General features: G+C 42.4%; 9 protein-coding genes, 3 long non-coding RNA genes and 3 other non-coding genes across 35 annotated transcripts; 5 read left to right on the top strand and 10 right to left on the bottom strand.

Moving 5' to 3' along the window:
- Positions 1–2,863: 2,863 nt before the first annotated feature.
- Positions 2,864–15,099, bottom strand: YPEL5 (yippee like 5). Of its 5 annotated transcripts, XM_048297897.1 has the most exons (7): positions 14,995–15,096; positions 11,742–11,876; positions 11,579–11,643; positions 11,251–11,406; positions 8,289–8,517; positions 6,581–6,753; positions 2,864–5,018 (listed from the first exon to the last, which is right to left on the bottom strand). In XM_048297897.1, the coding sequence occupies exons 6-7, from the start codon at positions 6,719–6,721 to the stop codon at positions 4,794–4,796; spliced, it is 366 nt and encodes a 121-aa protein (XP_048153854.1). In that variant the 5' UTR covers positions 6,722–6,753; positions 8,289–8,517; positions 11,251–11,406; positions 11,579–11,643; positions 11,742–11,876; positions 14,995–15,096; the 3' UTR covers positions 2,864–4,793. The 5 variants fall into 5 exon arrangements, with proteins under 5 accessions (XP_048153854.1, XP_048153852.1, XP_048153855.1 ...); XM_048297895.1 differs by lacking the exon at positions 8,289–8,517; XM_048297898.1 differs by lacking the exon at positions 8,289–8,517 and having other exon boundaries at positions 11,579–11,638.
- Positions 15,100–51,098: 35,999 nt separating this feature from the next.
- On the top strand, positions 51,099–57,431 carry LOC125323781 (ankyrin repeat domain-containing protein 9-like). 3 transcript variants are annotated; one of them, XM_048299054.1, is made up of 2 exons: positions 51,099–52,306; positions 56,807–57,431. In XM_048299054.1, exons 1-2 carry the CDS (start codon positions 51,434–51,436, stop codon positions 56,813–56,815), a joined length of 882 nt encoding a protein of 293 aa, XP_048155011.1. In that variant the 5' UTR covers positions 51,099–51,433; the 3' UTR covers positions 56,816–57,431. The 3 variants fall into 3 exon arrangements, 2 of the variants coding, with proteins under 2 accessions (XP_048155011.1, XP_048155009.1); XM_048299052.1 differs by having other exon boundaries at positions 52,487–57,431; XR_007202642.1 differs by having other exon boundaries at positions 51,100–56,475.
- Positions 57,432–108,871: 51,440 nt separating this feature from the next.
- On the top strand, positions 108,872–421,943 carry ALK (ALK receptor tyrosine kinase). Of its 3 annotated transcripts, none has more exons than XM_048296584.1 (30): positions 108,872–109,472; positions 194,301–194,420; positions 205,592–205,756; positions 255,715–255,916; positions 318,485–318,612; positions 344,553–344,684; positions 352,016–352,147; positions 352,768–352,868; positions 362,986–363,155; positions 373,906–374,000; positions 375,370–375,513; positions 386,388–386,550; positions 390,768–390,918; positions 393,210–393,341; positions 394,172–394,316; positions 395,102–395,164; positions 396,742–396,840; positions 397,521–397,673; positions 398,862–398,960; positions 400,676–400,862; positions 403,046–403,136; positions 404,056–404,120; positions 405,013–405,142; positions 410,721–410,818; positions 411,894–411,986; positions 413,642–413,743; positions 414,930–415,064; positions 415,643–415,733; positions 417,044–419,131; positions 421,118–421,943. In XM_048296584.1, the coding sequence occupies exons 1-29, from the start codon at positions 108,890–108,892 to the stop codon at positions 417,746–417,748; spliced, it is 4,674 nt and encodes a 1,557-aa protein (XP_048152541.1). In that variant the 5' UTR covers positions 108,872–108,889; the 3' UTR covers positions 417,749–419,131; positions 421,118–421,943. The 3 variants fall into 3 exon arrangements, with proteins under 3 accessions (XP_048152541.1, XP_048152540.1, XP_048152542.1); XM_048296583.1 differs by having other exon boundaries at positions 395,102–395,284; XM_048296585.1 differs by lacking the exons at positions 108,872–109,472; positions 194,301–194,420; positions 205,592–205,756; ... (10 more) ...; positions 393,210–393,341; positions 394,172–394,316 and having other exon boundaries at positions 395,074–395,210.
- A 2,409-nt stretch (positions 421,944–424,352) lies between these two features.
- On the bottom strand, positions 424,353–456,995 carry CLIP4 (CAP-Gly domain containing linker protein family member 4). Of its 8 annotated transcripts, none has more exons than XM_048296588.1 (20): positions 456,931–456,990; positions 455,553–455,593; positions 455,356–455,426; positions 454,031–455,217; positions 453,310–453,371; positions 452,579–452,725; positions 449,509–449,648; positions 448,588–448,681; positions 447,539–447,700; positions 444,261–444,379; positions 441,801–442,037; positions 438,406–438,541; positions 437,544–437,684; positions 433,917–434,000; positions 431,105–431,245; positions 430,553–430,681; positions 428,525–428,648; positions 427,683–427,747; positions 426,954–427,026; positions 424,353–426,293 (listed from the first exon to the last, which is right to left on the bottom strand). In XM_048296588.1, exons 6-20 carry the CDS (start codon positions 452,709–452,711, stop codon positions 425,972–425,974), a joined length of 2,100 nt encoding a protein of 699 aa, XP_048152545.1. In that variant the 5' UTR covers positions 452,712–452,725; positions 453,310–453,371; positions 454,031–455,217; positions 455,356–455,426; positions 455,553–455,593; positions 456,931–456,990; the 3' UTR covers positions 424,353–425,971. The 8 variants fall into 8 exon arrangements, with proteins under 8 accessions (XP_048152545.1, XP_048152547.1, XP_048152546.1 ...); XM_048296590.1 differs by having other exon boundaries at positions 454,031–454,156; XM_048296589.1 differs by lacking the exon at positions 454,031–455,217.
- Positions 456,996–464,141: 7,146 nt separating this feature from the next.
- On the top strand, positions 464,142–475,417 carry PCARE (photoreceptor cilium actin regulator). Its single transcript, XM_048299158.1, has 2 exons — positions 464,142–468,177; positions 472,649–475,417. The coding sequence occupies exons 1-2, from the start codon at positions 464,456–464,458 to the stop codon at positions 472,776–472,778; spliced, it is 3,852 nt and encodes a 1,283-aa protein (XP_048155115.1). The 5' UTR covers positions 464,142–464,455; the 3' UTR covers positions 472,779–475,417.
- A 23,086-nt stretch (positions 475,418–498,503) lies between these two features.
- LOC125324049 lies at positions 498,504–502,653 on the bottom strand. Its single transcript, XR_007202772.1, has 4 exons — positions 502,612–502,653; positions 500,961–501,110; positions 499,667–499,785; positions 498,504–498,712 (listed from the first exon to the last, which is right to left on the bottom strand). It is a non-coding gene; the product is annotated as an uncharacterized LOC125324049 (long non-coding RNA).
- A 980-nt stretch (positions 502,654–503,633) lies between these two features.
- On the bottom strand, positions 503,634–507,695 carry LOC125322611. Its single transcript, XR_007202113.1, has 3 exons — positions 507,632–507,695; positions 505,410–505,542; positions 503,634–503,707 (listed from the first exon to the last, which is right to left on the bottom strand). It is a non-coding gene; the product is annotated as an uncharacterized LOC125322611 (long non-coding RNA).
- Positions 507,696–521,112: 13,417 nt separating this feature from the next.
- WDR43 (WD repeat domain 43) lies at positions 521,113–545,011 on the bottom strand. 2 transcript variants are annotated; one of them, XM_048298637.1, is made up of 18 exons: positions 544,789–545,010; positions 540,133–540,267; positions 538,261–538,382; positions 534,196–534,316; positions 532,885–533,024; positions 532,292–532,394; positions 531,192–531,256; positions 530,651–530,822; positions 530,071–530,157; positions 528,201–528,332; positions 527,607–527,744; positions 526,694–526,780; positions 525,428–525,459; positions 524,561–524,624; positions 523,556–523,669; positions 523,044–523,113; positions 522,367–522,422; positions 521,113–522,277 (listed from the first exon to the last, which is right to left on the bottom strand). In XM_048298637.1, the coding sequence occupies exons 1-18, from the start codon at positions 544,981–544,983 to the stop codon at positions 522,158–522,160; spliced, it is 1,953 nt and encodes a 650-aa protein (XP_048154594.1). In that variant the 5' UTR covers positions 544,984–545,010; the 3' UTR covers positions 521,113–522,157. The 2 variants fall into 2 exon arrangements, with proteins under 2 accessions (XP_048154594.1, XP_048154596.1); XM_048298639.1 differs by lacking the exons at positions 521,113–522,277; positions 522,367–522,422; positions 523,044–523,113; positions 523,556–523,669 and adding an exon at positions 523,679–524,031 and having other exon boundaries at positions 544,789–545,011.
- Positions 529,232–529,310, bottom strand: LOC125324263. The gene has a single exon (XR_007202902.1). It is a non-coding gene; the product is annotated as a small nucleolar RNA SNORD53/SNORD92 (small nucleolar RNA).
- Positions 532,698–532,781, bottom strand: LOC125324265. Its single transcript, XR_007202904.1, has one exon. It is a non-coding gene; the product is annotated as a small nucleolar RNA SNORD53/SNORD92 (small nucleolar RNA).
- On the bottom strand, positions 537,789–537,866 carry LOC125324264. Its single transcript, XR_007202903.1, has one exon. It is a non-coding gene; the product is annotated as a small nucleolar RNA SNORD53/SNORD92 (small nucleolar RNA).
- A 102-nt stretch (positions 545,012–545,113) lies between the features above and the next one.
- TRMT61B (tRNA methyltransferase 61B) lies at positions 545,114–569,790 on the top strand. Of its 5 annotated transcripts, none has more exons than XR_007202416.1 (7): positions 545,114–545,719; positions 545,808–545,910; positions 549,569–549,759; positions 550,964–551,055; positions 551,456–551,691; positions 552,231–552,360; positions 552,549–552,666. XR_007202416.1 is itself a non-coding variant. In XM_048297943.1 (7 exons), the coding sequence occupies exons 1-7, from the start codon at positions 545,180–545,182 to the stop codon at positions 552,590–552,592; spliced, it is 1,287 nt and encodes a 428-aa protein (XP_048153900.1). In that variant the 5' UTR covers positions 545,114–545,179; the 3' UTR covers positions 552,593–552,666. The 5 variants fall into 5 exon arrangements, 3 of the variants coding, with proteins under 3 accessions (XP_048153900.1, XP_048153901.1, XP_048153899.1); XM_048297943.1 differs by having other exon boundaries at positions 552,280–552,360; XR_007202415.1 differs by having other exon boundaries at positions 551,456–552,360.
- SPDYA (speedy/RINGO cell cycle regulator family member A) lies at positions 551,514–559,017 on the bottom strand. The gene is made up of 6 exons (XM_048297947.1): positions 558,756–559,017; positions 557,693–557,751; positions 557,348–557,433; positions 555,567–555,738; positions 554,326–554,617; positions 551,514–552,943 (listed from the first exon to the last, which is right to left on the bottom strand). Exons 1-6 carry the CDS (start codon positions 558,982–558,984, stop codon positions 552,855–552,857), a joined length of 927 nt encoding a protein of 308 aa, XP_048153904.1. The 5' UTR covers positions 558,985–559,017; the 3' UTR covers positions 551,514–552,854.
- On the bottom strand, positions 564,673–569,872 carry LOC125323201. Its single transcript, XR_007202417.1, has 3 exons — positions 569,786–569,872; positions 566,897–567,106; positions 564,673–565,983 (listed from the first exon to the last, which is right to left on the bottom strand). It is a non-coding gene; the product is annotated as an uncharacterized LOC125323201 (long non-coding RNA).
- A 935-nt stretch (positions 569,873–570,807) lies between these two features.
- EPCAM (epithelial cell adhesion molecule) lies at positions 570,808–576,319 on the top strand. The gene is made up of 9 exons (XM_048297946.1): positions 570,808–570,994; positions 571,354–571,458; positions 572,064–572,304; positions 572,584–572,649; positions 573,869–573,932; positions 574,315–574,416; positions 574,568–574,765; positions 575,156–575,197; positions 575,812–576,319. Exons 1-9 carry the CDS (start codon positions 570,928–570,930, stop codon positions 575,851–575,853), a joined length of 927 nt encoding a protein of 308 aa, XP_048153903.1. The 5' UTR covers positions 570,808–570,927; the 3' UTR covers positions 575,854–576,319.
- Positions 576,320–576,716: the final 397 nt, after the last annotated feature.

The following is a 576,716-nucleotide window of genomic DNA, read 5'->3' as shown; positions in this document are numbered from 1 at the left end:
TCCCTGAACCCACACAAGGCAAAAAGGAAAAGTGCAAGCTTACCTCTAGAATTTCTCCCACCTCTGCTGCTTCAGAGTGACCAGTTAAGACTTGAATTACACACACACAGACACACTTTTACCCAGGTTTCTCCTCTATATCGTAACTCCCAATGAAGGGAGATTTTTGGCCATATCTTAGACAAGCACTGGGGTTTATTTTTGCAGGAACAAGTCAAACAGGAACATACCTGCCCCTTCCAAGTGAGCAGCACACAGAGCACTCTGTGCTAATCTGTAGGTATTTCAGGTCCGTCAGAGAGAAATGCCATGTTTAAGAGGCACAGACTGCTGTCTCTTAGTCACCTCCTTTTTAAAAGGAGGAGCTGCCATGCAAACTTAAGGAAATCACACTTGAAATAGCATCAGAAGGAAAGAGATGCAGCATAGCAATGGAAGTGTTCTGTGAATGGTGTGAATGAGGTCTTCCTTCACATCACCTCTACCCAGAGTAGGATGTTCTGTCAAGCCTCATTCCCAAACAACCTCTGCCTAGACTTGGGGATCAGAGATAATAAAGTCACTAATATTCTTTCTGCCAGAAGAACCTTTAAGTAAAAAGGTAGCAGCAGCCTGGCAGCAATTTTACTGTCATCACAGAAATCCCTTCAAGTAAGAGCAACACTCAGTAAACAAAAGGCTGGAAGGCAAATGTGAGATTTCTCCCCTTACACTTTCCTACATATACCAGAAATTCTTACACAAGAGAGAGGTAGGGAAGGAAGTCACTATGAGGCCAGGAAGAGCTCCACACTTGCAGAAACTAGGCTTGTCAGCAGCTGTTGAATGTCTTTGCCACATAACACGTAATGAGACAGACAGGAGCTCATTGTCTTTGGCCACATTTCAGATTTCCTGCAAGAAGGAAAAAGCTTGCACAGGAACATTATCAACCAGGTCATACTAATCCTCACTGCTCAAAGCAGTCTTTTGAAGTTTTGGGGCAATTTTAACTCCAGGTTATGAAGAGAGGGGCCTCAAAATTGCTTAGTTCTTTTAAGTCCTGCAAAACCAGGATTGGACAGTGCCTTATCAGTGCCCCAAGCAAAATAAAAAGATAGAAGCATTTCATCCTTGTCAGGCATCAGGGAGTCTGCAAAGCCCTCAAGATCCACAGGAAAGAAAGCTTCCCTGAATTTTTAAAATTTATTGTTGTTCTAAGTGAAGGCAGGCCCAAGAAGGAAACACAACACACTATTTCTGGCTTTTGCAGAATGGTCCTGCAGTATCACAGCTTGTGTTTCTTGCCTGAAGCACAGTTCATCAACCAGCTAGCCTCTTCCCAGAACTATGTCAGAGCCTTCCCAGCCACCTCATCCTTACACCTGGCAATTGTGTCCTGAACTGCAGCTTCACCTGTTCATCCACTGATGATCTGCTGACTTTTTTCCTACAGCTCTGGCAGAAATCTGTAGAGACAAGCTCGCCCTGTAAAAATAAGGCTGTGGCAGTGACCACAGCCAACCCCACAGCCCCACGTAAGGCCACTTTTTCTAACAGAGCCACAAGACATGCATGTCATTACAAAAGTTCTTCTAACATCCCTGGAGAGCATAAGTAAAATGCTTTTACACTCCACAAACACACCATCTATTCTTTTCCTCTGCCCAAAGCTGTGTTTTGCTGAAATGGTAGCAAGGAAGTATTTCAGTATTTTTGAGTACACCCACAGGATGAGATCACAGCATGGGTGACGTGAACTCTAATCCAGCTCATGTCATGCAAATGTCACAGCACCACTGCTGGCCCAAGCTGCAGCCTACGAGCAGAGATTCTGAGTCTCCAGGAACACACAGTGCAGTCTGTTGTGCACTGCAATCTCCTTGCTACCTTCTTTACCTCAGGCAGCACCACATGCCAGGCAAAAGATCACTGTAGGGGCACATTTTCCTGTGCCAGCCCTTGTTTGAGCATCCCAGGCTACTGCACTACTACAAAATTGCAGCTGGTGCCAAATAGCAATGTCTCCCCTGTCTCTAGATGTGCTGTAACCAGTGGCCTTGTTCCCTACAGATAAGTTATCTGTGTTCACACACCAAGTGTCTCAAGGAGGAGCAGCCAAAATATAGGAGGCTAAACTCTCTCAGAGCCATCCAAAGTGATACAGGAGGGAACAGCATGAAAGCTAAAACAGCAAGCCAAAGTCTACTGTTTTAAAGCTGCAGAGGACTTGCTTAACCTTCATGGGATTTTTAAGAATTCACCTCACATGTGTTTTTCAAATCAAAGGCTTTGTGAGAAGCAATTTTTAGCATTTCACACCAACATTCTACCAAAATGGTCTTAATATAAGTTAGAATAAGAGCCCCAGTCTCCATCACACCAACAGAATGATACGCTCATCTCAGTTCTTCAGCTACAGCTTTAGAAGTTGACCAGCTCCTAGCAGGTTTCTGCCTGACATTTGAACACAAAGGAGAACGTCACAGAAGTCCAGATACAAAATACCCAATTCATTAATTCCCAAGCCATTTCAGAAGCCAAAACCTCAAGTTTCTAGCAGAAGGTGGATTTTTGCTTAGCTTGCTGTCTTTTCAAAGTCATGGAAAGATATTTGGCACCCAGAATTCCATTAAATGAGACATTTCCTGTCTTCTCTTTAACAGGAGTAAATTTAAGGCTTTCAAGTGTCCAAGTGGTATGTGTGACACTCTACTTGGCACCTTCCAAAATCAACAGAACTCTTTTGCCACCTCTACAAAGAGAGATGCTCATCAACAGCTGGTCACTGTCCTGCAGAAGCTTAACACAAGGAATGAAAGATGGGTTATGTGACTTGGCTGACAGACTATAAAAATAACTCCAAAAGGACAGCAAAGACCAGTTCAGGACAAAACATACTTTATTGTAATGTCAGAAGTACAAGAAAAGTACTGCAGAGAACCATGCTAATGGCGCTTCCAGGTCTGTGAAGGACAGAAGTACAAGATAATGGGGTACTACTGTACTCAGTGCAAAAACTGATTCATTTGAGGCACAAGTACACTATTGTTTAAGCAGCTTGATTCAAGCACAGCTCTGGTATGTGATCTACTCTGTTTTCTTTCTATGTGACATTTCTAGAACAAAGCTACCTTTACATGAAAGAGGCAGTCGATTCAAGTCAGGGGTGTCCAATTTGCCACTTGGCAACCAAAAAGAATTGAGAAAAATACTCTGCATAGTCACCCTCCACATCTTAGTTTCAGATATGGAGCTGTGGCCAGAGAAGAGAAGTTATTCTGAAAGGTCAGAACCCAGATCTGTTTGGTTGGGTGGGGTTCCCCCCCTTTCCTACGTCTGTGGGTAACATTTCACGTTGACCACAATTTATCCAATAAGAAAAAAAACCACAACCAACTCATATCCTGGATAAGAAATCATACATATCTAACATTCAAATAAATTTCAGCCCTTGAGATCTTAACTTATGGCTTAAGACACAATGAAAGTGTTTGGGCACCCTTGAGTGAAGTTAACGAAGAGCATTTTTGCTAAAAAAGGCAAGCAAGCAAGATCACTGTTTTAAACAGAGCTGACCTCTACAAGAACAAAGCAGGAATCCAAGTCACTAGTTACTACTAGGCTGACATGTACTGCTGCCCAGAAAGATAAAAAATGTAACATCACAATGAAAAGGTTCAACAAAGTTGAAAGTTAAAGGTTTCAACACCAGAAGCAGCATTTGAAAACAAGCTGTTTAAGTTAATCTTTTCAAGAGATGCAGATTGCATAACTAGGCATGAACAAACATGCTGGCAATCTTCTCCTTTTACACAGCAGCTGTGTTTAACATAGGAAGTTCTGGGTTTAAAGAAAGCTACTTGAAGAAGAATTAAGATTTGCAATTCCCTGTCTAACTTAATGAGATTAGTAGAGAAATGAAAAAAAATGACTACTGAAACAGTAGTTTCTCAGTGGACCCCTATCATTACAAACACAGCTGGATTTGTAAGCAATGCAAGACTAAACAGACAGCTATTACTTTATATTATTACTATGCTCATAAGTTACATCTGTTAAAGTTAAAAAAAGCCAAGCAGTTCTGCCCTATTTCAAGAAGAGTTTCCAATCAACACCAGTTTACATGGTGAATGGGACTTCACGAATAAACAAGGAACGGTGACATCTTTGGGTCAAGAATGACAAGAAATAATGGGCTCTGTGCTACCAATCAACCTCAACAAGAATATGGCACATGGGCCAGCCCAAGCCGTACCAACACTGAACCTTTAGCACTCAGCACAAATTCGGATCTCTTTACTTAGCTAGCAAACCAGGTGAAAAGGCTGGGTAAAAAAAAACCAAAAACCCAAACACCTAACTAAAAACTTAAGCCAAAAGTTGGAATATACTTTTAAAAAAACATCTGTAGTTTTAAAATAACTTGATGCTGACATCAGTTTGTGCAAACTAAAAAAAAAAACCTCATTGAATTTCTCTCCAATGAAAGACAAATCCTGCAAATATTTTCCTTTTAGCCCACCGAATCTGAAGATACAATCTCAAATCTAACAGATGTAAATGAAAGAGAGAAAAAGTTACAGCATCTGCACAACATTCTTTCTACAAACAGCTGCTGGAGGGAAAGTAAAATATAAAAGGAATAAAGAAAGGAAGGTTCCATCTGAAATATTCTCACAATCTTTCCCACTTTGTAGTCCATGAATCCGACTCTGATGCTAAGGTGACAGTGTATGTAAGCAGATTTTTTTGTTGATTTTATTATATTTGAGTTTCAATTGCAGAGAACCTGAGAAGAGACCGGAGCCTCTTCAGGAATTGTCGGATGGCACATGCTCCTCGAAGCCTTCGCTCTCCCGCACCAAGGCTCTTTCCAGGATAACGCGGCCTTCCTTGTAGCGCTGGCTGTCTTCAGTGGCAAACTCATAGATCCAGCCCAGTTTGCTGTTGCAGTTCTTGCAGCTCACGTCCCGAACCATGTGGCGGCCAGTGAGCATGACCCGGTCCTGAACTTCGCTATACTGCAGATTTACCACCTGGGACAAACACACAGCGCACAGGGAACACAAAGGATTAGTCTGCCTACAGGAACTCTGGTAAATAAATGACTATCAGCATGCTAGAAGGAAAGAGCCTGTGGCACTGCACACGAACTGAAAACTGCACTGTAAAAAATCCCCTTCTTGAGAAGGTAGCACCTTACAGATGCATTTCACAATGAGGTAAAACCCTCACATTTTAACTGAGAGACATGAATTGCTATCACATAATGTGCAAAAGTGCTGTGTTCAGCTCTGGGTGAGAAACTCCCAGTGAACAGCTTGTACATTTATATTAATCCAGTTGTAATGTATGTAACCCATTTCTAGCAGCTGATGTGATCACCAAGTCCCAGAACCCAGAACCAAAATATTAAAAGAGGTAGTTCTTTAAAAATCTTGTGGTGCTTTCGAAATAATTATCTAAGAAAAAGCCAGGGTCAGTGGCTGAGAATGCAGACATGAAACATGCACCTTTTGGTGTGCTGTATCAGCAGTTTAAGATATACTTTTAACTTCTTTTGCAGCACCACCAGAAAACCAAGATGTATAATTCGTTGAAAAGTTGATGTCATAACTATATCCAAACTGCTGATATGCAGATTCTAAAAGATGGGACTGCACTGCTTTCTCACCTTTGCACCTGACTGCTTCAGATGTACAGCTTCAGACTGCAGAAATGCAGAAACTCAAACTGCTGTGATTAAACCCCACTATTTAACATCAAAAAAATCTTAACCCCAGGATCCAGTGCTTATTGGATGAGAAAGAAATCTCTCACTACAGCAAGATTCAGGATAGCAGAAGTCCCAGAGCAAAACACAGTTAAGACATTACTGATGCCCCTATCAAGTCTGCCCATGGCCAAATGGCTTACAAGAAAAAAACGAAACTGAAATACACCAAGCATTACACGACCAGGAACTTTGCGAGAAAGCAAAGGACAATCACAATTTTTTCAATTAATCTAATGGACAGGTCTTTATGGCAGGTTCATAAATAATCCTACAATTCACTCCGAAGTTATGACTTCTGTATTTCAATCTACTGAATATGCTCAATTAAAAACTTATTAAACTAAACCAGAGTATTATTGCCTGTAAAAGAGATTGTGGTTGACTATGGCAACTTAAGTTGCCAGACTACTGTTACCTTAAATGCATTTCAGAAATTAAACCGAGTATTATCTAGACTTTTTTTTTAACTGCATAAAAGTGAAAACACCTTTGGAACCCTTTGACAGACACTGGACACTCTCAGACTGAATTTGAGGTTCATATTACAGAAGTCTCCAAAGTTAAAACACCATCGATTTTGGCTTGATGCCTCTATATACATAATCTTCTTTATTTTGTCTTTCAGTATTGCAGACAAAACTAATTTAGGTAAGTTTCCCATCAACAGTAAATGTCAAATTTGACTTCAAAGACAAATGAATAAAATAAAATAATAATTATACAACACTTTAGCCAAGAAGTTTTTTCAATCTCATGACAGATTCATATCCCACAAACTCATTTTTCAGAAGTGAAGAGCAGTTTTTCCAGCTTCTTACCAACCTTGTTAAAAAGGAAGGCCCTTCCCGTGGCCCCTGTAAAGCGAGTGGAGATGAGCTCGGAGCGGTTGGTCAGAATCGTGTCGCAGTTTGCGCAGGAGAACAGGCGAGTGCCACCAATATGATCCAAAAAAATTCTTCCCATTTTTAGAACTTATGTAAGTTTATACTCAAGACCTGAAAGCAAAAAGAAACATCATACACATGTCAAAAAAGCATTACAGCAAAAAAATTCAAACCCCATCCCATATATACAGCAGAATATTCTTCAAACCAATTCAGCTAATGATTGCTCAAAGTCATTCCCTCATTGGTGAATTACTGATCTTACAGTCTGCCTTCACCCTCTCATCAAGACAAATTCTTTCCCAAAGTGACCATTTTACCAGTAAGATGACTTAAATACAAACTAATTACATTAAAAGTGAAATACACGAACTGAAACCTTTAAAATACAGTTCAGACCTCTGCACACCCCCTACTGGCCCCTACAGTTTTTAAACTCAGAAGCTTCCACTTCCTTTAATACAATACTGAAATTCCATTTCAGTACATTTCCAACAACTCACTCATCTTAGTCAGCACTAAGAAATGAAGCACTGAGAATTACAGTGAGTCACCAAGACAATTATAGCTTAATTTTCCCAAGTCACCCCCACTTTTTATAATACATATTTATTATGTCACTTCCCCATAGCTTTGCACAATTTATGACACATGATCACACAACACCACCACCCAGAATGTTGGTATAGCACCCTGGCTGCTGTATTTGACTTCACGCTTCTTGGTTCCATATACACACTAACATAGGAAAGGCTTGGATGCTATTTCACATAATAAACAACCCACCCAGTTTTTACACCAGACAGTTTTATATGCAAGTGTTTAAAGCTGTCTAATCCAAATACAAAATACTGTGTCATTTATCCAAGCTTCATTGCTACTATACCTGAGCAACTCCAATGAGCAAAAAAACAGAGCTTAAAAACTTTATAGGAGATGACCTGCAGTGCCTGATAAATCTTCATTGCTTAGGAAAATTGAAGTGTCTTACAACTTCACACCAACTAATATAAATTACTCAAAGTTAACTAGTGAGTAGGCACAGAACATACAGCCAAAAACCTAAATCACGAAGGATGATATAACATGACAAAGGAATTGAATTATGATGTTATTTCCCTTTCAACTGCAGAAGTTCTATGACTAAACATCTAAAGTTAAACTAGTTAAATGTACCTCCATTTTTCCTTCAGATATGGAATCAGAAAAACGTATTGTCTCTGCTTTTGTCATGCAGAGCAACGCAAAGTAAATCTGACACACTGCAATATTAGAATTGTGTGGGTTTTACTTTTCAGAGCAGGAGACTGTTCCGTTCATAGACAAATCAATCAAATTTTGTGCTCATCTAATTGAATATTCTAAGTCAAACACCATTAAGAAGCACAAATACATAATTTAAACTCATTTCAAGTTTTAGGGGATCAGTTTCTTAAAGCCAACACTTGACATGCACAAAGCAAACGGACTAAAACTTGCACCTGCACACACAGAGTTTAACACATCATTTTTGCATGTAAAAATCAGAAGCCACTGACATAATGATTTTTTCAATTGCTTTATTTCACACTTTGTTTTCTTACAATATGTGGTAACAAAAAGGTTTCCTAATATTGAACAGAGTGATTTTACATCAGGTTCCTTACCTTCAGATTTTTCAAATCACTATTAATCTTCTGTATCCCATCTGAAGGATACATAAAAATTAAAAGCAATGAATCTTCCTTTTAAAGGTGATGTAATAGCCATTTCTCTTTTTCAAAGGACAAATAAATCAGGTCTGAGTGTTAGAGGTGGGATTCCACTCAAAATAGAGAAAGCATTTTCATTAGATTTCTCTAAGCTTTATACCTTTCCAATATGCCTTTATCTTTCCTAGCAAGCAAAGGCAAAAAAAAAAAAATTAAAATGGGAATAGTGGCAGAATGAAGGAAAATCAACAGACAATAAGTGTGAATAAACAAGTATCAGTCAAAGTCTCCAGCCAGAAACCACAAATACAAGCAATTAAGGCAATTGTAACAGATATGCCCATAAGGCACTTGGCCTAGCTCCATGTGCCATCCTTACTAATTTTGGATAATGTTATATTTGTGCTGATTGTATTGTGGATTCAAAACAATCAACTGATCGTAAGTTACAGTAAATGTGGAATCAGCATCCAAAGGGGTACTTCTTTCAGAGTAAACACAATGCTCATCCTGTCACTACTTTTAGAAGGTAAAATAAAATAAATCCAAACCCGTCCCTATCTCACAGAGAGCAACACAAACACAGAGCTCGGTGGCCAGAACAGATCCTAGACACAGACTGACCCTGCATGACATTTTGAAAAATGCACCTAAACCCTTCAAATGCAAGTGCATCACCTGCCTAAAATCACAGTTCATGTCAGTGCCCTCAGAAAAGCAGTAACCCAGAGACACTTAAAATAAAAATTAAATACTTCAGAAGGGAGGGAGCATGAGTGCAATTCTTGCAAGCAAGTTAAAAGTCACAGCAAAATACAAATTTATTACTTCTGGATATGGCATTATGGCATGGATTGAAGTCTTGAGTCCCAAACATTAAAATAAATGCATAAATATTCAAAGATGTAAAGCTGAAAAATCTGCCTAGTAATACAAGGCCTAAAATCCTGAATTATTTATTCTACCTTAAAGAGCTAAAAGTAACCTAAAGTTGCAGCAGAATCTAACAAACCAACTGGTGCTAGAACACATTTTTTCAGAATACAGTGCCTAAGGAAATGTATATTCTTGAAATGATACACATTTAAAAATTTAAAAAATTAAATTCTACAGTCAGCACTGTAACAGTCAAAACAATGTAGATTTTGCGTGTGTTTTCTTAAGAAACTGCTAAAACACTGTAACCTTACTAGAGTGTCTAACTTTGAAAAAGCAACCTCTACACTTAACTACCAGTGAGAATACACAGCAGGCTGCAGCTACCTCTGTCCTCAGTTCTGATTGTTGAATTCAATGAATTTGTAAGGGTCCAGCTGAAGCATTATGAAACTAGTCACCTTACATCACTCTTTATGTTACTGCTCACAGCAGTAAAAAGTAGGAAAAAAATTACAAAATGACTTCTAGTAATGCAGACTTAAAATACCACTTTATCATGGATTTTCTAAAAACCTAAATGGAAATTTTGCTTTTTCCTCTCCTGTAAAATAGAGAAGCTAATTTCAACTTGGAATCTTTTCACACTCTCCCCTCCCTTTTTTTTGCCCCAAGCTAAAAACATAGCATTCACTTATAAGACCAAATCAGAAGGTACTTGCTGTGGATAAAGACTCCTCTCTCCTTATGTAAAGATCCTGAATCCTGTAGGGTATACTTACTCCACACAGGAAAAAACCAAAGCACAACAGAACAAGGGAAAGCAATTTTCCATTGTCCTCAGGCTCCTGCCCTGACAAAGTCACCCAAGTTAACCGTGTAGATTTTTCTCCTATAGTTTCACTACCAATCGAAAAGGTGCAGGCGTCTATTTATGTTCACACATGCATAAATGATCTGAAAAAGCCACTTACAGGCAGCTTTGATAGGCAGTGGGAGGGCTCTCTTAAATGAGGAGAAGCCAAAGAATTGTGAAACATAAAAGCATTTCTAAAGCTTAAGATTCTCCAAACAGGGGGTGGAAAATGCAGTAAGTGCACTTGGCCATTCATCCACCATTTACATTTAAAACCACAGAAAATAACTTCCACTGGTCCGGAGAACCAGTCAGGTTTCCTAGTGCTACTTACAGTCCCTGAAAGTGACACTACTGTATCACACCAATTCCATCACGTTACCAGCAGAGTTTTCAGAGGTAGTGGACAGGGATGTTGGTTATTCACAAAACCAAATGCTGAGGAAAACGGATTTTTTTTTGCTCATGATTTCACTTTTAAAATCAGCTGAGCATTCTTCACTGGGTATGTATCAGTGATGAAGTTCTAGTGCCCTTGCCTTGATGCGAATTACCAAACACGAGTCATAATATTAAATGAATTGTAAGAAAGGCAGATTTATTTACTTTCACTAATGGATATAAAGTATTTACTGCTTGTCAAATCTTCCCAGTTCCAAGAGAGGGGTACTTTCATGAACTGAGAGCTAATGACACTGCCATTATTCAGCACCCAGATCGCCTTCCTGAGAGGACCTTTAGGAGAGGAATCAATGATAGCTCATATCGCCTAGCAAGTCAGGCCTGCTAACAGTGCATGGTTTTGACAGTACAGTATTCTGACAGCACAAACCTTGATACCACTTCTCAATCATACTGTGAAAGACTTCCTGCCTGCATGCTTCTCCCAGGGAGTACATGGACAGACAGGAGACACAGACACTGTAGCTGAGTGCTGTAATGTGTATTCCCAGAGCAGTAGCTCCCAAGCTTCCCAAACACTTTCAGCACTGATTTCAGCAACACTGAACAACAACCATATCAAAGGGCTAATTAATATTAAATAGCTTAAATTTGACCACTGTCTGTACACACCTGAAGCACCACTTGGCTGGTATTTGTACCACCTCATCTCCCTACCTTCACAAGCAAGAAAGAATGAAAAAGTAACACAAAGAATTATTTATTAACATTTTTAGAACTAACAGTCAGTGTCTTCTTGTCCTGGAATGCATCTCTTGAAGACACAGGACCATCAACACTGGGGAGGGCCAGCAAGCACTTTCTCTATACACACTGGACTGTGGATATTTCACAGGAGGAGCCTCAGTGTTGCTTCAGCACCATCTACTGCGTTCACATCTACAACAAAGAACAGCTGCTAGTTAAAGGACAAAAAACTGTGACAGCCTCTCTTTCACCATTTTACCAACTAAAAACATTTTCCTTTGTGAGCAAGTAAGCACTCTCTATCCTTTCAAAAAGGGTCATGCATTCCCCTCAGCACACTAAAACTTTCTCAAGATGTACTTACCCTCGTATCAGGCTGAAACTTCATCACTGCATCTCAGGAACTGGGTTTCAGCTTCCTCTTCTCATCTCAGAGATGGACAAAAGAGGAAAAAGAATCCTTAGCACAGCTGCACAAGACCATGGGTTAAAGAATCATTAAGCAAAAAATAAAACTTGCTCCTTACCTTCCCAGGGTTCTGCTGTTCATTAGCAGGGGTGCATCCAAAAATACACACGTGGTCAGTCTCTTATGAGGTCTGAGATTCAATGTCTGCCACCAACTTCTGCGAGTGTCCAAGTAAACAGGGCCTGGCTTCTGCCTACATGCAGAATTGAAACCACCACATGTAGCCAAAAGTGGAAAGAAACTGAAATGGAACAGCATACTGTGCTCTTTAGAACCATCCAGCTACTGTACCAAATAGAAAAAGGAACTTAATACAGTCCAGACAGAAGAGGCTTTGGCAAAGCAACGAAAGCTGTGCCCAGATGCAGGGCACAGCACCTGACTACAAGAGGTTGCTTTGCAGGATGCAAACTCCCTTGTGCAAATTGCAGTAGTATAATTCTGTATTGCAGGTTGCAGTAGTATCATTTCCTATTGCAAACTGGCCGTTTTCCTAGGTAAGGCGTGCACTGGGACAGTGGCATTTAAATTTGTTACCATCATACTGGTGCCCTCAAACACTAATCCAGGGTACTTTGTTTCACGTTTACAGAGAGCAGAGCCACACAGATGGGTGCTTGTTTCTGATACAGCACCCCTATCTCAGCATCTCCCACAGAGTAACTTAAACCCTCACAATACTCTTGCTAGATAACATATAAAAGTATTAGTTTACAAATGGTATCAGACTCAGATTAATTTTCTTTCCCACCACTACACAGAGTCCAAAACCAGCAACTACACCTGTCTCCCTGCTTCTTTTTCCCTTCCTTTTCCTCCTGTCCCCTTCCTAATTCCTCCACTGTTTTTAAGAAAGCTGTAGTTTCTTGTTTTGTAATAAATTTATTCTTATAGTACTGAAGTAGTTGAGACGACTTTTGTCTATGAATCCATTCTGCAAGTTTCTGAAAGATAAACTACACATTTTTTGTTTTCATTAATTTTAGTGCAGAAATGATGCAAAACTTCATCCAAAAACATCACTGATTTCATTAGTCATTAAAAATAAAATCCAGTAAACAACCTATTAAGAAATGGTGTCAAGACAACTATCATCCAAACCTCCAAACCAGCTACATCCAGCTGGCAGAAGGGGTGCTAATACACTAAGGGCACATCACCAAGCATTTTTTATATTAACTAGAAAGGTCCTAAATGTAGGTAAAGGCTCCAAAATTAGAGATCACCTTGCTAACAAACATCCACAGTGTACAGGCATTTCATCTGGACATTTAACAAGTACTTTTTAAGTTAAATCTTGTTTAAGGGAATTACGTATTTCAGCGAGAACTGAGCAAGTCAAGATTTCAACATAGGTCAAATGTTAGTAAACAAACGTGAACCAATGACCTGACCTGGACAACATCCCTTCAAGCTTGTGATGATTACCATGTTAAATACAGATATATAAATACCAGCTCTCAGTCTGTGACAAGTAACAAATCCAGCCTGTTTTTGTCATCTTCTCTGCTGGGCTTTGAGATGCAATTTCATTTGTCCTCACACACTTGGCAACCACACGTGAAACTCACTTGTCATTGTTAAAATCTATATACAAACAATAAACTCTGCATCTCTAAGTAGTTCTGTAACTACGGAAGTGAAAGTAGCAGATGACAGAAGCCTCCAAATAGTATTTCTAAAGACTACTTTAGAAAAAGAGAGCAGCACTTAAAACTGACAGTTTTGTTTGTCGCACACGCAACTTGAATTCAGCCATCCAGAATGAGGCTCTATATAAAAATATACATATAGGGTTATATATAGCAGTCACATATAGTCACGTGAGGGAATGTTTACAACTGGGGAGCAAGTTCCCTCCCTTTCGGCCATCAGTCATAAACATTAGTCAAGCTAATGGTTAATCTAGAGCCATTAGTTGCTGACATCAAGAGTTGTTCTGCGATAGCACTTTGGAAAGAGCCCTGCCCTGTTTCTCTCTCATTAGACCGTGTGTACTTGCTTTGTTATTCCCTCTGTCTAACCCTAAACCTGTGTTTATTGTTTAGAGAAACCAAAGACAAATAATTTATTAAATTCTACGGCGATGTCAGTCCAAAACACGGCCTTCATTCTTAAATAAACACGCTGGATTAATTTAATCTAGATCTGCTTGCCCAGTACAACTGAAGGCTGCGCACAGAGTAACAAATGAAGCAAACAGACAACAGTCTTCGCATTCCCTTTTGCTTTGACTCAGAACCTTTCCCAGAGCGGAAAAGAGCCGGCAGAATATTTCAGCTCCCAGGGAATCCATACTTCCAGGGGGAAAACCCCAACCTAAGCACTAGCGGGCGAATGTGTCTCGCTGCTGAGCGAGCCGCGAGCACCTCCACAAAGCAAACAACCACTGCGGCTGGATCTGTGACAGCTCCCCGCGGGAGGCACCTGTCTGCCGGGGACACGGGGCCGCTCTGCCGGCCAGCGCTCAGCAAGCAGCACCTCGCACGGGGAGACGGGCGATGCGTCAGGCGCCGCCGCCACCCCCCGTGCGACCGGGCAGGGCGGTTCAAGCCCCGCGGCCGAGCCCGGGGGCGGCGCTGCGGGGGGCGCCGGTGCCGCTCCCGGTGCCGCGCACACACAAAGCCGCTCGCGCGCGGGGGCGGTCCCCAGCCCGGCCCGGCCCGCGCGCCGTCACGGGGGCGCGCGCAGCCAACCGGGGCCGGCCCGGCCCGTCTCCCCCCCCCGCCACCGCCGCCGGGCGCTGCCGGGAGCGCAGGAGCCCTGACAACAAACAGCAGGAAACAGCTGACGGGGAGGCACCGCCGCCGCCTCCGCCGCACCGAAGGGCCGTGCCCGGGGCCCACCGCCGCCCCCTATCCCCGAGCCGCCCCGCCGCCCCCGCTCCTGCACCGGGCCTGGGCACGGCCCCGCGCCCACCCGCCCGGGGCTCCGCACGAGAACCGGCCCGAAAAGTTGCCCAGTGCGAGGCCGGGGGAGGAAGTTGTGTTGGCGGCGACGGGGAGGGGGTGCTCGGTGCCGGCCCCCGCCGGGAAGGCTGGGCGGCGCTGGGAGACGCTGACGAACAAGGGGACGCGGTGGGGGAAGGCCGGTGCTTTGTGGCGGCGCCGGGTAACGCACCGGGTCAGGCAGGGCCGGCCGCTGTCCCTCTCCGCGCCCGCCGCCGGACCGGACCGGAGCGGCTCGCCCGGGGCTCCGCCGCGGCCCGACAGACATAGCGCCGCGGCGCGGAGCGGCGGTCGCCGCCTCCCTCCCCAGCCGCCCCGGCCTCCCCGGGTAGCGCGGGGCGGGTGCGGCCCCCGCCCGGTTACCTGGCGCCGGGGAGCTGCGGCGGCGGCTCCGTGCCCGGTGTCTCCCCCGCCCTCCACGGCCCCGGCGCTCCGGATCGGCCGCGCGGCTCCGCCCCACCGTGGCCCCGCCCCCGCGTGTCAATCAGCGCAGCGAGGCCCCGCCTCGCCGCGGCCCCGCCCCCTCTCGGGTGCGGAGGCTCCGCCCCGCCCCGGGTCGCCTCACGGCCGCGCCCGGCAGGGCACGCCGGGTCACAGAGTGGCAGAATCGCAGAATTATAGAGTTATAGAATCGCAGAGTCACAGAATCATCGAATCATCAAGGCTGGGAGAGACCTTTAAGATCATCCAGTCCGATCGTCCACTCAGTACTACCACGGTAACCCCTAAATCACTAAACCACACCTCCCAGCGCCAGGTCCAGAAGCCCCTTGAACGTCTTAAGGGGTGGTGACCTCCCTGGACAACCTATTCTAATGCCTCACCAGCCTAACAACGAAAATTTTTTTGTCTAATCTGAATCTCCCCTATCTCAGTTTAAGGCCATTTCCTCTGGTTCTGTCACTGCAGACACGTCAGACGAGACCGGCCCTCACCTCCCTACGGCCTCCTCTCAGGTAATCGTGGAGAGCAATGGGCTCTCCTCCAGGCTGAGCAACCCCAGCTCCTTCAGCCGTTCCCCACAAGGTGTGTTTTCTAGACCCTTCACGAGCCTTCTTGCCCTTTGTTGGACACACTGCAGCACCTCAATGTCCTTTTTAAAATGAGAGGCTCAGAACTGAGCACAGTACTCCCACCAGTGCTGGGGATGGGGGTCAGGGCAGCGCTCAGTGCTGCAGCCCAGGTGCTGGGGGGCCGGGGTCGGAGCCAGAGTTGGAGATGGAGCCGGGCCTGGAGCTGGTGTCAGAGCCAAAGCTGGAGCCTTATGGCAGCACTCAGCCCTTCCCCATCTGCCAAGTCCCATTTCCGAGGCACCTGTCAGCCACTGCCCTGAGCCTGCTGCCCTCCACTCCCCCATCTGCCTCTACCAGCCTCCCAGACCCCCTTGGCCCCCTCACAGCCCTGGCAGAGATGCCCACTATTGGGGAAGTCAAATGCCAGAGCCACATAACACCTCCCTGCACTCCTACAGCGCATTGCCATAGACCTGGCTGGGAGGAAGGAGAACTCTGCCTCCAGGCACCTGCATTCCCAGGGATTTGGCCTACCCTGGCTGTGAGCTACACCATACTATGGGACTCTGTGAGGCTTGGAGGCGTAGAAAGGCACAGAGATGGTTGTCAACCACATACCCACCTCAGTGAAACTGCGAGTCATGCTGCTTGCAGACTCTCAGGCCATTCCTATTGATATCTTTGTGGGATATCTTAAGCACTGCCCACTGTGGAGATGAAAGATCAGAGGAGAATGAGGCAAAGTGTGGCCCTTCTTGGCCATTGTTTGCAAGAACTATCAGTTCCCTACCAGTTTTAAGTGCTCACAGATTGCCTCCTTGGCAAGTAGTGCTCTTGGACAAAATACAATGAAAAAAAATCCTTTTGAGTTGTTGGTTATGAAAAAGAGATGCAAAAAGATGTTTATTCCTTCTATGGGGCAAGCCATGCCATTTTAAGGATTTCTGTTCTTGAGAAAGAATTTTCATTCCTGGGTCTATCCCTGTGGTATCGCTGGACAAGCTGCAGTAATGGCAGGAAGGAATGAGTCAGCAGGACTCTTCTGTCATTTCACACAGAGGCAAAGGGGCATGTCCATGAATGTACAGCATGCAGGACATGCTTACACACCCAGCTGTTCTTCAGCCTGTGTCTTGTGCATGGATTCTTTTATGAAAAGTAATGATGAGGTAGAAGGATACACAACAGCCTGTGTGAGGATAGACAGTCGGTGACAAGTCAACATCAATGTGCTAAGAACTGCTGTTTGCTTTGGACAGACCTCCAGAAAATCAGATCTGTTCAATATGGTCAGCTCTGGCCTGATCCTGAGTAGAGCTGAGCATTGACATTTCTCACTGTCCTCTCATCAGCCTCTCTTTAGATCATGCAAAGGGAGTGAAAGGTGTTAGAGCAGTCCATCAGCCAGCAATCACCACTTAGTTAATGGCACAGGGACAGCAGAAGTACTGAGAATATTAGAAGGAAGCCATAAAACTGTGCCTGGGGTCCCATTTACCACCAACAAATGGAGGAAATAGCTGGTCTAACGTGCCCTGTTTGTTAACAGGCTGACCTGATCTGCTGCTGATCCTCACTGGGTAACCATGAGCTGTGTCCCTGGTGGATCTGCTCTGTCTCGTCACACGAGCTATACAAAGGTCTATGTCTTACTCATCTCTGCACAGCTCCCGTGGAGATCACCATAAACAAAGGCAAAACAGAGCAGAAAGAGAGTCAAAGCAGCGGTGCTTTAGTCAGCACTGGTGACTGGGTCTTATCTGGGTCCCTGTGAGCTCACTGCTCTGCTCTGCTGCTGAGGCATCTGCATATCCCTGGGCAAGCTGGTTCTTCCTGCCTCATTCTCCCTCCATAAAAGGGGGAGAGTGATGCTCCCTGCCTTACTGGGAGGTTGCTTAAGTACTCTTCTCCAGTCCAGGAATATGGAGAGGTTGTATGTCTGAATATTGCAAACATCACAATAATACTACCATGAAAACAAAGCAAAGCCCACACCTATGAATAGAATTAAATTCTCAGCAATAAGAAGGGTAGCTGTACCAATCAGAGAGAAACCAAATTGACCATGAGACAAGCAGAGAATGGATTAGCCTGTGCTTGACAGATGGTGCCAGGGACTGATGTTTTTATTTCCCTTGCAGAGGAGCTTAGAGGAAGGGGGGTAGGGGAGGGTGAGGTAGGGCACGTTTAATAGAACAAAGCAGCAGGCTGTAGCAGCTCTGCTGAAAACCACTAAAAATACCAAAAGCAATTTCCAATTAGCTTGTAAGGGACATGCTACGTATCAGCTACAGGGTGAAAAACAGGATCAGCAGTATTGTACCACATGGCACTTTTAATTTTCGAAGCAGCCTGAAAACCCTAATTAATTCTCCTCTGACACAGGGAAATGCAGTGCAGTCAGCAGTTTGTTCCTTTACTCCTTATGCCAGGTTTTGGGAAGACCCTGGGCCTTTTCCACAGCTGATTCATATCACAATATCTCATATTACTCTGGAGGAGATAGTCCTCTCTGCAGCACTACTGAGCAAAAAAGTCTGTGTTAGATGTGGAACTGAATGAACCAGAGAAAGGTGAGATACCCACACCCAACAGCCTTAGTAAGACCCACCTTTAATATTTGCCCCATCTAAAGCCATTTTTCAGTGCTGTGAGCGACTGTATAGGAAGCATTTCAGAGAAAATTGGGTAACTGAGGAATTAAACACAATCTCAGACAGAACTGTGTAGTGAAACTCAAACACCAACATATTGATCTAATTAAAACCTGTGACACAACTTCAGTGGAATTCAGCAGGACCTGGGTACACCCCACTGAATGAGTGTCAGGGCTTGGGGGCTGGTTGTGCACGTCTTCTCTCTTTAAAAAGAAAATGTTACAGCTTGGTGGTTTTTGCTCCTGCTCTGTCTCCAGAACCACTAATAATTTTTTGGTACACTTGTGGATTCCTGTGAGGCAAAGTTAAGCCTACCAAACCAGGCATGCCTGAGGTGGGACAGTGATGCAGTGGGATTTTCCATTGCTGTTTCTTCCATGCCCAGGATTTCTGGCAGCAGAGAGGAGGCAGCTGAAATACAGAGCCAGGCTTGCAGGCTGTGATCTCTCTGGGAGACAGCGTGACTCCTTGCTGCCCCCTCTATGCCTTCTCAGCTTTGCCTCGCATCAAAGGCTGGGTTCATCCCACGAGCTGCTCTTGTTATTTGGCAGTGGCTACCAATAGCCTGTGTTTTTCAGAGGAGATGGTACAGCCTGCAGCTTTATTCTCATAAGGTAAGCCTACTGACACACACAGAAATGTAATTGTCTTTCATTTGATATCACAAGCAGACACTGCTTTTGGCTTACCTGAAAGCTGACACAGGCACAAGTGCTGCTTACAGATACTTTTTCAGATGGCTGTATTTTTGCCAGGGGAAATTATTTGTACAGTTAATCTCAACATCAAAAGATGAAGGTCAGTGGTGAAGCAGTCCCTCCATACCCTCTCCATAATGACAGAGCTGGTCTCATTACTCTGTCACCATACCTAGTAGCTGTTGGCCAGATTTTAAAAGGTGTTTAAGTGTAACACCCCAAAAGACCCAGGAGCCATATCAGAGAAAGTACTTAATACCCAAAGAGGGACTTTGAATTTCCGTGCCATTATTAAGACATCAGGAATGGAGCCAATAAGCAGGCCTGATGCCAGGGAGTGCAGAGCGCTCTCCTGCAGACACGAGGAGTCATCGCTGTGCACACGGCAGTTCAGGGAGGCCAGCAGACAGACACACAGTCCCCTGGAGCCAGGCATTGTTGCAGCGAGCCTCACTGCCATGCCCTAGCAAAGAAAACACGTTGCTAAGTAGGATGGGTGGTGATATAAACATATCAAAGTGGAGCAGGGATCTTGCAGGGTTTTTTCATTGCTAAGCCTTATCTTTTTGGTCCTCCATGGTGGAGGACAGTTACTGAAATAAGGAGGACTTTCAGGTTTTAGTCTACAAATTCTGTCCAGTGGCATGCTTTGCAAGATCTGATATGTTATCACTTTCCTTTGGGGGAGATTTTGTCAGGTGTCTAACTCATGAATGACAGCCATCTGATTATGCCACTTCCTCCACACAAAGGCTTGGTTTGATGCTCCTGTGTCTGAGTGGAGGGAAGATGCCATGGGGTGGTGCCTCACTGACCCAGCTGATGCAATGAGCCAGCTGCCAACTCCCCTGTATCTTATAGGAGGTGATTTTGTCCTCAGCTGAGGAGGTAAAGCTGGAACTATTCCCCTGGCACAGAAAACATCACAACAGCTGTCTACCAGGAGATAAACATTTTGGGGGAGGGCAGCTACTCCAGCGCACGTGGACTTCATCAGACAGTCTGGGCTGTCCCTATTGTTTGTGAGCACTGGGTGAGAACAAAGACAGATTGGGCTAGAAAGGGCCCCATGCAGAGACATTCAGAGCCTGTACAGAACAGGACACTTTAATGTCTGCACTGGATTTCTGGGGGTTTTTTATATAAGCAGAAGAATCTACTATCTTGGGAATGTATAAATGTACACACACCTGAGGCCCAGATGAATTCCCATAACTGTTTCTTTTTTGGTTGCACTTACCAAGAGATGAAACTGGTTCATTACAATTGTCTCTTCACAGACAGGGGAGTGAGAAGAAATCTTGGTAGCATTGTCAGTCTTTTCCATTCGCTGTTCCTGGAGCTCTGGGTGGAGTTTCCCAGCTACAGTCAACACAGCATTTCCTCAAAGGTCTTGAAGCTGATTCAGTATTGCTTTCAGTCTTTTAACAGTACCACCTCCTGCTTAGGAGACACACTTCTGGGTGTCACAGGTGAGCCTGTGGAAACAGGAAAACAGCCAGCCCCACTCTAGGCTTACTACTCTCTTTTGTTCACAGATATCTACCCAAAGATATTTATTAAAGATGCTAAATTCAGAGGGAGCAGAGTGAAAAAGGCAAGAAGAGCCTGAGGGAAGAAACAGGTGGTCCACATAAAAAGAGGAGACAGGAGATGCAAGGGAAGGGAACAAGACATGGAAATCCACCCAATAAACAACTTCATCCCTTCCACTGAAATGGTTGGGTGGACACAAGTTTTGTGATGCTTTTGACACCCTAATAATCCTTGGTGGTAGTGAAACAGTCCAACAGTGAAGGCACAATGCATGTGAGACCAGGAGGAGACATCAGCAGATGTGTGTCCATGTTTAACACCATTCTCCAGGATGGAGAAACGTTGACAAGGGAGGCTTCACATCTGGTTTCTGTCGGGCCATGACACGTGGGTGGCACCACTCCCTGCGGGGACAGTGTGTTTCAGCAAGTGAAGCCTGTGAGAGGAGCTCACACCTGAGGAAACAGAAAACGCCCAGCTCCCCTTCAGCAAGTGCTTCAGAGGTCTGCGAGGGGGCTGTCTCTCAGAGCCCAGCTGTACAGCTGAGTAAACAGTAACATGTTTGCCTCTGGGGAAGCCTAGGAGAGATGATTCATAGTTTCTTCCTGAGACCTCCACAGAAGTGAGAAAGGATTACTTTCATTCCCAGGTACAATAGTAACAAAAAGGAGGAAGCTCTCTGCAGGTCTTACATCGGAACACACAGTATGACGCACGCAACGATTTTCAAGTACTTTGCTAAGATGTATAAGCAATGCAGCTCTTGCTGCAGAGATAAAAATTAGGAGCACAAGGGAGTACAAGCAAGTGATCTGAAGTCCCTTGTCCTGCCAGAGGGGGGATGGCAGGGTAAGCCAGGAGCACAAGGCAAAGAGTCTTCCATTTGTTTGCTTTCCTGGCTCCATTTTGGAAGAAAGCCCAAAGGAAGGGTGCTTGAGGGTTTTCATGTGGCCAGTTGCTTATATGGTGAGTAATGTAATTACTCAGTACATGTGACTGGCCTTGCGCAGAGCAGGCTCTGAGTTACACTAGCAAGGGACTTAGTAAAGGCAGCCTGAGTCACTCATAAGCCAGTGAAATAGGTGAGAACAAGAAGAAGAAGAATTACTACAGGTTTAAACTCAGATGGGCTCACAAAACTGTAGCACTCATGTAAGCAACCCACAATATGCCTGATTCAGTTTTCCTATTTCACTGGGACTCCACATGCAGATTGCTCCCATTTGGCAGAGGTGAGCAAGTTCCCTTCCTAGGTTTGCAGGACGTGACGTGAGGGGGGTATTTGCCTTCACACATGATTATGCATCAACAGGTGTAACACAGGCAGGCAACAGGGCATCAACAGTGCAGGGAGCTGAGCTGCAGCAGTGTCTGCTTGGTATGGGATCTGTACACTCAGCAGAGCACAGGATGGAGGGCAGGTCAGGCTAGGTCCTTGAAGAGGAGCTCTTTAGGGGAAGAGGTGGACACTCCATGCATTTTGAGGGGGTAGAAAGCAGGAACAAAGCAAAAAACCACCCCAGTAACTTCCCAATAATGCACGGAAGAATATTGCATCATACTGTTGTTGCATCATTATTAATCAAGCTTCTAGGCATCTGCTAATGTGACAGCCATTTATTATTATTGCAATGTTTAGACAGATTTCTAAAAGGCATCATGTAGGTGCCTCACTCCTGTTCATTTCAGAGAGACTTAGGCAATAGGGACTTAGCTCATAGCGCAGCCTCAGCCTGGAATGTGGGAGGCTAGATGAAATGATCACCCCTTCATGAGCCTCTAAACAGCAAAAAACAAATGGATTTTCACAGGTGCCCTGTTAAACTCTAGACCAATCAATCTAGTTTGGAAAGACTCATTAGACTGAACTAATTAACCACTCTTAGCCCTTGAAAGCCACATGGTGGGAAACAGCCTCCAGAGTATTTGCCAGGGCACAGCAATGGCCTCATGTTCCCAGAGGGCAGGCAAACCAGCAGCTGGAGGCAGTGCCAGCACAGGCAGTGCCCTCAGGGATGGCACATAGTCCCACAAGACCTAAACAGAGCCCTGGTGAGGCCAGTCAGTGCAGTTAAGGTCTTTGAGTGCCCTCAGAGCCATGAATATATGTTAGAGTTAAAATGGTACCACCAGCCGAGGAAGTGGATGAATAGGAACAGATTCATTTGAACTTCTTGCAGTACAGCACTTATGTTGGAATTTCCTAATTCTTGTTTTTCAAAAACTCAACTATTATAATTTAGTGTGACTTTTCTGCATGGAAATGTACTGACCTCAGTCTGGTGGAATCTCGGGTTCAAATCTGATCAGTTAGCAAGAGAAACATGTCTGATCTCATTCCAATCCCTTGCAGATTTTTGCCCAAAAAATCATGCAGACACTTGACAGCTTCTAATTCACTTTGGGGAGATCTAATTTTAGATAGTTGAGAACAAACTAATTCAAGAAGAAGCACATCACAAGGACTGGGATGCTTTTAAACTTAATACTCAATTGACCTGTGTTTTCCTCTTTTCTTGTCTCCCGGTATCAATTCAGTAGTGATCTCACAGAGCCCTTCCATGCTTCTCCTCCCCTGACAGATAAAATCTGGTAGTCAAACCTGCTGAGGATTTGGGCTTTGTCTGGGGGTTGGGTTTTTTTCTTCCCTCGCTACCTTAAGCTCAGGAGCAAACTCAGAAGCTCACAGAGTGCAGACAGTGTAACTGCTGTGGGCAAAGGGACCTGGTTTCTCCCAGGTCATGTAAGTCACGAGCAAATGTGTTTCTGTTTGGAATACTTGTGGGTAGCTCCCAAAGGAATAGACCAATGCAGTACTCCTTCCCCCAAAATAGTGAGCAAACAAGATAAATCCAGTGACACTTACACATGAAAAAATAGGAACTAATGAAACACAAGGAACAGCTCAGAACTAGGGGCAGGAAAGCAAAATGACAGAGCCAAGAAATGGATTAAAAAAATAAGTCGGTCAGATCAGCTTGAAACACCAGTAAAAGCTTTCTTTCCCTGGCAGGTTCACTTGCGCACCTCATAAGTAACTGAGAGTTGAAGCATGTGTCAGGCAGGTGAGTTTTCTGCGGTTGTTAATTTTCCCCGCTTCCTGAAGGCGCTATTGGTGGCTGTCGATAGCGTGTGACGCATCACTCCTGCCTACATCCCTGACTTCGGGGACAGTGATGCACACATGAGCCACGTTAAGTTGCCACCCAGCCCTCCACGGGCAGCCCACGTGTGCTGGCTCACTGTCACTAATCCTTGTCGTTCGCTGCTGCAAAAGGAACACGGCGGCTCTCGGGGCAGGGGGTGGGTGTCACTGTGCGGTGACTCACTGTGTGCCCCTCCCCGCCCCTTCCAGTGCGCAAACACAACTGGGACCGAACAAGAGACGGTTGTTAAATGATCAGGTTAAGTTAACCAAGACTTCGTTAATCGCGGATTTTTATCTTGGGTGACCTGGGAGATTTTCTTTTGTGTGGCATAGCTCCGTCTACAATTGACTCATCGCACTTGAGGGCAGATGATACTTAGCCCCGTCCTAGCTATTAAATTACTGCTCTGCAGCTTGTTTGTTTAATGTGTTCCCCGGTTCTTTGGCCCAAATCCACAATCTGCTCGTTCATTTGCCTGTAGGCAGGGGCAAGTTCCACCTCGGAGTCAGCTGTTCAACACAACAGTCTGGGTAGTGCTGGGGCAAAGCTGGGAAACATAAAGTAAATTGGAACCCAGAGATATTTATCTTGTCACCACTGTTTAAAATAAGCAAACTGAGCAAACAGTGAGCTGAAATAACTGTGTATAGAAACCACTTGAAAATAGCTTGAGGTGCTTTGTTAAGGGAGGAGACCACCTTACAAATGAGACCTTTTATGCATATCCCATTGTAATATCATAACTCAATGGTTTTCCTGCCTTAAGCAAACCAGCATTCAGGGCTTTTCTTACAGGCTGTTTGTCCTTGCTGTGCACGGCTTGATTCACCACTGCTTTGCTTTTTGTAGAGTCACTTAAGCCTGAGCTAAGTTATGTGATCCCTCCTCTCTGGGAGAGCATTGTAGAATTATAAATACTCAACATGAGACAGGACAATTTAGAAATCAATTTTTGGCTCATGACACCAGCTCTCAAACTGAGATACACACCATAGAGGAATTTTTTTCCTACCAGCCGAGCAGGACTCAACTTTCCAACTAACGCTGGTGGTTTTCCTCATTTCTAGAAACCAGCCTATGTCAAGTGGAAAGGCAAATACAGGAAATAATTTCCTGACATTGCTCTCCTGGTAGTTTTATGTATAACTGTTGGAGCTGTAGCGAGATTGAGCTGTGGCTTGGGAGGTAAGAGCAGGCCATCTGTGCTATGGTGAACAGGAGAGGAGGCCTCCACATGGCACTCAAATGAGTCTATGCCAATAAAAAGGCTGGCAAAATGCAAAGGCTTTGCTCTTGGTCCTACAAGCAAATCACCTTTAGTGCTCCATGTGATGGCAGAAACACATCTCAGCTGGTTTTTTTCCTACACAAACTCGTGTATTAACACAGAAGGGAAATACAGGAATTGGTTACATCCAGGCAAAGAAGTCAGGTATAAACAGCCCTTCAAAGTACAGAAGCAGCATGCACAGAGATGTGATGAGTAAGTGCAGTTTCCTTCTGTCCCCCGTGCTTGCTGTGACTACAGGCTCTGGGGACCTACACTGCACACACTGCATGCTGCCTTACACTCTCTCAGGCATCGAGGAAATCAATTCCAGGCTTTGTTCACAGACATTTTCCATATCTTTCCTATTTTAAGCCTTGCTCCTGCCCTCTGAGGCCCTCAGTGGGAGCCAAAAGGGAAACTTTTCAGGTTTTGGTTTTGAATATTCCTGAATATAGCCTTTAGATCAGTTTGGATGCTTGAGAGAAAGGGGTTAATCTGTTCCCAGTTGGGAGCAGTCTGCAGGCAGGGATTTGCAAGGCAGTAGGGGCTGTACCAGATGTGAGGGCAGTGATTAACTCACTGCCTGGATCACTGAGGAGCTGTGCGTAATTGGCACCTTATTTTAGCGGCTTTTAGGATCGGGTCTGTAATTAAGAGTTTAGATTAAATTCACCCTGATTTGAAAGAGAGAAGCTGAGAAAACAGGGATTGTCTTGGACCATAATGGTCTGGGCTTTATCCCTTCTTGAAGGGCAGGGAAGAAAAGCTTCAGCAAACCAGACATTTCTGTCACAGAGTTACTCTGATTTTGTTAGAGTCAAACAGAAGCTTTTGCTACTCGAGACAGTGTGAATTCTCATAAGTGCTTATTTTAAAAAGGAATGATTCATAGATATTTATTTCTATTTAAAGATGAATTGTTTTCTGGGGGATTTAAATCTTCCTTGACAGTGTTTGTAACTTGACATGCCACAAAGCAGGGCTGTCACATAGCAATTGGAGGATAATACTGTGGAGAAGCTGGCTATTCCGTTGGGCTGTCTGGATGGGAAAGAGCTGCAGACAGTGAGCAAACAGAGCCACGTGAAACGCTGCTAGAAGCAACCTCGAGAGGTCACCTCTGTTGCTAGGCAGGATTCGCTAACACAAGCAAGGAAAGGGAAATTAACCTCGGAAAATAATTTCGTCTTTAATAATTCAGGCTGGTGCTGACACTTAGGAACGGATTTGATCTTTAGATGCAGATTTTTATAGTGAATGTAACCTTCCCCCTTTATTTTTCGCTCTGAGTGGGGAATGATCCTCAGCCCAAGCTCATGATTAATTTTGTCTGGAGTTGACATCTGTGCTGGTGGCCCCCACTGCGATCCCACCAGTGGAACTAAACCACCTGGAAAATTTGAGCTAGGAGACCTTGTGTGGACAGCCCTCTCGGGGGGGACAGTACTTTTTAGTTAACTGGCAGAAACCGTCGGTGGGGAATGATTGCCAGTTCCATCTGAGGGGAGCAATCCCAGCTGCAGGCTGTAATTCCTGTTACCTGTACAGTGGAAAAATCTCCCAGCATTAGCCCTTTTTTCCTCTCAGAGGAGCTAAAAATATGCTCTTTGAAAAACAGAGTGATACTGGCTTGAAATGGGAGAGGGAAGAAGCAGAGATATCTGGGACCTATGTGGATGGAGGGCATGCTGACAAATTTCCAAAGTGTTTTCAGGGGCAGAGGTTCACAGGGAGTGTTGGGTTCAGAAAATCGTTGCCATCTGTCCCACAAATAATTATTTGAGTGCATTAAGTCACTGCTGGCTTTGGCAGGGCTTTTCATTTGATTTCCAATGAGAGGCTGCAATCTTCAGTCCCATCTCACCTGCTTGTGGCACACTGGCCAAGAAAAGGTCCATGAGGACAACACGGCACTTGTCTGGGCAAGGGAGAGGAAGAATATCAAGTGGCATCTGGGGGGGGGGGCAAAAGGAGAGCTCTCTGTTCACATTAGCCTTGGACTGTTTGTTTTGCTTAGTTTTGGCTTTATTTTTTTTATTCTGTACAGTAAGAAGCTCCTGGGATCAAGTTAAAATGTGAAAACATTAACTTTCTTGGAAAAAAGTGCAAAACACTTCCAGCTTCGTGAGTTATAGGGTCCTGATATCAAACCAAGGTGGCTTGCATTGGGGTAATGAGGTGGATCCTACACTGCCAGCTCAAACCTTCCTGCTGTAGAGCAGGACTGGTGCCTGCCCACCAGCAAAATGTGAGTCTGCTAACTTGAGCCAGCTCAAGAACTGCACCAAGGCCTGCTGAGCTGTCTCACCAGCCAGGCAGCCTGGGCAGTGGGGTTTGGTAACCTCCTCAGTTGTGCTGGTGAAAATCAGCTCCAGACTCGCCATCCAGCAAGAAAATAAATGTTGGCTTGGAGCAACAGCAGCATCAATGTCTGAGGGAGAGGGCTTGGAGGCTGGGAGCATCTGATCATAAATCTTGCAAACCCTGAATAAGTCTTGCACTCAGATATGAATGTGGTGGCTCTCATTCCCACTTGCAGTAGATGTTTATCCAAATACCATCGACTGCTGTTTGTTTGCAAAGGGATTAAAAGGGTGCAGGAGTCACTGAGGTACCTCTTACCTAGACCTGGGTTTAAGCATTTCAAGTGTAATTGCAGTTTCCACCATAGAGTAAACTACTCTTGGTTACCTGGTTACTTTTTCATGCTTCCACTTTTCTGAAGGATCTGCAGATCATTCAAATGCAGCAAAATATGCTGGCACATTTAATCAGTGTTGATTCCCTGAAGAAAGCACTAGGAAACAGCATTTAGAGACAAGAGCTGAGCATGCTGCATTTCCCAACCATATGCTGGGATACTTTCTTTCTTACTGGGCTCCACCAGCAGTTTGTATTTACAGGCATAGAATTGGAAACAATACAGATTGGGAGTAAACAGCATTCAAAAATCATGTTGAGATATAACATCCTCTATTTCAGAGAAGGAAGCACAAGGAAGGAAAAACCAGAGAACAAGGTAAGGGCAGATCACATCAGAGGCTGTTGGGTGAGCCACAGTTCTCACTGGCATCCCAGCAAAGAGGAGTTAGAAGGCATGATATGAAGGAGGACAATTTGCAGATGTTTTTAGGGAAGATGAAATTATGATGGCTGTAAGAAGGAAACACTGTATGGAACTGGCTGGTTGCCAAATCCCACCATCAAGTGACTTCTGATGAATAATATAGGCCAGGGTTATGCCAGATTTGCATTGCTTCCACAGGCTCACAGGAGAGAAAGAATGGACCAAGCTGCCTTATCCCTTCAGCAGGTTGCAGGAATGCTCCTGTTCTGATGAACCTCTCACTGCTCCACATCCCCTCACGTGGGGTTCCTCACCCCCTCTTGGCCCATGAAACTTGCTCTGCCCCAGATTGGAAGGCAGCTGTGCTGGGGACAGGGGGGACTATGGACATTCCAGGACAAGTACATGTATCAGTCACTGCAGGGATGAGGTAGCCAGGATACTGCTTACAGCAAACCGGAAAAGCAGCTGGTTTGAAGGACCCCCTTAAAACCTGAAGTCCTTGGTGTAACACAAGTGGTGCAGAAATGCACAGCTCTTAAGCCTAGTTTTTTTTGAAAGGGAGGCCCATCAACTTGCTCCAAAATGTGCTCCCTGCCTGTATTGCCTGCCTATCTCTTCCAGCATCTACCACCTGCAGAAAGGCCCCTCACCCTTTTCCTCTCCCACAGAGCCCACTTCACCTTACAAGCTGCTGTGGAATGGGGACTTCCTCTACATACAGTCCTTGCTTACTGACCAACCGGCTCTGCTTCAAAGGCCAGATGTTGGTGAATCTCCATGGGACTGACAGGAGCCAGCACACAGAGGGAAGCCCAAGCTGCTTTGGGTCAATGAGATACTCATTTAGATTCCTTTCTTTAAGATACTTTGCTGCCATAGCTAAGAGTGGTGGGTATGGCAATATTTCATAGGGCTTCCCTGGCTTTGTGGCTGGGAGAGACAAGAGGCTGTAGCGAGCAGTTGCTGTGCACATGAGGCTGTATTTGCCATTCTAAACCAAGAAGGACATTTTAGCCTGGCTTTCTAAGGAAACAAAGCTTATGCTCTCACGCTGCTTTTCCATCTGTTTCCCTTTTGATTGTTGCTCAGCAACTCTGGAGCCCATTGGCCACTGTCAGCCAAATTTGACCATGGAACAGTATGCACTTCCCTCTGTGGACAGATGGGTGGCTTGATGCAGGACAAGGCAGGGATAACCCAGGTCTTTAACTGGGAAAGGCCACAACCAACGGGACTGGAGTGCCGGCTTGGCCTGTCAGCCCACGCTTGGCTCTGGGTCCACCACAGCTTGTGCCCAGCCATGGAGGCTGGGTAAGACCTTGGCTACCTCGACTAGTAACTGTGCCTGGTGGGGAGAGTTTCCTCCCTAATCACTGTGCTAATCAGCTTAACCCTGCAAGATGACATCTGATAAACTTGGGCTCTCTAAGAAAATATCTCATGGCTATTTTTTGTTTGAGTGTTCAAAGTATCCTGATAGGAGATGATATACTCTGAAACCCCTAATTTTCTCAAGAACTTGCATTTTAACCTGACTATATTTTGAAGAAACCCTTTGAGGGATGGCTTTTTTGCAGTGCAATCACAATTGTTACTATAAACACATGCCCCTATCAGTCCCTCTGTCTGACCTTGCACCATCAGATAAGCAGGCTTAGCCTTCACATGTCCTTAGGGATTACTTTATATCTGTGCATAGCGGTGACTGGGATAAAGTGATCTTTTCTGCAAACACAGTTTAGCCTTTAGGAAGTTAGTGCTTACTCATGTGTTAACCTCAGCTCTGAGCAGGTGACCAAAGACAGGCAGACTGCAGCTTGCCTGTGCTAGTGAGCTATAAATAAAGAGGAGCCTGCAGCTACAGCTGCCTGTGCTCTGCTGCAGGTAAATATTTGTCCATGGAAGCTTGGTGAGGGCAGCTTGCATTTGAATGGCTGACCACAAATCCCCACAGGATACTGCAATAAAAATTATTTGGTGGCATCAGGTGCCATAGAGTATTAAGACTCTCAGGAAAAAAGAAATAGTCCAGTTCATTATCTCAGTGCCATGTTGTTGACACAGAAAACCAGTATTTGATACCAGAGACTCAGATAATGAAGAGTCAGAAGCCAGCTCAGGAGATCACGGATGTCTACCTCCTAGGCTAATGCAGGAGCAAGTACTTCAGGATCATCCTAAGCATATTTTAAATATCTCAAATGGCAAAGATTCCTCAGTCTTCCTAGTCAAACATAAAATCTGTGATATATTTTCTTTCTAATGGGTATTTCATTCTCATTCTCTCAGCTGCATTGTCCCTGAAGCGCATCTAGCTTCTGACTTTGATTACAACTGTCCAAGTTTTCAGGAGCTGCTTTCCTATGTCCCAGTGACTTTCCTGGATTGTAAATCTGTCAGCGTAGATAATTTTGAATATCCTAATTTCCCAATACATTCAGGATGGGGATCACTCCTGATCCCAGCTTTTTACAGATTTCTGACATTCTAATGAAAAGCTACAGAGCGAAGAGTCTACAGTGCAGGACAGTTTGAGAGAACTGCACGTCCAGACTCCTAGAAACACCCCTGGAGTTTCATGTAGCCACAGCAGGTTGACTGATCTACTCTTCATCACTATGTGTCTCTGCTCCTTTGTGTTCCTGTGTGTGTGGTGACGAAAACCAGTGCAGAGGGTGTGCAGAGCCACAGCTGGAGTAGAAACATCAGAACCCATAGAAGAGGCCACTCAACACAACAGTCTTTTGAGGCATATTGGACAGAGTGGGGGCCACTTGGGTGAGACACTGCAAAAGCAGAGAGGACAGAGAGCAGAGGAGGGGAAAGGGGGACACCACACCACTCCAGCACCATCATCACCCCCTGCCACTGCTTTGCAAAACTCCTCTGTCAGCAACACCAACACCGGATTTCTTACCTTTGCCCCATAAAGGCCTTTTGTGGCCTCTTTTCATGCAGCTCAAGTGTCTCCATCTAGCAAAGCACAACCGACGCGTTGATAAGGTGTTCTTTCCACGCTGCACCATGCAGCAAAGGAGCTCCCCTGTTTAAACACTATGACATCACCTTCAAGGTCATGCTATAAATTCCTTCCTAAAATGATTTGTCACACGCTCTGCAGAAAATGCAGTGAGAATGAGACTGATGGCATGCACTAAAGAACTCTGCTCTGATCCTCTATTTTGAGCATGGCTGACCTGTGAGGAGCATCTCTGTTGTGCTATATCTCACATTGGGCTGGATTGGTGGTACATGGGCCACCTTTCTCTTTTGTCTTTGCACAATGGGCACCCCAGTACAAAACTGGAGCCCTGAGCTGAGACACAGTTAATAAGCAAGTTGGTTACAGCAAAATGGAGAATGAGTATGAGTCCTTTTAATGTCAGGACAGTCTTGAAGCTTTGTTAATACAATTTCAGTATTATTCTTTATGAAACAATCCTGTTTAACCAAGATGACCAGACTTTTCCCCTCTCTAATTTTAATGTGGTTTTATGAAATGGATACATTTGGCATGTCATCTGGGAACATTACCCAGCGAGGTTAAGGGGTGAGGCTCTTGGGTTTAAAGCATCCATTTAGTAGATAGATAAATGAATTGACGAAGTGCTGCCTCATTTGTCATAGGGCTATTATACCTGATTTTTTTTCTGGGCTGGTTATAAGCTATTGGTTAATGGGGTAGAATTAGATTTTTACAGAACTCTGTGCAGATAATTTTCTTGGAAAACGTTTTGAAGAGCCTGCCTGTCCAGAATATGAGATGTGATGTTCCACTGCTGTGTGATTGATTGGTCCTCAAGCAGCAGGACTGCAGCTGCAAGTGGTAGCCTGTGGCTCCTCCATTAGAGTTTCTGCACAAGCACAGGACAGCTGTAATAAAGAGAAATGACATGTTAATGTGGAAGGAGGCTCAAAGCCCTCAGATCTGAGCATCATGGGACATTAAGGAAATTTAACATTTGATCTAGAGCAGGGCTACTTGGCCTGGGGAGCCTCAGGTCCAAAGTCATCACATCTTAAAATTTCTGTGTGCAGACTGTTTAGCTTGGGCTCATCTGTCCTCATGAGATTAATCCAAATAAAGAATAATACCAAGGTAACTTCCTCACAACAGGATCCCAGAGCAATGGAGAGTCATCTCAAACAACATAAATACTAGGTAATGTAAAACCTGGCTGGATAAAATGCTGTCTATTAAATATAATAAAAGTTATCCTGCACCAGTGGGGGTAGAAGCAGGGGCAGATTTCCCATTTTCCCTATATTTTTCATGAATATTTTCCTCTGAAAAGCTCCCTGCCTTTCCCGTATTCTAACACCTCAGTCAGGCTGAGGAAGGTACAAAGGGAAAGCTCTGGGACATTCCAGGGTTATGCAGTATTTAATCTCCAGGACACCCTTATCTGAAGTTGGTTGAGACACTTCAGACAGAAATAGGTCCCATCCTAACAGAGTGTTAAGGGAACAGAGGATACTTTCTAGTGGATAATCGACAGGATTCCACAAAATCACCACCAAGGCATTACAGGCAAGTTGGTTTTTTTGTTTTTTTTACCCTAGCAGTGAGGCTGAAGGATGGATAAAACACAGGAGGGCTCTGCATGAGGTGAGGGGCAATTTCCTATACACTTAGCAGGGTTTATTTGCCCCAACAAGAGGTCTAGAAGAGGGTGGTGTTATTCCTTCAGTACATATCTCCTTTGATGCTTGTTTTATCAAGCAACAATGATCTTCTCTTTCCACAAGCAACAATGACCTCCTCTTTTCACAGTATATTCTTGACCTTACATATGTTCATTCCCAAGCTCTTCATATCATTCTGTTTTGCTCTTTCCTCCTCCCTTGTTACACTTTCCTTAGCAAACAGAATCTCATGATGCTCTCTGTGGCTGGCAAGACCTCCCTCCGCGCAACCCCAGATCTCACTTGCTGTCCTCTGTTAAAATCCTACTCAGGAAGCCCAAATGCCTGAACAAAAGTTGGCAGTGTGTAGGCTGGCGTGCTGCTCTCATGCTCACTTTTAGCCCCCAGCCATGCTGTGATCAGGTTTTTTCTATGCCTTGAAGACTGTTTGGGAGCATCTTGGGCATTTTGCTCTGGGTCTGTGTCTCAGCCAGCTGAGAGGATTGGGTACTCTGGTACCCCTGTGTTTTATGAACAAAATGTTAATATCGTGAATAGTGAGCTGCTTTAGGCCCACAGCTTGACAAGTTCAGTCATGCAGAACTGAAAGTGGACTTGCAGCTGAGGTCCAAAATAGCCTGTGAATGCCTGACCAGAGAGGCTGGGATGACAGGCACCCAGCTTCCTAGCAGGTGCTCATTTCTCTCACATGGAGCTACTGTTAGAGGTCAGAGCCTCTTTATTGGAACATGATGTGACTGCATCGCTTCTTTTACAGTACAAACAAAGAACAGAGTCATCCCAGTGACACTGAGAATGGGCCTTTTAGTGAGGTGAATAAATAACAGACTCTCTCACTGGAAACCTGTAATGGTGTCAGTACAAATCAGGGGATAAGAAGAAAGAGGTGCCCCCAGCTATCAGATATATTTTCTCTCTCTAGATTTTGTCTCAGAAAGCCCTCACCACTTTGCAGGTGCAGGGGACCCACACAAAATGCAGGTGTTCAGTTTTGAAACTGATGCTCATCAAGTCATGGAAATGTTGGCTGAAAGTCCCCTCTGCAGGTCTCCTAGTGCAAATGTCTTCCCTAAACGCCAACCTGGCTCCCCCAAACAGCAAACCTTGGATACCACCCCTTGTATTGTCCACTGCTTCTGAAAATATCTGCTGTTTGTGTCTCTCTGTTGGGTGGTTGTGGCCACCTCCAGCTCACGTCTCAGACACCTCTTCCCAGCCTAAGCAAGCCCATCTCTGTGGGGGTACATCCTGCAGGCCCCTGAACACACAGCAGCCCCACTGGGCCCTGACAGTTTCCCCATATCCCCCCTGACCTGGGAAGGGGAGCCAAGGCCAGACACAACAACCCAGGTATGACCTCACCACCACTGAGCAGTCTGGAATAAGTAACTTCCCTCAGAGCTGGCTGTCTTCCTCCTCCCCAGGAATACACACAGGCTTTCTGAGGGAGGAATTGCTGTCAAAGGCACTCATGGGTTCTTTTCACTCATGAAGTTGTCCGGTTGCCTTTTGAACCTCTGTAAAGGTTTGAATCTAAAATCTCCAGCAAAGAGTTTTACAGATTTCTCGCAGTGTGTGAAGAACCACTTCCTCCTGCTTGTGGAGAGCTTGCTAATGGCCAGTTTCATTTCTTGTTCTCATACAAGAAAGCACAATGAACCATTTATCATCCCCCTGCCCTTCCTGATTTTATAGATCTCTATAGAAGTGATGACAAAAGAGGACAAAAATACATGAGTAAGACAAATGCTATATTCTGCTTTCCTCTCCCTTTATTTACTGAAACATACTTCATTTGAGCATCACCTTTGGAGATTCTCTCCCATTGTTTCCTTCTCCTTTGTCTTTATTGCACTCCACCAGTAAACAGCAGCTAGGAGTAAAGGAGGCCATAAACAACTATTTCCCTGCTCATTTACCTGTATTGTTCTGGCAATTGCTTAATGGTAAACATGTGACTTACTGACACAATTTAGACCACAACGTTGACAAGCTCAATTCCTTGCCTTTGAAGGACAGGCTAATACAATTTTCCTCTGCGTTCCTCCAGGCCATAGAGTCAAGAACAGCCACAGGCAGAGGTGCTCTCAAGACCCCCAGCTGCATTATCATCTGAATTTCATTAGGATTCTGAATAGTGCTGCTGATGAAGTTGACTGGGAAAGAAAGCAACTTAATCTGTTAAAGAGCTGCAAAAAAGAGCTGTAATTCTTTCTGAAAGATTATTTCAGCTTCTTGCTCTGCTAATCTGGTGCTTGTGTTTATGAGGACAGTCAGTATGCATCCTCAAGCAACAATTTTAATGTCTGCTCAACATATGCTGTTTACATGATTTCGAAGTCACTGATCTTGCAGGCAGTTTGACTTTCAGCAAAGAACAAGGCCTGAAGGGAAGGAGATAGCCTGCAGGTTAGGAACAACCAGCTGAACCCTACAAAAACTAACCCCAAGCTCCAGAAGAGCTTTGCTAGAGGAAGGGGTTCAGGCAGGGGCTGAGGGGTACACTTCTAAGCTGCCCCTCTGAATCTGATAGAGGCAAGAAGCCTCCAAGTCCTCAAAATGTTCTGTTCATCCAAGACTTGCTAGAAAATAAGCTGGCCATCTCCATGGAGTGAGAAAACTGATGTGGAGTATAGCTGGTGATGTCCTGCTGATACCAAAACAAGGGGCTCCCACTCTTCACTCTTTTTACTCAGTTATCCTGTGTCTATCACCAAGGAGGACAGTGTTTGTCCTGTGAGTGGGAGATGATGCTGTAGGAAGAGCAAACAGCCTCTGTATGAGAATGGGAATTATAATGAGGTCTGAGTAACCCTTGCCAGGGACTTTCCCCATGCTTATTAATCATCAGACACAAACTGAGCTGCCTGTTTTGGGGCCATGAGGTTAAAGGTGGTCTCTGTTTAACACACAGGTGTGCTGATAGGGAGGCAGTCCGGACTGTGAGGATTTTTTGTGCTGCAGAGCCACCCCATATGGAAGAAACGTCCTAGGGCTGCATGCAGTGGCGGACACGACCCTGCAACAGGGAAGAGGCTGGAGGAGACACGAGGAAGAATCCTTGATATGATCCTTTGGATTGACTGAGTGCAAGTTGTTGTTCGGGTGATGCTTGGCCTACGGTTGAGAAAACCGAGTTTCTTGTGCAATAGATCGTAATTCGTAAGGGGAGCAGGATCTTGACATCTCCTCCCCAACGCCTCGGTGACGGCTCTTCTCCTAAAATTATTGAATGGCACCACCTTGTGGATGCTCGGCGGTGAGGAGACTTTTCCATCTTTATTCCATGCGCAGACTCTGCAGGGTTACATTTGAATAGCGAGGCATGCAAAGGGTGATTCATTCTCGCGCTGCTTCTGAAAGACCGAGCACTCATCAAGAAGTGCTTTTCTGCTTGTTTTCTGCCAGCTGACAGAAACATATTTTAGTGCTTAGCGGTTGATTTTCAGAGCTTAACTGATTTTGCCTTTGCTAGAGGTCTTATTGGCAATCTGTAAACAGATAAAATAATTGACACTTTCCAATTATAGAGGAAGTGCAGAGGAAAAACACTGAAATACATTAAAGGTCATCTGCCCAGTATGCCATGTCTTACCTCTTTCCAAGGCGTGAATCCATGTGTCAGCTGGTCCATTCATCACACAATTCCCTAAACTCCTGAAAGTAAGGTGTAGTGGGAGAATTTACCATATGTACTCTTGAGTTTGCCTTTAGGGATTACCCTGGCAATGACAGCACATGTCCCAAACTGCAGTTTCTGGGAAGCATCAGACATATGTTCGTGAATAGAACAGCCTGTGTACAACGACTCCAAGAATTTCCAGAAAGCATTGGCTGCATGGTGTGTATTTTATAGAGCATTAGGATTCACGTTATCATGGGCATGCAGGAACCCAGGATGCTAAATAGCAGCTGTGAGTCAGTGTGACTGTGCATGTATGAAGTAGCAGGTTTTTCGGTCAAGTGGGATTATCATATATAAATCCAAGGAGCTCCATGAAATCTACCCAGATGAGATTTTGCAGAGGGAATAGGATGATGCCCTAAAAAAAGGGATATATTGTAGCCTAAACTACATCAAGAAAATGGAACAGAATCTTAAGCAGAATATAGACAGGTGAGCAGACACATTCATACACTTCTATTGTCCGTGGTGAGAAGTTCAATTAAAAACTAAATAAATACAAATGGTTAAACCGCCAATTAAATTTTTCAAGCCTGCTTCTCAAACTTGGTTTCAGTTTTGGAAAGAGCATTTTCCTTTTACAGTGTTGATCCCAGCCATGTGTTTTATTCTAGGCAGTTACAAGGGCTGGATGCAAGGTTGTGCCAGAGATGTGCTGAGACACCAGGGGCAGAACAACGTGGTCAAAGCAATGTGGTCCACAAAGTGAGGAGAGTGCCAAGAAAAGGGATGAGGAAAGCTTGCCAGGGGATTAGAGAGGTTTCTGAGAGCAGGCATTAGGATAGGAGCGGGAAGGCACCAGGCCAGTCAAAGCAAGGCTCTGCAAGGGGTAGTTTACTGTGTGTTCCCAATATCCCCAGGCATCCACCAGGATAACACCTTCTTAGGTATTGCATGAGCACAGAGTGAATGACAGTCCTGTCCCCAGAGCACCTACAGCCTGACAATAGACCGAGATGAGCTGAGAGGAAAGCGTGTGCTGTGAGAGCATGTGGGTGATGTGAGAGGCAGCAATGCCAGCACATCAGCAGCCAGCACTCTGTGGGTGCTTTTTCCAGCCATGACAGTGAATACAGTTTCAAGCAGGGATCTGGAAGAGGAAAATGAGCCAGTGTTAGAGACAGAGATGGGGGTTTCCTCTTCGCTGCCCCAAACATGCCTGTGTGGGAGAAAAGATGAAGATGGTTACTTGGAAATTCAGAAAACTGGTAACAGTAGTGCCCTCCTGGATAAATCAGAGACTGCTATCAATGTCCAGTTCTTGAAGAGCAATGGTAAGAAAGAAGGGAATTTACAGGCTGAGGAGATGAGCAGTGAATGTTTGCAAAAGGGATTAAAGGAAGTGAGGGAGCCCCTCTAGTGGGAGAATCCAAGAAAGGCAATCACAGACATTAGCTGCAAAAATGATCCTAATGCCGCATCCAGGATGGTCGCAAATGTGAATCAAGATCGTCCCAAAACAGACAGTGTGGCATCATTTATATTATGTAAGGCAAAACCCGTCAAAACCAAAGAAAACATCCGACAGTTTCTGCCAAGCTAAACAAGAAAAGTTTTTCTTGACTAGATATCTGGTAAAGATTAAAAAAAAAGCCAAGCCCGAGCATGTGAGCACGTGAGCATGTGAGCAGAACACACTGACCATTCACAAAAATTTTAAATCACGTAGAAACAGCAGGATGTTTCAAAGTCTTTTAGCCTGGACTCCAAAACTCCCTGTTCATTCACCAGGTGCTAGGGAAGATCATAGAGACACTGAAATGCTCAAATTCAATATTGGTCCCACCTCTTGTGTGAATCTGAGGTAGCCAGAAAGACTTGCAGCATGTCAAAAAACGTAATGCGATGAAAAGGGAAGAAACAATGGCTGCCTCTATTATCTGGGGAAATCACTAACTCTGTGTCCACCTCAGTTTCCAATTTGTAAAGTAGGGTGAAGAGTAGTTCTTTGCTCTTATAAAAAGTCACATGTCAAAAATCATGAAGGCTCTGAAATGCCAACATACTAAAGAGGGAACCAGCTTAGTGTCTGGGCCTGGTATATAGTGGCACCAGCTTTTTACAGCTTGCAGATTCTGTTTAAGCACTGAGCTGCCAAACAGGACAGCAGACCAGCAGGGCTGTGTTGGGAGAGGACAGCTCCAGCAGCAGAGCAGGCTCACTTACGACAGCCACCTTCTGCTCCAGGAGCCGTGGCTGTCAGGAAGACAATGCCTCTGCCTGATGAAGAGGATGAAGAAGATAATGCCCATTAGACACCTGTAATAGTTTAACACTTCAGTTTTATCATGCAGCAACACATTCAATATTTCCACCTATTTGTGTAGTGTTTGAGGGCTGTATTTGACAGGCTTTAATGTAAACATGATATTGCTGGCACACCGACAGCTTTTTTTTTGGCATTGCTTTTACAGAGTCTTTACATAGAATGAGTTGATGTGTGACTCATGTAAATTCAGATTTTTTTACTTTGAGCAGATGTGGCCCCTCAATGTGAGCCCAAGAACAGTTGGGGTGTTGCTGGGATTTATTTACAAACCTCCAAGCCAGCAGTTTCAAATCTGGGTTAAAGTTAGATGCCTGTTTCCATGACAGATGGTCTCATTTTGAGAAGGAGTGAGTCTTGACAACTGGGGCTGGCTGGGAGAGTGAATTTCTGTTTCATTAAAATGATTCTATTTTCAGGGTATTCTCAGATCCCAGATCAAGATTTAAATCTCCGAATTCAAATATTGTTTGGGGAACAACATTTCATCTTGCCAGCATCAAGGCTCTTGCTGATCCCTGGCTGCTGCCAGTGTTTATCCAGGCTGCTGGAAGAACGAGGAGTCCTGGCTGTGTTGTCACCTGCCTGATGGAGCTGTGGGGTGTCAGGAGAAAAGGCTGGCTGGGTACCTTTCTCAGAGGGTTGTGCAGTTCCCAGATGCTCTGGTGTTCAGGGAACAAGCCTGAGCCCATGGACTGTCCCTGTGACTTGGCATGGCAGGATTGTGGTGGGGGTCCCTGGGCTCCACAGCAGCCCTGGAAGTAAAAGGATCAGAGAGAGGTTGCCATAGAAACCCTGATTGTTCTTTAGCCCTGACAGGATCAGATCTCATCAGAGGTTTTTCTGGAGCAACTCAGAGGAGAACTATTTCCATAAAAATGTTTTAGTCCTCCCACTGAAGACTCCAGTAGCATTGAACAAGCAGTGCCTGCTGCTGATCCAGCCTTCAGGAGATGAGGTGTGTGCACAGCACAGTGCCACCCTCCCCTCCTGAAGCAACAGCTCTGACATGGGGGAGGAGTCCCCACTCTTGTCACACAGGGTGTCTGCTAAAGCGTGTGAAATCACATGAGGTGTCTGACATTGGTGCAAAGTCAGGAGCTCCAGGTCATTTTCCTTGGCCTGCAGCTACTTTTGTGGAAAGGTAAGGAGCTTCACTAGGTCCTTCTGGAAGCTCTGTGCAGGTGTCTTGTGTCCTTATCCCAACTCAAATGGCACAAGATGTTGCATTGAAGGACAGCAGCCCCTGTGAATTGTCTGTCATTGTCAACATCACTGCCAGGCAAGGAAAGGCAGGGCACCTCCTGTATCTGGTGAGGTTTCACCATGATCCTTGTGAGGGAAAGCAGCATCACTCCAGTCTAACTCCTGGCCCCTGGAGCCTGGATTTTTCATTCACTGACCACAGCTGGTGCAGAAAGGCAAAGCCCAAGACAAGGAGGAAGAGGGAGAAAGCACACTCAGTGTGCTACAGACAGGACAACTGCAGCACGTGCTGCTGAGCAGAGGGGAGCTTGCAGTCCCAGAGCATGGATATAGGCCATGGCCCTTCATTAGCCTGCATTATTATTGGGGTGGCACCCAGACGAATTTTGCTGCCAGTGGTGTAACTCTTCTTCAAATTATCTCATATGCCATTAAGAAGAAGTCCACACTGACTTTTTTGTTTGATTTCTGTACCTTGCTGTTGACATCTTGAAGGAGTGTTTGCAAACGCAGTCTGACGTGTCACCCAGAAAGCTGACTGTAAACATGAGTTTGTGCAGAATTCATGGTATGGAGTGACAGAACTTCTACTTCTTAAGTTTTCACCTAAAGAAAACAAAAACAATAAAACAATACCAAAATAACCCAAAAGAAAAGGAGCATCCAACTGACATATATATTAAAAATTCAAGCCATCCTCCTAAATTTCAGTGACCTGAAAGTTCAGCTGATTTCTTTCTGCCTTTCACTTTTGTTACTCTGTAGCAAAAGTTATTTCCTCATCACTAGTTACCAACTTCATCAAAAGGGGTTATTTTTGCTCATGATGGGTAGAAGAGTCTTTTAAAACAAAATTAACTTAAATCCCACAGTATGCCAAGGCAATCCAACATCCTTTAGAGCATTACTGATGAATATTTCATTCTCTTTAAGGAGTCACAAATAGAATTTATTTTTCTGTACTGAATCAACTAAATATATGAGCCAGAGGCTTCAGTCAGCAAAAGGGTGACTTTGTGAAGATCTTTAAATTCTCCTTTGGTGTTCAATTCAGCAGCTGTTGGCTGGGATGTCATTAAGGGCTGTTAGGCACTAGCAGCTGTTTCAGGGTTTCTGGTTTTGATAGTATTTGTATGGTCACACAGCTCAGATGTGTCCAGGATGGTATTTCCCTGGGTGCTGATGAAGGAGCACTGAGGCAGCTCTCCCACATAAAGCTCACTCTCCAAGCAGACATTGTACCTCAATGGATTTCATGGGCATCCAAAAGTGCTCAAAGCATTTGTGAGGCACCAAAATGCTTCTCCTTTAAGCAGCCTTATGGGATTTCCTGTTTGCATTTTGCTATCAATCCATCTGCTCCTGAGTGAATTATCAGTGGCTGACTTCACATATACTTTAAACCATAAAGATGGGGGAAAAAGGTGACCAGCTGCTGGTTAGCAGGATCTGAACTCATTGTATGTGATAGTAGAAGCAATTTGTCACTGTCTGAGTCATCACAAGTGCCCTGTTCAGGGAATCCACTCTTCCAATGCAATTCTTTGAACAAAGCATTAGAGATAATAAAGTCCAGAGGAAACTTACTTGGACAAATACAATTGTCATAGGTTAGCAAGCATAGTCCCGGAAGGGACATCCTTGCTAAGGGGTGCTTACAGTTTCCTCTGGGAACTGAAAGAACCTATCAGCTGGCCAGTTTGAATATGGACAAATCTTTAAGCCACTTAAAGTTGTGATCACCTCTGTTATCCACATTTAAGAATAGGCAAACTCCCCCTCCAAGCTCTCTCTCGTTTCCGGCGCTGGCACAGGTGGCTGCAGGACCCGAGCAGGGCCCAGTGGGCCCAGCCAGGCCCTGCTTGGGCCAGGCCGGGCCGGGCCACGGCCATCCTGGGTCGATGGACCTGTTCCAGCCATGGAACCCCCCCACTGCCTTGCCGTGGGCAGCCGGAGTGGCTCAGCTCTCCCCCCTCTCCACTTCGATAAGAAAAAATTCAACATTCCAGCTGCAAAGCTGCAAGGCCGAGGTGAGATTAACCCTTTTTATTGCTGTGAAGAGCTGAAAACCTGAGGGAAGAGAGAGAGGAGATGCTTAAAGCTGAAATTCTCTTGTGAAGCTATGATATATCAGAGTATCCTGTTGTAATTTCATGAAGATATGGGGGGTGGAGTGTTCAGCTCATAAGCAAAAGCACCTGCGCTGAGATAGGCAGATGCTGACGCAGCTGTAATTTCATGAGAAGTTTGGACAGGGAGAGATGAACCAGATGAGGACTTTTGCTCCAAACGGGAAAGGAGAAAACCTCAGTCCGTAGAGATGAACCAGATGAGGACTTTTGCTCCAAATGGGAAAGGAGAAAACCTCAGTTCCTAGAGATGCTCCCAGAGATAGTCCTAAAGATGAAGATGATGAAGACCCTTTGTTCCCAGGGAAGGAGAAGGGCCTCTGTTTCTGTTTCTGAACGGCTCAACCTTAAAATTGTACCCCAAAAAACTTCAAGAGTGGATCCTCGAAAGCAGTTGTGGGAAAAGCTGCAAGTCGGGGGAAAGGACTCACACGCAGGCAGAGAGACTCCTCTTCCTAAATGGACTGAACGATATTTGGAAGTGGGCGGCTGGCTCGTTGTGATAATGTTTTCATAGCATGAGCAAGAAGAGACTTCTCTTTCTAAATGGACTGAACAAGGTTATTATGGAAGTGGTAAACAGACTGAACATCGTAAGGGTTGTCTTTTCACATTGTCAGTGGGAGAAGGGAGGAAGGTGGGGGGAGGAGGAGAGTTCTGAAGGTGGTATAATTTTTTTCCTCTTTTAGGTCTGTTAATAAACTTCTTTCTATTCTTTCAAGTTTGGTGCCTGTTTTGCATTTCTCCTAATTCTTATCTCACAGCAGATAAACAGTAATGAGTATTTTGGACCAAACCACTACACTAAATTGGTGTTTCCGCCCGGGAACAAACCGAACCCGCGACAACAATTTTCAGGCAGTTCTGAAAAGCTTATTGTTGATCAGACTGTGTGCTTATCCCAGATTAAAAATCCTTTGCAGATAAAACCACTGGAAACTGTGGAGAACAGTCGTGAGTGGTTATCTTTGGCTCTGGATGACATATTTTGTCTGTGAGACAATAAAATGCAGGGCATAGGAACTGGAGCTCTTGATGACTGAATTAACTTTGAAATCTCTCTCAGTCTCTGAGATCTCAGAAGATACTACAAAGACTTTCCTGACAAATAATTTTATGATTACACTGGGGCTGAAGATTGTTTTCAGTGACCTCCAGCAGTTAATTATGGGCTCATAAGTTGCAGACTATGGGATTTTACAGAGCTGCTCACAGCATGGATTTTTCTTTTGTAGTGGATTCAATAAAAATAATTTAAAAAATACGTTCATGCCTTTTTGGACCATGAGTTTTGTTGACAGATGCAATGAAACTGATACATCCTGCAGAGCAGCTCAGTCTTGTGGCACTGACATTTCCCCCACGAAAATACCCAGAAGTTAACTTTCTGAGCAATTCTTTCTTATTTGCAATACCAATACAGCACAAAAGTGACTAAGAAGGTTGAGACAAATTTGCCATAATTTTGTTAGGAATGGCACAGCTGTAGTTTTTTATTTATTTGTCCATCTACATGGGGGTAGGACCTTGGATTTGCAGTTTTGGTGCAGTGTCAGCTCCTGCATACACACAGAACAAAGACCTTAATTTACAGACAAAAAGATATCTTACTTTGGAGATAGTCAAACATTTAGCCTCGCTGATATCATGTAGCACTGAATTTCGCAGGTTAATTATGGCTTGTGTGAAAAAGCATTGCTTTTTGTCAGTAGTGGAAACTAAATGTATTCATGCCTTCCTGAATGCTTTCTCAGCAGTTGACAGCCTTGACATTTACATAGGGGTGTGGTGAAACAGGGCACCGACACCAGTAATCATCACGAGGAAGGAAAGCATCCAAAGATATAAAACTGTTTCACAGTCTCAGCCTTTCCCTGGAAAAACAGCATCTGGCTCAATGTATCTGTAGGCACAGACTGTCTGCAAGGGCTTTTTTTGTTCTTTAAACAGAACTCAGCTGACAGGTTACTTTCTGGAAGAGGCATGGTAGTCTGTCTATTTATGTACTGCCTTTGAGAGATGTAGCCTCAAATTAGGATAGGAGTTGGGAACTGAAACAAACGGGCTCACAGAAATGGGAGACACTGGGATTCTTGGCATGCAGGCTCTGTGCAATCAGGTCTCAAAAACATTTTCAAAAAATGGAATAAAATGAGCCTTGTTGTTTTTATAGCTGATTAAACTGAGCTGACGTCTCATCCTCCAGACATGAACATACTGCTTGATCTAACCTACATTTGAAGATATGTATGACATTCAGTGAGAATTGGAAACATCATTATCCTTCCTTTGGAGTTAGCCCAGTGTTTACTGAGTGCCTGCCTTTGGAAATGGGCAATCCCTCCCTAGGAGCTGACAAGAGGAAAAGCATTTGATTTGTGGTGGTCAGGATTCTGCCCTGACCAGTCTGCAGCACCTGACAGTCCTCAGGCCCTGACAATCCCACTGGCTCTCACATGAGTTTCTCTGAAAATGGAGAGCTCAATAAGCCAAATAGGTTATTTGGGCACTGGATCTCATATCCATGAGAGCCCTGTTCAGAACACAGGATGGTACTGGTTGCACCTTATTGCTCCATGTTTTCTGCAGCACTCTGATGAAGTTCACTCCTCAATTCTGCCACCTCCTGTGCATCCTGCTCACTCTTTGTCCTAAGCCCGGTCCAACTTGAGGCCTCAGCACCCATCCCTCTCGCTCAGGCTTGTTCAGACCCCAAACTGAGGGGTTGCTGTGGCTTAGGAGGAAGATGCCTTTTGGAAAGACTCAATATCCCCACATCCCTCATCTGAAGGTAAGGGAGGTTGTACATCAGAGTCAGGGGCCACCGCTGGTATTGTGCCACAGGTCTCTGCCACTCAGGTCACATAGTGACAACCAGACAGCTGTGGCATGCCTTTGCAGCTGGCCAGTGCCATGCAGTGACACACATTGGGCTTACATGTGCCTGGAGAGATGAGAGTGGCTCCAAAAATTGGCTTTCACCTGGGGTAGAGATAGGCACCCACCAGGTATTTTATAAATTAAGCTGTCTCTATAAATTATCCTGTGACACTGGAGACACAGAAGATTCTGTGTGAAGATCCATCTTCAGCCTTACACTTCCCTGCTTTCACAGCTGTGGAGATGCTATCACATTTGCAGCAGGCTCTGCTTTGCCATAGACAGGGCAGCTCATTGTCTGGCATTGCTGTCACCATGCTCCTGTTGCACTGACTGCTCTTGGTGGCCAACACGCTGACATGTTGCTTCTAGAAGGTTTGCTCCCTGTCAACACCCAGGTACGCTGGAAATGTTTCCTACATCAAGGGCTCCGTCTATACCCTGAGTTTAAAAGTGGACAAAGGAAGAGGAGGGGGCACACTCAGGTCTGTGCACGCTGTTTGGGGCTTGTTGCAGCAGAGCTCCAGAATAACTGCACTTGGGAAGTGAAGCTCTGGAGGAAACTGGGACACAATAGGCCAAGCCTTTCACAGGTCGGATAAACAAGAACCTGCAGGAAAACATTGTATTGCCCTGGCTTCCCCAGCGTTTGTAAGGTCTTGGTACAATATCCAGGTGGGCATCTGGGTGTAGCAGTATAAGCCAGACATGAGTCTGGATTACAGCATTGCTCAACCAGCAGCACAGACATCACCTGAAAATCCTCCATTTGTCTCTAGATGAGTCCCTCATGTATATTGCATGTGGCTGTTGCATTTGAGGTAGTTATCTTTACTTCCAAAGTTCTGCAGGTAAATAACCATTTGGTGCTTGATTTGTTCTGCATGCAGCACATCAGCTAGTCCCATTACAAGTAATTCAAAGGCTTTCCAAAGTGGTAAATCTCTGCTTATTTTCATTTCCTGCCTCTGGCAATGTAGTAAAAGATTGTCTCATCCGCTGTTTGAATCCTGCACGCAGAAGTGAAATATTCTGCAATCCAGGACAGGTCAGACTGTAGATTTTTCCACTATCCCAAAGCCTGCTTTAGTCAGCTGGATGAATTAGAGCTGGTAAGCGTGTAGCAGGGCATAAAAGAAACCCTTCATGCTCTGTAAAAGCAGCCTTGAGGTGCAGTAGGGCTCTGCACAAGGGCACTAATTCGTCGCACAGCATGTCCCCAAGCTGCACTGCAGAGCCTGGGCTGGACATGGAAAGCAGGACACAGCAAGCATTTGCTAGAGCCTCACTGTGGCTGAAGGGTTATCATCCACCACCAGCAGATCAGTTTTTCTTTCCCAAGGAAAGGAAAAAGACCAGCAGACAGGATCCTGAAAAACAGCATGCCTCTGAAGAAAGACATCAGGTTTCTCTAATCCTCTTGTTTTGTGCTCAGGCATCTGATATCTGGAAATTGATTCGCCTCTTTATATGTCCTGATTGGGTCATCATGTGGCCCTCCTGTACAAAGGGCACAGAAGAATTGAAATCAGTTTTGCCTGGAAACAGATGCCAATTAAAATCACTGGAGAAGGGCAGAAAGGGAGCAAGAAACGTCCCATTGGAGTTGTTGACACAGGTAGAATGCTGGAGATGGTCCCAATCTTTCCCAAAGCCTTTTGTTCTTCTCTTTGCCAAGCAACTTCTTCCTTGAAGTTTTTTCTGTGTGTGTCCAGGCAAAAACATGGGGGAAGGAGCTGAGCTGAGCTCAAATGCACCCCATGACTACTGTAGCTTGTGGCAAGGCTGCTCTTCCCTTAAAGGAGAGAAAAGTGTTGCTCCCACCAGGCAGTGAAATGACAAACATGAAAGCCCCACTTCCAATTTATCCTCAGTCCCAGTGACCAAAAGCTGCTGTTGGTTTTGTCTTTTTCCAGAAGGTGTCTTCACTCACTTTTGTCCCCATGGTTCTTGTCATTGCTCCCTGTGTCTTTGTACACAGTGGCAGGAGGCAGAAATGACAGGGAAAGGTTGCTAAGCCTAAGCCCCACTCTCAGTAGCATGCAGTACACAAAGCCTTTCTGCTTCGGTTTATTCCAGAAACAGGATCTTTTGGAACCCTTATCCCTGCAGTGCAGTTTGGCCATTGCTGGCAACGGGCTGCAGGTTCTGTACTGAAGTTGCAGGACTGAGGCCTGCCAAACTTGCTCTGCCTGGACTACAGTTGAGTACCTGCTGCTTTGTTTCAGTTTGGTTTAGCTGTAGGAACACTTTCCTCCTTCTAGCCAGGTGCCTATGGCTGACTTGGTTTACTTTCACTAGCACTGCATGGTAGAACCATAGTTTTATACCAGTGGCTCTTCTGTGCACCATGAGGTGTTCACAACTCCACCTTCACAAGCTGGAGCTAAGAGATGCCATCATGGGCTTGGTGTGACAGCAGAAATCCTAGAAGTGGAAGCACAGGGTGCAGTGCAGGGGGGTACAGGCCCAATGGGATGGTAAGAGATGGGACACAGGCTTGATTCTGGAGCACTCACAGCAACAAACAACTCACCTATGGAAGATAAAGAAATGCAGATACAGAGCTGGACAAGAATGGTTTCAGGGGTAGCAAAGAGGAAAAATAAATAATATCTTACATGTATATAATCAGCATCTACAGTAAATTTGGATGTGAAATGGAGTTTCAATCCAATGAAAAAAAAACAAGGTGCAAAAGCATATAACAAATCATAAAACTGACCCCCAGGAGAATCTGGAGTGAGGAAGAAGAACCCATCACCATCATCCCACTGAACAACTCCAGATGCTGATGATTTCCTGTACCACCACCATGAGAATGAAACCACCAGCCTTAGGATCTGGATGAATACCAGCAGGGGGAATGTAACACTAGGAATAGGGGTAGGAGATAAGAAGAATGTGCATAAGACCTTCAAATTAGTTTTAAATTATTATTATTGCTATTGAAATGTTTTCTGCCTATGAGTATTATTTATTTTTCTGTAATAATTTGACATGGATTAATAATGATTTTTTATTAGAGTGCTAAGATTTCAGTTCTACTAACATTCAATTCTTGTCTTTATATATAAGGTATGTTTCCCTTTTGCCTGGAAACACTACTTCAAGCATAACACTGTAAGAAGGTTTCTGAATAGCTCAGAAATATTCTATATTTCTCACAGGTTCAAAATAACCAAATACTTTATGAGCTGAAATCACCATCAAATGTGAAAAATGCATTTGCCCAGGAGAGGTCTAAAGAGCTTCTCAGCCTCAGATGAAAAGGTAAATGGTGTTTTGGGTAAAATCGGGTTTTGTTTTTCAATTTTTCCCTTCAAACCTCTTCTTGCTCTCTTGGATGCTCTCTCTATGAGTCAAAACTGACTATTCCTCTTCTAGACTGCACTTTGTCAAAGAGGAAAGCCACAACAAACACCTTATGAATTAGGAGACATTATTTTTAGCCACAGATCAAAATTCAAAGAAATAAATAGAAACTTCCAAACTCCTAGTCTTCTTCTAGTTCCTCAGTAAAGCTTTCCACATCAACGTCTTCCATTTCTAATGGTTCTATAATGTTTTACAGATGTATTATGCTTACAATAAAACTCAGAAGCAATGCATTGCCAGCAAACAGGTGCCCTTAGCACCAGCTTTTCTAAGCTCCTGGAAAAAATAAAATGAGGCCAAGGACAAGAGCCACCAGAGCAGACAGACCTGTGCCATTTGGAACCATAAAGATGTGAGCAAACCACACGAGGGACTCTCTGAGTTTTGTGCAGAATGACAGTGTAACCTGTAATTACAAGGTACCATGTAATTATAGATGTTTTCACATCCTAGACATCCCGGATCTGTGGTGTAGAGGTGATTTGCCTTAAGCCTCGTGGCTTTTCCTGAGGTTTTTCTGGGGTTTTGGCTTCCCTCTTCATTGGAGATACTTGCAGAACATTTTTCTCTTGACTTCTATGTGTCTCTGCACCAAGTCAGCTCACAGGACTACCTAAAACTAATCTGCATGACTAAGTCCACAGTCCAGATGCTCCTTGAACTCTGACAAGCTGGGTGCTGTGATCACTTCCCTGGGGAGCCTTATCTTAACGTCTGCGTCAGGTGAGGGTTTAACAATAATAATTAATAGCCGTAATGCTTTGGAAGATGTGCAAGATCTAGACCCAGTTTTGTGAGTCACTTTTGTTTTCTCTTTGGATGACTCCAAACAACATTTGGAGATCTGATACTTGAATTGTCTCTAGTTTGAATATACTTAATATATGTTTGTCTTCTTGCTAAATGAACAAAAGGAATTCTTGAGTCGCTGTATTTTCCCTTAAAGGGAAGCCCTGTTTTCCTACCAAAACGGTGAGATACCATTTTATTGCAATCTGTTGATTTATAAGATGCATGGAAATCCTCCTTCCTTAAACACTGTATTGGTTTGGCATGGCCTGCTTTTAGGCAGCAAAAGATGGCTCCTGTGAGGAAGCCGCTGGAAGCTTCCCACCATGTTGGACAGAGCCAGTGGCTGATGGCTCTGAAGATGGACATGCTGCTGGCTAAAAATGGGCCAATAAGAGAGACTGGTAATGTCTCTGTGATTACATATTTAAGAAGAAAATCAAAACAAAGTCACAAGATTTGGGATTCTAGTCAGAGAAGAGGAGGAGTTGAGAACATGTGAGGGAAAACAACATGGTGACACCCAGGTCAGTGAAAAAGGAGGGGCAGGAGGTACTCCAGGCGCCGGAGCAGAGATTCCTCTGCAGGCCGTGGTGCAGACCACGGTGAAGCAGGTTGTCCCCCTGCAGCCCGTGGGTCCATGAGGGATGCAGAGATCCACCCACAGCCCGTGGGGGAGGTGCCTGTGCCAGGCAGGTGGATGCCTGGAGGAGGCTGTGATCCAGTGGAAGACCTGGTGGAGAGAGAGGGCCTTGCTCCCAGGCTGGAGCAGCCTGTCCTTGGAGGACTGCACCCTCTGGAAAGAGAGAGAGGCCCATGGCACAGCAGTTTTGGGAGGACTGTGTGCCCGTGGGAGGGGCTCACGCTGCAGCAGGTGTGGTAGGAGTGCTGCTCATGAGAGTGGACCCACCCCGGGGAAGTTCACGGAGAACTGTCTCCCGTGGGAGGGACCCCACGGCCTCACAGGGGAAGACTACTCCCCAGAGCAGCAGAAGGAAATCTCGGTGATGGACTGACCAAACCCCCGTGCCCTGTCTCCCTCTGCTGTCAGTGGGAAGGAGGGAGGGGCTGGGGGGTGGAAGGTGTTCTAAGGGCTTATTTTACTTCTCATTATCCTCCTCTGATTCTGTTAGTAATAAATTCACTTCGCAACTTAAGTTGAACCAGTTTCACCCTTGAAGTGTTTCTCCCAGTCCTTATCTCATTCATGAAGCATTTGTTAATTTTTTTTTTCCCCTTTTCTCTCCTCTGCCCAGCTGTGACAGGGGAGGGTGAGCAAGTGGCTCTCATGGGTGCCTGGCACTGGGCCAGTGTCAAACCATGACAGCTTGCCATAAAGGACTCTTAGCTCATTTCTTTTCTGTGAATTTAATTTTGGCCAGGTCCTTCTGCCTCATCCAACAGGAACCAGGAGCTTTTCCCTCAAACCTGTAGGCCTTGGTCGTCTGTGTTTTACCAGGGTGTTGCGCAAGTCTGATTGTCTAATCCCACGTCCCCCCACTGCTGCTGGCTCTGACCCAGGCCCAGAGCAGGACATCTGAGAAATGCTTAGATCAAAGCTCCCCACCTGCCAGTGGGGTTTGGCCATTAACCTTTTGTTTATGCCCTTGCTGTGCAGCAGAGGCACTCCAGGTATTTCCTTGCTAAACAAAGGCAGGCATTTAAACCCAGCAATCTGCTTTATGACTCTGGGCACCATTACTGCACACACCATTTGACTCTTTTCTCTGCAGAGATTAATGCTGGCATCTTAAACATTGCTAATGCCTTATAGACAATCCATTAACATCAGTGTCTCCTAAGTGGCCAGCCATACCATTATTTATAAAATAGGGATCCCTTCCTAGTGCTACCGCTACCAATCCCTTGATTTCCCGAGCATGGAATTGTGCCTATTATCAGCTGTGGAGTATTTTACACTGCTACATATTTTTTACTATATAATGAGCTGCGTGTGTGTGAGTGACATGAAAAAAAAATAAAATAGAGGAATATTGCTATTCCACTTGCTGCAGTGTATGAGCTGATCTGGTTAGACACGAAATGCAGACAGAAATCCGCCTCACCTCTCAAGCTAATTTTAGTCTCTCCCTCTGTTCTCTGTGGCTGTGTGTGTATAGAATCACTGGCAGTCTGATAGTGTTTCAGTAACCTGTGCCACGCGCAGAGCGAGATGTACTCACCAACCATCTGCTTGCATGGCACGGGTTAACTGAGCCTGTGGGATTGTGCTTACCTAAACAAAACCACTGCAGTGAGGGGAAAAACAATGAATGGGTGGAGATGATCAGCCCATGCATTCCAGCTAGTGCAGTCCAGGCAGCAATGACAGCCTGAAGGTTGCAGCAGCATCGGGATCAGCATTCCAAGTGCACCGATCTTACAGTCTGGAGTGATTTTACGTGGAGCTGTTCTTTATTTGCTGAGCCATGGCCAGTAACCAGGCCAGCCTGCAGGATGATCAGAGCAGGCACTGCAAGTTCTTATCCTATATGTTCTACCAGGCTGTGAGAGATCACAAACCTGTGTGGATGCTGGAAGACATGAGAACTATGGAGTATTTTTACTGGGAGGAAAATGCCAGCCTTCGAACCTACTCACCTTCAGAAGCCCTTCTCTATGCAGTGGTGCATAATCACCTGCCTTATGCTCAGTATCTGCTGTCTCATTTTCCAGAGGAGGCTCTCAAGGTGCCTGGGGAACATTTCTGCTATTGTCCATCCTCTGCTCCTCACCTAGCCATGGCGGTCACATATGACAGGAGAGATATCTTGGGACTGATCATCAAAATTGCACACAAGCTCCCCAGCTTGAACTCCTATATCAATAGGGCTGGTTGCTTTCATCTGGAAGATGGGAAAACACCCCTGCACCTTGCCTGTGAACTGCTGAGGTCAGAAACGGTCCTCATCCTCCTCGGGAATGGAGCATCTCCCAGGATAGAGGACAGTAAAGGGCTTACCCCGCTGGACGTCATCCTGGAGCAGATGTGGGACTCCAAAGTCAATGTCGCATCAAAGAAGCTCTGCCTCGACTACCTCTTGCTCTTCATGCCCAACCCACAGTTTAAGATGCGGAAAGTTCTGCAGGAGCATCCAGACCACTGGACAGCTTTGCTGGGAGAAGACAAATTCAACAGCCTGGTGGGGAACACACCTGCTTCTTTATATCTGCAAGCTATGCAAACTATTCTCCAGACTCTTCCCCCTTCCCACTTCCCTAAAAGCATCCAGGAACTACCTATACCTCAGGCACTAAAGCCCTTACCATCCTACGGCAAAAAGCTACCGGCAAAAAATATGGTAAATGTTTTTCCTTGACTTTATTCAATGGGTCTTGGATTTTCAAAGGCAACTTAGAGGAGCTGGTCACCCACCACCCTCTGCATTTTAGTGTGATTTTAGTACTTAACCTATTAGGCTATGCTGGAAAATCCAATACTTTGTGACGAGATTTTAAATGTCTTTTCTAACTGATTGCAGGCACGGCACTTTTAAAGGCAAAAGCCTTCCTCGTTTTCTGTTTTGTTGTGCATGTGAAGGGTTAACTGTAGTTGAGACTGTGTTATGTTTGGTTTCTTAGTTGTCAGCTGGTATCAGTGTATCTGAATTCCCAATATGATAACTGTATCCTGTGTAATGCACCTGGGTTAAAAGGAACTACGTGCCCAGTGGGATTTTCAAATGGTGTCACTGTGGGACTGTGTTCTGCTAGAGCTGGGAGAAATACCATCCCCTACCAACAAGGTTCAAACATCGTGTTTCCTTTCTAACAATGATCAAGCATTATTAGTAATAACCACAAAGTCCATGGCTGATGCTGCAGGGATGCAGATGCAATTCCTGTAGGATAACTGATCCTACCGAGTTACTTTATGGCAGGTCATGGTGTGGAGGGCGGGAGTTCAGAGAGGGGCAGTGAGTGTATATTCCTGGGGGATGGGAAATAAAGATCCACAGAAAAGATAATGGAGACTATCCAGTCTCACCTGGGAGCAAGGGGGTTAAAGGCAATCCCAGCCCTGATGCCTCTACTTGTGCAATGGGGAAAGAACCATTTTCCCTGCTGTCCAGTAAACAAGTGGCAATTGGAGCAGGGACCGTGGGAGCCCTGTCTTTCATAAGTGACATTATTTCTCCTTGACCTGTGTTTTAGCATGTATCTCTACAGGAGATGAAGCTCACTAATTTGATTTCCCTGTGGGTCTCAGCGCCACAGGCATTTGTTAGTTATCCTCAGCTGGGGTATGATATGCTGCTCTTAAAAGTTGTTACTTGTTGTCAATTGGAATATTTTTGCCACTCAGATCCAGACAGAAGTCCTTATCCTGGAAATTACAAAATGTTCCCACTGACTGGGCACTGTGGGCAGGGTGAATTTGCAGAAAGCTGGGCTGGGGCTGGGCAGTCTTCTGGGTAGCTCTGAACCATGCTGCCCTCTCTGCTCAAGGCACTGGTCCTGCTCTCCGGGCTGTTCTCAGCACCAGCAGAGCAGTGGCAGAATCACGACTCCCTTTGGGGGACATCCCTTATTTTGGACCCCAGCGGTTCCCCCTCTTTGTAAGTGCAACCCTCTGTTCTGCTGAAGTAGCATAACTCACTTCCCAGATCCATACTGGGCAGCAGAGAGGGAGGAACTCACTCTTCTCTTCAGCTGGATTTGGAGCCCAAGGCTGTGGAGCACAAACTGCTTTCCACAAGGCTCTAGATAAGAAAGGATGTGCAGTCAAATATCAATTGCTTTGTGCAAAAATGGCTCGTGTCTCATCTGGCTAATTCCCTGCCTGTGCCAAGGAGGCCATGCTGGACCTGCGCCCTTCTTTCCGTCAGCACAGGGAGAACTTCCATTTAGTTTCCCTCTGCGTGGGCTACCTCCTGTGTGCCAGGACATTGGCAATGCCAGCCATGGCCAGGTGGAGATTTACTGTGATGCTGCAGAACATGCCACTGACAGCTACCTGGAACATCTTTCCTGAGACACTGGGATGCTCCTCCCAGCCATCTCTTCCCACATGCCGTGGGAGAACCTCAGTTCCGGTGCGACTTGCGCTGGGCCAGGTGAATAAGCAGGCTGGCTGGTGAGGTAGAGAAAATGTCAGCCCAGCCCTAAAAGTGGCAAGCAGGCCATGAAGGAGTTAACCCTTCTCCTGAAATCCCGCATCCCTGGTGCTGCAGTGTCCCTCCACCCCTGCCCCTGGGGACTTGAATGTCCTTCTCCATCTGTGTCTATTCCTCCGCCTTCAATGGGGGAGGCTGCGAACGGGGAAATGCAGGGTCAGTGCTGGGTGAGGGTTTTGGGGGAAGGCTGCTCGCCCAGCAGCCTGTGCTGCAGACAGAGGCTGTCACAGCTTGGGAAGCAAAGGCAGATTTGCATTATAAGCGGTGGCTCAGCTGCTTCTGCCGAGCCCTCAGGCTCCCCAGCACCGGCACATATTCCCCCGAAAACCCGGAGCTGGAGGCAGAGGACAGAGCAGGCTCTCATGGCTGCCCGGAGTGACTATGCAGAGCACGGCCCCTGTGGCACCCCGCGAATTCAGAGGAGCAGGATTGGGTTTGTCCCCGCAGCGCTGCGGTATCTCATCCGGATGTCGGTGGGTGAGAGGCGGAGGAGGCTGGTGAAGGATATTATTAGAATAGTAATTAGGTCCCGGGAGCAGAGATCCCGGGAAAGGAGGAAATGGAAATCATCCAGTGCTATTGCACCGGCTCGAAACCATGTGAGTTTCAGTGCTGTAAAGAGTTTCAGAAAAGACAGAAGCGAGGGCAGGGCTGTTCATCTTACAAATCCAAGGAGGCAGGTAGGCACTGTCGACATTACCAGAGAGCACTTTCCTATTAAGGCAGGAGGCTGTACTCAGAGAGCCGGAGCAGCCCACTGGGAGCAAGCGAGTGTAACATGGTGCAGGGGTCTCTTGTTGGCTGCTATAGTTGGGATCAATGCAGAGGTCAGGAATCAGGCACTTCAGGCTTTATGGGTGGATTTGTAGCAGACAGCAGGATGCTTTGTGTGCATGCATTTGTCCGTGTGGGAGGCTCCCCTCAATCCACCTGCCAAGGGAGAGGATAGAAGATTAATTGTCTTGAACAGTTTCTTCCTGGGGCATTCCTGTGACTGGTACCCCAGCCTGGAAGAAAGCTGCTGGTCTACTGTTGGCCAACATGTAAAATTCTGGTGTGTCCAGCCCAGAGTGTAACAGGCAACTAAGCACACAGGAAAGATCACTCCACTCCCGCCCCCCCCTCCCCCATTCCTCCTTTTCCTGACCGTTTTAGAGAGATGAAGCACCAGCTGGCTCTCAATCACATCAGGCTTCCCATGTGCAGTCCCAATGGGCCAAAGTTTAGGGTCATTAGCATGGTAGTAACAATTCTTTCCATTGCCTGTAGCAATATGACTGCAGGACAGGCACTCCTTCTGCTGGAATGGGGAAATCTTTTCCCTAAACCATGTTTGCTTATATTGTGGTGATCAGCCTGTTAGTTTGAGATCCCATTTGTCTTCCTGCTCAATACAGTGACATTACATCAGATATGGCCAAATCTACCTCAGCCCTGTCTGTGTTGGTTTTTTTCCTCCATTCTTTCTAAGCCAGGTCATTAGCAAAAGTAAACTCAAAATATTTTGCAGACTTCCTGCAACCTGATGGTCTTGAAAAATCCCTTTGCTTGCATGGCAAATATGTTGGTGAGTTTGTTAATCAAAAAGAGTGCAGGGTGCTGTGTGGTGATGTTTACATTCTGCATATCTACATACTGAGTAAGTGTCTCTAAAATCTGTATTTCTGAACTTGGGAAAAAGAATAAAGACAAGAGAGAAATGGGGAGAGGGTAAAGTCTTTTCTGATCTTTGGATTTAGGTTGGTTCTACAGGTTACATCTTTTTAATTTCAATTTTGAGGAGAGGCATTGTAAGGATCTGAGTTGTCTGTATGTGTGAGCCTTTGGTTTTGGTGAGAAGCACTTCAGTGAGCACAGTGGGGGGGATGGGAGTGAGTGAAAATGCACAGATGCGTGTGTGCACGTGTGTGAGTGCCTGCCCTCTTGTCACACATGTGAGTGTGTATGCCCTCTTGTCACACGTGTCTTCATTCCCTCTTGTCACACAGGTGTGTCTGCCCTCTTGTCACACGTATCTGCATTCCCTCTTGTCACACGTGTGAGTGTGTCTGCCCTCGTCACACAGGTGTGTCTGCCTGCCCTCTGTCACACACGTGTCTGCTTGCCTTCTTGTCACACATGAGTGCCTGCCCTCTTGTCACACACGTGTGACTGTCTACCTGCCCTCTTGTCCCACATGTGTGAGTGCCTGCCCTCTTGTCACACACGTGTGAGCGTCTGCCTGCCCTCTTGTCGCACACGTGTGTGTCTGCCTGCCCTCTCCTGGCGAGCCCGTAATCGACTGCCAGCACTCACCCACTGCACTCCTCGTACCAGCACTGAGCGATGCCCTACGGAAGCAGCCTTTTCACAAGGTCAGTGTGTGTGTCCCAGTCTCTGTGCTGCTGACAGGTAAGGACATTTCTTCTTCTCTTGTAAAGAGACAGCAGTTTTGGTTTTCTTTCTAAAGTGGGTGTTTTACCCCAAACACCAAGCACAAGGGCTTCTGCTTGCCAGCAACTACAATCATCACTACAATCATCCAGCAAAGGGTTTGTGATGCTGGCCACACTTTATTCTAGAACACATTTTTTTAAAAAATAAAATCTCTTAAACATACATCTTTGTCTTTCTATTTTTCTGGGTTGCCAGCAAAATTCAGCTACCTATGACTTCCTAACCCTATGCTTCTGTCTATTTCTGCAGCATCATTAGCAGGAAGGACAGGACAGATTCTGACCTCAGTTACACCTCCCTGCACCTGAAGTAACGCTTTTTAAGTCACTTCCATCACTACTGATGTTTGTTGGTCTAAATGAAAACAAACCCTTTGTGCATTTGTGTTCTTCAAGGCTCCATAACTCTGACTTCAGCATACAAATAAATGTGACACTTAATCCCTGAAAACATTTTTTATATTTTTCATACTCTGAATGTATATAGATATATATTTTCCATCTCTAACATCGATGGCATTTCCCTGTTCCCAGCTCCCTTGGCATTTTTGGAATCAGCATGGCAGTGACAGATGCAGTTGTTCACTTATTAAAACTGAATATTGCCATGCCCAAGTACAAATGAATGTTCATTGTGTGATATAACTTTCTTATAAAGCCATACTTTTTAAATTTTGGTTTCTCTTTTTTAGGGGTGAAAAAAAATCTTCCCTATAATTGTGTTTCACATTACTCGCTGCATGATTAAAGATAAAAAAGATTGTAACGTGCTGGAATAAAGTATATATACATAGCCTGATGTAATTAGGTATACTAGCTGTGAAAATCATTTAATCTGATTGTATTACTATAATAAACTTGCAATATAAAATTGATGTGTCTTTTATTAGCCAATTGGTCAAAACCACCCACCAGTATCTATTGCTTTTGCTGTGGCTCATCTTATTGTTTGATGATTTCATTCTGACTGCTGAGCCATTATCTCAAAAAATGTGATCTGAGGAAAATAATATTTCCCTTCACAGGCTTACAGTAGCTGACTGTGCTGTCAGAGGATGACCCCAAGTGATGAGGTGAACCCACACTTCACAGATCTGTGGAAAGGTGGTGATGAATCAGAAGGAGGGGCTCAACAGGGGTTGAATGGTAATTGGTTTTGGAGATTTTCATTTTTTAGGTTTGAGTTCAGCTTATGCAGCTGTTTGCCATGAACATGAGTGCCAGCATCCTGCTTTCCTTGCCTGGTTTGTGTGCTGTCAACAAGCTCCTTTCCTTCCTCAGGTTTTTCTCTGTACAGGAAAATGCCCTGGCAAGGCTTCCAGCATCAACTTCTCCTGTAGGCTCAGTTGAAGTTCTTCAGGCAGATGTGCACATCTCACCCTCTCTGCTCTCCGTGGGCTAAGGATCCACCAGATTCTGTGCCAAAACCTGAACCATCCAAATCCTCTGCTTCTCTAATGAAAACAGCTACCCAAAGTGTTTCAGGTGATGGGTAGATGGTTTGGATGATGAGGATGATGATGATAATCATGGGGTGTAGACTCCACCACCAACTGTACCCACAGATCTCCTCAAGGCACAGTAGTACATGCAAGCTATAACCAAAGGATAACTCCTTGGAGCCTGTGCTTGCATAGTAAGTTATTAGTTTCACGGAAGAATGCAGAGAGGGAAGTTTCACTGATCTCATTTAAAGAAGGTCAAGACTATGTCCTTGCCTTCATAGCAGGAGATTTATCCCTAACTACTTCATCACAAGAATGTGGTCCCCAAAGATGTAGTTTTCTGGCTTATTTGCTTCTGTGTTTGCTGTATTTGAGAAAAGGAATCTGATTCAGTTTCTCTCGTGCCCTGGCAGTTCTGCTGGGGCTGACCATTAGGGAGCTCCGAACTGACGCATCTCTCAGAGCCAGTCTCATGGACGTATTGGGTTTTTTACAACTGTAGTTAGTTGGAGCCCACACACCAGCAGGCAGCAAGACAGGTATTTAAATAGAGAAATTTAAAGGGTATATTCCCTTGTGTGGGGGGAAGCACTGTCACAAGCAGATGATGCATTGAGCGAAATCCTGCCCACGCCTCAGTTACTTGGGCGCACGTCCCTGCGTGAGTCACCCCAAAAGCAGCTGATAGGTTTGGCATGTCCCACACTGTCCTGTGTCTGCCTGGCCAGCACAGCAGCAATGCCTTGGGGGAGCATGCTCTGTGTTCTGCTGCACCACCACACTCAGCTGGTGACATGGATGACCACCGGGCTCCAGCTCCCAAGATGCCTGCATTTGTCTCCAGCACTTTGGAAACTGCTCTGAAGCCAAGAAGCCAGATTTCTCTGGGGATGACTCCTAAGCGGTGCTTGATTTGGAAAATCAGTCATAATTTTCCAGTGCCAGCTCCAGCTCTAGTAAAATGAGTGTGTATTTTGCTATGGATCTTCTGTGAAGGAGAAGTTTATTGCTGGTGGGAAGGCTTTTGGCGAATTTCATGAGTACATAGAGAGAAGAGAGCTGTGCTCTGTACACCAGCTATACCCACCCACACAGATCCCTGTGGAGAGTGGTGAGGAGGAGGAATGATTATCACAGAGTTGTCAGACTCACACAAGAAAACCTGGGAGGAAGGAAGGGAAGAAAAGGATTGGGAGAGGCGGTATGGCAAGATGCCTTGTGGGAAGCAGATCCCACAGCTGAACAGAAATAGGGAAAATAGTCTGGAGAATCCCAAACCACAGTACAAGCTATAAGCACAGCAAGCAACACAGAAACCGCCCCCTGCCACTTTCTCATGGAGGTTGGCTTCAGGGTCACAGAGAATGTCAGGATGATAAAGGAGAGGCTGACAAGCATTAGAAAAGGAAATAATCACTAGAGCTGACTGGAAATTGATGTTTCTGTTCTACCAAAAATGACAATATTGCAAAATATGCTTCAGTTCTAATCCAAAATGAAAATTCAAAATCAAAACCCATTTTACAAGGAAGAAAACTGATCCAGATCTATCAAGATAGTTCTTAAAGAATAGCAAAATTTTGATAATATTGTAATACTTTGCTTTTTGTTTTTAACAGTGTTAAAGCACTAAAAATAATCAAAATATTATAAAAAACAACTTCTTTTGATAGCTGAAAGTCTTTGTTCAGATTTTCTTGTACCAGAATTTTCGTCAAAGTAGGAACATAAGCCACATCCGTGGTGCTGGGTGCTCCCAGCACCACGCCATGTCTCCAACACTGGCAATGGGAGAAGCCAGGTAAGGAGAGCACCTTTGCCTGGCTGCTTTCAGCAGAACATTCCCTACTTATTCCCTCAGTGCCTCATTCCAACAGCTGTTGGATTGGGAATGTTAGAGGGTATACCCTTGCCTAGTCCTTCACCATTCATCTCTTGGCCTAGTGTCCCAAATTTGTCTAGCTCTTTTCTGAGCCTGTTGATACAGTCACATCCGCAACTCCCTATGGCAGCAATTCACATTTATCTGCACCCAAGCCCACCTGCCACTTCTTTTTCCCACTTGGTTTAGTGGGGTCCTTCAGATGCCTCTTGCTACCTGTGTGGTGTTTGGATATCAGCAAAACTCCAGTAGCACTGTGAACACAGAGCTATCGCTGCTCTCTCCTTTCTCCAGCCACAGGTCGTATACGAAACAAAACTGGTTCCTGCAATCTCCAGGACCCTCCACAGCTGACTCTTCCTCACCCTTTGCCATTCTGCAACCAGCTCTCACTCCACAAAATAACTCCTGTGATCCCATGACAGCTTCATTTCTTTAATAACCTTTGGTGTGGAACCTTGCCCACAGCTTTTTGAGAATCCAGATACATTATGTTCACCAGATCTCTCCTTTATCCTCTGTCCTTTTGAGTGAGACAAGTAAATTACAAGCAATTCAATTTTTATGAAGGTAAACTTTGCAGAAAAACCTGTTTTGACAGGAGATGGCAGAATTAAAAAGCTTTGTCCATTAGAAGGACCTAAAGATATTTATGGATTGTGCAAAGTCTGCTTACAGAAGTATGGCCCACGGTGTGATTCTTGGAACTGTCCTGTGCAGGACCAGGAGTTGGACTCGATTCTTGTCGGTCTCTTCCAATTCAGAATATTCTTTGGTTCTGTGATTCGGTAAAACACATTGCCTTGAGATTGCAGGGGAAATCCAGACCGTATTTTTTAAAAGCATCTTCTAATTTTGAGGCTTTGACTGAAGCTGAAAATGAGCAACTATAGGACAAAAATCTCTGTTCTTCTGCCTGGAAGGTGTTAGGCAGTGACACTGTAAGCAGACTCTTTTTCTGAGTTTACAAATCTTAGTGAAATACTATTTTCAGCTGCGATGCATATATTTTCAGACACTAAACTTCTCACCTATAGAGGTGATTGCTTGATCAAATGGGGTTTTTTTAATGGGACTCCTCCCGTGGGTAGAACTGAGCTTCACTGGTAGCTACAGGCTTTGGCTTACTTCTCTACCAGCCTGCAGAGCCCGGCATGGTGACAGACAGAGATAAAATTACATTCCATGTATAATTTGGGATCTCATGAAAGGAAAGCCAAAATTACAGGAAGAAAGAGCTCTGCCTAAATTAGGTTTCTGCTTAGAGGTGTGTTCCCTAAGCACTCAGAAATTCACATGCTTCCTTAGACAGGCTTACTCAGATCTGATGAGCTTTAGGAAAGGGTAAGGTATGGCTAGTTACCCAAATTTGGGATCAGGGAGGCTGAGGGCAGCTTTCCCGCAAAATTACTCAGCTCTTCTTTTGCAGAATTAACAGATTCTAGCAGCAGATTGATGCTTTGTGTTCTCTGGAAAACATGAACCATGTTTCAAAATGTCTCAGGTCTGCCCCAACACACATGATCATCCCCTCAATTAAAAAACATCACTTAAATGACACAGTCCAAACCTAGACTTGTCCATGGCCTTTCTTATTCACCTTTTTCAGATATTTAGATCTGGGGACCCCCCTCCATCCTTTGCCCCCCCTGCCTTGGAGGGGATGAACACCCAAATTTCAAGCTCTAAAATGACTGCACACGATACACAGCCTACAGCATAAACATACATGCAAGCACCATGGCTGATGTGAAAGAAGAGGCCCTGCATGACTCTTACTTATTTTTAGAGTGAAAAGCCCCTGCCTCAGCCAGGCAGGACTCCATGACTAACATCCCAGTTCGTTACTGGTGCCAGCCTGCCAGGTTTTGCTGAGACTCTGTGCAGGACCTGTCAGTGCAACTCCTTTAAGGTTCAGGTAGGCAACTCTTTGCCTTTAGGATCAGGTCAGACTTTAAACAGACAGCTGCAGCTTTACTTTGTAGTAGCTACTGCTTTTATTTTCCCTGTGGACCTTTAAACCATCCTCAATAAAATCTAGAAACTGTTGGACCAGGGAAAGCTTCTAATGAATATGCTCTCACAAGCTAAAAGGAAGGGAAAAAAATGGAAGGTATTTTAAAACAAAAGCCCCATGTTTAAGTTTTAAATTTCAAATGCCTTAAGCATTTTTTTTCTTCTTCTTTCATTCCTGCAGTGTTGTCTGAAAAGCCAGTTTTGCTCGGCTATTGTCTGCTTCGCTGCATGGTTCCCTGTGTTTTGACAGTCAGTCTTCAAATTGCCACAACTTTGAAGTGGATCTATCTTCCAAAGGGACACCTTTTCTTCTGCCTCTCCTTAGCATCAGCAGCATATGAGCCCTGTAGGGCTTTTGAACGCAAATACCACCGTTTATTAGAAGAGAAAATAGAAATTGTAACTCATAAAATAAGGAAATTCAGCTGGGCAGAGCCGGATAGGAATAAAAAGGAGCTAGCAGCAGCCTTCCCTTCTCTCACGTGTGTCCTGGCTTTTGGCTGCCTGAGCCGCGGAGAAGTAAAAAGGGCTCCTTACACCTGTGCAGGTGCTACCGGTGATCATTTCCGCACAGCCCCGTTGTCTTGCTTTGGGTTTGGTTTTTATTTTTTTACTCCTTTTCTTACTTTCCACCCCGGCGGCGCCTGTGCGGGCACCGGCCGGGCCTGGGCCGCCGCGCCACCATCGGCCGCCAGGTGGCGCCACTTCCCTTCGTCTGCCTCCATGAGGGAGGCCGGGCCGTGAGGCACCCCCCGACCGCCAGGGTGCTGCAAAACGCGGAATATGTAAAATTTTCCTTAGGAAAGCACGTTCTTTGGCGTTTGATCTTCGCATGCTTTCAAGCCTAATCAGCAGGAAAGGAGATTTAAGCCGTGAAACAGCAGCTAACAAGCAATCCCTGAGTGATGGCCAGGTGTCGGACAAATTACCTGTGGGAAGAGTTACCTTGTTAAGGTTTAGGGCTCGAGGTGTTTCAGTGGTCTCCGACCTCGGGGGAGGTTAACAAAGCTTGGGGAGAAGGATGCGGTGCTGATAATGGACATAAAGAATGCAGAATTTATGGGCCGCAAGGACATTTGGCAGGACCCCAAAGATAAGGAAGAAACTAATAAAGACAACTCAGCAGCTGTGCTGAATCAGCGCAAATTGGGTAAAAGGCAATTCTGGCAGGGGGAGATGGTGACCACCAACTCACGGCCATGGACCCAGGAAACCCATGGACCCAAAAGAAGAGAAAGACTGAGTATGGGACTAATCAGCAGGAGAAGCGAGAGAATCATTAACAAGCAGAAGATAGAATACTAATGAATAAGAGAACTATGTAACTTATAGCCAATGAACATGAATGCCTTTGTTTGCTAGAAGGTATAAATAGCAGAAGGTTTTAATAGTAGTGTGCTTGATTTGTGGAATACCACTGAGCACCCAGGCTTGTGCAACTCTGAGATAATCAATGTCTGTCTCAAGTGTGTAATTATAGGCTTGTTGCACACAAATCCCATGTTTCCAGACAACAAGGTGACTCCAGGGCTGTGAGAAGACCCTGCCACTGTGAGGGGACCCCAGTGCTGCCAGCTGCCCCTTGCCTGAGCCCATCTGGTGATCCCACAGCACAGCTTTCGGATGCAGTGTCCAAGCCAAACCCAAATATGCAAACCCAGCTGCAGGAACGTGGTACAAGTGCCTTTATTGTTAGCCACCAAAGAAAGGTTTGGGGTTTATTCAGTGACAGAAGGTGCCATGGAAGTTGACCCTGGAGCTGGGCTCTAGACGAAGAGCTATAAATAGAAGCAAATTGTTTTGCATGGGGCTTGTAGGGTCACTGTAGGGTGGCAGAGATGAGGACCAGGCAGACATTTTCCATCCTCTCTGCTCTCTCCAAGAGAAAGGAGAAGCTGTGGTGACTTAAGTTGGCCGTGGGTGGCTGAGAGGTTTCATATCTGTGTTTAGCAAAGTATGTAAAATCCAGGGATGTGATGCAGCCCCACTGGATCACTGCTCCTGCATAGAAAAGACAGAGGAGTTGGTGGTGGAGCTGTGAGAGCCACCATTTTCCACTTTCACAGAAGAAGGGTGGCTGGGGCAGGAGGCACTTCCACTGCACCCAGGCAAGGAGCCTGCCTGTGCAGTGGGCATCTCTTGCAGAAAGCAAAGAATTGCTGAGGGGCTTCATACCTACCAGGAAACAAGGAATGGTACTGCCAAAGATGTCTTTATCTTTGTTTCCGGCACATTTATGAAACATCAAATACCTAGGCAGTGGTAGCTGGCCCAATAGCCTGAAGTCTCAGCTAAAAAAAACCCAGTCTGTCTTTCTGGAGCTATCATTCTCTGATCTGGGGGGTTGTTCCTTTATTTTCACTCCCCTCTGCTTCAGGGCTAATCAGCAGAGCTTGCAAACCAATAACAAATTGGTTAAAAATCAGCTTTATATGCAAAGCCTGAAATAAAACATCTGTATATATCCCAGAAGCCTTCACAACCTCCTGTTTTATTAGCATCTCTAAAATAACTTTTCTTTCCTGACTCTAATTCCAGCTAGAAGCACTCTGATAATCCTCATAGGACTGTTATGTGTATTTCCAATTAAGCAATTTATAAGCACTGGCTGTGAGGAGCTTTTTGTTCTTAAGGAAATTATTTCTTCATTAAGAGTAAAACAAGTCTTTTTTTATCCCTGCTTAATATGAAAGCCCTTGTGTCCCCTTCACATATGTTTTAAGTACTGAACTGTGTAGAAGGAGATTAATCATTTTGTACCCCAACAAGCAGGGAAGAGACAGCAGCTGGGTCAGTCGCTCAGGGAATAGGCTTTTCAGTGTTTGTTTTCAGAGAGAAGTAAAAGTCAGACAGACAGACACTTACTTTCAAGCTACTTGCCTTTGCCAGAGGCAACCCACACAATCATGAACCCTTCTGGAGTTTGAGTCATGAAGAACTGCGGCAGATAAAATGAAGACAGTCAAGAGGAAAAAAAAAAAAATCCCATTCATGCCCAGCTAATGAGTAGAAGTTCCAAATTGCCTCTTGTTTTGCAGGCTGTGTACCTTAATTAGATGAATCACAGAACACTGAGGGTGGAAAACACAAGCCAGAGAGCTCATAAGAGTCCACTTCATTCTTTCACACTGGCAGCATTATCTACCTCCTCGACAGGGAAGAATGTCCCTCCATTTTCCTGGGCTGTCATGAGGCATGGGCACACTTGGAAAATGAAGAGCAGAAATGATGGATGATTGAGTTTAGTTTGTAGAGTAGCACAAGCATCCTATTCCTATTCTTGTCCCCAGGCCCAGCCATTTACACTTTCTATAAAGGCACTCACAAGCCTTTGTTCTGGTCAAAGCAGCCCCATGACCAAATAGCATGAGTTGCACTGAGCAGCAACATGAGGGACCTTCAAAGTGAGGGCACATTTGCTAATATCAGGAAAGAACTCACCAGAAAGCTTCTGATGTGGTAACAGAAGACATTTTGAGCCTTGAGTGCTCCTGGAACTCTGGAAAGAAACCCCACGTAAGTGTCGTAAGTAAACTGCATTCCCTTCATTCTTCTCTAAGCCCAAGTAGAAGGAAACAGCCTAAGAATGGGATAGCTCCTGAATGTTTAAGGTTAATATCTCGTATCTGTTTACAGTAACAAATGTAGAGAAATGGAGGAACTGACAACAAATGCAATTACTACATTAGTAAAGAGCTAGTCTATAGAAATAGGTAAGAGATCAAGATGCTGCAGCATGTAAGCCTGTGCCAATGCTTGACTTGCACAGGGTCAGTGGGAAATGTGTCATGTATTCCAGCAGCACCAGAAGCCCCCTGTATTTTTCCCAGGAATGGGTGCATAGAATGGCTGATGAATGGAGCTAGAAGTGGCGAGTTTGACTGTACAGTTCAATGTAGACATTGTATCATTCAGTGAAGAAATGATGAATTTAGAATGCTTAAAACCTTGAGGTATCTTTCTCAGTCTCTGCATTTCATGCCATGCTCAGTAATACTATTTATCATCTCCTTTTCTATTACAGAATGGATTTTATTTAGCAGCACAAGGAAGAAATGCCTGGCTGTAGTTCCCTCAGCAAGCCCAATGGCACTGTGGTTTTTGGTTATTCTGGTTTTATGGTGTCATTCTCTGTCTGAGAGGGAAATATGTTTTGAAGAGGGATTTGAAGAAAGATGGGATAATATGTGACATCATGCATTGGCTCCTGGGACAGAGACAGCTCTACTGGCACATGGAGAGTCATTGATCTGCCAGGCCGAAAAAAAGTCACTTATATGGCAGCATGAGAGAAAGGAAAAGGACAGAGTGACAAACAAGTTGTACTTGGTGCTCAGAGTCAGCACTGCTGTGAGAACGGAGGGAAGAACTGTAAAGGAAATGTCAGAAACAGACAAGCAGGTTAAGAAAGGCACTGCAGGAAGCAGAAATGTGCAGAAAATTATGCTGCAGGGGTAAACGGAGAATGAGGAGGGAAAAATAAGTGTTAATGATTCTATCATTATGCAGGGCATGAGATCAATCTGGAAGCTGTGTTTTGGGTTGGCTGCAGTCTCAGGGAGGCCAGAAACACAGGAGATAATGTCAGGCAGAAGATAAAGGGGTCAAGGCCATGATCTGTCCTGAGTCTTAGAAACACTGCAGAAGAAAAATCATTTGTGTTTGGGTATAGCCTAATGTACAAAAGAGTATTGTGGGCAATTGGAGCTGTCTGGCTACTTCACCTGAAGGAAAAGGGATATGGCAGCATCTCTGTTATAAAAACTGAGAGAACAAGAGGAGACAGTCAAAGAAAAAGATCAGGATTTAATTTGCTCACTGTTCAGTCACCAAGAGACGTGGGGGGTGGCAATATTGCCAAAGCAAAACTGAGTTGAGGGAAATAGATTAGAAGCAGTGAGTCAGATGTGTGAGCTCATGGTAGCACAGCTGATATTTGAAATCGCAGGAAGAGTGAGGATCATAGGAACCTTCACAGGGACTTTTCTTCCTGGGTTTACAGTTCAGATCCCATCAAAACACACACAGCTCAACAACCCTTAGTCATCACAAACCTGCAAGAGCACGTCAGAGCCAGAGAAGGGAAAGGGAGAGCAGTGGGCAGATATGGAGCTGCAAGACTATTCCTTGGATAGAGGTAGGAATTTTAGAGAAAATCACTCTCAAATTTAGATCCTCACTGAAGACCTCAGCTCTCAGGGGAGTCTTTTGTGAGTAAAGGTTTAGGACTTGTGCATCAGCTGCTGTGAAGTCTCTTTCCATTCCAGGCAGTACCAAACCGGATGATCTGTAACAACACATGGACCATGGAGGCACGAGTCATATTTCTGTCTATGACTGCACACAGTAAAATAATTTTGTTTAACCAGCTTATCTTTTTTTGCTTTCCACCAGTACCACTGTAACTTCTGGTATCCAAATGCATTTTTCTCCCCTTACTCAAACTTTTGCAAAAAGGCAACCTTTTTGCTCCTTGACTTTTGCATACCTGCCTTAGTGACTGTGATAGGAACATGCTCCTGTATTGCTCTAGAAAGTAGCTTTACATGCACTGTTTCATCTAGTCCTTAATTCTTCCACTGGGGCACTAAATCTGGACTAAGCTGAAATACTAGGACAATAATTCTTAATCCACTGTGGAACATTAACTGAGTGTTGAGACAGCGATTTGCTGTATATTATGAACGTGTCTCCATTTCGTTTCCTCTCTGGAGATGCTGATTCACTGATGGAGTGATGTTCTTCCAGGCAAGAAAAGATTAAGTAGAGACAACAGACTCAGAAGTAATAAATAAGGCTGTAGAACAAAACTGCCTAATATTACATTATTTTAGAAGCCATATATAATCATGTCATCAGAGATGTGTTGTGATGCACACACATGAGGGTGCATAGTTAAGGTGCTGCCTCTAATCTTATACTGTGCTAGTTCAGGAGGTTGCAGAGTTTACAACTGTATATTTATTGCTGCATCAATCCAGCACTGGGAAGGAGGTTTGCATCTATTTAGCCACAGCAGTGTGTCCTCTTGGTTCCCATCACAGTCAAAGTGTTCTTCAAAGGAATGTGAGCACTATTTCCCCTGCTTCCCACGTGCAAACCCAAGGTGCTGGAGAAATGGCAGGTCCTTTAGTCCCTGAGATCAATGAAATGTGCAGTAGAAAGGAACCAAGTTTCCTGCTCCCTGCTTCTGTGTGAAGTATGTGCTCACACTCTCCCTTACTAGTGCCCTACTGCAGGGAGGCTGCATGTCTAAAATTCTGGAGACAAGTTTGGGTAGTGTCTCTCTAATACAGACAGAACACAGGCTGGGATCACAGGCAGCCTGCCAGAATTGTCACATCACCCTGTCTGAGGGGACCATCTTCAAAACCAGACAGCAGCAATTGATCAAAGACGAGGTTGTTGCTCTTTTCTTTTGTTTCTGTGATTCTCCTGTCCAGAAGGCACCTGGGCTGATGTTGCTGTCCTGGCTGCTCTTCTTACGGATGCTGGGGGCTAAACAGGCTACACTTCCTCAAGCTTGGGACAGGCAGCACACAGGGAATATTGGGCCTAGGCAGAAGGAAGGGGCTCACTGGACTCTATTCCTGGCGATTTTTTTGAGATGGCCGAATGGCAGACATTTCAGCAGCCTGTTGAGCACAGTAACTACTCCAGGGCCAAAAATCAGTCCATGTCAATTGTAAAAATTAGGCGATTGCAAAGGTAAATTTTAACTGTAACTGTAAAATTAAATCGTAAATCCTCCTCTGAGTGGATCAAGGTGCAGAAAAGAACCTGAGGTTGCTTGTTCATTACAAGAAGCCACATTGCTATAGGACTTAACAAAGCAGCATGCTTCTTTTGTCCTGAGCAAACAAATGTCAGAATGCTGATCGGTCACTACTTGCAGGTCTTTGCTGGGAATCCATTTCACCTAATCCAGACTTACTGAAGATGTCTGAAGAGAGGGCTTGATCTTTATTCCTAAGCAAAATCAGGTATGCAGAGTACCTCATTTGTTTTTGATGGTGTGTTGTGTAGCTGTGAGAGTTCAAACCTCCAGACATGCTCTAGAACTGACCCTGCTCTCTCCTCTAGGTCAGGGTGTTCTTCCAGGCCTGGAGCTTGTGCCTCTAATGCCCAGCTCTTCTCTTGCTGTAGGATGGGATGGGTGCCTGTACTGATGGTTACAGTGCTCTGTTAGCTCTCACTTCATGCTCTGGGAAACTTCAGTGTTCCACAGCAGAGTCAGAGATGACATTCTTAGCACATTCCTTTCATTGCTTTCCCCTGGCATAGCAATTACTATTCTACACAGTGCTGCCTCATGTGGTTCTTTACAATTTATTTTTAAGGTTTCCCCAAAAACTTGCCTAGTAAGAGTTTTTGCATAATTGCTCCTCAAGATTTGCATTTCAAAATTCCAACACAGCTCTTGGAGCTGGCTGCAGGCTTATGTTACCTCCCACTAGGTTAATCCACACAGCTCTCGATTGAATGATCTAAACATAGGAATATGCATTGCTTTTTGCTTCTATTCTCAGAACAGCATTGTTCTTTCTTGGCCACTTCTTTTTTTTTTTTTTAAACTATTCCCAATTCAATTGCTTCTGCAATAGGCCTTAAAACTTTCCTAACTCAAGGGGGCTGCAGTATCTGTCAGAAGAATCTTTTGGTGTATTTTTGTAAACTTGTCAGATTCTCCAAGTTTTGCAGCCTTGAGGTAGGCCTGGCTGATTTGTGACTGATGGCACCAGAGAGTTAGTTCTCTTTTTCCTTCCTTGTTAATCATATACTTTAAATTATCATCAGTGATGGGTTTATGTTCCTCCTTACAGGTTTACAGAGTTTTAGCAGCAGTTATGTCACTGCATTCAAAGGGAAAGATGAGAGAATGAACTGTATTTGCTTTCCAAAATCTAGCTTTAAAGTTCCCCTGTGGACTGGAACTCACTGATTTTCATTCATTTCTGGATGGCACTGAGTTAAGTAATTTTTTCACTCCTCTCCTCAGAGAAATTATTCTCTACCTATTTGTAAAGATTCCTTAATATTCTGTCTTCACTTTGCTTTGGGTCATTTTAAAATTCTCCCATTTCTAACTGTTGCTCCCCTTATGATGCTTGGACTCTTGCACGCAATTTAAAAACATCTTCTGTCATTTTTACCTTTGCAGTTGTTACTTTGCCATGCTCGTTCTTTTTGATCTTTTCTCACTAGCTCCAAAAGTTCTTTTTTTTTTTAATCTGGCATATAATGTTCTTCAAGTTCAATCTCTTGTGATGGTATCTGCTCCTATCTGCCAGCATCCATAACCTCTTCGTTAGAAATAGTTCTTAGCACTTTGCCAAGATGTCAAGATAAGAACCAAGTGGAGAAAAGTGCAGTTTCTAATGACATTTATTGAATACTCCAAGTAATGATCCTTGGCTTCATTTCCTGATAAAATGTGCTTGATATGGTGTCTTTTTGGTCTCCTGCTATGGGTATAAAAATTACCTTCCTCCTTATTCTTTTGATGTAATTTTAAACACTGTTGTTCCCAACAGGAAGTTTGCTTGGCTTGAGAAGTTTAACAAGCTGAGCACCACTGGCCTATTTCTTTGATGATGAATGGAAGTAAGTGGGGAGTAAGATACAGGTGCACCATCTCCCTGGGTAACCACAGTCATTCCTTGGGGTTATGAGCTGGTTTGAACCTCTCTCTGCTTTTGAACAAACTGGTAAGGTAGTAAACAAACTGCTAGTAAACAAGTTAGTAAACACCTAGTAAACTCCTGGCAAGACACAGCTAAACCCATGCAGCCTCCAAAACAAGGTATCTGCATCCAAACTGCCTATTGGGAACCATTTGCAGCCTTTGTCAGCCCCCAAACCATGCACAAGCATTTCCTGGAAGAACGTTTGCTGACCCACACCAGAGCCAGGGCTGTGCTGGCAGTTCCACAGCACAGAGATTCCCTGTTGCAAATCTGTGTCCAGGCCTAGACTTTGTACCATTTGAATAAGGTGTATATTGTGCTTTGTTCCTTAACTTTTCTCTGGTGTGACTCTTGGAGTCAAGAAAGAGGTTCAAGATGCTTCTCCTATGCTTCCTTCTCTGGGAATGATGGTAAGAGGTGTTTCCATTACTGCCATGAGATGTGATTAGGCTTTTCGGTACTGTCATAGAAGGCTGATATTGCAGTGGTATCTAAAATGTTTTATAAAACTGTCTTTCTAGGCACCCTTTCCTGCAGCTTATGTCAGCCACACTTTGTAAAATTTTATCTGAAGTTGTTCAATCACACATAAAAATTAGAGTATGGCAATTATGTTGGCCTGGTTAAAGATCTTATAATACCATGGCTTGGAACTATTACTTTTTCCAGGCTTTATAGAAAAGGCATTTTTGGTATCAAGTAAGCACCTTTCACTGTCCCCAGGATAACATATCTTGGCCAAATCACAAACTCTGACTAATTTTAATTTGAACACCCTCAGTAGAAGCTTGTTCACTTGGCAGCTGAATTTCTGGCTGTGACATCTGCAGTGAGCACCCTCCAGCCTCCAGTGTCTCCCTGCCAGCTCATCTGCCTGTGTGCAGCTCCATGCTGCAACCCGGGGCTGGCATTTTCTCCTGTGGAGAGTGGAGCACTGCATGGTGCAGAGTGAGGAGCAGGGCCAGCAGGAGCAGAAGTTGGAGATTTTACTTGGACTTAATATTATAGGGAGGAAGGAGTTGGGAGGAAGGAGAGTAAGCAGAGAGAAAGCAGAACTAGCATCTATACAGCTCCTTATGTCTGTTCTTTCTCATCCAACACTGAAACAATCCAAGGCTGTCTTGAATCTCCATGTTTGTTTGTTGGCAAGTATCTGTATTAGCTGGTGATGAAGGATGTATCCTACATCCCTCAAATTTGTTGATTGAGTTTCTACCTCATGCAACTGATCCCTGTGGATGATAACAGACATCTACTGCTACCAATTACTTATTAGCACATGTGGTAGAGATCTGTTCTTCAAACCTAATAGGTTTCAGTTCCATTTGGAGGTCACTAGGGTTTCATATAATATAATTTCTTTTCGATTAACATGGGAAGTGACTTGGTAATTCCAGTAAATGACTAGGTACTTAAAGTAAATCTGTCTGGAAACACAAATTTCTGTCCAGCTGGAAATTTTAACAATTGACTTTTTACTTGAGACAAAACAGAAAAAAAGTTACTGTATTTTTGTGGTAGGACATTAAAACAAATGCCCTTCTAATTTTTCTCTGAGTTATGTCCTCAAAGGGTTAACATGAAGAAAATAAGGTGATCAGAGATTTTATGGAAGGACGATTTTGATCTCATAAATGATGTAAGGCAGGACTTAATCCAAAATTAACATCCTATATGGGTTAATTAAAGGAAACAAATGTGAGAAAGCTTGTTCTACTCTTGAACAGCTCATTTAGCTTGTCTTTAATGCAAATTGTCAATGAAGTTCCTGTCATGAAAATAAATCTCATTAAAAATGCATTGCTTGTTCCCACACATGTAAACCAAGGAAAGAGTGTGCTCCTACCAGATGAAATTGATGTTACTCAGCTGCAGAGCAAAGGTGATGTGGGTTTCAAAATGCAGTCACTCTTGCTTTTGTCTGGGTTTACGTTTTCTGAAAAGTCTTTCACTCAGTGGGCTATAAGAGTCCTTAATGAATGTGGAATAATGTGGGGCTGCAAACTGATGACTAAAGGGCAGACTTGGAGCAACAAGAGCTTAAAACCCACATTCCCTCTTTACTAGAGGACTTGTATTGCCAAAGGTAATATGTCCTTAGGCTACAACTTCCTCGAGATTTTCTATAATTTTCCATTGAATAGAAGTTCAGATAAAATGAAACTGTGAAAGCAAATACTATTTGAAACTGTATAAAAATGTAAAAAATTATATTGAGCTTATAAATCATGACATCATATTATTATTATTCTCTTGGAGCAGTTTATGGAGCAGTAAAGCTAGAATTCTGTACAGAGATGAAAGTCAATATCTATCTCCATCCCTGCACCAACATTAGTAGGAAATATTACCAGACATTGCAAGCTAGGAAGGAAATAAGAAGAATATTAACTAGAGCCTTTTTTCCATATCACAGTCCCATATTACACAACAAACGAGTATGTAGTCCTTGTTTGTATATTTACAGAACTTCCTCTCCACAGAGCAATAAAGAGGCAGAGATTCCTGAATGTTTGGGAGGATGAGGCCTGACAATTGCAACATCAGAGATAACTCGAGAGGCAGTGATCTCCCCCCCACTGTGAGGTGAGAAACTCTACTACAACACATTTGTATGGGAAGCAATCATATAAAGAGTTCTAATGTTTTCATCGTGTTTTAAAATATATGTGTGAAGGTCACAGCAAAGCTTTTGTTTCATATTTATGGTCCCAACGGCTTTATCCATTCATTCTGCATATACTTTCCAGGGCGAGGTTACAGCTTGGTCACCTCAGCGAACCTTAGGTCAGGCCCCTGACCAGAAAGAGATTAAGATACAAAGTAGGCTGCCTAGCACATTAAATTCGGTGTCTGGAACGACCAGGAGGTGGCAGAGCAAGTCTAATGTACCACATCTGAATGGCAGGCTCGGGGTATTTTCCAGTCTTGACGCTGTGGAAAGATGGTGAGCTCCTGCAGTTCTCCCATTTGCACCGTTTAGTGGCAACTGCCTGCACACCACTCACAGCGTTTGCAAGGCTATAAAGAGGCTTCCAGCAAGCTTGCAGAGCTCTCTAGGAAATGATGGCTGGTATTTTTTTTTCCTTTTTTTTCTTTCTCTCTTTAAATTATAATTTTGCTCTGCTGACTCAACTCTGCTGCTCACTGGAAGTTTGGCCAACGCATCCTTTCAGAGGCAAGAATGAGTCTTCCTTGTATGCATGTCCTTGCAAGCAAATGACACTGACTCTGCCCACAGCAGCACGGGACAAAAGCACATCAATCAAGCAAGGGCTTGACAAGTGAGGATACAGAAATATGTAATACATAATTCTGCATAACTGTTAATACAGCTGCCCTCTCATTTCTCTTCTTGTTACTCCTTCACATGGTAAGTGACCCATGTGAAAAGCAGAGAGAAACCATGTGAGAGGGCAGAGCAGATGAACAGAGGGAAAAAGCAAATAGCGAGTGACAAGCTGGCTGATATCAGCTGGGATACTTTTTGTATCAACTTCAGCTGCAGTCAGCTCTGGTTGGGTCAGCAGATGATGGAGATAACTGGGGGAAAAAAACAGAGGATGCACAGAAGTGCTGCCAATAATTTGGTAATCTAAACTGTATCTACTTGTAAATTACTCTTATTTAAAAAGCAATAAGCTTCAGCAAAACCTGTCTTCTTCTTAAGAGGTACTGATGGTGGTTAGTAACAAACCCCCAAAGTTTATCAACAGAAAGCAACCCCAAAATCTCCGTGTGTTAGGTTTAATGGGCTGCAGCAACCCCAGGATAGACATTGGTGCCTTCACAAAAGAAGGCATTTAGTGTCTTCTGCCTCTCATGCAGATTTTTTGTATGTCTGTTTCTCTGGGGCAGCTGTGACAGGGGAGATAGAAGAAGGGCAAGAGGAGAAGGTAGTAATCATTTTCTTAGGGCTTGATCTCCTTTGAGAAAACACTAGGCCAGTTTGTGTCTTGCTGTTTTAAGGGACTCAAAAGCCTGATAGATGGCAATGGAATTAGAGAGAAGCAGCTCCTTCAGTTAGGACTGCAAGAGAAATAGATGATGCGGAGGTTTTTGAGCACAGGGTTAGACACAAAGTCAAGAGAGCCATGCATGAGGGAGACAGGCAGTGAGGAGAGGTGAACAGAGGATCCTTTGCACTGAAAGTACTGGAGTTATTATGTTCTAAATTCTGCATTTATTATCTGCTGGCTTCAAAGCAGCAATGTACAATAGAATCTGACCCTAAATAGATGTAGTTGTCAGAATCAACAATAGGAAGCACAGATAGAAAGAGATTTGATATCTTCTCTACAATCCTGCCTCTGGTAATAGTTACTGCTAGACCCAGAACTCCCTCAGAGGAGGGAGGGAAACTCTATTTCTTCCAATACCTCTGCTAACAGCTCTGTTGTTTTTAAGATTCTAAGAAAGGACCAACTACATAGCTGGGAAGAAATTACACAAAAAGTCCCAACACTGCTATTCTCCAGGGGTTTCCCCCAACCTTCTAATGTTTTAGCCAAGTACAGGTAAAATCTATGCCCTGAACATTAATGCAGACAGTGCCCCCCAGACAGACACACTCAGGCCTGGACAGAACTGCTGGGGTAAGAGAAAAGGTCACCTGCCATGGCCTGTGTGTCCCCTGAGTGCTCTGCTAATACCAGATGTAGAGACGGCATCTGGAAGACCAACTTATGGCCACAGGCAACTGAAATGAGAGCAATTAGCACAAGCAGACAGACAGACTGTGGAGATCCTTGTAACTTCCAATTTCTCCTCACCAGGCTGGAGTCGAACAGGCGTCTACCACTGAAAAGCTACATATCCTGCGGTTTCTTCTCTGAATTTTGTAAACAGCTCTGTGCATGTTACTGCAAGTCCTTTCACATCAAACCTGGGGCTGTGGTTGCCATGCATTGCTTTAAGCATCCAGGTCCAAATCTCACATCTAAAACAATGGTGTTTGGATTGGAAATGCTATTTTGATCCTCCTCTTTTTTCAGTTGCCCCAGCCTTGAGGATGATGGCTTAGAATAGCTGAAATATTTAAAAACTCCGCCAAGCGCTGTGCTGACAAAACAGCAATTTGTATGTGCTCTGTACTTCTGGCTAATCTCAGCACAGAGCTCACATGCTGAATGAATCTTCTTTTCTCTCATCATTCAGTGTATTAACTCGAGGTCATGCTCCACTGACACTTACAAACAGCACCCGCCTCTGTCAGTCACAGCCATGCATAGAAGGAGCATGAAAGGAATTAACTCTGTCTAATAAACATCCCTGGCTTGCACACAGCCCCTCAGGATGGGAGCAGTAGCGTGAGGGACTGATGGCAAACTCTTGGAGGAGACAATAGGGGTTAGCCTACAGAAATGGAAATGCTCCTGTTTGCAATAGTATCACAAATGCATAATGTCACAGATATTTCACTTATGGCTTGTTTTCAGACATCTACAAAATCCAGTAGTCGTGGCAAAGCCAGCTGCCTTTGTTGTCTGTGGTTACTGTTAAGAGAGACCGAATGACACTTTGCAGCCCTGTGATCCAAAGCACAGTGCTCTGAATCACTTCAGGAGAAAGAAGCAGTGACAGGATTTAGTTCAAAGCTGTAAGAAAATGGAGAGAGAAGACCAATAATACCAGCAGTAGAAGAACTTTATTTCTTAAAGGAAAATTAATTCAGCAGCAATAAATAAAGGTGCTGCTCTCAAGAAAGACCTCATATTGCTGATGTGCAACATCACATAAATGTGAGGTTAGGAGATGTGAGAACAACTGTGCAACTGTTATCTAAGGGCAGATCAATTCTTCTCCTTTCCTTTTGTTCTTCCCCATTTCATTCCAGAAGCTTCAGAAGACTGCTTCCTCTAGTTCCAAATTAATTATTTTGGGAGTGGGAGCAATCATTTATATTCTCATCCCAGAATCACCAGGTACTTCATTGAAAGTTTGATAAGGCCTTACTGTGTATGTGCTGTAGGGAAATGTATTGTTTGTATTTTGTGCTCCAACAACAAACTGAGGCTGTGAGAAGAGCTACTGAAGATCCCCATAGGAAATAGTTTAACGTAATATAGGAGCTCAGTACTTCTACCTTTTGTACTCTTTGCCCTGAATAATGCTTTCTCTGACTAATGATAAAATCTGTCCAGGGCAAAAAGGTTAGGAGTATTCCATTCCAAACAAGAACATTTGGATGCTCTGGTTTATTTTGCCTCCTTTATGCTCAGAATATGTATAGGGTGGTTGGAAGGAAGTGACCAACTCTTCTGTGTTATTAATGTTACTTATTTGTCGATAAGACTATCAAGAGCTGTCTTAGAAAAATATTAAAGCTGAGTCATATACCAATAAAAACAGACAAATTCACTCTGGCAGCTGCAATAGTGAATTTAACTTACTTTTGCTGTGCCTCAGCAGTGTGGCATATGGTTCTATGGTGATTTCATTTCATTTCAGAGTTTCTTTTTGACATAAGATGAAGTCTAATAACGTCTCAAATGGAGTTATAGGAAGAGCAAAGGCAACTCTTTTTACTACAAGCAAGGAACTCTGTGCATCTTCCTGCCACGTGTAAAGGCACCTATGACTCTTTCTAGAGAAGTGAATAGTTGTTCTAAACATCTAAATTCCATCTGTGCAAAGACCTCTGCATCTCTAATGTGCACAGGCAAGCAAGCAGTGGTTGAAGCAGAAGTTGTGTTTGGCTCTCCCCCTCTGTTTTGATCAAAAGTTCCGGGTGTGAAAAGCACTAGTGCTGCCTCAATTCTCCTATTCATTCAGCAAGATACAGCCTATGATCGATAACTATGAGATTCCAAAGTGAAAACTGACATGTTAAGCGGGTGATAGGATTTTTTACTGACTAAAATCACAAGTTAAAAGATTATCTTTTTCTTTTGAGAAAATATGCCTATTGTTAAAGCTACAGACAGCAAAAAGAATGGTGATTTTTTGCAGCCAGAATGCAAAATATTGAAAGGCACAGCACTCCCATGGATCCTGGAAAATGGAGATGTTGGTTGTTTTGGTAAGAATGCAATCCTGACTCTCTGACTGTGATTAAGTTGCTATTGCTCAGCTGGGGTGTTGTTCACAGTAATCTGGGTCTTGCTCATGCTGACTCATGTTTCCTGCGTTCTCAGCAGCATTTGTATGGGATTTGTATTTCTTACCATTCCGGCCTCCAAGGTACTGAGCCTCCTCTATCTTGATGTGTGTGGGAGGCCTGGGATCAAACGTCAGGGAGCAGGAGCAGTCCCTACCAGAGTTTCCTGATGTGAAAATGTCAGACAATGCCCAGGTCTTGGGATCCAGCATGGATTTTTCCTCTTGAGGAAAGGGAGATTGGAGGGAGCCAGAATGTGAGTCAGAAAGGTACAACATTGTACTTAGAGAAGGATGGCCCTTTCAGTTAGTTTTGTTGTTTTATTTAACTGCCTTGCATCCTATTTTATATAATCATAGGGAAACATCCAGTCCCTGACCAGCAAGGATGGCAGAAAGTGGACACCTGTGGAAGTGAAGTAAGCAGATTTTCACAAGACAATGTGGTGGGTGACTCCACAACCTCCATGGGCAGCATTTCCAATGTTTAGTCTCCCTTTCAGTGAAAGAATTTTCTGATATCCAAAGGGGACCTCCCTTGGTACAGCTTGAGGCCATTCCCACTGGTTGCCTGGGAGAAGGGGCTGACACCCACCTAGCTGCAACCTCCTTTCAGGTGGTTGTAGAGAGTGATAATGTCACTCCTGAGCCTCCTCTTCTCCAGGCTGAACACCCCCAGCTCCCTCAGCTGCTCCTCATCAGACTTGTGCTCCAGACCCTTCCCCAGCTCCATTGCCCTTCTCTGGACATGCTCCAGCACCTCAATGCCTTTCCTGTAGTGAGGGGCCCAGGACTGGACACAGGACTTAAGGTGTGGCCTCACCAGTGTCAAGTACAGGGGGCTGATCACTTTCCTAGTCCTGCTGGCCACATTCTTGCTGATCCAGGCCAGGATGCCACTGGTTTTCTTGGCCACCTGGGCACAGCTGGCTCATGTTCAGTGCTGTCAACCAGCAACTCCCAGGTCCTTTTCCTATGGGCAGCTTTCCAGCCACTCTACCCCCAGCCTGTAGTGCTGCACGGGGTTGTTGTGACTGAAATATTGAAGTATGACAAGTGGAGCCAGACAAAAAGAGGTCAGTTTGCAGGAGCTGAAAGAAAAAAATATGACAGCAGAGCACAGTGGATTAAACAAGTCATTAAGAGTGTGTAAGAGTGACATGCATGGGGTGATGGGGTTTTCTACCACTCTGCATGCCTCTTACTGCAACTGAACAACATTGGCCCTGAGCTACAAAATTTCATAGGACATGTAAAATTCTAATCCTGAGTCCTCTGGCCTCATTGTGGTCTCTGTTGTAAGGGCCCCATCTGCACCTCATCAAAGTCCTCATAAATTTCTGGATAGGTTTGGGATAGATGACTAGATTATTGCTCTAATTTATCCACATATACTATCAGTAGTTATCTACTTGTTCTTTTAATTAGGCTAAAATTTGCCAAAGCATATGAAAAATTGCTTATTGCACTGAAAACAGAATTATCTGCTGAGAGCTCACAGCCCATTCTTCAACTTTTGCATAAATATTTTTATTGTATATTTTTATGTTCTGCATTAAAAGTGTGTCAGTGGGGACGTGTGCTGGTTGTGAACACTGTGCTTCCCACCAGCACCTGCTTCTTGAGCAGGCTAAATGTGGAAACATATTGTAATGCCTGAGCTGTGCAGACAGTTTATTCTCTGTTCTGCAGCAGCATGGGTAAAGCAGGAAAATTTGTATCTGTCTGAGTTGACCCAGAGGGAAACCTGACCAAGAGGCTTTAGCTTTGAACTGAATTCAGTTGTGTGTTGCAGGGAGACTTGTTTGTTTTAGCTTCTGAAAAGTAAGCGTGACTGAATTTAGCCTTGAAAGATCCCGCTGGGATGAAAAATAAAAGGATTTATATTAGAAAATGTCAAATCAAAAGTAGCAATTTCCTCCTCACTATTTTCTTCTTTTTTTTCCCTTTTTGCCAGTCATAAATGATTGTCCCAAATGCATTCAGACTTCCCTGATGGCCTGGGTTATGCCATGGCATTGCATTCTTCTGTAAATCAGCTCCTCACCCCAGGTTTGTGGCTTGGCTGTTGAGGATGGCACTCAAGCAGTACAGCATGGGCTGAAGGGAGGGGAGTCATGGAGGTCCTGTACCAGCAGTAGTGTCCCTGCCTGTGTGACACTGTGCCCCTGCCGGCGAAGGAAAAAAAGTCAAACCCTGTTAGCAGTGGGGTAAAACTGCTTAGAAACGCTCAGCTATGGGCTGTCTTATTGACCTGCTGGTCCAGCAAGCAGGCTTGTCTAATTAATTAGAAAAAAAAGGTGAATTAATTGGACTTAAATCCTTGGGTGATGAAAATTGACCTAAGCTTTCAAATGTTTGTGCAACAGCTCTCCTTCTGCACATGATATACAAAGAAATGCCATATTCTCCCAATTTCAAAATCCTTGCAAAGTTTCAGTTGTGTTTATCCCAACAGAGCCCATATGGTCAGCATGCTGAGGTTTTGCTGCCATTGATCCTTTCAAGCCCAGCAAAAAGGCATTGCATATTTGAAGTCCATCTCTCTGAAAGCTGCCTCAGCCAGAGGCTGTGTGTGTTTGCCAGCTGATCGAAGATCCACCGAGGTGGTCATTGATTGACCCAGCATCTCCCCTCCTCAGGATACTCTCAGTGAAGAAACTTTTCTGTGAGAGACAAGGTTTGAATAAGCCTTGCTATAAGGAGTGCAAAGGAAACTAAATTCCCTTTCTTTTCGCCACACACTTACTTATTCCATCACTTCACTTTGGATTTTACTGAGGTTATCATATCAAATACTGGCATAACCTAGAATATGCTGGAGGGAAGCAGCTCCACTGGAAACAAGTTGGTTTCCCTCTGGGATCTTTCAGAAGTGGTCGCTTTTCCTCACTTCTTTTGAACTGGCTAATCAAACACACTGACCACTCATGCCACAGATTTTTTTACACTTACCCATCTTAGAGGGATTTTTTTTTGTAAACAAAGCTGAAGCAAGATTTGTGTGAATTGGAGGAGGAACCCATTTGCAATGTCAAATTAATGAAGACTACAAGAGCAATATTACATGCTTTTATGTAAAGTAATATCTGATGGTTCTTTTGGTGAACTATGGCTATTTGAATTGATATTGGAATCTGTGGTGAGATTCTCCTCTAGGCCATATGTACAGTCAGTATCACATGCCCAATGCCCAGTAAAGCAGGGCCTTTGAGAGACACTGTGCAGACTGATACCTCTTTCTCCACAGAGATGGTATGGGATAGCTTCACACTGTTCCTTTTGTCCAGTTCCCATCTCTTCTCACAGCAAAATTCCCCCTAGAAGGGAGATAGAGAGTTCATTCTTAGTGATCTGGAGTGAGAACAAATTTTAGTTGTGATATTCTGGACAAACAATATCTTGAATGGGTTGAAAACCACCAGTTCACATATTGGTCAATTTATCACAACTGTAAGACTGTAACAAAAACATTAGATCATGACCCATGTAGCTCTATGTTCATTACCCACATAGCCATGGGGCAGATTCTTTCATCTGCCAGATTCATCATCTTTCATTTTCCAATTGTTCTTTTGTTGGGAGGGAGACCAGAATTGCTTTAGTTCTGATGTGTGTACACAGAAAAATGTATGTTGAATTCTGAATGAAAAAAAAAAAAATAGGAAAAAAGCATAGGTATTTTAATGGCTGCATCACACTCCCAAACAGCAACAGATATCACAAAACTACAGCATAGCAGGATGGGGGTTCTTATCAAAAGGAAAATTGACCAATTAAGTCACCAAGAACATTTTTTTTGAAAGTGGTCAGACCAAGCAAGAGCTGCCCATCTGAGCTCACTATATGTGAAAGCCTTGCTTTGTGTGGTCTGGGTGTGGCTTTGGCAATAACCTCTAGAAAAAAATACAATGCTTGGGCACTTCAGAGAGCAGCACCATACAGAGGGCACTATGGCAGAACAGAAACATTTGGGAAATGCTCCCATCACTACCCATGGTTTCACGTCTCTGCAGAATCCTTCTCTTGTACGTGAGCTGAACACATACTTCAAACATACATCAGCACCTTTCCATTCATTAAGGTATTTATGTAGAGGTAGGATCTGCACTTGAGTCTACCTTGAGGGTGTAATTGTGTGTTGCTAATGTAATGGCTAGAGCTGGTGATCCAAACGGCAGCATATGAAAGGTCAATGTGCAGAATGCAAGGTTGTGCAGAGCAATTGGAGGAAAAATGGAGTCTGATTTAACCGAGTAAGAAGGAAGAGGGAGGGCAAGGGCAGTGAATGAGAGAGTGACAAGATGACTTCTAAAGATGGGCCCTGCAGAGGTAAAAACAAAAGCATTAACTCCATCAGTTATATCCAATGAATGTCTTAAAAGGAAAGATTATAGATAATGGAAGAAAGACACAAAATCCAGGAACAGAGCTGGCCATTTAAATGATGTGCATGCAGATTTCAGAGGAGCTATTTCCACATACATAATCATCATCACCATCATATACATTATGTGTATGTCCTCATGGATGCCCTTAAAAAATCATAGGCAATGGCATGCCTTAAAAGGCAAGTCACAGTATAATATTCTGATCTTATATACCCTAGTGAATGTCCAAAAGAGGTTTCTACCAAGAGTCTGCATGGCACAAATGGAAGCAGGACTTTACTCCTACATTCTTGTCATGTTTGCCACTGTACTTTGCATTTTCTCATGTGCCACTGACAAATCCATGTGACTCTCAATTCTCCTGACAATCAGAAAATGTCAGAACCCAGTGCAACATTATTACAGGGATTTATTTATTTCCCACATATTAAAAATAGTATCATACCTTAAAAAAAAAATCAGGCTAATCATGTGGACCCATGAGAAATTCTTTGAGAGCTGCCCTGCAGAGAAGGACTTGGGGGGTTCTTGTATATGAAAAGCTGGACATGAGTCAGCAGTGTGCACTCCCAATCCAGAAAGCAAGACTATCCTGAAAGGTGATTCTGCTCATGTGACCCCACTGGGAGTGCTGCATCCAGACATGGGGTCTTCAACGCAAGATGTGAACCTGCTGGAAAGTGTCCAGAGGAGGTCCAGGAAGATGATTGGAGGACTGAAGCACTTCTCCTATGAGGACAGGCTGAGAGAGTTGAGGTTGTTCAGTCTTGAAAAGACCAGGCTTCAGGAAAGCCTCATTGTGGCCCTTCTCTACTTAAAGGGGGCTTATAAAAAAGAGTGAATGACTTTTTACATGGGCAGATAATGATAGAACAAGGGGGAAGAGTTTTAATCTAAAAGAGGAGAGATTTAGATTAGATGTTAGGAAGAAATTCTTTACTGTGAGCATGGTGAGATACTGGTGCAGGTTTCCCAGAGAAGCTGTGGATGCCCCATCCCTAGAAGTGTTCAAGCCCAGGTTGAATGGGGCTTTTTAGCAGCCTGGTCCAGTGGTTTGCATCCCTGCTTATGGCTGAAGAGTTGGAACTGGGTGATCTTTAAGGTTTCTTCCAATCCAGGCCATTCTATTACTCTATGATTAATTTTCTAGTGATCAGTTTTGTGCTTCTATCGCTGGTTTGAGGTGCTGTCATTCACTTTGATGTAAAATGGCTTGGACATGCTTATAAGGTTTATTTCAGTTTCTGATTAAATATTTCAGTTGTTACATAGCTCTTATCCCCATAGCATTTGGATGAGTACATCACTTGTTTAGGGCCAACTCCAGTGGAATTAAGAATTTAAATCTCATTAAAATTATGCAACCAAAAAAAAAAAAAAAAAGAAAAAGGATAATTTGTTTTCTTTGTTGGTTGTTCCCTTGCTTTTCTGCAGATGGAAAAACTCGATTTTGGAAAAGAAAAACTCTATCCAACAGTATTAACCTGATAAAATGACAGATGTTATAATATAGAGTCACAAGTCCATGTGTTGTACACTCCAAATTGACTCAAGTTCTGTATCCTTGCAATGAGACAAAGGAGTACTATGGGTCCATGACAGTGATAATACCAGAACCAAGGAATAGGCAAGAAAAAGACAAATATAACTTTGACACTCTCTCCTTGTGCATGACGATCCTAATCATATCGATTTCCAATTGCAAATGGCCTGAAAACTGTCTTACCGCACTGGTTTATGTCAGATAAAGATCTGGACTAGTGTATTACCAGGCATTTCATTGTTGCCATACACTGCCATGGCCTCAGAAGGGCTGGCAGGAGGTGTTTTCATGGACATGGAGTTTTCTGAAGTGCTCTGAGTTTCCTCAGGTCACAATTTTAAGTGCTGATGCATAAGCCTGTATCTCAGGAGGGAGGCAATTCACAGCAATTACGTGGAAATCAAGATAGAGATATCAAGCTGAATTCTTGGCATGCCTTAGTCAAATGGAAGTAGTTCTTAGAAAGCCCTATTCCCTTAACAGTTCCAGGGTTGAGGTTTCCAGTTAGGAATTTGGTCTTGGGAGAGACTGTTGCTACAGTGATTTCGAAGGAGCTTTCCAGGAAAGACAGGATGTGGGTGTGTTCAGAGGGATCGCAGGCCACCTTGGGGACCCATTATCTGGGAGGACGGACCAGTCTGTCCCTTCAGAATCAGAGACCTGATGCTCAGTACAGTGTATTTATTGTATTTTCTGCCTGTGCCTCATCTGATGGTCAACCTTATTGAAGTCTCTGTTCCAAACACAAGCAAGAGTGCACAGCTGTCAATTCTATTATGAAGTTACTTTTCTACAGAACAAATTCTGACCAAAAATGTTCTTTCTCGTGTGTCTTGGATCCACTAAGAGCTCCAGTTAACCCTCCTCACTTTTAAATATCGGACAGATGAAGTTGGCAGAGCAGAGTGTTCAACTGGGCCCTCCTTACAGCTCCTCATTTTCCAGGGGGGTGTTTCTTGCATGCACCAAGATTGTTTTTAAGGATCAGACAAAGCACAAAAACAATTTTTCAAAGCAAATAAACTAAACAAATTCTGACTGGTCTCTTTATCCTTTAGCTGGAAGCCACTTCTTCTAAGGGAATCTCATCCAAAAAGAGAGTAATCATAGCTGTGACACTGAGAGCAAAACAACAAGCAATTTCCTGTACTTTTGTCTTTCCCATTTTCCACAAGTGCAAATAGCTCCAATTACTTCCTCAAAGTTTGATGAGTTCCACAGTGGGGCCAGTGATTAACTGCAAGGGAAATTTTTACTTCGCCCCTTGAACTTCCGCTGTTTTAGTAACCACTGAGCCATTCCACAGCAGCACTGTGGACAGTCAGTCCTAACTAATCACCTGGACGGAAACACAAGGGGAAAGGAAGAGGTGGTGGCAGGAACAGCCCAGCCAAAATGCTGCAGATGAAAGATTTTCCATGTGGCCCCCAAGTATCGTACATTGGGAATGAGTTGAGTCATGCTCTGAACACCAGAGCATGAGTAAGAAAGCTCAGCCCCCTCTGAAGCTTGGTTTTATTGATGAGCTGACATCAGCTCCTGTTGCCAGCCAAGCTCCCCTGAGCCGAGTCTCTGTGACTTCCTCTACACTGGCCCCCTCTGCCAAACTAAGTATTCTCACCCACCTGCAGCCAGGGCCAGCCAGAGCCACAGTGACTCAACAGAGCAAGGAAAGAGGCCTGCAGGAGTTCTGCCTCACCTTCTCATACAGCACTGCCATAATATAGGAATAGACTGACTTCAGGAGCAGTGGGGGAAGAGGAAGGGAAGGTCTTCTGTGTGCTGGCCCCAGTTTTCATGCTGAATTCGTACTGCTGATTGAGGGCATTTATTTGAGAGGCCTGGTGCTGACTGTTAAACTGGTTCAGGTAACTTGAGAATGACCATGATATAAAACACCTTTAGAGTGTTTTCAAAGGAGGTGGATTCCTGATGAAGTGCATGGGGTATTGGGCAGTGGGTGCCCTGGCACTCATAGCAGGTTGCAGGTTGGCTGGAGGGAGGAGGCAGCCCAAATTGTGGCTTTCCTACCAAGCCCTGCTCTGAACCAGCTGGGTCTGCCATTCGGATGAAAAGCACCCAGACCACTCTACTTATGGAAACCACATCTTCTAAGCACGCTGGAGGAAGCAACCTTTGGCTCATTTGCTAATGTTCCCATTAAGAAGCTGGCTTTTTCATCAGAGAGTTAACATCTCTTCAGATAGTGTAGAAAGAGGACCCCCTATCTAGTCCATACTGATTTACACTGCTCTACTACTCATCACGATATCTATGTCAACAAACTCCACTGAGGAAGAATAACAAATGGAGCATGTTCAGTCAGTAGCTTGGAATAAGAGTGAGAAGGGACTGGAAGATTCATGAACCGAAGAGAGGGCAGTGTTTCCCTTGGGTTTATTTGCTCAGAACAAAGGTAAAGTGAGAGAAAGGTGATGAGGCCAAATAGAAAGGGATCTACTGAATGCCAGGGGGATGGCAACAGATGCTGCAGGCACTCTTCCAGCTTGCTTGACAGCTCTGGGGCCTTAACAAGGGGACCCTGGAGTAAAAACTGCATTGTTACAGACCATGCAAACTTACCCATCCATACCACCAGCCTATGTAAGTTCTCTCCTCCTTTAGCTAGAAGTGAATTCTTCCTCAACAGCTCACCTAGGCACTGATCTTTTTGCTGGCACTGTTGGGCAGTGGTTGCTAGACTGGATGATAGCCTTTTGAGGGAGGAGTTTGGGCAAGGCTCTCTTTGCCACTCTGTCCCCTTTGCCAACACGCGAAGTCAAAAAGTTTCTCTAAATGGGAAACTGAGGAGCACATAATGACAGTGCTACCCCTAAACCTCTCCGTCCCATTTCCTTCTGTATGGGTTTACTGAATGGATGAGGAAAATGCAGATGCACTGGTGATTTTCCTTGACCTAATGACCCTCCAGGAAGTGGTGCAAGCCTTCAGGCTTCCCTGAGCTATATGGAGTATGAGGACAACAGAAAAATGGTACATGATCTCAGCCACAGCTCTCCCTCTGTGATGCTTTCATTTCTTCCATGCAAAACCTGTATGCCAAGACCTGGGCTAGGACTTTACACAGAACACCCTTTAGAGGCACATCAGTACATGAAGATTTCTTCCAAAGAGCTTTTATTGAACCACTCTCAGTTGTCTGGCACAGAAAGAAAATTTGGTGAATATTCACCTGCCCTGGAACCTTGCTTATTTAAATGCAGTTTCAACTGAATACAAAGTTCTTCACTTCTTGGCCAAATTGTTCTGCAGAGTCACTTGCTCTGCAGCTGCTGCATCCTCCTGCTCTTACATGGCAGCATTTCAGCAGTATTTGGAAGGGGAGCATCTGCCTGTCACAGCACTACACCGACGTTTGGGATTCTCACAAGTGGCACTCATTATATCCGTGTACAGGGATATTATTAGTGTATTTTCATCCAGCAACAATCAATGTCAGATTGCTTCACGATGAGTTCAACAGGCATCAACATTGCAAAAAACACCAGACAAATGTCTTTTTACTTGACCTCTTTAATGCAGTCATAGATCATTTGGGTGTTTAACATCTCTCAAAACCTCGATGTGTGTGTGCTTACAAAACAGATATCTTCTCACTCCTTATTTTCCTCCTTCAAGTGCCATGAGAAATTATTTAAGGAAGTTTTAATGAAATGCATCTGTCACTTATGAAGATAAATAGTCATAGTATGGCTTTCCATTACTGGAAATGGCAGAATTAAATTAGAAAATTACAATCCTCAGCATCTTCCCTGACTTGTTTCTGCATAATGTGTTAGAAAATATGCCCACATAGGCAGAATGCTGCAATTCCAATGGAGCATGTCATAAAACAAGACCCCTTTTTATGGTTGTTTTGTTAGTTTGCATTGAGGAATTTTCTCCAATAGATGATTTTTGGTCCTGTTTCTGGGCAAGGAAGCCCAGTTAGTAAAGGGAACCTAACCAGAGCGGCAAATAGATAGAAGTTTCCCTCTCTTCCAAAACCTAACTTCTGGAATTTGTTCTACAATGGCTCCCAAGACAAATGGGAAGAGCATAGTAGAGTGTATTATCCAGACTGTATAATTCCTCATTTCCCATTTAAAGGGCATCTCCATTACATAGAATAAAATTAGTGTAACCATTAAAATCCTTGGGACAACACTTTGGACAGTAGGAATAAATATTGTACTCTGAGTCTTCATAGACAAAAATATGGCTATTAAAGGAGACATTTAAATGGACAGTGGGATGATGTGTCTTTTACAATGGAATGGCCATATCTTAGACCCTCATTAGCAAGCTGGTCTTTTTGTCCTCAGAAGAAGGTTGTTGGTAATCGGTTTTGTCTTTTTAAGTGAAGAGTTAGAGTCCTTACAATTTAGCCCAGTTAGAGTGAGCCAGAATGTGATTTGTAGCTTTTAACCCTGCCAGTCCTGGATTCAAAGAGGTATCAATTGAAATAAGCACGGAATATGAAATGTCTTGTGTTTCTTACCTGTGCTTCCAGCTGGTAATGAAGGATGCTTGCAGAATACTTGTGTCTCTCAACCCTCACACCCACTCCACACCAGCAGGCTATGCTCCTGCTTCCCTACTCCATCGACCTCTGACTCACCCAGCACCCTTCCACTCACTTCCCTGGTGTTTCTCTCTTTCTGTTTTTAGAGCATGTGAGTTTTGCATTTTTTTGTGGCACTGGAGATGGCTTCAGCAGAGTCAGGAGTAATTTGTCTGTGCCCACCACCCAAACTCGAATTTCTTTCTAGGCACATTCCTAATGCACCTTCTTCCCTCAGTTCCTGAATAAATACTTTAACTACGGTGCTTTTATTCCAAGCTGGTCACCAATGCTGCAGTGCCCTCACCAGCTGGCGTGTGGCTGTTCCGCTGCCATTCCTGCTGAGCCCAGCGCTGCCTGTGCATGTCAGGAACGTTCAGCCAGGAATCCTGCAGAAATGAGGCAGGACAGCCTTGCATCAGGTCTTGGGAGTAGCCAAATGCAGATGAAAAGGTGTGAGCAGAGAATGTGAGAGCAGAGAATATCCTTGTAACTAATGAATTGTATCATATATCATATCATATCATTTATCATATCATAGAATGGCTTGGATGTAGCAGGTTAAAAAGGGAGAGAAGGAATGTCCCCATTTTCTCTTAAAAATTTTGCTTATTTATTTCCAAATGAAATTAATGTACTTTTTGTTGTTCTTGGTTATTCCAATCTGCTAAATACCTGAAAAATCCCAAAGATTCCTGTGAGGAAAGGCTGTGTGTGTGCATGGGGGTGTGTGTGTGTGTGTGTGGCTGTGCAGTAACTGAAGGTCTCAATATATTGAACACATTTTGGGCAATCCCAGGGCTCTCTGAGAACAGGAGGGAAGCAGATAAAACATATGGGGCACGAAGATGGGCTTGTTGAGAGATGAGAGCTTTTAAAACCCCAGCTGCTTTCCTTTCAGCCTCATCTTAATTGAACTGCTCAGATAATAGCAAACCTGCATGAAGTAAATGCTGGTTATTCCAGCTTTGACCTTCAGTAATCCTCCTGGAGTGTGGATAGGGAGGCACAACACTTCACTGTTTCCCTGACTATATAAAGGAAGAAATACCCAGATTTGAATACCCAGAAGAAGAGGAACAGCATAATTGACAAGTATAAATAGTACCAAGGTCACAGAGAAACAGCATAACAGTGGTCAGTGTGGCAAGTGTCTGTTCTCCAGCAGGGATCACCATTCCATTCTTGCAGTTGGGAACACACTTCTGTAATGCTCCCAGTTAGTGGTGGGATTTCATTTGAGCACTTACATCCCAAGGTTAGAATGTCTTGGTGGCTTATCCTAGGAAGCTTTGAAATTTGATCACCTCTAAGTTACCTGACACTGTTCTGCATGTTATTAATAATCCCATAGTGACCAAACTCTTATAAAAATCCAGTCTTATTATTTAGCTCTTTGGCTTTCTCTGTAGCATATTCTAGAGACTCACTGCATCCAGCGCAGAGAAGCCTGGGGTTTTTTTCCTACATGTGATGTCATTTAGGTTAATCAAGTTTTGCTTTTCTCTGTCCCTTCATAGAATCTGACCAGAAGTGGAATGAGCAACTTTTCCTCTATGCCTCCTGCCATCTGGAACAGGCCTGTCGGTATTTCTCTGCTTCAGTGGCTTTCCATCTCATTCCAAGTCTCAGCTGAAAACTCCTGCCTTCTCCCTTACTTCTGTCTACTTGCTCTTACTTATCTCTGAAGTTACATTACTGGTTTCTCTAAAGCAGTTGAGAGATGGACTTTGCATGACGGACAGAATTGAAAGACTTAATCCTTTAGCCTTTACTTACTAAGATACGTGCCTGTAGTGGAGACAATGGGCTACAGGGGTTAGCAGAATCTTCAGGATCAAGGGTATCTGCAGACCAAGTGGACTTTCTTCTTGAATACATAAAGGAAAAGGTAAAAATTTTATTTAGAACATTCCCAATTGTAAATGCTAATATCAACTCCAACTCTCATGGGCATCTTGGGCTGCAGGGATACTGTACCAGAGTCGGCTGCCCCAGCATGGACTTGGGAGCTAGCTGGCCCTGTATAATTAGCAGATCAAGAAGATAAATGACCAGTGATGAGCTGCAGGATGCCACAGACAGGTTGTAGGATGGAAATGGTCTTTCATGTCAGATCCTGACACAAGTCAGGTTAGACAGAAGGAGAAGCTGGCAGTAGTATCCAGAATGGGCTGAAAGGCAAAGAGTTTTTTCAGAGGAAAAGGCAGGACCGAGTTCTGTCTAGGCTTATTTTAAAACTCTGTCTGGCAAGAAGCTTCAGCATGATGGTATTGGGTTGGAAAATGAGGCTGGCAGCCTTATAAAAATGCTGGCAAGTATGGAAAGGAAAATCCTGTGGAAAACTGACCCTAAAGTGTGGATATGGGCTTCCTTTGCACTTCATACTTCACAGCTGATCTTGGAGGGGAAGTACCTGGTTGACTAATTACAATGCAGAATGGTTACTGCCTTGACAAAATACTGACCATGTCTCACCATGCTGAAAACCTTCGGGATTCTGATTCAGGTTTGGATGCAAGGAACAGGAAACTGCACCACACCATGTGACATGTTGCTCTTTGGCCATAAGACAAAGAGGATAAAATGAATGCTGGGCAAGAGGCATTCTTGTAGCAACAGCAACATCAATTTTATCACCCTCTGTGATTCAAAGTGTCAAAACTCACAGGAGGACCTGTATCCCTGTTAGTCAGCCTGAGCACTGTGGAATGACTGCTTGGTCTTACTCCACCAGCCCTTGCCTGACCCTGAACATTTTTCATGCCCTATCAGGAGCCTTAGACTGTTGTCAAAGTTTTTCAGCTGCAGCCATCATCTAGGACAGGCAGGAAACAATAGATTGACTTCATCAATAATATTTTGGGTATAATAATATTCAGGATATGTTAGATTAAATTCTCAGGTGGTCTTAGGTGGCGCACAAGCCTATGCCCCTGAGTAAAAACTGATCTAGGAGAAAATTACCCATTGACATTAGATCAGTAGAAACCCAGGTATGTGGATAATTACATCATCAAAGCCACCTGGAAGCTTTTAATACTTTGAAGAATGTCTATGCATCTACCTCTGCTTTCTCCTGATACTTCAGGGCAAAGAAGGAATAAAAATTGATGTCATGGTTTAAGTCCAGCAGGCAGCTGAGCACCACACAGCTGCTCACTCATTCCACCTGTCCCCCTCAGGGTGGGGATTTGGAAAACAATATGTAAAACTTGCGAGTTAGGAGCCATTTAATAATTGAAACAAAAATCCCCATAATAATGAAACATAATAAAAACCATAATAATAAAAAATAGTAATAATAATTATAATAATACCAACAAAAATAGCAATAATAAAAACAATAATAATGATAATAATGGAAAGGAGAAGTAGAGAGAGATAAAACCCAGGAGAAACAAGTGATGCACAACACAATTGCTCACCACCCCCTGACCGATGCCCAGCTCATCCCCTGTCAGCAACTGGCCCCTCCTGGCCAACTCCCCTGTTTATACACTGAGCTTGACATTCTCTGTTATGGAATATACCTGTGCCCAGTTTTTGTCAGCTGTCCTGGCTGTTCTCCCTCCCAGCTTCTTGTTCTCCTCACTGGCAGAGCATGGAAAACCATAAAGTCCTTGATTTTTAGGGTAAGCCTTCCTAGCAACAACTAAAACAGCAGTGTGTTATCAACATTATTCTCATCCTAAATCCAAAACAGCACTCACAAGCTACGAAGCAGAAAATTAACTCTATCTCAGCCAAAACCAGTACAGCCATAGAATCAAAATTATGTATGAAGTGGAAAGAATTCTTTCTGTCCCTGGCAGGTAATCAGTAGAAGCTCCAGAGCATGGAATAAATTTTATGTAAACATATAATGTAGCAACACCTTTTTTTTCAAACCCACTTGGCATTTCAAGGACTCATATCACAAGTTTAAATTGAAGTTTCTACCCATCTCTACTCTATTTGAAAGGCTATTCCAGCATGTCATTCTTCTGATGGTTGGAAACCTTCCCCAGTTTCCAGTCTAAATGTATTCATGAGCAATTTATATCCATTTGATCTTGTTCCAGCATTATTCTTTGGGTTAAATAATTCTCCTCCCTATTTACTCCTTGATATACCTATACAGAGTCATTTTCTATCATCTTCAGTCTTGTTTCACTAGGCCAAACAAACCAAGTTCTTTTTTCTCTTTTCATAAGATAGATCTTCTGTTGCTGAGGAAAGAAACCCTTCTCTTCACCCCTGCTAACTTCAGTTTCTCTGCTTTGAACAGAGGTGCCAGGAATTGTGGTATCAGGAGCGAGGCCTTACCAACCCTGTAGGTGGTATTTCCCTGTCTCCACCAACAAAGGCTGGCCTGACGCACCTTAGATTCAGACTGGCTTTTCACCACTGTGTCTCACTCCCAGCTCCCAGTAGTCTGGCACAGGGAGAGAAGCAAAGCTTTTCAACATTGGCAACATATTATTTCTGTGTGATTTGCTTGGATGTCAAAGGACATGTGTATTAGGAAGATGAAAGTTGCACTTTCTTCTGTGGTAAATTTGTTCTTTTATGCAGAACAGTTCCCAACAGAAACATTCCAAGGAAAATTCTCAGAGTGGAAATTTCCATTCTCCCCTTCACATGAATACAACATGCTCTTAAATTGGAAGCCTAACTCCTAGGAGGACCTAGTAAGCAAACACAAAGAGACAAGGCTATTTTGGACCTTGCTTTGGAGAAATATGGGATTTTCTGACTTGTTTCGTTTTAATTAAAGTAACTTTAGAGGAAGATGAAAAACAAAGACTTGTAAGTCTGAAGTGAATGGAAATAAAAACAGTCTCAGAACCCCTAATCTCCAAGGGCCTTGCCTCAGCTTCAGAAGGCAGCTGAGCTTGCTCGGCACTTCTCTGGATTAGAGCCTGAGAAAAGCAAGTGCAGAATGCAACAGAAGCTTAAATTGCTTTAAAACTGGCAAACATGTTAGCAAAGTGTGTGATCATTTGTTGGGGACAATAAGAGAAAGAACTGTATAGGGAAGCAGGTTTCCTTCTGTTGCTGTTGTTGTTTGGGGGGTTTTGGTTGGTTTTTGTTGTTGTTGTTAATATTATAAAGTGATCAGGAAGGGATGCACTGAAATGGTGCAATTCAACATGTGGTTAAAATAGAGTTATTTATAGTTCCAACTGGATTTTCTTGTTTTCTTGCTTGGATGCCTATCCAAGCATTCAGTAGAGTTAGGCTGAATACTGGATGTGGTTAAGAAATGTCCAAGAAGCTCCCAGCACTTCTAATAAAATGCATGAGCATTCTGCATGGCCAGACTTTGCACTGACCTGTGAAAATAAACTTTTTCACAGTTGTTGTACTCAAGTTTGATGCATAGATGGCATAGAATTGGACCTCTTCTTCATGCTAAATGTTTGGAAAAGAGGGAACAGATCTCATTCTTCAAGAGGCTGGAGAGCAGATGCCAGTTCAGGGTTGGACACTTTTCTGTTTGAATATTGCACTTCTTGAAAAATGCAGATTTAGGTCAGTCAAAATCTGATTATGAACCATGTTAATAAGTGATTTGTTAGCAACAGACATTTCTGACTGAAGGCTAAAATTTTTTGTTTGCTGTTTCCCAAAGGAGAATGTTTCACTAAAATATTTACACTTACATTTTGAAACAGAAGGACAAACAACACCAACCTATAAACAACCTGACATTTTATTTAGTTGAAATGATTGATGAGAAGAAATGGAAGAGGGGAATAAGGGAGTATTTCATACTGGAAAAGTGCTCTCCTTTGTTTACCTGTTTGTTTCAGGTCTGAATAAATCAAACCACTTTTTGATGTTTTGGTTTGGCCAGTGCTCTTTATCCTCAGGGCTGTCAGTCAGTCACAGAGGACCTGCAGAACAATCTCCTGGGGTCATACTTACCTGTGCCTAAAGCTGATATCTGAGGGGTTTTGGGGAAGCCACAGCTTTCTTTTCAGGAGACCTGGATGCATTTTTCTGACATCAGTTTTATCGCCTTTTGAATCCAGCTAAGCCTTGCACATCTTTGCAAAGTATGATACAAATTAGTACTTGCAATGGTCTCTCAGCTGTGTACCATGCATACAACAGTGATCTCAGCTCTTTTTCAAGACAGATAATTAAGATTCAGTAAGATTAAATAACTGACCTATTGTTACTTTAACGATCCATTTGTGAAATGTAAATGATTAATTGGAAGCTCTTGCCTTCCTTTCACCTGGCCAGAATGATTCTATCACAATGTAGGGAATAGACCATAAACAAACCTCTCCATCAGAAATCTGTAATCTTTTGTTGATGGCTTGCTTGGCAGGCTCTGTAGATACTCTGGGACATCTTCCAAGCAGGGCCCAAAGAAATTAATTGTATCCTAACCTGTTTTGAAATATAGGTCAGCCTTTCATGGCTTTGCTAAAGCAAAGGCAACCTTAATCATCTAAGACAGTAAAACCTGGAAAAGGTGGATGTTTTCAGGCTCTCCCATTGAGGATCTTCCCGGACAAAATAACATTCTGTCTGCCCTGGATATAGCCTTACAAAAAAAAAAGGGAAGGGAAGGGAAGGGAAGGGAAGGGAAGGGAAGGGAAGGGAAGGGAAGGGAAGGGAAGGGAAGGGAAGGGAAGGGAAGGGAAGGGAAGGGAAGGGAAGGGAAGGGAAGGGAAGGGAAGGGAAGGGAAGGGACGTCCTAAAGCCTGGAACTTCTTTTGTTAGTTTCTCCTACTCTTTCAGTTTCTTTCTTCCTAGCTGCCTTTCAATTCCCAGAGTATGAAACCAGTTTTTAAAACTGGAAACTGAAGCAGAAATGTTGACTCAATCAGAGAAAAAGTAACATGGAGTTCAGAAATTCTGGACTCCCTTTCCAACATGGGAATCACCAAATAGCTCCCCTCTGGAGTGATTAAGTCATCAGATGGGATGATGAAGCCGACTCCTGTGGGAGGCTGTTGACGTGGTTCTGATGAAATTTGTTCCTCAGCCCCTTCTGAGACTATTGATCCTTCTGGCCCCAGCGTGCTGCCTGTGCTCTGCAGGGGAAGCAAAGCCACCCCAATGGGGCACAATATTCCTCTGCTAAGTTCTTACAGAGCTGGCTGGCCTTAGCTCAGAGACACTGTCTACCAGTGGCTTTCCCACTTAGGCCAGTCACATGTATGAACATGAATGTTTGTCTGCTTGCCTTATTTGCACAGCATTTTGTAGTGAATTTGCCTCTTAGAACACATTCTTCACCACATCAGGGAAACAACGAGTTAATTTTTAACCTTTTCCCACTGAGAGATTTAGTAATTCTTTATCTCCTTGATGCAAATTTGCAGTACCAGTGTCAGAAAAGATGATCATCAGCACTTATTTCCTGGATGACTACAGAAATATCAAGACAAACTGCACTTATTTAAGGGTACATTTCTCAATGCTCTCAGGCTTTCCTGCTGTCTCAACATCAGCAGTCATTTAACTACTCTCTAAGCTTTCAGTATTTTTCCTAACTTGGTGTAAGCAAATATTGATCGTGACTAAGATAGTAACTGAGTTCATTCATGATAATAGATGGTCCATTGGCTGCACCCATTAAAGCTCCTTTAAAAGCAAGAAACAACTTTAATTGCCTGGAGAGACATGGGATGATATTGCAGTAGATTGAAACCTATTAATAACAGTAAATTCAAGGTTTACCCTAGCTTGTTTATGCTTGTTAGTATTAAAGCTTCCCATGGAATGGAAAGATGACTAAAAGGGTCATTTCAGACAGAATACCAGCCTGATTATGCAGCTTTTATAAAACACCCTCTTTAATCACTAAGAATATCATAATACAGAGCTGCAGTACTTTCTTGAAAAGACTCAGTTCTCTATTAAATGGGCTTTTTCTCCATTACCTGAAAGATCTGTAAATTTGGCATTTGTTTTATGCCCTATCATTTTGTTTGCCATAGGAACAGAGGACCAGAGGGCATCACTGAATTCCTAGAAATTACTGCAGAGGAAAGATGCACACAGTTTTTCAACTTCTAGCATCTGTGTCTATTTGAAAACCAGAAGCAATTACAAATATGTCTGCATGTCTCAATGAATGATTTTAGAGGCTTTTGTAAGCCAAGACCTTCAAGATATTAACAAAACGCTGCTTCAGGCAAATAATAATGCCTGGCAAATGTATCTCAGGACCTGTCAAACTCCAGCAAACCTTGGTTCACATGGTACACAGGCAATGAGTTTCATTTTTGTAGATACCCAAGCAGAAGAAACTCAAGCCAAGAAGAAAGGATTAGTAATCTAAGGATGAAGGCAGGGTTCCTTTATCATATATTATTCCACAACCCTATGGTCTTCTTTCAGTTCTCAGAATCACCAGTGCTTCAAGCACAAGAGCTGCTGAACTTCCTCAGCTTTGTCTTGCAGATCTGTGACCCTGCTAGCACAGCTCCTCCTTTATATATGTCAAAGCACCTGTGAAACAATTCCAGATTAGCACGGTGGGGTTTCACAGCCATGCTGCACCAAGAGAAACAGTGAAACAGATCTCTGGCTTCTCCAACCTTTTATCTCCCCTGGGAGATAATATATCTCTAATTTATCTGAAACCAACTGCTTCATTAAAATTGGCAGGCATGTGAAGAGGACTCCCGAGGACAGTTTCCATTACACTCTGCAATATACAGAACTTGGATTTCTTTCTGAATTTACAATGAAATGAAATATTATATTTATTATGAGGTCATTCCATAATTTTGGTGGGGTTTTTTATTAAAAAACGCTCCTGTGTTTGGCAGGGTGTCTAAAGCTGACATCAGCAACATCTGGGAGCACAGAGTAACGCCTCACAGATGCTGAGCAACAATCTCACTGAAGCTAATGGCAAAGACATTGTTCATTGCGTACAAAAATTAGGCCCCCAGACATTTTCCCATTTGAAGTTAGGCACTGCAGTTGCTACTGAGTACCACAAGCATGTTCCAAATGTGCCTGCAACAGCATTACATTTTTCAGAAATGAAAGAAAATCTTCTGCAGTTGAGTACCACTGCCCTTTTTATCCAACCTAAAAAGTTTAGAGCAAAAGCAAATGGAAATTTGACAGATTTGTCACACAGAAAGGCAATATCCCTACTTATTTCTTCAAGAATTCTTGACACTACCATGCCTTGCCCCCTGCCAGCAGCTGAGGGAGACCCTACAGTCACTCACTTTTGGGCAGTTACTGAGTTTTGGGGAAGGATTACATTTGGAAATTAATGAGGAAAAGCAACTCCTAAATGCAGTGGGTTCATCTTCATTTTTAAGCACTTTGCTGTTTCTGCTGTCAGCCCTAAATACCACCTTATCAGCAGACTGAGAAGTCCACTCCCTAAAGTTTCTTGCATATGCACTTACTGTTCATTATTTCTCTCACAATGCTTGACTCAGCATTAAATTAGCCTCACAGACAGAAGGTAAATAACTGTGAGTATTTTTTGCTTTGAAATGGGAAAAATCATGCTCCTGTGATAACACAACAAACATCAAACAAAATGGTCGGTTGTATACACCAGCTGAATTTAAAGTCACCTCTCAGAAAAGGTCATTTTCACTCCATTTGCAATAAGTTAAGATGTGACCTGTGTTCCTAACATAACCAAAGACCCCCAGTGAACTTACTCCATTTCCAGAGAATGAGATACAGGAGCCTTACTGCCTATAAGGAATTCAAAAATTGTTTCAAACCCCACTGATGTGTCAAGCCACGAGCCTAGAAAGCAGAAAGCCTTTATTCACAGCAATTTTGGGGGGAGCACGTCTGTGTGCTAAGAAGGTGGTCTGGCTGGTGCTCTGAAACAGCAAAAGCATGAATATCCTGGGATTTATGTGAAATGCATTCCAATGTAGCATGGAGCCAGAGTAGGGTGTTTACAGTCTCAGACAGGGGTTCAAAGTCAGTGAAAGCCACAAAGCGCAACGACCTGGACAAAATGCAGAAGAATTTCAGGCATATGAGGTCTGGACAGGAAGGAGGAAGGCAGCATGTCCTTCTTGCGAGGGGGACTAGCTAAGGGAGAAAGGATATAGCTACACAAGGGAGGCAGGTTCTGTGTTTCAGAGGAAAAGCCATGACCTCCAGAGGACTCCTAAGCATATCAAACACCTGAGAACCTATGAGAGCAGTAAGGGAAGGGAGACAGAGAAATGTACACAGTATTTTATTATTTCCTTGTGCTGAAAGTAAAAGGAGATAGTGCTTCTAAATCTTTCCATAAGCATGTCTGTATGTTTTAGCCATATGCTCAACTAAAACCCTAAAGAAGTGTATTATAACTACCTACACCTATACCTACAGGGGAAATCCCCTCAGCTATAAAGTGACTTAGTACCAGAACTGGTAACCCAGGGAAGCTGACCCTCCTCTGCAGGGTCCAGAGACAGGGATCCTGTGTCCCAAACTTCATTGGTTCTGCAGTCTATTCAGATAAATGTCTTTGGGAGAAGGCAAGACCCAACTGGGATCTGCCTCATGAGTACCTGGGCAGCAAAGAACTCTTGGCAGCGTGAAAGCAAAGCCCCACCAAGAGCTTTCCAGTGAGGCTTTGTTTCTGTGAACTGCAGTTTGTGTCAGTAAGTACAGGACCAGGCTTCACACTGGGACATTACATGATGCTGGAATATTTTCCATTTCACAATCTAGCTCTTTTGAATTAACGTGGTCAGCTGAGTCCTCTTGGAGAAACTGCTTCCCAGATACAGAATTCCACGGCAAGGTTCTTTGGTATCTGTGAAACAGGAATGTTGTAGCTAGCTTGACTGCTTTTAAAATTTCAACCATCACTTCAAATGCCATAAAATTGGCCTTTTCCTTCTTGGGAGCACAATTCACTTGAGGGCACTGAAGCAAGGCAAGATTGTATTTGTGCCTGTGTATTGCTCATTCAGGTGATCAGGGAAAAAATCACACTCCATTGGTGATGTGTTAGATCCTACAAGGTATGAAAATCACAACACACACTGCACAAACATGCTGTTTGCCAGCTTCCATCATGCTCTCTTCTTATACATGAGCTTGATAACCTCTCTTGTGCACATGAGTTTCCAAAGGCATGCAAAGTGATACAGATCTAGAAGTAGATCCCTGCATTTATGTAAAGTGAGGGAAGCAGAATTACAGAACAGGTAATGCTGTCAAATGTCCCCAAACTGTTCTACATAGTACTAAATGTAAGATGAAATCAGATAAATATATTTTTTAATGAGAATGGCATTTTCCCCATAATAAGCACAGTAATTCATCTTACTCCATTTTTGTCCCCAGACCTGCTCTATAGGATGGGGTTTCCCATTTTATAACCTGACAGTCAGCATTGATTTGTTTGTTTTTCTTAATGGGCAAAACTGTTGTACTGATGCACCCTGGTGCTGGGTGATATTAACAATCAGTGGTTCATGGCTGACACTTGAAAGCAGGAGCTTTAAGTGATGGATTAAACTTGTCATTCAGAAGCTCCATTCTGCTTTTATCTGTGGCATGCTCTGTCCTTGATAAAGATTCTCACCAAATAAGAAAAAATGCTCAGGGTACTCAATAACAAAAGAGAAAAGATGAATCTGGATGAAAGTGAGAAAATATTTCATACAAGTGGTGACTCATCTATTTTTATTTTCCATGCATAATTCCAGGGATCTGTAGATAGCTGTGGCTGGGGAATAACCTATGAAAAAGAAGCAGCTTGGCTGGAATTGAGAACCAAATTTGCAATCAGGCACTTAGTTAGAACACAAACACTGTCAAATAGCAACATTATCACCTATAATTGGCCCAACAGAAAGAAACACTAATTGTGACATTAGAGGATAGAATGCTTTCAGGCAGGATCTCTGTTAAAATGCAAACACTAATTGACATGATGAAGAAGACAAAAATCCAAGGTAGTAAAAGAGGCTATTATGCTTTATCTTGGCAAATGGAAGGCTACTTTAGAAACACTCAATAGCTGAAGAAAGGGCAGGTGGCTTAAGCAAAGCAGTAAATTAAATAATGAGCATTGTTGATTCACTGCCTTTGTCTCAGGGAGCCAGAGTGATTACAAAGTGATGAGCAAGAGCCACAATCTACTTTCTGCCTCATTAGTGGAAATCCAAAGTAGCTTCATTGAAGTCAGTACAGTGGATATTTACAGGCTTTCAGGTCTGGCCCCTCACTTACAAGCCCTGGCCTGTGAGCAACAAGGCAGTGAGTAAGGAAATCAGCCCATGCCTTTCATGAATCGAATGCTAATTGGTCAGCAATTGTTCAGCCTAACCCTAGTGAGGGAAGATCTACCAAAGTACAGGCTGGGCTGTCAGCTGGATCCTGGTGGCCCAAGGTGCCTGTAAGGCAGTTTAGCTCAGCAGGCTCAGGAAGCAGGACTGCACTACATGGACGGACTAAGGATGCATCAGAAAGTCTGTTCTCTTCCTACACAGTCCCAAGCAAAATGTGCATCACCAATCCCATTGCCAGCTCCCTCTGTGTTCTTCCTTCCAAACTGACATGTCTAGACCCCTTAAATTTTATCTAGAAACAGTCCCCATCCTCAGCTCTCTCTTTGAAATAATTGTGTACAGGCACTTTGCCTTGAGGCCTTGCCACTGCACCTTGGATCTAACATCACACCCAGCGTACAGGTAACAGATGACTTGCAGTGGGAATTCAGTGGAAGAGGGAAAACATAAATGGCATCTCCTTCTGTACACCACCAGGAGTGCCAATACTGAGTAGTCACTATTTCTTTCCAAAATCTAGCTGAAAAACATTGTTCCTACATCTGATCTCCTTGAAGATAGCTTGGCTTTGTTCCTCAAGAATAATTTTCCTCCTTTCACTTTGGTGACACTCTTAACATGCCTGTCCAAATCAAGACCTCCACATCTGGCTGTGGTGAAGCCTTCCCAAAGCAGTGTTGCCTAAGGAGCTGCCTATTTATATTGTCAGCTAAGTACAAGCAGAAGTGCTAGAGCGAAACAATTTCTAATGCTTGGTCAGTCTATTATAAACCCAACTTTCACACACAGTACTCCGTTTCCAAGAGTCTTCTGACTGATTTTGAGGCTGCATGGTATTGCTGAGGTCTATTACCCCAGTAATATTTCCCAGGAAGTTCTGGCAGAGGTTTGCTAGACTGTGGATATGTGAAATTTACTGGGTCTTTTCCAACATCTAAACAATAGAAATTAGATCGCAAACAGGTAATACAATTTTCCTGGTATGAATATTTTAGTGCTTGAGGTTTGTGAGTCTTTTATCAGCAGAATGTGCCTTCCATGGGTGTCATACCCTCACCTCTCACACCCCACTGTGCTTCCACGAAGTCCCCTGATTTGTTTTCTTTCACTTTTTTGCTGATGCTGAAATTCAGACCCACCAATGTGACTTTTTCCCTCCACAGTAAAGGTTAGCACTGTATTTAATCCCCCCCTACATCCTTTGAGACTACCTTGGTTTTCTTCCACTTTTCAAAATTAATTGCCAGCGACAGAGTCAATTCATTAGCTAAATTAAAAACCTGGGAAGCATATTGTCCAGATCTGCTGATCCCAACCTACCATAGAGTTGAACAAAGTATTTCCTTACCTGGCCTTCATTAGCAGCTGTATTGGCCAGGCTTCTATTCCTTCCCAATTCTCTGTACCACTCTCCCTGTTAAAGACCAATTAAAAAAAGGAGATAAAAAAGCAGGCCAGCAACTCAACCACTGGAGATCCCTCATTGATTTCTTTGCTTCTCTTCATACATTAATGGGTCCATTTCACATTTTCACTTTTTCTCTTTCAAAGTATTAACAGCTGTTCCTGTGCCATTTAAAGCCTATTAATAAAGACACCATTTCAGTTTTCAGCTCTTTCTTGTGGTTTGTGGGAATGAAACAAAGTAATACAGTGGGAAAAGTACACACCTACGTGCTTTGATGCACTACCTAATTTCCTTGGGACTGGTAAATAACAGTCTGTTAGCTACCACTAGTGTCAGAACCCTACTTGTTAAATTTTTGCTCATCAACCATATGCAGATTACTTCATTGAGTGCCGTGTGCGCCTTAGGCATACAAGGCTGCATCACCACCAAAAGCAGGCAAAGACCACCCTCCTTGTCTCTTGTCTCCAGGTACCTCAGGGCTTTTTCCATATTGTCCCCAAGGGAACATCCCCTCTTCAGGTGGCAGAGCCATTTGGGTCTGTACAGCGCCTGTGCTGGTGACACTGACCAGAAACAAACTCCCATACGCCCAAGTCAGGCACGTCATAAAACCTTCTCCTGATCAACAGCTTTTTGGGGGGCAAATGTAGTACAGAAGGAAGAGCCTGAAAAGTTAAAGTAGCTGATTCCACTCCAGGCAACATCACCCAGAAATATGAAAGGGGAGTGTGGAAGAAGGCTGCAGTGTGCCACCATACATTTTTTATCTAATTCTGAGAAAAGATCAGAGAGCAAAGGCTCCAGTCATGCCAGCCTGACTTATCTCTGGGGCCAGCTTTAACTCCCTAGTTAAGATAGAGGTCAATGAGGTGCCCGTATAATTTCCAAAATAAAGAGGAAATTTGAGAAGACATGGTCTATCTCAGCAAGATGTTGAGCATAAAGGAATCAATTAAATCGTTCTGCAACATTATCTGTAACAAATTATTCCGTACATTAGTTGAAAATCTGAACTGTGCCCAGGGTCTACCCAGTTACACTCAATAGGAGACTTACTAATCACTGAAATGAGCCTAAGCATTAGGCTCAGATTGAATCCTAGAGGAAAATACTGAGAACTGAAAACTGTAGAAGTCCCACAGCAGCAACTTCATTTGATGGAAATCTGATTGATCTGTGCAAGCAGGAAAAAAGCCCATAATAAACTGATTGTAGAGATTTTTTGAACATTTCCTGTGGCCAGCATACAATAATCTGCAATAACAGACATTCTCACTATCACATGATACTGTGATAGAGTATGAGAGTCCAAAAGAACACGGCGAAGAGGGCAGATTTGAGGATGTAGTTCCCAGTCCAGGGTTGTGCACGTTTATAAGGCTATCCACTAGAGTAGAAGAAGAGGTGGAATGAAAAGACAGAACACAGGATTAATTCAGTCCACTTAGCATTTATTTCCAGTGAGTAATCTGAGCTCAAAGGAATAGAAGCATGTAGATTGATTTGAAATCTTTCTGCCCTGGATTGTATGTCACAGAACACTTGTATGCACTTCAGTTTGCTTCCAGTTGTGGTCCAGTGAAGCACCAGGCATAATACAATATTCTGATGGCTGTGGCAGGAAAGTTGCGATTAGAAGAGAGGGTCCTGTGGAAGTGGGGCAGTGCTGAACTGAGCCAATGTCCTCCTCTGCCTGGACACTCGTGCTCAGGTCCCACCCTAGACTCACTCCCTGTAGGAGGGTTCCAAGGGCTGGCTGTGCATGTGTGAACAAAAGGGTGAGAAAATTCTGGTTTAGTTAAGAGGTCTGCACCAGGTTAACTATGAAAGGAAGTGGGTCAGAGCCCCTCACTCTCTTTTTTCCCTCCTCTTTCTCTTTCACTCTCATTGTTTGCCCCAGCTCTGGACCATCTACATGAACTGATGATATTCTCTGTTCTCTCTCTCTTCTCCACCTTTATTTCTCTCCTCCCTTGCTTTGCTTGAGCAAAGCATGGCTGTCATATTCTATTCCATACTGCATACTCTTTGTTGTGGGAGGGTATTACCGCAGGCCTGGGCCCTAGGGTATATCACCGTGTCCCACAGCCTTAAGGAGGAGGAGGAGAGAAGTTCCAGCAGGCAGGAATTGTTCAGCAAGATTGGTTTATTTAATTATTTTACAAACTCTTTTATAGACTTTTTTCTTCATAGTGTAATTGGACAAAGGACCAGCCACCCCTTGGGGGTGATTGGCTAAAATCCTAAAACATCCATTGTCAAAATATTTTTCTACTATACCATAAACAAGACTTTTCAAGGTTGCAGGTAGCTTGGTTGTTTACATTCCCTGCTACCTCTTCTGTGAGAGAGAAGAGTCTCTCACGGACTTAGAAAATAGCAAGAAAATCCTTGCTAGCAGCATTTTTACATCTACAGGAGGGGGGATCTTGTGGAAATGTGTTGTGACTTGTGAGCCAGCACCTTTGAGAAGTTTTTTTTGAGGACTTGAACTTTTATAGAAGTGTACAGTACAGAATTAAAGGCTAGTTAGCCACCACATGTGGAAGTCTATTGTACAAATTTAAGGGCTCATTAGTCAACACCCTTTGAGTCTCAATAGTGGGCTGGTTGCTGGAGTTGAATGACTACAGAGCAAAGAACAAGAGTTCCTGACCCATGGCCTGGTGTCTGTTCATCCTGGTGAGAATTTATAACAAAAATCACAGCCCTACCGATGGATCCTGATACATGCCCCTCCCTGCAACCTCTTCTTTAACTAAATAAAGAAAAAAACAAACAAGAAAAAAACTTGTTGTATATCTGGTTCCCTGTGCTATGTGATGTCTTCCTCCTTCTTGAACACTCCCTGGTGCCTCTTCCCCAGGAAAAGAGGGAGAAACCCTCTTTTTCTAGGAGAATGGTTTTTAAAGAAATGAATGCACATGACACAGGCTATTCCAGGATAGGCACAGTTGCTAAAAGCTTTCCATGTCCTGTATCAGTGATTTCCAGGACCAGCTCCTGGGTCCACATGCACTGAGGCTCCTGACAGCTGTGTTTCATGGAGGTAATTCAGGTTGAATCCTGTGTGCCCTGACTACCCCCACAGGCCAAGAGGCAGAGACAGTCACGGTGGGCTGGTTTGAGCAGCTGCTGCCCTGGGCTGGGGGCAAATGCTGTGTCTGCATTGCTCCCTTTTCTCCCTTCAGGGGCCTGGTCAGGAACACAAGCTGTTTTCCCTGGACATGACCATGGTGGCTGAAGACAGAACCTCCATGGTGCACACCAGCCAAGCTGTGGGAATGGCTCTGGCAGGCCTGCTGTGCCAGCTTTCAATCCCCAGATGCTGGAATTAAGGCAGGTCCAAGAGAAAGAACAGCTTTGATTTTGAGTGACTGCTTTAATTGCTGATCCTGAGCAATGCCATGACTAAAGGAGAAGTGATAGTTAAAAACCTGCCCTTTTCACAAAAAATGAAGGAACTCAGAGACCTTTGCAAAAATCTCCTTTGGTTCTTTTACACTTCAGCTATTACTACACTGATGTGCCACTAAAGCAACCACCCAGCTTCAGCTCACTGCTAAATAGGAAGGATGGAGGAAGATAAATGTCCTACTTTGCAAGAAATCCCTTTTTGGACTCCTATAGCTACCGGTGGATGAACTGTCCTGGGCAACTTGTTCTAGGTGAGCCTGCTCAAGCAGGGAAGTTGGACCAGAGGGCATCCACAGATCCCAAAAGCCCATCAGTGGACATCGCCTTGCTGAGCAAGGCAACAGGACAGGCAGGGACCCGACAGCTGGAGCTGTGGCTTTGGTTCAGAGACTCCTGAAAGCTGGCATGTCACTGGGACAGCCTGTCCCAGCTCTAGCCCTGCCCTTCTCCAAGCTGTGGGCAGCAATGGAGGCTCTTTGTCCCCCCAGAACTGTATCCAATGGCTACCACCCAATGGGTGTCCTTGCTTGTCCAGGTGATGTTCTCCCTTGGGGTCCTGCACCTGCATGGTGACACTCATGGGACAAGTGAGCACAGCTCAGCCAGAGCACAAGGTTGCCTTTTCTTCCAAAACTCACCTTGTGAGCAGCAAAGCTTCCTCCTTTCCCAGACAGGGCCATTGGAGGCCCTTGCTTGGGGTCAGCCTGCAAGGGCCAAGATGTGCTTGCAGAGCAGCCCTGCAGCAGAAAGGGCACTGGGGAGCTGCCACCGAGCCCCTGCAGCCCGAGTGTGACAGAGCTGGGACCCTCTGCCCTCATGGGCTCTTTGCCCTGCACAACATCATTTCTCCCAGTACCACTGGCAAGGGTATGCCAGTGTTCCTGGTGGCTCTCCAATCCCTCTGCTGAGAGGCATCAAAAACCCTTCCTCCCTCCCACACAAGTTCACTCCACTAGCAGCACATCCCTGGCACCCCAGCCCAGCCACAGGGCAGACATTCTCACCTTTGCCAGATCCTCAACCAGCCTCTCCAGACTCCTGGCACTCAGTGTCCTCCACTGGGTAAAAGAGAAGTGGAAGAAGGGGAGCAGTGATGCGTCTGCTGCTCGTCTTGGGGAGCAGAGCTCAGGGACAGAGCCCAGAGCAGAGACAGTGCACAGCAGATGCTCAGCTCCTTCTCCAGGGATTAGACGCTTGGCAGAAGAGCCCCTTTAGGCTCCCTTTGTCCTGTGCAGTGGGAAGGGACAAGGAGAGAGGTGGATAAGCCCCAAGCTGCCTCTCCTCTCTTCTCAGGCAGCTCTGCCTGACAGCTGCCCCCAGCCACAGGGGCACCTCCGCCCAGCCGGGGAGCTGTGTTCCCCTGTCTGGCTGCTCCTGGAGCATCTTCCAGCTTACCCCTGCAGTGTTCCCACCCATAGCTCCTTCAGTGCCTGGGAGCTGCAGAAAGAGAGGAGAACCAGTGCCAGGCTCTGCTGCTCCCTGAGCCCAAGGGCAGATGTGCATGCACAGCGCTGCCCCGTGGGGAAGGACACAGGGGCAGGACGAAGCCCCATGGTGGGAGCAGGACAGAGGTGCTGCCCAAGCCACAGCTCCCTCTGAGCTGCCAAAACAGCAGCTCCTACCCTTTCCTGCAGGGAATCAGAAGGTGACATGGGGATTTAGGACATGGAAATGCCCCCATCCACTCCCTGTCCAGGGAGGCAGAGGCCATTCCTAGGGTGGTGTGTGCATGGCTGGGAACCCCTCCTGCCCTACCGTGGGATGTGGCACCACCACTAACACAGTAGTGGCACTGCAGGTGGGCCTGATAAGGATGATGGAGGTCCCATCCTCATCACTGCCTTCCTCCTGCTCCTGCTCCTCCTCTTCCTCTTCTTTCTCTGCCACTGCCTCCTTCCTGCTGCTCAGGACCCACAGCTGGCCCAGGGACAGGCAGAGCTGTGGGCTCAGGGTGATGCTTGGCTGCAGAGAGGAGAGGCAAGCAGTGAGCTGCAGGTGACCTCCCTGAAGTCCTCCAGTCCTCCAGCATTGGGATGGATGGGTGCATCCAGCCCTAGGGTGCTGGGACTTATGCCAGGGCATCTCTGCCCTGTCCCAGAGCCAGGGATGGGGCCCTACTGGTGGGTCATGATGAGACTGAGACCCAAAGTCATTTAAACTGAAAAGTGAAGGATTAGGGTTCACATTTTGAGCAAGTCGATCTAGTGGACTGTGAAATAAGAAGAGCTGGGGGAAAGCAAGGGTATGTCCAAAGCATTTGCAGCCAGAGAAATGCCAGCCTCTTGGATGGGCTTTGAATTAGCTCACCTCTATGAGGCTAAACACAGCACAGAAGGGGCTTTTTTTGTATTAACTCTATAATCTAACTAATGCTTCAGCAATTGCCCTGAAGTTCCTTCCTCAACGCTTCTGTACAGAAAAGATCATGGTTCCCTTTTCTAGCATCGTGCCTGCAATTACACTCTGTGGCATTACAATTATGGAGGCATTATGCTGTGGTTCTGCTCCACAATATCTGTGTATTAACATTAATTTGATATAAGCACAAGAATAACTGCACGACAGAATAATTGCACTCTAATGATTATATAGTTAAAGTACCTGGATTATAAAAATATACATGCATTAAGTATCAAACTAAAGAGATAATAATAAGTCATTAATTCATATAGGCAACTTCCAGAAATATGAATGAGTTATGATTAGCTATCCTAAGGCACAGCACTAATGTAATTACAGTAATTATATTGTATTTATGAAGGGTAAAAAAGGGGAAATTGTTGCATGAACCTTTCTTAAGGCTGTTGTTTTCATGCTGAAATGGAAGAATTTTGATCAGTTTTTTAGAATGACTTATATTCTAAGATTTCTTCCCCCCCACTTCTCATTTATCCTTTTTTTTTTTTTTTTTTTTTCTTTCTCTACAGAGGAAAGGGTTCTTTTATGGACATCAGCCTTTAAGGAAAGGAAGAGAGGAAAAGGAAGGATGGGAAAGCAGGACAGAGGGAAGAAAAGGGAAAGAAAGAGGAAAGGGAAGAAAAGGAAGGGAAGGAAGAAAAGCGAACAAGTCAGTCCATCACTGCCTACACAGAGAGAAGAGGCGGGGAACGGGACCCCAGAGCCCCTCACCACACGGGGGTGGCAGCCGGGCTCGGCGCCCGGTGCCCGCCCCAAGCCCCTCCGGGCCATGTGGAGGTGCGGCTCCAGCCCCACTCTTGCCGGAACGCCGGGTCTCCCCCTGCGGGCAGCAAGCGGCCGCTGGCCGCCCCCGCTGCCGGGCCCGCGCGTGTCCGAGCCCCGTCCCCGGGGAGCGCGCACCCGGCCCCGCTCCGGGGGCCGCCGGGCCATTTTCCGCTCAATGAACGCTCCGCCTGCCCCGCCCCCGGGCATTTGCATAATGAGGGCTGCCGGGGACGCCATTGGCTGCTGGGGGGCGCGCTCGGGCGTGACGTCAGCGCTCGCTGGGTAATGCCTGCGTTGTGGCGGGTAGTTGGAGCCGGCAAAGCCCGCGCAGCGGCGGCTCCGCGCGGACCGGCCGGCGGCGGCCCCGAGCTCCCTCCGCAGAGGACCGCGCCGGCATCGCGCTCCCCGGCGCCGCTCCGCGGGCGCGGGCCGGGGCGCTGCCGGCCCCCCGCGGGTCATGGCTGGGGGCAGGCTGCCCGCCCGCCTCCTGGCCGCCGCTTGTCTCGCCTTGAGCTTGGCCCCGGGGGCGGCGGGACCGCGGGACACCCCCGGCCTCTCGCGGCTGCAGAGGAGGAGCCTGGCGATGGACTTCGTCGTGCCCTCGCTGTTTCGCACCTACGTGCGGGAGCTGGTGCTGGGGCCGCCGGGGCGCGCCGCGGCGCGGTGCCGCCTGCGCCTGGACTGCGCGCCCCTGCTCCGCGCCGCCCGCGGGGCGCTGCCGCGGGCCGAGGCACCGGCCGCGCCCGCCGGGTCCTCCGCGGCCGGGCGGCGGCTGCGGCGCGCCAAGCAGCTGGTGCTGGAGGTGGGCGAGGGCACCGTGCGGGACGGCTGCGCCGGCGAGCCGCCGCCGGGCTCCGGCGGGGCGCACCTGGAGTTCAACCTCACCGAGCTCTTCGCCTGGTGGCTCCGCGCCGGCGACGGGCGGCTGCGGGTGCGGCTGATGCCCGAGCGCCGCGGCGCCCTCCCGGGCAGCGAGCGAGGGCTGTCGGCGGCCATCCGCGCCGCCCGCCCCCGCCTCCTCTTCCACGTCTCCGCGGCAGGTGAGCCGTGCGTTGCATGCCGCGCACCGCGCCGGGCAGCGCCCCTCGCCCGCTCCCGCGCAGCCCCCGCCGTGTCCCGGCGGTGCGGTGCGCCCTCTCCGCTGGGACACGCGTCCAGCGCCCCGCTCCGTCCCGGTCACTGACAGCCTCGCGGATGCGGGAAGCGCAGCTCCCCCGAGCAGTCGCGCCTTCCCCTCACGGCTTGTCCCTAAGGGCTGCGCTTTACCGGTGCGAAATGTATCGAAGGGCTTTGGTGGGGCCAGGAGGACTATTTTGAAAGTGATGAGGGGATTTTTACGAAACAAGCAAGACCCAAAGGTTAAAGTGTCGTTAGTCGAAGGACGGCAAGATCAGGTTCTTTAAAACTTAAAAAATATCATCTTGAAAAGGGGTGCTTCCTCAAAGTGCTGTAAGTGTTTTCAAGGTTATGTGCAAGCAGACTGGGGAACAGCACAAACATCTCCAAAGCTGGGTCCCGACATTAATGCTACTATCACTATTATTGGCTGTTGATATTAATATTATTACTCTTATTTAAACATAAAAGATAAGGGCTGATTGACATTTCTATCCGTTTTAAAGCCCCAAAGGATCCTTAATGAACTGCACTGTAACACCCACAGTACAAGAAGTTGTACATCTGAGGAGGCTCATGCAGCACTGGTACTTGCATGAAGAGAGAACCTGGCTTAGAATTTTGATTCTGGTGGGCGGTGATTGGCAGTCACAGTTTGGGGCAGCTCCTTTACCTCAAATCAGGACTCAGTTTTGGGCCAGTGATCAAGAGAAATTTCCATTCTGTGTGTGCATTGTACCTTTAACAGAAGCTCTGATTCAGCCTTTCCTACTAGAAGAATATAATACCTGGAGGACTGCAGGTCCAAATAATTTGTCACAGTGAGTTAAGTTAGGTACATTTTATGAAGCTTTGTAGAAGTCAGTGGTGTGTCCCTGAGTAGCCACCTACTTAATGGACCACAGAATACACTTAAGTAAATTCACAAGAGGAGAGAGAAGTCAGTGCTGGGCTTTGAATACAAAGTTGGAGCAACTGATTTTTGATGCTCATCTGAAAAAAATGGGATAGCTGTCTGAAGAACTACAAATGGAACCCATCTCTTTCCTTGCTGCCTGAAATAAAAATCAAAGCCGACTGCCAGGGTAGGCTGTGTGTGAGTAAGTCCTACAGCTGTGAAGTACCCAGCTTAGCTCTTCCTGTGTTGGATCTGGCAGGGATAACACAGAGGTGCTGTCCACCACAAGGTGGCTAGGTGAGGCCAACACCCCACACCTTCCAGCAGTTCTTGCCTTGCTACATTGCCATAAAGGAAGAATAATTAAAAATTTAAGACACCAAAACCTACTGTCTCCTTTTCTTTCTCTTCGGGGAATTTGTTGTGATTAGCACTTGTTTTGATTTACAGATCTCTGGCAGTGAAGCCTTAGTTTTGAATGCCATCTTTACTGAGGTACTTACAGCAATGATGGAGCTGGAGGACATGCATTTGTCTTCTTAGAGGATGAAGGTGTGTTTTTAAGCTGAGGGAATGGCATACATAAGAGCTAACAGGTTCTCTGATGTGAATACAATGCAATGGAGCTTTAACTAAAGCTAGTAAAACTCACAGGCTTTATTTTGTCTTGTCTCACTGCTGAGAAGAAATGCATGTTTTTCCAGATCAGTAGGAAGCTATGCCCCTGTAAAATCATGTTGGTGACAAAGCTCTGCTGTTCTTACTGCAACACAGTCATGCAAAGTCAGTCATAGAGGATGCAGGAAAAAGAGGAGCAGAGGGAAGGAATATGGACCTCCTTTACCTGTATTGAAGTGGTAACTTCTCCTTGCAGCTGTTCATAATCTGTAGAATCCTGGCCTCTTTCTGAATTACACCTCTGCTTTTTCAGCAGTGACACCTTAGCATAGTTACACTGTTCCGTGGCTTTGCCCTGCTTTTGTAACGTAGGTTTGTTTAACAACATTAGGAAATCCATTCCTCCTGCTTTGTTAAGGTGCTGCCTATGTGAACACCATGTGTCACTGGCAGCCTTAAATTTGTGCTGTGTAGCCCTGTCGACAGCAGGATGTGCTGACACAGTGATAACAGCACGAACAGCACCCACCAGCCTGTCAAGATACCAGCAGTTATTGACACCATTGCAGCTAACGTGTACGGGGCTTAACGAAAGCCCTTCCTGAGGCAACTGAGCCTTTCCTTCATTGCTTAAGCTAATTGGAAATGGATTTCAAACAACACAATCCTCCCATCAACAATGGAAAGTTGCTCCACTTATGGTGGCACGCAGGGATTTTTTTTTCCCCTCTTGTCTGCTGGAGATGCCCAGGGTTGCAGTACTTCCCAGAAAAATGTATAATTACCTTGCTAAATTATTTTCACCACATTATCTTCCATGTGAATGGAGAATGAATTATATTTTAGGATGAGAAAAAAATGGCAAGGGGATGAATTCCCACGACATTAGAGGTGACAAGAGAGTCCTGTAAATAATGCTTTATTCTCTTTAACTTATACTTTCATTTGCTGGCTTAAAGATAAATTTAACTGGAGTGGACCTTTTCCTTTTTTGACAGTATGTTTGCACAAAGTGTAAAGCACTTTGTCTCAGTCTGTTGCTGAGTAATTAGTAAAGGATGTACTTATGGGCTACTGTTGTTTAGCAGACAAGCCATAAAGTTCACAGGAATTTCTACAGGGCTCTCCTGCAAATATTCTTGATGCCAGATTTCTCTCACACTTGTCCTTGTGGGAACAGAGCATCCTGCAAGAAAAAGCTTCCATTTAGAGAAACTGGTCCTCAGCCCATCTACCATTTCTGTGTCAGCTTGGCCTTTTCAAAATTGGGTACAAGAGAGTTTTCCTCTCTTGGAAATGCTTTCAGTCTTAATACTGTCTTCTTAGCCTTCTCTCAGTGCTTCTCTGGGACAAAAAAAAATTCAAATTAATTTGAATCTTTTCTGTACAAAAGACACAAAACAAGAAGTGCAGAGGAAGAGAGAAAGAAGCTTGGACAGGAGTGCAGTGCTGCAGATCTCCTGTATTTGAGGTGAACCTCTCAACTACCGGGTTGCTGTTGACTTTGCTCTCATTGTCTATGGTTTTGACTGGAAACCCTGCTCTCCCTCCAAGGAAACATTCCCCAAAAGAATTTAATGAAAACCAGTACATTGCCATGGGGAAGTGAACAGCCAATGTGAACATTACTGTTAGGAGATATTCAGGCCAGCTTTAGATCTGGTCTTACAGGATTTGTTCTATAGTGTTGTACCACAGTGGCTCTCTGTAGCAGTGTACTCTGGACAGGTTACTGAGCTTTCTTGGGGAAAATAATCCAAGAGCCCTTCCACACTAACGCTGTACTGGTATTTGGATTTTTTTTCATGTTAACCTCACAGATAACCAGTTCTTTTACTATAGGGCACCTGAGCCACAAATGTTGCTAAATAGGTTTCTTGTGAGTTTACCCAGGAAGTTTAATAAGCTGAAATGGCCATAAAATAACTTCCCATGAAAACTAATTGCTACTTACATATGCAAAGGTGGGAAGCATATGTTAAGAAGGGGCATACAGGGTTGAAAATGAGTCATTCTGCCCTCTAAAGGTCAATGTATTTTCATTCATGAAATAGATTTAACATTCCAATTATATTTTTTAAATAGCAATGCATAACTTTTCATCCTCTGGCTAGGCAAAATATTACTCCTGCACTGTGGCCTTCATCTAAAATTTTATTAACTTGCCACATGTATTCTCCCTGAAACTGTCTGCATTCACTACATACCATGCTGTTATAATGCTGAGGCAATTAGGCTTTACGTCTTTAGGGGACTGCTGCTATACACCTGAACTCATTTGCAGGAGGAACCCTTTGCTTAAAGATTAGAAAGAACTTTGGACTAGATAAAAATGTGGCTTTGAAAGCAGACATTTTGTAAATGAAAATCAGAGCTCCAAGCTGAAATTTGACTGTGGTGAAGTCCGCAGCATCATTTCTGCATATTTTAGAGGTACCAGCATTTAATCAAGGCCTCCTAGTTATATTTTTCTTTCATTATATTTTGGCTTTGTTTCGCTGCCTTCAAAGGATAGAGTTTGGAGTTGTGACATACTGAGCAGAAAACTGGTAAAAGATATCGATCACTTTGCTGTTGCTCTTTGGTTTTCTCTCATCCTCAACTGTGTGCCACACCTGAGATCTGATCTTGCTCTTCTGATAAAAGTGGTAGAACTTGGTGGATAAGACTGAGGCATTGCCATCAGGCCTGAAAGGTTTTTGTTGTAGTGCAAGTGGCTTTGCTCTTTGCTGGGGTTTTGTGCTTTGCCTAATCTATCAAGCCAGCTTTGCCAGTCCAAAGTTTAAGGATAGCATGAGTCGCACTTGAGTTTACTCTAGACATGAAGTGTAGTGCAAATCAATGTTTTCCTGTTCTACCCTTGGGTTGTCATGGGTACCAGTGGGCTGCATGTAGATTACCAGTTGCTAAATCACAGTGAATCATGAGTATGCTTAGAAGCATCTTTCCCAGTCTTTCCTGCCCTATTAGGTATGTAGCACTTCCCTCTAGACCTCCATTGGTGGTCATTGGTGCTCTCCAGAAATGTGGATTTAGTCAGTTCACAGTGCCTCTCCTTGAACTGTAAATGCTTCTTGAAGAGGAAACCAGTTGTTTAGTGATGGGGTTTGCCTGGCTTTGTGGGCAGTATGATCCTTGATCTTACTGCTGTCCTGCCTGTTCCTGTCCAAGTCACTTTCCTACTCCATCAGCACTAAGAAAAGTCGAGAAAACTCATAGCTTATGTCTCTTTTGACTCATGATGCCTTGTCCACTGTTTCTGTGTTTACCACAAAAATCTGGCTTGCAAAGCCATGAGACTTTCACAACAAAGCCACCAGGATTTGCAAATTTGTTACTGATTATTTTACAGAAAATGTTAGAAATGATGCTCTCTGTGTGGTTCATGGAAAGTGTGATGTGATCACATGGTTTTGTTTTCCCAGAGTTATGTGGTGTTTCTGATCCTCATTGGGAGCCAGGATTATGCACAATGTGTTCACGATTTCTAGGTCTGTTTTCTGCAAATTTTGTTTACTTTTAGGCTCATGGTTCTTATGAATGTCCTTATTCATAAGCGTGTTCAGTAAAATAGCCATAAACAAACACCAAAAGGGGCACAAGTAACAATTCATTATGTTTGAATGAACATTTATGGCACATTAAAAAAATACGTTTTCTCTAAACTTGCTGTGCTTTTATTTCCACATCCTTAAAAACAGGGAATAAAGACCTACAGTAAAGAAGTGCACAGGGAAACTTAAGTGCTTTATTATACAAAAGCAGAGACATTCTTCAAAATCAAAGGTGGTTTTGCAGTGTCTGAGTGAATTGGATCCTGAAGTAATCTGGTAATTTGGTTCACTGCACATCTCACCTGAACATTACATGATAGGAAATAAAATGTGTTTGTGATGATGTTTGTGAATTAGCCAAAAGAAGTAGAGGAGCTGAGGGGAGATTGGCAGGATTTAGCACTTACAAAGTTCCCAGCTAAGTGAGCCTTGTCTTAATAAAGAAGGTCTCACCTTTTGGATACATCAGTGCTAACTCACTTGGAGTGATGATGTTTTGAGAGTCCAAGTTGCTTCTCAAACGGCGGCAAATTTCACACTATGCCTGGACATTTCCTGTCTAATTCTCACAGTAAAGTATCCTCTTGGGCTACTCAGAACTAGCGTACTGAGACTAGGAGATCGACTTTTTTGGCACAAGGGATTTACTTAATAGCAAACAGCAATTCAGGTTGCCTGCTTTCCAGATCTCTTTTATCCACTGAGCAATAGCATCTGTTTCCTGGGAAGTCACTTCTGAGCTCAACATGGTTGCTGAGACTGCAGTGCTGGGCTGAGAAAGGTCCTTTATGAAGTGTGCTCCATTTGTCTTGCTTCTTTAATTCAGAAAGATTTGGTTGGAGAAAAATGTCATGGAAGCATAAATGCAGATTTGATAAGTCTGACCTTTCTTTTCTTGCGAACAATAAATGTCAGAAAGCTTAAAATGACAAGCTGGAATGGCTGGAGTTATTTATGTGTTTAAATATTTAGGCAAGAAACACATTTTGAGACTCAAGTCTAATTTACATGAGTATTTTGATTTATGACTGAGATGGCCGAGTAGCTTCATGGTTGTCACTATCCTGCTTAGCATGGCTACTCAGAAATTCCCTGTGGCAGCATAGGTAGGACTTAGATATCTGTACTTGCAGAAGTTGTGAACTCTGTCAGTTGTAATGAAGGAGAATCACCTTCCCTTGTTAGTCAAGTAGGATCTGTGACATGGTTGAAGTGTACCAAGTGTATCCAGTAGAAAGAGCTGGTGGCTGGCTTCAAACTGTCTTCAGACAAGTTTCTAACAACAGGCATTTCTTTGGCCAAAGAGCTTCAGTAGGTAGCTTCAAGAATTGAGTTCTAGTTTGACTTCCAACATAATTATCTTGCAGTACACAGCTCTGCCATTGACATCTTGTGCGACATGAAATACTTCCCTTTGTGGCGGTTACTTCCTTTGCAAAGCAAGGGTAGTTTTGACTGCTTTTGAACTCTGTTGGTAGAAGGTGCTTTTTTCTATGGATTACTAATGCTTTTACTTTCTAAGAACTGGAATAAAGGCAGTGAAGTGCAGTCTGAACTCTCAGCTTTTTAAGAGAAAAGCTAAAAGAGCCAGTATACCATATTGATTTATTCCCATCTCTGCACTGCTAATAGTCAAAGGACTGCTATTTCCTTCATTTCAGTGATAGCAAACTTAGAGTTTTGGTTGATGCTACAAGAAACTCAGTTTCTCTTTTATTTTGAAAAAATTATGAGCCTTGCCTTCAGCTGTTAAAACACCACCGGTCTTGAAGCCAAATAGTCAAATTTAGATTTGAAATTTGAATACTTTTTGAGTCTTTGACCAAGATTATTTGTACCCTCATGAAAAGTGAGAACGGGATAGGCTGTGGCCAGCTGCCCATGTGCTTTTGGCAGCTGCAGCTGGGCACCATCTCCATTTGCAGTGAGGAGCTGCAGGTGTTGGCTGCTTCTGGCTAATGGGGACTGCTGAGCAAATCGAGCACTGTCTGTCCTGGCTGGGAAAGGAGAATGTTGTGGAGGCACTGGGAGAAGGTTTATCCTTTATGGTTTCTTACTTAAGATATCAGACATTTGCACAGAATGGGAGATTTGAAATTGTTTAAAACTTCAGTGGATTACCTGATTCTTCCTGGATTACAGATGGTAAAGTGGAGATACTAGGCTGAAACCTTTTAACTAGATGGTTCTAGAAATGTGGGGCATCCCCTTTGCAACTTGTCTCATCGCCTTTACAACTCTTCAGCTCATTTTGCAAATCTCAAGAGTTTCCACTGGTATTCCAGTGTTTACATCAAGGCAGAAGAACTCCTTTCCTGCTCAAACAAGGGCATATGCTGAATCCATTTTGGATTGGGATTTCCCTGCAGTAATGCACTGTGAAGAAAGAGGTGCAGGCTCTTTCTGCAAGCTTCTCCCCACTTCCTTACTGACAAGCAACTCTCGCTGGTGTCATATCTTACAAAACCTTGTGATGAAAGAAAACCATTACTCTATCTTCAAGTTACAAGCTGGGCAAAGGGAGAGAAGGTGGATCTCTGTAAGGCGAAGAGCAGAGAACACTTGGGTGGTGAGTGCAGGGGGAAAAAGCAGGATCCTGCAGTGTGAGGGTGGGGGTGGGAGTACAGTGGGAAATGTCCATGTGTGGATTCTTGTGCGATGTATTTCTTGATGTCTGTTAGGAAGAGAAAATACTAGTCTCAGTAGACATACTGGAAATGGTGTTTTTCATATGTCATACTCCTTCTAAGAATTTTATGTTATTGAAGTTTTCTTTTCAGCTCAGTTTTGAAAGGTGGTGTGGTTCTTCCGAATGCAGTTGCTGTAATGCTTGTGACATGCAGCTGAATATATGTGACTTCACCTACAAGAAATCTGTGGTGGTGCTTCAGTGTTGTGCAAGTTGCAGCAGACCTCTAATTACAACTTGTACATTGGCATTCGCCTGCTGTTTCTACTGGCCCATTGAGTAACGACTTATCTCAGATGCATCAGAGTGTCTGGGCTCTTTCATGTTGGATTCTCAAAGTACTTTAAGCCTTATCACCCTAGTGACAATGCTAAGCATTATTACATCTATTTTACAGAGAGATCATAGAAGCCGGGGATGGAAAAAGCATTATTTGATTATGTTGTACTGCAAGTGCTGAATAGAATTTTCTCATATGGAATATACTATGCGGTGAAGTCTCTCTCTTTGCTTCAGCCAGAAGGCCAAGAAAGAACAAGAAATTGGAATTGAGAGGCTCACTAGCTTGCTGGAAATAGTGCAGCAGTTATTGGCAAAGCTATCTGAGTCTTCTCTGTTCCACACTGTTTGTGACACTTGTCTTTAAATAAATCTGGTTTTGTCACATTGCACACCTTTTGCAATACTGTTTTCTTCTTAGTTTTGGGAGCATCTGTGATCTGCTGAGCCTCTCCCTATCTTCAGACATCACCCTGTGGCCTTTCCCTTTGTAGGGCAGGGTATGTCAGCATTACAGACCGTGATGCAATGGTTATTTCCAAGAGCTGTTTCATTATTGATGCTAATTAAACTTGAAGCTAATGAGAAAGGATTACTTTTCCGGGCTGGAGAGGAGGCCAGAATAGTTATTATAGGTTAATTATTCTTCTAAAAGACTCGTTTTAAGTAACAATTCATTTTGTCAACTTTTTTCTTACATTGTACAAGAGCCTTGTTTGAAGAGGTTTCAAAATATAATTGCTGCACTGACCTCATCTAGCTCTCAATCAGTAATCTCCTTCCATCAGCAAAAGGTTAATAAAATCTTTAAAGAAAGGAATTTGGTGCCTTATCTATGTGTAGACGATTTAGAGTAGGTCTCCTTGCAAGTATTTCCTATTACCCTTCTGCATGATTTCTTTGGCATACTTTTTAGATTTGAAAAATGTTGCATTCCATAAAGCTTCCAAATTTAATGGTTGCTTTGCAAAACAGGTGCATTACAGAGGCAGAGAGTGAATCTAGTTAGGGCTGGCTGAGAATTGGCACGTAAGTCAGAACACGCGTCTCTGTTCTCAAAGAACTACAGCCTGTGGCGAACCTTAAAATCTGTCCTCACTTTGCAGGACCCTGGGTGTCCATAACATGATTAATATTTGCTAAGTAACCAAGGGAGGAGATGAGACTTGTTTTACATGGGAGCCAAGGTCTCTTTCTGGCTGGGAAGCACTGTGGCTTTTGGAGGGGAGGACACATGCTGGTCCACTTTGCGCCTTCCTAGCTGTCATGTTGAACCTTTCTTCTACTTGGCTGTTTGTAGAGATGAGTAATGGCTTCAGATGGTTGCAATATTGTACTACAAAAAGGGAAAGGCAGAGCTGCATTAGTGCTATTGTGAGTGCAGAAAGCTGAATAAAATCACAGAATTGTGTAAATTGGAAAAGACCTCTAAGAACACCAAGTCCAGCCATTAACCCAGGACTGCGAAGTCCACCACTAAACCGTGTCCCTAAGTGCCACATCTACACGTTTTTTGTATGCTTTCAGGGATGGCGATTCCACCATTCCCTGGGCAGCCAGTTCCAATGCTTGATAATCCTCTTAATGAAAAAATTTTTCCTAATATCCAATCTAAACCTTCTCTGGCACAACTTGAGGCCATTTCCTCTTGTCCTGTCTGTTGTTACCTTGGAGAAGAGACTGACCCTTACCTGGCTACACCCTCCTTTCAGGTGGTTGTAGAGAGTGATAATGATAACCCCTGAGCCTCCTCTTCTCCAGGCTGAACACCCCCAGCTCCCTCAGCTGCTCCTCATCAGACTTGTGCTCCAGACCCTTCCCCAGCTCCATTGCCCTTCTCTGGACATGCTCCAGCACCTCAATGCCTTTCCTGTAGTGAGGGGCCCAGGACTGGACACAGGACTTAAGGTGTGGCCTCACCAGTGTCAAGTACAGGGGGCTGATCACTTTCCTAGTCCTGCTGGCCACATTCTTGCTGATCCAGGCCAGGATGCCACTGGCTTTCTTGGCCACCTGTCAAATAGGTCCTTTTCCTCTGGGCAGCTTTCCAGCCACACTTCTGCAATACAGCACTGCAGGGGGTAGTTGTGACCCAAGAGCTGTGACCTGGCACTTCACCTTGCTGACCCTCATACCCTCATCCAGATCCTCTGTTTTTGTGGACAGGAAGGACAGCAGTCTTTATTTGCTGTAAATATTAGGGCAGCTTATGTGCTCCATTGACTGGTGGCCTGATGCCTTCTGTCAGGGCACCTGCTTTGCATTTTGTATTAAATGCCTATGAGTGAAGGTGATGCTGCAAGCAGCAAGGCTTCAAATGGAACATAGAAGTTGCAGCTTAGGAAAGCCCTTACCTACTAACTCCCCATTTCAATCTCTCTTAAAAGGGCAGCATTCACCAGACCTGAGTTCAAGAAAAGAGTTACATCCTCCATCTGAGTGCTGGTACCAAGTTCAAAGATAAAACATCCTCTTAGTAATCACTCTTGCCACTGGGCTCTGCTTAGGCCAGCTCATAGGATTTGGGATAATATTTGAAGTGCTGAATCCCTTTTGTGATTAAGGTTTTAAATCACACAAGGATTGATCAAAAGCTCAATGTTTCCTTCTTTGCCTTACCAGCCTACTGTCCTTTATCTCTTGAAACAAAGCAGCATTAACTTTTAAGATCTGATTCAATAACATTTTATGGATAATAATTATGACTGATATTAAGCCTTCAGCAACCAGTCTGTATGGAGACTTAATGTATTGAGGTTTATTACCAGTGTAACCTATCTTTTTACATTGGTTGTAAAGCAGGATCAACTATACTGATAAGAGGAGTTTGCCTCTGCTTCTCTGCAGGGTGTTCATATTCTTGCCACTTAATATTGCTGGCACGGTGAGAGTTTGCTGGTGAAGAGTTTTTGTTTACAGAGTCTGTTTGCGCAATTGCGAATGAATGAATGAGAGAGTGCATGAATGAGCTACAGCAATCCTGTGCTGGGAAAAGGAATCCATTACTGGATAGACCCTGGAGACCAATTGATGATACTTTCCTTTTTAATAATGAATGTGAGAATGCAAAGTTTTTAGACATGAGTTCCACAGCTTTCTTTGAGGCTTATCCCAATAATGGAAGCTCTTAAATATATAAAACTTCTTTAGACACCCCATATTAGTGATTTTTTTCCCCAGAAATTTCCCAGTTTTGTTGATCTCCTCAGGATACATTTGTTGTACATATCGTAACAATGAATGGAGATGGCCCCTAAACCAAACTGAAGACCAGGCTGAGCTAAAGAAAACTCTGGTTTCTAGGTCTTTAAATGCTGTGCACAGTGGTCTAAATATAAACTACAATATGAGAAAGGAAATTCACCTCAGTTTCCATACAGGGTCTTCAAAGAAAGTTCTCCTGTTGTATTGGCACTGGAAAAGTCACCTGAAGGACCCAGGACTGGGTCCTTGCTCAGCTGAACTTTGTGATGTTCATGCATCATTAACTGTAGCTGTATTATGTAGTCGCCTTTTTTGCCTTGCTTCACCTCATAACTTTCTGTATAAGGAAATCTACTTCCCCAGTAAGTTCAAATAAGATGCTGTCTGCTTTTGTCCTTTTTGCCTTTTTGATGGGAAAGCAGAAGGGAATTCTAAAGTGCTCTGGGAGCTACATGGAAGCCTTGCTTTGACATCTCTAAATATGTGAGTAATGGGGTGCTTAGAACTGATTTTACGTGTGATGGATGCTCAACAATAAGGAATCACAAATTGCGAGCAGCAGAGCTTGGAGAGGAGAGCTGCTCAACAAGATTAATGGGAAGGGAGACCTTTAGTGTAATGAAAGACACAGTTCCAGCTTGAAAACAGACAATGCCACACTAGATTGAGTCTTGAGGATTTGGACAGTCAGGTTCCCTCTGTGCATTTGTAGAGCCCCTTCCTAGGCAGGGAACACTGAAGAGCTGCAAGAAAAGAGCACTATAGTTCCCACTTCACCTGCAAGTGAGTACACTGGAACACCAAGGAAGCAGATTGTCCAAGGGCTGTCTGTCAAGCTGGAGATAGGGGTGTTGAAGGAAAACTAGGAATTTCTTTTTGTTCTAAGAAGTGCAAGCCAATAAGAAAAGCAGGATAAGACTGCAGTAGAATGTAGCTGGGTCTGAGCACTGCAGGGTTTATTTGACAACCATTTTCCTGTGGAGAAATGACCTTAGACAAATCATGCAAGTGAAGCCCAATTGGAAAAGACCCAACAGCTTGTGTCTGTGTTCAATTAGATAGTAATTATCTTATTATTAGGAGAAATATCAAGTTTAAAAGAAAAAAAAAATCTCCGTACTCAAATAATAAAAACCCCTCAACAGGTGAAAGTGGAGCTCATCCATCCCTTCCATTGTAAGTTGACAGCTGCTATTAACTCTGAATATCATGACTAAAGGAGTATGAACAGGGAGCAGAATTACCAAAATGTTAGTGGAGCTGGCTACAGGATCATTGTTATGACTGCAACTGTTATTCTCTGTCTCTGACAAGGATAATAGTGTGTGGAAATGGAGCCAGCAAACATGTAAAATACATCTAAATATAGAGGACAAACAGCAAATAATAACTGGACTGGTAATCAGATGCCGAAGGCCTTATCTGTTAGTACAGTGGCTTGAAAGATGGCAGTGCTGGTAGATAAACATTAAGAGGACTATGAAGCTGAGGATAAATAGAGCAATATCCTCTAAACAGTAAAGAGCTGAAGCATAAGACCCTGGAAAGACATTCAGGACTTATTGCTCGAGAAAGATCCCTAAAGCTGTCAAGCAGATGTGCAGCTGGTAAGTAGATGACTCGCTGGGACGTTGACTGAAATGGTAGAAGGAATAAATCAGAGGGGATTGCATTAGTGTAACTGAAGGCAGTACATTACTTTGCTTTGAAGTATAGTGTCCTGTGGAGAAAGCAATGACTGTCATCCCATAAGAGTGATCAAACTGAGTGGAGACATGTCCCAGATTTAGGCTGTAGCATAGTCAGGGGTTTCTCTCCTGAACACTCGTAATTTTCAGGTTTTCTTGAAGGCTTTGGACTAGAGTTTGATGGGAGGCATCAGGGGCTGATCCTGAGCCTACTTAAGCCAATGACATCTCCCCATTGTACATCTGCTCCCCTCTCCTGCTCTCAGGTACAGACAGACTGGGCAAGAACCACCTTTTCTGCTCTTTGCTATTGGGCCATCTGCTGTGAGTGCACAGGGAGACACAGCACACCTCATATTTTGTGTCAGAAGATAAAAAATAGAACTTATTTTCAACCTGGCAATTTTTGTCAGCACTTAGACTAGATGGAAATGCAAAAGAAGGCCTTGGTGCTAAGTTTAGTGACTGGAACAGTGTTGTCTGTGCTGTCTTTACACAGGTCAAATGAGTATGGGAGATGCTAAGAAATCTTGTTCTTGAATTCTTAAGGTTTTGTGGATGGGGCTTTTGAGCATAACTGTTTCCCTGTAGTGTGTGTGTTAGCCATTAAACATCAAACTTCTGTAGTCCACTCTTAGACCTTTGGCATCGTATGTCTGGGTTAAATTAAAACAAGGGAAGCATCAACCCAATAAGGGGAATGATGGTGTGAGAGCATCCTAGGGCAAGCAAAGGGGAAAAGCAGCTCTCCAGAGGTCAGTGACAGGAGGAAGGTGCTTGTCAGGCTGACCAGAATATGCCTAAGGAAATACAAGTTCTGATAGTCACCTCTTAAAATGTTTACATCTGCTGTTTATTGAGCATAGCATCCCTGAAGACCTAGTCTGAAGTTCTTTACCTTTATTAAAATGAAATTATGTTTGATTTACCCCAAGGTACTGTACAAAACAAACAGACCAGGCAGGTCTCCAAACTGAAGGGAAGCACCCTTCTCCTTTTTCACTCTGCCTATGCTACTGTGGTCACGCCTTCATGATAAAGCACTTTTGCATGGTATCCCAGACTTGAAATTGAAAAGCTTAACGAATTTGCCCTTTCTGCCTCATGAAAAAGTTCTCAGTATATGATACTAAAATTATTTCAAATACACTTTTGTCACTTCAAAGTTTAAAATAAGTTCTTTTTAAAAATAGGGATTGGAAAGGGGGAAATGAGGAAATATCCTCTCTGAAAAGAAAAAGCCAACTGAATTGAGATGTCCATCTGAAAGGAGAACGTGACTTTTTACTCCAGAAGGGATAGAAAATGCCTTGTTCCTGCCTCTAAAATCCTTTCCAATGTAGCTGTTATAGTCAAACCCATCTGCAAAGATAAAGAGCTGAAGTATAATCTTGTCTCTTAACAGGTCTTTTATCATCACTCTCATCTCTTTCCCCAGAAGCACTTGAGAATCGTAGAATCGGGTCCAGATTAAAATGCTCAAGGGAAGGAAAAATAATAGGAAGGTCAGCCTAGATTGTATTAAAGTCACATCAGCAGAATTACCAGAAGGAAGAACAGGCAAAGTACCTAAATGAAAACTCCTATCCAAACCAAACTAGGTTACAACTTACATAAAAGTGTCTTTTAATGTCCTGTGTTAGTTCAAACTAGAATAATTCAAAACTTTTCTTTCCTAGTCTCTAAACTGGTCCACTGATTGCTCCTGTGGGGTCACATCCTGGGACACATCTGTTTTATTCGTAATTTTGATTTCATGGCAAAACCAAGACTTCTTTCTCATGGGTGCACTGTGAGCCATCTTAGTATAAACTTGGATTCTGTCTCGGGATTGCCATAAGAAGATAAGTTTTATGTTGCAACTTTTGAGCTGCTCCATGCACATCTCTAGCCTAGCAATGAAAGCCTGGCTTTCAGGGTGGCTTTGAGAACACTGTACTGTCTAAAGCCTTATCACTGTCCTCTCAACCCTGGTGACTTCTTTACTAAAACATCTCTCCAGACCCTCATGGGCACTTCCATAATCCTGAAATGATAATTGTGTCTCTTGAGAACAGAGTCCTGCAGGTCTGGAAGCAGTTCTGTTTTCTCTGGGTAAAACACAGGTACCTCTTGCCTCTCTCTAGCATCTATCGTTGGTATGGGTTGCTGGGGTCACACACAGGGATTTCAGATGTTCCTTTCAGTTCCATGCCCAAGGATAGGGAAGGTGCTTGACTTCTGGAGCTGCAGTTCCACGAAGGCTCTGTTCTGCAATTCATATTTGTGAAAAGTCACAGGTAAAAGCCTCCTGGATCAGAGCCAAAGCTGGGGCAAGTGCAGCAGAGGGCTGAGTTCAGTGCTAATGACCTGAATCTCAAATGCCTTAAATGCAGAGACCAGATGAGCTTTATTTTTCAGGAAAATTCATTTGTTTGTTTTTGCCATACGCTTCTCTGTTAAGGCCTTTTTTTTCCCTATCTGAGCAAGCTGGGTTCTGTGTTATGACTCTGCACTACAGCAAACAGGAATCCTTTCCCAAAACAGCCTCTTTCTCCAAAAAGGCTGATTATAGTGGAAGTTGTGCCTTGCTGTGACTGACAGTGTCACGACTTGATCCTAAACAGATCTGCCTTGATGTGACTTCCTCTACAGGTTCCTTCCCAAATCCTATTTTTTATACTGTATTCTGAGCAAGTAACTCTTCTCATAAAGGCACTTCATAAAAGCAGTGTGTGCAGATCCTCTGAGTTGCACTAAATCTGTGACAAACCTAAGGGAGGTTCCACAGCAAGGTGATAAAATACTGACTTGTCAACTATTTTGCTGGCTGAATGGGAAATGCGGCCGGCAGCTCTACCCTTTAAAGTGGTGAGAGATAAGGGCAGTTTCACTGTTTCACAGTCAGCCACAATCATCTGTAAAATGAAGAGTTACTTTGTTGTTTTAAACTGATGTTTCAGTAGTGAAGGACTCAATTTTTCACTAGTATTCATGCTTATTCCTGTGCTATTCAATAACTGAAGATATTCAGAAACGAATTAAACAACTAAGATTTCACCTGTTAACCATCTTCCTTGAAATACAGTTTTTAAAAGTGTTTATATTTAGAGCCACTGAGGAGGTCAACACAAGCAAGACTGACACCCAAGAAAATGACAAATTGTTAGAGTTGAGAGACGTGAAAAGTGAAGTTTTGTAGCAGTTCCATCATCTTTCATGATTCTTGTTTTTCAATAAAATAATGACATCGATGAACCTTGTGATGTTGCTGAAGGAAGAAGGGACTAGAAGTGAATTTAGCTTTCTCCTGAGGCGTTGTGCTGAATAGGTTGTGCTGTAATCTGAGTCACTGGGAAGCATCTCTGATACTGCAGGGAAGATGAGAGATTCTGACCTCTTCTTCTTTGATCATGGAGTTCACTTTGTTCTTTTCTTCCCCGTTTAGTGTCTGATGTGATTTACTTGTTAGTGCTGATGAATGCGTGCTGCTACGCCAGTGAAACCCAGCAGTGAGTCACAGCCTGGTGCCTGCCAGGTCAGTGCTTGGCCATGGGTGACAATGGGTGGCAGTGAGCTCCCCTAGGTCACTGCAGCCCTCAGGTCCCAGTCAAAACTCTGTGTGTCTGTAACAGAGTGTCAGCTGAGCAGGGCCTGACCATCATGGCTGTCCTCCCTAGTGGGGTAAGAAATGTGAAGTGCAAACATCTGTACCATTGCAGAGCAGCTTCTCGGCACACCAACAACTTAAAAAAGTTTTGTCTTCGCAATTCCTAAATGGGTTTAGAACTCCCTTCTACCCTCAACCATTCTGTGATTCTGTGACTGCAGGCATCATCAAATAGAATTTGGCCAGGCTTTTTTAGTGCAGCTTGAGCTGTGCTGTGTTACCGTGCAATACATGTTCTTAGCTGTATTATTCTGTCGTTTTGTGAATGCCAGCAAAGCGAGTATATCTGCTTGGAATATTATGCTCAGATTTATGGTACTCTGCATACGTGATTGCTCACCACGCACATCAGCAGAATAAAGCAGCGCTTCTCATTAGGGAGCTGACAGATTTTTGACAAGATTGTCGAATCCCAAGTCATGCATGAGTTCCCTAACTGCTTTTGGGCACAGCCTGGGTGTCGGCTTGTTACACAGGACTAGTATTTGGCTCACTCAACAGACAGCAGGTCATCCCATTGACACCTGCCTGCTCTGTTAACAGATCAGTGAACCTACCACTGTCTAATATTTGTATGATAATGCAACACAGTTGAGAATTGATTTATAAAATGCAGGTCACTCAGTAGATACAGCAGTCAGTGAGGGAGCACAAGGTGACAATGAAACAATTCAGATTAGCAAGTGGGGGCATTGCAGCTGCTTGTGCTCTAATTGCATCTCTCCAGATGTTCCTGTGATGTGCAGGAGATGCCAAGCAGTCTCTAGGCATAACCGTATTTCACTGTTCAGCTTTCCAAACACTCTTCTGTGGTCTGTAGAGAAGAGAGGATTTAAGGACCCAAGCCTTTTCATCTTCTGTGCTGTCAAATAAACTCTATCGTTCTGAAGTAGTATTTCCTGGGAATATTTTTTTTCATAGATTTCTTTTCACATTAAGATCAGCAAAAGCTCTTTCTGGGAAGCCTGATTAAAAATGCAGTTCCTCCCAGGAAAGAAAAGAAATAACATTTTCAGCATCAAAAGAGATCACAAAATTATCATGAAAAAATGAAATGAATTTTGAAGATTATGTATTGCAGGAAAGTAGGTAGAAGTGACCTCAGGGCTTTCTGCTGTTTGTAAAATAGTTTTGTGGGGTTTTTGAATAGACATCTGCAAAGAGTATATGTGACAAAGACTCTCAGAGACAAGAAATGTCCTGTATTTGGATTAGCTTCAATAAATTGATGAAGATAGCTAATTTCTTTGTGAAATTTACTCGTCCGTATGCTAAAAACAAACCAGCAAGCAAAAAATCCCCACAAAAAACCCAAACAAAACTCTACAACAAAAACCCTGAGAAACTGCTGTTTCTCTTCAGCTACATGGTGTTAGCATTGCTGGGAATGCAAACACAGGTTGCTTCCAGCTCTGTTGCAGACCTTTGCCTCTTAGGATCAGTGGGGCAAGTCAGGATGTAGAAGTACAAGCACTGCTTTCCTATTTTCCTCTTTTGAGCTGGGTTGTTTTCTTCTGGGGTGGTACGATTAACCATGTAACTGCCTGCATTCTACTTGGGCCTTGACGCTATTAAGAAAAGAGAGACAATCTCAGGGAAAGAAGTAATTTCTGCATTGGCCTTTTTGATATTGTACAGAGGGTTTGGAAGAGAGGATTCCAGTGGCTTCAGATGTTACCTTCTATATTGCATATGACCAAAATATTTTCAAACAGTATCCTTTTGATAAATATGTTTCCAGTCCAGAACAAGAAAGATGGAGAGAGACTATTGACAAGACTATGTACAAGACAAGGAGGAATGGCTTCAAACTGGGAAAGAGTAGGTTTAGGTTAGATATTAGGAATAAATTCTAGTGGTGAGGGAGTGGAACAGGTTGCCCAGAGAAGCTGTGGATGCCCCATCCCTGGAAGTGTTCAAGGCCAGGTTGGATGGAGCTCTGAGCAACCTGGTCTAGTGAAAGGTGTCCCTGCCCACAGCAGTGGGGTTGGAACAAGATCATCTTCCAACCAAGCCAGTCTATTATTTTCTGATCTTTAGAGAAAAACTAATCTGATGTATATCATTGTGTTTTGACGGCCTGAATTCTTTGTAACACTGTAACATTGAATGTTTCTCCAACTTGTGTAACCTTCATCTGTAACCAACCCCTCTCACGTTTCCTTCTCAAACATCGTTTCAGATACACATACATTTCACAGGAATAGAATATTTGTATTGTTATTAGCAAAAAATAATGGCGCTTCCCTGAGGCCCAGGCTTTATCAATAACTTTTATAAAGTGTGTTTTGCATCCTGAGATGTGTCTAGCATTCCAGCTTGGGGCAACGCATTGCATACCTGGAAGGCAACAGTGACTGTCTTTCCAGTGTCTTTCATCAATCATTTATGATGAGTTGTGTAAAATCCAGCTGACCCTTCTATAATAACTAGGGGGAAATAGCTTTGAATTGTCATTTTGATAAATTTTGGAGTATTGGCAGTGTTCTGGGCTAAGGAGCCAGGCATGCAAGCCTTTCATCTGTCAGTGTCATTATGAAATATCTTAAAAGAACAGGAGGAATAGTGATTCGATAAATCTTATCTCCATGAATGAGTGTATTTTGCGTGGTTTCATAATCTACTGAACTCTAATAGCCTATATCCTTTGCTTCAAAAATAGCTGTTAGAACAAGGTGTTTGATGAGTCTGTGTACTGTTTTCCTGCAACCCCTTAGATTTGTTTATGTCAATGAATGACTTTCAGTGGTGAATACCATAGGAAATATTTGCCTATGTGGTGCATGCATGGTTTCAAATATTTATTGTGTGATAAAACCAAATCTTTTACGCTTCCCCGTGTTTTTCTGCAGGGTAGAATACCAAAGGCAGGTGGAACACCTTTCACAGCAGCATTCCAAGAAAAAATTCAAAACTAGGTGAAATAATTTTTGTTACATGTACCAAAATAAAATGCTGGTTTTAGTATCCTATCTAATGTCCAATACATGGGGCCTATAACGATAATTTAGTGCAGTCTGAGGACCTATTGTGTGTTACTGCATTCAGCCTTGACTACATGTCAGTTTTAGTACAAATTAAAAGTTGAGTTCATAGCTTCACACACACCATCGTTTAAATGAAACACAAATAACAATGGTATTTGAAATTAAAATAAACTTCCATGATAAGAAGGGACAAAACTTCCATTTTGCCACTTGTGTTACCATTTCTTTTTTGGGGAGGAGGCAGAAGAGGAGAGGAAGAGTGGAAAGAAGAGGAGAGAAGGTAGCAGTGCTGCCTTGCTGTTAGTAAGAATCAGACTGTCATGCAAGTTCATCTCCCAAACACAGGGTATTTCTGGCAAAATAACATGGGCAGTGCTGCAAATACCAAAACCCCCAAGGCCATACATAGAAATTCCATGTGAAAAGACCCTGGCTTCTGGCTAAATGATTTATAGGGTATCCCACTAAGAAACAGACTGTTATTTGAATTATCTTAGGCATATCTAACTCTTCTAGACTATTAAGAATTCTCCACAGTTTCATGTTGAGTCATCATGACCACTCTTCATACTGAGGCCAGGAGAGCAGTGTCTCTATGAGATATTTTGTCCCAAAGAAGCTGCAGGTGGTGGGCAGTGCTCAGTGAACAATGCAAGCATCTATGTACAGACACTGGGAACATATGTGGTAGCACAGGACTGACTTGCTGGGCTGCCAGGTGGGCATGAGAGTGTCTCTCTCAATTTTTGTTTCCTTGCTGTTTGGTGGACATGATAGAGCCAGGACTTATTAGAACAGATTTACCATGCTTGTATTTTATGGCTGTGATATGTCCTTGTGCTGTGGATGGCAGAGTTTTCCAGGTGGTACCTTGTATTTGAGGAATGATCCTGATTTTCCTGAGCATCTCCACGTAGCACTGGCAAAACAGGATTATTTTCTACCAAAGATAAGGTTCCCCCATGCTCTGAAAGTCTGGACAAACATAGCATTTCCTCAATTTGTGTCCAGACAAAGCATTAGTACAAAAATTAGAATCTTTGCCAGGAAGGAAAAAAAAAGTGCAACAGTGTCATTTGAGAGGAGATTCAAGCTGAATTTCAGTATATAATTATTTAATTTAATTAATATAAACACAACTGTGATTATTTTTTTCACTAATTCAGCTTGTTTTTAACTGCCAGCTTACATTTGTGTGACTGTGTTTTCAAAAATGAGGCAGCTTAGTTTGCTGGTGAATTAGAAGTCCATAGAGTAACTTGGTAGAAAAGAGCAAATCGACCTGGTGTTTTGAACACAGTGCAAAAAAAGTCTTGACATGAGAGAAATATGAAGAGGCAGCAGCCTTGTCCTGACAGTGCTGATGAATGGCAGGTGGCCACAAGCCCGACTGCTTCTCTTTGGTTGCTGCTGGTGATTCGCAGGCAGGTGGGTGAGAATGTTAAAGGGCTGACACATGGAGTGACAGATACCCTTAGTGCTCGTGTGCACAGTGCACTGGCACAGCTTAAAATAGAGCCAGCTGCATGCATAATTAAGGAGAAATAATTGCAATGCACTTATGTAAATTATCTTGTGGTTCTTCTCCCCCCACCCTCCCACCCTGCTCAGTGTTTCCATCAGGAAGGTCCCATAGTCAAAGATTCACCTAATCAGTGTGAAACACTAAAATACTATATTTGGAGCAACAAAAAATCAGTTGTTTTCTGCAAGAGAATAAGAACATTGTAATACAGAAGTATGTGGCTCCAAAGTATGTAAGAGTTGATGTTGGCAATCTGGCAGTTCGTTCTACAAACAAAAATTAATTTTAGAAACCTGCATGTGAATTTAGTAGTTCTGTCATTCTTGCTGTCTTGTAACTCAGATAAATATCTTATATTTTCTGCTAGCTGAAATTCTGCCTACATAAGCTTTTCCATTCAGCCTGTTAGAATCATTCTGACAATATATGACTGTGAATTTAACCTCGTTTTTGTTTGTACTAATTATAAGTTATATTGTATTTTTACTTTCTTTGGGAGAAACACAAAAAACTCTATTCCATATGTAATGGTTTTATATATCTCCCGGATGACTGTTCTGGATGCATCTGGAGCATTGTTTTCAATAAAATATTCTTTCACTCCCTTTTGCTCATATTCCCCTTTATAAATTGAATAAAACTCTGCATATGGTTCTAACAAATTACTGTATTTCCAGATCACTGGTGACTGCGTGCATCAGATTCAAAAACAGTAGTCCAGAAAGTAGGGGATATATTTCATTGCTTGGGAAGTTTGTAAAATGCTCACATTGGCCATTCAGTTTTCTCAGTCTGATTGATCACATAGCACAGAAGATAACTTTCAAAACCTCTGATGCACTCTGAGTTCCTAAATCCTGGACTCGATTTCCAGAGCTGTGACACAAATGGTGGTATGACCAGCTCCTGTGTCTGACACCTCATTCTTGCTTTTATAGGACTATTTTTAGGAGCAGCAAGGAATTGAGTCACCCATAGCTCACACAGTCACTGAACTGTGCTGAGACTGCTCCAGAGAGTGCAAGCCATGGTGTGATGGTCTTGGGGGAACAATTGCCTGTTACACTTTTCACTCAATCTGTGTTAAATACTGAGTACACCACTCGGCCACTGTCAGAGGTCAATTGTTCGTAATTATCCTGGATCTAGTCTGGGCTTAAGCTCGTACCATGCAGGTTTTTTCCTAACTTTAATTATTCTTCTGGAACACAAGAAGCATGCAGCAAAAAAGAAACAGTGACTGCACCACCTCCCTGCAGAAATTCATCTGCTTTCCCCTAGGATGGAATGGAGGAGGTAAAGAAACACGGAAGGCAGCAAAGCAGAAAAAGTAGCATAAAGCAGGAGATGCGCATCTGCTCATTCTGTGCTACATTCTGTAATCAAAGCCCTGGAAAAAGTAAAACATCAAGTAGTATATGAAGCATGACCATTGATTTCTATTTCATAGTCTCTACCTTTTTCGCACTTAGGGACAGCTGAATTCAAAATATTTATGGTTGGCTGTACAGCAAATGCTGGAATAAACCTTTCCCTGCTCCTTTTGTGTTGCAGTGTTCTAACATGCAGAGATTGTGAAACTTCAGAATGCATTTGAAAAAAACATAAGATGTGGCGCAATCATGTGAAACTCTCAGGTGGGAAAAGTTCCTCTCCTGCAGTAATCATCAGTAAATCTATACAGTGGTTCATTGACCTCACTTTGAAGTTGATTATCTCCCCTTGGAGCTGCTGGTGGTGGTCTGTACAACTGTTTTTGAATAGCAGGTCCAAGGGAAGACATTCTCCCTTGAAAGCTGGCAAAAGGTTGATATAGTTGAGGCTCTGTATAAGTGCCCAATGCCATATCCATATTGTGGATATGCAGTAGTAAGTCCTGAATTAACACCAAGCATGGAACTGCTGATACCACATTTTAGTAGATGGGATGGTGTAAAATGTATCACCTAATAAAAAGACATGGTGTAAAAGCTACCGAAAGGATTAATTTAGATGCAGTGTTTTGAAGAGGCATCTCACAGCACTCTAATATTATTGGAGCCCAGATCACAGTGCCTATAGAAAATGTTGTGCAAAACTTTCCATTTTTAATTTCCTTTGATTGCTTATAATTTTCAGGCTTTAAAGCATAAGAAAAGAGAATTCTCCATGCTGATTATCTGCCAAAAACTCTTTTCGAGTAGTGTTCCAGCTAGGACATCTTATCCTCTCTCTCTCTCAAAAAAAAAAGCATATTAAGGTATTTTATTATGGGAAAACTTGAATTCAAAAGAAATTGATAACCAAGTCCCTGTACTCTCTTTGACTTGGGAAAGATGGAGCTACTGTTGTAATAGAAGGACTGCTAGGCAATGTCAGCAATAGCAAAATCTCACTACTTGCAAGACACAAATGAAGCACTAGGAAAAGTTTTGCCACCTTTGGTCTTCCAAAAGGTCAGCAGCAATTTTACATCAATGTATTGGTTCAAAGGACTTGCTTGTTCAACAATAAGCAAAATCTGAAAAACTCATATAAACTATATGTCAAATTTCCCCATCACATATGAAGTGTTTGATATTCAAAAGTAGTTGATCTTTATCTAGTTTAGGAAAATATAATTCAGATGGAGCCAATTAATTTGACAGCATCAATTCAATCAATCCCTAATTTTTGCTTTGTTTTGTGTGCGTGTGTGTTTTACATGAATGAAGTGAGAGTGCAAAAAACCATCTCTTTTAAGGACATCTGCAAATAATGAGATTAAAATCAATCAAAGTCTGGTTTAGAAAAAGAAGCTGGGCTTCCATCTGATAGAGTTTTAGAGAACTGCAGCCTTGAGCTGCAGTGACATAACCAGTTTCCTGAAAAGTAATTTTTATTTGTATGCCCACATGCCAGGGGGAGCTGCATTTAACTCTTACACAGAGTGCTGCTTTTTCCCCTCCATTTTTGTTGAGTTATATCTGACACTGCACCTGCCACAAGAATATGGACAGCTTCTGTTGTGTCTAAGAGCAGAGATCTGAAAGGTCACTGCAGCCATGGATGTTGCTTCTTCCTGTTTCACATAACGTTAATCCATTTGGGGAAGTCAAAGCTTCATGAATTGCTTATCAGGACTTTTTTGTCTGTAGTTCTTAGTTTACCATTTGAAGTCTGACTTAGGCTGTAATCTCCATTTTATATAGATAATCTATTAAACAGCCCTAAAACCTGAAACATCTGAAAGTTTCTGTCCTCACAGTCCCATTGCCTGTTCATGTACTGAATTTGTCTTTAAGAAAATTGGAGCCCTAAGCTAGATACTAGTAAATTAACCCAGTTTCTAATCTTCCTACGTGCTTTTAAATAATATATTAGTCCAGAAATTATTTGGGCATAAGTATTAGGCGTTAATGTATAAATTCAGTGTATAATTCATTAATCAGATGAATAATTTCCAAAGTATCAACAGAAGTAAGGAAATTCTTAAGGGATGTGTATTTATATGCATATGGACATTTTAATGTATAAAATTATCATCCTAATATCCTATTGTGGTTTGTGTTTGATACAAATACTTCACAGAATGCAACCAAATATTTGCCTCTGCTCTCTGTTGCCTTTTTTTTTAAATTGAAGCACATATACATGGCCTAAAATAGGTTGAAGTCTCTAGAGGTTGGACTTAACAGCCATTTAAGATAAACTTTTACAGATCTTCTTGAAGTCAAGGCTAAGTTTGTCTCCCAATAGGAGACTCTTCCTTTTGGGTGTCCTTGTTTTAGTTTGTTTATTTATTTAGCCTGGCTTGCATAACTATGGCCATGTTTTGGGGTTTTTTCTGAACCCTCTGAAATGTCCTTTATTCATGAACAAGAGATACATATTTCTCATTTGATATATATTTGGACATCCTGAAAGTTCTGTGATGTTCCAAATGATGATGAATGTTTCCATAAAATTTCTTTTTCTCCTTCTTTGGTGAAATAGCCTTTTTCAAATACCTACTTTTCAAATACTCTGCTTCTGGAAAAAGATGAACAAATACTGGCCCTGGAATGGGTACACTGCCTCCTTTATTATTTAAACAGCTTCTGAATGAGGCCCCTCATTCTACATGTGGAAGAGACCTAATCGTACTGGTAGGTAGTTGCATTCTTCAATCATCTACTGAGGTCTTCTTGATCTTGTGACAACTTGGTGATCATTTTTGAAGGTGAGGCTAAGAAAAGAAATATCTGGTCAGGTCTTGTGTAATTTTCTTAAAGAAAGGCCTACGAGTCTGCAACTGCCCTGTGGTATGCTTGTAAGTAAGCCATCAAAAGGCCCTGCATCCCACTGTCCCTGGTAGCTATAAAATGGTAATTTTTCGAAGTGCTGTGAGATTTATGTCAAGGTAAACAGAATTACGGAAAAAATTGACTCTATGCAGTACAGAGTGAAAGGTATTGAGGATTATGTATGGCTAGCCAGAGGATGGCTGAGAATCCCCAGATGAAGGAAAAGTCTATAGAGGTATCTATGTAACATTTCAACACAAAGAAAAAAATCCCCTAAGTAGTTGAAATGAAAACTGGCTTCTCCCACTCTCATGTACAGATCATATATCCTTCTTTCTGCTTGCACATCTACACTGTGATCCCAGCCTAAACTGGGATTAAGGAGACATGAAGAATTTGGTTCTGTATGATTCATTACAAAAATGAAAAATGAAGTTGTGTCAACAAAAGACAACCCAGGGGCAACCCAGGCTCCCTGTGCATGCAAAGATAAGCAGCATATGCACGTGCTTGAATGTGTGCTCCAGCGTGAGTGTTTCAGCTCTTCTTTTCCAAGCTCCTCCAAAGGCATTATTTCCATCCCACCATCCTGCTTACACGGAGGGGTGGAGTTTAGCACCGTGTGGGCGTTAGCAGGTTGTTATTCTATGCCACCCACATCATTGCGGGGTGCGTGGTTTCAGCAGGAAAAGCTGGGGGACCCTTTCGGAATTTGGCCATTTTGCCTTGTTCTGGGAAGGTGTCAGCATCAACCTTGCAGACTCAGTGCCTCTGCTGCCCCACTGTTGCCCCCTCTCCCATTCTCTCTGGAGCACAAACACAGACCTTTGCTGCTGAAACAGACAGCAGTGAAAACATGATCAACCATAGCGCTGGAACAACAGTGCCAGCAGGAAATGGAAGTAGGAAATGGACTGGTAGAGGGGACAAGTCCAGCTGAGCCAAGCTGAAAAGAGCAGAGTGGAGCAGTAGGAAAAGTGTCAGAACCTGCAGGTGACAGAGAGTTTAAAGCAGCAGCACAAGCATGTGCACAGAGCTGAGCTCGGAGGGGCTGCAGCACGATCTCTATTCAAACAATCTAACTTCTGGGAGGGTTGTTTATCACTGTTCTTCATTATTTGGGGCTGAGGGGAGGGGAGGGAAGCTATCTGTGGGAGCTTCCCTGCCATATTGTCTTTGTTCCCATATCCTACTGCATGCAGGAACAGGGTCCATATTGCCTTTCTCTGGGAAATCCCCATGGATGTGACCTGCAGGGAACATTCACCACTTTGTTTTTGTTCCCAATGGTGAATACCTTTTTGTTGTAAAACACCTTCTCTTTCTGTATACTTCTGCTATTAATATCGCTCTTGTGTGCATCTTCTTCCATTGCTCAGAGCTTTTAGTAAATCGTTATCTCAACACATGATCTCCCTTTTAGTCCCTTCCTTACCAAATGGGGTGGGGGGAAAGGGCGTGGCTTATTTGGAGTTTAATTTCTTGCTGGTGTGAAAACCAGCACACCAGTCCACTGTTTTAGGGAGCTTAGCTGTCATGTGAGGAACTTAAGCATTTTTGTCAACAGATAACTTTCTTTTCATTTGCATATGATTCAAAATTTAGATTAGGAATTTACCAGAAAAAGGGGTGTACTGAAGTTTTGTTAGATATTTGGGGGGAATTGAACAAATAATTTTCTTAAATTCTTCTACAATTTTGCATTAAAAGCTGCTTCTGAAAAGCAATACATAAAACCAAAATTTGAGAGAGGTGGGACAGAGGTCTTTTTCCATGCCCAGAGTGACAAAGATTTTGGTAGAAGGAAATTACTAGGGCTTCCAAAAACCATGAAGGGAAATAATTAAAAGTTAGGTCTGTGTCACAAAAACATGCCAGATAATAACCTGCGTAGAAATTGTCTTCAATCAAATTTGAGTTCAAACAGATTTTCTGTTTTCTGTTGAACTAATGCCAGGCTATGGATAGCAAATGGAATCTTAATATGTCATAATCTGGCAGCCCAGTGACATTATACATTTCAAATCAGCAGTGAGATCTTGGTCTTCATCCTCCTTTCCATTCTGGGCATGAAATAGTGTTCTGACGGGTGCTTGGCTTAAATACAACCGAGCAATAACCCTGGAGAATAGTATGGTCTTGCAGAAAATAGCCTTAAATGGATTCTTCTAGTCTGAAGTATTTAGCATCAACAGATGTTATAAAATTTCACTAGAAGTGGCCTAGAATGGGGATGGAACCTGTCATTTTTCTCTCTCATTTCAGATTGTATAAAATATGGCTGAAATCCAGCTCTTCCGAGGTTGAACTGATTCATTCTCCTTCTGCGATTTGAATATTTCTTGGACTTTTTGATTTGTTCGTGTCCTATGATTGCTCACTTGTGAGCCAGTCTGGAATTAGCAGGGCTATAGTACTGCAAGAAAAAGTTACTGCTTTAATTCAAGGATCTCAAAACACTTGAAAAATTAATTAATCCTCATTACAATTCTATTAGGTAGGTGGATTATATAAATATGTAGACTATGGCTAAATGACTTACCTCGGATTACTAAGTGAGGCTTTGTAAAATGGCTTTCCTGCCGTTACTCTTCATTGCGCCACCACGTTGTCATCTGATTTCATGGGTTCTGTGGTTCTGCCAGAATTTGGTGGGGGAGGTAGGGTGATGAAATTCACCAGTGAGGTTCTACTGCACCTTCTGCTGAGAGGTGACTGAGGGGAAATCTGGATGAGAGGCTCTTGCAGCTGGCCTGAACTGCCAAGCCCACTGCAGTTCAGAAACCAGTGTTTTGATTATTTAGCAAAAATTCAAAAGGCACAGAACGCCTTGGATGTTAAGAAGGAAATGTTGATTAAATTAGAACCAGTACATTTACATTTACTTTTTTTTTTTTTTTAATTGAATAGGGATTAAATCTTGTTATCTCTTCAGAAAAATGTTTTTTTCTCTGTTCATGCACTCTTGTCTTGCCTGATTCTGAAATGCACTAACTAATTGCTTGGATCTCTCACGCTAATTCTCCTGAAAGTTCAAGGATGTTGTGCTTGGATGTCTGCTAATTAATTAAAGGTTATGAGTTGGCTCTTAATCAAGGATTTGTTCTGAAATTCCGAGGCCCAATAAGTGTATAATGTTCCTGGTTGAAATGGGCAGGTAATGAGACCATTAGCACATTAAAATGGATCTCCATGAATCTCTGTCTCCGTGATCCAATGGATGAAATCCAGTACAAATGTGTACAAAATTGCTTATGGGTGTGTAAAGCAAAGCTTTGTCATGTGTCCCACACCTGGATACTGTTTTGCTTTGCATGAGTGTTCACACAGTCAAACAGCACGGCTTTGGGAGACTACTGGGGTGACTCTGGACACTGCTGCTTTGGCACACAGCCGTGGCAATCCAAATACTGGAGCAGACAGTGTTGTGTGTGTGTCAGATATATATGATGTGGAGCTGGCTTTCTTCCCTGAACTAGATTAAGCTACCTTCGTAGTGAGTATGTGCATGCCAGCAAAATGGCCAGTACTGGAAAAGCATTGGTTGTTTAGTGCTGATATATTTAGAGAATGAAAAACTTTTTATTGCAAATAATATCTCATATATCATAAATTAGAACCAGACCCATATGCTGCAGGCTGTGGCAGATCTTTACACAGGCACCAGGAAGGAGCAGGGCAGGCACCAAGTGAGGGACATGCCCCAAGAACAGGGAGAGCATGGGGTTGTGAAACAACAAAGAACAAGAACTTTGAGTCCTTTGACAGATCAAGGTCTGGACTCACCTACATGAAGTAGTTTGGACATTAGACCTGTATTTATTTTTCTCATCTGTATATTTTTTCCCCCCTTTATGTACTGAGTTTAAATAACAGCATAGCTGAATTTCTCATTCCCTCAGCCCCAGTTGTTTTTTAATAAAATAAAAGCAATTATGTCAGGTATTATTTATTGTTGTCTCCTCTGAGGACTCTATTTTCCTAGTAGTATAATACTCTTTTTTCCCCCCCTTTCCTTTCTCTGATTTTCTTTCTGGAATAGGAAATGAATGGGTAGAAATTTGCAAAGGAGCACAGAAGGAAAGCGAGGGGGCTGATTGTCCCCTCTTGTCTCCCACGAGCTGCCCCTCACCTTGAACATAAGATTTTGTTCAGCACTGTCTCCTGATTCCACTGATGTCTCACTTGACAGTTGAACTGTTCAGTCTGAAGTCTGAGTGGTTGGAAACTGGCTCAGAAGATGCTTTTCTATTTATGCGTCTATTTTTGTCTAGGTACAGATTATTAATGGGCTCTTCTCAGTTATACTCACTAGTATGTAAATTATTTAAATTTAAAACAAAATAGTAAGAGGAGGCATCTAATATTATCTTCAAGCAGAAGTTCAGCCCTGAGGATTGCTATCCCTAAACCAGTCCCATTTTCTGCTGATCAGAAATGCCCAGCAGGTACAGTTTCAGAACATATGCCACAGGTTAGTACATTAATGTGCCAGATTTCCTCCAAGGAATCAAAACCAAGATCAGGCTAGAGATCTGTTTCCCTAGGATGGCATTTCTCATTCAAAGATAATCAGAACCAGGCTACAGGAACTGTCCAGTGTATTGGAAGTATTTATAGGAGTGGAGCGAGCATTTGTTTATGCAGGTATCAGACAGCTGCACAGATTTATTCAGTATTAGTCAGTCATGATCACTACTTTCATGCCTACTCCATTATTCCTTAGAAAGGTAAATTACTTGTCCTCTCCCCCCTTGAGGAATACAAAAAATGTTAGACCAACCTTTAAAATTGCTTGGTCAGTGGTTCTCAATATCTCATATTTCTCCAGCTGCCGAGACTCTATAATTAGGATATTAAGACGTGCTCTTGATTAGATAGATACATCTCATTGTAATTCAGATCCTACTTTCTAGGAATTTGAATGTGCTTTAGTACCTACTCTTCTTGTGTGCTCAAAGAGAATCAAAGTTCTCTGTAACTAAGCCATAAAATCCCAGGTGTCAACCAACTACACATCTGAATATATGGCTAAACCATGACACATTCTCTGCAAAGCTAATACTGACTAAAACAGATCTCAGCTTTGAACCATAGCTGTCTTACTTTTATCACATAGACAAACAGCTTAATCATGGTATTACTGCCTTTATTTCGTAAGAAGCATTGCACTGTTGAAAATTTGCATAGATGGTATGCAAAAAATACAAAATCATAAGTGTCTTACAATGTCAAATCACAAAGATAATTTATGTGAATACTAGATCTTCCCCACTCACTCCTGTAGTGCATACAGCTAAAATCTGCTGTTTTCTGGGCTGTTGCAGCACCAGTGCTCATGAGCAAAGCTGGGCTATCACCATGTCAGTGCTGGAGATGGTGCCTTGATATGAGGCCCCCAAGTTATCAGGCACTGGTGCTGCTGTTGCCTTTTGAGCCCTAAAATCAAGAGCCAAACAAGGTTAGGTGATGAAATGCGGTGACCATTTAATGAAGGGTCCTTCCAGGTGCACAACATGCCAAAATACACACTGAAGATGCACACATGACATAGGGCAAGTACGGTTTTGTGAGTTTAGAGAATTAGCATAATTGACAAGAATCCCCAGTTAGAAACACGGGTAATGAAGCAATTCCCCCTCTTGGTTCAGCCCCTTCTGAAGCCCCCCTCCTTGCTAGTCGTTTATGCCAATTACATGGAAAAGTGTCTTGAGAAGGTGTCTCGTCCTTGCTTCCCATAAGAAGCAAGATTAAGACAGGCCTTCAGGAATTTGTTTGCCTAATAGGAAAAGTACTGAAGTTAGGAAACTACGTAAATAAACAGAGCTACAAATATATATGAAGAATATATAAAAGCAAAAATCATTTTGACATCACTACCAGTGAGGGTGGTGTGCTGCCTGCACTGCTTGGCCCTGCTCTGGCCCATGGATGGGTGCTGGGGTGGCTGCTCTGTTGGCTTGTAGCTGATGGATGCCACTGATATATAAATATTCTTCAGCTTCATGCAGAAGAGGATAACAGCCCTTTATAATTACAGCTGCACTTCTGCCAACTCCTGCAACTTTACAGCAAGCCTTACAGTATTTGCTATCTTTTCTTAAAAAAAATAAAGCCAAAACCACAGAACAACCCTCCACTCATGGAATCGACAGGACTGTTCAGTTTTTCTGGAAAAGCCGTCTCTTTTTCATGTAGAGAGGTAGGAGGAAGGGAGCAAGTAAAGCAGAGCAAACCCAGCCTCCAATACTCGGGTTTAAAATCACAAGCTTTCAAAAATATATGAACTTGAATGCTTGCCTGTGAGTATTTGGAGAAGTGAATTCCCCTGTGGTGTTGGCATCAGCTCAGCTCCACTGTCCGTGGTGCATCTCAGCCAGGGATATCAACAATCCAGGAGTTTCCCTGACCCAGGAGGTTTAGTGCACTGCAGGGGCTGGACTGCAGCAACGAGCAGCAGATTGACTTGCTTCAGCTGTTGTGGCTGTGAGCTGCTCTAGCAGCGTTTCCAGGTTGGAATCACACCTAGTTTAGCCAGATCTTTTAAAAATAATTTTGATTTCTAGTTTTATATGAGGCAGTGGAAAATGGTCTTAACTCTTCCTACCTTTTTTTTCAGCCAGTTCCTTCCTGTCAAAGGGCAGGGAAAAAATAAGGAGAGGAGTTGGCCCCTAATAAAAAAATTTTCTTAAACATTCACGGAAGTAAAAAGCATTTTGAAGAAAAGGCTTTAGCTGTGTACACACGTGTATATTGTGGTCCCATGGTGCCTGAAAATGTTGCAGTATATCCTCTGTAAATTCCTAATATGCCATTAACAGGTTTCAGCATCTGCAATGAGCTGCCTATAGTTTTATCTTGCAGTTGCTCTATTTTTGTGTCGGTTGTGCTAGCAGCTTAGAGCTCAGCTAATGTACCATTGACAAATGGCCCCCTTTGAAAGGAGGCTGTATATATTATATAAATTCATTTACATTGTATATATTCATTTGGAAATGAAACGCACAAGAGAAAAATCAGTGCTTTTCAAATCAAATATGACAAATTCACCAGTGGAAGATATTTGATTTTCTAGCTTTTAAAAAGCAGACAAGATATTTACCATTCTGATGTATTTTGTTTTAAGCGTAAAAAGACTAAAATAGAGCTGAATTTGTTTGATTGAGAAAACTGTTCTTGTGGGCTTTCTTCTTTTTCTTTCTCTCTGATTTTCAAGATGAGTTTGAATTCGCAAGGCTTTGTTTTGAATACCTTGATTGAAATGCCACAACTTCGATATCCTTTGGGTAGTTCTAATGAGACAGGAAGGAAGGAAGTACCTGAATTGGGTAAATGCCTTCCACCTAGAAATGTAAACTCTCCTACATTATTATTAATTTATGCTAATACAATTTAGAATTTTCTGGGCTTGGATCCACAAAGGTTCCCAGGCACCTACATTCCACATAAATCCCGCTGAGGCAATTCAGTTGAAGAATGAGAACCCAAAAACTGCTGTTTGGTAGATTGGGGACCATCTGTGCAGCACCGTGACACATCCTCCCAAGCTATTTGAGGCACCTCCAAGTGGGATGCTCACAGAGGCCCCAGCCATTGGGGCTGGCATGCGTGAGAACTGGGAGGGTCTCACAGTACCAGTTCCTGCTAAAAACGCTTCCTAGTGCCTTGTGCATTGATTGGGAGTTTTATCTGATTGTTTGGGTCTAAACTGATGAAATAAATACTGTTAATTCTATTCTTGAAGGTTTTTCCTGAGGACAATTCAAGATCCTGACTCCACTGTTGTTCAGAATTGGGTAAATAGAACAGTTCATTCATCCTTGCCCTGGAGAAGTCACTGTCAAGTGATACCTCACTGTTCTTCTTGGTTGCACATCTGCAGAATAATTTCTTCGATGAAGAAAGAAATCTGTATTTTCTTGGAACTACTTACAAATTCTGGATATATTAACTTATTAGTTGCAGTAGTAAAAATGTATCAGGAGTTAGGTTTATTAAAATGGCCAGTGGCTTTCTTTTGGGTATTTAGCAAACTGGTTAGAGGGGTCACCTCGGCCATAGAAATTCAGGTTTTAATTTCTTTCTCTGTCTGAAGGAGTTTGGACATGCAACTCCCTCATCACAGAAGAGAGCTAAGCCATGAAGTAGTGCTGCAGTCAGTGGGGGAGGCAGGATTGTCTGCATGTCTGTCGGATGCTGCTCCAGTCTGTGCAGAAGTCTTGAATATTGGTTTCAGCAAGAGCTGCCACTCTAGTAGCATGTGAGATGTATCTCCAGGAGGTCACTGCATCATCTTCTCTCCATTGGACTAGCCACAAACCTTCAAAGCTTTTGTACAAAAAGGAACAAATCCAGCAGGAGAAACAGAAGGCAACCCCCTGATAAGGCCTTGCAACTCCGTGGTTATAGGACACTTTCCTAGGAAGCAGGTCTCAGATGAGCTGTAGTCTTGGATGAGATCAAGGGATATCAGATGCAAAAATATTGTACCCTCTTTCCCACAGTGACTTCCCCTCCCTGCCATACACATGCTCTCCCAGTACTGCAGCAGAACTGAGAATTCAATTCCTCACATAACATTAATCTGAAGAGATGAGCAAGTTAGGGCAGGGAAAAGCAGAAAAAAAAAGAATGAGAAAAGAGCAAATCTTTCTGGCGGGAGCAATTCAGTGTTTTTTGTTGTGAGTTAAGAGCAAGCAGATGAGGTGGTAATACAATGAGTGTATTTAGACTGATTTTTAGTTGTCTGTGATATTAAATGAGACAATACTCTGCCTAGAAACAAGGGGGAAACACTGCTAGATATTTATAGGTGTTAGTTTTCTATAGCTCTTTTGTTTGAATGAATACTGCATAGAGTCTTGTCAAGCCTTTCATTTTATCCCCTTTTGTGAAACCTAGTGCCTTCAAACTCTTTCAGAAAAGAATCACTTTTGAGAATCTCTGAATGTAAACAAGTTAAAAAGAATCAATAATCCTGGCTGGTTGATACATGGAATTCATCACTGGATCACACAACCCATGTTAATGCATGTTGGGCTGTGTATTGCTGGGAAGTGTCTGACTGGGTTAAAATGAGCAAGTGGAGGCCGTGCTTAGCTGCACAGTGTGAAAACCTCAGGCTGTTCTTGAGGTTATGGGCTGGCTCAGAGCAGGCAGCACAGTGATGGGTACAAGGCTGCTCACATGGCACCAGGTGGGCTTCAGAGACCATGTTTGAATGTGGTATTTGTAACAAGAACATCAATTAGGGGGTTGGCAAACACATGCTTTCCAAACTGTTAGTGAAGGATGCAAACACTGCTGTTCTAAATAATAAAACCTTTTAAAGGTAATTTAAAAAACAGTAAAAAAAAGAAAGCAATTGAAGTCTCCTTGTGGTTATCTCTGAAGGTGGTAGCAGGGGATTAAGCAATCTTCTGGTGCCTTGTTAAAGTGCCATTTTGAGAATTGCTGTTCAGCCCAGGGGTTCCTGCAGGGCCTTTGCTAGTGCATATACAGCTCACCATGCTCATCAGGGGGCTCCCAGTCAAGCATGTCAGCAGCTGTGTGAGGGATGGTCAAACAAAGTGCAGATCATGAATTTTTCAGCTTGGCTTTATCTGAGTTCTAAATCTTTAATAGACAACACATAGTAAGATGTTTAACTTTACAGTTAATGAGGAGACATCATAAAAAGAGCTGATGGAAATAAAGGTAAAGAATTTCTTGGTTATCATCCAGACTGGTATCAGCATCCAGCTTCACCATGTAGATAAAGTATGCTGCTCAGTAGTATCAGTGGTGAGCAGATGAGATCATGCAGTCCCTTGTGCACATAACCCACACCTATGACTAAGCTTGACTTCTTTACTCTGGCCAAAACTGCACTAAACTAACTGTGAGAGCCAGATGTGAGCTGGGAACCAAGGCTTGAGCTTTGCACACTGTGTAAATGGAGCATTTCTGCAGCAGAGAGGACCAGAAAAGTAATGTGCTGATGAAAACTGCATGGGATGAAGGTCTGCTTCTATCTAAGTTGTGGTTCAAGACTCCAAGGGAGTATGTGAGGAGTACACACACTGGCATGAAACCTCCAGAGGTTACAAGGGTAGAGCTCTGTTTATCCCATGTTGTCTTTTGTCAGCCCTCTGTGAGTCTGGAACAGTCCCATTCCATCTGTGCATCCGAGCAAACTGGTCCTCAACATCAGAGTCCCTTCGCACAAAGCAGGACCCTTTCCTGCCTTTTTCTTTTTCCTCTTAGTTTTTATTTCCCTTTTTTACTCTGCTCATGGTAGTTTGCAATGAAGCGATTCATGCTGCTAAGCCAAGATACAATGAAGGGGAGATCTTCCCCAGATCCTCTGAACCTTGCTGCTTACAGCACTTACATCTCATTAAGCAGCAAGTGGTTCTGTAAATTGCCATATAGATCAAAGTGTCACGCTTTTTTTAGGTATCTTAATCTTTGTTTCGTGATGTACAACTTGACTGCTTTACTTGTAGAAGCAAAATTATTTTGAAGACAAATTTCTTGAAATAAAAGCATGGTCTGTAGCTTATTGATGCGTCTGAGCCCACAAAGAAATTCCAAAACACCTGCCAACAGAGGAAGTGGTGGAATGCAAATGGTGCTAATTGAGGTAAAAATTACAGTTCTGGTTAATCATAATGTGGCTCAGAGATCACTGTTTGATTGGAGTAGAGTTTTCTTCTGAGATGTGGAACCTATTTTTTCTTGTTCTCTGCACACTCAGGACTTGTTGTTGCTGCTTAAAGCACAGAGAGGGGTTGCATAAACATTTTAATATTGCATGAGGCTTCTGTAAGCCTGAATGATCTTATGAATGCTAAAACCATGACATACAAGCACAAATGAAAGCAAGCAGCAAAGATTGTGTAGCCTTATCAGCTGGATGAACTGATAGATAAGCCAACACACTTTGGTGTCTTGTCATGTTTTGTTTTCCCTCCTGGGATAATTCAGCCATGAGCCTTAAAAATACCCTGCCTCCCATTATTCTTATTTTCAGCATTTCCTGAATATTTAACTTCACCTGGCAGAATAGCAGTTACACCACTGCATATACTATGACTTTAAAAAAAGAATCATGTGGGAACGGGTCTTTCATTTGGATAAATGTCATTGCACTTTTTGATCTTAGTCATTGTACAAGTAATGCTGGAGACTTCTTCAGTTGTTCTTGCTGATACATGTCGTATGGCTGGAGTAAAATAGCCAAATATCTGAGTTATACCAATTCAGAAATGAGATAAAGACTTTGGTATCCAGCTAAGGCAACAATCCACAAAGTAGCTGATGACTCATATGGTTTGCAGCCTTGTAACAACATCCTCCATATAGTAGCTGTACTACATATCTGACACTGAGGCAAAGGTTTGATGGTGTAGCTCTGTAACATTCATTGGTTTTGCAAAATAAGTGAGTGTAATCATCCCTGCTGGCTTCCAAAAATAGATGAATCCAGCGAAACACTGAATGTTTATACCAGATCAGACCAGGACCCTGTGACTCTGCCAATGATCATAACTTAAAAAAAAAAAATATATATATATACATATATATGTGTATTTTAAAAGAGTGTAAGAACAGAGCATGTTTGAAGTGGTACATTCCTTGGTATTATTATGCCGAAATTTCCAGCAATTTGTAGCACAGGAACTTTTTGAGGTAGAAGTCCCACCAGCATCATCTTGTTGAATAGCTTTTAATGGACTTTTCTTCTAAGGATTTTTTCCTCATTTCTTTTGGAACTTTTCTTTGTACTGCCATAGAATTTTTGGACAAAAGTGCCAGTATTTAATAACTGCATCATTTGAGAAACAATTGTGGTTTAAAAGTTTTTGGATGACATTACTATAGACGTCTAGGGTTTGACTTATAAAAAACAATTATCATATATTCTCTGCAAGTCATAATTTCAAATTCCCTTAGTATAAACCACTTCAGTAATTTCTTTTCCAGGATGATGAATTCTAGCCTGTTTAAGTTCTCCAGGTGTGCCATTTGGCTGATCATTTTCCTTGGCTACTGTTGCCTGAAACTTTCCTAGTTTTACTGGAACAGGCTCCCTAGGGGAGTGGTCACAGCTCCAAACCTGTCTGAGTTCAAGAAGCATTTGGACACTGCTCTCAGGCACATGGTGTGATTCTTGGGGTGTTCTGTGCAAGGGCAGGAATTGGACTTAATGATCCTTGTGTGTCCCTTCCAACACAGCATATTCTGTGATTCTAGTTCTTTTGTGCCTGTGTTGAGAATGAGGGGAAGAGGTAGGCATCTCAGAGGGGAAAATGGGACCAGAATTGTTACCTCATGACATTTCCTCCATTTTTACAAAGATATTTTCTGAAGTTGCGTTTTTGACTTCTATTGAGTATTGAGATATTTTCATGGAACTATGAACAAGAAGTCCAAAATCTTTCTTCAGAGAAGCATGGACTAATCTAGTCATTGCTGAATAAATGTATTAGGGTTGTTGATCACAATCTAATTAAATTTTTCAGGAAGGAGTACTAATTCTTAAGCTGTCCTACTCAGTCTAATGTTCGATGTTCTTTGTTGAAGAGGTTAACAGATACCCTCTGCTTCTTCTCAGTATTTCTCCTCGTTTCTCAGGCTGTGTTTCATTGCAGCTGTGAGGGAATACAAGTAGGGACTGTGCGGTTGAGATCTTGTTTATTTCCTGCAATGATAACTGCCTGAGCAAGCAGGAGTTGGTTGTGGGAGGATGGAAGGTACTGACGAGTAATGTGGATAATTAGAGTAGTTTAGTGTGCTTCAATTATCTCAGAGATCTACCTTTTTCATCCTGCTTTTCTCAGAAATGAAGCAGGCCTCATGTAGATCCTTACGTTATCTAGCAAAAGGATGACCAGCTTCTGTCACTCTTAAGTTATTAATATTGTAACATCTGGGTACTTCACAATCTTTTCAGGTACTTAGCTTTGCAGTAACCATGTGGAACTAATGGTTGGTATTCCCATCTTCAAAACCTTAAATAAAGATTAGAAAACTTCAGCCTGTGCCATATGGCTGTCTGGACTCACAGAGTCCAGGGGCATATCAGATCATTAACGAGTCCTATGGCAGAGAACTGAACCTTGGTCCACAAGGATAATATGGTATTTTCCCTTTTCTCAGTAAACAGCACACTCTTTCTCTGGCTAATTTTTAAACCACAGCGCAAACCCCATGCTTGTCTGGCACTCCAGGGCTACTGCTTTCCACAGACCTGTGCACCAGCTTTGTCAGAGAGCCTCACATTGGTTTCTGATGACAGCAGGAGCAGTGACAGTGCTGGAACCTCCCTCTGTGGTCTGTTTGTCAGAATATAAAGTTGGGAGAAGAAGGAAGGGGGGGCATTTGGAATGATGGTGTTTGTCTTCCCAAGTCACCATTACATGTGATGGGGCCCTGCTCTCCTGGAGATGGCTGAACCGCTGCCTGCCCAGGGGAAGCAGTGAACTAATCCCTTGTTTTGCTTTCCTTGTGTGTGTGGCTTTTGCTTTCTGTATTGAACTATCTTTATCTCCACCCATGAGTCTTCCAGCTTTTACCCTTCCAACTCTCCCCAATCCTGCTGGTGGGGGAGTGGGTGAGCGGCTGTGCAGAGCTTGGGTGCTGACTGGGGTTAAGTCACAAGACATGTCTGTTGCAGTGGGGATAATGCAACACGCCTATATCAAACCAGGAGTCCCGTGGAAAGGAAATATATAGGACAGACAGATTCTTGCTAGATGTTTCAGAGATGTTTATTTCTCCAGCCGCATGGCCGGGGCTCTGCCGAGGAACTGTTCCAGTCACCGGACCCGAGGGTCCTTCTGCCCGCACAGGGAACACAAACCAACCCATGGGAACGAGGCTGAGCAGGGACAGGGAAACCCCGTGTCTGTGCCCTCAGGGCCCCTCTCCCAGGGCTACACAGCAGGGGAGGGACCCCAACACCTCACCCGTTTTATTTTAATAAAAGGAGAATGAAAAACAACTGGATAAACATAACAAGAACAGTTTCAAAACAAAACAAGCCACCCTCCTGAGTCTATAAATGTCCAAACAGATTCTGTGGAACATCTTAGGGCTGACGGAAGGGAGACAGGACTCTCTGAGCATGCTTTGTGGGGAAACTGAGGCAGGAGAGGGTTTAACTTCTTCCCTTCCCCTTATCATCCCCCACTCGGCATTGGAAAGGGATTTTTGGGGAAACAGTTGTCAAAAGCATGGTTTTGTGAGGGAAACCATGGATGAAAAAACAGATTGGGAATACACTGGGGGTAATAGGACATAGGGTAAAAGGGAAAGGTGGGATTAGGAAAGGGAGACTGTAGGGGGGGCTTACAATGGAGATACTATCTAATATGACTACGATTTTTTGCATATATACTGCCTTTTACAGGAACACCATCAGGCCCAGTGACCTGCGATGCTTGTAACCCTTTTCTACCTTGTATAATTTTGAATTCCACGACTTCTCCATCTCCCAAGCTTGGGATGCATTTTTCAGGGTTATTCTTTTTAATAGCAGTTCTATGCACGAATATGTCTTGCTGGTTGTCACACCTTGTTACAAAACCATAATTTTGTATAACCATATAATTAACATTATACCATTTTACTATCCCTAAGATCTTAGGTACTATGATCTTTTCCTTTTTCCAAGTGGCTGCTGTTTTCTGTCTCGCTGCGTCTTTGCTCTCTCTTTCGGTCGCTCCCGTGTTGGAATTGTCGGGGCTGCTGGTGCCTGCGCGCTCTTCCCGGGGTCACGTTCGGGGCTGCGCGGGCCGGGCCGCGCCGCTCAGTTCTCCATGCGTCGCCTCCTCTGGTCGCAGCTTCGCTGCCGATGCCGGGCGCTGCACCCACGTCTCGGCCGGGCCCCCGAGCGATGACCCCCCCGCGCCCTGCTCCAGCGCGCGTCTTGGCTGGGCGTGGCTCCGTGCCACCGCCGCCAGCCGCCTCCCGCGCGCCGCCCCTCTCGGTCGGGCGTTCCCGGGGCTCGCTCCACCACGCGCTGCACGGGGCCATTCGGGCACCGCCGGGTCCCGCTGCTCCCGCCGCTCCCCGCTCCGCCGCCGACACTGCAGCTCGCGTGGCTCCACCCGCGCGCGGGAACTGCCTCGCTGCTGCTCGCAGAGCGCTCGGTGCACGTGGCCTGGGCCGCACGGTCCCTGCGCCACGCTTCCCTTCGCCAGGACACAGCTGACATTGCTCAACAGTCTCGGTAACTAAATAATATTCACGAAAATATTCTTCCATCGGCATATATTTTGACTCCAGTATTAACTGTGTCCAAACAGTTTTCCAAAAGCCCTTGGTAAGAATTAAATCCCAAGAAACATAGAAAAAGTTCTTAAACAACCATGCCAGGAAGTGTTTCAGTTCTTTTTGAGCTTGAATCAAGCTAAAATTTACAAATCGTTGTTCAAGAATCATTTTAAGTTTAAGATAAATGTCCATATGCGGCTCTGAGAGCCAAGGGTCTTCCCACGGTTCCTCCATAGTTTAGATATGGAATAGCAAAGCAAAACCAAGAAGAGGAATCCAAAGTTTCCAGGGTTTACTCACACAAATCAGTCGCTTAGGGATCGGGGATCGTTCTGCTTACAATTCTCCACCATTATGTTGCAGTGGGGATACTGCAACACGCATATATCAAACCAGGAGTCCCGTGGAAAGGAAATATATATGGACAGACAGATTCTTGCTAGATGTTTCAGAGATGTTTATTTCTCCAGCCGCATGGCCGGAGCTCTGCCGAGGAACTGTTCCAGTCACCGGACCAAGGGTCCTTCTGCCCGCGCAGGGAACACAAACCAACCAATGGGAACGAGGCTGAGCAGGGACAGGGAAACCCCGTGTCTGTGCCCTCAGGGCCCCTCTCCCAGGGCTACATGGCAGGGGAGGAGACCCCAACACATGCCCGGGGTTAACCTTATGTAATTATGGCATTAACATGTTTGACTGCATTTCCCCCAGCTTTTCCTTCTTCCCTTTCACAACCTGGCAGGAAACTCAAAATACACTGCCACCTAGTTCACAATGGACAGGAATGACAGCACTTGAACTCTACTGTCTTCCTTTTGCTTGGTTTGCTATTTGGTTGCTTGTGTGTGCTCTTCTGTGCAGGTCCCAGTACATTTACAGCAATACCAGATGGATTATAAAAGACCAAAAAGAAGGAAAAGATGTGCAGTGTCTGTTAGAGTTCAGTAGTTTCCAGGTGTGTGCTGCATACATGGTGTTTCTCAGGGAGATGTACTTAAAGGAAGCTTCTTAGTAGAAGAGCCTTGCATCAATTACTCTGGATGATATTGATCTTCATGTGAACTGAAGGGCTTCAGAACTTTCTAAAGACAGATTGGAAATGATAGGATTACAATTAACCATTTCAGTGGCCAAAGGGAACATTGCTAATACAGGACTCTAACCATCCTCTTGTCTTTCATGACAAAGAAGAGATGCTTTGTACAAAGACAAGAAAGGATTTTCCAGTTTGCAGAACTATGACAAAACTAATGTAGGAGGAATGGCATATACTGGGTCATCATGTTTGCTTCCCTGCAGTTTTGGTTGTAAAGATTTAAGATTTAAAAAACCCTTTTAAAAGTAGCCAGGATTCCCTTCCTGCTTCCAATTACTACTGCAAAAAGGTTACTGCTGAACCTTGTTCCTCTGCTGTTCAGAAGCTTTGTTTTTGTTTCCAGGTGTACTTTCTGAACATCGATTTGTATTTGTTTGCTCATATGCCAATAACACTGCTTGGCTTTAATGACTGTTTTTTCCCTGCTATTTATCTCCAGACATATTAAAGACAGCACTCCTCTACCTTTTCACCCTGTATTTCTATTTGATATTTGATCCTCTTCCATTTTTCTGTCCACGTTAATAGCCATGCATGTGATCCAAGGCAAACTCATCCTGCTGGAATGCACTAGAGAGACCTGTACTCAGACTGACAGCTCAGATGTGTCTTATGTTTCATTTTGGCTGATAATTATTGGCTGATAATTGCTATCAATCAGTAAATGTATGTCAATGTGGGCGCTTTCTCCATAGTCTGGTACTTCTATCCAGGTATCCCATTTTTCATTTGAGGCTCTATGTTCCTCCTCTTCTTCCCAGAAGGGTGAGCTCCTGTCATTGTGAATAACACAGAAAGAGTCCCTTTCTGTGTGCAGGTAGCTTCCCCAGCACTCTTTACAGCTCTCTAATATACAATTGTTTCAGTTTAGTCTGGAATCAGCTACAGAATTTGTATCCAGCAATATTTGCAGGAATGGTCTGAAGACCTCTTGTTGTGAGTTCCCCTTTCAGGACAGCTGATGATCATTGCTTTGCTTTTAGCTACTCCCTTGTTTCTCTCTCAGCTTCCTCACTGACCTTCAGCTTTCCCAGTCTCATAGATTCCCTCCATGGTGCTGTCTCAAATATTTGGCTGTGCAGGGTGAATAAAAGGCACTGCTATTGTTTAGAAAACCAATTACCTTAGCAAATACCTGTATAGGATCTGCCAGCTTTTGCTTAAACCCAAGACACTTTTCAACCCTTTTTCTATTCCTCCCTTCTATCCCCATCCAAAATCTTTTACACTTCAGAACATGTTCAGCCTCGAGTTCTGGCAGGGTAAGGCTAACAGGTCTGTATGTCTGGATCACCCAACTCTTTACTAAATATAGGTGCTATATCTCTGGTCATATGGTGCCATCACTGACTTAATAGATTTATTTAAAAAAAAATCTTTGCTGCTGACTTGCAATTACATATGCCTTGTGGCAGAGAGCAGGCCAGGAACAGGCTGTAATGAATTTAGAGCAGACTCTCAGCAGAGAGATTGCTGGACAGAAACAAAATTCTGTGTTTTGTTTCCAGTTCAAGACTGAAACAGCCTCTATAGTATCTAATGGCATAATTTAGAGGTATCAAGAAATTGTTTTCTGTTTTTCACATGAAATCTCAGTGAAAAAAAGCAATTCACTTTCATTAGGAAAATAGTACTGAAAATTTTCAATCCATGAAAACCTTGTTTTTTCAGAAGAAAAACAATGCCTTCATTGTTCTAACCAGAAGCTTGCAATAAACGATCATGTAGGCTTAGAAAGGGATGATGGAAAGACTTAGGAAGGAATGGTGGAAAGACTGGACCACAGTTCTACACCTTGGTGCTTCTGATTTCCATTTTAAAAGCTTTGTGGTTTTTCGTTGTTTGTTCTGCCTAATTCATGAAGCAGGCAATAGCATTAATCTTGGGTTTTGAGGGAAGCTAGATTATACTGAAGAAGCAAGGCAAATTAGGGGAGAAAAATGTCATTCAAGACAATCCTAAATGGCATGAGGGCTCTGCACTCTGTCACAAAATCTGCAATTTGCAGGCTGATAGACATGGACCAGTTTGCCTAACCCCTCTGCCTGTAAACTGGTACTGCTGGTAAAACCTACCTTTTTAACTAAAGTGATTTGAAATCCTTTAATGAAAAGTAGTCAGTATTAAGAATACTTATGTCTTCAAGTTTAGTGACTGTTCTCACTCTATGGATTATGTATTTCCTGTACCTGGCTCTTGAGGGTGGAGTGAGAAGTGCAGGAAGTTTCATGAGCTCAGGGTTGGAGAGGGGTAGGAGTGTACTCCTGGCTGTTTCTGGGCTATTTTCTTGTTGTGGCCTTAATCCTGCAGCACTGGCTCTGCACTTCTGTATGTGTCATACTATGGTGACTTCAAATCCTGGGCATGGAAGCTCTCATGGACCTCAGAAGATATGTAAAAATACACTTTTCAGCATAGCATCCACATGCTGCATATAATATGTTGTTTTGTATTCCATTTATTGCTCTTGGGTGTAAATTCAATGAGGTTTCCCTCTTTAAGAAGGAAATCATACCTTCTTTCTTTCTGGAAGGTGGGAGGGAGATTCAGTGTTTGGGCCACCAGCAAATTCTCACATTCTGAGGTTGGAAGTGCCAGAAACTGTTTTGACTGTTTCCCCAGGTACTGTGCTCCTGTTAGCAGCTGTTTAGCTTGCTCAGCACCCCAGTTTTGTTGCATGTGGACAGAAGACAGAAAGAATAAGGTGACAAGTAGTTGATCACGTCAGTGATACTTGGTTGAAGGGCACTGACATTTGGAGTAACATGACTGTTTAGGCAGTATTCCCTTATTAATGTCCAGCTCTCCGTGGATATAACTTCTGTCTCTAAAGACAAAACACAGTTCTTCTACTGTTGCTTTCCAAATTCTACTTGGGGACATTTTGTGTGTTGAACAGATGAAGGACAGCCACTAACATGTTATTTGCTTTCATCGGGAGTACATGGATTGGCAGGGCAATAGGATAAAAAAATGTCTCAGACAAGACTCATATATATTTTATTGACATGCATGTATGTGCTTAAGTACTGAGGCAGCTGGGCACATGAGAGTCTTGTTTCTTTAAGAACATTGCCAGAGAGCTACCTTCTGAATGATGACATCTATATATTTTAATATAATTCATTGTGGTCAGAGAAATGTCCAATACAGTAATTTGGTGCTCTGTATCAGTTCTCAGCGAGTGACTAATCCATCAAATTTGTTCAGCACTACGAGTCAGTACAAGATTTCTTTTCTAGATGCCGATGTGGCTAGCTCACACAGCTTTTAGAAAAATCAAGTTGTGGGTTTTTTCCATCCTATATATCATCATCTCTGTCCACAGTAAAGAATTTAGAATCAGGGCTTGACTGACTGGCTATTTTTCTCAGAGTCACATGAGGCAAAGCAGTGTACAGCTTACTCATCCAAACCTATTCAGAATTTGAAGGTACCCTGTGATACAAATTTACTGAGCAGATAAGAAAACTTGGAAGGCACAAATGGGGCAGATAAGGACGACTGCAAAATCCCATGGATCCTTTCAGAATTGGTTTGAGAGTTTTTGGTGTTTTGCTTTGTTGTCTTTTTCTGGCATTGGTGCAGTGCATTTTTGACAAGCCTCAGCAGTTTTAGAAAAGCATTCAGAAGTTTTTGATGCTCATCTGAACCAATTCCATCTAATCAGAACAAGAGCTGAATGTTACTATTCTCAGGAAGCAATTGTATTCACAGAATTTCATCTTTTCTGATGTCCTCAATTTGTCCTCTGACAGAAGCAACTTTTATTAATCTGTTCTTTCACTGTTATTGATTGGCCACTTATTATGCCAATGCATCCAGCTTATGTTTGCACATAAGCTGTGCAGTGAATCCAGTTGACAGCCGTAATTTGAAACTCACTAGATTGAATGAAAGCAACTGTCATATTTCTGTCACTTGCCATATTCCATCTCCCAGGGGCGATGGGACAGACTTGTGATTTCGAATGGTAGAGTTCTTTGAGTTGTCAGAGTATTCCTCTCACATTGCTGCTTTGGGAAGTCCCGTGTTAGTACCTTGTGCTTTGTCCTTCAGGTGGGCTTTGCAGCATGTGGTGGTTGGATACTGAGAGCTGCTTTGAAGCCAGCACAGTGTGTGTGTGCCTTAGCCTGTAGCTGTTGTGGTACCTGCAGATTCCACACACTGTGACTGGGAGTTCACTAATGAATGCTGAAGTAGTGCAATATTTACCCAAAGCTCATTACGGTTGATTGTTAATGCCAGTCTGGGCTAAAATTGCCAAAGTAGTTGGCTTCTTCCTTTCTACTTGAAGCTGAGCCAGGTGTAAGAGCAGCTCTCACCATGTTACATGTATACCATGTGTGTAAATGGCAAAAGGCAACATGCAACCAGATATTCCTTCAGCTCATTTTGGATCAGCAGCATGATGAGGAATGAATTCAGCGGCACTTTGCTCCAAACAGGCACTGCAGGTGGTCTTTCCTGCAGGTCCTCTTTTCCTTCATGAGAAAAGGGGTTATGTGCTCTCAGCACATCAGAAGAGTGACTGCCAAACTAATACCCACAGCAGTAGTCCCTCAAATCACCAGGCTTTAAGTAAATGCACTGCCAACTTATTGTCTGTTTGCACCACGTGTCGTGACTTAGCAAAAGTCACTGAGAACACAGCTCTGCTGTGTAAGTAGTGCTGCAGTTTTCCCTGCACATTGCATTTCACTGATCTTTGTCATAACTCTCCCCTCATTACTAAGCTGTTGGTCAGCTCTGCCATTTCTCAAGCTGGTTGCAGCTGGTTTGCTTTGCTCTTCAAGGCTTGGCACCAGTGCTGAAGGTGCCTTCTGGTCCCTCCTAAAGCTTATTGATACCCGTTTCCCTCATGTGGAGGAGTAGGGAGGGCAATGCCAGGCACTTGTTCATAGATGCCGTGCAGAAGTTGTCATCTGGAGGTGGCTGCATTGGACGTGCTACCACGAAGCTCTGTTTGTCCCATGGGGAGCTCTCTGGTCACTGCTTTGCCCTGTGTACATAGCACAAGCTGTTGAATGTTGCTACTGATGACATACAATTGGAAAGAGCCCAGGGCTTGTCCATGGGTTTGTGAGGGGAAAGTGGCAGTTTATCCAAGAATCAAACAGATGTAGGTTTGAAATTGGTGAAGTGTCGAGACTGGGGAACCCAGTGATACCATTTCCCCAAGCACAGTTTTGTTAGGTCAAAAATCCCAATTTATGTGGCTTGAGCAAGTGCATCTGAGGTTTTCAAAAAACTACTTTTATTCTTTTTGAATGAACATTTCCCCCTCTGGTTGTCTATTCATTTCACTGCCTCAGTGTAAAGGTAAAGCTCTTTGATTTCACAGTGGGATTATCATTTTCCTGTTGATCTTTAGTTTCCTGAGTACCTCATCATAATATGAAATCCAGCTTTGTCTCTGGGTGGTTCCATAACATTTCCCTTTAAGTAATTTCTTAGCTGTTCTGAGGTGGGCTGGCAGAGGGACACAGTGGTATGCAGGTGATACAAGCTGTCATTGCAAAACCTAATAGCTGGGAGAAGGTAAAGGTACAGCTCATACCCTGATGCATTAGTTGTGTTTGGCTGACAGAGGTTTTCTTCTTGGGGAGTTTGTGCTTATGAGGTTGTTTGCAGGGTTACCTGCAGGGCCTGATGGCAGCTCTTGCAAGGGTGGTAAATTAACACTTTGCACACTAATCTCAGAACAGTTACTTGCAAAGTAAAGCACTCATCAACAAGGGAGAAGTTGGCTGCAGTGTACAGCTTAGTTAGTTGAAGAAAGTAAGACTTGCAATATATTCTTTCCTGTAGGCTCAGGACTAAGTATCTATGTTTCTATGGACCAGCTTTATTAACTGGGGCTGGTCCTGCAGGGGAGTGCTAAATAAGTCCTGAAGTCGAGTTATTAATGCCGCTCTGGAGACTGCATTTGAGGGAGGCAGGACATAATGCTTCACTTGATGAAGTCCTGAGGTGAGGCATGAGCTCTGGAAGAACCCAAAGATGAGGAGATTGCTTGGGCCAAACTTTCTTTATTCTCATTTTAGTTGGTTTTGCGGTTTTGTTTGTTTGTTTTTTTCCTAATGAAATCAAATTTGGGGAAAGCTGAAGAGAGGTCAGTGTGGAGGAAAGAAGGCATGAGAGGAGGTTAGAGCTGTTATATGGAGCAGATTTGGAAAATTTCGAAAGCCATGAGACTGCATAGTATTTGGGCATTTCTAGGATGTGACAACGGTTGTGAATAGCCTTACTGTGGCATCATCTGTTGGCCTTTATTATTGTTATTTGCTGATGACATTCCTGTTAGTCCTTGAAACATGCTGGGCATTTCTCCATTTCCTTTTGGTTAGCTCCCCAGCATGCTTTGTCTAAACCCTGGCATTACAGCCAGAGCCAGGAGATACGCAGTTACTATTCTGCTTGAAAATACATTTTGAATAATGCTGCATATATTTTACAGATTTTATATCCATTCTGTAATATTCTAACTGCCTCCTTCACTGATATACAGCCACTAGATTTGGTCCTATAGTAATGGGAAAAAATACTATATTACTTCCTGGCTCTTCTCATTCTCCAATTCTCTCTTTCCTTGAAATATGATCTATTTTGTTCTTTCTATTTCTGTTCCAAACATACATTATACATCCGGATCCCCATATGCACTTGCTATTACTGCTCAGTACTTAATTCTGGGTTATTTGACTTTACTGAAGCTAGCTGGCTAGCTTAGCCCTCTTTGTGTCCCCTTTTGTTCCCCCTCTTTCACCCCATCCCTGTGTCTCCTTCTCTCTCTCCCTCCCTCCTTTTCCCACAGAATCACAGAATATTCTGAATTGGAAGGTACCCACAAGGATCACTGAGTCCAGCTCTTAAGTGAATGGTTCATATTCTCATCATCTATTCATGGAATCACAGAATCGTAAAATGGTCTGCGTTGGAAAGGACCTTGAAGATCATCTCGTTCCAAGCCCCCCACAACAGGCAGGGACACCTTCCACTAGACCAGGTTGCTCAGGGTCCCATCCCATTCATCTGCCTGTCTTTGCCTGTTTATTTTATTTGCAGGGAATGCTCTCAAGATAAAAATAATATATTTATGAGAAAAGCCTTCTTTCATACTCACTAGAACAACATGACCAAATATCAGCTGCACAAGTGTTTTGAAAGTCTAGTTTCTGTTTTTTAGGGAGGAAAAAATGGGTGTCTTTAAGCACTGTGCTATGTAAGTATAATTACTTTTAACCATCTATTTTGTATATTACTTCATCATTTATTTCCCCAGTGAAATAAGACAAGTGAGTTTTGCTTTTTTCTTCTGTCAGTCCTGGTTTGCATGCTGGTATCTTAGTTAGATGCTGAGTTTACAAGAACTGCAGAGAATATTTGATTGCTTTGTTCCTTTTCTTTGAAAGGAATGAAAGATAAAATGCTAAGAAAGTGAAATTTCAGTATCTCTTCTTCTGTGTAGCTTCTCATCCGTCACTGGAAAAGAAGAAATTTTTTAAACAGATATTTGATTGTTTATGTTTCTATCTCAAAGCAAGATTTGGAAGTATCAGTGCTAGAAATCATTTCTGGAGAGAGAGGTCTGTATCATTCCTTATCACACTGAGGATAGGAATGAATAGGACATTTCCCACACTTTTCTTTTTCTTTTTTTTTTTTTTTTTTTTTAATTTGTTAGAAAGTGGGAGGCAACAAAGACAGCATCCAGCCCCTTTGCCTGGTAAGAAACAAGGGCTGGTCTCCGCATGGTGCTGGTCACATAACAGGAGTTCAGCTGGTAAAGCTGTGCCTAGAGGTTGGCCTTGGAGAGGGATCAACTCAACATGGAAATAGGTTGGGTTTTTGTGTTTTTTTTTTTTTATTGTACCTGTGTCGCTGCCCTTGGAGATGATACTCTTCAGATACTGGTTCTGCAGACCCTGACTTTTGTGTAGGTGTCACTGGACACTTTCCCAAACAGCTCTTCTAAATCAGTGGGCATTTTGTCCCACCAGCATTTTTTCTAACTATCTAGAAAATCAGCAGGGAGGCTCTGAAATTTGGTTCTCCTCCAAAATCTCAGCTTATATCTCCCATGTCCCTTTTCCAGAAAGTCACTCCTGCTCTTCTTAACTCTGGAATTCTTCCTTTCAGTGTGGCTGCAAAACGTGCAGGCATCTCCACTGTAGGGGATCTGAGTACCTGCAGACAGACATCGTGCACCAGACAAACACTGCCTGCCTGCAAGATGTCTTTGATATGCTTTTAAAAAGCAATATACATTTCCTTCAAAAAGGCTGACCTGTCCCATTTGTGATGTACTTTCACTTGCATATAACTTGCTGAAGCAATAATCATCTTCTTTAAAATTCTGCTCTCTGCTCACTTCTAAACCACTTGAATATTTTACTCTATTCAGGATTCAAGTAAGTTGTGCCTGTGCCTGCCTTCATTTTTTAAAAAATAACTGAGAAGTTTTCATGAACAATGAGCTCATTGAAGCAAAGAGAACTATTTGGCCAAAAATTCCATCTTTCTATGAACTGACAATATTACAGGTTATCTGCTGAGCTATCCAATTGTAATTCAGAGAAATGCATGACTTGTCTGGCTTTATTACTGCATTTTGTGTGGGTGAGCCAGTCCTACTCCCCTGCATTTCACAGGTCTTGCTGTTCTCCTCATGTTGACTAACATTTTGTGCTGCTAAACAGTGCTTTGGTTCCCTCTTTGGGTGTATTTGGTGGCCTTACTGTTCTAAGTAGTGGCTGGAACAAAAATTGTGGCTTTCTGGCTCAGAACTTCTGGAAAAACCCATCTTGTTCCCATTTGAGAAGCACTTGTGAACATCTCTGACCTGCTGTTACAGATAAATGGAACATATAGGCCCATTCTGGTGACTTGTTCTCCAAGAGATTTTCTTTAATAGCCAGCCTGAGATGGCCAAGACTATCATGCTTTCAGGATGTCATTCCATTAATTCTAAGGAGAAAGCATTACTCTGACAAGGATTGTCCATTTAGTTTCCTGCCTGCTACTGCTCTGAGCCTTCTTATCAGTTGCACCTTGGGTTTTCCTTCCACATGCAGTGGTGACAATGACTTGCTGCTTATTTCATGTTGTGATTTACTAATTCATGGTCCTGCGGGAGCTAAATAGGAAAATGGAGAGGATTTATGGAGGGGAAAAGCCTTGTATTGCTATTTCTTGCAAGTTCCCTTCAGTTCCAATGGTTTTTATTTCTCGAGAGATCAGCTTTATTAATCTGAGACAGAAATGAAGATGTAATTTGTCAAACCTATCGAGAACATTGCATAATGCCAATGAAACATCAGATTTACTTAACAGCATGCAGTGGGCCTGATTCTATGTGCAGTGTGTGCCTGCACAACACTGTGCACACCTAAACATGGCACAAGAGTGATTTTAACTTTAAGTAGTGTCTGATGCAACAGCCCTCTGATGCTGATCAGCCGATGGTGTTGCTTGAAAAGGTTGTGAGCAGTGTAGTGGGTTATATGCCTCCAAATCCAACTGGCTCCTCTAGGAAACATTTTATTAGTGTTCAGATTCTGCCTCGTCTTTCAATCTGATCCAACAGAGCTTTCTCTGAATTGCAGTGTCTGCTGGATCATGCAGGCTGTGATCCAATATCCTGGCTTTATTTTCAATTTGGTAGCAGCACAGTAAGTTCCTCCAAGTAACTGCACAGGATGGGTGAAAATAAAGCAATCCCAAAATGCTGAATAAATATGGACAGAATAGAATCCAGAACAGGAAAGTGCATACAGGGAGATTAGGGAAGATGGATGGCTCACACTTCGAGTGGCTGCTGTGGCAGGATTCCACCACAGTTCAGTCATGCATGGAGTCATCACCACTGCTTTCAGCAGCCTGCGTGTAACTGCTGCTCTACAGGTACCAGACACTGCCTTCGTGATTGTGATAGAAAGACCCTGGTGTGACTGAATTGCCCGGGACTGTGAGTCCAGTAAAACATAACACAATCAGGTAGCTCCACAGGCCTGAATACACCACACCTACCAGGTATCATTTCAAAAAAGTAGTCACATCTCCAGAATATCAGCAAAAATCACTGACTGTTCCTTCTTTAACACTTGAACTATTTCCCTTCTAGTATTACCTTGTAACATTACTGTTAACAATAGATGATCTTACTTTTTTCTTCTTGGGACATCCTGACCAAACAGTAGAAAACCTGAACATGGCTACAGAGACTGAAAAGAAAGATTTGTTACATAGTCTTTAGTATTGTATCATTGCACAAGCAAAGTGTATGTCCTAATCCTTCATTTTTATGGCAAAGAAAAGATTATTCCATATTTAAAATGAAAATGGCATTGAATTAAAATGTTATTTTGTTGAAGGCCATTGTGAAACCCAGGGCTTGCAGAGGGGAGACAAAACGAATTCATCCTTTTTGTAATTGCAAGGCTCTGATCTTGTTTGCTTAGATGCTATGGTGATAGACTCAAAATTGGCTCTCGGTAAATACAACATACTTTTTGCATAATATTGGTTAAGCTGTTCCAGGAATTTTTCACCTCCAGGTGAAATTGCCTGCTAAAGCAATATTGAAATTGGCGTTGGTTGTGTGGAAGCTTTGCCTGATGATTTTGTAATAGATCATGGTAAATTTGTTTCATGATCCTATTAAGAAGGAACTGAGGAGACTGAGCATTCATCATTATAAAAGTTGCTGTTTGTCTGAAGGTTCTTTCACAAGTGCAAATCTGGCTTGTTAATCTTCTGTTTCCTTTATCCTCATTGGTACCATTCCTCAAATTTTGTGCTAAGTGCAGATACGCAGTTTAGCAAGTGTAGAAAATGAAAGCCTTGAAACAATCACTAAAAAGTCCCTTCTGATCACCTGACAACTTTCCCAGGCGTGAAGGCTTCACTCTGTGATGTCTCTAGTGGCAAAGGTGGTTTGATTTTCACCATGTCCACTCATTCCTGTTTATGTCCTTCTGGCTCTCACCATAGCTGTATCAGCACACTTATTTGAGGCACCTGCCTGGAAGACCAAACAATGAAATGAGCAGGGCTTTAAAAAAAAGTCCATTGCTGCAGGAGTGTGCGTGCTCTGCTTCATTTTGATTGAAGAGAATAGCTGCTTAGCCAAAAAACGGGTTTTCAACTACTGACGTCTTTGGTAGGGAGGAGGAGGGATGTTGATAAACAGTTCAATGAAATGAAAAATGAAATAAAAATGAAAAATGGTGGCCCACTGCATCTTTCTGTTGAAATTCACAAGATGTAGAAACCAAGGAGCTTTGCTTCTCCCTGATATCAGCAGAGGCATTCATCTAGTAGACCCATGTTCTGATCTCTGCTTGGTTTGGGACACTTTTGCCTCTGACACACTCTTTCTGACAGACTTCAGAGCATATTTCAGCATTCCCTCCCTCCCTCACTCCCTCCCTCCCTCCCTCCCCCTAAGTTGAATTTATCATAAAATAATTGTGTATTGATTGAGATGGAGAGCAAATGTAAAGCTGCCCCAGTGGCAGCTTTACATTTGCTCTCTGTGACATTCCCTGGGCCTTCCCATTTTTGAACTGGGCAGACTGGAGGTCACAGTCCATCTTCACACCGTGTCTAAGAGCCCTCACCAGCAGATTATAAATTACACCCCTACCACGCACTTTTTCTCATGGTATACCCATGATCTGACCCCAAACAGATATTTATTTTCCCTTTGCCCACCTATCTTTGATCTTTTTCTTTTCCTTGAAAATACAGATTGAACAGATTCAAATGACATTGCACTTGACTCAGTGTAAGTCTTAGTGAGAGATTCTATAATGTCACAGAATTGCTGTATTGATCCAGCACAGTTTAAGACGTGTTTGAGGTATTTTATTTTATCTGATATGATGTGTATGATAAAGCACTACATAATATTGGCCATATTAAGTAAATTAAGCACTTTGAGGTAACAAGACGTTGTACAAAGGGAATGTTTTTATGCAGGATTTTCCAGAAACTTCTTGCTACCTAACTCATATGAGAGATCTGGAGAAATCATAAAATAATTGCAAATTTTGCAAATGAGACAAAGAGCAAGATAAGGTGAACAGCAAGCTTAATGCTCCCAATGCATGAAGTCGATTCAAACAGTAGCAAGGTGAGCTCTGTTAACGTGCACCGAAACACAGCCAGATGTAAACTCTGCTAAAGAAACAGGGCTGTGTGTCATTATCACATGTAGGATGAGGATGCAGCATTTTGCAAAGCCATGGCATTGAAAAGGAAATTTCACCTCTGGGGTTCTATCCCTCAGAGCATTTCGGCTTTTTTTTTATTGATGGATGTTCAGCACAGCTAAGCCCCAGAGCAGTTGTAAAGAGCTCAGTGTGAATTGAGTCATCTGACTTTTCAGCCCTTGACTTTGAATGCTGTGTTTGACTTTTACTCCAGAGAGGTTGCTGTGATGAGCCAAATGCAAGCAGGGCATATTGCTGACGCTGCTCCTGTAAGCAGTAGGAGTTGAGCAAAACATAACATGCATATTTACTTTGCTCATTTAACGTGCAACAAATAATTTAAATAAATTTAAATGCTAACACCTTGGTGGGAAATCAATGAATCACTTAATGACAATAGATTCTGCTGTACCTTTTGTGTCTGCATTAATGCTGCATTAAATCAAATTACTTTCATTATGATGGATGTGAACTGAACTCATTTAACAACAGGACAACCAGCACTTTCTTACCATTAGAATCACCATGTTTCCATCAGAGACCTTGGTTCAGGGAAACATGACAGTTCAAGCTAGGTGTGAGTTTCTGTACTTCAAGCTTCTGCAGAAATACCTTTTACAAGGAGAGCTGAGGTTGAATGTGTGCCCAGTGTGCAGTAGATTACACAAAACTAATAAAAATGAATTGCTGAAATCCCACACAAATTCTTTTTCCTGAGTATTTTTGCTATCTAGAAAAAAGGCATGGATGGTTTTTGGGTTGGTCCTGTCATTTCTGTGTCCCTTCCCACCCTTATCACAAAATCAACTATTCAAAAATCACAATATTAGCAACTTCAGAATAAAAAAATCTTGGACAGCTAATTTTACTTGCAAATTTGTCCTCTTCACAGAAAAATGAAATAGTTTATATGCAAAACTGACCTGATCTTAGAGTTAACCAGAGATATTTAACTCCTGTTTTAAGATTCTAGGTCAGCCCTAAGGGATTGATACCCACTTAAGGAAACCAAGGTCCCCACAACTTTTGTTGTTTACAGTTATCTTGAACAAAATTCCCAGGAAATTCCCTGATCAGAAAAGACAGTTCAGCTTAGCTATGTTTCCCAGCCCATGTGCTTTTTCTGTTACGAAGATTATGCTGTCATTGTACATCTTATTAGGAGTGATGTTTCTGACATACCACGTGCCACTAGCACGAGGTACAGTGCCCATTCAAGAGAACTTGAACCAGGGACAACAGGACTGAAGAACCAGGCCTTTCCATTAGCTACAGAAACTATTCTGGCATGGAGGAGTAGCGGGTTCTTCAAGGTCCTCTGGCCAGCTTCTGGAGAGGCATAATGATGTGCCCTGGGTTCTATATCCTGCATCTGAAACTGATGTTCAGGACATATCTACGTGGATGTGCTTAGATGGTGTTGTGGTTCAGGAATGGTACTCCCCAATTTAGCGCTCCTCGATTTAGGCTCCAAACCATACTGCCGGTTGCATGCTCCTTCTTCCCCTCTCCCTGCCCCGCTGCACCAACCTGGAGAGGAGAACTGAAGGCACAAAAGTCAAAGATCATGGGTTGAGGTAAGAACAATTTACTGGAAACAGCAATGAGATAAGAAAACAATCAGTAACAGCAACAATATTAATAACAAAAGCATACAAAAGAGGGAGTGATTCACATGCAAAAATGCTCACCACAGAGCTCGACCTGACCACAGCCACACCACCCTGACCAGTCTCACCAGCTTGGAACCAGCATCACCCAACCACTCCCTCTGGCTCAGGACCAGAACCACTCTTACTCAACCAGAAGGAACCCCTTCTCCCTGGAAGAAAGTCCCTTTCCCCACCCCTGGCAATGACGTGAGGTGGTGTAGAATAATTTCCATGTCCTAGCCATGCCCCCTCCTGATGACGGCAAAAAATTAACCCTATCACGGCCAGAACCAGGAGAGACGTCCTGGAACTAGCTCTGCCTGTATGTGGCATCACCTTATTGCAGCAGTGTGAGAAATCCAATGTATCCCACTGGAAGGGCATGCTCAGAAAGAGCAGACTATTACCTACTGTACTGCTGGATAAGACGTGCACAGGAATTCTGGAGTGGCTATTACATTGTAAATCCACATGCTAGTTTATCCTCCCACACTACATCTGTCTAGTCAGACCCTTAAATTTATTAAATGAATTCTGGGTAAGAGATGTTGTAGTATGTATAAGGACAATTGACTGTGTTAAAAAGTCCTTCATGAAATTCAGAGCATAGCACCTAACCTAAATTTGCATCAGTGGGACTGGGATGTAACTTTTTATTTGCATCTGAATCCTTACAGAGAGGTGAACTTCTGCTATGAGATATGCTGATAATTACTGAACTTGCTTTTCACTTGTCTCTGTCACACTGCAAGCCATTTAAAAGGCATCCTTTTTGCATTTCTGAGCACAGGAGTGAGTGCTGCAGCTTCATGCATTATTAAAAAGTGTGGCCTCGGCTCGTACAATATAGCAAGGATCCAAATGATCTCCAGAAACAAGCTTTTTTATATACACACAGGCAGGTCAAAAATGAGGTTCCAGAAAAGTCTAAGAGTGAAAGGACTGAAAGCAAATGCAGAACATAAATAAAAATGTGGACTTATGCAAAAACGAACAGATTTTTACTGGGGAGGCAGCAGATGAAAATATCAGGCTTTAGAAGTGACCTTTAAAACCATTTTTGTGATAATCTCAGCTGGCCAGGTACTCTCTCTCTCTCTCAACTTCTTCTCTGGAAGCTATTTTTCTCTGTGTATAACTATTGAATATTCTTTGAAGCAGAACCTCAGTAACCCATTTCCTGGTTGAATGCTCTCACCTGAAGGTCATACTTAGTCATCCATTCCCTTCACCTCACCTGTACCATAATGAAGAAAAGCCTGAAAAGTTTTTTAATAGCCAATGGGAATGCTTTAGTGTGAGAGAATTGAAGTGCTTGGCCCCTTTAGGAAAAGATTAAGGTGCCACTTTGGTAGACTTTATGTCCTGTTTTTCTCCTTCTGGCACCACTTATGGATGTTAATCCAAGAAAATGAGGTAGGAAAAGGACCTGCGTGTGCAAAGTGACAAATCCCAATGTGAAACACAGATTTCTGTCAAGGGGAGGGGGTAATGAAGCATTGAAACAGAGTGTAACAGCAAATCGTGACCCTTCAGGTCACGACTGGATGCCTTCTCTGGAAGTTCTGTTTTAAACGGAAGAGATGGGGCTTAATAAAGGGGCAACTGGGTGAAATGTAGGGGCCAGTATTATGGAAGAGCTCAGATTAGATCAAAAGCTATTACTGAATTCATGACACAGTCTGCTTCCAGGTGATGGCAGGAGTTATTTCATGTCAGACAAATGTGTGCATTTGAGATTTTGGAAGTCTTCTGTTTTCCTGAGCAGGAAAGGATTTTTGAAAATTTATTTTTACTTTTCTCATTAAGAAAAAACAAACAAACAAACAAACAAGAAAATAAGCACCCAAACCCAGAACTAACTTTGGTCTACCCCAGCAGCTATACCAAGTTCTTTCCCTCTCCAAGATTTTCCAAATGCATATCCCCTCATGAGCTTCCCCCTTCTTGTGCATCAGCTTGAGCACTGATACAGCCACATACTGTGCTGTTCACTCATTTGTTGGCATATAATGTTCCCTGGGTTTGTGGTAACACAGGGGTCACTGAAAATTCTCTTCACAACTCTGTCTATTTGTCTTTCCATGTTTTTTTGCTAATTGGGCCTGGAAAAAATATCACCTACAGGCATGGTGCTGTACACCTATAAAATATTCATACTAAGACTGGCAAGTCAGTGTAGCTGGGACCTAAGTTAAGCCAGTAATACCCTTTTAAGACTCTGGTAAATATACCAGGGGCTTTTGTTATCTGCTTTGTTTTTTTCAAGTGTTAGTTCTACACACATATGAGATGGGTAAGCCAGACTTTTTGTTTAAGATGTCCTAAATTATTTTCATAAATCTTATATTTTTGGCTGTTTAAATTATTATGAGCCAAGGTCCCTGGCACTACAGGCTACATACTACAATGAAAGTGTTCATATTTTCTATGTTTATGAATCTAAATTATGACAGGGTACTTTTTTTCTCTTCTGACTCATGCTTTTTCTCCTCAGAGCACTCCACTGTGGATATTCACAGATGGGCCAATAACAGTCGCAATGGTTGCCTATTTGTCACCCTGTCATGGGTGCCAGAGATTCTTTATTTGTGCTATTAAAAATATACAAATAAAAAACACCTTTTAGTTGTCTGATCATCCTCCTTGAATGCCTATTTAGTTTCCAGAGAGGCATTGAAAAATCAAGTTTTTAATACTCAATAAAGAATGAGAAAGAAACTTCTTTCTTGCTTGATTGTGGCTGATCTAGGTCTGCTTTCTGCAGACCTGCCACACATACCACTTATGCAGTGTTTCCTTCCTTTATCCAAAGGTAGGATATGAGGGAAGTTCAGATCACAACCAAGCAATGAAGAACAAGTGACACAATGTGCTTACCAGTTTGACAATAGCTTTATCAACATCACCTGTGTGTTACAGGATTTTCTCTTTTTGAGCTCTTTTAGAGCAAAAGTTTTTCCTACTTTTGTCAACCAGGTGGCTTTGCCTTTTTTTCTCACACATTTCCAGCAATTAATCTCCCACTTTTACCATTGAAATGATGACTTTCAAGTCCTAAAATAGAAACTAGTTCCTCGTAGAAGGGTATGTGTACCCAGCCATCCCAAGATGAGGTGTAATGTTGCATATGAAATCACAGGTAAAGCCTGAGTATGTAGCCCCAGGCAGTTCTCCCAAGTAGGACTTACTTGGCAGCCTGTGCTTCACATCCTGCTTTTCTCAAAAACATCCTGAGAGGTTTTCACAGATTAGAAGTTATGAAAACTTTGCTCTCATACCCCTGGTGCTGATACATGTAGCAACACACTCATACCTGTATTTGCTTGGCAAGTGTCTTCAAAATACCTGTGCAGCAGGATCCAGTTCCCTCCCTGCCAACACACATCTCCTGTGGCTTTGTTCAGAGCTCAAAGTAAGTTTTTGGGGTGGGAAATAAATTTCTCTTTGTTTTCAGACCACACATAGAAAAATGGAGCTGATCTTGGCTGGAGGTGATAGGTCACAACAGAAGCAGGGAATGCTTGTAGTGGCAACCAGTGTAATTCTCCTCCCCTGCGGCTGGACTTTACAGACCGCTTCAAAGTTTTTCCACAGCGCCGTCTTCTAGGATCCCAATGAATTATGCACATTTGCTGGAGTTGGCTACCTGATACTCTCCCTTCTGGTGCTCTCTCTTACAAAATTACTTCCTCTGGGAACTTTTAGTCATGGAAGACAAGGCCAAGATGAAGTGGGAGCTTGCTAATTGGTAGTGATAGTCTACTGAAGCATTAAGTAAAGTAATCTTACTTTATACTGTTTTTCTCAGATCTCATTTTTATCTAAACTTGCTGCTATGTCTCCAGCTGGAAAACAGAGCTCGTCTCAAAGAAGATGCACTTTTCCCACATTCTACAATTGTTCACTCATTATAATAAATATATGCAGCACACTTTCAGAGTTCTGTCCCTGTTACAGTCTGCTGTTCATATTCACGCTAATGTGGCCATTTTGCTTAGGGTTTGCTGTGTGCAAGTGATAAAAGATGTTAATGTTTCCCTGGAGTAGCCAATGGGCTCTTCTATAATTTTCATGTCCCCTGTTGGCATTGGCTGACTTGTGGTCCAGGATGGGCACTTCTTCAGCTTCGCAAGAGGCATAATACTATTTCGCTAAATATAATGACACTAAGGGGACTGAGTTTCTTGGAGTTGAGATTCCACAGAATTCTAAAATCTAATCACCAGTTAGAGATGTCAGTCCTGACACGTAAAAAAGGGCAGAAGACAGGTGAGCACCCTCAATCTTGCACATGAAATATCAAGCAGGTAAATGTGGAGCATAGTCCTGTAGACTCGATCCTAGGCTGTTTCACACTGCTGAACCAACCCAGCTAACGAGCAGCTGTCCAGCCCTGCCGAGTGCTGCCCCCATGCCAGGGACACCCAGGAGCCCTGAGCTTGTACTGAAATGCTAGACCCTTATGTAGACCAGACAGACCTGAAAAATGAGGTGGCTGGTCCTTTGGGGATCAAAAAACTATGGTTTATTTTATAGAAGTTAGTCACAGTTGTTCTGTTGCACGTGGTTAGTAAATTCAGTAATAACAGACAAATGGCTGATGGGTCCTGTGGTGGTTGTCCTTGGTATATATTTACTTTTGACATTCAGGGTAGTCTTAAATGTCAGAAGAAGAGGTACCATGACACATCAAAGCAGTTCATCTATAGCTTAACTCTTTTATTAATTTCAAATGCTTTCATCCTACTGTAATAATCTTTTATTCACTTCATCTTACTTTTCTATCCATCAGAAACCACCTTTGCTTAGCAATGACTACTTTTACATGTTTGAAATTTCAGGTCTTGGCATCATTTGTGAGCTGTCCTGTGTGGGCACAGCACTGAGTGTGTGTGCACATGTGAGCTGCTCTAGCTCAGGGAGACCCTCAAATGGGAATAACTCAAAGTTAGTCATGTAGTGAAGGTTGCAGCAGTTTCTGATGGCTAATACAGCAGAAAGCTACTTGTAAGGCTTCCCTAAAGCTCAGTGGGGCTAAGCAATCGCTGAGGAGTTACGAATTGCAGTGCAGTAGTTCCCACCCAGTGTAATGTGCTTTCCTGCTTCTTGGCCTGCTGTTCTTCTTCAACTTCCTTCCTCATGCTTTCTTGCCTGTCTTTTCAGTCAACGTGGGTATCTATCCTTCCTTACTGCTCTCCAGCTCCCAAGATACTGTCTGTATTTTCCTCCACAAAAGGCATGGACAAAGACTACAATGGGGTTTATATTTCTAAGGAGACAAATTTATGAAAGCCTGTGCTGTAAAAATGCATAGTCTCTACTGAAGCAATGTGTGTGCCAGGGATAGGAGTAGTTTCTCTTGGGTGAGCAATACTGGGTGCAGCTGAGTTTTACTTTGTTAGCAATGAAGTAGTATTTCTGTCATTTAACATGGTATAGTCTGTCATATTAGAAATTATACCATCCTTTAAGCCTTAAATTCTGAGGTTCAAGTGCAGAAGACTTTTCGTTTGCTGAAAAGAAACCCATGACTGTTCTAGATTTAATGGTAAATAGCTTTTTAAACTTTGAATTGGCACTGGGGAAAGGTGGTGTATTAAAGTCATCACAGTGTGGCAATTGTAAATGACCAGGGCAGCAAACAGTGTCAGGATCTCAGGCATGAAAATTATTCCAGTATCCACAATACTCATCCAGCCATGTGCATGTCTCCCATGGGGAAAGTGGTGGTGCTGTCCTGAGGGCTCTCCTTGGCTTGCCCACGCAGAGTGATGGAGGAGAGCTCATGTCCTTAGGGGCTGCATGGGGAATGTGGGAGTCCCAGTGGTATGTGGGGCAGGCTGTCTTTGGAAGCCAGAGAGAGGGAAGGGGAGTATCAACCTTGTTGCAAACTCCTACCAGCAGCAGGTCCCGGGGCCCCAGGGGGATCAGATTGACTGGAAGGAAGAGTGAGAGGAAGAGAATTGCATGTTCCTGCAGCACACCAAAATCCGCCCTGTACAGACTAAATGGAGTTGTGATATTTGGTGGAGGCCCAGTCCAGGACCAGTCTGATGGTTTCACCAAGCAGTGGGTGATGTGTCCGACCCATTACTTTTCATTGTGGTTCTCACTGTGTGTTCAGAGGTATTCAGTAGGGGGAACAGCTTCTTGATGCACCATTGCTTTTTAGGGATGCTTCAGTGGGACTGAGACAGAATTCCTTGACTTATTCTACAGCAGTGTGTTTATGGCATAAGTAGGGAAGAAATGCCCATGAGACACTATTATACTCACCTTCCAGGTGATGGATTGGTTATTCCAGCCACAAGGCCTATTGAAGGGAGATCAGAAGATAATTGACTGTCAAGTTTTGAGCAATGTTAAGATCAATTGCTGCAGAAGTCAGTTTATTTGAACAATGGACCCTTTTACAAAGGGTTACAGAATGCTAATAATAATTTTTGTTTTAATGGAAATTCTATGCGTTGTCAAGAGAGAATTAACTTTTAAATGTTAAACTTAAATATCCTTTTAAAATCTGAGGGCTCTTGGTCTAAGAGCCCAGCTTAATTTTTTCTATTGCAATGAATGTGAAAGCTTTGAAAGAAATATTCTTTGGAAAATGCCAAAAGTCAATGCTTTGATTGCATGCCAAAAGTAATTGATTTTTACCTACAGTCAGTCAGCTGAATTGCGAGTGTGTGCATATATATTACATACATATATGTATACTTATTTTCAAATTTCTCAAGGATTGAGAAAATAACTTGTTGGGAATATGTAGAAACATGAGTGAGGGAAGTAGCATGGCTGGGGTTTTCCTCACTATTGTGAGGAAAAAAAGATCTTAATTGTTAGTAAGCAGAAATGAAGTTAAATTACTCAAATTCCTGAGGCTTCTGTCCTGAATAGCCATGAGATCTGAGGCTCAAGATACTGCTGGTCAGGCTCTGGAATAGACTGGAGCAGTTGAGCTCAGAATAAAACCTTAATTTTTTTTTTCCCGTGGGGTTTACTGTAGCTTTAAAAAAAAAAGAAAAAAAAAAGAGCTAATTCCTTAAGTTATTCATGCCCACTTCATGTATGTGTAATTAACAGGAAAGCTGTAAGACCACCGAGAACCAAACAGTTGCCTACTGCATATATTAAATGTTCATACTGCCTTTCTGTTTTCAAATCAAGCTTAGTGCTTAATATCAGTGAGATTTCTGGTAAAAATCATCAAGATTTCAAGGTTGATCCCTTCGCTATGTTCACAGAAAGACTTCTTTCTACCACTCGAAGTTATTAGAAAAATCTCACAGTGCTGCTTCCAGTAAAGTGTTGGAAAGCACTAATTTTCACACACACACACTTGCTGAGTCTCCCTACTTCTCTTGCTAGTGGGAGTCTTTGGAAGGGGGAGGAAACCTCTTTAACACACACACAGAAATTAGTCCTTTTTTTCTAAATTTTTAGTTTCTCTTTATATTTGTGTGTGTATAGAATGGCACAGTGAAGCAGCACTGATGGGAGCTCCCACGTCTCTCAGCCTGCCTGTTCTGCAAGGACTCTTTCTTCTTTATCAGCTATTAATACATTTTGTTGAGGGCTCAGTTGACCAAACGGGGTTTTCAGGGAGAGCTGCCACCAGGACACCCCTCGGCTACACGTGAGCTCAATTCTAAGGATGCCAGTTCCTTTTGTTACTGTGGCAATAGCTTTGAGTCTTCTGGGGCACTGAGGAGCACTGAGCCTGCATGCTCCTGTACCTGCTTTAGCCAAAACTGGACCTGTAGAAGGAAGAGAGATGCTCAAGAAACCGGAGGAAAATTGGCAGGTTTATTAGGAAGAAAAAAATCAGGTCTTGTACCTTTGGTGGACAGAGTTGAAGTCCACCAAAACAGAGATTTGAGCAGCTTACAGAGGAGTGACCGTGGAACTGTGTCTGGTGGTAGGAAGTACAAGGTTCCTTCAAACAGGTCTCCATGATATTTTGCAGGCAGAGGAGAGGGCATCTGCTGGTGTTCTTTACCTGCAGGTGGCTACAGGACCACAGGAAAGCCATACCCATGCAGAGCTGCTGTGCCATGCTGGAAGAGGGAATATTCACCTGGCATGGCCCTGGCAGCTCAGCCTCTGTGTCAGTTCCTTCTCATCTGATGTGGGGCATGCAAGACAAGGTGGCCTTTCAGAGCAAGTTCACATCTCCTGCAAAACACCAGAAGACCAGATACTTGAATGGATCTTGCCAGTTTAAGAGAGATACGAAAACCTCCCAGGCTTCTAGTCCTCTTCCACCATCTAAGTGGTTTAAAGAGGTGGTAAAACACATGAAAATCCCTTTCTTCTAATTAATCACTACACTTGGAAACTAGAAGATTGAATCAGTTCCCTCACATCCCTGAGCAGAGGGAGCAATCTATAAACCTTTGATTTTTACATAAGTCTTCATTCTTTTCCTATCCTACACGCTTCCGTTGGAGCATTCTGACCTAACCACTTCTGTTATATTGCTTTTCTTTCTGTGTGATATTTGTACAAGCTAAAACAACTTTAGGAAGGTAAACAGTACCTCCATATAACTGTTTTGTTTTCTGGTTCTCATGTGCTAACATGCCCCTGAATGTTTGTGTTGCATTTTCCTTAAAGGAAATCTTTACTGCTCAGCTCCCAGTCCAAACAAGTGAGATCCTAAGAAACCTGGAGGTTTCCAGAAGAGCTTAGCTGCATAAATGTAATTACTGGAGCAAATATTCAAGTGCTACCCCTATGCCATATTTGTATGAAGAATCCTATATAACTGCTTCTGAGAACCTGGTGAGGAGCTGGCTGTGATCACTTTCTATATGAGTGCCACCCAAATAATAGCAATGAGAGGGAGAATGTCCCCAGTGGATGTAAAGCATATGAGGACTAAGTCCATGTTAGTCGCATGTTGAAACAACAACACTGTACTATCCACTGCTTCAAGGGAATCTCTGTGGGATGTACAAAGCTAACTCTGTTTACATTCCTCTGAAAATCCACGCTTCAGCTGGAAAAAAAGCATGGCTCCCATTTGAGTCCAGTCTATGCAAGATTCCTGGGTAGTCTGGAGTCCAAGTCTTCATGTGCAGTGAGAAGTGGTCAAGAGAAGGAGGAGGAAGAAACATCAAGAATATGCTGTAATGCAAATAATGCTGTGAGTTTGGTTAAAGCAGGAGCAGCATGTTGCTAAATGTTGCTGCATCTGCTCCAGCTCATCCATCTCTACTTAATAGCCTTTTGGCTTGTGTCTGTTAATAGACTTATAAAATACTACTTATCTGATGATAGTAAATATCTGATTATTCTCTCTATGTTTGGATATTTTTATAAGTTTTTCTATATTCTAGTTTCTAAATTAAGACATTATGGGTATATGCATATCAAGTAGTGTAAGAAAAGTCATTTTAGCATATCCTCCTTAGCTTTCACAAGCTTAAATGATGACACAAAACACCAAAAGAGAAACAAGGTTTAGATGGTTACATGATTTATAGAAGGTCACCACAGGCAGAAACAGAAGTGAAAGACAGAACTTGGGATATGATAGGTGCAGGAGTCTTGCTCCCAAGTCCTTAAGTAAGTTTGTCTAGGACGGAATGGGTTTGCCTCGCCTAAGTTCTAAGTTCACATTGGAAGATACAGTAATTTTCTGTCGCATTTGTTGTATTTGGGGTTGGATTTTTTCAATTTTATTTTTTTTTTTAGTCATGTTGTTTTGCTGTTGTTTTACTGTGTCTCTGGGTTTGGTGAACTACTGTTCACACCCTTAGTGGTAATGGATATCTTGTATACCGGGGTGAGCAAACAACTGCAGCAGTGGCTCCTTACTTGCAGGCAGTAAAACATTGTGATTCTTGTTTGCAGTACAAATACACAAGCCTGTTCATCACATTGCCCAATGCTAATGCATTTATATGGCTACAAATTCCATACTTTGTGCAACTGAAAGGGCAGAGGACTTTGCCAGATAAGGGAGAAACCCCAGAATACTCTTATTAAGAACCTGATGTCAGTCCAGAAAGAGATGGTATAGCTTGTTTTAAACATTCAACAAACCAAAGCTAAAAAAGAATCAAACTCAGGATGGTTTAAATTCTGCTTCTGGGCATAGGCAGACTGCCACAGAAAGGTAGAGGAGTCATTGCCTGCTAAGCTGACCTCATCTCTGAAACAGGCATAGCTTCTTCAAAAAATAATGATACGAAACTCAGACTATTCTTCTACTCACTGAAGAATGAGAAGTCTTATATACTGCAGGAGGTTGTTCTAGAGGTAGTTTTATTGAAAATAAGCTTTCAAAATATTCCTGTGAATTTTTTTTTAAGAGTCAAGTGGAGCCTGGAGTTTTTCTATGGTAGTATTCACTTTAAAATATCACTAAAATCAGAGGGCATAGATTTGCCAGTCTCACGGTGTTCTGATGGCAGATGCTTCATTGTGTTCAGTGTTTAGAGGAAAGGCTTTCCTAAAAGCCTGCTGTTCCAGAGGCTGATCCAATCCTGGCCATGATCAAGGGTGACTCCTACAGACTGTGGATGTGGAGGAGGCAGCTCTTTCACCTACCTGAAAGATCTCAGGTAGGGTAGTACTGAGTCTAAAGGCAGCTGGATCTGAGCAGAATCAGTCGGCAACATAGTGTCAGGAGGGCTGGAGCAGAGATAAGGAGCTCTGGAAAGGCAGTTTTAGGGATCTTCGTGCAGACAGTTTGCTGTAAGCAAAAGCTGGTGCCTCTCAACATGGTCACAAATGGTGCAGCTCTCACTATGCCAGCTAAAGATCTGAGTTCCTCAGCCTGCCTTTTTCTGAGCTCTGGTGGGCACAGGCAGGGCCAGCAGAATATGCATGCAGGTGTTGTGTTTTGCAGTTCCTCCAAATGACTCATGAGCCAGAGATGGGGTAGTGTGGGGAGAAAGGAGAATGAGGGAAGCAAGTTTAAAAAAACCCAGTAGCTTAGAACTGAGAGGGAGTTGTGTAACCAAAAATAGGAATCTTCTACTTTTTTTCCTGTTTCTCAACTAGATCATAATCACAAGCCAGTGGACCTAGAGTTGTCAAAGCCTCTCTGAAAATGCCTCTCTCTGGGTACCTACTGCATCACTAGGTAATTAGTGACACCCAGAGACACTTTGGCACCTCTGCCTTGCTGCAGATGACATGGAGTCACTTTTGAAAAATCCCTTCGTTGTGAGTGAAAATAAAGACTAGGAGAGTGGTTTAATTTGTGTCTTTATTTTCCTGGTTGGTAAAGAGAAGCCTTGAAAGAGACTTGAGAGTGAAGCAGAATAATCAAGCAACTCATTGATCTAAAGTTAATCTGCTGCAACTGCCTCAGCAAATGCTAAAAATGGCCTCCTTTGCTCCTTTCTATAACTGAGGAAATGGCTTCTGCCAATATCCCTCCAACACCAGCAGCCCTTGGCACTTTTGTCAAACATGCTCTGTGTTTGAACAGATCAAATGAAACTCATTTGTTGTTATTGTTTAAGATTAAGCTGTACTTATGGAATTACCACGGCAGTATTAGGCCAGTTTCCTAGAACACAAAGAGAATGAAAAACAAAAATTAAAAAGAAGAGGAAATTCTGTTTATTTTTTGGTTTAGAACTGAGTACTGAGCTTTGAGTTTCTGCTGTTCTCAGTAGTGAATTATATAGCATTGTAGTCTTCAAAGAAGCACCAAGAAGTTGTATTAAAAACATTACAGTTGTTATATAGAGGTACTAGGTACTATACAAAGCACTCAAAATGTTTCTAAAGTGCTTAGAAGGTGAGTTTCTGGTGAAAAATAAGAGCAAACCATGCCTTTTAGCTCTGGGCTCTGATAAGGAATCTGTACAAGCATGAGCAGGTCACTTAAACGGACTATCTACTGCTCCATCTGCAAAATGAAGCTATTGAGTGCATCAAACTACCCAGGGAAGCCAGAAAAATCTATCTGTAGGCAAACTGTTTGGTGCTGACCTACTGGGATTTATGCAAGCTGAATTTTCTTTTGTGCTTTCACTGATGGAAAGCATTTCTGCCAAGCCATCAGAAGCCATAATTTTCTTAAATGAAAACTCATCAGTCCTCTAAGTAATCTTGAAAATGTGCTGTGGCTCACAACTAGTGTTTTCATAGAATCCTAGAGCAATTCAGGTTGTAAGGGAACATAGAAGGTCTCTAGTCCAGCTTCCTGCTCAAAGCAAGGCCAACAGTGAATTCAGAGCACATTGCTCAGAGCCTTGTCCAGTGTGAGATTGAAAACCTACACATCCTCTCTCAGCCCCTGTCCCACTGATGTGTCATTCCTACAGGGTTTTCCCACTCCTCATACACACCTTATGTCCAGTCAGAGCCTTACCAGCTCCAATTTGTGCCCCTGTCTTTTGTTCTTCCATGGCACATTTCTGCAATAAGCTCATCTCCACCTCTCAGTCGCTTTCCCCAAGGTTCTAGGGGCTGCTCTTAGGTGTCTCCAAGACAGCCCTTCCCAGGGCTGAAGCAGACCCAATCCCACACCCTGTCCTTACGGAGCGAGTGCTCCTGCCCAGACCAGCTTGGAGGCCTCCTCTGAACTCCCTCCAGTCAATTGCTGTTTTTCTTGTACTGGGTATCCCAGACTGGCCCCAGTGGACAAACAATTGCTGAGTAACAGGTACTAATCACTTCCCTCTGTCTGCTGCCTATGACTGCCTGGATTCAGGGGTGTTGTCTGTGGTCCCTGCAGCCCAGGATGCTGTCTGTGATCTGTGCAGCCCTGCTGGCCCATGCCCAGCCTGCTGCACCGCGGGGCCTTTTCAGCAGTGCTGCTGCCCAGCCGGGCAGTGCCCAGCCTGTATCACCCCAGTTGTGGGACTTCACATTTGTCCCAGCTGGATATCACAAGATTCCCGTTGGCCCATTTCCCTGGCCTGGCCTTGTCCCTCTGGATGGCAGCCCTGCCCGCTGGCATACCAGCTGCACTCCTCAGTTCACTGGCATCCACATTCTTGATTTTAAAACAAAGCTTATTTTAAATTGAAAAGTAAATCTAAGCACCAAGGACTTCTATTCATCCTTCCATGTAATTCCACTAATTTTGGTGAGTTTAACAAGACTTCAGAAATGTTTTGCAAGGAGAGTTTTCCTTGTTGAAGGAAATTGACTGGCCTGCAAGCCTCTCCAGTCTTTTTGTTCAGCAGTGAGTAAACTTCTTTAGCTCCATTAGATCATGTATACCTGGAAATCAAAACTTTCTTCAGGTAAAACCAGAAAAGTAGAAAAATAGTACATTCCTCCCTACCCACTGCCATTTCAGTTTGAAGTTAAGTTCCAAAGAATATTTGTTGTTAAAAAAAAAAAAAGAGACGTCTGGAAAAATCAATACATTGACAGAGGAAACTTTGTTTCTCTGACTCTGCCAGAGTGTTCTATTTGTTTGTATCCCACTTGGGTTTAGGTTTTTTGCTAGTTCTCTGTTGCCTGGAGCTTAGCCACTAGTAAGATACTGGTAGAGGTAATTCTTAAACCACACAGAAGATTTTCTTGTATTTCTTCACTAAAGGATATCCCTGATGCTTAGCCAGTGCAGGGGAGCTTTACATATTATCACAAGCTTTGGCTTTTGAGTCCACAATAGCTGTGGATTGTGCTGACTTTTGCTTCCACTTCAAACCAACCACGCAGGTAAGTGTAGGATATTTAGCTCTTACTGCAGGACCGGAGCACACTAAAGTTGTGAATGCCAAAGCATCCCGATGAACTCCCCAAATGGATGTAATTCACTACCAATCTTAAAATGCTATTCTGCTCTAGAGAATGACTATTCAAAAAAGGTCCTAATTTAATCAATAGAGTAACTCCCCGTGTGCATTCAGACACATATAAAATCTGTTAGTGACAACATGATGGGTTTTATTGCTTTTTACTTCTATTAGCATTGCAGAACCAATTCTGCTTTGAGCAAGCTGGAATCTCCACTTTCCTGTATTATATCCCCTGAAAATAATAGCTGGCGCAGCACAGAGGCTCTCAGCACCTGAGTGCTATCAATAATGCTGCTGTTAGCCCAGCTTCTGGTGAGCAACCTACCCTGACCACTGAAAGCACTGGGACTGCACCAGTTGTACCAAGACCATGATTTTAGTTTACAGTGGGGTTGCTGCTGGGTACATTCTACAAGGACAGAAGAAACCTGTCTCAATTCTGACCCCAGGATGTCTTTGAAGGTTAGAAAATGATTCTATTTTTCATTGTCCATCTGAGTACTGTTCCTGCATTAATATAAATCTCTGTTATAATATTTTTACACAGCTGACTCCTGTGCAGCAGAGTTACATTAAAAGCTGGGGGGGGTCTCATTCAATTTACGTAAGGAAGCAATCATTTGAATACTGACCTCCAACACCTGCAAAACTGGGTGGAAGGGAAAAAAAAAAGGAGACACTGTGTGCCTGCAGCATTCTGATCTGGTTTTGTGGCTGGTAAGAGTACAGCTTGAATCTATATTACTGGAAAAGTAACATTGCCTAGAAAAGAGAGGGGAAAAAAAGAAAATAAAAATGCCATATTATCTTAAAAAGTTTAGATGAAATTCTGAGCAATCTTACCTATTTCATCCCATATCAGTTCTGACTGTGCAGTGTCAAATTTTCAAAAAATCAGACTTAAAAGTAGCAGTTTGAATTTTGATTACAGCACTGTGATTGACCTGTCAATGGTGATAGGTCTGCGATAAATCCTTTTTAGGCTACAACAGAACTGGCATCATACACTGCAGTAACTGAATGAGGTGATACAGATCCCTCCCAGCCAGAGTTCCAGGCTGGATTTTGATACTGCACATCTCAATATCCAGGATTTAGTTTCAGTTTTAGTGGATGCACTGTAGGAAGCTTCCCGCTCTAGCTGATAATGATGGAAATGCAGGTTGGGTGCTGCTGTAGACACAGAGGCCAGTGCCCTGAGAAAGCAGGGCAGGCTGCATTTCAGAACAGGGAACAGAGAGGAAGGAGGGAAAGCTCTTGATGTTCCCACATGCAGCCCAGGATGTGATGGTCAGAAAGCAGAAGAACTACCAGGAGATTAAAACCTAGAGCCACGAAAGTGAATTTGCAGCTCAGGCAGTCTGTACAAGGAGATAATGATGTTAATTCCTGTGAGTAGTCAGCTGGATTCTGATCAACCCTGTGTAAGCAGGTGTACTCCAGAGATAGCGAGGAGCAGAAAAACAGGTTGATTACTATTTTTAGCAATATAATAAGGACAGACTGGGCAAGTTAGCACTATTTCCCCGATAAATATTAGATTGTGGGTGCTCAGGGAGCACAAGCATCTAAGATGGTGACTACTAATAGAAAACTCTGCAGGGGCTGAACAGAGGCAGGTTTCATTCGCAGACGAACATGCTCAGCTCCTCACTGTGAGAATCAGTCTGCTCCCAAACCCTGCCATCCCTTCAGCGTCCTTCAGGTGCTCCAGAGAAATACTTGCCCTGGTGAGAGGCACCTGGATGTAAAATGCCAGGGAAGACCTCCCCTCAGATCCAGTGCTACCTCTGGTACTCACTCCCAGAGACAAGAAAGTAGTTACCTCTCAATGGCACGAGAAATCCTACACCTCCTGAGTTCAGTCATGGGTCAGGAGCAAAAAAAAAAAAGGGCAGAGAGGGAACCTGTTCCTCCTACTTTCCTCAAGTAGAGGTGGGAAGGGAAAGAAATAAGGCAAAACTGAAGCAGATATACCCAGTTCCTGAAGACTGGTTCTAGCAGCCCAGCAGATTGGCTATAGGACATCAATGAGCAGGAGGACACAATGGCTTAGGACATTTCAGGGGGTGACAGATATGCACTGAGGAGAACCTGAGGGTGAGGGGCCTCAGTATTAACATGTGTGGGATAAGTGTCCTCAAGGCGACAAGACCCTGACCACCGACTGAATTAGGGTTGTGGCCAGGCAGTGAAGTTAGTGAGCTGGTGGTACAAATCCCCTTGCCATGCTCTGTTTTTCTGCATCTTCTGGTCACCTCTGTATAATTCAGAAGCTATTAAAAATTATTCATTTCCTCACTTTGCACCTTTCACTGCATCTGGAGGATGGTGATGTCTTTCTCTATTTGTCTTTACGGACTTAAGACACCGAGCTGGACCAAGGTCTTTCCTGAGATCAAGTTACCATAGGAGAAAAGCATGCTCCCTGTTTTTCTTTTTGCCTGGATTTCTGTTAGTAAATGGGAAAGAAAGAAGGCTGCTTATCTTCACAAAGTACTTCTTTGCTTAGAGAGAAATAAATACAGCTTTGTAACTCTAACATATCATCTGAGTGGGTTGAGTCTGAGGTGCCTTTTGCCATGTGCAATTCAGGGTAATCTCAGTTCATGTCTAGAGCCCAGAGAGTCACCTGCACAGGTCACAGATTAGCAGGGGGAGGATACTCTGAGACAGCATGGTGGCATACGGCAAACCTTTTAAGGCATGATAACTCTCTACAGCAGAATTTTATAACAAGTTACTTAGTACAAATGCTTTATTCCTCATGTAATTTTGTAGTTTCCCAGAATGTCTCAAGCTGTAGTCCTGGCTAATGCATAGTCAGGTCAATAGCAAGCTCTGGAGGGCTGACTGCTAAGATTATACTGGCCACTGTTTACTTCTACTTGCTAAGCTGTATGACAAGATCCTTTAAAACACCCCAAATCCTCACATCTTGGCTTCTGTGCTTGCTTATACTGCCATTGACAGAGGGATGTTAGGCAGGCCTTGGAAGAAGTTTGGAAAACTGATTGTTTCAAAAGACTTCTAATTTGAACCCAGTAATTATAAAGGTCTGAATGCTCTTGCCTCCCTGGTGGGATTCCAATATACAGAGAGGCTCTCTGCAGCTCCACACTGCCAGCTCAGCTTAATGCCCTCAGTGATGGATCAGCTGCTTGCACTGCGAGACAGCCAAAGGTGTGACTGCCACTGCAGGCGTGGGCAGCTTGTAAACATAAAGGCCAGTATTTTTTTTGCAAAGGAAAGGGGAATGTGTGTTTTCCATCCTGAAACTGCCTGACAGTGTTATTAGAGCAGGGTATGGATATGGGGAACAGTGCATCATTCTGGTGGGGATTCAGTCTGTTGTTGTAATTCCCACAGTGTGTTGTGCTGCCTCTGACATGTAGCTCCCTCTGTCAATAAAAATAAATATCTGCCTGAAGTTTGTTGCCAATAGAGATTTTTTAAATTTGAATTTCTTATGAGTTTACCATAGCTGTGCTCATTCTGTTTTGCTCTTTACTAAATTTTCTAAAAGACCTTGTTGGCTCTCCACAAGTGTTTTTCTGAGTGCCTTTTCCAGTTCAAGGTCCCTATCAGAGGACTCTCAGAGAGATGCACTGGCAGCAGAAGAGCAAACTCATCATGTTAGATGCATAAGATATAGATTTACTTAAATTGTTTTCTAATGGCAGATTTTCCATCAAGAAATATCATTTTGAAAACTAGACTTCCTATGGGAATATGTCAATTTACACAAAATGCCAAGGTCTTTTTCAGTCTGGGAGAAAATCAAAATGAAGTATTTTGGCCTTACTATGATGAAGCAGTGCTATAATTTACTTCATTTGCAACTATACTATGGTATACTTTACTGTAAAATTGACATGAAACACTTTAATTTTAATTCCTTTACATAGAAGCATTTGCTCCCCAGCTGTTTTCCTATATAAGATTTTATTTCAAGGAAACTTCAGTTTTATTCTCCTTCATTCCAACACATGGAATGGAAAGAAAAAGAAATCTTAGAGTTTCCTGCAAAGCAGAAATTTGCGATGCTGTTCGGATCCAGCACCTATTGTGTACCATGGGCATTTGAAAGACCAACTGGTGCATGACTGGAGTACCACACAAAGCAAACAAACAAAAAACCCCAAGGGCTGAAATCTGTTCCCAGTAAATATTTGAGTAATTTCATAGTATTCATCAACTGTATTCTGCCCACGAACAATTTGCAAACAGCCAACAAGTGCCAGATTTCACAAGCAAACTGTTACCACAAAGAGTTTGCCTCTTCACTGTGACAGAGATGTGCGTTACTAAGAAGCCAACTCTGCTTCTTACACAAGCTTTTAACCATAGCCATAGTAAAAGCTAAATGTGTGATGAGTGGGACAACAGAGTTTTAGGGAAATTATATTTTGAAAGCCTTGCTTAAGTATTTCTTCCTAAAAATATTCACTGCCTTTTATTCAAAGATTTCCAAACCCAGTGAGCATCATTACTTCCATTTAAGTAGCAGAATAAAAAGGCAAAAGGAGAAACTACACAATTTATCTTAGATCCCATTGCAGATAAGATGAGGTGGGAATTAGCTCTTGAGATACCGTTCACAAAACGGTATCTATGAAATGATAAATTGGCCTTTATTTATAATGGGTGTTAGTGTGGTGTTCATCACAGAAGGTGTTCATCACTGTATAAATCAAATAAATTCAGCTTAGCAGTTTCCATAGCAGATGTACAATAGAGCATATACTCTTTCTTTTCTAGATGTGGAAAATGAGGCATAGATTAAAAATTGTTTTGCAGCATTTGGGGCTGGCAGTGGAAAAGTAGCAGGAGCTCACAGTGCTGCCTCAGCCTTTTCAGGCCTCCTGTCTCTTAATTTGTCTCTCTTATCATCATCTCTAAAGTCACCTTTAGAGCGACTGCCAAAACTACTTTGATTTCAAGACGTGCACACAGATAAAGAATTCCACACTCAGAGACTAATGGTAAAACTAAAAAAAAACCAAAAAACACAAACCCCATCACAGAAGCAGCTCATGAGGGCAGCTGGTGGTGATTCCTCCTTGATTATTGCTTAAGGACCACTATTTGCAAGCATCTCATTCCAGGAGACTTTCTTGGGGAAAAGTCATAGGAGGAAGTCTTCCTGAAGAGGTGTCATCTGTCATGACAAGTTGCCTGTCCTGATGAGCCTGGTGCTGAGATCGCATTATGATGACTGATGAGGCCGTCTGTAGCAGTTAACTCAGCCATTTGTAATCATTTCTCTTACAGGCCTTTTGGTAATCACTTTGGGAAATTCTTATTTGAACAGTGGAGGTTCTAGGGGGAAGAAAAGCAAAGCTATTTCTCTGTTGCAGGGAAGGATTTAGATAGGCATAAACTTGGGTAGAAATGAAAAAAATCAGCTTGAAGTATCTTTTATGTCCTTCTAAATATTTCTGCAAAGCTATTTTGGGGGGTTTTTTTGTGTAACTCACAGCCCCATCCACACACTGGCTCTGTTCCAAATGCTCAGAATTCCCCTTTCACAAGGTATGGTGAAGTTGTGTGACAGAGACAGGGCTGGACCACCAGAAGCAGGGACTTCTGGGAAGAAGGAAACAGCAAAAGTTGTTTTCTTTTCTAAATTCTACTACTGCTTTGCAGTGTGAGTTTGAGCAGGTCATTTAATCCAATGGTTTCCTATTATCCTTACTCAGAAGAGGTTTGTAATTTATATGTCCATTTTTTTCCCACGTAGTTCGTATCTTCTACTAGTTGTTTTACAGCTCCTTATGGGCCAGCTTTTCAGCCCAGCCCACCTCACCAGTTTTTGCCCCTCTGAGGAAGGCTGTAGCAGCATGTAGGAATATGTAAGAGAGAGACCAGAAAGCTCCTCCTGTGTGACAGATGATGATAACCTGCCTCTTCCTCCTCACCTTAGACTGTGTCTCGTTGGGTATTTAAATGGTTGCCTTTATACCAGAGCCTGAGTAGAACATTGCAGCAGCATAATTTGGATCAGCAGAGAGAACCTGGGCCATCCTGCCCCACACACAAGGTCGTACCTTGAGCTGGAGCACCTTCTTTTGTGTCACATAGCTGATCTGCTCTGGTGCCATCCATCAGGGGATAGTGGTGGCTCATGACATCAGCTGCTTTACATCACTCACCTCTCTCTCAGGAATGCTGAGGATCAGTTAACAGTGAAGATATTTGGAAAGCAGCTACACAGAACAAAATTGTGCCAAGGAACCCAAAACATCCTACAGAACTTAGAGGATATCTTCAGAGATTCTGCTTCTTTTTTAATTCAGTACCTGAAAAACAGAATGGCAAGCAATTTCCCTTTTACAATCTTTACTCATAGTCAATTTAGAGATGTCTGTGTAAGTGAAGACAGGAGTTTCTGATGCCTTGCTCAGATGCTTTATGGCCTTCATTTTGGCAGCACTTACAGAACTTCCTTGAGCAGTACTTTCACATCTAAATACCCCACAGTTGTATTCAGAGATGCTGTCCTTTACCTTAAGCAAAATTAAATGTTGCAGTGAAAATAGACAATATAAGCACATTGGCATCCTTCCCAGTAAAGGGAATATGAAGTAGTTTTTATTGTTCCTGCCAAGACAGCTGTGTTTTAGATTGAAATAGTCATCACACCATTTTTCTATTTCTAGCAATAATGCAGCTTGCCTACCAATAACAAATGTCTTGTATTTTCTCTGGTACCAAAACACCCCATACTTTTGTTGCAACTCTGCAACACTATGTCTTAACAGAAGTGTCTAATGCAGCAAATAAATGGGTTTAGCCATGCAAATGGCAGGAAATTCATAACTGACATTTCTTCACAGTTTGTGTCTGTTGTACACATGTAGGGCTTCGTCTGATTCCTCTGAGCATTCATTTTATGTTTTGATATGGTAAGCATATTTTTTAAAAGTTTCTGCTTTTAAAATGCCATCTTTGGATTCCAAGATTTCAGAACTATTCCATCTATTAAAGGTGGACAAGGCCTCTGCAGCTGTAGTGACCTTTCTAAAGGTGTTCCCTCTGTCTTCATGATACAGTTGAGGCACAGTTTCTATGGGAAACATCACTTCATGATTTCTGCCTCTGTCGTACAGGAAATCTACAGTTTTTACCTGAAGTTGCTGTATTTTATTTCCTTTGTTTGTGGGCTATTTTAAATGTGAAGGGGCGGGGATGTGTGATTAAAAAAATAAAGACCCTGGATGTGTATTTCTATACAAAGAGCCATTATTGAGTCTATTGCCAACGTTAACTTGCACGTGTACTTGTCCAGTAAGCATAGAATTCCCCTCCTTTCACCGAAGCAATAATAGTAATAATGATAATAACAAGGAAAAATAAGGCTGACTTATGCCACTGCTGTTGCTTTCTTCCAAATAACCAGAATTTACTGGCTGCTGTTTGCAGCCGGCATTGTTGAATGGTTCCAGGCAGCAAAACAAGGCCAGCTTGCTCCTAAGGTGGGTTTATGCCAGGTGGTGGGTGAGAAACTGCTCTGGACATAGTCCCACGCTCTTTGGGGAAGAAGGATGGTGCACACCTTCAAAAAGCTTTTTTTTTTTCCTTCCCAAAGAAAGATGTATATGTAGCAGTATTATGGGATACCGGGAATGAGGGTTCCCAAGCAAATCCGGATAAATCAGGTGGAGCAAAGTAAAGACACTTCCCAAATTAACTCAGGCTGATCTTGGACCTTTAAACCGCAATGAATGAAAGTTTGATTTTCCCTTGATATGCAATAGGGGTGTGAAACTGAACTGTATTTCCTCTCTCCCCACTATCCAAGCTCAATGCTGCAGTGCAGTCAAAGAGAGGGTTGTAAATGCTTGGGTCATGTGTGACTGTAGCTGGCTTTGACTGGGAATGGAGGCACTTAGATGCTGTATATGAAAGGAAAAATACATGTTCCCTAAACTTCGTTACGAGTGTCTCCAGAGCTAGAGGTACTGACATGGCATGAAAGTGTGGGAGGAGAAGTGAATTACTACCTTTTTCATCCTGATCAAACAAAGCTTTAAAAGGTGATGCAGGCTGCCTGCTCTGAGGGTGAAAACCCTCCTGCAGACCACAAAGGTTCAGATCTGCAAAACCTTCAAATACTCACTTCCCCAGCATTTAAATGTTTGAGGAATTTTTGCATGTGTTTTTGTCCACTGACAAAAAACAGAGAGATGAAAATAAGTGAGTATTGAATGCCACACCTTAAGGCATAAGACACAGATTCAAAATGCAGATGTTGAGAAAAATATGAGCTTGTATTAAAATTTGCAGGGCCTGTGGGCCACTGAATATCTAAATATCTGCAGTTGTGTTAAAGTGATAACTGCTTAGTGGTATAAGTTCGTGTGTGCATTTTGATTTAAAATGCAGTCAATGTAGCACAAAAAAAGGCTTTATGTGTATAAAGAGCAGGGGGTTGTTTCTGGGTTTGTTTCTTTCTATTTCTTTAATTCCACTATTTAAAATTATATGGGAAGTGTGTGGATCTGATGAGACTCCAACTGGGTGTCTGTGTACCTATGCAGAAACCCAAGGTGAAGGCACTAAATGGTTTGAAGTCAGTGTGTGTAATGAATTATTAAAGCACTGTCAAAACAACTACTTCTTTTGCTTGAGAGTCTGGCCACTGTGGTTCCAGAGGTTACGTTAGCTGGGTACAGAGCAGGGAAAGCTGCAGAGTGCAGAGGGGTGAGACGAGACATGCAAAGAGATGAACATCAGCAATACGTGGGATCAGGACCCCAGGTCTGAAAGATGAGAACCATACTGGTATAGAAGATATACCAGCATAGTGACCATTTGGGTGTAGCCTCGTGTGTATATATATATATATATACACACACATATATAGTTATATAATAGTCATACTGTTAAGCAACTGCTCAAAAATCCTTTGGATGAGGAACACTTAAAGGAGGGGGACAGTGCAGCAGGCACTGGGAGAGCTCCCAAGGACTGTGAATGGAGGAACTCTCTAATGTTGACACACATACTGAACATTAATTCCATCTCTCAGTTGTTCCTTTGGAAGTTTTTCTGAGCTACAGCACACAAATACCCCAGACAACAGTGGAAGGGTCGCTTTATTTTCACACGTACAGAAAAAATTCAGAACATCTGTAACCTGAAGTACTTCAGTGTGCCTAAGTAGAAAGCTTACCAATTCTCCAGACTTCTACCTGGCATTTTCCTACTGTCTATGTATCTGAAGGTCTGTCCAGGTCCTGTGCTGGAGGAAACAGTTAGACATTATACCTTTTGGTTTTCACTGCATATCTGGTCAGTAATTCAGATGCATTGGTTATCAGTCCAAAGACAAGGACAAGTATTGCCCTGTGTTGAAATACCACAGCCCTACAAAATCATTAGTCCAATACTCCTTTTCCAGTTGTGACCCTAAAATGTCTAAAAGCTGATACAAAGCACAAGCATCTAAAATTCAGAACGTGTTTGTACATGGAGCTTTGCTGCTGCAGGGCTTTTCCCCCCTGTTTAGCTAAGCTGCAGGCTAGAGAAGCCAGAGAAGCACATCCCTTGATGTAGTCCTGCCAGCAGCCTCAGCTTTTGAGGCTCTGAGCCAGAGTTAAGAGCAGTTCAATTACTAACACTCAGTCTTTTGTTTCCTCTGCGTTGCCCACAGAGGTGCTTAATTGTGCTGTAAAAGATTATTACTGCAAAACTCAGCCTGCAGTTGGATTTTTTAAAGGTTTCTTGTGCGCACACAGATGAGTAACAGCATTAAGCCATTCCTAGCCTAGTCTGTAATTGAGGCCCTGAGCTCTTTATCAGTGAATCATAGCTGTTTGTGGTGTCTTACTGGGCAGGTCTTCGGCAGCTGCAGAGCACCTGAGATGCAGTAGTATGCTCTAGATGGCAGTACATTTTTAAACTGTACTAGTTATTATAAGCTTGGTCATCGTAATTGGTTTATTTTAATGCTCTTTGTATGGAAATACATATTATTTCTTTTCCTGTAATGAGCAGCAGCACATTATACCTAGCTAATATTTCCCTATTGCAATGTCTTGATCAAATTGCAGTTTGTGTGTTTCGTGTTCCTCTTCCTACAGGTCCACTGTTCAGACCACCTCTCCCAGACCTAGCACAGACTCTCCTTGCATCAATAAATGTTTATGGGTTATGGTAGGTAGAGGAACTGCCTTGTCAGTAGAAAAAGAATGGGGCTGTGACTTACTTGCTGATTAATCAGTTATGATTCATTTGGGTTTTTTCAATCAAAAGTTAATATTCCAATTGAAAAGGAGATGGGAAGAAGTACATGGCTAACAGAAAGGGTTTATAAGAAAACTTTAAACAAGGCTTGCAATGGAAAAAAAAGTAGTCAGGGTCAGAAGGATAACCTAGTGGTTGAGTTAATACAATTTTGCTAGAGACACATGCTTTATGTAGAGGAAGTGTATGTTATTCCCAGATTTACTCATCAAGCACCTGCCAGTCAAGATTGTTGATCCCTCCTGTGCCTCATGCAGACTGAATTCACTATCAACAGGTCTGCTACAGCCCACTAGATGCAAATTCTCTCTCTGTAGCAATCCAGCACAGCTTTTGTGACACACACAAGCTATAGTTTATTTGCACTCATCAGGCTTTCAATATGACATAAAATCATTGTAACATAATGCATTATTAAATATATTTTCCAGCTGAAAAAGATAAACTTGACAGACTGTCAGTGAACATTTTCATACTGTTGAAAAGGTTAGTGAAAAAAACCCCTGGAGTACATCCACCCATTAGTGTAAGAAGAGCTTACCAACTACTCAGAGCAAGAAACTGCATGGAAAGACCTTGCCCTCTGCCTTGTTCTCCATCAGGACCATAAACACAATTTGAATTTTACTGCTAAATTTCATTTAGACAATGATTTGTATGAGCATGGTTGAGTGTATGGATTATTCACAAAGTGTTTACTTCGGCTGTTTTTTGGGTTTGGTGTTGCTTGGTCACCTCGATAAAATGTGGTTTTTGCCCTTTCATGGGTGACTGAGTATGTTTGTAGACGGGAAGAGGGGAAAAATGAAAGCTGCTAAGTGGTTTGAGTACTATTAGTGTGATTGTGAAGATCAGTTGGGAAGCTGAGTGGGAATTCTCAGGAGATCTTTTCCCTCCAGTTTGCATACTGGAGGGTAGTGAGGGCTGGAAGGATACCCTCCAGAAAACAGAAACCAAGAACTTCTGTGGAGCTAGGAGCTCAGCAGTTGTTTATGAAGGCTTCTGGAGTTTACACTTCCAGCTGGACAGAGGCAAGCCTGAATACCCTGCTGGTCACAGCCAGCCAAGGCTTGATAAAGACAGGGTCCTGAGACTTTTGCAAGATCAAGATGTTCGGCTTCAGGATCCTGCAGTGTTGGATCTGCTTCTACCCAAAAATGCCTTTGGCCTGCCTCTGGTTCATAGGAGAAGTCTACAAAGGTTTCCTTACCTGGGGCAGTCAGCTCTCTGTGAGATTTTTTGTTTTAATGAAATGAAGTTGCCTTGGTTCTGAGTAGGTTAGTCCTTCTTTTTCTTAATAGTGGAAAGATAACTGCTTATTATCCTTCCTGTGGAAAATTGCTACTTTTTACTTAGAACTGGAATAACCTTTTCTGAAATGTCAGGCTTTCCCAGAGATTGGAAAATCCAGATCTTAATGTGGTAATATCCTTTCTGTGGAAAATCTCCACCTTTTTCTTAGAACTGGAATAATCTTTTCTGAAATGTCAGGCTTTCCCAGGGATCGGAAAATCCGGATCTTAATGGTGGCTGTTTCTAAACACGTTATTGTAATAATTACTAATAACTATTCATGGCTGTTATAAATCAGAGCCACAAATACTACTAATGTTGACTTTTGATTTCCACACAAACAAACATGAGTGATTTTGAGATTTTTTTTAGATGTAGATGTAGCTGAAAGTACATGTTGATCTCAGTTATTATCTTACACTGTTGCAACTCTGAAATCTAGAGGACAGGTACATGCTGGTCTGTTACCTCAGATTTACCACCAAGAAACTGCAAATACAGACTCAGCACAGTGAGAGAGCTGAGTAATCAAGCAATATCCAAAGGTAGTAATAAGCAATATTTGGTTACATGGAGGAGCATTTTTTGGTTAAAGAAGGCTTGAGTGTTTTGTTAAAAATTCATTCACATTTCTGCACTACATGAATCTTTAGAAAATTACATATGTTAATTGCTGGGGGTATTTCTTCCTTCTCCCAGAAAAGACAAAAAAGGGAGGAAATCCTGTTTGTCTAGAAATTACCCACATAGAAAGCTTTTCTTGTTCCATTTTTATGTGAGCATGCAGGGTTGTTCTATTAAAGAGGTATTCTTCATTAAAATAATACATAAATATTTTATTTAATGAATTTGTAGCCTTAAGGCTTGACTTCAGTACACATGAGCCCGTTTCTATTTTTTTTTTTTAACCGAAACTCCTGGTGAACTGAATGAATTTCACATCCCCTAAGGAGATACCTTCACACAAGTTTAAAAACCAGAAATGTCTAATGTTCTCTTCAGGTGCGTGTTTCTTGCTGTGATGGAGCACCTTAGGCCAGGATTTGGCCCTGGATATGTCTTCAGGCAGGAATATCAAAGAAACCTCTCTTGTACCTCGCCATATGTCTGACTACTAAAAATGGAGTTGTCAGCTTCCAGTTGCCAATCCATTAATTTTTTTTTAAAGGTTAGGGTTACTTTGACAAGTGACAGAGTACCCTGATACAAACAATTGGAATTGGAGGTCAGCATATCTAAAAAGAAGGAGACACATTTTCTCAGTGCCTTTTGGCTTAAATTGAATTATTTTGGAGAGGGAAAAACCCCTTTATTTTGTGAAAGGGTTAGAATCTGGTCTACGTTTGCATTACCCTTGCTGCCCAAGAAGAATTTATTTAGCTGAAATCATCTCCTATTATTATCTTTCTGGACGTAAAATGCCCTGAAGGTGGAAGAGGAAAGGTCTCTCCTTTTCCTAACCTACAGCTGATGGTTAAATCAAATCATTCCTCACTGTGAAGAGTAGCCTCTTGGCTATACAAAAACCTTTTACCCAGCATCTTTCTTGGAACATAACTTAATAGGGAAAGATTCATAACTTCTGATACAATCTTCTTGTCTTCAAGTTCAGACCAATAGCCCAAGCAAACCATTTGAGATGAAGTTCCAAAATTAACCTTATAGAATGAGGGAAAAAATAGTTCTAAGGTTAAAATGAATCGAATTGAATCCATTTCATTCTTTAAAAACAGACTAAAAATTTCCAATTTTTGAGGTTATCTCTTATTGACCTCTTGCTGCTGAGGGGAGGTCCAGGTGCCTGGACTGCCTTGTCTTCTCTGCTCAGATGTTCAACCTCATTTTTTATCTCAATTTACTGCATATATTGGTGCCAGAGGGAACATTTCCACTTAGCTGAGGCTGAAGGTAGGCAGGATTTCTGAAGAATGCAATATGGAGAGGCATTTTTTGGAATGTGAGAAGTGCCAGGGAATCTGGAGTACTGCAGCTGATTGCTGCAGTGCTGATTCCCGTGGCAGTGATTCCCAGGTAAGGCTGGTCAGGGTAGCTGAAGAGATTTAATTTTAAGTTCTGTGACTGAAGCATTAGGGAGAGAAATGCACCTCAGTGACTCTCTATCAGATTATTTTGCCATGGGAACAGAAATGGGAAGCAGGTCAGTTTTTAAGGTTTTTGTGAAGTTTTCACAGGATTTCAACACAAGGTCTTGGCTCTCTGGTAATACCAAATGAGAGACATCTGCATGCATTTGTGTCTGTTTGGGGTAAAGGAGCCCCGGAGTTCTTGCTGGGGGAGATTAATGATCTGTGATCAGGATATTAAATCATTCCCTCTTTTGGAGAGTCACTGCGTACAGATGTTATAAAACAGGGATATTGACACTGGTCCGACATCTCACATCAGGCAAAACACACATGGCTTTGAAAACCAGCTTATTTCAGGGGCTGATATTTTATTAATATCCTTTTATTTATTATTTTATAGTAGCATCAAAGTGAAGCACATTTGTAGGGAAAAAAAATCTGCTTTTAGCAGTTATTGTAACTGTTGTAATGAAACCTGACATTATTTTCCACAAGCAGCTTTATCAGGGACTACTGAAAGACGTGTCTTGATGTTAGGGAGGAAAAGCCATGGTTACCTATCACTTCATCAATGACAGCTGCAGGCAGGACACCAGGTTTGCTACTTTCCCTCACAAATCACTGGCCTGATCTTCTGTGTTGCCACATTTTAAACAACAATGGGGATATTTAGTTATTATGCTGAGCATAGAGACCAGGTTTAATTGAGCCATTAGGGATATGCATTTTTTGCCACTCAAGAATGTCTTACAATACAGTGGGAAGTCCATTTTTATCTTGAAGATTATTGCTCTAAGCGAGGACTAAGAGTTACAGCTCTTACATGAGAGTGGTTATTTTTCTCTTGGTTGTGCTGTAGTTACTCACTTACAAGAGTGGGCTAAAAATGAGATTGCACTGAGAACGAGATAGGGCACAACTAACACCCTGTGTTTAAGCTTCCGACAAGTCCCTCTGAAATCTTCCCCTTTTTTTTTGGTGGAAGTGGGAAGTAGGGCTAAGCAGAGCTTTTACAAAATCAAAGCCGTGTTTTCCCCAAGATTTCATCTGTTTACCTTGTTTATTATTATTCCCTTAAATTTGGGGGTTTTTATGGCTTCTGTAGAGGAATCAGAAATCCAGAGGTTTGTTTTTTTTTTTTATCAATCAAATTTCCCAACCAGAAGTTTTTCCTGCCTGTATTCCTACACAGTTAATCCTACCTTTCCTCTGAGGATCTCAAAAAATGAGACCAAGATCCTGATATCTTCAGAAAACCCAACTTAAACATTCACAGGGAAAATTTGTACTTTCAAAGCTTGCAGTATTCCACTTTGCTCATTGAGCTTGTGTTATTTCAGACACTGCTTCTCTTTACACCTCTAATGTCATTGTGGTCTTGCAGAGTTAGTGCAGATGTGTACAGAACTCACCTGTTCCGGGTCACTGTAGTAATGTAAATCACCGAAAGCATCTTTGAGATGCATTGGGTTGTTGAACACAGGTTGGGTACATGTTTGCCTGTTCATGTACGAGATCTCCTTATGCTAGCAGAACTTAAAAAAAATCCAAATTGGGGGACAGAAAGGTCAAAGAGAACTTAGAATCAATGTGAGATGAAACTTGACAATTTTTCTAGGTGATGATAATTTCGCACTGTAAAGCAATGACTCTCCTGTGTCCCTGTGCATGCACGTATCAGGAAGGAAGAACCAACCAAGAAGTAGTTGAAAATTGGTGCTTATTGCATATGGTCAATAAAGCTGCTTAAGTTCTTTGCATTTGATGTGTAACATGCAAACAGCTACATCATACTTAATGGGCTTTTCTTTCTTGGCTTTCTTTTTTTTTAATGAAAGGTCTGAGCCCTTCGGATCACCCAGCAAGGAGCCCTTCTCTTCCTCCTGGTTACTCTGCTTGGAACTTGACCTGGGTCATGAGAGACACATCCCCTTTCTTCTCCCACAGAGGACGACACAGTGAGTAGCATGAATATGTTATCCTCAAGAGGCTGCAACTACCTGCCTAAGGTTTTGGTGTAATACTGGAGTAAAGCAACACAACTCAAATGTTTTGTGGTAAAATATCCATACTGCCAGCATCTGAGGGGGCTAGTAAGCCTTGGTGTCCCTTCCCAGCTGCGCCTGGGTGTTCCCCCACCATGCCCAAGGGCCCAGGAGTCCCATTTCAGCCCAGCCCAGCCTGAGGTCATTGCCATCTCTATGGAGGTGCCTGGTGACCTTGACTACCCCAGCCTGCCCTGCTCCCTCAAAAACAAGGTCCCAGACTGTAATATTTGAGTGGTGTGTTGAAATTCACCAATATTATAAAGAGATGAGCTGTGTACTGAGCTTTTTGCTTTCCATCTCCTTTTCTAACACCCATCCCTTCCAAAATCTGGGAATGTGTTTTCATCTGTTCTCTGGTATGACCTGTTTATTGGCTATCCACAGCCATTCCACTGTGAAGTACGATGGCCGTAGTTCGGGCTGGACTGCACAAGGCAATATCTAACGTGCAATCCAGAAAGTGACTGCAGCAGAATATATCTACTATATATCTACTACCAGTCTCTATGTGGGGAGATAAGGTGCTGAGAGGCTAATAAGATTTACTCACCCCAAGCCTGTAATTATCTGCTTGAGGGAAAAGTTTGACCTACCTATATGAAGGAGCCCCATATTTCTTCAAATTTATGTTGCAGCCTTTTATGTGTGCAATATATATTCTTTCCACTGGCATACGATATCTGCTCCTAGCTGTTGTATCTGCTTGAGTGATGAGGACACACCAATTTCATTTTGGAAGCAACAGTAGTACAATCTTTTTTCCCTTACTTGGTTTTCTCAGAAGTTGCAAGAATGATTTTTAATTTATCCTTTATTACCTCTTCCTAAACTCTTTCAGTTTCTCAGTAATACTATTCTAAGGGAAGGCTTTGTTCTTAAAACCTAAGAGCACTGATTCCATGTGACAGCATCACATGGAGATAAATGTACTGCATCTCAGCAGAAATGATTTATGATGATTTTAGCTGATTGCACAAGACCAAATTCTACCACATTCCAACCATCTGTTTTGCAAGGAAAGGCAGGAGTTTGATGAGGTGTTACACAAAATACAATCTTCACTCAGGACAAGTCTAAATTGTTTTCTTCTTCAGCAGGTGTAATTCAGTATATGCACCTTGAAATTCCTGGAGAATCTTGAGGAGGGGCAGGGGTAATTTTTTTTCTCTAGCTTTGCAATTTAACATTTACAAAAATTTAAATAAAGGGTAGCAGTAGCCCTGGAAGCCACACATTTCAGTCTGGAACACCCCATAGCATCACTGTGCAGACACTTCCTGCCACTTGAGATTTGCAGTACACAGGGGACTGATGTGTGTATGTGCAGCAGAACCTGTAGGCGTAGCCCAAGACTAAGAGGACACTTTTTACCTACAACTTTTACTCTTCTGCATACCTTCAGCTTATAGCCACTGCAATGTTTATTAGTAAACTTCCCGGGGAGATGGAATTCTGTTCAGAGCTGCTCTGTGCATGACAGGGTGGACAGTTCCTTTCAGTGGCTGCTTACTGGCCCTGGATCTACATGGCTCTGTGAAGGTGGTCATGCAGGGACTCAGCAGAGTGAGGAAGAAGACAAGGTTAGACCATCCAAGCTCTAGGCGAGTACTCTTGTCCCAGGACCCAGTCTTCTGATTAGTGGTTAATCCAAAATCACACAATAAATCATAAGCAGAAATAAAACCCAGCAGCCTTTTACTGCTAGAGTGTTTTCTTCTTCTGTCAGCTTTCCTTACTGCCCCCAGTGTGACTGATTACAGAGTGCTCAGTAAAACTTCTATCAGAATTTTGTTTGCCTAATCATCTGATGGGACCCATCTAATTAACTGGCTGACCTTGCTGGAGTGGGGCAATATTAGTTGTCTTAATTACACTTTCTCTGTGTTCTGCTACTGGAGAAATCTCTGAAAGAGTGAGTAAATTGGTACGTGGTGTCCTTCTTCCTCTGCCAAACTAAGTTCTCTTCTCTTTTGCTCAGAATTAAAAATTCTGACTGACTCTCTCTGGTAGTTCTGGTAGGAACAGCGCCTGATGATATCTTTGAAACCAAATGCAGCAATCCCAAAAGATAATCACTGGCACCACAAGATACTTGAGTCGTGCATTCACAAGACTTCTTTTCTATTTTGTCCAGAGATTTTTTATATTTGTCTCAATCCTAGCACTGACTAATCATCAGTCATCTCAGAGATGCAAAATCCACCTGCCTTTCAGGAAAGAGAGTAAAAATCACATGTGAAGTCAGAATTATCTGGGAATTCAACCTGTGAGGCAGGAAGAGACTTTAAATCTCCAAATTTTTTATATCCTTTTGTTCTCTTGAGGTACACTCAGACTGTTTCCTGTGGCTAGAACAAGCTTCTAATGCATTCTGCATATGTGGACTTATGGTAGCATATTAATCTCCCATTTGCAGATCTGATGGATCTCTGTCCTGAGGCTTACATGAGTAACTGCACCCAGCCACATATTTCATTTCTTGTCCTGGGTGGTTGAATGTTAATTTTTCTCTTCTGTACAGGTATTCCATAAGAAATCAATTGTCCACTGCATAAAATCTTATGAGCTTGTGTAACAGGAGTTCCAGATGACAGCTGCCCCTCCAGACCTTCATGCAGTTAACACACCCCTCTGTGCCTCATCCTCTCCATCTCCCTGGGCCAGGCAACAACTCTGCATCTGGAGCTTGATCCTGGCAGGGTGTGGCAGCTGTGGAAAGTGCTACTGATTGGAGCAAAAATCAAATGCAATTCAACCCACCTAAACTCTGCACTGAAAGAAGAACATATTTCATGAGAATAACAGGGCTAAGGGTTGCTATGTTGGCCCATTTAGGAAACAGGAGATGCCTTTTTCTTTTTAGCTCTTCGTATATTACTGTGCTGGCTTTGTGTCTCTTTGTCACATTATCCAGTAGCAGATGAACTCCTTGGCTGCTCTGAAGCAGCACTGGGCAAAGTACTGAAGTACCTCTCCCAGGTAATATGGTTTACAGATTTTTTTTTTTTTTTGCCCCCGTAAAGTTTAGGAAGTAGTGGTGTTTTGGATGGCAAAGTCAACTGGGACTAAAACTCAGGATGAGAGCAAATTTGGCTACCTAGTCACTATTGTGCTTAAAAGCATCTAGAAAAGGTGAGTTCAGCAGAGGAGGAACACACACCTACAAGAATGCATAATTATTCACAGCTTTGATTTAAGAGGTACTAAAAGCCTAATCCACAGGATGGCCTCTATTAACAACTCATTAATAATTTCACTCAGCTCTATGTCTTCAGAAAACTAATTTGACAGGGTTGTTGGGGGTTTTTTTGCGCTTTCTAATGGAATGTTGTTTGTGATGAGTTCCAAATTTACTGAATTGGATTTACTGACTAAAAAATAAAAATGCATTGGACTAATTTTACTATGGGGTAATTTGGGGTCATTCTTGCTGCGTATTTGATGCTCAGTGGCACGAAAGTTGCTCACCAAGGTGTCAGATGATTAAATTTTTTTCTCTGGTAGGTCATATCCACTATTTCATTCATATCAGTTAGGTACCATATATACACTGCTGCCACAAAACTCAGTGAGTCTGAACATCAAATGAAAGGGAAGATGGAGAGAAAGAGAGCACCAGCCAGATGAATTCATGTTACAGTTAGCTTCCTATGACTACTTGTTTGATAATTCTATAGCAAATCAGACTACTACTGACATCTTCAGAAAGATAAAGGTGTTGTGATTCTTGGCTCAGCATGGCATAAATGAGATGTATGGATACAAACTGATTGTTACAGAAAGATCCAGTTTGGCGGTGAGATAAAGTCAGGAGAGGAACAAGGAGAATGCTACTTCATCCCAGAGGAAAACTGAGTCAATGATTTCTTAGTAAAGATATTGGGAAAGTGATGTATCATCTTAATTCAAACACATCCTTTTTGCAATCTTAGAAGATCTAATGTAGTTTGGAAATAGCGTTATGAATGGAACAGGGCAAGACTTCAATTAACAGCAGTTACTCACACCACATTAATAGAATTTCTCCATATAAAATAGCAGATGCTGTGACCCTGTACACGTTTGCAGGAATTCTTGTTTAACAATTAGCTGGTATTTTGGCCATGTGCAGTGGTGGTGAAATCCAAAGGGAGGAAAGTCAGGAAAAGCAGCGTCTGCCTAGCTAAACTGAAGGCTGCGTTAAGCAAGAAGGAATATTAGGGAGAAATTTTAACTTTCTTTTCCTTATATTGTCTTTCATCTGCAGATAATATGTCTATGACAGCTCAACATTTTTCAATAATAAAATAACACACAGTAAGACAACAAATGTCTTTTCTTCCCATCTCTCAAGTATTCATTTTCTCTAGAGATCTTTTGAAATTCATGCAAGAGGTTCCTTGTATGAATTGTCAAAATATGACAGTTCATCCAACTACTGTTTTGTGCCAACTGGAGCATGTTTTCTAACTGCTGTTAGTCAGTACTTTTTTTTTGGCTAGAACTGGCATTAGAAATGCACTTTCATGTATTGTTTTTGCTGCATGCATGGGAGACTTGGTGGACAAATATTTCTTGTGTGGATAATGAGCTCTGACACTTCTTGGAGCAGGAGGAAAGAAAACGAGAGCTATTGCTAGTTGTTCTCCCAACACCCCTTCCTCACACCTCTCTCTGTAGCTGTCTTGAAAGACTGTGCTTATAATTGATTGATGAAGGAGTCCTGGCCCCTTCTTTGTAGTTTGATTTCCACTGAACAAAGCAGCTGTCAGAGATTTTGGTGATTCAGCCCCTGGTGCACGCTGAGGAGCTGGGTGGATATAAAGTAGATGCTGTCATTTTTACAATTCTCTTAACAAATAAATGAATAGCTGCGTTATTGCTGTTTTCTCTAAGCAGTGGCCCATCAGCTGTGGCTCACTCCCCAGCGGATTCATTTAAATGCATCTGGCATGAGGAGAGCTCCGGGCTCCACAGGGAGGCAGGCAGCTCGCTCTGTGCTGGGCATCAAGGCCCAAGCACCCTTCCCAGGGTGTTGCTGGGATGTTCCCTGGGGAAATATTTAGCTCCTCTAAAACCTTTTCTTCAGAATGCAATCTAACCTTAAAGCCCCTTCCAAAGGAAACCTGAGTTGTTTTCCTTCAAGGTGGGCATCAAAGGGACGAGCAGCGCTGTGCTACCAGCCCTGACCCTGTCCAGCAGGCACCACCCCTGGGTGCTGGGGAGAAACTGGCCCCACTGAACTCTTCCTTGCTGGCAGCAAGCTCTGAGGAGCCCTTGAAGCCCTGTGAGGGTACAGCAGCAGCTGTCAGTAATTTCAAGGTCAGGGCACCGTGCTCAGAGACCTGCTGGTGCGGAGGAAGGACACGGAGAGCGATAAGCTAACTTGTGCTAAGTAGCTTGAAATTAAAAGCAGGTCCCTGGTGAGAACAGGCTGCATCTCAGGGCAGGGAGAGGAGCTAGCGTGGTGCCCAGCTGTTCTCCTCACTGCTGACCTCGCAGGTGACTGAGGTGCCTCAGATGGGATGGACCCCAAAGCTGTGCTGAACGGAGCGATGCTGGGGGGCTCTGCCAGTGCCTCCCCAGTTCCCCACATCCCCTGTCAGGCCACACTGCTGCTCTCACATTTGTCAACTCCTGGAGCAGCAGCCCAAGGAGCAGGTGGTGATTATTGGCACAGGCATTTGCTAAGGGTGGTAAGACCCAGGGTGCCTGGCAGGGATACATGGGACATAAGCATCCCTTAAAATGTGCAGTTTGCCCTTTCTCAGAGCTGGGCAATGGAAGGAAACAGGTGAAAGTGTCCCTTCAGACTTGCTTGCTCAGCAGGAACAAGGCAGTTAAGCCCTGCAATTGTTTTTGCTATTGAATTTGTGTGACTGCCAACACCTTTTCCCTTCCCCTTTGGGCCGTTTTTCCTGTGCCCTTCCATCCTGTGGTGGATTCCCTCATTTTAAATTGCTACTGTATCTCCAGTTACACAGCTGAAATATAGCACCAGAAATTCATTTGCAAGAATTCACCTCTTCTTTGCTCCAGTAAGACAATGCTCACTTCCAAGGACCTGGCCTGCATTTAGGTCCTCCTGGGTGTTCAGCAGGCGGGTGAGCTGACAGCCAGAGAGCACAGTGTCTCCTATTTATGGTCTATTTTCAGGGAGAAATACTTATCGCTGCAGGCTTCTTTGTGGCACCCCACATGTGCACCCTGGTTTGGTGAATAGAAATTCAGAATGGCCTGATGCGGCAATTGAAACCCTTAGATTGAATGCCCTGTGCCCTTTTGTACTCAGGGGGAATGGGAAGGCTTTAGGAACTGGCTCTGTCACTAGGATTAATAACTGGAAAATCAATTTGTCATTTCCCTGTCATAAATTAAAAGCTTATAGGCTTTATAACATGAGTAAAATAGAGGTTAGTGGGTATTGATGGAGGTCTCAAAGCTCACTCAGCAGAGCAGATCTCTACTACACAATTTAAATTATGTCTCCTCCACAAGGAATATCTGTCAATATTTGTATTGAAAAAAGACATCCTGTGCAAGAATATTTTATCTGTTTCTACACTGCTGCTTCATTGTTGCTGCTGAAAGAGTTCTTGAGGGAGACTGTGGTCCTGACTTGATCAGTGTAAGTGACCTTTACATTGTGCATTTGTCTGTAGATGTAGTATAAATTAGTCATGTGTGAGCTGATGAGGTGCCACTGAGGTTGTACCTCACTAAGCTGGTCCTGCTGAGAATAGAGAACCTCTCCCTGCTCCCTTGGCTGTGGCAGTGTGGTGAGAAAGCAACCACACCCTTCCAAAAGGGTGCCCACCTGAGAGTAATTGAGGAGTGATTTGTAGGAGTCAGCAGACCAGGAGGGAAAAGGATCTTTTAAAGTCAGACACATGTAGAGCTAGAAGGGAGTAGTCTAAGAGAAACCTACCTGCTGGTGAGAGTTTTGTGGTTGAAAGGAGAGGTGGTTTAGATCAAATAGACCTAATCTTTTGTTGTGCTACTGAAGAAAGGATAATCAGAATAGATTCTTGACAGGAACAGGTTTTTTTATCTATCTCTCTAAATTAGGCTATTTTTGTTCTAAATAAGGTATGTTTCTGTGATGTGTTGTTACACAAATGATCCAAGATGACCCAAAAATGAATGATCCATAATTTGATGTGCTGGAGTGTAAAAGGGTACTTCCCACAAATTACTGTGTTTTGATGTATTACTTATGCTACTATTTTAAGACATTTGTGTATTAGAGAACTCTAATCAGTTTAATTGAAACAGATCTGGTTGCCAGATATTTTAGTTATCTGTGCACAAATTATTGTTGTTAGGTATGTTGATAAAAAATAAATAAATTGACACACTCTCAAGACTCTAACATAATCAGACAAACACAGATTCCAGTGTCTTTTCAACTGAATAGTAGCTTAATTGGCTTTTCAGTCTGTAGTTAATATTCTGTATCTTTTTACATACCAAAAGCTGAACTGATTTGTATCTACAGCCTTTCTTAAACAGGTTTTTATCTTATTTTCATTATAAGCATCACTTTTGTTTCCTCTTTAAAGGCATAATGATGATGAAATCCACTTCTAATAAATTATCTGTTCTGCCTCTCTCAAGCCCAGCAGTTGCAGATAAAAGAGATTGTTGGACAAAGAGTTGTTTGTTCTGTTTAGGAGTTTTTTTATTTATTATTTAAAAAGAGACTTTGCTGTTTTTTTCAATAAGGAGCTTAAATTCCTATAGAGTATTTAGAATCTGTAGTGTCAATATAGGTCTGACATAAATGCCTGTACTTGGTTTAAATCTCTGTGACATCTCTTTTAGAAAGTCATCAGAAATCACAAAAAATGATCCCACTTTACTGACTAGGCACAGTATTCAAGCCCAAAAGCTCTGTGTCTAGTCAATTTATATTGATAGTGGGTTTAAAAAATAATCACTATAAGTTGTGTTAGTTTTAATTGCCTTTCCTCCAGTGTTTGGCTTTTCAGTAAAAGGCAGAATGGCTATCCTGCTTCCAAAGGCACATGGCTACTGCTTTCTGTGCTTAACTGGGCAAGAGAACGATAAACTTGGTGTAGCCTTTAAATGTTAAGACAAAAGTGAAAAAGGAAGGAGAAACGCTATTTTTTTATGCAGTGGTATAAAAAATGGCAGGTGATTTGTGGCAGCAATTCAAGTATTATGAAGGTTTTGTATTTGCAAGTGTGGCTTATGTGGTCTTATAATAGCTAAGACCAGCTTCTCGGTGGAAAAAAAAATTATTGTATATAATTCTTTTTTTATGAAGTATATTACATTGTCAATGGTGAAGGACATTGTGAAAGAAGGAAAGCCTGAGGGTAGGAAGTTAATGTTAGCCTTGGAAGACTGGATGCTCTTTGCACAGATTTTTCTATGTTGCATCAGATAGCATTTCTTTGTCATCATTTCTTTGTACTGAATAGGATAATAGCACTGAAATTTGTGTCTGATACAGGGCTAATTTAAATAAGAGCTTATGAAAAGTACCGATATTCTGGTGATGTGAGGCGACTATTGAATCCTGTAAAAGTTGCAAGTGTGTTTCCACTGACTCACAGACACTGTGGGATGTGTGAGCCTCCCTCTCTTCCAAGGAACGACCTGTTGTAAAGGACATTCAGTGTGACCACAGCCGGCATGTTAGATCATGGCCACTTCTCTGTAGGCTATTCATTGCAAGGGAAGGAAATGGCATTGCTGCTTGCCTTTTCTTCCTTTACTTTCCCCGCTTCAGGCAGAGTCTTTAGCTGTCTGCAGGGGTCATAACACTCAATGTGGTGACTGTTACTTGACTGTTACTTAATCACTTACCCCAATTAAATTGTACCAGTTGTAGGTCAGAGGCCTGCTGTGTTAAGGGCTCCACAACTGATTGATAGCTCTCTTTTGAGATGGGGATTCTGGAAAGTGAGACTGAAGTGGGGAGCAGAGCTGGCTATTGAGTGCTTGTGGCACCACAATCAGACTGTCGGGGGGACTGGAGGAGGAGAATGAGAGCTCCTTGAGGATATCCATGCAGGGCCTCTCTGCTTGGGTCAAGAGGGTTAGAGAGCACAAAGGCTTCTGTTCCAAGCAGCTGGGCAGGAGAGGAGGGGAAGCAAGCAGCAGCTGCTGGAAAGCTCAAGAATATATGAGATTGATCGAGAAGAGAAATGCACTAAGAATGAAATAGTTGATTTGAAATGATTGTTCTTGCCATGTGTGGTCCTTGGCCTGGGCTGTCCCATTTGTCATCCAGTGAGTTCCATCAAAAAAATCCTTGTATGAGCTGTGTTTCTCCCCTCTGTATTTTTTTTGACAGTGCCTTAAAACACATACTGCTCAAGGTGTTCCCTGTGACTAGTAAAGATAATATATGTTCTGTAACCTGTAGTTGAGTGTTTGGTTGCTCTTTTGTCCATCTGGGCTTAGGTACAAAGTTTAATAGACTCCTAACACTTAACAGAGTTTAAAAAATGTTGTGTTTGGTTTTTGTTTTGGTTTTGGTTTTTTTAAAGACCATCTAAGGGACTAGAAATAAGTGGTCTGAGGTTTGGATGTGATATTGCAGTAATAAACTCCATGAATATATCCACAGTTCCTTGCTGCCTAAATTGAAGTGTGCTTCGTGCATCATGAAATTTATATTGATAACTTAGAGGCCTGAAGAGAGTAGGGGCTTGTGCATTTGGATTTAAGGAAATGTGTGTACTCCTTGTTACTGCTGTTTGTGGTGTAAATGGACTCCTTATGTTATATGGTTTCCCTGGTGTTGTGAAGTATTTAAAATGCTGAGTGAATGATAAAGCACCTGATTAAGAAAATCAAATATAAACTGGAAAAAAGACTCTGTTCCTTCCAGCTTGCTGTTAAAAAGGCAAATTAGCTGGGAAAAGCATAGCAAGAGGGCAACAGTATTAACCTTCAGCTTAGAAAATATTTTATCACCAGGAGACTAGGCTGAACCACATAGATCTGTGCCCACAAAGAAGAAATTAGATGCTTAATAGAGAAAGTAATTGAAGTTTAAAAAAATCAGGTAATTTCACTAATTCAGATTATTTGTTTCACCTGCATAGCACAGCAGGACAGAAAGAAAGTGTAAAAGATTCCGAAAGCAGCTGTATTTTTTTCCTTGGGTTTTTTCAAATGGATCTAGCTTGTTCAGAAACACTGAGTTAGTTCAGAAATCATTTCTTTATTTTACTGATTATTGTGTGAAGTGCTGACTGTGGTGACAAAAGCAAATATATACAGGGCATTCCAGAAAATTAATGATCCTGACAATTAAAAGTAAAATCCTTGCAGGTTGCCACTACATGTTGTGTTAAGCAACTCGAACTATGGTGTGATGGTAAACTGGACACTGGGAAATGAATCATAGTTGTACCAGCAGGGTAATGGGTTTCTGAAAGAGAAACATCTCAGAAAGAGAAATCTCTGTTGGAGGCAGTTGCTGGCTGTGCTGCCTGGAGACTGATGTTTTGCAGCAGCAAGTTAGGTTTCTGCTGCTTCTGTTGTCTCAGGAAAGAGTTTCAAATCCAGGGGTCAAAATGTCACCTCTCAGGGTACAGTCCCTATGGCTTCCAGCATATTCCATATGCCCAGGATATATGACTCTCTTTGTAGAGACCTGTGCTCACCGAGGTGGAACATGGGCATGAATCACATTAGGAGTCTTTGCACTCTAATGGTCCTGGCTGAATTTGAAGCAGCATCCCAGAAGAGATTGGCTTTCTGTCCCATTTCATCCATTGACTAAGCTATTTTCCATTCAGCCAGATGATGCCTTTCCCCACTTCAGCCTGAGCTGCCCTTTGACCTGTCCTGAAGGGGAATTACTGGCTCTTGGGCATTCCTTTTGATTTGCTGCTGCCTCCGTAATTAACCTCTCTGTGTGGCCCATTTCAGGCCCATTTTTCCTGTCTGTTTATGGAATTCCCTATTTCTTTCTGCCTCATTATGGAAAAAACCAAGCCCTAACTTACTGAAGTATGAAATGAGTGTGCATACACATGTGTATGTGTACATACCTTCCAGCACAGAGGACATGGGATTTAATTAACCTAGTGTGTTGCATGTCCATTTTCTTTTTCCAGTATTTGACTGCAACTTTGAATCTCCTTGTGAGCTGGAATATTCCTTTACCTCAAAAGATCAGGAAACCCCCAACAACGCCTGGGTCAGACTGAGTGCAGAGGAAATCTTGCATCTAGACCTCCTGGATGGGCCCGAGAGAGATCACTCTGAGAGCACACCCAAAGGTAAGATGAATGCAACTGTGCAATGTCATCAGTTGTGGTTAGTTTTAAAATGAAAACACCCTTGCTTCTACCCCCCAAAATAACCCTAACGGAAAATCCCCAAACCCCACGCAGGCAACCATGTCTTCCTGAAGTACTAAAGACAGCTATAGTCCCTTTGCTTCAGCAGATAATGAGTAAAAACCAAGTGACAAACAAAAGGAGAACGTGTTCTGCACAGGAGATATCTGTTTTCATCTAAAGACAAGCTTGATTGTATATCTGGGAAGCAAAGTATCAAATATAGTCTTGTGTAATATCTGATTTGGGCTGGCCCATGCCATGGATGATACTTGGATGAGAACTGTACTATGGTGCCTGTGTTTAAGGTCATTCAGTGTTTGGAAGAGTCTGGTCTTTGCTCTAGGTTCTGTTTACCACTTGTGTGTTTGCAGACCATTTCAGGCAATATCCTTTTGTCCAGGGCTTAGGTTGTCTGTTTGGTAAGAAAACAAAAGATGGGCTTTGTCCTTAATATAAGAAAAAAGAACCTGTCTCTAAAGAGAGCTAGGAGGTTTCAAAAGATGGGAGTGCAGCAGACTTTTTTCTTTTCTTGGAAAAAGATTTGGTTTGTTGGAATTACTTTTCCTGCTTATGACCATATCTGTGAACAGCAGCATATTTCATTAAGATTGTAAGTTCTGAAAAATTTTTAGATATATTTGTGCTCTTCTAATCCTGGAAAAGCAGAAAAATTCTTAACGTCCTTTCAGCTTAGTGACACCTGCTTGGAACCTTTCTCTAGAGGGTGGTGTTGATCAGAATGGACCTACAAAAATGGAAATGGGGGAGTTAAAGCTACAAACTTTATCCAGGAAAACAAAGAGGTGTCAGGAAGGACAACAAAAATTACAAGGTATATGGAACAGTTTCCATAGTAGGAAAAACTAAACAGACAAAGATACTCTATTCCATCTGCGGTGGCAGGGGTTAGAGGTCTTTAAAATGCAGTTTGAAGAGCATTGGAAAGCAGCTGTGAAGTGGTGGGTTCCAGATTTTTGAATAAGCAAGCAGAGACATTTTTCATGTAGTACTTGAATAAACGGTGCTAATAAAATACATGAATTAATGTTATGGGGCCAGAAGTGTGCGTAAGTTTAAAGAAAGTTCAGATGAATTCTTGCAGACTACATTCATCACTGGATGTTTAATTCAACAGTCTGTTTAGACTCAAGAAGCCTCTTACACAGAAGGCTGCAAGTGAAAGGATCCTTTTCTTAGAAGCCAGCATTAAAGACAGAATTTGACTTTGCAGAGCTGCAGTCTGATTGCTTGTAACAGTTCTTATGTTCAGGCAAATACTGAGGAAATTTTCTGTGGTGCTTTCATTCATATTCTGTTTTCTCATCCATACCAACAGTAGAGTACTTTTCCCCAGATAGCCATTGTAAATTAACTTTTAAGGCCTGTTGATTCATCAGCAGACCAAGTCATTTTGGTGTGATCTGTGTCGTGTGTAAAGCAGATGGACCACATTTGTGCTGCATGCAAATATCTTCTAATTTCCACATCAATGAACATCCACACGCGTACTGAATTTCTTGCTACAAAGATACAGTTCTGGGAAAGTTTGAGGTAAATCAGAATGTCTGTTTTGTTCTTCTGTTTCTTAAATTCTAGTGCAAGCTGGCTGCCCCTGAAATTTAGGAGTTAAAACCTTGTTTTGAATTGAGAAGAATAGCTGTCACTTCTCTGGAGTGGGGAAAAAATGGGGAAAACCCACAAGGAAGTAAATGTATTGTTCCAGCTAAAGAGCCTGGCCAGGTCTCCATGATGCTACACATTGTCAATGTATGATTCTTTTGGATTCTTTTCAGTAAAGTTGTACCTTTGTCTAACTCAGTTTTATGTATCTGTCAAAGCAGAAGAAAGGGAGACTGTAGCCTGAAACCAAAGGTGGTATTAGTTGATGATTTCTGATTGCTTATTGGGTTAAAATTCCATTTCTAAGCCCAAAGTTTGGGGGCTCTCACCTGGAATATAGGCAATTTAGGCTGAAACTTGTGTTCTGCTGTTTGCTTCTATTCTGAGGGGCAGGTAACCAGTGTCAAATTGATTAAGTGGATTTAGATTTGTGGGGCATCAGGGTGGATTATTTTGTGTGGTTTATTTGCTTGTGTATGTTTGTTTTTACCAGGCATGTTGGACATAGTGGTAATTTTTTCTCAGTAGAGCTGTAGGTCTGCAACTCATCGATGACTGTAACTCTTGCATGTATAAAGACTCATTTGAAAATCAACACTTGGAGCTAGCATCTCTCTATTTTAAATCACTTTAATTACAGCTGTTTGGCATAGATAGTTGTGTGGTCTGTTTCAATCTGAAATAATTAAGCACAGTAGTTCCAACCCCCACTGTTTCCTGCAAATTGTACTTGCAATTATCTCAATCTTGTTTCATCTCCTTTGCAGACAGTAATGCACAGAGATAAACAGATAGCTTAACTAGATTTTGGGATGGTTTAGCTCATCCTTGTCACTTGGTTATCAAGTCATGGCAAGACGTTGATAGAGACAAATGCCTCTGCTATGATTCATTAGGCTTCACATGAGTTTCTGTAAAATGTTCAGTAGAAAATCATTGGGAGATCTTCCAAAGAGAGACATTGGAAGAATTTCTGTATTTTTGCCCCTGTCCCAGCAGCATGATACAGCTCAGTGTCAAGAAATCAGAAGAAGTCAGCATGGATTAAGGCTCCTAGAGTAAGAACAAACTTCTGGTGTCTCAGCATCTGGTTACAGTCACAGCTGAGCAATCCACTTACTTGGCATGTTCAGCGTGTAGTGTCACACAAATCATTGATCTTGTGGATAGGAATAGATGGTGAGGTGGCAGAGTTTGATATTAAATTATTCAGGGTAAAAGATTGAAAGTCTAGTTGCAAGGAATTGGAAAGGGATGCTTAACCAGCGAATAGTGGCAGGTGAAATTTAGTGCAGATTGTTTGAATTGAGGTGGTGGGGGAGACAGTCAGAGTTTGACATACATGCAGGCAGATTCTGACCTGGTTACCATCACTTAAGCTGATTTAGGGGTAAGAATAGAGCTGTGAAAGCATCACCTCAGTAACAGTCACAAAGTAAATGTGACGTGGGGGGCTTACTGGGGAGGGAGTAGAAAACAGGAACATGCTATAGTATAAATGTGTGGGGCAGCTGTATTTAGAACTCAGTCTTCTATTCTAGATCCCATGCATCAAAAATCTTTTAGTGCAGCTGGGAAAGTTTTTGAAAAAATGGAAAAAAAGATGATAAAGTATGTAGTGGCTGTCTTCTAGGAGCACTTAACTAGCACTACCCTGCCTGAAAGAGGCATCTAAAGGAATACATTCAGAGTTGTACAGAAATCACAGAAATTTATAAAATCTTTATAAAATATGTATAAAGGTTTATAAACTCCCAAGGGTTTGTAAAGCACGGAAAGGATGAGTACAGAAGGAATAGTTGATATTTCTTCTAACACAGTATTGGACAGCATCAAGCAAAATTAGTAGATGTCAGGCAAAACAAAAGGAGATCCTTCAGTATTTAACAAACAGTGAAACTCTGGAACTTTCTTCCCAGGGTAGTGTTGGTGCTGAAACCTTCTGTGGGTATGCAAGTTGACAGGATATATGCAGGGAAGAACAATTACAGCCACTAAATTCTCTACAGAACCTTTTTTGGCTCAGAAAGTCCTTGTGCGACAGGTTCCTGAAGGTCCGGAGTGGTGGGGGACAACTTTGTTTGTTCTCCCTGTTCATACATTCTTTCCAATGTATTTCCACCTGTCTCTTTTCAGAGCCAGATGTTGAAAGTTAATGGATCTTTGGTCTGGTAGGGTCGGTGTGGTGGTTTGTCCCTCCCTCACCTCCCAGCCCAGGCTTAGGTTCCCTTTGAAGAAGGATAGAAATGCACAAACAGTTTTAGACTAATTTAGAGAGTCAGAGAAAAGTTGCTATTTAAACATTTACTGGTATTTGCTCTTTTGTTAAAGCCTTGGGAATGCTAACAAACCATGCAAAAATATCAAGTATTTGGTAGGAAGAACTGCAGGGCTGTTTGCCTATATAAATGTAGCTTAGGGAGGCTATCAAAGTTTTGATTTTTAAAATTTGTGCTAAAATGCTTCACTCTCCTCTGTTCCCCACATCTTGTAAGCAGACCAGTGAGGGACAGAATCACTGGTGTATCTGCCAATTAGGCCCCTTAAGATCTGCTGGAGTAACTCACATTTCCAAGTCTGGTTTATGTAACTTTCTGTAGGGTCAGAGATTTAAGGTTAAAGTTCCACTGATGTGCTAAAGATTGACAGAAAAACCTCCCCTGCTGGGATCTGAATTGGGCCTGTACATGCTGAAACGAGTAGGCAATCCATTGTGGATTACTAGGCTTCTTTTAATTCATGAATAAGCAAAAATATGGTATAAAAAATTCAAGCATTCTGCATCACTGACTGCATTTATTTATTTTGACAAGTGTGATTAATTTTTAATTATTCATGATCCTTCATAATATATTATACCAGCAAATGCACTGCAGTCTATTGTAATGAAATATGAGGAAATGGAGATCTTGCAACTGTGGCACTATTTCCTAAGGAGATGACCCAGTCTGTGGTTAGAAGCAAGGAGTTTGTAGACCAAGGAAGCTGCGCTTTCAGCTGTGTGGATGTATGTGTTTGTCATGTTCTAGGTAGAGTCATTTGCCTCTCTGATAAACCTGAAATGGGTCAAACCAACCATAAATTCTGTGCCTTTCAACTCTTGAGTCAAACCCAGGGTATGGGGGCCTCTAGGATACAGCACTGAGTTTGACATCCATCATGGATTATTTGACAGCCACCAGCAAGTGGGGCTTTTCAGAGTTCACCTCTCCTGTTACCTTATTGCAGTGCTTGTATTTTCCCTCCTCCAGAGAAGCACTGGCTCAGCTTCTTGCAATGCTGTGTTCCCCAGAGACACAATTGTGGTCAGTAATTGTGGTCCCCGATCTGAGACCACAGCTGGGGCTTCATACGGAGTCAAATCTTACAAAGAAGAGAGAGAACCACTAGTACAAATTAATCCATTGTATTTAAGGAGGCAGGACCAGCAGCAGCTGGACCCAAAACAACTGCACACAGACTGAGTCCAGGTCTGATCAAATGTCAGAGTGATCTGTTTCTAACCGTAAATGCAGTTTTATGCAGGAAGGATTGGAGTCTTTACCATTCCTGACTGTGGTTATGCAAGTGGGTTGCCTGCTCTTTTTTTAAATCTTGTGATTCTAGATCAAGCAAGTGAATTTCTGCTTCTGTGATTTAAAGACTTCAGGACCAGGAAAATATGCAGGTGCTTGATAAAAATTTCTGATGAAGAGATAAGTTGTGGCAGTATGACCACCATTCCAAATAAAAATCAAAAAAGTAATAAGCCACCCTGCAAATGTGAACACCAGTTGAGACAACTTCCTAATGGAAAATGTAGATTAAACTTTCATGAAGGATGGCAGGGGAAGTGGGAGATTAATGAGGACAGTGCCTTAACCAGCCACTGATTAGTTGAAAAGCTCTTATGTAAGTTCTAAAGCAAGAAGTATCTGCATATTGTGTTAATGTGGTTTTAATTTTTGTAATTATTACTAAAGAAATAGAGCAAGGCTAAGGCACTGAGCATATTAGCAAATGGGAGATAATGAACTGCAGGATTATAAAATGGCCTCTGTCTTTAATTTATGATTCATCAGACAAAGAAGAATGAGGTGGATAATAAAAGATAACAAATAATATTTTCTTTCAGATTATCACTTTATTAACAAAACAGTAGAGTATACATCATTGTGGGCTTGCAAGAAATAAGTAGGTGAGAAGTTATTTTTCAGGTAAAACTGAAGCAGAAAAAAATACTCATATCACTTAAAATTCCACAAAAAAAAGGGGGGGGGGGAATTCTCTCAGAAAAAGATAGCTATTTACCAGGGGAAAGAATAAAGAGTAAAGAGAGTAGCTGGGCTCACACTAGACAGACAGAAGTTTTCCCTTTACATTAATTCTTATACTGGTTTGAGGATATGCCTTGATCTCGTAGAATTGATCCAGCTTATGTGTCTTCTGAACAAGATACCACAGGTATTTCTTATTTACTAAATCATTACATGGAGTTCGAGATCTTGACACCTTAGGCCTGGAAAAAGAAACATCAAACCAAGAATTGTTTTCTCAGGAGAATTTCTGATTGGAAGAAAAATGTTTTTGAACCTATCACAAGTTTTGACAAAAAACTTGCAGACCTGAATGTTTACTGCATCTGTCTCTTTAATGCTGGAGAAGAACGTGATCATCCTGGCCTGCAAAGGTTCAATCCAGATGGTTGAATAGTCCTTAAAAAGATACTGCTGTATCTTTTTAAGGTGCTGATACCACCCTAGTTTTATTATTTATATGCTGCAGGTATCCCACGAAGGTTTGTGAACATTTGTACTTTTGCACTTTCATTTAGTTCAAGTGGGATTCAGTTTCCTATTATTTTCCTCTTTAAGATTTAGTCAGTGGAAGTAATTATTGAGTGTGAGTTGAAGGATCAGCTACATACCACAAGCAAAACAGTAGAAGAATTAAGTGAGGTCTGGAAATAACGCAGACTGAAAATTATTCATCAATCCTATTGCAAATGAGAGGTTTATGGATTTGTAGGGATGACTATCAAGTTCTCTGTATACAAAAAGGGGGTTTAGAATTAAAAATAATTTTTACAGTGAATAGTTCTGGCTGTTCTAGATGAGATTTAGATTTTAATACTCAATTTTGCAACATAAGAGTATCAAGTGTTACAACACATACCCATAGGAATTTATGCAACATTAAGACACTAAATGCAAACCAAACTTGCTTCTAGAGTCCACTGGGCTGTGGAGAAGGAAAGATACAGCCTTTTTATAAGGATCAGATTCCAGCTCATGCACTGTCAGTACAAAAAAATGGACCAGGTGTTCCTAGCATTTTGCAGCTTGCTCTTCTCATTAGGAATACACTTTGTAGCGGGTTGAGTTTGAAACCGGGCAGAAACACCAATTAAATGTAGTGGTTTTGATTCAAAATATTCATTATTTACTTATTTTCCTTCTGTGAGATAAGAATTAGGAGAAAAGCAAAGCAGGCCACAAACCTTAAACAGTTGCAGTACAATGAAAGAGCTTTATTACTAACAGAATTAAAAGTAAAGAGAAAACAAAACAAAATTAAAGTAAATTCCCCCCCCCCTCTTTCCAGCACTTCTCTCCTTTTATCCAGCTCACACAAGGGATAACAGAACATGGGACGTTAGTCAGTGTTGCAGTTCTTGAAAAGTCTCTCTCTTATGCTTAAGGAAAAAAGGGTTTTCCTTCAGTTGCACGTGGTTCCCAAACTGCCACCAATAGCAGACCCGCCCGGAAACAAACAGTCTGCTATGGGTAGAACATCTCTCCCATGAAGAATTTCACAGTTCTTTCACACTACAGAACATGGGCCATCACATGGGGTTATTCATCTTTTTAAGGATAAGTTATTTTGGCCTGCACACAGAGGCTTTTCTTCGCCACAAGTCTCTAACAGCCTCTTACTACTTCTATATAGCCTGGCATAGGCACTCTTCACAAACTTCATAGGCACACGTTGATTCTCCACCCCCCCCCCCCCCCCCCCCATGTTCTTCAAATGGATTAAAGAGACAAACAGTTTGTGGTATTACAGTTTCTTACCACGGCAGGCAAGAAGGTTTCTTTTAAGCTGCGCGCCAGAATCGCGGCACCGCCCTCTTTTCTCCTGTCGCCATGCTCAGCTCCGTCCCACGTGACTCACTTCTCTTTCTCTCTGACTCTGAAGCCGCCATGTTGAAGAGTGTTCTTGTTCGGGCTTTACGGTGGGGAAAGCCTCGCTCCCTCTGTGCTGCTGGCTGCGTGGTGTCCTCTTCAGTTCAGCACGGAGTGTGCTGGCTGCAGACAGGAGGCTCTGCCGGCTCCCGCTGGCTCCGCCGGCTCCGCATGGAGAGGAGAGGGACCCGCCTGTCCCCAGAAGCCGCGCTGGATGGGTTTAGCTGTGAGCAGTCCATGGCTGGTTTTAGCTGCCTGCGGCTCTGGGACAGTCCCCCTCAGTGACCCAGGGTCCGTGCCGCAGCGATGGGAAAGGGGGAAAGGGGCAGTGGCCCCGGCCCGGCCCAGCGGGGCCGGGAGGCTCGGAGCCCCCCCACCTTCCAGCAGGCGAGCTCCGACCAAAAAGGGGAAGTCCCGCCTTTCCGTGCGGTTTAAATATGTAAATTGTGAGAAGCGTAATTGGTCTTAAAGACTGTCCATCAACTCAGGGTCAACCCAACACACACTTGTACTTTGTTATTGCAAAATTATTTCCTTTTAATGAGCCTGCTCTAAAGAGGCAAATTATTGTCTCGCTGCAGGACAGCGTGTTTGTTTATAGAGTAGGTATGTATTTATGCAGACTGTGGAGAAGCACGTGGGTTTGTTGATTTTTTAGAAATCTTGTTTGTTTATTCCTTAATTCAGTGAAGACTTGCATGCAACTCAACATCCAGCAGTCTCTTCCCCAAGCTGAAGAAGAAAAATTAATTTCAGTGTGCATGAGATGTTAGCATGCTCTAATGCCTTGCTGCATACCTGTGACTAATGTACTCCAACAAGTATATCCAGAAAAGGCAGAGACAATGAAGAATAAATGGGTTGTAAAATGGTCTCTTTCTCACTCCTAATGACAGTTTCTCCTTGGCAAGATGAGAGGCATTTTAAAAGGACAGCTGGAGGGAAGTGTGTCCTGCTCTCGGCTGTGTTTGACCTTTGTATAGGAAAAGACTACTGGATTAACACACATATGTAAATTTTTTTCCCTCCACAACGTAGGGACAGTGTCCTTTATCACCAAATGCTCGTGTGTGCCCATGCACATGTTGTGTTCAGAGGGTTTTCTAAATATAACTTTTTAAGCACTGAAAACTCACATTTGTGCAAAAAAATACTCAATGGATTAGTACATTATTTGGTAGTTTTGATCTCTTTCTAGCCTACCTGCTGCTTCGATTTTCTGTGGGTTTATTTTTTTACCACGCAGTGACAGCTCACACATATGGCTCTGTACACAAAAATATAATGTATGGTAAAGAAGTATCAACAAGACCCTGTGAGCCTGGCAGCCCCTTGGCTGCATTTTGGCAATCCTTCCCAAGCATGGTCTAACTATATCCATTGCCAAGTACTACAATACCCTGTGCTTCTTCAGCACTTCACCCGGAGGTTCTGAGAATGCTCTACTAAACAAGGCACTTCGTATGGTTTTGAAGAGTTGGGAGAAGGGTTTCTGCCTGTTGTCAGAGAGAAACCAAAGCCCAGCGTGGTTAAATCAGTAGCCCAAGGTGAGTTGTGTTCCCCACTGTGCCAAACCTGTGTCCCTTGCACCTTAATCAGTACTAACAATTGTTGGGGCCTGTTGGTCCCCAGCGTTTTTTTCATGAAGTTGGCTTGCTCCACTTTTAATGAATAGATGTTATCATGTGGGATTTTCTACACAACTCTTCTGTGAGATTGTTAAAAGCATTATCAAATTGACAAGAACTGGAATATTTTTGCTCTTATTCACATCAATGATAAAGTGTTGTATTACAGTAGCTATCTTACACACCTGTGCTTGGATGAATACATTAAAAGAGAGTCACAGAACTTTAAAAGATAAAAGGTTTTACTGCTGTGACTCTTGCCAAGAACAAAGTCCAGCTAACTAATCAGAGATAAGAAATTGTTAATTCGGAACCATGATGAAGAAAATATCATTTTCCTGACTGATTCAGTCAGGATCTTAGAGTGGATGTAGCTAAACCCAAGTACAGTTTAACCATTTTGTCAGGTAAATTTGGGTAAAGAGAAGATTGATTTTTAGCATTTCTGTAATTGGTTTTCTGATGACATTTCAGTTGTTTAGATGACGGTATATAAAGGATGTGCTGGTACCAATGCTTTTGTAATATCTCGTTTTTGGGAAGACACAATTATATGTACTTATTCAGAGGTGTTGCAAGAAGTATTCCCCTAGCCATGCCTTCAGAGGTTAAATCTGACAGAAATTGTCAATGTTAAAGCTCACCAAAGTAGTTTTACCTTTACCTTGAAGGGATGGGACCTCTGAGCTTAGTTGTTTTCTCTTATAGAAGCTTAAACTCGGCATGCTTATTTTATCCCACTCAAAATAACCAAAGAAGGTTGCAGAGTTAAAGACAGGATACTGAATGAGAATTCTGTTTTCTGTCTTTAAAAAATAAATTTCATAATACCATGCAATGCCTGTTTTGGTGGCCCCAAGCAACTTGCCTAGATTCTAATGAATAATCATCCTTTCAATTATGAGCTAGAAGCTATCCCTGAAGTTTCATCTGTTTTCTTTGTTTGCTTGTTTTGAGAGCACAGTGATTAAACAGATGGTGTAATGCATGAAGATGAGAATGGCCATACTGGGAGAGCAGGAGAGGGAAGAAAACTGATGGCTGGACTTCCCCAGATGTTCTCTCACTCTTCAGACAGGCTGTGCCAGACGCTGTGCACTGAGGGGAGCAATAGAACATAGCCCTTCGTGTTTAGTTGTAACTCTGCTGGGGAGCACACTACAGTATCTCCTTGTTGATTTGGGATCTCCAGTCCTAGACCCTGCTCCTGTGTTGAGTAGCACTTCCTTTCTGTGCAATAAATTACACTGTGTGTCCCACTCGTGGTAAGGAAATGGCTTTCTCCAAGTCCCTGTGAGTCCCTTTAGTCTCAACAGCTCAGGCTTTCTCATCTATCAAATGCAAGCAATTTAGAAATGCTTGGCCTTCATCTTTCACCTTCCCCAACTAAACAGGATTTTATAAAATTTAAATAGGAGAGACTATCTTTTGTTAAAATACTATGTTTTAAAAATATAATTTATAATTTGCATTAATGGTTCCTCAGCTGGAAAGTCCGATGAAAGTCAGCTTTGTTAGCTGAATGCTCCAGTGTCACAACAGAGGTGAGACAAGCAAGGACCCCTTACTTCTAAATGGCATTTCCTTAAGAATTCAAGAAATGTAATAGTGGGCTTTTAGCCATTGTTCTACATTTTTTCTTCTTTCTATTCTATGTCTGTGAGCAGATCTAACCACTCTTCTGGGAGAGGCTGTCTTTCTGAATTATCTGTTGTAAACATGAGTAAAAAAGGTGATGAGTAGATTTCTCCACATTTGAAAAGATGTTCAAACAGCAGAAGCAGAAGATATATTACTTGCCATTGCCTGTGTTAAAAGGATAAACCTGATGAAGGACTGAACTACAATAATTCACCTTGTGTGTTGCTGTTAGTGGGGGACATGTTGCTGCTTTCCTCTGCTTCCAGGGGGGAAGTGGAAAGGTCAGGCACTGAAAGGAAGCATTTTACCGTGTACCACATGTAGGCATCTCTGGCAGTCATTTAGAACTTTGCAAGGTATATGAACAGCATAATAAAGGTTAGATCACAACTCCTTCTCACCTGTCACAGTAGATTTGTTTATCAGAGAAAAACCCAAGCTGCAGAGCTCCAGTATTGATTTTGAGCAGAAGGTTCAAGGATGTTCTGTTTTCAAGGTGTTTATTCAGAGCATGGAAGAAACATAAAGCCCATGTTAAAACAACATTATGATGCAGGTTTAGTTCCACTCTCTGTGTTTTTCCTGAAGGTGTGAAAGCATTTGAGGAGGAGACAGAGGATGTTTTATATTTGACTGCTCTAAAAAATGACAGCTTTTCAGACTACGCCCTGTGGATAGAGCAAGCCCTGCCTGCCTGCCTGAGTTGACCCTACATGTCAACAAGGTCACTTTGAGGTGAAAGTTTGCTGTGACACACAGCTTGGGATTTTACATACTGAGCTTTCTTAGACTGGGGGAAAAGATCATTCTGGTGGCCTCAGTGCCCAGTTGCACAGTAGGGAAAGATATTTTATTTCTGTAGGTTTACCCATCCAGCTGTCTAAGGGCGATATATTCAGTGTTACTATGTTATTAACAAATCAAGATTTCTGAGGAACTAATTGCTTGGATAGTTGATCTTTGTTTTATTGTTAATTAAGGGTAAAAAGCAAGAATATGAGAAGGTATTACAAAACATTGTATAACTTAGTTCAGAAACTGTGGCTTACACCCAAAGTAATGACCTTGTCAATGACTAACCAACGCAAAGGGGTCTGTTAAGCAAGAATGGGCTCTAAAAGCAACTACTTAGTAAAGATGCCAGGCCATTTGCAGCAACAGCTGAGTGAACAGCAACAATTAATATTTTCAATGGCAATTTTTTTTAAAGGCATTTTTTTAAGTATGACTACCAGGGTAGTGTATCTAGCTGGTTGTCTTATCCATCAGTGGAGAAAGGTGAATAAGGTGTAGAAGAGTTTTAGCTTTGAAGGATTTGATCACCTAATTAGAGAACTGAAAATCTGCATCCCAGTTACACTGAAAAAAAATCCAGTGATAATTGCAATGGCTTTGAAGCAAGGGATGATTAAAATGTACTCCAGGCCTTTTCAAAGTTGGTGCTTGACTTGCTGCAGGCAACTCTCTGTGGTCACCTTGCAAAATGGGTGGTTAATGGCAGGTATTTTCTGTTCAATAAGTGATTTTTGTTATATGTAAGGCTGAACTGAATATGGAGACTTCTGGAATATCTGGGGTGTTTGGATGGAGCAGTATTATTCCCAATTGCCTTAAAATTAAAAAATACTCAAAAACTAAAAGTTAAAATGCTGGCTGTTTAGAAGCTGACTGTTGGCTTCCACTAACACTACACCTCCTGTTCTGTTGTACAGTGGGCTTTTGCCATGACTTGGTGACAAGGCTAAGGGTTGTTTCACTGGAGATTAAATGCTGGGAATTGGTGTTCAGGTTTTCCTTGCAATGAGGAGAAATATCCTTGCAAAATCCTGTTAGAGCTAATATGCTTCCAATAATATTGGTGCTGTGCATTTGCTTACGTGCTTAAATGAATGATTGTGTAATAGATGAGTGCTGTTTGAAGCTGAGAGCTTCCATTTCTTGTCACTGACTTACAGGGGAAGGTGTCTGTCTGGACAGGTAAGGGCAGCTGTAAGAATGTGCTGGAGTAGGGTCAGCACTCGAGTGGTTGTTGACCTGTACTGTCATTACAGAGTGAGTGACAAAGTGTAATTGAAATAACTGGGCTCCAACCAGCTGAGGGACCTCACCTGGGTGTAAAGCACTACTTAACTTGCGGGAAGAGCATTTTTGCATGGAGGAGTTTGGCCGGCATATCCTTGAATTAAGAGATAGGAATTGGCTGCATGTAAAAGAGAAACATTGAAGGCAATGCCTTTAACCACTGTCTATTGTGTTTTGAGTTTATTTTATCTGAATGAAACGAAGCCTTTCAAAGTGCTTTGTCGGTGGGCAGGTGAAATGTACTTCATTACAGCTACAAATTGATTGCTCTGTGCCTCAGTCAATATTATATCCATTAACTCTTCTCAGGGGTGGGGCACCAAAACTGACCCTGGGTGCAAAGCTGGTAATGGGCATCGCCTCGGGAATGACCCAAAGAACTTACAGAAGTTAATGAATTTGGGTTACTTGCTTGGTTACTTAGTATACTACTTTTATCAGCAAGCTGAACTTTTTAAAAATGAAACTGAGTTACGGAACAATTCCTTGTTGCTACAACTTTAGGTGGTACAAACTGAAGAAACATGAGTGAACTGCAAATTAGCCTCTTCCACTCCTTAATGTAATCAAAGCCTTGATCATTTGTGTGTGGGTTGTGTTTTGCTGGGGCATTTTTTTCTGGTTTTTCTTTTTTTCTTTTTTTTCTTTTTTTTTTTAATCTCTAAAATGCACCTTCCTGCTCTGTTCCCCTCTTCTGATTATCATCAGGTATTGTCCCTTGAAAGTGCCTTTGGGATTGCTGGATGAAAGGGTCCAGACTGCAAGAAGTGGCATTTTGCTAGCCCGGGTTTTTAATAAGCCTGTTTGTGAAATTGCTGAACAGGCTCCCAGTTTCTTATCATTGGGCTAAGGTCGGGGATGGTTTTTAAAGCCTGATACTGTCACAGGGTGATACAAATGTGCATTGTGTCACTGGAAGCCTTGCTGCAGGTGTGAAAGTAAGCATAGCAGCAGCTGTTTCGGCTTGGTTTTTTATTTTCTGGTGGGTTTTGTTGCCATATTTGGTTTTTTGTTTTGTGGGAGGTTTTTTGAGCTTGGGGTTTTTTTATCTGGGTTTTCGGTATGGTTTTTTTGTTGTTGTTTTGGTTTTTTGTTAGTTTGGTTTGCTGTGCCTTTGTGTTTTGTTTTTTTTTTTGTTTGTTTGTTTGTTTTTTGTTGTTGTTGTTTATTTTTGGTTGGTTTTATTTTAAACATGGGGTTAAATGCCTTTCTTATCTTAGAGATGCCAGTTGGGGTATCAGTGTCAGGAGTTAATGTTGTGCCACTTTTTCCTACCTCTGCATACTTTGTGTGCTTGAGGGAAATTAGTGTTTGTTAACTGTGGATGTTCTGCACTCACTGCATGGGATAGGGGACAGAGGAAAGGCCAGAGTGACATTTGTCTCTGCACAGAGCATTTCTGAGAGAGATCCAGGTGATCATCTTTGATCCCTTGCAGAGTTGGTATTAGACCAGCAACTTAGGTCAACAGCAACCTGTACTTCAAGCTTGTGAAACAGGTTTGTGAGGGAAGAAAGATATTTTATGAACTCTTTTGCCATTTGACAAACTTCATTAAAGGGAGGTAGGACTCACAATTTTTTTTCTCTTCAGAATTAAATCATAAGCCAGTGGTGTGTACCTCAGGGAGAAGAAAACTAGGAGAGTAGCAAAGGGGATGTGTCTTGTAGGAACAGTAGCATATCTGGTTACTGGAAAAACTGCTGTAGGGTTAGGGCTGGGCAAGTTAAAGACTGGTATCTGCTCTCTGACAATAAAACATGCAAAGAACTTCTCTGTTTCTTAGGACTGCTCAAATACTTACAGGATGTGCTTAAAAAGTTGGTTAGATTGAAATGCCAGGCTTGTCTTTGCATAATTTGGTCCATGTGGCTCCACGCAAGGCTGTTTGTTCTCCTTTTCAGAACAAGATAAGACCATAAGGATTTCTCTTCTGCACTACCTTTGGTCTACAAAGTACTAGCACTGAGAAAAAGAGATAATTTATCACCTTTTCCATATTACCAGATGTCTCTTTAATTGATGGGAATCTTTTTACAATCACTTTAAAGAAAAAAAATTGCTTTTGAGGAATTTTTCTCTCAATTGACAGCAACTTAATGAGGGGTTGTGACTTTGTAATCAATTTTAATTATTGTGTAGTTAATACTGCTAAAAATAACAACTTTAGCTTTGATACTAGGTGATTGATTTGTGAAGCAACTTGTAAATAATTGATCTCTTTTTCCCTAATGGTTTTTCTTTTAAAGCTTTTTAAAGTAAAAAAGGAAAAAAAAAATCAGACAAACGTTTCAGTAGCTAACACAGAGATAATGTAATGTCACAGTAACCACTGCTACCATAACTGGAGTTTTATACACTGAGAACTGTGTGTTTTAATGGTTAAACCATGAAACAAAATTAGTATTTCTAGGTGCTTTTCCCATTCAATCACCGACTCTGTCGGAATGTGCTCTCATGCAGCAGCCATTGCAGCTTTCAGTTTGCCAACTTTAAAATAGTGAGCAGACTCTGTCACATGTTGTAATGCTAATTAGGATCAGTTCTGGTAACGTTATTCTAGAAAAGACAGCAAAACCCTGCATCATCCCGTTATTTTCAGAATACATGTGCTCAGTTTAGAGATGACAAGATGGCTCTTTTTCTCCTCTGGTAGCTGTCAGTCCAGAAGACCAGTTTATTTTGGATTTTTCCATGCTGTCAATACTAGAGGGTCTCTGACTAGACCTTATGGCAGCCTTCTCCTCTGTTGCTATTGCACATTTTAATATTTGAGGTGAAGATGCTCCATTCTTCATTTCCAGCATTTATCAGCCTTGTGGCATTGGAGATTTAAATGACCTGTTAGAACAAGGCTGGTTGCACGTATTTTAAATGAGGTGAGGCACACCAACCTATTTGGGTCTTGTTTAGAGTAGGACCACGTTCTGCATGTTTGCAAAGTGCTCTGAGTTCCTTCAGAGGGAATGTGCTATCAGTGAATATTGCTGTTCTGTGTGCAAGTGACTGTGGGCTGTTGGCAGTAATGGGACAGTGAAAATGGATTATCATTAATGCCGGCAAATACAGTTTTAATCATGTTAAAACCATATCTTTGTGAAACTAAATGAGATTTCTCATAACACAGCTACTTATTTGTATTCACCATGCATAGCACAGACTACCTCACTATTCTTAAAGCAACTACCAATCACCATGAGGAGTCAAGCAGACGCTGCATTCTCCATAATTACAAGCAATTTTCCAATTGAATTATCCCATGATTTAATTCCTTACCTTGCATCTGGAGAGCATCAGCAATGTGCAGCTGTTTTGGCTCTGAGAATTAATTGTTGCTAAATGCATTAAGAGTGGTCTTGCTGCAATGATTTCAGAAAAGAGTTAAATCCTAGCTCATTTTTTGATTAAACTTTTATTTCTTATTTCCCATTCTCTTGACTCAAGGTCATGATACAGGCCATGGCTTTACTAGCATTTGCCTTGGCTAGTTGTGAATCTTAATTCAAAATAAATACATCTAGTCACTGAATTGAAATCATATTACAGTGAGACACAAAGTTTAATAGAACATGCCGGAGTCAGTAAAGACTGGAGGGCTGGGGATTAATGATAAATTGTTAGTGTATCCTGCTGGTATGACTGCATAGCTATAGCAAAAAAAAGAAGAGATGGTAACTTTGCAAAATACAAAATATCCAGTGAAATAGGTACGATTTTTCACATCGCAGGGGTTTTTTAGATAGGCCAAGTACTTCAAATACAGGAAGAGTGTCTTAGTCATTTGTCCTTGAGAGAAGGATGGACAGGTATTTAGACGGGCGGGATAGCATGTGGTTTATTTCTGAAAGCAGAAAAAGAATTGGAAGAAATATTGAGTTTTGTAAGGTTGAGATTATCATCAGGGATTTCCAGAGTCCATTAGATTCCAGTGAGAATGGAATTTTTTTAACCTGGAGTCTCAAATTATCATCTTTTTTTTTTTTTTTCTTTTCATTAGGTACAAAGACTGTAGCTAAGGGTCTTAGGAATCTTAAAATACAGAGGTGTATTTTCATAACTCTTGCAGGTTAATGAGAACATTCTTGAACTGTACTTAGTTCAATAGTGATACAAACATGCATTTACTGCTGATGTTTCTTAACTGTAGCAAAGTGTGTTATGTTGAATTGAATCTACTAAGAAATGGAGAGCCCAGGATTTTATCTTTTGTGCCTTGCAATAGAAGGGGGTCCTAAGCCCCCTGCTATAAACACTGCGCTTTTCAAACACCTTACAATTATAAGAACAAGTAGGTTCTGATTATATCTGAATAATATAAATATTATTGAGTTTGCCTAATGATTGTTTTGCTCATGATTTCTCCTTCCAATGAGAATCATGTTGTGCAGCTTTAACGTAACCAGGGCACTAAGGCAACAAGCAATTGAATTAGCTGCTTCTTGCAAAACTTCCCTTTGTTCTCACCCAGAAAGCAGCTTTCTTGAAGGGCTTGTCTGCTGAAGAATTTCACACTGTTACTTTTGTTTCTTTAAGAAAGGTTTAATTTAGGAACATGGACAAGTAGCAAATGCCCTGAATTAGCTTCCTTCTTTTAAAAACCAAATCATTTTTATCAGTTCTATTCTACGGCTGGAGATGTCTTATCTTGTTCCTATACAAACAAATTGTAGTTGCCTTTGGAAAGCCCGTGTGAGCAACTGTGGATTTCTCACAAGCTGAAGAGAGAAACTCCTGAAGGAGGAGCAGTGAGAAAGGCATAGGATTGTTGGACCTACTGATGCAAGATTTATGAATCATTGCCTCTAGACAGTGGAGGAAACACAGAAGCAGCGGAATAAATGTGACCACATAGGTTTGAAAGGCATTGCTAATATAATAGTGGAATAAAGTAAGGAAAAATGTGATGCCTTTAGGACTGGAATCCTGGAGGCAATAACTGTAGCGGAAAATGAAAAATCTTGTACGTGGAGCACAGTAAGAATTTGTGTTCCAAGGAGGGATTATTGGCTGTAAGTGGAAGCTGTAAGAGAGAGTTGAGAGTGTCTGTTAATTGCCACAGCAGTCAGCTACATAACTGGTGAAGATTTTTCTGGAAGAGAGAAAAATGTTCTATTGCCATTGCATAAAACAGTAACAGAGCCTAATGCAGAGTGCTGCATACTAGTTTTCCTTGCTCTGTTTGAGAAAAAGAAAATCTAAAATGGGAATAGCTGTTGAAAAGGGCTTCTAGAATGGATCTTGCCGCAACAGGTGAGATTACAAAAAAGCCCTTTTTAGCCTACTGACATGAGAAGTAGACACTGATGTTTATAAATATATTTGAAGAAAGAAAGGCAAGTGTTGGAGGTCTAGCTGAAGGAGAAGGAAGTGCTGACCAAGGAACACGTGAACAAATAAATACAGGCCACAAATGCTTTTAGCATGGAAATAAGACAAAGATAATGATGTATCAGAGCTGTGAATTAGCCTTCCAGTGAAGGGAGCTGGTAATCTTGATAGTTTTGATGTAGCACTTCATGTTGTCCATCAACAGATGAAAGAACTGGTGTTCTTGCTATGTGTACCCGTTGGTGTAATGTACCAACAGCGGTAACTTCTGAATTATCCATAATGCAGATATTAGGGCAGGGGGACACTGCACCTGTCCAGTTATACTGTGATGTGCTGAAAACCTCTGTTGCTCAGACCATACAGATCCTGTACTAAGTTCCCAGCCTGCAACAGCAGCCTGTGCCACACCAGAGAGCCGTCAGTTCGGGCAGCAGTGCTGTTTCCTACCAGTACATGGGCTCTGACTTGCCACTGTTGACAGGATGCTGGGTTTCCTCTGCCTTTCAAAAGTCCTGGGTTTATGGTTTTATTTTCAAGTAGATTTGGATGCCCTGAAATACAGACTTTGCTGAATTTCTTTTGAAACCTCAGAGTGAAAGGGCTTCCTGCACCCCTCAGGAGAACAGGGGCTCAGTAAGCCACCCATGCTGTTTGCTGTGCTCGGCTGTGAAGAAGGAAAAGCTGGCACTTGGCAGCTGCCTTGGTTCCCCCAAGTCCTCCGCCAGTCAAGCACTGCATGCTGCACCGTTTACGTTTGGTAACTGAGCAATTAAGGATTTTGTATTCTAATTACCTGGCCAATTATGTGCAGTGCAAAATTCCCTGCTAGTACTGCTGTGATAGCCTGAACTGCAGACAGTCTTGTGATTAAACTGTCCCTCGATGATGAAGTCAATAATTAACAAGAAAGCGTTTTGCTGAGTAGTGAACAAAGTCAAAGAAAGAACAGAATCGAGTTTTCAATGGTGCAATATGGTTTTAACGGTGCTCTTCTCAAACACAAAAACTTCTCTGACCTCCCCTGAAATTAGAAATGCATACCCATGTGCAAAAATATAGACCTAATTTCTTTACAAAGAGCATAATGTTGATGATCAAAGGGCTGGAGAACCTACACTATGAGGGAAGACTGAAGGAGTTAGGCCTTTTCTCCCAAGAGAAGAGAAGGTTCAGGGGGAACCTCACTGCAGTATTCTAGTACTTACAGGGCAGCTACAAGGAGAACACACTCCCTTCACAAGTAGCTACAAAAAAAGGGGCAGCAGATACAAGTTGCACTGGGAGAAGTTTCATCAAGATGCAAGCAAAATGATTTTTTATGGTAACAGTCATTCACTGGCAGAACTTCCCCACTGCTGGGGGTTTTCAAGGTGAGACTGGACAGGGGGTTAGATAATCTCCTCTAGGCTCCTGTTTCCATGAAAGGCTGGGCCAGATGATCTTCTGAGGCCTCTCCCATTCTGGGCTGTTCTATGATTTGAATTTTAACTGGGTAAAGTACCTTAACAACGGGTTTTTTTCTGTGATACTTTCGTCACAGTAAAAACCTGTGCAGCCCATGTCAGCCCACTCTGTGTGTTCACAACTGAGTGTCGTATGTGGAGTTCTGTGCTTTCAGCTCTGAACATTTGAGTGTCACTTTCAAGTGATAACTAAAGATGAAGTTTTTATTGTTCATTCGTCCTACAATCCAAAGTAATAAACATTTACTCTTCACAGTGTTAAGTGATGTATGAACATGCAGTAAACAGGACAGAAAACCACACAGTTCATCCATGTCAGCCTGGCATGAGCTACAAGTCAGGCAGAGAGAAAAAACTATTCAGTGTTACAGCATTTTACTTGAGCTGTTTTTTTCTATGAAGGTCTGCTTGAGCAGAAACTCATCCAAATTCTCTTTGGAATGCATTAGCTTTTATTGAGGGCTATCCACTTTAAAAATTTAATCCCTGTGAAGATGTCAGCTGAGAAAAATTGAAATACTCTAGCAAATGTATTTCTCTCCTTTGAAAAATTCAAAATATTGACAGAAGTAATTATCCTGAGTGAGCAAATCTTACAATTACAAGTTATTCATAACATTGTGAACATAATTAAATTAGGGAAACTGATTTATATGAAACAAACCTGGAATTTTTTAAATTCTTGTTGAAAATTGTATCAAGACAACTGAAAACTACAAATGAGCTTGTATATACATCCTTTGGTCTGATAAAAGTTCATTTTGTGTATGGAAAAAGAGATTTTCTTTGAAAGAAACTTCTGGAAGAGACCTTTTGAAGACAAGAACAAGTAAAAACAAGGGCTCTGTTCCTGCTAATATAGTTCATAAACCCAGGAATCATCATTTGGTAAATTAGTGCCTGAAAATGGGTTGATAAACATAGGAACCTGGCACCCACAGACCTCATGCAATTACTCCATTATACCTTCTATGTCATAGAGATTTTCAGCTAAATCAAATCTGAATAGTTTTCTTTCATTGTTTTTGTTGTTGGTTTGTTGTTTTTTTTTTTTTTTTTAATTTTGTGCTTAGATTCTGAAAGAGCTCCTCATGCTTAAACATGCTACCATATTCTGTAAAAGAGGAATGTGTCCTCCTCTGGTGTGTTTTGAGCAATATTTGTACTTAGAGCAAGTAGTTTGTGAGTTCTCGTGTGTAGAAGCTTCTACTTCACTGGTTTTAATGGTGTTAAAGGCACAGAAACTTGCATGGGATCTCTCTAAGGCAAATCTTACTATGTCATGCATCACCTTAATGAGATTAATGGAAATCACAAAGCTAAAGAGAATTTCTCTGTTACAGCAGATCTACTGGGAAGCTCAACTTTCCTTTAACCAAAAGAAAATAGCTGTAACTTCCCTTAACAGGTTTGGTGTTTGTTCATGTCAACCAACCACATTATATGTGACATCAAAACTGAGCTGGACTTCTAAAAAGAATACTTATCATGCAGTTTGCACTGTCAAATCTGGCTGCAAGTCCTGAAATGTGATAACATGCTCCTACTCAATTTCATTTTCCTTTCCCATGTTTAACTTGAGACAGGAACATGCAAATGTGAAATATATTAGCTCTGTTTGATAGGAATTCATGCTTTTCTCTAGAAGTGTATGAAAATTTGGGGAAGAAATGAGCACTTCTTAAGTTCTAGGAAATTTATCTTACAGAATTTCATCAAAGCATAAAAAAATCTAAACTTGTTTTTGTTTTCATTGTTGTAAGGATACAGAGAAGCTTTGTAAAATGACTTGTTTGCCCCTGCAAATTGTTAGGAATGAAACCAGAAGAGGCTGCAGTTAATGATGGCCTCCAGTGAACTAACCCCTGGGGAGGACTTAATTTGGGTGTGACAATGATAACATTTCTAATTTTGTTTGTGACTGAAGGTGAATGCTCCCATGCCATGAAACTAGAATTTCAGCATGTCTTAGACATTGTTGCAGACACTGGTAATGTATCATACCCTTTGAGGGACTGGTGCAAGGAGTACTCTAATGTGTAGGTATGCATTAAGCACCCAAACCAACTTCCAGCCACACCCATGTTTTATCTCTATAAAAAGATGGGTCTTTCCTTTTGTAATTTTCTTTTTCTTTTTTCTTCTTTTTTTTTGAATGCTGGCTATAACTGCCTTCAATACTTTATTGCAATGAGTACCAGAAGCTAAGAGTGTGTTCTGTTAAAGGTTTTCCCTTCATCAGTTTTCAAACAGATACATTTAAATGGCTGCACTTCACTTCATCCTAGTGTTAGTACTGATCTATTTAACATACAGGAAATTATCTTCTTGGTTTAAAAACAAACAAAAAGCAATACTAGATGTATTGAGTTATTTTTTCAGAAGCTTCAGAACCTAATGCTCCTTTATCTCCATGGGATTGAGATACCTGGGCACTGTTATATACTTAACAGCCTGTAAAAAAAAAAAAAAAATCTGTCTATAGCAGATGTGTACAATTTATTTATGGGTTTTCTTTAAACTTTGCCAGACTATAATTAGAATGTTTTATACAAATGGGGTTTTTTAATCTGGACAAGTAATTTCACTGATTTAATGGTCTTCTTTCATAGTTTCCAAAGTGATTTGTGCCTCCTTTTTGAATGAGACTTCTCAAGTCTCCTAAAATGTGTTATTGTAATAGTTTAATGTGTATGAATATACTTCAAATCTGTGGCTCTTGAGAAGCTTGTTATTGGAGTAATGTGGGCTTAATTCACTTCTCAGGTAAAATACCATTTTATTCTTAGATCATCTTTATTCGTTAGATTTCAAAGAATACAGATAAAGACCATTAATTGCGTTTTATCAACAATGTGAGATTCGCAGGTCACACTGATTATGCAACAGGTACATCATTTTATAATTGTATGTTTCTAACTGCTACACAAAACTTGTTTGTAAATGGTAAAGATCAGAGGCAAGTGTAAGGAGTTTTCAAGTTACAAAATGGCCTTGGGGAGCTGAGCTCCTAGAAAGTTAAACAAGTGTCTTCCCATTATCCTGAACAAAATGCAGTTGGAAAGCACTGATGAGAGGAGAAGGACAAGGAACTATATGGCAAGGCTTCTGCTACATAGCTGTAGACAGACTCCCACTGGTGCAGTAATTCTGGCTTCACGACTTCAGGGTTTCTCCATGGCCTTACAAAATGGGGAGATGGAAGGAGGGCTGACAAGATAAGCAATTATTTTGGTCTGATTATCTTATTTTCATCTTACTGAAAAGACATGCAAAGATTGAGAGATGCTTCTAAAGCTGAAACCTAGAGCTCTGGTGGCATCAAGGTAAAACCAACTCCTGTGCCCATCACTTGGGTATATTCTTTTCAGAATGTCAGGACTCACAAAACTTGGCATTCAGTTGGTGTAATTTTATCTGGTGGTTAGGAGTAGACTCATTACAGTGGGACCACAGAGAGGAATGAATCAACAATGAGCCTTGTAAGAGACAAGTAACTAAGTTGCTGGGGAAAGTGGGAATTGTTCCTAGTAATCTTGTTTACTAGTAAATGCTGTGGTTTGTAAAAGCAGAAATGTTTTCCTCTGCCAATAAAAATTCATTAGTTTGCAATTTACAGTCTAAGTTGATACAAAGCCAAATTCTACAAGAGCAAAGTTTTATCTGCAAAGAGACTGTGCTGTTGGTATAGTAGTCAATTGACTGGAAAATGTATTCTCTCTTTCCTTGAAATTTAGTTTAAAAATATAAATGCATCTGAATTTGTGACTAAATAATAAATTTTGTAAATGATAAAAAACAGAGAAGGTGGCAACAGATTTCCCCACCCTAACGTGAGACCAAACTGTATTTCTCTGGAGCTGCTCAAGGAAAGGAGGAAGCCCAGAGAGCCAGAGGAGAGGGAGGTTGGTTGAACGCACAACCTGTGGGCTGTTGTATCTGCTGCCACGGCACGGAGCAACATTGTCAGGGGCTGAGCAGCTGTGGTGACACGGAGATTCATGGCAGGGGAAATGGCCTTGAGCATAGGAGCTGTGGATTTGCAAAGGTCAGGGCAGTGCAAATGGAAAATGGGGCAAGCCCTCTCCCTTTAGTGGTATAAAATGAAGGTAGTGACTGCAAAGGAACTCATCACAGCTCTCTCCTGGAAACCTTCACTGGTGGGCTTTAGGATACATACAAAGATGCACACATTTAGGCACACAACCTTGGACTACTGTCCTTCTGTACTTAAAATATCTTAGGAGGTATGTTTTTTTTTCAGTAAAACAGTATGCCAGGCTTGGAGTTAGGGTGAAGAGACCCAGAGAACCTTAGATCCTAAAATCTTAAGTAAAAATGGCTGGTTTTGAAGCATTGTATTTTCAAGAAATCAGTATAAAAAACAATTGGCATGAATGATTGAAAAGACTTAGGGTCTATACTCTAGAACAGAAATGTTTAAAACCTCTGCTTGTGATTGTTCTTACCTTTCATGTCTTCAGGTATCTCCTAAAAAAACCACCATGTAACTTCTGTGTATGAGGTATAAACTTCAATGCTACAGCAAGAGAAGGTTTCTAAATTATTTTGTATTAAATCAATATAAAATGGGAGAAACTTAAATTTTTTATTGGAGATTCAAGAGGAGTTGTCATTCACATTGATTTATTTTTGATGGAGGTGAAACTTGTTTAGGCAGTGCAATCTACATCCTGCAGACCAAATTGTTAAGGTTTTGTTTGTTTGTTTAATTCCACAAAGCATTCCTGTATTTTCCTTGCAGAAATATCCCTCAGGGTTTCACAGAAAAACCCTTTCCTCAGCATGGGTTTCACAGCAGTCACTGGTAGAAATGTCATTCACTGGTACCTTTCACAGGGCTTGGATTGACTTGTAGTCTTTCTTCACTAAAGAGATGTGTGTGATTAAACTATCCCAAAAGCAGAGGGGGGGAAAAAACATTTCTCCCTTTTTTTTTTTTTTTTTTTACTAGCAATCCCTTCCCTTGTAGAGAGGCCTTCTCAGTGAAACATTTAAGCATGGGAAGCATCCTGCTTTCCAAAAGATTGCATGTTTCAGTTGGCTTGAATAGTTTCATTGAAGGAATGTGGATCTGTCCTACTTCGGTCTGCCCTGGGGCATCGTGGGCACTTCCAAGCAGTCTCCTGCTCAGTCTCTGCTACTGGTTCTCTTTCTTCTGTAATGCATTCATCATTGTTCCTTTTTTTTATGCTCATAATAGCAATTACTTCTTCTTGAGTAGAACTTATTTGCAGCTTAATAAAAATTTACAATAGTCTTTGATAGTTTAGGTAACTGGATAGTTTCTGAAAGAAATGACATTAAAATACTTTAAAAATATATCTTTTTTACAAAAGAGAAGTGGCCTTTTCTTAAAGGATTCTGTATACTTTACTGTACTGAGGGAGTGCTATTAAAGGGAATGATTGGACATGTTTTTATTAATAATTCAGAAGGATACAATCCCACTTCTATCTGTAGTCCTGCCTAGCAAATCACAGTGTCATATTTGTACTCTGTATTTCAGCTCACTGTCCTCAAATTACGAATGTATGTGCTGGCCTAGTAGGGATATTACAAGACTAAACTTGGAAAAACAGCAAAAATCTTTTCATCAGCATTGCTTTAAGAAGCAGAGAGCTCATGTAATATTAATTTTTTTCAGGAAATAATTGTATTGTTCCTTAATTTTCGCCATATTTTCTAATGGTTTCTTTTCAGTCTGGAAGTAGCACACTTGTACTGACTTGCATTCTTATAAATCTGGGCAGTATTGCTTCAGAGTATTCTTTTATCAGAAGTGGGAATTCTCTGGCAAGCTCTTGCCAGTCAGCACCCAGCCAGGCTTCACAGGGTTGGTGGGACTGCACAGTTTTAAATAAGACTGAGCTGTGAGACTTCTCTCCCATACTGTGCTGCTACAGATATGATCATATAAAGAAATCAAACCAACACTGTGGTTTAAAATCTTTTGGGATGATAGGGTTTTCTTAATGAGGACATTCTTCGAAGTTCCTTTGAAGAAGTTGAACTTTGAAGAATGTCCTCCTCATTAAGAAAATGTTATTTGTTGGGTTTCTTTGGTGGTGGTGGGTGTGTTGTTTTGTGGGTTTTGTTTGTTCGGGTTTTGTTTGTTAGTTTTTGTTTCCTTTCCCACAATACAGGTTTAACAATCACTTGCCTTTGTAGTCTCCCAGTCCCCTGTCTCCTTAGGCTGGGAGGTCCACAAAGCCTGAGAGCTGTAGTAGGAGCCTTATTCATTCTGGGAGGAGCACTTGTAGTATGTTCAAGTCAGCCTCCAGAGAGATTGCATTTGGAGGCAGTTGTTTTAAGCTTGGGAAAAGCTTTTGAGTGACATGATTGTCTTGACATTTGATTTAATGCATGAGGTTCTTAAAAATGTTACAAGTAGTTAAAGATGGTGGATAGGATAAAATTGAATTAATCCCATCATGTGCAGCAGCAGCAGGGCTGCATTTCCCTGCTCAGGTGGCTTCCCCTTCCCTTTCCTTATGCAGGGTGGTAGACTGTGAAGACTCGTTCTTGAGTCGTGTTTGGTCATCTGTGGAAAAAAAACTAGTTAATAGATTTTAAGGCCAAAGGAGACCATTAGATCATCTGACCTCCTGTGTCCATAGTGGATAGAAATTGACCTAGCAATCTTTGTATTGATTCCAGTAAGCTATTTATTAAAAATACACCTTGATGAGAGATGGCTACCATTTACTTTGCTTGCTGTGTTGAGTGGCAGTGTGTAAGGCACACTAAACTTTGTAAAAGTTTTTCATTGTTTCAATTGTTTGAAGAGAGAGGATGAAAATAACCAAGTTTCTGATAAAAGCAGTAGATACTAATTGTAATTTATGTGGGGATCTCAAGAGACTGAAATACGGGAAAAGCATTTTGAGGGCAGAAAGGTCATATTCAGTTTATCCTTTATACAGTGGTTATCCTGAAAATTCATTAGTTGGCTAAAAATGTTTATTTTTTGCCTTATAACAGAACTGCTTTAAAAGATGTCAAGGTCAGGACTCTGTATAAAAGGCCTCTCTGGTTGTAGTCACACTTCTTCCAGGCTCTACTTCCTTTCACAGCCTGACCCAAAGCCACGTTGCTGGTACTGAGAGCTGTAGTCAGGTACCAGCTCTCTGAAACTTCTGCCTGTGCTCCAAGTCCAATTCAGTTGTCATGTCAGAGCAACGCAGGCTGGGCCTCCCACCACAGCTGCCTGACTGCAGTCCCAAGTTCAGCTGACCATCTGATGCTACAACTGCATCCTTTTCCGTGTCACTGCCAAAACAAGTGTCTTCATGCAGCCACTATTGCCATGATTTTCTTCCTGCATGCCATTTGACACTGAGCTTTGTTACAGCGTAGGTTGCTTGTACTATCCTTTCTATTTATCAGTGATTTGACCTTTTATTTATGATTGCACTACCTATATGACAGTTGAAGTCTTTGTTGCCTGTTGTATTTTTCTCAGTGTATACTATATCGGAAGGCTCACTCTCCTCTCTCATGAAAATATTTACTTAGTACTCAGCTCCTCTCTATCGTGTTTCAAGACTCATTTCTCAGCTCTGAAGCTGTTTAACTTGTCCCATGTTGATTCTCTGGTGTTCAGAATGTCAGGATCACCTGTTTAATCCTTAAAAATACTGGTTTAATGCTGAGTTTCTCTTTGAAATTCTCTGTTATTCTAAGAGTTATTAAATATAAAACCGCTAATATTTTAGATAACTCCTTTAGCCATGTCTTTCAGAATATACCAGTGTTACCCCAGAGTAGGTCAATTGTGTTCAAAAGAACCCAAAAGGGATAAAAAAGGCAAGTGTTCAATGAACAGGGATTTGCTCAAAGCTGTGCAAAGTCACAAGTACGGTCTGAATGTACAAATACAGTATCTATGAATAATAAGCAACCACTGGTGAAATGTTAAAACAGTTACAAAGAATTAGCAAGCACTCTTTTTGTACCCCTTACACCTATTTTGTCACCTTAAAAACCCCCTATGATTGCAGCTGCTACAGCTGTCTCTTGAATCAGCACTGAATATGTTAGTTTTCCAGTGGCCAAGAATCCACAGGATGGAGTGTGTCTGAACAGGGCTTTTGGCCCACCACCATTCCAGTCAGTCAGCTGAACACTGCCTTGGCAAGAGGCTTCCATTTTCAAAGTAGTCAAGACTATGACCAAGCAGTTCAGCTGTGACCAAGCGAAATGGGATCTGGGCCTCTGACTGCTGTTTTGAACCAGAAATAGCTCAGCTGCTCATTTGAATTGAATTTATTTTAATAATGTATTGTGCTTTTAAAATGCATGACTGCAGTGGGTCAGTCTGAGCAGGAAAGGTATTTATATCTACAGTGCTCAGCAGAACCCTAGTTGCACTCAGGCTGGAGTGTCTTCTGATAGCAGCAACTCAGTTTTAAGTGATTGCAAAATACTTGGAGAGACATCAAGTGAGCCTGCTCTCTAATTTCAGTTTGAAGGTATTAATGATTTGTATACAATTTTAGAGTAAATGGTGAGCGTGGACGTTGGTTGGCCTAAACAATGTTGTGATTGTTTGCATGAGATTCATGTATGCCCCTAAAAGTAAATTACATTCATTTATACATCATTGAAGTCTAAGAGCAGAATTGTAATATTTTTGGGTATTTTATACTATTTCTAGCTTTAAGAAAACATCTGCTTCATAAAATATTAGTGTTAAATTCTTGTAGTATTTGTCTAGGGGTTTCACACACCATGCTTTCAAGGTATGTTGCTAAGCCAACAGATGTTCTTGTATTAATTATGATACTGTTCTTCCTTTTTTTCCTTTCTTCTTGCTCTATTCTACTTCTTCTGGATCCATGGTGAAGGGTAGGATATTTCACTGTTTCATCTGATGGAGTGAAATAAATGCTTTCTGAAAGCTTTCAGCATTTTAATTAAACATGCAGATAGCTGAGGAGCAGTATATATTACATTTTTTTTATTAAAGACATGGATAAGCTACAACGTTAATCAGTGAAAAAGATCTTGCCCTTGCTTTTCTTAATGGATTATATTAGTCATTAGATCATTAGAATGAGTTCAAAGCGCTCCCTCTTCGTCTCATACTGTCACTTTGCTAATACCACTCTCTTATGAGTCACCTTCCCTTTTTAGGCAGTAATAAATTTTACCTCTCCTCCTCTCTTCTTTTCTTCCCAGCACCCACTTATTTGATTTGTTGTGTAACTTTCAAGGAAAGGCCCTGTTAACCTGGCTGAGGAGATTGAGAAAGATGCAACTGAAATGAAACAGTGAGGCAGTGAATTAGCTCTGCTGGTTCATATTCTGCTTTGATTTATATTCTTCCAAATGCTTTTGAAGCACAAAACCTGTGCTGGTCTCTAGAAATGAACACTTCATCTCCTCCATCCCCTCCCCCCAAGGCTGACTTTAGCTACTTATGCAAAATCTGATTTATGCAATGGGCCAAGGCTTCCATCTGATGCCTTCATCACTTCCCAAGTGGGGAACTTGATACAAAACAAGTACTTGGAGAAGTGTTCTTTGCCCCCCCTTCCAGCACAGGCGTGCTTGGACACAGCAGGCTGCTAGGAACAGCTCTCTGTCTTCACAGCAATAAACAATGCCAGTGAGACAGGAGATTGGTGATGGGTATGGGACCTTTTCAGACTTGGGTCACTGGCTTGAATTCAGCCAGTCACCAGGTGCTGGAAGTCGTTGCTGTCTGCAGGGTGCTTGATGGTCAGCAGGAAGTGTGTTGGAGAACTCTGTTCCATCAAAGCACTGTCCACAGGAGCTGGCACTAATTGGCCACCCCTGTAGGTGGTTTCAGCAGTGAAAGCAAAGACTCTGAGCCACCCTGTCAGTCAGTCCTTAGAGCGGATTCACATCATGGTAGCAAGGTAATATGCTGGGACACATGCCTAAATTTTGACCTATACACTTGTTCTAAGAAAATCACTGCTTTTTCATACTTCGAGCTGGGAAATTGGCTGTGAATACCACAATTATTCTAACCTCTTCCCAAAAAATACAGGAAAACAGTTTTCAAAAACTTTGTCTTTTCCTTTGATGCAAGAGAATAATGCGCCAACCCCCACACATGCTGCTACTGTACCCAAGGAGCTGCGAGAGTAACAAAAACTTGTAGCTCATAGCTGACTCATGGGACTAAATCCATAGCAGATCATGGAGTGCTCTGTAGGAGAAGATCCTGGTAAGGAGGATTTTTAAGGGAAGCCTGTTGTGCAGGATCAGATGAGTATTTTGCACCCTGATTCTGGTAAATTAGATGGCCATCATATAATGAGAAGTGTCTTACCTGAAGAATGTAGAATTGAATGCTTTTACGAACACCATCCTAAGCACGTTGCTTGCTCATCTAAATGGTTGTATTTGAAATAGCTTATTTGTATTATGGCTTAATTGTCTCCTTCTGTTTGACTCTTCTTAGGAATGAGCTGCATCTCTTATATTTTCTTGGTTAGCATAGAAGTGCTGCAGTCAGTCAGTCCTAGGAAGGAGTGTTGCCTCTTAAGAGTTAATGCTCATCCAGTCAGAGGGTGTGTTTGCATTTCAGTGCAAACATGAAAGTTCAAATAGTGAATTAAGAACGACTTGTCTAAAACACATACTTCCTAAGCAGTTGAAGAGTGATCTATATTGCACACAAAGAACACTTCAAATAATTTCCAGGGAAAAAAAATGTTTGTAGAACTTTCCATCTGTTTGCAGATTATTCATGGCTAAATTAATAGAATATTCCTACATTATTTCGTTATGGCAATGTGCACCTTAGAAATGCCTTGATAAGGTGTGCTACAAAGACCAGCTGTATTTAGAACACAGCAAGACTTGTCTGACCTGGTGGTACATTAGAGGGATATTTCAGGATTCATATTATTTGTAGTATAGTGGTTTCCAGGATCTGCATTTCTGTTAAAGGTGAGGTCATGTACAAAAACACTTCTGTTGTAGAAGATTAAATGAAAAAGGTTATCTCAAAGCTTCCTGGAGCTAATGAGAAGACTACAAACCTGAGATGCTGGAATGGAAAATTTCAGTGCCCTTTGGATGAGGCCAAGTATTTATTTTTTTAATTACAGGATTGCATTTATTTATTGATAAATACTCCTGATTGCCTTTCACTGTTTTTGTGTCTTATGAAGTTTTTACTTTAAGCAGAGTTCTGATTTTTACAAATGAAATATGGGGCAAAAGGGAAAGTCTCACCGAAGACCACAAAGTGCTGGATGCAGAGACCTGAACTGCATGGTAGCTGTACTTCCTCAAAGGTGGTGGTTGCTGCTGAGTCTCCTGTGCTGGTAGCCAGATCTTGTTTGAGTTATGGCCTTGGCTCTGCACACTTTATTATGCATTTATTAGGCTTGTAGCATAGCTTGGTCCCAGAGATAAATTTGGGCAGTTGTCTGATATTTCATGATGTTTTCTGGCTTTTTTTCCCCCTTCAATTTCTCTCATTACAAGCAATGTAACATGCAGTTGCAATAAATTTAATCTGCTGACAATGTGTATGTCTGGTATCTGATTCATCTTTGATTTCATGGCTGAATCCCAAAAAAGGGAGAGAGGGAGGAAATTGGGGGATCATGGTGGCAAGCAGGATTTAGATGCTGTTAGAGATGAAGTATCAGCAAGACTTGCTTAAGCAGAAAAGTAGCTAAAAAGAAACCAGTGTGCACAGGTGGAAAAACACTAAAACTGGAGATAAGAAAAACGCAAATTAAATATCAGTGATTTAAGAATGAGTGTGTAAGGCCAGCAAAAAAGCTGCTGTGTGCTTGTCATTGGAGCAGAGAGAGATACATACAGGAACTGACACTGATGGCGGGAATTCACCCATCCAGTTCCATCAGCAAAGTTCATTCAGTCATCCCCTCTACCTCTCCTAGACCACTTCACAGAATACAAATACCTTTGCTACTGTCACTGCTGAATGCTAAATAAATAAGTTAATCCTCTAATAAAATTTAGACATGAAATAAATAGGTCAATCCATTTATTCTCTAACTAGGGTTCAGAAGGATAATGAGGTTTGGCTGGAGGCGGCATGGTGCCCTGGAAGCAAGTTGCTGTTTAGCCTCCTAATGATTGTGGTATGCTTAATCCTAATTAATTTCAAGGCATTCTTTTGTTTAGGCTTTTAAAAATTTAGCCTAACAAAACACTGAAAAACAGTATTTTGAGACATGAGCCCACCAACAGACAGAACTTTAGTGTCTTGTGCTTCTGCTTAGAATAAGTATAAATTTCTGTGGTCTTGGTCCTGTGTTAATCTGTAGGTACTCACCTTGCATCCTCTCACCACTGCTTTAGTACCTATGTAATTTAGCTGTGCAAAGTCCTCAGAGAGGTTACTCATTCATGTCTGTGTGCCAGACACTTCCATGTCTGTTCAGCTGCTCCACTGATTTTGTAGGTGGTTACATTTCTGAAGAACATCTCTGAGCAGTCACAGGAGTGCTTTCTGAATGATCAATGCAGTAACATTTAGTTTCATTTCCATCCTTCTCCGCAGGGGAAAATGTGTCAGTCTGTAAGCCATTGTATGAGGTATTTACCATGATGAGGACATGATTCAAGGAGGTGGCCTGCCTTTAGCAGCAAAATGGCAAATGCAAGGGTATTCCCCCTTTCTGATGATTTGTAATCTAACTTTTATGAGAGTACAAAAGAGTTTTGTTTCTTTTGCCTAAGCAGAAGACGTATTCTGGTAAAAGATGGCTGTGGATACCAGCTGAGGTCTTGTCATGGTGCTATGTTCCTCTCTCTTTAGATGCGACTTGGTTGGAAAAGAGCGGCTTCATTTGTTGTCCTATTTCATAGTGTTACCTGATACCATTAAAAGCCTGCTGGCCTTTTCTTAAAATGTGCTGCTGTTCTGGGCAAGTAAATTAAATCCCTGTGTGACATTTGCTTATGTGAGAATTAATCTGTTATGAATCACATTTTAAAACTCAGATGAAAAGTGCTACAGAAATGCAAAATATTTATTATGTCTTTTATGAACAATTCTCTTGTCATGTATGCATATTCACTGCAAATTCATATTGGCATTTATTATCCAAAACTGTTCTGCCTTTTTTGCTGTTATTGTTGTAGGATTGATTTCAGTACAGTCTAGTTTTTGAGAGGCTTTCTTTTTTGAACTGTAATATGCAAATCACAGCAGTAGCAGAATCTTCAACTTCTTTTCCCTTTAATTGAATTTAGCAATTACAGTGCCATGGCACCTATGTGAACTGCCATATGTTATTCATCTTTCTTATTGTTCTCAATTAGGGTGTTGTCTGGTATGGAGTTTTTTGTCTGCTTCTTCTGCAGTGATTAATATAATAGAGTTATAATCTCACTTATAATCAAACTTTCAGGAAAGGTTATTGGATTTGAGGTGACTTGTATGCAAGCAATTTCCCAGCAGCCAAACCGAATGCTTGCAATTTATGGGTTGTCAAACCTTTATCATTTCATGGCCAGATTATTACTACATCTAATAGACAGGTTTCTGGATTGTTGGGTTTTGTTTTTTTGGTTTTCTTTCCATTTTAGGGGCAGTATCTGAGCTTCATTAACTACAGTGTAATTTTATAGGTGGCCATATTTTTCAGATACTTTGTAATTGGCTTGTTATCAAGGCAGCACAAAGCAATCCCCTGTCACCATGAGTTTTCCATGCATGGTGAGGTGTAAGCAGAGCTGACTGGAAAAAATTATTTGCCTTCATGAAAAAACACAGATTTCTTCTTTCAATCTATATATCCTCTTATGTATTAGGAAGATTAAATTTATATATTTTTATATATACTTAGAAACTACCTTTGCAAGGAACAGGAGGAGCACTCAGAACAAGTACACACACATTCTCTATGTGGGGTTTTCCTGTTCTCTCCTTGCAGTAAGTGCTATGTGCATATGAGGAGTGATGTAGTCGCTGGGCTTGGTACTTCGCGAATGCTAAAAGAGGGAGAGGGAAAGTGTGGGATAGTTCCTTTGCTTATAGAAGATAAAGATTGATTTTATTCATGACTGAAGGAGGTAATTTTCTAGCCATAGAAGAATATATGTTGGGCTAAAAGTGTCTTTGTTTTCTCACTATATAAAGGTTTTAGTTTCAACCGGACTATCATGCTAAGGAACTATGACAGACATTAGAGCATTTTCCCCCAAAACTGACAATTTTCTTGTAACTGAGATCATCCTAAGTCTCACCTGATATGCTGAACGCTAAGGCAGGACAGAGCTTTCTAATCTATCTGAAATAATAAGTGCAAAATTGAAGGAAGTGTCAGCACCCGTGAGAGGGTACATCATTGACAAAATGGAAAGGCAGATATGATTTGATATTTTTGAAGTGGCTGGCTAGGGAGGGAAGGTACTACATTAAAAGTATCTGAATTATAAAGGCCAACATTTAGCAGCTCCAAAGGTTTTAGGGTGATCTTCATGAAATAAATGGCAGCTGCAACTCTGTTTCTGACTGGGTAGGTATGCATGTGCCAGAAAGCCTCTGTCATAAATTGATAGCCCTGCTGAAAGTCTAGAGGCCAAGGAACAAATTGTCACTATTATTTCTATGAAGCTAAGATTATTCTGTATGCTATAGTGTAGGTGGTGCTAGCTTTACCCAGTACTTAAGCCCCCTAGAAAATATGAAATATTTTGATTCTTTTGAGTGCTGTTATATTTCAGAATTGTTGATGTTCCAATTGTTGATGAACAATGATCTTTGATCAGCCTTCATCTTCCCCACACAAGGTATTAAAAACTTCAAATAGCAGGCTGCTATCAAACCCTTGAACACACTTTAATGTTTCAAGCAATAGCATTAAGTTGTGTTTTCTGTATATTGCTCTCTTCAGGGATTGCAGACTGAACTGTATAGGACCATGGAGGTTGTTTTTTTATGGCTTTATGTATAATTTTTCACCACCCTATTTGGTGTGGTTTGGGTCTTGTACACTTCATTTACTACAAAGGATATGCTCTTACCTTAGTACAAGGTGCTATCTGATTTCCATCTACCTGTACCAAGTTAGTATTTCTTCAAAAGACCATTTTATTGGCTCTGTGGGCTGTGCAGTGGTGTAAAATGTTTACCAAGCTCTAGTTGTCTGCTGTTTCCAAAGAAAGACAACCTTGCATTTAGAGGCATTCTGCAATTTGTATTTGAAACCTTCAAAAGTAGTAAAGCTTATACAGCATTTTAAAGGAGAAAAGCATATGTACAACATTATTCAGGATCAGGCTCTGGGAGACATTACAGTGGCCTCCCAGTTCTTAAAGGGGGCCTACAGAATAGATGGGGATGACCTTTTCATGTAAAGTAGTGATAGGATGAGTGGTAATGCTTTTAAATTGACAGAGGGCAGATAGACATTACTCAGCAGGAAGAAATTCTTCCCTGTGAGGGTGGCGAGGCACTGGCACAGGTTGCCCAGAGAAGCTGTGGATGGCCCATCCTTGGAAGTGTTCAAGGCCCGGTTGATTGGGATTTTGAGCATCCTGGCCCAATGGAAGGTGTCTCTGCCCATGGCAGGGGGTTGGAACAGCATGATCTTGAAGGTCCATTCCAACACAAACCACTCTATGATTCTATGCTAATTTCTTTCAGAGTCACCCTTTAAGCATTTGTGGATTTGCATGAGTTTCTTTGCAAAATCAGTCAAATGTACCATGTTATTTTTTCAAATAATGCCTCTCACACTCACTAGACAAGCAGTAATGAAAACTTTATTTACCATTCAAACTTGACATCAGCAATCATCCTAAGAGTACCCACTGTATGTGAGAGCCTTTGTCTCACAAACGTGCTAGAAAGGGATTCCAGGTAATGGTGACTGCAAAAAGAACTGTCAGAATTAGCAGGTTTTATTTAAACTTCCTAAGTATCAGATCCAGTGCTCATACTGACTTCAGTTCTATTTTCTATGCAAATTGAAAAATTGTATGAAAACTGACTGACACATTTGGAAGGGACCAGTGTATAAAGGATAGCAAGAGATGGTCGCTGTAAGTCAGGCCTGTTATTTTTGGCTTTCATATCAGGGTGTTTAGTTCCTGGCAGAGGTCTGAATATCAGGTATCTCAAATCACAAAGGTTTGAAGATTCCACATCTCATTTGTCTGTGCTTGAATGCTGAATTATAGCTCTGGAGAGAGGATGCTGGTTTCATGCACCTCACCAACTTTCTTCTTGTCTCCATCTCCTTCCATTCAAAGTTCCAAATCAATTTTTCTACAAGAATGCCAAAAGCTGAAAGTGACTGCTGTACCTTTCCTCCCAAAATCAGTCATGTTGGTAGGTGTATGATTACATTTAATGGGAAAAACAGGATTCCTCTGAACAACAGTAAATTCAGTAAAATTCAGTAGTTGTTCAGTGTTGAAGGCCACCAAAAGAACACAGTTTTCTGTTTCAGCAGTTCTGATTGCCTCCTTTTACACATTTCTCCTAAAGGAAAAAACCTATCAACCATATCTAGAACAAGGGCTACAGCCATACTGAGACTTAACTAAATTAAATACCCTGAAAGCTCATCTCCAAAGATGGAAATGGTTTGAAAGTTTCCTCACTCTACAAGTCTTTGCCTGCATGCTCCCTTCAGGACCAGTTCTATGTTTGTAAAATGTGGACAGAAAAGGCATGTTGTTCTTTTTTTTTTTTTTTTCTTTAAAAAAAAAAAAAGCTAAACAGTTTAATAGAAAAGCCATTAAAACCTTACAATTGGGATGAAAAATGCTGCCTGCAGGAACTGTGAAAGTTCATGCTGTCAGATATGACATACATGCACAAACGCCTATGGGCTTATTAGAGCCTCCATAGTGACATGCTGTCAGCAGTGTATTTCTGCTGCGTATGACCTTGCAATATTTATTTTTATCTAAAAGGCAAAGAGGGAGGGAGCATTATTCAGTGAGGCTTGGATATCTCCTGTAACCTTTATGGAGTCTCTGCCAACAGCTTCATAACAGTCTATAGCACATTCACTCCATGTAGGACTCGGGTTATTGAAAAGCCATAGTGGTAAATCCTATGTTGCTGGATGTCACTAGAAATAGGAGAACTCTCTGTTTGCTCTTCACTGTTGTGTTACAGCTTACACGTCTGCTGCCTCCACTAGCTTATTCCTGGGGGAGTTTATTTTCCACCCTTAATAGAAGGCTGCCAGGCTGATTTAAGGCCAGAAGCGATGCTTTCAAAAAACCATGGGTTTGTTGAACCTTGGATCATTTGACAGGTGGTCATAAGGTTTTGTTTGAAGTCAAAGAAAGCTGAATATTGTCTGGTTTTAAACAACATCCCTTGCCACGAGATTGGGCAGCCTTGTGCTAATGCCTCCAATTAGGAAAGGAAGGTAGAACAGTCACGAAAAGAAAAGTGACCTGCGGGTGAAATGCAAAATGTAGGCAAATTATGTGAATGGTGTAAAAGTGAAATAACAGGTAAGATCTCTCCTCTCTTAGTAATATGGTCATTTACAGTATGGGCTTTTAAAAGCAGCCTTATTAAAACTAAGTCCTAAGCATCATTCCTTGCTGCCCTGTAGAACACCAGTGACCTTCGTGAATTTAAGGACAACATGGGTGGTTTCAAAGAAGTAGCTTAAATTCACTCAGCTTACTTTTGCATTCCTTTCATACTGTGCTGCATAAAATACTGCACCAGTTACCATAATGCATCAGTTTGTGAAATGAAGTGCTTCCACTCATCCTTAGCTAGCAGGAAAGTCATCTGTCACCTGAGTGGGAAGTGGAGGGCAAGGATAGTTGTGTTAAGGCAAGCTGTCCCCACTCATGTGCCAGATCTTTTTGGGCTCCTGAATCACTTTGGTACCTCCTGCACGTGCTATCCGATGTACCTGCTCATTCCAGAAGTAACATTCACTGTGGTTTTGTTCCACAGGGATAAGCACTGTGAGGCACTTAGGGCTTAGTGCAGATAGGAGACAGCACTGAGGTCAAAATTCACTGTGGGTCTGCAGTGCAGGAGCCACACAAGTTTCATTTACACCAGCTTACCACTGAGATGTCTCACTGTGATGCTGATAATGGTAATGGCTTTGTGGTGGGGACTCACTGAAACCATCAGCTGTAATCACTCTGTTGGGCAGAGCCAGTTTCTAAACTCTTGAGTGTCATTCTGGGCTGTGTAAAATCCGTGTTATGAGCCACAATCCATTTCCAATTCACCCTGCCATCCATTCCTTGTTCTGTTATCTCCAGGCTAAAACTAGAGTAGAGAGATAGTCTTTTAATAAGACAGTAGTTCTTTCATTCTACAGCTTACAAAAACCAAATAAAATGGGATTTCTCATTTATGCTATATCTTACGAAAGTGAAAAGAGCATAGAATAATTGTAACCAATATAAATACACAAGTCATAACCTTTCTAGCATAACTATGCCTGTTTCTAGAAAATTAGAATGTCAATGAGCTAAAGGTAATTTGTTCAGGATGCCAACAGAATGATAAGTCTAACTGCTTGATTTTTTTCTCGTTAGATATTTTCAGTAAGGCTGAAAAGTGAATGCAGTTGGTCAGAAGAGCTTTGTATATCTTTGCAGATACACCTCGACCCACCTTTTCCCTGACAATCTATGTGACTTCCTCAGTTTGTTTTTTGAGGCAAAAATGCTTAGTTAGGGCTGTGGTGACATTTCAGAGACATTTAAGTATCCTTTTTGGAAGAAGAAAATTCATATGATGTATCATGGTTAGTCCTGTTTAATTGAATTTCATGTAACATTTCTCTATTATAGTTAGGCTTTGTGCTGTTGAAATTTGTTATTTTTTAAGAGAAACATTTCTCTCTTGAGACAAAGAATTGACTTATAAGACATGCTGAAGGTAGGATTGCAACATGTGAGATGATTGGCATGCCCCATTCAGTGGGCAGATCCCCTGTGGCCGTGCTTTTTGTTTTTAGAGCAAAAGAGCTGTACAGTCTTTCATCCATAATGTGCATCAAGAGCTTGAACTTCCACAGTTTGTACTCATGTGAAACCCATGTTGAAGCCCCATGGGTATTTGCTTGCATGAAGAGTGGAGACTTTTTCCAGCTCTTTCACTGCTGGAAAAAGTAGTGTCCTTATTATTTCAGTCAATTCACAGTTTTCAGAGCCCAAAAGTGTGATAGGCAGTTTGCAGAACAAGTAAAGAAAAAATGGCTCTTCCTCAGCAGAAATTGAATTTTTAAGCAAATCACAGTGCAATCAAAATAAGAAAAGCAAACTGAGGAGACAAGGCACAGAAATTATGGTTTGGCATTGTAGCAAAAATATTTTGAGCTACGTGTGCTTCAATGGACACTGTTGATGTGACTGAAGCTCCTCTTTGTTTCCATGTGTGCTGTTGTCACTGCCTGTCTCTTTGTAGCTGCCAGCTGTCTTTTCCCTCATTCTCCTGGACTCTGGGGCAGTGACTTTCTAAGGTACTCTCTGTAAGGAGGTCTGGCCTTCAATGAGTCTCCTAGGCCCTGTGGGGGAATAAAGTATTTTAAATAATCCATTAGTCTTCCTTGGTACATGCTAAAGAAATTTTATTAACAGATGATACTGGGAACATGAATTTCAGTGAATTTCTTTGCCTTTACAGGCCAAGACAACCCCCAGACCTCAGCATGTAACAGCATGGATTCAAGGAAAGGGCAGCAAAGATTGGGAGAGTCAGTACTGAGGCTGCTAGTGCTCAGTATTCTCAGCCATGAGCTAGAAAATGAGACACTGCTCAAATTTATAGATGATCCTCAACGGCAAGGAAAGGGGACTGTGCTGATGCAGTGAATGGCAAAACTTTGCTCCAGAGGGGCCTTGTTAAACTTGAGGAATGGTTTAACAGGAGGCTTGTGGAGACACCAGAAGTAATAAGCTCTGCTCTTGCACCAGGATCTGCTGGTGCAGCATCCATTCCCCAAGCCAGGAAGTGGTGGCCTTAAGAAGTCCTGCTGAAGAGGACCTGCAGGTTGTGGAGGACACAGCTAATAACAAATAGGGTAGGCAGCCATCCAAAATAGGGTGGGAGGAATCCAGCATTGAGACAAGTTACTTGTTCAGAACCAGTCAGTGGTGGTGAGGTCATACCTGGGTTGTTGTGTCTGGCCTTGGCTCCCCTTCCCAGGTCAGGGGGGATATGGGGAAACTGTCAGGGCCCAGTGGGGCTGCTGTGTGTTCAGGGGCCTGCAGGATGTACCCCCACAGAGATGGGCTTGCTTAGGCTGGGAAGAGGTGTCTGAGACGTGAGCTGGAGGTGGCCACAACCACCCAGCAGGGAGATACAAAGAAGGCAAAACCTAATACCTCTCTGCCATAGCAGATGATACAATAGGTAATGGCAACAGCTTCCCACTTGGGAGGTCCAGGTTGGATTTCACAGACTCACCAGGAGCAGGGTGCAGTGCTGGAACAGGTTGCCCAGTAGGCTGTCAAATCTCCATGCATGGAGGCTTTTGAGACTTGGCTGAAAAAAGTTGAAACTGCCCTCATTTAGTGTTGTTGATGGTCCTGCTCAGGGCAGGACATTGGATGGGGTCCTGTGGAAGGACCTTTCAGTTCCTGTGGTTCAGTGACCCCATTTTAAAACAGTGACAGCAGTGGACAGGCTGTTTGCTTCTTTGTGCTGGAAGGTCCTTGAGAGGCCGGAACCAAGACCAGATGACTGGAGTCCAGTCTACTGAGATCTGATTCCACCAGGACATGTAGTCTTCATCTGAACCATAGTCCCTCCTTCACCTCTGCCACTGTCTCTAGAATCGAAAGGAGAATCTGTTTTATTTCACAGGAAAGGCACATTAGGTAGAGTTTTAATGAAAGAGTTAACAGCAAGAAGCAGATGAAACTAGCTCTTTTAAATAAATGTTGCCGTCATAAATAAGATTGTTGGCAATTGAGCAGCTCAAACCACTAATTCCATGGGATGTCTGATTTTACCACATTAAGGAAGCAAGCCCCTCACTTTTGCATTGTCTTTTCCAATTGAAAAATGGATTTTTAGCATCCTGAGGTTTAATCATTTAGTATTTCTGCAACGTTTTGAATTTACAAAATGCTGTCTAAGTGTGAAGTTTAACTATGCTGTTGGAGAACATGTAAGTGGTCAAAGGCCCAGGAAACAGAAACTGTGTAAGCTGGTAGAATCATCCTCTGTCACTGATTGCCTCAGCATTTTTCAGCATGTCTATCAACATTCAGAGAAGCTCTAACTCATTGTCCAGCCCAGGGGAAAGGTCATTGTCCCCTCACTTTTCTTCTCCTGGACAACTGGTATGTGGGTAAAGCTCGCTTATTTTCTTACACATGAATGTCAGGTGGAGTTTTTGAATGAGCAAGAGGAAAACCACCAGCCAGCTCAGCTTTCACAGAAAGAGAGCAGAAAGTCCTCAAAAGGTTTCTGCCATCTGCATTTCTTTCTGTCCCCTAACTGATGTGCCAAGGCACTCTCCTCCCTTTTCATCCTTGCAGCAATGACTTAGGAAAGCACAGAAAGTATGAGGAAGCTCTAGGGCTAAAAGATGAGTGAAAAGGGGTTTTGCCAACCAAAACTGGCATGTAGAACTGATACTCAGGTTATTGACAGGCAGATGGATGGAAATGGTGTGGACTAGAGAAGGAGGAAGGATGGCTGAACCTCAGGATGGGCAGGGATTTGGTGACAGATGCTTTATGCTATGAGGCATTTAACAAGCTCTGGATAGGATCATCACATTTCCCAATACTTATGTGACAGTTGGCCAACTAATAGACTCCTGGCACTGTGTGCATGGATGTACATGCATGTATGGGGAGAAGATGATGACAACAACAAATTGAAATGTATGAGACATTAAAATGCATCATCTTGTCATGATTTATCTTATTTATGTTATCTGTGGACCAATTTCGTGGTTCTCCAATGGTCTGAGTTATGACTCTTGTGCACTTAAAGCTGACACGATGGCAGCTTCTGCGTGATGAGTTTAATCCTGACACAGGATGCAAAAGGAGGAGGGCTCCACCAGAGAGATTTAATGAGGTGCCTTCTCTTGTGGCTTTCTAGTTCTTCAGAGGACTAACTTGCAGTACTAACTACTTATTTAACGTGGTCTCTGACGTTACTGAACTGTGAGTGGCTGCAATTCTGTTCTAGGCACATTTCTATTCGGGTACTTGTGCGTCACAGTATCGCTGAACTTAATTTTTAAGCTTCCAGCCTCCTGAGTGTAATCGAATAAGCACACTCGAGGGCAAAACAGCAACGAGAGGAACAGCACTAGGCTTCCTTTCACACCCTCCCCTTAACTACTGCACACACTGAGTTTCTGAACAGGCATTCTGCCTCTCTGCTTTTACTGACAGGACCAGCTTTCTCTTAGCTTTCCCTTTAGGTCTGTCTTGCTCAAGATGACAGAAAATTCTCCCATCTTCTCATCTCAGAACAGGCATCTCAAAAGCAACTTGCCATTCGCCTCTGTCAGCAGCAAAAGAGAAGATGCATATTGGTTAATCAGCTGTGCAAGGCTGAATTATTTAAAGACTCTTCTGTCATTCTCTAGGAAAGATTTTAATTTCAGCATTGAATTTTAAGTTTTTAATTAACTAACTGCTTTTTTTCAATTCAGTGCTTTTTATCTGGGAGCAAATGTTGCTGAGTCATTTAGGGATTGGGCTGTAACAGCATCTGGCTCTAGCTCCTGTTACAGAAGGCAATACCTGGAGCTTTTGTTTTCTTCTTCTTCTATCTGACTTTCCTTTTGAAAAGCTGGACCTAAACTGCTTTGTGAGAAAAACATCTTGTATTGTTGTCTGTCTAAAGAGTACTGTGATGAGATCCAGCTTTTCCATATGAATATGCCAGGGATTATTGGACTTTAACTGATAAATAGTAATAAATCTTTAAAGGGTGTTCATTTGGACTTCAGCTCACGCACTACACTGAGCATAGGGAGGAGACAGGGGAAATCTGTGAAAGATTTGTGTGAAGGTCACTGCTAGGAGACTCTTCCCTCTGTGTGTAATGCTTCAAGATTGCCTCCAAGAGAAGAGTTAAAATAATAAAGAAAATTTCTGGGACTGGAGTGTGAGAAAAGGAAGGACTCCTGTCTTTCCTAACTTCAAGTCACATTTCTATAACACTGCTGCGTTCCCAAGGGCAACAGTGAACTCTGGTTGTTTGAGGGACGAGGTTTTATATGAGTGAAGCCATTGAATTTAGGAGAAATCATATGGGGCAAATCAAATTTGCTTGATGCCTTAGTAACAGGACAAAATTTTAATTTATTTTGCTTTGATGGATTATTGGCCTTCCTCTTTATACTTGGGAAATAAAAAATACTTGAATAGGAGGCAGTTTTTAAAGAGTTTTGACTTGCAGATCTCAGTTCTGATACCAATCTTGGCTGCATGCTGTTTGCAGTTGTTTAATGTCTGCCCTAACTTGTCCATTTGTAAAATGTATGACATGCCCACAAGAGTTAGTATGAATTCATTAGTGCTTCTGAATTGTGCTTGCATCATCCAGAGAAACATGCTCACATTCCTGCTCGGTATTAGAAGGAAATCCCTGCTCTATTTCAGCTAATGGCAGGAACTCTGATTGACTTCCAAAGAAGTAAGATATCATCCAATTACCATAATTAGATTGTTAAGAATTGTTCAGCTCCAAATTTTGTAATAATTCAAAGGCTGTTACCTTCATGAATTTTAAGTCAGTATAGCTGCAAGTATAGCAAGTTGCAAATCTTCTGGTGCTTATGCAGTCACATTGCATTCAGCACTGGAGACCATTCACATTCTTTGCATTCAGCACATTTTGGAGCCTTGATGAGGCAATTAGAAAATCTGTATATATAAGCCCAGAAAAAGTATAACAGAATCTTTTCTTTAATGTTGTCAGTCAGGTAGTACCCAGTTCTTTCATGGCTTTTGCCAGCTTCTGAGCTCCTGTTACAAGAGTTTTGCTTGAATAGTTAATTTGAAAGTCAAGTGTAAAATGAAGAATTCAAAGACCAGCTCTGTGGGATGTTTTGTGATACTAGTGGAAATGTTCTTTCCAGTCAGCATCTCTAAAGACTATAAAACTTGATTTAAATAATTTTTTTTCTACTGTATAGTCCCCAACAGACGTTGGCTGTTAATAGTTTTTACAGCTCTAATTTAATCTGGTAGAGTATTGAACTTGTACGTGAAAGGTAATAAAATCTTTTTAGTAGGAAGATAGAGTTTATGTTCAGAATAACAATCTATCAGTTTTGCAAAGATTGTTAAATTTCTTCTTTATAAGTGTGATCAGATTAAGTCAGCCTAGCTGTATTTTGAGCCTTGCTTTTCACAGAAGGGTTAGGGTTGGAAGAGACCTCAGGAGAGCATCCAGTCCAACCCCCTGCCAAGGCAGGGTCACCTGGAGCAGGTGATAGAGAAGCGTGTCCAGGTGGGGTTTGAATGTCACCAGGGAGGGGGACTCCACCACCTCCCTGGGCAGCTGTACCAGTGCTCTGCCACCCTCAGTGTAAAGAAATTCTTCCTCGTGCTGAGGTGGAACTGCTTGTGTTTTAGTCGACAGCCATTGCTCCTTGTCCTGTTGCTGGGCACCACTGAGAAGAGTCTGGCACCATCCCCTTGGCACTTGGAGATATTTATATGCATTGATGAGATCCCCTCTCAGTCTTCTCTTCACCAAACTAAACAGCCTCAGCTCCTGCAGTCTCTTCTTGCAAGACAGAGAAACCCCAAATCATCCTTGTGGACTCTGATGGACCCTCTCCAGTAGCTCCTTGTCTGTCTTGTACTAAGGAGCCCAGAACTGGACACAGAACTCCATATGTGGCCTCACTAGGGCCAAGTAGAGGGGCAGGATCAGTTCTATTGCCCTGCTGGCCACACTCTTCCCAAAGGAAAGAGCGTGGCCAGCAGGATCCCATTGGCCCTCCTGGCCTCAAGGACACACTGCTGGCTCACAGTCAACTTGTCACCCACCAAGACTCCCTGGTCCTTCTCCACAGAGCTGCTCTTTAGTCGGTCAGCCCCATCACATGCTGGAAATCCTACACTTCAGCTGCAAGTTGGGCTGTTGCCTCCATGTATTTGTCCCAGAAGAGCTGGTGGCTGTTTTCTGCAGTGAACACTTTGCTGGGGACCCCTATTACCCAGTGTGACTTCTCAGACTGCTGTCTTTTTGGGCTGCACACATCTTTCCTGGGCTGCTGCCTCAGAAAGGTCCAAGGATACAACGGGGTTGCACTGACCTCACTGAGCATCACAAGGTTGTTGAGCAGAAGAACCTGACCTGGCTCTCTCCGTGGTTTTCCCCCCAAGACTGACCAGGAAGGATTCAGGTCATAAGCAGTTAGTAGGGTGCATTCAAAGCTATTGAGTAGCTGTCAGATGACCAGCTTCTCAACGGGCTTGCAATAGGATCCCAAGTTTACCCCATTCCTAGGCCAAAGGAATGGCTCTGTCTTGAGAACATCTCAGGCTTGCCTCAGCATTCACTGGCATGAGTTTCAGGTGGTTTGTGCATCCATATCAGATAAGGATGTTGGGCCAGAGATTGTGGGAATGCACTTCGTTGTTAATGTGGGTTTAAGTTGTAGGCTTACCAGTTTATATTTCTTCATTTGAAAATATTTTTGGACAGGTGCTTTGTTCATAGTGTGTGCATGCATAGTACTTTAACATCAGTTTTCTTGTTTATAAATAATCTGTTATCTCATTAGTCCTGAACAGTAGAACTTGAAGCTGTCTTCATCACCTCAAAAACATCTTGCTACTAAGCTGATAAACCATCCTTCCTTTTGTGTGACATGAATGTTAAAATGTTGTAAACAAGTTTCCAAAGGATCAAGAGCAATTTTTCTTGCAGGATACATTAATTTGTCTTGTAATATTCCCTTTATGTCAACTGCAATAATCTACTGTGCTTAAAGCATAAATATCTTTTCATGTGTGTTTGTCTGAAGTGACAATAGTTGCCAGAGATGTTATCAGACACAACATATGAGGATGAGTAACACCATTGCCTTATGACTGCAGCTATTTAAAAGGCAGGGGAAAATTATCATTAGAAGCTGAATATTATTGTAGGTTTTGCCGCACAGTATGTGAATGTTTAGAGGGAATATGAAAAATAAACTATTTGCATTTAGACCAGCACTTTCTGGAACACCACAGAGCAGTATCAGCTAGTAGGGTTTCTGTCACATAATGCAAACATGGGCGTACTGGGGGCAAAATACTGACTGCTGTTCCCTTTGCAAACCCTGGGTTCTGTGTGATAATGATGAATGAGCTCAGGACCCCAGAAATGCTAAGTGCCTGGGTCTATGGATGTATATCTAGTTACAATTTGATTATTTTAACTGCATCTCTTCAATATCAGCATTGCTTTGTGCAGCCAGAGTCCAATTTAAAACCTGTAGTGAAAGACTCCTGCAATGACTCACTGGTGAAGATCTTTGTGATAAGTAACAGACCCTTCAGAGTCCTGAGCAGCAGAATGTGACACTGGCAGCATGTACCATGATGGGGCCTTTCATCTCAGCTTATGTCCCCTGATACCTAAATAGCAGCAGAAGTTTGGTGGAAGCTACAGTGCTTTTTTTAGGTGCTCACCCAGGGGGATCCCAAGAGTCTTATTAGAGCAGCAAGCCAATAGGAGAAAATAGGTGCAAGGAAATTCTAGCTGGAACCTCAGAGTCTTACAGTCTACAGAATGATCTCAAAGCATGCCACATGGATTCCCACTGTGGGGAAATGCAAGCAAACAGGTAGCTTCTGGTTTTGCTGAGAAAGTCTCTTGCTGTGAAATAGAATATTCTTGTATCCCTTGGCATGGATGTGGAATTGATCTCCAGGGGATCTCTTAACTCTAAGTAGCAGTCTCTAGGCTGATCCTGGAAATGGTGGTCGTAGTGATCCTGGGGGGGGGGGGCATTGCAGGAAACAGTGACAACCAGTGCCTGAGAGATTGTGCTTTTGAGGGAAGCGATAAGCAGAGGGATTTTTTTTCAAAATGTATCATTTCTCACATCAGATACATTAATTATTCCTTTGTGGGTGCCATGGTTTAATCCCAGAATCTTCAAATTCTGCTGTATAAGAAAATGTCTGTGGTGTTAAAGCAAGTACCCCCATTTCAAATTTGGAAACTGTTCCCATAACACCAGAGCTAAATGAGGCTCTGATAGTTCCTTGCTTGGAACCTACAAACTAAAAGAGCAGTAAGAGCAAAAAGAGAACACTGCTGCAGACAAGGAAGTCACCCATGAGATAGCTGAACTTTCAAAAACAAGAACAAGGTTGAGTTTATTCTCTCCTCCTTTAAAATAAAATAAACATGTTTAAATATAAAAAATACAGCCTCTCATAGCTCTAGTATTTGCCCAGGTAGGTGATCTCTCCAAAAGTATGCCCTGGGAGGACATTTCTCACAAGATTGTGGTGGTGGTGAGGCCAACACAGTGTAATCCATTATAGAGCCATGGTTTCCTAGGCACCATTTCACAGCAGCTGGTGTGGGGCTGTTCCTCCTGGAAGAGCATCCTGGGAGAGTGTGCTAGTGTAACCCCATCATGGCAAACTTGTACTCCTTTTAGCAATATAAATCACTAGGTACAACTGGCCATGGGATGAGTAATAAGCCACAACTGCACAGTGTGAGCCCTGCAGACAGAGAGTAGAAACAACAAAAGTCAGAACAAAGGAGATTCATGACTATCTCACAAATTTGCTGTAGCAGCTACCCTGGTCTACTACTGGAGTTCATTGATGTTTCAAACTTGACCTCAAGCCAGGGCATAAGAGGGACTATCCTTGGCAGCTCCCTTGATTTAGAACCACTGCAAGGAAAGAAGGAATGAGAGCTGCCTTTGTTATTTTTAAAATCTGACTCCCTGATGCAAGGCAGTAAGACGAGCAAATGGCTCTTGCACCTGGCAAGTTACCATCAGCAATTACTGCAACACTTACTGTGTCTCTGCCACCAGCAGAAATCTCTTTGCTCCCTTTCATGTCAGAGATTTCATTGTTCTTATGGGGATGGTAAAATTAAAGCCACAAGATTTACTGCTCTAATTCTCTTTTGTTTGCAACAAAAGGGAGCGACAGGGAAGGATGATACATGTGGCTGGATTTTGTTTTGTTGGGGTTTTTTCTCTTTTACTGACCAACAGAAATAACTGACAAAAACTGTTTGTTTAAACTCATCAAACAATTCCATTAGCAACTGTATTAAAGACTACTATTTAGATAAAGGAATCTTGTTATTAAGAAAAAAAAGCTGTGACTGCGTTTCACTCTTCTCTGTTTGCAAACCTTGACATCTGAGCAGGCTGTATTTTATGTATTTCTTCATGTTTCTTTCAGTACAGATGTTTTCTAGTTTTAGATCTGTCATTAATGTGGTGTAAATGTCAAGAACACTGTTTTTGACAAATATGTCAAAAATGCTGTTTATGACAAATGGATGTATGGGAAGAGAAAGAGTTATTGACAGGAATCCAGTTTTCAGTTGTAGCCCTTCCATTATTGCCCTGTGTTGTGACCTGGGATGATTTGCCTACTCAGACTTTTTCAAAGGGGACATCTGTGAACACAAGTGCAATTCCTATGTTCTAAACCAGCATCTGGCAGTGAGCTATTCAAATCCGAGCTCTTGACCCTCGGTTCAGTGCAGAGAAATGAGAACAATCGAATAAGGACAATTCACCAGATGCCTCGTGGAAGGACGTGAACTGCTGCAGGAGCTCAGAGTGGCTGCTTTGCACCCTGTGGTCCACACCTTACACACTGAGGTGAAAATGAGGAGGAGTCATTTGTAGCTCTTTGACAGTATTTCTTAGACACCCTGGATATCATGTGAGCCATGCTCAGTGATCTAGGAGATCATATCTCTGAAGCTTCAACCTCGGCATTTTCAAAAACAAGCTTCTGCTCTGGTTAAAATTCATGCACATTTAAAACTAAGTTTCAATTACAGCCCTGTTGAGCCTTAATTTCTCTCTCAATGAAATTAAACTCTTCATCAGACCTGCATGTTTTCAGTATTAACGGACAGGCTGCATTAAAGGATGCTCCAGGTAATCAAGACAATGAGATTTCATTAACTGACCAGTCTTGCTAGAATTTGTGGAATATCATACTTTTTCTTGCTTCAAGGGTTGGTCCCTTTCATTTGCCAGCTACAGGCCCCAGCGTGCTTGTTCTGTGGACAAATTGATAAATTAGTCAGCTGCCGAAAGGGAGTCATTTGACTCACCTGAAATGAGCAGCAATGGGATGAAAATACATTACTTCTGTCCCACTGGATAAGCCTCAGATTGTATTGAAATAGAATTAGGCCAAGGGAGTCAATGTACTGGATAATAATGAAATGTTTAATGTGGATTAGCTGCATATAAAATTAATACATTAGAATGAATTGCTGGAGAAATGAAACTGTGTCAGACCTTTATCCTGTCTCTAACATTAGACTTAAAAATGCTGTGGTCCTCTGTTTATAGAAGAGCAAAAGAAAAGCTGTTGAATTTGTATTCTTTATTTGGGTAAGAGAACTAGATAAAGTATTATAAATAAGCAAATATGTATATACCAGAGCTGTCAAATCAGGATCCCACTGAACTAATGTTAATATATTTGGGTATGGACCAGACCTGAGAGGTTACAGACAAGAATCTAAACCTAAAACACCTTAATCAGCTGTGTGGGCTTTTTCCTTCTGGGAGTTAAATCTAAACATAATATTTTTTTTGGGCCATTCAAAGGTGAGTTGAAGTCTTGCTTTATTCTTAATAGGTTTAACACAAAACAGGCAAACTTTCCAAACTAATTGGCAAATATAATCTTTGACTGTGAGGTATGGCAGGGCTGCAGAATAAGCTGAGACATAAAACTTGAAAGTATTCATCTGTAATCTAGGAGGCTTTGAGGTTTTTCTAATTTTTAAAGCTTTCTTGTTGCATCCTCTGTTCTAGGTTCATTTCTGTTTCTCAATGCATCAGAGAGGCCGAGTCCCACCATCCTGAGCCCTTGGCTGAGGAGCAACAGTGATCAGTGTGTAGTTCAAGTGGCTGTGTACAAGTTTTACCAGCCGAGTGGAGAATATATTGCTCGTGTCCATCCCATTGATGAGAGCAGCAGTGAAATCCTATCAGAGCAGAGTCCAGAGAAACATGGGTAAGTCTCATCCCCTCATTTGACTCACAGCTTGAATTGAGAAAAATCACTCGGTTGTGAGGCAATATAGCTACAAAACATGCTGCACATCTGAGGGGGGCAGGACACCACACTGAGGAGATGCTTGTCTTGCATGGGTCTAAAATATTGTAAAAAGTGGAGATTGATGGTTATTTTATTATACAAAGCATTAGCAAAGTTCTGGATCCGTGTAACTGAGTCTCCAAGTCAACATCACATTTATTCTCAGTGCTTGCATGTACAGATAGAGTGTGGATACTCATCCTAGGGTTAAAGCTTTTCTGCCTAATTCTCTCTGATTGCTTTTTACTACTTCTTAACCCATGTATAGTGTTGGGCTTAGAATATCTACTGAGTCTTTGCAGTTTCATGTGCCTGCATACATTTTAAGTTTTGTCTTCACTTCTCTTCTTTTTGCCAATAAAGCTGTTCAGAACTACTGGCAGGGGAGGAAAGCTTTTGATCTTTCAAGGGTGCAACTGTTTGAAATGTTTTATCCTCTTTGTGCAATTAATTTTGATGATGTTTTAATTTGTCAGACTTCCTGTGTATTCTTCTAAATTTTTGTTAGCAGCAAAACAGCAGGAGATGAACACAGTAAATATTTCAAGATGCTGTAGGAGTAGAGTAACTCGGAATTTAATTTGGATATATGTGAGGCTAATGTTCTACCTGCTCTATATACTGACTTTTAAAAATTTTTATTTCTTACCTTTGTTGTGAAATGTGTTAAGAAGCCTAATTTTTACCAAACATCTCAAATGTTCTTTGTTTTGATGTGATAGATTAGAGAGTTTCTAATAGCAAATCCTGCTAGCTTGTGCTCATAACAAGATGTGATTATCTGATGACTGTCTACAGCAAATTCTGTATCTTCCAGTAGCAAAAGGAGAATGTGCAATAAAAAGCCTTGTAGGAGATAACCTAACTCATAGAAACAGTTTGAATAGTTGTAATTCTCATATAACACATGGCCTATAAAAGTGAGGAGGAGAGCTTGTGTGTGGATCTAGATCATACTTAGTTCCAGCAACATCATCCAAATTGTAAATTGCTGTTGATGTCTGGGGAGAGGTAATTAGAGGAGCCACAGCAGCTGTCTTCTTCCTTAGCTCTTTGCAAATGCTGTGCTCTGTGTCACAGCTAATAAACATGCTTTGTGCAAAGTGCCTCCTGCACTGGCACTGCCACTGCTCCTTGGCACTCACAGGGAACATTGCTGTGTGTAAAATGCTCTGGTCTGCATGGAGGAGCTCCAGCTCAGATCTGTGGGTGGGCAGAACTCACCAGGAGCACAGGCAAGTGCCAAATGTAAGGAGCCTTGAAGGGAAGGGAAAGATCTCTTTAAATACGATAACAAATTCCTACCTTTGCCATCTGCTGGAGATAACACGGATGACTCAGCTGTGTGTTGCAGATGGAGATTGTCACCACAGTAAAGAGGGTTTGTGCTTTTACAGAAGGTGGCTTTGGTTATAGCTTGGCTATCCCATATGCTTGCCAGAAGTGCAGCTTGCTCCCCAACAGCATCTCTGTGGTGCATGGAGGGGTAAGGATGCGCCTGTGGCTTTCATGGATTTGTATGTCTGACTCCTTGGTACTCTGTGTGCTGTAAAACTCCAGTTGGAGCAACCAGCTGGTTCATTTTCCCCCCTCCTTTGGTTCTGTCCCTTCACTATGAGAGGCAGTAGCTCTTCTCCCAGCTCGGCAATGCAGAAAAACTCTGATACTGTGCCCACATAAACGTCACATGGGGATAGTTAAATAACTTCTGATGGACTACAGCCACAGATGAGAAGGTGGCAATTTGTCACCATTTGCCCTGAATCTTCATTCCAGAATTTGAGCACCCCTCCTTTGTTTGGAGAGATAATATTAGCTATTCCATCTCTGATGGCAAAACACGTAAATCTCACTTTTTAAAACGTCTTTTTTCCTTTAAATAGGAATCCAGAATAGCTGATTGAAGGTCAAGAATAATTCAATAAATTTCTTAAATGAACTAGCAATCCTACAGTGGAAATCTGTTCCGTTCAATATTTTATTTTGTCTTGAAAATTGCGAACAATTGTGTTCTTTTATAATGAGTTCTTTGACCATGCTATAACCAAATAATTTCTAAAATTTTATAAGGATTTTAGCTCCAGGCACAAAGTAATTGAATTCCTCAATGATGACCCTGTGCTAGAAATAAAAATACTTTAAAGTTTCACAGCTGACACTTCTTTGATTCTATATGCTTTATATATTGCATTGCAAACAAGAGGTGTAAAGTGTGTGTAGCTGCCAGCCACTTTGTGTGCAGTAGTGAGTCTGTGCCATTGCTTGAAATCAAGCTCATAGCAGGAAGAATATGTTTTATTAAAACAAATGCATCTGAAGGGTAATAAAGCAATAAGTTAATTCCAGGGTGGATTTTCTCATATCTTGAACTATGCACAGCACTAATATCTTCATTACATTTTTTTTTTTCTTTTTGAATTGCATAACATGAATTACATATATTAAAATCTTACAAGGTCTTCACAGTTCACCTACATTTAAAAGAGAAAAAAGCAGATGCTGTCAGGTATTACTATTTCATTCAGGGTGAAACCAGGCAAGCCAAGGTTTAGGTTGACAGCGCTTGAAGCTGATTTTAAGTAGAATGTATGTAAAGCTATGAAATTGTATTAGGTAAAGACAGCATGGCACCCAATATTTATTTGCTCCAGAGTTCACCTGTGTTGTCTTTGTGTGTAAATTACCAGGTGTGATTATGCATAAAGATTCAAAGCAGAACTATGGATGTTCTGTTTGCTCCTTTGGTCTCATTCTCTAGGAAGAAAATAGCCCCAACCTGTGGACTAGAGTTGTACTAGCTCCATAACGAGCCCGAGGGTTTACAGAAATCATTGTGTGGAAGACACCGGTTTGTTTTATTTTCTCACCTGACGTATTTCACTGCAGCTGATGTATTGCATGCAGGAAGAAAGGTGGCTAAGTTAAGATGCACCACACTGCAGTAGGGTGGGGCAGATGGAACACACACCAGGAACAGTATGATAGAAGTGATGGCTGGGAAGGGTTCCTGAGGGATGAGACACCAGAGGCTGGCAAAGGGATACTTGTTTTGTGTTACACAGAAACCCTGCCAAATGCAGCCATAACTATTACACATAATATTTACAACAATGCTTGCTACTCAGAAGGTAACTATGTCCTTGTTTATCAGTTCAGCAGAATTGTATACCTTTTTAAAATTATTATGATTTTTAAAGAGCAGAAAGATCTTACTCCAATTTAACCTGTGGGTTTTGGAACACCTTTGGTTAGACCTTCCTAAATTAGCTCTTAAGCAATCAGTAGGACTCCTCTATGGGGAACAACACATCACTGTGTTCTGTTAGAGTTAGATTTGTTGCATGGAAGTGTTTCTAGCTGCTCTGACCCTGTGGATGTGTTTTTGATATGGTTAGTCTCTTCTGACATCTCTTGCAATTCTGTTGGGTTTTTCAAGCACCTGCAGAGGATACAGGGAGAGAATCAGTGCAGTGCTACTGATCCTTTGTAATGGCAAAAGAGTTGTTATAATTCCTGCCATGAAGCACAGCACTCTCTGATTTATCTCAAATGACACCAGATGTGGGTACTATCCTTTGCTGGTCTTCTGCTCAGAGGTGCTCTACACAATCCTTTCTTGCTATTTAACGGAGTTCCCATTTTCTTTTTCTGGAGATGAGGAGGCATCAAGTATGTTTACGTTGCCTATTGGTAGTTTAGCAAAGCAGAATTGCTGCCACAGCTTGAATGTTGACTTCTGGGTGCTTGTCAGACTGTCACTGTGGCCACTGATTTCATTTCACCTCTCATCTGTTTTCCCATGTGTTAAATTTATAATTAAAAAGCAAGTAAGATTGTAAGTGTGCTCAGTAGAGTGGAGAAAATACAAAGGAAATCAAGGAAATCTTGTCAGCAAGGTTAGAGTTTGTAATAAAGGATTTATTTTCATTTCTTTTGATCTGCGTATTTTGGAGAAATTAGAATTGGGCCAGGAAAAAAATTATCATGGCTCATTTTAATTACCATTATTAATTTACACCTCTACTTACACTATTAATGGTGAGTTGCAGTATTATATACTATATAGCAAACCAAACTTTTTATAAAAACGTAGCAAATGACACCTAATTTCAATTTGGTCTCACCACCAAGCTTGAGATTCATCTGAAGACTTTTGTGTAAATATGTGAAGTTGAAGGTGTTTCTTAAATAAAACATGAATCCAAACATGCATGCATGAGAAAGGAACTCATAAAACACTAAGAGCCAGTGCTTTAGTAGGTCCATTAATACTGGTGCACAGAGCACTTCCAACAGAGAAAGTTCACCTGGTTCTGAAGGTTGCTGCAAATCATGATAGGCTATTCCCTTTCTGGCACCTACAGCTTCACTTAAGATTGATTGCATTGATAGATGTCAAGGAAAATATATGAAGGAATCAGTAGCGTCTGTCACTTTTGACCTTGGGGCTTGAAATCTGAAGGTTATTTCTTGTACTAGTCTTGTTCCTTTTCTTTCTTTCTTTCTTACCAGTAGCTTCAGTCGCCTTTCTCAGAGAGCAGGGGCTTAATACAAGGAATTCTTTTGTTTGTTTTATTCTTTTTGTGAGGATGAGGGATATTTGTTTAGTTTTTTTCTTTTTCCTTGAAAAACTTTACTAAATTCAAGCCTTTCTTTTGCAAATGCCTGGGCTAAGACATAAAAATAATGAAGACCAAAGTGTGTATTTGGGGCATTTAAACTTATTTTTAAGCATCAAAATATGTCTCAAAATTTACAGGACATTTTTACTCTCAGAGAATTCTAAATCAGGAGTTTAAGTGATTCAGTTCAAACTATGCATTTGAGAAATTCAGGTAATCCAGGAAAATAATTTGGATTTATGGATTCGTTAGAAACTAAGCTCTCTCACCCTGATGGCCAGACACCACTAATCCTTAATTTTAGAGCGATAACTTGAATTGTTCTAGACAGAAAATTAGCACTCAGCTTTTTCTGTGCTATTATCCACTAGCCAACTTTTAGTCCCTTTCAGTCTGTGAAATTAAGTGCAAAAGAAGGAAAAAAAGGAGAAAGAAAAGTAAAGACAAAGTTGGCGTTGCTTTTCCTCCTTCCCTTTTCAAAGAATACTGTACTCAATACCTAGGAAGAACCAGTCTCTTTGCTCGGAAATGCTCGTATGTGGAAAAAAGATTTTCTTCACCTAACAAAACTTTGGTTCTTCCAGTATCTCAAGTCTAGACCTGAGGAAAGCTTTAGCTCTGTTGGTCATGGCACCTTGGGGAGTTTGTTGCTATTTAGTTTTCAGTTTGTGCAGCATCACAGAATCAATTAGGCTGGAAAAGACCTCTGAGATCCTGGAGTCCAACCTTTGTCCGAACACCACCTTGTGTGTCAACCAGACCATGACACCAAGTGCCGTGTCCAGGGTTTTCTTAAACACCTCCAGAGATGGTGACTCCACCACTTCCCTAGGCAGTCCATTCCAATGTCTAGTCACTCTTTCTGTCAAGGAATTCCTCCTAATATCCAGCCTTAGCCTCTCCTGGTGCAGCTTCTGTGTGTGTCCTCTCATCCCATCACTAGTTGCCTGGGAGAAGAGGCCAACCCCACCTGGCTACACCCTCCTTTCAGTTGCAGAGTGATAGGGTCACCCCTGAGCCTCCTTTGCTTCAGGCTAAACACCCCCAGCTCCCTTGGCTGCTCCACATAGGACTTGTGCTCCAGATCCTTCATCAGCCTTGTTGTCTTTCTCTAGATACGCTCCAGCCCCTCCATGTGCTTCCTGTAGTGAGGGGCCCAGGACTGGACACAGGATTTGAGGTGTGGCCTCATCAGTGTCAAGTACAGGAGAATGACACTGCCCTGGTCCTGCTGACCACATTCTTGCTGATCCAGGCCAGGATGCTGCTGGTTTTCTTGGCCACCTGGGCACAGCTGGCTCATGTTCAGTGCTGTCAACCAGCAACTCCCAGGTCCTTTTCTCCTGGGCAGTTTTCCAGCCATTCTGCCCCCAGCCTGCAGGGCATTGTTGTGGTCAAAGTATAGGCCCCAGAACTTGGTCTTGTTTAACCTCATGCCACTGGGGAGATTTAAATTAAAGCCATTCAGGATGAGTAAGGTGAAATGGAGCCCTTCAAAATTTTAGGCAGTAGTATAAACCTGATATACAAATGTCTGCACACGTGGAGGGACCATTTTCCCATTCCACTTGAGCACGAGACTAGGTGGCTCAAGTGGTCACTTTTGCACTGGAGTGAAGTTAATGACTGTGCATTTATGTTTTAAGTGTCTTGGTGGTTTTGCTGCTGCTGAAGTGCTCTATTACTACTTGAGATAAACATGGGTCCTTTTTTTAGATTTTTTTTTTGTTTTAGAGCATGCCTTATTTTTCCATGTAGCCTTAAGTACAACAAAGCAGTGGCTTCAAAGTGCTCCAGAAAGGTTTACAGTGTTGTCAGTTGAGATTGGGCTGTAGCACCTTATTTCTTCTTACATCTGTATGGAGGTGAACTATTTCTTAGACTTAATGATACATTAGTATTACCAGAAACTGAATTTTGAGTGCCATTCACTATTGTGGCAGATCATATTGTGAAGGAACAATGTTTTATGACCTCTTGGACCAACCAAAGCCAGCTGATTTAATTCAGTAGAGAGTAATTGCAATTACTTTTTATTTTTTTAGCAGTCGATTACAGTCCCAATCAAACTGATGGAAAATCAGTTTGGGACAATGTGGGGGGAAAGTGCTCTTTGTTTTCTTGTAATATATATTATCAGACTGTTATGAGCTGGCAGTGCTGCCTTTTATCAATGTTTGCCAGATTCATGCAAATGGGAAGACCAAAGTTGTGTAGTGCATCTCCAATGAAAATGATGAAAAAGGACAGGGGAGGTAATTTTAAAGTTGAAATAAAGTAGAAAATGAGAAGTGTGTGTCAAACATGAAAATTTTGCTTAGTATAGAAGCAAATTACTTACTATGTAGAGAATGGAAAAAAATAAAAGAAAAAATAAAAGTGTATTGTTCAGGGTAAGGGCTCACTTTTTACCAAGTGGAATAGCCTTTTCTGCTGCTTTGAACATAGTGCTGAACACACTGTAGTGTAGGAGGACTGGGGTGGAGAGCTGGATGCCTAGTATGCCTTGGCATGAGCATCCTTGGGGCTTCCCAAATAATCACAGAACCTGTTGGTGACCTTCAGCTCTGGGAGCTACTTCTGTGCAAGAAACCCCAGAGACTGGCACATCTGACTCTAGAAATGATGCCAAACTGACCACACTAACCGAGTAGAAGCACCCTTTGTTCTCCTGGTTTGGATATTTATCCTTTTGAAACCAAAGTTTCCTTAATATAAATAATTTCTTACAGGCCTAAAACAATTTCTTCAGATCACTCTGAGCAACATAATCCAGCTTTATACTGTCCAAATCCTGAGTATAAAAATTTATCATCTTAAACTTTTACACCTTGTATCCTTCGGAATTATTTTCAGGTTCCTCTTCTCTGGTTCTTATGCTATTCTCACTTTCCAAAGTATGGATTGGCTTTTTTTTCCCCTCATTTTCTCATTCTTTCCTTGTTTTATAGATCTTGTGTTTTGTTCTCTACATGAAGGCTTCTACTTCAATTTTTAAAAGTCATCTTAAACTAATCTTCACAACCCCATGTTGATGTTAGTCCATGCAGCACTTCCTATCAGTGTGGACATGTCAGCATGAATTCAGTTTTGATAAAACCTAAACATGCAAACTACTTGCCACACATCCACACACCATCCAACCTCGTCTTCCCAAACCTGCACAGACACTTTAGTTTCATCTTTTTCTTTGTTTAGGTGTCCTTTCTGCTATATGGAATTGCAACAGTTTTTTTAGGATCCTTTGCTACATCCAAGTTTCTGTGCCCACAGCCAAATGCTTCCAACATTTGTTTCCAGAGACTAGGCAATTAATATTGCCAGCCTTGTTTCTAGTTATTTTTCCACTCGAGCTAAGCTCTGTGTCATTCTGCTGCTGGCCAAGTTTTATAACAAGCCTGTGGTGTAATTGCTTTCTCTATCTCCTACTTACTTTTGACCTTAAAATCCTTCTGAGTTCTATGCAACCTCCTCTGCGGCTGTCCCATTTTGGAGCATGTCTCTGTCCTTGTGTGCAATTTCCTTGAGGCTTTCCCTGCTAATGCTTCAGAATCTCCTTTTTATCCAAGGCAAATCTACCCTGCTGTAGGAAGTACTGTAGAAGATTTACAAGGTAATATTCCTGCTTTCAATTTCAGAGAGAAATTAACTAGGTGCCGATAATTTTGAAAGACTTAAAAATCATGTCCTTGACCCATCCAGCTGCTAAAAACGTTCCTGTAGTGGGAATGCAGTTGCTTGTGCATTCTAAGTCAGGTTATTCTGCATTCTAAGTCAGGCTCTTGGCTATCTCCCTGAAATTCTCAGTGGTGTTCCATTACTTGCAGCACAGGCTTCAAGGTCAGTAGAGGCAGCTTTGCACCCTCCCTTTAAAGAGCACTGTCTGTATTGCTGCTCACCAAAAATATTGCTTATTATTCCCAAGTGCTGGTAAATCGTGTGTTTTCCACACAAGAAAAAAGAGAGCTCTCATAAACTTGACCTCTAACTTACAATTTACTTCTGCATATTAAAAAAATCAAAGAGTTATTCAACAGGAATTAGGAAGCTAATTCTCAATAAATTCCCACATGGGAAATTGAATGAAGGCTCAGAAATTATTTCGATTCTGATGTGTGCTGCAGTGGCAGAGGCAGCAGCTTGAACTTCTCAGTGACTGAGGAAAGCACTCATGACTTTCTGCAGGGATACAGTGAGGACTGAGCTGTATGACACCAGTGTGAAGCACTTTGCAGAGCTTTTAATTTAAAACTCATGTACCATATTTGTTAAATAGTATTGCTCCTGCCTGAAAGCGTTTTTCTGTCAAATAGCTACCTCTGTTTTGTTTTGAATTTTATCATTTTCTATAGCGCACACCTGGTACAGTAGAAATTATATTCCTTTAATAAAATACTTTTTCAAGAGCTCTTTTTTGTACTAGCAGGGCAAACCATTACTGTCAGCAACTACTCTGGCAAAAACATGGGGTTTGAGTTGACACCAACACCAAAGACACAGGTTTTAGACAGCCTTGTCAGATCTACTTTAAATAGTGATTGAATCAGGTTATTTCTTCACTTGTGCACTGTTGTAGAAGACTTTCCCTGCACTGTGCTGATTGTTCTTCAATATAGTAAAGCCATGAACATTCACAACTTGCACAGTAGCATTTTGGTATCTTGTCTAGAGAAATGAACAGTCCTCCCCATCGCATTTGGAAGTACTGGGCTTTTCCCTTTTTTTTTTTCTCCAAGGGTTGTATTCATCTGTTTTACTTTACTAAAACATCTGTTTTAGACATTGAGTTCTCTGAATCATCAAGAACAGTTGCCAGCTTTTTATAAACTTCAATCCATATGGTATTTGTTGTGTCTTAGATCAGGCTGACTAAATATGATTTTCTGTTGGGAATAACAGTAATGAATATTGTCTACTGAATGTAATTGGAGCTTTTCCTGATCATGCCTGGCTTGGTGTGCCATTTGTGCTGATGTATTGAGGCCACGAAGATGCATAATAAATTTCCTTTGGACAAGGCAAAGATATTCCAGGCTTGAACCAGCAGCATGTCTGCCATCCTTGGTGAACTTCACATGAAGATAAGATTGAAGAAGATTGGCACAAATCTAAATTTTTCACAAGGCAATTAAGTTTTTATGACTCTGCTTTATCTAGCAAGGAATACAAGCAGTAGAATAAATGAGACAAACTCAACAACCTCTCTTATTCAGATCAGTGACCAGTATTATGATGCCTTTTTAACAGAACAAAATTACAGTAAGGGGGATATTTTATCAAAATATTTGCATTGAAATGCTTTGTAATAAAGAAGCCAAATAATCTGATTTTCTTCAGCTGAAGAAAATTCCAAAGTGTAGAAGTTTCCCTGTGCAGTGTTCTTGCTCAGAGATGTTAAGATAATTTTAGTTAGATAACTGTTGTCGGTACATTAAATGCAATGGACAACCTGATTATTTTTAGGATGTTAAACAGCCTAAGAGTGCCTAACTAAATTTACTGCCACACCAGAAAATAAAACTATGAAGTCTGTCTGGATATTGTCTTAGTTTAAATGTGTTCTCAAATCTTGCAACTGCGTTTTTTTTGCCTCTCTGCCCCTTTCTTCTCTAAATGCCTGTCTTTCAGGAGGCTGTGGTTTGGGAAGTGTGGGCTAATGCTTTTGACACCTCAGATCCATTTCAAAACCATAATGATTGCAATTTGTTATTATTTCATGCCAGATGAGCTGTTCAGAGGCTCATTTCTTAGAGGTCTCTAGATTATATCTGACACAAGTTGATTTCCCTTTTTTATAAAGCCTGTTGTCTGGGAACTTGGGCTCCTCTCATTCCTTTAGGCAATTTCTCCAGGTCAGGGCTGGGACATGTGTGCGGACTGTTTGAAAGGGCATTGACTGCTCTTACTGCTTCTGTTTTAGATGGGGCATTTTCATTGCTGGTCTCAAGGCAGTTACAGCTGTCAGTGAAACAGCTGCTCTCAAACAATGAAAGATACCATCAACTTCAACGTTTATCAACAATCAGACCGCTATTAATAAAATATTTCTTTCAAGAACATCTTGCTTTCTTTTTACTTATTGCCTTCCACAGCTATTCTATTATGAATGGGGGAAAAAATATCCTATAGAATTTTACTGACCACTTTCCTTAATAATTCAAAAATTGAGAGATTGGTGTTGTATTGGATGACAGAATTTTTGTCTTCCAATCACCTCTTTTATCTATTCTTGATATTCCCAGGGATCACTTTCCCCCCTGTTCCCTCTGTCTCAACACTCTTCCTTTCTAGTTTTGTATTCCAGGCTTTTCTCCTAAACAGGCTTTCTAAACCCTCAGCAGGTCTCATTTTCTTTCTCATTTCATCTTCACTCCTTCTCTCTTGCTCCTGACCTGTTTGTCTTTTACTTGGATATATTTCTTCATCACAAATCCTGGGTCCAAAAGCTGGGAGAGTATCATGGTTTAAATGTGAAGAAGATTAACTCTACCCCAGCCCAAACCAGCACAGGGGAGGCACTGAGAAGCTGATTTTTTGTGCCCAGCTCTGGTGCTGCCTGTTGCAGCCCAGAGTGTGCACTGGACACCTTTCCTTGAGAAATTCAGCTGCTGCTTGTATAGGAAAATCCCTACCAAGAGGGCACAAACATCAGCTTCTTAGAGCCTGCAAATTGGCCTCAGTGAGGTGAATTTTCACAGTGAGGGCCATATAAATAAAGCAAGCAATTCTATAGCTCTTCAGCAACACTTTCATCAAGTGATCTGAAGGACTCTTAATAACACTAAGACCCAGCTGAAGGAGGTGGCACTCTAAGGGGGACACAGTCAAGCATTAAAGAAGTGTTCTAGCAGATCATTAGTGAGGTTGGTATTCACTAGATGTGAGACTGAGTAGCGCTGCATTTATGGTATATTTTATTAGAAGAGTGCAGGTTTTGATGGAGAGAGATAGTGTTGATGTCTGGGTTTTCAGAGTCAGAGGAATTTATTCCAGTGCAGATGTTAATGTGTATCTCCTGTGCCTGAGTGGCCTAACACTGTTTGGAGAAGGGGCATTAATTCACTGAATTTCAGCAGGCACACAAAATCTAGATTTTGCATTTGTTGCAATGCAGAAACATTTGTAGGGGCAAAGTTAAGAGGAAGAAATAATTGTTCATAGGCTAGGACTATTCTAGCTCTGCATCTGTTCCTGAGTCCTCATCATGAGCAGCACTTGGCAGATACATTTCTACCCTCCACGGGACAGGCACTGCATTACTCTTTCCATCTTCTCTTCCCCTTGCTCCTCTCGGCTCTCCTCAGTGCATTAATATGCCCCATTCCCGAGATATGGATGCCTGATTTGTGTCCGTCTAACTAAACTGTGAATGTTTCTTTTCCACAAATTAATCACTACCCAATCCCAATTTCATGTGCCTTTGATGCCTGCTTTTAATTGCCTTGAAGTAGAAAGCTTCAATGAGCAGAAAAATTAAAATTGCAAAATCCTGATGGCTTTTTGTAGTTGAGTTATTTGCCTCCAACATCAACCTGAAGAGTATGTTTTTTGCTTGGGTTTTTTCTTTTTTTTCCCTTAAGTGAGTGAATGTCTTATTAGTTTTCCATTTCTGACAGAGCCACAGGCTTTACTGCAATGGATAGACAACATTTTAGCTCCAGAACACAAAACAAATTCTGCGTTCCTAGATTCTCAAAGAGATCTTGCGAGTCAGTGAAACAAGCTCTCCCCTTCTTTTGAAACAGCACTTGACTTAGGAACAAAACTGCCATTTCTAAAGATTTAAACCCCTAATATATAGCAGAGTTGCAAGGATTTCATGAAGGGGATAAAAGTGGGAGTGAAGCACATTGTATCCAACTGAAAAACCAGAAATAATTTAGGACAATTGCACAATTTATTTTATCCAGAAGAAATGTGTCTTCCATGAAATCAGGAATTTTCCCATGAAAAAGCTTGATGTTTTTCCCATGTTGGTTTCTTGGACTGACCCCAAATGCCTTCTCAGCTCTCTGCTCAGGATTACAGTGGCTGTCATTTTGCTGCCTGAGTTCACACACCGCAAAGTTTGTCGTTTTTCACAGGGATTGTTCTTTATTCCTGTGAGACAGCACGTCTTCTCCAGCCACTCTGTGGCACGTCATGGAAGTGACATGGCTTGCAGAACACCATCAGAATTCTGCTGGGAAAACTCTTTATACAAGGAGTCATAGCACTGGAGTGACTTTCTATCAGGGCTGTACAGCAGCATGGCTTCATGAGAGAGTGCAGTTGAATGATGAATCTACTCAGAAAAATACTGCAGGTCACGTATATAAAGCAAAGTAAAACATGCTGATAAATTAATATCCTTACTTTTGGGTGCCTTAAAAATGAAAAAAAAAAGTGCTGCTTCTTTACAAATTGTTTGGATTTATAGAACTTAATGAAGTCTAATAGCAGAGCCGAAGGGTCCCATGTTTTCTCAGACTGAAGAGTAAAGTTACTTTGTGGAGAAAAATCCCTCTGGTGTAGAACTAGTTAATTAATTATTAAGTGCAAAAGAAGCTGTCTGTCACATTGCTAGATTTCAAATCTGAAATTTGTTGCCTTTTATCCACTTTGGGTTTTTTTGTAGAACAGATAGAACTGTTTCTCCCAGTATTGACTTTTTCTTAATCACTTCTGCTTGTAGTCTTCTGTAATAATTTACGTCATGATCATGCTCAGCTATTATCTGCTGACTGATAATAGAGTTTGTTTTACAAAGAGCATTCATTGTAACGTAACTGTTCAGCACTGGCACAGCAAGCCATAGTAATAAATTCTGCAGGTTAATGTCATTCTTTACTCAGCTTTTCCTCAGTTATGCATCAGAAACTATTTTATTTTCTGTTCCTTGCCTGTGACCGCCCTAGTGAGAGTTGTTTGGTTTAGTGGTTTTTTTCAGCATTTAGGTGCGAAAGTGATTTTGATGCTTCTTTTCCTCTGAAATGTATTTTAAACATCCTGTTGGAATGTTCAGGATGTTCTTGAGGGGCAAAGACGGCCTATATTGGCTGTCTTTTTATACGGTTACCCTTTTTGACCATAATAGTTATTTAGAGTTGCAGATCCACAGGTTGCCTTTGGAAGGAAGAAAAGTCGGCAGTGATACCAAAGGTTTTGATCATCCTGTTGGTTTGAAAACCTTGTGTTCCTGAAAATGGGAGACATCAAACACCACAAAAACCTGTTGCTCACAGCTCATGTAGCCCAGAAGCCTCTTAGTCTTCTTTCTGGGCCACTCTCAGGTCTTACAAAGCTCTGTCTGATGTTTGCTCTTTTCCGAATGTGATATTCCTGGGTTTCTTCCTTGTTGTGTCTCTCCCTCATATATGCATTATACCATATACAGGAACTAGACTTTTCTCTCCCACTCCCTAAAAAGTTACTTTTTTTTCCTCTGTTTTTGCTTGACTTTATGTAGAATGAGGGGGTTTTGGTTTATGTGCTGGGCGTTGCTTGTGTAGGTAGTTTGTGTGTGTGTGAGAAAGAGAGATTTGCTGAGTGTGATACTGTATATTCTTAATCCTTCATCCTGGAATGACTGCTGAAGGGTGGCTTTGTGGAACCTTATTCCCTCTTGGAAAAGCCATCATCGTTATGCCAGTCTCATCCATCTTTTAGGGAATGCAGGTATAAAACTATTTGATGGGTAAGCTCAGTATGTTTTCTACCACAGAAAGAGAAGGAAGGGAGGGAATGTTCCTCCAGCTCATTAATCAGAATGAGAATGAGAAATTGTAACAACTTCCCAGTCATTTACTATTTGCTCCAAAGTAAATCTGTCTAAATATTAGTGCACTGGTGATAGAAAAAAAAAAAAAAGGGGAGTAGGGGGTGGGCAGGAAAAGAACCTTGTCATTAGCTTGTCACATGCTGTACTTGGTAGACCAAAGATATATGTACTGTGGCATCTCTGTAATGAAAACTTGAGCAATAAAAATAGTTTCTGCTCTGTTCTGGAACAGGAACTCTCTGAGGAAACACATTAACAGTATTTCACATTACAAATTATTATTGCATGTTCAGCTATTGTTTCAAATGAGAATTGTGTGTATTACGCAGCAAGGGAAGGAAGACAGAGTTAGTGTTCTTCTGTAAGCAGAATTAAGATTTTATGCATCTGGCTATGTCACTTCTGGGCTATAAATTTAAGTTAATACTTTAACAGAATAATGAGTTTGTTGTACGTAGGATGCTTGATGGACTTATACATGTAGTTCAGGATCCACTGGTACTGGCTGAATATGTGAATCTCTTCACTTTCACTGTGCCTAAACAGAAGAAGTATTGTAGTGTGAAAATGAGGCTTGTTGGCTATATCTAGTAAGGAGTCATCTCCCATGTTGAAAGTAAAAACCTCATGTTGAATGTAAAGACCTCATGTTGCACAGGTTGAATATTACCAAATAACAGTATTTTGTGAAAATAGTGTTTTTTCTGCCATGCCTAGAATTTTTAAATTAATTAAATGCTTTGTTTCATGCACTCCCCTCTCTCCACTCAGGAGGTCATCTTCATTACCTGCTTACTTTCTAATTGACTGTATGACCTTGCACAGGAGGTCACAGTTGTCATCACAATTTGGAAGAAATTTTAAAACATCACTGAGGGTTTCTATATTAACATGTTGCCAGCAGAAAGCTAGTTATTATAATGCTGATTTTTCTCTTCCTCCAGCCTCCTTTCTAGAGGAAGAATGTTTCTACCTCTTCTACCCTTTATGGTGCCAGGAAACAGCTCCCAGCCCTTCTCTATGAGTTGTGTGTTGTTGGCTCTGACTGCGTAGTTCAGCTTCCATTTTCTGATTTGTGAATGAAGCGATTGATATATACTTCCACTTTGAAATTTAACTGCAAGTATGTGTAAAAGTATGAGAGAGAAAAGTAATTTTCTTAGGGTATATAAATTGACAAGTCTTAGAGAAAACAGTTGTTCCAGACATGGTGCGCAATTGAAGTTTGTAGTTCTTTGTTTGTCCTATCAAGCATCAGAAAACTGAACCTAGGAGAATCTGGGTCCTGTTTCCAATTTCTGCATTAGCTTATATAAAAGGCAGGAGGAGGAAGTGGTGTTTTATTTTAAGGTCCTTCAGTTTGCTGTGAAGCTGGCCTGAGATTAAATGGGGTGGAAGTAGCACCTGTACACTTTGACAAATCACTCCAAACTTAGAGAAGACCCAGGCTGGTGTTAGCAGAAACCAAGAGGAGCCAACCCAAGTATGCAGATAACATTGATTTCATTCTGTTGTTGTAATTACTGCCTTCTGGAGACACAGCAGTGTCTTACCCTGCTCATGTTTGCTGTGGCCTGGCAGGGTGGGATGCTGGACACAGCTGCCTTGGAGAAGGCTCCCAAGGAGCATCGCATAAAGCTTACTCTTTTAATCTCTAGTACTGCTCATATTTGTGCCTTAATGATGCTGCATCGAGACAGTAGGATGTCTAATCCATATCAGCAATGCATTTATATTTACATTAAACTCATGCTAACAGTATCATTAAGTTCTTAGTGATATTATAGCATAGCCTTATGAGTGTATTTTCAAAATGCTTCTTGTTTAAAGAGATTTGTGAAATACTTGATTGCTAGCCAGAAATGGTTCTAGCAAACCAGTGAAACACTCGCTAATTAAATAAAATTAGTTAATTTTCCTTTTTCTTCCACTGAGATTGCAAGCCGCAGTGGCACCCACAGATATCCTGCTTCCGTAGTCAAAATGACAGTGAGCTTTTTTCCTCTTCACAAGTGCCTGGCAGAGGATCTGAGCCACTCAATTTACTTGCAATCCCACATGCTGTCAGGATACAAGCCTGAAAAGTTCTGGGAGGTGAGAGTGAGGCACTGCTGCAGAATGAGTAACTGAAGTGTTGATTTGCCATGAAGTTGCCCATCTGAGGCAGGTTAATCTTGCAGCTCAAGTGTGAATGAGGGCATCTTAATTAATACTGCACTGAAGACATACTGTGACAAAACTACGTAATTTTGTGGAGGAAACATGACTGGCCAATATATAATTTATGGTATGTTACACAGGTGCTTATCGGTGTCCAGCTGACTAGAAATAAAGCAGCACAACTCAGAAGATAATATAAAAGGTTTTTGTATTTCCTCCTTTATTTCCTTCTCTATTTCTAGTGTTTAGAAGTTATGTTTTTCCTGCGGTGTTCATAATTCCTAAGAAACAAGAGAGATCAAAGTGGGCTTGTTGTGAATACTGTGTTGTATCTTAATATTTCTCTTCCATAACCATTTGCAGTAGTAAATGTGTTTACAATGATATTTGCAGGAAACACACATGGAGCAGGTACAGTCTGAATCAAACCAAACTGACTTTAAAAGGTCAAATGGCTGCAGAAAACATCCTTGTTGCTTTCTTACATAAATGAAAACCTGTCAAGTATGGGTGTCATAATGTTGAATTCAGACTTGTGTGCAAAACAAAGAGCTGGCAACAGCAAGAGTGTCATCAGGTGTGCATAGCAGCACTTAAGTGGAGCATGGGGGTCTTAATGTTTAGATAAATGGGTACCTTATGGTGTGTGTCTTCAGCAAAGCAACATCAAGATTTTTCAGTGCCCATTTCAAGCCCTCTTGATCAGGAATCTGTCCACAGAGTTTAGTAGTCTTTCAGTCACATCTTAAATCAGCACCCAGGAGTACAGCCATGTTTTAGATGTGATTTGTGTTTCTAATATGCTTTGAAATATTTCAAATCAGGGGCTGCATCTATGGAGTATTTTTACACCTTTCTGTTTTAACATAAGCAATGTGCGGCACCTAAGTTTTGTGAAAGAAATATGTGGGAGTGTCTCAGCAAGTAAATGTCACTCCCCGACCCCCCCTTTTTTTTTTTTTTTTTTAATAAAGAAAAAGGGAAATTATGCCCAGATCTCCCTTGCAATTTGCATCTTCTGACTGAAATTTCAGAAAGTAAATTTCAATACATCGGTTTCAAGCAGCAATAGTCAGACAAGTAAATTGTGGATATAAATGTTGATTTCTTTGAATGCTCACTACTAACAGACTTTATCTTGGATAGTGGAGTAGAGAGTGAGCAGTTCCCTAAGGCAGAAAGACAAACTGCTAGAGGAACAAAGAAGTTATGCTAATAATACATGGCATGGTGTACCCATATATAATTTAATGCTTTGCCCTTCAGCAACACCTTTCAAGTAAAAATCTGCTAGACTTTATCAAATAATAAAGTCTTTTCTGTTGTGCCACAGAGAGCTGATTGGAAGAAATGTTAAGAGACTCATCACGACTCCGTATTCAGAACCCTACAGTCTTGTGTTTCAGTTCTGTGTGGTGTTGTTAGAATTCTCATGAAAATTGAGCTGATGTCCTGCTGAATGCTTGCTCTGAACCTTGAAGAATTTTTGTCATCGCACTGTTTATACTGATCCTTTTTTTGGGGTTGTTTTGTTGTTGTTGCTCTCTGTCAGCACTATTTCTTTATCACATAATTGGGCCATAATTGGGATCCCATCCCTCAGCTGTCTTAAGTACTAAAAGCAAAATTTTAGCAATGGATTTTCATGGTTTTAGCCTGATAAAATAGAGTAATAGATGCAATCAATTTAGTGTTCAGGTTACACTGTGGCCCAGAGCAGGTAAGGTATCTTAAAATGCCTCCCAGGGTTCACTGGGATATAGTAAGAGACATTTGTCTGTGTGAAATGAAACTTGCTCTAATTGTGCATGTTGAGCAAAGCCTGACATTTGGAGAGACAGCAAAATTTTCAGTTCCTATCACGGGAGTGTAGTACTCTATACCACCACCACCACTGAAGCTGGAGGTGTTTTCTGCCTTCATGCAGGCTAGAAGAGGCTGAAAGACACAACCTGTGACAACTTCAAATTTCATTATTATTATTATTATCATTTATCTTTCTTGCTACAGTGAGCGTAATCCTGTCAACAGACTATCAGTGGTGGTGGTAGTGGTGGGCTCTTGCCAAGCCTAGCACTAGTTGCCAGCCCCAGTCAGTGTATAACATGGATAGAGTGTTTTCCTATTAGCTGAAAGGTTCACTTGACCTGCTGGGCAGAATGTGCCTGGCCTTGCACTGTTCATAATGTTCGCTGTTGCCTTGTATCAGAAAAAGGTAATTGTCAGATATTAATACCTGACAATTTTACAGCATAGGGAGGGTTAGGTCAGACTGGAGACTACTGCTTAGCTGTGTGTCCCTGTTTTTCCCTTTCGTATTCCTCCTTCTCCTATCACAGGGAGTCTTTTTTTTCCCTTCTCAGAATAGCAAAATAAATTAGTATCTAAATTTAAGAGCCCAATCCGAAACATTCTGAGAGTAGAGTCTCCTGCTATACAGATTCTAAGATTAACCCAAACCTCTTCTTATTATAGCAGCTATAGACTCATCTCTCTCAGAAATTGAAATGTAAGTGTGAGATCAAACCAGGTTTCCTTGAGTAAGACAAGTGTCAGGAAAGCCACGTTCTGGAAAGATAAGCAATGCCAGCGGTGCAGAGGTACAGTTGTAAAAAATGAAATTTTGGAATCTGCTGAGCTCTCTTTTTATTCTTTAGCTCTTCACACACCATTATCCACTTTCTAGTTCAGTGTGATATTTCAGCATAAGTTGAATCTTCGTAGCACAAAGTGTTGGTGTTGAAAACTTTCGTGTCCTTAAGTTACACACAGTTTCATCAAATCTCAAGTGGTCTTTGAAAATTCATTCATTCTTTGCTCCTGACTGAATCAGTGGAGACGTGTTCACTTGGAATCTGCTAAATTAAGTATCCTTCCTTTTTACCTTTTCCTTTGTCATTTCTAGTGTATAGTTTTCAGGTCTCCCCCATGGCATTCCATCAGAAATGCACACAGCAACTTGCAGGGTATTCAGCCTTCTGTATCACACTCTGCAGGCTGCTAACATCTTGTGACAGATCCAAGCACACAGGTGAAGGTTTGTGTTGATGTGTAGTATGGCTTGCCTTGTTTTTCCATGTGGACTCGGAGAGTTGGCCAAACATGATAATTGACCCCAATATAAAAGCTGACTTTTGGCTTTGAGAACTCTTAAGAACACAGGATAGGTCAGACCTTTCTTGGGATAATATTCTGTCTCCAGGAGTGGAATAGGCTTTTCAAAAAATTTTACATTAAGTTGATGCTGGCTTATCTGCTTTTCTACATCTTAGATTTTATCCTATTTTTTTTAACTAGTACTTTCTGTAGCTAGAAATTGCTTCAGGCTTTGAAAGAATAGATTAATAAAAGAACACATTAGGAAGTTTTTTTGTCATTAGCTCTTTCTTTATCTTTAATTGTTTTACATTGTAAGAAAGTTAACGTGTTTTCAAGTGGTGGGGGGTGTTTCCTTGTCAGGCCCCTCTCTTCTGTTCTGCAGAACAGCCTGGAATATATCCTGCTGCACACAGTAGACTCACAGCTTGGACTACTCGTTTCCCTATGAGTATCAGCACTGTTCTGTCTGGCTGCTTGCAGCTGTTTTTCTATTGTAGTCATGTTTGGGGTGAGGTGAGTATTGATCCCTCTTTCTGGGGAAACAGAATTTCCAGATGAAACAGAAATTCCACCATGAAATGAAAACTTTGTTGAGATAGAAATACAACTAAGGTTGGTGTATTTCTAACAATTTCTTTTTCCATTACATTTTCATTGTCAAATGGAAATACATTTAGCCAGAAATTGTCAAAGAATCATAGAATTATAGCACAGTTTGTGTTGGGACCTCATAGACCATCTAGTTCTAACCTCACTGCCATGGGCAGGAACACCTTCTACTAGACCAAGTTGCTCCAAGCCCCATCCAACCTGGCCTTGAGCACTTCCAGGGATGGGGCATCCACAGCTTCTTTGGGCAACCTGTGCCAGTGTCACACACCCCTCATAGTGAAGAGTGTCTGTCTAAATCTACCCTCTGTCAGTCTAAAGCCATTCCTGGTGTCCTGTCACTCCATACCTTTGTAAGTTTTCTTGTAGTCCCCTTCAGGTACTGGAAGGTACTATTAAGGTCTCCTCACAGTCTTCTCCTCCAGGCTGAACACTCCCAATTCTCTCTGCCCTTCCTCACAGAAGAGGTACTCCAGCCCTTTGATCATCTTAGTGACTTCCTCTGGACTCATTTTGACAGGTCCATGTCCTTCTCACATTGGGGTCCCAGAGCTGGGTGCAGCACTCCTGGTGGGGTCTCACAAGGACAGGGTAGAGGGGCAGGATCCCTTCCCTTGCCCGGCTGGCCATGCTGCTTTTGGTGCAGCCCAGGATGCAGATGGATTCTGGGCATCAAGTGCACATTGCCAGGTCATGTCAAGTTGCTTGCAAGATTCCCAACAATCTTGATACAATTGTGTCTTGTTAACAAATCCTTCTTAATAATTTTAACATTAGGTGCTATTACAAAGATCTAATCCTTTTCTGACCAGGTAATTTGAATGCCATGTGTTACAACTGACAGCTTGTTCATTAGCATTACTTGCCTTGCAGCTTGTAATGTTTGGAAGTATGAATAATCATCATTACTGTGGAAGAACGCTTTGACAACTATTTGTGACAACTATTATAGCTGTGTGCTGATTTTATGAGGAGTAAGTGTCTGCAAGTGAGTTAACAGCTTAATCTGCTCCCTTTCTCCCAACATGACTCACTAGAGCATTTCTGTATGCACTGCTGCCACCACTCTCCCCAGTTGCTGCTTGATTGACAATAATCTGATCTCTCCATACATGTCACCCTCTCTGTGCCATACAACTTTTGTCACAGTACTGATGCCACTGACTTTCAGATTCTCATGTGAGATTCCCCTGCAAGAGAATCTGACTCATAGACTCCTCCTGAGATCTATTTAACACACTGAATTAAATTCAAATAGCTCTTGCTCTTTATTAGCATGTTCTGACTGACTGACTGGGACCTTACTCCTTAGTCTTCAAGTTGTTTGTAATATTAGATGTGTACATGCTATATAACAGATTTATGTCTCTCCAGGGTCCCAATTGTTTTTTATTTTGGGGTGGTTTTTGCTGACTGTGTCTCCATGAAGAGCTACATGAATACGCAGTGTCACTTTACAGCATGTCCTTAGTGTGCAAATATTTCTCCACTTGCCTTCTTAGCAATTCCTCTTTTTGTAATAATATATTGTGCCCTCCGCTGTGCATATAAACAATGAATTCCAGTGTCATTAACTGAGCAGCAAAGAGAACAAAGGGCTGCATCCAGCTTGGCTGTTGAGCTACTGGATGGTCCTAAGCAAGGCTTTGTCTTGATTTCCTTAGCCTGGAGATCCATCAGGACCTTGTTAAAGATGATTTGGGTGTTGGACCATCCAAAGTATAAACATTTGGCTGCCATGTCTTTCGGAAATGATCAAGTGCTCCTGTGTAGTTTTGAAATAAGGCCTTAGTTAGGACTTTCTTTGTTTCACAGAAATCGTTCTCTTGTGGTGCTTTAAACCATGTCTTTGTATCTGCTAAGCCTGCCTGAGTTTTTGGTTGGCCAGCTAACAATGCCACGGGGGATTTTCACACCACTTCCACAGGCTCCAGCCTCACTCTCTGTTGACTGTTCCAAGGGCTTAAGTTCCTCACAGAGATCCCCCAAGTTATATCCTAGGCTTGTGTCAGTTCTTACCTTCAAGTCAAATTATGACTCCAAAATAGCAGGCATTTGTGAAAGTGCTGACCTAAGTAATTCTTGCTAAATCATATCCAGCCCAGCTGGAAATGAATGAGTAGCAAACATCAAAGCTAAAAAGGAGGTACTCTACTAGTACAAGGAAATTCAGCAGAAATGTTTGTCCATTTTTAAAAGGGAAAGCCAAAAGTAAAGGATATTCTTTTTAACTTGAGTCTTCACGAGTAAAGCCTGGTCTGAGATCTGTTTGCATGTTCTCATTGCTTGGGAAGGAGAAGCGCAGCCAACATCAGAGCAGCAACAAGTGAGGGACTCTGTACAGAAGTGAATGTGATCAAATCCATGTCCTGGATGTGCCCAAGGGCACTGAAAAAGTAGGTTGATGTGGTTTTGGGGTTGGTATACAATGTTTATGACAAATTATGGTGACTGGGAAGGAGACTGGCAAATTTCTGAAGACTAACAATAGTAAGTGTTGTATCAGTTTTTTTGAAAGGCAAGAAAGTGGAGTCCTTTGGATCACATCAACCCCATTCCCATCCCTGGAAAGGGCCTGGTGCACATCTGCTTCGTGTCAGTTGGACTAAATAACTTCCAACCAAGGTTTTTATGATTCTATTATCTGAAAATGGAATCCTGATCTCTGATTTTCATCTCTTCATTTCAGCTAAAGCTCTGTTTCAGATCCCCGGCTGTGTTCTACTAAATGTTGTACACTCCTGATGGGCCTCAAACTGATGTTTTTCAGAATCAGAATTCCTATGAACTTTCAGAAAAGTTAAGGTCAGATCTGAAGCTACACATTGCATCTTAGGTAGTTTCTATTTGGTCTTTATTATCCTTAGCAAATCAATATTCAAAAGTGAATTTCTCCCTTTCTGCGAGATCTTTGAATTTGGGTTCATCTAATACCTGGGAAGAGAATAAATGCAGGGACTTTCATATCTTGCAGAGGCCAGGAAGGATTGATCCCTTTTCAGTTAATCGTGCCATAACAATTATTTACTGTGTTTAAGCACTGCTGTTTTTTCTGTCTTTACCAAGTATTGTGCAGTGGCTGTGTGCTAGAGGCAGGCTGCAGAGCTGGGGGGATCAATAGCCTGGCACACCTGACACTCAGGTGATATGCAAGTAGAAAAATACATACTGCGCTTCCAGAGCACAGTGCAAGCTTATGCAGGCTTATTTATTACTGCTTTAGGTATAAAAATATTAAGTTTCATTTTTCCAATTACACGGTACAGTTCTATCTTGTTAAAATATTTCAAAATAGACTTAGGCATTAGTAGCTCTGAAATGAGGAGACACTTCTCAGTTTAATGAGAAGGACATTTTTACTGCTGTTTGTACGTTTTGATTAAATAGAAGATACAGAAATTTGTCTGATTATATTTTCAGGATAACATAAGTAACAATAATATGCTCTTTTCCTAATCCACCCATTGTATTTGAGAGATGGTATTTGTGAAATGTCAGTGTTCTCAATGAAATGCAGACAAGTGTAATCATGCCCAAAAGGGAACCTCACGTTCCAGGCCTGTTTGCATTGACACTACACTGCTGCCCCAGCACTCTTGTGCTGCACCTGCTGAGCCCCTGTCTCTTAAACACATCTTTTACTGCAGTGTGAACGTCAGGGGACACAGCAAGGTCAGGGCTCCTGCCAGCAAGGTCATGGCCCAGCCCCAGACAAATCAACCTGCACATGAAATGAAAGCAATTAGCACTGGAAGGTAGAAATTCGATGGAAAGGTTGGTGCCGATGCCGACTGTCATTCTTACACATCCTACACCACCTATGCCCTTCCAAGTGCCTTCCTGGCGGTGTGCTTTAGTGCAGACAGATGGATGGTCCAGGCCCTGCTCTGGGGATGGATGCCATGTGTGGCACAGCACTAATCTCCCTAGGACACCCAGCTGAGGGAGCAGGACTCTGCACAAGGGCCTGCAATGGAAGGCTGACAGCACAAAGGAGGAGTTTGCACATGACGTGGCTGTGGCCCAGAGCAGATGAAGCCACATGTCCTGTGACAGGCCACCTCTGAATTGTAGGTGTGCTTGTTCCCTGAGAGCACAGCTGGGACAGGACTCTCATGGGAGTTATTGCACTAGATTTGTGCCATGTCTTAACTGGGAATTACCCAGACTATCCAATTCCAGAAACAAACCTGCTGCAGGGGAGGAAAGATATTGTTTCCCAGCCCTCTGTGCAACTTCAGTGAGAGTGTGGCTTTATTTTTTTTAAATAAAAACCCCCAAGAAAACAAAACAAAAATGCCAGAAGCTCTGTGCTCTTATTGATCAGCTTTAGTGTGATACCAGTGCTGCTGGCTCTGTATTTATGTTCCCTCCTGCCCCAAATATTGTGATTCTATCAACAGGAGTAATCTGTGAGGATGGAGACAGGGAGAAAATACACCCACAGGGTCAGCATGTCATTGTGAAGGAGAAGGAATCATTGTGTTTTATCAGATCCTCACCAGCTTGATCTGCTGGGGATAAATGTTTTTCCCTCACTGCTCTTTGGAATCCTGGTATTCTTCATCCAGCATGATCCCATGGGATGCAATTGAATTGGGATTCATATGGTGTGGATTGCCATCACAAAAGCATATTGAGGAGAATTGCCTGAACAACTTGCCGTCTGAGGGGAGATGTTTACAGGATAAATGCTTTCTCCAGCCTCAATTACCTTCAAAAGTAAGTCAAAAGTTGCCATATTGAAGATACCAAACTCTGCTGGGTAACTGCCAGAATACCAGTGATTTCCTTGTCCCCACAGGCAGGACCAGCCGTGACTCAGGGAGGGTCCTCCTTGATTTAGTTGCACTTTTTCCTAAATAGCCTTGGGGAAGTGCTTTAACTACCGGTGCTCTACTCAGTGCCCTTTGCACTGAATTCTGCTACAAACATCTTTTCAGGGGCGGTGGCAGAGTTTTGTTTTTCTATCTCTTGTCATTACAGAAGTGATCAGATTTGGGACATTAAATGAAAGCAAAGTAAATTCTCACACTGGCTTTTTAAGAAGCATATTATCTTTCACATGCTTCACTAGCACATTTCAATTTGCAGCTCTGTAATAAGGATGGGCAGGAGTTACCATCTGTAACTAATGCCTTCTTGTGCTAGAGGTTAATAGTAAGATTGCCTTAAAATATCGGTTAATTTATAATTGTTAATGGAGAATAAGGCTCTGGTTTGGGTTCTTGTATATGATTATCTGCTCAAATTCTTTATTTTGTGTACCTAGTACCCTTAAGTAGTTGTCCCGGTTTGAGACAAATTTGGAGGAAATGTCCAAAATAAACATATCCTCTAACAGAAGGCAGATTTCAGCAGCCCCTCCCCCACCAGGTTCAGAAAGAAATTCCTCGGAGGAAAGTGAACAAAACTATTTCTTTAACAAGCAGGGTGCACGCAGGCACCAAAAAAAGGATGAATAATATTAAATAAGAAAACCTCTCTCAGTGGAGAAGACCTGGGTAGATTCAGAGCTCTTTGTAGGTGTGGCTCTGCCCTCTCTGGGGCTGAGGTTTGGTGTGGGCCCCTCCAGGCTGCGGCGCAGGCCTCCCAGTGATGGTCTGGTGTTGCTGAACAGTCCAGAAGAAGAGGGAAAAAGCCACAGTCCCAGGGGAAAAAACTTTCTTGCCTCAGCTAGCAGGCTAGCTAAAAAGCAAAGAATTTTAACTCTCCATCTCTCTCCTGAGAAAAGGAGCCGAAAGCTGGGGAAAAATAGGAAAGTTCTTTCCTCGGCTCTGCCACAATGAGAACGCAGGAGACTGTGTGTGTCCTTGAGCACAAAACACTCTGAAGAATTCACCTGGCTTCTCTCCCCCCTCTCCTGGACCCAGTTTAAAGGCACAGAAAGGCACAGAATTCATGTCTGGGCATAGAGCAGGCGATAGGGGATACAGCATCATAAAGTCACCCCAAGACAGTAGGCCATGAGCTTTATAAAGTGTACCCTTTTGTACAAAATTTTATTTTTATTAGTCATATCTCCACTCTCTCATATTCATAAATCATGCATCTGGCTTGAAATGAACATTACTGACAAGTGCTGTTAATTTACCTCAAGCTTTTAAAACTTTACCTCACAGTTTTAAACGTTTTTTCCCCAAAGCAATGATGACCAGAAACTTTTAAAGATAACTAGTTATTTGACATTGAGAAAGACATCAAATACTGGAAGACTTGTAATGAATTCATGGTGAGGCAGAGCACTTTAAAGATGTAGATGACTACACACCTATTACATCCACTTTTCTAAATTATTAGTAAGTAGCTGTGTACAGAAAGTGTCACTCAGTAGTTGCTCATTTTCACCTTCAAGCACCTGTCTTGCTCATGGCCCAAGGGGTGTGTTTTGGGTACAAAGGAGCCTGGCTGAAATGTATCATGGGATCCAGCACAGTATTTCCTCCCTGTAACAGAAACCATTTGTACTTAGTGCCCACTCTGTTGTTTGCACTTTTCTGCCAGAAAACCAAACACATTAAATGACCAGCAAAGTGATGTCTGTACTCCCTCACTGCTGGGCTGGCTGCTCCTCTTGGAGTGCACACACCGTGGTGGGCACACCTTGTGCCACATGTCACTGCCACAGCACCGCCCAGCGTTTCATCCCTGCTGCTGCTGACACATGGCCACATCTGGAAAGAACCTAACGTGGCATTTTAACAGAGGGTGCTTCATTTCTGTGCCAGTGCCTAAGGCAGGCACATGCATATAAACCTGATGAAGGTGGTGATCCTTCTCCATCTTGATCCCAGAAGTCTGGGGAGGAGGAGTAGTGTCTTAATACAGTGCTGTGTCTTGAAGGTGCTGTGGCAATAGAAGTACTACTACTAATAATAATAAGTACTAATAATTCAAATGTTTCAGTGGTTAGGCTGAGGTTTACAGTTGTTCTGTGTGCCGTGCAAGGACTTAGGAATTTAAGGACAGCTTGCATTTAGTTTTCCAGTTATCTGTCCATTTATGTGGTTTAAAGTTCAAGGAAATTTTGAAAAGCAATTAGCCTCTCAATATGAGATACAGCCTTTTTTGATGCTCTGGGATTTTTTTTGGTTGGTTGGTTGGGTTTTTTTTAACAAAGGCATGAAAAATACCTTTATTCTTTGATCAAGAGTGAGTTAAACTTGTTTTCTATTAACAGCAGAGGGGAAAACAAAGTTAGGTTTGTTCTCTTATTCTCTGCACTTTGCAGCATTTAAGTGTTTATAGTTTCTAACTGTACAGTGTTTTACACTTCCTATATTTAATTTTAACTTTAAAAATACCTGAACACCTACCTTCCAGGAGAAAGAAAATTCCATGTAAACATCTGCAATCAAGGAGATGTGGTATTAAATGTGATACATGAAACACATCATTCTGATACAAAAGTATTCTTTGCTTACTGGTTTTAATATGGTATTAGGCTACAGTGTCAGCAAAACCTTTGCTTCTTCAGTTAGTGCAGTATCTCCTGTCTCACAATGCAGCCTGGTTTAGGCTGTAATGCCTGAGCAAGCTATCTAAAAATCTGCTGACTCTGGTTATAAACACAAATGGTGTGTCATTTAAAACTAACAGGAAGTGTTGGGCTTTCCATCCCTCCAAATAACCATGGAAATTGTAAGTTTGTGTCTAGGTACCACAACAATATAAGGCTTAGAACCATCTTAGCTACCTTCTGCAGGCACCAGAAACCAAGGCACAAAGAGCAGAGGCAATTTCCTGAGGCCCCACACACCTGAATGACAACACCAGACTTGACTGTATTTTTTTTTAAGCTGGTTCTCCTTTCATAGGTCTCTGCTTATCTTTACCTATGTTTTTTATTTAGTTGTCTCTTCAATAGCAATTTTTTCTTCTTCAGAAATCGCTGGAGGTAGTGATCAGGTTTCAAAATCTTGGATCCAACCACTTGAACACATTTGTGTCAGGATATTGAATGGCTCTGAATTCCCTTTTGATGGGTCAAATCTGCATGATCAATGTGAACATCTCACACTCTTTGATTGTATTTTAATTTGCATTCTGATCAGATGGCTGGCCATTTGAATCCATCTACAGTTAGAGCTGATTTGAAAGAAACATCAAGTACACATGTCCAATTAAACTGAAGGTATCGTGCAGCATATAAATTGCAATCCATCATTCTTTTCAGCCTTCCTAAAATTCACTGTCTGTATTTAATTCAGAGCAGCTATCTTTGTGATTTAGGAATGTACAATAGTAGGGCAGAGAAGGAATGAGCACAGCTCCCTGGGGTGCTTAGCCTTGGTGGTCTCAAAATGGGTCTCAAAATATTTATGGTCAGCTTAGCAGGGGAATGGGCAGAATATAATTTCTCTGCCCTGCTTTCCTGCTGTACCCATGCCTTGTCAGCCTGGGGCTGCTTCTCTGGGCTCTGATGGACACACCTGTCCTTACCTGCACTATGTTCTGCTACCTTTATAAGGTCATATTTTGTATACATCCCAGGACATAAAGCAAAATTTGTACCTAATTTAAAATGCCATTTCAACAGCTTCTTTGCACTGCTTGCTCATGGTCAGGAGTTGCAAGTGACTTCTCTGATAAGCATTCCAAAAATAGACATTGATTCTGTTTTTTAACAGATGTTTTCTGTAAAAAGAGGATGAAGGGGCTGTGAACTGCTATGGTCTGTGCTCACCTGGGAGGGTGAGGGAGGAAGCTGATTACACCAGTTTCATATTCAGTTTTTTTGTATGCATACCCCAGATGTCTTCACCTTCCTGTTTCATTTAATATTGCTATACCCCATTAATGATGCAGAAACATTCAGATTTCTGAAAAGATCCATCTAATCCAAATTGTTGGGCTGCATAGTCATTATAGAGTTCTCATGGTTATCTCTTGAGAGGGAGCCTTATCAGAACAAAAAGCTAATTTTTTTCCTCCTGGCCTGTTGCTAGTGTGTCCCTGGCATGCACTGACTGCGTATTTAGTGTGTAGCAAAATCCTCTAAAACACAAGGATTAGAGGGCTTGCTTTGAACAGAAGTCAAAGGAGAAACTACTCCCCAGTCTGTAAGTGAGGACATCTGGCTCCAGTGGCCTGGATTCGTTGTAATGTTTATAAATTGCACCTTAAGCAAAGTAAAAAATTGGAATTTTAGCCATTCTATCATTTTTCACCAGCATGTTTAAGACAACAAACTGGGGCTAAGAAATATGTAAAATGCTTTCTAATTAAAGTAGTTCAATATACTAAAGCTTCCTGGTGCTGTAACTTTAAGGTACAATATGCATTTAATTATCCCCAAGGCAAAAATTACTTTCAGAGTGGTGTAGTTCTCCCCATACACAGAATAATATAGTTTACTGAACTGGACCAAGTTTTAGCAGGGCCTGCAACAGCAGTGATTTTAGTGGCTCCTTGGAGATTACAGAGTAAACATTTTAAAATCTCATTTATAGGAAATGCTTTATTATGGTTTTGGTCAAGCCCAATTTATTGTTAACAGGATTATAAGTGATATAAACTGAGGGTTTTTCCTGCTGGGTATTATGCACCCTCTGTTTCCAGTAAGGTTGACCAAAATTCAGCATCTTCATTTCACTACCTTATGCACATGCATAATATTCCCACAAAAATACCATTTTATTATCTAGCTCTCCCATAAATAAAATGTTTTATCCCAAGCTAGCCCACCTCTTGTTTGTTAGAGTTTTTTTTGCCTTGAAATTAGAACTCAACAGGGTGTGGAACATGTAAAACTGTCTAATAGCAGACATGGGTTTACTGTTATGACTGCCCTTTAAAAATAATTTTTTTTATCCATCAGCATTTAATGATCAAACCTCTTAAGATTTTTCAGGAACCAGGGTCTAAGTTTATTCATAAACTTCAGAGCAAATTTTAGCTTTATTTTTTTAGTTTAACTGCCAAAATCTAGGCACAATATTTGTTCTTTCAAATTCCGTTTGTACTGTTGAAACATACCTTTTTTTAGACAAAGAATCTGAATCTGGTTAAAAGTTGGACTCCTGCTGTGTATTTCTGGGCTTTGTCCTTGTGGAAAATGACCTAAAAAGTCATATTGACTAAAGATGTGCAGAGCTCGGAGCAGAGACCTTATTTTAAAATATCTTAGTACTCCCTTAAAATGACCGGTAGATTCATTGAGGGACATCAAAATGTTCCGTGTGCTGTATTTCTTATTTACTCTTTGCAATTTAATTAAGGAAGTGTGGAGAAGCAGAGGGAGAGGTTTCCGAAGCTGTGGTTCCCCAGAGCTGTGGGAAGTGGGAGTGTACAGCAGCTGCTGCTGTCACTGTCAGATTGAAGTTGTTGGAATCCTGTCTGTTCTGTTCAGGGGTCCTTTATGCCCACTTGTTCCTGAACCCTGCTGGGATTGTATTTGTTCTTGCCAGCTGATGGTGAGAGATGATCAGTAGCTTACACAGTTACTTCTGCTAGGGCACTGTTCATGTCTGGTAATGTACCTCGTGGTACATTAATTGTAACTGTGACCTGTCGTGGCTGAAGGGGGCCAGACAGGGTCAGGTCAGATGCAAGAAACTTGAGTGCAAACTCAAATTTTGCAGAAGCTCAGGGCTTGTAGCTGACCTCTTTTTAGAGAAAGTAAAGTTTTACTCTGGTCTTTCTGGTTCCTTCTGTGACCAGGAATTGAAGAACTCTGAGCTCAGATTTGGAAGAGCTTCTCCAGAAATTCCCATTTCCATTTTACAAGCAGAAATACTTGTACACACTTACACACTTCTCAGAAGCCTTTGCTTGAAACCTTGAAGCTGTGATGTATTTTAATCTACTGGTGTTATGGTAAACATTTTGGAAATCAAGCCGAACTGTAGCAAGTTCTGAGCTGTGAATTTTTTAATCAAAGATATTTTCTCTAAATGTGCAGTTTGACCATGAGTTCCTCTTTGACCATCCTTTGGAAATGATCAGTAAAGAATAGGTTACACTGGGTAGTGGTGGTTTCTTTTCTGTCTTGAGTTCCTTCTGAAAGTTTGTGTAGCTATTTGGGCACTATCTGTTGTTTAAAAGGAAAAAGAGTAGGAAATGAGGTTAATCAAGCTGTTTGCTACTTCTCTCTTCATTTGCACAAGCTGTTATTTTATTACTTTTCCACTTCAATAGAGTTAGCTCAGCTGAAGAAATTAGGGGCCGGTTTGTGATGATTTGAGGGGTAGCAGAAGTTCTTGGAAATAAGAGCTGCTTTTGACAGGATTTGTCACTTGAATTCGTATCAGATGTTCAAATAAACAATGTCCGGAGGTCCCACTTGTGAGCTTGGTCCCCCCTCCATTTCTTCACTCTTACTAGCAGAGAAGATGCTCAGGAATTAAACTTTAATGCTTGAATTCTAGTCAGCTGTGGTATGTAAAAAGCTGCCCTTTTTTCCCTGGTAGGAGGAAAGGAAAACAGCCCACAAAACCCACTTGTGCTTATCCTGGCACTAAATAGATTATAAAATCCTGATACTAAAGTGATTATTTCCAAATCTGTAGAACAGCTTAGTAAAGTACTTGCTCATGTTTATGTTCATATTATAAATTTGAAAAAGATTAATTTTCCAACTCACTGTCTCTTAAATCAACTAATCATCAGCTATGGAAAATTATGCAGAGCTCTTTGACTGTGCCATTGATGTTGTTTTTATATTTTGTGTGGAAAGTTCATCACCCTTTCCTCTTGCATCAGGAAGAAAGTGCAAGCACACAAATACATACAAGCAAAAGTAGGAAGTGATTTTGAATTTTTTGTTTCTGTGAAATGCTCAGAATTATGTGCAGTGTCAGTATAGCAAGGGAGAAAAAAATCATATGACATCTTCTGTTCCCAAGTGCTCTGGGTACAAATATACAAATAATGTATACAGTTAACTGAAGTCTCCCTGGGTTTGCACTGATGAACCCAAGTTCTGCATATGTCAGATTAATTCTCTTGGTTTATGCAATGGTTTTTAGAACCTCACTGCCATTGGTGACGTTGCTGGTCTAATGAAAATGGATAAATGTTAACCTTGAGAATGCAACAAATGAACAGGTGAGACAAATAAACAGTTCTCCAGTTTCTCATTTATGTAGTGACATTTGATTTGATGCATGTCTTATGCATTTCATTTTCTATCTGTACCAGGTATTTACCCCTCTCTGAATTTGTCTCGTAATTAACTGCAGATATGTCTCAAGTTCTCTCTTTTGAGTGCTCCTTAGCCTGTTATGAAGAAATGCAAAAGCATCTGGTATGCCAGTTTTAGGCTCTTGGTGCCAGCATGACTCTACAGAGAACTCCATGAGCAGGTCAGTGCATCTGATGCTCTCCTAAATTGAGGGCATTCTGTAGCCAAATGACCAACTTTTGGACCAAATGCCATCTCTTCAAACCTCTCAAAGAATGGATGTAATCCTTAGCACACCAGTGAAAGTTTGGTCACTTGTGCCTCAACCACTTCTAAAGAAAGCAATAGTGAGTATGTAATGCACACAGAAATAGCCTGTGAGCAGGGTTTGCGAACATGCCCAGCCTTTAGGAAGTTGAGGAGGGCTTTGCTAGGGTGGAAGAAAGACTGTGAAACTGATGGAGCTTAGTCCAGTGCCTGGAATTCGGTGCATTGCTCAGCTCTGCTGGGCAGGGTGCTGCCCTGACCACTGCAGCAGCATTTCCCACAGCTGTCACTCATAAAAATGAGGACAGAGATACCACTGCTTTGTCTTCTAGAGGTTCAAGGCCCTCCTTATGTGAGACTGGCCTGTCTTTGTGAGTTGTGCCATGGTTAAGCTGTATCCTACTGGTGGGTCAGTGCTGTTTTGCAGGAGACAGACTTTGGCTCACACATCTGAAGGCAACCTCTGCCTCATACTGCTAAGTACTTGAATGATCAGAAGAACACAAAATCCTCTTAAACTTTGACTGCTGAAATAAAGGGATCATGGTGAGGTTTCATCTTAGAGCACTGTTTCCAGAGGAAGACACAAACAAGATTCTGGAGCTAAAAGTTGTAGTTTTTATTAGACCTGCTTAGAAAATTTGATACTCCGAGGTTCTGTGAAATACTGGATTTTGACAGAAAAATATAAAAGTTTGTGGAAGCTTTCAGAAAACCTGTATACTATTTTTTGACTACCTGTAGTTTGTGTTTAGACTACTACAGTGAATATTTATAACTTAGGGGCCTCTTCTTGTAGCCCAAAGCATTTAGAGGCACTTAAAGAAAAAGTTTTAAAAGCATCCCTAGCAGAAAGGAGTGTATTTCAAATCTTTTTTCAGCAGAAGCAGCCAAGTAATTAGGTGTGGATCTATGAAACCTGTCCCAAACCACAAACCAGAGAAAGTATTTAACCTGTGAACTTTATGTGTGTGTGCTTTGCCTGAGACAACTACTTATCGTGGAAAAACTCAAACTGGATGGAAATCTATCCCCAAAATTCCCAAAAATTGAAATTTAGGACATATGTTGGATTGTAGTCCCTATACTCATAGTTACTGTAAACTTTTTATTAATAGATTCTGGTATAAAAGAATTGCGGAAGTGCTGTGTATCACTCTTTGCCTGAGCTCTTATCCAGTGATTTTGTCATTCCACAGTTTTACTTTACTGGGTCTTTTCTTTTTTGGGGGGAGTGGAGGAGAAGGAGATTTTCTTCTTCAGAACAGGTTCTGCTGGAATCTAAATTTTCCAGCTGAACAATATGTTCATATGAAAAACTCTTGCCTAAACAGAACAGCATTTTTTGAAAAGGAATTATTTCTTCTAAAGATCTTGGCTGGCTGTATTGTAGAGCTCATTTGAGCAGCAGTTCAGTAGACAGGACTCAAGGAAGCACCAGGGACACTTCTTATACCTCTATAATTTTCCTTTTATTTTTTTAATTGACTGATTGAGATCACATCTGTGAACTGTTCCGCTATAATTTTGGCATTTTAACTCATGGTTTGACTTCATGAAAATGGTTACTTACCTTTTCCTTCACATGAAATCGACTGCTGGCATGGTGAGTAGTTAATTCTTTGTCCTTATGAAGAAATGCACTGGCCTGGTTGCGATCATTCTGTTTTAAACATATGTGTGAAAGTCATTAAATATCTTAAAAGAGAGGAAAGTCATTAAATATTTTGAAAGACATGATATTCAGAACTACATGAGATTTTTCTCTAAGGTCATTCCTGCTTTTCCTAGAGCTCTGTGGAAGGAGTTTCTGTTTATATGCTAAATGCTACAGCTTCTGCATAGGCAAAACACCCACCTAAACTGCTTGGCATAAAACAGTTTTTGTTTGCAAGATCTTGCCCTAGCTTTCTTAAATGTGGAAAAACAAGTCTCTTTTTAAATGACAGGGAGAACAAATCATGTTAATAATTTTTCATTCTGTTTCCATAGGGTGATTTTTTCAATTTAGGGGTGCTATATTTTTAAGTACAGCTTTTCTGTCATTGCTCTGTATGTTGTTAAACAGCTCTAAACCCAGACTGAAACAGTTATGGTTGTTGGCCTTTTATTTAATGTTAGCATGATTGAAAGCAGAATGTGTCATGCTTAATGCATGGTAAGGCCAGCCTTTATTCAATGTTTAAGATTTCAACAATAGAAACAGAAGACATGTTAGATTTAGATTAGATTAAATTAGATTAGATTAATTTAGAGTTTAGATTAGATTAAATCTCTCCCTGTACATTTAGGACTGCCAAATTGAGTCATTTTGGAGGTGGCTGTAATTTTTCTCAAGTTTTAAATTCTGTGCTGCTACTATTCACTTGTACACTTCCAAAGCAGGATTTTTCAGCATTTTGGCACTAAAATCCCAAACTCTGGTTCGTCTAAGGACTGCTGAGGAAATTTGCACATCCTTTTTACCCCAGGTGCATACATGCTGACCTTCTATTTCTATGAGCTAATTTGTACTGTTGGAAGTTCTGCCTTATCCATATCCCTTCATCTAGAATTTTTTCTAGACAAACGAAGAAACTGAGAGTTTTAAAAAGTTTGAAGTAGATCAGCATTAACAAATCCTGCCTTGGTTTGCAGACATGAGTGATAATTCTGACCACACAAATGCGGATCTAAGTCTAGTTCTGTGGTCTGTACGTCCTGATCCTTTCAGAGCTCTTGGTGAGGGTGAACAACTCTCAGCAGCTTTCCAGAATTCTGGTGCTCTGAGAAAGATCGAATTACTTCTATCAGCAGGAAAAAGCTGGTATCAGAGATGGTGCAACCCACCTCAGTGGAGTCCCTCAATATATATAACTGGGGCTGAATTTGCTGTTTGTGTGTGCAAAGAGGAATTGATGAAGTTGTCATCTGTGGCAGAGGATGGATTACTCTGACATAAAAATATGGAAATCCCCTATCCTATATTCCTTGTATTCTTCTTCTTTTTGGCTTAACTTCTATTATCAGTTGGTAATTTTTGTTTCATTGGCAACTTCATGATGATACCAAAGAATCCAAGGGTGTTAAAGTAGAACACTCCACATGGGAGAATCCACCAATTCAAATTTTGCTAACATGTTCAAGGAGAAGGTCAAGTGTTGGTATAAATTGCACTGGTTTTGACAGCCTCTGGACTTTCTTTGTGTTTAGATCAGTTTCTGAATTTCCCTGTGCTGCCTGTGAAAACTATTCTTTCCTGGTACTCAAGTCTGTCATGCAAAAGGAGTTTAATGATATCCTAAGAGAGACCCATCTATACCTTCTCTAAGCCCGTGTTTCCCAGACAACATGGTGCTGTAATCAAAGCAGCTAAAACATTTCACTTCTGTTTGGGCTGGCTGCAGAATCATTTTCTCAGGAGTTGAAAAGTTCAGAAGGAGAATGAATAAGATAATTTTCCTTCTATACTTTACAAAATCCTACAGTGTAAGCTAGACCTCCTTGCTCTCACATCATTACGTGTAGAGAAATGTTAGGGCTTTCATTGCAGACTTGCTCAAGGCACATTGTGGGAACTCCAGAAGAACATATGCTTGAAATTGTCCAGCACAATTTTCAGGAGAGAATGGCAAGAACAGCAAGAAAGTAATACAAACTTGAGCAAATGCTGAAATAATGAGTGTCACTCTGTGTTGTAAAAGCTCAGAAGGAAATTGAAATCATCACTCTCTGCTTCACAGCCCCCATCCTTCATGTCTCCTCATTTCACCTGCATCTGCACAGTGATCTGTGGTACTTAAGGAAAGGGCGCGAGCAGAGAATGAATAACTGAAAAAATATGTGGGGTGTACTCTTGGGCTGATCCTCTTCAGAGCTACAGAACTTGAACTGGATCCAAAAAGTGAGGAGAGCGAGCATTGGGTATCATCTCTGTCTCATGCATTTGGAGATACTACAGGGACAAGTGGTGTGAAAAAAAATCCAAGGCTCTCCTGAGAGCTGGTTTTCTTTCCCAGGGCTTGCCTACAGTTCTTGTTGCTGCTGGAGTCTCCCTTCCAATGACCAGTTTGGCACCAGGTTTTTGTCACTGCCATGTTGACAACAACTCCCTCCTGATCTCTTGGGGCTTCTCTGCCTTCATTGCAGCACCTCAGCAGCACCCAGGGATCATGGCAGGTATAGAATTAGCCCAGCTTTTCAAAGGTGATGAGTGCAGAAAATGTGTTGCCTATATTCACCATTTTTAAAGGGAATTTCATTCTCACACCCTTCCCACCTGACACTTTATAAAGGAACAGATAGGATTTTATTTCTCATAAAACCAAATTTTTCTTTATCTTTTGGTCTGGAGGAATCTCCTTATCATAGGAAGCTGCAGCTTCTTCAGCCTCCAGATGAATAGCAAGACCATTTTTGCAAAGTGATTCTTTTCTAAACCTTGTTTCTCAGGAATTGAAAACAAATGTTGTGTCTTGCTGACTTAATATTCCCTCAGGGCTGCTTGTACAGAAAGGTTATGGCTTTTGTGGAGTGATAACCTACCATCTAATGAGTCTTCCAGCACAAGGAAAGGCCTGATCTTCTTGTAATGAAAGACAGGCATTAGAGAAGAAAGAAACAAAACAAAACCCTTGAATAAAAACCTTCTGTACTTTCTCTGTTCCTCACAGAGAGATGAGTCAGTGACCAAATTTTTGCTGTCAACCTTTTGGCTGTTGGACGAAGAGCATGACAAAGACAAAGTCATAATTATATTTTAATAAAAAGTAACAAAGTTGGAAGACAATTTTATTGCCTGATTGTATCTAACTGTTGATCTACTTCTCTTCTTCATCACACCATCAGCACTAGGGAAAGAGAAGGAAAACGCTGAAGAAGAGAGAGACAAAAATAAAAGAATAGCGCTTCTGACAACCAGTAGCATTTCCATGAGTTACAATCTTCATGGTTTGGTGGGGCAAAACTCAGCTTGCATTTTAGGGCTCTCGCAGCCAATGCTGTGTATCTCAGAACCAACTCTGAGTAACCAATACTGAATGCTGGCTGAGCCTGGGATTGGGGACTTGAAGGGGAATTTCCCAGTCAACAGGGCCTGTCTCACCCCCTTGCTTGCTTTGTCCTTGCACATATTTAGTATGTTATATAGAAGCATGTACCACAGACGAGTGCATTTTGGAATGACATCATGCTGATAGTTGAGATGGGATTTTGAGTTGACCTTCTAAAAGAAAAAAGGGGGTTCCAACTCAAGTGCCCATCTTTTTAGCCAGACTGCTCTTGGCATTCACCAGCAGAGTTTTGCAGACTTTTGGAAAGATAAATTTTTGAAAAACCCTTACTACCAACACCTGTGGGATCTCAAGCAGCCTGGGTGTAGTTGTACAGAACAGACTCACTTTGGACCACAAATTAGCATAATTTCATGTCTGTGTTGACAGGGATATGGACAAACCAGTTTACAACTTCCCCCTCCTCAGTAAGAGCACTGATTCGTGTTCATAGTCACTCAAAAAGCAGAATGATGAGTTAGAGCTATCTGTAATTGTTGTTTTCATTTCCAGTTTTCCCTAACACTGAGCTATTAAATTCAAAATTACTTTACAAACAGTAAGTAGAAAGGCATCTGTTAACATGATTAATTTAAAGATTTACTTGTAAACTAAGGTCTTTTCTTCTAGGGTAACCTCCCTTAGGTATTTAATTTGTACAGCATCTTTTTCCAGCCTTTTCTTTGTAGAACATAAAATACCAATTGAGCATTTGGCTTTATGGCTGCTGGCAGAATTGGGAAAAGAAGGTAAGCATTCAGTCCCATGCTCTTGCTCCGAGAATCTAAAAATCCAGTAACAACCACTTTTATTTTACTGTGTTATGTTCTTTGTGTACTGTGGGAGATCTTGCCCTTAAAACCACATCTTCTACATTGAATTTTTCAGTACTTTCTTTTTCCTGTTTTACAATGAAACTGAAGGTAACAATACAGTTTTACTAGAGGGAAAAACTGTTTCCCTTGAAGGAAAGATTATTTTTAAGAATTCTTCAACATATGCTGTTTATTCTGAGGGAAGAAAAGATGTAAAAATTTCATGAAGTAATCAAAACTTGAAAAGAGCAAAGAGGCATTGCCTGATCAATGGCTTTGAGGGCTGTGTTTGCCAACACATTCACTCACTAACTGAGTTTGACATTGAAAGCGTCACATTTCTGGTTTTAGTTCACTGCCCTGAGGTTTTCAGCAAGATGTGTTACAGAAAGACGTGTTCTAATGCTTTGTAAAGTGACAAAATCTGCTTTCATTCTGTCAAATTATAATACTGTGAACATTAACTAACTGTTGTGGTATTGGGATGGATCCATGTGCATCAGACAACAGGATTACGCCAGGATTATTAGAGGTCATGCCCTCTACTGAAACTTTGTACGACTCCCAGAGCTGTGGTTTGCAGCATGAAGCACCAATTACTGCCAGAGAGATTGGTAATCAGTGCTGATTAACAGCAGAAGGCTTTTTGAACACAGAACTGTATGGAGGGAAACATGCACAGCAGGTGCCCTCTCCGGTATTTAATTATGAGAGAACCTGATGGAGAGAGGTGTTTACAGGACTGGCTCTGGATTACCTACAAGGGCTTTCTCACGGAAAAGGTTTAAAAGAAAGCTCACAGTGGTGTCAGGCACAGGCTGGGACATCAGCTCAATTAGAGCTAATTAATGTCTTGTGAGCACTTTGCTTTTTCAGCTACGTTGCGTAACATCATGTGTGGTGCTTCACTGCACAAGAGCTTTTTGCTGTGGGCTGGAAAAGTCTGACTCTTAAATGTCTTAAATCAAAGAGCTCCAAGATGCTGCTATCAGAAGTCAGTTTGCAAATGATCCTTGGGGGATTTAGGTGTCAAGGCTATGACCAATGCTGATTTTTTTGGTGTGCGGGTGGATGCTTAAGTGCCATATAGATGTATGAGGTACTGCAGTTAATGGGTTGACTGGGTTGAGCATGGGTGTTTTGGTGAAGTTCAGGATCAGCTGGTGTGCTGTTCTCTGAAGAACTAGATTAGATTAAGCAGAAGTTAAACAGAAAATTGAAATGAGGTATTCTCTGTGTGAAGAAAACTGAAATATTTTGAACAGTTGGTCATTTGTTGCACAGGTCAAAAATTATTTTTGATCAAAGTCTCTTCAGTTTATTTTGAAATGAGTCAGTGAACTTGGCATAACTCTTAATGGACCCAGGTGGTAGGAATATTTGTCTGACTGTTGTCCCAGTGAAGCAGGTGTGTGTTCATCCCTGATTTTGCCTGGAGTGAAGTTCAATTACTTCTCAGTGCCTGCTTTTGAGAAGCCTGTATTTGGTGCCCAGATCTCAGCGATCTCCCTCACACCTGACAGTACTTGGTGTTCTTGTTTGCAGTGCTGGTGGATAGACCAATGAACAAAGAGATGCTGGATACCAGCCTTGTTTTCTGCTTCTTAACAGAAAGTTGCTGTAAAGGTTGTAGCTAGGTCAGGCTGATGGGCAATGAGCAAACACTTGCACTGCTGCCTCTAGTCCATAATTGCTCTGAAGATAAAAGAGCCGGGCATGTCAGTCCAACAAGGTGAAGGTGACCACGATGGGCTGAGAATATTGTACCCAAGCTTCTGCATAAAGCTTCCTCAAAGTGAGACTTTGCAAATTATTTTCTTCTTTCAAAAAAAAAAAAAAAAAAAAACCAAACAACCTAGGGAAACAGGAGCATCAGTTTGAATAGGTTTTCATAATTGGAACAGACTGGCTGATGAAAATGTGAGAAGCAGCAGTGCCAGTACCTGCTCTCTGACAGTAATGGATTGTGAGGGAATAGAGGCCTGCAGCCTTTCCTCAGCTCCTCTGAACAGTTCAAGCACTTTGGGTCAGGTGAATCCTCACAGTGTCTCTACAAAGGCTTCCACACAGAGGAGCCTCTGGCTTGGTTAGAGCATTGAGGGATTACTGTTCTACCATTCTCTTAATAGAAATTAATTCTTTTCATCCTCTTTTTCTGTCTCCTCATTTTGAAGATCATTTAAGATGTCTTTTGAGGTAACTGTGAAATCAATATCATTTGCTTGTTGCATGTATTTGACTGGAGACAGAAAATGCACCTTCTTAATCTTCAAAATGATGTTGTGATAAATGCAAATTTAATATTTTTCAATATTTTGTTCTTTCACTTTTTGCAATCTCTAACAGTTTAAGCAATTTAACATTTCCATCATTCACTGAGTGAGTCAACTAGGTTAGAACACATACATTTAGTCTTGAATTACTGAAATATTTGTGTATGTCTATATGCTGTGGTCTCAAGACTTGCACATTTTAAGTACAATGAGTACAATCTTAGCAAGTTAGCAAATGATACTGAGGCTTTCCACATTAGTTTTTTGTTAAAGGAGAAGTTGGTGATCTGAAGCCTGAATTTATGCTCAGAAAATTGCTTTTCATCCTACAGTATGGGTTCTTGAGCAGAGGCAGGCTCAAACAATATGTTGAAAATTATCTTTTCACAGAACTTTGATCAAAATACAAACGTCCTTGCCTCAGGAAGCAGTTTATTTTCTCTTGAGAAGTGATGCTAGAACAATCAAAGAGAGCAGACTCTGCTTGCTGACCAAAATTTATCTATGAATAAATTGCATCACAAAGCTACCAGCAACATAACATTTTCAAAGACTGTTGTTGCTATAAGAAAAGTGATTTGTAGAACTCAGCATTGGATGGGAACTCTTGCCATAACAATATTACTAGAAACTATTATTGTTTATAATGCAATAGTGTATAGTCATTGTAGCAGGTTCAGTTCGTAAACAGGGCAGAGCACTTCTCCTCCTCCCACCTTTCTCCCTGCTTCCACTGATAACATAAAAAGACAACCCTTGAGATTTCCAGTCAGTTTACTACTTCTATAATAATCTTTTTCAGTTCACTTAGGGAGAGGAGTCTCCCTTGCTCATGCTATGGAGGCATCTCCACAAGAAACAGTTCTCTCATGGCTTCAGTGTCACAGCAAGCCAGACCTGGGTTGGTTCTCTGCTCGCATGTGAGAGTCCCTTCCCCTGACTTACAGCTTTCCCCACAACTGCTTTTGAGGGTCCAATCTTGAGCTACTGGGGTACCATGTTAAGGATGAGCTGTTCAGAAGCAAAGGTTCTCTTCACCTATCTCTGGGAGCATCTTCACCTCTAGGAATAGAGGTCTTCTCCTTCCCTGGGAGCAAGAGTCCTCCTCTCTTTCATCTCTCTCTGTTCATGCTTCTCATCAAATCACAGCTACTTCAACATTTGCTTATTTCAGCACAGGTACTTTTGCTCACAATTGCAGTTTGAACGCTCCACCCCCCATGCTCTCATGAAATTACAGTGGGCACTCTGATGTATCATAGTCCATCACCACCATAGCTTTACAACAGAATTTCAGCTTCTAAGCTTGAAGCACCTCCTCTTTCTCCTCCCTCAGGGTTTCAGCTCTTCCTTCTTCACTGACTTTGGTGTCTCTGTGGTGTTTTCTTCACTTGCTTCCACCTTTCCTCTTCCTCTGACTCGGGAGAGGATTGATGTCTGCAGGCTCCATCTGTCCTGGAGGAAACTCACAGCACTGAAAGGGTTCACCCCAGCCGGCCCCGCAGCCGGCATTCGCCTCTCGCTGTCGGTCCCATCTTTGCCGGGCAGCGGCCTCAGATGAGTCCTTGGCCGCTGCGGGGCCGGGCCGGGCCGCGCTGCCTCGCGGAGCGGGGCTCTGGCTGCCCGCGCTGAGGGGCCGCGGGTGGAACAGCGCCCCCCGGCTCCAGCACGGCCGCCTCCCGGCCCGGCCCCGCTGCGCCGCGCGGGCCCCAGGGACCTGCCCGAAGGCCGGAAGCGACTGAGCTTTCCCGGGCTCTGGTCGTTCTTAAACGGGGGGCACAGAGCCGTGTCAAGCTTCTTAAGGGGCTTAAAAAGTGGCCAATATTCAAACTGGCCAGTTGATTGGTTCTGTCAGCTCATAGAGGAAGCTGTAAGCACCTCTTCGCAAGAGAATCACTTCTGTGACTGATGGAGCCTTTTTTACCTATGCTAAACCATGACACTCATCTAATGATATTTCTGATTTAGTGGAATCCAGATCTAAACCAATTTTTGCCAGTTTCGTGATTTGCCTGTTTGGAAGTTTTTTTCCGTGAAATTATTTTGAAGCCTTTTGTAGGAACATACCTATATTAGTCACTTGTTGTTTTCAGTATGAAAAAAAAAAAAAAATGTAATTACTAGATCTCATTTTTCTTCTAAAGGATCCAAAGGAACTATCTAAATAACACTAAATGTCCACTGATGTATCATTGTACTTATTTTGATTTTGCTTGTTTTTTCCAAAGCTGAGAATCAAGGCTTCTTTTTTGCTTCTTAATACAAATTTTTGGAACCCAGGAATTCTCATGTGTCAAGAGTCTTTGAATAGCTGTTTGTGATGTGCAATTTTGCTTTTTTTTTTAGATTTTCCCTTTTACTGAAAATACCTACTTCTCATTCTCTTATATACAGTGACACAGTTCTAAATAGAGAAGTTCTGGTGAAAAATTATTCTGTTTGCTACATCTTTTTTGGTGTCTCAATATTATTTTCATGTGTTTTCACATGCTTTGGAAGATGAGAATTCCTTCTTCCATCCAGACTCTCACTTTAAAGAGACATCTGTGCTGCCAGAAGAGTTTCAGCTCAACTTTCCTTTGTCATCCCCTGAAAAGAAGAATGCATCTGCAACTGAGACTTTTAATGTGATTGATTGAAAGACGGAATTCTTTTGGTAATGGTGAATTCATCTCTAATTTCACACCAGGCTGCAAGGTTGAGTAATACTTTTGGAATCCTTTCCCCAGTAGTTGGTCAATAGAATCCCTAGTGAGTCAGGGGTGGGCTTATTAAAAGAAAACTTTTCAAATGTGTCCTAAGTTTTGCTCCTGGCAGTTTTTGCTGAATGTTTCAAGTTGTAGTGTCTAGCACAGGCTGGACACAGCTGCTGTACAATGTCAGATTGTGCACACTCTTTTAGCAGGCTTGGCTGAAAGAATATCTCAAAGTGCTGTTCAGACCACCTGTTACTTTCATGGATTATTCCCACACCTCTGTGGAATATAAATGATTCAGCTCCAGTCCTCTGTTCTGTGCAAGTGAAGAGAGATGAAGAAAATGTGCAAAGGAAAAACAACTTAGGAGAAAACTGGGTCATGGCACTCAAAGGCCCCCATCAAGAAAATGGCTTTGCATGAGAGTTAAGAGTAGGTAAATCTATTCAGATGAGAGAGAATAATTTAGATAGGTATCTGAACCTTGATGAGAAACTTGTGCAAGTACTTGCTGAGTTTCTCATTACCCCACTCACGTTGGCAGGTGCAATAGACCATAACTGGTGGTAACCCTAGATCTGGTCAGAAGCAGAGTCCTGCCCATTTTCATTACTACTCAGGCGTGATTCCAAAGACTGCAGACATTTAGTATCCTTCTGGTATTTTTTTAGCTGGTTTAAATGCATTAAGTGGAACTAGCCTCTTTGGAGACTAAGTGTCCCATTTATTCAGAGATGTCTTCCTGCAATGTCTTCCTGACAGTATGTTTAAACCACAAGCTACAGGAAGAATTTTAGTAGCAAGAAAAGGATTTAGTCTTCACAGTCTGCACAGACTCCCAGCAGAATGTTCAAGATAACCTCACCCTGAAGTGGAAAAGGAATAGCTAAAGGGTGAAAATATGAATCATCAGCTTTTGTGCTTCAGCAGTCATCACATAAATATGAATAGAGCATCCTTGTCTATTGGAATTAGGTCTGTGTCTGTCTCATGTTCCTGCCCCTAGAAGTTTTCCTTTTCTCTGTGCCTCAGCTGACTTCTTTTCACTGTCACTCCAGCTGTGCTAGCCCCTACATACCTTTCTGTTGACACCCCGGCTTCATTGTTGATGCATAATCCTCATATTGACATAATTTTTTCTTTAGGATAAGTTTAGAGATGAGTGATTATTGAATTCCAATAAATTTTGTAGTTATTTGCCTAAAAATAGAGGGGTTTTTTATATTTAGCAGATGTTTTTCAATAGAATTTAGAGATGCTACTGAAGCAATAGTCCAACATTGAATTTCAGTTTGTCCTCAGAGGTGATAACCTCTGAGATATCAGGGCTGGTAATCTAGAGACTTGGCAGTTTCAGAAGGAAAAAAAAAAAAAGAAAGAAAAAGAAGGGGGGATAAGGCTTTGACCCTGCTGAACTCTCTGAACCTAAAAGGCTGTTTGCTTGTAATAGCTTTTGATCACCATCAGCTTTTGCCTGAGTAACACATGTGACTTGAAGTTAGGAACATAAGACTGTGAAAAATCAGTAGGATTGTAAGAGCTGGGGAATTAGTCTGTGCCTTTCTGGTCTCTCTGCTGTAATGGAATTTTTTTCCTCTCTGCAAATGTACTGAAGTTCACTAGTCTCACCCATTTGTACAGAGATTGCTTATTTCAGGAGGCTGTGTCCTGTCTTTAATCTGCTGTCTTTGCCCTGTCCCCATTCTTTCTTCTTTTCCTTTCTCATGAGTCCTCATCTTCATCCCCCCATTTCCCAGTAAATTATGTTGAAAGTCACTATTAAAATTCTTTTATAGTATTTTTTTCCTCAGGCATTTTTAGATAGGTTTTCTGATTCATACCTTTAAGTTACAGTTATATGCTCTTTCTGATATTACCAGGTATTTCTGTGAGGTTTGTAAGTACACACTTATTCATAAAGATTATACTGGGAAAAGAACAACAGCTGGGGTCTCTTCTGGACTGTAATTTGTGCAGCTCAGTTTTCCACCCTAGAAAGATCACTCTTTTTTTAGTGGCTTTCTTCCTGAAACATTTCACAGATTTCCTGGTGTCCTTTAGAGGAGGTTGAATAGCACACAGAGTGTTTCTTTGCTTTTTGCTCATGGCTGTACTCTGACATCCCAAGGGCTGGAAGAAAGGGAAAACAAAACAAGACTGAGGCAGGAGTTTACATAGTGAAAGAGTCAATCCATGCTGGCATTTAAGTATTTAAATGCACTGGTTTGTTTGCCTCGTGCTAGGCTGTTGTTTCGAACAGTTGAACAGAAGGGAAGGGTTCAAAGAGCACCTGTTTTCCCATCTCATGGAAACCACAAACTACAACTGCAGTGAGAATGTGGTCACAGTCCTGGCTGCCTCTGGGGCATTGTGCCAGCTGGCCAAGGGAGGGGATTGTCCTGCTCTGCACTGATGTGGCCTCACCTTGAGACTTGTGAGCAGTTTTGGCCACAACAATATAAGAAAGATGTTAAACTATTACAAAGTGTCCAAAGGACAGCCACAAAGATGGTGAAGGGCCTTGAGGGGAAGCCATATGAGGTCACTTGGTCTGTTCATCCTGGAGGAGGCTGAGGGGAGACCTCACTGCAGTTACAACTTCCTCGTGAGGGGAAGGGCAGGGGCAGACAATGATCTCTGCTCTGTGTGACCAGTGACAGGACCCGAGGGAATGGCCTGAAGTTGTGTCCGGAGAGATTTGGTTTGGGTATTAGGGAAATGTTCTTCACCCAGAGGGTGGTTGGGCACTGAACAGGCTCCCCAGGGCAGTGGTCAGAGCTCCAAGGGTGACAGAGTTCAAGAAGTGTTTGGACAACGCTCTCAGGTACATGGTGTGATTCTTGGGGTGTTCTGTGCAGGGCCAGGACTCCATGAAGCTGGTGGGTCCCTTCCAATTCAGCATATTCTGTGATTCTGTGTCAGAGACAGTTAGTCCTGTTGCATATATTTTAGCTGACTTTCTCTTATCCACATGCTGTCTGTACTCTGCCTCAGTCCTTGCTTGCTATTGCTGTGCTTTTCTATCTCCCCCTCTATCCTTTTTCCTGGCTTCTGCTCTTTGACTCACTCACCAAGAGATTAATTTTCTGGCCTGGATAGGAACTGCCTATGTTCTCTAGTGCCCTGTTTACAAAGGCATGTATACATTTCAGAGTTTTGAATGTTGCCCTTTGCTAGCACAAAGTAACAAGAAGAAATAACCATTTCTCCTTTCTTCCTTCCCCTTCTGTTTATAGAGAATTGTGACCAGAAAAAAAAAAAACCCAACAAAGATAAACCAAGCGCAGAGGAGGATGTCTAATAGGGTCTGAAGGGCTTCCCTCCAGGGAGAAGCTGCTTGAGACTTACTAACTTTTGCACATTTTACAGGAGAATGATTCTTTCACTCTGAAATTGGTTTCAGAGGGGAAAAAGGTCTGAAACATTTGACAGAGGCTTCATTAATAGCTCTTTATGTTCTTCTAGCTCTTTGTATTTTCATACCTTCCATCAACAGGAACAAAGCACAGATTACTTCAACAAGCTGATAATAATATGCATTTCCTTATTCATGTATCCTGTTTCAGTACACGTTAGGTTCATTCAAGTGAAGCTCTGAGTCTATAGCTGAAAAGGAAAAATTGAAGATGTGGCCGCTATCGAATCTCCAGTAGCATTGATCTGGGAGCACTAGTAATTCAGCATGCTTTGTTAAAGAAATCAATAGCGAAGACAAAGGTCTTTAGCCAGTGGAACATCTCCTACCTGTGCGGGATTGCAGAATGGTTGGGGTTGAAGGGCACCTCTGGAAATCACTTAGTCCAGCCCCTTTGCTCAAGGCAGAGCCAAACCCAGGGTATTAGTACATAATGATAAGGTGCTACCTGAGCCTCCTCTTCTCAAGGCTCAGCAATCCCAGCTCTCTTGGCCTCTCCTTGTATGTCAGTTGCTCCAGTCCATACCGGCCATTATCTAAGCTGTTCATCTAACACCCGCTTATCAAAGTATCTGGAAGTATTCCTCCTGTAGGGTTGAGAAATCTCTCTTCTACTGGCACAATTCATGTCTGAGTTACCTGAAGTGGAATATTTATGGAAACAGAGTTGAGGGCTTCTGGCAGAGGGGGGCCTGCCTCATCCATTTGTCCTGGAAAGTGTTGCTGCTCAGACAGGTTGCCACATTCACTGCTTTGACCCCAGGCTGTAGTTTATAGGAGCCTTTAGCAGAGTGTTGTGGTGTACTCCTGTGTGTTGTGTCTTTGCTGCACCCCTTCCATAATAAGTGGGCTTCTTGAAGCTTTATTTAGTGGTGTATTGAGGATTTCAGAATGTCTTTCCCTGGCACTTCATATTCAAGCTCAGGAGATTACCTTATGCAATAGTGCTCTCTTAAAACACTGGCAGGTCTTGTTCCAGAAGTAACTATATTATGCTCATATATATCACTATGGTCAGAGGAATAACCCTGATGTTTTTGTTTAGTCAGATTTTAGTAAAATTGAATTCACTTTGTCCACTCAATGGTGTGTGGTTGAACAGAAATTCCCAAGGGAAGAATCTCAGTGTGTGCTTTTGAGCCAATTCCATTATTTTCTGTATAATCATTGCTGTCTGAGAACTTAGATGTCTAACTAAAAAAAGTTATAAGGCAAGTTCTTGGAATTTACACGGTTTGCATAAGCAGGCGTGAACCATAAAATATACATTCACCATTTCTTTTATTGCAGTGGGGGGGTGATTTACATGGGACATTACCTGCTTGGAAATGAATATTTTGCAGCTTCTAAGGGCCTCATGATATAAACTTGTCCCAGTGAAAGTAGAAGGCGAGAGGAGATGCCCCAAATTATTTTTTTTCCCCCATACAGTAGAAATTGCAAAACGTATAAAGAGCAGGATGGGATTGTTGGAGTTACTTGTACTTGGCATACTCTGAAAGGGGTTTGTTCACATTTGTAAAGCAAAAACAAGAATCTGGAATGCTGAAACAGAAAATGACCAACTGCAACCAAAGCATTTGCTGCCTGTTTGTTCTGAATGTGCAATTGGCCTTGGTCTTTTAATTATAATCTGTAAAGATGGCTCTGTTCCCTACCCGCCCTTGGGCTTCCAGGAGCACTGAGTGCTTAGGGCTTGGGCTGCTAATGCTATAATTGAAACAGCTGCTCTGCTTTCTAAGTACTTTGTTCATTCACCTTCTAAAATGTTGATGGATCTGTAGCATGTTCTGGGCCTTTTCTGTAGATATAAATCTCAAACACAGCCACTTGCTAGATAGAACTAGTGAAGAGCATTTGTCACAGCTTTTAGTGTGCTGTCTCAGTATTCAAAGGGGGAAGAAAATGGGAGGAGGTGACAAGAAGGCTGCTCTGAGGCCATAGTGGTCTTTGGACTAAATTCACTTCACCTACAAGACCAGATGTCTTACTTCCCTATTATTCTCAATGACTTAAACTGCAAGCAAATGTAAAATATTACTAGGTCAAAAGGTCATTATTTTTACATTTTGCACTGATTTTTAAATTAGCTGACACAGAGAAATGCCTCTTGGAATTGTGCTGTAAATGAGCAGAGCCTTGGGAGGGCCCAGCACTAATTCACAAAGGCCCCAGGCCAGGGGCTGCTCTGCAGCCTCTCCTTTCTCTCTTGCCTTGGGACAGCAGTGACCAGACTAAGTTGCTGCTGAAGTCCTTGATAAAGTTTGAAAACTTCATGCAGCTGAAGTATACCCATGGTCTTTCTCTCTACACTTTCCTTTACCCACTGTTTTTCCTTATCCTTGCACTCAGCCCATTTCTGAATGGCTGTCTAGAAGAGGAGAGTTTAGTCATCATGTCAGATGAATTCCACTTAATTAGTGGAAAGTCATCCCAGTGTGGGCTAATGGCAAAGCTGGTATGAGGCTGACAGTGGCTAACCTGGATATGTTCCGTAGGGCTGTGGCAGAAATGGAGTTATAGACTAAAATACAATCACTTGACTGCTGTCATGGAGCTTTAGCATAATTTCATCTTCCTTCCGCCCACTGCTCAGCACATCCTATGGACTGAGGCAGCTTTAACCTCTTTGTGACCAGAATTCAGTATATCCTGAGGCAATTTACCCAAGTAAAAAGGCTGCAGGAGCATTTGGATTTGAACTCTTAATTCCTCAGGAGTTGGTTCACCCAAGAATGAGCTGAAACTGCATAAAATCTTTGCGCTAGGCAGTGGTAAGGGCTGCTGTGGTCCATAGCTTGGTTTTTATTGAACAGTATTGATTGTTCTTGGCAGATATGGAGCCTGAGAGCTTTGTGGTTTTGCCTGTTAGGGAAAATTAGAGGTCATTGTGAGATTTGAGAGTCAATAAATCTAAATTTTGATGAAAAAGACAAAATTCTTCTTCAAAGTAGGCAACCCATGCAGAAAAGTAGTGAGGGAGGGAGGAAAGAAAGAGTGGAAATTTTACTGTATTTCATATCAGCCTACAGAACTTGGATTATGGTTGTATTCTGCTCAGAAGAGGAAGAATAGCAAGGAAATAGTTCTAGAAGAGATTATATTGAAAAATCCTCTTGATGTGGCATGAAACAGACAATTAATGTTAGGAGATGAAGTCTTGGTGTTGCTCCCCAGTTTATGCTGCCTGTAGGTGACCTGACAATATGTATCCTTGCATATGGATATTTTGCATACCTGCAGCCTTTGCTGTCTGAAGTGCTCCAAGGTGGTTGCAGGTTCATATAAGAAAACTCATCCTTGTTTAAAGTTTAATTTACATGTTATATTCAAAGCAGAGTTTAGGTCAGAGAGTAGGAATAGTGCCTGGGTTTGTTTGGCCTTTTTCACTGAGCTGGGTATTAACTTAATCAAGCCTTACAATACCCTCAGGCACCAAGTACAACCTTTTTATGCTGATATTCATAGAAATGTCACAGTGTTTCTAAAGTCACACTAAATATCATGGCAAGGACCTTTTTCCTCATTTTTGCCCTGTGAGGGAATTGTGGAATGGTTTTCTTGCCAGCCTTTGCCCAATACAAGTGAGCTTGTAATTGAGACTTGCTCTTTGAGGCTAAGTTCATACTTCTGTGCTTCTGAGACTTCCAGGATGCTGCAGTGCATGGTCTTCTTCCGAGAAGAGTGTCTAAAGGCAAGAGCTATCCCATAAAATACTATTGAATTGCAATTACTGATGTTGTTAGGTTAAAAAAAAGGACTACTTGAATTTGAAAAACAGCTTAATGTGATACTGAGATGAACAGCATTGTCAGGACAGCTATTTTGGGAATGCATGAAAAGGCTTAGGTATTTTCTTTATCAGTAAATACTAAAGACAGTCATCATGTTTTCATGTGCTTTTAAAATCACTGTTCAAGAACACCTTCAATTTCATTGGCTATATTAACCGAAGGAAATGAGTTTTTTGGTTTAGGACCCTTTTTATTTGATTGTGAGGAGCCAGTATATTATACTGGAACATCTTGTGGAGTCTGTTTTCTATGCATGTTTCTTGTCAAGACTTTTCTTATTTATGCTCAAAGGAAGTGTGTGTGCCAATTGTTGAGACTAACAGGCAAATGTATGCTGAGCTAAATAAAACATCTCTGTGCTCCAGGTTCTGGGAAGCTGAGAAACCAGACAGTGGCTTAAACTCATACCTGCAGGCAGTGACAGATGCAGTTGGCTACCCCTGACTTCCCTTCTGGATGTTCTGTGTGGCTTGCTTTGATTCTCTTTCAGAAATATCTAACACTAAATGGGGGAGATTTAGATCTGTGGGACAGAAGCAGTCTCAACATGTGGAGAAACTAGACTTGACTATTGGTAGCGTTTCTGGACCTACCCAGCAGATGTTACTGGTGTATCTATTGCAAACGTGGTAAGATGGTACAGACATTGTTGTCAGCTCTGGACATTGCAGTGAGTGCTGCCATGCTGAAAGCTGTGCAATCCTCACTTTGCTGGCATTTCTGCCTCTTTAAAGTTGACATTTCAATTGTTAAGCGGTATGATCTTTCTGACTTCTGAAGTGTCATTTGCTCTGAAGAGCAGACACCAGCCTCACAAGTTCCTTGTCTTTGTCAGTATACTCAAAGTGATTGTTTTAGTCACTCTTCTTTTTATTTTAACTTCCTTCTCCATTCAAAATTGAGTCATATAATTCAAAGGCCCCCTTCCCCAACAGGGTAACTCTTAAAATACCTACTGCATAAGCAGTAATGGACAAAACCTTTCTGCATTCTAAGCCTCATCTTTCCCAATTCACATCCTTCCTAATGAATCGTTTCTTTCAAAGCTCTGTTTGAAGGAAGTGAATTAAATTGGAAGAGGAAGTTTTTCATCGGGAAATACATCTTTTATTTTCACCCCTGGAGTTACATTTCATGTTACCCCTCACATTGCTAGTGTTTAGATATCCTCTGTATTGTAGTTACATGGGAAGCATTTCACTTCTCTTTGTTCTGCACTCTGTTTTATTCTTGTTTACTTATCTATTTTGCATCTCGTATGGCACATGCTATACCCGGTGCAATCATATGCTACCTCCGTGCTGCAGGCAAAGACTGGAAACAGCTGGAGTTATGGGAAAGGTGGTATTTGCTGAGGATTATCTGCCAGCCTTTTTTGTTTCTGGGAATCTCTAATACCCAGTCAGACTATTTTTTTTTTCTAACCAGGCAGCTTTTCATGGCATTTGGCCTGATGAAATGGGTTTTAGGAGCCTCTAGGAGGAGATTAGGGACTGTCTTGTAGTGGGTGGGAATGCCTGGAGTAGATGTTCTGTAAATCCTTCTGAGCCTAATGATTCAAAGGTTTCTTCATCTAGTCTTTAATCTTTCTTTAGCTATATTGATATCTGATTTTTCAAGTCTAGGTTATTACAGCTGCTAGATAATTGCAACATATTCCTAAAGGATACACAGTTAAGCACAGCTGTTCTCTTAAGTGAAATCTTCTCTCTCATTCACTCTTTGAACCTAACTTTGAACCTAAAACCTTTCATGGCTTTATTTTCATCAGGCAGGTGGTGAGAAAACACAATATTCCTACTTCCCTTTACCTGTGCCATGAAAAGCCATTGCTGAGTGTGGAGGTAAAAATGCTGGTTTTGAATTGGTCCCCCAGACACAGCTGTTGAGAATTAAATCATTTCAGAATGTGTTGCCACTACTCTTCCTTATGAAAAGACATCCTGTCTTTCTGAAGTCTTGACTGTATTTGGCTGTAATTAGGATTATATTATGTTTTACTTTCAATATTTAAATAAAAATGAAAACCACTCTTTAGCACACCTGAGCAGTGTTGTACATTGTGTTGAAAGGATGGAGTTTCCTTCTGATGCTCAAAGACAATTAAGTTACTCCCTGAAGCATGAAATTTAATTACCCTCATCAGAAGCAGCATGATGCAGTGGGTTAGGACGTAGGAATAAGAACCAGAAATTTTTATCTTTGATCCTAGTTCTATCTAACTACTGACTGAATGAACCACATAACCTTGCCGTGCCTCCTTTTCACCCACCTGAAAAATGAGGTGTTTGATTTCTTCGCTAAGGTGCTGTGAGGTCTGTAAAGCCATCTAAAGATATCATGGTTTGTAAGAATGCTCAGTGTTCCTGGGATTGCCTGGGCTTACATGCTGCCAACAGTTATTGCAATTTGGTTTCATAGGATGAAATTTCATTTTTTGGCAGGGTTAGTTTCATTAAAATAAGTGCAATCAAGCTGATATGCAAATAGGGAGAGGGCTACAAGAGGAGGTGACACTAAAGATGAGGAGATTGACAGCTAGACTGACAATCTCTCAGAATCAGACCTGAAACCAGTCAGAATTTACCTGTGAGAATGTTACAGTGACATTTTGCAGCTTTAGTGAAACCCACAGAGAAGGCCAAGAAGATAATCAATGAGAGAAGATGTTCTGGACACAAGGGGAGGATGTTCTTGTTGTGGGACATTGAGAGTGTACAAGGAAGAACTTGTGCATAATATGTAGCAACCATACTTTTGCTTGTATAGCTGATTGTTTACTGCCTGAATGGTCATTGTTTGTTAGACAGCCTTGTTTGCTAAGCAGCCAATCTGAAATTAGGCCACAGCCATTGTGAAGAGGTATAAGAATAGCAGTAGAGAAAATAAAAAATCTTTCTACCTCTCTCGACTATGGATTACGACCAGTGTATGCTTTTATGTCCACCTTGACAACAGCCAGATAAGGAGCCATTGTGCACCAGAGAATTCTGCTGAGCTATTCTTTCCACATCAGTTTTGGTGCTACATCTTGGATGTGATAACTAATTTTAGCATCCCAGCAGTGCCTCCAACTATGTACTGCTCAAGAGGCAGAAGAAAGTTCCATCGTGCATGGTTTAACCGGGGAATGTAAAGGAAAGTTCAGGCCCACATGAACACATTCCTCTGAGCAAGTTGTGCTCTACTGTACTTGCAACTGCAGAAGTCTCTTACTGGAGTGATTAGTCAGGTCATGTCCATGGGGAGCTCACACAAAAAAACTCAGAACTGTTTATTGGATGTGATGAAGTAGCTAATTAAAAGAATTGTTGCTGTCATTTAAAAAACCAACAATGCTTTCTCTTGTCTCAACCACTCTTGTCTGATAGTTTTTGATTTTATGAGTTTCTTAGCATGTCTGGAGCACTAAGTTTACATTCTGGAACAGTCAGAAACTTAAATTGTCCTGTAAGTACCTGGCTTACTCATTCCACAGACCTTTTAAAAAGATTATCTGAATTAATAATAACCCTGCCATTTATTTAGTGGGTTACATTCCAGGGGAAAGGTGATTGCTTTCTTGGAAAGAGGTTTGCCCTCCACCATACAGCATAAATTCATTGTCTGACTTTGAATCCCTCTGCAGTTCCTCTGCTCTTTGTTCCAGGGCTGAGTCAGTATTAAACCCATTAAAAGTTTCTCATTTGTAATCACAAGAATAAGAGTTAATTGTGAGTGTGCAGTTCTTCAGTTGGTTGGTTACCTGTTTCAGTTCTTCACAGCGCTCAAATATAAGTCTTCAACTTTTCAGAGCAGGGAATTTTCTTAAAACAGATTAGGAAGGCAAAGTCTTCGTAATAGTGATTTTTCTAAGAGACATTCAGGAAAGATTAAAAAATATAATATTTTAACTCTGTGGAAGTTAACAAGGACAGATATGTTTTCTGTCGGTTTTATCTTCTGCCATTTTAATAATTTTTCTCATGTAGAGTAGTTGTGTTGTGGTTGTGTAGCACACTCTACGCACAGGAGAAGAGTCTACTGCCAAAGAAACTGTAGTGGCTTAATTGCAAACTTCCACTGTTGGCCAGGAATAAGTAGAATATTAAAAAAATCCATTATGGGCAACTTGTGTTTCACTGAAGCCTAGAGCAGTTTCTTTCTTCCATATCACACTATCTTCCAAGCTGTACAGTTCTCAATAGAGCAGATATACAAAGGAGCCCAGCACTGCAATCCTAGAGGGAGGATAGATTTAGCCTCCTTCCCAGTGCTTGTGAGAGGGCATCATTGCATTTTGGAGTCAAAATCTTATTGGTCTCCTGTTCTAGGCAGGGTAACTACTCAATGCCTGACTTATTGGTCAAATCAAGAACAATTACAGCACATTTTCTTGGGGGGAGGTGGCAGTGTTTTTAGTTTCATCTTAAAAGCATTGAAAGAGTAACAGGAAAGAAAATAATTGCAATTATATTTTTTATTATTTTTTTAATGGCAAAACTTTTGTGAAAGCACCTTTAAAGGCATTTTGAGGAAAGGGCAGGGAAGCATTCTTGGAACCACTCACAGGGATGTTAAAGGTCTGATCCAATGACACTAATAAAGGTCTCAACTGTATTTAACCTACCAGTTACAGTTATGTCTTGCTTATGCAAAAGGCCAAAGAAAAGGGTAGAAAGACAGTGGGCATTAAATCAATAGAGGAAAAAGTATACAATTTTTCTTTCTCTTATAAAGTAAAATTATCAATGAGCAGAAGAATTAACATTGCAAACGTTGTGTTGCATATCAAGAATTCCCTCTTTTAATGCTAAATAATCTCTTGCATTGTTGTACAGTATCTTTATTTGCTGACATTTTTCAAGACTTTATCATCATGCTTCAAATTCAGGACCCATTTAAGCAATTTTAAGGTCAGTAAACTGAAATTACTTTAAAGTTGATAATTAAAAGGAATTACAAGACAATATATTGTATTGTTTGAATTAATGAGAAGAAAGTTTACCCAGACTCTTACAGGTGATTTTATTTTTAATCCTCTGTCTCTATAAATTTTATTGGCATCCTCTTGAAAACATTTTTTAGTTTTCTGTTGGCTGGAGCATGAAAAGCTCTAATCTGGTTCTTCCTTTTAGCAATGCCCATCAATTGTTAAAGCAAAGGAAAGTCTGAAGCAGTATGGAGGCAAGATTTAAACCTGTTCTAAACTTCTGCATAATTATGCAGTGGCATGCAGGATGGAAAAAGTTATGTTCTTTCCCCTATTCATCCATTAAAGTGAAAAAATTCTTTTAGACTCCTACTGCTAATTTTAATTCCACCCTTAACAAGGTTTCATTCTCAAAAATCAGCTTCTAATTTTTTCACTGCCACAGGTGGATTTTGATATGAAATACTCTGACATGGCTGCTGTTATTTCTATTTAATTTTTTAATTCCCAAAAGTTTGCAGACCCTTTTACCAAAGAGATAAAATCTAAGTCCTTGCCAAGATACATTGCATTTTCTTCACAGCCATATCATGATAAGTGCTGGTAGCAACAGGAGTATTTTAGATGAGAGCCTGGACCTGAAGAAATAAAATCACACTGTTAATCAATTTAGGTATGAGGAGTCTGTTAAATTCCACCATTTTTGTTCTGGGAGAATGGAGATGAGAGAGCAGAATACAGCTTGAATTCACAGAACTTTTTTCTCAAGGAGAGGAGATAGTTGGAAGTTCTTGTGTTCCTTCAACTTGCTTTTAATGGTTGCTGGGAGCACACGAGCTGATTCATGACCCAGGAGGGGCCATGCAGCTCTTCATTCCTCCCAACACAGTTCAAGTGCAGTTAGCCCTGATTTACTAGGATTTACGCACTGGTTCTTTGGGGCTTTTTGCTAATAATTTCCGTATTTTTCTTGTAAGTTGAAGATTTGCTTTCAAAGTTTCTCTAAAAGTGAGAAAGCAGTGGGTCTGTCAGAGTTGGGACAGTGTTAAGGTGAAACTTAACTTCTGCCTTGGGGCCAGTGCAAAGTGCACTCCACTGAAGACATAGGTGGTGACACAGGTGGCAACACAGGTGTCAGGCTGGCTGACAGAACAGAAATTAATTCTACCTTCCAGAATTAGTTGGAAGTTTGGGCAATGATCACAAAGATGATTGCTGTACATGGGATGTCAAAACTGGAGTCCCAAAGCTTGCTGCAATCAAGCATTTTGTAACCCCTCTTTAACAGGATGAAAGAGTATGTTATGTGAGTGCTAATTGGATTCAAAATAATTTAGCCATGAGGGCAGACAAATGCAGGAGTGCAAGTATTCTGGCTTGAGACTTTACTTGAGAGTTCTAGCATTTCTTTTTTTTAATGCACTGCCTCTAAGAGATCATCCTGACTTGCAGTTGATCAGTGCTGGCATTACCCAGAGGAGCATGTAAAATGGCACCCAAAGCATTAGTGTATTGATTAGAGTTAAACAGGAAAGTGTTCCTTCTGAAGCTACATGCTGCATGAATAACCAGAGAGTCTCAACTACCTCTCTTAAGTTTCCATGCCAACGGGATTGTGGCTTCTGAAACCTAGAACCTGGGAAACCGAGTCATGGATGGGAGGCTTAAGAAAAGTTGGGTTATGGAGAAAGTACTTTGGCTTGTTTGAGATCTAACACCTCACCCTTGCAGGGCTGGGAGATGCCGAAGGTTGTGTCCAGCACACCTTCACATGCAGGAGTGTGAAAGATTATGAAGAAGCCATTTGAAAATTCAGCACTGGTTCTCCTGTGTAAACCTGGGCTCAAGTTTTGTCAGCAGCATTTTTTGTTTTGAAGAAGAGCCTTCTAAGAGAAACTCTGGGTGTTGCCCGAGCTTTCCTTTGAGCAACTAGTTCTCCCTAGGTGACGTATCAAGGTCTGAACTTCTCTAAAGTCTGAAAATATTTGTATCTAGGATTTTGGGTTACTCTGTCACTGAAGACCACAATGTTATCAGTTTCTGTCTAAACTGATGTATTTTGCAGATTCTAGATATCTGAGCCAAATTCTTTCTTACTGCAGCTTCAGTGAAAGACCAGATGGATCTGACTTGTTGTATCAAAACACTGAGCAGTGCCTAAACAATACAACATAGTGTGTTGCTTTGCAGCATAAGGGTTTAAATTAAAATGTTAAACTGCAGACTTTTTTATTGCTTGAGGCAGTATCCAGAGACGTCCTCATGGTTATTTTGGCCACTGTTTTGGTAGAAATAGGCCATGATGTTGAAGGCTGTGTGATGATAGCTCTGGGTACAGAAAGTGGTGCCTTTGTCCTTGCAGTTGCCAGCTTACCAGGCTGATTCATCACTCTTTAGAGTGCTTGGAGGTCATTCAGAGGATAACAGGAGTAATATGTTACCTGCTGTTACTTGCTTTTGGGACCTATGTTTCAAAAATGCAGAATGGTTGAGGTTGGAAGGAACCCCTGAGATTGAGTAGTCCAACTTCCCTTCTTGATGCAGGGTGAGCTAAAGCCGGTTACCCAGAGTTATATCCTCTCCCATTTTAAATATCTGGAAGTAGAGACTCCCTAAGATTTCTGGGCAACTTGTTTCAGTGTTCAGTCACCCTTAGAGTAAATTTTCTCTTGTGTTTAAATGCAGTTTCTGGTCTTTCAATCCAAGAAAAGTGCCTTGTGCTTGCCTGATATCCTTTTGTTGGATGCCACTGTCCAATTCTGTCTCCTTTTCATTCACCCCGATTATATCAACACTGATAAGATCCTTCCTGAGCCTCCTCTTCTCCAGGCTAAGCAATCCCAATTTTCTCAGCCTCCCCTTGTATGTCAGATGCTCTAGTCCCTTAATGATCTCTGTGGCTGTTTGCTGGACTCACTTCTGTAACTCATGTCTGTCTTGTACTGGAAAGTGCTGCACTGGACTCAGTGTTCCAGAAGTGTCTCCCCAGTGCTGAATAGTGGGGAAGAATCATGCCTTTGACCTGTCGTTCCCAGTGCAGCCCAGGAAGTTACTGGCCTTTCTTGTCACTGGGGACACATTTCTAGCTTAGGCTCAGCAATCTGTACACCAGGACCCACAGGTTGTCTTCTGCAAAGCCACTTTCCAGCCTGTGCTGGTGCATGAGGTTGTTGCTCCACAGAGGCAGCGTTTTGCATTTCCTTTTCTTGAACTTCGTGAGGTTCCTGTTGGCCTAAATTTCCAGGTTGTCAATGCCCTTCTCAGTGGCAGCCCAGCTGTCCTGTGTATCAATTGCTTCTCCTAGTCTTGCTGGAAGCTTGTTGATGGTGCAGCCTGTCCCATTATCCAAGTCATTAATTAAGACAGAAGACACTATAAAACCAGAGGTGTACCCCTAGTGTCTGGCTTCCAGCTAGACTTGGTGCCACTGATGATAAGCCTCTAAGCTAGCCTACCTCACTGCCTACTTCTGTCATCTGTGCTCCCATCAGTCAGTGACGATGGAAACCTTATTAAAGATAAGATAAGATAAGATAAGATAAGCAACATCTGCTGCTCTCCTCCTCCAGCAAGCCTGTCACCTCAGCACAGAAAGCTGTCAGGTTGGTGAAGTACGACTCCAGTATGAGGAGGTTCCATACACGGTGTTTCCCCATCTATCCCAAGAGATGACTGAAGTAGCTTTCTGTAACCTTGCTAAAATGCTTTCTAAAATTAGATTCAAAACATGTAGGCTGCTGATAGAAATTTAATAAAGCTACTACTAATTAACATCTGATACATATTGGTTATGCTTAAGTAGATCTTGCTGATGCTGCTGCCAGGCAGCCTATATATAGTACAGGATGTGCAAATGAGGATGGGTCTGTGCAATACAGTGTGTTGTGTAGAAGGTCTGGAGATCAGAGTCCCAAATCTGCCACAGAATGATGGCAGAACTGATTCCTATCTGAATTTGCCCACAAGTGCCTCTGCTGACCCCGTAGCTATTTTTAGCCTCCCCGATAAATCCACCAGTTAATGTCGTCTTTGTCTTCAAAGTAAGAGGCTGATACTTGGCATTTCTTTTCACATGAATCTTTGAATCTCAGGCAACCTATTGTAGGAATTTGTACCACAAAGTATGAATATATTTTGTAATGAATCTGGGCTTGAGTGAGTCTGCCTTTTCCAGTCTTGCATTGTGGTGATATAAAACACCTGCTTGGCAACAGCTCCGGGAGTTAATAAAGTTTCCGTGGTAAACTATGAGAGGCCTGAGAATCTCAAACTAAAGTTATTGCACCAGTAACTCAAAAAAGCAATTCCTAAAACTCCTGGCACATTTATCCAGAGGGTTAGCAGTAGCACAGAAATGGAAATCATTGTTGAGAGCCACTGCGTACTTGGAATTAAAATCCATCAGTCTTCTGAAGCTGAAGAAAACAATTTTCATGACATACAGATGCTTTTGTATTTCATAATCAAAATTAATCTAGGGTCGGTTTTGACTCTATTTGTAGGGAAATTCGTGTCCTCTAATCCTTATAATATACCTAAGTTGAGATGACATCAGAAGAAATAACTCACACAGAAGCTAGGTACTTAAAATACTCTCAATGCTTTATTCTATTTAATTTCAGCAAAAGCAGGTTTATCTCTTGGGGGAGTGGGACAGAAAAAGAGCGAGGACGCCAACATTCTCCTCTCAAGTGGGAGCCTTGAGCACAGAAGGTGGACGATGAGATGTGGAAATGAAAATAACTGTAAACAAAAAATGAAATTTAGCAGTCTATTTTCACTCTTCTCAGTGGAAAAAGAGGGAGGAGGACACCTAGTAAATCGTTAAAAAGCTGCGTTTGCTTTTCTGAGTTGCAAGTTGAATTGCAATAGCTGCCAGCAGGGTCCTTCTGCAGCCCTCACTTAGGACTTTTCTTCAGGTCTTTCACATACCTCTTGGCAACTTCCTTGCTTGCTGGGAATTTTGTTTAGTTCAGTGGGGCATAATGACACCATTGTGTCCCTGAGAAGACAAACAGTGTGTCTGCCTCTGGAACCAAGAAAAGTCTCCTAGCTTTTGTTGCAGTGTAGGGTCTGCAGTTTGGGATTGATCCATGCTCATAGCAGGCACAAATGATGATCAGTTGGTGTAAATGTCATACACACATTATATTTCCTTTCAGAAGGATTTCTTAACTTCAAAACATCCAAATTTTGGCATGCTTCTGGAGAAGGAGATTCTTGTAATGAATGCCAGATAAACTGTGTAGCTTCTTGTGCTCAGAGCATCTGTTCCAGAGGGCTCCCTTCCCTGAAAAAAAAAGTATTCTTTTTCACAGCTCATGGACACACACAAACACACATACAGGGAGGTGATGGGGGTACTTGACAAGGAAAACTTTTTGTAAGAGCAATAAAAAATGTGGGGTTTTGTCTAAGAGAAATGAAAAATTTCTGACAACTAGAAATAGTTACAGTCTTCCCCTAAAATGCTAATATTGGTGTTTAAAAATAACTTAAAGAAACACAATAATTTTTTGTTCTCATCTTTTAAAAGTTGCAGTTGGAGCTGCATTTCCTAATAGGCTTTGTTAGGCCCTGTTGGCTTGTTAGACTCCAGCTAACCACTTACAGTATGCTACAGAGACCTTTCTCCTCGGTGCTGGGCTTTTCCTGTAACAGAAGACAAATGTGAAAAAGTGGATTAGTAGTGGCTGAGTGACTTTACAGAATCTCTTGTCTCTGATCATGTTTATGGTTAGTGAGCAGGCCCTGATAAACTGGAGTGAAACAGAGAGTGGGATCCCTATCACTGCTGAGGTAATACATGCCTCTTGGGAAGCAGCCCTTCACCAACGGTGTCAAGTGGTTTTACTGGCAGCCTGTGTCCAAGGATGAAAAGGGAGATGGTCCAGACCATGTTATTGTACAAGTATTTAATTCCCTAAAGCTTTCCTTGCAGAATTCCAGTGTGTTGGCAAAAAGGTACTCGTATTTTTACTGTCTACCTTTAGACATGTCTCGCAGGATACAAAATTGGAATCGGGGTCTAGGAAAAGTTCTTGTGCTCTCTGGCTGGAAGTCATTGCAGGTAAAGCAGCAGACCCAGCTGATCAGAGGGGAGGAGGTGGACATTAAAGACAGCCAGGCATTATGTCTTCTAGCATCTCAGGGAATAAATTAAGATCATACAGGCTTTTTGTTCTCATTTATTCTTGGCAATATGCAGACTTGAGGAAGCACTCTTGGAGTGTGAATATTAATCTCCAGGGCTACTAATTCACTTCCTTGATTTACTTGCTGGGAATTTTTGTCATTTGGGAGGGAGGTTAAGTAGGAGAAGAGGGATAGGAAGTGGAGGAGGAGAAATGGCATGTTTTAGTTGTGGTGCTTTGCACACAGGTGGAACAGTTAGTTCCAGCTAACTGTTTTAGAAGCAAAGTGTGTTAGCTCAACCAGTGATGCAGTGCTGGGAATTACAGCTATTGTACAGCCCTGGAGACTGCCTTATTTCCTGAGTGACTAAGAGACTTTTTGGTGAGAATCAGGAATGATATTTAAAGGGGGTGTGCATGTGTGCTACAGATTTCACAGCTTGCTTTGCACAGAGTTGAGCTTCTTCTAAACAGCAGGCAGACATCTGGGGGCACAGAAGTGTAACAGAAGAAAGCAATAAGCTACTATTTAGTTGGGTCTCCACATCTTATCTGGGTGGAAATCTCGGTGCTTAGAATCTTGCTTTTGCAAAATCCATGGGAGGGAAAGGCCCTGACCATGGGACACTGTGAGGGAAGTGAGAACTGGGGTAGGATGCACAGTGTGACCAGCCAGAAGAGGAGCTGCTCCTTTGGGGGATTTGGTCCTTGTAAAGTAGCCTTTCTTACAGCTCTTCTCCTTTGTTCTTTCCCCTTGCTGTATCATGAGACCAGATGGGTGTTGCTTCAAAGGAGAGTTGGATACCTGGAGAAACCATTTCGGATCTCACTGGAGTATATTCCTAATGGGAACAAGAGTGTAGCGGCCGTGGATTCCTTCGCCATGAAGAACTGCAGTTCAGGTAACAGAGCATTTTATTGCTTCTAGCTCATAGTACTTTGACGCCTTTTTGGAGAGAAACATGATTTCTGACAGCTGCAGAAACCACAGAATGAAAGGTTCTTGTTAAATAAATTAAATTATTAAAAAAAAAAAAACCAACAAAAAAACAGGGTCGCTTCAGGGAAGAATCTTTTTAAATGTTGCCTTAAAAGTTTCCTTCAAGAAGTTAAAAACAAATTTAGTTTTTTGGTTTTGTTTTGGGTTTTTTGGTTTTTTTTTCCATTTGGAAAGAATAACTATGAAAATTCAATTTGGGGAGAAAAGAAGCAGTATTTATCCTGGCTTGCTAGATGCATATCCTGACAACTTCACTTTTCTGCAGCAGAAAGTAGAACAGATGAGAGGTTCCTAGACAAACATCTTGCAAGCCATCTTCTTTTATGTTCGTGGTTACAAATTTCAGGGTTGTTTTTTAAACAACTGTGGAAAACTTGATTCTAATAAAGTATGCCTTTATTTGGCCATGTTCCAAAGTGGATATTGCTAAGTAGCCCCTAATAGTTCTATGTAATGTGTGGAATTTTAATAATGGGCAACCTAAATGGGGGTTACTTTTTAAATACAAGCTATGTAATCAATCCAAGTATGTAAATTTAGTTCTCTATGCCAGAAGCAGCTGCATATTAGTTCTACCAGTTTTATGGACTCTGTGAATCATTCTGAAATCTTTAGGTGGCATGTCAGTGAAGGATATTACTACTTATAGCTCTTAACACATTACTTTTTGTCCATTTTATTTATTTGGAGTAGTGCTGAGTTGAGCTGCATGTCTTTCTTTTCAACCTCTCTAGGACAGGGAAATGTGCTGCAGAACATACATTATTTTGGTCATTTACCTTGCTCTCTACAAAGGCCAGTTGTATTAAAGGATTTATTGCACTGTTTGTACATAAAGGTGCTCTCTAATCTCCAACAAGGAGCAGACTGACATTGTGCTGGAAGCAAAGGCATGTTCAGACACAGGGCACCTGTTCTGCTGCTGGTGTAAGGACACAAGTCATCCACAGCGCTTTGGGAATTCAGTGCAACGGACTGTGGGCACAGGAACTCCTCTCTTGGGAGCACTCAAGGGTGAGCCAGAGGTGCCGGACTGTGAGCTCTTCCCAATACCAAGCACTGCTCTGCTGATGATGGATGTCAAGTGCTGAGGCCATTAAGATACATTCTGAGCAAAAGAAAGAACAAATCTCCCGTTTTGCCTGCAGACTTGTAGCAAACAGCTACTTCTCTGCCCTGCTTACAGGACACAGTGCATGAACAATACCATCAGAGGACAAAACCACTTGTTCTTTTATTTTCTGTTGGTTTAGGTGGCTAAGCCTTTTGTGTGCAGCTGAAGATGTGGCAGTGTGCTTTTACAAGGAAAGAGGTGGTGATAAGCAGCTGAGGGTGACACCTTAAGCTTGGAGAAAATAGGGAAAGTAATAAGAAAAGATTAATCTAAATCTAATTTTTCTGCAGCTGTTAGAAGCCTTTGGGTAGCTTAGCTACTTGGATACATTAATGCCACTAAAGCACATAAAATATGGGTGAATTTGAGAAAGAAACTGAGAAATAGAAACATGCCTTCAGCCTGATTTTTTAAGCCTTTTGGAGACCATAAACACAATTTAAAAATAAAGTGTACATATTATCTTAGGAAGTTAGGCTACCATTTCCATAGGCACAGATAGAGAAAGAATCACAGAATGAGCCGAGTTGGAAGGCACCCATCAGGATCTTTGAGTCCAATTCCCAGCCCTGCACAGGACACCACAAGAGTCACCATGTGCCCGAGAGTATTGTTCAAACCCTTCTTGAACTCTGTCAGGCTCAGTGCTGTGACCACTGCCCTGGGGTGCCTGTTCCAGTGCCCAACCACCCTCTGGGTGAAAAACTACAAGGGCTTGAAGAAGGTTTAAGTTTGCGGCTGGAATTTGCTTTTGCACACTGGTGATTCCATTTTTTTGAGTTCCTTAATCATAGACAAGTTTTGCTTAGAAAAAATCACTGCATTTGAACTGAAAAAAATGACAGTTTATATGGGATTGAATGGGGAATTAAAATTAAAAACTTAAATAGATTCAGACGCTGATGAAATTCTGAATTTTTAAAAAGTTAGAATTTTAAAAATTCTAGTTACTTGTCACTTGAACATCTTCACATTTCTCAATTCCTACAGGAAAAGGAAAGCTCTTACAGTTTTTTCTCAGCCTTAGGATTAGAATCTGGTAAGAGAACCCCTACAGTCAATACAAGGACTGCTTGTACTTCTATAGGTTTTGTCTCAGGACAACTAACAGGTAGCATTGCCTGGACCGCTACAACCAATTGACTTTCAATTACTGACTTAAATGTGAAGTAAACTGTGTTTGTCAGTGTGTAAAACCTAAGCTATTGATTGCCTAATTATCTTTCTTACAACTTTCTATTTAAATAAGTGCAGTAGCCAAAGCAAAAAAAATATATATATACAAATTGCAGAGAAGTAATATATTAATTTAATAACATCAGTTCAGATATTTGTTACTTATACAAGTAAAGTAATTGGTACAGTGGCATTTTGTAGTTGATGGTAATTTCTAGTAATAAAAATAGAGTTCATTTCCTAAGTAATGTATTGACTTATTTATGATGTTTAATGGGTTTCTTACTGATTTTTTTAATCGCAGTTGTAAATTAATTAATTTGCTAACTTATTTCCAAAAGTCTTAATTAACGTACTTATTAGTAGGCAGAAGTATATGACAAGACATTGTTTTACTTAGCAATGTTCAATTTACCAATTCTAAGTAAATTTTTGCCTAAGGGGCATGGAGACCAAATGCTTCTAAAATGTGTTAAAGGTTTAATGATGCTCCAGGGCTGTTAAAAGCAGTTATTTCAGACACTCAGCCTGTCCAAGAGGAAGCACTTAGCTTTCAAGTTTTCGAGCTCAGTAAGCAACATAAAAACCATTTATTTTGGAGAGGGGAGAAACCGTGTGGGGTTGATTAAGTTAATGCTTCTGTCCACTCAGCAATAGCCTTTTTTCAGTAGATACTGAAAGTACATAGAAACACACATTACCTTCAGAGCTGGTAGGCAGTTAGTTCTGTAACGATCTGATGAGTGTAATATGTATGCAAATTTCTGAAAGTTGGAGTTAAGGTTGTACTAAAGGCAAAATCCTTGATTTAAAGCACAGGACCTCTCAGGAAAGGAAAAATTTTGAAGATCAGGAGGTGATTTTAGTGAAAGAAGAGAGAGCAAGGGAACAGTAAAAATACAGACTTACAATTCATCTGAAGAAATATGACCAACTGCCAGATAGAATTTTTCATGATTCTGTTTGATAAATATTCTAGCAACAGATTTATGAATCAACTGCAGGAGATCAATTAGGCCTTTCTCCAGACAGGATTGCTTATGCATCTGAATCATTACTAAAATGATATTTTTGTGCATTCGGACAAAACCTGGATATGTATCATTTCAGCTTTCCCACATGCTCTCTTTTTGCAGTTTGTCTTAAAAATTAATTTGATGACAGGATGTTGTGGTTAACTGAACTTAATGAAATACCAGTGAGCCCCTTTTCAAAATAAGTTCTTGATGCTTCCTACTGGAAAATTGCCTAGAAAAGTTAACCTCTTCCAAACAGAAAACTGAGATTATATCAGTGTATGAGAGAGAATCATAGAACAGGCCAGGTTGGAAGGAACCTCAGAAGAGAATCTGGCACCACCTTTTGTGTGAAAGGGAATCTAGGTGAGATTATCTAGAACCATGACAAGCTGAATCTTCAAAACCTCCAGCGATGGGGACTGTACCACAACCCTGGGAGATTCTCTGGCAACTGCGTCTTCTCACAGTAAAAAAAATTAAACATACATTTCAAATTGAAGTCTCACATGACACACAGCTCACTTAGATGTTAATAATTAATTTTTTTAAAGCTATATAACATTTAAGTAATTTTCACTTGGGTAGAATTGCAAGATATTTGCAGACAACTTATTAAACCACTAGATTAATTGTGACAATATTTTATGTTTCATTATTTGTTTGGTTGTATTTATGGCATGGGGGAGAGAAGATATGAACCTTTAGTAGAATCAACCATCTCATCTTATATGGTCTGGAGATCCACCTCTGTCCAGAAATTCAAGTGAATGGGTGAACAGAACAATGAGCAATCAGTATTTTGCCGTTGTTATAAAACTGAAAAATAAACATGATTTAAAAAGAAAAGTACTCATCATTTCAGAAGTAGCTGTCTCTATCTAAGGTTTAGGATTAATATTTACCATAAATTACTCGGCCTACCTAGGTAATTTTTGTGTAAAAGAAGCTGGATAATTTCCTTTGGCATTAATGTCATGGTTAAGAACTTTACCAAGCCAGAGAAAAGATCCAGAGCTAATTGAAATCAGCAGGATTATTCAGTATGTTTGTATTATGTTTCTTCATTTAAGAAAGTAAAATTAGGTGGACTGGCTGCATTTTCCATCGAGTGGCTGACGCTATTTATACAGTTCAATTGGTCTGGTTTTCCTGTGGGTCTAATTTCACTAAGTAGGTATTTGGAAAAGCCTTACTATTTTAAGAATATTTGCTTTCAAATGCTTTGGCAACTACCTTCTTCCCCATTCACCTCTGCTCCCCCATGAGCTATGACTGATTATTCTGACTTCAGCTTGTGTGCCAAAAACTATCTCTAACCTGCTTGTGTTTTAATCCTGTAGGGATCTTGTGTTGGAGAAAGTACTGCTTTGCAGATGAGGGTGGTGGCTGTAGTGAAGTTAAATCATTTTAAAGTCATTCTAAAGTGAAAGTTATTTCACTTGTGGTTTGTGCCAATTTTACATAAAATAAATTTAATGAACTTGTTATGGGGCTTATCTGTGTTTTCACTTTCATCTTTTTTAAATTAAGTTATTGTAACGCTAGGAATAAAAAAATTAAGCAAATTTAGTTTTAATATTGCTTCCAGAAAAGGCACAGTAACTCAATTAGTGGTAGAGTAGCTTCTTGCAGTAATGAACGAGTGATTATGCATTTCTGTTACTGTCTGTGAACACCTACTTCTTTCAGAGCCGGATTTAGACAGTGGTGGGTACGTTGAATAATTTAATCTATTTAGAACCTCTGTGTGCTCACCAAAGGAGCAGCAGGGGGGAAGCAAACCTGAATATCTAGAGAATTTGGGTTTCATAGGTCTGCCATGCCAGTTTGTTGGCAAATGGGATAGTGTCCTGTTGCTTTATTTAGTGATCAACTGACCATCTATTTGGGGTTATAGGATGTGGAGGAGGGAAGATATAAAGAAATGCTTTAGGTGGTGTAATGATGCACTTAAAACTCATCTTTAAAATAGATGTTTTCATGCAAAAAAGTGGAAAGGCTTGAATCTGCCGCAGCAGCTCCAAATAGGTCTGCCTTACCAGAGTGAGCAGGTTCATCCTCTCTAACTCAAAACAGGTTAAGTGACTCACGTTAAGAAACAGAATTGAGAAATCTCAGCCTTTAAAACCCAAAGCTTTAATAATCCAAAGAGAAGGACCTGCTCATAAGAAGTATTAGGAACTGCTCAAGAGACATTGCAAATGTTGGCACTTGTGGGTCTTAAGTACTTTTTAACACCTTGAAGAATTGGCCAATACATTATCTTTTTAATGCTGTATATGATTTTTATCCTGACCTTCTCCTTTAATTAAGGCTTATTTCAACAGGGGAGCCATTGATTCAGTGAAAGAAAATGAACTCTGTAATCTGCTTTCCCCAAATTGAACTTATTTTTATTACTATTAATTGCTGCCACTTAGTTCTTGTGATGTTTTAACTGCTTGGATTTATTAAAACAATCATAGGATTTGCTATTATCACTTGAGAAATGGGAAGGACAATGATGATTTACAGATGACCCAACAATTTTAAGCCGGTATTACTCCAGATTCAAAGATTTATGCAATCTGACTCTGCTGTGTAAGTAGATGACAGTCTCATTCTCCCTTTTTCTCTCCATAATAAACCCCTAAGTTTTCAAAGGACTGCTAGCCCGTAACAGAGGGCACAGAGGTCCTTGATTTTGCAAAAGAAAGAGTCAGGGATAGTTTTGCTCTGAGTTTTGTTTTATATCCATGAAGTTCACTATTAGCTGTAGGAAAGTTTTGTTTTAATAGGACTGGTGTTTGAAGTTGTTAAGACTTAACTATGCAACTTGATTCATGTTTGTGAAAAATTACAGGCATCTTTGTGAAGAACTGAGAGAGGGTGAGGAAGCTTAGAAGGTCAGAACAGAAGAGGGAGATGATCAAGCAGAAATGAAATTAGTCAGACTGAGCCAGCAAAAGAGACACACAGAATCCCAGAACAGTTTTGGTTGGAAGGCACCTTAAAGATCATCTAGTTCCAACCCCCCTGCCATGGAGAGGGAGACTTTCCACTAGACCAGGTTGCTGAGAGCCCCATCCAACCTGGCCTTGAACACTTCCAGGGATGGAGCATCCACAGCTTCTCTGGGCACCCTGTGCCAGTGCCTCACCACAGTGAAGAATTTCTTCCTAGTATCTGATCTAAGCATCCTCTCCTTCAGTTTGAAGCCATTCCCTCTTGTCCTGTCACTACATGCTCCTGTGAATAGTCTCTGTCCATCTTTCTTGTAGGATCCCTTCAGGTAACAGAGGGAGAGATGAGGAAGGAAGAGATGGTGATAAACCGCTACCACTGAAAACAAATGACAGGATATCAGGCAGGAATAATTGGTCTAGATGGTGGAAATTATTAAAAAGTTTGACCAGTTAGAAAGTGATTGGAAGAAACATTTACAATCCAATAATTAACTAGAGCAATCAGGCTTAATCAGATAGTCATTCAATAAATCAGACTGAGCTAACTAGGTGGATAATCTGTTGAACCAGCAAAGAAACCAAGTGAGGGAAATGCAGCAAGTTGTCAAAATTTAATGAAATGTGCAAGAATTAATCAGTTAACATTTAAAATTATCAAAAGCAAAGATAAATATGTAGGATGTTCAGATGGAAACTAGTCCCTTTGTGTGGCACATCTCACCAGAGCCTCAGAGGCATTAATGAGCAAAATAGGTTTTTGGAAGGTGAAGAACAAGAATAAGGAGAAGATAGCACAATAAGGAAAGAAGATATTCTGTGTTTGCTTGAAAATTAAATAATGTCAACAGCAAGAACTTTATTTTTTTAAAAAGCCTGCCTAAGTGTCACACATAGAAATGGTGGCTACTGAGGTGGTTACCACTTCTCTGTAGTAGTGCAATGCATGAAAGATTGAAAAAAAGGTATAATTCTTCCTCTGTCTTCAGAGGGTAGAGTCCTTTAGATTTTGGCTCAGGGCACTTCTATACCTCAGGGCTTATTCTCTGAATTGTTCAAGTCCAGCTTGGTTTCTGTGTCTGAGAGGTCTCACTGTAAATCTGCCCCAGTCATGCTATAAGACCCCGTCTAGCTCTTCCCTCTTTCTGTCCAACTCCTTTCTGCCTCCAGGAGCCCTGCTTGCTTTGTCCTGCTGTTCTGTTCCTGACAGGTCTCCTGCAGTCAGCTTTCTGAGCAAACTGACTGCTAAACCAGCCCATGGACGTGGTTTAACAATCCTGCATTCTATCCAGTCTGGGAGAGGTGTGGCACCTTGGTGCCAACACTGATGGATACAGTGGCAGTCTGCAACAGAACAACTGAAACCAAAAAGCCTTGACCTTGTAATTCCAAATCAAGTCCATAATCCCTAAATAGAAATGACAACAGACTTAAACTACTGCATTGGGGGCTTTTTTCCCCTGAAAAGTTTAAGAATCTGTGAAGGGAGACTGAAGTTTTCTGAAAAGCAGTGTGTGCCCTTTCAACAAATGAAAGTCCTTTATGCTGGATTTGGAAACTCACAACCAGCGGCAGCCCATCAGATTCTCAGTGTCATAAAGCCTGTGTGTTGCAATTCTTTTACTCTGAAGTTGTGAAAAACCTGGGGAGAGAGAGGAACTTTTAAAAGCTGCCAGGTGACTTAGGAGCACAAATTAATGGGAACCACACTCCTTAGTCCTGTAGGAGTTTTCAAAAATGCCATCATTACTGCCAGGCACTGAGGTGTGCCTTTCGTCATGAGGATGAGAAGGGACAGAATGTGCACTGTGCCTCCATGGAGGCAGCTTTACTGAGTGCCTCCATAAATGAGGTATACAGGGCTTTTATGAATTGAGCCTTTGAAAGCCCTGCTAGCAAGGTTTATTGATCCAGGAGTCACACGTGGATGTCAAGATCTTAAATTGCAGTCAGCTTTTATTACATGAAAGAAATTTTAAGAATATACCTTTTCCCCTCCCTCCCTTTTTTAAATTACTGCCTGCTGAAGTTTTGTATAACTGGGAGGTTGCAAGCAATTAAATGAGTCAGCTGGATCCTGGGTCCAATTCCAGACTGAAGTGTACTGTTCATGGAACATGATTGATGGAGTATCAGCGAATTTGTAAGCAGAGTAAGAGGTTTGGAAATGTTTTTCTGATCTACGAGGAAACATAATTTAGTCAACTCTGTAAGAAACATTTATCATGTTCCAAAAATATCATCAGTGGTAGATCTTTCATTTGATGTGAATACAGATGAACAATGCCGCTATTTGGATCCCTAAAAACTTTGAGAGTTGAGAAGCAGTCTGTCTGGTTCTGTGAGATGATGGGTTGTGCCATACTGGGGTCTAAGCTATTTTGGTGGAATTGTGTGCACCACAATCCAGAGTAAATGGCTTCTTGGAGACTACAGCAGTCAATATTCCCTGCACTTAAGCCCAAATGATGGACTGGATTTTTAAAACATCATTTAGAGCTGTAAGCAACAACTGCATAAATCCAGCATCAGATTATGCAGTACAAAAACAAAACAAAATCATGGAAATTCAATATTTCTGTAATATTATCACTGTTGCTATTGATTTCTAAAAAGACACAAAGGCACTGTTGTCTCCTTAAGCTCCTCATGGAATAACAGTGTATGTATACATGTTCATGACCATCAGTTAATGAAACCATAACAAAAACAAAGCAATTTCTATAAGGTCAGAAATATTAAGTGCAAAGTTTTGGCAATAGTGTTAACTCATCCCTCAGGTGTGAACTCTCATTGTTCACATCAGTAACAAAACAGTAGCAAAATGACTCACCTGTCTGCAAAGATTGCCAAGTGGCTTAGACAGCCAAGTAAAGGAAGTATTTCTTGCATGGGAGCTATTTCCCAAAGCAAAGGAAGTGAATAACTGTGCAGTTACTTGTGAGGAGTTTCTGCCAGTGAAATTACTAAAGCACATGGTGCGTCATCCCAGTAATTGTTGGGGCCTCAACTGTTTGCATCAGCTGAAGATCTGCCCCTATATATATTTATCAAAGCTTTTGAAAAAGGAGGAGCCTAACAAGAGGTTTGATAGTAAAATTGCTGATTTAGACTTCAGTTTCTTCATCGTTGCTCTTCTCTTCACAGCCAAGAGAAGAGTTAGGTTTAAGTTATAGCTGTTCTTTCAGTGCAGATAGAGCAGGCTGAAGCTGACACAGGGTTTACAATGATACATATAACTGTACAGTTATATCAAAATTTGTTAAGTTAACAACTGGTTAAGACAACTGAGAAATGCAAATAACCTTTTCCGTTCTGTGTTGGAAAAGTTCTACTCCAAGAGGTGTTTGCCCTGCTGATGTTTGCACAGGTTGCTTTGCAATGCTCTTCCATGTTTATGGTGTTTATCTTCTCTTTTCTTCTAACTTCATCTTTGGAGCACCTCCAGCTTCTTCTGTTCCCAAGTGAAATCGGGCAATTCCTCTCATTTGGACAAGCCTATTCCTCCTCTTTCCCTTTAGTCATAAAACATTCCTGCCTGTCTAATCTAATCACAAAACCTTTAGGGCAATTTTTATTCCATTATAAGTTTATATTGTAGCAAGTAGTCTTCATCTTAATTGTTGATTTGTAGAATGTGGACTAATTTGTGGCTTCATGTAGTTCCCCTCAAATTATAATAAATATGCTGCTTCTTGCTGCTTCTGTTCCTAGCAGTACCAGGCACCAGCAGTAATGCATTACAGTTGTCTTTCTCAGAGCATTTCTCCCTGGTTCATATTACTTTTTGTTTTTCAATAAACAGCGCCTTCCTTTCCTGGACAATTAGGGTAATTGCTGAAATGAAACCAAAGTATCATGACGAGGCAGATGCCACAATCATGCAAAATAACTCTTCCTACACTGCAAGCCCACCATGATACTGTTCTGTAAAGATTACAGAGAAGGTTATGACTGTTTTCATTTATTCATATTGCTATACCATCTCAAAACAGTAGTCTCAGATGAAATGAAGACAGTTTCTTTTCCAGTTTACAGAGCCAAGCTATGGACTTGTCCCTTTTTCCCTATGTCTTTGTATTAATAGCATATAGGAGACCTTTTTTTAGCACATCTACATCTGCTGATGCTGGCTGCTTTTTTCAGTGTTTGAAGAAAGGCCAGAAAATATTATCAGTGGATAGAAGAAAAAAAAAATCTTCCCCTAAACTCCAACTTGCAAAGCTAATTCAGTTTGCAGGTCTCAGTCTAGACCTCAACTGAACTGTCAGGGAATAAAATCTGTATAATAAACCAGTCATCTAATTCACAATATCACAAGATTGAATCTCCCTAGGCAAGATTTAGTTCAGACATTCAGGTGCTTTGTTGTATGAAGTTAGACAAGATGGTATTCATCTTTTGTGACTTCAGCTATCTGGAAGTTAGGCATCATGTCAAAGCTGGTCTCTAGGGTCCCTCTGTAGTCAACAGAGAGAAAAAGAGGCACTTCACAGGGCAATTCATTCCACCTTTAACATCATAGCATCATCAGAGTGTCAGAAAGAGGACAATGCTTTGGTTGAAGAATTGTTGTCTGGGATTCCTAACAGCACTATCCTTTTAAAGCCAGTGGGGTGCTTTAATACCTGTAATCTATAAAGTCTGCCCACCAATTCCTCACTTGTGAATGAATAGTGTCAGGCAAGGAATCTTTAACAAACAGATTCTCTATTGAACACTCTCAACACTCAGTGGTTACCATGCCAGATCAATCATTTTATAGTAATTATTTTGCAGGAGTTTATTCAGAGTCTGTTAGAATAAACCCTAAAAAACATTAAATGACTGTTGAGTGCAAGATTAATGGTGCTAGCCAGGCATACTTTACAAAACCAACATTACCAAAAGAAGCTTTTCATGCAGCTTTTACAGAGTGCTTCCAGTCCAACCTAGAAGCTTCTCTGCACTGGGAAACCTGTGTGAATTATAAACCAGAAATCAACCCTGTGTTTTTCAGCTCCTCTAGATATTTTTTGAATGGGTCTAGAAAAGAAGGCAGGTTTCTAAAAAACAACAAACACAGTTCTCTCACAGGGAAGAACATTCAGATACAGAAGTGGTTTGTGAACAGTAAAGTGGTAGTTGGTAGCAGCAGAGCTACAGCTCAGAGCCTTCTAATGGAGTCCTGTAGATCATATTTGAGGCCTCAATGAAGGCTTTTTGAAAAATCTACTTAAATTGAGTTGCAATTGGAGATTGGATCCCATGCTGCTTTCCAAAGAGTGGTAATAGAAGATCCACATTAATTTTTCACTTACTTCCTTACCAGGAGGTGCAATTCCTTCTATTGCATTATCTTGTTTATTTTTATTACCCTTGTGAATGACTCTGTCACTTCTGTTTAAGCAGAAGCAGTAACTCAATCCCTTAATACAGCCTTAAACAACATTGCTTCTAAATGAGGTTAAGATCTATATTATATGCAGCATTTGTCTTGAACCTTAATTCAGCCTGCTTCTGAAAGGATATCTAGTTACATTCAGGAGTAAGTAATTTCAGATCCAGTTCCTGGTGATCATTGAGTTCAAGACTAAATTTCAACTGACAGGACTTCTGAGGCATGATGCACTATTAAGATGCATGTCAGGGAATTTCTGGTCCATTATGTTAGTGTAATAATGTTTCTTTTTTACCAGGAAAATTTAAACCAAAATTTTTTCTGAAGAGAAAATTGTACCAAGTGTGGTGTTCTTTGGGGTTTTTTGTTATATGAGCATTGTGTTTTAATAATATTAAATATTAAATGGTATTCCAAAAAAAAAAAAAAAGCTTTAATAATTTCCTGTACATAACCCCATCCCTTTATTTCCATCTTTGATTTAAAGAGAGGTCCCTCTTGTGCAGTTCTAAATTGAGACACAATTTCCTCTGAGCTTGATCATACCTGCAGGGGTTTTTTTCTCATTCCCCTTGGTTTAGAAGCAGACTTGAGCTGAATATCTCAAATAAAGACCAAGCTCTGTTTGAGTTTTCCCAAAGCTGCAAAGGCAATGGCAGTTAGCAGTCTGATGTTCCACAGAATTCCCTCTTTAAAAAAGGGAAAGGGAAATACTCCCTCTTCCACAAAGTGCTTTGCATGGGCTGGTAAGAACATTACCGTGTATCAGAATTATCTCACGTATATGATGGTTTTTAAAAGGGACTGGAGAACAGCCTTTCAGCTGGTGTCACAAGTCTGTGAGATGCTTCAATGCAGCCCAGAGAGCAGCTGTCACTTGGAAATGAGAGAGGGTCACATAAAATCCTTGAGTAGGTAAGAACTGTTGTTCTGGTGTCACCTGTCTGACTTTGCCTGCAATAAATTAGGGAGTACTTGCACAGGCTGCTTCATCAGCGGATCAGGAGGGAAAGCGGTCGTGAACAGATGGAGGCAATAACCTCTCCTGCCAATGCAGCTGGGGAAGGATGCCTACCTGCAACCAGAGGGACTTACCTGTACCACAGCTACAAATAACTCCAGGATCTCACCACGGTCTGCTTTATCTCATTAGTGCTGACAGCTGTGAGCTGAAGTGTTGTTGCTGAGGCTGGAGCCTTGCACTGCCAGGGATCTGTGGAGGGGGATACCCTCACCTTGTGAGTTTGTGACAGTGTAGTTGAAAGTACTTGGGGTCTGTGAACAACATCCATAGAAAAGCATAAGAGACAGACTCTGCCTTTTTTGCAGTAGTTGGGCCAAATACTCAGATCTCAGGGCCCTTCTGTGGCATTTCTTGCTGCAATTTCCTCAAGCAGGAGCTCTGTATTTTACCAAGTATCAGTAAAGCTCAGAGATGGGTGTTTCATGAAAGCACCATTTTGGAGAAATAAATCATGTTTGTAAAGCATCTCTCTACCTTCAAATGTGTGTGTCCACTTAAAAGAAGTTTGGGTCCAGACTTGGGGCTGTTAGGTTTGTTTTGCTGTTTTCCACTACAGTGAGAAGCAATTTCCACTTGAATTTTGGAAATCCGAGCAGTTCTATTAGTATCAAGTAACTTTGATCAGAAATTGAAAGTCTCTTTTCATAAGCTCATCCTAAAACTGTAAGAGATATTCAGTGCTTCATCTACAGAAAATTTAATAACTTAGCCAGCATCAGAAATTGTTTGACACCAAATATGCATTGCTGAGTGGAGGTAGTGATTTATAACATTGCATGTGAGATGTTAGTATCTAATTTACTGCATTAATCAGTGAGTGCCAAATCAGTTTGCAGATTGCATGTAGATCAGTTTAATCTGTCATCTTAATTGTCAGTGAAATTTTTAATGTTGAGTTTACTTTGACTGTTTTCCATGCTGCTTCTCACTGAGATGGAAATAGCAGTGTAATAACTCTACAGTGCCCACGTGAGACTGTGCAGGCCTCATGGCTGGCTTTTTTACTACTTTCCACATCTGAGGTTCCCTCAGCTAAACCTGAGTTTTGCTAATATTTGCATGGTTTGATGTGCACCAAATGGAGAGAACATTGTCAGCCCTGTCAGTACTAACGTGGTAAAGAGTTGTCTCCTTGGTGCACTGAGGGAGGAGATTTCTGGGGACAGGACTGAGCTGAAATGACCCAGAGCTTCCTCAGACAGATGCTGCATTAGCATGTGGCAATGACTGCAGTGATTCTGTCACCCTCCGTGCTTCTCATTAGCACTTGGTGGCACACTCAGTGTTCCCTTCCACTTGAGAGCCTCTGTGTGTTACATGGGATAAGCAGCGTGTTCATTTTTATTCTAGCTTGTTAAAAAAGCAACCTGGTGGGACGAAGCTATTCAAAATGCAAACTTAGTATGTGTTTTGGTAAAACAAAACAAAAAAATTAGTGGAAGAAACCAAGTTTTCACACCTTTTCCCTGGACTCTAGGTGGTTTTTTTATTGGAAAATATGTTAAAAGGCATAAAGAAATCATGAAATATATGAACTGAAAAAAAAAATTTGAACAATAGCAAGTTTCCTGGAGCTAACCAACGTTTTATTTCAGGTCAAATAAAATCTTTTGAAGTACTGCTGAGCAAACATTTTCCTCTACAGGGGACATTTTCATTTTAGATAGCTCTTAAAAATGAGATTTTTTTTTCTGTGAAAAAAATGCTATTCTAAAAGTAGCAAGGCCGTATATTCCACACAAAATGGTTTTTTAGGGGTTTTTTTCTGTCACGGTAAAAAGAGACTTATCCAAGGTCTTTGTCAAGTAAAGAGGCTCATTCAAGGTCACAGCATAAGAACCATTTTGAAAAACCTGACCATCAGATTCCTGATTTGATAGGCAGCATTTCTGGAGGTGATTTGCTAGCAGTGCAAGGCCCCTGCACATACAGGTGGAGTCTGGTTTGAAAGACCTCAAGAAATTATGCTGGGCTGCTGTGTTTGGGCTGTTTTGTGCTCAGTCCTTGATTATTTAATTCTTTCTTCATTTCCTTGAGTACTGGGAAAAGGATGCCAGGCTTTTTATTTTCAAGAACACCCTGGATGTCCGATAACTTGGATTTGCCACCCTGTCTTTGCCAGGTCACCATTTCCTTACCTGCCCTACTGCTCTGCTGAACAGAGAATGCAGCTGCTGCTGCCATGGGCCTAGAGGCCTCTGAGCTTTTTGACTGTCACTGCCCATGGGACCTTGGATCATTGATTTTATCCACATTAGATGCTAGGGCAAGGCACTTTTATCATCTTTGTGATACCTCATTGACAGACTGTTTAAAATTATATTGCTCACTAAAAAGTAGCAGTAATGACCTGTGGGATGGGAAGGAAGGGCATGGTCCAAGTGGAGTTGAGAGCCTTTGCTGTAACTCCAGCTGTGTAAGAGTCCTACTGCTGTCTCTCAAGAAATCCTGGAAAAGGAGGCAAGGCATTCTTCCTGGTGTAAGGAGTAGGGCAGTTGATTTTGTTGCTGGTATTTCAGTAAACTTTCTGCATGTAGATTCCCTGTGTCCTGCGGGTTGCCTTCCTGGCTTTGAGATTCTGCAGTGAGGTAAGCAGTTAGCCAGTGACATGCTTTATGGCTGGTGAGCTGCATCCACATCCCATTAAGTTAAAGCCCTGAGAGAGCTGGAAGTCAGGTATTTTAACTATTCTCTTTGTAAAAATTATATAGTGGACATATAGCACCTTTGCACTCGGTATAACTTTACTATAGCACAGAGATGACCATGGGCAGCTTAAGGTGAATGGAAGTACAAATACTGTGACCAGTGGGGCAGAGTAAGAAACAGGAAGAGTGTCTGTCCCCTAAGACGGCTGCCCTTGTCAAGATAGCCCCTGCCAGAGAGAATTCCTAATGAAATGTGTACAAAAATTAATGTTAATGATTATTCAGTCTTTTAAATTGATACTTCAAGATCACATGTACGCACATGTAAAGTAGATTCTAGGTCTCCCTAGTCTACTTTATGGCCAAAAGAAAGTTTGGTGGTTCTATTTTTATTATTCAGTGTGTTTGTGTACTTTGTGCTGTCAAGTGAGTCCTGTCCAGTACAGCTTGCTTACTGTAACCCTCTCCTAAACTGATGGTATTTTTTGCCAATACCTTCTTTGAAACTGCACTATGATCCAATAGATGTTTGGTGGAGTGTATACCTAATTTCATGACTTCCTGTAGCTGCTAAATTGGTTTATATTTCTCTTTTCTTAGTTCCTGGTACACCTAATTATTTTTTGATTGCCAGTCATTTGGAATACTGTGCATGTATGGCTGGGTATTCGAGGGTACTCTACTACTTCTGTTTGCCACAGGACTAAACTAACCCCATTTATTTTGCAGTGGAGCTACTCTTTCATAGTCTCTTTTTATCACTTCTTTTTTACAATGTTTACGTTTGCTAGGACGTGATTAAGGGCTGCATGTCTTCCTAATTCTTTGTTTTGTATAATGAATCATTGAGCAGTTATAAAGGATTTTCTTTACCTGGAAGAGGTACATTTGCATTTTATAAATTGATTTATCAAAAGTCAACAAGGTGTTACGCTTTGCTGAAACCTACCTGGCTGGGAGGAGCATTTTACATAATAACAGCAGTAGCAAGTTTGTGAGAATTTAATACTATTGCTGGCAGTAATTAAGTGATTAATTAATGGCCAACTGAGTCATTAGCAAGATGGGGGGAAACGGGTTGGAAAAATCTTGAAGGGGGGCTTGCACTCAACAGAAAGCTTATTGACAAAGAGGATATAAAGGGATATTTTGGGTAGGCATACGCTTTATGGTGCCAAATTCGAAGATGAGAATTAATAAGAAAATGACTGCTCATTCTGAGTAATTGTATAAGATCTCCTGCGAGCTGATTGCACAATCTATTCATTGGAGGGTAAGGGTCTTAGAGAAAACTTAGAGAGAGGGAGAAGACATGTTCTGTCTCCTTGATCTGTCTTTACTCACAGCAACTGTTTGTTAAAATTCCTATCATTTAAAAATGTTAAAATTCCTATGTATTTAAAATAAGTTCAAAAGCCATTTTAATATTATTTAACTATTCCACTGTTAGTCTAACTGTTCTACTGTAGCTGGCAGCCCACAGGTATCTCAGCCTCAGGGTATGGTTATTCTTTGTATTGATACTGGTCAGCTCTTGCAATCTTCTCTGCATCTCCATATACTTTTGGAAAGTGATCTCACATGGAAAGCATTAACCAAAGAGTCTTTCAGCATGCCACAAGGGAGTAGAGAGACGGCCTGAAACCAGGGTGGTGATGTTGGAACTGTAATGTTATCCCTTCTTCCATTTTTCCCTGATATCTTCAGTAAGTATCTTGGCTTACACGGAGCTAATCACTGGGTTATTCACTGACATCTATTTTTTTTTCAGTGAGCATTCCCAATTCATGAGTTTTGTGCACATTCAAACATTAATAGAGGTCCTTGGGCAGAGATGTGGACCCCAGGAAGGCGTCCTTCTCCAGGCTCTTTTTGATGTTAAGGGCCACTGACCTTCAGCAGCTTTGCTCGTGGGATAACGTTGTTCAAGCATAGCAAGGCCTTGAAGCGCAGCCTGGAAGAGAAGTGCACAGAATTGTGCTGGCCCTCTGTCCCTCTGGACTGGCTTCAGAGCACTGAGATGTTGGCAGTTGTTGGTGCATCCAGCTGGAACAGTGACCCGTGAGTCACTGCATCCATAACTTCTTGGTGTTCAGCGATGTGTGGAGGTAGGGTGACACCGAGACTTTCCTTCTGCTTCCCCAGAACTAAAAGCATCCATGCACATGAAGTCCCTCCCAGTGGCAAACCTGTTGTGTGTCGTTATTGCTCTTCCTCATGGCAAGTGTTCATGTGCAGTTTCATTTTGCTTATTATTTGTGGATTTGAGGTATTGTTACTCACTTTTTCAAAGTGGAAATCAGCTGCTTGATGACAGCTTGCTGCATTCACACAACTGTAGAGGTTGGCACAGTGGAAAAGGGCACAACAGGAAACTTTCTTCCCCAAGCAAGCTTCTGCTTCTACCTGGAACAACAATTGGTCTTCCACTGTGGGGCCACTGCTTTGCACAGTAAGGCATTGGCTGTGGTGTGAGGATGAGTCCGTGCACTCTGCTGAGTGCATGCTCAGGGTTGTGCTGATTTGTGATATTCCACCTACCACCCCCAGCAACCCATCTGTAGTGAGGCCAAAAACCTTAACACTGCTGACATCTAAAGCAGAGAGAGTGCTTAAAACAGTTACAGAAAGAGAATTGCATTTTAGAAATGAAAAATCTGATTCCTAAAATGCTGTTTGAATACAGTTAAGTCTCATACTTTTATTTGTGTTTCTCATGACCAGGCATATGAATATACATCTCTTGTTGGCTGGATTGGCAATGTTAAAAGAGGGTTTGCTGAGATGCTGCTGTTGCAGGGTTGAGAGAGAGGTTATATCTGACCTGTGTGAAATCAGCCCTTGACGAGCCATGAAAATATTCTCCAGTCTCTACTTTTGACTTGAATCTGGCCATCTTCAGTCCAACTGGTACAGGAAGCAGCAGGAGTCAGTGAGAGAATCTGGTTTGAACAATTTACAAGCTCATTTATGTGATTGAAATTGGTTGACAAGTACCTCCGTTTCCTCATCTTTAAAATGTTATTGATCTTTGTGGTTTTCTTGTTGTACTGTTTTTAAGAACCAAGAATTGAAAAAAATCTGCTGTGTACAGCGGCAGCGTTGGTTGTGCTTGGAACTGCAGAACTGGAAGAGGCAAAGATAACACTTACCTTAATAATTGAAAATGGATTTGAACTAAGCCTTCTAAGAAGCAAAATGTGGAAAATTACATGTATTTCCTATCTAATCAGCTCTTACAGTTTCCCCAAGAGCCACACATGAGGTTTGGAAGCACAGTTTTCACGTCCTTTCTCCAGCAGCCTTGTTTTATTTCACATTCAGTTCTGTATCTGATGCTGAGGTAGAACCCGTGCTAAATCTGCTCCTCTTGTCTGTAAATAAGCTTAGAGATCTTAACCACCTCATGATTTTGTCAGCGTCCACCCCATGTGGCAAGCAGCATTCATCTTTCAATGAGCCAGCAATCAGTCTGCTGGTGTTTCTCATGGAAAAGATTGCTGGCTGATAAGAGCTGGTCTCCAAGCCTATTCAGACCCAGAGAGGTCTGATGGGAATAGCAGGGCTAATAATAGAAGTTGGAACTTTTTATTTTCCCTCTACAAGGTATGTATTTTGAAAAATTCACAGGAAGTCATAGAAAAGGGTTTTTTGGCCTTTTTTTTTTTTAGGTTTTTGTTTGGTTTTTTTTTTTTCCTTTTACCAGTTTCTTACTGTTACAAATATACAGCATTTACTTGTTTTAGGAGAAAAATGACACCTAGGGGAGAGGTGTTTTTGTTGGTGTTTTTTAATCTCACAAAGGTGCAGTGGTACCTAGAAAGATGCAATAGTACCCAAGAGAAAAGGGGAATCAAACAGTAAATGCAGCCTGATACTGAAACAAGGGCAATGAAAAGCAACCAAAAGAAATGAGATTTGGGATTTTAATAAAATTACTCTATCCCACTGGATTATTCTAAATCAGAATGTTCACATTTATGGATGAAAGCCTTAAAGATCTACTGTGTTAGATGAAATTTAAAAATGGTCCACTGACTATGTATGCACAGTATTTCATACGCTAAGTATTCTCCATCTCTTTTGGCCCTTTTCAATTTAGTAGATGCCACGGAATATGTAGGTATCACTGCATGATGGAAAATCACGCTTTCATTATAAAATTCACTGCTGCTGTTTAGTTGTTTACTGTTAATTTTTGGATGTGCAGTTGGAGCTGCTTATTGATTGGTACGTAACATATGTTACCATAAGGCCTAACAAAAAAAACGAAAGAAGCAGCTAGATTTTGTGCAAGATTAATAGGGGAAAACATTATCATGTCATTTATTGCACTCAACGATTTTTTGTTGTCTCAGGAACTATGAAGACCCTCAGCCAACTTTCCTAATTGAAAATTGAGAATGTGTGAAATCCATCTAACTTCTCTTTCCACATTCTTATTTCATTATAGTTTTTTAACGAAGCTATTTTTCTCTGTAAATTCAGGGGCGATACATCACACCAACATTATTGTTGTGAAGTCATTCAGTCAGAAGGCAGGAAAAGCAACTAGACCTGGGCAAAAACATTTCTGAGAGAACACAGAGGGCCTGAGTAGTCTGAATGCTGCACAACTCTAGAGAGAGTTCTTGCAACTGAAATGTGGCAGTGAGCAAGTTCCAGCTCCTCAGGTGTGCTGAGAGCTCTCTTCTGTGTAAGCAATCCTGCTGGCATTAGGCAATACGGAAGGAGCAGATGTTTGAAATTTGTATACTAAACACACCATCCCTACTTTGAAGCAGCAGAGAGGGACGGCACATTAGAACTGAGCTGGCTGAGTTATTGGCATGAGTGGGTTCCAAACCAGTAAGTCCCCTCTTGAGTTTCCTGCCCAGTGTTTTATTTTTGTCTTAATTCAAGTGTTTTCAAATTTCTGGGGTTTATGACAGTATTACTTATGTGTTGAAACCCCTAAAGTCAGTTTTCTAACCTGGAATTGATTTGAATCTTTTGTTCTGTGAGAACTTTGGGGATTTTTATTTTCTGGTTAGATACATTTTGAAATGTTGACATTGTCTTTGTGGTGAAAATTCTGTTTCTACATGGCTCTAATGAGCCAGTTTTCTCCCTTTGTAGTAGCTCGCTGTGGGAATGCTGCACCCTTAGCATGCTCTCTCAATGGGAAGTTATTTGCTACCCTCTGTCCTGCCTTCATCAAAGGTATGGCCCTGTTCATTTTACACTGTAAATTATTCAAACTGCACTATGAAGACAGAGTAAATTATTTCCTTACAGGTTTTTTCATGCCTGTTATCATACCATCTTAGTTCCTCACAAGTGGTAATGAAATGAACATCACAGAGCTCTTGTGATGAGTTTATTCCCATTTATGTTTAGGAAGTGAAGTAAGAAGATTAAAGGCAGTTTATGTAACTGGAAAAATGGGTGAGCTTTTAGGCATATACAAACATGGGCTGTTTTTTCTGCCTGTAGCAGGCAGTCTAATAAAAAAGTGAACTCTTCCTCCTACAAATGTGGCTTCACTTGCATCCTTCGGCAATGACAGTAACAGTAACAATGCTGTTACAAATACTGAAGTCAGAAATTATGAAGCGTTGACCAATTTTGACTTCCGGGTGTGAGAAACATAGAATCCAGCCTTTTTTTCAAAGCATTTTTTGAGGACAATGCGTTTTCCAAGTATTTCTCTCATTGGTCTCATTTGCAGCTGCAACTACTCAGGTTCCTTGCTGATCTGGATACAGGTGTCCTGGGGTGGGTGGCTGGAAAATGGGAGCAGTGTAGCTCGCTGTGAAAGTTCTGATTTATGTGATCTGCCCTGTGTCATGTGGAGTTCAATGGCCATTTGCCAAGGATGGCTTCGCTCCCCTCAAACATGAACTTAATCTTTCCTCTCTCACTTTCGTTCCTCCTTTATTTCATACCTTCCAGCTTGTCTAATGGTAAAAGCATGGGGATTAGTGACTTGTAGAAATAGCAAATTTACTTTGTCCTGGAATATGGCTATCCTGGAATAGGGCTATCCCCAGCACAGAGTCAGCAGCCTTTGAATGTCTGTGCTGCTGGAGGATTGGAGTTAAAGAGTGAAGAAATATGTACTCATCAGAAATGGCAAATAATGGAAAAATCAATAATCAGAAACTCCCCCAAGTTCTCACTATCCTTTTATAGCTAGACAGCAGCTTTTCTTTTTTTCTCACAACCTGTCAATGCCCCAAGTAATGTTTTTGTAAATACCCGAGTCAAAGCTTTGAACTCAAGCCAAAGAAGGGGCAGGTGAAATTGAGAAGTTAATGACAAATTGTTATGACAGACACACATCATCAACAAGGTTGTACAACCCCAGATTTTTAAGTGGCATTTGGTGGAGGCACATTAGGCTGCAGCACTAGCCCACTGGAAAACATTTTTAAAAGATGTAATTAAACAGTAGGAAACTTTCTCTGTTTTGAGAGGTAACACATTTGGTTAGATAAACATGGTGGACTTTCATGGGTAGGTATTTTTTGCTACATACATGGAATTAAAAATGGAAGTTTTTCACCTTGTGGGCATACAGGGTCTTGCCTTGAGAACCACTGAAATCAACTCAATCATGTCCAATTCAGCTCTTCAAGGATAGCCCAGAGAGAAGCTTCTTGCTGGTAAAATGGGACAACACTGTACATTTATCCCAGGTCTTTGGAATTTTTGTGGAGTACAAATGAGACAGTTTTTAAGCAGCAATCAAGCACTGTCCTATTAAGCTCCCCTGTTGTAATGTGTGCTGAACAGGAGTGCTTCACTTGCCTGTGTTTGTCCCAAAAGCTTTCAGTAGAATTAAAAATTATGGTCTAAGAAGTTGAATGTAGCATGTGAAGGTATAATTATGTTCAGCTTCATTAAACCCTGCATGCTAATTAGCAGCATAGCCAGTTTTCCAGATAAGAGATATTTTTGTGGATGCCTACAAGAATTTCTTCCGTCCCACCTGGCCAAGTGTGCCGACAGGAAGTCGAAGTTTCCCATTTTGCAGTGATCAAACACCCCGAACTTTCTGGCCATGCTCCTCAGACTTGCCAGAGCTTGACAGCACACTGTGATTTCTCTGCTGGTCAAGGGACAGGGAAGGAGAGAAGAGGAAACCCAAGTCTGAGAAAATCTGTTGAGAATTGAAATACATCCCCTTGGGTCCCACAGTCTGAGCAGTAAATTGCTGGTCCTGCATTAGGCTAAGGCACATGATTTTCCTCTTTCCATCCTGATATATGGAAACCAAGTCCAAAAGCATGGGCAGTAAAGATCCCAGGCTGTCATTTGTGTCCAGGGTCTGGTACTGGATTTGAACACAGCAGGGGCTGGACTGTGTTGAGAAGCAGGACCTGTGAGGTACAAAGTCAGCACTTGTTCCCAAAGGAGTTGTTTCTACTTTCAATTTAGAGCCTGAAATGCCATTTGTTTAATGCTGCTGTTTAAATAATGATTTATAAGCCTCCAAGCCAGCCGTGGTACAGCTTAATTACTGCTGTAATTTATGGGTGCCACTGGCTACATAAACACTGCTGTAAATATAAAGGATGTCTCCCACAAATTTTACTCTGATACTCATTTGATACCACTCATTTTCCTTTCCTTACACATCTTCTGTGTGTGAGTTGAGGCCACTTCACTCAGTGGTCCAGGTCATTCTGGTTCGTTTTGCCAGGAGTAATTTGAGCTGGGAACTGAAAAGATCAAACGTTTGTTTTTCTTACAAAGTATTTTAATTAAAATTTGAGTTTCCTTGAGCTTGGATGCAAACATCTGCATTAAGTAGCCCATTAAAAAGATTATTTGTATTTGTGCTTTTTTTGGTTATCTATTTGTTCTACTAGTTAGTCATCTCCTTTCTCCAATTCATTTTGCCTTTGTGCACACAGTAAGCAAGCAAACAAGACAGGAATAAATCATGCAGTGTAACAGAGCCCAGCCATTCCACGGGCTGCAGCTTTGCGATTTGTGTTCTCTAACCTATACAAGGAGCACGTATATGTTGGTCTAATGCAAATCTGAGCTAATTCAAGCCCTGTCTCCACAGAGATGAATGAGCATGCAAATCTGCTGCTTTGTTTTGGAGGAATAGCTCCTGGAATTGCCCGATTCCCAGTTGCAACTGACATATTTCAAATATTAGTCAGTTGGCTTCAGGAGAATTGTGCCCCCAGGCTGCAACAAAAAACACCTGGGAAGACAAGTAACTTCTCCTGAATGCCTTGGTTCCATTATAGTTAGTGTTCATGTAGTTGAGTGCTTGGAAAAGTGAGTGCCTTTAAAAAGTTATAATGAATTGAATGAACAGAACAACCCCATTGCCTACAGTAAGCACTCCTCTAAATCTCTGTAGCTGCTGGAATAAAACATGGACACTGTGAAAAGATTTCAGATAAACTGAGTGGGACATGAAAGCTGGTAATAAACAGGGGGTTCAAAACCATCTATGGGGTAATTCAGAGAGACAAGAGTACTGCTGAATTTCAGTAGAATTTCAGGATCTTTTAAGAATGTCATGATGTTGCTAACTCATGGAAGTGCTCTGGGACATGTCTCCTAACTTTTTTTCAGGTGGTACTTCCAAAAACAGGGTGCTACGCAGGTTCATTGCACACCCGTAGGAGAAGGGATCACCTACTGAGTTACCAGAGTCACTTCTTACAGCTTTGTAGTGCCCATTTGCACACTGACCTGGGCTCACTGTGTCTGGCTTGTGGCATGTGAAGAGCTTTGCACCTCACATACGGAAGGCTCTCAGTGGTGTCTCTGAGAATGCATTTTTAGTAGGAAGTTCAGCAAAGCCAAGGGAGATACCATCTCACTGCCATAAATCCTCACCAAGGAGCCCACAGAAATTGTCAGCAGCCAAATCCGAGTTACTCTGTCTATTTTTCTTGCAAAGCTTCTCCTCTGTAGTCATGCCTTGACCCTGACTGAAATACAAGGGCATTGTGCAGCCTGTATGTGGCAAGCCAGAATTGCTCCAAGGAAAGGAAAAAAATTGGGCTGACACTAACACAGAGCATCCTTTTCAGGAGCCATGGTCCTTTATTAAAGGGGTTTGGGATGTATTCCCCCCACTCCTGAATGATTTGCACCGTAAAATGAGCTTGTAGAGAAATAGTGGTTGTTTTCCTGCATGCTTCATTAATTTTTAGTTTTGGCAGGCAGTATAAATAAAAATATCAAGTGCACATCTAATTGAATCACCAGTAATTTCCAGCTCCCTGTAGTACCAGAGAACATGATGTAGCTGCACTGTTTAGTGAGCATGGATGAGTTAGGCAAACAATGTCACTCTCTGCCCAGAAGCTTTGGTTTAATTTGGAGCATTTACCCATTTCATATGAGACAGGGCAGTTATTGCTGCAATAGGGAATTCACAGCACAGATCTCTTTGTTCTTCTGGGCTTGTCTTCCAGCAGTGACTGGAAGCACATCTTGGCAGAGTCAGGAAGGTGTCAGTCAACTGCACTCATGCTCAGATTTTTGTGAAAGGAACTCTGGCATTTCTCAATCTTAGCCTCCTCCAAATACACTGACTTCAGGGCGTTGCTGAACTAATTCCTGCCTCCTTCAGGTGTCTGATCTAGAGCATGGGCCTCTCAAAAAAAAATTAAATTTAAAAAAGAAAGCCTTGTCCTAAGCATCATCACAAAGGACTTGGGAGGAGAGAATTCCTACAGTAAGGAAAGCGATACCTGTCGGGCTGCTTGATATCTGACTTCTCAGCTGTCAAGGGAATAAAGTGACTCCAGAAAAGGATGATTCTTAGAGAAAATTACTCAGGATCATTTCTGAATGGATGAGACTGACCTCTAATTGTAATGTTTGATGACCTCATTTCATAGGAGATGGCTCCTTTGCACATTTCTGGACGTCTTTTGCTGCTTAGCACAGGAAAAATGAATGGGTGACTTTTGTCTCTTGGTAGATGTAGTCTGCTGTGGGCTCCCTGACTCAAGGGAGTGCAGGATGCAGGAGCAGGAGTAGGTGTCGAAGAGAAAGAAAACTACAAGTAGAGATTGAACTGTTTTCTCTTCTGCTGAGAATATGATGACACAATACACCCAAAGCAAAGGTAATGTATGTTGCCAGGAGAGATGATGAAAGCTTGTGCTCTTTCTAAATGCTGTAGCCATGTTACTCCTGAGCTAGATAGAGAGGATATCAGTCTTCAGGTCTGCCAGTGCAGCAGTAAATTCACACAATTAAAAACCCATCATGTGCATTGTGTTCTTGAGAAGTACCAGTGCAGGCTGCAGGATTTAAGCCCTCCAGAAGTCAAAGCTGCCTTCCATATTATAGCACCAGAAAGGCCTGGGGAACTGAAATTCTCTATTAGCTGGACCATTAGGTATTTAGCAAGATTAAACAAGTCAAAAAAGTAATTATCGGGTAAGTATTGAATTGAGGAGATTTCACAAGGTGTTTGTCCCTTCAGTGTTACGCAGGATGCTATCACCTGTTGGTTGAAAGGAATTTGGTTTTCTGAAGTGTTTTTGTTGTTTTTTTCTTTTCCTCTAGGATCTGCTGCTCTCTCAAAAATGGCTCTGGAGGGTTCCTTCAGCTGCTGGAATGGAACGGCGATCAGGCTGGGACAGGCGTGTGACTTCATCCAGGACTGCGCTGAGGGAGAAGATGAGGGAGATATGTGCAGTGAGTAAATCCTAACCCCGAGGTTGTACCATCCTTTTCCAGAGGCATAGATTGGTTTGAACTTTCATGTCTGATACTTTAGCACTAACAGACTCATTTGGTACTATCAAAAGACCTGTATCCCCCATAACATATGCTGTTTTTCTGGGCGTCTGCTTGGAGTACACCATTTGATGTTTCTGGGCTCCCCTACATCAGTTCTGCAGCAGCTTCTTAACATGCTCTCAGTGCTTCATCACTTCCAGTGTCCTGATCAAAAATGCAAAGGAAGTATAGCCTGAAGAGCTAGATGCCTTACAGAATTATGAAATGTGTAGCTGGTTAGAGCCTTTAATCAAATGTAGTGCAGCATGTGGCAGGGGGGGGAGAGGAAGGAGAAAACTTCTAAGATGAAAAATGAGTAGAGCCACTAGCTTGTCTTTGACCAACTCCTGTGTCTTTGTAATTCCTCTGATTTTCTACCCTCTCTTCAGGAGTCAATAGTCCAATAACATACAGCAGAAGATAGATAGCAGCCTGAGTTTTCTAAAAACTTGCTGTGCCTAAGTACTTTCTAGAATGTGCTGTGGAACTTAGATACTTTAGGACCTTCCTTTAACTATCTTGAAGGTGCCTTATCACTTTTTTATACCTCTGTACATTCTACCTCCAGCATCCTCCCATCTGCCAGTCTACAAATAGTTAGGAGCGGTGGATTGCCAGCTGTATGGTTGTCTACAGGGCAAATCATGAAAAATAAGCATTGAGAGTTCATTATTCAAAGTGTATGTGCCACAGCTGATCAAGCCTGTGGGCTGTTACAGTAGAACTGTGTTGATTTGGTTTGTAGGAAACGTGTTTGCTGTTTCTAGTAAAAAGTTAACATGAGTGATATACAACTTCTAGCAGATTTGACTTCTTTGCTGCTAACAAAGAAATAAAGTTACAGACTTTATTGGTGTGGAGAACATTGGTTTGACCTGAGATCATCTAGTAAACTAGTTAAAAGCTTGAAATTACATGCTTCTCCATCATTTTAGACGTTGTTACAATTTGAAATTATATTCTTTAATGACACACTCAGTGACCATTAAGCTCACAGGAACAGTGTCAGCACTGTGGACTTGCAGCTCCTTAGAACCAATAATGCTTCATATTAGTAATATTGAAACCTTATTTCCACCTAAGAGCTTTAAAATAGACCTCTAAAACCTCATAATGGCATTTCCATTGTGTTCTACTCTATAATCAAAAAAAGGTTGGATGCATTTTCATTTCATTGGAAGTAGAGAAACATTATTTACCCTCAACTGTATGTCCAGATACACTTTGGTGCCTGTGTGCCATAAATGGCTCTGCCTTGTGGGAGTTATCCTGTCTATACCAGAGGGAAGAGCAGAGTTCACATGATAGAATTGTACCAATCATGGATGCAAACTAAATGCCACCATGGGATGGGGTAGGCCTAGAGGAACATGCTTGCCTGTTATTTTCAGACATTGGGTGCACGTGGGGGTGGGTATGTTGTCCATATTCCTGTATCAGGAAGCTGGCTCTGCTTTTGCCCCTTGCTGCCACCCTGTACCCCATGATGAGCCCAGTGGAAAAGCGGCCAATCCCTCTCTGGCATATGTTGTTCACAGGGCTTTGTTTGGTTGTGGTTTCTCCCTCCATTCATCTGTAGCTGTTTCCACAAGGCAATATGGCACTTGCAGCTGTGTTGGCAAAGGACTGTACTGAGAATGTTGGTGAGAAAATGTAAAAAGCAGAAGATATTTAGCCAGCTGTTTAGCAGAGCATCACTTCCCAGCTTGAGGAGAAGATCACATGGCTTGCATTCATCCATAGGTACTGGAAATGAGAGCTCTTGCTTCTAGCCAAAGGGTCTAAAAAGCACTATCTTCCACTCAAGGAACAAAAAAGCATGGCTTGCGTGAGCAAGAGCCCAGGCTGTGGATATGCCTGCTTATCCACCCACAAGCCTGCTCAGTTCTATGGCTGATCCTTCTGCTTTTGCTTCTTTACCGTGTTGAATTTTGTTGCCATGAGGCTTCTTACACAAAACAGAGAAGTGATCTAATGTTTGTGGTGTCAGTTATATCTGCATGGCAGCCTAACACAAAACATATGTCATCTTTCAGCATTTTACTTGTCATTTTACTCCTGAGCAGCACGGATATTTTCATCAGCTTTTTGCAAGTGTGGTAAAAAGTGATTCAGATTTATCAAGCAGAGAAAAGGGTTTCCCAAATGGTTCTGCTTACACAAAAGAGCTGTCAGAAAAAGATGTAGCTATGCTCAAAACTGAGACGAGAGGTTTTAAACATGCCATTATCAAAGCCTTCTATCTTTGAGCTTCAAGGAGATGTTGGAGTTTTTTGCCTTTCATAGTCTTTTAGCTTTGCAGGTACTGATTGGTTTTATTACGATTTTAAATTTTTTTCATATTAGTTTGATTTTTGTTAGCTGAAAAGGATCTCTCTAAAGCCTGCTGTTGGCGAACATCTCTTTACTTATTAATGGCCAATGAAACGTCATGGTGCTTGCTCTGCTTTGCAACCAATTAGTCTGTGTAGAAATTGTAGAACAGAGAGGGATGACCCCTAGAGAAAAGCATGTTGTTGTTTGAGTCATAATCAGATATCCTTGCAGGAGTAAAAGACAGCTTCAAAGAGGCAGATGTGAAATGAGATGCCGAACTGTGCATGTGTATTGACTCGGGATCAGACATAGAGATTTACCAGCCTGATGGAAGTGTCACACTAGAAATTACTTTGCAGAGCATACATTGCAGACACACATTAATACTCCAGATAGCACTGGTGGCATGTCTCTGCTAGTAAATTCTTTTCTGTGTTATGGAAATTACACATGCCAGCCACCATGGCAGGCCTTGACTCTAGGTTTCTGCTGAATTCATAAACTGAAAGATAGATTCCTCTGTAAAAGTACCCTTTTTTAAAATGCTGTAATAGCTGGAGCTGGGTGTTTCCAAAGGGAGACCTTGAACAAAGAAGTCCTTGGTTGATTATAGTCAATCTGAATTCCCCAGCCCTCATGTGACTGTTTGGGCCAGTTGTTCCCCATATGAGGCTCTGGGGGCTCTTCCCATTCTTCATTGGGTCCCTTCCTTGCCTCTAGGTAGGATGTTTCTTATTTCTAACATTGTAGCTTCTGTTAACGAATTCCTTATCTTCTGTCTTGAACCAGCTCTGAGGTCTTCTCTTACTTGACTGAGTGGAAAGTTCAGCATATCTGGTGAAAGTTCACAACTCATGCCTAAGGCTTCAGCAAATTTATCTATTAATGCTAAGCAACGAGTTCTGTATAAGTAGTTTTCCAAATCACACAACACGTGGATATAACTTACTGCAAAAAACCCAGCATACTTTGTCTTATTGTAGTAATCACATGTAATGTACATTGTATGGTACAAGACAGACATGAAAACTCAAAATATTTACTGGTACAGACAGGCAAGGCTCTTCTTTACAGGAAGGGTGAATTTTTCTTAGGAGTTTTGTACTTCTCTTTTTAGTTAACAGTATCTGGGATTTTGTTTCAATAATCTTTCATTGCAGGGCAGCAAGTCAGGGCAAAAGTTGAAATTTTACTAAAAAAAGGTGCATATAATTCTGGCCAGTCCAAAACTGCTTTACTTTCTGCCACAAATTCACAAAAAAATTTCATCCTGGGAAAATATCAGTTCAAACCTGTTAGGTAAATAATGGGTATATTTAAAAAAAAAAAAAAAAAACATTTTAAATAATGGAGGTGCCAGTAGTATATTTATTATCTAGAAACCCAGAACTTGGAGGATTCACTCACAATACAATTAACCCAGGACTGGTTCTTCTGCTTAGGTGAATTTGAACCCATATTTCCTATTTCCATACAGAGTTTCCAAGCTTGTGGTCTGGAGTTCTGGTCTAGTTCAGATGAAAATGATTACCAGAGTGTCTCCTGAGGCTGCACTTCCACATTTTACAAATTTTATCTGGAATGGGAAGTGAAAGTAGTGTCCTCTTTATCTTTCAAATAAATCTCATGATCACTGGTAATATTCACTCTGCCTCATTGAATATTTAAGGATGTTAAACACCTTAGAAAGTGAGATAAGGAAGACAAGTGTCTGATTCCTGCAAGGAGTGAGTGACTCAGGCTGTGCTATGTGGCTGGAGGACTGCACACACACATCTGTCAAAGCACCAGATGGCAGCTAGAATAGGAACCTATAAAGTTTGATTTTCTGATGACATGGATGAGTGACTGAAAAAGTATTGATAATCAGTTCTGCAGGGGCCAGTTTACTTTCCAGGCAAAAATCCATGAAGAAGTTGTGGGATTCATTTTTATCCAGATACAGCCCAGAGTCTTCCTGCAAGCAAAATGATGAAGTAGCAACCTGTTGCCGTGCTATGCTCGTAAGGTTCCTGTCTTACATACCCTAATCCTTCTGCTTCTTTCTTTATCAAAAACTGTACTTATAGAAATAAATTCTAACCTCTGGCAGTTTTGAGCTCAGCAAAGCCATCTGGCATTAAACGATAACTCTGCTGACTGTTGAAAAGTTTTTTCTCTTTTTATGCTTCATTTCTGGTAGATTTTGGCTCATTGAAACAAACTCATGTTTAAGATTCATGTGGTTCCTTATAGTGAGTAATTAATCTGTTTGGCTTCTGAGATTTCCTCCTAAACTTGGTAAAGATCCACAGATACAGAGCAATGTTTAATGCTTTTGTTCTTTATAATATCAGCTTGGAATTTCACCCAAAAGTTTAAACTTTACTATCTGGTTGATTTACACCTAGTTTTGAAGCAAGAGATGACTCCATCTGCCTCATAAGTTATATCAGTTACTAATTCTCTTGCTATTAATGGATGAAAAATATGAGTTAAAGAAAAAGAACTTACTTAGATTTTTCTTGAAAGGTATTTTTTTCTGACAGCTTGAAAATATTTGGTTAAGAACAAGTTTAACATCTGGCAGCTTTTCCCTACTTCATCACCCAAATAAAAGGAGAGACCCTTACATTCTCAGAGTGGTTCGGTTTCACTGGACTACTCTGTTCTCCATCCCATACCGACAAGTTGCCTCTTAATCTTACTAAGGCCTAAATCTTCTGAGACTTCTGTCACTGATGTTAATATCAAAAATGGAAGGTTTCAGTAGGAGAAACCCCTGCCCCCTCATTTCCTTGATTTTCCAGTAGTCAGATCAGCTTCCCCTCATCAGTGCGGTGTCTGTGCTAATGTGAGTTTCAATCACAAACACATAAAATGGAGAAGTACAGCTTGGCAGAGAAGTGGTAGCTGAAGAGGTCTCTGTGGAGTACCCAGTACGTGGAATCACGGGTGCTGTACATATTACAAGTAAGAAAGAGCAGCAAAGAAAATCTATTCTTGGCATGGGACATCTGAAAACTCATAAAACATTAATTTGGGGAAAAGGAATGAAATATTCTGTGAAAGTAATAGCTTCTTATTTATGCCCTTACTTGTTCATCGACAGTGAGCTTTTCCTGGCCTCCAGGCAGGGATTGCTACTTAGATGACTCCTCCTGCTGCTCTGACTTGTTTACATCATCCTATATAGCAAATGGCCATGACATGAATTCAGTTGGACACCGAGCTGAGCTGTTTCAGTGGGAATTCAGGGCACATGAATTTGTCATTTTCTTTGTATCCCAGCCTCAGGCTGCACAATGAAATACAATCAACTTCTGCAAAGGGGTGAAACACAGCAAAGTAACTCTCTGCTTAACAGCTTCACATTTAAAGACCAGGCTGAATGAATTTAGAGATTTTTAGAAGAAAAACTTGAAAAAAACTTAACTTCAGTAAAAGTTTTGATTTTTTTATAACAGGTTTAGATCCTTGTACAAAATACCACTAAAATGTGGCTCTTGCCTCTATGTCAAGTTCCAGGTCCAAAACTAGCCCTGCTAAAAAGATGCAGATAGAGGATTTGTTTCACTTTCCTCTGACAAATGAGTTGTGATTCAGGCTCCTAGAAAATCAAATATTTCTAGTCTGGATGCTGCAGTTGGGGTGTTCCACAGTTGTTGTTTTCTCTGGGTACAGCAAGGAGCATGTGCATGTGCCAGTGACAACCAATTGCCTTTTGAGATATGTGAGTCAAAACTGGGGCCCTGTGAGAAGGTATTTCATCGATGTGAAGTCTCATCCGGGGCATCTGCTGACACTTAAACATTTTGAATGATCTGGAGGTTGAATACTCGTGCCTCATTATCTGACAGCCACTTTATAGATATATAATTTCAGGGAGAAAAAAAACTAATAATCACAACAATATATGTTCAGGAGCCTCCTCTTCTCATAGAGAAGCTGAAGAAATTACCAGTATCACTTGACCACTAGTTTCTCTTGCTTTAGAAGGTTGTGGTCTATCCTACTGCTTGTAAGTGGAGAAATTTTTATTCTGATTTTATCAAGCAGCTAAGGAAAAAAAAAATCCTGGATATGTGTTTGCACATGAAATTTCATTTTATCTTGCAATTTCAAACAGATTTCTTGTATCATTCTTCTTTCTTGGAGCAAAAGGAGCAATACTTTGCACCCTTTGTAAGAAGAACTTGTGGTTGTAGGTAGAGAAGTATATGGAAGGCATGAGATTACCTTCTGCTTTGAATGAGATGTCTATTGTTTTATAACTGGCAAATTTGAAGGCAAAAAGCTAATAGAGCTCTATTGTTTGAAGCTGGGAACTGAAATCCTAAACCAGTGACAGAATGAGTGGATTTCAAAGGCTGAAAATATGGATTAAAATAAACTATCCTCTTTTCAGCCATTCATCTCATGGAAGAGACTCACAGGTGAAAAAACTGAGGCACAAAAGGATTCTGTGCTTTACCTGAGGCTACATCAGTGCTCACAGAGAGAAGAGATCATGTTGCTGGACTGAGTAGAAACTTGGACTGCAAGGGAAGGAATCTTGTTAGGAATTTATTCCTCTCCAAGATTTCCCTCTGTGGGGCTGCAAAAGCAGTGCTTAGGAAAGTCATTCCAAGATGTAACCTTGAGCAAGCTTATACCTGCAGAGAGTTGAGAGCCCAGGTATTTAAGAGACTTCATGGTGTGTAGGGAGATGTGTCCTCTCACTCAGGTTTGTCAAAATGTGTGGGCAGTCACTTAGCCACAGTCTGGGGGTTGTTTGCCTCTGCTCCTCCCTCCCCATGGTCAGGGACGTGCACAATTCCACACAAAAGGACTGACTAGCAGGGGTGCCCTAGAACCGGGCTGGAATAGTCCCTGTAGCTCCTGTGTGAGCCCAGAAGCCTCCTCCTCAGCTCATCTGGGTTCTTCTGTCTGTGTGTCTTTCCCTCTTGCAGGAAAGCTTCCCTCTGGCTTTTATTGTTCGTTTGAAGAAGGGGATTGTGGCTGGATGCCAGGCTCCTCTGCGTCCCATCCTTCTCCATGGCGGATTGGAAGCCCGGAACACAACCATTTCCCTTCGATAGAAGGTGTGTGAGAGTTAACAGTAAGTGTAGAGCATAAACAGCAGAGACCAGAAATGATACACACATGGTGAGGAGAGGGAATGAAACACAAAGCAAGTTTTCCAGTGTACTTGTATTCAGCCTTCAGTGAAACAAATCCCATCTTTCCACTCTAAGTGCTTCGAGCAAGCTCCCTTTTTGCCTTGAGGGTACAGAGCGGTACCTCAGTCTCCGCCACTGACACCAGATACAGATCTTGACCCTTTCTAGACAACTTCATACCAAATGTTATTCTGCCTGACCCTCTTCCACACTGATCTAGTTTCTTCTTTCTGATTTTCCTATTTACTTTCTCCATTTCTCGGTACTGCTGCCTTTTCCCCCCGCTCACATCCTAATTTTTCTCTTTGTTCCATGATCCCTTGAGTTGCGCTTTTCATGTACAATTACTATATACTTGGTGTGGTTACTGAGTGTGTTTGTTAGGTAGGTGAAGCTGCATCCCTAAGAAATGGAAAAAGCCTTCTGCTCCCTGGCTTCTGCAGTAGTAGGAGCCAGCTAATACAGACTTGGGGCAGGTTTCACAGACCCAAAACCAGAAGGTGAGTGCTGCAGTTTGACCTTCTTCCTTCTCTTTCATCCAGGTTGTGCACTCCTCCTCAACACCAGCAAAGCACCAGCAGTAGCAAAGACTGTCATGACCAGCACTGCATTTCCAGCTCCTTTGAGGAACTCTCCCTGTGAGGCAAGTCATAACATTTTCTTTTCTTGTGCAATTCACAGAGCTTTTTTTGTGTGCTTGACTCAAGTTTTCAAATATAGGTACTAGGTCAGTAGCAAGGCACACTATCTCTGATTTTATTTTCCATAAAATATACTTATTTGTGCCCACTGCACAGGGGAAAGATATGGTTATCTGCTTGAATGCCACAAAATGTGCTTTGAAAAACTTATCGTATCCTGTCCTCATTGCATCACATGATGTATTACAGTCTTCATAATTGGGTGTGTGCTCTGTAAGAGTAGGGCAGCCAGCATTACATAAACACAGAGAGGAAGAATCTTACTGCATGAACAAGCATTATCTTTGCAACATCCAAGAAACAATAGGCTTCAGGACTGCCCCTGAGCCATTCAGAAAAGGCAGTACATGCTTTCTCCAGCATAGCTGGGATTTCGGCTGGCAACTCTTCCTGCTCCTGCACTTCAAACCTACCAATCGTCATGTAGGCCTTGTTCATAGGAGTGCTGAAGGTAGCAGCAGCAGAGAGAAATTCATGCAGAATGGAGCCGGGTTCATATTCAAGCAGAAAAGCTATTGAGGGTCATAAGATATCAACTTAAGCAAGTACATCAAGGCTTGCCAGGCAACCTTGCTCATGGCTGTGATTTCTGAGTCAGTTGTATTTAACCCTTAAAGTGCAGCTTCAGAAAGGTGACCTATCTGCATCTTCTTACTCTGTAGCTTTACAGACTGTAGAATCACTGATAAGATTTATTTCTGACTTACGACTTTGAAGCATGCCTAGTGACTTAAAGCATTTCACATCATGGTCACTCAGAAATCTTGCATAAGCTTCTGGATCCTGGAGCAGAGGGATTTGGGAAAACTGATACTAACAGAGTGCAGCTGTTTGTTGGTTGGGCACTGAACAGGCAAAAGAATCAGATTTTCCCTGTTCCAGTGATCTTAAAATGCAGACAGGACACGAGAGGATGTGTTAGAAAGTTCTCTGGAATGAAACTACATAGAAGAAGGTGTTTCTTTGGCTTAAAGTTTGTTTTGGTTCACTTTTTTGGATATTTCAGTTCATAGAGCAAAGCGCCTCTGGTTTTGCTCTCTTGATATATTCATGTTCTCTGTCTTTGAAATATATTCTACCTTGTTTTTCCTCCCATCTGTGACAAAAGCATATGCAGGTTCTGAATATTTTAAGGTCTTGTTCAGCCATGGACCAGCAAGAGCGAGTGTTTTTCATAATCCACCTGACACAGGAATCACAGTGAATGATTTCCCAATATCTGTGTGTTTTTTTCTTGTATATACAACACTGCAAATAATTAAACTTGCCGTCAGGGGAGAAGCTGCCATGTATTTCATCTGCTCGCCTGCCATCCCACCTCTGTCACTCCCCTTGGCACTTAAAAGGCATCCGGACGCATCCAGCGTTGCAGCTGTCGGTAATAAAGAGTGAAGGAGTTTTGGCAAGGGTTTTGTCTCTTGCCTTTTCATATAGTGTAAAAGCTTCTCTTCTCAGTGGGTCCCTGGTGGCTTCAAATTCTATTTTACTGGAACAATCTGTCTGTGCACAGAATAATTTAATTCCACTTTTCAACACAACAGAAGAGGAGAAAGGAGATATTCCTCCCTACGCACTTATTCCTTCAATAGGTGCCAACAAACTTCCTAATAGTGAAATTACAGAAAAGAGGTTGTGGAAATACTATAATGCTGTCCTGCATTTATTCACCCTCAACCACTTCTTGATTGAACTGGCTCAAGTTCAGGCACTAAAAGATGAGTTTTCTTTTACCTGTCACTGCTGACAGCTTAACCTGGCATGTCACAACCAGGACAGATTCTCTGGCAGCTGAAATCCCACAGAAAAAACTCACTCATAATTCATGTTGCAAAGGGATCTCAGCAAGTGTGTGTGTGAGTTAGACCCATTTATTCTTCCACCATCAGGTCCAGCTATAAACCCACCCTTCCTCTTATATTTGATCCAGCTCTCATGATCCTTTAGATACCTGCTCGCTCTCCTGAGAGCAGCAAGGAGGTCAGCAAATATCCCCAGTTTGATCATTTTGACTCCACTCTCTTCTCTCCCTGCTACATGGAAGCTCTGGGGCACTACAAGACCTGCTGTTCAACAAAGTTATTATTTTTTCCCCTTATCCCCTAATTTTCTTTTATCCAGTCGTATTAGACCAATCACACCCACCACAGTAGATGCTGACACTCTGCTCTTTAGCCTGAGGTGTTCGTAGGAATTAATTACTTCAGCCTCAGCATGAGGAGCATTACCTGCCACAGTGCTGTTTACCAGGCTGGAGGATTCTGGGTTTTGGCCAGGATGTCCATGGAACCAGAACTGAGTGTAAGGAAACCACCAAGCAGTCCACAGTGGGTGCCAGACACAGTTTCTAATGCTTCAAGCTTCTTTTTTCTCCCTCAGCCTGGCTGTTAAATCTTACACTGTGGCAGACTGGCAAAGGAGGTGACTGACCAGCCTGGTCCAAAGACCTTCCTTGTTGAGGTTCTGGGCAGCTGTTTGCAGTGATGTTGGTGTTAGTATTGGAGACACCACAGCATGGTTGAGCTTGGCATATGAATTGTCACTGAGTGCAGGACTAGTGTGACACTCCATCTTTGTGCTCTCTCCAGCCTGAGGTCAGTCACCAGGAGCATGCAGGGCTGCCTGCCCTTTGGATGCCCTGTAGGAGGCTCCTTGTTAACTCAGGAAGGGAAACGTCAGCCTTACCTACTCTGTACTGCCCCACATGCATCAAAAGATGGGAAAAGGATAAAAATGCACGCAGGAGATACTGTAATAACACAGCCTGTACTTTCCCACACATTTGGGATTGGCCCTAATGTGCCTTGCACTTTGTGTACAGCTTTGTATTGCACTTCATTCCTGTTTGGTTTGAGCAGCCTTATATTTTCATTTTCTTTATTCTTCAGTGTTTTTGCAGGTCAAAGCAGTCAGTTTGTGATGCTGCCCTTTGTTCTTGCTAGTTTTTTTCTTTTCTTTTGTTGTTTTATTAAATCTTGGCTGGAGTATCCTGGCTTCAAAGAATCTCTTGTTTGCAGTCCAGACAGCCTTTGTTATTTTTTCATGTTGCACTTTCGGTAGAGCCCTTTGCTTGTTGACCCCTTTAAGTCTGTACTTAAAACCCACTCTGTACGGAAGAGGGAAACTGTGGCACTTCTACTAAATCTTGGGTGAATGCAGGAAGTGGTTCACATAGTCAGTGAAGAGATGCTCCATTACCCTGAAGTAGCCAGAAAGGGGAGATGCAACAAAAAGCTCAGGAAGTACTTCTGGAACCAGTCAGTCACAGGAATCAAGAGTGAAAATCTTTTAACTCACATGTAAAAGTTCACTGGAAGCAAAGCACGTGTAATTGAGCATAGGAATGCACGTAAAGTGCAAAGAATTAAGCCAACCAGTGACCTGATTTAAAGGCAGAGTTTTTAGAGCTCGAGCAGTAAAGCACAGCATTATTTGCCCCTTCTGTCACACTAAGATTTCCCTCCTCTGAGTAGGAATCATCTGGCCTGTGCAATGCTGACAGGGCAAAGAGGAGCATGGGATGGGTAGGCATTTCCTCATTTTGAAGAAGAAATCCATATGCATGTTATTAGTAGCTGTACTGGTGTCTGGGAATCTAGGAAACCACACTGCAATTAAATCCAAGGAAGTGCTGTCATCTCAGACACTACCCATGGCAAAACTAATTGCTTTGCCACAGTTGATAGCCCCTAGGTGTGCAGTTTCCAAACTATCATGGCCACCTACTTTTCAGAACTTTGCAAAGAAGTCAGAGAGCTGACAAAAGTGTTGCAGGTGCCCAGGGATTACTCACCTTTGTGTGGAAGCTGGAGACTCAGTTCTGACCTCCCCTGCCTAGACAACAAGACAATCCCATCTCCCTCAGTCCCCCGTTATTGCTGTACAGGTGCAGTCACATGTGCCGATTTGCTTTTCATTTCATTTTTTGGAGATGCTCCCTGATGTCTGCATCCTCAGGCCTTGAAGGATGTTGTGGTACCTGTAGATCATAAGAAACATGCCTGTGTCTTCCCCAAGTGTGTGGGTTTCTCTCATAAAGAGAGAGAAGACCAGCTCCAGAGTACTGCATTCTGTGAGGCTGGTACAGTTGTACTTGCCCGGGCTGTAGTCTTGCATCAACCCTACAAGACTTCGTTTTGTGGTGGGTTGTTACTACTCCTTCTGCTTGGAAGTCACTCCAGAAATATGAGTAGTCTGGAGAATGACTTTTAGAAAGGCTGTGCTTTGCTCAGCTCAAGGGAATCTGTGACAGAATCTCAGTGCCATGCCTGATAATTAAAAACCAAGTGTGCAGCTTTGGTGTGGGCTGTCATAGAGAAGGAGAGTAACAGCAGAGCTGCTGAATTTGAAATTAGCCTTAAATGTTGTTGCATGCACCTCCATAGAGTAAGGTGACTCTGCAAGAGGGACTGCTTTGTGATTAGGAACCAGATTATTTCATTTTCCTGTTAGGCCCTGGGTCAAACATTTTAAAGGGAATAGTTGTGCTGGAAAGCAATGAAAACAGATTCCTATGATAGTAAATGTGCTTTGTGCTTTTGTCTATGTTTAAAATAATGAAAATACGCTTCTGATGCTATTTTGACATTTCAACTAGCTGTTTCTTGAAAGCCACCATTATGTTATGTAAGTTAGCACTAAACTGAGCCAGATTTCTTTAACACCTGAAATTACTTTTTGAATGTAAATGTACTCTCTCTCGAAAATAAATATAACATGTTGATGTAGAATGGTATAGTTGAAGTTTGCCTTCTCAGTTAGGTTTACAGATATAAAGATGTTTTCATCCTCTCTGTTTATTAATTCAGTTCTCTTTTCTATGCAGAAGTGTTGCATTTTTTCAAGGCATGTAAGTCAATAATATAAATCATTCCTTGAGTGCATTCTGAGCCCCGTGCTGACACCTGCAGAGTGTGTCTCCTTTTCTCCTCTACTCCTTGAGCTTTAAATAACTTAGATGCATACATGGTAATAACATTGACACTGAAAATTTACGAGCATGAAAAATGCAACATAGATATGCCTCTAGCTCAGCCTTTCATGTGCTTTATTTGGCAGAATACTGTTAGCAGTATTCTTTATTTTAAAGTGTTGATTTTAAAATCTGTACAGCTTATTCACTGTCATCTGTCTTCTCTTGCTTCCTTTCCCACCTGGCTTTTGTGACATTGGATCAGAGGATCTATAGCATCTGAAATCTCTTGAAGGCTGGTCATCCCACAGTACTCCAACAGCAAAATTCCGAACACTTTCTCTTTTATTGTTGCTTTTATTTTTCTCTTTGTCTGTTTTCTGAAATGAAGTAAGAAACAATGTAAGAATAAATAGTGGGAGAATCTGTTCGTATAAAACACAAGCTTCTCTTGCCTGCCTAGGTATTTTAAAGCTACATAATCAGACCAGTTAATTATAATTCTATCACTTAAAAATGGTTTTTGCTTGCACCCCTGAGTCCTAATGTAAAGCAGAAGTGTCTGCAGACTGCAAGAGAGTCTGATCATGCATTGTTGTAGATCTGGCCAAAAACCAGGACCAAGATCTTTTGATCTTCTTTATTATGCATAAGAGTCCAAGTCTGAATTGCTGAACAGTGCTAATAGATGTCTTTGCTCATACTGTTATGTGCAACCATTTCTCATGTCTAGTAAGAAAAAAAATATTGTCAGTTTGATAAACTTCACATGTCAAAGGTAGCTCATATTCATGTAAAAAGCTCACTGGGACTTGGCAAAAGTGTCTGCAGCTATTGCCTAATTCTGTTCAAATCATATTCCAACTTGCAGCTTCAGTTTCTCCTCAACAGTGAGATGTTTTCTGAGCTTCTTTAATACATGAGTTACATTTACTGGGTCAGTGCATTCACAGCTGAAAACAATTTCTACTGTTCCCCTTCCAGTGAAGAACACCCAAGAAAACAGTAATGTTTTTCAGGAGAATAAATGTCTGCATTTCAAGAATCCACTGTTCCTTGTCAGGCAAATTTTGAGCAATTCCTTTGAGCAAGTATCATGGAGGGGGAGCAAGGACTTGGGAGCATGAGAACTAGGTAATGTGCTGTCTCACAAGTTGAAAGCCTGTGGTGCAGAGTTGAGGTGTTGCTGGCCGGAGAGCCACCAGTGAGATCCAACTCCTGCAGTTCCTTGGGAGCAAAATGCCTGTAGACTCTTCTCTGCCTTCTTAAAAATATTTTACTGCAAGCCCTGTTTGAAATATGTTTTTCTTTTCCAGTTTCTTTTTTCACTTGTGTTAAAGATGGCCAAGTAGCTTTTGCTGCCAGGTAGGGCCGTAATGCTAATAGTCAGTGTCATTGCCATGCAGAAAGTGAGGAAAAAGAAACAGCAGTTCTCCAGGGTGTCAGTGCAGAATGTTTTATTTATGCTGCTGTGAGTGTGTGTCATTGGTCCTCAGTCAGACATCTTGGAGTTAGTTTATGCTGGAATGTTTCTAGCCATTAAAGTAGACTCACAGGTGTCAGCAGGTTCAAACTTCACCCAGAAGGTTCTAGGTGTGTGTGTGTATATATATATATATATGTGTGTGTGTCTATATATATATATATATATATATATATATATATATATGTTTTTTTGGTCTTTTGGGGGTTTTTTGTGTGTGTGTAAGGAAGTAAAATGCAAGTCTCAGTTCTCAAGTGGTCTTGAAATTACGCAGCTTGTGCTGGAAAATCTACCTTCCTTGTTTTTCTTCACCTGCCAAGCCCTGTTGATATTGATAAGGATTAGGTTTTTGGGTTTTTTCTTTCTGGGATTAATTGAGTCTCCTGTTTGTCAGTTCAGAAACTCCACCAACTCAGAGGCTAAGGGGGTTCTCAGAAGGCATTTTTCCAGATGGTGTTAGCAGTGCAGTGCCTGTAGCCATCTGACGTGAGTTTTACCTCAATATGCTGTGTGTTTACCATGGCCTCTCCCTCCTGTTAATTTTCCCCAGATCAGTTTAGAACATTTCATTTACTAAGTCAGTGAATTTGCATATGAACAGCTCATCACCAGCTCTGGTGGGTTCTAAAGCCAGAAAGCAAGGTGCTGCCGAGCCTACCTTCCATGCTTAATTAATTTCTCAGTGATGTTTCTAGCTCCTGAATATTTTGCTGCTAGTTTAACACAGAGGGAGATGTTTGATGCATAACGTTAGGGTATTCCACCAACAGCCCAGATTTAGATTTTTCCAAATGTGCCACTGCTCTGCTTGCAGGACACCCTGTGTATGTAGTACCATCTGCCATCATTGATGCTGTATTCTACAGAATGAATGCCAGCCCCATTCAGAAGCCTTTGCTGTGGTATCCAGCTCATCATCTGCTCTGGTTCACTTCAGCAGGTGTGAAAAGACCTGGACTGCCCTGCTGTGAAGCTTAGAAAGCATGGAAATCACAGCCAAAAATGCCCATTTGGACACAGTGCCAGTCGATTCACTCAGAGCCAGTTCATTAGAGTTCGCATATTGCACTTTGCCAATGAGCTGATCTCCCACATCTATTGCCAGCTATTTCTTTCCTTCAAACAGCTGACATGTGTGCAAAGGCATTCATTCCAATTCATCAATTGCTTCAGCTTTTGCTCTAGTGTTACGTTAACAGCTATCAAAGGCTCGCTCTTCCCTCACTTCTGACCGTGTAGATGTTGCCTCTTACCTTCTGGCAGGTCTCCAGAAGAGACAGAGGTCTGAAAGCTTCTGCCTAGTGGGAGTTTCAGGGCTTTACCTCTCAAATTTTAAATTACCAAAATGGCACAGTGAAGTTGCTCCAACTCACCTGTATTAAAAATGTCACATAATGTGTTACACAGGGAATTGGCATTGGGGTCCTAAAAGTGGACATGTGGACTCTTAGTAAGAGGAGTTGCTTTCCCTGGTATAGGTGGAAGGTTTTAAATGTCCACTGGCATTCCAAACTTATTAAAACAAATAATTAAGTCCTGATGATCTTTCTCACAGGGAAATTACTTTATTGGGTCTGAAAGGTACAAATTTTCACTTTAAATTCACACTAAAAAATGCCTTGCTTTGTAGGCATTTGAAATATAGAATGCCCAACAAATTCTTTCATCTTGATTGTCACCTGTCAGGAGCAGCCATGCAGACACCAAGTTTGAAGGCATTAGCCTCCTATACCACCAACATTTGTCAGCAGCCTCTCTCATCAGTGTTGGTTCTGGTTGTTGGGTACGAACTCAGCCCTCCCCAGCTGCCTCCTTGGCCGTCATGTTGTGAATCTGAAATAGTTCCTGGCCATCCTGCTTGACTCTGCTTTTCCTCTCTGGTGTCTGGGAGGTGAAAATTCTCACACTTAGTGCTGTGGTTTCCACTGTCCAACACTGGAAATAACCATGGGATTCCATGAGTCCTCTCCCAGAGCTGGGGTGGGAGTGAGCTGGAAGTCAGACTTGACCAGTGTCCAGTCTTGACCAGCTTGTCCCCAGAAGTGGTCTGGAAGGCCTCTGTGATAGTTTGCTGAACCACTCAAAACTTACACATCAATTTTGGATGCATGGCCAAAATAATGTAACAAAATGGTTTCACAGACCCAAACTGGCTTATCTGTGTGTACATTTATCAAACCTTGGGTCCTACAATACAATGGACCCAGGAGTGATTCCAGTGATTTTTGGACTGGAGAGAAAGAGAAGAGCCCCATCTAGATTATTCAGTCTCTGTCATAGTTTTGCAGTGTAAAGTCACTTCTTTCTTTGTAGCTTTGGAGGCAGGCAGATTAGCTGTAGTGTTTACCCAAATTCAGTACTGATAATTAATATAATGGATATCCAGAATTTTGTTCCACCCACTCCAAAATTGTGATCATAAACTGGGAATAATAGCAACACTTCTGTCCTTTTGATGCCTACATCTGATTTGCCTGCCAGAACAAACTTACACCATGATATAGGAGCAGCAAGCAAAATTTAGCAGTTTTGTTTTATGCTGAGAAATGGATATGAATGTTCTGTGCTATCAAAGCAAGAAAATAGGAAATGTTATCAGGTGTTCCTTTGTAAAATACAAACTTAATTCTGAGCCTTCTGACTTTGGTGGTGGCTTTGAAGTGCTAAAATATAGAATGCTTTGTTGAATATGTATGGATACTAGAGGCTGTGCTGAACACTTTCTTGTGTCCAAAACATCCATCGCTAATGTAGCTCTAATAAACTCATTCCTTCAGCATTCTCACCTCTACTGGTTATTGAGATGACACCCAGCTCCTGAATAAAATATATATGTGTATTTTACTTATGCTCTTTATCAACAAAGGGCTAGCTCCTCTTCTTTTTTCCCCAGAAAATAAGAAGACAATAGTCATCTACTATGGGTTGTAGAACTAGCCTGATGTGGAAGGAATTGTTTTTCTTTTTATACAATGAGGGAGAGAAAGTCATAAAATGAGAAAACTACATGAAATAATTTTACATACAGGGATAAATGCATAGAAATGGATTCAATTACATTATCATAACAAAAATGTTAGAAAAATGGTTCTCTAAAGTATTTTAATTAATAAAAAACCCCACCAAATTATTACTGAACTTTAATTGAAAAATCTGTAGAAACTTGGATGGAAAGTAAAATCTGTTTTTTTAAATGAGTATCTAGGGGATGTGGATGTGATTACTAGTGATGCCTGCTTATTGTAGCTCTTCTCCCTGTGTTTTTTGCTGCTGCTGCTGGAATAGAAAAGCTTATTGCTGAAAAAGTTGTTAGTCTTAACTTGAATCTCTTAGGTGGCATCTTAGGGGAGCGTAGTCTTTGTACTGCAAACAATGGAGGTATAAGCTTATCCCTTTAAAATTAGACACATATGTGAAAGCTAAAACAGATGGTTTAGACTCAACTTTACAAATTAAAAAAAAAGGTGAGTAGTTTCAACGTTTAATAGCAGATACAAAGTGTTACAGGCTTCCACATCTGTGGAGTTTCCTAAAGGGAGGACATGAGTACAAGGACGGGAGAATCAACTTTTTGGTGATTAGAAAGCAATGAAAGAAGAATTGAGTATTTTGTTAACTTTTGAATAATGTTTGTGATGTTTAATCTCATATGTTCTGTTTCTTCTAGCTACGAATATCGTGGCTCATCCATGGTGTCTTGCTGGGAAATGTATCCCTGGTGCTGGTCGAGAACAAGACAGGAAAGGAGCAGAGCTGGACGTTCTGGCATTCAGAGAACAGCGAAGGCTTGGGAATATGGCAGTGGATGATCTTACCTCTCCCAGATATACTGGATAGGTATGAGTCTTCTCCTCATTCTCCTGCACGGTGGTCAATCCTGTCAGCACTAGCTACCTGGCGATGAAAATGGCCAGCATTTCTCCTGGAAGCTGTTCCCTCAGGGAGAAGTGCTTTGTCCTCCATGAGGCATCTTCTGTTAGAAGCAGAGAATGAGAATAGTGGAGTATTTAGAGCAAAGCACACAATTTTGCAACTCCCAAGTCAAAGTTTTGGCTCACAGGCTGGGTCAATGGGTAGTCTACAGCAAGATGCTTAAACTTCTGTGTCTCCATTTCACCAGCTGGGAACCACTCTCTTGGCATACTGTTCTATGTTTGGTGCTCTTTCATAGTTTGCTAGAGATGGATGTGAGCTCCATAGCTGATATTTTTTCAGGATGTCAAAGCCCCTGGTATTCATTGTGTCTAGATCTGAGGATGAAGAGGTGGGAAAAGAGCCTGCTGCAAAATCAGACAAGGATCCAACTGAACACCTTTGTTTTAGCTGTAGCTGAAGGCTCACCTTACTAAAGGGCTGTGCATGGCTCTATTCTGGCTTTAAGCATAGAAGGTTTATCTGGTAGCATATGCTTAATCTGGTAGCATATGTTTATTTAGAATGTTGTTTTAGCTGTTTCTTACAAGTCAGCTTTAAGGGAATACTCTTGTTCATTGTTTGCTTTTAGTGTGTGCTGTTTCTAGAGAAGGCACAGACATACTTCACCTCCTGCTGCCCTGGCCCTTGGGCTGCAAGATGCATCTACCATCTGTGTCATGAGTACTGCTTTCCCTAGTCTTTTTGGAAACCTGTGCCCTAGAAATAATGGATTTCATTAAGGGGTAGTTTGCTTTGTAAAAACTTTGAACAAACATATGAATATGTCTTCTATCTTACTGGCACTTGGGGATGCACATAGGCTGCAAATACAACAAGGACACTGCCAATGCTTTGGTCCTGAATGTATAATTAATATGTGTGCGTCAAAGATTTTAAAAATGCCAGCATAAAGCTTATTGTGCAGTCACTGGTGAAGCACCATTTGTAAAAATACCTGGTTGCTTCGTTCCCTTCAGCTGTGTTTCCTTTGAAGAATGGTATATTTTGCCATTATTATTTATGTGATTTATTTCCTAATGTTGCCGGGGGAATGTTTTGTACCTGAATTATTCTGTACCCTTGTAATATTGCTTTCCTTTAAATTCTCTCTGGTTGCACAGTCAGGCAGAGAACACTTTGATCTTAGGAGCCAGGCTAGCAGTGGTTCATGAGAAATCATGGATTCAGCTGATAACACGGTGCTGACTATTATGTATAAGGTGCTGACATGCTTACTTCCCTATTGCTTACAGACAGATGGGTTCCCTGAAGGGAGGGAGTTTGTTGGAGGTTAAGACATAAGCAAGGAAAACTTCGAAGTTTTGGTGTCTCTTGAAAAGTTTTTGTCCTTATTTATTCACAGAAAGCGCACTGTATTAATGAATTTTTCTTCTAAGATTGATTGAATTGAAGCCAATCCTTCCTGGGAAGAAAGAAGTCTCCTGTGAGACTTGAAAATACTGCAAGCATCTTTCTTACCATCTCAAAACCTGTTTTTTAGAAAATCTGGACTGATGTACAGATTGGGAAGGAATTCTATGGAAGTATACACCAAAAGGGTACCAGTGAGACTCCAGTGTATAAATGGAGATAAATGACAGTTTTATTGAACTGTAAGAAGTACTTAATTGATGTGAACACAGTGCTGGTGCTGCTGAAAGCTTGCTGTGTCTGTCTTTTTCTAATTGGTTCCTGTGTCAGAAGCTGTGAGGGTCTGTGTTAGAACCATGATATTGCAGATATTCCTACAGGAGGAGCTGAGAGTTTAAATCAGCTCATAGAAGTAAAGCTCTCGAGTAAAACACACCAGTGTACCAGTTTCATACAAAATTAAAGCATGTTCTATTGTGATTGGGAAGCTGAATGGAAAGTGTTATTAATAACAAGATAATGTGCTCTAAAACTGCTTAAAAGCATGCTTGTTTAAAAGCTGCTTAGCCATAATTTCCATGTTTGGCTTACAGCACTTCAAAGAATCATTAGGAAGACTTCCAAGAAATTAGATCAGCTCTATCTTTAGAAACAGACATTTCTTAAATGTTTGATATCCCTCAGGCTTTTGGGAGAAATCATACTTTGGCAGAAAATCACAGCTAGATCATTTCAGGTGAATTGGCAATAACAGAAAGGAGGGAGGACTAAGACAAAGAAGTTAAATTGTGACCAAGGGATGGTAGATTTCTAGCTCTGTGTTAGCCTGGGAAGCCTTGGACACGTGCAATTGCAATTTCACTCTCTGTGAGGTCTTGACTTTTCTGTATGGACATGAAAGAAGCTGAAGTGCTGGCACTTTATGTCTTCCTGAAGTTATCTATCCTTCCTTGTTCCAGAAGATGTTGGCAGAGCAATCCTGAGCGTTAGCTCATGTGTTGTGTTGACTAACAGAGTTGATGAACGGAGTTGTAACCCAATTCCAAATGCTCAGTATCTTCTGTGCATTGTGGGGGAAGTGCCAAGGGCCTGGTCGAGGATGTGTCATCAAAGCAGCTACAATTAAAGAAGCCAGCTGTGGGCAAGAGCTCCTTAAGCTGTTGGATGAACAGGTTGTGCCTACCAGAGGCAAAAGGCAGCACCTCCAGAGATGTTGTATTTTAAGTTGCCAGTGAGATACACTCAACATGAACAAACAATCCTTGCTGTGATTTGTTATCCCCTGTAGAGCCACTTACCCCTCTCTGAAGGATGCATTATCTGCAAATCAAATAATCTGCACAGATTGGCGAAAGCTAGAGGTATTGTTATTTTTACTTACTGGAATTTACACATTAGTGCAATACTACAACATTTCAATTGAGAGTAGAGTAGAGAACCACGTTATTGTAAGATTGTTTTATTTGATGGAAAATTATTATTGGTTTTCCAGTGAAAAGTGATGAGCTTGTCAAGGAGTTTTCTTTTTTAACTTCACAGAAATGGAAGTTGGAAACAGTCTTGAAAGCTGTGTTGTAGCTGGTAGTTGCTTTTTTTATATATTTGCTTTTAGTTAGTACATGTGAATTTAAATTTTAGTAATGATAATGTGAGAAGGTGACAATAAGAGCAAGCAGAAGCCTGATGTAATTGAAGATGAGTGATTTGTGTAGCTAATAATTAGACATTCTGTTAGTTCAACAGTGTGGTTAAGGTACAGCACAGATAAAATACAAGCACGTGTAACTAAGGGATTCTCTGGAGCTTGCTGTAGGCTGATGCTCATTATCTCCAACGCTTAGCAACTGTTTGCTACACAGTGTGAGAGGTGGAAAAGGATTAACTCTAATAGGCTGAGGCCTGACTGGAAAATTAATGCTTTAAGAAACAAATTCTAAATCTCTTGATTTTTACTCCTTTGATGAAGCTGAGGCCAGCCATGTGGAGCAGCATGTAGACCAGAAGTTCTCTGGGTCCTTCTACCACCTGACTGAAGTTGTTTGGAAGTAGATTCTGTGTGAGCCAGCCCAGCCCAGCTCTGGACTTTTAAGGCCTATATTCTCTACTAATCCTTTTCTTTAAAGATTTCACTGTAACCTCTGTAAGGGAAATCTGGTAAAAGTGACTAATATTAATAGTAACCTGTCCTACCTCAGTGCAGTCTCATGACAGAAGAAGACTGTGTAGAAATACAAAAGGAATTTAAATGTGTTTGTTGGTTAGAAAGGTTTTTTTGGTTTACTTCTTAAGTTTAATTTTTTTGGCATTACAACATCTAAATTTTCAGCCAGTCTTAATTAGTAGTGGCCAGATGGAGGAAGGAGTGAGAGGAGTTTACTTGAGGTCCCAGGAAATTAAATTTTCAGTAATAAATAGCTGCACCATTTACCTTGTCACTGATAGCAATTCCAGGCCATGTCCTTCTAGCAGGGAAGCATGTTCAGAAAGTGAAAAACCAATTTTCTTTTGGTCCCATTGTGCTCAGAGAGCTTCAAAATTATTTTCTTGCTGATGACCTTCCCCTGAACACAGACTGAGAATTTTACTATGTTGGAAGAGATCAGTAAGGTGACTTACCTGGAAGGCTGGTAAGGATGAGAGCTTCCTGAGAAGGAAAACAGAAAGGCCTACAGACAGCAGTTACCTCAGAGGATGATACTCTGTTGTAACAAGTCAGAACTCATGTCCCACCAATTGCACTTTCTATTTTTTTTAAACAGACTTCATTACCTATTCCGATTTTGCAGACTTGCTGGATTTTTACAAACCATACTGGTTCTCATTAGGTTTTTGTCTCCATCTCCATGTGGGATTCCCTTTCAGTCTGTGGGAGTGAGATTTTTCTGCCTGGATCCTTCAGCAGCTCTGTGGCAGCCACAGCACCTGGGGACCCTCTCACTCATTGTAGCAGTAAAAAGAAATTGTCTCATCTCATACCGCTGTAATCTCCACCAGCTGTGGCTAAGCACTCTTCTTGTTCAGTAATTTTTCTTGTATTGCTCTGTCTCTCCCTCACACTCCTTTCAGAATTTATTTATAATAAGTTTCTGAGAGTCAGGTTTCCCATTCAGGAAGAAAAGGAAAAGGAAGGTTCTTGGCAACATTTTTGACCCAGAGACCTGTTTATCTCATGTTATTCCTAAATTTTCTTCCCATTCTTCTAAGAAGAAACAGGGACCCTCCATGAAAGCCAGTCATATGTCTGCCTACACATTACTACGTGTGTATTAATTGGTCACATCTGCACCCAGACCTCTTCAGTCTGTCTTACATCCATCCAACAAGCCTAGGCTGTGTAGTCCTGAAGTGGCCACACATTACTTTGTTAAAAGCAGTGAGACCTTAACAACCATATCACTGCTCTTCTGCTCTTCAGCATTAATTATGTCTGTCTGCTACTGTCCTTCTGAAAGAGTTATTCTGCAAATGGTTGTTCTGTGCATCTGAAAAGGGGGTTTTGGTGACAGTGTGTGCAGAGTGCCTGTGACAGATTTTGTACATGCATGGCAGCCTTTAATAACACCTTTGAATCTCAATCTTTATTACTAGCCATTAAGTAACTTCCTGCATGGCAATTCTGTCACTGTAACTGAGTTTGGTTAGCATGCTTATATTTCTCCAAATAATCTTATTCCATCTAAATGTGTCTTTTATCCCAAATAATAAGTATTCCTTTATGAAGTGAGCTAACAATGCATCATTTGTAACAGAGAAGTTAATGGGAACCCAAATGTAATAAGGGTTAGTGACCTGAAATTTCTCCATTCTGTGAGAACCTTGGTCTCAAGCAGGTTCAGCCATAATTATTTTAGCTAGGTAGAGAGAGAAACCAGTTCCGTCAGAGGCAAAACATTGCCAGTTATGAAATGAGATCTGTACGTACAGACACACTGTGTTCGTGTCCCTGCATGGGGGATTGAGTGCAGAGGAGATTAACGTTCAATCTTGGTTAATAATCCCTGTCTTTTATGACAAAAAGAAAAAAAATAGGAAAAAAATAGTTATTATGAGCCTTTCTAAATTAATGGGATGAAGGCAGCTGCCTGAGTCTGGGTAATGAAAACCTGAACTGTCTGTATGAGCCAGGGATAATATTTAGGTGGAATTCAGAATAGTTACTGAAGGGAGGGAGCTGCAGTATTTGCACAAAATCAGCTCACAGAGGTCTTCACTGCAATGAGGATGGGTTTTTTATTTCCCTTCCATCAGAAGAAGATAGAATACATGCAAAAGCTAACATTTCTGTGCAATGAAGATCTAAGGATTGATGTGAGCAAAAGAGTTTGTCCTCATGGAGGCTATACCAACATAGCTATAAATATATCTTCACACGTTTAGTTCTGCATCTCCCTCTATAATAAGCCCCAAATATTTTGGGGTGAACCAGTCTTCTATTAGGATCAAGAAAAAAAATAAGTAGTCAAAAAGGACCAACTGAAGAGAAAACCCGGGGTGATGTGACAAAGCTCAAACATTGACCACGCTGAAATAAAACCCAAGCTTCAAAAAGCCTGAGGAATGGGAAAGGTCTTTGATGTTATCCCGTTTTGGTGAGATTTAACTGAGTTAAAATACACTTTCAAAGAACTGTTCATCTGGATTGATAGATCACAGACGGGGCCAAAGAAACAAACCAAAAAAGCTCATTTTTTGCCATTTCTTATCTGTGATTCTGAAATATTTGAGCAGTGGTCACCCTTGAGTGGTTTTTGGATTGATGTAAAATTGTATCCTTCATATGGAGGAGCTGATGTTCCCCAGAGATGAGATTGAAATGGGGGGAGAGGGGGTGTTGTCCCCCTGGTACAGCATTTCCTATTTGCCTCAAACAGAATTTCTTTTAAAAAAGGCCTTTGTGTGCCTTTTCTTTCACAGCTCAGCTAGCACTCAGCTCTGCAGGGTGTAACTTGTACTTCCCAGCTGTCAAACATCTAAGGAACCTTTTTTCTAGTTGTGCTCCCAGTTGAGTAGGGCAAAAGGAGACAGTTAAGTAATTTCCACCAACCCTCAAATAGTAATTTTTCTAATATCCAAGTCATTAAAGCGTTTCATAGCTGCCACACTTTCATTCCTATGAAGAAATCTAGCTTACAAACACAGACTTATCTGAGGAGGATTTGGGTTCCATGTGAAGAAGTTGCTGGGATTTATTAAGCAACAAAGTCATGACAAACTTGCCAGCACTACTTTTGCTGCTCCTGTATAATTGCCTTCAGGAATATTTTTTCATGGCCGTTCACTGCAGCATCTGTGTTTGCAATGGGTGTGTCTGTGCATGGCTGTGGTCCAGTGTCTGTGCTGTACTGGAGCCAGTGGAGGTACTGGGTGTGCAGTCAGGATTTCCCCCTTTTGATCTGCGCAGAAACACCAGTCACCATTGTCACCTCCAGAACTGTTCTGAGTCACTGCAGTAACATCTGCTGCTGCTGCTTCAGTACCAGCTCCCACCAAAGTCAGAGGGAGTTATTTCATTGATTTCAGGGATCAAAGGGAAAGAAAAAAAATTAAAAAAAGAGAGAGGGAGCAAGGGAATGAGGTTGTCTGTGGGGTTTTTTTCATCTCACTGATGTGTGACATTTCCATCTTCAGTTTTGATTAAATTTCCCTTAATTAGTCCATTAAGCTAAAGCCACCAAAGCTAATGATTGAAATGTTGGTTAACTGATGATCTTGTTTCAATGGAATTTGAAAGACATCATATTTCTAAATTAATAGTGGCATTAAACTAGAGAAGATAAAATGATGAACTATTTGTTGCAGAAATGCTGGTCTCAAGAGAAGGTTTGTACTGAAACTGCTTTCGTGTTAGGAAAAAGTAAGATTAATAGGCAACCAAAGCAGCACTGATGGTCCTAGTAGTGTTTAGCATTCACAGAATTTTTGTATTTTAGGGGCATTTCTGTCATTTTTTTTCATCTCTGGTGAGCTTGTGGAAACTTCTCAAGAGTTCTGGTCCTGGTGCTCCTGCAGGTGAAATCAGCAAGGCTGTCTCTTAACTTGAATGAACTGTAAATAAAAGTAAAAAGCAATCTATTGCATTCTCATATGGGCATGTTACATGGCACTCCCTTCAACAAGAGAAATACTGGTTTGTATCATGCCTTTGAGTTCTTAGGAGCTGAACATTTGATAATTCTCATAAGAACAACCCTTTATTGTTTGAAGAGACACGACATGAAAAGTGCATCAAAGCGTAACACCTTGGGGCATGAACCTTAGGTTCTGCCAAGGAAATTGCCTGAAGATATTTTTAGAAGTGCTTCATTGCCTGGAGGCACAAAGAAGGTCCACAGTAGTCTTTACTGAAGTATGTCTCCTCTGCTGCCTGAGCTAAAGTCTGCAGTAGTGGAGGGAAAAGCTGACAGAAAGGAACTGTTTATTTGTCTTTGTAATTAATTCTACAGCCTCAGTTTAACACCTTACAAACATAAATTCGCATCAACAAACACAAATTCAGATCAAAGTGTCCCTGTCTCCAAGTGGCATTTAGTGTGCACTCTGAGGGAACAGGTTGAGGATCAAATGCACCAGACTTGGTCCCTTCAATGCAGCACCAAGGGTCACTGTGTGCAGGGCACTGATTTTCACACAGAGCCATCTGAAAGATGCGCAGCTGAATCAGTTTCCACCCTACCTCTTCCTGGGCATTTCAACAGCACACAACAGGGAAGGAGAAGCTTCTGCTGGCTAGAGTCTGTATTTTACAGCCTGAGGTAGGTGCTGGTTTTCCATAAAATGCCAGACTGTGACCTGTGGTGTTCAGGACCTGTTTCACACATGGTTCAGTCATCTTTGCTGCTGGCACTGTGACTTGCAGGAAAAAGTAGATCAGAGCCCACTATGTCTGCTCAACAGCTTTTGTTTAAGTTTTGTATTGCATGTCTCAAACTGAACAGCTTATGTTTGTGCTGGAGCTTGTAATTTCATTTGAAGTGTTGTGGGATGTCAGCTGTAGAGCAAATGAGAGTGGGAGGCAAGGGGAGGGCAGCCAATTCAGTCAGAAACCAATTTAATATCCAAGGATTTTATGTTCCTTTCAGTTCTCCTAGGCATACCCACAAGGGGTTTCAGGTATCCCAACTAAGAACTGTGAGACTGCTGGCAGCATTAATCTTCAGTTGCCCTTTTTATGGATTTGGGAAGGCTAAAACTACACTTCTGTGATATTCAGACTTGTATGGATGGAGCTGCCACCTTTTGAACTGATAAAGATGGATCATTTAGCAAAGAAAATTGTGTCTTGCAATTTGGAGTTTCTTTTGATGCTAGGGATACTCTTCCTTCACCATATCCACCATTATTCCATATCCACCATTATTCCTGTCAGTCACCTGCTCTTCCATGGCAGCTGCTCACATCTTTAGAACAAATGAAGTCAGTTTTAAAGAAGTCTCTCCATATGTGCAATGCATGTCTTAAAGGAGTGAGAAATTTCAGTATTGGTGCATCGTTGCTTTTCTTTACCAGAACTAAAGAAGGAGGAACATAGTAACTATATAAATCTTTTCTGTTGTGTCAGGTTTTCTGACTCTGTCCCCAGCTGTAGCTTAGCAAGGACACCAATTGCAGAAGATGATGGCACTTTAACCTACATATCCTCAAAGTCACATATATCCCTGGGGTCTGTTTTAGCTTCTGCCAAACCTCACTGTCCCCTCTGGAAAGCTGCCCTGTGTTTGAGAACAATGTGGAAGTTGGTTACATTTGCTGACAGAGTCAGGTGGCTCAGTCAAAATCCACATTGGAAACACAGGAATATGCTGTCCCAGAGTAAATATGCATATGATTAGGGAAAACTTCACTGGAGTTTTGGTTTTGAGGTTGGCTTGCTGGTAAAGGAGAGGTAGTATTTAAAAACAGTAGGAATCACCAAGATTAATGTAAGAATACTAATAACATGCACAAAGCTAAGAGAAAATATTTTTAGACCCTGTGCCATGCAGAAAGGACCACAGTATGTGAGAAGAAAATAAAGTCTGCCAGTGTTTAGATTTTTGCTGCAAGGAAGAGACAGGATTTCTAAAGCCTTTCTAAATAAATAGAAAATACCTTGCTCCTCAAAAATACCTTGCTCTGTCATCATTGTCTTGTCTAAACTGAAACACCTGCAAGAATTCACATTCTGACTGAACATTTATCTCTAAAAGATAGAGCAGTAAGCACTAGCAATAGATCTACATTAAAGAGCCCCACGAATGGCTTAACTTCTGCTGGTGTAAAACATCAAGATACAACAGAGAGTTAAGTTTAGAAAATATTTTTTATTCACTTGCAGCTTGTTCTACAGCATGTGATAGTTTCATGTTTTTATAGTCTTGATGCAACCTCTCAGCATTGTATCTGACTTCTGAGCTATGGCTGGCTGCTTTCAGAAATTGTTCTGTTTCCTAAGCAGAGCATTTTGTTTTTATGTGGCAGATATGCATTGAGAGAACATGAACTTGCTAAACTAAGAGAAAACCTAAATCCATGAGTACACAAAATTAATGCATGGTCAATATACTGTCAGATTTGAAGTATTTGGTTGTGGGTAGTTTTTGCTCTTCCTGTTGCCTTGTAATATCACTGAGGGTGAATTTACAGTGATCTTTCTTCTGGTAATGTAAGAGTGGCATAACTTCCTGGCAAAAGCCAGCTTTCCTTAAATCAGGAAGTGATTTAAGGCAAACCTCCTCATCTTCTATACGGAGATAATGAGTTCTGCTCTTCCTGTGGACTACCCAGTGTCAGTTCCTCTCTTTTGTGACTGCCAGGGCTGTCAGATATCCTTTGCTTCCTAGAGAGCACATCAACACCAAATACTTTCTAAAAGGGTTTCAGCCTTTGATTGCTAGTTCCTTTTAGGAACTCCAGATTGCTTCAGGAGCCCTGCCTACCTATTTTTCTTAATACTTTGGGGTATAAATCACTTGTGAGAATAAAATCACTTAGAGGGGTGTTTGTTTGGTTGGTTTTTTTATTTGTGCCAGAATCCAGGGGACTTTGTTTTCTGACCACACACATACACTTCTCCCTCATTCAGGCTGTTTGTCTCTGGAGAGAAGAGGGGCAATATTGTCTTATTCTGTCTGCCTTAAAAAAAGTGTAGCTCTCCTCTTCAGATCATCTTTCATTGTTAGGAATGAGCATACTTTCTCCATCACTTTATATTTTTATATGTGAAAAGCTTTTCTCCACCATTCAAAAACTGCTGTAATTGTTCAGAGCTCTGAATTTCATGTTCTTTAGCAGAATTTAATCCCATTTTTTCCAATCTGTGCAGGTTTTGGTTTCAGATCACCGCTTCATGGGAAGAAGGCTCTGATGCCATTATTGCTTTTGACAATGTCTCCCTTAGCCTGGACTGTTATTTAACAAGTAAGTTTTCCTTTCATCTGCAAATGACTTGTCTTTTATTTGCCGTATAATTGAAACTCGGAAACTGGGGGGAACGGTCTGGATGTTGTTATCCTCAAAAGACTCTGAAAGGTAAAGGTCTCTGTCAGAAATCACTGTGCTTAGGCAGAGGACCCCATTGTGGTGCACTCTTACTGCTGGAGCAGAGCAGGGAATGGGTTTCCGGTTTGGCATAAGTGGACAGTGAGACATACAGTGTGGGGGAGCAGCTTCCAGCTGAGGCAGAACCATCACCTATACGCCCAGGCTGATGCAGAAGCCAGTCTGTGATTATAGATTTCCACATGACCTGGTTTGCTGTGTGACAGTTATCGAAATGAATGACAGCTGGACACTGGCTGGGGAAAGACAGGCATCCTGTGACTGACACTGACTTGGCAATGACATTGGGTACCGTACTCCAGTTAAACTAGAACAAGGTTATTTTATTTACACTGACACGCATTTAAGTCTGAATCAGAAACTAGGATCTTCACACTCTACTGCTCTGGGGAAAAATTTGGATTCTGATCCTGGCTTTGTGATTGACTGGCCTCTAGAATATGCCCAGTCTATATCTCTGATGCCAGATTTCACCATACATAGATTTTTATTAAACATTTGTGTCTGACTCATCTTTCATAATCTCATGCATAGTGAATTGCTTCATTTGTAAATGTGTTCAACGATCTGCCACCCTGTACCTCAGACCAACAACTTACATAAGGTCTGGAGAATTGCTGCTCTGAACAAATTAAACTTCTGCCTTGGGCTGAGCAGCAGAACTTAAGTGCATCCTTTCTTCTCCCAGGCTTGAAGCTTCGACTTCTGTAGCCCTGTTCAGATTAAAAACCTCTAAACCAATTCTGTAGTCAGAATGCTTTGCATGCTTTGTGTTATGTTAATTTGCATTGCCTGGGGCATGAGTCTCTCCATTTATGCAGTGATACCTGTTGGTTTCTGTGCATAAGTACAATATACCTCAGGTTCCAGTATTCAGAGAGATCTTAAAATTAAAATAGAATTAAAGAAAATTCCTCATAGTTTTACTGGCTAAAAAAAAAAAATTGTAACAGTTGCTAAAGATTGTATTCTGTATTTCTGCCTTGTGTCTTCATTCACTTGCTGTTTTGTCTACCACTCATTCCTGTTTATTTTTCTTTTGTCTCAGTTCTGTAACAAAAATGGAAAGTAAATCTGCCCATTTCTTTTAATAATGTTATATCCTGTGACTGCAGGCTCTTACTCTCAGCACAGAAGTCTGTAGCCCTTATTTTAGCTTCAATTTTGGCTTACATACTGACTCAGTCCCCCTCAGCCATAAACCAATCTGTGATTTCTTGTTTCCTAGTCAGTGGAGAGAAGACACCTCGAGGTACCACTCCAGACTCAAGCAATTTGCTCACCAGTAGAGGTGGCCAGAAGAAGTTTGGATGGGAACAAAAGCTCCTGGGAAATCTCCAGCTCAGCAGTGCCCCCATTTCTGATCCAGCAGGTAATTGTCGAGTCTGAGAAGCATCATCAGATAGATTTCCAGCTACCACAGATTTCAGTTAGATGTGGCTAAATGCATTTTTTTTTCCCCAGAGCCTTTGTTTAGAGCTTTTCCCAAGTCCCATACAAATAAAACAAAACAAGTTCTAGAAAGGAATTACCTTTAGCTGCTAACTGTGACTTGGATTTTGACTGTAAGCTGGTGAAAGAACCAGAGGGGGCCTCTTCTTAAAGTAAAGTGTGGTTTTAAACTGTAAGATATGTTTGTTTGGTGTCATGGTCATCTAAAAATTGGCAGGAATCAAAATGAAGTGTCCAAATTGACTGAGTTCAGAATTTTTTAACTTGAACACCCAACTCTAGTTAATATAGACTTGGTTTGAACTAACATAGCCTCACTTTTTCAGTAAAATATTCATTGTCTATTTGAAACAGTACAGCATTGGACTTTGTTTTAAAAATATGATTTTTCTTTTGTTAGAAATGTCAGTCTTGAATGTTCATGTTACTTTATTCCCCCCTACCCTTCAGCTCCTCTTTCCAACCTGTGATGGTGTGGGCCCAATAGATATTAGAATTCCCTTCCCTGCCTTCTCCCTCCCATTGTTGTCTCCCAAATGTTTCCCTCTCTCCTCTCCCAGGATTTCCCACATACTCACAATACCTGTTTTGGGCTTTAAAGGTGCATTTCCATTTGAATCTGCTTCCTTCCCTCCTCCTTGCCAGCCTCTCTTCTGGGAGCGGTTCAAGCAGCCACAACCTCCAGCCTACCTGGGGCAGCAGGGCTGACCATGGAAGTGAGGAGCAGCTACAGGAGAGACAAGCACTTGTTACAGCTGCAGCCCTCAGCACTGTGTGCAGCTGCTTCTCCTCTCTTAGGGCCAGCCACCTACCTGCCAATTTGAAATACCACCTCTCAAGTTAGAGAGCAGGGTTGATGTATGCCTCCTTTGCTCAGTCAGTAAGCCAAGGGATTTGTTCCTGCTGCCTCCTTCTCTCCCACTCTTCCACCTAAGAAGAGTCCTTCGCATCAGTTCTATTCTAGGCTGTATTTTATTTTGCTGCATGCAGGGCTCTGTTGAGGTGCATGAACTAGTGGTGTTAGCTCTGATGCTGACAGCAGTCTGGTCAGTGTGGCCAAAAGCCCTACACAGCCTTCAAAGCCTCCCTGAAAAGCTGGATCTATGAGCCCACTCCATGCTGCCACAGCAGGGCAGCTTCCTGGGCTCTCTTGTGAAGTGAGCTCTGGCAGCAGAGGCTGAGGGGACAGCCTGCAGGGTAGGCTGAGTTGCCATCACATGGAGCTTACTGATATTTTATGTCCTGAGCATCACACAGCAAGAAAAGTGCAGAAGCACTGCCAGGAGCCTCAAGGGAGTGAGACAGAGGCAATGAGCCCATAGGAGAGGATGCTGGGCTGGGGGAAGCTGCACTTCAGCTGTAAAGGTCCTGTTTAGCTCTATTACAGACGTTGTGTGTGAGCTTGGGCTGTCACAAAGGCATAATTTCCAAAAGTATCTTTATATGTTCTCTTTGAAGATCCTTTGAAGTCCTCCCTTCAGTATCTGTATTTCTGTTTCCTGCCTGTAAGTGGAGTTTTCTTTTAAGTGCTCTCAGTTTTGCCCTTGGGTCAGTGATCTTGTGGTAGGATCCGTAGGCAGGTGTAGATTATGGATTTCTGGCTGACTTTCTGTTGGTGATGTAGTTTCCTAAGGCAGCTGTACATTTCCTTCCAGGGTACCTACTGTTTTAGCAACAGAAAAAACATCAGATTTTAGATGCAAAGTTAATGTAAGGTGTGCGTGGGCTAGAAATCCTGTGTCTGTAAATTTCTTTGAGCATTTTGTTATTTCTTACTTCTCACTAGACCTGACATCATCTAGCTCTTCTGCTCCCTGTCCTATCTGAGGAATTCAATTTAAAGAAAGGCTTAGATAGTAGAAATAAAGGGAATCAGATTGCATGAGGGTAGAAGAGAAGGTCACTGAGGTACTTTGAGCAATTAAAATAATTTGTGATGACCTTGGGGTGAAAATTCAAGGCAATTCCAATCTAAAACAGCTTGCCTATTTTCTGAGCTTTATCCTTGGTCCTGTTCATATTCTGTCTAAAATTGTCTCTAGCCCTTGGGGTTTGAAATCACTCGTACAGCAATTTTCTCCCCTCATGCCCTCAGAGTAGATAGGGCAGAAACAGAGAAGCTGAGTGGCAGCTTCTTGCAGTGAAAGTCATTGCATTTCTGAGGGTCTCTGCAGCACCAAATCCCCTTTTCCCTTTGTGTTGCTGAGCCCCTGCTTGCTGTCAAGAAACACTGCAGATGCTTGTTTGGTCCCTGGGCTATGTGTTTTACCCAGCTTTAATCTTGTTTCTTTCTGCATCCCGTAATGCATTTAAGAAACCTCAGGCTGAGCCTGTCAAGGCCTTTCCTTTGATGGGCACATATTTACTGTTGTGTGAGTGAACCAACAGCATCAGTGCCACCCTGAAGTCCCAAAGACTGCACTGACCAATATGAGCTCAGCTCAAAGTAATTACAGCTAATAGGATCTTTGAGTTGTGTGATGGTTCACATACTATAATATTTCCTTCTTAAGAAATCATACTAAAACAAAGAACTGTGTTCCTAAAGCTGATGAGACAACCGGATAATAAAATGCCCTCCCTCAGTCCCCAAGCCAGGTCAGCCTTCACAGCAGGAGCTACAGTCTGAAAGACAGCTACCACTTTGTTTACACAACATTCAATCCAAAGAAGCTCAATTGTTTTCAAGGGCATGGGCCCTCCATTTGCTCCTCTGGATCCGAGCACAACCTCTTATACACACCTGCTGCTTTTGCCTGTGCCTGGAAATCCATTTTCAGCAAAAGTGATGGTCAGCGCCACCAGCCTCCCTGTCCTCTCTGTTCTCAGGCTCTGTACCTACTGACTTGCTTCTTCAGCCTTGCTGCTGCTGGTCATGAGTGCCTCCAGGTCATGCTCACTGGGGATTCAAAACACACAAGACAGCCACACTGTGAAAGATCCAGAAGCTTCCAAAAATGTGTTACCCACTGTAGTGTGTCACACCTGGGGTAATGAACACACTGGGTAGAATAAGACCTGAAATGTCTACAACTAGTGCTGTTACTCTCTCAAGTTTCTTGACCAGCACAGGAATATTCAGGACCAGCACAGAAAAATTCCTGTGGTTTTCATGTCACACAGTTGCTTGCAGTGCAAGGTGGCCATTAGATAGATGTTCACAGGGCAGTGCAAATTCTTTCCTTTTCAATTAACTAATGATGTGTTATTTGCTGGAATACCGTCTTCTTGCTGAAAGGTTGCAGGTGAAACTTGATTCTACAAGCAAGATTCTGGAAAAAAAAGTTGTAACAAGGTCTGCATACACCAGAAGATTGAAGCAGCTTTGATGGAGCCAGGATTTTTCATTGAGATGGTTAAATCTGTACAAAAGGCTGAGTGCTGTTTATTCTCTTGTAAACCCAGGCTTACTTTGTCTTCGGTTTTAAATTGATTAGGTATTAGTTTAAGTAAAACTGAAAGCTGCTCAAACCATACTATCATTCAACTACCAATTAAAAAGTTAATTTATATCAAACCAGTTCAATTTCCTTTTATACACAAGGCTAGAATATGGGAAATTTGGGCATATAAAGATACAGTGAGCAATAATGAGGAACTCGAGGTAAACAAAGTACTATCATGGAAACTGAAGGAGACAAAATAGGATTCTGAGTAGGCAAAAGGAGATAACAAGACACAGAGCAATCAAGCTTTAATTAAAGATTTCTGGTGCTTCTGAATAGGCTTTAAATGCCATGAGGATAGGCTCTCTTTTGATGTTTCAGCTTCTCTTCTGTCCCACTGACAACTTATTTGTGTCAGGGCACAGTACAAAAACGGTGTGTTATGCAGTGTGCAGAAATATTAACCTTTTTTCCTCTCAAACCTTGCATTGTTTTGTCCCTTCCTCTCTGCATATCCACCAGCCATTGTGCAGCCTTGGTTTATTGCATGGAAACTGCCATCAAATCATTTTCTCATCCAGACTGGATTATGGTTTTTCTCCAGTCTCTTCCCCACAGTATGTAGTGGTTGCACAGATTTTGCATTTTCCGTCAGTGAGAGTCCTGTTTTGAGTACTTCCATGGCTGTTTCTCGGAAGAACTCTCAGTCACATTAGTTAATCAGATGAAGGAGCTGAAAGGAACAGCGGAGCAAGTATTAAGTAAAAGAAAATTACATTTGGTTGCTCTTTGTGTGCAATTATACTAACTGAACTGTTGGTATAATGCAATAAAGGTATCTGCAGAACTGCATTTTTATATTATGCATCAATTAACACAGTGAATAACAGCCCAGTACCCTCCCCCCAACAAAAGTAACGTTCTGAATAGTGATGGAAATGTTTGGACACAACAGTGGGATCTCAGAATATGTAGGTATGAATTTCTTTATTGCAGTGTTTACAGTTGCTTTCTCCGTAGGATTGAAAGTAGCAACAGTGCAATACTGAAAATCAGCATGCAACCAGATACAACCTAGCAAAGTTGAATTGGCATAATTGCTCTCTAGAGTTAATCGTGCTATTGAAATAAACAGGGCAATTCACAGGTTTCAGACCTAAATTTCAAAGCTGCTCACTCTTAAGAATAGCAGTTTAAATTGTACAGAAACTGCTATAAATCTCAGAAAAGGTTTTGAAACAATTTTTCCACCTCCACCCAACTTGGTCGTTGTTATCTAATGTGCATTTCTACCATCCTGTGTAATTATGAGCAAAAAAAATCCAAAAAGTTGATAGCGAGTATCATTTAACACCCTTTATGGAAGACTCTTTGTGAAACATAAAAGGGGAAAGAAATTAGCTTTCTTCATGCTGCTTTGTTAGTGTCTGGTTTCAGAAGGTGGCAAGAAACAAAGAGTTCTCATTGCTTAGTAGTGCTCTTACCCTCTTACACTGACCACGATTTCCTACAAGGATACCCTGACAGTGTTCTCTATATGTAAACACTTAAGAAAAATCTAAAGCATCAATCAAGCTTTTGAGTATTTAGTTGAAATGATACTCAGGATCAATCTGGCATACATTTGTCATTACTGCAGATGCTCTTGCTGAACTGAAAAACTCATCTAAGCCTTCTGTTGCCGCCCTCATTTAGAAAACAGAGACAGAAATAGTAACTCCATAAAGAGTGGAAAAGCTGACCTCTCTTAATCTAGTCATACCTCTGTAACTGGTTCTTGTTTTGCTGGCAAGACTCACTAATTTCTATGATCAGTTTATATCCCCTTAATACCATTTTGTAGACACACTTAACAGGTCAGGGACTGTGATTGTGAGCACAACCTAGTTCTGCCACTTACCATCATCTTTCAACCCCCTGCCCCATTAATCTCTGGCAAATTCAATTGTGGGAAAGGTAATAATCTCCAATTACTGCTCACAGAACACTGTTAAATGGCAGAAACCAAAGCAAAATTGAAATCCTTACCTCAATGAGTATGTGTCTTATATATGCTTGTAGTATATTTTGCTTACAGGCTTCCAGCACAGACCAACCCTGGAACTACTGATAATGCATAACAGAGATTGCTTATGCACTGAGTAAAATCTACAGCTCTCCACGCAGCCCATGGTGCCAGTGGCAGCCAAATGTTAGTGAAGATTAAGGTGGGCAGTTTCCTATAAGCCTCTGATTTCCCACATTGGCCAAATATTGCAAAGGATGCTTATGGAAGTTTTTACAAATAGGTGAAGCAAACATTCCACATGCTCATGGCATCAAGCTTGATGACATCTGCCTGAGAAGAAGAGGTAAAATGTACTCTCTGCGGAAGAATTAATTGCATCCAGAAGTTTAGCCACCAGGGTTCTTATGCCCCTGAAACATGAGAATTTATAGCCCTTTTTAATGTGGATTTTTACTCTACTGGAAGTAGGAATAGCCTTTTGCTCTGAATAAGGTTGTCACAGCAAGTTCCACAAACTGTCTACACGCTGTTTTAAAGCACTGAAGCGTTTCACTAGCATGTTACTCCAGGTTCCAAAATAAGCCAAGTACCTTGGTGCTTGGTTGGCAATTTGCTCAAATCACTAAAGTTTTGGTCAGGAATGAGCTTAAACTAAGTTCAAACCAGCTTGATTTAACAAATGCCAGTTAATACATTTAGGCCCTTGAGGTGCAGCCAAAATGCCTCTTTCTGGTTTGTGGCTTGGAGTTTGTGTGTGTGCTGTATATGTGCCAGTGAAATTGCTTTCTATGTTAGAAGTACAAATGTGCCTTAGGCTTTGCCCCACGGTTTTCTCTTCAGTGTTACTGGTTGTTATTTGCAGCAGTGCCTGCAGCAGCATTGCCTCAGGCTGCAAGTGGTATCAGAGCTTCAAACAAATTAGTAATTTTAAGTCTTGTGGGGTTTTGTTCACTTTGTTTTCCAAGAGCGGGATATCACTTCCCTTATGCTGTGGCTGAAATCCAGCAAGTTGATTGCTGTGCATTTCATGTATCTAGACAAACTGTGTGAAAGCTAAAATTTCTGCTGTGCAAAAGGATGAGCAACTGTGTGTGTAAATATATCAATCAGTAAATTCTTTATGGAAAGAAAATTATGAAGGAAGAAATTTCTTTTTCAATTGTTTTAATAGAGCCAAAATGACATTTTTTGCACAATGTTGCTTGGGACCTTGCCAATGTGTTGGGGACCTTGCCAGGGTGCCTGAGGACGGCAGGTGAGTGGGTGAACAGGCAGAAACTTAATGTTTCCTCTGCCATGTTTATTTTAAAAGGGAGGATTCTATCAAATTGAACTGATGTATGACTTATTCACTGAAATATAGTACCCCAATCTGAATCCCACTGTGATCTCCACTTCTTTTTTTTTCCCCCCCCATCTCAAACAGAGATTTCCATTTTTTAAATCCAGGTAGCATCTTGCAGCTGCCAATGGCAGACTATATAGGGACCCTACATTAAACTACATGTTGGTTTTTGTCATGGGAATGCTCAGCTCTTTCTGGAAACTGGGTATATGTAACTTGTGGGAAGTTGGGCAGAATTCCACAATCTGCTAGTTCTTTGGGGAGGTTTAGCCTGGAGAGTCCTGCTGTTCCTGGTGTGTGAGGTGCTGGCAGCGTTATCCTGCCGCACACTGCAGAAGGAAGGAGGGATGGGCTGTGCACTGTGCAAGAGACCACAGTTATTCACAGATGGGAAAAAATCTATGCTTCTCACCAAGCTGCTTAAGGATTTTCGATTCAGTGCTGCTGCTTTAGTCTTTGGAGATCAAAATAATGCTTCAAACTGCATTACTGTTAACTGCTGTGGCATGCAGCAACCTGTAGAAATGCTCTCTCCAAGCTCATAAGACATGCTGCAGTCATTTCTAGAAGCAAGAGAAAATCAATACTTTGTAGGGAGTGAAATCTTACTTTTAAAAAAGAAGTGGTGGGTTATTAAGGCAGGCAGTATTCTGTTTTGCTGCTGGGTTGTGGTTTCAGATCTTGGGCTGCTGTTACATCTGCACACTGAGGGTTGGCTTTGTGAAATTTGAGGCGGGGGGGAAAGTGTGGGGTTTTTATTCTGTATCCAGAATTGTAACTAAGATCCATCTGTCCTAATTGACATGAGGAGCAACTTCTTCCTGTGTCGTATTATGTCCCATTTAATTCAGTGACAAAGCTGTTCTATGTTGGACTGGCTTCCAGTATTTATAAATACTGGAGTAGGGAGTAGGAGTAGGGCTGTTTTGCACATCAGTGCAGCAATGACAAATGAGGAGATCATGCAACACCTGGCTGTAGGTTTTACTAAAATCCCTACTGGTTTAAATCAGATGCAGTCTCCCCATGGACTTCACTTGGGCCAGACTTCCTCCTGCAAAGTTTTGGGCAAAGATTACTACCCAGATCTGCTAGTTCTGAAACACATTTTTTCCTGTTCTTGTCTACCATTCACCTGAATAAAGTGAGTAAATATTCTTGCTAGCACTGGCTGCAGCAGCTGCAGAACCTGGGAGGCTTTACAGACAATCTTATATACACCATTGTGCCCATTACAACAGGACCACTTTTGAAATCCAGGATAGCACCTCCTGTGCTCAGTCGTCTCCAGGCTCCTTACATCGTGCTCCCTGGCATAACATTTTCATTCCCCATCCTCTCAAGCTCTTAAAAGCCAGATTCTAAGATCTTAGTGAATATTAACTAATCTCAAGTTAGCAGCAGTGTTTGCCCTTACCCTCATACTGCCTCTGCATTGGAAGTGAGCCCCCTCTAGTCTGCCTAAAGGCAGAAAACACAAAAGCTGTTCAGGTTGCTTCAGTTCTGAGTCTGAAGGCATAATGTTTGCAGCAGAAGGACATTCTTCTTCTGTTCCACCAGGACTTTTAAGGAACCAGAGGGCCACTTCAAAGCATTTTGAAATAAGATGTAGTTCACTTATCCCCTATCCCTGGAATTCAGTGGGAGCCAAGAGCAGCCAGTTTCAGGTCCAGCTGTGCTGTGTATTACATGTGGAATCGCCTAGAGATAAGTTTGCCAAGGTCACGTAAGCAGATACCTAAGGAGCGACTTTTATTTCAAGGGACTAAATCAGAAATGTAAAGCTTAACCATAGCAGCAGTCTGCACATGCTGTGATCTGTCCTAGGTTTTATCACTTCCAGTTTTCCATTTTGATTCTCTCATGTTTTGGGCTTATTGTCCCCTTGAAGGTCACCCGCATCTACCTTTGGGAACATGTTTGATATTTCACTGGAGATGTCCAAATGGTTTCTTATTGTTCTGCTTACCTGCCTGCTTTACTGAACATATGTTTCAGTGCAGGTGGCTAAGCCCGCTGGGGTATTGCAATGTTAAATCACTGTGATAGCTGACAGAATGAGTCTCTCATCTTCCAGTTAGTGTGAGATTTTCCTTTGGGTTTGGGGTGGGGTTTGCAAGGATAAACACAGGTAACTTCTGGTGCCAGACTGTTGGTACCAGTGCTACTGAAGTATTTTGCTTTAATATATTCTAGACCTTGCTTCCTTAGGTGCCTTTACCCTCTTGCCTGTTGTTTTGGGGGTTTGGGGGCATTGCATTGGAGGCAAAGGAGTAGAGGGGAATTCTTCTATTTGCTATGTAATAATTTTAAGACTTTATTTCTGCCACCCGTTGCAGAGGGACTGGAGAAATAAGTGAAATAAGTATAAGTAAATGAAACAAGTAACAGTGACAAAATCGGTAGAGGACCTTTGCAGGGGAGTTTTGAGGAAGGGTGGTGTAGATTTTTCAGTCAGAAGGGATTATTCTCTCAGCAGTACTTAGATTGGGAGATTTTCTTAAAGAGTGACAGTTTTACACAACACTGTATTACCAATATTTTTCAGAAATACTGGTCGCTTTATTTCTTAAAGTCATGTCAAATTCTTTGATCCATTTCACTCACTGAACTTTTTTTACAGGAAGGAATTTAGCTCAGCTTCAGGATTAGTTTGTGAAAAGATGATTCAGACATTTCTTCTGGCTAAGCTAATGTGTTTTCTTGTATTTCTGGAGGGCGAACCCCTCCAGTAAGAGTAACAGTAGAACTTTTGGCCTTGCTCATGCAGACCATCATTTCTAGACCACATCAGCTTAGACAATAGCTCCAAATTCCAAGAAGCAGATCAAGCTAATCATAGGACATCCTAAGTTGGAAGGGACCTGCAAGGATCATTGAGTCCAGCTCCTGGACATTGAGTCCAATTATTGCCCTGTCTGAGCTAATTAGTATCACCGCTGGAGGAGTCTGCATCGCTTTTGTGGAAGCTGGTGGGAAAATGGTGCCCTTTGAGAAGGTCATATGGAAGGCTGACTGGACCAACACAATTTGTAGAAAAAAGCTTCAGATGTATTTCAAATCTTTTTTCTTTAATGGCAGTAGAACTATGTAATGGAGCTTATTATATTGTGTATATTAGATTCTTAATAAGTATGTTTGATAAATCATGTCATGTTCACAAAAAATGCTTAGTCCACTTATTTACTATCTACATCTTAGTTCTGATTATATAGAAAGTATTTCCTGATATACTGGAAAATAAGTTAAGGTGGGTTTTACAAAAGCATTGTGTTCTTGGGACTGTGCTGCTCCTAAAATGAATCTTTAAGGAAGAGTATGTAATTTTCACCATTGTGTATTCAAACTTTAAAAACTAGACACAAATTAGCAAAGCCTTTTCCTAGAAATCTATTTGTACAGGATTAGTACTTCCAGTTGATGGAAATGGCTGTAATAGGGATGCATTGATTTACACCCACAGATCTAGCCTAGAAAATGCAGAGTTGGATGCTTGTTTTACAGGCCTCAGTCAGGTGTTTTTCTTTCTGAAGCTTAATTTGAGTCTCCTGTGAGCAAATAATTATTCAAAATGCAATTAATCTATTGTTATGTTTTAATCACAGTGATGTTGTTGTATTTACGGGTTTTTATCTAATTAAGAGTTACTTTCCCATTTAAAATAAATTCAATAACCAAATGTCTCTAGAAACTGAAAGGGCTAGAATGCACCAGCCTTGAGATTATGAATGAGCACTTAACAGCCCAGAGGGCAGAGCCTGAAACTGGGTGGACTCTTGTGTTTTCCTCCACTCTGTGCTTTTAGCCTTTTTGAGCCTTAGGAAAAATAAAACTATGTTTATTGCTGTGATAGATTTCAGGAGATGTCGATGAAAAGCTGTCATATACTGAGATACAGAGCACTGTGAGTCTTTTAAAAGAATTCTGTATTTGTTTGGATTAAAACCTCAAGGCCAGGTTCTTCTCTTGGTCCAACAAGCAGAGCAGATAAAGAGCAGAACAACTACTTGATCTTTGGGTGTTGGGGTCATGCTTTGCCTATGTTCTCCTTTCAGATCAGTGGTTTTTCACAACCTGTGGTGCCAGTGGACCCTATGGCCCCACACAGAGCCAGTGCAATGATGCCTACAGGAACTCCAAGCTCAGAGTGGTCGTGGGGGCTGAAGGGATTCTCCAAGGCATTCAGATCTGGAGAGTACCGGCAACTAACACATACAGGTGAGGGAACTGTCTCTGATCATCGTGATGTATCTGTGTTTGAAACTATCCAAGCTGCAGTTACATGCTAGGCATTTCTGAAGTATTACATTCAGAAGTGTGGCCACATCTACTGGGGTATTACTTGTCACTGAGCCTGTGATTTCCAGCCTCTCTAGTCTCAGATTTGTTCCCTGGAAGATGCAACTTTTTTGGTGAAAGAGAAGAAACTTTCTGAGGCAGGCAAATCTTTACCCTAAATGGTTACAGGTTGGGAGAGCTCTATCAGTAGCTGAAAATGAAGCATTTTCACCTCCCCAGACCAAGAGGAATACATTTCTCATATTTCATTCTTTGAGCTCTGGGATCAGAATGAGTTTTTCCCACCCTTCACCTGGCATGGAAGGCAAAATCATGTGTCAGCATTTCTTACAGGACAGCTTGCATCAACTGCTGCTCAGCATCTTCACTTTTTTGAATCTAGACACAGCAAGTTGAGCCTGTAAGCCTGGCTTACCACTGTAGAATTGATTCTGGAAGCCAGCCACCTAAATGGTAGGCTCTCTGATACTGAGGGTTCTAACACTGAAATCCCCCTGTGGAGTTATTTTCAAAGAGAGGTGATCAGATACGGTTCAGTGCTAGTTAATCAGATTTTTACCAATCATTTTTTCCTTTTTGCTCTTGCTGGGGAAAGAAGTGCAATCGAAGTGTAGTTCACTGTGTCTGAATGGTAACATGAAGCCATTATATGCATCACTTTGTAAGCAGAACTGTCAGTTTGAACCAATGACTGCCTAGTGGTGTTGTTTTGCAGCATTCCATATTGAAACCATTGAAGGTATCTTGGATTTCAAAGCAAAACATTCCATTGAAGGCTTTGAACAAATTTCAGTTACAATTTGCTGGTCCCATCTGGTTTTTTTCCTTTATATTGAAAAAGAATGCTAATGTTGAGGGTAGATGTCAGTCTCTAACAGAGGTCTAGAGCAAAGAAGTTTTGAGAAACTGGCTAGGCTAGGCACAAGTTCTGCCTGAGTGCCTATTCCTACAAGGATTGATGGTAATGCAAAAAGCATTAATGATATTTTACCCAGCTATCAACAAGGAGTTGCCTGAGGTGAATAAAATTTTTCAGAACCAGCATCCAGTAAATATGGTTATAAAGTATAGCCCCAAAAAGAACAGGCAAAACAGCCCAAAAGCTTACAGTACTGTCATTTCTTTAATATCAGAGCCCAAGAAGAGCCAGAATTCCTGTGCAACTCCAGGCTGATTTTTTGCTGCACAATACAAATCCCGGGCCTTGCAGGGATGACCTGTCTATTTAAGTCCTAAAAGTGACCTAACAGACTTTTAGGTTCTGTAGAGATAATAGATGTATAATGTCGTGCATAACATATATATAAAGGGATGACATTCTCTTCTGCACTTCTTAAGGCTATAGTAGAAAATTCACAGCCTGGGGAAAGCAGAGGCAATTGTGGGCTTAAATTAACTTGACATCTTCCTGATTCTGGTCTGCTGAAGGGGCAGCAGAATCTGCCAGCATAGCATAGCCCTAGGAAAATGTCAAGTTGCAATATCAGTTCCAGGGCTTCCCAGGGTCTGGACTCACTGCCAGTGTTTAGCTCTTCCCTGCAGTCCTGCTGCAGTGTGGGTCCTGTAAGTTCTCCTGATGGGCACTGCTGAAACACCTAACACAGAGAGAAAACCCTCCTGCTGCCTGCTGGGCTCCCAAGAAAGCTGATGTTCTGCCATATCAGTGTGTTTTATACTGTGTAATGTACACCCCTGCTAACCGCAGAAGAAGGATATCGATTTTGTGAACATGAGGCAGAATATGCTTTATTAAAATACAGACAGCTCAATTTTGCACAAAACTCTGCCAGCACAAACCAACCACACCCAGAAAACGCTACCATCTGTGCAGGCCTGGGTAGGCTGCCACACACTGTAGTGCCCACATTGGAAAACTGGAGTTTTACATGCTCTGGTTTGCTCCCATGGGACTTCACGTTGCATAACAATGAAGTTAAACATTATAAAAGAGAATTTTTTGTTTCAGATTTTCTTCCAGCATTCAGAAGGTCTGGTCATGTAGGTCTGTGACCAAGTATGACAGAAGTGAACTACACAATTAGTAGTAAATTACACATTACCATCTGCTATCCAACTTCTTTTCATTTTTAAGGGAAGAGGTTTTGGTCCATTTTGCTGAGTGCCTCATTTGTGGTCACTTCCACTGTCCTCTCTTCTCTATGGTCCTTTCACATAAGGTGGCACAAGAACACAGCCCAGCGGAGTGCAAAATTGTGTCATTCTGAGTCAGCCAGCCTAGGCACAGCATTTTCTCGTACTCTCAAGACTAGGTCCAATGTTTCCCATAACCTGGATGTTATGGTGCGTATTTTTCTCCAGCCCTGGTTTGCACAGCCTGGTTTGCACTCTGCACATCCCAAACCTTCCTGAAGGTGTGGGCTTCTTTTTCAGATCCCAAAAGTGTCATAGTAAAAGAAAATAAGGAAGGCAGTGGAAGGTACTCTGTGTTCTTGTTCTGGGCGGGCTAAACCTTTCTTCAGGGCCAATATGGTTAAAAGGATTCCTCCTGTAAAAGAAAGATGTTCCTATTGAAAGGGATCCTGTTAAAGTTTGAAGTCAAGAGAGCTGTTTAAATAGTGACACCCATTTTGAATAGGGAATGACTGTCACCTGAATCTACCAGGTTTTATTTGTCTGCAGCCTTTGAATGAGGCCAAACTGGGTTTCCTGAACGTTCTGACATCATTGCTTGTACGCAAAATCTGTTCCTACATGGAAAAGTATGGCCCCTACTGGCAGCCAATTAGCCCTGCCAGCTTGCTGTGCCTGGTAGTGCACCTCATTAGCCATTGCAACACTCTACAGCAAATCAACTCAGCCTTCAGATTCATGCAGCATCTGTTCAGGGTGGCCCAGTGCTTGTGTCCATCACTTTTTCTGCTGGCTCCAGTACAGCCTAACTGAGGACTGATTGCTTTGGTTATCAGCAGTGGCATGAACATAATCATGTCACATTGCCATGATCTAATATGCTTTAAGAAATACTGCCTGTTTGCAGGCAGGACTATGCTGGGCAGAGGCAGAGAGCAGCCCGGTACTGGAGGAAAGGAGGTGTTAAAGCAGAGCACCTACACTGTGCCTGGTAGGAAGCTGAGAGCAATTTTTTGAGTTCTCAGTCTTGCTGTCTCTGGTTACGTGCTCTAGGTGGAATTTTGCTCTCACAGAAATAGATGGAAAGTTACTAATGTCAGTGGAGAATTACCTGCTTATTTCAGATGTAAACTGAATTGTTGTACCATCATTCACCTGCTCAGAAACTCTATGTTTCGTTGCAGCAGAGATGTGTGTTTTATCATGATCTTTAAAAAGTGCTTTGAAATCCTTTGCTGAAAGCTGCTTTAAGTATGTCCATTGTTAGAAAGGGAGAGGGAGGAACTGAGCAACACAGTGTTGCAGCCACATCTTTGGGTACATCAACAACAGTAAGCACCTCTGAATCTTGACTGCTTGAAATAAAAACCCCAGAGCCTTAACTGAGACTGAAGCAGCCTGTGTGTAACCTGCCCACTCCTGGCTGGAGACCAGGAGATGTTCCTGGTCACCATGAGTTTGACCAGGGGGCTTTTGCCTTCCTTGTTTACTGCAAGTAGTGTCATCTCCATCTACTCTTCTTTCTGTATTCCTCTGGTCCTGGGAATAAGAGAGCTGTTTTCCATCTGGTCCATGCTACCAGGACCAGTTACGCTGTCTGCTTTCTTAAATCTCCCTCTGTCAATCTCATGCTTAATGTTCTCTTTAGCCATATGTCCTGTTTTTACCAGTTTTCCTGCTTCTGTTCTTTCTCTTCCTTGCTGAAAACTTCTCAAGGATGTGCCTTCTGGGAAACAAGATGTGTTTCATATATTAAAGCTGGAAACTACAGGGAGTTGCTCAGTCTGTTCTCAGCAGTGTTTGCCCAAGAATCAATGTGAAAGAATCTGTTTTGTAGCTACCCAAGCTCACAGATTCAAACAGAGTAGAAAACCAGTCTTCAGGCTTCGGGTTTAGATTTATTTAGAATGTCAGGACTTCAGGGCACAGCTCTGTGCCACCATGTTTGGGTGTGCAAAACGCTCAGTGCTCAGAAGTGGTTTGTGCTCCCTTCCACCTGGCTGGGACAACTCAGGTGCCAGCCTCTTGTTTTCTTTTTTCTGCAGCATCTCAGGCTATGGAGCTGCTGGTGGGAAAGGAGGGAAGAACACCATGGTGCGGTCCCACGGCGTGTCTGTGCTGGGAATTTTTGACCTCCAGAAGGACGATACACTGTATATCCTGGTGGGACAGCAAGGAGAAGATGCTTGTCCTAGTGTAAGTGACTGCCTTTCTGGTTTGCCTTCATCCCTTCTACCAGTCCATGGAGTTTTGTCTTTTCACACAGAAACATGTTGTCTTCAAGAGGTTTGGGGCTATAGGAGTCAAGGAATAGGTACAGTTTTACTGAGAGAGCATGAGAAGATGAAGTACCATGTCCCTGTGCTTGCTTCTCTTCAACATTTGGGCCCTGTTGATAATACAAAACAGGCTCCTGACTGATCTGAGAGCACCTGTGCGGGGGTTTGGAGACAAAAGACAACCCTGCCTTCCATTCCTCTAGAGATCGGTCTTCAAGGCTGACTTTGCAGGGTTTTGCTCTTGCTCCACTATTGAGGCCAGCCCTGCCATTATCATATACTCTGCACCTCTAGAGATACCTACTTCACAGGGCCTGCTTGGTTATTCTCCATATGGGAACAGGAAATACAAATCAATCGTTGCTGGCTCGGTCCTGATTTTTGTGTTACTAACCAACTCTTACTGGAAATGTCTTGACAGAAAGATGGACACTATTTGCATGCACAATAGTTTATTAATGGGTTTGTATTCTTTGGAGGCGGATGGGGGAATAGGACACTCTCATGGAGCAAACTAAGCATTATCTGATGAAATTTCACCTACAGGTTTGAGCTGGACATTTAAATGATGTGCATTTCTCAGCTGTTAATGGCTGGCATCCAAGAGATGAAAGCTTAGCAGTCTGTTAGAGCAGAGAAAGGTTGAAAGATGTAGACAAGTAAAAGGGTTTCTCAAGTCTGGCTGCTGAAGTAAATAATGTTAAAACTAGAATTACACATATCTACAAACAAACCATTAATATAAAGCCTTTTTGAAATGAGAAATGGCCTAACTCAAACGTCCATCCAACGTCTTTAACTAGGACATTCCAGCTGAGTGTAATATATGGACTCATTAAATTGCAGGCCACTGTAATCTTAGTGAGAATTTATTGAGTGCTAATGTAATTCTTTCATTGAGGCAAAGAGATTGCATTGACTTGTAGAGGGGACTTTTACTAGATTGGATTGTAATCAGTTATGTCTTTGCCATGAAGGATTATTTTTTTTATAATCTAGTGGTTCCTTTGGGTCATTGACTTTGTCATTTTATTAATCATTCCCACCCAACACCAAATCAGTTAAGGAGAGGGAAAAATAGGGAAAGGAGGGCTGTTTATTGCTTTAGGCAAGTCTGCACACACAAACTGGATGCCACTCAATCTCTAGCACAACTTGGAACATATTTTGTGGTCAGCAGAATAATTTGTAATTTGAGTATGATTTTATCATGTTCTCCTTCCAAAAGAAAACATACACGAGAGTAGAAGGAAGCAGAAGGTCAATCCTACTGTAACAAATGTTTGTGCATTTTTTCTGGAAATTGTTGTTGGTTTAGTAAGTTCAGTGAGCAATATATGTCCAATATAACAAGATAGCGTTACTGAGACAAAACCTGGAAAGTAAAATAAGCTAAAAGCAAAGTTTGCAACTTTAAAATGCTCACAGCAGGGTCCTGCTTGTCACTTTAGTGCTCCAATTTTAAACCACGTCATAGTCCTGAAGTACATATAAATGATGGTTTAGTGTTGCGGTTGAAATCAGTGAATTCAGGGATTTGCCTCATACAGAAAATTCTGTATACTGGGTGCTAATTGATGGAAGGGAAAAAATGCTAAGTAGGAAATTTGAAGGCTATGTAGTGAGGTATTTTCCTTAACATCAGGTGAACATTGCAATCCAAGGTGGGGTTGCTGCTGGTTTTGTAGGCACTTGTAGTTACAGTAAAATTGTTTCTAAGATCAACAGAGATACACCTTGGCAGCTTGGCCCCAGCCAATGAGGGACTGGAAATGAGGTAGAGAAGCATGGGTTGTCTCTAGGTCTCTGCCATTTGGCTGTTGTGTGACGTGGGACAAGGCACATCCTTGCCAAGTTTACTCCCTTCCTCCACTTGTGAAATACAGACTATTAACGCTGGGAAATATTTGCAGCAAATTCTGCTATATTTTGTACATTAAAAGTTTATAGAGCTATTTTACATTATATTAGGTATCAGCACTGAGCTTGCTTCAAAATAATTCAATTTAAAATAGCAACAAATTTTTCTGGTGAAGGTTGAGGCAAAAAGCCAGAATCTTCTAGAAGACCATTCACTTGGTTCTGCTCATGTAGTTTCGGTGGAGGACAATTTCTTGCTTTGGGACAGTGAAGGGTTCATGAGGCCTCAGTGTGTACAAAGGCATGGAGGTTTCTTACCTGAATTCAGATGTGGTCTTCTGTTTGCAGACTAATGATGTTATCCAGAAGGTCTGCATCGGAGAGAACAACGTGATCGAAGAAGAGATTCGTGTGAACAGAAGTGTCAATGAATGGGCAGGAGGAGGTGGAGGTGGGGGCGGTGCCACTTACATATTCAAGGTATGGAAACACAGTCCCCATGCACCTTCAGCATCAACATCCTTCCACCTGCCTCTGAAAAATCCTTTCTACACCTCAGGGAGAGGGTCCACAGAGTGAGCTCCAGTTATCCTTGATTTCCACTTGAGGGATGTATGGATCTGAGTTGGCCCTTCACAGTTCTTAGAACTGCTGTGCACTATGGCCACACTTCTTTCAGTGGCTTGGAGTACCATTCACAAACATAATGGGTTGAACTGGGGGGGGGGGGTTTTCAATAAAAACTGAGATGCTGAAGCACAGTTCTACAGCAAAGAGCAAATTCTGCAGGACTTCATTTAACTCTGTTATTGTAGAACATGAGACTTCAGCTATGCACTTGGCCTGACACAAAAAGTTGAGGATAGCCTGTATGTTTTCTGTTGGCAATCCTATAGCTGTGGATCACTGATATTTCCTGTCCTGTGCTAGCTGAGAGAGTACTCATTCCAAACACTGGTTTCAGGCAGTCCTTCACCAGTGGGAACACTGTGTTGCACTGCACAGAGCTGTGCTCCTTAGCTGTTTCATTTGATAAGGGTCATCACATGGGACATTACAGGCTTTCTAAGAGCCATCACCATGGTAGATACAATTCATAGAGCTGCTGACACTGCTGTTTCCTGTTGCAGAAATTGGTAGGGCTAGTGCTATTCATTAATTTTCTGAGTGTGGGTGCATAAATAATGCAATGACAATGTGCAGTGCTGAGCAGCCCTAGATGCCTGTTGGGTGCAACATGCCATAACTATCATGTGGCTGAACTTCCGTTTACATGTTTGAACATTGCCTTTGTTTCTGAATTTGTTAAGATGGAGAATGGAGAACCGGTCCCCTTGATAATTGCAGCAGGGGGTGGTGGCAGGGCCTACAGGGCCAAAACGGACACATTTCATCCAGAAAGACTGGAGAATGATTCCTCTATTCCAGGGTTGAATGGAAATTCAGGAGCTGCAGGTAAGGAAAGTTTATTCCTTTTAAGAAAACCTTTTGAATATGTGGTACTCCCAGATTCCGCCTCCTCACAAGAAGGTGAGGCAAAACTCATGAAAACACAGGTCAAGGGGGAATATAGAATCTTAATGAATGCAAATAGAAGGTACGCACAGTGCTGGATACTTGGCATAAATAAGGGTATCAGAGATGGAATAGCCATAGCAATGGTAACAATTCTCCCAAAATAATGCAATACCTCTCATAAACAAAGTTGTTTGATTTTTGATGTGGGAGTTTGCAGTGCCAGTGTGGCGTTCTGCTCCCTGCACTGTTTTGTGCTGTGTGGACATATTCACAGTTTCCCTGGCTTATGCAGAGAGAGCATAATTGCACCCTGGCTAGAAGTCTCTGAGAAGAGACCTTGGACTGAGCAACCAGCAGAGCTGAAAGTGAGTCACTGATGGGTATGTTGTGTGAAGAGCAGGACTGGGATGTGTTTTCACACCCCTTTCACTAAATTCCTTTTGTTCTACTTTAGAACTGACACTGTTCTTTTTCAAAAGTATTTTTGGCAAAGAGAAGGGGTAGGCTCTGTAAACCAGAAATAAGTGGTTGGAGACTAGGTAGGGATACCTTTTTAAATTTTCCATAGAAAATACTCATCCTTGTATGGTAGGTGGAAAGAGGTGCAAATGACGACTTTCAGCTGAGATGTTTTGAATGGATGCTTGTCCTGCAGATCCCTGCAGTGTTTCTTACACAAAAAGTAATCCCTAGCTGTGCCTTTTCTCTTCTCTCAACTGCAGGTGGTGGAGGTGGCTGGAATGATAACACTTCCTTCCTGTGGTCAGGAAAATCCTTGCTGGAAGGTGCTACTGGAGGAAGATCCTGCCCCCAGGCCATGAAGAAGTGGGGGTGGGAGACAAGAGGGGGTTTCGGAGGGGGTGGAGGGGGGTGCTCCTCAGGTGGAGGAGGCGGAGGATATATAGGTAAAGTGGCTTCGTGTTCAAGGTGTCCCTTCCCCTCCTTTAGTGCTAATGATCAGCGAAATGCTGATGATAATTCTCCTGTAGCTAGCATATTTGACTGTTATGTACTAGTATGTCTGTGTGTTGCCTTTTTAGCACTAGATGAAAATACAGCATTTAGTCTTTGAGCAAAGAGCCAGATGCCAGTCCTTCAGCTGCAACCCTGGCTTTGCGCTCTGCAAAATGTGCCATTGAGATCCTGCTGTGATTCCTAAGCCTTTCATGTTGGGGTGACAGTGCTGGAGAAGGAGGAGCCATAGCTTGTGTGCTCCCGTTGCCAGCACTTGTGTTTGGAGGACTTTGGTCCTGGAGACTGGCAGCCCGGCTTTATGCTGGGGGAAAGACACAGCTTCTCCCCTGCCCTGCTGTGGGTGGGCCTTGGTTTCTGGGGGCAGAGGCTCAGGCTGCCAGCCTGGACCCCTCTTAATATGACTTCAGTCAACAAGGAGCTAATTGCATGTGCCCCTGTGTCTCAGGGCAGCTGTCAGATGGCATTATGTTGATTACAAATGGTGTGGGCCAGATTCAAGATCTCGACTAACCCATAGTCTCCTGGGCCACATAGTTTCTGCAGCCATCTGTGCTGTGGTGGACTCTTTAACCCCTGGTTCTCCACAGCTTAAATTAGGTATATGGTAGATGAGAAATCTTGAGAGGAAGTAATGAGTTTAAATGATTAAGTGCATGTTTTGTACCAATGTTACTGTGTAACGCTTCTTTTTCCAACAGAATGACTCACATGACCTTTTTTTAATTTCACTGAAGACAATTAAAGGGAAAAAGCTATTTTTGGGTGGGGTGGGGGAATTGTTGCATGCTTGAAGTACAAAATGTGTGGCCCATATTGTGTTTCTGATATTCTTTATGTATTGCCCATACTTTGCTTCTGGTGTGTTCTATATGCTCAAGCACAAATGAGCAACTCATAAATTCCTTCAGTCCCCACTCCTGGTGGACCACCCTGCTTTTAGGGTGCAAAGGAGAGGAAGGATATGAGGTTTTTCATTCCCTCTGCTGACACAGTACATACCTTGATCAGCAAGGGTATTAATTTAGCCCTTGAGTACTGGTGCTTTCCAGACTCTTGGCTACACAAATTTTAAGAAGGGCTTGTATGTTTCACAGCATCCAAATGGTTAAAGATGAAGTTTGTGCTTAGTTTGCAACAGTCTACCTAAATAGAGCTAATAAATGGATTGTCACAAGATTCTGTCATTAAATTGAAATTCTAGAGATGAAGTCCAGTGGTTCATGCTACAACTTGCTTAATATTCCCAATATATTAAATGCTTTAACTTTTCTCTTTTTTCATTTGGATGCCTCCCTAAATATGCTGAATTCACGCATGTTGCCATGTTTATCTGTGTTACATTGTCAGTGAGCCTCAGTCTGTTAAGGTAACTTCTGGTTTGACATAGGTGGCAATGCTGCTGTGGACAATGACCCAGAGATGGATGGGGAGGATGGTGTGTCCTTTATTAATCCAATTGGTACTTTATACACTCCAGCACTTAAAGGTATTCATACTGGTCAGATGTCTTCTAGGGGGCTTTTTTCCTTTTAAAATAGTAGGACAATTTATAACCATTTGGGTACAACTCAGTGTCGTGAACATGAGGAGGCAGAAAGATAGTGTATAAAGTACAGTGGAGAATAAACAGAGGTAGCAGGAAAAAAAATAGGGAGAGAGAACATCCAGGCTATTAGGAAACACTCCCAACAGTACAGTCCACCAGCCTACAGAATAGTTTTGAACATGGAAAGTGATAACAGAACCTCACAGCTCAGATACTTAAAGAAAAAAACAGACACAACACCTGACTATTCACTAACAAGCAAGTTCCTTAGAGCGTCCCTTGGTAAAATATCCAGGTGCTGCCCAGCAGTGCATGGGAGTGATAAATATTGCCACTCCAACCTGTGTTTTCCCAGAAGTCAGTGTCTTTAATATGTTTGCAATGTGTTCCGAAAACAACAAAAAAATCTACTTGTTAAAAAACCTGCTTGCTTTAGAATAGCCAGAAGTATTTTCAAATACAGATGCACTCTGGCCTGGTAGATTCAGCCAGAAAGTTTTGAAGACATTGCAGTGTTTGATCTTGGAGGGAGTAAAGGCCAGGAAAGAAAAGGGTGAGCCCAAAGAAATTATAAGAATGGTCTTACAGTAATTAACTCAGCTTCTTCATCCACTCCCTAGTGACAGAGGGGCACGGAGAGGTGGAAATTAGGCTGCACCTTAACTGCAGTCACTGTGAGATGGACGAGTGCCATGTTGATCTTGAAACTCAAAAAGTCATTTGCTTTTGTGAGCCAGGCACAGAGTTGGCTGAGGATGGTGTGTCTTGCACAGGTAAGTAGGTGTGTGGGGTACTGCTGACATGTGGGACAGAAAATGCATGGCCAAAGGCTGTAGTCTGGACTGTAAGACATCCTGAAAGTGCCATCTAATCTTTCTCAAACCTGGCTTCAGTTGAACCTTCTTTCCTGCTGGTGTATGCTGCAGAGTTCTTTTGCCAGGATTTAGCCACATCAATGCTGAAGACTGGGGCACTGAGCAGCAGTGCTACTTCGCTCTACAGTATATGTTTGGCATACTGGGCAGATCTGAGCAGAGTCAAATTTTGTGCCTGCTTGTGCTGGTGCTCATGGTCTGCTCTGAAATCCTGAACATTTGCTCACTGAAGGAATTTTCCAGCTAAACTTAAATGCCAGCCCAGTTCTCTAAAGAACAACAACAACAAAAAAATTTGTGCAAGGTGAAGGAAAATACGATTCCTATGGATTTGGACATTTAAGGTAAAAGTTCAGAAACTGTGAGAAATTCTGTGCAAGATTTCTCTGAAAAAAACTAAATACAGTGCCTGTACTTGCCTTTCTTTCAAAACCAGGTGCTCAGAGCTCCATTACTAGGTTTGCTTCATATTCTAGTGTAGCAGCCAGAGCAGGTCACACCAGGGGTTTGGGATCCTGCTGTCAGCTTTGTCACTGGCATGGGAAAATTGTTGTGTTTTTACCATTCCTGCTTGTAAGATGGGTAAAAAGCATGGTCATTTTGTCAAGGTGAAGTAAACCTTAATAGCATGATCCCACATGAAGATGCAGCTCCACTACACTGTTATCAGGTTTTTCTGCCTGGATTACATGCATTTAGATGATATATTGCAGTCCTCCTGCTTTTGCTGTGATTTGGCATTGATAGCAGCACTTTAACCCTGACAACGTAATGTTCTTTCTACCTCCCCAACCTCCTGCCCGTGGTTTTTATGGTCTTGTTTTCACACCCAAGGAGTTCACATGTTAATTCATTGATAGTGAACCATCTGTTTTAATGGCTTGATATTAATTGAGGAAAGTGAAACAATGAGGTATGAGAAGTCATAGATCCTGAGAACTGGTCATGCCCAAGGTTGCTCCTACACTATAGGAGCAGCAGATGAGTAAATGGAAGGAAGAGCAGAAAAACATTTGACTGCAAAAAAAAGTGGCTCCTGGAAGATCATTTCAAACATACAATTCCTTCTTCTCCTTTCTGTTACAGCTGAGCCCGTGGTTCGTCTCCCTTTCTCCTTGGTCTTGTCCGTAGTGACTTCAGCATTGGTGGCTGCTTTAATTTTGGCGTTTTCAGGAATCATGATAGGTGAGTGTTTCTCTGCAAAAGATATTTTCATAGGAGGGCTGGATCCGAGCCACAGATAATTGGGCCCTGAGAGGCAAAAGGATTCAGGTTTTCAGCTAGTGCTGTATTTAATGACACCTTCCCACACACATCTTAACTTCAGATTTCTGCAGTTGTTTCTAACCACAATGACCAGTTTGAGGAGGCTTCGGTTACTGACTGCATCACAAAAGAGACATTTATTTATTGTTTGTGTTGTACTACGAAGCTGCCAGAACACAGCTGCTTCTGGTTTTGTGAGATCTGGTGCTGTTTAATGCCTAAAAGCTTCTTTATTTGTATGCCTACATACAATTTTTACCTCTTAATGTATGACATTTAAGCCTAAACTCTGACATAGGTTCCTCTTTCACAAACTGCTACTTAGTAGGATGTCAGTATTCTTGGAATTTTCATTTGAAATTCTAAAAGATATTTTTCACCTTTTCATGTTCTTATTTCAAACAATCTGCTCACCTGCATTTGGTGCAAGCAGAATAGATTTGAATCAATGAAAAGCAGTCAGGGATTCAAACCACAGCTTTGCCACCTTTCTTTGTCCACACTGGGTATGGTCTGGGGGAGGAGAGGGATGTACCTAGAGCAGGAAATTAGATTTACACAGCTGTTTCAGTTTTAAGAATTTCAGGAGTTATCAGTTGCACACACATGGCCCTACGTCTATGATTTCTGTCCTGACAGTACCTTTTTACAATGGCTAAATACTTCTCAGGAGTGGAAGAGTAATCCTCTTTCCATCCAACGAGCCTATCATTTCCATCTCAGGAAAGGGCAACGACTTAAAAGATCAAAGCAAAGGCAATGAGGAGGAAAATGGAGGACAGGAAGGGTTTGTGAACAGGTCATTACATCCATCTGCCTTTGCGAGTGCATGTTTACCCCTTAAATTTTTCCCCTGAGCAACATCTGCTGGAGAAGATGCAATACCTATTACCGTCACAGTCTTTGGGCTCAATCCAGCTCCCACAGAAATCAATAGTGATTTAACCTGCTCATGATTGTCATCTTCTTTTGGAAAAAATCCTGCAATATCAGTTACTATTTCAAGGATATCCTCAGGATGTCTTCTTTCAAGGTGTGGTTTTTAATGACATGGCAGAAGTATCAGTGAAGTGATGCAAGGAATATAGCACTAGCATAAACTGACTTCAAATGTAGTCCTATTTGTTGTTTAGAAACAGAGAAAGTTTTGAAAAATTAGCTATTTTCTGCATACATCATGTTATTCTGAGGAAACAGCTTAGGCTATCAATTTTGAACAATATGATACAATAATTAATTTCAGACGTTAGTCACTTCTGTGTGATTTAGAAAAGTTGGCTATACCCCAGCTCCCTCAAGTTTCAAACTGGACTTGTATTTGGAAGGTCAGGTTAAATTAAATAGAGCAGAACTAAATATCAGAACTGTGAACTCTGAGTCTCTCCAAGTGAAATTCATTTACTTTTTCCAGACAGTCCATGAGCAAGCCTGTTTCTTCATAAGATGTGTAAATCAAAGGTTCCTGGATGTCTTCAGATCCCATTTTCTATCTGTAATTATTTGACGTAGAGAAATATGCCAGTGTCGCTGGCTGGTTTGATTCCCTGAAGTCTGGGCACACCACAGCAAATCCCAGTGAGAGTGCTGTCCCAAATCAGTCTCTGTGTGTGGTTAACTGTGTTCTCCATGTTCAGTGTACCGCCGCAAGCACCAGGAGCTGCAGGCCATGCAGATGGAGCTGCAGAGCCCAGAATACAAACTGAGCAAGCTGCGTACCTCCACCATCATGACAGACTACAATCCCAACTACTGCTTTGCAGGAAAGACCACCTCCATTAGTGACCTTAAAGAGGTGCCTCGAAAAAACATCTCCCTCATCCGGTAAATTCATCTTTGCCTTCCCCGTCCTTCACACTGTACACCCACATATCCTGGCTCTCCCAGAGAGGTGTGAACGCACAGCTTTGTGCAGGCACATGCAAATTCTTGCACACTTTTAGGCTCATACCCCTTTTCATAAAATATAAAGCTGCAGTAGTTAGGCTCGTGTGGAGAGGACTAGACTTTGGCATTCACCTTGACCTTCTCCAGGTGCACTGTTCATCCCCTGGGAATGTGAGGAGAACTGAATAGTCATCACCAGTAATTCAGATACATCTTTTACAGGCTATGCAGTGAATGCCCCATTGCTATGAGCTGATGAAATTCTGGGATGGCTGAGGCTTGTAGGAGGCTCTTTTAAGTCTTTGATGGGATCTTTGGTAAAGACGATGACATCCTTAAGTGCAATAGCAAGGAAAGCAATGGGTTTGAAAATGCCAGACAGTATTAAAAGGACAGGAATATAAAGCCAGCAGGATAATCACATCTAGATGAGAACTGCTGGAAAGCTCAAAATGTCTCCTAAGAAAAACTTGAAAATTCAGAGTTCTTACACTCTTTGCTCTACTGCAAGGTAGTTGTGAATGTGACAGTACCTTGGTACCATGCAGTGGTACACAAAAAACAAAAAACAAGTGGAAGCAGGAGTCCTTGGAAAACTGGGAAGCTTAAGCTGCTGAAAAAGATGATGCTCAGAGCAGCCTATGCAGTCTGCAATGTTTTGCTGTCTCTTATCTTATTCCCCCTTACCTGCACATCTTGCTGGACTGCGCCTGGAAGCTTCCAGTGTACCCTGTGCTGCTGCTCCCTTTGTCACTTGGACTTTGAAAGGATTTTCTGTGGCAAGCAGATAGCAGAGGATATAGCTGGGAATTGGCAAGGGAAGGGAAAGTGGACTTTTTGGAAGGAGGGTGAGTTATGAGCTGTGGAGATCTGGTTTATCCCCTCAGTTTGTAATAGGTTGGTCAGGCAGAGACAAGAATGGTGTCTCAGGCTGATACCTACAAAATGTTATTACACAAAGTGGTTGAGTCACAGGCAACATGAGCCCTCAGTGTGGTTTCACTGCCCAGACTGGTCTCTATCCTGGCAAAACTACAGACAGAGCTTATGCAACAGCAGAGGAGATTGTTTTTCCTTGTTCATACGGACAGGAGGGCAACAGCCCATGCAAAAGCAGTCCACTGATACAGCAGAGAACAGAATCAATGCAGCTCTCAGCCCAGACCTGGCTCTAACAGGAGAGTGCATGTTGTAGCCAAGAGCTTTACTGGGAGCCTTTTACCCAGACTGAGATGCAGGAATGCCTCTTAGAGGCTCAAAATACTACTGCCCAATGTGCAGCCCATGCAGGGTTAAGAGGGACTCGGGTTGCAGCCTCATCCTCTGCCATATTTCACTGTGTCATTATGACAGGCCACTGATGTGAAATAGCTGTTGTTGTACCAGTTGTCTTAACATTAAGAGAGTGAGGAATAGACAGGGATGTAAAACCTGTAGCACAAGGACATGGGACATGAGCTATTGTATGACTACTCTTATTCCTTTCTGTTTTTCTTGTAATCTTATTCAAAATAAAACTGTAAGTTTCATAATATGATCACTGCCAGAAACAATTCTCAGCACAAATTCCTAGAGCTGAGTGCTTTACAAAGCACTGTCATCGCCATTTACTGGCTAAGGTACTTGCCCAGAATCACACAATAAATCAGGAAAAGTTATTTGGTTTAGAATTCAGGTCTTTTGAGAATCATTGTGCCTCCTAGTTTCTTGTTCAATGTTTTGTTTAATGGTGATGCAGAAATATCATGGGAACTGTTAATGTATTTTGGGTGTGTAAACACCAAGACTTAAGTCCTGTCTTTATTGATCTGTTTTGGAGCACCCACCACTGAGCACTGATACCAAGGCCAAAGATGAGTGCTCTCTGTTACATGCTGCAATGCCAGCAGCTCAAATTCACTGGGGACCGTTCACTTCCATGGATTGCTTTCTCTTCCAGTTAAATACAAGTAGGTCTGTGAAAGATCTCACCAAGGTCTGGTCCCCTGCATATTGTCAATATCCGGTTCTCCCTGTTACACTGCCATGAAAATTGTGAGCCCGTTCTGTGAGCTGTGTCCACAGTGTTATAATGTGTGTTCTCTGTAGTAAAACCTTCTTGTCTTCTCTGGTCTGTCCAGGGGTTTGGGCCACGGAGCCTTTGGTGAGGTATATGAAGGTCAGGTGACAGGGATCCCCAGCGACCCCACTCCCTTGCAGGTGGCTGTGAAAGTAAGTGACAGTGTATGAGTTATCATGATGGTTTCATGCACCTTTCACCCGAGAGCCCCAATGCATTATAACAATGAAGATGAATGAAGCGTTGCTAAAAGTACTGAAGGACGTGGCTAGAAATGTTGCTGCTCTCTTACAACACTTCAATCCATCACAGCAATGGTACAGCTTGTAGTATATGGGCATGTGAGACTACTAAAAGAGGTCTGTAAATAGTAAATAGGCAAAGATTTCTCATGGAGCTAGAGTGCAGGAATGATAACTAAATCCATCCTCTGTCCATCCTCCCTATGCTACACCTGGTTGGTAATCTGTCCAAAGCCTTGTGAGTCAGAGGCCACAAGTCTTCACTGGGCCAAAAGCTGCTGGCACATGCATCAAAGACCCTGCAAGTAGGAGATAGCTGCTTCTCCAGGGATATCACCACTCCTTTATAGGATGGATATGCATTGGATGTGAAGCTAAATGCTAAGAGACCCTGGTAGAGTTCTCCAGGCCTTCAGCAGCCTAGCTGGCTTGTTTTCTCCTAGAGGTTACATAGCAGCAGAGTCCTTCTGCTGGTTGTAGATCCCAGTCTTGCTGGAAGGTAGGAGCATTGAACTGCAGAGAACTCAGGAACTGTGATCTCATTCCTCATCTTCTATATAGCAGAGTCCCATATATTGAACCCTTCCCTGTGCACTCCGGGCTATTTCCTTTGCTGGGAGGAGGATGACAGTGGCGTTGATGGGCTGGGTGTTCTCATATTTACCTTTCAACAGGCTTCACAGTCTAGTTTAGCCATGCCCTAATGGTTATCTTAGAGTGAGGCTTCTTTTAGAGAAAGAAGGATTGCTGCAGACTGTGTTAGTGCCAGGTGTTCTACATCTGTAAGATGTAGTATCTTCTCCTTTTCAACCTGTTCTTCCTTTTGCAGACATTGCCAGAAGTGTGTTCAGAGCAAGATGAGCTCGACTTCCTCATGGAAGCTCTCATTATTAGGTGTGTATGAATCACACAGACACCATTTGTGTAGGCTTGCAAAGCCCAACAAAATAAAGAAAAAAAGCTCTTCATAGGTGGTGTCCTCACAGCACATCTGTACAGTAGATTTAGTACAGAGAGAATAGGGATTACCATCCTTTGAACAGGCACCAAATGATTAAAGGCTAAATTTTCAAAAGGATCCACACTGGTTTTCATTACACAAAGTTTAAAAATTTAAAGCCCAGATTTTAGGATTGATAATAGGATTTTTTGATTTCTCGTAACGATGAGAACATACCTTAGGAATTTGGGTTTAACTAGCCAAAGCCAACTGATGGCATTGACTTTATGCTGCTGTCATGTCATGTGTTAGTGTCTGAATCCCAGAATCCATGGAACTACTTTCCTATCACTTTGGAGAGGTGGAGAAATAAGGAAGGATTAGAGACCTTGAGAAACATACCCTACAAGCAGATTCCCATGTCAGTATGTTACTTGGAACAACACTGCCCTAGCCCAACTTCTGCCTCTTTGATGGGGGAAATTAAGAGCAGACTTCTCTCTGTTATCAGACATGTTCTGCTTCCTGCACCCTACAAGTCTTGCTGTAGCCCAAAAAGAATGCAGAAACCAGGGAGAGGAAAAGCAGCCAAAAGCCACTGCTTCCCCACCTCTGTCAGTCCCTGCACTGTGCAGAGAGACACAGAATGCAGGGGTAGTACCTTAGCTTTATCCACTTGCCCCACCTTTGAGATTTGTTACTTTCTAGGGGGGGGGGGACAAAAAAGCCAAAAAAAACCAAACCCACAACCAAAACACTCCCTGCAGCAAAAAAGTTTGAATCTTTCCTGCTATTGTGCTTTTTGAGTCCAAGTTACTCCACAACTGAGTGTCCCTGTCTCCACAGCAAGTTCAACCACCAGAATATCGTGCGGTGCATCGGGGTGAGCTTGCAGGCCCTGCCCCGCTTCATCCTGCTGGAGCTCATGGCTGGCGGAGACCTGAAATCCTTCCTGAGGGAGACACGGCCTAGACCGGTAAGGAAAGAGTAAATTGTATTTTATTCAGAGAGCTGCTGCCACAAGGCAAACACTCAGCTGTAAAAGAGCTGATCTACGCAGATGCTATTTCCCAGCGTTTTAGATGGTCACAAAATTTCAGTTGCTCTGAGACCACTGTGGAGGCAGAAGCCAGGAGGAGAGGGAACAGATGCTGCTGGGGCTATGCAGAGCTGCCTTATCCTCAGACTTTGCTAGATAACATTGAAAATACTACCCAAAGGAAGACCAAAATCAAAGTCTAAAAAGTAGAAGTTAAACTCAACTCTTACCTTCCTCTCACCAGCTGGGGGCAGGCTGGGAGGAAGTGTTGAGCTAGTAATATTAAAAAAATAAATCCATTATTTAAACTGCTGATCAGATGCATTTCTGTGGATATCTGTCAGTTCAAATTTGACATAGTCAAGGAGAGAATCTGGCCTGGAGCTGTCAACTTAATAGCAAATATCTTTAGTCCAGAGTTTTAAAGATTTTCCCCACTGAAATCAGCATCAATAGGAAAAGGTAGTCAGCTAGAAATGTGGAAGAAATAAATAATGACTTCTAGAGAAAATTCAGTATTTCAGAGGAATAAAGTTTCTCTGAGTCCCTGGGTCAGAAAGTCACACAGATATTGCTGCATTTTAAGACCAGGGCCCAGCTTCATACTTTGTCTCTAAATTCGACAGAGGACAAAATGCTGCATTTTATCAGCACAACGGAGACACAAATTCACTCTAACAGATATCAATAAGATTCTTCCTTGAGGCATCTGGAAACAGATCATCTTTTTATTTTCTCCATGCAGTGTGGTTTTCAGGTATATAAAATGGTCTGTGAGACTCAGAAGCACTGCAGTCTTGAATAGGTTGCAATAAAGTGGCACCTTCCTGGATAACGAGGTTAAACACCCAGAAAGGAAAGTCTGAAATCTGAGCAAGCAGACTTTATAAATACAGATTGTTTTTCTGAAGCACCTAGAGATGCTCATACAAATGGGCCAAACTTGGTGGTAGGTGAATGGGGAAGTTTGTATTTTGCAACATGGGCTCCACTCTCACCCAGTGCAGCATAAAATGGCACAGGCAAGATATGCTGCCGGGTCAGTGCTTTGTTCAAAACTGCCAGGCCAAGCTGTGCTAGATGTGTGAAGGGGACCATAAAACGGAATGGGGTTTGGCTCCTTAAATTAGAGGAGCCAGCTCAGTGATCTACAGATCTTGTGAGGAACTACTAAGAACACTAGTCCTGCACAGCAGGAACTTTTACCTACTTACAGTAAAATGAGCCAGCCGCTTCTGTAGATGAAAAGCCCTTAATCCTGACAGGATGCAGTCATGGGAGCCTTCTGATCTGAGGGGTTTTTTTCTATTTGGCCCTACCCCAGTCATGAGTTCTTCCTTGCCAGGACTTCTGTTCTTGTCAGCAGTAGCTCTGTGCAGCCCCTGTGAAAGCTGATGTCAGAAGAGGCTGATGGTTCAGTCCATTGCTTCCTTCGTATTTCTCTTTCTGCCTTCACAGTGGCTCCCCCCATTCCTCTTCTTTCCTTGTCTTTCCTGACCTGTTTGAGGTTATCTGACACTGACCATAACAACTACCATGCACAACGCCTTTTCCCATCAGCTTGAAGATTCTCCCTGGTTTCTGCATTTAACTTGCTCCCAGGAGTGAAGCAGACCTTGGATGGATGAGTGTTGTTTGCTCAGTCCCATGTCTTTCACACTCTGGGAAAGCTGAGCTTCAAATGCAGATGGGTAGTTGCAAGCTGGAACTGATTAGAAAAGCAGTTTCCATTCCCTCTTTAACAGCTAGATGAACGTGGACAGCCTGACTCTGTGCAGACACAGATCCACACAGTTTTGCTCCATTCTAATACCTTCTTTCCTCTTGCCTTGCCCTGCTTCTGCAACCATCCCATGTGGTGTCTGCCTGGCAAGAATGACAGGGTAATTCATTATCTGGCTGCTGGGGCAGCTTCTGAGGAGCCAATGGCACCTGTGAGTGCTGAGAAATCAGCCTCTGGTGTGGTTTTGACTGCTGGCTCACAAACTATGAGGCAAGGAGGCTATGACTGATGAGAGATGAGACATGTGCAGGGCACTGTGCTCTGTGAAGTATGGGATCTGGCCCTGGAAGTGGATTTACCCTCTGCATACACTTGAGGTGTGACATAGTCTCTGTACATAAGGCCTGTGGCTCAGTGCTACTGGATGTATCTTTGCACTGCTCTTAATGAACCCTGAGCTGCTTTGTTCCTCCTATTGCTCACTCAAGGAAGACAGGTGGAAGGTAGGCATAGCAGGCAGGATGTCTAGCTTTTCAGGCCCATTAAAGGAAGGGAAAGATAAGGGACAGTGCAGAGTAAAGAGGTTTTGATGAACTTTGTTTCCAAAAGGAATTAATTGAACACACAAGCCCTATCTGACAGACTGGGTAGCAGAGGTGCATTGCTTATTCTGCACTAAGCACCACATGAATTACTGCTTTTCCCCTTGTTTTCTTTCCACTTTTGTCTTTTACAGCTAATATCTTTTACTACCTTGTCTTTCCCACCTACTTTTGCTCTCAGCCTAATTACAAAAAAGAGATTTACATGTTCAGTCTCTACCTTCATCCCCCAGTTGGTCTTTGCACTGCCTTGCCAGTGACAACAAATTCATTTGCTAGTTTGGATAGACTTAATAGAGGCGTAAAAGACATTAACTTGGCACTAATTCTGAGGCTTACAGAAAAAGAAAGCACCATGCTAGAGAGACCACCAGTTGCCACTGGCCAGCTACAACCTGTGTGACTTGGAGCAAGACACATGCAGCATGCTGCCATGCACTTAGCCACTGAAAATCAGGAAAGGGAGCAGAGGGAATGGTGAAGGAGAAAGTGAATAAAGCAAAGGGGGGACTTAAGGCATTGAAAGGGACATGAAATGGAAAACTAAAGCAACTGCAGCAGGTATCAGAACACGGGATCCAACTTAATGAGATGGAGATGCTGCCAGCACTGTCGCATGTCATCTGTGTTCTTCATGTAAACAATGCAGTTTCAGTTCAGCCAACATGTAATGATTTTTCTGGACTCTAAGCAAGAATGATCATATCTCTGTCCAACATCACTGATACAATACCAGTGATTCTTGTGAAATATGTTGATTTATGCCAGCTAGGTCCACACCATAAGGTTCAGATTCATAATTCCCCATGAGTCCATGGTTTACAGCCCTGAAGGATTTCTCTTTTCCATTTCTAATAGAGTTTCACATCTATTATAGGATTACCTCTTCCCCCTGACCTGCAGAGAGGCAACCTGGTAGATTCAGAGGTGCCTGGAATCGGAGCCTTTGCTCAGTGTGAGCATTGCAGAATTGTCCATTCTGGGAGGTTCAGTGCTGATCTTTCTCACACACAGCACAGCAATCAAAGCACAGCTCTGGGAGAGAAATTGTATATGGATAAATGATTCCCCTCCTTTGTGCTGTGCAGCCTGTTGCACAGAGCAGTGATTACACTGAACAATACACAGAATTTCATTCACCTTTAGCAAGATTCAGCCTTACCTGGGAGGTGTCACACCAGTGCTTCCAGCATGCCCACTGCCCCGAGCAGCGGAACATTGCAGCTGGCATCATCCATTCATCTGGGGAGCAAAAGCTGTAAAGTGAATCCTTTGGTGTGTCTCAAGGCTGCCCCCTTGCAAAATGAATCCCAAACCTCCATTTTTCAAACAAATTACATGGCTAAATTGTCCTTGGCTGGGCAGTCACATCTGTTTTAGGATTGTATTTAGCCAAATAAAAGGTGGAAGGAATTCATCCAAGGAGGGAAAGGAAAGCAAAAAAAAAAAAAAGGGGGGGCAAAAGGGAAAAAAACCACGCAGTTCAAATCAGCTTGTGACTTCAGCCTACTGACTGCTTTGCAGTATAGCTTGAGTCTGAAATCGATTGTAGAGTAAAGAACTGGGCTTTTTACTCAGTTTTCACTTCAGGTTTCTGACCCTTGCTCAGAAGAGCAAGGAATGGGTAGATTGAGATATTAATTTCCCCTTGGTTATGCCCTGCAAGGGAAAAAGAAGACATGTGCATTCTTTCTTGCTGTAGCCATCTTGTGTAGCTGGTGAGTCACTTTAACTCACAGAGGTAAAAGATTATTCTCTCTTCCCCACAAAATGGCTGGGAAAGAACAGCTTTATGTTTGCAGAAAATAGTTATTCTGTAAAGAGGAAGTTTAAGAGGAGATGCAGTCCAGTGTTTTAAAGAATCAGTTAAGTATACATAGGCAATGAACTACTCTATGTAAATAATAAAATATCGATCACATTTTGGTTTATGGCCCTGCATTGAACAAAACAGTCTCTGTTCACACAGAAATGCAGCATTTTTCAATTATTTCACTAGTCAAGTATTGAGGCCAGGTTTTTTTCTAACATCTTCAGAGGACGTAAAGATTTTCTTTCTTGAGTTTTACCACTCAATGATCACTGTTTAACTACTGGCTGCTGCAGAGCAGAGACTTATTTCCAGTCCCAGTGTGCAGTGGTTTAGATCAGGTGGGATGGCCAGCACAGCATTGCATCCATCGGGAGACACTTCATTACAACAGATGGGTTGGAGATCCAGCAGTCCCCGTCACTAGAGAAGCTACGCTGGTCTGTGCACTGGTGTGAGAGCCCCAAGGGCAGGTGTGCCTTTTGGGGACTGGGCAGCATGGTTGGTGTCATAAGAGAGAGCGAAGGAGTGTGATACGCTTGTTTGGTCCAATAACAAAGGCTGATAAACACTTAGCTATCACATGGTTGTTGTGGCATGAACACTCACTGCCACCCAGTTGTTTCTCATCACTCCTCTGGCAGCAGCACTTTCCTCCTGCCCCAGGACTGGCCACAAGGATCACTGAATCTCGCCACAGGCTTCACTGATTCACACCTCAGGGCAGCAGCTGATGGTTTGGCTTCAGGGGCTGAGAAGCACTGGTGCGAATCCTGCCCTTTCCACTAAAGCATCTGGCTCCTCCTGGCAACGGCTGTGGACTTCATCAGAGGGGCAGGAACAAGGAGTTGGCAGCCTTAGTCTTCCATAGCCATTGGCTACACAAAACTGTGTCAGTGCTCAAAGGGGCAAGATAAAACCTACACAGATGTGGAGGAGGGAAAGAGCAAATGTGACTCATGCCATTATACAAAATGTCATTCTCGTGGTTCAAGGTGACTTTAGAGAGAAGCTGGCAATAATACAAAGAAACTCAGTGAAGAACAGTTCAGGCTACAGATCTCAAAAATCGTGCTGAAAATTCAGAAGAATCTGCCATGAGAACTGGGGGAAATTCTTACAGGAGCATCCCAATGGAGCTGGAAAGTCAGATCCAGCTGATTCTGTCTATTCCGATTCTGTCTCCTGGGATCTGTATGACATTGTGTCTGCACATCCTTTCCATAGTTCATGGATATGACCTCTCTCTTGTGTGTTCTCCTAACCCCTTTGTGTATTGACATCAGAGGTACGTCACTTGCCGGAGAGCTCCCAGCGCTGTATCAGCGACGACTCACACCATGTTCCTGCTTTTAACCCATGTCCCTTCTCTTTTGGTAGAATCAGCCTTCCTCCCTTTCCATGCTGGACTTGCTCCATGTGGCCCGTGACATTGCTTGTGGGTGTCAGTACCTGGAGGAGAACCACTTCATTCACAGGTAGGTGAGCACAGCCTGGGCAGGACTTGCAGAGAGGCCAGCACGGGCTCCTACTGCCCTGCTCCGTATCTTTATGTCCTGCTGCACTCTAGTGGCTGCATACCCTTAAACAAGGGTAGACAAAATCCGAATCAGAGAAGCAATAAAGAGAGGAGCTGCTATAAATCAGGCTGGCACAGGTCTGTAGTTTTGCCAAAGATCCTGAGCCCTGTCTCAGGGCCTGCACTTGTGCAGCCTATTTGGCTACTCTGCAAATGGACACAGTCTTGTGACAGAAGTCTTTAAAGCTCTTCCTGTCATGAATTTTATTTAGTGCCTGTCTACTCATTTTGGAAGGCTTTTCTTTTCCCCCTCAAAGAACACCTGTACAAGCACAGCCAGAAGGGCAACATCTGGTGACCATTGCTCCTGCAAAACAGGGTGTTTGGCAAGCATCTAAAATCCTGCCTTATGAGGAGAGATGAGTAGAGAGGTGGCAGTTCACAGTTCTGAGAGACACCCACTGTGTGTGCCACTGTGTTATTCAGACCTCAATGTTTACTCCAGCCCAGCAGAGGTGGAGCTTGGAGCTTTACCTGCATACACAGGTTCAGGCCCACAGCTTCAGCATTCAGAGCAACACCTGCACATTGTTCTACCTGTCTCTGACAGTACAACCGCCTTTTGACAACACTTGAACAAGCACAGTAGGAACAGATGAGTGGATCATTCCCCAGACAGCTTGATGTTGGGATTAGTACATTGCTGAAATCAGCTTCACTTCTTGCACTCCTTACAGACATAAAAATAGCTCCTGGGGTGAAGGGAGGCTCACGGGAGGCCCACCCTTTCAACTGGAAGATGTTATGTGAAGTTTAAAGCAAAAATGTTAAAGAACAAAACTGTTCCTGCTGTGGGGATAGACTGGAATTGGGGACATTGCAGTTATCCATAAACACTGACTTTTCTGGCTGTTCTAGGTTCTCTGCAGCTCATGAAAGTAGGTACTATTTTTTGTTTTCTTTTTGACTTGCAAAACTGTCAAATGATTAAGTGGTTCTTCTCTTTCTGTTTCTTTTCTTCCCCTTCCTTTTAGGGATATTGCTGCGAGGAACTGCCTCCTTACCTGTCGAGGGCCTGGGAGAGTGGCTAAGATTGGAGACTTTGGAATGGCCCGGGATATATACAGGTAGCAGAGCCAAGCCCAGGGTACCTGCAAGTGGAAGGTCACTGAAATGAGGGAGGAGCAGTGTTTGTGCAGGCTCTTGTGCTGCTCTGTGTAACCCTAGTGAGGTGAGAGGAGAGATTCCACCCTGGTGAATCCCAGCTGGTGCCTTTCTGGTGTTTGCCTTGAACTGTTCTGGAGACTTTTCCCACTCCTGACATCTCTCTCCTGGGCAGCGAAGTCTAATGGTCATGGAAGGTGCTTTTCTTCCCTCTTAGACTCTGTCCTCAGTTTCCTTTCTTTTTGTTCTCCACACTGAATGGCATTAATGTGCCCTTTTGTTTTGTGATCCCAAATGATTCTGAGTTTAATCTCTCTCCTTGATGCTACCCCTGCACATTTGGTTTGGTATCATCAGTAAATCTCCTCAATTTACTGCAGCTAAAGGAGGAAGGTGAAGAAGAAGGTCAGGAAAATGTAATCACCCAAACTTGAATTCAGCCAGGGCATGGGGTTAACTACCTCTGCTCTTGCAAGAAGTGCCAGAAAATCTTTAATGACCATAAGCAGTCAGAGCTGCAGTTTGATGTCTCATCTTCCATAGAGCACCTCTAGAAGTGCAGCTCCATATCCTGCTGTGCTGAGGAATTGATTTGCCCTGACTCGGAAGAAGGAATGCCTTGTGCTCAGTCACCCGCGCTGCTTATTCCAGTGCCTTGCCTTCTTTTTTTCCTGCTTGGGGATTCTCCTGTGCAATCACTAAGCTGGGCTTGGCTCTGCTTAGCTTGAGATCTGACAGTATCACAGCCTGAGGTGATGCAAACAGAGTTCTATCTTCAAAAACCCAAGCGTGTCAGAGCTGCTTGGGTTTTTTTCCTCCACAAAGAGCCCCCATGCTGCCCCACTGTCAGATGGGGCTCTGCTGGGAGAAAGGAGCATCTGTCACCCTCACACAATCAGCAGAACCAACTGCCAAGATGAACACTTTAGTGCTGAGCTTTCAAAGGTGCCTTTGAAGTCGGCATTTGTTTCTTTGTCCAGGAGTATCCTTTGGATGCTCAGGCTGTGTGGTTATGATCAGTGGTACCAGCTTGCATGAGCAGCCTCCTGCAACTGCCAGAACAGGATTTGGGGCTTGCAGGTTTTATTTTAAATGACAGTGACTCTAAAGGGCTGTTGTAATTCCTGTCTCAGGAACATTTTTGTGCTACTCTCCCAGCTCTAATGGCATCCTCCTCAACAAGCTCCTTGTTACTACAAAGGGGTTTGGATTTTACTCGCAGTGCTTTAGACTGGGTATATATGGGATAGGTTTGGTTTATTTTTGGTGGGGCTGCTCAAGATGACCATGTGTGAGATGAGGTGAGGAGGTCTTGCTGTGGTTGAAAAGGGCAGGAGAAGGCTCTGCCAGCAGCAGTTACTGTGTTAGTAATTCCCTAGCAGGATAACTAGTTCACCAGATCAAGCCTGAAGTGATGTAGATTAAGCAGCACTTCCATGGTTTGCTCCTTTCCACTACTTTTATGAGAAGAAACAGGCCATTTCAGCACTTAGATTGTTCCACCTAAATTAGTCTCTCCTGTGGCTCATAATTTCAATATTTGTAATTATAAAAATCCCATATTAATGGCATTTTCTGAATTCTTGGCTGAATCTTTTGTTTTGTTTGTTCTTTGCAGAGCCAGCTACTATCGTAAGGGTGGGTGTGCAATGTTGCCTGTCAAATGGATGCCTCCTGAGGCTTTCATGGAAGGGATATTTACATCAAAAACAGACACATGGTGAGCTTCCTTTCCTCCTCTGTCCAGTCTGTCTGTGTTGTAACCCCTTTTGTAAACTGTGAATATTTTGTAAAAAACACACCTTCTCTTTCACTTCTCACATACTCAAAAGACAAGCTGGGTCTTTCAGAGCCAGTGGTGGTAGAGGAGATGAGGGAACAGAAAGGTCAGACCTGTGCAGAGGTGGGTGCTGCAGGACAAGTGAGCAGGCAGGGAAAGGAGACCAAAGCAGATGCAGGTGCTGCTCCAGGGAGGAAAGCATTGGTCCCACACTGAGGAAAGCAGCACGGGAGGCTGCAGGCAGGATCCATCCTGCCAGTCAGGGAGAAGGGTGTCGTACATGGTGGGTTTTGCCTTTCTCCTGGCCTACAGCAGCACTGGGAGCTCCTGAGTGGCCAGAGGTGGGGAGGAAAATCAGGTGAGCAGGAGGCAAGAGCTCAGGGCATGTGTGGAGGGGAAGGGGCTAGTGGCCAGGACACAGCTCGTGAGCAAGCCCCAGCAGAGGGGTGAGGTCCACACTCGTACAGCTGAGCTCTGCCTGTCTCAGCACCAAGCAGAGGAGTTTCCCACTGCTGCACATCTCTCTCTACAGTTTTAACCAATGAGGTTGTGGTTTCCAAGCCACTGACGAGGCAAATGCTTTGGAGGGGGTCCTGTCCCAGCCACTGTCCCCAGGGCTTTGCAGGCCACAGCACCCAGGCCCAGAGCTGTGTTTGCTAGGGAGTGTTTTTATTGTATGCTGAGTGACAGGTGGGGCCTGTGGGCCTCAGAGCATCAGTGGGGGTTCACTAGCATGTAACTTCATGCAAGATAGCTATTCCAGAGGAAAAGTTTGCCATAAGTCCTGTCAGTGGTCAGTGTTCTCAGAAAAGGAGAACCTGACTTTCACTTTTGTTACCTCTAGCTGAGCAGTGCTGAGTACAAGGGCAAAACAACTATATTTATCACCTACATGATAGGCTTCACTCACTTAACAGTCAGCTACTGGTATTTGTTAATGGTTTTAAAGTTCATTGTTACAAGTGTGCAGCTTATTTATGTCTGAATCCTACAGCAGGATTTCCACCAGCTGCCTGATCAAAGGTTACAAAGAGCAGTGCTGATGGTACTGAACCTAAAGGCATTGCCCACTGGTGATGGTCATTCCAGTATCCCTCACTTTATTTTCCTTTCCTTCTGTACTCAGGTCCTTTGGCGTATTGCTGTGGGAGATATTCTCTTTGGGATACATGCCCTACCCCAGCAAAAGCAACCAGGAGGTTCTGGAGTTTGTCACCAATGGAGGAAGGATGGATCCACCTAAAAACTGCCCTGGCCCTGTGTATGAGACTTTAACTTTGATATATTCATGCAACTAAGTTTCCGTTTCAAATGCTTTTTCTCTAGTCAAAACTTAATGACTTTTAAGATTAACCTAATCATGGTTAATTGGCCTTATTAAACTTTAGTGCCAGTGATTTCTGTAATATTTGTTTTTTCTGTTGTTTTGAAAAATAATTCAGGGCCCATTTGAGAAGTCCTGGCCACTGCTTGTTTGGTCAAAGATGACACAGTATTTCTGTGTCTTAGGTTAGCTGTGAAACTTCAATGCATCAGACTGTTCACAGGTAGGGAAAACCAGGCTCCTTTATCTGTAGCCCTGCCAACCTTCAGTGTATTATCCAAGGGATTTCAGGTGGATGAGTTATTTCTCTGAAAGGCTGTGGATTTCACCCCACTGGTAGTCACATTTCAGTGGTTAGCACTGCATCAGTTGTCCAGCTCGAGGGAAGGCAGAGAACTCTCATTTGTTAGAAGCAAGAATGGGGATGAATGTTTTTGATTCCTAAGCTGCCATGAGTAGTTGTCACATCCCACGGGATCTGCTGTTCATGAACACCTCCTGTTCTGCCCTTCCAGCTACCGCATTATGACCCAGTGTTGGCAGCACCAGCCTGAAGACCGGCCCAACTTTGCCATAATCCTGGAGAGGATTGAGTACTGCACTCAGGTATCTGTGTCATTCACCTCGGGTGAGAGGGGTGGAGAGGGTTCTTCTTGAGGAGCTGTGTGGACAAGCCAGGGCATGAGATGAAGAGGCAGCACTGCTGTGCTGCAGTCAGCAGTCCAGGGAGACTGATGACAGCCTGGGCCCTTGGCTGGGGTATTTACCTCAGGTGCCTGATCCCTCTTGTTTTTCGCTGCTGAAAGGCACAGGCTAACACAGGCTTACACAGCTTTACAAAGAGCACACCTGTAGCTCTGCTTCTGCTTATAAAGGCACAGATTCCAACAAGCAAAAGAGCAAAGACAGACCTGCACTGCTTTCATGTGCCTCATCCCAGCCACTCCATTCCAGTGTTTACCCTTAAGGCACACTCAGCATTGAACAGAAATGATCCCAGCTCAGAGCACCCTTTGCAGGTGGTTTCAGCAGCTGTTGGCAGTTTTTTGAATCTGACAGCACTGGAGAAGGCAGGTGGAGAAGGCCAGGCTAAAGGAGTGGTGATGCTTAGACTGAGCAACAGGGAAAAGATGTGGCTGTCTTTCCAAGCCAAAATCTGATTTACTTATTTTTTACCACCAGTTTAGCTTGTGAGGAGTAGAGCAGTTTGGAAATTGTTCTCCTGCCTGCATCAGTGCAGACTCCTTGTATGACCTCACTGTGGTCCACCTCAGTCAGTTTGCTTTCCCTTGTTGTTTGGGAAGCTTGAAGTATTTTTTTACGTGTGTTTGGATCCTGGGATTGGGAGGCATTTTATTCTGCTATCTGTAGCTTGCCATGGCATATAGCAGTAAGTAAAGGTTGCCAGGATCACTGCATTTTCTCGCAGTTTGATTTTCAAAACTGCTGAAGTAGCTCAGAACCGCAGTCCCTATGGATTCAGGCTTCAAGGGGTCTGCCAGTATTGTCTTCTCTCTGCTTTCCCATTCCTCCCTTGTTGTGTGGAGGCAATACTTTCATGGCAATACTTTTGATTTTCTCAATATTATCTGAGAGTGTTATGAACTCTGAGATGATATAGATTCCAAAAACCATTCCCACAGGAAATTTCACTGGACATAAAAAATGCTTTTCATTGGTTTTGTGCCTCTGCTTTTCTATGGTAAGTTTAAGGGGTACTTTTTCTTAAAGAGCTGGATTTTAAGGATATCCCTTTGCATCTCACACATAACTGCACTTTGTCTGTATCCCTTCCTCATGGAATGTGGCCTCTGGGTGGTGGGATGTGTTGAGATCATAGCATGACAGCTGCTAGATGTGTCCTTCAATGTGTGATGGCTGCAGACTTTGAGAAACTCCTGTTGTTCCTCCGGCAGGATCCCGACGTCATCAACACCGCCTTGCCAGTAGAATACGGCCCGTCAGCTGAGGAGGAGGAGAAGGTGGCGATGCGCCCCGACGATCCAGAAGGAATTCCTCCTCTCTTGGTCTCAACACACCAAGACAGAAAGGATGATAAGCAAACCCTGCCATCTCCACCACCACTGCCGTCAGCCATCACTGCTGGAAAATCTCTAGGGAAAGTGGGAGCCTTGGAACAGTCAGGGCCGAGGAAGGTGCAGTCAGCCACAGGGGGGGGACACATCAACATGGCCTACGCCCAGTCCAATCCCCCTTCCGAGCTGCACAAAAGCCGGGGCTCCAGAAACAAGCCCACCAACCTGTGGAATCCAACCTACGGTTCCTGGTTTGCGGAGAAGCAGGCCAGCAAAAACAGTTCTCTGCTGGAGAAGGAGAGGCCCGAGAGGGAGAATTTGGGACAGGAAGGAAACTGTACTGTGGGGCCCAACATTGTGACTGGCAGGCTGCCAGGCTCCTCCCTGCTCTTAGAGCCATCTTCCCTAACTGCAAGTGTTAAAGAAGTGCCTCTCTTTAGGCTCCGCCACTTCCCCTGTGGGAATGTCAACTATGGATACCAACAGCAGGGCTTACCCTTGGAAAACTCCACACCACCTTGCGCTAGCAGTTACAAGGACCCCATCCTTAGAAACAAGAGCCACATAACCCAGCAGGGGCCCTGAGAGCCCTCGACCCTCTCTTGACTTTTCCCCCTGTGGCCCCTGAGCCTTGAAGAGATGTCCTGATACCCAACACACCACGAGCAAGGGATCCGACAGCATCACCTCCTGTTTTGTGCAAACTTGCTCCAAAAGTGCCACCCTTGACGCTGTAACTTCTACTGTAACTTCTACTAACCTGAGAGGCTTCAAACCACCGGAGCCCCTGCAGAGTCAAAGAAACAAGGGGGAGGGAGGATGCAGGGAACTGTTGTTAACTGCAAGGCCCAGCTGCTGTTGCATCAACTCATCCGCATGGTTGTCGTCATGCCCCTCCTGTGAGCTTTTCCCGGTTGTGCGTCCTCTGCTTCCGTGTCAAGCCGCGGCTCACTGCCATGAGTGTTTCATGTCTGGGCTTTTCCGTGCCAAATTTGTCGTTGCTGTGGAAGACTTGGAGGTCTCCTGCTGCTGGCAGAGCTTGTAGTGGGTTTGGGAAGAGCATCCTCTATCCAAACCGAAAAAAAATACGACAGCGCTGGATGGTGATGCGATGGCACATTCTCAAGTCTTGTTCCAGCTACAGTCCAGTCTTCGAAGGTCCTTAAATGCACAGTGTTATAGGGGTGCTGGCAGGGCAATGGAAAGACCCTGGTCACACTACATCACTTGAAGGGGAGAGGAGAGGAAGCAGAGGATGGGTGTAGATGCTATGAGGCATTCAGGGGGCAGGCATTCTTTGGCTGGGGTTTTCTTTGGTTTATTTTTGTTTACCTATGCTTAAGCACCAGAACCAAGTAAAGCCCTTTAAAATTCCTTGTGTCCTACAAAAGTAGGAATGCCCTTCATCAGGAACTTGTGAGTGCCAAGTGGAATCAAGGTGAAGCTTTAAAGGACCATGGTCATGAGAGAGACATTCACCATGCCCTGAAAATGGACAGCCACCTGCATACCTTGAAGGTTTGAAATAGCCTTTGACATACCCTATACGAACAACATCATAAAGGCAGAAGACTACATCGTGCCACCATCTGGAAGCCAGATACTATCTGTATTTGAAGGGTTTAGAGCCCTTGTTCCTTCAGCAAAATACGTGTATGATAGTGGTTTAAGGACAAACACTCCATTGACTCACTTTGTACACCCCGTGCATGAAAAATATTCCAGTTAAGTGTATTGTCAAAACATAGATGTAGGAAATAATTCATGTGTAAAGATGTGCATTAGTAACTTCAGCTTAGGGTTGGGAGGAGCTGTTTTTAGCATGAACGCTATCCAAAAAGGGGTGCTTATTTCCATAGAAATGGGAGTAGTGGAGCATCAGCAAAGGAGTGGGAAGGTGTTCTTCAGTCTGAGACTCTTTGTTTCAGTGAAGTGACCCCGAGTCTGGCCCTGGATCCGAACGCTGAGGTAAGCTTCCAGTCTTGATAAGGGAGCAGACCAGAATCCCTGTATGCATACTCATAAACTTTGGGATGTGCAGATTGAAATCGGAGGGCTTGCCTTGGGCCACGCCCCTTGTAAAAAACACACTGCAGGGGGAGCAGGAGTGTGCTCTCCTAATCTGCCTTTTTGGTGTCTCTGATACACAGAATTAAATCCTTTTTTTAGACCAAATCCAAAAGCAGATGTGGTGGCTGGGTAACAGGCTGTGCTCGTGTGTGGGGAAGCTGGGTCAGGGGCTGCTCTGAATTTCATGTTCATCTGCTAGAGATCCATCCCACTGCTGCTCCATGGGTTAGGGGAGATAACAAGGGTTACACTTACAGGCTTCTTTAGGTTGAGCTAAGAGGGTATCTGTCATCTCCAAGGTTATTAGGCTCGCAGCTCTTGCTGTGAAATAGCCACTGGGGAGGAATTCTGTCTGGCTTAGGACTGTGTTAGTGTCACACCAGTCTCTCTCTCTCTAGCTCAGTAAACTCAGTGGGGTTGTTTCTCAGGAAAGCTGATTAATTCAGGAGGCAAGCACTATCTGAACAATTTATTACACTAGTACATTATTCACATATAATAGCAATTTTCATTTAAGTATTCCAGCTTTCTCATTTTCAGAAGAGCTGAAGCTCCTCATTTTTTTCTTCAGCTTTTCTTTGCAAAGGAGCACACTGAGTTTTTGCTGCCTTACAAAGTTACTGAGGGCAGAAGCTGACCTGTTTACTGATGAGTGTTTTCAAAAGAATGCACAAGAACAAAAAGTTGCTAAGTTAATGATCTTTGACTAGCTGAAATTAATTCTTGGATCTGGGGCAGCAGCTTCAATGCTGCACAAATGCAGATAAGCTGCCAGGTTATGATGTTAAAGGTGGCATTTCTAAAGAAACTTACAAACCACGAGCAGCAAGGGATGATTTTAAGTCTGTAGGTGTGAAAGGCAGGCTCTCCCTGCCATGGTGAGAGTGTGGTTACTGCTCTGGGCTTGTGCCATGCAGTTATTTTATCACAGAATTTCTACTAAAATACTCTTACAGAATGGGAGTTGTAAAAAAATGAAGGAGGTAACACATTCCTGCTTCTTACCTATGGAATATATCGAGATAATTCTGATCAGGGGAAATGGTGAATTACTGCTGAAATTCTCCAGTCTGCTGAGTACAGTGCATTAGACAAATACTGTTCAGCACTGGCAATTGCTTTTAAGTAAGCTTCCCTCTTGTGTCTCCAGTGCAAAATGCTTTGCTGTGGGTTCTTTAGTGGTTTGGATTTTTTGGTTGGTTGGGTTTTGGGGTTTGTTCATATCGTTTTGGTTTTGTTTAATCTCTCCCTCTTAACTCTTGGAATTCAGAAATACATTTTGGGCTTATTTTTAATGTTAAAACTACACCATCTCAGAGTTCTTCCACAGCAAGCATTTAGTTTGGTACCCCTGTGTGCTGTCCAAGCACAGTACCCCAGGTTGCAAAAATTGTTCTGTAAATACTGGTGCTAATCAAATCTTCTCACTTAGAAACAAGGGCTGGAGCATTTACCTGTCCTCTTTCTAAGGAAATGAAGACTACCATTAATTGCTTGGACCAAAGGGTGCTCTGTTACTTGTGTGCAGGCTGCAGTTGCCATGAGCATTCTGTCCAGTCATGAACCAGAAACTTCTAATTTCTGTGTCTGGGATGATTCACCTGTTTAGTACTCAGAGCTACAGGGACCAGAAAGGATTTAAGTCACCATGGGTTCACCAGACCAAAGCACTCTGTAAATCCCAAATTCCTTTATCAAACCCCTCCATGCTAGGAGAAAAATCCAAGTTATTTTAACCCTCTTACCCATTTTTGTCTATGATTTATTTTTTAAATTATAGTTTATTGACACACCGTGTATTTTTTAAGGAACTTGTTTTTAAGACTGTTAATCTTTTGTGTTGGTAATAACGATGTTCTGATTTATGTCTTCCTCATTCTACAGTGGAAAAGCAGGAAGCAGTATGATCTACAGGATGTAAAGCACAACTGGGAAAAACCCTGTGCCACCCCTCTTATGCTGTGAAAATGGCTTATTTCCATGTGGATGTTACCTGGTTTCCTATAGAAGATAAGTAGTTTCTGATTCCATGAGCTGCTGGAGGTAAACTAGGTTCGGATGCCTGTCTCTCTGCCGTTCCAGTTGTCCCTTTTTGCCACTGAACCATTTGCCTGGGAATGAAGCGAGGCAGGAGCGTGGGTGGTTCTGCTTCCCCGAGCCGCAGTGAGGGAGCGGGGTGGGAGAGGAGCCTGGCCACAGCGGGAGGAGGTGCAGGGAGCACGGGTGGGAAGCCGCAGGGCCGCCTTGCTGTGGGAGCGTGGGTGCTGCGGGGGCCCTGGCCAGGCTCCGCGGGAGCAGCCGCGGCACCAGAGGCAGGGCTGGCACGGGCAAGGACGGGCCCGCTCCGCATGTCTGCTCCCGGTACTGCGGGATGAGAACCTGGACGTGGGAATAGCATCAAACAGCCTTCCACAGCAGCAAAGACATCGCCCTTTGTCTGTCCCACACTTAAACCCATCACAGGGAAACGTCCCACGCGTCCCCATCTGGCTTCTTTTAGTACCGAGCTTCATTATAGGAGTGTCAGTCTCATGTACAGCCGTTTATGCAACATTGTTTATAAAGGAAGGGCCTGTGCACTTCAGGGATACTATGACGAAAAATACTAATATATGGTCATTGAGTATTTTGTATTGAATAGTGTATTTGTATTGTAAACAAGTGTAGTGAACCACAAGGCATGAAGACAAATAAAGTGACAGTAGCTGGCTTTCTCCGTGTTGGGCTGTGCAATGATTGGATCAACATCCGAGGGAGGTCTCTGGACATCCATTTTTACTTGGCAAAGTTGCAGAAGTATTAAGGTGATGAACACCCAAAGGAGCAGATCTGGTGGTACCCTGAGCCACCCTTTGGGCTCTCAGCAGCTGTTCCAGACGTCTTTGCATTGCAAATGTCATACACCAAGTTTCTTACAGGGAAAGGTGCCATTCCTTCTGTCACAAACCACCAAGGCTGGCTTTTACCCACAGCAAACTGGCTGGTATAAAAAGAGAACAAAGGATAGGGTTGAAGAGAGCATTTGGATGTTTTCCCTTAATGCCTATATCTAAGACAACCTTTGAGTCTGGACTGTGGATAGGTCTACCTATAAGCTGTATTTTAATACAATGGAGTGACAGTATTGAATCTTGTGACAGTTCTAGGAAGAATCAGCTCCTGCCCTGAAACACTCACTTTTTATCCCCTCCCTGTATCAATCCTATGGCCCAGGTAGCTCCATTCTCAAGAAATGGTCCTTGAAATTAGGACTGACTTACCATAAACTTTCTCCTTCATGTGCTCATTCTACTGCAGGATAGTGCTGTGGTTTGGTTAACAAGACTTTTCCCAGAAGCACCTCTCCCCTCCATTTCCTCCACTCTTTGGTTCCTTCCTCCTCTTAACTTAAAAAGGAGCTCTCCTATGCTCTTCCAGGAGCAGGGCTGGTCAGCAGCCAGCCACCACAGCCTGGTTCAGATCTGGCACTGACTGGCAATCTCTGCTCTAATTCCCCTTTCTTCTAGAGTTGTCTGTCTGCAGCGAGGCAGGGAAAAGGATGCAGGTGTTTCAGTTGCCACCTGGTCCTTGACAAGGCTTCTGCAAACACTGAGCTCTGAAAAAGCCATGACAGAAATGCTGGATTTGCCACCTCTCACAGGTAACAGAGGAACCAGGCTATGTCTTGCAGGTCTGCAGAGCCAAGCGTGGATCTGTGTGCCTCAGATGTTGCTGACCAGCAGCACTCTCAAAGCACAGGCTCCCTGCCCAGAAAACCATTGACCATCTGCTAAACAGTCACTGAGTCCAGTTGAGCTGAACTTCTAGAAATTAATTCCCCATCCTCAGACACCTCAAGAAAGTTCTCATCCTCCTGTGACATGCACCTGTGGTCTCTCCAGCCAGTGTTCAAGAAAAATTGAAAGATTTAATTGCTAAGAGCACTGAGGAAGGCCATTTTCTTTAACTGGACCTGAGACCTGCTGTGGGACAAGGACTGGCCTCAGAGTCTGCACAGGCAGCACAGTGCCCACAGCTGGGGACTATCTGTTTATTTATTTATAAACTACAGATAATATTTTATTTATGTAGTTTATCAGGACTTTGAGATCATTTGGCTTTTTTTCTAACCAGTCAGGGGCTGTGACAGTACAGTCCTCTGCACAGCACCTAATTTCAAACTTCACTGCCACTTATTTTCAGAAATTTTTTGACACAGTGTCCTCCTGCAAGAGTTGGAGTTAAGGATTATGGCAACTTACCTTGGATTTAGGCAGGCACAAATCCCTTCCCATCCCCACCTTGAAGAGAGCCCTCAGTAATCCTTTCTGGAATGGACTGATTTATTTCTGTTTCAGACAGCATAAATTTACAGTGCTTCTTGCTTCCTGGCAGAAGATCCTGAGAGCTACTGAAACAGCTCTGTCTTGTAAGTCAGATCTGCTTCTCTAAGCTGCAGTGCTTGAGCCAATTACAGCCAGAGCTTCCAGGAGAGATGTGCTGCTGGCTGAAGCTGAAATGGAAGGTAGAGCACAATACACCAGTGCCAAATGGTATCTCTGCCCTCTCCTGCACCCATCAGGCAGGTTCAATGAAGTCCTGCAGCACTCACTAGGCCCAGGCCACCAAGACCCTACTTCCAGCTGACCTGCCTGGAGCTACAGAGCCGGGGAAGGTGCAGCCTGACACCCCTGCAGGAAAAACAAGCTCCCAGTGAATCATCTGTGCAAGACAGACCACACAGAAGTGGTGTGACTCTAACAAGCTGGCCCAGCTTGCTGCCTCACCCACACACTCGTTCCCATACCTACCTCCTGGAGAACTCCAGCTATCTCTCAGATAAAGCAGTGCCACCCATTCCATCTGGTCAGGCAGGAAAAAGAGCATTCCTGATGATGAGTATCTCCTCACAGGAACTCCACTGCTCGCCCAGGTGCACCAGGCTGTGCCAGAACATGCTGTGCAAACGCTTTGTTTGGAACTGGCACTTCTGTGCTGAAGAGCCAGGAGAGAGAAAAGCTTCTGGTTCACAGCTGGCAGTTGCTGTTCCATGCTGAACCCCCTGCACTTCATTTGAAGAGAAGGAGAAACATATCCTTCTGTACATTCTGTAAGGACCCCGTGAAAATTCTTTGTGGTCTATTATTTAACAGGGTTTTATTTTATTAATACCAGCAAGAAACAGACAAAGTAAAGTTGTACATCACTATCTGTGTCTCTAAATATAAAGCATTACTTTTTTTTTTTTTTTTACACATTCAAAATTTACAGCTTTTATATTCAATTAAAAATTCCCTTAAGTTAGAATACAATATGCATTATTTTATTTTAAATACAGATCAGGAAAAATAGCTACAGCAACATTTAAAAGACGGTTACAGCAGCAGGATTCTGTCTAAAAATAGGATATTACTATTTAAAGTGTCACTTCTTCAAGTAGGCAAGAGCAAGCAGATCATTTGAGAGTAAAATGACTGTTCTGGAACACAAACCCAACCAGTTAAGATAATGTTTACATATGCTGAGCAATTAAAATACATTCTATGTTTAAAACATGGACAAAAGATTAGCTGTTTTAAAAGGCTGATACGCAACTGATGTCACATGAAGGCCCATTACAGTGTTGTACCTAAAACTATCCTTAATTTATCATAAAACTCTCACAAAAAAATTTATACTGGAAACTGTTCCAAAGCAAACAAAAAGAAACATGTATCACAAACTAATCAAAAAATGGCAACAGCTTGCTTGAAAACCCTGTATCTGTTCCATACCACTGGCAGGAATTACCTTGCTGTATTTATACACACTTAATATTTATGATGAGGGTATTACATATTCCACTCTGGGTTTATTTGCATTTTACAACTGCGATACTCATTGCCTGCAGCATCCCAGACCAAAAAAATAGTCACTAAAAATGAGGGAAAGATCTCCAGGAGAGTGCAAAGTGCATTATTTTAAAGAGTGCATCTCATATGTAGCTCCTTCTACAAATGCAGAACAAAAGGTGCTTATTACTGTACAGACTGACATGCAGCATATTTGTGCTTTTTAAAGGCTTTTTATTTAATTGCTGCTCTTCACTAAGAGAGGGGCAAATCCTTGTATTTATCAGCCCTTTTGTATTATGGAGAGGAGAAGAGGAGGGGGAAAGAAGAGGAGGGATCTGAATGATAAAATGCAAAAATACTCAAGAACTGTTTCAAAAAGATAGGAAGGGGGTTGTCTCTTTTTTTAATCCTCCTTTCTTATTGCTAGCAGCTGGTATTGGAATTGACAAAGTGCCCAGGAACCAGGCTAACATCACCCACCAAACACCTCTGCTGTCAAAAGCAGGCAATGCACAAACATTTCCAGTTCATTATTACATGGAGAAAAACCTTTAAATACTGCATGAACCACACAGGAACTTTCGAGAACACTGCAGACACTCGGTTCTCCAACTGGAACAGTTTTCAAATGATGCAGCATCTTAAACCCAAGATGCTTCTGTAATAACCTTCCAGGCAAGGGTCGATAAAGTAAGAGAAACTCAACAGTGGTTTTACTCCTTAACATAACTGAACTCTTTTTTATCTCTTTTATATATATATTTTTATATAAAATATATATATATTATATACACACACATACATATATACTTACATATGTAAAATGCAAATGCAGATTTAACGATTTCAAAGTAAGTTTGCATTCTAGGCGGGGTTGTTTTGTGCTTTTAAATACTCATTCCCCACCTTATGAGCACACTGTGGCTCAGCAAATATCATCCACCAGCTTGGCCCCATTAATCCCACGGTAGGTGACCCTGCTGGGCCGCACCAGGACGCCGTGGTTCAGCTTGCAGGTGAAGTAGCGCTTTTCCCCCACGGAGCCATCGTTCTTTCCCTTGGCACTGCGGAGCTCCAGCCCCAGCCAGATCCCTGGGGCAAAGTCTGTGGGACCAATGTACCTGATGGTCCCCATTTCATTGGAGCTGGTCAGGAGAACCTGGGAGCCTTCGTGCAGCTTCACGGGCCCCTCGGAGGGAGCTGTAGTGCTGCTGCTCCAGCTACGCCGCAACACAGAGCTCTTGGATCTAGTGAGAAAAGAAAGGGAACAGAAAAAGTCTTGTCTTTTTTTGTCTAAAAAACATCCAGGGCAAATCTGTAATTCAGGGAAGTGCATGGGGAAAAAAACCACCCTCAAATCCCTTTTTAGAAACACTGGGTTCGATCTCATGTCACTAACAAACCATGAAATAACAGTAACAGGCTGCTACACTCGCCAGTCTGAAGTATTGGAAAAGCAATTTCTTTCACCTGACGCTAGGATCTACAATATTTACAGCAGGTGATAGTATTGGTTAATTAAGCCATACAAAATATTTTATTTGGGGCCTAAAACAGTTTAACCAAAACAACTTTTAACATACAAGTGTCAGTCAGGATCACCAGGACAAAGTGAAGTCCTCTAACAAGAGCCTCTGAACCTCACCCAGATGTGTGAAAATACAAGAATTTGGAGAATATGCAGTGATGAATGATTGGAAAACAACTTTAATGTCAACCTGACTGTACTCTAGGACTGTACTCCTTGATGCCCATGGAAAAGTAGTGTACTACTGGTCCATTTTGGAAGGAAAAAAAATGAGCATATAAAGGTCTAGATATCCTACCAGCATGAAGGGTTTTTTTGAGCAAGAAACAGCAAAGCTAACAGCCAGCTCACCCAAGCACTTGAAACTTGTAACACTCACCTAACAAAGGCATTTCTTCTGTTTATCTCCTTTTGTGAAGATGCAGAAGTGGTGCTTAGACTGCGTCTAAAACCTAAGTGGAAAGATGAATAAGCTGTGTAGGACTTCTTCAGGAAAAAAAAACCCTTATGAACACATATTCTTTGTGTTTTCTTTTCTACTGCTTCCACTACAGTTGCTGCACATTCTCCTCTCTAATTTGGAAGTTAAATGATGAAACTCCTCATGAAAGTATATACCCATAATATGTTTGGAATTTCAGAGGGGACAGAAATTAAATTAAACAAACCAAACAAGGTAATTTGAAGCAGTCTTCTCATTAAAAGCTTAAGTAGAGGAAAACAACTACTTCAAATACCTCACACAAGTTTTAGCAATTTCATAGGGACATTGCCCTACTGATCCCTTCATCAATCTTAATTTGTATTAAGGAGCAGGTTCCATTTCCCTTTCTCTCTGATTAGAATGCAATATAGTAATAATGGAAGACTGCCAACAATCATAACTGACATAACTCTTTCTGCCAGTAGAAACAGTATTAAAAACAATATAGTACTCCACAGCTCCTTCTGCAGGCTACATTTTTAGGAAGGGAGCAGCCAGACTTTTGGCTGGCATTTGGCGTCCCTGAAAATTTCTTGTGCTTTTGGAGAAGTTGGCTTAGTGCAGAAGGTTTTGGCTGCAGAGCAGGGCCTGCCTCACCCAAATCCCAGTGTCTCACACTCCTACCTGGAAAAGTGTGAGTTCCTTTACTCCACGAACTTTCTGTGAGAGAATCCAGAGAACCCGTTAGTCTGAAAAGCAATAACACGATAAAGAAGTCATTTCAACTCAACTCTGAACAAACCTACTGGCTTCTCGTCAAATATTGATGAAGTTTTGATCCTTTCCTTCTCCACCTGCCCCCAAAAGACACCAACATTCCTGCTGCACTCAGGCTGGTATGCAAGAAGTGCCTGGAGCAAATCAGTGTATTTGAGTTATTTGCCTCTCTTACTCACTGAGACAGCAGGTATACTTCTGAGATAAGTTCTAACAGTTTGCCTGAACTGGCTTATTCAGAGAAATAAAAGCAAGAACATGTCTGGCAGCATAACTACACACAAATACAGGAGGAAAGAGCACAGAATTGCTTGGATGCTCTTCCTGAAACCTAAGAAAGAGACTACAAGCAAGTGGTGCATGCTTTGGATACTCTGTGCAGTTAGCTGGGATAAGAAGAGCATTTCCAGTCATGTCCAAGGGCAATTTCCTTTTATAACTGAATTTAGCAGAACACATCAAGATTGGGTCATGAAAGTAAGGTTTAATGGACACAAACTATCAGAGGCCCTGGAATAAAAATACTTCAGGTAGCTGCAAGAGAAACAGGGGGAGGTGCATTTCCAGTTTTATACTCTGCTTTCAAAAAGTTGATCTAAAACCACCAGGTTTTTAATGGAGGTTATAAACTTCCATTTGCAGAAGAAAACATTTGTATCTTCTGTATCTGCTCAAAATTTTGTTTCACGTTGGAAATGTATTAAGAAATAATTTGGCAACCCAAACATTACAGGAAATTCAGTGCTCACCTCTGCACACGAGATGGGGGTGCAAATATGCCATATCTGGGAAGGCAACTGAAGTACTGCACTCCTCCCACAGAGCCATCATTCTTCCCATGAGGCTTGTCCAATTCAATTCCACACCAGAATCCTACGTTGCAAAACAGTAAAATCAGGGCATTTTCAACAAAACACTACAGGCTTTTCTTCATCTAGACCACTGGCACAACTGGCATTCATCCACATCAAAGAAAACAGTTTCTAGTCAGAAAATGTCCAGATGTTAACAGTAAATATGTATATTATAAAATAGCTACCTATTCAATTATGCACAAATTATACCCTAATAAAGATAATTATCTCAGCATTTTTATATGCTTTCAATAAAATTATTGACACTTTAATTAATACAAAAAAGGTAAAACATTTGAGGACTATGTAGCTGTATGTATATATATACATACTAAAGTCAAATAGAATTATTACTGAACTTAACTGGCTATTGGACAACAAGGAGACAGGAAAGAGCAGCACTGCTGTTGCACGCTTCCCTCTTTAGTCCTCTGACCACATGGTTTATGCCTCATCTGAGATCATCAACAGTAAAATTAAAGTTTTGATATTAATTCATTCTTTCTCTCCATCTAGCAAGTTATAATTAATACAAATCACAAGGCTGGTTGTGTGATGTCAAGAGAAGGGTGTAAGAATTGGAACTGGCCATCAATTAATCTCGTACAGAACACTGAATAGGCAGCAAGATGTTAATGAGCTTGATCATTCATAACCCGTGATAAATGTGAGCTAATTACATAAAGGTGCTAAATTTCATACTCCATTAGTAGTCCTTATGCTATCCATCCCCAGAAGATTCAGAATTTAATTCAAGTCACTTGGTACTAAGGCACTGGATAAAACTGTAATTCTAATTATCAGCTCAAGAAACTCAGGAATGACAGCTTATGAATTAGAAGGGCTCAGTATATTAGAAGTTCTCTGCTTCCCATTTTTAGAATTAAATAAAGATCTGCATTGCAGCAAAAGGAACAAACCTTGGATAAGTTCCAGAGCTTTGATACACATTAGAATTGAAATACTTAAACATGCATCTGTTAGGTTTTCTATAAATTACTGGGTTAGCAAATGGTGATGATTTGTCATCTTTCCATCCTCACTTCTTACAACAGCATGCTTTCCTCCAAAAAATTATGTTCCTGATTTAAAGCAGAGAGGGAGGAGACTTAACATTGCCAAACAGCTTTCTGATTTCACAGTTGTCAGTGCATTTGGGAAACAGTCCTTTTCTCACTGATCACTTTGTCAGCAACAACACAAGAAGTGATGACATTTAAGTGTCCCTCAGGTAACTGCAGTACCTGAGCAAGGACTGCCTACAGTGAAACTGGGGAACTGGAAAGTGGGCAGGGATGAAACAAGTACAGAGCTTGTACCACGATCTTGCATCCCGACGGCGTTTTTTAAATCCTGATGCCACCCAGTGTCACGACGGAGTATTGCCAATCACCAATCACACAGAGCTCACCCAAACCAGGTACTCACAGCAACACCTACCAACTGCTTCTGCATTACTCTTGCAATAAGATTATAGATAGGGCCATAGAGAAGATAAATTTGGTTACAACGAAGGATTCAGAAATTAACTTCCACCATGTAGAACAATGGCTGCCTTTGACAGCACTTGGCTTCATTGCAAAGTGTTTTTTAGCAAGGGGAAGGGAGAAGCGGAGAGAGAGGGAGAGAGAGGGAGAGAGAGGGAGAGAGAGGGAGAGAGAGGGAGAGAGAGGGAGAGAGAGGGAGAGAGAGGGAGAGAGAGGGAGAGAGAGGGAGAGAGAGGGAGAGAGAGGGAGAGAGAGGGAGAGAGAGGGAGAGAGAGGGAGAGAGAGGGAGAGAGAGGGAGAGAGAACTTGGAAACAAACCAATTTAAATTTAGAAATTTTTTTGAAGGAGTGAGGGAAAAGATGGGTTTCTCTTCACATGCTTGCATATAAGCTATTCCATACTCATCTGACAATATACACAGAGCTTTGCACATACCTGGTGCAAATTTTGTTGTCCCACAAAATCTAACAATGCCTGTTCTCTGCCCCACCACCAGTACTCTGTCTCCAACCTGGATTTCTCCATCAAGAGCATTTTTCCTCGTGGTTGGGGAGCTATACAGCCCTGGCCAAGAGAAGAACAAGATCTGAAATTAGTGACATTAAATCTTTAAGAAAGCTTTCAATAGCAAGCCAACTGACTAGTGAACAGAGTATTTACCTCTAACACAGTGTACCTTCAACACATGGCAACACAAATTTTGCTTAGACAAAGATTTGCTTTGTGCCAGCCTGAAAACTGGACTACAGCCTTTTCTCTGCTCTGAAAAGGTACAGTGACCAACTACAGAAACACTTTTCATCTTGAAGATGTTATAAAAAAATCTTTCTAAAAGTTGCCAAACTTAGGTTTATGATTAAACTACTTCACAAGTGTCTTTCTGAAACTAGCTCAGATTCTGAAACAACACAAGAAGTTCTACATAAGTACTCAATGCAGCAGTGAACTCCCCCCTGTGAAAATACACCTCAATACAACAGACCATACCAGCACTCATCTTAGATGAGGCGGAAGACACTCGAGTCAGGGCCTTTTTACTGCTGCTCGTTGAGTTCCGCTTCTTGGAGTAATTCCGTTTGCCTTCCAAGGAGGTAGTAGAAGAGGAAGAGCTGCTGTACCCAGGAAAACCTAAAGACATAAATGGAAGTTGTCCTTCAGGGATCATATCTTGGAAAAGGATAGATTAGGCAGAAAGGAAAGCTTTTGTAAATATGGAAGCTGTCTGCTCTCCATGGAGGGCAGAATACAAAGTAAAGAGCCAAAGCCAGAACTTGTGCAAGTGACCCTGCTGTGGGAATATGGTGATAGAAGAGGTCTCCAAAAGCCCATCTTTATACTCTACGAAGTTCATCTGAACAGTCCCAAGCATATTTATTAAAATACATGAGCTTTAGTAACAAGAGATCATACCACCAGCCTTTCAGCATCCAGCCTACTACAGATTTGATGAGAAGTGGAAGGAAGGTGATATTATGTGAGTGAATTATTGCCTGGATTAAAGCCTACTATATTCCATTACAAACTGTAATATTAAAGCCTGTACTATAAAACTAGAATGGGAAATAAATCACTTTTATCTCCATTTGCAAACCCTAAACTGTCCAATAAGACTTATGTTCATCTTTCCTGCCTCCTTTTCAAGGCTCTTCCTCTTCTCCCCTTTCCTAATCGCTTTTGCCCAAAATGAGGCAGGGTATAGCAAGACACATCTATGCCTCAGCTTATCAATGTGAAAAATTAAGATAATATTGCTTATCAAACTTTCCAGACTTTTGAGAGGCTTAATCCATTAGTTTTTGCAAACAGCTTGATAACAACGCAGGGTTAGTTTATTCGATGTCAATTAGTCCTCCAATTTTGCAAAACAGTAAAGAACTGAGGAAGGCAAATGCAGTGGGGGTCCAAACAAAAGCTGAGGACAGAAATCTGAAGGCTCTGAGATACTCTCTGCAGCTATGCTACAATGAAGAAAATGCAAATTACTGCCTGAATGGTGACTAACAGGTAAACTTTGGCTCCATGTCCAAGGTATAAATACATGTGTGCGTTTGCAAACAGATGCTACAAGTCCGTCCTTAGAAGCCAGTCCAGGGACGGATTCACGGGAGCTCAGACCACCATTTTTACAGGAATGCAACAAAAACTGCTCCAATTCCACCTGTCATCAAGATACTTCATTTTGTGGGAAATCACAGGGTGGGAGAAGGAAGAGCAGAAAGGACTTCAGCAGGTCCAATAATTGATTCCTCTTCCTCCAGGCAAAACAATTATTTGTTATAACACTCCTGACAGGTGAGTATTTGGCCTGTTCTTAAAAACCTCCCATCAGGGAGATCTCAAGATTTTCTCAATAGTGTATTTCACCACATAATTATCTCCAATGTTACAGGGGTTTTCCCCTTAATATAAAACCTCAATCACCACTGGTTTAGATCAAGGTTTTTTACTCCCACCACACATGCAGAGTGAGTTATACTATTCCTTTTATCCCAAAGCTTCCAGTTTTATGCCTTTCATCTTCTGTCTTTTTAATCACACAATCACAAATTTCAAGTCTTTACTCCTAAGTCATGTTTTATACATCTAGTTATTGTCGTGTCTTTTCTGAATTCTCTCTGAATTCACAACTATTCACTCACAGGAGATATGAAAAGATGCTTTTCTTCACAGACCTGCTGGAGCAAGTCCAAAGGAGGCCATGAAGATGTTTAGAGGGATGGAGCACCTCTCCTACATGGAAAGGCTGAGAGAGTTGGGGTTGGTCAGCCCCAGAGAGGCCTTACTGTGGCCCTTCAGTGCATGATGGGGGCCTACAAGAAAGATGGACAGACTTTGCACACGTGCATGCAGTGATAGGACAAGGGGTAGAGGCTTCAAACTGACAGAGAGGAGGTTTAGATCAGATATCAGGAAGAAATTCTTTACTGTGAGGGTGGGAGGCACTGAACAGCTTGCCCAGAGAAGCTGTGGATGCCCCTCGATGATCTTTAAGGTCCCTTCCAACTTAAACTATTCTGTGATTCTATGACTTAAAGAAGGCATATCCAAATTCACACTTCAAATTATTTCACAGAAATACTGTTTTTACCAACACTTATGATTTTATAGACAAAACTTCAAAGGAGACACGACTTTTAACGTTTGTTCAAGATAGGTGAAAGTGAGGTCCCTTCGTGTTTCAAGTTCAGCAAAGTACTGCTGTAGTAGAAGTTGTTATCCAATTGTGAAACTAGATAATTGCAGAGAATGATTCACATGCAAAAGGCACTCTTTAAAAGCCAGTTTCATTTTTCATGTTTGAAGCCTGCTATGGTGAGTCTGCCATGATACAATGCCAAGACTGTTAAGCACTGTTAGATGGTAACAGTTTATTAAGAAGCATGAAAATACAGATAGAGAAGAGAAAAAAATGCCAACAGAATATTAAAATCTAGGCAGCAACAATTCAGGGCAAAAGGTCTCTCTCAGACACCTCAGCTGGTAATTCTGCAGATCCTCTGCAAGATCATTTATTAAGAGCCAGCTTTAAGGGCTTGTCTATGTTCTTGCCCAAGTATTCAGACAGAAGTGGTTACCAAAGCAACACAGAATGCCAGCCAAACATCCACACAAATTACTTTGCTCCTAGAAAACTAAATGCCTACAGCCTGCTTGGGACTTGAATATAATATAAACAAGCAAGGCAACTTTTTTCTATAGTGTAGATACAGGGCTTTTACAGAGGTAGGGCAGCAGTAATAGTGCCATACACAGAATTTTTCTTAAGATGTTAAAAAAAAATTAAAAATTAGTTCATTACCATCTTTTGCGGGTACAGTTTTTCCCCTGTTAGCAGTCATGAAGTTGTTTTCAGAAGCATTGTCTCTTTTTGCCATATTTAGGCCTATAAAAATAATAGATACAATTAAATATATACATCCTAACAAATAATAATTTTACAGGAAAGTCATGTACAAAAACAATTTGACAGATTTGCAGATTACTGGATGCATAGAAAAATTGATAAAACTGTACAATTCCTTAGACACTTGATAAATGGGTAAAACGAGACTGCAGAATTGTTTTGATGGATAAGCACAGATACTAAACCCCTTAACACACTAAACCAGTCTAAACTATCTTGCCAAACAATAAACAAATGGCCTACAAAATACTAATTTTTATACTGAAGGAGTTTTATTTAAATCTTTCAAACATTCATACCTGTAACATTCACTTTTATAGTACTTAAGATCTACTATTCACCAGGACTAATTTCACAATTTCTGCCGTAAAAGATTACACATCAAGGTTTTGAGAGAGATTTGAGATCAGATCTTCATTCAGACTACAAATAGTGATGTAAGCATGCCAATATGATTTTTAAGAGCCTAACTCTCAGAGCAGCAATGTTGTGGTATGTGTAGCAACTCGTACTCCCACCTAAGTTACAATTTGCAAAAAGTCATTTTGCATTTCTGACAGTTTCCTACCCTAACTCAATGAAGAACAAACTTATCTATGATTTACCCACTCCCTGTCATGAAAGAAAAATCACATCTTTTATATTTATTTATATATTAAAATACCAATTTATAGACATAAAGGTATACAGATTATTTCTAGACTTTAATTCCTTGCAAATTCTCCAGGAATATCTTAGTAAATGGAACCTCATTAAATTGAAACACTTAACTGGTATCACAGCCAATTAGAAATTACGTTAATGGCTCAAGAATAAATGTTGTGGTGAGGATCTTTTTTATAGAGTGTGTAAAGAGTAGAAACTGCCATAGTACATCAGATCACTGTAATCCCTCCACAGCTACACACAGTGTCCTTCCAGTACCACCCTCTCATCTTAATTCAGCCACAGGGACTGAACTAGTTTGCAAGGGTAGCGTATTTACCAAAATTTTATGGCTTAGCCATTAAGGCACCAGATCAAAAATCTAGTGTTTGTGATTGATAACACATTTCTTAATTTTATCTCAATAATCCTCTTCCTAGAAACTTGAAAAAGATCTTTTCTCTTTAATCTGATGGATTATTCAAATCCAGTAGAACCTAATAAAATTTCAAAACCCCTACACAATATTATAAATATATTTTACTTTGCACCTTATAGCCTTATCTACAAAAAGCGTATTAATTTTTCTTGAATCATTACTATAGGAACCCAGAGTGCCAAGAATATTTCTCTGCCTGTTTTTAAGGGTTCTTACCCCCCTGAACAACACTGTTTTAACCTCCAACCTTGGAAAAAATTACCAACAGTCAGACAAGAACTAGAAAATACAGTGGTGTGAATTAGGTGATAGATTACTATGTAAGATTGTCACAGGGTGAAAATTTAGAGGTTTTGGGCTTCTCTTTGTAGTAAATAGGTAAGAGTAAAAAATATCAAAATGGAGGATTGTTGTTCTCTAAACCTTCTTCTCCTCCTTCTACTACTCCATGTTCTGCAGTAAAAGTAGTTTGGAATGATTGGATAGAGAATTCCACAGTTCCTAGACATGTTACTGAATAATTGGTAGGAAAGTGAAAATAATGTAGGTTTTTAGTAACTATTGGTTAAAATATCTTTAAAAGACTGTGTAAATCTTGATAATTAGAGACTTCACTCCTGCTTTCTGTGCTCTATGCTGTACCTGGGTCATGCTAGTGGCTCTGTTCCTCTGATAAGACTTCATAAACAACTATCTGGAAGCATTGAAACTCCAGGAAAAGCCTCAGTTTATCTTTGAAACTCCTCGCAAGGACTTTTCGAAAACTCTCTCCCATCAGGAGGGACTTGATTTATGGCACGGTTCAGTGTCAATTACAAACCAGTGCATCGCAGGAAGAGAGTTTAAAGGAAAGAAATGTGACCTGGTGATGCACATAAACACTGCCAACCAATATTCTCCCTCTGCAGTGTTGTCCTTCCCCCCTCCAGCCAGCCAATCAGCCAGGCACGTTAATTCCCATGGACCTTTGGGTGCAAGGACTCCCTGCAAGCAGCAGCTTCCAGACACTCACATCCAGTGGATGTAAACTCTCCTGGGTAGATGCTGCTTAACTCACTCTGATTTCTACCTTAAAGCAAGGTATCAAATGTTTAAATTTTACAGAGACACAAATGTATTTTTGTGACAGAAAAGGTAGTTTATGGCCAAACTGCCTGGAAGGAAGCTGTCTGTGACAAAGGAAAAGTCCCTCCCATTATAGTTTAATGGGTTACAAACAGTTCACAACAAAGTGAATCAAACTGTGGAAAATACTTAACAGAAGTCATCAGCTTGGATCTGCTCCTGAGCAATACTCCCAACAAACTGCTTATCCCAAGAAGCTTTTTATGCAAGATACCCATTTATAAATAGCTTGAATTTTGTGCTAATTGTAAATACAGACACTTAAAACTTACTCCCCCCTCATCTATGCAGAAAAGAGTTACATAAGTCATCCAAAAAGCTGTCAAAATGCATCTTTTCCTGGCATCAGTCTGGTGCATTGTTTCTATACCCTGCATATTACTGGTGTTTTAGGGTACTTGGGTAAACTCAACGAGAATATGTGTTATCTTCCATCCCTTAAAGCTGTGCTGCCTTAGTGTGAGTCACCTAAACAGGGCTCAAAAGGCAAAAGAAATGCTAATGAAATATTTAATCACATTATTACATAGGCAGCCAAACACGGAGGGGGCCAGATTTTGCATGGCCAGCACTGCACACAGCAGGGAAGAGCCAGTTCTCCAAACAACTTGGAACCTGAACAGTCAGAAAACATGAATCTTTCACTCCACAGGGAGGGAATTCACACAGAAGGATTAAGTAATTTGAGCAAATTACTAAGAAACTAAACCAGAGCCAGAGACTGAGCCCATAACTCCCATCAGTAGACTGAGGCCTTATTACAAGGAAAACCTCTCTCTTCTAAATTGGCATTGGTTTTACTCAGATAATTTAATTAGCAGATAAAACACAATGAGTTAAATAGTTCCTTGATCGTGTTGCCAGAAAATAAATCTCTTCAATTTATAGACATAAAGGTATACAGATTATTTCTAGACTTTAATTCCTTGCAAATTCTCCAGGAATATCTTAGTAAATGGAACCTCATTAAATTGAAACACTTAACTGGTATCACAGCCAATTAGAAATTACGTTAATGGCGCAAGAATAAATGTTGTGGTGAGGATCTTTTTTATAGAGTGTGTAAAGAGTAGAAACTGCCATAGTACATCAGATCACTGTAATCCCTCCACAGCTATACACAGTGTCCTTCCAGTACCATTTCACAGGCCAGTGAACTTCTAACCATGAGAACACGGAGTTAATAAAGACCTTATCACCTTCTCATCTCAAGTTATGAACTAATTCCAAACAAGTATTTTAATACCAAGATTTACTAATTCTTAAAGATTAGTATCTCTCCATCCTGTGTCAACATGCAAGAAAATACTCACCAGAATTCACTTTGGAAGTTATGTGTGTCACATCTACTTTCTTGGATTTGACCAAAGGTGAAGACCGCACAGAAGAGCTTCGTACAGAGCTTTTTTTGTGCTCAGAAGCCTTGCTTATTTTGGAAAGGGGTGCAAAGATACCTGGAGAGAAAATTGTATGTGCCAACAAAGAACTGTGGATAATGTTAATGCAACAATACTTTCCATCTACTATCTCTCACAGCAATTAATTTAGGGGTTATTTTTCAGCCCCAATCATAGCTTGCTATGCTGACAAAGCACTTGCAGGGTAGGAAGGACAAACTCAAATGAACAGTGAAACCAAAATTCTTATCAAGCAACTTGAACAGAGTAAGTTGGAAGAAGTCAGTAAGACTATCAATTAGAATCTCCTTTTTGTCCTATCAGTAACATTCAGTCTCCACGGCTACAAAACACAGGAACTTTGTATGTCCTGTGTGTCCGTGGCACATCAATTAAAATACCTCAAGCTCAAAGTTAGAAAACAACTACAAGCATGAGTATCTTACCAAGGAAGACAAAGCACATAAAGGAACATGGCTATTACTGTTACAATACAAACAAGAAGTTTCAACAGTATAGGTGAAAAACCAGGAAATCTCACAGTTTCAAGGAAACAACCAGAAATTTCCACTGCTTGGTTTTTTCAGTGGTTTTGTAAATTATTGGAGCCAAAACAGTAGGAACAGCTAAAAGAACCAATAAATCAAACAAAGCACTACAAAGACAAGCAACAGAATGTGCTACCTGTTTTTATCCTCCCTGAAGGTTCCTATCTTCCAGTACTCTTTAAAAGTTGGGGAGTTTAAAAATTTAAGAAAAAAGACAATAAAAGCTGTACCGCGTTTTGGTGCACACTTGAAGTACTGGACTTTTCCAACACTTCCATTGTTCTTTCCTTCTGGTTCATCCAGCTCTACACCAGCCCACTGGCCACTGGCAAATTCTGTTGTGCCACAAAATCTTAAGGTACCAACCTATGAGAAAAATCAACACAGAATGGGTTTGTTAAACAAGTTTTGTTCATGAGAAAATAGTATAGACTATGAAAGAGACAGCAAGTCATCTCCAAGCTTTTCATCACAAAAATACAAACATCATTTCCCTCACTCACATTCCTACCTTTCAACACCACTCAATACATTTTCCAAATCGTCTTAGTCCTTCTGTATTTTGCATTAAACACCAGCCATGGTTATGGACAGATCTCACCACAGACAAGAATTAGACAGTCAGAAGCGCTGTAAACATAGCTCTACATCAGCAAGGTACAGAAGCACACGACCAATGAGAGGTTTTACTTTCACTGTTTATACAGCAAGAATTACAGAATCAGGGGCTAGGTATCTTCCTGAACTGCAGCTTCCCTAGAAATATTAGATTATAAAAATCTGTAAGGGCATAAATACATACATACAAGTATATATATTTTTTTATATATATAGCCAAGGTTCAAGGGTAAACTTCAGAGCATAATAATTTTTTTTCTTTGGAAAAGATTCTTAAGTTTTCTATTCCCTCCTTATGACTAAACAAAATTTTAAAAGCCAGCAAATGTTTTAAACATTTGCTGTTGCTTCAATATATACTATGAACTCTGAACAGATAAGCATATGAAGATTATCAAGACAGACCAGTCTTGCTGGTGGACCTCATTCTCTGCAAATACATATTATAAGATCACACACTTCAACCAAACAGGGGAGGAATAACTAAGCGAGATGCATTTAACATTGATTTAAATTCCTTTTTATATTTGATTTTTAAATTAGTTTTAGTAATAAAAACCTTTGATCTTTCAGTTGCTCAGTTTTCTTCATCTCATGTGACCTTAATACTATTAGTTCATTTTACACTATGACTCCACTGTTTAATCCAACCCTCAGAGAGAAAACAGATAGAAACAATTTTTTTTTTCTATAAAACCTTTCAGCTGCTCTTTCCTAATGTCTGTAAGGAAATAAACATGTCCCAGAGCCTGCTCTCTTATGCTGAAGATCTCCTTTAAACTTGATTGTTATAGGCAGGTATGTCACACTAATCTAGACTCAGACCTTTTAGCTACCAACACAGGCTCAAATTCAGCCAGAGGAAGTTCAACCAAGCAGCCCCACAGATTCCTACAATTCCTTCACTTCCTTTCCAGGCACCAGCCAAAGGGCACTTACTGAGCAGAGAGAAGAGATCAGCCAGTACCTTAAACGAGAGGTGGGAGATGGCAAAACTGCAGCTCTCATTTTGCCCTAGGACTTGGCCAAGCAAGGAGCAGAGGATCTCTCTCACATGAGAAAGAGCAGGAGCAGTTTTGTCCCAGCTGCTGGCTTCCCTGCACTCCCATTTCATCAGATGTGATCCAAATGGATACTCAATCTAGCAGAGAAGGAGCTGGTGGAGCTGTGGGGCCCCAAATCACGTACACAAACACCTGCTTACACAGCCTCCTACCCTGTAAGACAACTGGAATGACAGGCACAGAGGAGCCAAGAGAGGAATCCATTCTCCCTTTGGCATCTACTGTTTGGCTTTCAAGCTTCATTAAAGCTGACATATTAAGAGACTGCAGAAGCAGGAAAGAGAACAGGAACACGTAAATATAGCTCCAAAAAATGCTGCTGTTCCAAGTGCCCTCATCCCAGCTTCCATATTCTGCAACGAGAACTCATCCAGCAGAAGCTTAAAAACAGGGCACCATTTTCATCATCCTGTTTTCACTTTTGCTGCACCCTGCAGGAATTTAGGAGCATCCAGGGGGAGGGGAAGGCAGGGCTGAGAACAACTTCTCCATTCAGGCTAATGGAGAAAAGGGGTGGGAAGCGATGTGGGAGTACCGCACAACAGCTCCTTGCACACAAAGGAAGGAAGGGAGGAAAGCTGATGTGGAAATGGAAGTTCAAAAAGCACAATCACATTCCTCCTTCCCACCTGCTCTAGAACAGATTTGGCTCCCTTAAAGAAAAACACGCTAGCTGCAAAGCCCTGCTGGCCTGTGGCAGCACAAAAACAGCTTCCAACAACATCTCAAAAAACACTGCAACAGCACAATCAATCAGAAGAACAAATGTAACCAAACCCAGGCAGGCTATCCATGCACAGTGAGCCCATTACAGCACAAACGGTTCTGCAGGCCTTACTCAGAGGAAAGATACACAAGAGCACCAATTTCATCACTTTCTTGCTCTAAAGCCTCCACGAACTTGCACTTACATTATCTCCCCTTGCTGCCACTGTGATTTCTTTTAAAGAAACTTCTGTCTTTAAAGAGTAAGTGGCTTTCTGTACATACTTCAGTTAAAATGCCTTCTGCATAGTTACTGATTCCTTCACTTTTCCTGACCCAATTTCAGGAATACACCAAATTAAAATACACAATGGAAGCTGCCTCACACTCTCGCTGGAAATCACTTTAGAACGTTTCAGTTGTGACAGTTACAAATCTGAAGTTACCTTAGGAAAACTACTAAAGCTAAAGCTGTTCAAACATAAAATTTTGCTCACAAATGCTTTCAATATTTACCAGGAAAAAAAAATATTTCTTTAAAAGAGTTCTAGCACTGTTAAATCATTTTAGATCCCTTGCTATCAGAGCAAATAAAAAGTCTGAATACTGAATGCAATATCAAGGTTACAGTTTTCAAATACGTTTTTAAAAACGTGGCTATCATGGTAGCTTCTAAAAGACTATTCAAATTTGAGCTAGACCTCTATTAGCTATATTCTTACACTTCCACAGAACCATGTAACAACCCTGTTGGCACAGCACTGCTTCAAAGATTTTAGCTGCATTGCACCAGTGAAACTGGGTTGCTATAGGCTAAGCAGAACTAAAGGGTTTTTTTTTTTTTCCCTGCCTTCTGGAAACTATCAAGAGTACTTCATGAATGCACACTCCTAACAAAGCTGGGCAACTCACAAAGTAATTTGTGAATTTTACCATCACTTTGATGTGACATCAAAAACATTAATAAAAGTTGAGCCATGCTGTTGTACTATAGGAGAGTGTTAAAAATCATTCACAGACACAAAATGCAGCCTATGCCTGTCAAAACTGCTTTTCATAATAATGACTTTATCACACAATTCTTCAGCTTATTACTTTCTATAACCAGTTCCTTGCTGCCATCCAGTGATCACACCTTCAAGAAAGCATTTCAGACCCTCTAACTGACGTATGTCTCCAAAGGGGCAAATAAATGGACTGTAGGAGTTATGAGGGCAGTACCAGGTTGGTGGCCATACCTTCTGTCCTGCAATAACAACACGGTCTCCCAGCTTCAGGCCAAGCGATAAAAGCATGGCCCTGCCTGTGACGTGGTCGTAGGTTGGAATCATGGCTTTGGAGATGTCACATGAGAGAGGCACTGCATCCAGCAGTATCTGCTTGATTTCCTTTGCACTGGCTGCTGCATCTGCCATTTCCAGTGGCATATCTACCGGATCAGGAACCACATCTGCTGGAATCTGCCCTTTGTCATTCTGTAGAAACATAACATGGCACAGGATTTGATGTTGTTACAAGATAAATCTCATCAGGTGAAACCACAGCATTTTATGGAGTGTTTAATCCTCTTTATTAGATATTTTTCCTAGAACATAAACAACTATGAAAACATCCACACTTTCAAATAAGGATGCCAAAACATCCTTAGATAGATAAGCTACCATGTACAGCATCTCGTCTTTGACAAGTAACCAACACTTTCAAATTTAAGAACATTATTAGGGCTCAGAACACCTGAAACAAAACACCTGTGTGTATCTGTGTACCTAAACACAGACTTAGGAAAGCAAGGCAGACTTCTGGTCTGTAATGCCAATACCGAAAAGCCAACTCCTCCCAAAGAATATATCTTTACCCCAGCATAAAGCTTACTCCTTGGCAAGGCTTATTCCAAATGTAAGAGGGAGTTTAAATAACGTATGCTGCATGTATAGAATATACAAATGTGATGGCTCACATCAGTACCTGAATAAATCTGTACAGGTTTATCGAGATACAGACTATCCTAGGAGAGATGGATTAAGGACAGAGCTCTTTCCAAACATGTCCCATTCCCAGAGAGCCGTGACTGTGAGTCCCTGTATGTCCTACGTGACAGGACAAGCTGTTGAAGTACCAGCTCCCCTGGAGTTAACCTCAACTCCCGGCCACTTGCCCAGACAGCAGGTACTGTCAGGCTGCTCCAGTTCTACCTACACTCTTTAGCAAAGCCACTGGTGTGGAGCTTCATCTGTCTGCCCATGCTCACAATGTTTGTGGGAAAATAACCATCTCACTCTTCCAAATTAGTCGCAACTGAGCCCCTGGACTTGGATATTACCAGAAGCTCCAAGAAGGAATGATGCACAGTAAGAGTGAATTTGTTTTGGTCCCTTCAAAACAGAGAATTTCAGTGTTTCCTGAGCTCCCTCTCAATCCATCCCAAAGCTAGAAAAGTACAATTCTGACTCCGCATTTACAGTGCTGTTCCCATATAATAATCAAACTCTACACACTGTCTCTAGTCAGAACTTTATGGCAGATTTGAAGAATTCAATATCCACCATTCCTTAAAAAGCTCCAATCACTCTGTAAGTAAAAACAGAGTTGAGTGGGGAGTTTGTTTTGAATTTCTAGTCATCACTTTACAGATTATTTTGGTCACATCAGTCCCACAATTCAGCCCACCAGGTGCCCTGCAAATCTCTGTGCCAACACAAAGCAGTACCGAGCAGTGGCAAGAAGACAAAGTGGAAGCTCAGGATTTCTCAAGGGCACAGACACATTTGCCAGCTCAGAATGTTTGTGCAACTACAAAGCAGTCCTCCCTGTGACAACAGACTCCTAAATATACAAACATACAGCTGCCAGAGAACTTGACACACATACATGCACAGTGAATAAAGAGACAAAAACCAAATCTTTTAAGAGATCTAGATTGAATATCATGAAGAACTGTATGGACAATAATGTTCCAGGAGACTTCACACCAGTGGTGCTATATAAGATAATGACTTTTGAGTACCCTTGAAACAGCTATAATTTCTCCTTAAAAAAAAAAAAACAAACCCAAAAAACACACCAACCCTGCATTTGAAAACAGAGAACTGAGATACTGCTTTTGCTAAATTCAGAAAACTTTCCAAGCCCTTCCCCCGCCACAAAAAATCAAACAGAAACCCACATAAAAAAACAAACATCCGAATCAAACACAAAACTCAATCAAAACCCAGGATTTGTGGCTAGACATATATAGCAACACTCTGACTATAACCTATGCCTATTATTAGGTTACTAAGCAGAGCAGGTGATGTTTATGCATTATCAGTTACTCATGCTAACACCAGGCTTAATGCTGAGCACAACACTGCATTTCTGGAAAGATTACACTCCTCCATTTCTGAAAAGATCCCTCCCTGCCATGACAGCTGTTGCAAGACACCAATGAGTAGCAATAAATGAAAGCTCAAACAACAAAGAGAAGAAGCTCCTGAAAGTTACTTGAACTAATGAACTAGACCATGACACAAAAATACAAACTTCAACACACAGGTAGGACAAAGCATATAAAACCATCCACTATGAGTTGTAAATATTTTTTTCTGAGGCACTATCACTCCATGTAGCACACCTTTAGCTACTCAAAATCCTGGACAGACTGTTCAGTTTTTCCAGGTACCTTTTTCACCTATTGGTGAATCTACAACCTAACTCCTTACCCTAAAGGCAGGATTTGCTCCATGTTCCAGTAAACACTTGACAGCTCCTGTGCATAGGTTAAATGCAGCAATATGCAAAGCTGTTCCAAAATCAAAATCACTACAGGTGGCATCCACATCTGCAATTAAACATCACATGTGAGGTATGCAAGTCTGTTACATGAACATTTCACCCTACAGATTCCTAGGGAGGACATTCATTTCCACAGTTTATGTCAGCATTTATAAAGAAACACCATTATTTATATACCAAATGCATATGAGAAGCAATTCTACATAGAATATCAACCTTATTTGCATCTGCTTATTCATACCACGAACCAATCCAGAAGATGAGCATGTACTTTCACTCATTTTTAAATACTGATGACTTAACTGCAAAATTGCTGCCACTCAGGATGCCCAATCTACTGTGCCAAGATTAACAAGTGAGTAACTTCAGGTTTGCAAGTAAATTAATGTTTTAATGTTTCAGAAACATTTATATTTTATTGCTTCTAGGTGTCAAACATTAAAATGAGATGCATCTTCAACCAGTTGTTTTCCTTTGTGAGCAGGCAGTAGGGTAAGGGAAACCTGATTATACATCTGCTTTACATTGATTTAATTACTAATGGCCAAGAATGAAGTAAGAGCTGGTGATTGTTATTAATTTCTTTGTTTTCAAACAATTGCACTCTGAAGGGTCTCACACTGATAGTTTGGAAAATGGAGCACTGCATTTGGCTGGAAGAGATTTAGCACAATATATATTTCTATCAGTTGTTCCCAATATATCTTTCAATCTGCTATGAAGTTATTACTGTTCTAGAAGATTAGAGTTTAAATGTCTGTTTAGTCTGAGGCTCCTCTCTTAAATTACACAAGAGAGATGTCATTTTGAGTCAATTAGGTATAGGACTGTTAATTAAAAATGCCAGCTTATTTAATACACAAACCAAAATACCACAAGTATGAGCAGTAATGTTCCAATCTGAAATACTGGTGAGGAACACAAAACTTTCCACCTCAGGGCTGAAGAATCTCCTCGTATTTTCCAGTATCAGTCTCCATCCCAAAAAACACTAGCCCTTCTCATAATGCCATAAACAAAGTATATCCCAACTGCATCAACATCCTTATATAGTTAGACTAAGTGAACATTTTGGGGGCAAATAAAACATCAACATATATAGTAGTTATATATGTCTGTACATACATATTAAGTTCATACATACTAATAAAAATTGACTCAATTTTATAAAGATCGAAGGTAACAAATTTGCAATCAAAATTTAACAGTTTTGCAATTGCACTGATTGAACACAAACATGAAAAAAGACTGCATTCACATGCCTCAGTCATAATGAGAGCTAGGTATGTAGAGGTACCCTTTATACACCAAAGGTCAGAAGACATCACCAGTTTAAAACCATATAGCAGCTGAGGAGCTGTATACAGCCATTGAAACGTCCATGGAATACAGCCAAACATTTTCTGCACACATAGGAACCAACTTCCAGAAATACTGGTCAGTAGCATCAGCTACTGAGCCAGCAACAGTTGTATGTACTCCTATTTTGAAAAACAACTGATGTGTGGTTTGGTTTTTTGAATTAGATTTTGTGACTTCCTCAGACTTGCAAGCTTCATGCTTGGATTTTTTGAACAGTTCTCTCACAGCTTTGATCTAAGTGGGCATAGTAGAGGTGACAGAAAAAAGATAAACAGAAAAAAGATAAAATGTTACCCAGTAACTACCCCCAAACTATCTAGAGGAAAATAATATACAATTTTTGTATTTAAAACCTCGAAAAAGCCAAGATCAAACTAGCTCTCTCTTGTAACAACTGAGGAGTAAATCTGTATAAAGAATTTAACTACAGAGTGTCAAAGAAAAATAGTTTAGCAGTAAATCAAAAGGAAACACCTGTGCTTCACAATGGGTGTCTCAGAGTCAGCACACCACCGTCTTGAAAAGTTATTTATATGTTAACAACCATTTTTTCTCCAGTTCACTATGGACCCATCCAAAGCATATTCACCCTCTACGTATGTTCTTCCTTCTCTGCAAGCTGCCTCATGAAGTATGGAGCTAAAATTATTCTATTAATTCAGACTATCCATTGTTTCCACGTCACAGGGCAAATAATTTTACATATTTCCTGAGATAAAAAACATCAGCTGCTTATCCAAGAATTGCCAGCTGCCGAGATGGAGATGTTTAACCGGAGTGGTTTCCTTGGAAATCTACACAAAGTCCCACCCCTTCTGTAGGAACTGCACAGGAGGAGAACACCAAATGCAAATGAGGTTCGAAAGGAGACCTAAACTGCTGATGCAAATTATGGAGACCAGGCTATTGAAATGTGACATGGATTTAACTACTATGCAGTCTGATTTTGTCTTTTGTTACCAACCCACACTTGTCACCTCCTAAGCACTTCCTACCAGTAAGAGCACTGCTTAACAATTACTTCCATGGAGAGTCAAGCTGTGGTAAGCAAGCCTTGGGTATTCCAAAAGCCTACCAGCTTTTCAGAATGTTGAGATAGAGTCCCTAGCTAAAAAATCCTTTTGCAAAATGGCACAATCAGAAGGATATCCCGTAGAACAAATTAACATTTGTACAATTTTAGTAATAAAGTTGCTTACTGGTTTTGCTGTCCTGACCAAATTAGAAACAAACGGTTCTGGTTCAGAACCACTTCTGTATTTCCATTTGCATTAGTATAAATAGGGTTCCAATTACTAATCCTTCATAGTATCATTCCGAAATATATTACCTACTTATGCCAAGCACTAAAGTCAAATTATTGGACCTCCTACATAGCTGAGAAATGGGAAAAACGAGCATGTCAAAATTGCCTCAGTCACAGGTTTGCCACATGCCATTGCCAAATTCCCACTTCTCCTTTACCCTTCTCCCAGCATTTCAAACATACTTCTCAATGTTTAAGCAACCTTAACCACATGACTTTACTAGAATAGTTTTATCTTTGGTTTTCTGCAAACATTCTCTTAGCTCTCAATAACTTAAGATTAACCTGTTTGCTTTCCAGTCTATTTGAAACTTCTATTGTCTCATAGAAAGCTAAAGTTTAAAAACCAGCAACGGAAACAGTGCAGTAAACCACTAAAAAATAGGTTAAGAGAAAAATGAACCAATGAGACTAAATAAAATAAGAAATTATTTGTGTATAATAGATAAAGAAACACCACACTTACAGACCACTATACACCAGCTTAGGATCTACAAAATACGGACAACTACATGAAACAGAGGTAACAATGCCTACCTTTTGGCTTTGCATTTTTCAAAATAACACTGATCAGCTCTGGAACATCAAAGTAGGCAGCATAATGCAAGGCATTCATATTTGTCCAGCGGCTGCGTAAGCTGCTGTCAGCACCCAAAGCAATAAGCTGTGTTGCAAATTTTACAGCCGTTTCAACATCACCTGCAGGGTAATTTTTGTCAATTATGCATTAGTGATTTATTTATTTGACCTCAAAAAACACACACATGTTTATGTGTAACACAAAGTGTACATTAAGCCATTCAAACTCCCAGCAGAACTATTACTATGCCTTTCTTTTTAGGATTAGGATACAGAAATCTTTACCTTTTATCATAAAGGGCTGAAATCTCTAGCATATAATAACACTACCTTTTCTTCTCTAATATAAGTAATGTGTCAGCCATCAAACCCAGGAGTTTTAGTATCTGACAGAAGAAAAATAATTACACATCACAATGCTGAAGTTTATGTTAAAAGATCTGCCAACACCAGGGAAGATGACCTATGCCAGACCTCACTCAAACGCAGAGGAGAAGTGGGCTCAGGTCAACAAAAAGTAACACAGAAAAGTTAATAAGGGTGTTCAAAGAGTTAAACATGCTCTCATTTCCAGTATTTATGATCATAATAATGCAAACGAAATTTATTGTTCTCTTCTGACACGAACAGGGTGAAAGAAACAAAACAAAGAGAACAGCCAGTCACCTAAATATTCTGCTGTAAGAAAGCTATAGCACAGACTATTGCAAACTTGCAGCTTCCACTTCAGTCTGAAATTGCCTTTGCAACCCAAAATATCTGTTTTAGCTGGTACTACTGTGTGCAATACCTATACCACTAACTCAGCTTGCTCCCCACGGCCACAGCCATAAGTACACCGCCTAACTGCAGTTCTGCACCTTCCCTGCTCATGGCCACTAGAAGAGAGAAAACCACACAATAAGAAAAGAAGCTACTACAAGGAACAATTCTGTAACAGGCAGCGGGATTCGTTTATGTGAGTCAGTTAGGTTTTTACATCTATAATGACTTTTTTTTTTACTCACCAATGCCATGAGCCCCTGATTTGCAAGTGTAATGCAGGAGGGTCATATCAGTCAGTCCATCTCTGTCATTCACATTGCAACCCCTTTTAATGATCTGACAGGCAAGTGGAAAACAAGCACGATTTAGCTCTGACATCAGTAGTATTTCGTAAGTTATTTCACATATATTGACTCCTGGATTCATTGCAAGGGCTAGTAACAAAGAAGCCTGCCAGAAAAGACTCTCACTGCAGAACTAAGCAACATACACAAATGTAATAAACAGCATTATAACTAACCTTCAATATTTACAGGTTTTAAAGGTTCTTTATATTGCTCCTTCTAACATATACTTCACGTGCTACAAAGTTAAGCAGTTAACTGCATAGGAAAATGATTTATGAAGCTCTTCCCTTGTTCTTTGATCTCTCAACAATTAGCCCCCACTCCCACACACCCCCAAAAAGAAGTCCCCAGTTATAATATGGTAAGGTTAATATTCACTACACTTCCCCACGTGTCCAGAAAAGCCTGTAATCCAGAAGAAAAATAAGAAAGTAGGATGAAATTACTAAAAACTCATTTTGTGCCTTGGAAATACTGCCCTTAAGGTCAGGGTTCAACCGTAACTTCATATATTGGAGTTTGGGATTACTGCTAAGTAGGAAATTGAAACACCAAGGTGAAGAGTCTCAACAAAATTGCCTCAAGAGAAACATTGTTTATACCATCTATGCAAATGTACTGAATTTTATCCATCATCATTCTCTTTCCAAATAAAAGCTGACAACATATGGAATACAAGGCATGATCAGCCTTGGTAAAAGGCATAAACTGTATCTGGATTTATGATTAATTCTGCTTCTGAATGAACTGGTTTTATTCACTCTCAACACAGTATCTAACATTGAGAGCATTCAAGGATCTTCATTTGTATCTTACCTCATTCCCAATAAGATCAATGTTCTGCTGGACCTGTGGAACCCACTGCCTCAAGATAGCAAACAATTCAGAAACTGATGTTTTGGGGTTGAAGAGTATTTCTTGGCATGCTGCATCATTGGGATCGAAGAAGGAAAACTCTGTCAAAAAAAAAAAAAGTCCTTATGTAAAATCTTGACGTTTAACATGCATCTAGTTTTTCAAACTCAGAGGCAAAGAACAGCAGACAGTCACTTCACTACTCATCACACTGGAAGAATCAGAATGATGAATTAGTTCAGAAAATTTTCTCTAACATCTGCTCTATATTTCCTTTAATGCTACTAAGGTCTTGCTTATACTTCTGAAAAAGCTTTCAATCAACAACCAATACAATGGTGCTGCAAGAGTGACTAAGTTTAGGTAAGGAGCAACAGAGATGTACAGTGATTCTGCTAATAAGGGTTTACTGTTGTTCAAGGCAGGCAAAGGCTGGAGGTTCCAAGCTGCTCCCAAACACAGACAAGCCTATTGATCTCTCAGGGGTCAACTGCATATATGATTTCTCCATATGCTACAAAACACGTCTTTTCCTTCTTCTTCTTCCACCACACTTTACACAGAACATACTAAAACATAAACACACGCTCAAATCCAGAAGGCATTCTGTCACCTCCTCTATTTTCAGATAGTTCATAAATGCATCAATCCCAGCTGGTGGCAGCTGCAGGTAACAAACACCTTCAAAATTCAGGGCACCAAACCAAGACAAGAAAACAAACAAAAAAAATTTTAAAGATTTTAAGCCTCATGTTCTTTCAGGAAACCCAAACCTCAAGTGTATAAAACACCTTATTATAAAAGTATATGTCAGGTTACTCACAGGTGTGTGCGCGTGCATGTCTACACACATCCTCTACTTTTAATCTGTGGAATTTCTTCCAGCTCTGGAAAATTATATGAAGGAATCTGGATAGCAATGGCTATGAGGAGAGGGAATGGAAGCAGAGTCTACTGCCATTGGCAAATGAATCATGGCAAACACTGAACTTTTACCCCCACTGCAGCTATCAGGGAGTTGTCTTTTAAACAGGTTTCGGATAAATGTACAGCGTCAGCTCACATCCATCACAGATTCATGGCTTTCAGACAGGACAGACAGGTTAAGCAAGACACAGCATCACCCATCTGGGTGTGTGACATGGTAGAAACCAGCCCTGGATGAATCATCCCAACCTTTCCCCAAAAACAGAGTACCTGATTTCTAGATTGGATTAACAGATAAAAGCACGTACAGAGCTCGCTTCCTGGCTGTTTAGAGTTCCTCAAACTGCATCACCTTGATTCAACACGAATGGAAAAGGAGGACAACTTCACTGATATTTAATATGAATTTTTATTTGCACCTAGCATATAAAAGCCCCAAACCCCTTATATCCCAGCACTACACAAAGTGTGCTTCTTCCCTACATCCCATGCATCAACATCTACTGATTTATCCACTAATATTTACCTTCCACATAAACTAAAGTTGATCTACAGCTGAAAGCTACAAAGTAAACAGCCAACTAGAAAACAAGATTAATGACCTTCTATGATATTCACAGTTCTGACTCTACTAGGAAGATTTCTGGCTACAAACCTGATCCAAATGATCTATCAGAAATCAACTCTAGCAGACTGTAACAATCAGCATGCTAGGGAAAAAATCTGAGACTGTATCAAGTATTAATAACAACCACTCTAAGTGCTTAACAGGAGATCAGCTCTAGTCTTTGCAAACCAAAGCAATGCTACAGAAAATCTGTTAAACCAGTGAATCCCATGAAAGGATAGCAGTGGCATCTAGATACTTTAAAATATTACTTTCTCCCCCTCTATCTTTCCCAAGTATTGATTACAGTGCTAAACTATATTAAGGAAAAACAAATGCACTGAATGTAAAGGCCGAGAATCTCTCTCTGTTATGGTTTAACCTCCTTTACCCAGATTCAGCAGTTACTGTTACACAGGTGACAGCAATCTCCTATAAAAGGAATTTTTTTTATTTAATGAGTAGGCAGAGAACAGGTAGGACAGACAGTAGTGGCATCGTAGGGTTATAGAAGATATCACAACAAAACAATGCTTAAAGAAGGCAAATAGAAATTTTATCTAAGAAAGCAGAATGGAATAAATCATGGCAGTACTCAGAGTAGAGTAGGAGAGACAAGTGATGAGAAAAAGGCCATGTAAAGACATGTAAAAACCATGTAAAGACACACCTTCGTGTACTGAAATATATCATATGGAACATTTACATTCCCAAGCTCAGTTAACTTATAAAATGGGTCTTGAGAATGCTGAGTCTGTCAAAGACAGACCATTACACATATTTATTTTTCCTGAATATAGCTGATGGCACTAACCAATGCATGGGAAACACAGAGGTGGAGGGAGTAATTTTTAATATATATAGATGCTATTATCATCTTCTGCAACATTCCAAGGCATTACCATTGTAGCTATCAGTGAAGCTCCTTACCTACAGTGACATTTTAACATATTATATACTGTTAGAAATTTTATTATAGTTTATACATGTGAAGACAGTTATCGAAGACAACAACTATTCTCAAAGCTGATCACTGACACTTGGTATAATTTTCTACCACTCACTTTACAGTCCTTACTACCACAAACATACACTTCCAACAGAAATATCCCCTTCTAGTCCACTGTTTACACACTAAAAGCACAAGAAAAAGTGTAACTCTAGAGGTTTAAAATGTGATTAACTTCCCTTACCTACTCCAATTTTAACATCTTAGCACAATATCCAATTCTACATTGAGATGAGAAAGAACTACAAACATGTGACCACACATGCACAGAACTGTACAAAGGAAAAGATATAATTTATAGTGCATGCAATAGGAAAAATGGAAAAAGCTTCAGGGCTTCATCTTTCATTTTTTTTAACAGAGAATCCACTTAATAAGAAAACTTTTTCTGGAAAGAAATAACTAAGAGTTTATAGCTTTTCTTAAAATTTATTATTCAAATTTATTCCCTGCTGATCAGATACTCACTTTCTGTTTAAAGTACATACCACAGTCTGAAGGCATTGGTGCTGCAGCAACAGAAAAAGTAACAGATGTTTCAGAGTTTGGGAATAAGAACCGTTCTCTTTCAATAAGGGAATCTCCTTCGAAGGAAGGTTCTGGGAGATCCTCTATGGTCATCTTCTAGAAAGCCACTTTAGGAGGGAAAAAAAATTAATAAATAACCTCATTAGAAATACTTTGGATTGGTTCTATCGTAGTAAGATATAATGTGCAACGAGACTAAAATCTTAAATTTGCAAACATGAACTATTACTGCCATTACATTCTTACAAACTAATAAATTAACAAAGCTAGTAGAGTATGGTGTCAAGGTTAGCCAACTTCTAGTTTTGACTTCCACCACTAAACTTGCACTTATTAATAGAAAACATCCTATTTCTCCCCAGTTTCCCACTTGAGCAGTGAAAAAAATACTAATGCTGTATTTAACAAACACACAATTAGGATAAATGGATTAGCATGTTTCACAGCTTTATGAAAATGTGAAGCATCAAGTACCTGCCCTCATACTCTGCATGCATATTCCCTCCCTTCACCATGAGCAAGAACATGCTACCAGCTACTGCTGCCTCCTCTTTTTAACTTCTCAGCTCTTTCATCTTCCCACACACAGCTGCAGACAATTCACCACCGAGTGATTCACTCCTGGACTCACGATTCCGTATCAGCTCCTTTCCCAGCTCTTCTCCTCGATGTTTTAAAATAGCACACTTACCACAGCGCTGTAACCTTCACCCTCCTGTTGTTTCCAGTCAACTTCCCAGGCCTTACAGCAATCTAGGAGAGAGAATAAAGACTAAATGGTTGTACAATTACAGTGATAAAACCTAACAACCAGCCCAAGTTACATCCTAGTTATGGTTCACAGGCTAAGATCAGAGGAAAGCTGGCTACCACTTGTAGGGCATTTTCGTCAGGAAAATTCATTAACAAATAACAAAAAAATCATTATTCTTAATAGCAACAGACATGATTGCACCATCAAAGGCTACACCCCACAGTTGAAAAATTGTAATTCTGCATCTTGAATTATCGTTATTAAACAGTTGGAATAAAAGCAACGTTTCTACTAAACAACCTACATTTTTATTCTGGAGACTGCTTACAGTACTCTTTTCTCAGGAATTTGTTTAGCCTGTCTGCTTGACAGAAAGAAGCCATTGAGCTTCAAGGAATGTTTGTTTTTATTACCTTTAATCTATACCCAAGTAAATACGAAAAACTAAAGGAAGACTTATTTTGGTTTTTGTATATAACACACAGCAAGCTATATGAGTAGATTTACTCTGGTATTTCCCCAAATAAATCTGTCCCACTACTTGGGACCTCACAATCAACATGCTAATATAAAAGACATTTTAGCAGTGCATTACAGATGCTAATCTCAATGTAAATAAATTAAAGCCTCCCTTTCTTGCACATCATACACAGTTCACCTTGTCCTCAAGTTGGAAATAAAGGTCCACATGAAAAATGCTCATTTTTCTCCAACTAGTTTGTTTCCTTAGTCTTATACAACTGTACAAATTCATGTTCTGGCATGAACATCAAGGAGGAGGACACTGGAAGGACAGGACTATTTTTTCCCACAGCATTATCAAATTTCATTGGCTTACATGTTCTTTTATTCAACAAGGCAAAAAATATCTCTAATTATTTCAATTAATATTTTCTTACAGTCAGGAAAAGTTAAGAGGTTACATTTCAATGGCTTAATAGACGTCATAAACACGACAGCAACAGCTTTCTTGTGTGAGGGACTAGAAAGTCTCTTAAGCTGCAAATGCCTAATTAAATTTCTTTTGAAGGGCAACAGTGAAATAAATCTGCTACCATCTGATATTTCTTCAGAAGCTTTGGCAAAACAAAAAGCTTTGTAAGACACATGAATCCACAAGTTTCTCACAGGCAGCACCTGAGACGCTCTCACAAAACGCACAAAGGAAAAAGATGCATGAGTACAGAAGACATATTAGCTGAGCCTCCTGAGCTGGAAAAAGACACAAAAGAAATTAGAAGCTTTTTGCACAGCCCTACACTGAGGGAACAAAAGGAACACAATGAAAAGTAGCCAGACCTGATTGAGCAGATGGTAACAGGAACAGGTGAGATTTTGTAAAGTAGGACAACATAAGTTGTTGGAACTTGAAATCAACGGAGACACTTCCAAATTAATACAAGAAAGACTGTTTACTGTACACAGGAAAGCAGACCAAACAGAACACAATCTGTGCAAGTGGCCAAGGCATCTTTTATTCTGAGGGGCCAGAGGCAAGAACACCATTTGCATTCTGCCAGAGCAGAGCAAGCAGGGAAACAACCCGTGCTGTCAGGTGAATGGCACAAAAACCCACGAGCTACAATGCAGATGCTGGCCCAACTCCATAAAGAATGAATTCACATGTCCACAGGAGTGCTCACAGGAGTGCCAACACCCCCAGCTGAAGTGTGCACATCCTCACACTGCGGAGTTTTCATTTGGCTCTAGAAATGTGCCACATGTCACGACAGAGCACTGAACCACGCAATGTCAAGACAACACGTTCTGCACTCACAACCACCTCCAGAGGCTGCCAGCTCAGGTGTAAGAACTCCACAGCTAACTAACACCACACACACAGAGCTGGAAAAGCAAAGGAAAGGAAAAGGTTGAAAATTACTTCAAAGAAAGTGAAAAGGCAAACACACGCCATCCTCATAATGACTTCTGTTGTAAGCAAAAACAAAACTGCCTGAGGTATTAACAATACCCAAGACATACTTTTCAGCAAGATTTGGCTGGAAAGTCCTGGTGAAATGGAATGGGAGGCTTCCAAAAGAGCAGTGACTTTCCTGTAATAATAAGAAGAGTTTAGAACAGAAACTATTAGAAAAATTACATGAAAGAAAAGACAGAATTCTGTTCACAGCACTGCCAAACTACCACTGAGCCTAGTTTAGCACAGCAGAGTATCATACCTACTATTTGCCAGCCATACGTTCTTCCAACTGAATTATATCTGAAAATGAAGAAACAGAAATATCAGGGGAAAAAAACTTCAAAGAATCATCAGACACAGACACCCTTTTTTTGACAAAACTGAAGAGCAACTGCAGGTTTCCTGATATCCACACAGTACACAGGAATGCATGGTAGCTCCGCATATACATGAAAAAGAACTTCCATAATAGAGAATCCAACTTTTTCATGTACTAGTTTCTAATCTGTGTTAAAGCACAAAGCTTTCCTGCAAGTGCTGTAAGAACTTGCAAATGTTAAAGCACTTCAAGCGCCAACATACAGTTGTGCTGGGCTTTGATAGCTGAACCTGTCACAAATGTGATGCTATTTTTGACAACAACTATGCATAATGGACTCCTTATCATGTACTTAGATGTGCTCCAGAAAAATTAAGTTCAGAGAACGAGTTTCTTGCTCATACACCATCTGCCCACTTCAGAACATTTACAGCACGAATGGTAGACGTATTATACACATGTAGGTACACTCTAGACTTGGGTGGTGTGCAAGGCCCTCTTGCAACATGGCAGTGTTTTCACAGAATCACAGAACTGTCAGGGTTGGAAGGGACCTCAGGAGAGCATCCAGTCCAACCCCCTGCCAAGGCAGGGTCACCTGGAGCAGGTGACACAGGAGCGTGTCCAGGTGGGGTTTGAATGTCTCCAGGGAAGGAGACTCCACAACCTCCCCGGGCAGCTGTACCAGTGCTCTGCCACACTGAATGTAAAGTAATTCCTCGTGCTAAGGTAGAAATTCTTGTGTTTTAGTTTATGGCCACTGCTCCTTGTCCTAACACTGGACACCACTGAGAAGAGAGTCAGGCACCAACCCCTTGGCACCTGCCTTCGAGATATTTATATGCATTAATGAGATCCCGTCTGTCTTCTCCCGACTACACAGGCCCAGCTCCCGCGATCCAGTGACCTCCACTGGACAGGCGTTTTGGCAAGCTGGAAGTCTCAGGGAGCTCAAGTCCCGCACTCTCAAGGCTGTTTCTGCTCGCTCAGAGCTCCCCAGCACACGGGCAAGCTCCGCTCTCACGGGGCCGTACCAGAGCGAACCCTCCCGGAACCGGGGGGCTCTGGGCCGCCGCCGGGGCACGCGGTGACACCGCCCCGGGTCGCGCCCGCCCCTGGCCCGTGTGCCGCAGCCGGGCGGGGGGGGCCAGGCCGGCCGCGGCCCGCCCGCTGCGGCGGTCCCTGCACCGCCACCCCGCCCCCCACTACGCGCCGAGGGAGGATGGGAAGCGCCGGGAGAGCGCCGGGAAAGCACCGGGAGAGCACTGGGAAAGCATCTGGAGAGCACCGGGAAGCGCCAGCCCCGCCCCAGCCCTACCTGCTCTCGGCCGAGCGCACCGCGCGCCGCCGGGGCCTCCCGCGCCCGCCCGCAGCCGAGGGAGCCGAGCGAGGCCCAGGCCCCGCCCATCCCCGGCAAAACACGCCCCTTCCCACCCCGCGGGCAATGGGCGGCCAGCACCGCCCGCCGCGGCCCGCCCCGCCCGCGGAACACGCCCCCCGCGGCCGGGCGGGAGCGGGAGTGCGGGGCGGGAATGGGCGCCCGGCCCTGCGGGATGCAGCGAGGGGCCCGGCGGGAGAGGCCGGGCGGCGGTGGGGGGCGGTGGGCGGCGGTGGGCGGCGGTGGGAGGCGGTGGGCGGCGATGGGAGGCGGTGGGCGGCGGTGGGTACCGCGCTCCCCGCCGCCCGGGTCAGCGCACCGGCCGCAGCGCCAGGCTGGAGCCCCGCGGCACCACCGGCACGTTTCAGCGCTCGGCTCAGGCGTCGGGACTCCCCAGTTAGCGCAGTAGCCGGGTGGAGGAAGGAAAGGAGCAGCTCCCAAGAAGGGTTTTCAAAGGGTGCTCATCCCATGCCATAAAATCTAATGAGGATCTAAATCCAAAGATCGGCAGTCTCCAGGAAACGCCTGCGGTGGTAAACCCAGCCCAGGCTGCCCGAGGGGAATTTGACCTGGATAAAACCTCAGCCAAGTCCTGCTGTATTTTTATGCTCTACGTGGGTGACTATTTAGTAAACATAGCTGATGTTTACGATCAGGTTTTTGGTGTTGCTTTTCCAGTGATAATATTAAAAGGGGTGGGGGCAGGACAAGTAATAGGAATGGCAAGTGGAAATTATCTCAAATGAAGTGCTGGAAAGGTCAGGAGTTACAATTTCTCTCCGTTTCCAGAGACTTGAAAACAGAAAAAAGGGAAGGATGGAATTGCAGTTGTGAGAGTAAACGTGATACCAGATGACTACAAAAGAGCTGGGACGATTCTTCCACTTCATAGAAATGTTCCACACCTCGGAAAAGGCAAAGAAAAAATGTGTTCCAGGAAAACGCAGGCCTGCCATTTTCACCTCAAGGCTACTTAGGTTCAAACTCTTTTTATAAAGACAAGCATGTAAGCAAGATCAAATGTGAGCTTTGTACTGGCAGTCAATGTTTGCCTTTTTTGAGATGCTTGGTGCTCTGGGCAAAGGAAATGTTTTATTGCTGATACTGAATAACAGACTTTAGTGAAGAGTCTGGAATGGAAATTATTAGCAGTTCTGGAGAAGACTAGAATTTAGGAGAACTTCAATGAAGGTAAAGCACAAGCACAGGGGGAAACAGTGTTAGGTAGAACTGAATTCAAAGTACTGAGCTGAGGGACATTACTGATGACATCCTGGGATATCATCCTTGGAACTAATCTTTGTTTCATATTTTCCTTTAATGTTTTTTTGGAAAAAACCAAAACAAAACAAAAAAACCTCAGCAAACTGATGAGATAAAAAAAAGCAAAAAGGAAACAATCGCTGTTAGAAAGGAATGAACTGGTAAGAGTGAGGTATGGGATCATTGCATGGAAGTGACAGAGGAACCGAATGATGCAAGACAAACATCATTACCAAAATGAAGTAATGGCACAAAAATCAAACACTTATCTTAGGATGTGTAACTGGAGAGTTGTAGCAGGGAAGTGAAGTGTTGATGCCAGCAGGTCTGGCCATTTCCTTGAGGAATCACATGTGGGTGTGAGCACTTTTCTTCAGTGAGCAGCAGCTAAGCTACTGTCTAGAGAGGGTTTGTTAGCACAGCCAAGGAAAAGAACAGTCTATTTTAGGAGGTTACCAGAGCATGGCTTGTTTAATGCAGCAGAATGAAAGCTGACACAGAGGATATAGTTGCCATCTGCCATAAACCATGGAAAATGGGGTGTGAATTCAAAGGCGGGGTTGAATATGAGGACAAAACTGCGTGTGAATATTTTTATGCTGGAAAATAAAAGCAAGGACCTAACAAAGATCTCAGGTTCTAGAACATCCTTCTGATCAGACCAGCAATGGCAGATCCCCAAACATTTTAGCTCAGAGTGAGTCCTGTGACTTAGCGCTGCAACTGCAGGCGAGACTGGATGTCACTGCCTGACAAAACCCCTGCCTGTCTGGACTTCCACCTCTGGGCCCTGCAATGGAAATTTTAAAAGAGTACATATTTAAACCACTTTCTGTACCTTAGCACATTATCTTTGTCAGCCACTCCTACAAGCCAGGATGTGAGTGAAAATAAAAAGTCTGTTCAGCCTATCCTGTCTGACTCATTTCGTGCTGCCATGGGCAGCAAAGCTACTGAACACCTGGAGAACGCAAAACAATGGGCTGCACCAGCTCTGACCACCTCAGGAGGAAGATGGGGAAACAATGCTTGTGAGCCACAAGCCTGTTTCAACTGAAATATTATTTCATTTCTTGTTTCTTCTTTGGGCAGAAATAGAGCATTACTAACCAGTTCCTTCATCTCCACAGATTTATGTATCAGAGGAAAGCAGTCATTAAAATGGCTTGGGAAGACACTGCAGCTTCAAGTAGAGCCACTCTAAAGCAAAGCTCATGGCAGCAGGGAGGTTCTGACAGTGAGAGTGCTCACATAGCAAGGTCAGGTGTGCTCAAAAACAATGGATACTCCAGGAGACACCCTCAGAGCGGGGTGTGAAACAAGGAAGTTTGTACCCACTTGTTTCTCTCCTACAAAAAAGGCTTCCAGACCCACAGCCTCGAGCCTGGCACATCATCCAGAGCCACTCTCTCCTCAGTGCCCAGGCAGTGAAAGGAGACTGTCTCATCTCCAGGGAAAATGCCTGCTCCACATACCACCCCCCCACTGCTGCGCAGCAGCTGCCACGCTCCAGGCTGCCAATGGGTCTGAGGTGGTTTCACACAGCTATCAGTGCACACACTCTGTGCTTAGAGACACTCTCTGAGAGAAAGCCAGGAGCAATGCTGTGTTTATCTCAGTTTTCGGGGAAAGCCTGAGACACTTTCGATGAGGGAACCCATCGGGAACTGGAAAAGGCATAAGACTAAATAGCTGCATGCTTTTCTGTAGCATCCTGGGATATTTTTCAGGAATACAAATTACTGGACCTCACTTCTAGATCAAAAATCAATACTACCAGCTTCCATTAGAAAGTGCTGAAGCCACTGTCTGCCAGTTAAATTCCCAGTCCCTCACCTGAAAGGAACTTACTTGCCTTGAAATTGCTCCACAACCACAAACCTTTCATTCATGCAAAGCAATGTAACTGTTGTCAAGGCCAGTGGAACCCTCTCCTTTTAATTGCCTAGATTTGCATAACTCTGGAAATCTATACTTAAAACTTCATGCTGTTTCACATGGTTCTTTGTCCCAGCTCTTGTCTTTTGGCAGTCACTGTCTCACCCACTGAAACCAGCAGTGAATGTATGGGTTGGGGCAGATAGCAAGCGTCTAAACACCGATGGAATGCCTAGCAAAGAGAAACTATGACTAACTGACCAGAACACACTTCCCAAAAATAACAGACAAATGTAAAGATATCTCACAAAACTACTGCTGACACCAGTCATACAGTTTTTCTTGACTCCTTTGGGTCACCTGAGTGTACCAACAGCCCTGTGCAGGCAAACCCCCCAAAATTAATCTCTTCAGTTTTCTACTTATATTTCTTCCTTCATTATTCCTTTATAAAGTATTTTTGCTGGAGAGGGAAACCAGTTTCCTAGCTGTTTTCAACATCTTTTTTTTTCTTGTCCTGCTGCTGTTGAAAAAAAAACCAGATGTTTTTGCAAAACAGATTTTTGATAGCATTGAGGTCTCATTTATTACCTCATGCAATCAGAGTGAACCACTTTACTCAGAAGTTAGAAATAAAATTTAAAAAAAGAAGAAGAAAGAAAAGAAAAAGAAAAAGAGAAAGAAAAAGAGAAAGAAAAGGAAAAAGAAAGAGAAAAAGAAAAAGAGAAAGAAAAAGAAAAAGAAAGAGAAAAAGAAAAAGAAAAAGAAAAAGAAAAAGAAAAAGAAAAAGAAAAAGAAAAAGAAAAAGAAAAAGGAAAAGGAAAAGGAAAAGAAAGAAAAAGAAAGCAGCCAGTTCTGAGAAGTTTATCACTGGCCCAGAATCAAGATGAATTTTGTCTTTCACTTGCATCATCACCACTAATAAAGGCTCTGTATAGACTCACTGGTTCTATTTAATTCTTTGCAACTACATTGCCTTCAAACCATGATACTCTTATTCTTTACCATTGTCAATAGGTTTCCACAGGGGAAACAAAATGAAGCTTCATGTGTATCTCTGCTAGGGATTACAGAAAGGAGAGAACCTACTCCCTATCCCAAACTAGTGTCAGGTCTGCAGGAGAAGCTGAAATAAAAAGCAACTATTTCTTATTTACTTAATGCTATCTAGGCCAACAATATGAACAGCTCCATGGTTATATTCCATTTGCTCACACAAAAGAAGAAAAAAGCACATTTCTTTGAGAGTAAAATATCTCTTTAAAATTGTTGTTATCACTCAAGTTCTCCATAATTCCTCAGTGAGATCTTATCCACAAACACAAACCTTAGATTTTTAAGACTTGGTATAATCATTTATGTGCATTACCTATTTTATCCTCTCTTTTGTTGTATGATCATGAGATAAAGTATTTTCCTTATAATTTTTCATGAGGTAAAGCATTGGGGTTTTTCTGAAGTGCCTCAGAAGTGCAAAGCAATATATAACTACTTAGTAACAAGAATATTGATGAGAAAAATGCAGCTACATAAGTGTTTGGAACCAGGCACATCAGAGATCCTGCTGTCTCACAGAAGCTAATAAATCTGATGCAACATTACATAGTCATATTGCATATACATGCAGACAGCAATGAAAGTTAGAATAAAACAGATTCCTTGTTAAAACACATTTTCTATGAGCCTGGATCTTGATTTAGTAATAAATAAATAATAAAATGAGTATTGGTTTACTATTAATATTTAAACTAATAAATGACTGCATAATAAATAATCATAAACCAGGATTTTGCATTTTTTTTAACCATGCATTTATTTCCTGTAAGATGTTAATGCATGGTGTGAAAATAACTAGAAAAAAATCCAAACAAAAGTAACATGACTGATCAAAGGCAAAGGGGAGAAAAAGAACTTCCTAAATATAACCACCAGCTCACAAGGACTTAATTGTCAAAATTCCCAATGCAAACAATGGAGCTGTTGGAGCTGCTTTTTTGAAAAAAAGACACCAGAGATTTCACAGCACAAATATTAAGCAGCTACACAGAAATGTCTCTCAAGTCGCACTGTGAGCAGAAGAGAGGCATTAAGGCTACTCGCTTGTTCTCCTGCATTTTCCTAGACTAACTGTGGAGGGCTTCAGCACCCTGACCATTAGCATCACCAGGATGAAGCAGCTGCCTAAATCTGCTCCACTTCTCCACTTTGAGCACATTAGACACATGCCCGAAAGGGAATACAAAAAGTGTTGAGACTGTTCTGTAGAAAACATTGCGGTGAGACACAGAAGCAGCCAGAGCCTGAGCTAAATGACTGGCAAGAAGCAGAGTCAGGAGGTAAATACCTGATGCTTCCCAGAAAAGCCTTGAGGGAAATGACTATGTCATCATGTATATTAAGTGCAATGTATGTGTTCCTGAAAAACTACTTCGGAGAAAGCACACAGAGTTTTAAAAATCCTCCTGAGAATCACTGTAGTGCCTTCTTCCCTGTAAAACAAGGTAATTTTGCTGCCTCTGCTGGAAAGATACAGAGATTTGTACAACAGGGCTACAGAGAATAACAACTTCCCATGCAGATATTCAGCTATTGCAGTCCAGCCCGGAGGAATTAATCATGAAAGCAGTTACTTAAAATCTGAGAATGTTTCATAGGCTTGGCAGCATGTAAAGATTTCTAGGAACTGGATAAGGTACCCATGACCACGAGGTGGAAATTGCTAGAGAGAAGCTGTAGACTTCCAGTCAGTGTTAGAGTTGGCCACTGTTGTCTGTGACCCCTGCAAAATTGAGGAAGGGCCACCTTCAGCAGAAAAGCTGAGTCTGGAAATTAAAAAACAAATCCATTTAGGCCAGTCAGAGAAGTGAAGAAGGGGGTTGGGGGTGGTTACTATTATACCATCATCCACGTGCCACCCTTCACAAACAAATACTTGTAAGAGACAAGGATCTTCTGCCTCATCCAATTCCTACTTTGGCTTCTCTAGTTTCTCTTTCAGAGTAGTATTATAGCATCCTGACCTTAGAAGTGATTCAAACAAAAGGTTTTTATTTTCCCTTCCCTTCCCTTCCCTTCCCTTCCCTTCCCTTCCCTTCCCTTCCCTTCCCTTCCCTTCCCTTCCCTTCCCTTCCCTTCCCTTCCCTTCCCTTCCTTTCCTTTTTTCAGATATTGGTCTATATTTTTAATTTACTAATTTATTTCTTAGAGTTTTAGCTCATAAAGCCTTGCATTTAAAGAGAACTAAGCCCTGGCTGATGAAAAAGAAATAAAGGTAAGCAAGTCAGTTTTGTGAGTTCAAATTTTATCCCAAGACACTCAGACCAAGGAAAAAAATGAATTTTCATTTAATTTTTATTTTAATTTGAAAATATACAGTTTGGATCCACTAGATTCAGATGGCATCTTAACAAGATATGCAAAACATATTTTACTTAATTACTTAATTCAAATACTGTTGTGCAGTTAGGGTTTTCAGGTTGGGAAGCTATCTACAAAGGAAAAAAAAAAAAATTCAATAATGATCACCTGAGAGAAAGGAAAAAAACCCCGAAATCTTGTTTGGAAGTCTTAGAAGGAAAAAGTAAACAGCTTGTCACTTGCAAGTAGGGGAAAATTTTGAAGACTCTCAAGGCAAAAGTCTTAACAGGCATTTCTGACCCATTTGATTTCCTGTCTTTTACTCTCCAGCGGGTGCATCCGTGGTCAAGGTCACTTTTCTCTTAGTTAAGGAGTATCTAATGATGTTTACATGCCATGTTCAAATAGTTTCCCTTCAAAAAGGCTTCAAAGCACAGTCTCTTCCTTTGGATCTCTGCATTCAATTGTATGTTATGTTTTTGCAACAAGGGAAAAAAGGAGGGACAGGTACCAAGTCCTTCTGCCCCCCTATACAGCACAGAAAAAGAATCTGCCTTTATAAATACAACACTGGTGCTGACTGGCTGGAGCCTGCTTACCCTAATGAGCTTAAAATCTTATTTGCAGAGGACATCTGTCAAGGCAGAAGTGAGGTACACAAGTGCTCCTAATCCATTAGCTCTAAATCCAGCCAAGCTCTCACACTCCTTTTTTTGAATCGAAGAAGAAAACCCAAGTGTACTGTACTATGGGACAGGGCACAACTTCAAGAGTGGATCCTATGCAATAAACACATGGGATTTCAAGGCACACAGCAAAGAAAACTGACAACAAAACTGGGATCATGATGGAAAACTCCTGATAAACAGGCCAGTCTGCAGCTCAGGAAGACACAGTGAGTTTTGTTTTTACTTGTTTTTTCCCTAGTTCTTCTGGATTTTTAATTGAAAATAAAGACGAAGAAAGGATGGGCTGCACACCTTCTCACAGTGAGACTGCTGCAAGAAGTGGTCTTAAGGCTTTGAATAAACCCAAAAGTGTTTTGCCGATTGATTCAAGAGATAAAGGAATCCCTCTGCTGGTTAAAAGTTCATCTTGCTACAAAATTGATGAATATGGGATTCAGAGGAAGGATTACCTGGAAGAAGAGGAGGATAGACTGTCAGAGCAGGACAAAAATGATAATTTGCAGTTATCTTCCAAGGCTCATTCAGATTCCCATATTTCCAGGGAAGACAAGAAAATTGAGAGGACAGCTACAGATGCTGAAGTCGTTATGTCTGAACTGATTGAGTCTCAAAAGCACATCACTGAGTCCATAGAGATCAGAAAGCAAACCTCCTGCAAATCAGAAGCATCGGCATTTGTCTGGGATGACAAGAATGAAAGCAACACAAAGCAAATCCCAAAGAAAGAAAAGAAGAAAAAAACCCATAAGCTGGCAAAGCAAGGTCAACCTAACAAAAGTAAAGAAAAGTCCATTCTGGCCCCATGCGAGACAGAGAAGAAGGTTGACTTCCCAGAACTGCTTGTCAAGGCTCACCAGAGTGCGTACGCCTACTTAAATCCCAACCTCTCCAAGTATGAAACTATTCTGCACATGGCCAACCAGGCCACCCAAACTCAGCTCTTCCTACAGCAGATGATCAGCTTCCTTGTGCTTCGCTTCGATGAAATCAACCAGCTCTTGGAAGAAATTGCCAATGACGGAGAAAATCTTCTCAAAGATGTAGGTGGGAATCTGGCATGGCCAGCAGAAAAAGACGATTTGAAGGAGCACCCTGACCTTCTGCAACAACTGCTGCAGTACACGGTCAACAAAATGCAGCTGGTGAGTGGGATGCTGGCCTCCCTCACCTCCAATGCCCTGCAGGAGACATGCAGCTACCTGCAGTCTGCTGTGAGCAACTTGGAAGGCAAACTGAAAGCAAAGCAAAGCTTTGATGAGCACCTGCTGCGGACGGTAAAGCTGCTTGAAGCCTCAACTGTGGGACTCTCTCAGTCCCACAGTGATGACAGGACTCTGTGTTCTGAGGACAGTGGCATTGGTGTGGACAATGAATCCCTCAGAGAGTTCAGTGCTGTTAGCCAGCATGGAGGACAACCAAGTGATTCCTGTGCACACGGACATCCATCCCAAAAGCATGCCAGAACAGCGGAGCGTGTGAATGGTGGGACGGCGTCAGTGGGCACAGCTGCATCCCATGGCTCTGCACTTGGAAGGCATTTTAAAGACAAATTTCATTCATCCCTGCAAAATAGGGAAGCGACTTCTTGTCCGGGTGGAGTACCAGAAGGCACTTCTGCCATGCCCCAATATGCAGGCTTGAGCAAAAGCTGTTCCTACAACTCCTCCGATTCTACTCAGGAAGGTGAACATTTCAAAATCTGTGAATCAGCAGATTTTCCTTCTGATGAGGATGAGGAGGATGATGATGATGAAGAAGAGAGCACACTGGGGGAAGATGATGACAACACAAGTTTATCAGAAATGGGGAAGGATGCTCTGCCAAGGAGGTCCCTGTCTTCACCTGCACTCACTGATAATGTGCAAAGGCAGTCCATCAAGAGGACAGAGAATGTAGATACAGAAGAAATCATTTTGAAGATGAAAGATGCCATCAGTGAAAAAATCAAGTTCGTCCCAGCTAAATCCAGGCGTAAAGAATGGGTAGAGGATGAGAGTGGAAGAGCAGTCGTAGCAAAAAGGCCCAGTACGGCAACAGGCAGACAGAGAACATTTGGGAAACAACGACGGTCCCGGTCAGAGGAGTCCCTCAGAAGCCAGGCAGAGGACCCAACTCTCCTAGAGCTTCAGAGGACTCAAAAGGAGCTCAGCAAAAGGCTGGAAATGTTGTATGGAAAGGATATAGTTAACAACCTGGAGCTTTGGAAATCAAGAACAGCACCTTATTTACAGGATGAGCAAATCACATCTAGGTCCTCCCGCAAACTGAAGGCAGGCCTCTCAAAAAATTTCAGCATCCTACCTAACCAGGATAAAGTCCCTTTGTTCACATCTGATCAAAATCCTGCCTGTCCACTGAATGAAAAGAGAGGCAGGAAGCCTGTAAGAGCTACTGTGCCTACCCAGGAGACATCAGGAGACAAAGAAAATGAGCCTCCTGGAGCACAAATGCTCAGTGGCAGCAGCTGTACCCCCCGGCAGTCTGTCAAAAAACTTATTGAAACCTTCAGTCCTACTGATGATCTTGCAAAAGCCACACCTCTAAGATCCTTAGGACCAATAAAGTGCATCAGAAAATTTGGACTTCCAGTCATCCCACCCACCATTCCCTTTCAGAGAGGCCTGGCACCTTTAAATCTTAAGCATCGTATTTCACCAGTAGAAGACACAAACACCAATGATGTTTCTTCTAGCTTTCCAAATGCCTTTCTTCCTGCACCACCTGCAGAATTAAGCAAGAAGGACACAAAGGAAGAGACTGATGAAGACACTGAGAACCTGCCACCACCACCACCTGAAATGTTAATGGACACTTCTTCCGAGAATTTATCAGAGCCTGAAGAAACTGCAAGAATAGAAGGAAACTCTTCAGAAGATGTCAAAAAGACCACCAAACCAGAATTGCATGCTGCTAAGAGATCACAAGTTTCCCCAAAAATGAAAGCCTCCCTTCAGTCCATTGACTTATTGCCAAGTAAAAATATCAGTGGCCCCAGTGCAGCAACTAATAAAGATCTAAGGAATGGCAGAGCAGGGGATGAGAAACTGCAGAGGTACTCCCTGGAGCTGAACCCTACCAACGTGCACATCCCTAGCCAGGAGGAGATATTAGCAACCCAGAGGAAAGAGGCTGCGGATTTATACAAGCAAACTCATAAAATTATTCCTCTTCAAAATCCCAGTGGGGTTTCAAACCCACACAGCAACAGCTCAGAGAGCAAGGGGCCCAATCCACCGGCATCTTCCGTGCCATGCCAGAAGCACGGCTCTCCTGATTCACTCCGGAGCAATGAAAAAGGCTCACCGTTTGCCAGGAGGGTCTCCCCAACAAGAACTCCTCCTTCTTCACCAACTGAGAAACGGCTTTTCAGACCCCCAGCACATCACAGACACTCTCTGCAGGCTTTTAGCAACACGCAACCGAGCTCACCCACCATGCAGAGGAAACCCAGTCCCCCCTCTAGCCCCAGGGTGCCCAGCCCACTCTTGCAGAAGAAGCTGCCCTCACCGCCACCACAGCGAAAACCACTCAGCCCTCCTGTGGGGCACAAGCAAAGCTCACCAACAGCACAGCGGCTGGCAGGCTCCCATGCTCCATTCCCCACCACCCCCTCCCCACCAGCCTCCCCATCTCACTCCTACAAGGGGCCAAGAGCTGGGCTGGATGCTGGGGATGAGCACCAGCTCTCCTCCTCCAAGAGGGGCAGCAATGTCCGTTCCATATTTTGCCCGGCCACCTCTTCCTTATTTGAAGCCAGACCTCCACTGGTACCCACCACATGCACTCCTGAGGTGACCAGCCAGCCTGAAGCTGCATCACATCCCCAAAAGAGCAGTCTGCTATTCCGGCAGCCCGCAGACCGGACCAGAAAGCCGTCCCTGAGCACCACCAATGCTCAGCCGTTCGTAAGGAGAAGTTTCTCTGACCGCCGACCAGGGGTCCAGCTTCATCTTCCAGCTCCTCTAACAGCCAGCAGCGAACCTGCACTTAACCAAGCAAGGTAAGAAACTTCATGCCAGGAAAGTGAACCTATATTAAAATGCCCTAGGGTATATCACCATGTCCCGCAGCCATAGGGAGGAGGAGAGAAGATCCAGCAGGCAGGAATTGTGCAGCAAGATTGATTTATGTAATTATTTTACAAACTCTTTTACAGACTTTTTTTTCATAGTCTAATTGGACAAGGATCAGCCACCCCTTGGGGGTGATTGGCTAAAATCCTAAAACATCCATTGTCAAAATATTTTTCTACTGTACTATAAACAAGACTTTTCAAGGTTGCAGGTGTTTCATTGTTTACAGAACTCTGCTACTATCTCTGTGAGAGCGAAAAGTCTCTCATAGACTTAAAAAATAGCAAGAAAATCCTTGCTAGCAGTATTTTTGTATCCACAGACCTACAGCACTGTGTTGGCTTTCTAAACTTCTGATGGGAATTCAATGTTGTTAAGAGGTTTCCCAGAAAAGAGCCCTGTTCCTGTTTAGAAGACATGGCTGGGCAAAGATAGCACTCTATGACCATCCTTTCCAACTGAAATAATCTGTTCTATTTTCTTGCCTCAGATTTCAGTAGACTACCAGTCTGAATGAAGGGAAGAGTTAACTCTCCATGGCTTGCTCAAGCCCTACCCTTACACATAAGCTGTGACAGGCAGCTCAGGGAAAATTCAGTGCTGGTTTCATGGCACAGAACTCCCCTCATCTGTGTGGGGGCAAAGGGCTTCCACATTCAATTCTTAAAAGCTCTGAAGTAGCCCTCAGGTTATAAACATAAATATTCATGAGAAGATAGGCTTGAGCCAAGAAAAGGGGTGTTGTTCTATCATCAGCCTCTAATCCAGTATAAACTGTTCAGCTGAAAGCTGTGGGAGAATGTTTCAAGTCAGCTGGCAAGAATGAGAGACAGATAATGTGTAGGAAAGGATCTGTGTGGACATAATTATAGGCTGGAATTATGAGCTTCTTGTGCACACTTTCAGACGTGGGTTCTGATTTCAGCTCTGATGGGTCCACAGCCCAAGCCCAATTTTCAAAGTGGAAAAGCATCCCATGGCTACTGGAGATTCATTGCTCTGAAAAATAAATCAAAGCATCAAACACACGCCAATTCCATGTCTGCAAAGATTGGTGGCCTGTTATTAAAAAAATGGGCTTAGCTTTAAATTTTGTCCATCACCTAAAAAAAAAAAAAAATCATAAAACCAGCCAGGAAATAGAAGTGGGTATTTGGGAATACTCAAAGATGTGTAACAGCCTGGAAGTACAGTGTTGTTATTCTAGTTTCTTAAACTCTTAGGATGTGTAAGTCAGTTAAGCTTTAAGCTTCTCCGGTAACCTTTCCACACGTGAGCAGTATTTTTGCTCTTGCCCCAGAAGAGCTGCAGTCACATGACTCATTCCCATGAGGAGGGATAGGGATTGAAAGATCAACCCCAACAGGATGAAATTGCACTCAGTGCACTGTCAGCACAGGGACAGTCATGGGCACTGAAGACAGATGTCCAGGCATTCCCTCCCCAAAGACCGAACAAGGACTGAGTATCCCACGCTGACAGTAGAGGAATGTGCTGAACAAAACATGTAAAAAACACTGGGAAATGCAAACCATTTTGCATTCCTGGTTCTAACATTGCATTGCAGTCTGACATTTGAATATTTCCTAAAATTCCTGTACTGTGTTGCTGGGTTTTCTGTTGTTTTTATGTACTGTGTGAAGTCAGCTTTGTCTACTCTGGTGCCTGCCAGCAGAAAAAAAATGTTTTCAAAAGAGGTTTTAAGTAAAACCTTGCAAGACAAAAGCCCTGGCAGTTTTATGGATGCATTTTAAAATCAGTCTGTTATAAATTGCTAGCTAATTTATACTGCAATGGGGTGTATTATCTTTCTATCATACTCTGTCAGCATATAGTGAGTAATATAAAAGAAATTCACTCTAAATAAAATCATCCCTTTCATGAAAAAGTCATATATCCTAGTGTTATGATCTACAAGTATTTTGGAAGAACGAAATATATCCTGAGCCAAATTCAGCTTATCATTTACCCCGATGAACATCAACAGTAATACTAGTCAGTTATGCCAAATTTATATCAACATAAGCAAAAGGGAAATTTAGGCCATTAATTACCCCACACACTGATTTAAGATGCAATGCACAACTGTGTGTTCTCTTACACCCCAAATAAGCTGCCTGGAGTAAATTTTACGGACCTTGCATTGAATGGCCTAAAATGAATATCACAGCCAATGTGCTGATGGGCAGAGAAGGACCATTTTGGGAGTGGCACATGGCAAAAGCTCTGACAGCTCTTCACATCACTGCAGGTCCTCTCCTCCTGCTGAGGACTGGGGTGGTTGCCACAGCTGTAAGCACCACATCCCCCTGTGCAGAAGCTGAGCCCTGCTCTTTTAGCAGGTGTCTTAGTGGACAAACCACCACCTTCTGATCATCTTTCTCCTCCAAGTTCATTAAACAGCCAGGACTTTCTTTGCTTTGTAATTCACCCAGCTGACAGAGGAACATCTCAAAATGTCTAAACCTAAACCTAAACCTCCTCATTCTAGCAAGGTTGGCTTGCATGTGGTCTCAAATTCACAAGCCATTACCACACAGCTGTCAGTCTCCTTTCCTTCATTCCTTCCCTTGCTTTACCTCTTCTTTCCAGTTATAACAATGCCTTTTTTTTGATCTGTGTGGTGTTTTCCTATGTTATTTTTCTGTGTTATTAGCAGCTTCATTAGTAGAAGGGAGAGGACACAGAGTCAAACCTGAGATAGCATCAATCTTTTATAGGTAAAACATTTTGAAGACCAGTGAATTATCCTATTTCTCCCATGCTCACAAGCTCAGGGATATAAAATATATATCTCCCCACTTTTCCCATACCAAATTAAAACATCCATTTGCTGAGAAGTAGGTTGCCCAAGATAATCTGGCAAAAGCTTGTACAAGCAAAAGGAGGCAGCTGAGTTGCCTCTCCCACACACCCCCTTTTAGCAGAAACACACACACAAAAAAGAGGCAACTTCCATCTTATTTTGCCAGCTGGCATAGATGAGCATTAAACGTCAGCATTGTGTGCAGATTCCTGTGTCTCCTGCACACTCATTGCTGTCCTAGAAGGCAAAACCCACTCTTTTTCCAAGCATGTCTTCTGCCCATCCCATGTTGTAAGGAGTATCAGGACTTAAAACATTATTAGTCCTAACTAGGGCTGGAGCTGGAGCTTCTGCATTTACTCTTAGGGTACCTGACAAGAACTTCAGTTCTCAAGTCAGTACAACTGGTTCCTATTTGAACAGCCTGTGGTTGGATAGACTGAGATAACTTTGCTGGTTTCTAACCTTGGTCATTTGACAGCAATCAGCAATTATTGGCATCTCAGTAAGGCACAAAATGTACAATTGCTCTGCTCATAGAAATTCTGCTAATCCGTAACACATTTTCTGGATATACACTTTAACAAAATACTGTTTCATTGACACTGCTCCTCTCCCAAGAGGTAGAGCAGAGGGAGAAGATTAAATGCTATTATCTTTAAGATACTGTTCAATGAGGGCTTGAGAATGGATTGGGTTGACTGAATCAGGCTCAAAGCAAGTAGCCCAAATGAGCCCCTCTGCAACTGGGGGATATTTGAATCTGGATTAGTTTCATGCCTGGACAAGTATCACAAATCTCTTCATTTAGCAGTTCAAATCATTAAAGTCCTAGCAGTTAAAAGTAGGAATATAACAGCTTGTCTGTAGTTGAAAGCTCATTCAGTTTAGCAGTCTATATACTTAAAATACAGTAATGATTCCCAGATAGCTCTGAAATAAATCCCCATGTTGAGCTTCAGGCACATGAATTAGCTGCAGCAACACAGGGCACACTTCACACACTTCAGCAGGAAGGCAAAGGGTGTGAGATATTCATTACTAGATCCAGTGCTATGATCAGTCTTGATACATAAAGTCCCCGTACCCGTAGGGAGCGCCACAGCAACCTCAGGAACATCATTTACACTTTCTGTGTCTCAGTGCTCCTGTCACCAGAGTGAGAGTAGCAGATTTATAATACCAGAATTCCCCTCCCACAGTCATGCTGGCATGCTCAGAAGTCACTGTAACCAGGCTAAGGAGATGCACGTCGGAGGTAAGACCTTTCCTTTCCTTCAGGAGTCTGAAACAAGACTTTTCACCCAAATCTGCCCTTATCTGCAAGGGAACCCAGTCTCACACTGATCCCCTGTTAAACATACAAAATGTTTTCTTCCCAAGCGAGGTTTGGGAGGGGTACAGTGCATTTGGCATGACAAGAGTACAATCTGGATTGTGGTGCACATAAAGAGTGTGTATTCTGGAGGAGATGGGGAATGCCAGGGTATCGTGCAGCATTTGCACTTTGTGGGTTAACATGGTCTAATCAGTGCTGTTTTAAAAAGTCACAGTTCATTAGCCTCTTAACTTAAGCATCTTTCCTTCTGCAGCTTGGAGAGGAGCCCTAGAAAAGCAGGTGACTCTTGGAACAGCTCTGGCATTGCTGAAACCAAAGAGTCCAACAGATCTGCTTCCCACCCCGAGCTCTACGTCGTGGGCCAGGGGCTGCAGAGGGACTGACAGCAGAAGCACCCCCAGAGGCAGAGGCATGAGCAAGGCCAGAGGCCCCAGAGGGAGGAAACAGCCTTACCCAAGCCTCCAAAACGTGGCGCCATCTTCTCTTGCAAGGAGACTATATGATGGCATTGCATCAAAAACCCCAAACTGGGCTCAACAGTCTAATGAAATACCAGCCAGCTGCTCCTCCTTTCATTCCATGGTTTTACTCAGAGATCTACATGGAGCAAAAGAAGCACTTTGTAGCTGGGTGAGCCTGAGGCAAATTTGGTTGATGAAGACAGGACCTACAGCCAAGTCCTTTTTCCCCCAGTTTAGATAAGAGTTTAAAAACCAACACAAATTATCATTATTCAGGATGTTATCTATTCAGTAGGCATCACAGTCTGTGTAAAAAGGACTGTTGTGACTTTTTCAGGAGGGAGGTGAAACCCTGAACCAATTGAGTGTTACTGCAATTAAACATCCATGGCTTCAGCAAAGCCACATCTTCACCCTAGGTGTTTATCAACATGCAGGGAGGGAATAATGTCGTACACAAGTTAAAACAAAGCAACCCCTTTTGAAAGAAAAAAATTAGGGATCTAACGCCCTCAAAAAAGGCTTTGATCTTCTAAATCACCTTTGATTACCAGATAATCTTATCACCTCTAGTTTCCAGGGTACAAGGCTTAATCCTGATTAGAACCGTTTTGCAATAGCCCGATCAAACAACACCATAAATCACAAGGCATCTAAGGACACATTTGGGGGTTTTGTTTGGGTTTCTTTTTCTTTTTTTTGGTAAAAGAAAAAATGCCACCATAGAGAATCTTATTCTCCCTGAAAAAGTTTTATTTTTTTTTCTGATTTATGCCATTTGAGGGTATTTATTGTAATTTCACTGGAGATTCTAGACAGATTCTTGTTAATAAAAACACAAGTTATTTATCGTCAATTAATCCTAAGCTTTTATAGCATTCACTGGAATGCAATCTCAAAAATTACTGGATCTTTCACTCCTAACTAATATATCATCATGGTTAAGATGCAATTTTTAATTAATGTAGTTTTAGTTTCATTTGACATGTTTTCATCTACAACTTTAGTACAGAATAAGATCCCTTAAAAAAAAATTTGTATCATACTTCATTAGGAATAGTTTAAATTTTTCCTACTGTTTTCATCAAGGTGGTGTCTGGGAATTTCACCTTCACACAGAATTTTTACCCTTCCTGCCCACCTTCACGGGGGAGCAGATCTTCATCTTCTCCAGTACCAGGGTTACCCTCTGGATGCTGAACTCCTGAGTTTTAGTCCTGTGCCTTAACCACAACTGTCTTTCACCAAGTACAGTGCCATTTTGCACCACAGACCCAGGGAAACCTTAATTGTTATGTTTAAAGTGGGGGTTTGAATATAGAGAAGCAACTGGCAGTGAATAGATACTTTGGATGGTCAGGGGTTTGTGAGCTTAAGGAGGCCCAGCAGCCATACCCATACAGACATCAGCCAATCCACCATGTAATCATACAGGCAGACACACCATCCCCTATCAAGCTGGCAAATCACCAGGGAGATACTGCAAAGCTTGCCAGCAGTGTAAACTCCACAAGTGAGTCTTCCCCCTACATGCCAGCCTATCAAGCTGGCAAATCACCAGGGAGATACTGCAAAGCTTGCCAGCAGTGTAAACTCCACAAGTGAGTCTTCCCCCTCATCAGAAGTGCAGTTCTCCTCCTCCTAAGAATACAAATGCATTTTTACATACATTTTGGGTTGGTTTGTTCTGCTGGCAGTAACCCCCCAGAACAGAAGCAAACCAGAAACACAACAGCAGGACACTGGCACTTTGCATGCCTAAACGCAGCTTTGCAGAGGAAAACAGAGCAGAGTGGGAGGACAGCCTCTCCTCCTCAGCTACTACAATCAGTTCATATCTTTATGACTTCATGCTGAAATTTCCCAGCACTCATGATGGGGAATAAGAGAAGGTATTTATTTACATCCCTCAAGCAGCAGATTCTGCTAGAGCAGCACATGGGGCAACACTTCACTTCAGCAGTCAAGCTGGAAACCTCCTCCCACGTGTGCTCTCTGGACATGGAGTCAGCCAAAGCCTCTTTCCCCAAAACCAGGCTCCCCTGAAGACGTGTGCATGACCTGGCATCCCAGCACTTCATCTCTCCTGGCTCTGACTGAGGCTGTGGTCATCAGGAGGTTCCTTGCAAACACAATCCCACCTAAAGACTGTAGCTGTTGAAGGATTCTGGTGCTGCCCAAAGGATGCTGCAGCAAACTGCTCATTCTACACAGGACACAGCTTCTGGAGGAGTGTTCTGCAAGTTTGTAACATGAACTCATGATTACATGTAGTTAAGAGATTCTCTTTAGTCCAGTTAATGTACAGGACTCTTGCAAAAAATGTGTTTACCTTCAATTTGTACTGCAAGCATGAAATTGAGAGTAACTCTAGTATGCAGGAAATGATAGTTCGCCTCACCACTTTTTAAAAAAAAATTAATTTTTTAACAGGCTTTTTTGTCAACAGTTCCATTTTTCACAAATACAACATTTCTGGAATACAGTTGTTTTATAAGAGCAGGCTCAATTTTAACATTTATTTTTTACTGATGTAAATAAAACAGAGGTTTTATATACAAGGTATGAGTTTGATCTCCCATATTCTGTATGCAACCAGTTTCAATCTTAGCCCAATGTTATATTATTGATGCCTCCCTTAGTGTACTACCTAGTGCCCTGAACTATAAAAAGTCCATTTGCTTCCTCTTCCCCCACCCCAGCACAAGCTTGTCTTGTTTTGTGTTTTGCTGGTACATCAATTAACTTAGGCTGCATTTCCATTCAGCAAATACATCTTTTTTTAGGCTACAAGATCCAGCCTGGGCACTGACAGACCAGAGCATAGGTCAGCTGTGCTTCCACCCCTGCCCTGATTTAAGCCTGAACTACCTGGCAGTCTTGTACTCAGTTCAGTAGAGCTCCTGTGTAAAATCACAGCTAACTCAGGGGGCAGTAGCTTGGTCCTAAGGGTTAAAATCAGAGTGCACTCGCTGCAGTGGAGTCAGATTGCAGAGGGATCGAGCACAGAGTGAAGCAGGATCAGGTTTCCAGCCAGGGCTTCATAGCTGTAGAAAGAGCAGCCGACAGCTCTGTGCTGCACTTAATCTGCAGACCTTTAACAAGTTGGCAGCTGTCCTTGTTTCCAGTGACACTGCTCAAATCTCAAACCTTTAAGGGGCGTGTCATTTCATTCCCTTGGCATCTGAAGATGACTAGAACACTAGGGCACTACACACACTCCAGTTCCTTTTTTTTTTTGACTTCAAGAACTACCTCAGCCTGGAGGAGACTGAGGGGAGACCTCTTTGCAGTTACAACTTCCTCGTGAGGGGAAGCAGAGGGGCAGGCACTGATCTCTGCTCTGTGTGACCAGTGACAGGACCCAAGGGAATGGCCTTAAGTTGTGTCAGGAGAGGTTTAGTTTGGGTATTAGGGAAAGGTTCCTCTCCCAGAGGGTGGCTGGGCACTGGAACAGGCTCTCCAGGGCAGTGGTCACAGCACCAGCCTGACAGAGTTCAAGAAGTGTTTGGACAGCGCTCTCAGGTACATGGTGTGACTCTTGGGGTGTTCTGTGCAAGGCCAGGAGCTGGGCTCGATGATCCCTGTGTGTCCCTGTCATTTCAGAATATTCTGTGATTAGCAATATGGCTGAGAATGCTATGCAGGTTATCAATAAATTCAGCATATTGCAGTGTTAATACTGCACCTCTTAACACCTCTTAACATCCAAGGCATTCCATAACCGTTTATAAAGTTTTACCATTAAGAGAAATATTCTGAGAAGATATCTCCTTTGCTACAGGAAGGAAAGAAACCATAACACAGAGATAAAATAACCTGTTTTTACTGTCATGTCTCATCAGTAAAGACCTGCCATTATCTCCTGAAGAGAAAACCTGCTAGATTAGCAAATCATTAATTCTTCCACATCAAATGTACTCAGTGCTATCATGACTACAGCATGTGGAGATGCATTTTGCAGGTATGAACTTCAAACTGAGATTTTGATCTTCCTGGGCAAGATCCTATGGGCAAGATCCATAGCACCTGCAGTACGGATTAGGGGCTCACTTCCACGCTGCCCTCGGGTAAAGGTGAAGGTTAATACAAACTCACAACTGTATACTGGATCATCTGAAGACTGGGGGCAAAGATCCCAAGTTTGCATTTCTTGCCCACCGCCCTTTTTGGATAAATAATGAAAATGTTAATGTCAAATGAAAACATGTGCAGATAGAGACAGTAGATGCTCAGCAGAACAAGGTGATCAAGGCCCAGGACCACGCTATCCTTCTGATCCCATTTCCATTCATCTCACCTGTACCCACCCTGGGCCTATTCTGTTCCACCACTTCTAGCACTAAATTACCTACAGCCCTCACAGCCCCTAATTGTTCTCCTCTCAGTGACATTCTGATTTTCAAAATCTGGCCTCTTACATCTCTTCCTTTATTCTTTTCTCTTTCTTTACTAACATACAACTCTGCGATTGCATTAAGTAATAGTGTGAGAATGTCTGAAGTTAGACTGTATAGACCACACCCTTTAGCAAGGTTATTTCGAAGGAAAAAGGGGTGATAAGCCTATCTTACTCCGTATCTATCCCTCCTGCTTTAGTAAAGTTTTCCTCAAGGCACAGATTAATTGATTGTATAGAAATTGAAGAGAAACTGAAAGCGTTCAATGCAACAGGCTGCCCTTCATTTATTAATACCACTGAACCACTGGCTCCTTAGGATGTGAGTGAAGTCAAAGCCAGAGGATGCTAACAAAGACTGTCCTTCGCAGAGCAGCAGCTATAAAGCTGTGAACAAAACCTTCCAGCATTCCAGCAGACACGTGGCAAGGCAGAGATGACTCTGCAGTTAAAATCTAAACCAACAAATTTACCAGCTGCTTGCCTTTTAAGTGTGACCCTGTCAACCTTATGGGGCAATTTCATTGCAGCCTTACCCCCTCTTATAATTAGAAGAAGTCTAATATCTCTTACATCCAAACTGGAAATTAAACCTGCCAGTGCAATACAATGGCCTTAGTTTTGGAATGTTTTACTCCTCTTTGAAGCTTTGTGTCTCTTTGCTAGTAAATATAGTTACTGTGGACAACCAGGGCACAAGGCAATGCATCTTTCAGATCTTGCTGAACAGCCAAGGTTTCATCAATAACCAGATATCCCTGCAGATCCTTTCATCTTTATATTTAAGGGAAAACACATGCATATACATGCACAAGTTAACTATTGTAAGGGACCTGGATTACAAGTAGGTTCTCATAGCCCAGTGTCTCACGTGGGTAAGCCAGGAAACGGAGCATCAGGGTGCACCCTGCAGTTGAGCATCTAGTTACAAAAGACTCCTGGTAAGTAGTTACCTAATTACGAGTCTTAGACAAATTTCATATTAGTCCAAATAACATATCAACAGCTTGAAACAGGGTGCAAAAAAAGAAATACAAACCCAAAACCCTCTAAGGTGCAAAACAAAGAAATAACCTAGAATACACCACTGACAATTTTAAAAAACCCACAAGCAATACTATGCTCTTCATGTTGAAAAACTCAGTACTTCAGAACTATTTATCCTGCCAAGAGAAGAAGAAAGTATGCACTGCTCCTCTGAGCTCTGCTATCCCAGGCAAGTATTTGATGTCCCATTTTAAGCCCCACAGAGTTCCCTTGATAGCCAAATAACAGGATTAAGCTTTTCCACAGAAGAACAGCCACTGCAAACACCACAGCAAAGGACCGCAGTGGGCATTTAGATGCTTGGTGTATTCCCAGTTTCCCTGGACTGATCAGTGGCTCTGCAACCTGTCTTCTCCCAACACAATGAAGACTGTTGTGACCTTTTCAGAGGCTGTGTACAAACCAGTAAAAATAGAAAAGTGCTCATCAAATAAACTTAATAACTCCTAAAGCCTCTTAAATAAATTCTGAATGATTTTAAGAGTCCTTTGATAGGTTTAACTTAGACTTTTTGCAGCAAAAAGGAGACTAGGACTTGTGTGAGTTTCTCTATTCTTTGGATGATAATTCCTGGGAGACTGATGTTCTCCAGAAGTACAAAGCAACAGCTCTGGGGGTGACTACTTCCCAGTCACTCATTTGGGGATGAGAAGCCAATCCTGCAAAAAGTACGCAGAAAGCTAGCACAGGGGCCAATGGATCCAATTATCCTAAACTTCTTATCTTAGATTTAGATTTTCTTTTCCTCCTAAACTTGCACAAAACTGAGCCAATACCCAAGCTATATCTAACTTTAGTTTTGTAAGCTAACCACTTACCAGCACTCTGAAGCACCAGAAGGAGGACCATGCATCATGCCTGTTTGTTGGAAGACTAAGACGTTTCTGGTGTGCAAGAGCAATGACTTTGAGGAGAGACAAAAATTCAAACAGTGGGTGTGCAAGTAGATGTGAATTTTCACTGCCTTTTCTAGGATATTTTAGAAAGATCTAAGAGAATATTGCAGGAGGGAGCAGGTGCCTGATTTTGTCTCCAGAGGAATCCCCAAAGGACACATCCACTCTGCTGGTGATGGCAACCCTGTAAGCTCACGGACTAGTTTTCCCTGACACATGCCAGCCTTCCCAGGCTTTACTAGTCCGGGATTTGACCCATAGCTAAGCAAACACACGCAGCCACGTGACACAGAGTTTTTCCTCCAGAAAACCTAATTAACACATTCACATGCATTTTCTTCTGTAACATCAGAACCTGGCAACCATGAAGACTTTGCTGTCAGAAGGTTACAATTTGCACTGGGCTCAGAAGTGTTTTTCCCTAAGGCAGAGAAAATTGAAATGTGAAGTTCAAAAGCTTCATATGACTATGAAAAGAAAATGTAAAATAATTTCTGGAAAGGCAGCATTGTCAGTGATCATGCAGCCAACCAAGAGCTCAAGCTGAACCTAGAATTGCTTGTTCCAGCTAGGCAGGAATTCAATATGCTGGCAAGCACTGGTCCATGGTAACAAATGATCCCATACCTGTGAGCTGAGTGGCACCCAGGCTGGCGTATAAATAGATTTGAGGAACCTTGTCACTTGTTACTGGCCTCACAGTCTGCTCATCCTTCTGCAAACAAGTTGCAAACAACGCCGTTGGACTGCTGTCCTGGGTAAATATACATACAGATGCCTTTTCCAAAGCAGTGCCTCTTTTCCCAGTGAAATACACGTCCTCTTCTTACCTATGGAATTGTGATTGAAGACACCTCTGAGCCAGATCTGTCTGACATTGCAAAGGAGCAAAGCTTTCGGATTTGGGCACATTCTTTTTGTTGCTTGCTCAGGCCTTTTGTGAGCACAGAATACATCTAGGCAGAAAACTTTAGATTACACAGGATCTCCTGGGTCCATTGCCCCTCAAACATGTCAATAGGTGGCACCGTTGTAATGACAAATAACAAACAGCAGCACAAATGACATGAAGAAAACATGGCAAAAGAGGAACAGGAGAGGCCCAGGGAGGAAAGGATATGGTGAGACACTGGCACATCAAGCGAGTTGCACTCTGATAACCTCTAGGCTAGCAGGTCCTGGTCTCACATTCTCTGCTTGGTTTATTTAAATTTATTTTATTTAATTTTTTTTAAATCATCAAAATAAAATACAATTAAAATATGTCATAAATATTTAAAAGATACTATCAAAACACATTTATTCAAAACTACATCTAAATGTCAGAACATATGTACATCTGTAACTACAAAGCCTAACGTATAAATCCAATTCTTCAAACACTCTTTGGACAGGCAGCACCTTCTTCCTGAGCTCGAGGAAAGAGAGCTCTTCTGGACAGGAGGCAAGGGCTTTGTCGGTAAGGGCACAAAGGAAGTGTCCAGGGAAAACTCCGTGGGAAGACTGTAGCCAGTCACGCCGGCAAAGTGTAACAGAGGCAGCACTGCAAACGTAAAGCATCTGAAACTATGTATTTCATTGGAGAGATTTCCTGGAAACTTCTAAAGAGCTGCACAGGGAAACATGCTCCTGCCAGCAGCCACTTGAGGCAGGCCAGGGAGACACCCTGACCCACTTGCACAGAGCCAGCACAGGAACAGCCTGGCCTCTGGGCTGCCCTGGGACAGCAGGGAGCCCAGAGGCCTGTGCTTTCCAGGAATGGCTCAGCTGCACACGCACCCTCCTGCTCCTCTCCCGGCCCCACAGCTGAGCAGCCCTACAGCTCCACGGGGCACTGGGAGCAGCACAGCTCAGTGCAGGGGGCACATGCAGGGCAGAACTGTTCCCTGGCAATGTGCCCAGGCTCTCTAGGCTGGCACAAGAGCCTTCCTCCCGCCAGAGAGCGGCCCAGCTCCCGCCTTACCTCTTTGTGAGGCTGAGCCATGCTCAGCCTTCACCTTGTCCTCAATTGGAAGTTGCTTCAGGCACCCCATGCCACGACTAGGAAGGGGGGTGGAGAGAGCGGGGGCAGGTGCACACCCTTCCTTTGCATTCTGTCCTTTTTGGCACAGCTAAGAAGTCACGTCCGGAGGTGTCCAACTCAGCACTTTGTCATCTTCCTGCAGGTCATTGAGCCTTCACCAGCCCAAAATGTCGGAGAGGTTTTCCCGCACATGCTGGCTGGCAGCATGCTTCCTCAGCTTGGCGCCCATCACCTTGTAGAGGGCGCAGGCAAGCTTGGTGACCACAGTGCGGACATTGGCGCTTCGGACAGGCAGCGCCTTGTTCCCCAGGAAGGACCAGAGCACGGGCAGGGCGTAGCGCTGGACGACTTCGGGGCTCCTGGGATAAACCCATGCCACAAGCGCTGCCGGAAGAGAGACACAAACTTCTTAACCACCAGCCTTAATGCAAACAAGGATCTACCTCTAGTTGTGATTTTGGGAGTCTCTCTGGCTAAGATCAGTGAAATAACAGTGAGAGCCCCATGATCCAGAAATGGGCAAAGCAGCTGAACATCCCCAAAACAGAACCACCAAGCCCTCAGGACTAATTTCTCCAAATCCGAGCCTTGTACCGGTGGCAGACTTCACAGCTTTACTAAATCCTTTCACAATCTGTTTCTGCATGAACAGAGACTGAAATGTCAAATTGCCGTTTATTTCCATTTAGAAGTTGTCTAAACCCACGCTGAAGATTTTGAAATGCACCGTAGAGAGGCAGTTGAGAGATTTCTAATAAAAGGGACTATTCCATTTTTGTGACCTTTGATGTCAAGTGCCAAAAGTCTGATCTGGCTCTTCCCTTTGCTTGGTGGCACACGGCAAAGGGCCATATTAGACCACACTTGAGAACTCCAGCCCACCAGAGATGGGTGCTGCTTGACAGCTGGATTTGAAACATCAGTGACTAGCCGGTGTCAGAAGGCTTTTGTGGCTTCTAACAAACAGCTGTTTCAAACCTCAGGGTGTCTTAGGTAATTGGCCAGACTCCATTGCCATGGCACTGGAGCATCTCCAAATTTTAATGGCATTTCCCCTCACAATGTTAATGGCATTTTTTCTTACAATGTGTACTGGAATAGGAATAGAGAGAGAAAAATGCTACACAGGGGATGGAAATTTAACCAAAACACAAGTGTTCTCTCCCGCTGTCTCCAAAGCCTGCTCTCTGCTCATTTTCTGAACTGAATTATATCAAACATAGACAAAAATTTACTACCAACAGGCTCTTTGCATGGCAGATTTGGCTGAGAGATCAAAACCTGAAATGATCTGGGGACCATTCTTATTTTCTGACCATGCAAAATGTTATGTAGTCGCCATTTATTATTCTGTGGTGGAAGAGACTTCATTTTCTCTATGCTGTTAATCCACCAGCAGTCATCAACATTTAAACAGCTCCTGAAAGTACCTAAAACCAATTCTGCTAAGCAGGAAAAGGGTTACGGTACCCATTTTAAGATGGGAGTTCATTTGAGCTTACATGCAATTAAAGACATCGGTCACTACGCAACTTGCACAGAGAAAGAGCCGTCTGTTCCCACTAAATCTCAGAGAGAGCAGCTGCTCTTTCTAAAGTAGTCCTAATTCATGTTTAATTCCTTTATTTGAAAAAGAGGTTAAAATAGCTGCAAAACTAAATTCCCTATTCCTGGAGATCTACTTTATTCAAATGCTCTTTAAAGGGCCTTTGACACTCCCAATCGCTGAAGGTGCCCTTTCAAGATTCATAATGAAGACACAAAGTGTATTAAACGTTGCATTTAAAGATGCTGGCATAATTAGCAGTGGATTTAGCCCCAGCTAAAGCAAGGCTATAAATAAAGCAAGGCTATACACCGCCTTCTCTAGTATATATTGAGGTTATCATTTTTCCATCCCTTGGCTATTGCTGACATAGCAAGCTCCTCTGAGCAATCAATTATCAGCTGCATTTGGAGCATTTTGGGCAGCGCTGACATAGGAAGACCCTGACTGCACACCCTGAAATGCTCAGTCCAATGGCACTTCCACAGCACAGGCAGGGAGCCTCAGCACTCTGCTTCTGCCCCTCTGCCCCCAAAGGCTGCCTTGCACAAAATCCGTGCCTCTAACATGTGTGCTGAGTTTGGACCTAAGCTGTGACCCCCAGGCACTGCAGGCTTCCGCCTCAAAACTTTCCAAGAGCAAAGCAAGAATTCTGTGAGGACAAAACAAACCGATCCCCTGAAACAGCATTTGCCACCATTTTCCCTAAAGGATCAGAGCTGTCCCTGAGCTTCCAAGAGAGGAGCCAGCTTGGGAATTTTTAGCCCCTCCCTTTCCTGGAGGTGGCTTCTGAGATGCCCCAGTGAGAGCTCAGCCCCGAGGCCAAGCGCCGCCCCCATCTCAGATGCTGCACACCTCTGCAGCAGCCAGGGAAAACCTGCCCAATACACCTTCCATGGGTATTGGGCAGGAGGGACAAGCTCAGCACCTCCTGATTTGGAGGAGCCACTCTAGTGTCTATTCACTGGCATTCCCTGTAAATTCTGCCTCGGAAGACCTCTTGCCTTAGAAGGGGAGGCCATACCTGAGAGATGCTCCGTGACATCCAGCAGAGCTTGGCCCTTCAGTTCACTCCTGCGGTGGCTGAACTCTTTCATCAGGGATACTTTATCTACAAGGGAAACACACATTTCTGCTCTCTCTTCTGAGGTCATAAGAGAAAGGACAGTGGGGAGGGAAAGGGCAGGGGCAACTACATTTTATAAAAGAAAGGAAATTCCTGTCGATTTTTGAATCCTTTTCTTCTTTCCTTCCAGCCTACTTGGGAGGATTTTAAATTCCAAAAGAAAAGCTCTCCTTTCACATTTTAAATCCAAAGTTGTCTGCTGTACCAGGAGCTATGTTAAACATTTCACATCAGGGACCTCAAGAGTTCAATCACACGTAGGCAGTGAAAAGGGTTTGCATCCCAGAGCTTTGCAGAAGTGATCTTCTCCCTCCCCTATGGAAAAGGGTGAGAAGGCTCCAAAATTTACACATCCATTCCCACCTGAAGGATAAGCTGTTTTTAAATTGTCAGGTTACCTGTGTGGATCTAGGGACAAGACTCCAAGTTACTCATACAAGAGCTATTAGTGCTCAGTGCCTCAGTATCCTGTGGGTTTCTGTAACATCTGTGAAATCAGATCTTGGCAGAGAGACTGGAAAATGAACTGATTTCCCAATACTTGACTGTCGTATGTATTTTAATTTTTCCTGCGCTGTCTGTTGCTGTTTTGGGGGTCATGTTTGAATTTAGACACTGTTGCCTGCATTGGCCTGCAAGCCTTCAGTCCTACCACTCTAATAAGCCAAGGCAAGCTTTTCCTGGAGACAGAACATGTGTGGGATGAACTGTGATCCCTCGCAGGGCCACCAGGGCTGGCAGTGACAAAGCAGGCAATCAACCACTACAGAGCTACATCCCAGTGTGGGTTTAGGTAGCAGGGTATTATTAAGAGCTCCTTTCCTGTATAAGATAAAAAAAGGAGGTCCCTAATGATCTTCTTGCAAGCATGCAGCAAAGAACTGATCCTGCTATCCTACTTAAGCTTTGGCTTTGGCAATTACACTCTTCACCTTTTTAAATAGACACTTCAGGTTTTGCCTCACACTCTTGCAGTACTGGCAGACACTGTTTCTCATTTGCTGTTCCTCCCCAGAGTGTGACCTTACAGCTGCTGCTTTGAAAAAAAAAAGCCCTGAGATCTGGGTATCTTAAAGGACCACAAAATGTTAATAAAGTGTTAATATTGGTATCTACATGGATTTTCAGGGGAACTCTTGGGGTTTGGGTGTGTGAGGGGAAACTGCTTGCTTGGTTCTTAAGAATCCAAGTGTGTAGGAACTATTCACCTTTCAATTTAAGGGTTTTGAATGCCCTGTGCACTTGAAAATGGTAAAGCTCAAGTCAATAACACATTTACCCAACTGTTACTTTATCTGCCTTGAGAGACCTGAAGACAGGGGAGCTTCTGCTGGCTGTTAAAGAAAGCAGGCAGCTCAATTCTTATGAACTCACCTGTAACTCTCAGCTCTGCATATCAGCTGAACCTCCTGGCTGCAGGACAGACAGCCCAGCATTTGCAAGACGAGGAAAAGGATCTGCTTCTCTGTGCTCTCATTTTCACTGCAGACCCCTCCTTGCTACCTTAACACCTATGGGCTGCTGGCCTGACTCCATGCCCTGTGTCAGGCAGTGGCCATCTGAAGGTCATTTCTTTCATGACTGAGGACAGGATAGGACAGATGAGAAAGTCTCACCAAAACCTCATGTGCACACAGAGTCTTGGAGCAATGGCTGGCCTCTTAGCTATGAAGCTCAGTGCAGCAATGGGGCAAGATGATGTGCTTGCTCACTTACTCCAAGCTAGGAGCATTGCACAATCCTTTTGAGTTCAGGAGGTTTCTTGCCATTTGCCACTGGATTTCGATTTGTAAAGGTAGACAGTTTTAAAGTACTTGGAAAGGTTTTGTTCATGCCTTTTTCAGGTAGAGATTTTGTTCCCCCACTAAAGCCTTAGATGTTGACTTTTGCAATATTTGTGACTTGGTTGCTTCTTTGAATTCTTGCAAACATCCAGAAAAATGTGCAGAAGTAAAAAAATATATCCCACTTTATTTGCTTGAACCCGTCTCTGGGCAAAGTCATTGTGATGAGAGACAGAGGTGCCTCGCTCCTGTTCTGACATCTTTGACCATGGAAAATTGACAGTGATCTCAGAAGTGGTGAGAGGGGCATGGCAGAATGCTCCATACAGAACCCTGAAGGGATCTGTTTGCCACATCCTCTGTTAGCAGGATTCTGCAGCTTTTCCCAAGACTTTTCCCATGCACCACAAGAAATGGGTATGGGCCAAGAGCAGTACAGGTCTCACACCCTTCTCCCTAGTTCATGAACAGGAAGAACCCCATCCTTGGGACACAGAAAGGCACTGAGTCTGGCAGTTCAGTGAGTTCACAGAGCAGCTGAGGCGGAGAAAGTGGAAACTCCCCTTTAAGACCTGCCTCTTCAACACTCCGTTTTTCAGGCGTATTCACCCAGTGTGGCATTTTCAGAGCTGACAGAAATCTGTGTGGCAAAGGAATTTACAGCAGCCCTTGGCTACGTAGTTATTTGCTATAGCTATCTTGCCCCATGCAAAACAACATGTGGAACAAGGCATCACTGACAGCTGGCTTTTTACCTGTTTGTTATAAAGAAATGAACTTGATAAATCATAAGTTTCTCTTTGAAAAAAGAAGAAGAAGGAAGGTGGAAAATAGACAGCTAATGCTTATAATGTGGAGCCTTCCAGCAGGCTGCTCTGCAGAAGCTCTGATGAGCCAGTGTCCCTTCATGCCAACAACAAAGCTATTCATTTGGGAAGTCGAATGGGGCCCAAGCAAACTCCAAAAATCCCTTTGTCTCTGAATTCTAGCAAAGCTGTAGTCCAGTTCCTCTTCAGCTCCTTCTCTGCCAAAGCAGACAAGCAGCACAGAGCCAAGGGCTCCTGGGACTTTTGGGAAATGCTGATGCACATTCAAGCCTGGTGGGGGACTGGTGCGTAAGGACTGCACCTGCACAGCTTCTGGTGGATGTCAGCTGGAGGTTTCCACAGACAACAACAGCTGTCAAGGCACTCAGCGTTCTCTTGACTCGCAGAGGCAGAGACACAGCTGAGGAGAGTCCATGCCAGGGCTCAGCCTTTCCTAAGTGAGCCATGGATTCTTCCAGCGCTTTCACAGCTGCAGCATAAACCCCAGGGTCCTTTGAGTTTAGGTTGTTTGTTATTCCTTCAACTAAACAGCTGACCACTGGGTTTAAGCCATCTTTTAGGATGTCTGCAATCTCAGCCAGCACGTCCAGCGCCTTCTGCTTCACTTTCTTATGAGTATCACATATTCTCGGGACAAAATAATCAAAAATCTGTGAAGAGAACAAACAACATGAAAGCTGGATTAAAATGTCCTTGTTTGAGGAAGGGATGTAGAAATGAGCACTCAGCAATGTAAAAGATGAAGGTGATCCTTCCTGTCAGGTCAGCACTTGCTTGCACAATTTCCCTGTTTTCCTGTGGGCCGCTCACTGGAATGGTTGCGCGACCTCATGCTGGTTCAAAGATTTTCATATATTTTGAAGAGGTTTGGGTGGGGACAGAATAGTTCCTATGGTGTTTCTCTCCACATTTAAGTCATTAAATTAATCCCATTTATTAATGCAAAACAGTATCTTTGCTTTAGATATATGGAACCAGATATTTACAATGCCCATTTTTCTACACAGTTGCCTCAAGTTCTGAGGGCAGTTATGATTTTGCCAAAACTATGGCTGGAGGAGATCCAGGTTTTGTTTCATCTGTCTCAGAACCTGTGCCTGGAAAAGTGCAGGGCTGTTGGGGTTTTAGGAGCTCTCCTGGTTTTTTTCTTCTGTTAAAGGAATTTTGCCTATACAGGTTGCTAGGGGAGCAAATGGCCAGGTACTTAAGAAGAACAAAAGACCTGGCTGCTCTTTTTGTTTCACCTGGGGGTGAGGGCAGTCGGTCTGGGGTTCGGGAGAGAGGGAAGCTGTTTTTTTCTTCCGCCACTTTTCCTTCTGCTGGACAAAGTCCCGGGATCCCAAGCCCGCCTTCCCTGCCGCGCTCGGAGCTGGGCCGTGGCCGCCCTGCCCCGCCGCTGCTTCGAGCCTTCGCTGCATTGTAGCCGTGCTTGCCCTGCCTGCCCAGACCTCCGGGGGGTTCCCCGTTTGGATACACCTCGTCTGCCACTCGGGATTTGTGCTCGTCCCTGCCGTTCCAGCCTGCCGTTCCAGCCTGCTGTTCCTGAGGGTCCGGCCGGACACCGGGATCGGCTGCCCAGGGGTTTGTGAAGCCTTTGTCCCATCCCTTCCCGGGATCCCAGGGCACCGGTGCCGCGTGCTCCCCGAGCTCGCTCCGGAGCGCCCCCTGCAGCCGCGGGGGACCCATCGCACCTGCCCTGCTCACCGGGAGCCGCCAGCGCCCCTGCCGGCTGCGAGCGGAACTGCACCCGAGGGGAAAGGGCCCGACAGCCGAGAAGGCTGGCACTGGGTTTGTGATTGTTTGCTGTTACTGCCATAGTTGTTGTTGTTTGTTTGACTGGTTATACACATATAGATATATAATAGTAAAGAACTGTTATTCCTATTTTCCACAGCTTTGCCTAAAAGCCCCCTTGATTTCAAAATTATCATAACTCAGAGGGAAGGGGGTTGCATCTGCCATTCCAAGGGAGACTTCTGCCTTCCTTAGCAGACACCTGTCTTTCAAACCAAGACAAGGGCTCTGATCAACTCTTCCAGGATCCAGACCATTTGTCTACCCAGCAGGTAGACTTCTGAAATTTAATGTGCTGTACCGCTCTCATTAGAGCAGGTTCAGTCCCTTGACACCCACATTATCAGGCACCATTTTCTGGAAAAAGAGAAGAAGCAGCTACTGAGAGGAGAAGGAAGAGATCTGTCCTTAGCCATTTTCCTCCTTTTCCAAAGAGAAAAAAAGACCTCCAAGAAGGGTGAACACCATCTTTACCAAGAGGATTAGGGATGACGATGGAAATGAGTAGCCGGAGTTGTGCCTGTGCAAGACAACGTGGAGTTTACAGAAGTATCCTTTAAAAATAATTGGTTTAAACCAGCCCAGCCTGATACTTCTCTTCCCCATCCAAACCCATTTTTTGTCCAGCTTTCAGTGGCTGGATTCCCTTCACTTAACCCAAGTGGGAGTAGGAGACAGCAGAAGTTACACCAGCAGAAAACTCTGTCCGCATCTGATGAACAGCATCAATAGGCACCTGCCAGACAAATACACCTGGACTGAAAGAACTTGTCCTGAAGCGTGGACCTGAATTAAATATTTCAGGATAAGAGGGACCAGCCTGTCCCACACAGCCAGGATGTAGTGCCAAGACACACTGAATTAACTTTCCTGCTACAGGCTTGGGAAAGGAGCTAAAGGAAAGGAACAGTGAAGACACCCTACAAACTTGGACAGTGTTAGTGGAGACAAGCTGGGGGCTGGTTTTGCACAGATCTAGGAGGAGTGCCACTCCTTCCTGTAGGTTACGGGGGTTCTGGGGTCCTGTCGGGACGGCCGGACGTAGACGGTGACGGATGGAGACGAGAGATCTCTATAGGCAGGTCTTGGGACACAGCCGGTTTATTGTAAAGGGCGTGGGTATTGGGGCACTGCTCAGAGCTGCTAGACTCAGCTCTGAGCAGGCCCAAGAGAGCAAGAGAGTGAACGGGTGAGAGAGAGAGAGAGAGAGAGTAGGAGCAAGAGTAGAAGTGGAAGAGAGGAATGAATAGAAGAGAGAATGAATAGAAGTGAGAATGAGGAAGAGAATGAGAATGAGAATGAGAATGTCTGAAGTCCTGGTTACAATACAATAAATCATCTTCTGTACTGAATATTCTAATTGTCACTAACCAATCTAATACAAGATACAAATCCTATAGCATTTACATACAGCCTATAAGAGTTCTTATATTACCATAGAGTGTTACATCTTAACTTCTAAAAACTACTCTTTGGACCCCTTCTGCTGAGCTAGTAGGGTCTGCTCTGACCCTTGGACCTGTTTGCAAGCAGAGGGTATTGTTCCATCAAGAGGGGATTACTTCAGTCGGCCATACCATTGTTTTCTAGTTGTTCAGTAACTAAGACCTGGTATTTCAAAAGTGGCTTTCATTTCGATGTCGCCTGTAGTTTTCATATTCCCAAAATCTTTTGTCAGGCAATCATATTTCCAAGGCTTTCCTGTTTCATCTTCCCCAACATCTCCCCCTTTTCGATGGACAATTAAGATATTAGACATAGTCTTACTCGTCATTTTTTGCACACACTGAAGTATACAAGGTACTGCTACTAAAACTATAATTATTACTACTAGAATAATCAAGCCTATTTTACAGAGTTCCCTTAGCCAGGGTGCAAAGCTCCAACCATCAAACAAACTGTCTAGCCAAGACGAGTTATCTGTTGTAATTTGGTTAGCTAGGTCCCTTAGGTTTTGTAACTGTTTGTGAATGGAAACAGAATGATCGGATAAGTTCATACAGCATAATCCTTCAAAATCTTCACAGCCATGCCCATGTGCTAATAAAAGATAATCAATGGCAGCTCTATTTTGTAAAGTGGCATGTCTGACTGCCTCTTCATCAGTTAACAAATCACTGATTATAGTAGAGGTGGCATTTACCTCCTTGCTGAGCCAACATCCCAACTTGTTTAACTGTTTTAGTGCAATTGAGGAACTTAACTGAGGAAGAAAAATGCTCGCAACAATTGATTTTTCAGAGTTCCAAGGATGAAAGTCACTATCACAGTCGCTCTCATACTGATGTCCCCAGGAAGATCTAATTTTTCTGTTTTTCTTTTTGATTACTTCTTTGACACTGGGAGCAATAATTGTAAGTTGTCCCAGAGCACAAGGGCCACCATTTATTTTTGAAGGTATACCTTGCCAGGCTCTGTCTCCACAGATGAGCCAAATTCCTCTAGGGAATCGAATAGGAAGTTTGTTAAAACGATCTGCATGAGGTTCATCATATATAAGAAGCTTAGCTTGGTTGCACCAAGAAGTTACATTGCTATAAGCTGGGTGATATGGGGTAACATTTAAATGAGGACCGTTTTCTCCTAGAAAGTGAAAGAAATAGCAGGTATCCATAGTTAACGAGCCTAGGATTTCTAGCTCTTGAAGGTCAGATTTATCAATTTTAGAGTTATCAATATAAGTTTGGTGTTTATGGCTGGTAGTTGGAGAAATGTGATGATTATCACATGGCTAATACTTATCAAGAATAACATTACCAAAACCTTCTGGAAAAGGCATTCCAACTAAACAGGTTGAAAAAGGTTTGTCAGGGCTTGTGTCAGATAGACAGATGGTATCGGAGCCTGCAGATTTGGCTAAAGCAACCCAGACATTTGTCTTTGGTTGATTTACAGGTAAAGCTTCGCTACAAAAACTAAAACATAAGAATAAAAGCAACATGCACGCGCGCAGATGAGAAAGCTCCATTATTTTCTTGAGCTGTTTTTGGCAGATCGCTTTCTTCTGGTGATTCTGCGCACTTTAGGTTTGGGTGCTTGCTTCCTGGTTTCCACTTGCAGGGTCACTGGCTGGTGTGGAGGCGTCGGCAGGTTTTGATGTGTGGTATGGCTTCACGTTTTTTGCTGGAACCCACTTGAGCTCTCCACCTGTGGAAACACATGCAAACCCCTTCCCCCACATTATAAGATCATAAGGTCTTTCTATTTTTCCTGATGCTAAATTCTTAATTAAAACTGGAGGGTGCTCTTTCAGTTTTGCTTTTTTGTTGTTTAGGAAATGTCTATAGATGGGGGGTTCAGGCTCTTCTGCAGAGCTGTTCAAGAAATTAAAAACATACAAGGCTTTATTCATCCTTCTTTGAGGTGTAGCCTGGGCTTTTCCCCTTTTCTGTTGATTTAAAATGCGTTTTAAAGTTTGATGTGTTCCTTTTAGGGTACTTTTTGGCAGTTGTTTAAGATACGGTGAGCAAATGCCACTGTATCTTACAGCACTTTTTAGTTCTTTAATTTGGAGAGTGGAGATGGGAGCCCACATTTTAGGACTGTCAGGCTGTTGGCTAGCTATCACAGGCTTAGTTAATAGACTAAGACTTTCATCTTTATAGATTTGGGGTCTTATTTCATGGCAATCTGTTAATTTAGAATAATCTGAGCACTTTGGAGGATTTTTTGATTCAGAAGGTAGCGCTGACAAACTTTCAGAACTCGTTTTCTCTTTCTGGGTTGCAAGATCCCCGCCGCTTGCCGGCGGGACTCTGGGGCTTATTGCAAACAAATCTGGCTGCTTTTCAGAGTTTACTTGTGTTAGATTTAAAGCATCAGCTCCGGCAGAGGGGCTCTCCGTCTCCCCTGCCACTGGAGCTGCATTATTGCTCTCGGTTCCCCCCCCTGCTCGCGGCGTCTGAGGCGAGGCTGCGTTGCGCGGAGGGATACGGCTGTACGGTGTCGGGGGACCCCGGCGGGGGCGGCTGCGGCGCGGGGATGGGACCCGGCGGGGGTGATGATGGCACGGCAGAGTTCGGGAGTGGTGCAGCCGATCTCGGTGGCGGCGGGCGAGGAGGCGGGGTGGAGCTGCGCGGCGGAGTCGCGGGAGGATGCGCGGCTGGTCCCGGGAGCGGTGCTGAGGTTGGAGAAGTCTGAGCGGACTGATACCACTGGTCCGGGAGTTGCAGCAATGGCGCATGCGTATGTTGCGTCATCAGGTCCGCGCGGTAGGCTGTAAGGGCAGCAGTCCGTGTGGCGGGCGGTTTGGGCAGAGCGGGAGATGGCAGGACTGCAGAACCAGGGGCTGGGGCTGCGGTCGTGGGAGGCAGGAGGGCTGGTGGCTGGATCGCGGCGTGCTGCTGCTGGAAGCTTGTAGACTGGGCTGGGGTGGGTGGTGGCGGGGCGGCGGTGCCGGGAGGCGGGGCTGGAGCAGCGGCAGGAACGGAGGAGACTGCAGACCTCCGTGCAGGCAGCGCGGCACCGGCATCAAGTGGCTCGCGGAGCTGGGGCGCTCCCAGCGCAAGCGATGGTGTGCGGGGATCGGGGAACCGCACAGAAACGGCAGCAGAGACGGGAGTAGACACAGGCGGCTGCTGTGCCGCCACGGGGCCGGGGGACCGCTCGGGGCGTGCTGTGCGCGCTTGAACGGCAAGGTGGGGGGGTAGGGTTCCTGTGGTAACGTGCACAGGGGGTGCCGGAGACAGCAGCGCGGCAGTGGCCGGCGCTCTGGGCACCAGTGTTTCGGGAGCGGCAGGGGACTGTGAAGACGCAGCAGCGGCGGACGGGGATGGAACAATGGCTACCATCGGCGCCGTGTGGGGGGGGGGACCTGGGGGGCTGGAAGAAGGGTCGCCGCTTGGCTTTGGGGGGGGCCGGCTATAATGGCAGCCATGGCCATAACCGGCGCGGCTGGGGGAGGGGTAACATCCGTAGGTAGCAGGGGGGTAGGCGCTGGCCCCGCCGGGGGTACCGCCGGGGGGCGGGGCCATCATGATGTCAGCAGCGGGGGGTGGGGTAACAATGACGGCAGCAGGGGGGGGTGGAGTCGCGGTGACGGAACCGGGGGGGGGCACGGAGGGGCAGGGGCAAGGGGCGGGGCCGCGGAGACGCTGGCACTGAAGGCGGGGGCCGCGGGGGATGGGGCAGCGGGGGCTGCGGGGGATGGGGCAGCGGGGAGGAACGGGATGGCGGGAGGGGCGGGAGGGGCCGTAGGGTCCGGTGGGGTGGCTGGGGCCGGGGTAACGGGTGCGGGGGCCGCGAGCGCGGGGGGCGGGGCGGTGCGAGTCAGCCGGACCGCGGGTATCGGAGCCACGGGGTCCGGCAGAGGGGCGGGGGCCATGCTCCGCTGCGGGCTCGCGACGGCAAGGGGCGGACTAGCAGCTGGAACCAGGCTCGGCGGGGTGACTGCTGCGGGCGGCGCCACCGCAGCAAACAGCTCTACCAGCGCTCTGCAAGCTGGGAGCAGCTGTGCGGCTGCCATATCCCAGTAGGAGATATTATTAAAGAGCTTAACTCCAACTGTGTCCCAAAAGTCTCTTGTAAAGACGGCTGAACGGTCAGCATTTGGGAAATTAAGTCGGGTCCATTCTAAAAGATTTTTTAGCTCGTGTTTAGGCAACTGACTTGGACCAGAGCTTATAAGTAAATGCTTAAGTTGCTTATAGAGATCTCTGTCATGGGCAGAGTGGGTTTGTCCCATTTTTTAGACCAGTATGATACTCACTTAGGTGATGTCGCAGGAGCAGCGTCCTTACTCAGATGTCTGTCGTGCGGGGCTGGCCAGGCACTCCACTCAGCACTCAGGACGCCGCTTTTCGGTCCTTTCCCAGAGCTCCGGTTTCAGGCGTCGCTTGGCAACGGCTTTCCGTGCTCAGGACCTCACGGGTGGGTCCGCACTGAGCTCCAGCGCGGGCGGTGCTCAGCACTACTCGCCTGTGCTCGGGGCGTGCGGCAGATTTCCCTCCGCAGAGCTCCGGTCAGTACTGTTGGGGAAGATGAAACAGGAAAGCCTTGGAAATATGATTGCCTGACAAAAGATTTTGGGAATATGAAAACTACAGGCAACATCGAAATGAAAGCCACTTTTGAAATACCAGGTCTTAGTTACTGAACAACTAGAAAACAATGGTATGGCCGACTGAAGTAATCCCCTCTTGATGGAACAATACCCTCTGCTTGCAAACAGGTCCAAGGGTCAGAGCAGACCCTACTAGCTCAGCAGAAGGGGTCCAAAGAGTAGTTTTTAGAAGTTAAGATGTAACACTCTATGGTAATATAAGAACTCTTATAGGCTGTATGTAAATGCTATAGGATTTGTATCTTGTATTAGATTGGTTAGTGACAATTAGAATATTCAGTACAGAAGATGATTTATTGTAATGTAACCAGGACTTCAGACACTTCCATTCCTTTCCTTACTCCTGTTCTCTCTTCCACTTCTACTCTTGCTCTTACTCTTGCTCTTACACTCTCTCTCTCACCCGTTCACTCTCTTGCTCTCTTGGGCCTGCTCAGAGCTGAGTCTAGCAGCTCTGAGCAGTGCCCCAATACCCACGCCCTTTACAATAAACCGACTGTGTCCCAAGACCTGCCTATAGAGATCTCTCGTCTCCATCCGTCACCGTCTACGTCCGGCCGTCCCGACAGGACCCCAGAACCCCCTAAACCTACACAGTACTGCTTAGCAGCGTGTCCGTGCTCGAGGGGTGATACGGCAGACCTCCTCAAAGAGCTCCAGGGGGCCGCTGCGCAGCAGTGGCGGCCCGTGCTCGAGGACTGCCAGGCAATTGCCTCCAAGAGCTCCAGGTAAACCCCGTGCTCGAAGGCTGCCTCAGCAGAATTACAGAGCTCCAGCTATTACGATGCGCAGCATCGGTATGCCGTGCTCACGACAAGTTCTAGGTGGCTATAACTGGTCTTTTAGTTACCGTCCATGGAGAAAAGTCCTACAGATGGAGAAGGCTGAACCGGGCGTTCAATCACGTTGTGCGCCAGGCTGCAGGTGCTGGGTGTGGGTTCGGCAATCACGGTGGGCGCCAGACTGTAGGTTACGGGGTTCTGGGGTCCAGTCGGGACGGCCGGACGTAGACGGTGACGGATGGAGACGAGAGATCTCTATAGGCAGGTCTTGGGACACAGCCGGTTTATTGTAAAGGGCGTGGGTATTGGGGCACTGCTCAGAGCTGCTAGACTCAGCTCTGAGCAGGCCCAAGAGAGCAAGAGAGTGAACGGGTGAGAGAGAGAGAGAGAGAGAGTAGGAGCAAGAGTAGAAGTGGAAGAGAGGAATGAATAGAAGAGAGAATGAATAGAAGTGAGAATGAGGAAGAGAATGAGAATGAGAATGAGAATGTCTGAAGTCCTGGTTACAATACAATAAATCATCTTCTGTACTGAATATTCTAATTGTCACTAACCAATCTAATACAAGATACAAATCCTATAGCATTTACATACAGCCTATAAGAGTTCTTATATTACCATAGAGTGTTACATCTTAACTTCTAAAAACTACTCTTTGGACCCCTTCTGCTGAGCTAGTAGGGTCTGCTCTGACCCTTGGACCTGTTTGCAAGCAGAGGGTATTGTTCCATCAAGAGGGGATTACTTCAGTCGGCCATACCATTGTTTTCTAGTTGTTCAGTAACTAAGACCTGGTATTTCAAAAGTGGCTTTCATTTCGATGTTGCCTGTAGTTTTCATATTCCCAAAATCTTTTGTCAGGCAATCATATTTCCAAGGCTTTCCTGTTTCATCTTCCCCAACACTTCCATCCGTGACTTAAACTCCTTGGCTTCCAGGAGGAAGGCTCTGTTTCTTCCACAGCTGGAGGTAATGTGACCTGGGCTTTTGGGCGGTGTAGGAGGCGTTCATCAGAGGTAGACTTCACCCTGGAAAATAAAACCAAATTAGGACCTGTTGGTGATCATATCTTCAGTTAATTGTGAGCAGAACATCTTGAGGAGGTTTCCTAATGATGTGATTTCAAGCTAGAAAATCTTGATTATTACCGCTTTCCTGGGCCCTAGGGTATATCACCATGTCCTGCAGCCATAGGGAGGAGGAGGAGAGAAGATCCAGCAGGCAGGAATTGTGCAGCAAGATTGATTTATGTAATTATTTTACAAACTCTTTTATAGACTTTTTTCTTCATAGTCTAATTGGACAAAGGATCAGCCACCCCTTGGGGTGATTGGCTAAAATCCTAAAACATCCATTGTCAAAATATTTTTCTACTGTACTATAAACAAGACTTTTCAAGGTCGCAGGTGGCTTGGGTGTTTACATAACTCTGCTACCTCTTCTGTGAGAGAGAAAAGTCTCTCACGGACTTAGAAAATAGCAAGAAAATCCTTGCTAGCAGCATTTTTGTATCCATACCTGATCTGAAAAATAACGTGGACCTCATGACAATCATTACAGGAGACAATCTGCAAGCAACATTCTCACCAGTGCTTACTCAGGAAAACCAAGGATGAGATGCATCTCACTTATCTCCAGACAGCTTCCCAGGTACACATGTCGCACTGCTTTGTGAGGAAAGAGAGACACTACTTCCAAGTTTAAATGCCTCATCGTAAGGGAGGTGTGTGCCTTATTATAAGGAAACTCATCCTTCTGGAGAAGTGTCTCTACAGCAGGCATGACAATCTGGAAAAGTAGCTCGGATGCATCTGAACAGATGGATAGGGGCATATCTGAAGGATCCAGAAAATCAGTAACAGGGATAAAAACAGAAGCCAGACATGCCAGCACTATGCTCACATGATTGCTTCCCTAGAGACTAGATCCACAGCTTAACAAACCCACTGGGAACAACTCTCTTGGATCAGCCTGTCTCTTCCATGGGCATGGGAAGATCCTGACTACACTACTGAGGCATGTGGTCACTCTCCTGCCAGCGCTGAGCATGACAGAGCTAAATAAATCCCCTCTGTTATCAGAGGACAACAGGTACAAGTAGCTCTCCCACTGGCAGGAAGAGACAGCAAGGACCAAATTCCTGTCTCAAATGCTGATTGCAGCACAGGGGGAAATAAACCAAACATGCTGTCCATCAAGCAAACAGTATGAAGGACAGGAATATCAAGACAAAACGTCCACATTGAGACACCTGTTGACCAAAGTTGCTCAGGAACTGGCTTGCTACTTACTACTCATCTTGATACTGTCTGAGGGTAAGAAAACCATGATTCAGGAAGGCCAAACCACATGCATGGGAAGTGCTATTTTGGGGAACGGCATCTTGCTTCTAGACTGGGACTTCTCATCAAAACAGCCATCTGAAAAAGACTGCTCTCAGATAAAAAAAACCCTGCTTGAATTTACTTGTCCCAAGTGAGGCAGCGGAGACATGGCCCTCTCACAGCCTCCACAGCACTGTCCTTGCCACTGCACTGGATCTTCTGAGCTGCAACCAATGGGTGTCTTTTTGTCACCCATTTTTTGTGGAAACCCTTCCAGAGAAGTTGTGTTCAGCGTAATGCAGAAGGAGACATTTTTTATGATAGAGCATTTGTTAGGGAAAGGAAACAATCTCTGGCACAGGTCATTTCCACCAGAAACATCTTCCTGAGGAAGAGACATGTAAAGCTTGCCATGTGCTTTGTCACATCTAACAGAAGTGCTCAGTACTGCTTACTGGAAGGCAATGGGGTGTGGTGTGGCAGTACAAGTGTCTCCAGCCACTCTGTCTCCTGAGGAGAACTCAGACAACCACCTGTAGTGGTCAGCAACCCAAGTTTAGTATATAACTTACACTTATGGTGAGAACCCAAAATTCCTTTGTTCCGCTGTTTGCATGCTTTCTCCTGATTGGTTAATGTTTTCCCCTCTTGCTTTATGTATGAGCTTATGTATATTCATATTCCTTCTTTAATATGTATCAGTTTTAGAAAGTTCTTTGTTCCTTGACGCCCCCATTGGATCCTTCCCTAAGTCCCTCCTATGTGTTGTTCCCATTGGTTCCCTTGCTGTCAACCCCACCTACTTGCCTTTACCCCATTGGCTGAGATCCCTTTCCCCACCTATTCTGTACCCAGTATAAGATCCCTGGACCCGCCTACCAGTGGGTCTCTTTGTCCCTGTCATTTCACCAGAATAAGCCTGCGTGGAACACATACGGAGAGTCCCCTCTCTTTTCTTCTTTGCCTTCGCCTGCGTGCCTGCCTAACAGTGACAGGAAGATACAGCCCCTTTTGGGTGAGGAGCTCTACCCCTTTTCATTGTGTGTTGGGCACTGAGTGCCGCTTTCCAGAGGGGTTTCAGCGTTGACCTTCGGGCTTTTTTGTGTCAGCATGCAAGGGGTAAAACCCCCTTCTGCCAGCTCACTGCTGCTGCAAAACCCCTCAGCCTGGGGCTTCTTCGAGCCATCATTCCTCTTCTTCACAGGCTTCTTGACAGATGGGCGTTCACCCTTCTGCGTTTCCATCCCCTACAAAGGCATAAACACCATGAATCTTTAGAATATAAAATAGGAGATTACCTTTTTAAACCATAAGTTATAACCAGGATCACTGCTACCAAGGCTTAGGGAAGCATTCCTAACTTACAGAAGGAAACAGGCCAGAGGTTCAGTGATGCCAACTCTTTGTCTTCAATAGCCCAAGGCAGGTTATAGGTGCCACCATACTGAGCAGCAGTCAACAATCCCAAATTCATTAGTCTTGAGCATAAATGGGAGTAATGCAAACTGGTAGGCAACAAGCCTTCCTAAAGGAAGCAGCAGAAAAATTTGGACTCTTTGGAGGTTGGCCCATTGTGTTGGAACTTGGTTTGGTTCAACTCTCACTCTCCCTGTTCCTGCACAAAGGCACATTCTTTTCTAGACTGAAGATGAAAAGGAATAAAAAAACCCCAAAATAAACACATTTTCCACTGGATGCTGCTGAATTCACCAAGCTTCTTCCAGCTCCACAGGGCATGACAGCAGGGTAGTATTCCCAGAAGACAGACAGTAATTGTAGTAATTGGGATTGACTGGGACATCTTTTGTATATTTGGAAATTTTCTTGGTACTGCTGCTTCCTGTGTCTTTTGCAAAGACTCTATTATCTCCAGAAGCACTGTTCTCACTTAATTGCTTTACTAGGGGCAGAGTAGGGATAGTGAGGTGGGGGGTTATGCTTAAATGTAAACCCATTTTCTCCTCTTTCCCTTCCCTGTTTGTGGCCAATATTCAAAATATCTAATACCCCACTTTTTCCCTAATATTATCAGTTCCTTCGTGCTCTGCAGATGAACAGGTTGAGGATCAACAGTTCATTCCCAGGAGCAAAATGATTCAGCAGAAGAGGAATGAGATAAAAGACAGATTAGGTATGTTTGATCTCATATTAGCAGTAGCAATACTTGCACAAAGGAGACATTTCTCCTGCCAAGCACTTACTTCCTTCTTAATTCTTGATGGAATATCTCCCAGGTCACAGGTGGAAACAGATTGTTCCAAAAGCCTATTATGTTTTTGATGCATCATCAACATTTGCACCATCTCACACCCATAAATGCCTAACACAGGAAAGAAAGAAAGAAATTAATACAGACTATTACTGTTTTTTCTCCCTTGTGAACAAACAAAGGAAGAACATTAGCAGAATAAGCTGATGCCTTAAACTCAGCAGGTGCAATACTTGAATGAGAAGGCATTACCTACTCAGCAGAGAGAGATTTACCTCCACTTGTCACTGCACAGTGCTGTCAGCAGAACACAAGAGGCAAGAGGAGAACGTGGGACAACAGAAAAATACAATCTCACTCTGAAACTGTGGGTGCGCTTCTGTGGCATCAAAGGATCCCAGGGAACAAGCGAAACACCTCTGCTTTGAGTCAGAGCTTATTAGCAGTGTCTTGCTGCCATTGCACAGTAATTTGCCTTTCTTTAACTGGCAGGGAAGCCAGGACCAAATGCCTCATGCTTGCTTTTGATTATTCTATACCATATGTATGCACAGGGACAGCTAGTTGCTCATGCGTTCTTGGCAGCTATTAATGGGAATTTAGTCCTCAAAGTAAGGGGATTTGGGTGGTTTGGGTTGATTTTGCCACTAGGAAACCACAGTTTTCTTCAAGAAGCAATTTGGAGGTCATTCAGCCACAGATAACAGCATTATAGAAATCTGCAGAAGAGGTTTAAAAAGACTGAATACATTGGCTAAAGACCCCTGGAGTATTTCTAGGAAAGTCTTAAGCTAATGAGAAATAGATGTATGGGATCCTTCAGTGATGAACATTAGCCAACACTTTGGCTTTGTGTTGTGCACCTAAGGCCAAGCAGAACTGTTTGACTGGCTCATCTGATGGCTCTTTTGATCTCAGGAAAGAAGCATTCACATCAGGAAATTGGCAATGCTCCTTGCTGGACAACCTCAGGTTCCCCAGCACAGTCATTTCCCCAGACAAGCCAGGGCAGTGGTCACAGCACCAAGCCTGACAGAGCTCAAGAAGCGTTTGGACAATGCTCTCGGGCACATGGAGTGACCCTTGGGGGGCCCTGCACATGGGCAGGAGCTGGACTCGATGACCCTGATGGGTCCCTTCCAACTCAGCGTATTCCGTGACTCTGTGAACCTCATCCACACAGTAAGGGAACTTAATAATGATTTTAGTTTCCACTCTTTTGTGGTTTTGTCCTTTACAGCCAGACATCAAACAGTTCTCCTGTTTTAGGGCGTGAAATGAATTACCTTGTGTCCTTGTCCTGCGTAAGCTTCACCTCCATGTGAATCAGCCTCCCCGCCCTGGTGGCTGTGCCTGCGAGCTTCGTGACTCCAGTTTTCTCCATCAAGGACAGGAGGAGTTGGGCCGCGCACTTCCGCACCTGGACGTGGCGGCTCCTGGGAAGAAGAGAGCGGACACTGGGGCACAGGGAGCAGAGGGACACAGCACAGGCCTTGGCCAGAGCACGCTCCCTGTCATTGCTGGGGGAAGGAGGCCTGGGTTCTCCCTGACACTTGGGACACCTGTAGAAGGTTCTGTCCGCAGAGAAACACAAAGTTAGCACTGTACAGAAGGACTGCCTGCAAGCAAGAGCGAGGAATTCCGTCTCCCTGCACTATCTGATACTCAATGTCTTTCCCCAAATTTACTCTGAGAAAGATTAAAGAAATAGATTAAATATGACTTATTTAGAAATTAAAGACAATTCATGCTGACCCATCAGAGGGCACCCATTACACAGAGCTGCAGCAGGTTTGAGGATATTTCCACACACTTATCCCCAAAGCTGCAGACCCTTGGAAAAAAACAAACGCAGGGAAAGAACACTGTGGGGCGTGGAGTTGCAGAATATCCAGCAATGCAGCCAGTTTCTTCTGTGAGGCTTGGCAAGAGATACATCTGAATGTTTTACCCTTTTTCCAAAGCTGAGGAAAGGGTGGCAGTCAGTTTAGCCAGGTTGTCCTGTTCTAGAGAGTGTCTCTTGGGGACTATCAGGCCCAGCACCAACACTTAAGGCAGCACCTGGTTCAGCTGTCCCATGGCAGTCGGCCTGTGAAGGTGCCTGTACAGTGATTCATCATCTCAAGGCTAACATGAGACATCAGTTTGAATAGAAAGTGGAGCTCTAAGGCCAGGACAGTCATACAAGACTCCTCTTGGCAGGAGCTGCGCTCTGTGCCACACCCAGCACATTCATCCCCATGTGCTCCACGCCCCAGCAAGTAGCCTCCTTACTTCTCAAGTGAATGGCATAATGAGGATGCATGGTTTTTCCCAAGGCCTCTGTGGTTAGGGCTGTGAAATATCAAAGAGTGCTCACAGCTGCAGTTGCAATTGTCCCTCTTCCCACAAAACCACAGGGCTCTATCCTTAGCCTTTGCAGGCACTTTCACTTGCCCACCATTCACCACATCTAGGCAACTCGGACAGACTGGGAGAACTCCAGAAAGCAGCAGCAAGCTGAGTCAGGGGAGGTTGAGGTTGGATATCAGGAAAAAGTTTTTCACCCAGAAAACTGGAACAGGCTCCCCAGGGCACTGGTCACAGCACCAAGCCTGAGAGAGTTCAGGAAGCCTTTGGACAATGCTCTCAGGCACATGGTGTGACCCTTGGGGTGTTCTGTGCAAGGCCGGGAGCTGGACTCAATGATCCAGATGGGCCCCTTCCAGCTCAGCATATTCTACAGTTCTGTGATTCTGTCAACTAATGGGCTGCACGAGGGCAGAAATAGGTGACAAGAGGAAAGAAGTGAGGTTGATCGGAGAATCGAGTCTCTGAGTTCACAGAAGATGCAGGATACAGGACCCTTCCCTCCCACCATTCCCATTCTCTCTCTCAGCCCTTCTCCCCCCCACACAATAGAAGGTGAAGAATATCACTAAGAGAAGAAGAACCTACTGGACTCCACTGTCCATGAGAGCAGTCATTGCTCGTGCAGGAGTCACATGCTCCACCATGACTCCCAGGGTCTGACTGGCTGCTTTCTGAACAAACTCTGAGGAGTTCCACACCATCTGGAGAAGGACCCGAGCAACCTCATCCACCTCCGAGTCCATGTCCTTCTGCAAGGTCACAAAGAGCTCTCCAAGAGTGACGATTGCAGAGTAAGACACCTTTGAGCAAAGGTTGGTCACCTGGGGAAGTCATGAGGGGAAACATAAGAATCACCTTGAAAAGAAAACCAGTTGCCTTAGACAAAAGTCCCAGGAAATGACAGCACTTCCCGCTGTGTCCAGGGGAACATAAAAGCACAGGCAGAGCAGAAGAGCCCAAGCACAGAAAGGCACTTAACTCTGGCACCTACTTGTGCTAGGCCTCAGGCCTGCTTCCTGCAGACCTAAAACATATTATTTCACTTAAAGTGTTCTACTCATATAATGTCCATTGCTTTGATTTTAGACCCTTTTATTAGAAAAACAAACAAATTAAAGCAACAACTGTTTTCAAGCCATAAAGGCACAAGTCATAAAGAAAAGATAAAAGAGTCATTTACTCCTGTTTGAAAAAGCAACAGCAGCAGTTGAAGCCCTCAGCCAGGAAACAGAAAACACAGGCTCAAGTCTACAGACTAATTGGCAGTGTTGAATTACAGCTTGGGCAGAGATTTGGACTGCAGCAAATAACATAATTAGTGTCTCCGCTTCTGCATTTGCACGTTGCATTGTAATGGCAGCTCGCTCCAAGAGGAGAGTGTCAGATGCCCGACCTACCAGTAAATAGAGCTACATGTGCACACAGATCCTATAGAGAGCTGACAGACATGAGAAAGATAAGGTCTAGAAACAGAAAGGAAGGCAGTCCCTGAGCACACAGGGAGATGAACAAGCACATATCTACTCTACACACCGTGTATGAAGCACGGAGGACGATTCAGAACAATGTTCTTACCTCGTTGGTAAGTGCCAAGCAAACCTCACGACGTCTACAAAGAAGGACTTCTGAGTGGGACTCAGCCAGGTGTTTGATGCTGAAGAGTCCCTTCTCCTTCAGCTCCCTGAAAGGCAAGTACCAAAAAGATTGACTTTCTCTCCACCCAAGAACTAGGCAGCACCCTCTGAATTTACCAGGCTGGAGGCTCAGTCAAACAAAGGGAGGTGCTTTTCAAGCAGTACTTGATGAAATCGTGGAACTCGCTGCCACAGGTTGCTGTGGCTGTCAAAAGCACACACAAATCCAAGAGGCAAATAGAGGGCTTTCAGAGTCTTCATTTGTGGCCGTTTAACAAGACAGCCTTTCTGAAGTCTCTGGCACATGAAGTCCCTATGTCAGTGCTTCCTGGAGGCTGTGAGACCATGCCATGCTGCTGTTTCTTGTCACCTCCCTGTACCTGTCCCTGAGACACAGTCTCACTGGGCTGTGTCTGGGGCATTTTCCTTCTTTGCCAGCTCCAGCAGGCAGTTCAGCAGTGAGAGTCTGCACTGGCACTCTGTAGCTGAGTTTCCACTCTGCAATCTAGGCCTGTCTGCCACCCACTCCACTCCACTCCACCTCATACATTCCCCAGGAAAGCAGCAGGATGCCCCAGAAGATTCCACACCAGGGCAAGAACAGCTGAAAGTCTGGCTTTTCTCAAACCCCTCTACCTAAAACAACAGCAACATGTTATTTACAAGGTGCAAACATCTCCCTCTCTCAGCACTTGCTTTGTGCAGGACCTGAGCTACAGGAAGGCGCGTGATGCATCGGGGCTGCAGCGCAGGGCTGGCGGCCGATGCCACGGGCATCCCTGAGTGTCACCCGGACCCCCCCACAGCTGCAGAAGCTCTCTGCACCTCACAGGGCACCAAACAGAAATGGGGAAGAGAAAGCAGAAGAGAAAGGGCAGAGCAAAGGCGACTGCACAAGGAGATGCATCGCGGCAGATTTTTCATGCTTATCCCAGGGTGAATGGAGTCCTTATCCCAGGGTGAATGAAGCAGTGAGTAGATGATAACCCAGACATCAAAAAGACAACCAGTATCACCTAACATTTGTAGGGTTATCACCTCTGGGCCTCTACAGGCCTCCTTCTGTCTGTGTCTAAGTTTGGGACACATTGTGAGTATTGACAAAACATCTCAGGCCCATATGAAGCAGTGAGAAGGAAACAGTTGATTTCCAAAAGTGCAAGATTCCTAGAGGATTTTTTTTCCTTTTTCCTTTTTTCCTTCTCTTCTGCCATGACCCCTTCAGGAGTAATGACAGGCTGAGTGACTCTATAGCACAACTCAGTCCATTTCTCAGAAAGAAGAACTCCCTGTAGCTGCTCCTGGGACTCACATGCGGAAGGTCACAGGCAGACCCTGACTCCTGCCACTGCTGCCAGCAGTGGGGCCAGAGACAAATCTTATTCAGTCCCACTGGGCCCTGAGGCACCCAAATCTCTACACTCCAAACTGCTGCCATCCTGCTTCTGGCTTCAGCCAGCAAATCATCTTGTCCCACAGCTTTCTCTCTTCCCTCAAGATTTCCTTTGCAGCCCCACAGAGCAGCAAGCAAAGCGAGGAAACAGCACGGACCTGCTGCAGCTGGAGCACTGCTGCAGACCAAGGCCAAGAAAAGGCTGCTCTCAAATCTTTATCCTCTCTCTGCTCTGGAGTGGTTTCACTGGTGCCCCTCGGCCCTCTGGGCTGTTGGGGCTCAGAGGCACTAGCAAGATGCTCTCCTAACCTACCTTAACGCTAAGAGGGAGACAGAGTGAACGGGGCCTTTCTTACCAGTCATCGCTGCTGAGCAAGGAGAGTGCCTCGAGCAAGGACTGCTGTGGCTCCAAAGAGGCTCCGTCCTTCTGCCCCTTCCCACGGAGCGGCTCCTCTCGGCGCTCGGCACCAGTGGCCGTCTGCGGGGTCACTGTAAGGAGAGGGTCAGCCATGAGCGCTGCAGCCCCGGGCAAGGCACCCCGCCATGGAGCGGCCTGCAGCCCCATCTCTCAGCCAGGCTTCCATGAGGTACAAACTGGCACTGGCTCAGAGAATTCCCTGCTCTCTGGCTCCTTGCTTTCTCCCAGCCCCCCCAGCTGGGCACAGCTCCTTGGCTCAACCTGACAATTGCCCACACAGCGCCAGCTCCCAAGTGCCACAGGTACCACAGCCAGCGGCACGTTCCTGAGGCCGCAGAGCTCCCACTCCCTGTGAGACAGTGCCCACCAGCAGGACTTGCTCCCCACGAGGGACCCCTCAGCTGCCTCTCCTGTCTCAGCGCCCTGATTTCCCCGAGCCCTGAGGACAGAGGCACTCTGCAACTCCCTGAGGAAAGACCTGCAGCTGCCTCGTGACAGCACCAAGCCGAGCCTGAACAAGCGAGTCCTGCTGGGCCCGGCTGAATCCCCTCAGAGCAGCTACCAGGGAACAGCGATACCTGACCCTTCACACCTCACAGCGCCTCTGTTCCCATTGACTTCAAATATTCTAGACAGAGGGCAGCTGAGTGCACTTACATTTCAGCCTGCTCTTGGGAAGGGAGTAGTTCATGGATTTTGTTCTTTCTAAGCATCATGAATCTTTACTATTTCAGTAAAATACACACTGGCTGTATTTCAAAGATGCTGAGGTCAAATTCGTTTGTCATCAAATGGACTTGTTTGCAAACCGTGCAATGCCTAAGCTTTCTCTTGTGGAAAAATGCAATTTCCAGTCTAGATGATTGCGATAAAAAAGCCTTCTAAATGCAAACTGAGGATAAAAATATGTAAATACAGATGCAAATAGTTGGCAGATGCACTCTCTTGATAATCAATTTACCAGGTATGAGAAAATTCAGATGATAAATGCATTTCTTATGAAATCCATTTGTCATCAAAAGCACTGTCGATCAAGTATTTCATGTCATGCACTCAAAAGCTCGTTTTCTAATGTGTACATGAAAACACCTGAGCTGTCTCAAATGATGGAGTATAAATATTGCACAGAATCTAGATGAACTGCTCTAGACTCTGTAGGGGTTTTGTGCTACCTTGCATGTTCTCACACAGTATGGAAGAAGCGTAACATCAAAAATACTCAGATGGGAGCTAATCTGGCTGTCACTGGTGTACCCCTGTCACTGCCATCAGTGGTGTCACTGCAGAAGGATGTCGATGTACACATCTATATTCAATAGGAATGGGGAGCCACATCAGGCTAGTTCTGGTCAATTGTGAGCATGGAAGTAGCATGACTAGAAAAGAGCACTCAAAGTATCATTCCTAGCTTCCTTCTTCTTCTCTCACCCTACTCAGGATCATAGCACAGGCAGGCTGCCCTCACAGGAGAGGCAAGAGCCACAAGGGACTATGTGCTGTGTATTCACTGCGGGCAGCAAACAGCCTGGGAGCACCAGGCAGCCCCTCCTGGCTGTCACCTGCTACACAGGCCGCTGTATTTGGGTGGGGTGACACAGGAGGCGCTGCTTGTTCCCTCTTGGCATTGCAGGCCGTGGGATGGCAGCGGCGAGAAGCCATTGGGCACTTCTGGGAGCAGCAGCACGGCTGCACCAAGTGGCTGACTGCCATGCAGAGACAACCCTTGCTGGGAGAGCAGGAAAGCTGGCTGCAGAGGCGGACAGCAGCACAGGCAGAGGGCCAAGATGGAGAGTGGACAATTGATCGTGGTGGTACTCGTAGGTGCACAGTGAGCACACCCTGCCAGACTGCCCCGAGCTCATCCCTGCAGTTACAGCTGCCTCCTGGCACCAGTGCTGTAGTTTGGACTATCAGGATGGGCAAAAGCCAGAGCTTGGGTCTTTACCACTACTTTATGCAGCTCAGCTTTCCAATGGATCAATAAGAACCAACTGCTCCAGTACTGCCAAGCTGGAGTAACTCAAGAGTAGATTTGCTGTTCATTCTCAGCACAGGCTATGAACCCAAGATCCCAGCTGTGGTGGCTGAGGCAGGAGGCAGTTTGTGCTCCTTGTGCAAGGAAAACCGGTGCAGGAAAAAGCTGCTGTGGAGCAGGCTTACCTGAGGAGCTGCGTGGGAAGCTGCCGTCTCCATGGATGATGGGCTTCTTGGACAGTAAGGGCACATTGTCCTGCTTCCTCAAGACCTTCTTCTTCAAGGCACTACCAGGGTGTTTTCTCTGCACACTGGAAGCTGTGCCATTGACAGGCGGTAGGCTAAAGCCTGCAGGGACCAAAGAGGAGCTTGGAAGTGGAGGGTGACGATGGAAAGGCCCAGAAAACTTGCTGGAGCTGGGTAACATCTCTTTGTTATCCCAAAGAACTTCAAGTATAACAATGGCACAGTAACATGGGACAGTGATCACAGAATCACAGAATCCTAGAAGAGTTTGGGTTGGAAGGCACCTTTAACCACCATCTAGTCCAGCCCCCATGAGCAGGGACATCTTCAGCTAGAGCAATTTCCTCAGAGCCCATCTAAACTGGCCGTGAACACCTGCAAGGATGGATAAACAGCAGCTTCTCTGGGCAAACCGTTCCAGCGTTTCATCACCTTCATGATAATAAATTCTTCCTAATATCTAATCTAAATCTACCCTCTTCTGGTTCAAAACCAAATTGCAGTGATGCTTCCCCAAAGAAACAGGGAAACCCCAGTATTGTGTTTCTTTTGTTTTCCTGTTTCAGAGGCTGGCTGGGGAAGTTACCAAAAGAAAGCGCAGATAACCTTGCGTGATGCCCTCGGGCTGAGTGCTGCCTCCTGAGGTCCCTGCTGCTGCCCTGGGGCAGCGCACACAGCACTGCAGTCAGAGCCCCTCAGCCCGGATTCAGTCGGGAACGCTGCTTGCTCCGGGGGCTACAACAGAAGCACTGGCTCGGGGCTTCAGCACAGCTCTACAGCACCAGCTCCTCAGCAGGGAGTGGTGGGAGAAGGGTCTCTGGGGTTTTCATTAGAAGGAGTTGAATTTTGTTTCTTCCAGGTTGCACCTTGGTTGAAAAGCATTCTTTTGGACCCGCTTTTCCTGGAGGCTGCTATCCAGGAGAGAGTCTGAAGCCCCCGTGTCCTTTGTTACAGTGGGGATTCTGTAACACGATGTATCAAACAAGGAGTCCATGGAAAAGAAATATATATGGACCGATTCTTGATAGCTGTTTCAGAGATGTTTATTTCCCCAGCCGCATGGCTGAGGATCTGCCAAGGAACTGTTCCAGTCACGGGACCCGAGGGTCCTTCTGCCCGCGCAGGGAACACAAACCAACCAATGGGAACGAGGCTGAGCAGGGGCAGGGAAACCCCGTGTCTGTGCCCTCAGGGCCCCTCTCCCAGGGCTACACGGCAGGGGAGACGAACCCCAACACTTCACCCGTTTTTTTTTAACAAAAAGAGATTTAAAACTTAACACTGAAAACAACAAGGGCAGTTTCAAAACAAAACAAGCCACCCTCCTGAGTCTTTGAATGTCCAAACAGATTCTTCAGAACAACTTAAGGCTGACAGAAGGGAGACAGGACTTTCTGAGCATGCTTTGTGGGGAAACTGAGGCAGGAGAGGGTTTAATTTCTTCCCTCCCCCTTTTCATCCCCCCCTCAGCATCGGAGAGGAGTTGTAGGGAAAGGCAATTGTATAGGAAAGCCATGGGGTGAAAAACGGATTAGGAATAAACTGGGGATGGGGTAAACCCAGGAAGGGGTTCATATTGGGTATAGGGTAAAAGGGGGAAGTAGGCTGTGGGTAGGGAAGTTGCTGGGATGGATATTGTTTATAATTTTGTGCATAACGGCTGCCTTTGACTGGATTACCTCCAGGCCCAGTAACATTCGCTGCTTGTAAACTCTTCTTTCCTTGCACTATATCAAATTGTACAACTTCCCCATCTCCTACACTTTGCAGGTAATTTTTAGGGTTATTCTTTTTAATGGCAGTTCTATGGATGAATAAATCTTCCCCTGTATCATCTCGTGTTATAAATACATAGTTGGTTTTTACATTGTACCATTTCACAGTTCCTGTGATTTTCATTGCTATAACTCCTCCTATCACGTGCTTGCGTGTTCGTTGTGGCTGCTGGTCCCGCATGGCCGCCGCCTCGCTGACTCCGACGTCTCGGCCGGGCCCCCGCGTTGCGGCTGCTCCGCGCCCTCCGAGGGGCGCTGCTCCGGCACGTGTCTGGGCTCTGCGTGGCCCCACGTTGCCATCACCGCTGGCCACGTGCCCCATGAGTCGTTTCGCTCCGCCAACTCCACGCTGCTTTGAGAGCGGCCCTATTTCAGCTGGGCGCTGCGCTGCGCGGCTTCTCGTGTCGCTGTGGAAACCGCCGCTTCTCGCTCTACAAAGCTCTCCGAGCCGTGTGCTCAGAGCAGGGTTCCATGCCAACCCCCGGTTCCTGGCTGCTCGTGGGGGCCGCCTCTCTGCTGCTCGTGGCCCACGGCACCTGTGGCGCCTGCGGCGTCGCTCCCTCACTCGCGGCCGTGTGGCCGGGGACCCCGAGACAGGGATGGGGTCCGCGATAAGGCGTGTGCTCCTGAGAGGGCCAGGCACATCCAGCACAGGCACCTCCGCCGGCACGGCTGCAGTCACGCGCTCCTGGGATGGCGGCCGCGCCGTCTCGGCCATGGGATTATGGCCATCCTCTGCTCTAGGGGTAATAGGACCATACAAATGCTCTTCAAGAGCTTCACTGATTACAATTAATCCACGGAGAGCTTCTGTCGCTAGTCCATGTTTTGTTTGATCCCTTATCTTATCCCAGATCTCGTGCCAAAACCACTCTTGACTAGTTCCAGGAAGTTCAATATCAAAAAGTAAGTCTCGAGAAATATAGAAGAAATTTTTGAAAAGCCAGTTAAAAAAATGTTCTAGATCTCCTGGAACAAATGCATTCTTGTTTTGTTGTTCAAGGATTCCTTTAACTTCTAGATACATTTCTTTCTGTGGTTCAGAGAGCCGCATTTCCCACGATTCTTCCATAGTTCAGAGAGAGTATCCAAACCAAGGCGAGAAGAGAGAGATCTAGAGTGGTTTTTACTCACGAATTTTCTGTCCTTAGGGATCGGTGTCTTGCCCGCATTCTCTACCATTTGCTACAGTGGGGATACTGTAACACGATGTATCAAACAAGGAGGGCCGTAGAAAGGAAATATATATAGGCTGATTCTTGGTAGATGTTTCAGAGATGTTTATTTCTCCAGCCGCATGGCCGGGATCTGCCGAGGAACTGTTCCAGTCACGGGACCCGAGGGTCCTTCTGCCCGCACAGGGAAACACGAAACAACCAATGGGGAACGAGGCTGACCAGGGACAGGGAAACCCTGTGCCTCCACCCCAGGGCCCCTCTCCCAGGGCTACATGGTGGGGGGGAGGTACCCCGACAGTCCACATGTTGGAGGCAGATTGCTGTAGGCAGAATGGAGGAAGCCGCAGCAGAGGCAAGTCTCTGACCTTGCCCACTGCTGTGGGACCCAGGACAGTGCTTTGGAGTTGTTCCCACTGAACTCAGGCTGCTGATACAGCAGCAACATCACTTCACACATTTGATAACAAAGAGTTGGAATGGCACGCAGGACTTGCCCCAAGAGCTACAAATAAAAGGCGGGGTGGTTAGAAGAGTTTGCTCCTTTTTAATACAAGCAGGCCTGGATTTAAGCAGGGACACTGGGCTAATCATACTGGGGACTGCTTTATAAGCCTTGTCTCTAGCAATTCCCACCAGTCTGCAAGATTTTGTCAGTAGAAAGGGGTAGATAAGATTTTACAGCACATCCATGAGCAAGTCTGGGCCAGAACTCAAAGCACAAGACAAATACTCCCAAATCTGCCCCCCATGGGGAAAGGAAGCAGAAAAGCAGATGAAACAAGTGCCATTGCAGCTAAATTGCCTGCATTTATCCTCTGGTCCAACCTTTCTGTACAAAATCTCCTCAATTCAAACACACAGCTTAAGATCAAGGAATAAAAATGTTTCGAGAGCATTTAAACCCTGATTCCTCTTACTTTCAAGGAAAGGCAGATGCTAAATTCCTTAAAAACACAAATGCAGGTCTGTTTGGGACTGCATCCTTCAAAACAAGGAATGGAGGTTTAGAATCACTGTTTCCATTGGGAAAGACCTTTAAGATCACAGAGTTCCCCCAATAACCTGAGACCGCTAACACTGCCAAGGCCACCACTAAAGCATATCCCAGGACGGGATGCCATTGGCCTTCTTGGCCACCTGGGCACACGCTGGCTCATGTTCCGCCACTGCCAAGCAGCACCCTCAGGTCCTTTTCTGCTGGGCAGCTTTCCAGCCATTCTGCCCCCAGCCTGTAGCCTTCCGTGGGGTTGTTGTGGCCCAAGTGCAGGACAGGACATTTCACCTTGTCGAACCTCATACAACTGACCTCAGCCCATGATCCAGCCTGGCCAGATCTCTCTGTAGAGACTTCCTACCCTCCAGCAGATCAGCACTCCCACCCACCTTGGCCTTGTTTGCAAACTGGCTGAGGTGCCCTTGATCCTCTCCTCCAGATCATTGATAAAGATATGAAACACTACTGGCCCCAGTGCTGAGCCCTGGGGAACACCACTTGTGACCAGCTGTCCTGGGTTGCAGTGTATTCTATTACCATCCTCATGAGCTGTTGAAACCAGGTGGGGCAGTGTTTCCTTGCCTCCTCCCCCCAGACTATCTTTCTGTTAATTGCCCATCATTGTCCTGCCGCATGACTCAGAGATAACTCCCTCCGGACTATCTTCTGTTAATGAGCCTAATCAACACTTGGCCTCATGACTCATTACCCCATTGTGAGATGCTCCACGCAGAGGGAGGAACCAAGCATCCCATCCTGGATATAATCTGAGACTCTGAACACCAGAGACAACGCCTTTCCACTGGATTTCCAGAGGACAGGAGCTACACAGCCACCACGGGACCTTCTGAGGAAGAGCAGACCCTTTTTTCTACAGGATCGCTGCTTCAGGAGGACTGCAGCCACCATTCTACCAGACTGCTACCACCATCCTGACTAACAGGGTGCCAGGTTGTATCCTGACTCTGTCAGTTTAACCCAGTGTTATCCGCCTTTATTTTTTTTCCCCCCTCCTTTTATTTCCTTATTAAATTGTTATTCTGACTTGGTGTTTCCCACTAGTTTGTTTTCAAACTAGTACACCAGCCACCAGCTGGATCTAATTCCATTTAATTCCACCACTCCCTGGGCCCGCCCATCCTGACGGTTTTTACCCAGGGAAGAGTACACTCATCCAAGCCAAGAGCAGCCAGCTCTTCCCAGAGAGTACTGAGGGAAACTGTGTCAAAGCCTTTACTAAAGTTTGGGTAGGCAATACCCTCAGCCTTTCCCTCATCCACTGAGAGAGTCACCTTGTCATGGAAGACCAGCTTGGCCAAGCAGGACCTGCCTTTCATAAACCCACGTGGGCTGGTTCTGCTGCCTGGGTTGTCCTGCATGTGCTGTGGGATGGCACTCAAAGTGATCTGCTCCACAATCTTCCCTGGCACTGGGTTCAGACTGACAACCCTGTAGTTCCTCAGATCCTCCTTCTGACCCTTCTTGTCAATGGGTGTCCCATTTGCTAACTTCAGTCACTCGGGACCTCCCCACTTAACCAGGACTGATGAGCAATGATTCAAAGTGGCTTGATGAGCACATCCACCAGCTCCCTCAGTACTCCCAAGTGGATCGCATCCGGACCCGTAGACTTGCTTGCGTCTAAGTGGCATAGCAAGTCACTAAGCATTTCCCCTTGGATTAGGGGCGCTTCATTCTGCTCTTCTCCCTGTCTTCCAGCTCCTGGGGCTGGGTACCTGAAGAACAAGTGATCTTACTTTTAAAGACTGGTGCACAGAAAGCATTAAGTACTTAAGTCATTTCCTCATCTTTGTTCTATGTTTCCCCTCACATCCAATAAAAGACAAGAGATTATCCTCAGCCCTCCTTTTGTTGCTGATGTATTTACAGAAATATTTTTATTCTCTTTTGCAAGTTTCTAGGAAGAAATTCTTTACTGTGAGGCTGCTGAAGCACTGGGAACAAGTTACCAAGAGAAGATGTGGACGCCCCAAGCCTGGAAGCATTCAAGGCCAGGTTGGATGGGGCCCTGAGCAACCCAGTCTAGTGGAAGGTGTCCCTGCCCACAGCCAGGGTTTTGGAATTGGAGGATCTTTAAAGTCCTTTCCAATCTAAATCATTCTGTGATTTCCCTGCTGGAGTCAGATTAAACTTGGGCTTTGGCCCTTCTAATTTTGTCCCTGCATAACCTCATGACATCCGTAGAGTCCTCCTGAGTTGCCTGCCCCTTTCTCCAAAGGTGATAAGCTCTCCAGTTCCCCTGAGTTCCAGCCAAAGCTCTCTGTAGGACCCATTGTGAGTGGGACTAGTACATAACGCAAGGAGCCAGGTCTATCTTCCTAGGTCTCATTTCATAGGAGTAATAGCTAGAAAATATGTCAATGGCAATTCTTAGCTGGGTAAGATCCCTTCTTGAATGAAGAGGACCATGTCCCATTGCCTAAGGTATTAAAAATGCCCAAATGAAAGTTAAACAGCAGAAACCAGTGTATCCTGTAGCTGCCTCTGCCATTGGCTTACCTGTAACACAAAGCCAGCTTCCACATGCCTCCAGTTTTTTCCTCTCCCAAGCAGTTCTACCTCCAAACTAGCTTGCTATACAGCGTCACCAGGAAGGACATTACTTATGGCACCTCCCTTCATGGTGCTCAAAGGCTTAATTGCCTAAATTCAGCACAGAGAGCCTAACTGAGGCCAGCTAAGTGATACAGAAAACACCAAAAGTAAAGCTATGTAGAACCACCCCTTTCTCACTCACAGCGAAACCACTGCAGCTGGAATGACTGTGGCAGAGCAATATGCCTGCAGCCTGGGGGAGCCCTGGGTGTGCAGGATTCACCTTCTGCTGCCTGTGCTGATTGGAGCATGGAAAACGAGCTGGGGCTGTTCTTGGTACAGAGGAGGCCAGTGGCAATCATTCACTGCTGAGTGAAGAAAGGTGTTACAGAATGACTTTCTGAAGAGGGAAAACCAAACACAGCTTCACTTGAACAGCTCCAGGCCCCGGTGATGTTTCAGTAGACAGGAACTGAACTCCTTGTCACCCTTCTGCTGGTTTCATCAAACGGAAATTAATGCTCTGGAATTCCCAGCTTCTTTCCAGGATCATTAGCACCCAGTAAATCAAAGCAGAGACCTCAGGCCTGCGGGAGAATCCCACTGCAGATCCTTGTGCCACTGATTCTATCTCTCCCCACTTTTCTAAGTTCTTGGTGGCAAGGTCACTTAGGTTAGACACACAGCTCACAAGAAGTGTTCCTGTATTTTCTGCACAATGAATTGAGATTACACATCCCAAATTGTGCTCTGTTGCGGGAAAACTGATAGATTTGAGAAATTTCAGAAGCAGCAAACTTGCTTCCTCAAATATTTACTGTGCGAGGCAATGAGCACAGAGAAAAGATTTAATGTTAAAAGCTTTGCGAGGCAATGCTCTTTTGACAAGTTCCCTCCTTAGCTCTCCTTGGGAAGATCTGAAAGGTTCAATGTCCCCAGCAAAGTTCCTGCAATGGCTGCCTGCCAGCAGAGCAGGGCTGTCAGCTGTGAACCAAGTGTTGCCACAGGCAGCAGCTTACCCAGGGCAGCAAATCAGGAGCTAGGAAGGAGCTGATCTGAAGGCCAAACCTCCTTAGCTCCTTCCAAGAGCACTGCAACAATTCCTCATTCCAAGGAGGTGCAGTGCTGGACACCAGAGCTCTGTGTGAGGACTGGACACAAGTTTGCTCCCACCGAGTGCTGTGATGGTTTCTGCAGGAGCTCTGGGCTCCTGTGCCTGCCGGACACCATGCGGAGAGAAGGAGCCGAGTACACTGACACACCTTTGCCTTGAGCATAGCCCGGCCTTGACCAAACACACTGAAAGGTTTCCCCTTTGGCCCATGTCTCGAAACATCAGGCCAGCTGTTTGACAACTCAGGTTGGTTTGTTGCCAGAGAATTTCCCTCAAAAATATGAAGGCTGTCTTCCTCTGTGCTTTCCTCTCAGCAGCCTTGGAGCTGTTCCTGTGTGAAGCCATCCCAGGGGACTACTAAAATATGATCGCTGGCCAGCATTTTTCTGCTAGGAGAGCCCTGCATACTGTTCCACAAATCTTTCATAAAGGCCCAAACCAGCTCCAGACACTCTGCCTACAGCAGGTTTTCATAAATGGCTGCAGAAATCCAGGACAGCTACAAGTGAGCATCCAAAGTATTTTGTCCTGTTCCTGACAGCAGAATTCTCAATGATCTGAAGCAGTTTCACTCAGGTCTAACACAGGATGTGAGTTTTGTACTGTGATGTTTCATGATGAGTAACAAGCCTTGGGAGCACGAGGTACAGGGTCAACATGCGTAAGCTTGAGCATGTCCTCCAAAGTGACCAATTTAACTGTCCATTTTATTACTCTTCTATTTATTCCACTCAAGTCCCAGTACTGTTCTTAGATCTGTAGAAACCTTAAAATATAACAGTTCCCACAGGTCAGCAGTTATTCCCTGCTCTTTACAGCAGTTAAGCACCTCTGTCTTTCTCAGGGCCTAGGTCCACCATTCAGGCATCCCTCACATATTTAAAGCCTCCATTCACCCAGCCTAGAAGGTGTTACCTAACTCCACAGGAACTAAGTTCCTAAAGAGCCTAAGTGTTCATGGGCTCATGCCTGCAGAGCAGTCTTGCATCTGCCCTGGTGCTCAGAGCCCCACACCATGGTGCCCAGAGGACCCAGTGCAGGACAAATGCCTATTTTCCAGTCAGTACCAGCCAGCTGGCAGCATCTGCCTTGGGTGAGCCAGAGGCTACAAAGAGGTAAACGAATAATAATAGTCTGTCTCTGCAGCAAACTGTAGTGCTTACAGGGAGGAAGACAAAAAAAGAGCCTCCAGATGTGAACATGCAACACACTGGAGCTGGCTGATGAAACCCTGTGATGGTTTGGCTGACTGACCTAACAGAAAACACCATGTTTCCCAACTGCATTCACTCCCTCTGTCCAAAAGTGAACAAAGCCAAAAAGGGCATGAAAAGTGGAAGTCTGCAGAAGCTGCGCTAGATTTGCTGCCAATTCATTGCCTGTCCTGCAGAGAAATATAAATTTAACGGCCAGAAAAAATGTTTAGGACCTCTGCAGGTCAGATTTTGAGTAAGTGAACTTTAGTTTCTGACAGGGCACTATCGCCACCTGAAAATACAAATGATGACTGGAAGCTTTGCAAAGCTCTCAAAGGCCCTGGGGTGATAAATAATACAGAAATAGGAGCAGCTACCATGTTCATTACAGCAGCAATCCCTGCAGCAGAACCCCAGCTTGCACAGCCTTCCTCAGCCACGTCCCCAGGAGCTGATTTATAAATACCTGCTCAGGCTTCATGCACAGTGCTGGCAGCTGGAAGTGACAGCTGCACAACCAGGTCCACCCTCCACAGGCAGAGATAGGTGGCACAGCAGGGCCTCTGTAAGGAGGGGCCCAGGCTGGTCAGGGCCAGTCCTGCCACAGTTCCAGTGGGAATTGGGATGCGATCTCCCTGTCTTTACCTCAGCCCATGAGCTTTTTTCCTTCTTCCTCTCCTGCTGTCCCATTGAGGAGCAAGAGCAGCAAGAGAGCAGCTGGGTGGGCAGCCTGTAGCTGGCCAGGGTCAACCACCATAGGTGACATTGCTCCACTGGATTGACTAGGGGAGATCAACAATGGAGCATCTCCATGTAAGCTCCAGGAGAAACACAGGGGGACCAGACTTCACACAGCCCACTCTGGTTGCTACACGGTAACTCAAATACAAAGGCAAGAGGCACCAGCATAAAACATTCTGATAACTCCTGGAGGCCACCTTTGGCAGGGTCTGGAAAGCACAGGAAGAGAGCTACACCTGTTCTAAGGCCTCTCATTGCTTGCAGCTGAATTGGTATTTCTAAAAGGAAAGTACAGGGCTGCACTTGAGCTCTTCCCTCGAGGCACACATCCAAGTTGAACTTGCACAGTGGCTCAGTTTTGTTTCCCCACCATCTCTATTGAACACGGATTTCTTGCAAACACACACACAGCTCCCAAGCACTCTGTCAGCTTTTCCACCCTTTGCATACTGAGCTAGAATTGTTCCCTGTGAAATCAGCCATTAAAACCTTTGAGAGTACAGAAGTGCAGAATGCTGCAGTTCAGACAGCTGGAGCAGGTGAAAGCCTCCAAACCCTTCTCTCTCACCAAGATAATAGAGCACTAGCATACAAATCAGCATTAAATGCTGGTTTTCTCAAATAGCTCTGTTTGTTTGGCCCTGGCAAGTGAGAGGTGATAACCAACAGAAGGTATGACAAATAAAGTGATGCTGAGAGGAGTAAGAATTTGGTTCTCTTGGGAAGTGCTTTTTGAAGCCATGGAAACTCAAGGTACACTTAAAAAAGGAATCAATGAAAGATGAGATTCTGCTCACACCAGCAAAGCTTCCTGCACCAGAGAAACACACTCTGCCAACTAATTGGGAAACACAGAGCATGCTTATTTAACTCCCATTTCCACAGACATCTTCTCACAAGGGTTGGATGGCATTCTTCATGGTTCCTGAGTGCACTTAAACTCCAGAAATGCTATCTCTGCCTTACATATAAAGTGAACATGAAGGTCTGTCTTTTTTCCCTGCCATTCCATCATTTCCAGAACATGGCAGCATCCTTTCCCACAGAGAACACAGACCCATGCAGGGTGAGACAAAGGGCCAAAGGTCACACTGAAAGGAGCACATGCTGAGACTTGTCCGTGTAATGGCCCACCAAGGCCTGGGAACAGGTGCCAGGCAGTGTGGATGGAACAGGAATACTACAGCAGGTTTGTGTCCTCTGCATGTCCTCCATTTTGCAAAGCAAGCAACAACTTGGAGCTGTGGACTGAAAGACAAGAAGAAAAACCTGCCCTGATGGTCATTTTGTTTCTTCCAATCCCCAGTACTTATATTCCCTCTTTGAAGGGTATTTAAGATATTTAACTGCCTGGCCAAACAACAGAAGCAATTCGGAATTTGGTCACCTTTTCAAAATAGTTTGGATTGCAGCACTGCTAGCAATACATCTCTCTTTAAATCCTGGACTATGACTAGTCCCGGGACCACCACTGCTTCCCAGAGCACTTCAGAACATCTTCTGAGTGGCTCTGGAGCAGGATTTCACTCCCACTGCTGCCCGCTGTACCACGCCTCAGCAGCTCTCCTGGACAGGACTGAGAGGGAAACAAAATGTTCCGGTTGAAGTCTGAATTCAAGATGGATGAATTCAATGGATTTTAATTTAAAAACAAAATTTACGGCAACAGAAACACCAAGAGCCAAAACTGACATAACTGGGGATTCTCTTGTGAGTACCTAAAAGAGATAAAATATCAAAGGTGCTTTAGAACCAAATTCTAAAGAAAAGATCAACTTAAATTCTGTTAAAATGCATCAGCCTCTCGCCAATAAAAACTGCCAAAACCCTACAACATTTCTTCAACTTTCCCCTCCCTTCTCATTCATGTCACCCTCTCCCTTTTCTGTGCATCAAACTATTAGTCTGCTCAAAATGCATTTTGTCCTTCCACAAATATACTATTACCAAGTTGAATTGAAATCTCACTTAAACTTCAAGCTTCCAGGAGAGCAAAATACCCCACTTCTGAGCTAAGAGCCATCTTACATCAACACCAAGATACACTTCTCCTAAAAGACAGTGGGACTAAAAGGAGATGACCTACGTGCTGGTGGGGTACTAAGTCCCTTCGGAAGCAGGACTTAGAAGCAAGACAAGCAAGAACGTGAACCACCCCACCTTACAGCAGGGTGCATTTAGTAACGATGCGCTTACGCTGTCCTCCAAGGCGAGTCACGGGCTGCTCCTGCTGCCCCGTGATGCAAGGAATTTTGTGGAGCTGGTCTGGCACCCGCTGGCCATCTCTGGTATTGCTCCTTACCACAGTCAATTTTATCTACCTCTGTAACTGGGAAGGCCACCGCATGAAACACACCAAACAAAAATCCCAGGGGCCGTGCAGGGGTGCCTGAACAGACATTAAACACACACCTATGAGACACGATAATAGCTGGACAAATAAAACCAAAAGTTACACCTGAGGGTTTCCAGCCTATTGATTTCTTGGCTGCTTAACTGCAGAGGTTTGCACTGGACACGCACGGGGGCTTCTCACAAATTCTCATCCAACCTCCACTGCTCCAAATGAGCAGCTGTCTGTCCTCCTCATTCTCTTCATTGCTCCCAAACTACCAGGATTAGATTAGAAGGGAGGACCTATCCCATTTCCAGTCTCTTTCTCTAGACAAAGGAGGACACACAGTTTAGTCCTCGACTGGCTAAGACCTTCCTTGGCTTTGCAGATAAAGTTTTAAGGATAAGAAACTGCACAGCATTGTCAGTTATCAGCTCTCAGGTGAGGGCAACTTCTGAGCCAGGAGCCCAATTGCTTGCAGCTGCCACAGCCACACTGTTACACAGAGCAGCTGCTTGAGGGCTGAGGTCAGGGCGACTTGGCAGTCCTAACCGCAGAACTCACCCCCCGCCGCCAGCTGGCTGTCACTGAAACAGATTTGCAGAATCTCAATGTCCATGAGAACCAAGAATGAACAAAATGCTCTTAAGATCCCCCTGCTCTTCCTGCTGCCAGGTTCTCTCCCAGCTCCACTCCTGAAACAGTTTCTGGTGCATAGGAACGATGGACAGAGGCTGTGCCAACCTTACAGGTACAAGGGGCAGTGGTGGCAAGTTCCCGATGCCACCATTCCCCACACCCAAACAGTGCTAACAGGACACGCTGCCTGCTCTTTCACCTCAATCCAGGGCTTCTGCTTCGACTTCTGGAAGGGCTGGGATGCAGACACAGGTAGGACCTTGCAGGAGTGAAACACAGCTGGCTCCTTGCGTTACTCCACACCTCAAAAGCTGAGCAACCAGCACTCAGCCGAAAGAGAACACCCCTCCATTCACACCCTTCTCTTGCTCGGGCCAAAGCCTGCCTGCACACAGTGACAGCAGGATTGGTTAGAAACTGACACATCAGTTCAGCCTCGTTTGGTGGCTTGAGTACAGACAATGTACAAGTGTTGGCACGAATCTTCACAGCATCTCAGAACTGAAAACAAATAAAGCCCAGCTTTATACAGTATTAACTTTGATTTACTGTCAGTTAAAACCCTCTGAAGACTGAAAGCCTCCACCTGCTGCCCTCCTACCTCCAGCTCTCCAAACCCAAGAACATCTCTTCCAGCTTTGTCTGTGACACAATGCCCTGCACTTCCACACAGTGCTGCAACCCCAGTGCAAGCCAAGCTGTGGACAAATCAACGGATACAACTAAAAGGGAGGGAGACAAGAAGTCTGGAACAACAGATGCTTTGCAGATCATAACCTTTTAGGCTGCCTTCCTCCTCCAACAGAAATCTGCCTTCTACAAGCAGCATTTCATCTTTAACCACCACCTGAAGCTACCTAAGGTCTCTCTCAACAAACACCACAGGACAGGTATTTGGTAAAAGAGATGTATATTTATTCACTTTACAAAGAGGGTGGTATTTAGTTGCAACAGCTCCATTTATAGACAAATATATTATTGTACATTATAGTGGTGAATGGCTCAAAACTTTACCTTGTTTTGCTCTTAAAAATGTGTTTGCACCACTTCAGCTTCCATTAGCTGAGCAAATAGCTGTCCTTGTTCTGCCACTGAAAGATTAAAAATCCGTAAGAAAGGTATAGCTCTGTGCTATGTATTCACAAGCCTTCACCTTCTCCTTTCCCTGTGTCACTCTCCTCTTCCCACCCAACTCAACATGGTCTGTCCTCTGGGTTAGCATTAAACTTATATACAGCCTCCATTAAAACAAAATTAGGAGCCAGTGATAGTTCTAATGTCCTTTTAAAGCACAAGAAAAGTCATTGATTTGTACATACAAAAGTCTTGAGTTCAAATTTGTTAAAAAAAAAAGAAAAATCCATTTTGAAGTCGAGTTGGCATTTACATATTGCCAAAGTATGGCTAAGCCAATGAAAGGGGGGAAGAAAAGAATTTCAGGACAGAATTTAAATATTACAAAAATATCTTTTTTTTTCTTTTTTCTGTTTCCCTTTTTTAAAAAAAAAAAAATCGGCAGGATGCCCACTTGCTATTGCTAACTGAAGCATGGAAAGAAGGTATAGACCAGTTGTCTTTGATCCTTGAATATCTGAAACAAATTCAATGTAAAGCTGAACCAAGTTTCCCACACAAACAGCGGTGGCAGATTTATTTCACTTGAGATACAAATGCATGTCCACATGACAGGCATAATCTGACCAGGAGGTGGAGGAAATGTTTCTCTAAGTAAGCGTAGGGAAGGAGGGCGAGAGAAGGCTGGCACGGTTAAACATTCTGGATTCAGAAATGCAGTGCCCCACAGGTGCCTCTGCACACAGGCTGTGCGATGCTCTGCACTCCTGATATGCAAATACAGCATCTTTCAGCAACAGGATCCAGAATCAAAGAGCTTGGTGGCCCACTTGTTCAAACTTCTAAAATTATTCTTTCATGCTGTTATTCTTCTTCACTTTCATTTTCTGGTTCCAAATCAGAATCACCATTGATTTCCTTTTCAACAGTCATGTCTTGTTCATCAGATTGCTCCTCTTTTTCTTCATCTTCATCCCAGTTTTCCTAGGGAAAAAAAAATAACAGAAATGTTTGAACCTTTGTCAGTCACACCATTTCTGCTACAATAGGAGATCTGGTCTGATTCCACTTACGTCAGAGTCTTTATCTGCAATCATCTCATCATCTGAGCCTTCCTCCTCTGACGAGTCTGGAAAGAGAAAACAACCTCTCAGTCTGGGAAACAGGCTTTAAGATGTCATTGTGCAAACAAAGTCCAGTCCCACATGCTGCCAAGTCTTCAAACTGTGCTATTTCCATACCAAAACTAATTCTACCTGGAGATGAGGTAACCAACATCAGTTAAGACCAGGTCACTTCCGCTACCCATACACAGGGTGAAGATGCAGTAGGAAAAAAGCTGAACTGGAAGTGTGCACTGCCACACACGGACATCCCCTACACTGATGTCCTACTGACTCAAACATAGCAGTGTCTTCACTGTATCTACCTTAGCACAAGGGCAGGTAACACTAGAAAGTTTACGTTGCCAGGTAGGTTAAAGCAGCACACTGAACTTCCAATTCACTGATTTCTTCATTTGTGATGCAATGCTGGGAGGGAATTAAAGGAGTTAAAAGGAAGAGAAGGAAGGAGTAACTAACTACAAGATGTCCACATCACTAGCCACTGATTTTCCTGCCACGGATCTCTCCCAAAACCCCTCGTACTTGCAGACTGTAGATAAGCATAGGAGCATGATGAACAGCCATCAAGTGTAGGTTGTCATGTGAATTCAGGAGCTGAGCTCCACTTAGCACACAACACTTACCATCCTCATAGACCAGCTTTGCAGTCTGATTAACCTCTGGTACATCCTGAACTGTTTGTGATGCTGCAACCTGAATGGAATTTGCAGATTAGCCTTAGATTAAATTATCTATTTCAACCTTAAAAGGCAACAAAACTCTTTAACAATGTAAATGAAATCTACATTATGGGTAGCACACATTAATTCACTTACAGTGCTGGTTTAACAGCCAAAAAAAGTAAAAATGACAGTAAAATCGGAAAGGCATCTGCTCTAAAGTGGCCCAGTGCCTGCTATTTATTCCTCTTTAAAACTCTGTGGGTGAGCAGAAACATTTGGCAGGATAAAACACTCCCAGTGGGCAGGGACTGACAGGACAGTTAATTAAGGGACTGCTCTGAGCATTATCAGCGTCGCTGAACAGCAGCTACATTAAGGTCCCCAGGACAGATCCCATCAGATGCAATCACAACGGGAACTGAAATCTGCAAACAATACCCCTGCACATCCCATGTTATGTAGTTGAAGCTCACCTGGGTGACAAGAATGAAGAGTCTTCCATGCAAACGGGAAAGCTTTTGCAAAGTTTTTACTCTGCTCTCCATCAACTGGTATAACATTCCCAGCTGAGGAATAAGGTCTGGCAACTTGGGAGAAGAGAGGGATGAAAAAAAATGAAGCTGTTAAACACATTCCGAAAGTTTTTGGTTTTTTAAGCTACTTTTTTATGTTTGGGGCAACCAACACTTGCTTACATGATTCTAGATAGAAGGGAGAGCTGAGGGTTCACAGGAACAACCTGCAGCCTGATCAATTAATGCTTAGCCATGTTTAGAAGTATCATCTACTTTTAAAGCATGGCAATTCTTAGACTCCTTTTCCTTTCCACAGTCACTGCCACACGCAGGGGCGAAGCACTGTTCAGAAAGCTGCGTAAGTGGGAACTGAACATACACCGGTGTCCGAATGCAGCCTCAGCAACACGTGCAAGTTCTGCTGCTCAGCAATCCTACAACAAATGGCAGAAAGGACTGACAGTGCCCAAATGTCTTTTTCTTAACCCAGCAAGTGCTGTATCCATCACTTGTAAGGCAAGGCTGAACTTCAATCCAGAAGCTACAGCATTACTTCCTACCCTGCCAACTTTGGCACACCCTTACACCATAAATCTGGCCATGCCCCAAACAGTTTCAATATGAGCATTACCAGAACAAACACAACTTAGCTCTTTAAGATCTAGTGACACAGGCTACATTGCTCTTTGGCGGTAATTTTATTCCCTCTCACAGGTGTGACATAGCTTATCTTGGTTTGACTTTGGGATGGCTATAATTATGTCAGGAATGACTGAGACAAACAATTTATCAGCAATGTGCAGTAGGTTCAGCAAAAGTGGTGTAAGCATAGCTCACTCTCTCTACATTGATTTGGGCACTGCCATATGCAGAGAGCAGATTCCTGAAGAAACAATATATATTTATTTAAGCATTTAAATCTAGTTTTACTTAAGTGCATTGGCATGAATGAAAAATACTTACTGTGGAAAGGTAGGATGCATGTAGGGTAAAAACAGACTTCAGCCATCGAACCATTACTGAGGCACTGGAAAAGAGAAATAAGTTATATCCAAGAGATACTGGCTGAGAGACACCCATTTCACATTCTAGATGCTAAATAAATATATCCAGATACTTCTGTATAAAGTGTTCCTCTTTAATTAGAGAACAAGATAAATGCAGATGGAAATGTGAAGTTTGGCTATCCCCATGAGGTATATGAGTTATTTGTTAGGAAAAGAACAGACATTTCAGTGAGGGACTAAACTAGACAAACTCAGGGGTCTGTACTTCTGAAATCTTTAATGGATGGTCTCAATGACTAAAAGATCAAAGCATGCTACTTTCTTCTCCACCTACAATGCGGGAATTTATATTTAGAAAAAATAAACCCAAACCAACCCAACCCCCACAACTCAGCACAGCCCATCTCAACAAAGCTGCCCTTATGGCAGCATAACAAGATGGAGGGGGGGAAGCTGGTTTTGTTATTAAACACCACACTAAGAGATGTCTAAATACATTCGATAAGTAAACAAGGTCTACACCTGAGAGTTATTTTACTTATTGATCAGTAATGTAAATGTTTGGGGCCTTCAGTTACATTCTCAGCGTTACGTGCTCATTTCAGGTATCCTTTTCCCTTTTTAACTTCAGCCACCCTGAGAAAGAACTGCTTTAAGTGTTTTAAGTTCCTCTTTTCACCCACAATGAGGTGAGTTTTTACCTCCAGATGCTGCAGTTTAATTGCAGTTACTATGGAAATCTATCACATACATGGTAGGAGGGACCATAACACACACGTGAAAAGTTTTAGGTGAATTAAACTGTAGCTGAGTTGTCTCTTACCTGTATGGGTTGCCCTGCAATCTCTTTGTAAGCTAAAAGGACAAAAAACCCCAGTCAGCAATAAGTAACAAACATAATGAGTTCAAAACCCCAACATTAGATCCATTTGACAGCCCCAATACTGGGGCAGAAAGTTCTCCAGGCATTTGACGTTTGCTAGGATTAACCTCTGTCAGGCTCCAGAAAATTACACTGCTGGCTCTACCACCCTCTACACAGGCTGGTAACTTGCAGAAGCTGGGCTTCAGTATTACAAGAAAGCTGGAACTCTTAACATGCAAAATATCCACTGAAGCTTAAACCTGGCAGGAGTAAGTAGGAGGAAACCTCTTCTATTTCATGTCTGTTTATCTGCTTAGCAGAGCAGTTGTTACAGGGTGGACAAGTTGGGGAAACAAGTGAAGATAGTATCAGATAAAGGCCATTTCACACAACAAATCTCAAGCCTGGGAGAAGGCAGTTACACAAAGGTCTGACCATCCACTGAGATTACAGAGTTAAACACTTGAACTTAAGATTCCCCAACAAAGGTCCCAGGGAAGAAACACAGCATCTCATTAACATAAGCCTAAGGAGGTGCTGCAAGACCAGCCATTCAGCACCAGGCCATCTGCATAACTCAGTTAAGATCAGTACCATAAATAAAAACTAAATCTTACTTGTGGTCAGCACGTTAAAATACCAAAGAAATTGAACCATTAACTTACATTATAGAATGTCATTCACATAACAAGAGCTACTAACCAATGTTCAGCTTTAAAAAGTAATGTCTGGTCAAGACTAATCATTAAAATATTTCTGTCCAAATAAAGAGTTTATTTAATACCACTGAATAAGCAGTTCAGAAGCCAGATCCCTTTTAAAATTACTAAGTGATGTTCAAGGTTTAGGTACTGCAAATTGACTTTCTGATGTTTCAAATTATTGTCCATGTTAGTAGTTGAGAAGAAGATGTAATGGTGATTGTTTGCCATCGACTAAACAAGCTTTTGCTTAATCTCTTCCCTCTTTTTCCCACATAATCATTTAAGATAGTAATACATAATTTAATGCTCTTCCTAGCTTTGACAGTGACACTTGGTCCTTTGGTTAAGCTTCAGCCAGAAAAGATAAAAAGTGTATCAGAGATAAATTAAGAAACAGTTCAGTCCTCTTACAGTACCAAACCAACTTCAAAAATTAAGAGACATAGCCTGGATTTTTAGTAGCTAGAAGGCAAACCACATGTGGCTTGTATGACAGCAGAAGAAGTGCAGGCTCTCCTACCTCATGTAGCAGTGGAATGACAGCATGTATAGGCATTCTGGCTACTGTGTTCTTTACTATATTTTCTTTTCTTGTGTTAAGCACTTTCTGTTAAAATGAAAACATATGATCAGAGAATAATTCAGCTTTAACATGTGTATGAGCAATCAGCAAAATCAAAAATTCCTGGCTGTAAATCTCTTTCTACTCCACTACCTTTGTATGCTAAGAATAATGAGCGAAAGATTTGCTATGAAAAGGAGTTTCATTTTCTAAGTCAGCTACAATTAACAAAATTAAGACACTCAAACTCATCTAAAACAATCTAGCATTGCCTCTAGCCCATCTGCCCCCTGTTAGAAGTGATGCACTGCAGGCACATGAAAATCTCCCTTGATATTTTCTGTTTGACTTCCATAAATAAATGCCTTTCACCAGCATCTGTGACAAGAAATTTCTATTCAGCATCAAATTCTTAAACAGTTCCCTGCCCCAGTAGTACTATTACATCCCCCTAGTCCAAATGCAAAGGTAAGCTTTTCAAGTGAAACTTGTCATCAATTCATTTTTCAAACAGTATCTTGCTTGAAAAATGTACCCTCAGGAGACTAAGCATAGATGATGCTCCAGCCTGAGCTAAAGGGAACATGGCTGCATTGGTAGCATCACCTGTAAAACATCTGAATAGTGACATAACAAATTCATCATAAACAAAGTGCCTCAAAGTTCAGGGACCGACTCAAAGTAAGGCAGGTAACAGAAAAGTAACACCACCACTAACTCATAATAGCACTTCCTTGAGCAGCAAATCAGCAAAAAGCAGCTGGGAGAAGCAACAGATTCTGAACTGTTCAGCCTCCCCAGCTTTCAGGAAGGCTCCCCATCAGTCCCAGTGAACAGATTCAACAGCACACACTGAGCCTGCAAGACTTACATTTAAGATTTCTGCATCATTGCTTTCCAAGCCCTGAACCAGCAGCACGGCAAAGCTGTCTGTCTGGGGAAGGCCACCTGGAGTTTTTACTTTGCTCACATCAATATCCAATGCCCCAAGGCGCTCCTCGATGCTCTCCTGCAGAGGGGAAATAAGGGCAAAGCTGTGTCACTGCAGTTTCTCACACGCATCAGCTGAAAGCAAAGTACCTAACTTAGAGCATTCCCTCTAATTCTGCTGGAAAAGAACACAAATTTTGTATATTCTTTTAAATGCACTGACAGAAAATAGCATGAGAAAAGAAAAGCAGAGGAAGTTTTGGATGAAAAGCACTAATATATCTTGGCATAGGCAGCCACAAGCGTGTGACAAAGTTCTGCAACAACCTGGCAAAACCACAGGCAAGGCACAGAGGGCTTGAATAAAGGAAATGTTTTGAGCAGGGAGAAGTCTCTTTCATACAAAAAGATGGTATCATTAACCTTTCTTCCACAGTAAGCAAAGCAAATTCAAGGTCACCTGAAGAAGGTATAGTGATGATTTATGATTATAGTTTCTCCATTCTTGCTGAGTTTGAAAGAGGAAGCCCTTTACCTCTGTCTCTCCTGGTTTCCTCTTGTTTTTCTTTTTCTCCTTCCCCGAGGCTGGAGTTTTGACAGCTGTACTATGTCCTGGAATGCCAGGCACTAGAACTTTGGTGTCCGAGTTCACAACAGGTGTCTTTACCTAGTACACAGAGATAACCACATTTCCATGAATGGCTAATACCTTCAGCTTTCTTCCAATTTAAAATACAGATTTTATTCGAAGACTCTCACACATGTGGTAAAACCAGCCTGACACAACCCATTTTCTTGGCATAAATATTAGGCAAATCCAACGTATTTAAGAAAATGAATAACCTCACGAAACAGACAGCAAATTTTCATCATTAACTAGAGCAATGGAATCTTTGGAATCACCTGTGAATCATTTTTCTTACAAGCTTTTGCTGTAACATTCATAGAACTGTTTGTATCCAGCAACAAGTTTTTGGATGTTTGCTAGCAATAGATACCACCTGTGCTAACAGTCAGCCCCATAAAACACATGCAGATTAATTCAACATCCACTGGAAGGCAGTAACTGACCACAAAAAGCAGCACAATGTAACAGCAAAAGGTAGTCACTATTCACTTCAATCCCAACTCTTTTCTTCTAGGGACTGCTCAGACACAGAACTCAGCTGTCTGAATTAGGCTGTGACCACTGTGACAAAGAGAGACACCTTAGTTTATACCAAAAAGCTACGGTATCATCTTCAATGAACACAAAGGAGATGGAATTTTCTATTTAACAACCAAATGCTCTTCGGACTCACAGAGGATGTAAGGCAGTATGCCACTTCCAGAATATCAAAAATGCTACCTGCTACTTCCAGAACACTTCTTTAACCATAGCACTTCTATCCAGGCCTTTTTTTTTTGAAGTACCTCTGAAGTGATAAAAGTAAAATCTACTACAGTGAGCAAAACAACTTCCAATTTCCAAACAGTTGATTTTCTGCATGAAGAATTTTATCATAGAACACCAGTGGTGATAAAATACTATCCCCTTTGCTCACCACACTCATCTCCCCACACAGCATGCTCAGACAGCCAAGAGAAATGCGTCTTCACCGGAATTCAGCAAAAAGCGAAACCAAGATGGGTATCATCACTGCATGCCAGGGAGGCCCTACACCTGTCCCTGCAGTTCAGCTCTGCTACCCAACAGCTCCAGGACTGAGGAAGCAGCACAAAACCCTGCCTGGCTGATGGAGCACCACATCCAGAAGGTAACTAAAGGGTCAGAATGACAGCGCTGTCTCTCACTTCACTGACACTCCAAGCATTTCAAACCTTCAAGACCTTGAATATGCACAATGATTAAGAACTTTACAGCCTCTAAACACCCAGGGGATCCTGCATGAGAGAACACAGTGGCAAGTGGCCTCAGTGGCCACTGCTGCCATGTAAAGTGCCAAGCTCACATTCCCAGGTCCCCGTGAGTAGGAACTCACGAAGGCCACATTAAGAAAGAGCAAAAAGGACCTGCCCCTTAAGGTTCCACCACATTTGATTTAGACTCTAAAACAAAGCCATCCCACCTTCACCCCAAACTATCAGGGTCAAAGAGGCTGTACAAACCAACAGACTCTAAGGGAAGGACTGATCTTAAGGCAGAAAAGCCAATCAGTTCTGTCTCTCAAGCAGACCTGCTGAGCTACAGGAGGGCCACCATGTGCTCTCGCACACACCAGGACACACACAGATCTCTCTACCCACACCTGCCTGAGTGCTACGGACATCTATAGCTACCTCTGCAGCTCTGAACAGGTCCATCCAGAAATCCAACCTCATTTTAAGAGAGCAGTGAATTCTACCTACTTCATTTCTAAGTAAAATAAGAGAAGCAAAAAAATCACATTTCATGCAAAGCTCACCTTTGTTAGAGCAGCATCTGTTTTAAGTGACAGCACTTTCTGGATATCCCGTACCAAACATATGTGGGATTCACTGGTGTTCAAAGACTAGGAGGACAGGAACAAAACCAGTTAATGTATTTGACGCTCACACCTGTGATTCATTATGCTACTGAAAGATGAGAACAAATTCCACTGGTATAAATTAGAATGAACTTTCTTTTCATAGCTCCTTTGCATATCAGCCTTTTGTTACTAGATCTCTGTACTCTCCAAGGGAAGTTTACACAGGTAAACTAGAACTGTATTAAAACCAGTTTCAGTGGCCCAACTCAGGAACAGCTGAAATGGCAAGAAACAGTCAGCAATGATGTCAACCTGTACTCCAGCTGGAAAAAATGGAATAATACAAATCACCTTTCCAAACAGCTCTGAGGCAACAGTCACAGCTCCCAAAACAAGGGCAAGGAATATGTTTTGTATTGTTATACAATTCCAAAGCAGTAAAAACAAAAATAATAAAACCAAAAATTTCTCCAACTGAAAGCAGTATGCAGTCCATATGACAGAATCCAAACCCTCTCTGGTAAGTTCTACATACCACTTTCTCTATGATGGGCTGTAAGGTGTTTCCATACACCAGCAGCAGAGACTGTTTGTCTGTGCAAAACGCAGCTGCTAGAATAGGGACTGGTTTCGGTGTGGAGTCCCCATCATTCCCAGGTGTTGCTATCTGGATAGTACAGTTTGATGTTAAGGGTTTTTTGCAGTAACTGGGGGGAAAAAAAAAAAGAAATTAAAAAGTTCCAAGATGTTTAGCTTGAACACTTCAATATCTTGAACATCTAAGCATCTTTCATTAGCAGGTCCTCAGCCATTGTACACCTTTTACGGATGGCTAAGAAGAGGCAGAGACACAAAAAATCTGGGTTAAAGCCACACGTAATATCAAAGTGCAACACAATCCCCAACAAGTGAGTTCTCCAAAAATGTGTCCAGTAACCCAAGACAAAGCAGCAGCTGGTACCTGGATCACGAGCATATAAAAGAGCTTAAAGGCAGCAGTATAACAAAACTGAACTTTGCCTTAAAGTAACCCCAGACCTTTCCCAAAGACACCCTCAGGATGAATCCTAACTTACCCATTCAAGATATGTTCGAATAAATGCAACTGCCCATCTCTGCACACAACTGCTAACTTCACAGGCTGAAAGAAGGCACAGTAAGAGAGTTTCATTAGATCAAAGAAAAACTCTCCTGGAAGTTCAGGACATCAAGAGACAGTTGTATGGCTACAATTTGACTTTTTTCAGTATTTAATAACGTTACACTCAATCTGTAAGGAAGACCAAAGACATAACAACTCAGGAACGTTCACTACAAGTGTTAGAAGATTAAAAAGGTAATTCACAATTGTACTTTATCACTAGTAATATGTCCTGAGTCAAACAGTTTGCACAGTAGCAGACATGTCTAGAGGCACAGGTCTGCAAAGGCACTGACACTGTGAATACACTTAGAGGAAAGAAACTGAGCTGACTCCTCTGAGAAACTGAATGACAGCGGTACATTAGAGAATACTCTCCAATACATGCAGGAAGAGGGAACTGGAAACATTAGAAAAATATAGCATGAAATACTGCTTTGAGAAATGGAATTTAAAGGCAGCAGGAGAAAAACGTTTTAAATAATTACAGAAACAGTTTGTGAACATGTTTCACATTCACACATTTTTCACAAGACAACTACTTCAAAAGACTTGTGCTTGTTAAAACTGAGAGACTTAGCAAATGCACACTGCTACTTTAACTCATTCAAGGCTAGTTAATTCCAAATGCATTTACACTGCCAAAAACACTTGAAATCAGAAAAAAAACAGGACCACATAGAACTAGATTTTTAGAAATAATTTCTTTTGTGGTTTTTTTTTGCTGCCAAGTTCTAACAATCATTTTGATTACTAACTTGTTCTAAATAGGAAACAACTGACATTTCCACCATCATGAATGTCTGAAAAAACCCACTGAATTTGCACCCAGTAGATTTCAAAAGGAGTATTTCAAACTACCATCTTTATAAATGCACCTGTAATAAATATCCTTACACCCATGAATTTGCATTTAGATCTCATCTCTGCATAACAGAACCCAAATACAAATCAAGCTTCTTTCTTTACACCCTTAAAAGGAAACTGGTAAGTAAAAATTGTTGAACATATTTGGTTACAAACTATGAGTCCTACCTCTTCTTTGACTTCTGATACAGTCAGGTCAACAAAAGTTGGTTCATCTGTTACTGTGAAAGACATCACAGCATTCTTTTCTTTCCTATCTGACCTGATCTGCCTGGAAGACACAAAAAGTACACATTATTTACCACAGCAAAACCAGCACCCTCTGCACCAGACAAGCATTACAAAGACTATAAATCTCCCGTAAATGTGGTGATATCTACCATATCCAAAAGCACCACGCTGACATTTCACTGTTCAGCTTAGAAAATGTTCTAACTTGCAAAAGCAAACTAACTCCCAAGTGAAACTGAGCAAGAAAACTCTGCATAAACCCTAAAATAAGTGCAAAGAACAAGGAAGTTTATTACACAGTATATTCCGGCACATACTAATGATACAAATGGCAACTGGAAGCATGCTCAGACACAGCCAAGGAAAATATCGTCTTCACTCAACAATCAGTGAGTCGAAACCACCATTAAAGAGATCATCACTGCATTTTTCCAGAATGCCCCTTCTGCTTTGCCTTCTTTCGTCACAATCACTTGGTGAGTCTATGCTCAATACTGATCACAGTCACAAATTATGAAAAGCTTACATACCACACACTCAACAATCGGTCATGTATAGCTCCGGACAAGAAATACAGTCCTGTAATTCCATCAAACGGTTTACTTTCATTCATAGGTTTCACTGTGGTAAACATTAATGATGACACTGATGTAGCATGGCCTGTGAAATGCTAAGAGAAAAAACGCGATCTTTCCATCATTGTCGTAAGCAGTCATATGGCAAAAATCAAAACATTAGTTAATAAAGAACATTAGGAAAGATTCGAGTGTTACTCAGTCAACAAAGGACAGCTCAGTAGTTTTTAACTAGTGATCAGTTTCCTTGCATTTCTGTTTGTCAAGGAAGCTTTCTCTGACCTGACAGATATTTATCAGCATTTTAAAAGTTAAATGGGGAATCAAAGGCAAATTCACTGGGACTAAATCCATGCAAAAGAAATCACATCCACCTGTACTGCTGTTACTGTCACAAAGCACTCCCCTCTGCCCTCCCAATTTTACGCTTCAACCTTTCCAACAGAACTAGATTCACAGTTGCGTTCTCAGCTTTAACAATGGACACACGTGTGCTGACACACTAAATTTGGGCAAAACACCACCCCCAAGGGCCCCCCAAAAATTGGTTCCTCAATCTACTTTTGCAAGTAGTGGTTTTGGTCATTATAGAATGCAGACATACATGGTGGCTGCCATGTGCCAGCAAGCCCACAGTAACAGCACATGTGTACACACTCACCTGACAGCAAGTACCAGGAGATCAGAGACTATCCCTGTCCTGTCTGCTAGCAGGCAAGAGAACACGGCAGCATTCACGGATCAGCTAAAGCATGGCCATTTGCTCAATGTCTGAGCCCTGCTCAGAGAACAATAAGGAGTTGCTCCTATGCCTTCCAACTGTTTCAACAGCAAAACTGATAAATGCCATCAGTTACATGAAGTTTAGCAAGGAAACTCGAAGGCTTTGTGGAGGGACTCATATTAAAACCCATGCCAGCAGTAACTGATACGGTGGTGAACTGAATTCTCCTGACAAAAGGGTACCAGACAGGCACCCAGTTAAAAAGCACAGCATCCATCTTTCTCCTACAGCCTTGAGAAAGGATGCTGGCAGCATGCTCAGAAACAAAAATTTAATGTCCTCATTCAATTCTCAGCAAGTTGAAACTGCAGTTTAGGGTACCATCACAGCAAAAATGTCCAGCAATCCCGAAACTGCCAATTGTATCCTCACACAGAGTGAAATTTCCAGATGTGTGATCAGGAAACACTAGATAGGTAGTGCCACCAATAAAGAAGGGCATATTTTTGCATCTAGTTTAACAAAGGTACAGAAGTACTTACTCTGTAGACTTCTTTGGTCTCCAAGTCCCACAGTTTTATAGTTCTACCGGCTGACAGCAGCATTTTTCCATCTGGACTGATGCATAGACAGGTGACACTGCTCGTGTCGCCTTTCCACTTACTAGAATTGGGATGGAGAGTTTTTATACAAAAGGAGAAAGAGAAATAGAAAAAACAGTATTCATTAGGATAATATCAAAACCACCATGATGGAAAATTTAAGGCAAAATTTAAAAACCAGTAATACATGTAGTCAAAGAAGAGGTCAAAGCTATTCTGCTTCTGCACTTTGCCTTCAAATTAGTTTACAACAAAACCACAACTCAAAAATATAAAGCCATTCACTACTGAACTGTTGACTTCTTTTTTGACATTTGCTTATTCTGTTCTTAATTCTTTTCAAAGTTTTCTACTTCTGAAAATAGGGCAAGAAGAGCCATACCATTTTCAAGACTTCTCTATTCAGCAAGCCGTTCAGAAAGGCCTTCTCAACACTAAAATTCAGAGTTTCAAAGCCCATTCAGTTAGTGGCCCTCCTCCCAAGTCTCTGAATGTCACTGACAATAATGAACTTCACCTCAATGGTCTATGGCTCAAAGCACTACTTAAAAATACAAAAAAAAAAAAAAAAAAAGGGAAAAAAATAAAGATGCTGTCATGAAAAGCCTGAATGTACTTTGAAGGAATATTGATACTATGTGTTTCTCACGGGACAAAATTGCAAGGAAAGCACTAACACAAACCCTTTACACTTAGGAGGTAGCCTGCAACACACCACATTTTGACTGTAAACCGCCTTCTGGAAATATTTCCAAACAACTTCCACATGCCCAAGCAACATCTCTCCTGTTTTCTAAAACAGAGATCATTTACTGTATCGCTTTTGATAGAAGCTGAAAATTTTACAGCCCACAAACCTGAAAAATAACATTGCACCTCACAGAGAGTATGACAAGATTTTGTATTCTCTTCCAAAAACAAGGTCATGACTAATAATTTAATAATGTAAACCAAGAAGGTATTTTTAAATGTACTAAAGAGACAAGTCTAAACTAAACTGCAGAATATAAAGCACAGCAAAAATCCCTTGGTTTTCACCTTGGATACTCTTTATGTAATTTTTACAGGAAAGAGTTTTAAACAGGATTTCAGAAAGGACATGTCCAGAATGCCTCTAAATAGTCAAGAGTATTTAAGATGTGAAAAAGCTAGAGAGAGACAAGAAGTCATCCCGAATGTTTCAGTCTACCTCTCTACAACACTGTCTTGCCTCTTCAGAGACTCTCTTCCCCAACAGCTTGTCCCCCTGCCAGAGGTTTCATGTGTGCTGCACACACCTCCTGAAGTGGCCCTGGGGAGTACTCCTACAGTAGTTAAGAAAGTCAAACCTAAAGCTACATGGTTTCAACTCCCTTTCTACCAGTCCATACCTCTATAGAAACATGTCTAGAAGCCTGCAAAAGCAAATTAAAAAAGAATTTAATACCACTTCTCCACCCCAGGAGAAACCATCCAGATTTCGTCTGTGGGTTACACAAATATTAATTTCCAGGTCCTGACAGGTGTTAAGGAATGAAGGCACTCTCACATGTACATTAGGTGTGAGCAATTATTGTGGGTAATTTGTTCCTTCTGGTAGGTAAAATTTTAAGAGAACTGCTTTCTTCTACTCTTTCCAACTTGAGTTACCTTAGGGATGACTTGTAACATTACCACAGAAAATTTTCAGGTAAAAACCATGGTGTTACACTGCTCATGTACTTTCAATCTATACACTCTGGGAATTATTTTCTGTTGCCATCTTTAAAATGAAAGAACACAATGTCTCAGACTACATTCACAACCACATCCCCCTGACTCCATGGTCCCTGGTATGGGACAGGGGCAGAGGGAAACACCCAAGAAGTATGACAGCAGAAACTCTCACTTTTCCTGAGAAAGCAGCACGGCTGGGACCCATCTCCAGTACTTGTACATGAACACACATGCTATGGGATACAAACACGGTGAATGAGATGTCCATGGGCAGCTTCAGAGCTTTGCTCTCACTGGGCTCACAGAACAGCAGTGGGATGGATGCCTTGAAAAACAAGGACCTTCAGGAAGGCACTTCAGCAAAGACATGCCAGGAAGGCAAAAAGAAGAGGGGTTTCTCCATAGAAAAGTGTACCATGAATGCATGGAACTTTCCTTTGAAACAGGGAAAGGGACAGAACTTACATATGCACAGAAGGAGAATCCAGGAAACAACAGGGAAGGTTATACAATAAATCCACCTGGAAACTAATTCCAGGCACTAAAACGTCAAAAAAGTATCTGGGCACAACCAGCATAGAATTACAAATGGCAAACCATGTCTAACCTGATTGCCTTCTTAATGAGACAACTGCCTTGGCTGATGAGGAGAGACATGTCTAAGTTGACTTCAGCAATGCTTTTGACAAGGTCTCTCACATAGTATCCTTGCAGCCAAATTGGAGATATATAGCCTGAATGGATGGTCTCTAAGGAGAGTAAGATCTGGCTGCATCACTGAGCTCCAACAGTTGTGATCACTGGTATGAAGTCCAGCTGGTGGCCAGGTACTGGTGTTACTCCCTAAGGACATCCCAATACTGCTTAATATCCTCCATAACTGCCCAGGTCTTCATTAATGATCTCAAAACAGGACACAATGCACACAAGTTCGCACTCAATCCCAAATTAGGGAGAGCAGCTGATATCCTGGAGGACAGGGCTGCTACTCAGGGGCATCTCAGCAGGCCTGAGAAGAAACAGGCTGTCAGAATCTCAAAGCTTAAGAGGAAAATGTGAAGTCCTGCAGGTGAGATGGAAAAATTCCAGTACAGGTGGGGGACGAATAGCTAGAAAGTAGCTTTGCAGAAAAGAGACCTGCAGTCCTCACAGTAAAGCTGAGCACGAGCAAGCAGGGAGTCCTTGTGGCAATGAGGTCAGCTGTGTATGAACTGCACTAGCCAGAGTGCTATCAGCAGGTCAAGGAATGTGACTACTCTGCTCTGTGCAACCCTTGAACCTGCATCTGAGCACTACATTCAGTGGGACAGCACAACAAAGTCACTGCAAACATGGAATAAATCCAGTGGAGGGCCATGAAGGCACCTTAGGCACTAGAGCACGTAATGGAAGAGGGAAGGGTGAGGGAACTGGGAGTGGTCAATTCTAACAGGGCTAGAGGGAGATTTTACAGCCTTCTGCTACTTTACATAGGGTCTCAACATAATACAACCTAAGAATGCATCTCTCTCCTAGGGATACCAAAGTGGCTACTGATTATGGGCTGCTTGCGGTGCCCATGCCTACCTTAATAAAACCAAGAGCGCTGCAGTAATAACCCAACACTGGGAAATGTCACAAGAAAAGAACCAGTATCAAGAGAAGGATCAGTGGGCCATCACACAGTAGGCTTTTATTGAAGAAATATAACCAGGATTGTTAATAGAAATCTTGGTTCCTTCTTTGAAGTTTAAAAACAATTTGACTTTATTAAAAAAGAAAATAAATGCCTACATCAGACATTTTCTGACTCTGCACGAAGCTCAATTTTGCTCAACAGTACTTTTAACAGTAGCAGCCTGCTCAGACAGCCAAGTGGAAGTGTCCCCACTGCACATCAGCAGCAAGCGAAACCAAATGGGTTATCATCACAGCGAGGCCCTTTGAGCAAAGCTGGGTGCATGTAGCAGGCTTTACTGGAATGAGGTCTTCCAGTATCTGCTCAAGGATTTTTTTTCTAGAATTTAGATTTTTCAGCATTTAGTGGGACTTTTAGTCTTTCAGTCACACTAAAAGTTAGCATGGAGGGATCCAAACCCCTCTAAGAAGTTTCATCTAGCCTTTCCAATACACAGAGGAAGATACCCAACTATGACAATTATGCTTTCATCCCTTAATAAAACCACTTCCAATCTCAGAAAAATAATAGCCAGCGGCCACTTTGTGGGCATGAAGCTTGGAAAGCAGAGTGCAGCATTTCCAAAACCTGCAAGGGAGAAAACACACAAAAGCAAGTGTGAAAAAATTCAATCAAAAAGCAGCACTACTCACCACTTTACTTTGCAGGTCTGTGTGTTCCATTCCACGATGTGTTTGTCGTCTGAACAGCTATACAAGCAGCAGTTGTCTTGATGCCATCTCACACAGTTTACTCTACTGTCGTGACCACCATCCTACAAAAGGTAACAGAGGGTCAACTCACTGGAGGTGTCTTGACAACTGAGTCTTCCCCACACCAAGAATGTCAACAAGGTGCTCTTTCGAGAACTAAATTCCAATCATTGGCATCTTGAAGAGTGTGTGTGGTATGAAAGAACATAAATATACAGTTATGTAAATTAAAGATATTTCATATTTTGATACATAGAGTTAAGTATTTTGGCTTGGCTTACACAGCCTAAACAAGAGGAGACGTTGTCTACAGCTTCCTCACATGGGGAAGCAGAGGGGCAGGCACTGATCTCTTCTCTCTGCTGGACAGTGACAGAACCAAAGGGGATGGCAAGAAGTTGTGTTGGGAGAGGGGGAGTCAGGGTGGATATTAGGAAAAAGTTCTTCACCCATAGGGCACAGGCTCCCCAAGGAAGTGGTCGCAGCCCCCAGCCTGCCAGAGTTCAAGAAGCATTTGGACCATGCCCTCAGGCACATGGTGTGATTCCTGGCGCTGTCCTGTGCAGGGCCATGTAGAAGGCTGGAAGACAATCTAATGTGTGTGTGTCAAACACTGACAGCCAGATAGCCATGGAACCAGCCAAGGACTGTTGGTAAGAACACACTGTGGGAAAGAACAGGATGTGGCTGGAGGAGGGGGCCATGCAAAGGTAGGACAGCACTTTCCTGGTCCCTCCTTGTTCTGGCTCCTGGTCATCAGGACAACATAGCACAGCACAAGTGCAGGACTGACTCAAGAACTGGGCCTGGACTGCTGACAAAATGCACCCCCAGCAGCAGGGGGATCAAGACCACCAAAGACCCCCAAAGCCCTCCAGCCCATTTCCAGAAAGGTCTAAAACAAACTGCACATGGTAACTAATTCACATAGAAAGTGAGAAACTTTGCTCCGGGGTGGGCAGAACTTGCCTACAAAAAGGTACCCCCACAAAGCCTGAGTGACACCCCAGGACACTGGACACTCCATCAGCTGGTTTGATGTTGGAGCCAGGACTGGTGATTTTCTCTCTTTATACCTTTTTTTCTCTCTCCCTTCTCTTTTATCCCTTATTCAAAACCCACCGCTGTGCATTTATAGTAGAAGACACCAATTTCCACACCAAGTGTATAATTTACTGATACAACTTTGTAGATTATGTAGGGCCTGTGACTCTCATCATTCACTCTTAACCACAAGCATCTACACACCTGCATGTTCCCTTCAGTTTCAGGGTGGGATGCCACCAGAGAGGAGTTGGGCTTTGATGATCCCTTCCAACTGAGGATATTCTATGTTTCTATGATTTTTCTAGCACTTCAGAGTAAAAAAACAAACAAACAAAACCTGTCCTGTCTGCTATTTTTATACACACAGCCAAACAAGGCTCAAAAGCGTTGCACAGCCATTCATGTGGATTCGTGTTTCTTGTTATGTAACCCACAACTGAACTGGAGGTACTTGGGAGCTCCGAAAGGCAAAATGAAAGCCACTGTGTACCATTCAAAAAAGATCACATGTTGAGAGAGCTCAAGAGCTTCCACAAGGGAGGTAAATTTACAGAAGAGTCCAACAGTGTGACAGCTTCCCAAGCGTTGATGAGTTCTGCCGTTCTCTCCCACAATGCTGTGCAGGAACTGAGGGTATGACAGTCCCCCTGAGGATTTAACCCTCCAGTTAAATGCCAGTGAGGCATTTAATCATTACTGTTTTCAGCCTAAACTGACCGAAACCATCAGTGTTTGGTAGCATGTGAAGAAGAGTGCATTACTTACTAGCTTGCTCTGTAATTCTCCTTTTACTGTGCTGTACAACAAAATGCTACCAACTGCTGTACCAATAGCCAGGATATCTAACTGCTTGTCCACTTCTCCAACTTCAGACTTCCGTTTTTTCCTCTGGGGGCCATCCTGGAAAATCAAAAGAGAGAAACCATGAAATAAATCAGTCTGACTGGCTAATCTCAGCATTAAAGCAGGTGGAAGAAAAACCTTAAGAGAAGTCTGAGACCCAGACAGCCAGCACAAACTCTGCTAAGACACAAAACAAGCACTGAAGTGTACAGAATCCTAGAAACTCATCTTGTACTTCCATGTACAAGGTAACAAATCTGCTATGAGTCACTTGGAAACACCTGGTGGAGACCATTTTTCTACCTTCCCAACCATATGCATGTGGGAAAAACATATTAAAGTTTTTAACAAAGTTCCTGTCCCAGAGGCAGAAGTAAAGATTAACACATTCAGAATATTTCATCCACAAAATGGAAACGCTTGACCATGATTAGTTTATTTTTTCTCAAAAGGTAATCAGAAGAATCTTGCAAATCTGAAGCATTCATAATGCTTCTTAAAAAGAAAGTGCTACCCCATTCCACAGAGGAAAGTGACTTGGACTCAAAGGAAAGTGCTTGCCCAAGTCCTGTTGTCTGCACCAGAGGTCCTCATATGATCAGGAAATTCAAAATTCTTCACTCTCTTGCTCTGCAAGTGCTATCAGCCACTTCGAGGAGGGATTTCACTTTGTCTCCCTTAACCAAGAACTTGAGAATGCAGATCACTGGGAAGGGGAGAAGGAATTAAACTGGTTCTTAAACATGTGAAACTAAAATAAAGAGGGCAGAAGAAGCCATTACATTTATTCTCACTGGGTTAATCACTAATTGCACACACACAAATAAAAAAAGAAAATTAAAAAACTGTCCAAAGACATGAAAAGAAATAAAAAAAAAATCACTAATACTACTGACCAGTTTTTAAATTGGACCTTGGTAAGTCTCCTTACATTTGTTACATCCCAGCAAAGCATTCTCTCCAATTTAAAAATTACACACATCCTAATGCTTCCTCTACACAATAAATCTACTTGCACTGACAAGCAGCCTGAAGAAGCCCAAGGAGACTGATAAAATGTGAGCAACCAGCTCTGTTCAAGTTCCATGTGGTGTAGCTAATCTGTTTTACACCAGAAACGACGCAGTGAACACAAATAATTTCTACTCAGGTCCAGAAATATAATGATAATCAGTTGTGGTAGTTTTCACCACAACTAAGATATAAAAGTTTGACAGTGAAGGATAAATACTTTGGTTCTTTGAAGCAGGATTTTCTGTTCCTTCTATATTTAACAGAGATAACACCTTCTGCAAATAAAAGTGTTTTGGTTTAGGCCAAGAAATACCAAATTGCCATAAAGATAACTTTTACATCAAAAGCACTCCTGGAAAAAGTGATTACACTAAGAGTTTTTGCAAGTATTTTTTTAGGCTTTATCTTTCCTGGGAAAGAAAAGTATTTATAAAATATTAAAAAAGAGATGATGAGAAACCATCAGAGTCACAAAGTGCAACCAAGTAAATCAAGCAGGTTTTAAGACCATATATGATGAAACACTAAACCAGTACATTCTTGGCAGCAATGGCAACTAATTGAAACCGCTGTCTTTGCGAAGACGAAGGCCACAGAGGGGAGATATAAGTACAATTCATGTGTTTTCTGGTACTTTTCAATCTCTTCACGTAGGTTTACTAATTACCCCACACACCCCCACTGCAAAGCAAAACCAAACTTAGCAACAGACTTTATTCTCTTTCCCTGAATAAATCTTTCAACTACATTTTTTTCACCCTTCATTTCAGTTTGCTATAGCAAATTTCCTCGGAACAACTCAAAGGCACAATAGAATTCCTGTAAGTGCACAATTATGCCCAGGGTCAAGAGAAAGCAAGGGGCAGTGAAGGTTTCTCCAGGTTTTTTTTCCACAAGCATTTCTCTACCGACCACCCCTTATCAGCAATATGAGTGGAGCACTTTGTCAGAAAGTTCTGCATGAAGAAACGCCAGTGGAAAATTCAGACACCTGTTAATGTTTGAGATGATTTGAAAAAACACTCTAAGAACTTTAAAAAATCAATTGAACTTCTCTACCCTGCATTAGATTAGTACACAGAGAGACTGACAACTGCACTTAACATCCAGGCGGGATGCACTTGTGGATCAGGGTCTTAAACAGAAGAGCACCCTGTTGTCATGGACAGGACAGAATAAGTATCAGCTTCCTTGTAATTTGATTTCTTTTTCAGATTTATTGGAACTCAAGCTTATTTAGAAATCCTTCAACTTTACCTGAAAAAGGACAGTGTTTTAATTAGTAGAGATGGTTAAAAGAAGTTACGTGAAAAGGAACGGTGCACACATTTTTCCATAATCTTCTCCCTTGGCTAGGTAAGCCACTGAGACTTTCTAAACAGAAATCTGCTGGTCACATGTGAAATAAAGCATTTCAAACACTAAAATGGGGAGAAATCTAAAGGTCTCGACAGTTGACAGTGAGAGGGCAGTTGCAGCTTGTTAGGAAGAAAGTGGAAGAAGGTGTTTTGAATGTTGGAGGTCCAGTCTTGCACAAGACACCACATGAAACAGGAGGTGATGAACACTGCACACAGGAAGCACGTGGGCAGGGAGCATCCCAGTAAAGCCACCCCTGCATCAGCAATTCCAGAGCCTGCAGTTCAAAATGTGATTTCTAATATTCCCTATAACACATGGCCTCCATTAACATGGCAGCAGTCCAAAACACACTGAGTTTAAGTGTAATTTGGCCAAACACCATTTATAGCTATCTACTGACAGAGTTCTACCCCTGAATACCAGATACTGGAACTGCCTAGACAGATGTCAACTCTCCAGGAACAAAAAAAAAAAAAAAAAAAAAAAAAGAAGAAAAAAAAAGAAGAGGCTAAATAACATCAGAAAAAACACACTTAATAAAATGTTTTTGGCAGAACTATCACAGTTTTAGTTTTACAACTCAGTCTGAGGAAAAAACCAATGACTTATAAAGGGTTTATGGCACAATTATTCCAAGAAACAGTATGTTTCCCAGCTCCACTTTAAAATGTACCAGCTTGCAAGCAGGGGACAGGATTCAAACTACTGGAATAACTAGAAAGCACTGAGAGGTAGCTAAGTGCTGTCTGGTTAAGTCCATTTTCATATAACCTTAAACCAGGTTAAATTCAAAGACCTGTGGGGCTTAGGAGTGTGTCTCCAGAAAAGGTTATCTTAAAAAAAGTATTAAAAGCCTCTCAGAAACCTCCAGTGCTTGACTTACAGCACCACAGTGTGTCAACTTTAGTTTTATTCCCCACAAGACAGATTAACCCCATTTTCACATGCCAGTTTCAGTGAATTTAAGAGCAAAGAACCCACACAGCTTTGCAACTAATGCACGGATCCTTTCTACTTCAAAGTTACATGACAAAGGAACAGGTTTAGGCCCATCTAAAACTGACTTTTTCACCTCATTCTTCCAATGTCTTGGGAGTTGTTAAAGTTCAGGGACTAAGCTGCTCAACTGTGCAAAACAAGACAACATCGCCCTCCTTTGGGTTGATAATCTGTGTTTTAAGCATTTTGAAACAGCCTTAACAGCATTTCAAATACACTGAACTGCTGAAATACTGCAACGCACCTCAAAAAGCACCCCCTACTTCTTATGGCAAAGGGGGTAGATTTCACATACTTTATCCAGGTTTTGCATTCTTTTTTCCTCATGAAATGGTATGTTCCAATTGAAGAAAATGGCATTACTTCAACACAAAGAGGATAAAAAGGTACCCCAGTATATACTCCAGATATTTTCAGGTTCGGTGTTGATGTGAGGTGAAGTCAACTAAAACTCGACCAAGGTGGAGAACATCCAAGAACTCCTGATGGCATGCTGTGACTAAAACTACTGAATACCTTCTTGCAGGATTCCTGGACTCAAGAAGATGAATCACAGAGAGTGTAACAGCTTGCATGGAAGTACTTCCAAGGGTAAGGAAGTGTGGAGAGACACTGCCTTTCCCGTAAAGTGAACTAAGTGGGCACACAGCAGCCGACCTGCTCTGCAGCATCACCTTTTCAATTAAGGCAAGACGTACCATCAAGTAACATACCTCGCTCCTTCAAGGAAGGCTTCTTCCACGCAGATAATATGAGAGACAAATAGTTTTACACAGTCAGTGCTTCGGCCGAATTATTGTTCCAAAAAAACACAAAACAAAACCTCCAGAGCCGCTTCCCCCACCAACACGTGAAATTTACCTTGCGCAGCGCAATCCTGGGAGGGGGAGCGGCTCCCTCCGCGTCCCCCCCTCCCGGGGCGAGACACACGTAGACATTCCCCAAACCCCAGGATCACGGAAAGACGGGACGGGACAGCGCCCGAACCCCGCGGAGCCCACAGGACCCTAACCCCGCTCGCCGCGCCCCCGCTCCCCGGCCCGCCCGGCCACATGGCGCCAGGAGGGCGGGGTGAAGCCGAGCGGGCCGCGGCCACGCGTTACAGCTGCCCGGCTCGCCGCCATTCCCATCCCCATCCCCACCCCTCGCCTGTATCGTCCCCCCCCCCCCACACCCAGCTCCCCGCTCCCTCCCCTCACGCACCTTACTGGGGGGCTGCCGCGCCCCCGCCGGGGCCCAGGCCAGGCATGTGCAGGCGGCGCTGAGGTGAGCGGAGGGCACGTACTCGTGCTGCAGGCGGCTGCCGGCCGTGTCCCACACGCGCAGCCGCCCGTCGGGCCCGGACGCGGCGAACAGGCGGCACTCGCGGGGCGAGAAGGCGCACGGAGGGGCCGCCATGGCGCGCGCTCCCCGCGGCTCTGCCCGGCCCGCACCGCGCGGCGCATGCACCGCCCGCGTGCTCGCCCCGCGCGCCTGCGCCGCCCGCCCCGATGACGCCGTGCGGCGTCATCGGGGCGGGCGGCGCAGGCGCGCGGGGCGACCGTTGGAGCGCGCGAGCCGCGGCCCCTCCCCTCTTCGCGCCTCCGGCTGCTCCATGAGGGCCTGGCGCGCGCTGCGGCGGGCTGCCGCCTCCTCCTCTTCCTCTTCTTCCTCCTCCTCCTCCTCCTCTTCTTTTCCTGCCGACGAGAAGCCCCGGAGGCGGGCATGGGGGACATCGCTGTCGCCGCTGGAGCGGGTGAGGCGGCTGCTGCCGCCCGAAGAAGCGGCGGCGGTGGCGCGGTGCGCGGCAGCGCCGCCTCAGGCTCCCCCTGAGGAGGAGGAGGTGGAGGTGGCCGCCCCTCGTCAAGCGCTGGTTGAGGCGGTGTCTCCGCGTCCCGGCTCTTTCCGCGCCGGGGAGCTGGCGCTGGCGGAGGTGCGGAGGAAGCACAACACGACGCTGAAGCTGCTGTGCCGGCTGGCGGCGGAGGCGGTGCTGAGTAGCCCCGGCGGCGTCCTGCCCCACCGCGACATCATCGGGCAGCTGCCCGGGCAGGTGCTGCGCACGTCGGGTGGGACGCGGCTGCTGCTGAGGCGGCCCTCGCTGGAGGAGTACGTGCTGCTCATGCCTCGGGGACCCACCATCGCCTACCCCAAGGTACCGGCTGGTGACTGGGAGGTCGCTGGCTGAATCTCGCCTTTAATTTTTCGCGAGTAGTAACGTGCCGTGTTTTTCTCGCTCGCAGGACATAAGCGCTATATTAACGATGACGGATATCCACCCGGGAGACACCGTGTTGGAAACGGGCAGCGGGTCTGGTGCTATGAGCTTGTTTCTGTCAAGAGCAGGTGAGAACTTGGCTTCAGAAAACACAGAATTTATTTATTTCCTTATCACAGCTTGCTTTTTTTTTTTTTTTTTTTTTTTTGCTCAGATACTTACGGTTCTCGTAGTCCTTAGTACTCAGCTCATAAAAGCTTTGCTGCAGTTCACATGTTCATGTGTAGTTTGTTGACTTGAAGCAGAGTTATGTCAGCACAGGGACTGCAAACCACTTTGACTGTGCTTAGAGGGCCGTAGTGTAAATGGTTACCGAAGGCCCTGCAGAAAGCCGAGTTTCAGTCATCGTTATTGTTGGCTTTTGCTTAACCCTACTTGGCTCTCTGTCCAATCTCTTGCTTTTCTCGGTTTGTTTTTTCCTCATCTTGATGCGTCACATGAATAATCCAGTTGCTGGGTACCAGTGAAAATGCTTATGAGGATACACACTGTTGTTTATCATGTTACAGCCAGCCTCATTTGATCAAGGTCTCCATGCCCTGAAAGATAGAGAGCCTTTGCACTCAGCCATGTGAGTGAGAGTGAAACCACCCTTAAAACTCATCTTGTTTGTAGGCATCCAGTAAGTGGACCATACTTCAGAATAATCTGATTTATGGGCTCCTGGTAGAACAAATTCCTTAAGAAAAGGAAACAAACCTGTTACCATTGTTTGCAGTATTAAAGGACTTGGGAGGGTAAAGACAAGAACTTAATCACTGCTCATCTTGATTGATAGAGCAGAAAAGCACAAGTTGCATGTCCTGAAGACACATTCAAAGTCAGTGTTTGAGGGCATCCCACTGTCAGAGTAACTGTACCTGAGCTTCAGTGAAACTAGCATTTCTTTTTTTACTACATCCCAGTGATCATTAAGACCACATTGTAGACTATGCTGTCTCTAAAATGTTTACAGTTTGATCTGCCTTTGTGGATTTGCTCAGTACCCTCCAGCAATTCAAAACAGAGCATTTCTGCTCCCACTTACAGCCAGCCACGTGTCTGTGGGAGGTGATGTGAAGGAGCCAAACACAGCAAAGAAGCTGCTCTTTTTGTTCAAGACCACTGAATAGCCTTAGAACTAGTTCTTACTCTCCTGTGGAGCTGTGCTGGATACCTACTGTCCCTTGGCATGTGCTCTAGGGTAACAATACAAGGCTTTTTAGAAGTGTGAGTTTTCTGAGGAAATTCAGTATACAGCAAGTATGTTACCAGAGCCATTGATCCAACCATGCTCTGGGGTGCTAGATCCAACTGCTGAGGAACTAGGAATGGTACAAGATAGAGTGCTGAGATCTATCAGGAACTTAAAATTGGTGAGGGCGTGTAAGCAGCAGCAAGGGGAACCTGGAGGGTCCTTTTCCGGGATGAACAGAGCAGTTTGTTCTTCTTAGTCCTTGTTTTACCTGTAACCCACACCTGGCACACTGATCTGGTTGAAGATGCTTGTGTTTGATCAGCCATTAAACACTGCCCCAAGATCACTCAGCGCACCTGGTCTTGATATGTTGGGCCCAAGTTGCAAGGTCAGCCCTTGCACCTCTGCTCCCTCTCCCTCTTTCTGCCCCCTACTGCTATTCCTGGGTTTCTTCTGATCATCTTTCTGAAATAAACTACTTTTTGGGGTTTTTTAGTTCCATTGGGATTTGAAGCTAGCATGGGATTATCCTCAAAGCAACCATCGCTGCTGTAGGAGCTAGAAGCTGACGAAGCAGAAGATAAACATCAGCACTTCTCTTTCCATTTAGAGAAAGTAAGAGTCATTAGCTTTCCCCATCTTGCCCTACATGCAGACCCGAAACAAAGAGATAGAATGCCTGCTACTGGCTAAGGCAAAAGTTAGCTCTTGCTAAATGCAGCAACTGATTTTCCTGCCTTAGATATTCAGTCTACTGTGGCCATTTCATACAAGCACACCTGAACTTGCCAATTATTCCTCTCATTTTTCAGTCTTGTCCAACAGTTTTTTTCTAATCACTTTAATTTAGCTGTAAATGGGCCAAGTTGGCAAAATCATTGGCATTACCAGGCTTGTGTTAACCCTATCCATGGGAAGAATGCAGTTGTTGTGTGCCACATCAGTTCTGTTTTGAGGAGTGGGAAAAAGGTATGAAATTGCATTGCTGTTTTCAAATGTGTTGAATTTAAATCGGCACCAAATACAGACAGTTTTAGCCACAGCTGAACACACTTTGGTGCTGACACAGAAATGAATAGATTTGTTTTGATGTTTCCTAATGGTGGCTGCTTTTCCACCATTAAATATGCACCAGTGATACCCAACAAGGAAAACAGCTGCTACATGGGTAAATGCTGGAATTCAAGTCTAGTGGACACCTTACCAATGTCCACGGAGTTATTTAATTTCCAAAATTCTCATTGATTTAACAGATTTCATTCATGTCTTTTCTTAATTATTACTCATTTCATGTTTTCTTTTCCATTATTTCTTTAATCATTCCTAGAAACTACTGACATGCAACAGGATAAGGTTAAGAGAGTGGCATTTGCCATGCCTTTAAGATCTTTGAGAACTGGAAAATACAATGTAAGCAAACTTGACATACTGTAGCTTCACAGTAATGAAGTTTTGTCTAGATATTTCACCTTGTTCTTATTTTTAAAAAAAGCAGTTTCAAAAAGTAGGAATTACTTTGAATGAGTGGGGGTAAGACTGACCCCCTAGTGAGAAGAACTTTATTTTTCTGATGTGTCTAAACTGATAATCTGAAGTAATAAAGAGCTGGCACTGTGACTCTACAACTGTTTCAGGTGATCAAAGGCAACATGCTGAAACCTTCCCGTTCTTACAAGGTGTTTTTGGCCTTTGTCTGATCATCCCTTCTTTTATTCAGTTAGCTGAATGGATTTGCAGTGGGATCACATAGGTGAGGAAACGAGCCTGGTGACTTCAAACTGAAATGGCTTAGAAAGGCACAGAACCTGATCCAGGGAGCTGCTGCTTCCTGAAAGCTGCCTGCACCCATTCCAAATCAGCAAGGAGAGAAAAGTGAGCGGTGGGACAGGCTTGAGGAATTGGAGTAATACAAATATAGAATAATACAGCAGTGCACACCCTGCTGTCTGCCTGGACAGCCTAGAAATACTTCCTTTATGAGAAACGTTGTACACTGGTAAATTTCAGAATAGTAACTTCAGACTTAATAATTTATTACTGTTGCAGACAATAACAGGAAAATTACACAAACCTGTGCAAATCAAAGAGTACACCAGAAAACTTGTCTGTGGGGCTGACATCAGTGAGCAGGTCTGGGGGTTTTCTTAGCCTGTGAGCATTGGTGCAGCATTCTCATCTGGTACCTCTTGTTGCTCTAGCAGAAGGGTCTGGGGCCACAAATGCTCAACTTGTCTTTTGCTGCAGGAGCAACGTCAGGAGAACATCTCAGGAACAGTCTGTACTACTGTAACTACACTTTATTTCATCTGTGCGTTGATGGATTTCTGTCTGTGAAAGAACTAGCACGGCGCTTTTTCTGCATGTGTTTGTTTTAAACATAAAGAAAACATAGATTGTCACTGTTTCATATGTGATCATTTCCTTAAGTGGAGATGGAAAGGTGTACTTATGTTATAGACTATGCTTTTTGCTTTTTTGTTTGTTTGTGTTTCTCAAGTCTTTGTAACAAGTGTCAAGTGGTGAGTGGAGTGTCTTTTGTTTGTTTTCAGTTGGGCCCAAAGGTCGTGTTCTAAGTTATGAAATCAGAGATGATCATCATAGTTTAGCTAAGAAGAATTACAGGCACTGGCGTTCTGCATGGGAAATAGGACACATGGATGAGTGGCCAGATAACGTGGAGTTCATTCTTAAAGACATTTCAACAGCTGCTGCAGATATGAAATCTGTAACACTTGATGCAGTGAGTAAATCCAGACAATTCCCCTCTTTGACATGTGTCTTTTCTCCGTAAATGAAAACCTCTAGAGCTCATACTCACAACAGGATTCCCATATCTAGTGTAACATGAGAAATAACAATCAGGTCCTCCTCAGTGAAAGAAACATTGTAATTTTTTTGTCAGATACAAATATTTTCAAGGCTTCAGTTACAGGTTCTCAAATGAAAGAGTGATAAAGCCATACTATAGAAATATTACAATTAATCACTGCTGTCTTGTCAGCAAAGACCAACTCACTTTTTTGTATTTTTGAGAAACTGATATTTTTATAACTATGAGGTACATATTTCAAGCATGAAATTTCAGAAGACTACATAACCTTATTAAAAATGTAACTATGTGACCACATTGCTATCAGCTATATAGAATGCACAATGTAACTACACCATAATTTAAAGAATGCTATTGCTGGCTCTCCTGTCCTGCTTCTTTGTATCCAAATTTCCTAAAGGAAGACATGCTGGGGAAAATAGCTGGATGTCAACCACTCTTCCCTGTAAAGCAGACAAACTACTTAAAACTACTTAGTTACTAAATGCTTTAAACAAATAGCAATTTTTTAAATGCTGCAAGCGAAGAAATATAGTACATAGCACAAAAATACCCTTTCAAGAAACGTTTTAAGTAACAGTCCTGCAGGAAGGATCAGGTATTGCTTATCCCGTTTTTTTACAATCTGAATAGCTTCCTAGCAGAAGATGGATAAAGTGCCAAAGACAGAAGTTTTTTTTTTTATCTTGAAACAAACAGCAGGTTTGACATTGAGACCATAATATGCTCTTTTTATGTGTTTGAACAATCTTTTTTTCATATTTGAGAGATAGGTATTCAAGTGTGTTAGGAGACTACATTTACTAAAAGTTTTTATTACTGTTAGGATTATGGGATTTAATTACTAGGAGGTTTAACTTCCTAGTAACCTACCTAGTTGGTCAAATGCTACTTGCTGTTTTAATAGAAATTCATTTGGAAGTAGAGAGGACTTCATTTTGTGTAAGTGTGCACCTCAGGTTTTGAGAGGGAGTATATTAAACTGGTTGATGATTACATGCTGCTGTTGTATGCATCTCTTTTCCATAACCTTTATTTTCCCCCAAGCATTGTTGTATGTTACATTGATAGATGTACATATGTTTTCCCAGTAAACATTGTCTTTCTCTTGCAGGTAGTTCTGGATATGCTGAACCCTCAGTGTGCTCTGCCTGTTGTATACCCAAGCCTGAAGCACGGTGGGGTGTGTGCTGTGTACTTAGCAAAGTAAGTATTTACTTCTGGCACCTTTATTCAGGCATTACCTGGCCTTGGTACAAAACCAAGCATCTTCTGAAATACACATCCAGCATTAATGAAATGGTTAACAAAGTTGGGTTTTTTCCCCATGTAACTTTTTTTGAGGAGTCACACTCAGTATAAATTACACTTGGCCAAATCCTTTGGCATGTGCTTGGGGAATGTTCTCATTCCCAAAGTTTGCATTTCATGACATCCTCAAAGTAACTGCCCTGTTCTCCAATGCAATAGTCAGGTTGCTCCTTTACCCTAAAACTGAAGGACTTGCATAACCTCAAAGGTAAAGAATGTGCTAAAGTCAGTATAACTGAGACTGTGTGATTTGAGTCTTCAAAGTGCTCCTTTATCCTTTGCATTTCTTCAAAAGCATCACACAGGTTATTGACCTTTTAGACAGAATTCGGAGCTGCAAGCTTCCTTTCTTGTGTGAAAGGATAATTGAGGTAACTCACAGAAGCTGGTCAGTACTCCCTGCTAAAATCAAGCATTGCAAATCAAGCCAAATGGTGGAAACTCAAGAAAATATTGAAGAACCCCCTCAAAATGAGTATGAAGAAATCCATATTCAGGATCAAGCAGTTCTTAAAGAAAGCAAATACAATGGTAAGAACTTTACTGCTACTGAGATACCCTATTACTGCACTTTGATAATCTGGTATAGGAAGAGGCAGTATTTTTTCTTAGGTCAGCTGAGAATAGGCAAGGTTTTGGACAGCCCTAGACCTTGTCAGGTTTAAAAAAGACTATTAATTGTTATTTAAGTTTAAATATCTTATTAAAAATCTGGGCTAAATAGAGAATAAATTGCAATCTGCAATAAAGAATGACTGCCCTTCTACTACTGTTTTCAAATTTTTGGTTTTTAATAAAATTCAGTTCTTTATACTCATCCTATAGCTGCTTTTGAGTATGCTGATGGACTTAAGGATTCTTTAGGAGAAACGGTGCCAGCATGCTCTGTTTTAAAATTATGCTGTTCTGGCAAATCCAAAAATGATGCCATATATATATTTACAGTATAGATCTGTAAAATGCATACTAGAGCAAAGAGTTCTGAATATACTGATAGGTGACAACAAAAAAAAGAAAATATGTCAGAGAAAAATATTCCATGCACATTGTCAACTCTAGTCTCCATGTAGGTCTTAAAGTTGTGGGAACGAAGTAAAAAAAAAAATGTCCTTCTCACAGAATCACTTTGTGATGCTGCTGCAACAAACCACTCAGTACCTTACATTGCCCGACCATCCCACTGTCAGGAAGCTCATTCAGGTGAGACACTTGGAAAATGTTTATCTTGAATGTTTTGTGGTATTTTTATTTAAAAAAAATACTTGTTTTTTTTTTTTTTGTACTAGCATTTGATATGTTCCTATATCATGAAATCATAAAACTTATAATAATAAAATAATCCTTGTATATTGAAATGCTGAAGTAGTAACTTTTTGTTTTTTAATTAGCATTCCTTACCAAGCTGAGAAAGTTTCGACCACTGCTTTCTTGATGCTGCTGCCTCCCTAGCTGCTAATTTGAATATTGTATCAGAATAAAATAAAACATTACAAAGTAGATGCTACATTTTGCAAGTTGTGTAACTTTTAAGTAACGACTGCTCTGATATCTATCTCGCATCAAGTTTAAAACACCAATCATTACCCCACTATATAAAGGGAGAAATTTTAAGTGTATCATCACATCTGGTGGTGTGATGCAGCCCAGATTGTTCTGCAAGTCACAGTATCTGCTTCTGTCTTATCAGGTGTATTTCATTCTCCATTGCTTGTAAACCAATCCATGGATTTATCTTGGTTCAGGGTGCTACATGGTTGCCTTTTGCTGGACAGGCTCTGACAGTCTACCAGAAAAAATAAGGAAAAAAGTGTAGTAAGACCTTGCGGGATCAAAGGCTGCCCTTTGAAATGAGTACTTCGCTGGCTTCCAACTGGTTACTATAGGTTTCTTTAAGAACAATGTTCTTAAAGCATAACTTTACGAGATTCTGAAGTTCACTGAATGTCTTCAGTTGATAAAGCTGTGCTTATTTCAAGATCGAAATAGTTGACAGGCACAGCTTTGCTTCCCTTCCAGCACTCATGCTGCAAGTTGCCTGGTTATTTGTGAACTTTGCTTTATATCAAGTATTCTCAAACAGTTGGAGAAAACAGTTTTTTCTGACCCTTGTCAGAGACAAGAAGCAAGATCTCTCAAGTAAAAACAATTTTAAGTCATTTTGGGTCTTACCTGAGGAAGTGGTAATGTTTAACACATTAAATTTTTAAGTTAGGTGTTTACAAAACATGACTTGTTTTGTATCTCAGGAAATATTCAAATGCCAAATTTTTCAAAGTTGAGGGATCTCTTGAGAATCACAGTTGTATTAAAGCTGTCAAAAGCAGTAACAATCCTACTATAATAGTGAAAATTTGGATATTAATGAGAACATATGCAAAGAAAACATACAGAGCTATAACTACCCTTGTATTAAATAAGTATACTAGGAACTCTGCACTGGTTAAGTTCGTGAGAGTATCTTTGCAGAGCTGAGGCCTTATACAGATGCCCCAGGAAGTTTGCATCACAAGTGTGTTTCAATTTTAGTAATAAATTTAATAATGGTTTTGCCCCATAGCTGCTGTATGTAACAGAGGCCTCTAATACAAAGGCTGAGGATGCTATTTTGAGTAGTTTAATGGGCAAAGATACAATTATATAAACAATTTTCACATAAACTCTTGTTTTCTACTCGTATACCAGTATTACAACAGTTGTATATATTGTCAGCAAATGAGATACACTTAGAGGAAAATGGGAATTGTGATTTAACCTATGTCCAAACTCATACCACAGCTGAGCATCCTGCCATTTCTCAAAACATGCTTTCAGCAAGAGCACTTTAACTCACTTAACACACAGTGGTATTTTTATTGTTCCAGACAGGACTCTCAATTTCATTTATAATGCAAGAATAGCAATAAATGCCTAAATAGACTGGAATGTAACCCAAAATCTACTGTAGTAGATGAAGGTAATGTGAAGAGATTCAGTGTAAAGCAGTTGGTGCTTCCAGGAAGTCAAGAATACAGTATATGAAAATGAATCAATGAGAGTAAAAGCACAGTTCTGCCAAGGCAACTGCATGTGTCATAGGGAGGGACAGAGCAGTCCCTGCAGCACTTGTAGGGTGTATTTGCGCCATATATAAACTAATGGAAAATTATTTGCAATATTAAACCATACCTTGGGCTTTATAAGAAGGAGAGTCGATGAACATTTTTTCAGCTGAGAAGGTGTCCTTCGATTTCTGGGATGAATGTAATTCCATCATCTCCAAGGTGTCAGCAGATGAGGAGGAAGATGATAATCCGAGTCGTACAAATCTGCCTTTCTTACCACAGAGCAGGCAGTCGGTAGGAGTAGCACTGGGGCCTCGGGGCAGCTGGACTTCATCATCGTAATTCCTCAGAGCTCCGCTGTGGTGCACAGAGCGCTCTCGCTGCCATATGTAATGTGTGGGAGCAATAGCCATCACCTATGGGAACAGCCATGCAATCAGGAAGTGGAAGAATAATGAGAAAACTTACAGCTGAAAATAAGAGATCCAATTAGTGTATGGCAGGGAATTAATGTAGCTGAAATGGGCATCATCTCTTATCTGTCTCATACTATCCCACTACAAAGTTTGCTCCCTTTGGCAGGAGTAAGTAATCCTGGTACCAGTCAGGTGTGGAAACATCCCAGCTCACAGCCCTGTATGTTCACAAGAGTCATCACAAACACTAGCTTGTGCTTGGTATGTTGGACACAAGATAGTGTCTTCGGCCAGCTACTAAACATCAGCCAACAGTGTTCATCATCAGGGAAATAATGGGAGTGGGAAGTTGCATACCAGTGGGAAGCTGGGAGGGTATGCAAAGAAAAGCATCCTGTACTCGTCTTGTTCCTTGTGCTTTTCCCATAGCATCTAATCCCATCCCCAGAAATGGGCCTCTAGAGTAAAAGAGATTTTCTTTTCCACCATTTGGAAGTAAACATTATTTACTTAGAACATGACATGGGCTTTTCCAGATAGACATTTCACCTGAAAAGTGAGGAATGAGGAAAAATGAGGAATTTTTTCCTTATAAATTGTAAAGCATGCAAAATTATTTCTGAAGTGGATGAAGTGAAACAAATCAAAGTAGATTTTAAATAAAAAGTATTTGCATAAAGCAGATTCTAGCCAATAGAAACTTACTTTTAACAGTAGTGCAATATAAAATATTCTAGTTTACTTAAAAAACATTGTTTCAAACAATGTATTTTAAATGGAAAAGGAAGAAATATCATGGAGGATAAATGGACCATTACATTCTAGCAGCATCTTTTCTTTCCCATGGATTTTCTGTTTACTTTAGGGAAGAACTTGTACAGAGCTAAATTGCTAGCTGGTGTTAATTGTTGAGATTTCAGCATCTACAATATTAAATCTACCTCCCTACCTCTTCACAGCAGCGTCTGCTTACAATAGCCCTGTAGTCAATTCTACTCCATAGCTGATCTCTTAACTTTAAGAAATCAGGGAAGAGCTTTCTCCAGGCCTTGCCCAAAGCCCATGGGAAAATGTCATACTTTGCTTCTTCATTGTCTTCTTCAACTGTGTTTGCCAGATACCTTCAAATATATATATGTTTATGTTTGTAAATATTTTTAAATCTTAAACTACTATATTAGAATGATTTCTAATATAAAATAACAGACATAATGCAGTGGTTCTTTTTTCTAGTATTGTGAGGAAAAAACACTAACAAAATACAGCCTTCTCTCTGGAATACAGTATTTTCTTAATTAGTTCCATGTGCATCCTTTGGGTAAAAAAACCCAAGCTTTTATAAAAATTGCTTTACCCTAGAGTTTCCTAAATTGGTAGATAAGCAAGAACTAGCATATCCTGACATCTTGCTCCAAGCTGGCAAGAAACCTTAGAACTAAAATGAACAGTTTCTCATTGATTCTTTAAAACTATCCCATGAAATCTTAAACTTTACATTTTTTACTTTATGGATTTTAGCTATTCTTGGAAAATTACATTGCTCATATTAAATTAGGAGCAAACAACTAAATACAGGTCTACCTTCAGTTATAAGTGAAAACCTTAAATGACTTTTTTTAATGTCTCTATTCCTCCCTTCCTTCACTATCTATTACTTTTAGTTTTGGATTGTTTTCTCAGACAACAGGAAAATATTTACTTCCTCTGGATCCACCTGATACTAAACTCCTGACAATCACACTTGAAAAAATTAAGACTTTTAGTCTCCTCCCCAGTTTCCTCACTTTCTCCTGACCCCAGTATTCCCTCTAGTCCCAGTCTCACCAGACCCTTTGTCCCCTTTCACTGTTCTGGCCTGGCTTTTTCCCCTTCAGTGGAGTCAGAGGGCTCCCTCCTCCATGCTCTGTGGAGGTCACCCACAGTACCAGTGACAGCAGAAGGAACAGCCACTTTGCCCCTGCACTAGTGTGCAAATCAGAGCACCTGAAAAGTGATACTACCAAAAAATAGGACCGTAGCACCATAACACTGTGAAAGAAAATGCAGAACCCTCTGTAGGTATAGCCAAATACAGAGGGATTACGTAGGCCTGGTAAAGATGGATTACTGATTCCACTACTGTTTTAAAGTACAGGCATTTTACAACTGTTAAAAAAAGTTCTCAGAAATTCTCTAGCAATGTTTTTACAGTTGATTTAAATCATGTTGACAGAAACTTTAATAAAAAGATATTCCTGAGGTGCCTATCGTGCTTGAAATGTTTTGGTACAAATGACTTAAAGGCTGGCAAAGATATGAAATAGGGTCTGTAAGAGCACCTGTGAGCCACAGATGTGCTGCTATGTATTGTCCTGCATATATTTCTCATAATGCTTAAAAAGCTCCCAGATTGAGTTTGGTAGGCAGAATGCCACTCTGTGTATCACTACACCAATGCTAGCATCCCCTGTCTGCTGCTCAAGCTTGTTCCATCACAGGAAAAATGTTGAATCTGCATTATTTATTCATAGTATGTAGATTATCATAGAACCACAGAATGGTTTGGGTTGGAATGGACTTTAAAGACCACCTAGTTCCAGCCCCCCTGCCATCCCGAGGGATGCCATCCCCTAGATCAGGTTGTTTAGATACTACCTCAAGGAAGTCTCATCACATATCATAATTATCAGTGTCATAAAGAAATAATGCAAAGTTTATTCTAATAAAACCAGATAATTTTAAAGTACTTACAGAGCAACAAAGAAATTGATTCTGGTATGCTCACTTGGTGTGAAGTTAGCTCTCTTGAAATAAACGAAAGTCATTGCCAAGAGATACTGTTTTAAAATGTAAAATGAGGTATGAATGTGTTATTTAGGTATAGTATTTCCTAAATTGATTCACACATTTATCTGGCACCAAGATATTTTCATCATTTTTAACAATGAGGAAAGCATGAATTAAGTTTCTTGAAACTTCCATGTGAACCCATTAGAAAAAAAATTATGTTCTGTATTTGCATTAAAGTATCAAGTAATTAAAGGCAGATTTCTCACTCAGTGTATGTTGTATTAACTAAGAAGGAAATACACTTACCTTGTCAGCAATTTCACAGCAACAGTCCATCCAAAGGAAGTCTTGGATTAGATCGTCATCTGTAACAAGAGAAAGCTGTAGCATTTCAAACACCAAAACTGTTTATGTTAGAAGGTATTTACAAATAAATAACAGATGGTCTTTCATTAAACCAAATAAAAGAAAAGAAGCTAGAGCCACCAGTAGAGAACAGAGAAATTGAGGGCAGTAGGAGAGGTCAGTTGTGAAAAAAACTTATGTGGCAAAAGAAAAAAAAACTACCAGAAAGGCAAGGTGGGAAATCTGGTGACTGCATTTCATCCATTCTCAGTAACAGCAAGCAAAAGTGAAAAATATGTCACTATTTTTTTCTATTTGCATAATTTCTTCCCGCATTACATGCTTCCAAGTGATAGCACACCATTATTTCAGAGGAACTACAGACTGCTGAGATCCTGCACCTTGATTACCTGGCAGCCTTTATAGGGCAATACTTGCTTATTTTTGGTCAGTGCTTCACTGTCCATGACCATGTACCGTAACTACCACGAACTCTCTCTCATTCACTTCTGTATTTAAGGGTCAAATAAAAACCAGCTGTAATCTTCCACTATTACTTAACGTCTTTGCTAAAGCAAATAAATACAAAACTTTATATGAAAGACACACAAAGAGATGCTCCAACTCCTTAGATTATCTCCCATTCCACTTCTCCCCCCAGAAGTTTATTCCCACGGTAAGTAACATGTTAAAGAGACAAGGAGTCCTTTTTTTAAAGCCTCGTGTAAAACAAGATGCACATTGTTTTACAAGTATTTGTTGAAATATAAGAGAAAATAGGAAGAAAAATTATCATAAAAAGTAGCAAACCACCTTGGTTTCATTTGTAATTTAAAAAAGATACTTTTCATCAGTTTGGTAGCCCTTAACTTAAGCATTAAATATTTATATATGGAAATATAACAACAAAATGTTTTGATAAAGAATTGCCATTAGTTTCGATATAAAAAGCACTCTCAAAATTACTGAGCTTAGAAAACATTCTGTTTGGTCAATGCATTCATATCTCACATTATTAACGTACCAAATAATTTAAAGAAAGCTGTCATTTCCTGACGCTGAATAACTAGACATGGTCCCTTTGGACATTTATATTTCTGACTAGGAACCCCTTTCTCACAATTTTCTTGATGGTCTTTAAAAGCAGGTCTCTTTAGTCTAGTAAGTTTTTTTTGCTGATGTGATCTGGATGCACTCGATTTTACATGAACAGTGACAGTGGGAGGTGTCTGACACACCAGATTGTGTTTCATTTCGTTAAGCAAAGGTTCCTGTTAAAAAAATAAGAAGAAATTAACTACAAAAATGGTCAGTTTGAGCACTAGTACATTTCTTTTGTTCACATGAAACGTTTCAGTACAGTTTGTACGTCAGGCGATGGAAAATTAATTTTATCAGTACTGATTATCTTAAGTCTTGTGCCCTAAGACAGCCACGTAGAGTTCTTTGATTTAGTTCTAATTTTATAAAGCTTTTCTTTTTTCCGTAGTAGAAGGAGCCTTCAATTTTTCTTTTTCCGGTCAACTTTGGAAAATGGGAAAAGAGCCTTTCCAGAAAAGGTTGCTGTTTGTCAGGTCCTTGTAGCTCCACACATTTAGATCTACCAAAAAACTTCCCCTCCAATTTGTGATTGCGTCTTTTTTTAAAAGGAATATTAATGCAATTAACGCAGCGGAACTGTGATTGAACCACGTAACATTAAAATCAAGTCTTGAGCTCCTAATTGCCATTGGGAATTAAACTTATCCCTCAAGTTGGACATACCCTGAAGGCACAACCAAGAAAACATACCTGTGGTGTTTGTAACCGCAAAATTTAAGGGGGTGCCAAATGGAGAGTGAGGAAGGGTATTTTTTGGCGGGATTAAATGTATTTACGTCTTCAGTAGGTCTCTCCGCAGGGGGCTGTTTGAGGCTGGCTCACAGCAGCCTATCTGGCTCCCCAGCTCTTAGGTGGCTGCCGCACAAACACGAAAGGCCCCTCAGGCGTGGCTGTAATTTTGGCTCCCTGCGGCAAAGCCCAAAGCCGCCCGTGCCCGCCCCTTCCCGCCTCCCTCAGCGGCCTCCCCCTCACGCCTCCACACGTCGAGTGGCGTCTCTCGCAGCCAATCGGCGTGCGCGGCGCAGCCGCCCCAGCCAATCGGGCGGCGGGGAGCGCTCTGCTCCCGCCCCTTCGTTGCCGCCCAGGGCCCGGTAGCCAATGGGAGCGGGGCGCGGGGGGCCCCGGGCATGGCGGCCTCGCCGCTCTTGCCCTGACGAGCCCGTCTCAAGCCTGCCTTGGGTCTCTCGGCTGCCCAACAGCATTACAAAACCTTGCTTCCTTCCTTCCTTGGCTTTTTACAAGAGGATGTAGTGACAGGATAAGGGGGAAGGGATCCAACTTAAGAATAGGCTTAGGTTAGATATTAGGCAGAAATTCTTCACTGTGAGGGTGCTGAGGCACTGGCACTGGTCGCCCAGAGAAGTTGTGGATGCCCCATCCCTGGAAGTGTTCAAGGCCAGGTTGGATGGGGCTCTGAGCAACCTGGTCTAGTGGGAGGTGTCCCTCCCTGCCCATGGCCGGGGTTGGAACGAGATGATCTTTAAGGTCCCTTCAAACCCAAACCATTCTATGATTCTATGATTAAAACATCTCCCCAGGATGATAAACATCTCCCCAGGAGACATAGGACGAAGGAGAAGGGATACCTGACTCTAAAAATCATTAAACACAGAGGTGCAGGATACCCTGCCGCTACCTTTCCACAGAGGCAATTAATGCAGGTAGTAGTATGCAATTAGTCTAAGGCAGTCTATTGAAATGTAATAACAAGAATGAAAAAAAAATCCCTTTGCCAATAAGATTCAGTGTGAAATCTTACTGTTGCCTTTTCTTATAAGAAAAGCTCTTTATAAGAGCTAAAGGTTTACCCTAGGAAGATGGCAAGACATACATTCATTTTCATTGTTTCCCCCTGTGCAGGTCAATTAAAGTGTAACTGGCCTCATTTGTTATGGTAATGAGAATTTACACCTTCCTCATCTTTTATTAATAATTTGCTAGATTATTTAGGTGCTCTGAGTCAGTGGGCATATTCAGGGAAATATCATGCCAAGTTTCTGATCAGGAAGAGATAAAAACATACCAAGTGGTGAACGTATCAACTAACAACATCTCTATATGGAACAGGCTGAAATCAGAAAACTTGGCAGCAGGGTGGAGATAATACCAAATACACCAGCAGGGCAAAAGTCTGTTTCTTTGAGGTTCTCTCTTCTTGGACACATATTCACAGTGAGTTACCCTGCATTAATTGTTCTCTTTTTTTGTGTATTACTTTTCATCTGAAGAATTCAAAGCACTCATCATTACTACTGCTCATTTGATAACTGTGAAAAACAGAGGAAGGGCAGGTTACAGAAACTTCCACATAACCATCTAAATCTTTAAGACCAGGAAAAAAATTTCTTTTTTTTTCCCTATTGCAAAACATGAAGCTGCAATAATTGTGACATGCGTGCTTCCTTATTCTTTACACTTTTACATCAATAAAAAGTGACTTACAATGTCGATCGTTACCCACACAGAGCTTCCTGTAGGTCTCCCCCTTCTAAAATCATTTTTGGGCTGGTGTTTCTACAACGAAGTATTAAAAGAATTTTTTTTTTCACTCAAAAATCTGTCACAATCAAGTTATTGAACAGGTATTGTGACTCTTCCCCCAGTGTACTGTCCCCAACCTGCCAGGACTCAGGTCTCTGCCCTGATTCAGACCTATTGCATAACATTGGATAAGACTCTTGAGGAAACTGAACTTGTGAGAAAGCTGTGAGGATGTCTGGAACTCTACCTTTCTTTCCTTGCAGCTCTCTGCAGCCTGAGGTAGGATTGAGATGGGGATGACTCAAGGATTCAACTTAGAAACATTATGGAAAAACATCAACATGGAAAGGCTGATGCCTGAACCCAGTGACAATAAGGAAACAGAACTTTACCTGACTCTAAGCCCTCTCCATGAGATAGTGGAATTAACTGGTTCTTTGCTTTTTATTAACTACAATTTTCAGAAGGTTGTTGAACAATTCATCCAAGAATATCAGGAAGAATGTAGCTTTTGGACTTCCAAGTCGCTCGCTGGACATCAGGGAGCGCTGTTTCACCACCAGCAGTTTGAACCGAGACAATGCAGCATTTGTCCAGCATAACACACGGGGTTTCACGTTGTACCTCTTTCCTAACCCTTCCTGTAGGTGGACATTAAATCGGTTTAGCCATTATTCATCTTTTTAGGTAATCACAGTCCGAAATTACATTTTTAATGTACAAATTTATACATCATTTTTGGTTTTATTTTTGTATAAATATGTGTATATAGTTTTTATTTTTATATAAGATTTATATGTATAAAATTATTAAGACCTGGGCTTGAAAGACCCGGGATTCTTACAAAATCTTATTTCTGGGAAAAAAAAAAAAAGAATTCCATATATGCACTGGAACTCCATTATATGAGATATGTAGTTATATAACTATCCAGAATTTGGTCCCAAAAGGCCGCTGTAGAGCAGTTTATTTCCTTTAAATGGAAAAAGGACTTAAATTTTTTCAGTGAATGAGTTGTTTACAGATAGATTAAGAAGCATCACTGAAGAAAAGCACAGGGATAATATTTTAATAAATTACATTTAGGATATATGTACTTTTTTTTCAGATTTTGATATTTTTGAGATGCCTTTGGCCTTTGATAGCCTTCCCAGTGAACTTTTTTTTCGCCTAAGAAAGATAAAATACCATAGGCAAAACACCTGGTATTTCTTTTCAAACAAAGTCATAAGAACCACCATTGATTCTTTTAAATACAGATCATTAACCACAATAAAATATGTATTTTTCAATTCTCCTACTTCCTGCAGAGCGTGAAATAGGAAAAAAGTCTCTCTTCTCTGTAGACATGACTGCTGACCCTGCTGGGGAAACCTGGCTTCTTGATCAAATACATTCTAAATTAAATGCTCATGGATTGAGAGCTCCATTCCTAAAGACCCATAGCGAAACTGAAACAAGCATCTAAAAAGCCAACTTTGGACGTGAGGTTAATTCTTTCAGAGTAAAGGGTGTAGCAAGTCACAGGAGTAAATTAAAGTCAAAGAGGAACAGATGAACCACCTGAATCCAGGTTTTTATATGTGGTTGCACCGGAAACCTGTTTTATATGTGGGAAGAGAGAGTAAGAATTTAGATGAGTTGTGTGAAATAAATTATTAGGGCATCATGGTGCCTGGACTAGGACTAAGCATAACACACTGAAGATCTGGCTTACCAGTTTGCTGCTGGGGGTAGTAAGCAAGGATACTGGAAAGGTACCTTGCAGTTAAATCCTTGCTTTTGACAAATGTTACAGTATGATTAAAATTAAAAATGGTTCAGTGCCACTTAAGTGTATGTCGCTGATGGATGAATGGGCAGGAAAATTGTTTCCAGTTCTGTTTACTTGAAAAGAACGTCTGAGCACACTGCAGTGTTTTCTAATAAGTCCCAAAACAGCTGTAGTTGTTCACAGGTGCTGAGAAATTCAGGAGCTAGAAGGAAAAAATTATTTGGAAATTATGCAGTGTACAAGAAGTGTAGCAACTAGACTAATAGAGCAACCAGTAATCGAAAGTGGAGGCCACCAGCAAACACAGTGCATGTTTAAACATGCTTCTCCTGCATACTTTGAAACAGCCAAGCACTCTGCAGCAACAAATCTCCATAAAGGGCCTGGGACATAAGTTTGAACTTGTTCATTCCTACTGCAAATAGACTGATATATCCTGTATGAACTCAACTAATTCAAAGCAGACTGGGGAGCTTTTAAGACTGATTTTTAAGGATTGGCACCTGTGTGCTGGTTGTAAATTAAACAAAGGAGTCTTGCCTGAAGAGTTCCAAGTTCTCTGTAAAAATAAATAGATGAGATAGACTACATTAGGTCTTCACCATCATGTCACAAAAGATGAATAATATCTCTCAACATCAGTAACTCAAAACTAGCCCTGTGTATTTTACATTAAAGGGAAAGGAGATGATCTGCACTGTTTTCCTTTAAGTGTTTTTTGAACCTTCTGACGTCATCCACCATATTCTAACTTTTTTTTGGCCACTGAAGATTGCATTTTGGATTTGCAAGTATTTAATAACCATGGCTATTTGTTACCCAGTTGTGCCCACGCTGTTTCTTCATGCTGAATTGTGCAAAGAGCCCTAATAAACAGGACTCCTCTCTACCTCCACGGCCCTGGAGCCATTTGTTCCAGATGACAAGAGCACCAGGCTTCCTGAGAGGCAGGTGCAGGAACAAGGAGGAGGTGTGCAACCGTGCCCAGGGCGCTGCCCATGTCCTGTGCATGCGCAGAGAGACTGGATTGCCTACATTCACACGGGGAAATGGGAACTTTCCACCTTTTCATTTTCTCCTCTTTCCTCTCAGAAACATCTAACAAACCCCAGACTTAGAAAATCTTCCAGGTGAAAATGCAGCTGAACAACAAAGTTTCAAGAGTTTGACTTAAGAAATCATTTTTATGAAATGGCATTAGCTAAAATGTGTTTTGTTCCATCTGGCATATAACACAAATGCTTTGCCTCACTGATGTAATGTATACATACACATTACTACACTAAACTACAAAACATCTAAGGAACCTATTATCCAGGAAATATATCTTATGTTATTATCTATGGACATCAAAAGTAGAAAAACATTGGTGCTTTCAAAATAACATCCTAATTCTTTTCCTGAAGGCAAGCTTCCGGAATAATAGCTGTTTGAGTGGCTAAAGAATAGGTGGGAGCCTTCAAACTTTTAGCTAGCTGGCTTATGATTCTATAACAGGGAAAAATGTGTAAATTTTACCAAAACTTTCTCATCTTTGTTTTCCAGTTCCAAAGTTTACTGGTCATATAATTCAGATCACAAACTCTTTCAAACACAGAGTCTATTTATTCTCTGTTTTTATACGATTGAACACAACTGAATCTTTGTCCATGACCACAGCCCCTATAATATGAAACAATAGTGGTAATTAAGACAGGACAGTTTTTCTGTTGTCAAGAGCTGTATTTGCATGGTATGGCATTCAAAAGACTCACCTCATGAAAGGATTAATCAAAAGTAGTGTAGCTGTAATTTCTGAAGCAAGAGGAAATTGTTTTCATATGCAAATAATTTGGCTCCCATGCTTTCATACTGCTAAGAAAGGAGCAGTGTCAAGTTCAGTAGTGGGAAGGCAGAACTTCAAGGACAGCCCTTGAGAGACTAAAACCAGACAAGTTCAAATATGACCTGGAAAAAATCCAGGATTTACTTTTTTTAACTTGCATCCAATGGTCCAGGCTCCACACAGTTAAATTAGAATTGCCACAGTTTGTTAAACATTGAATGCCCCTCCCAAGAAGCAATGGGGTCTATAATTACACCACAACAGGTCAAAAAACTTTCTTGTTTCTCCAAGTTCAGTAATCACAAGCTGTAAAAGTTCTCTCACCCAGAGGTTGTAGCAATAAAATGACTAGTACAAGGGCTGTAAATTAAAGTGCAAAGAGAAACAGATGAACTTTGGTAACAGCTATTGCTAACTGAAAAAATAAGGGAAACTCATGAACTGTGAAAATAGTCACAACACAAAAGCAATTTATTTCAGCAAGGGACAAAGAAAGCAAAACGCTGATGGCACGCCCACCTCTTTTAACCCCACTCCCTGCTGTCCGTTGTGTCGGTGTTTGTGGGATGAGATTTTTCTGCCCAGCTCATGGGTGTATTTATTCACCTTTGCTTGGGGTATGACTACGCACACAAATTAGAGTGAGGCAAGAGTAGGTGGGGATTTACAGCATGTTAACTGCTCCCTGGAAACTGCCTGTGTGCAGGCTGTTGACCCTGTTTTCGTTGAGGAATACCTGGCTTCTGCTCGCTACCAGGTACAGCCGTGTCCGTGGGTGTTACTGGGGGTTACCTGACAAACTGTAAATCCACACCCTCACTAGGCCCCCAAGCAACCTGTACAAGTCCAGCACAAGCAAATTCAACGGCAGGTTTTATGACAGAAGTACTCAATGTGCCTTCTGATAACACCACACTGAGAGACAGGACAACCATCTGCTTCAGTTCTGCCTACAGCCCAGAGATGTTGTCACGCGATAAAGCATGTTAAAAACTACTTAGGACTCTCTCAAACAGTTTCCAACAAGTGTTTTGACGAAGTTCCATCTGTATCTTCTTTCACAGAGAATGGCTAAAAGAGGGAAAAAAATAAAGTATCTTAGATGCCAAAACTGAAACAATTTAAATGTAAACAGTTTCTTTTACTACAGCTTGTGATCTCGTGTTTTCCTCTGAGCCCTTTCCAAACCCTAGAAACCTGAGGGATTGGGCACAGTATGAAATTAGGTTTGCCTTGCTGCTGTGCAGTAGTCTGGATGAGGAGTTATTACGGTTTTTACATCTAATGCTATTTATTTTAAGCAGTGTTGAATGCTGACAATAGATGGATGTTCTAAAAATGCTGTCAGTATTAGAGCCATGGAAATGCATTTTCAGGTACATAAAGATGAGGGTGACAAACCTGTTACTGGCCCCACCCTCTGGAGTTAAGACTAAGCCCTGGCAGAGAGGTGAGGATGCCACAACATATCAGACAGGTTGGTTTCTATAATCCTCAGAGACACAAATAGAACATACATTGATTGCATGAGCATTTCTCTCCCGTGGCTACACCCTGTCTAGTTTTATGAATCTCTGAACCAACAGCCCTGTACCTCTTAGCAGCTACTCTTACTTTCAAAGTAAGCTGATAGAGACCCAAGCTGTGGGCTTCTGAAGCTTTATGAAAGTTGCCACTGCCTCTGAACTAATTTCCATCCTCAGTGTGCATAACAGACAAGCACTGTGTTATTATTAAAAAAAAAAAAAAAAAAAAAAAAAGACATGATCTAGAAACAGGCGAAAAAGACCCAAACATGTAAAATAGCCTTTTTGGGGGGTTTTTTACAGTGTTTCGAAGCAGTTAGACAGCCTAGCAGAAAGACGTGAATGCTTGTTTATTTTCTTATTGGCTCTATGCTTGACCACCTCCATATGGCCAAAACTTTTAAGTTGTCCAGGACTCCAAATGTTCTCATTATTCAAATCAGTGTAACAAGACTTACCTGTTTTCTCGTGGTTTTCAAACAGGCAGGAAAAATCAAAGATACAGAAGCACCAGTTCTATTACAGTCCTTTGAGCAGCAGCATAGGTCGATTTGTGACAACATGGAATCTTCAGAAACACATCATGGACAAGGTACTGTACATAATTCCTCAATATTGTCCTCTTCCTACAGTTTTTTCAAGGTTTCATTCTATGCAGATGATGAAGTCTGACAAAAAAGTTGAATACAAACATTCTGAAGCTGTCCTAATACAAAGTTCCTGAGCAAGTCTATAATGATATATATAGCAATGTCTGCTGTCCAAAATACCTGTTGGCACTTTTGAGCATCAGTGTTTCTGGTTGTTTCTATCTTTGTCAGCCATAACCAGTTAAAAGCCATCATGAATTTTCAAAAGTTGTTAATTTTGTTGGAAAAAGATTAATAAGACTATGTTTCACGATTTGGTATCATACATGACCTATTTTCTAGGGATGAGACTTTGGTTATCTTCAGGAGGGTACACCCAAAACCAATCAGGTTTGCAGCCTCTGAAGAATCTGTTAGACCGAGATTGCCAAATACCCCAGTGGCATTGATCACGCTCTCTCCACTCATCTCTCTGATCTGCTGACCACAGTGCATGTCACAGCCCCACCTTGCATCGTTTCCTGATACTTCAGGAGTGACTCATACATCCTCGCGACTTTCTCTGAAAGCAGATTCTGTCCCTTTTCTGTGCCTGGGGAGTTTCACAAAACCCACTTACCTAATTTCTAGGGAACACCTGGAAGTGACCTTACATCATATCCTGGTATCACACTAATTCTTACTGACTTCACGAAGAGCTGGATTTATCTCCTTGGATCTGATTCACAGTTCACTCAAGTCAATAGAAAAATCTCCCACTGAAGTCAATGGCTCTTGAGTATTTTAGTGAACTAATACTTTATTCTCCAAACAGATCTGGATCAAATGTAAATTAGGGAGCAAAAGTTGAAAAATACAGATCACATGAGTTTTCCTAAGGTAAGTTTACATACTTCGTGTATGTAGAGTTTGGTGACCAACACTTTTTGCTATATAGTAGAGCCAGTAATGTGCTCGTAGCATTGAAATTACAATTTATCTGAGCTGTAATTATGCTTTAATAAGAGTAAACCACAACTAGCCTACACTGCACTGCCTAATCAGCAGTCAGCTATTTGATAAGAGGAGGTATCTCCAACAGTTGATAAAATTATCCTGTTTATAACCAATATGCAAGGCCTTACCTTTAGAGCTGTGTGCTGAGGAAAGTTTATATAGAATAGCCATTGAATATGGTCTCGTATTTCGGTACAAAGAGGTACAAGCACCACAAAAGGTACAAAAAAGACACTGCCTCCCAACCCCCCAGACACCAAGGCACCTGTGTAATAAACTTCAACAGTCAGGCTCTTGTATCTGTTTAGTCTCATGTCTGCTTCACTGGCTTTGATTGTACCGAGAAGCTGCCCTCAAAATAACCGGGAAAGAGGGTAAGTTTAACACTGCTGTGAATGGTCCTCATTTCCATTGCCTTGCTGGTGAATGGGATCATGTAGAGCAACTCTCCTTCAAAAGTACTGAGCAATGTTTAAACAATAATTTCTTCACATTTGGAAATCTAGTGAGACCACAGGTAGTGAGGTCCTTATTCGTTCCTGCAAACTGGAGGCAAATTAAATGCTAGACTACAAAAAGCAGCATGATGCACCTACATTTTCAGCAGAGTTACCTTATCACTTTCTGCTGGTGCTAACTCACATTTCACAATGTGCCACAACACAACAGTGCCAAAACACACTGTGAGAGGCTCTAGGCCACACAAATACCCTAAAACCATTCAGCCCCTAGATACTAAAGGTTATGTCTATTTTTTGACAACAAAGATACCTATGTGGTATTTGAAGGTGGTTGTAGAAGCAGGGCTACTTTCAGTATTAGCCTCTCCAACATTTCAAGACTGCTTGGATTTGTAAAACTAGGCACAGAGTTTTACCTATACAAAACAAGGATCAGGAGAAGAAAGAGGACTACGTGTACCAAGCCTGTTCTGTTTTTCTACATTTATGTATTAAAAAAATAAATAAAATAAAGGCAAAAGTCCATCATAAAATTTATTAGTCCTTATTATCAAGGCTCACATAGGTCAGCTTAGCAATTTGATAATGACAAGATAGCTCTTCTCATTTTGAACAAACCTGTACATTAATATGAAATAAGAGGCTTATAGTAAGGCAGGCATTTCTGGCTTATAATCCTACTCATCTTTCTGGATAATGCCATCACGTGACGAAAGAGAGGCGAGAAGTCCGTATTTGAGACTTTAGTCTTCCCAAGTTTTCATATTGCTAGGTCAAGTTTTCATTTTGAATCTTTGACAAGTGTATCAGAAGAATACACTTATCAATCAGAAACCATTCAAAACCACAAGAAGAATCAAGATAAATGCTGCAAAACTCTGATTCAGGCTGTACCAAGAGCAAATCCAAAGAGCTGTCCCTTTAACTAGGACCCATCTGAGACAGCAGCAGGGCACTGGAGACAAAAACAACATACAAAACCAGGTACAACACAAACACAGCTGTGCACAGAGACAAAACCACTAAGGTAGTTCACCAGCACTTTTGCTTCGATCATGAAAAGTTTTCAAACAGTTTCACTTACTGAGGTCTGCATGTGCAGAAGCAGAAACATGTTTTTGTTGTACAGTGAACTGGTGAGAGGAAGCTTCAAGTCTTTGAGCAGAATGTCATTCTGGTTTTATCCTGTACTAAAATAACTTGTTTTTCTAGGGTGCTAGTATCTTTAGAAAGATCTATGCATATTTTTTAACTGAATAAATAAATTCAAGGTTCATAAAGCATTTCCAGTGTACCATACCTATCTTTTGTCTTCCATTTTGGCATTGCTTTCACACTTTGGAAAGCCATCTTAAAGCCTGCAGCCAGCTTTCCCGTGTTTCCTCCTCGGCAACCTGGCAGGGCTCTGGCACTACCTCCCATTTTGTAGGATCCCACAAAGCTGCGCTGCTCAGAGACAAAGCACTCAGGACTACTTTTTCCTGAGCGAGGAAATGAGGATGCTGCAGCACCACGAGCGAATCTTCAGAGCAACCTTGAGGTAGAGATCTCTACTACGTATTCTAGAAAGGAACCAAAACCGAAAATAAAACACATAGCCAATAGAGATCCTTACAAAAGGGTTCATTCTATACAGATAAGCGTTCTGGTTTTTAATTTACTGAGGAATTATCAAAATTAGCTCACACGGCACCACTGGATACAAACAAAGCTCACTATAAAGTGCGAGTATTCCCTGCTTGCTCTCAGCTCGCCGAGAGGGGAGTGGAAACACCCTCCCACCTGTCCCGAGGGATGAGCCCGGGGCCACCAGGCCAGGCCAGGGACCTCGGAACCTCCCCGGCGCTCCGAAGGTCAGCGGCGGGCGCGGGAAGCCCCGAGCCGGGAGGGATGCGGGCACTGCTCCCCCTGCCCGTGTGTCACAGGGCAAACACGCCCGGGAGCTCCCGGTGATGACTAACGCTTTCCCCTCGACAGCGGGGACGGCTGTTCCCCGGCTTCCCCCACGACGGCCCCAGCCCGCTGCCCCCTCCGCCCGGGCGGGGCGGTTTCACAGCCCCGGTAAAAAGCGGGCACGGCCGCGCCTCGGGACGCCCCTCGCACCGCCGCTCCCCCTCGCCATTCCATAGAAGAGGCGCTCTTGGGGCCGGGCCGGGAGCGGGTCCCGCCCTGCCCCATCCAGTTTCGCCCAGGTGCGGGGGGAGGAGGGGGCGGCGGTAGTTTAAGAGCGCGCCCGGCGGGCCCGGGGGAGGAGCCGCCGCCGCTCCCCCCGCGCGTCCCAGGTGTAACCGGAGCCGGGAGGGCGCGGCGCAGCCACCACCACCTGCGGAACCTGTCGGGCGGCTCAGACCGCTCCGCCGCCGCGCACGCACCGCTCCCTCTCTGCCCGCGTCCCCGAGGACTTTCCCCCGTCCTCTCCGCGCCCTGCCGCCCGCCCCAGCCATGAAGCCGCTCTGCGGGGCTGCGCTCCTCCTGCTGCTCTGCGCCGCCGCCACTGCCCAGCAGAACTGTGAGTGCCCGCACCCCTCTGTCCGCCTGGCGCCCCGCTCCTGACCGAGCTCTCCCGCCTCGGGACCCCCTCCCGCTCTCCGCTGGGCGCCCCATGCCTCCAAATGGCGCCGCCATCCCGCCCCCTTCGCCGGGGGTGCGGAGGGGGCAGGAGCACCCGGCTCTAACAGCGCCGCTTTGTCCGCGCCCCGAGGGGAGCCCCGACGCTCGGGAAGGCGGGTGGGTGGCCGGGGGGAAAGCGGGGGGTGCGGGCACGCCACGCCCGGCCGGTGAGAGGTGGCTTTGTCCGTCCTGCCCGGCGGCGGAGCGCGGGTGGCGGTGCCCTGCCATGCCCGGCTCACGGCCGCGCTTCTCTTGCAGCGTGTGTCTGCGAGAAGAACAAGCGTGTCACCAACTGCAGGGTGGAAGAGGGCCGCTGCCGCTGCGACGCCATCGGCTCCGGCGTCACCGTGGACTGTAGCACCCGTGAGTAAAAGGGCACGGCCGGGTGGGTGGCACGGAAATGCGCCCGCAGAGCGCCGGGGAATATGTGAGAGTGACCACTGAGTTTCCAGCAAATAATGGAGGAAAGGAAGGAGTTCTTATTCCTGGTCTTCTAAGTCAACTGGTGTTGGACGATAAGTGTTCAGGGTTTCTCTGCTTGTACTGATGTAGACTTCCCCCTCCTCCTCAGTATTTGGTCTCTAGTGGCAAGAATTTCTTGAAGATGAATATTTGGCTTCCTTGCAAGCACATATCCTCACTTCTCCTACAAATGTAGAGGGGAAAGAGCCTTGTGACAAGACCTTACTCTGGGTTCGAGCTCAGCTAAGCTGTGAGCAAGCCTCTAGCTGTGAGAAAGGGAAGCTGGAAGTCCTTAGGCTGGACTTGTTAGGCCTTTGCCTTGAGAGGCTGACATCCCCAGTTGTATTGGTTTTACGCACCACCTACACGGTAGACATCTGCTCTTCTGTGTAATGGCTTCAGATCTGGTTGCTGCTGATGTAACCTTGTGTTTCTCTGGGCTCAGAGCTCTGTTTTGGACATGCGTGGTCTGAGGCTGCATAACATGACTTTCTGGTTATTTTCAGTGACTTCAAAATGCCTGTTGATGAAAGCAGAAGTGACGGGCTCAAAATCGGGTCGTCGTGAGAAACCAAAAGATGCGATTGAAGATACCGATGGCCTCTATGATCCTGAGTGTGAAAATAGTGGTGCTTTCAAGGCGAAGCAGTGCAATGGAACCACCTGTTGGTGTGTGAATACAGCTGGAGTTAGAAGAACTGACAAACATGATGCAGACTTGAAGTGCAATCGATTAGTCAGAACGACGTAAGTCTTTCAACAGGGTGTGCTGTTCCATGAAAACATTCTTGTATGAGGCTCTGCCTTGTGTGAATGATGCACTGGGGATGAATGAAGATGGAGCAATCAACACTTGGTAACTGCTGGGTCTTTTTCTTCAGAAAACAGGAGATATTGAAGGGGGTTTGGAAGAGGCTTTGCTTGCTTTGTTTTTGTCTCACTGTTCTGTTTTTTTTAGCCTGGGGTTAGATTTTTTTTTTGTATGTTTTATATGCACGCACTTCAAGAATATTCATTGTACTTCAGGTGGATCATCATTGAAATGAAACATGCCGAAAGAAATGCTCCTCTGAACGCTGAATCTTTAAAGAAGTAAGTGATGATAGTGATGTGTTGTGGTAGTGTCTGCATGTCCTACTAGATATCTAGTGTATTTCCAAACAGTTGCTTAAAAGCATTTTCAGACCTGTGAACTCATTTGTAAGACAGCCTTAGAAGTGAGCTGCAGTTCCTTCATAGAAGTGCTTTAATTTTTATTGAAAACAAATTAACTGCTAAAGAGATTCCCTTCCATTTAAAATTGATTGCTACTCACCCCCCCCCCCCCCCCCCCCCCCCGAAATCAGTATACTAAAAGAAATGGAAGGTAATAGGTGGAACTGTTCAGAAAGTAAACTGACAAAAATGGCAGGACTACATAGCACCATCAGGAGGAAAATAAGAGTTTAGCCTCTTCTTTTTTTTCATTTTGTTAAAACAAAACCCTATTTGTAGCTATTAGATCACCTCCTTTCCAGAACAAAAGCTGCTGCCCTCTAGCTCTTTTTCTGAACTCTTCAAACTGGTAAAACTTTTGTCTAACACAGGTGTTTATTTTTCACTAAGTGCCCCTTCACTGTTAGGAGTTAATTGAACTCTAGTATGAAGAGAGTGCGCTGGGTTTGGTTGGGGCAGAGTTAATTTTCTTGGCAGCAGTTGCTGTGGTGCTGTGTTTTAGACCAGTGACCAAAACAGTGTTGCTAGATCCACCAGTGTTTTAGCTGCTGCGGATCAGTGCTTAAATAATGTCAAGGCCTTCTCAGACTCTCACTCTGCTGCCTCAGTGAGTAGGCTGGGGATGGGCAGGAGGCTGAGAAGGGGACAGGGCTGACCTGAATTGACTGAACAGATAGCCCATATTGTATAATGCCCTATTCAGCAGTTAATCTGGGGGAAGGTTTTTTTTCCTCCAAGTAGCCATTGCTCAGAGGGTGGCTGGACATTGGTCTGTCAGTGATGACTGATTGCTTTTACATCGTTTGAGGTTTTATATTTCCCCCACCCAACCCTTTCACTTACTGGACTGTCTTTATTTTAGCTGATGAGGGCTGTTTTGGTTTTTTTTCCTTGCTTTTGCCCTTCTGATTCTTTTCCCAATCCTGCTAGGGAGAAGTGAGTGAGAGACTAGGTGAGGGTTTGTTTAGCTGCTAGCTGAGGTCCACCCACCACAGAGACTGCAGAAGAAAACAATTAACACTGGTCTTCTCTACTTCAGAAATGATATGTGTGAAATAGTACTGTTTTTACAGCCATGGCTTTCATATCCTTACAGGTTTTTCACGGATGCCATTACCAGTCGCTATCAGCTGGATGACCGCTATATAAGCAGTGTTCTGGTAAGAGGCACATAATGTTTAGTAAAGTATCAGAACTTTATTTTGTAATAACTTTGAAAACTCTTATTTGACTAATGCAGTACAGCATGTTTTAGTAGAAGCTCTCAAAATAGTGACACTTACTGAGCAGTTAGCAAATAGCTGTATCTGAACAGAAATGCTGAGAAGCTACACTGCTCTCCTTAGTCTGTAGATTACTTCTTTGCTTCACTTAAAAAGTGGAATTTGAATCCTACTGTAAACAGTTGGCTTGAGTTCAAGAACCATAAACTTGTTCCAGGATGTAAGTTCACAAACTAGATCTTATAATGTTTTGGTGAATATTTGATAGTTGGATTTAAACTACCTCCTTCTTAATACCACACTATATTTTTTTTTGCAGTATAAAAACCCTTACATTACTATTGATTTGAAGCAAAATTCCTCAGACAAATCGTTTGGAGGTGTGGATATAGCTGATGTGGCCTACTACTTCGAAAAGGATGTAAGTGGCTCACGGGTGAAGTCTGCCAGAGGCTGGATGTGTGTATTGCACTACATTCGGGAGTCTGGCTGTGTACTGGCTAAAGCAAGGTGAATTATTACTGTGAGGAGATAAATGTGAACTAGCAAGTCTCTTTTCCTACCCGTTTTAGGTGAAAGGTCAATCCATCTTTCATAATAATCCTGGGCTAAACGTCAGCATTGACAACGAAGAGGTGAAGCTTGAGAGGACAGTGGTCTACTACGTTGATGAAATTGCACCAGAGTTTTCCATGAAGTCTCTGACTCCTGGCCTTATTGCTGTCATTGTAGTGGTAGTAATAGCAATAGTGGCTGCAATTGTTGTTCTGGTAAGTTCTAACAAAGCTGCCAAGCAGAACTATACCGCGGCAATTTGGGAAGTAACAACATGCATATTTGGATTCTGATGGAAAGTTTTGTCATAAATTGGCTTGCTTCTTCAGACCTGGGAAGTGGGAAATTGGTGATGGGCATACTGTCACTGTTGCAGGTTACAACTGAAGGGTGTCACCCGGAAAACAAGTACTGGGAACAATTCATAGAGGTGAACAAAGTACCTCCTGGTTTAAAGTAGCTGAGAGTGACAGACAATCTCATTTGTACCTCACTTTGGAAGGATAGGGAAAGGACAGCTTCAAGTTCTGTGTTTTTGAAGTCAAAACCAGGTGAAGTTACTTGTACATCAAGACTTAAAAAATACTGCATTCTTCTCTTAACAGGTCCTCACAAGGAGGAGGAAAGGGAAGTACGTGAAAGCTGAGGTAATTAATTTTGTTTGTGGTGCATATGTGGGGGAGGAGGTTGACCAGAATCCAGAAACTCCTAAGTTTGCTGTAGGTTAAAATCTTGCTTTGAGTGTTTCAGATGTGTTTAAGGAGACTGAAAGTATTCAAATTCTGTAGCTAGTTTTCACCTCTGTGTAGTTCCACACTAGTTTCAAAGAACTGGTGATCTGCTGCTTTTCCCAGGGCTGAGGGGGTGGGGTTCGGTTTTACTGCCAGTTCTATTTTACATATGTATAGCAAAGGGCTGTGCAATCCACAGGAAGTGCTGATAGTCTTGTTCTGTGATGAAGTCCTTTACTGAGGTATTTGCATGGATCTTCCAGTTCCCATTGAAGAGCTACTTTCCAATGGAATAGTAAACGGTGCTTCACACCAAGTGTGGAGCCTTTTGTGAAGGAATCCAAACAATGTTGTAGCTAAATAATGCCTTTAAAAAAAAAAAGTCTGATAGTTTTGGCGTGGTTGATTCTGTTAGTGTTGCATCAAATCCATTTGCAAGTGAAAATCTGGTCTAAGTCCCAGTAACTTACTGAGTCTTAAAGTTTAGAAGTAGCACAAATGTTGATCTCCCTCTACCTCCTCCCCTCCAGGTGAAGGAAATGAATGAAATGCATAGAGGACTGAATCCTTAACTTAATCAACTGAAGACAAGTGAGATTCAAGCAAAGAAGACGACAAAAACATTGGAAGCATGAATCTTAACTCTTAAAAGTTCTGAATTCCCCTTCTGAAAGGGAGGCAATTGTGCTCACTTAATGATTGTTTAAACTCTTAACAACCAAGACTGGTACAGCTACTTTTACTATTTGTTAAGAGTTAAATGCCCCATCTTATTCAAGTAAAACTCAACTACTGCTCCCTGATTTTATTTTTTTTATTATGATGATGAAACGAGTTGACAACTGCTGTTACTACGGTTTTGGAGCATACATGCTTAAATGGTTATTCTACCCTTGTGGGAGTTTTATTGAAAATAATGACTTTGTAGCCATGTTGTTGTAACGAGACTGTCTCCTGCATAACTGAATACAACGTTTGTACATATATGAAGTTGCTGTAACTTTTTTATGACTTGAATTAATAAAACTTTGAAACAGGCTTCTAATTCTTCCATGGTGAAATGATAGTCTGCTAAGTTATCATGCTTACAAATTTGTTGTTTGATTCCTTAAAGCAAGGAATTTCAGCATAGTTGAAAGGATTCTAGAACTCCAATGAGCAGTTTTTATTAGCCATCTAGTATCTCAATAGCGTGATATTTTTTCTTAAAGCTGTGAAATGTATGCAACAAGAGTGAAATGATAATATACAGATTGTTGTATAACAAATGAACAGGCTGAGAATGTAGTCATTTCAGGAATGCATAGCCTGCTCTTTCCAATGCTATGTAAGTATTTAAAATAAAATAAGCCTCTCATCCAGGACATCTCTGGTGCAGGGTTGGGGGTGGGCAGGCCTGACATCTGACGGTGGAGCTGGGGAAGAGCAACTTACC

The sequence above is a fragment of the Corvus hawaiiensis genome, chromosome 3 (assembly GCF_020740725.1).
Source record: "Corvus hawaiiensis isolate bCorHaw1 chromosome 3, bCorHaw1.pri.cur, whole genome shotgun sequence".
NCBI classification, from domain to species: domain Eukaryota; kingdom Metazoa; phylum Chordata; class Aves; order Passeriformes; family Corvidae; genus Corvus; species Corvus hawaiiensis.
The sequence above is the reverse complement of the archived record's forward strand: the minus strand, read 5'-3'. Positions and strand labels throughout refer to the sequence as shown.

Coding starts and splice junctions, on each gene's coding strand:
- YPEL5 (XM_048297896.1), bottom strand. CDS start 6,721: ATGGGAAGAATTTTTTTGGATCATATTGGTGGCACTCGCCTGTTCTCC. Junction 5,019..6,580: donor GGGCCTTCCTTTTTAACAAG/GTTGGTAAGAAG, acceptor TGTTTGTCCCAG/GTGGTAAATCTGCAGTATAG.
- LOC125323781 (XM_048299052.1), top strand. CDS start 51,434: ATGGCCAGTAACCAGGCCAGCCTGCAGGATGATCAGAGCAGGCACTGC.
- ALK (XM_048296583.1), top strand. CDS start 108,890: ATGGCTGGGGGCAGGCTGCCCGCCCGCCTCCTGGCCGCCGCTTGTCTC. Junction 390,919..393,209: donor GAGAAGATGCTTGTCCTAGT/GTAAGTGACTGC, acceptor TTCTGTTTGCAG/ACTAATGATGTTATCCAGAA. Junction 405,143..410,720: donor GGGAGACACGGCCTAGACCG/GTAAGGAAAGAG, acceptor CTCTTTTGGTAG/AATCAGCCTTCCTCCCTTTC.
- CLIP4 (XM_048296586.1), bottom strand. CDS start 452,711: ATGACCATAGAGGATCTCCCAGAACCTTCCTTCGAAGGAGATTCCCTT. Junction 430,682..431,104: donor CTCATCTAAGATGAGTGCTG/GTATGGTCTGTT, acceptor TCTCTTGGCCAG/GGCTGTATAGCTCCCCAACC. Junction 427,027..427,682: donor AGGAACTCACACTTTTCCAG/GTAGGAGTGTGA, acceptor CTTTCCACTTAG/GTTTTAGACGCAGTCTAAGC.
- PCARE (XM_048299158.1), top strand. CDS start 464,456: ATGGGCTGCACACCTTCTCACAGTGAGACTGCTGCAAGAAGTGGTCTT. Junction 468,178..472,648: donor CCTGCACTTAACCAAGCAAG/GTAAGAAACTTC, acceptor TTCCTTCTGCAG/CTTGGAGAGGAGCCCTAGAA.
- WDR43 (XM_048298637.1), bottom strand. CDS start 544,983: ATGGCGGCCCCTCCGTGCGCCTTCTCGCCCCGCGAGTGCCGCCTGTTC. Junction 534,317..538,260: donor CAGACCTGCAAAGTAAAGTG/GTGAGTAGTGCT, acceptor TCCCAATTCTAG/TAAGTGGAAAGGCGACACGA. Junction 528,333..530,070: donor CAGATGCTGCTCTAACAAAG/GTGAGCTTTGCA, acceptor TCTGTGTACTAG/GTAAAGACACCTGTTGTGAA.
- TRMT61B (XM_048297942.1), top strand. CDS start 545,180: ATGAGGGCCTGGCGCGCGCTGCGGCGGGCTGCCGCCTCCTCCTCTTCC. Junction 545,720..545,807: donor CCACCATCGCCTACCCCAAG/GTACCGGCTGGT, acceptor TCTCGCTCGCAG/GACATAAGCGCTATATTAAC. Junction 545,911..549,568: donor CTTGTTTCTGTCAAGAGCAG/GTGAGAACTTGG, acceptor GTTTGTTTTCAG/TTGGGCCCAAAGGTCGTGTT.
- SPDYA (XM_048297947.1), bottom strand. CDS start 558,984: ATGAAACACAATCTGGTGTGTCAGACACCTCCCACTGTCACTGTTCAT. Junction 557,752..558,755: donor AGCTTTCTTTAAATTATTTG/GTACGTTAATAA, acceptor CTCTTGTTACAG/ATGACGATCTAATCCAAGAC. Junction 555,739..557,347: donor ATCAATTTCTTTGTTGCTCT/GTAAGTACTTTA, acceptor ATATATTTGAAG/GTATCTGGCAAACACAGTTG.
- EPCAM (XM_048297946.1), top strand. CDS start 570,928: ATGAAGCCGCTCTGCGGGGCTGCGCTCCTCCTGCTGCTCTGCGCCGCC. Junction 570,995..571,353: donor CGCCACTGCCCAGCAGAACT/GTGAGTGCCCGC, acceptor CTTCTCTTGCAG/CGTGTGTCTGCGAGAAGAAC. Junction 572,650..573,868: donor AACGCTGAATCTTTAAAGAA/GTAAGTGATGAT, acceptor ATATCCTTACAG/GTTTTTCACGGATGCCATTA.